This window comes from Doryrhamphus excisus, chromosome 1, assembly GCF_030265055.1.
Source record: "Doryrhamphus excisus isolate RoL2022-K1 chromosome 1, RoL_Dexc_1.0, whole genome shotgun sequence".
Lineage (NCBI taxonomy): Eukaryota > Metazoa > Chordata > Actinopteri > Syngnathiformes > Syngnathidae > Doryrhamphus > Doryrhamphus excisus.
Window position 1 is genome coordinate 20031797 of NC_080466.1, and position 555704 is coordinate 20587500.

Here is a 555704-nt window from a genome sequence, read left to right on the forward strand (position 1 = left end):
TGTGCATATGTTTTTTTTTATTCTCATGTATTTAATAATATATCAAAGATGTTTCATTGTGTGGTTTATGTTTTTAAGTGTTAAATCCTGTGAAAATTGACATATTTCAGATGATGGTCAATCATGATTCATTTTTAAAATCGGATTAAAATTGTTAATCATTTGGCAGCACAAATGAAAATATAATGAAGCATATAAGAAATGCTTCCTCGTGAGGAAATCGAAATCGAATGAGTGAACGAAGCCGTGACAAGTGCTGAGCGACACTTGTCTTCCTGGCTTCCCTCAGCCAGGTCGTGGGAAGATGCTCCTGCATGAACAAACAAATGCAACGCAAAAATAAACTGGTGGACACCCCCCCCCCCCCCCCCCCCCCCCCCACCCAGCTCTCTTTCTGGTCACTTATTTCTATTTTCGGAGACCCTCTTTCTCAGAGTGTGGGCCTGTGTGTGAAGTAGCTGTGTTTTCATTCTGTGCGGTCAACCCCTGGGGGGTCCTAAAGTGTGGCTTAGGTGCCGAAAATGTTATTTTCTACAGCCCAATTCCCACCAGATATAATCAAAAGTAAAGAATGCCAACTGAACCCCATATGAAACACTATGGCGACAGAGGCAAGGAAAAACTCATTCACACAAAGAGCCTGGCCGTTTGGTGAAATTCAGATGTTCAAGTCCGATGTTTGCAGATTTTTAGAAGAAATTAATGAAGAATTGCATTGAAGGCAATGAACAAACGATTCAATGATGTTAGAGAGAGAAGGTGTTTAAGAGGAAGTTGAGGTTTTGGGGGAGAGTGGGAAGGCCTGGCAGTCCTGAGGCAGAGGAGAAGCAGGAAGATTACGGTCATGATAATAAAGTATTAAGCTGCGAGCGAGTGAAAAGTGGCTTTGTTAGTGTAAACACTGCATGAACTACGTGTGTGTGTTGTTATAATGAAAACCTCAATCTAGCCCCAAGCTCCCCCCGCCCCCCCTTCCTCTAGATAGACCATGATAACACACTTGTAGAACTTAACACTATCTGGCTTTGTGCCCTCTATGTGCAACACACACTCGCACAGCCAAAACGCCTCCTCAGCCACATGCCGAGGCCACATGCGGCCAAGAATCCCAAACTCAAACCATCACCCACCTCCACACACACACACACACAGAGTTCATGACTGAGAATGAGGGGATTTCCAGCTTGATGCATCACAGCTGCGTGTCAGTGGCCAGCACGCCACTTACCTGACGCTGCTGAGTGATGACCTCATCAGATGGGCGGGGTTGAAGACAACTTTTTTTTCCCCTGTCTTTTCCCTGTCAGGGGGTCGCCACAGCAATTTTAGGCAATGGTACAATCAAACCCTTGCTCCGATATGAAAAGTGGAAGCATGTACTACCACAGGAATGAGGGTTTAAAAACATGCACTTCGCATGGGCCTGCTTTGTGAACACGTGCCAATACGAGGCTGGACCATGCGCCAAACTGTTGCTGAGAGCAAGGTTTAAGTAACAATTCATCAGTGTCCATCTGAGTTTATTTTGTGTAAGTAATCAGACAAAAGCGGTTGTTTGTGTAGCATAATAGCGTGTGCACGCAGCCAGCGGAGGGAGTGTGACCAATCACAGCGGACTGGGCTTGGCGGGAGGCAGGCTCGGGGTGGAGTAAATTAAAGAGACTGTTTTGGGCAGGAGTCTGGAAGATCTAGAAAGCTTTCTGTGTGGGTTATTGGGTGTAGTTGCTCTATAGGAGTCCACAACTCAATAAAAAAGGAATGGAAATGGGTATAATAGGTTATGGGATATATTTTTGGGGCGGTTCAAAATAAGACAGGAAGTGCACAAATAATGTACAGTAAACCTCGGATATATCGGACTCGGATATATCGGAAATTCGCTCACAACGGACAGATAAAAAAGAACAGATTTTTCTGTAATGCATTTCCAATAAAAATTCATTGCATATATCGGATTTTTTATAATGGATTTCGCCTATTTCGGACAAAATCTCCAGTCCCGTTCCAATGCATTTCCATTAAATTTCCCTCGCATATATCGGATGGCCGCATCGTGGCGCTCCGATTCGCCGAATCGTGACAGGCCGCTATACGACGTCATTTGCAGCATTTGCAGCGTTGCCTGCGCGTCCAGGTACATTGGAAACATAGTCAAGGAAGTGCCTTTTTATAACGGATAAAATCCGATTTATGCATATACCAGATATAAATCCGATATATGCGTAAAACGGACATTTTCCGGTATACGCATATAACGGATTTCGCTTATATCGGACAAAACCAGTGGGAACAATTGAATCCGATATATCCGAGGTTTACTGTACTAGCAATCACAGTGGTACCGCGATTAGACTTTACACGTTTTACAATGCAACCAAATTACCACAACATGGCAAAAACATTCAAACACAACAACTTTGCACAGGGGGCGGCACGGTGGTCACAGCTAGGAGACCAGGGTTCAATTCCACCCTCGGCCATTTCTGTGTGGAGTTTGCATGTTCTCCCCGTGCATGCGTGGGTTTTCTCCGGGTACTCCGGTTTCCTCCCACATTCCAAAAACATGCTAGGTTAATTGGCGACTCCAAATTGTCCATAGGTATGAATGTGAGTGTGAATGGTTGTTTGTCTATATGTGCCCTGTGATTGGTTGGGACCAATCCAGGGTGTACCCCGCCTCTCACCCATAGAGAGCTGGGATAGGCTCCCTCATGAGGAAAAGCGGTAGAAAATGAATGAATGAATGAACTTTGCACAGGCACAAACGTGATTTGAGCTAATATCAGTCACTGAGCATTGGAGCATGTCTTCCAAAAAATTTGAATCACAACCAATAGGGGGCGCCATAAATTCCATATATCTGAGAAGGAACAAACTAAAAAAATAGCTTGGCAGTCCTTGTAAAAATCAAGGCAAAGTGCTTTTGACACCAATGATCACATTGTTGTTATTACTATGCAATCTGAACTCTGCTTGTTCCTTGCAAGTGCGGTGATGTTGCAATTTTTTGTATTGTTTTTGCAGCAGTGCAGCACATGAGCTCAGTGGCCAGACTGATGTTTCAGTTGGTTTTTCTACAATAAAAATAGGACGCTGTTGGTTTTTCCTTCCCTCCGTCATCGTTCTCATTGTAGATAAAGTGACTTCATTGTGACCATTTGGTCCATAGCAGGAAGAGATGTCTAATATAAGGAATTTTAAACTAAAGTTGAAGGATGACTCTGTGTGTGTGTGTGTGTGTGTGTGTGTGTGTGTGTGTGTGTGTGGTGCTTAACGGTTGTGCAAGTGGTCAAATTTTAAACATTCTGAGTCTGAGATGAGGCGTGACAGGACCCACAGAGGAGCAATTTATTAACCAGCACCAAATAGAATTAAACGTTTATTTTCCTCCATCCTGCTTTGAGTTGAGTAATACAAATGTTAAAGTCCCATGACAGTGGAAACTAATTTTACTATGAGTATTTTTTATCAGTTTTTATACACAATTTTATAAACAAAGAAGACCCCCAGTTTAGTTCATTTTGTGATTGCATTTTCATTCATTCATTTTATACCGCTTATTAAGAGTCGCGGGGGGTGCTGGAGCCTATCCCAGCTGTCTTCTGTCGAGAGGCGGGGTACACCCTGGACTGGTGGCCAGCCAATCACAGGGCACATATAGACAAACAACCATTCACACTCACATTCATACCTATGGACAATTTGGAGTCGCCAATTAACCTAGCATGTTTTTGGAATGTGGGAGGAAACCGGAGTACTCGGAGAAAACCCACACATGCACGGGGAGAACATGCAAACTCCTCACAGAGATGGCCAAGGGTGGAATTGAACCCTGGTCTGCTAGCTGTGAGGCCTGCATGCTAACCACTTGAACACCGTGCAGCCAGATTACATTTTATTGATCTAATAATCAAATTAGCGTACATTTTAATGCATTCTGTGATTATTGTATTGTCATTTTCATCAACCTTGAAGAAATTTATGAGTATAGTGCCCCCACCCCACCCCCCGACACCTCACTGCATCCCCCTATTTGAGAGGCAGTCGGGGCGGCAGTAAAAGTGAACAAGAACATATACATGTGTATATTATATTAGTTGATGTTTTTGTATATTTAAATGCATATAGGTAATGATATTACAAGCATGCTTGCTTGTAACTACCATATTTTTTTGTCAGATGATTCCATGCCATTTATTTGTCTATTTGTCAGTTAGTCGGTGATCTAATTTCAAGACGACTGATTGCTTCCATGACACATGACGCACGTGCTGTTGTCCATATGTGTCACCTTTATGCAAGAGGTCAAGTTGGGCAACTTTGAAGTGGGTGGCCTTGTGTTGTGTTGGGGTCCTGGGGGAGGGGGGGGGGGTGTTCATGGTGTTGGAGGGAGGGGTATGGTTTTTAGGGGAAGGCCGCCCATCACACTGCCTGTCGGTATGACTCAAGTCAGAAAGGCTGTGTGACTATCTGACCTTTGGTTCACAAGGTTGACCAATGTTAGACTATACGGTGAAGCGATGCTACGTCATTTCAAAAGACGTTGATGCCTGCATTACGGCTGGAACTTTAATCTTCGGATTGTATGTAATGTATGTAATGAAGCGCTGCGTTTTAAACTTGTATTGTACTTGTTTACATATTTTTTACATATTTTATTTTTTTATATTCATTCATTCATTCATTTTCTACCGCTTTTCCTCACGAGGGTCGCGGGGGGTGCTGGAGCCTATCCCAGCTGTCTTCGGGCGAGAGGCGGGGTACACCCTGGACTGGTCGCCAGCCAATCACAGGGCTATTTTTTTATATAATAATAATAATACATTTTATTTGTATAGCGCTTGGGCGGCACGGCGGTCTGGTGGTTAGTGCGCAGACCTCACAGCTAGGAGACCAGGGTTCGGTCCCCGCCCTCGGCCATCTCTGTGTGGAGTTTGCATGTTCTCCCCGTGCATGCGTGGGTTTTCTCCGGGTACTCCGGTTTCCTCCCACATTCCAAAAACATGCTAGGTTAATTGGCGACTCCAAATTGTCCATAGGTATGAATGTGAGTGTGAATGGTTGATTGTCTATATGTGCCCTGTGATTGGCTGGTGACCAGTCCAGGGTGTACCCCGCCTCTCGCCCGAAGACAGCTGGGATAGGCTCCAGCACCCCCCGCGACCCTCGTGAGGAAAAAGCGGTAGAAAATGAATGAATGAATGAATGTATAGCGCTTTTCAAGATACTCAAAGACACTTTACAAAAGAATGAAGTTGAATAGAGCAAGTAAACAGAATAAAAGACACACCAAAATACAACATTCATTGGTTAGTACACAGTTAAAAAAGCGGGGCGGGGCACAGCAGTCAGATATAGAAGGTTAGACATTAAAAACAGATTTAAAGAGGTGGGTTTTGAGTTGTTTTTTGAAAGTGGGAAGGTCAGGGCAAGCACGGAGTGAGTGGGGCAAAGAGTTCCAGAGAGTGGGGGCAGCGATGGAGAAGGCTCTGTCTCCCCAGAGTCATATATATTTTTTTATTTTTATATTTTTGTTAGGTTGCTGTGTGATGAGTTTAGTGTTTTTTTGTAAGATAACACTGTGAGTCAGTCTCTTTTATTGAGTGATGACCTCCTGCAAAGCTCATGAGTTTTCATGATAGAAACAGCGGCCTATCACTTTTAAAGCCGAGTTTGACTTCATCCTGCAGGTATTTGCAGAAACGACTCCTCCCTGAGCCTAAACCTTCCATTGTATGACATCCATAAGGGACTCTCTTTATTTCAAACTGCAGTAGACGTCAAGAGCAAGTAGCGGTGGCCTGGTTCTGATTAAACCTTATGAGGTACAGCATGGGGGGATTGCCAGAGCGTTTTCACACTCTTCATTGCGGCTGTCACTCAGCATTCGAGCTGAACTTGTTTTACACAAAAGAACCTGAATGGGAAAAACAGAACCGCTGCAGGAACTGCACTCACACAGCCTGTTGACTTCAACCCAAACACTACGAGGGGGGGGGGTTCCAGCATGTGATGACAGATTTTCAGGGTAGAAAAGGGCCCCCTGGATAGACATTTTCAAATTGATTTGGTTCTCTGTCTTTGCAGGTGCTTTTTCAATCCTGGTTCTGCATACTTTATCATTACAAGCAGGAGTGATGGAGTGGGGGAGTCCATACATGCAGGTAAGGAAGACCTACAGCATCGTGGGAAAAGGTTAGAGACCTCCTTTTTATTACAGTATATCTTCTCAAGTGACATTACTATAGTAAATATGGATATACTTTAGAGTAGTCAATGCCCAGCTAGTAAAGCCATATAGATTTACTATACTCCGAAAATGGCAGCACACAGCCATTATTGTCTAAATAGCCGGAAACACCATTCATTCATTCATTTTCTACCGCTTCTCCTCACGAGGGTCGCGGGGGTGCTGGAGCCTATCCCAGCTGTCTTCGGGCGTAAGGCGGGGTACACCCTAGACTGGTCGCCAGCAAATCACAGGGCACATATAGACAAAAAACCATTCACACTCACATTCATACCTATGGACAATTTGGAGTCGCCAATTAACCTAGCATGTTTTTGGAATGTGGGAGGAAACCGGAGTACCCGGAGAAAACCCACGCATGCACGGGGAGAACATGCAAACTCCACACAGAGATGCCCGAGGGTGGAATTGAACCCTGGTCTCCGAGCTGTGAGGTCTGTGCGCTAACCCCTAGACCACCGTGCCGCCCCCCGGAAACACCAGTACTAAGATAATTGTCTTGCCTTCAGTCAAGCAAGAATTGAGCTGCATGAGTGCTGCAGGCAAGGGGGGAGCTGCGGTTCAAGATGATTGCCAACACGCACTATATCATTGTAAAAGAAGGCATGATCCCCTTGCTTGGAGAACACAAACACACTCCAGATGACAATCTGTGAAGTTTATAACTCCATGTCCAAGAGGATTAAGGCACACCATGGACACAATTTGGACATGTTCACTGTGATGTCATCACATCAGGGAAAGTTTCAGCAAAATAAGAGAAAATGATTCCGTTCAATTACTATAGTTATTTCTATCACACTAAAAAGTAGATTAATGCAACTTTTGAACATGCAAAACAACATAATTGTTCACATATACGCTAATCAAAAGCAGAGTGAGCAATGTTTGAGGAAGCGCTCATTGCCCATGTTAGGTAAGAACGCTGGCACCTGACCATGTTTGCGTTGTTTTATGTGCCAAATGTTTTCTCATTTCCTCTGGATAACCTTCAAAGTATTTGATCACACACACACCAATATCTCATAACCCCACACAGCATGTCCACACACCCTGCTGTAAACTTGTAATATTCCTAAACCAATCACTTTTTTTTAACAAAAAAAGTCAGAGTAGCATCTACCGTGCACCCCCTAAGGGTGTACTTTAATGAAAGTGTTTAAACATGCAAGTCCAAGCTAGCACTGCCACCTGCTGGTTTGGAGGAATTTGGCCTTTCATTCCAAATCATATCCAAAGTGCGGCCTTTTCTTTAAACGGGACCCTTTATATTGAGTTGTGGTGTCCTATAGAGCAGCTACACACAATAACCCAAACTTTTTAGATTTTGCAGAATCTGCACCTACTCCAGCTGTATTTCCTGATATGTACATACTTACAGACAAAATGGAATTCATTATTTCACCCACAGCCCCCCTCCAGGCATGCCCACTCTGCTGTGGTTGGTCACATGCCCAAAATGCTTCCTATCTATGAACCATATAAGGAAGTCCATCACAAAGGAACGGTTTAACCTTTAACCTTTTCAAACCGAGCGTTTTGAGCCATCCCAAACTTCTTTCAGGGCTCACTTCCAAATGCGCAAACCTCATTATCTGAAACGTTGGCATGGTTTAACACTAGACTACAACATTGTAACTACAGTTATAGGTCAGAAAAGTGGAAAAAGGTTCCCGTTAGTCCAGGGGTCACAAACACGCGGCCCGCGGGCCAAATGTGGCCCGCAGGACACTAGTTTGAGGCCCCCGCCTTGATATGAAAGTTTAATGTTAGTGCGGCCCGCGCAAGTTTGATATGGATGCTGTATGGTATCATGTACCCAGAAAAATTATTACATTTGATTAATGTTCATGTTAAAGGTTAAATAACTGTTAATAGTTATCCTCCCTATCCGTGTGGAAGTGGTAAGTTTTTGGCTTTTTAAGTTTAAAGGAAATAACTTGAAGGCTACCGTTTAGGTCGCTTTTATTATTATTATTATTATATTTATTTATTACTGATTGATTGATTTTCTTGGGCCTGATGCGGCCCAGCCTCGCCCAGACCCTAGCTCCAGTGGCCCCCAGGTAAATTGAGTTTGAGACCCCTGCTTTAGTCTGTAAAAAAAAATTGGAGGTCTTGCGCCCCTGTCTTGGTATGGTGTATCGGCTTTCTCTTTTGTGTGGTCTATCGTGTATCTCTCAAAAGCTCAAAAAGAAGAAAAAGATTTAGTCTTGGCGACAAGATGGCGGCGTAAACAACCCAGACGGCGCTTTGGGGCGCTAAACAAGCAAAAAACGCACAAACCGATGTAGATTCATTCATTCATTTTCTAACACTTATGCTCACGTGGGGGGTGCTGGAGCCCATCCCAGCTGTCTTCGGGCGAGAGGCGGGGTACACCCTGGACTGGTCGCCAGCCAATCACAGGGCACTGATGTAGATCTTAACTGTATTTTATACTACAGTAAACCTCGGATATATCGGATTCAATTGTTCCCACTGGTTTTGTCCGATATAAGCGAAATCCGTTATATGCGTATACCGGAAAATGTCCGTTTTACGCATATATCGGATTTATATCCGGTATATGCGTAAATCGGATTTTATCCGTTATAAAAAGGCACTTCCTTGACTATGTTTCCAATGTACCTGGACGCGCAGGCAACGCTGCAAACGCTGCAAATGACGTCGTATAGCGGCCTGTCACGATTCGGCGAATCGGAGCGCCACGATGCGGCCATCCGATATATGCGAGGGAAATTTAATGGAAATGCATTGGAACGGGACTGAAGATTTTGTCCGAAGTAGGCGAAATCCGTTATAAAAAATCCGATATATGCAATGAATTTTTATTGGAAATGCATTACAGAAAAATTGGTTCTTTTTTATCTGTCCGTTGTGAGCGAATTTCCGATATATCCGAGTCCGATATATCCGAGGTTTACTGTATATTTTTTACTAATAATAGGCTGTGGCTGTCAACCACAATCTCATGTGTCATGTCCACATAGCGATTTACGTGTTTTTTGTAATAATACGCTTTTCTATCTATATCACAAAGCTGAGATACATTTAAAAAAACCATTCACTTTTCAGTCTGTGGCCTTCAGTGGAAAAAGTGTGGACACCCTTGCTCCATATTGTGTGTGTTTAGATCACAATGGTAGCATATTTGACCTTGTGTGTCTGGTCTCCCAGGGAAAAAACCTTTGTGAGGTTGCCGCACCTGCTAAGCGGCTCCTTTGGAGCAGGAGGCTGGCGAAATTAAACATTTCATCACACACTGTTGGCTCAATACAGACGTACACAATGTCTTTTGTGTGAGCGGAGGAAAAGTCACATATTTGTTGGGAGGCTCTTGAGGATTTCATCAGTGTGAAAGGAAATGATTGTCAGTCAACGAGTAACCAAATATAATAGCTCAAATAGAATGAAAGTAGAATGAATCCATCGCCTAACAACAATGCCCCTAATGTCTATTTAAAATTTTTAAAAGTAGTGTATTTCATAGCACAGCATAAACAATGCAAGCAATTTAAGAATGTATTAAATTAATACATTTATTTAAATAAGTTACTAATTTAAATAAAATTATTTTTAATAAAATAATAATTTAAAAATTAATTACATTTATTCTGTCATCAGAATGAAAGTAGAATGAGTCCATCACCTAACAACAATGCCCCCAGTGTCTATTTCAAAATGTTTAAAAGTAGTGTATTTCATAGCACAGCATAAACAATGCAAGCAATTTAATGAATGTATTAAATTAATAAATTTATTTAAATAAGTTACTAATTTAAATAAAATTATTTTTAATAAAATAATAATTTAAAAAATTAATTACATTTATTCTGTCATCAGAATGAAAGTAGAATGAATCCATCACCTAACAACAATGCCCCCAGTGTCTATTTCAAATTTTTTAAAAGTAGTGTATTTCATAGCACAGCATAAACAATGCAAGCAATTTAATTAATGTATTAAATTAATAAATTTATTTAAATAAGTTACTAATTTAAATAAAATAATTTTTAAATAAAATAGTATTAAAAAAATATTTTAATTTATTCTGTCATCAGAAAAAAACAGATGACAGAATCTTATAAAATGTCAAAATGGTATTTTATACAAGAAAAAATAAGTACAATCCTAAAACCATTTAAATAAATAATCAATTAAGAATTACTGTAAAAAAAATAATATTGATATTTCAGTATCAATCTGCATATTGCTGAGACACGTCTAATGAAAGCAAAATTATGAAAGAAGCAGAGCGAGTGACCGGGAGTCTTCAAAGATGACAAGGGGTAGCCGAAAATAGCAAGGTACTCTTGTCTTGTTTAAAGTGGCTCTCAACACTATTGAGAGCCTCCATTCCTGGCAGGGGTCAAAGGTGACATGTTGAGCGAGAGAAAAGTCAAAGCGAACGAGTCCTGTGGTGGTTTTAAAAAACTTTATACAACAACTCTGTATTGTTGTTTTTGTTTGCTTCCTGTTATAGTAATACAATGTTTTATTGGCTTCACCTTTGTCTTATCAAGCTAGCTAGTTAGCCACACCCGTTGGCCTGCATTCTCCTGTTACATAGCATTAGCATAAACACAGCCAAGCTGGTTGCTCATTAATTACTACTTCTGTTCAAAAACGAGAACTGTAACATTTCACGAAATGAGGTTAACAATAAAATGTGATTAACTAAGACAAGTGTTGTAAACAGCTAGCTTGTTAGTGAGCTGAGTTATTGTGCACTTGACATGCTAACAGGATACTGGGCTCACTGTTGCTAACTTTTCAGTCAGAAAATTAGCAATTGGCTGTTTTTGAAGTGTCTAGATGATGTCATCATATAATATGCATATTATTTGCATATGATCGTGTAAAATGCTGTAGGAAAAAAGCATAACCCTGTCGGAGAGGGGAAAAAGGGAGTTTAAACACCTCAATTAAAATGCCTATTGAGAACCTTTTTAAATTAGCACATTCTGCTGTCTCCTGGCGAGAGGCGGGGTACACCCTGGAATGGTGGCCAGCCAATCACAGGGCACATATAGACAAACAACCATTCACACTCACATTCATACCTATGGACGATTTGGAGTCGCTAATTAACCTAGCATGTTTTTGGAATGTGGGAGGAAACCGGAGTACCCGGAGAAAACCCACGCATGCACGGGGAGAACATGCAAACTCCACACAGAGATGGAATTGAACATGGGTCTCCTAACTGTGTGGCCTGCGCGCTCACCACTCGTCCACCATGCAGCTTTAAATTAGCTCAATTGAAGAAAAAATAAAGATTTTGCTGTGTGTTTCATGAGTAGCACTCTTCTGGTGAATATATGTAATAGCAACTGGTTTATCAATTACTTATATTTACCACAATAATTGTAAGCTAATGCACTTCATTTTACAAATGAAGAGTATAACCAGGTGTAGGAATCAGGTGGTGGGTGCTTATCAACTTCCACAATAATGTCATTGGTCTTCATGCATGCATGCACGCATGGCTGAGTCTCGCCATGTGAGGCATGCAGCTGACAGCCTGTTGCTAGTATTAAGTCTGGCCTGTTATGCTTTGCACTGAGGGCCCCCAAAAAGGTGCGGGCAGGGCCGTGTTAATCCTGCTCTGTGCAGTCATGACTACCTCTTATCACAACATCGCCCTACCTTGCCCTCGGGGCTTGGACTTGTGCCAAAGAATGACATTAATAAGAGCTCCTCAATGCTGTCACACAACTATTGCTTAGCTACACCTTAGGAGAAGTAGTATTTGTATTTGTGTTAGTATTTGCAAAAGGTAAGCCTTTACTTTTAGTGTTTCTGTGATTTTTAGAGGGGGGTACTGTCACGTTCCGCCTCAGAGAACATGGAAGTCATTAAGAGTCTTGGCAAAGAGGGGACCTCTGGCTTTCACTTGCCAAATGAACGGCAATTAAAGTCAATTCAATGAAACCAAGTATCGTCTTTCAAGCGTAAAAGTGGACTGCGATTATGAAAGATGGAAAAAAAAAAAAACATGGTCAACTGTTATTATATAGAAGATATTAGCGCAGGTGTACCCAAATTTGTCAACCCTCATGTTTTTCCCTGGAAATTCACATATTTTTCCATTCTTTCCTGGCGCCCTCCACTATTTGAATAGTTTCACTTTCATTTTAAAGAATTTACAATCACCTCAGATTCGGCCGCAACAACATAAAATAAAATACCACTTCATCTAGTTCAACATATTTAACTACATAGCACATTTTGGCTGACTTTGCATTAGAGAGGAAAACGTTTTGACATGCTTCTCTCAAGCCGTGTCTTTATTTATGACCCTCAATAGGAATCACATACCTGAAGCCTATATGCTCAAAGAACCACTCTGATGTTCTACTCCAAAAATCAAGTTTATTGCTTAGTCATTATTTTCAGCTGTAAGGTAAAGTAGGTAGTAGAGAGTCAGAATGTGTAATCCATGCTATTTGTATATAATCCATGTTAAGAAAAAAAAAAAAAGAGGCCCAAGGGTGGGCTGGAATTAGATGTTTTAAAGGCCATTCAGGGGTGACATGCGGAGACAAGCAAAAACATCCACGTCCGAAGGACGTTTAAAGCCAGCAATTAAGCTAAGCAGCTTGTGTTTAAGTGCTACTTGGAGGAAAATCCACAAGTGCGGTTTGGACTCTGATCTGACTTGTTTTCTGCAGGGATTTCATTCATTCATTCATTCGTCCATTTTCTATACCGCTTAGCCTCATGAGGGTTGTGGGCGTGCTGGAGCCTATCCCAGCCGACTTCGAGCAAAAGGCGGGGTACACTTTGGACTGGTGGCCAGCCAATGCGAAAATGGATCTTGAAGGGTCATCCTATATTCCGGTCAATATGGTCTACCTCAGATGTTAGTATATTCATTAATTTGTTCATTTTCTACCGCTTATCCTCACGAGGGTCGTGGGCGTGCTGGAGCCTATCCCAGCCGACTTCGGGCGAGAGGCGGGGTATAATTTGGACTGGTGGCCAGACAGGGCACATATAGACAAACAACCATTCACACTCACATTCATACCTATGGACAATTTGGAGTCGCCAATTAACCTAGCATGTTTTTGGAATGTGGGAGGAAACCGGAGTATCCGAAGAACATGCAAACTCCACACATCCCAAATAGGGAATTGAACCCGCGTCTCCTAGATGTGTGGCCTGCGCGCAAACAACTTCCAGCCTTATGCAAAGTTTTAATTGTCAGAATAAAAATGCTACAATAAATGATTGGAAGGATTTATTTACTTATTTTGCACTTAATGCATGGCTGTAAGACTACGCAGATGTTTATATTTTTGACGCTCCCTAGTAATAACAACCAGCGCTTCCGGTGCGAGCTAAAAGTAACCTTAAATGTTCATTTATCCCTTTTCAGTCATCATATATATACATTTTTAATTTGCTGTCGGCATGTAAAACTCTAAAACGCCCTTTTTGTGGCATTTTTAGTGAAGATTTGTTAGATTTACATGATTTTTTTCATACAAATTTTCAATTCAACCTTACGGAACAAATTGATGCTAACCAAGGTTCCACTGTATTCATAAATTATTCTCGATTTATTGTCAATGAGACTGATTTTTGGAGAAAAAAAGGATAGTTTGACCAAAACTCCACTGCATATATAGAACTAGATGGTATAAGCTCTTTAAGATCACTCTTTCCTCTCTGTACTTAGCCTGTACATTTCCTGCAGCAGTTCTCTCTCAATGCATTTATTACTGCCATATTGTTGTAATAATTGTAGTCTGAGACAGGTCATTAAATGAGAGGCACATTGTGCTACAAATGAGGTCCACTGGCTGCAAATCTGGAATTTATTTCTTATATGTGGCCATAAAAACCTTTGCCTGTAACAAGATTATGCATCGACCAAAGTTTACCCAATTTGGACCTTACACATGCCGCATTTAATTCTATGTAATTTTCGCAATGATTTTCCCCACTTCTTGACCAATAGAGCAAATTACCTCAAATCCACATGACGTCACAAAGCAATCATGCTGTGGTTGAGGTTAGTGAATTCATATGCATGCATGAGTGAAATACCATAATACATCTTGTGTGTGTGCTAACTGGAAATCATCCCTCGGATGTGTTTAACAGCACACTGTTCCATTTAAAACCATTCCACATCCCTAAAGTCTGCAGCATGTATGCATGTGCCTGGCAATACATAATTGGACGCATGTAAATAATAACTTCTAAAACTCCTATTTAGGTACAACCATACAATCTAACCTTACATTGTATGTTTTAAAGAACCTTGAAATGAATTATTAAAATAATTTTTTTCCGATAACAAACAGCACAGTTTTATAGAAAAATGAGTCTTTTTAATACTGTCTTTTTTTGTCTGCATCATTTTCTGGCAAACACATAGAAAAACAACAAAATGTTTTGACTTTTTGACAAACAGAGACAATACAAAACATGATAGCTCTTAAGCGAGCATGTTACAAACACAACACAAAAGTCTTCCAGTTGATTTGTTAATGGAGGGGGCAGATACGTGTATGTCTTGTGTTTACTTTGCAGTGCAGAATGGATGGCAGGATGGGAGGAGAGTGGACAGTGTTGTGGAAAAGCTGACGAAACTGTTTTTTTTGTTGCTTTAATTACAATTCATCTGTAATTACGATGTAGCGTCATGTTTTATGAGTGCTTCTTAGAAGGGAACATTTACATGTCCTATGGAACACTGCTATAAAACATGTCAACTTTAGGTGGTTAACAGAAAAGCATCAAATACGTGATAAAAACATGGTCTTCCTGATCGCAAATGTCTTGTACTATTATTATTATTATTATTATTGTTTTTTCTTTTCAGAGTGGGCCTAATCCTCCGACATTCAAGGTGCTTTATATCTATCGATTTTTCTGTAAAAGTGTGAAAATATTTGGACATCCTTGAGCTACATCGTCAAAAACGTCGTTTTGTACCAGATTGATGGTTACCTGAGTCCTGGATAAGAGTTTCAGTTCTTTGCCAACCTTAGAATTTTTACAATGGTTGAATCCTTAATGAATTGTAGGTGGGCTTTTTTTTTTTGACGACAATACTGAATTAGGCACAAAAACATATCACAAAAAACACATCAGCCTTCCTGCCATGACATATGACAATCTGGGCAGACCCAATGGCTTTTCATTCAGTCCATTTCTCTTTCACAGCAAATTTAGCTCCCACTGAGCCAAAATCGATTGGAAGTATGGAGAATTCTGGATGAATCTGTTGACAGTGAAGAATCCAAGTTTGGAATCCATCTATTTGGAAGTTTAGCTCCAAAAAAATGTCTTTATCATTATCTGATCATCAGTCTTACTACAGTTTGTGATGGAGACACTGAAAAGTAGGAGTAATAAGTCATTTCAGTTCCGGTCTATCTTCTTGTTATTTATAGCGGTGATTTCCTCCAGTTCTCTTCCAAATCCAGCATGAGATTTACATCCCATTCAACAAACCACGGTCAGTGGTTGGGTCTTGCTACAAGGACTTCTCTTGTCAACTGCACTTGGTTGGGTTTCGTCAAAGTCCAACCCATTAGAAAACCACAATGTGCTTGTTGTCCCGCAGCGGTTTAGCTAATTTCCAAAACGCTGCAATTGTAATTGCTACTCCTCATTCTCTGAAATGGACAATCCAGTCATTTGTGGAAGCAAAGAATAAGTACCACATTCCGATTAGAATGAACGTTTAGGATGCTAAACCACTACACAGAATTTTGATGGACCTTAAAAGCATTAGAAATATGACGCCTTTAGGGATGATCGATTGTTATTTGACGGCGAGTGTCCTTGCATCAAAGGCACCTCATAGTCTAAGATACCATTTTGTTGCAAAGGCGGCATTGGCTGTGTCATGTGACAGTGGTCGAGCTCCGCTTGTTTATGGGGTAGTGTCCCGTTTCCCCCATTTTCCGGACACACCTTGATGCCCTCAACTTCTGTCGGGTTGTTGGGATCTGCGGGACCAAGTTCCAGCTCCATCCCCGCCTTGCTCTGCCTTTTCTTCCGGAGACAGATGATCATACCTGCTACCAAAGCTAGCAGCAGCACCAGCGCCAGAGCGGCAATGGCAGGGATAAGAGTATATGTGAGTGAGGTCTGTGTCTCCACTCTAGGTTCTAAGGATGTAAGAGGAACCCCGGCGGTGTGAGCTTCTGTACAAGATGCTGTTTCTATTGAAGTATTAGCTCTGGAGTTCATTCTGTCACCAAGGGGGCTGGCGCAGACAGAGTACGTACAGTTGGGTATCAGTCCACGTAATGTGTACTCCGGGTACGATGCCGGAACACTCAATATCATGGGACGGCGGTCAGGACCTGAGAGATTCCGATACGTCAGCCTGATGCCTCGAATGTTTGGCCGTGTCTTGATGAACCGATGCAGATCAAGAAGGATAGATGTCGAGGTCACCTGGCGTGAGCTGATAGCATTGAGTTCTTCAAGAACTGTGGGAGCCACCACGGACACTTCCGTTGCTGATGGTTTTGGTGGTTCGGGAACATTGTTAGTGTTTTCACAATAGAGTCCAGATGTTCCTGAAGGACACAGGCAGCTCAGTTGTCCCATTGGGTCAAAGTTACAAGTGCCCCCATTAAGACATATGTTTGCCGGACAGATGTGCTGCTCATATTGCCCACTTGTGGAACTTGGGGATGCAGGAGATTCTGACGGAAGCATATCTGTCTTTGAGTCCGGGGTTTGTCCACTCGGTGGTGGAGGAGGGAGTATGGCATTGGTATGGGTTGTTTCTGGGGATGTGGTAGGAACCCGAGGAGCAGGAGTACTCCCGCTGGGAGACTTAATCAGAAAAGTTGTAGTTGGTGGACATCCAAAATCCTTGTGCTCCAGTGCTGAAAGTCTCTTACCAGCATTAGTTGGAGGAAAGTGACACCGGGTCTCTTCAGGCCTCAGCAGGTTCACAGTTCTCTCGTGCAACCATCCTGGAAACCAAGCTAATGGACACAAACAGTTGAATGGATTCTCAGCTGCTGCCAGATTTGTCAGTCTGGGGAAAGACTGGAAAAAGTCTTGGGGAAATCCCTGAAGATTAACGCCACTGAGGTCCAGTTCTTGAAGCCCAATGAGTTTCTGAAAGTCCTCTTTTCTGAGCTCACCCAATGGATTGGCAGCCAGGTTGAGTTTGATCAAACCCTTGAGGGAGTCCTGCTTTAGGGCACGGGGAACCTCTGCAATCTGGTTCATGGAAATATCGAGCTCATGGAGATTTCCCAGGGAGGCAATGAGGTTGTCATCCAGAGAGATAAGCCCAAGAGAAGACATTTTAAGGGCTTCCAAGTGAGGAGTCTGGAGGTCTGAGACACCCAAGTCTGGGATGTTATTGTGACTGATGTCAAGAAGCAGAAGTCGGGGTAACTGAAGGGATGGCAAGGAGCTGAGTTTGTTCCCTTGGAGCTTGAGTTCCAGGAGCATTTCTAAACCTTGAAAAGCTTCAGGATGGATGCTCTGGATGAGATTCTGATGAAGATACAGTCTCTCCAGCTGGACCAACCCAGAAAAGCTGTCTTTGGAAATGTGAGTAATGACATTAGAGGACAAATCCAAGTTCTTAAGTTTGGTCAGCATCTTGAATACACCTTCCGGAATCTCTTCCAACTCATTCTGGCTCAGATCGAGCATATCCAACTCCTCCAGTCCTGTGAAGTCATTTGGGGTCAAAGAGTTGATGCCATTTTGGAAGATGTAGAGATTCACAGTACTGGATGGGACACGGGGAACAGTGTTGGACCGTTGATTGATGCAAAATATTGTGCTCAGGCCTTGACAAGTACAATCCTCAGGGCACTCGTAGGATGAAACCAGACTGAAGGAGAGGAAGAGTAGGCGGAAGAGAGGCAACATGGTAATTCCAGGCTCGGAATTCTGGAAGACAAAGGAGGGAGAGATGAATGTTAGTGGTGATTTCTGTATGTATTGCTGTAAAGACCAGAAACAAACGAGGAGTAGCTGTATTGTAAAAATGCTGTCATCTACTTTTAGATTAATAGCACATTAGTTCTTATTTATCCCTTTTCTTTTAGGTGAAATTTTAAGAGTGTTTCTCTTTCAGGATTGACAGCACCCCCGTATTCCAAAGCCAAAAATCTGTCCTCGAGACTTGACAAAACCAGTTTCGATGTTTTCCCTCATTAAATGTGATGCGGTGTTCAGCCATCGAGACTTCTTTTGCGCGGCTCTGTAACCTCAGCTATGTGTCAACGTGACGCCAAGCAGGTCGACGCGCAAACACACCCAACATCAGCGGCCAACATACTTTGCATGTTTAGCTCCGGCAGATGCAACACAGTCTGCAACACAGCTGGATTCAGTTACCCACAATGCACTGCAGCCATCGCTCACTGTGAGACAGGCCTGCATGAACCTTTGCCCTCTAGGAGGAGGTAAAGAGAGGGAAGAAAATAAGTGTGTGTGTATGTGGGGGGGGGGGCATAAAGACAAAAGGAAGGAAAATATGTTTTGTGAATGTCACTCAGTAGAATACAGACCCTTTCTAAGGACAAACTATTTCAAGTTGGCTGCACGGTGGTTGAGTGGTTAGCGCGCAGACCTCACAGCTAGGAGACCAGGGTTCAATTCCACCCTCGGCCATCTCTGCGTGGAGTTTGCATGTTCTCCCTGTGCATGCATGGGTTTTCTCCGGGTACTCCGGTTTCCTCCCACATTCCAAAAACATGCTAGGTTAATTGGCGACTCCAAATTGTCCATAGGTATGAATGTGAGTGTGAATGGTTGTTTGTCTATATGACAAACAATTTCAATAAATTGTTTCCACCTTTACTGTCAAAGGCTGAATTACAAACCTGTCAAAATTGGCATTTGGGAAAAATGGGAAATTTTATTTTTAATTATCTTAACTCAGTTGCACAGCGGTCGAGTGGTTAGCACACAAGCCTCACAGTTACAAGACCCGAGTTCAATTCCACCCTCGGCCATCTCTGTGTGGAGTTTGCATGTTCTCCCCGTGCATGCGTGGGTTTTCTCCGGGTACTCCAAAAATTCCAAAAATTTATTCCAAAAACATGCTCGGTTAATTGGCGACTCCAAATTGTCCATAGGTATGAATGTGAGTGTGAATGGTTGTTTGTCTATATGTGCCCTGTGATTGGCTGGCGACCAGTCTAGGGTGTACCCCGCCTCTCGCCCGAAGACAGCTGGGATAGGCTCCAGCAACGAATGAATTATCTTATCTCATATTAGTAATCAGCAGTTTTATTACTTTGGTAAAAACACAATACAAAGTCTGCCATGCTTCGTTTTAATTGAAACAGAATCTTCCATTGTATGTTTTCTCTGTCATCAAGTGGCGTCGAGACATCAAAAGAACTCCTGTGGCTAAATCCTGGCAGGTGCTCAACTCACTATTGCTCGTTTATTTATCCTGCATGCCGACGGGGAGCGTTGCAAAGATTAAAGAACTTGGGTAAAAGGTAAACTGGAGATACGGGTGATAAAATAACCACGGTTGTGTCAGTAAAAGCAAAACGGGGCAGTGGTGGATTTCTTCACGGCCTATGAAAACATGGATTTGCTGTGCAGCAAATAAGAAATATGACTCTTTGCCGTTGTTTGGAAATCAGTTGTCTTGTGCACAGAGGTTGAAGTCAGGAATGTAGGTACTAAAGAGCAAAGAGGGGAACATAAATTACATTAGAACATGGCTCAGAGGGGGAAATTACTTCATCTTTGTGAAGGGGGAATAGTGCAAAATCTCCACTCCCACCCCCTCAAAAGTCCCAAAAGTGGAATATCCTGTTACTTCATGCCTGAAAGGCTTAGCTGCAAAATCAGTGTAAAGACACAAATTACTCTAAAATGCAACTGTGTTTACGGAATGTGAATGCATGTAAGTCGGGTGTTTTTGTAAGCCGAACATTGGACTACTAGGAGCATGATATGATAGTCCGGGTGGGACAAAATAGGTGATATGTTATTTTCTCTGCATCTTATGGTACGGTATGCACAATCTTGCCATCTGATGTTTTTATTTAAAAAGCTTTGGCCACACTTTGATATGTTCATGGAATTTTGGTTAGTGAAGATAACAGTGGATGTTTTGTGTTTTTCTAAAACAGAAAATAGGCCACAGCCAGATCATGATTTTTGTGACCAAAATAAAATATGGGGCTGCACGGTGGTCGAGTGGTTTGTGCGCAGACCTCACAGCTAGGAGACCAGGGTTCAATTCCACCCTCGGCCATCTCTGTGTGGAGTTTGCATGTTCTCCCCGTGCATGCGTGGGTTTTCTCCGGGTACTCCGGTTTCCTCCCACATTCCAAAAACATGCTAGGTTAATTGGCGACTCCAAATTGTCCATGGGTATGAATGTGAGTGTGAATGGTTGTTTGTCTATATGACAAACAATTTCAATAAATTGTTCCCACCTTTACTGTCAAAGGCTGAATTACAAACCTGTCAACATTGGCCTTTGGGAAAAATGGAAATTTTTATTTTTAATTATCTTAACTCAGTTGCACAGCGGTCGAGTGGTTAGCACGCAAGCCTCACAGTTACCTCACAGAGACCCGAGTTCCATTAGACCCTCGGCCATCTCTGTGTGGAGTTTGCATGTTCTCCCCGTGCATGCGGGGGTTTTCTCCGGGTACTCCAAAAATTCCAAAAATTTATTCCAAAAACATGCTCGGTTAATTGGCGACTACAAATTGTCCATAGGTATGAATGTGAGTGTGAATGGTTGTTTGTCTAAATGTGCCCTGTGATTGGCTGGCGACCAGTCCAGGGTGTGCCCCGCCTCTCGCCCGAAGACAGCTGGGATAGGCTCCAGCACCCCCGCGACCCTCGTGAGGAAAAGCGGTAGAAAATGAATGAATGAATGAAATAAAATAAGCCTACACTTTGAGCGTAGCTGACAACTCAATCACCATCAATCATGCTAATCATAGCACAACAAAAAAAATCAGGATTTGTATCCATATTTGCAACCATGCTTTGCTTCAGTTATATCAACACGATGGTGTGAATTATAGCAAAATGGCTGTATAATGGTATTTATTTAGTTTTATTTAGTCAATACTGCATTATAACTGTTAAAGGCTATGAACCAAAGAAGGAGGGACCATCTCCTGCTTGGCCGTAAACACCTGACAACTGCTGTCTAGACTTCACAGTGACAACTGTGATCAGGGTCTATATTAAGGTCATAACAGCAGCCGTGAGAACATTTTAATGAGAGGAATTGGATTTCTCCAAGAAATGACCAAAACAACTAGAAAGTCCCTCAGTAGAGCACAAGATCAACACAACGTTTTTAAAGACCGCTTAAAACAACTTCAAAAAAGTAGAAAAACACTCTACTTTGTATGTGCTATTACTTTATAACACAATAAAAAATAAAAATATAACAAGAATTATTTAACCGTGGTGCTAACCGTGGTGTACCCCCTCCAGAACAAAAAGTAGTGGTATCATCCACAAATAATACCAGCTTTAAGTCTTTAAGTAACTTTGGAGATATCATTGATGTACAAGTTGAAGAGTTTTGGTCTCAGTATTGACCCCTGGGGAACCTTTGTGATGTTTGTTGCTTTTGCTATTTTTATCTGATATTACTGTACAATTAGTACATGAAATATGGCATCGGTACACAAAACCACAGATAAGTGGAGTTGCTAACAGCCCACAAATGTTTGTTATTGTGATTTTTCCAGATAGAATGTACTATATACGTAGGCTAGGGGTTACAAGACTCTCAGTTTGAGACCTGGGTGGCACCCACGGCCAAGGACTACCTGTGCAGATTTCTCACAAAGTGCCACTAAAAACGTCTTCACCTCGAGGCTTCTTATCTTCCTGTCTTCTTAATGAGCTGCGTACATCTGGAAAGTATGCATGGCCCCAAAGACAAAAGCCAACAGATGCAGCAGAAGCAGTAAAGACCCCCCGACCCCCCCCCCCTCGGGGTTTTCATTCTGCTTGTTTTCCAGACAATAAACCTTCATCTACTTCCTACTACCATCCATGCTGATGTCGTCTGGTTTAGGTGCTATGCAGCAACACAAATGTGTTTACAACTGCTAAAAAGAATGTGATGTTATTGTCTATTGTTCGTTTTGATACGTAATATCAGTGACCCTACAAAATAAGTCATAAAAGTATGTTCAATCCTACCCCTCCATCTGGTACTTTTACAATCACTAACTGTTACATTTGTTCACTTCCTGCTTTCATAATATAGTTTAAGTTTTTTTTTTAAATTAATTAATTTATGTATTTATTTAATTTTATTTTTGTCACGTACCGAAGTACGAGGTGATATGAGCATCCAATGCCATAATGGGTTCCATAGTAAGTGTCAATATAGTGATATATATAGCACATCATGACTGGTTCAAGACTCTTCATCCTTGTATTTAGCAAACATCAACTGCTTGTATTGTTTCTTGAATTGGCTCATCGTTGTGCATTGTTTGATTTCCTTACTCAATCCATTCCATAGTTTGATTCCACATACTGAAATGCTATGGCTTTTTAACGTAGTCCTAGCATATAAGTGTTTCAAATGTACTTCTTCCCTGAGATCATATTTCTCCTCTCTTGTAGAGAAGTGTTGGATGACATTTTTAGGTAATTGCTTATTTTTAGCCTCATGTATTATGTTAGCTGTTTGAAGATGAACTAAGTATTTGTGATTTTAGAAATAAGGAGTTAGTATGTTCTCTGAGGCGGCATTATGAATTATCCTTACTGACCTTTTTTGCAGAACATTTAGCGAGTTTCCAGCTCATATTTTCATCTATTGTGATCCCCAGAAATGTATTTTCCTTCACCCTTTCAATGTCTACACCGTCTATTTGTATTTGCTGGTACGTGTCCTTTCTGCTGCTACCAAACAGCATGATTTTAGTTTTACTTAGGTTCATGGACAATCTATTATCAAACCATCTTTTTAGTGTGACCATTTCTTCTCTGACCTTTCTAATGATTTTGTCTGTACTCCCCCCAGGACAAAAAGTAGTGGTATCATCCACAAATAATACCAGTTTTAAGTTTTTCGTAACTTTGGAGATATCATTGATGTACAAGTTGAACAGTTTTGGTCCCAGTATTGACCCCTGGGGAACTCCGCACGTAATATATGAACTTTTTCACTTCATTGGAAGTGAAAAAGTTACCCCTACTTCCATGAAACTAGAATTCATTTAAATTCAGTGTGGAAAAGTCATTTTCAATTAAAAAAAAAAAAAGCTGTCTTGCTAGCTCTACATGATATTTGAACACAAACCCTATTTCTTCTACACTTCAACTTACCGGATGTGCACACACACACACACACACACACAATGTAAAAAGTAGTATCACCTCATTACCACAGTGTTAGGTCTCAAGTGTTGGCGGATTAACTGCTGACGGCAGCTTCTACCGCGCCGTGTGTGTTTACTCAATCACATATCTATTGACTTAGACCTCTGACAAATGTCTTCATAGAGTAAACACACACTTCTTGTCTGTGTAGAAGCACAATCAATCAGTTCTAGTGTCTGTCTGGGTCCAATCATGGCAACCTTGGCAAGGATGGAAACAATGGCTGCATTCTAAAAACGAAGAAGCCTTGTAACTCTTTGCTGGCGAGGTCAGAGTTTTACAAGAGCAGACGTGATCCCTGCTATTACGTTCACAGCGTGAAAGCAGACGGCCTCCTCCGCTCTGTATGAAGACAAATATGGAAGTCATTGTGGTTTTTTTGGATGAGGAGCACATTCATTGTGTGCATCACTTTGGTTTGGATTGTTCTTTGTAGCGCAGACTCGTAATGCACAGCAGCACCCCGGCTTTTCTCTCTGACTTTTTTAGTTTTTGAAGCATCTCAAAAATATATATTATAACATGTGTGGCATCTAATAATTTACACTATATTTTAATAATGAGGCAAGATAAACACAAACAAACAAACAAACAATCATTCACACCTACATATGGACATAATAGAGTCTCTAATTGTGAGTACCCGGAGAAATGCCCAATGCCCAAGCGGAGATTCGAACGCTGATCTTCCCGATCGCTTGCTAACCACTCATCCACCGTGCATCTATAGAAATTGTCATTATTATTAATTAAAATGATGAATCTGATTTGACTATAGGCGGCACGGCGGTCGAGTGGTTAGCGCGCAGACCTCACAGCTAGGAGACCAGGGTTCAATTCCACCCTCAGCCATCTCTGTGTGGAGTTTGCATGTTCTCCCCGTGCATGCGTGGGTTTTCTCCGGGTACTCCGGTTTCCTCCCACATTCCAAAAACATGCTAGGTTAATTGGCGACTCCAAATTGTCCATAGGTATGAATGTGAGTGTGAATGGTTGTTTGTCTATATGTGCCCTGTGATTGGCTGGCGACCAGTCCAGGGTGTTCCTCGCCTTTCGCCCAAAGACAGCTGGGATAGGCTCCAGCACCCCCGCGACCCTCGTGAGGAAAAGCGGTAGAAAATGAATGAATGAATGAATGGTTTGACTATATTCAGGAAGTATGCAGTATACATCCTGTAATGTGAAACCCAAATGAATCCACATGTTGCATATGGCAGCAATTTAGCAATTTAATATGGAAAGTCCCATTTAGCAAGTTCAGACACTATCCGAACAGATCAGGTTGTCATTTGTTGTATTTATGAAGCCGACAATAGCCCAGCTGGTGTCATCATTTATTGATTATCAATCAGTATCACCATGCTGAGAAATCCATTTTAAACTATTTTTACATGTGCTCATGTTGTACCGTAGTAGTTACAAAAGCTCTCACATTACAAGTAAGTGAGTTGAATGAGGTCAAAGTTCATGTTAACACTCCTGCTCCTTGTGTTTGTTTGTATTTGTGAGGTTACTGGCCTGTGTTTTAAAATAGCTGACTGTTTGACGTGACAGGCCGCTGACTTACATTGATACTTTTTAAAAAAAGGAAAAAAAAGCACCATAGCAGGAGGAAGAAACAAGGCGGGAACACGTCAGCCTCACACACGACTCCCCAACGCGCCCTGAGGCCTGTTGGGATTCTTGGAATGGAGAGGAAAAATGAGTGATTGTGCGGCGGCAGGGATGGATTGTTTACACACACACACACACACACACACACATACTGCTGGTCTAATGTGATGTTACACTGATAGTGTGATTAATGTATGACTTTTGACATGGTTAAAACTAGCGCCAAGACTTACAGCGCCTCAGTTTATCACAGCTTCATCACAACGTCAGACAAAGAAGTGCTATTAAAAGGAGAAAGATGCATGCTATCACTGCATTATTAGGCAACATGACATCAACAGTGGAGGTCACATGCTGCTGAGGATAACTAATTCAGTTCAGAAATGCCCCCCCCCCACACACACACACACACACAAACAGAATAAGAAAGCCATAATGATGGTGCTCACGTGGTCGCCCTCCACATAGTTTAACCCTTGACTGAGGTGATATGGGGCTGTGGTTAGCGCGCAGATCTCACATCTAGGAGACCCGGGTTCAATTCCACCCTTGGCCATCTCTATGTGGAGTTTGCATGTTCTCCCCGTGGGTACTCCGGTTTCCTCCCACATTCTAAAAACATGCTAGATTAATTGGCTAGACTCCAAATTGTCCATAGGTATGAATGTGAGTGTGAATGGTTGTTTGTCTATATGTGCCCTGTGATTGGCTGGCGACCAGTCCAGGGTGCCCGAAGACAGCTGGGATAGGCTCCAGCACCCCCCGCGACCCTCGTGAGGATAAGCAGTAAAAAATGAATGAGGTGATATGGAGGAATATGTTAGAAGTAGGGATGTCTGATACTATTGGCTGATATTGGCATCAAATTGACCACCTTCACGGTCACTAATTTTTTTTTTTGTTGAACCAATTTGTCTCAACAAGAACCAATCGGTCACTCTGATACGTTCTCCATCGTCACCATGACTGCTCTCCTCTGCACAACTGCTTGTCTTGGACCGTCTGTGTTTATGGAGCATTTTGGTCTAGACTGAGGGGAGAGTCTATGGCAACTAAATCACACGTGCAATGCACTCAGTGGCCACTTCATTAAGTACAGTATCCATAAAACGTACTTCCTTGTATGGCGTCCGTGTTACTTCCATGTGACGTTTTGACTTTTGCCATTCTTAGTTGTCAGCATTTAGTTTTTGTGTCAACAAGTGGGCCTTCTCATGCTAACGTCCCATTAGCCTGGTCCTTCATCACCCAAGCAGATGTCTCTTTGTTCACAGTCAACTTGATTTGTACAACTATTAATCGAATGGGAATGTTATTGAATGAAAGCATCTGTTTTGAAAAGAATCCACATACGAGAAGCAGATGCATCTCATATTATTATCATCTATTCATGTGGTCATTCATCTAAACTATGACTTTGACCTCCTAAACCAGGGGTCTCAAACACGCGGCCCGCGGGCCAAATGTGGCCCGCAGGACACTAGCCTTGATATGAAAGTTTAATGTTAGTGCGGCCCGCGCAAGTTTGATATGGATGCTGTATGGTATCATGTACCCAGAAAAAATTATTACGTTTGATTAATGTTCATGTTAAAGGTTAAATAACTGTTAATAGTTATCCTCCCTATCCGTGTGGAAGTGGTAAGTTTTTGGCTATTTAAGTTTAAAGGAAATAACTTGAAGGCTACCGTTTAGGTCGCTAGCTCTCTAGTTTGCGAGTTAGCATGTGTCTCAAGACCCTGCAGTTGCGCAATATGTTGTAAATAAAAAGAGTATAAATGTGACTATAGTCGTGTTTTGTCATGTCTACAGGGCTCTAATAATGCTTTGTTCATTTTAATCTGAAAAAAATAATTTGTCTGCCCACCAACTATATGTTTTATACGTTTTATTATTATTATTATATTTATTACTGATTTTCTTTATTCTTGATTTGTTTATTTATTTTTCATCTTATTTTGTGTAGAAAAATAAAAAGTAAGATATTTGAGAACAGTGGAATGTTTTATCAGAGCTTTTATTGTAGAAAATTGGATCCAAGCGAAGTTTTTAATAAATGCGTTTTTTTTTTTGTTTGTTTTTTTTGGAAAACCTGATGCGGCCCAGTCTCACCCAGACCCGAGCTCCAGTGGCCCCCAAGTAAATTGAGTTTGAGACCCCTGTCCTAAACCCTTGCCAGCCCACAGCGAGACCTCAAAGGACACTAACAGTGTTACACATGTGCAGATGATGCAACATAATACTGTTAATGGCACCCACGCGCATGTATACAGTAGAGCACATATACAATGGCCTGAGGGCAGCCTCACAACAACAACAAAAAAAATTTGAGGTCGCAACTTGCAACCAGGTGATGAGAGACGCCGCTTGTATGACTAGAGTGTTGGTTACACGGACACGTGCGTAACGGTCTCAGCTGGTGTGCAGTTACAATGTTGTAAACCGTAACTGAGCTAAGGTCGCCTCAGGTGAGAGCGGTACTTTGTAGGTAGACAGTATGTAAATAATATGAAGGAAGTCTTGTTGGCGTGTCGGCAGGCAGGTATATAAATAGGTCTGTAGGTGTGTTGACTTGGAGGTAGTAATGCAAGGTAGCAATTAGGAGGGGAAAAGATGGTTGCAAAGCATCATGTCACAATCCCCCAGTATTCCAGTTTCAAACCCAATCAAACAAATAGAATTATTATTCAATGACAAACGAACACAAAATGCAGTTTTTAAAAGATTTTTTTTATATATAAAGAGAGGAAAAAAATACAAACCTCTATGGCTTTGTGTGAAAAAGTGATTGCCCCTTGAACCTAATAACTGGTTGGCCACCCTTAGCAGCAACAACTGCAATCAAGAATCAGTGATAACTTGCAAAGAGTCTCTTGAATTTTGCCCCACTCATCTTTGCAGAATTGTGTTTTGGATTATTGCTTTGTAGCTTTGCTTCTTCCTACTCCTTTTGGACATGTGGAACTGTGAACTGATTCTGTGATGCATTCAATTGTAATCTGATGCATGTTCAAATGAAATTAAACCATTGTCCTGCTGCAGAACCCAAGCTGGTTTCAGCTTGAAGTCATGAACAGATTTTGAACAGGATTTTTGGGTAGACAGCAGAATTCATGGTTCCATTTCAGGTCCCGAAGCAGCAAAACAGCCACAGACCATCACACTACCACCACTATATTTTACTGTTGGTATGATGTACACCATTTATTTTTACTTTCAACTTTGTCTTGTCAGACCATGAAGTATTTTCCCAAAGGTCTTGGGGATCATCAGGATGTTTTCTGGTGAAACTGAGACAAGCCTTAATGTTCTTTTTGTTCAGCAGTTTTTTTCATCTTCGAACCAATGAGGCTGATTTTGCCCAGTGTTTTTCTTATGGTGGAGTCATGAACACCAACCTTAACTGAGGCAAGTGAGGTCTATATTTCTTTGGATATTTTTGTTGTTGGGTCTTTTGTAACCTCTTGAACGTGTCGATGAGCTCTTGGGGTGATTTTGGTTGGTTCTTGGTTGGTTCTTTTCTCCCTTAATAATAACATTTTCATGTAAAGACTGCATTTTATGTTCAGTTGTGTTGTCATTGACTCATATTTCAATTTGTTTGATGATATGAAACATTTTAGTGTGACATAAGAATAAGAAATCAGGCTTCAAATCGGTTTGGAGGTGAACAGGTAAGTCTGATCATGAGAGTACATCTCTCTCACTCCTGGTATCTCCCAGTACCAGTGTGGAATGTTTCAAGCTGTCTTTCTAATGTAAGCGTCACGCTCTTTACCTTCCTACGTGTTTATACAGTGCCGTGAAGGGGACGTGGGGGGTGGGGGGGGGGCTACTTACAGACACACTTCATGGCTTACAAAAGGAGTGGTGAGGCCTCAAGCCGCCCTTGGAGGGAGGAGGCACAGGGGTCGAGTTCTAAGAGAAAGAAAGAAAGAGGTTCCCCTCTGGTGAGCGTGTGGAGGCTAAGGCCAGTCAATGTAGAATTCCTGTGGTGTCAGGACGACATGTAAAAGTGGAACGTGAGCCTGAAAACTGAAACCACCTTTAGCCATAGCCCGAAATCCACCGTGCAAACATTAAGGTCTGCAAGGGGTCAATATCAGCACTTTTTAACCTTAATAATGAATCATAATATAGTTATATTGTTAAAAAAGAAATGTTGTAATAAAAGAAAAATAAGGTTGTCATACTATGTTACAACAACACAGTCCAAAAAAGTCACATTTTCTTTAAAAAAAAAAAAAAAAAAAGTAGTAATTTTACACTGATTTTAGGTTTTTCTTTTGGGAAAAAAAAGTAACATTTTATGAACTCGGGTGTAATACTGCAAGAGAAACTACAAGATTAAAGTCTCTTCAGGAAGTCAGTGTAGTTAAAATAGCAAGATAAAATTATACAAATACTAAAAAGGTACTAATGTTACAAGAATAATGTGGAGTTATTAGAATATGTTCGCAATCTAGGAGCAAAAAGACTATTTATCTTGAGAAAACAGGGCTCGACAATAACGTTGTACCGATGGCCCGGGGCAAGTTAAAACAAAATTCGGGCAAGTAAATCCAATCATTAATATTCCCGTCGGGCAAGTGCACTTTAGCATGCCGTACTGCCAAGAGTTTTTTTTAAAGCGGTTCTTGTTGGGTGTTGGTAAAACTCGGACTGCGTAATTCCGGTGGTAATTTGCAAACCAATCCTTGCAAATCTTGAAATGGACCAATCAGAATCGTTTATTTAGACCGCGGTCCGTAATCCACAATCCGCGTTTTACCCACACCCGTTCTTGTTCGCGATCAACCAATCAGCGATCGTTTTACTAGGAAAACATCTATCATGGCGTCCCTGCCAACATTGTCTAATTCTTCAACAACTTGTGAAGGAAAACACCAAAAAGTGATGAAACAGTGCCTCCTAAACAAGTATTTTATTAGCGGCAGCAAATCAAATGATGGCAAAGGTGAGTGAATCACATTGCTGTGACAATTTGAAGTGGTCACAATGAAACACCACCCATTAGATCCAATACCAAGTGCTGATTTTGCACAAGCTACAAAACCTAGCGGTTTCATTTCTCTGTGTATTTTTCTCACCTTTGCTTCACAAATTATTGTTTGACCATTGAGCATTTTTTCTGAGCATTTCTTTCTAAAAACACTTTACTAGTACACAAATGTGTCAAATGTTTCATTGAGGTGTACAACTTAAATAAATATCACTGCTTACTACGACTACCATGTGTAAGGTAGCATGGCTTGCCATGTTAACATACATCTCCACAAATTTTCAGACATTCCTCCAAATACAATGCATCAGTACTATTATCTGATGAATTATCAGCATATATTGATATATGATATCATTATGGCAGTCTTTTCATTTTACATGGGGCAAGTTCGGGCAAGTAGTTCTCACCTTAAGGATTCCCCATGGGCAAGTAATTTTTGTTTTTAACGTAGAGCCCTGGAAAAGCTTGTAACATTGTGAAAATTATGTAAAAAAGTTGTCCAAGTTGTCCCTACATCGCAGTTTGAACTTCACACGCTCTATTGTGGTTTTTCGAAAAGTAATAAATTAATTAACAATGATTATTTTGTGATTGGGGCATCACACGTGTGATTCAATTCCACTCTCGGCCATCTCTGTGTGGAGTTAGCATGTTCTCCCCGTGCATGCGTGGGTTTTCTCCGGGTACTCCGGTTTCCTCCCACATTCCAAAAACATGCTAGGTTAATTGGCGACTCCAAATTGTCCATAGGTATGAATGTGAGTGTGAATGGTTGTTTGTCTATATGTGCCCTGTGATTGGCTGGCCACCAGTCCAGGGTGCCCGAAGACAGCTGGGATAGGCTCCAGCACCCCCCACGACCCTCGTGAGGATAGGTAGAGAATGAATGAATGACTCTTTTGTGGTTGACTACGGCCTCTTAGTAAAAACATATTTAACATATAAGCCTATTTTTGTACCGATATTTTGTCTTTTCATGCATGAAAATGGCTAAATGAACAAAATACAGTGTAAACCATTAAGACCACCATTAAATTTTTTAGTCACGAGGTGTCAATAATTGTTGGGTGAGACAAGCAACAGACTTGATCGCCAGAACAGTTGGCTTTTATTGCAGGTTTAAATCATCTCACCACAGTCACAATAATCCTAATAATAATCCTAATAATAATACGGGTTACTGTTGCAATGGTAAACAAGTTTGCTATGCCTTAACTATGACAATATTCCATTAAGAAGAAATTAAAATTGAAATTCAATTATCACAGTCGGTTCTGGAACTAATTCACAACGATAAATGAGAGATTCCTGTATCTGACCTGTGTTTTATATTTACTGTATGTGAATGTCATATCAGATCGGCAATCTTAAAGCCCACTATGAGGGGGGCAAAGGGGGGGGGGGGTAACTTGGTGTGGATAAAGCCTCTAATCTCTCTCACACACATACACACTAAAGTAGACAAGCACCGTCTTCTGTCTTTTAACTTCCTTCATAGCCTTATTAACTCCCTGATTGGGCAGCTTTAGTTGTCATGGTGTCGTGACCCCCCCCCCCCCAGCACTTATAAGCTGACCCCCTCAGGATTATTCCAAGCTGGGACCAAAGGGTGGGTGGGGTATGGTGGGGGGGTTCACCTTGTAGTATCTCCCCCCAAAAAAACCTTAATTAAATTGCTGAGGCAGCGAGTCAGGAATGTTTGCTTCCCTCTAAGATCCATGCCCGACTGTCTGCAACTTTCTTTGCTTTTCTCAGCCTTCATCAGCCACTCACTGGACAGAATATTAGGTACACCTGCACAGTCCGAGTATATGGCTTTACCTGTACATCAGTGGTTGGGACCCAAAAGTGGGTTACGCATCTTTTCTTTCTATTTTAGTGACCTTCCTTTTTGATATTAGTGAAATATCTGAATTTGGGGTCTTATTTAGTGCTTTTTAAAATTTAATTTAGGGCTACACAGTGTTTTGTGGTTAGCATGTTGGCCACACAGTCAGGAGAATGCCAACCCGTCAACATTGCCATTTGGGAAAAAATGGGAAAATTGATTAAATGTATAATTATTTCATTATTATTAATTATTACATATTATTATAGATAAATATTATTAAATATTATTGAATATTATTGAATATAATTGAATATAATTAAATATTATTAAACATTATTAAATATTATTAAATATTATTAAATATTATTTAATTATCTTATCTCGGCTGCATAGCGTTCGAGTGGATCTGGAATAGGTGCAGATTCTGGAAGATCGAGAAAGTTTTCTGTGCATGTTATTGTGTGTAGCTGCTCTATAGGAGTCCACAACCCAATACAATACTATTAGCTTAATAGTTCCCATTTAGCCTAATGAAGTATGCAAATGGGGCTGCACGGTGGTCGAGTGGTTAGCGCGCGCAGACCTCATAACTAGGAAACCAGGGTTCAATTCCACCCTCAGCCATCTCTGTGTTTGCATGTTCTCCCCGTGCATGCGTGGGTTTTCTCCGGGTACTCCGGTTTCCTCCCACATTCCAAAAACATGCTAGGTTAATTGGCGACTCCAAATTGTCCATAGGTATGAATGTGAGTGTGAATGGTTGTTTGTCTATATGTGCCCTGTGATTGGCTGGCCACCAGTCCGGGGTGTACAGCTGGAATAGGCTCTAGCATATTCACTCCGTGAACCAAATGAGGATTAAGCATCATTGAAAATGAATGAATGGATAACGAATCATTGTAATGTATGCATTATATGCATACTGTTATTATTTCCTTGATAGTGAAGGCATATCTTAATATATTCCATTCATTTTGAGGTATACATACATGTGATATGTCAAATTTAGAACACTGTTGCTTTTGAGTGACAAACATATGAAGAGGTCAATAACGTACAGTATTGTAGTTGTCTATGTAGCCAAACTACACGTTAGCAGCTAATCCTGTCAATGGAATGTGTTGAGAGAATGTGGAAAAACTACACAACTCACACACAATAAAGCATAGTTGCATAGTTGACGGAGGGGGAATTGGTGGGTTTGTTCCCCGTGTGGACTTGCAGCCAATCACACACACGTTCGAGACCCCCCCGGGTTAAAGCAGGAGTGAAGGAAAATGGTGTGCTCTCCTTCTCTTATACACACTCAACACAAATAGTTGCGTTTTCTAATCTAATCTAATTTCCACGCACCGTGACTCCCTGTGCTCCATCTCCGTGTTTAAATGTGGGTGCGCGTAAAGTCACTCGTAGCTTACCTTTCACAACGCGGTGAAAAATCCGTGAGAGTCCAAACTTTGTATCCACTTTGCGTGCGACACAACACAACACAACACAGCGCGTGCGTCCACGCAGAAAAAAAAAACTTCCACGAATTGCGTGTGCCCTCGCCTCAGCCTGCGGTACTGTTCTGGCTCAGCACACTGAGGAGGAACACTTGAAGGAGGAGGATAGAGGAGGAAGGATGGAGGCGGAGTCTACCTGCAGAGGAGACGACTCTCTTAAAAAAAATGCTCGGGCACACCCCTTTACTGGTGGCCAGCCAATCACAGGGCACATATAGAAAAACAACCAATCACACTCACATTCATACCTATGGACAACTTGGAGTCAATTAACCGAGCATGTTTTTGGAATGTGGGAGGAAACTGTAGTACCCGGATGCACGGGGATAACATGCAAACTCCACACAGAGATGGCCGAGGGTGGAATCGAACTCCGGTCACCTAGCTGCGAGGCATGCATGCTAACCACTTGAGTACAGTGCAGCCCAAAATGACATTGAAAAATGCAGAAAACACACACATTGGTGTGTTTCTTCCCATGAGAAATTGACGCTGATGTGTGATTGTAAAGCAACAGAGCCAAGTGCTGTGCATGATTGTTTGTTTTCTCGCCGTCCTGTTAAATGTTTTCTCTTTTTTTCAACTTTGCTATTTACACACACACACACACACACACACACACACACACACACACACACACACACATTTATTAAGTCGGAAGGTTGCGGCAAAATACAGTACGCATTGTGTGGGACTTCTTGTGAAAGTGATCTAAGTTTTTGCCTCGGAACTGTCTTACAGAACCAGGGTTCAATTCCACCCTCGGCCATCTCTATGTGGAGTTTGCATGTTTTCCCCGTGCATGCGTGGGTTTTCTCCGGGTACTCCGGTTTCCTCCCACATTCCAAAAACATGCTAGGTTAATTAGCGACTCCAAATTGTCCATAGGTATGAATGTGAGTGTGAATGGTTGTTTGTCTATATGTGCCCTGTGATTGGCTGGCGACCAGTCCAGGGTGTTCCTCACCTCTCGCTCGAAGACAGCCGGGATAGGCTCCAGCACCCCTGTGACCCTTGTGAGGAAAAGCGGTAGAAAATGAATGAAAATGAATGAACTGTCTTACGGATTCCAACCCGCTGCACTTATGGGCAAAATTAAAATATCAATGTTATCATATGAGTATAGATTGAATCCACATACAGTTGATCCACCCATTGTGTTTAATTTTAAACCAGAATAAAGGTCATCATTGTCCTATTGTAAACTCCTACAAGTAGTAGTAGTACTAGTAGTAGTAGTAAACGTCATGTATCAGCCAAGTCACAGCATGTCTGACTGGCCAGCCCGTGTGTTTATATGACATGGGGCTAATAAATAGCAGGAGTCTCGGGGTTGGTGGTGGGGGGGCGGAGCAGAGACCGGGGTGTCACCTTTCCCAGCGTTCCTGAACGTGCGGCGTGGTCTCGTTGTCACCTTTTAACGTCTCCGCTGGCAGCTCGTTGGCGGCCGAGGTGGCAGGCGGAAATGCACCTGCAGACGCTTTCCCAAGACTGTAAAAATACACCTGCCTAAAATAGGAGCACCACTGTGTATGGAAATACATGCAAAGCCTATTAGATCATAAATTTATACGGTATATAGTCGATGGATAGCTAATAACGGACAAATACTGTGGATATTATATTGAATATTAAGGTTATGGTATTCTCAGGGCAATGAATCACTGACAACTTGGACTGATCAGATTGTCATTTCCACATTTCTCTGGCATTATCAGTTCATGATGGATGACTACGTGGTGACGAGGTAGGACAGCTGTAACATACGTAACAACGACTACTTTGAGCAGGACTACCAGGTAGTACAAAGAGCAGTCGGTAGAATCCGGTGTCTTCCACCATGGAGAAAGGATGCTCATCAGAATCAGAATCAGAATTCAGAATCACCTTTATTGTCATTGTATTGCATACAACGAAATTTCAACTCCACTGTACAGTAAAATAAGAATAGGGCGACGGTGGTTAGTGGTGGTTAGTGCGCAGACCTCACAGCTAGGAGACCAGCGTTCAATTCCACCCTCGGCCATCTCTGTGTGGAGTTTGCATGTTCTCCCCGTGCGTGCGTGGGTTTTCTCCGGGTACTCCGGTTTCCTCCCACATTCCAAAAACATGCTAGGTTAATTGTCCATAGGTATGAATGTGAGTGTGAATGGTTGTTTGTCTATATGTGCCCTGTGATTGGCTGGCCACCAGTCCAGGGTATACCCCGCCTCTCGCCCAACAGGGTAGGCTCCATCACCCCCCGCGACTTTCGGTAGAAAATGAATGAAAATAAGAATAAGGAAAAGGATCAAATAAAACAAGGAATAACAATATAAATATAAAAGTGGCAGGTGCTGTTCAAAATAAGTGTAAATATATTCATTCATTTTCTACCGCTTTTTTCCTCACAAGGGTCGCGGGGGTGCTGGAGCCTATCCCAGCTGTCTTTGAACCCTGGTCTCCTAGCTGTGAGGTCTGCGCGCTAACCACTAGACCGCCGTGCCGCCCCGTGTAAATATATGTCCATCAAAAACAATAACCTATGCAGTAACATAATGTAGAATTGCAGTCAAAAACAATACCCTACACCAGGGGTCGGCAACCTTTACTATGAAAAGAGCCATTTTAACCCCCTTGCACACTAAAGAAAAATAGCCTGGAGCCGCAAAACATATGTTTAAAACAATTAGGGGGTATCAAAGTAGTTCAGATAACAAAAGACGAGTTGGAGTACTCTTGCTAGTATTGGAGATAAACTTACATAAATGTATGTGTAAACTACTGGAAACTTACCTGATTTGTTTACTTTGGCGCAAACAAGTTCCCATGCAGCCAATCACAGGGCACATATAGACAAACAACCATTCACACTCACATTCATACCTATGGACAATTTGGAGTCGCTAATTAACCTCGCATGTTTTTAGAATGTGGGAGGTAACCGGAGTACCCGGAGAAAACCCACACATGCACAGGGAGAACATGCAAACTCAGGGTGGAATTGAACTCGGGTCTTCTAGTTGTGAGGCCTGCGCGCTAACCACTCATCCACCGTGCAGCCCATGGTAAAGTATTACTTATTTTCCTTCGTGTTTACTTGTGTGAGAGAGAACTGAATAGCATCCTGTCTGCTGTCAGAACTCAGTCAGGATGCATTCATGGTCTCACACAAAGTTGGATTTTTTTAAACTCATTACAAAGACATGCATTTTCCCCACTCGGGTGTTAAAAAATATTAAAACATTGCAAAGGGAGCCACAACAAAGAAGCTGAAGAGTCACATGCGGCTCTGGAGCTGCTGGTTGCTGACCCCTGCCCTATACAGTAACAAGATGTAGAATTGCAGTAACCAAAATGTGGAATTTCAGTAAACAAAATGTAGTAAAATGTAGAGTTTGACTTGGATGAATGAATCTTATTGCATATAAGTCCAGTATTGCACGTTTGAAGCATTATTGTACATAACAGTGAGATGTGTGTTTTAGTAGCGCAAAAATAAGTATGTTCATTTATGATTGTTCATTGCAATGATGGCTTTGGGAAAGAAGCTGTCTCTGTCTGTTGAGCTCATTTTATCCAATGGATTTTTGGAATTCTGCTGAAGTGTTCGCTGATGATGATGCTAAAAACTCAGCATATCCCGATCACATACTTTTCCACCCAAATCGTCTGATACTGATCTGTATTGGATGGATTACAGCAGTGCTATCGAGCTGTGAATGTGATACTCCTGCAGGCAATTTTCTCCTTACCGCAATCACAACATTGGTTCTCGTGGATGAAGGCGTGACCCTTTCAGCGTCCTACTCAAAGACAGAGGAAATGACTTGTATCTATCTAAAGAGTCTCACTTTTCTCCCTCAGAGCACTCCCAAACGTCAGCCGGAGAGGAATGTAAACACGAGCAGAAGAGGAAGTGTCCATGCGTGTATCTGTGTGTACTGTACGCTGCTGGTGTTTACATGTGTACACACGCCTGTGTACTTGTGTGTTCATTTCACACGACTTCCTCCACTCAAGTCGTGGACATAGCGGAAATAACACGGCGTGAACACACAAAATAAAATAAAATTATTAAATAGCAAAAAAAATCTAATGAATAAAATGTAACTGTTTATATTAAAGTAGTAATATTGGTATATATTTAACTATATAAATATTACAAATAGAAAACAAAAGGGAGAAATACAAATAAATTTAAATAATGGTAAATAAATGAAAAATAAAATGGATTAATGCATTAATCGTTTAAATAAAATGAATTTATTTATTTCTCATTAATTTCTGGAAATGCGCTCACAAAAAGTAACAATCATCAAATCAATCAGTGGTAAGAATGTTGGCCACACAGTCCAGGGTGTACCCCACCTCTCACCTGAAGTCAGCTGGGATAGGCTCCAGCATACCCGTAACACTAATGGGGACAAGTATGATAGACAGTGGATGGATGAAAAAAACAACCTTTGTGGTTTTTCTCCCGCCCATCCGTTTTCTATACCGCTTATTCTCATTAGGGTTGTGGTTATGCTGGAGCCTATCCCAGCTGTCTTCATGCAAGAGGTGGGGTACACCCTGGACTGGTGGCCAGCCAATCACAGGGCACATATAGACAAACAACCATTCACACTCACATTCATACCTATGGACAATTTGGAGTCGCTAATTAACCTAGCATGTTTTTGGAATGTGGGAGGAAACCGGAGTACCCAGAGAAAACCCATGCATGCACGGGGAGAACAAGCAAACTCCACACAAAGAATCGAACCCATGTCTTCTAACTGTGTGGCCAGATATTTGAATAACATACTTTTAATAAACACTACTCTACGACTTCTGCAGCAACGTCCTTGTAGATGCTCAGTACAAATGTGTCCTTTGAACTGAGGTGGAGAAGGAGGGAGGGATGGGGGGGGGGGTGATGGTAGTGGGCGGAGGATAGCTCCATGGGAATGCATGTCTTCTACGACTCTGCAGTTGTTACCTCGTAAGCCTTGTTTTGTTTTCACACGGACTTCAACCTCACTGTGTATACACACACACACACACACACACACACACACACACACACACATGGTGATGCATTAACGTCAATGTTCCATCAGGTGGCTTGCTCATTCTAAAATGTGTTTTATATTGAATGCAGAGTGGAGATTCAGTAATTAAATGTAATGACTCCTCCTGCCAGGTAGGCATGGTTAATGCCCCCTGCACCTATTGGTCAATGGGGCACTCATGATTGAGCCCTACCAACCCTGCCTAGCAACAAAATAGTAATGTAATAACAACAAATTGTAAAAACGAAAATGCGACCCTGCTGTTGCATCGAGCGAGAAACCCAAAGCTTGAGACCCCCATCACAGCCGGAAGCATGCCGCCCCCCCCACTTTCTCACAGAGGCCGTGAGAACGTGATTGTCAACCAAGGACCCTCACGATGCTGAGGACGTCAATTGAATGAAAAGAGTCAAATATGGAGGCTGACAATGTTACAGGCGCCATAGATGACTTTTTCTATTATGGCAGCTGTCACTCATACATTCATACAGTCAAGTTCTTATTTTGGCTCTTTCCAAAGCGTATACACCGTGGGTGGTCAAAATTTCGATATGATGTTATTGTAATAAACTAGTGCAATTGAATAGTGACAACATGTTTGGTAAAACTGCCCAAAATAAACCATAAATAAACTTCAAGTAAAGTACCTCATTATAATTAAACAACTTTTTTATGCACTAGTAAATTATATTTTCACATTTTTATGCATTTTTTAATTTTACTGATTTCTGTTTTTAAAAAAAAATCAAAAAGTTAATAAAATAACAAAATCATTTATGTACATTTTTCCCTTTTATTATATTTTCACATTTAATTTGATAATATTGGGGGAAACATTTTATCTTGTTCAAGCCTGCCCTCTCGTGGATGAAAGAGGAGTAACCACAACTCCACTCATTTTTTTTTATTCAGTGTCACACAGACACACAAGCATTTCACTTTCATTTTGAAGATAATAAACACACTAATAGATAAAATAGTAAAAAAAAAACACATCATCACGTATTGAAATGGACTTGCTGCATTGTATTGTTTGTTTTCCATTTGTTTCTCCTGTGCCTGTATTGAGTAATAGCATGTTTCTGATGTCCTTTTACTTTTACTGCAGCTATTTCTCCTAAACAAAAAGTATACTACATTGAAATGTACCCTGAGTTGCTGATCTGACTCTAAATAGCCTTCATAGTTGCTCTCTTCTGCCCCGAGTGGACATTTCCTTCACGTTACAGGCCCAAAGAGCACTTTGCTAGCATAGAAGTACTGCACATACTCCTTGTGCATGTACTTGTCAAAGTGGGCTGTGTTTAGTCCATCTGATTTGGACCAAATTTAGCCCAAAAATAGACTTTGAAAATTGGGTTGAGTTGAGTACGTCTGATTTGGTCCAAATTTTGCCCAAAAATAGACGTTGAAAATTGGATTGAGTTTATCCGATTTGGGCCAAATTTAGCCAAAAACCCAAAGGCTGAAAATTGGGTTGAGTTTATCCGATTTGGTCCAAATGTGGCCCAAAAATAGACGTCAAAAATTGGGTTGAGTTTAGTCCATCCAATGTGGTCTAAATTTATCCCAAAGTTAGACGTTGAAAATTGGGTTGCGTTTATCCGATTTGGTCCAAATGTAGCCCAAAATTAGACGTTGAAAATTGCGTTGAGTTTATCAGCTTTGGTCCAACTTTAGCACAAAAATATATGTTGAAAATTTGGCTTTGTTTAGCCCGTCCGATTTGGTCCAAATTTAGCCCAAAAATAGACATTGAAAATTGGGTTGAGTTTAGGTCGTCTGATTTGGTCTCAATGTAGCCCAAAAATAGACGTAGAAAATTGGGTAGAGTTTAGTCTGTCAGATTTAGTCCAAATTTAGCCAAAAACTAGACATTGAAAATTGGGTTTAGTTTATCCGATTTGGTCCAAATTTAGCACAAAAATAGACATTGAAAATCTTGTTGAGTTTAGTTTGTCTGATTTGGTCTAAATGTAGCCCAAAAATAGACGTTGAAAATTTGGGTAGTGTTTAGTCCATCTGATTTGGTCCAAATGTAGGCCAAAAATAGACGTTGAAAATTGTGTTGAGTTTATCCAATTTGGTCCAAATGTAGCCCAAAATTAGACGTTGAAAATTGCGTTGAGTTTATCCGATTTGGTCCAACTTTAGCCCAAAAATAGACATTGAAAATTGGGTTGAGTTTAGTTCGTCTGATTTGGTCTAAATGTAGCCCAAAAATAGACGTTGAAAATTGGGTAGAGTTTAGTCTGTCAGATTTAGTCCAAATTTAGCCAAACACTAGACATTGAAAATTGGGTTTAGTTTATCCGATTTGGTCCAAATTTAGCACAAAAATAGACATTGAAAATCTTGTTGAGTTTAGTTTGTCTGATTTGGTCTAAATGTAGCCCAAAAATAGACGTTGAAAATTTGGGTAGTGTTTAGTCCATCTGATTTGGTCCAAATGTAGGCCAAAAATAGACGTTGAAAATTGTGTTGAGTTTATCCAATTTGGTCCAAATGTAGCCCAAAATTAGACGTTGAAAATTGCGTTGAGTTTATCCGATTTGGTCCAACTTTAGCCCAAAAATATATGTTGAAAATTTGGCTTTGTTTAGTCCGTCCGATTTGGTCCAAATTTAGCCCAAAAATAGACATTGAAAATTGGGTTGAGTTTAGTTCGTCTGATTTGGTCTAAATGTAGCCCAAAAATAGACGTTGAAAATTGGGTAGAGTTTAGTCTGTCAGATTTAGTCCAAATTTAGCCAAACACTAGACATTGAAAATTGGGTTTAGTTTATCCGATTTGGTCCAAATTTAGCACAAAAATAGACATTGAAAATCTTGTTGAGTTTAGTTTGTCTGATTTGGTCTAAATGTAGCCCAAAAATAGACGTTGAAAATTTGGGTAGTGTTTAGTCCATCTGATTTGGTCCAAATGTAGCCCAAAAATAGACGTTAAAAATTGCGTTGAGTTTATCCGATTAGGTCCAACTTTAGCACAAAAATATATGTTGAAAATTTGGCTTTGTTTAGTCCGTCCGATTTGGTCCAAATTTAGCCCAAAAATAGACATTGAAAATTGGGTTGAGTTTAGTTAGTCTGATTTGGTCCAAATGTAGCCCAAAAATAGACGTTAAAAATTAGGCTGAGTTAAGTCCATCCGATTTGGTCTCAATTTCGCCCAAAAATAGACTTTGAAAATTGGGTTGAGTTTATCCGATTTGGTCCAAACTTAGCCCAAAAATAGACTTTGAAAATTGGGTTGAGTTGAGTCCATCTGATTTGGTCCAAATGTATCCCAAAAATAGACGTTGAAAATTGGGTTGAATTCATCCGATTTGGTCCAAATGTAGCCCAAAAATAGACATTGAAAATTGGGTTGAGTTTAGTTCGTCTGATTTGGTCTAAATGTAGCCCAAAAATAGACGTTGAAAATTGGGTAGAGTTTAGTCTGTCAGATTTAGTCCAAATTTAGCCAAACACTAGACATTGAAAATTGGGTTTAGTTTATCCGATTTGGTCCAAATTTAGCACAAAAATAGACATTGAAAATCTTGTTGAGTTTAGTCTGTCAGATTTAGTCCAAATTTAGCCAAACACTAGACATTGAAAATTGGGTTTAGTTTATCCGATTTGGTCCAAATTTAGCACAAAAATAGACATTGAAAATCTTGTTGAGTTTAGTTTGTCTGATTTGGTCTAAATGTAGCCCAAAAATAGACGTTGAAAATTTGGGTAGTGTTTAGTCCATCTGATTTGGTCCAAATGTAGCCCAAAAATAGACGTTAAAAATTGCGTTGAGTTTATCCGATTAGGTCCAACTTTAGCACAAAAATATATGTTGAAAATTTGGCTTTGTTTAGTCCGTCCGATTTGGTCCAAATTTAGCCCAAAAATAGACATTGAAAATTGGGTTGAGTTTAGTTCGTCTGATTTGGTCCAAATGTAGCCCAAAAATAGACGTTAAAAATTAGGCTGAGTTAAGTCCATCCGATTTGGTCTCAATTTCGCCCAAAAATAGACTTTGAAAATTGGGTTGAGTTTATCCGATTTGGTCCAAACTTAGCCCAAAAATAGACTTTGAAAATTGGGTTGAGTTGAGTCCATCTGATTTGGTCCAAATGTATCCCAAAAATAGACGTTGAAAATTGGGTTGAATTCATCCGATTTGGTCCAAATGTAGCCCAAAAATAGACATTGAAAATTGGGTTGAGTTTAGTTTGTCTGATTTGGTCTAAATGTAGCCCAAAAATAGACGTTGAAAATTGGGTAGAGTTTAGTCTGTCAGATTTAGTCCAAATTTAGCCAAACACTAGACATTGAAAATTGGGTTTAGTTTATCCGATTTGGTCCAAATTTAGCACAAAAATAGACATTGAAAATCTTGTTGAGTTTAGTTTGTCTGATTTGGTCTAAATGTAGCCCAAAAATAGACGTTGAAAATTTGGGTAGTGTTTAGTCCATCTGATTTGGTCCAAATGTAGGCCAAAAATAGACGTTGAAAATTGGGTTGAGTTTAGTCTGTCAGATTTAGTCCAAATTTAGCCAAAAACTAGACATTGAAAATTGGGTTTAGTTTATCCGATTTGGTCCAAATTTAGCACAAAAATAGACAATGAAAATCTTGTTGAGTTTAGTTTGTCTGATTTGGTCTAAATGTAGCCCAAAAATAGACGTTGAAAATTTGGGTAGTGTTTAGTCCATCTGATTTGGTCCAAATGTAGCCCAAAAATAGACGTTAAAAATTGCGTTGAGTTTATCCGATTAGGTCCAACTTTAGCACAAAAATATATGTTGAAAATTTGGCTTTGTTTAGTCCGTCCGATTTGGTCCAAATTTAGCCCAAAAATAGACTTTGAAAATTGGGTTGAGTTGAGTCCATCTGATTTGGTCCAAATGTATCCCAAAAATAGACGTTGAAAATTGGGTTGAATTCATCCGATTTGGTCCAAATGTAGCCCAAAAATAGACATTGAAAATTGGGTTGAGTTTAGTTTGTCTGATTTGGTCTAAATGTAGCCCAAAAATAGACGTTGAAAATTGGGTAGAGTTTAGTCTGTCAGATTTAGTCCAAATTTAGCCAAACACTAGACATTGAAAATTGGGTTTAGTTTATCCGATTTGGTCCAAATTTAGCACAAAAATAGACATTGAAAATCTTGTTGAGTTTAGTTTGTCTGATTTGGTCTAAATGTAGCCCAAAAATAGACGTTGAAAATTTGGGTAGTGTTTAGTCCATCTGATTTGGTCCAAATGTAGCCCAAAAATAGACGTTAAAAATTGCGTTGAGTTTATCCGATTAGGTCCAACTTTAGCACAAAAATATATGTTGAAAATTTGGCTTTCTTTAGTCCGTCCGATTTGGTCCAAATTTAGCCCAAAAATAGAAATTGGAATTCGGGTGGTGTTCCATGATGGAGATCTTCCGCATATAACCCATTTTGGTTATAGTGTGCCAAAATACTTCTTCATGCTACCTTCCTCATTCATGAACACTTCCTCTACCATCATACTAACAAAATCAAAAGACCACTTCTCTTATGGGTCCAATGTTGCACTGTATGTAATGGGGGATGGTGCAATTGTATTATTATTTTGTTGTTGTTAAACAAAATTAATGATCCATCCATCCATATCTGAGTTTGAAAAAACTAAAATTGCTTACGAATATTCTTTTATCAAACATTGTTTGTACAGAAGGACCACACAAAGGGACAACTCAGGTGTCAGGGAAGTATTGGATGAAGTATCAAAGAAAAGTGTTTAGTGACAACTTCAGCAAAAATAACAATCTGATTGCCTGTGTGCTCTGCAATATTACAACCGTCAGTTGTTCAACAGTTGCTCGCTACTTCGGCTCCGAATGGCCTATTCCTATTGGTGTAATTAACACCAATACATGTTTCATACTTTTTTGTTAAAATCATGTCATTTCAGAATTCAGTCCTGAATTTATGATTTCTAACAATTGATGGTTTAAATTATGTTCACTTTCCAACCACATTTAGATGGCAAAGGGACTTCTTTATGGAGATGTCTTTTCATCGGCCTTTCACTTTCACTTTTCAACCAAATTCTTTCAACATATGGACATGACGTCTTTTCAACTAATTTTTCCTGGAATACGTATTCCAGGAGAGTAAAGTTAAACACCTGAGACTCCCGTCTCCTGCCCTGTTGTGTTGGAAGCCATGTCTGAAAGTGCTTCACTGTGTATACTTCCATTGAGATTCACATGAACTCTTCTATATTCTTCAACAAGGCGGTCCCGGATTACTCTTGAGGTCCACCCAGTAGTTGACCAGCTGCTGAGGCGAGGACAGGATGTAGGTGATGATCCTTGAGTATTCACAGCGATTGTAGTGGGTGTTGTAGGCTCGGAACTGCGAACTATCTGGCGGTGGCGTTGGCGACAGTCCCAACTTGCTCATACACATTCCAATGTAAGCGTCCTCAATGTTGAACGGCGTGATGGTTTTGGAGATCTCCACAAACTTGGGTGGGAGATCGTTGGAGAAAACGTACCCCATACCCAGAGCGTACGTGGGGTATTTGGGATTTGGGTAAAGCTCCACAGGGACGTACCACTTGGAGCTCTTGTCGCGGATGACTGGTATGTCCCACATGATCATCCCTGTCAGGTAGTTGCTTTTGGGGATACCCGGTCGTTGCAGCATCAAGACCAGGTTGTTGATGTTGAGGAACATGTCCGAGTCCACCTTCATGGCGTAAGTGGCCGTCGGGCAGCGCGTGGCCAACCACTCCATGATGACCATGGTCTTGATGGTGAGATTGAGATAAGTGTCTGCAAAGTTGCTCTGAATCAGGTCATGGTGCAGCTCGTTCTCCTGATGCAGCTTCTGCTGCTGCACCGCACCTCCAGCCAGGCCCAGCATAAAGAAAGTCTGGACCGTCTGGCCCTGGACCACATTCTCTTTGCCCCATGTGTGGCGGATGGCGTCCCGGGCTTCCACATTTCCAGGTGCCACAGGAACTATGAGCATCAGAAAAGGCGTGTTGTTCTTGCACACGTCGGCAACATCAATAATGAAACGATAGTTCCGAGGGTAGGCCTGGTGGTACTGAAGCTCCGCTATTACCGGGGCTACGGTGGTCTTAGGTACTTCCTCGTTTACTTTAAATAGATGCTTTGGGTGGACCTGGTAAGAAGGAGGGAGTTTGGCCTGATAGGTGTGATTCATGAACCTCTGGTAGTGCTCACGGAGGAAAGAGTTCTCCCACCAGGATGGAAATTGCATGGAATGGATGTAACACAGGAAAAATATTGCCACACACAGCAGGAGCAGGAACCGGAACCAGGACTGAATCTTTTTTGGAGGAACATGATGAGGACTCGTTGTGAGCTGTCTGGAAAACAAAAACAATCAAATGTCCAATTAAATCAGTGTACTCTAATGCATCATCCCAGCATGTACGTATATCAACGATGCAATATTGTTAGAGGTTTTTTTTTTTATTTTAGACAGCTTCGTACTTGAAATAGGTGTATCCCCGTGGAAGTGGAATCATCTCTCACTGGTTTCTATGTTCTCACTGATGGTGCGTAATCTATTAAGATTTGTTTGAAATTGAGGTCAGAGGTATCTTGAGAATTAGCTACCATAGCTTTTAGGAAATGCCCTAAAATGCTACTATTATAGAGGATGTGCATACTGTCTCTTGCCAAACTTCTCAGATTTTATATCAACGTTTGCAATAATATTACATCTTTTGGACGTGAGGTGAGAGAGAAAGGGAATTTATGAGGGGAAAAGTTGTAGATTTTCGACCAATTATGATGATATCGGATGTGTCACAGTTTAACTTGTGTGTGTTGCAATGAATGTCTTCTGAATGTGTAAAAAAAAAAAAAAAGAAATAGGTTTATCCCAATGACAGCATTGTAAGCTAGCTCATATTAACTCATTTTCTCATTTTATAATGCGCATTAAAGGGAAAGGATTGTGAATGATGGGCAAAATTTCCCCTTTAAAGGCAAAAATAGATGATACTCTGTAATCACTGACAGAAAAATAATAATAATAATAATAATAACAACATACAACAATACAGTCATCCCTTGCTACAATGGACATTCATTCATTCATTTTCTACCCCTGGAGCCTATCCCAGCTATCTTCTGGCGAGAGGCGCAGTACACCCTGGACTGGTGACCAGCCAATCACAGGGCACATATAGACAAACAACCATTCACACTCACATTCATACCTATGGACAATTTGGAGTCGCCAATTAACCTAGCATGTTTTTGGAATGTGGGAGCCTGAGAAAACTCCACACAGAAATGGCCAGGGTGGAATTGAACTCGGATCTCCTAGCTGTGAGGCCTACGCGCTAACCACATGTCCGCCGTACAGCCTGCTACAATGGACAAGTAATAGTCGAGTGGTTAGCGCACAGACCTCACAGCTAGGAGACCAGGGTTCAATTCCACCCTCGGCCATCTCTATGTGGAGTTTGCATGTTCTCCCCGTGCATGCGTGGGTTTTCTCCGGGTACTCCGGTTTCCTCCCACATTCCAAAAACATGCTAGGTTAATTAGCGACTCCAAATTGTCCATAGGTATGAATGTGAGTGTGAATGGTTGTTTGTCTATATGTGCCCTGTGATTGGCTGGCCACCAGTCCAGGGTGTACCAGTCCGCCGCGACCCTTGTGAGGAAAAGCGGTAGAAAATGAATAAATGAATGAATGAATGTTATTAGTTGTTTTTCTTAATGACACCCATGACCATGTCACTGGCACGTGCCATAATCCAACAGACAGGCATGTCTCGTGCACTCAGCCTTGTATTTGATCAGAAAATGTGCATATTCAGCCATTTTTTTACTTAAAAATATACAAAATATACATTTATAATACAGTTCAAATTAAAAAAATTTTATCATGACAGTAGTCCCGATAAAAGGGTGCGGCTGGCTCCCGTGCCTGCACGTGCACATGAAGCAGCCGTTTGAAAATGGTATTTCTTTAATAGATCATGCCTCAAAAACCCCCATTTCCATGACATGTGGTAAAATAATACAATACGAACGTTGATAGCAGTATCGGTCGTAATTTTTCGAATCGTTCACTTTTTTCCACAGCGACAGAACAGGTGCCGCTTTTCACACAGGGAAAAAAAGTTAAGAAAACGACAAATTGTTCAGTTATTCACTTTGAGTGAATAGTCAGACTTGGAATATCCTCCGAAACTCGTTTGAATAACATTGTGTTGTCTTGCTGCTATAAATTAACTTTCAAGGAAAGCTGCCAGGAAATTCTGATACGATGTACTGTAAGTAAGTGGAAGGAAGAAAATAATCAAGTTATATACCTTAATCCATTATTCCCACTTGGACCTTTCCCCTCCCGGTCCTCCATGCTTGTCCTCCAGAACGTCCACCCTTAAAGTTGTCCTCTGTCCTTCAGTGGAAGCCAGGTGTGCTACAAAGTCACAGTTCGTGTGAAGTGACTTCTCAGTCACGTCATCACCACACACACACACACACACACACACACACGACTGCTAGATGTTTTCAAAACTGAAAAGTAAGCATAATTTTTTTTATTCATCTTTAATATTTTGTCAAACTTAAAAAAAAGTTGTGCTAGAGGACATGACATAGAGTATTTGCATCTCTGAATGAATAAAAACTGTATTTTGAAGGATGTCGGCACTTCTGGTTAATGATTGGCTCCTAATGAACCAATCACAATGAAGAAATGGCGTTTCACGTTAGTCTCTTGAATTTCATGTTGTGGTCATATTATCCTGATATCCACTGAAAAACAACACATACAAATATACATTTCTATCATAGGTTGATCATTTATGTCATATATGATTTTATGTGGACAGTAAATATGCAGTAAAACCTCTGTAAGTTTGATTTTTCCCCCCAACTTTAACATACAAGCTGACAACATGAATTGAGTGTAGTCAGTCAGTCAATTTGAGACAACCTTTTAATGGTTTAAGTATCTTTTTACATGCAGTGACTATACTTCCTCACCCGTGGTGCCAAACAAACACAAGCCAACAAATATGTGACACACAACTTAACCTATACACACTGCACCATCATGGAAGTTAAAAAGTATGGACTTTCATATTCTCTATTATAGATACACTAATGTTAAGATATCCATCTATCCATTATTTATGCCGCTTATCCTCATTAGGGTCGTTGTTTGGTCTAGAGCAGGTGTCGGGAACCTTTTTGGCTAAGAGAGCCATGAAGGCCAGATATTTTAAAATGTGTATCTGTGAGAGCCATATACATTTTGAATGCAATAAAATGTGTGCATTTTTATGTAAGACCAACAGTTTTAGATATAATGGGCTCTAATTATGTAGACCAGGCACACTACCCCACGCCAATGGGGTGTGGCCAGCACACTTTCGTGAGCAGCGCAGTGTCTAATAATAAATCAAATACTTGCTGCCATTAATACAACTTCTGCTGCTGCATTATTTTGCACTATACTCAGTATATTTCATTCTTTTGGCCATCTTCGTCAGAAGGCTTGGTTCTGCAGCTTTAGCTAGGTGACTATTTGACTAAAGGAGGAAAGTTTATATTTACATGTTGACATCTCAATGACCGAGGTAGACTACCGCATTACCCAGTAATAATCGAGTTTTGGTGTTTGACCTGGAAAATATCATCAGGAAAGATGGATATGGTTTTCCGTATTGCAGTAGAAAAGAGATGGACGAATTAAAATGCATAAGAAAGTTGTTGATTAGGTTCCCTACCTCTGGTCTAGCGAGAGTACCACTGAGGAAAAAAAGACAGGAAGCAGAACTGGAGGTAACAGAGATGAGGATGCTGAGGTTGGGAGTGACCAGGATGGATAGGATCACAAACAAATACATCAGAGGGAAATTACATGTTAGAGGCTTTGGAGATAAAGTCAGAGAGGCCAGATTGAGATGGTTCGAACATGTCCAGAGGAGAGATGGTGACTATATTAGTAGAAGGTTTATGGATGTAGTGAAGGAGGACATGAGGGTAGTTGGTGTGAGAGAGACAGATGCGGAGGACATGGTTGGATGGAGGAGATTGATTTGCTGTGGCGACCCCTGAAGGGAAAAACCCAAAGAGAAAGAAGAAGACATGCCGGCCAAAAACTTAAGAACTACCTGCAAGGACTTGTACCAGGATCAAGTTTCTCATACATTACAGTTTTTTATGTCCATTGACAAAAATAATGAAATGGAACTGTGTACATATAATTTATGACTGATATGTGTTTGATATTATTTTTCAGAGTACAGATGTTACTGCGAAGCCAACAACAGTCCTCCATAGTCTTCCTGTCACCCTTCAAGAGCATAGCACAGCCTTCTTGCACTGTAAGTACTTTTCAGTCCTGATTATTTAATTCCACACCACAGGATGCCCAATCTCTAATGCAGCTTATTTTGTTTTGACTTATTTCTACTTTTATAGTAATTTTTTTGTGTTTTCTTCTGATGTAATTGTGGTTGTTGACATCGTTAGGACTGTGATGACGCGGACCTGTCGGGCACCTATCCTGACTAAAATTCCTGAAGGTACTCCATCCTATCCTGACTTACTGCATCTCGTGGCTTCAGTTCCTGCTGTCATTTTGGAAGGTAAAGTGGTGATGACCTTGAAAATCTTCCCAATGCGATGCACATTTTGAAGTTGTATTTGGGCTTATTTACGCCGAGAACTTGGATGACCCTCAGCAACTAAAGAACACTTTTGACCTTTATTCAAAGAGTGTTTCTTTCATTTGGACACAAATTACTAAAATCAAAAATAGAATCACTAAATTTGTTGGACACATTTCATGTAATTATTTAAAGATATATTTATTGATTTAATTCATGACACATTTAATTATTTTCAGATTTTTTAAATATATTCATTTATATATATATTTCTTTATTTATATATATATATATATATATTTATAGTTTATATTTTATATTTATATTTTTTATATTTCATTTTTGTTCCATTTAGTCCTCACATCATCGAAACAATATTCACAATATTATGGGTTTCCTATGATTTTCCTAGTAATGTGAACACACAGCCGTGTAAGGTTAACTTTTTTTTAAAGAGTACTGCTTTATGAACATAACTAAGACCTTTAAGTTATCTGAACTTAGATTATATAGTCAACTTAACTAATGTAACTTGTCTACTTAACTCATGATCTTGCTTAAACTACACTCAAGGTGAAACTACACATGAGTTGTCTAAACATAGTTATTTTCAGTTTTAACAACTTCAAATTACTGCTTTATTTAATAATACTAATAATACATTTTATTTGTATAGCGCTTTTCAAAATACTCAAAGACACTTTACAGAAGAACAAAGTTGAATAAAGCAAGTAAACAGAATAGAAGACACACCAAAATACAACATTCATTGATTAATACACAGTTAAAACATGAGTAAAAGCGGGGTGGGGCACAGCAGTCAGATATAAAAAAGTTAGACTTGGAAATTTCGAGGCAATCGGCAGACATTACCAAAAGTAATATCAAAACCATGATAGCACCGTCATACAATACACACAATAGATGCATTTATTAAGGGGAAATGCACAGCAGATGAGTTTTAACTTCTAAGAACCTTCAGTCTTATTGTCATTATGGAGACTTGGATTGGTCACCTGAGGCATATGGACCTTTAGTCAGCTTTTATTATACACAGTAACCACAGTAACACACCCTTATCTTTACTGCCGCATGGGGGAAGTTAAAGAGCACAGAAATTGTTCCCAAGCAAAGTACTCTTCTCTCGTTGAATAGATGGCGACATGTTGCAGGTACGGGCTGGCACCATTAGACAGTTATTAATGAGAACCAGCCATCTTCACGTTTGTCATTCATTTTGCTTAGCAGAAAGAGGACGTTTATTAAACATTTCTTCGTATATTAATAACAGCATCATCATTGTACATTCAAACATTTTATAACATTTTTATATTTCAATTGTGTGAGCTGCGGGGCTGCACGTCGGTCAAGTGGTTAGCACGCAGACCTCACAGCTAGGAGACCCGAGTTCAATCCCACCCTCGGCCATCTCTGTGTGGAGTTTGCATGTTCTCCCCGTGCATGCGTGGGTTTACTCTGGGTATTCCAGTTTCCTCCCACATTCCAAAAACATAGGTATGAATGTGAGTGTGAATGGTTGTTTGTCTATATGTGCCCTGTAATTGGCTGGCCACCAGTCCAGGGTGTACCCCGCCTCTCGCCCGAAGACAGCTGGGATAGGCTCCAACACCCTCCACGACCCTTGTGAGGAAAAGCGGTAGAAAATGAATGAATGAATTCTAACAGTCCACCTAGCAACCTGCTATATGTGCTTGTGTCCCTTTTTTCAGGAGCACTTTGTAAACCGCAGACCACAACAAATAACCAAATTGATAAAAAAAAAAAAAAGCTACCTAAACCATCAAAGGTTGGCTCAAGCCATGATGCCAGGTTGTATGTTAAGATTCAATGAAATACTTTTGAAAAAAAAAATGGCGGGCCATATTTAAACACTTGGCGGGCCGGATGTGGCCCATGCACCATAGTTTGCCCACCCCTGACCTAGGCTTTGATACACAGTGTGAAGAAACACCAGAGATATTAATGAGACACAGCCAACTTTCACGCATGTCCTTCATCTTGCTTAGCAGAAAGAGGAAGTTCGTGAAGCGGACTAACTGACGTAAAGCGTCGGAAGCCAGGCGAGTCGCCACACTGCCCCTGCTGGTGAGTGTCAATTACTACACCAATTACATATCAATTAAGAAAGTTTTTATACAAACATAGTGAAAATTTCAGCTTTTTTGATCATTATTGTTTCTTCTACTGACACAATGATGCTGAAATTGTTTTTGTAATCAGAAGTCATCGGAAAAAAATGTTGGGAAACAAAAAAGGCTTCTAATAGCTATCAAACTGAGTCAAACTTAACCAGGAAAAAAACACATAAACCAAATTTAAAAAACACACTCAAGAAAGAAGCTATTTGAAGAATTTAAATTATTTGTGTTTATTTGTGAGAATATCGAGTAATCACTTTTTATCGCGGTTTATTGGGTTCAGACTCGACCATGAAAAATTAATTTCCACAGAGTACCAGTTCTTATTTATAAGCGGGATATTTTCATAGTTAGACCACAGAAAATCTATTTACAATCCTCTAAATAAATTTCAACATTAGAGCCCTCACAAAATGAAATAACACCCCCACAGTCATGTCAGTTAGTCCAGTCATAGTTGTGTCTTATCTCGTCTTGTGCGTTAGGTGTCTTGTGACATCCCTTGTCATCAAACCAACCTGACAAGCTCCTGTATTTATTTATTTTAAAATGAACGCTGCATATTCATGAACATTTGCATGTAAATATGCCAGAACTCGCCCAAAGGCTACATTACATTTGTAGTTTCTGCCAAGTCAAAGTAGACAGTTGAGGTGTGAAGTCAACTCGAGAAAATCCACTGGAGTTGAGTTGATAAAGCGTTCTCTACTGTTGCCACGGTGACCCTGTATCACTTGTTGTAGTGGCATATATACTCTATGGATACAAATATACATTTTAAAAGGTAATACAATACAATACATCCAGTCCAGTGCTTCTTAATTATTTTCTGTCATGCCCCCACTAACGGACAGAAATATGAAATACTAGAGAAACTGATAACATATATTCGTTTAGCTGTACTGTATAGACGGAACTTAAAAATGAAACTAGGAAAATGGAGAGCATACAAGCATATTCAAGAGACAAAGTGCATGTTGAGTACTATAAATTGGTACATGTTGGTAGGTCTGCATTGAAATGAAAGCCAATAGAGGACACACAAATTGGGCTGAGCGCCATTTTTAAAAGCACCGATATCCTTGGTGTTAAAACAAAAAAAAACGTGCTGCACGGCGGTCGAGTGGTTAGCATGCAGACCTCACAGCGAGGAGACCGCAGTTCAATCCCACTCTGGGCCATCTCTGTGTGGAGTTTGCATGTTCTCTCCTTGCATGCGTGGGTTTTCTTCGGTTACTCCCACATTCCAAAAACATGCTAGGTTAATTGGCGACTCCAAATTTCTTTAGCAAATAGGATAACCTAGCATGATGTTGTTTTTAACATTGTGACCATAATGTTAGCACTGCTCACGTAGCTAGGTTTACTGTATGACCTCCTGTCCGATATATGGAATCCATTATGTGTATATGTAAAAAAATGCATTTTTCAAGATATATTAATGACTAAATCATGTTGTTTCATGGTTAATATGACATATTATTAGTCCAAAAATATGCTTATTATAGCTCATTATTTTTTTGCGGCTGCAGGGTGTATGAGTAGGTTAGCACGCAGGCCTCACAGCTAGGAGACCCAGGCTCAATTCTCCGGGTACTACAGTTTCCTCCCACATTCCAAAAACATGCTAGGTTAATTAGCAACTCCAAATTGTCCATAGGTATGAATGTGAGTGTGAATGGTTGTTTGTCTATATGTGCCCTGTGATTGGCTGGCCACCAGTCCAGGGTGTACCCCGCCTCTCGCCCTAAGCCCCCGCGACCCTCGTGAGGATAAGAGGTAGAAAATTAATGAATGAATGAATGAATTTTTCTGTCAGTGATTACAGAGTATCATCTATTTTAAGGGTATGCCTTTAAGGGGAAATTTTGCCCATCATTCACAATCCTTTCCCTTTAATGCACATTATAAAATGAGAAAATGACTTAATATGAGCTAGCTTACAATGCTGTCATTGGGATACACCTATTTTGAGTATGAAGCTGTCTAAAATAAAATAAAAAAAAAAATCTAACAATGTTGCATCGTTGATATACGTACATGCTGTGATGATGCATTAAAGCGTACACTGATTTAATTGGACATTTGATAGTGGACACTGGCTGTTTTTGTTTTCCAGACAGCATGTTCTCCCCGTGCATGCGTGGGTTTTCTCCGGGTACTCCGGTTTCCTCCCACATTCCAAAAACATGCTAGGTTAATTGGTGACTCCAAATTGTCCATAGGTATGAATGTGAGTGTGAATGGTTGTTTGTCTATATGTGTCCTGTGATTGGCTGGCCACCAGTCCAGGGTGTACCCCGCCTCTCGCCCGAAGACAGCTGGGATAGACTCCAGCACCCCCCGCAACCCTCTTGAGGAAAAGCGGTAGAAAATGAATGAATGAATGATAAACGAGGCTAGCAAGAAACATTATCATGTGTATGTATTTTGGTCATTACTAGCTGTTTAAATGTTACAATGACAATGAATCTGCTCAACAACTAACGTGTTTACACTACAAGCGTTGTGACGTAACGATAAACGCCTATTTGTATTTACCGCAGTAGCTTAAAAATAAGACATTCTTCCTATATATCATGAAAAACACAAGAAACAATCCATATTTAATGTTTTATTGACAGTACGTCATCGTCCAAAATGTCACAATGGTCCTGATGCAAAAATCACATCTGTTGTCTGTTTGGTATTACTATTTCAGTTCCCACAATTGAAAGAATAAAAAAGTACACTTTTTAAAAAATAATGATACACACGATACACACACTTGGTTTGAAACACAAGGCACTTGTTGAGATAAGTGATTGACATTTTTGAGATAGCGATAGAGATATAACAACAGATATATAACAGGCCTCATGTTGGCCACTGTCAGCAACGTGAAAGCAGCCAAGAGTGGATTTGGTTTTGGACCAAATACCTTACTCTTGTGTAACCTTCACATAAAAAGAAAAAAAAAATAACAATAATCTGAAACAAGTCTGTATTCGCTCACGCTAGTCATGCCGGCGCCGCCCGTTTGCCGACCTGTCGGAACACGCAACTTCTTCTCGTGCTCCTTCATCAAACCTGCAGGAGGATATAAGGCAGATCTTGAGGAGATCTTTGTCTGTGGATAAGCAACATGTAAAGTAGCATGGTGAAAAAAAAACGGATGTCTTTTTTGGTACTGCGACTTTAAACGTCACACTGTCAACAGCGGCTCAAGTAATGATTAGAATGAAGGGTTTGAGTCCCAAAAAGAGACTTCATAGTCATCTTCTTAAAGATCCCATATTACACTGAGTTGTCACGATAGTGTACTTTTTACATATACAGTAATACCTTATTTATTATGATTAGCTGGGTTCAGACTTGACCGTGATAAGTTCTTTTAGCAACTAAAATATTTTTGTAGTTTAAGACCCTAAAAACCTCCTCACGATCTTCTAAGTAGGCCTCTACACATGAATAACACCCATATAATCACCTTTCCTTTGTATTTCCCTATATAGTAAACATAATCAAAGAACATATGCTATTTTTGTGTGTGTTGCAATAAATGCTTTATGGTGGTGTGGACAGGAAGTGATAGTTGTGGGTTCAGAGTTTAGTTTTATCTACATTATGGCCGCAATAGTAGCTAGTGTTGTTGTTATTAGGATTGTTATGCCTGTTTTGAGATAATTTTAACCTGCAATAAATGCCTGTCGTTGTGGCGATCTAGTCTGGTGTTTGTCTCACCGGCCAATTACTGACACCTGGTGGTCAATGTTGAATATTATATTCAATATTTTGACGCTGCTTCTTAATTCCTTGTGTTTGTATTTTACTTAATTTGGCTATTTTCATGCTTGATAATGCTTAATTTAGCCAAAATATATTTAACATTTGCTTCAATGTGCTTTTTTTTAGTTTAGCTTTTTACTAATAATAGGTTGGATTCAACAAAAAAAACATGATGCCGCAGAATTTAAAGCACAACGTGGTGAGGGACAACTGTACACTATTATTAGCAACATTAGCATAGCTTTGTGCGCTACAATGCTAACATTACATGAAAACACGGAACTTCCGAAGCGAGCATTTCTCAAAAGTGGAACATTCTACTGCATATCATTAACGTCCATTTGGCATAATAGGGGACCTTTAAGCTCACATGAATACACAATATGGACAAATGTATTGGGACACCTGGCTGTGACACCAACAGGAAATAAAAATAGATGAACTGTTTTTGTGCATTATGTGCATTTTTGAGATCAGAGGTAATTGATTTTGGACCCGAGCGACACTAAAAATGTTCTTCCACACCAAACTCATCCACGCATATAAAATGTCTTGCCAAGATGAGACTAACCAGGTGTGTACTGATACTTTTGCCCATTTATTGCTGGATCACAACCTCTGTTGAAAGCATTTTTATATACTTGTTATTCCTGATAGAAAGACTTACCTAAAAGTCTACTACAGTTCAATCATTGATGTTATACGTTAAATTATTGTCATTGTTGCACCCAGTTGTGCTTTTTCTCCCATATTCCTTTACGGATAGTAAAAAAAAAAAAAAAGAAGAATATATGTGAGTGAAAGCATGTGTGGGGTTTGTCAAACAATATAAAACCTGACGTCAGAGCTCCAACTGATTTTTGATTGTCTGCTGCGACGCATGCATGTGCATAGGAGACAAAATCAAGGAGATTTTTGTTTCTAAAGTGCAAATTTTAACACCTCAACTGCAACAACTGACTGGCGTGTGTTGTTTGTCTCTTTGCTGTGCACTTTGACCCCTGACAAAGGCTATTCGGATACATACATCTTCAGCAAACATCACAAATTTACCATTGATGACTTACTCAATTGTCATTTATGACTTTAACCACTAGCATTTGTCACACTTTACAATAAAAAATTGCAAGAGGTGAAAAGCTTTTGGGCAATTCAATGCCAACTGATATTGAATTAATACTTGGGATGATCATTACTGCCCCCCGTGGGTTGAAAATAAAAGTACAGTCGTCCCTGGCCACCATTACAGTCCTATTATTCTTTGTTTACACTACATTGCTAATGCACAAGCTACCGGACCAAAAAGAAGAAATTTACCACTTCCACATGGAATAGGAGGAGAACTTTTTTCACTTTTGTCATGTTGGAATTGCCGTGGCTGACTCCATGTATTTCATGTTGGTGTCACTACTGGTACCTAGTAACCAGAATACTACATAGAGTTTGTGTTTGAGTATTTGTGACTCATAATGGGACTTAGTCAACTACAAAAAAGCAACCATTTACTATTTTTTTAAAAGTGAGAGAGTGATATTCGAACTGCAATGTAGTGAGGGACGACTGTATCAAAAATACCACGTAAGACCATCCCTGATGCCCTCCCCCTCCCCCTAGCTGACCACAGCTGGTTTAAGCAGAAGCGCCCTGGGTGGAACAACCACCCAAGACAGGGGATCCCTCCGTCCTGACCCCACCACTGCAGACAGGTTCAAGATCTCCCCCTCTCTTTCCCTCTCGGGCCCTCCCTCATCATCTTCACCCTCTGCCCCCTGGCTTCCCATGTGCCCCACCCTTCCCAAAGACCCCAAACTCATTATGGACGCCGCCGAAAGTCCAAAGTGAAAAAGAGGCGAGTCAGCGAGTCCGAGTGGGCCCAGAGCTCCTCTTCCTCCCACGGAGAAGAGCGGGGCTCGAGGGTGGCAGAGTGCCGATAGAGGCAGCGAAGTCCCCAGGCCCCCCAGGAGAGCTGCCGCGGCCGCCCCTGGGAGAGTAACCTGCCCTCTCCCTGTGGAGGGAAGGTCCACAGCACCTTGAGCACCATGAGGACCCCCCAGCCCCGGCCTGCTGGGGGCGCTCTGCTCTTGACTCACAAAGTGGCCGTGGGCTTTGATGTGTTTGCGTAGCGAGCTGGGATCAGTGTAGCGCTTCAGGCAGCCTGCCATCTTGCAGCAGTAGGGTTTATCCACGTAGTGTGTGCGGGTGTGCTTGAAGCGGTCGCTGGAGTTGGAGTATCGCTTGCTGCAGCCCTCGTACGGGCAAATGTAGGGTTTCTCTCCTGGTGGAGGACAATCAGATACACTTAGTACACAGGAAAACTACAATCAATCAACATCTCAATGTATCTCTGGGCGATGGAGACGAGGAAAAGCCTTGAGTTTGTCTCAATTGTTTGGTTTTAGTTGGACAGAGAGAATATGGACAAGCACTTTGGTGTCAAGAAAAACCTGGTCAGGCATCTTTGTTGACAGGTTGCCATGTGATACACATAAAGTAGAAAGCGAGAAAAGGAGCAATGGCGCTTTGGCAAAGGCAAGGAAAAACTACCCTGTCGGGAAGGGACCTCAAACAAACAGTGTTTGCTGTTTAGTTTAGTTTTTCATTTTATTCCTACAATGTTCCCCCTGGACCGTATCAAGTGATAAACATTGTTCCAGGGCAATTCATGGTAGGCGGAGTTCTTCAAGGACTTTGATTTGCTCTTCGTTGTGAAGGAAGTGGTATCACCAGGGTAAGATCTTTGTACTTTGGACAGACTAAATTTTCTAAAATCACAAATACTTAAACTTGCTGATATAGTTAATCTTCAAACAGCTAAAATAATGCATAAGGCTAAAAATAACCAATTACCTAATAATGTCATCCAATACTTCTCTACAAGAGAGGAGAAATATGATCTCAGGGAAGAAGTACATTTGAAACACTTATATGCTAGGACTACGTTAAAAAGCCATAGCATTTCAGTATGTGGAATCAAACTATGGAATGGATTGAGTAAGGAAATCAAACAATGCACAACGATGAGCCAATTCAAGAAACAATACAAGCAGTTGATGTTTGCTAAATACAAGGATGAAGAGTCTTGAACCAGTCATGATGTGCTATATATATCACTATATTGACACTTACTATGGTACCCATTATGTCATTGGATGGTCATATCACCTCGTACTTCGGTACGTGACAAAAAAAAAAACTTAAACCATATTATGAAAGCAGGAAGTGAACAAATGTAACAGTTACTGATTGTAAAAGTACCAGATGGAGGGGTAGGATTTAATAAGCTTTGCTTCTTCCTACTCCTTTTGGACATGTGGAACTGTGAACTGATTATGTGATGCATTCAATTGTAATCTGATGAATGTTCAAATGAAATTAAACCATTACCATTACCATTTAGAACAGAATTATTTGGACGCAGTCCCAGAGGATATGTTTAGCATGAACCAAAGACTTGATCAATTCGTAGCATCTGTGAAGGATGGAGTTGGAGATGTTATGGTTTACGGCTGCTTACTGCACCATCGTATGGATGAGTCTCAGTAAATCCACCAAGAAAGGGCTTAAAAGAAAGTTGTGGAGTGGCTTGGATCGACCGAGATGCTTATTTTCACACGACTGTGTCCCATAACGGGCGGCACGGCGGTCGAGTGGTTAGCGCACAGACCTCACAGCTAGGAGACCAGGGTTCAATTCCACCCTCGGCCATCTCTGTGTGGAGTTTGCATGTTCTCCCCGTGCATGCGTGGGTTTTCTCCGGGTACTCCGGTTTCCTCCCACATTCCAAAAAAAACATGCTAGGTTAATTGGCGACTCCAAATTGTCCATAGGTATGAATGTGAGTGTGAATGGTTGTTTGTCTATATGTGCCCTGTGATTGGCTGGCGACCAGTCCAGGGTGTACCCCGCCTCTCGCCCAACGATAAAGACACGCCCCGCGACCCTCGTGAGGAAAAACGGTAGAAAATGAATGAATGTGTCCCATAACGATATACACAGTCATTCCAGTTGGTTCCAGACCCGACCGGTTGAAGACACTGTAGAGTAAATACGGTTTCTAACACTATTAGAGCCCACTACCGACCTTTACACTTCTATTACTCAGTATAGTAGACATAATAGAAAATAAGACGCTCACACCAGTTAACACTGGAAGAGTTCCTTATGTTTTTGGCTTTTTTACTCCCGGTACTTCCTGTCAGTTCAGTAAAAATGGCAGAATTTGCACGTTTCCTAAGCAAATAGAACACAGAACACTCTTTTCTGCTTATTGCACTGCCTCGCATCTGAGTGCACTGCATTCTGCATTGAATTAGCTTTCTATTTGTCAGCATAGAAAAATAAAATGTCTGACTTATGGAAATGTATTTATTAAAAAAATGTGTAGCAAAGCAGTTTTCCATGCAACCGTTTGGAATGGTAAACCCTGGTTTGCCTTTTATTTGCATCGTGGGGTGTGTAGGCTATAACTGTGTCAGCTATGTAAATATTAGCAAAAGTACTCGTAAATGGTACGGTATTTGCCTTGTCAAATTAGAGCGTCCTGGAAAATACCAGTTCCGCAGTTATTTTTAAGAATATATTTTGCATTTTCACAATTTTCTTTCTGATTTTCCATTGACCGATCAGCTGACTGCATTATCCGTCGATGATTTGTCCGATGTTACTATATTTGCTTTCATGACGTGTCGGACTTTTCATATGAAATATTAAGATTAAACATTAACAAGAGACACATCACGTCGCTCAACCAAGAACTTTATAGGTGTTATCTGAAGCCTGTGGGAGGCATTGACCAATATGACGCAATAGCGCCATGAAAGGTTTATTATTTGTAGTGCTGTAAATGATTACCCGGGGCTGTGCCAGTACCTTTTATTCCTCCTTCACCTTTTCTACAAGGCAAATGAAGCAATATGAAATATAAAAATAAAAAATGGTTGTACACTAAAGCAAGCAGGAAAATAGCAGTTTGCGTCAACATGCACATTGATTAGATAATTAGATGTAAACATTACAGTACTTTAGTCCTGACCTGTGTGAGACCGGGTATGGATCTTCAGGTTCTCCAGGCGGGAGAAACTCTTGTTACAGGTGGGACAATGATGGGGCTTCTCGTTGGTGTGTGTGCGGATATGGATCAGCATTTTATACCTGGGAAAAACATTACATATGCAAATTAGGTATACTTAACTCACTTTAACTCCCTCGCAACCAAAGATGTATTTGTAGGGTTTATTTTCAACCCAACCCCTCGGTCAAAAAAGATGTAGTGATAGTGAAAGAGGTGATGATGCAACTCCACAATAGAAAAGAGCACGTTTGGTGCACAAACTCGGCTTGCATCTTTTCCATAGAAATACATACATTGTATACATTGTACATACATTGAAAAGCGTGAAGAAGGTGATGAATTGAAGGGAAATTTTAACCGCAAAAGTGTGCACACAAACCATTACCATTTTTTGTGTTGTTTATATTGTGCCAATATTACAAAAGTCAAGTTTTGGATTCTTTGAATTTACTGAACAAAAACGATCATAAAATAATAATAAATTAATAACTGATTCAATAATATAAATTTAACCCATTGGCACCCAATGGAGGCAGTGCTTCCATTTATTTTATTATGAATTTAGTTTATCAGTTTTGGTAGCATTCAAATGTCATCTTTTTCCTACAAAAAAAATAGAAATAATAATACAATAATTTACAAATAACAAAATATAATAGCATACATAATGTAATGCATTCATGTTTTGTATATTTGTAATTTTCTTATGATTAAGACTTGTTTTAGATTTCAGAAATAAACAAAAAAAATACAAAGTCACAAAATAACACATACAGGTAAGGGCCAGAAAATTAGAATATTTTCATAAACTTGATTTATTTCAGTCATTGTGTTCAAAAGGTATAACTTTTACATTATATTTAATCATTGCACATAGACTGATGCATTTCAAATGTTTATTTCATTAATTTTGATGATTATAGGTGGCAACAAATGAAAATCCGAAATTCCGTGGGTCAGAAAATTAGAATATTGTGAAAGGGTTCAATTTTGAAGACACCTGGTGTCCTGCAAAGGGCTTTAAATGGTCTCTCAGTCCAGTTCTGAAGCTTACACAAACATGGGGAAGACTTCAGATTTGACAGCTGTCCAAAAGGCAACCATTGACACATTGCACAAGGAGGGCAAGACTCAAAAGGTTATTGCTGAAAAGGTTGGCTGTTCTCAAACCTCTGTGTCCAAACACATTAATGGAGAGGCAAAGGGAAGGAAAAACTGTGGTAGGAAAAAGTGTACAAGCGATAGGAATCACCGCGCCCTGGTGAAGATTGTGAAAAAAAACCCATTCAAAAATGTGGGGGAGATTCACAAGGACTGGACTGCTGCAGGAGTCAGTGCTTCAAGATCCACCACCAAGAGACGCATGAAAGACATGGGTTTCAACTGCCGCATACCTCGTGTCAAGCCTCTTTTGAACAAGAAACAGCGCGAAAAGCGTCTCACCTGGGCTAAGGAAAAAAAGAGCTGGACTGCTGCTGAGTGGTCCAAAGTTATGTTTTCTGATGAAAGCAAATTTAGCATTTCCTTTGGAAATCGAGGTCCCAGAGTCTGGATGAAGAGAGGAGAGGCACAGGATCCACGTTGCTTGAAGTCTAGTGTGAAGTTTCCACCATCAGTGATGGTTTGGGGTGCCATGTCATCTGCTGGTGTCGGTCCACTCTGTTTCCTGAGATCCAACGTCAACGCAGCTGTCTACCAGCAAGTTTTAGAGCACTTCATGCTTCCTGCTGCTGACCTGCTTTATGGAGATGGGGATTTTACGTTCCAACAGGACTTGGCGCCTGCACACAGCGCCAAATCTACCAGTGCCTGGTTTAAGGACCATGATATTTCTGTTCTCAATTGGCCAGCCAACTCGCCTGACCTTAGCCCCATCGAAAATCTGTGGGGTATTGTTAAGAGGAAGATGCAGAATGCCAGACCCAAAAATGCAGAAGAGCTGAAGGCCACTATCAAAGCAACCTGGGCTCTCATAACACCTGAGCAGTGCCAGAAACTGATCGACTCCATGCCACACCGCATTAATGCAGTCATTGAGGCAAAAGGAGCTCCAACCAAGTATTGAGTACTGTACATTCTCATATTTTTCACGTTCATACTTTTCAGTTGGCCAACATTTCTAAAAATCCTTTTTTTGTATTGGCCTTAGGTAATATTCTAATTTTCTGACCCACGGAATTTCGGATTTTCATTTGTTGCCACCTATAATCATCAAAATTAAAGAAATAAACATTTGAAATGCATCGGTCTGTGTGCAATGATTAAATATAATGTAAAAGTTATACCTTTTGAACACAATGACTGAAATAAATCAAGTTTATGAAAATATTCTAATTTTCTGGCCCTTACCTGTACATATTAAAACAATATTATTTAATTCCCTTTACAGAGTTAATAATTTATTATAGCACTAATTATTAATAATAAATTATATAATTTAAAATTAAATTATTGAATTAAAATTAATTAATTAAATTTGTAATTATTTAATTTAATTATTACAATTTTTTTTTATTATTATTATTATTATTATTTAACTTTATTAGTGGCAAACTTCTGTCATAGTATACTAAAATATATTTACAGTTATCTTTGAACAATATCTATTTTTAGATTTAACTTATGCATATTAACATAACATGTACAGCATTGTTTATTGGGTTTTTTTCCTGCGGCAGAGAAATGAGTAAATACCAGATTTGATTTCCTTCACATAACAGGAAGTGGGTGGATGTGGATGGGCTCACCTGGCGTTGAATCCCCGCCCATTGCGAGCACAGCCCTCCCACTTGCAGCAATAACCAGAATCCTTTTCAGGCTTGACGTGGGTGTCATTGATGTGGTCCACCAGGTCTTGCAGTGACTCAAACAGCAGGTGGCACTGCAAGGCAAGACAAGACTGGGACTGTGAGAACTTCATGTGACATTTTATGCCAGAGGGGTCCAAAGTGATATTTTGTAACAGTGCAATTAAATCATTATTAATAATGAGATATATTATCCATATTACACTAATGTACTTTATCAGATGTGGATGCTCTGCTCAGGTAGCTTCACATAACAACACGCATGGCTTACCTTCATCCAGCGGCAGGTGAGCTGAGCATCCAGTGAGGGCTCGGGTGAAACTTGCTTCTCTCGCTTCTGACCAATAAGCAAGGAGGAAGGAAAGCTGTACACCGGTGGTGGGCTCGCAATGGGAAGATAGAAAGGATAACGCTGAGGTGAAGCATCGCCCTCCATTCCTCTATGACGATGATGTGCTTCCTGTCGGGGACATACAATGGGAACACTGTTTTGATTGGCTCTTACTGATTGAACAGAAAGAAACCGTTACATTTTGGTGCAATTGCAAGATGCCTCTCATGAAAAAATTAATGAAAATGAAAAATAAATCTTTAGATTTAGTGTCTAAATTTTAATATAAAAATAGCAAAAAAAAAAGAGATTAAATGAATGGGAAAAAATGACACTTTCAAGATATTATATAATAATAGAATAAATAAATAAGGTTACAATTTAAGTGTGACTTTGGGTTGCGTTACAGTGTTCCCTCGTTACATTGCAGTTTTCACTGTTTTACACGTTTTTTGAGTGCAATTTTGAATATTTTTTAACAGCATATAAACATGTATTGTGTTCTGCATCCCTGTGGTGTATTAGACATACAATGGGAACACAGTTTTGATTGGCTCTTACTGATTGAACACAAAGAAACCGTTACGTTTTGGTGCAATTGCAAGATGCCTCTCATGAAAAAATTAATGAAAATGAAAAATAAATCTTTAGATTTAGTGTCTAAATTTTAATATAAAAATAGCAAAAAAAAAAGAGATTAAATGAATGGGAAAAAATGACACTTTCAAGATATTACATAATAATAGAATAAATAAATAAGGTTACAATTTAAGTGTGACTTTAAGTTGTGTTACAGTGTTCCCTCGTTAGATTGAGGTATTCACTGTTTTGCGCGTTTTTTAAGTGCAATTTTGAATATTTTTTAACAGCATATAAACATGTATTGTGTTCTGCATCCCTGTGGTGTATTAGACATACAATGGGAACACTGTTTTGATTGGCTCTTACTGATTGAACACAAAGAAACCGTTACGTTTTGGTGCAATTGCAAGATGCCTCTCATGAAAAAATGCCTAAATCTTTAGATGTAGTGTCTAAATTTTAATATAAAAATAGCAAAAAAAAAGAGATGAAATGAATGGGAAAAAAATGACACTTTCAAGATATTACATAATAATAGAATAAATAAATAAGGTTACAATTTAAGTGTGACTTTGGGTTGCGTTACAGTGTTCCCTCGTTACATTGCAGTTTTCACTGTTTCGCGCGTTTTTTAAGTGCAATTTTGAATATTTTTGAACAGCATATAAACATGTATTGTGTTCTGCATCCCTGTGGTGTATTAGAGCACTTTATCGCTGGTCTGTTGTACGTCTGTTATTGTAATTACTATAGTCTGACTCACGGTTGTATCTTACAAACAACATTAAACTCATCACATAGCAACTTAACACTCAAACGTTACACCTCAGAAATATAGAAACATGTATCAACGCACGTTTAATGTGGAAGAAACAACATATTAAAGTTTTCCCAAAATGTATTTCGCTTGAGAAAACAATTTCATTGGAGGAGCATAGAAAGCGTAGAAAATGGTGGCTAGAACTGCAATGCTGATTTTGTCCACCAGAGAGACCCAGAGCTCAAAGCTCAGAGGGAAGTTGAAATCATTGCCGCGCCCCAATGAATGCGTTGCTCAGCTGCAGTGCCTTATGGGAAAAATGTTGTTGTTTTTTTAACTCATATCGGCACATGTTTGTATATTTGTGTTTACACAATTTGAGTGTTGTGAATTTGATCATCAGATACTACAGATACTGTCGCATTTTTTTACAGTTATCAGGTATCCAAGCTATTTTTAATGTTATCAAATGTATCGGTATGGCGTCATAATTCCCTCATATCGGCCTGATAATGCACCCTAACTAACACGCAGACATGGAGGCCATTATTGTTTGTGGAGGTGTTCACTGTAATGAATGCACAGCCTTAAACCGAGGCTCACCCGTAAGAGAGGGTGTGGTCGAGGGCTGCTGCTGATGCTGCTGATGCTGCTGATGCTGTGGGGAGACTCCACAGGGGACGGAGGGGACAAGGGGGATGGGGAGGAAGGAGAAGGGGAGAGGGAGGACGCGTGTCGAGAGGAAGGGGACAGGCTGAGGTCCATGGCTGGGGGCGTGAAGCAGGACCCGGGTCGCTCTTGAGACGGGGACTGGGAATCTAAAGTGGATGGAATAGATGTGTTACTTTAGTCTCTTAATATTACTACTTTATACTTACAACATTATACCATATTGTTCTTTATTGTTCACTCATTTTCTACCATTAATTCTCACGAGGGTCACGGGGGGTGCTGGAGCCTATCCCAGCTGTCTTCGGGCGAGAGGCGGGGTACACCCTGGACTGGTCGCCAGCCAATCACAGGGCACATATAGACAAACAACCATTCACACTCACATTCATACCTATGGACAATTTGGAGTCGCCGATTAACCTAGCATGTTTTTGGAATGTGGGAGGAAACTGGAGTCCTCCGAGGTGAAATTGAACTCGGGTCTCCTAGCTGTGTGGCCTGCGCGCTAACTACTTGCGCCGTGCAGCCCTTATCGTAACTTTATTGTTGTAATATTGATTGTAATATTGTAATATGATTGTTTTTCTCATATGACTGATAACACTCATAACACTATGTTGATTTTTGATAGTAAGGCTACTATTTCCTGTTATACTTAATACCAGGTTATTCTCATAAAGGTCAGCCTTTTTGTTGGAAAAAATATAAATAATATTTACTATTTTAATACTACATTATTAGTCTTTTTTCCTGAAAATTGACAACAATATTCTTGTAATTCTAGTATTAGAATTTGTATGTTGTTTATTTTAAATATAATTTTCTGTTATATTCTAATAAAAACCTGACTTCCTAAATATAATATTTTATATTTATACAATATTACAACTTTGGACAATAGGAAATACTTCTTGTCAATAATACAACTTTTATTTCATAACACACTTTTGTAACAACGTTGTTATTATTATACTGTAATTTTGCTACAATATTCTCAAAATATTATAACTTTATTCTTGGATTGCTATGTTATTATTCTCATTCAAAACGATAAATAATTTTGCTACTATATGCTTTTTCTTGAAATATTACAACTTTATTTTGTAATGCTATGTTATTATTGTTACAATATGACATTGTTTTTCTCATAAATATGCAATTTTAGTGTCATAATATAAAGATTGCTTTAATATTGTAACTTTTTTCCTTCAGATAATGGAAAACAGTTTTACTATCATAAGATAACAATTATTCTCGTAAAATTCAGACTATTTGCTCATAATATTACCATAATATTTCATTGATTTTCATAACAATGTCAACACATAACTTTATTCTGATAATATTCAGATTTTTTCTCATAATACAATAACAGTATTCTTTTAAAATTCCAACTTTATTCTCCCAACAATACATCCGTATTTTTTGTTACACTGTCTAATGTCGTTAGATAGTGTCGGACCACATTTAACGAGACAGAGCTCGTCATTCAGTCCACTCAGACGCTCATAAGTGATTTTTGCTGAGGTTTCTTTAAGTCAATCAGTGTCACGCTTGTCTTGTTAGGAGACACGCTCACAAACCCGGAGAACGTGGGGGAGGACAAGATGAGAACAGTGAATGCACTGACGACATGATTGCATTAGGACGCTAATATGGCTAATCTGTGCGGTGTGGCATCACGCGTCCTGGTGAGGACACGATGGACAATAGTGCTGATGATGTTGACGATGAGGGTGGTGGTGGTGCTTGTTGAGGCTTACCTGGGGAGGACGGCGGGGAGGGGAAGGTGGTGTAAATAAGACGAGGACGTGTGGCGCTGAGAGGTGCGCAGATGGAAGATGAAGTCCTCTTTCCCAGTCTGAGGGGACAGTGCGTCCTCCCAGAGGGAAGCTTCAGGTCCAGCGGCTCGTCTGAGGACAGCATAGTGTCTTTGGTGTCTGCAGGAAGACGAAGACTGGTTTAACTATTATGAAAACATTAAACTCATCACACAGCAACTTAACACTCAACGGCTCCATAATTAACGGGAATGGGAAAACTTTAAAAGTGTTATTTCATTTCAAAATCATATTGGTACATGTCTGTACATTTGCCATGTACACCTTTTGAGTGTTAATTTACTGTGTGATGAATTTAGTGTTTTTAGTCAAGTGTTCTCAGTAAAATGACAGAAACAACTGCGAGCAGGATACAAAAGAGCAGGACTTCACGTCTCTGATGCCAATCTGTTATTACTCTGATAGTTCCTCCAAAGCTAGAAAATCAAGTAAGCTGCATAAGCTAAATGTGTGTGTTGTGCTTCTTTTTACACTTGTATAACACTTAACACAGCTTTTAAAATCATAGTTTGTTGATTTTAACAACAAACTATGTCTAGTTCTGCTATTTTTAATGGGAAAAACATATATATGATACAGATATGGGATAATATTGTATATCAAGAAAAAATATCCTATTTAACTAAGAAATATTGGCATTTTGTGTGAGTTTACATATTCTTTTCTCTTTTTGAGCTTTAGAGTCTCACAGCATGAATATGTTCTAACTGTTCCTGACATTAGAGGCTAAATGGTAGTTTTCCATTCAAAGCCATGTGATATTCTGGAAAAGCTTGGAGCAAAAAAAAAAAAAAAAAAAAAGCAGCTCCGTGACTCAAGAGCAGGAATTCTTGTTTGGCGGAGTGACTCAAAAGCCAGTTATGTGCTTCACGGGACACTCTGCAGGGAGAAAAAAACACTGCAGGAGAAAGAAGTGACCGTGTGAGGAAATGCACAACAGCTGCAGCGACGCAATTCGATTCACATTATTCCTTCTAAGTATAAAAAGATATTTAATCCATCATTTGTGTACTTGTTTTGGACTTAACAGGAGCGAACGCTCCATGGCTCCTGGCCTCAACTTTCCATGTGAGGCACCGCTAGCGTGCTAGGGATGTTCATTTTCTCACAAGAAGGTTGTGTGTGTATGTGTGTACTGTGCCACGGCCTGAGTAAAAGCAAGAAAAACATATTTGAATATACAAAGCTGACGCTGATGGTGTTTGCTATTGTTTTTGCTGTTGTTTGCATGTGGCTTTGAGCCTTAAAAATAATGTACAGTAAACCTCGGATATATCGGACTCGGATATATCGGAAAAAAACGGACAGATAAAAAATAACCAATTTTTCTGTAATGCATTTCCAATAAAAATTAATTGCATATATCGGATTTTTTATCACGGATTTCGCCTATTTCGGACAAAATCTCCAGTCCCGTTCCAATGCATTTCCATTAAATTTCCCTCGCATATATCGGATGGCCGCATCGTGGCGCTCCGATTCGCCGAATCGTGACAGGCCGCTATACGACGTCATTTGCAGCGTTTGCAGCGTTGCCTGCGCGTCCAGGTACATTGGAAACATAGTCAAGGAAGTGCCTTTTTATAACGGATAAAATCCGATTTACGCATATACCGGATATAAATCCGATATATGCGTAAAACTGACATTTTCCGGTATACGCATATAACGGATTTCGCTTATATTTCGGATATCGGACAAAACCAGTGGGAACAATTGAATCCGATATATCCGAGGTTTACTGTACTTTTAGGGTAACTTGCTAATATTTAGTGTGAGCACCATTGTTAACTAACACTGTCTTGAACCTCTTGGACATGGAATTCACTGAAGCTGCTTGGGTTGCTACCGGAATCCTCTTCCGCTCCTCCATGATGACACACCTGGTGGATGTCTGGGCACCCTGCACTTTCCTTCCTTTAATATACAGCCCTCAATTGGGTTCAGGTCTGGGGGAGACATACAGTACTGGGCCATTCATCTTCCTTAGCAAACTCTTGGGAGTGTGTTTGGGTTCCCTATCATGTTGGAAAACATGTCACGCAACCCAGAATGTAACAGTACAAGTTGGAATTCGTGTTTCAAATAGCTCCCCAGTTCCGGCAGCACTCATGCAGCCTCAGACCGTGACACTGCCACTCCCATCCATGACTGTAGGCAAGACATTATCCTTCTACTCACTCACAGTATGTTGTTTGCTATTTAGACAGGAATTGTCATGTTCTGGCTTGAGAGCTTTACGGTTCGACCCCAGGATGCAGAGATGAGGACCCGATTGCAGGTAAAAATATATTTAATGAAGATGCTAGATACGCTAGCATGTCCACACAAAAAACGACAATGACCCAACAATGAAAGGAGCGCACACCTGAACTAAATAGGCATAACAGAAAATGGGAAACAGGCACGGGAGATAATGGAAAGCAATGGAAAACAGAACAGAGCAACACAGGAAGTGACTACAAAATAAGGGCATGAACCAGGAACTAAGGAAAAAAGGAAAATTAAGAGCTGTCACGAGGGGGAGAAGCCCAATCGTGACAGGAATAGCTTTGTGTCAGTCATTGTCAGAGCATAGTAAATCTATACTGTTATATGCAAGCTGTACACTGACTACTCTAAAGCTCAATTTCCATTGTATTGTCCCTTGAGAAGATATACTGTAACAAAATGTGAGGGGTGTAATCATTTTTATGAGACACTGGACCTGCTGTGTTTGGTGAAAACGTGAACCACAGCTCCCCTGTGCAGCACTCATGCAGCCTCGGACCGTGACACTGCCACTCCCATCCGTGACTATCGGCAAGACATTATCCTTCTACTCACTTATAGTATGTTGTTTGCTATTTAGACAGGAATAGCTTTGTGTCAGTCATTGTCAGAGGATAGCAAATCTATACTGTTATATACAAGCTGTACACTGACTACTCTAAAGCTTAATTTCCCTTGTATTGTCCCTTGAGAAGATATAATTTAACAAAATATGAGGGGTGTACTCATTTTTATGAGACACTGGACCTGCTGTGAAAATGTGACCCACAGCTCACCTGTGCAGCACTCATGCAGCCCCAGACCATTACACTACCACCCTCATGAGTGACTGTATTTAAGACAAAATTATCTTCCAATCCACTTTATTTATATAGCACATTTTATAAACAGAGTTAGAGTTTCCAAAGTGCTGCACAGACTAGTAAAATGAAAAGTAAAAATAAAATACAATAAATAAAGGTACAAATTGAATTTAATCCAAAACTAAAAGATCAAATATGAAATAAAAATAATAAAATAGATATTAAAATATTAAAAACAAGAAGCAAAGCAATAAAAGTATAAAAAATAAAACCAATTAAAATAAAAAGAAAGAACTAAAAGAGACAGGACCATACGACTCAAGCCAGAGAATAAAAGTGGGTTTTGCTACTCATGTTCATCTGAATCTACATAAAATTATTATCACTGGGAATAATAATGCTTCCAAGATCAGAGGCGGTATCCCTGATCATAATATGAGCCAAAGGCTAAACCGCAATGAAGGCCATCCACATCACCACTGTGGTTTTACATTCCATGCAAACTCATTGACTTCTGTCTTTCCCTCACACACACACACACACACACACGTCAATGTGGAAGCGTGCACATGCAGGACCATATGTATGCATGCAGCCTGAAATCATCACAGACTCATAACCCCCATGTGAGCCCCCGCCCGCCCCTCAAACACCACCACCAACCTCCAGCAGCTCCTCCAGCACTTTTTCCCCTCAATGACCTATGTTTGTGGCAGAATGCCCAGACCCTCTTATGGATCCCCTCCCGCCTAGAAAAACACTCTCCAGCTATTCAGCCCCTCACGCACATACACATATAGATCCTAAACACATGTCGGGGCGGGGGGGGGGGCGTCATTCAGAGCTAGTTAGCGCATGCATACCATTACACGACACGAGGCACACCCCGCATTATACACAACGCACATTCAAAGACTGGATGACCCCCTCTCTGTCTGCATACAGGAAAGAGTCCATGGCGCCCTGATGTGGCCTCTCCCTCGCCGCTATTTACCCGTCTCTTTCTCCATCTCACTCCTTCCTGTGGTTTTCCTCTCCCAGTCCTCCAGCAGAGCATACCTCGCCTGCTCGCTCACTCCCGCAACATTTTTTTTTCCTCCCTTATTTTTAATTTTGAACTTCCTTTGCCTTGTCCCCCCCCCCCCCCCCACACACACACACACACTTCCACCATTCCAAAGTGAACTGAGGTGGATGCTCGTAGACACTCCATCACTCAGGGAATGCTGCATAATTTTTGGGTGGGGGATTTCCACCTTTGATGGATCTTGAATTTCCGCCCTTCAAATGCTGCATGTGTGTCAGATTAGCCGCCATAATATAATGTTTTTCGACCATTTTAAATACTCATCAGTGGTACTACAATTGTGTGTCTGTAGCTTTAATTCTAATGTGCCTTCAAGATGTGCTATTGAGTACTTTATCCACTCCATACCGCTGTGCCTATCCAATGTAATAGATGATAAAGAGGCTTTAGGGACACATAATAATGTTAGAACATGACTAAAAAGTCTCGTTTTGCACAATAGTGGACTTCTGTCACGTATTTGATGGAACCTCTTACTTGTCTACTCCTTAGATTTGCCCAACAAAGAATAAGAGCAAGACAGCTGGGACTGGTTATTCTTTACTGGCACACACTCAGAGTGGAAACAAATTGGGTGAATCTGCTCTGCTCTCAGGAATGCAAGGCGCTGCAGTGTCTTGTTTTTGAGTCTGGACGACAAAGAAGGCGGACAACGAGCGAGATCGATTTCTGTACATGCTTTTGACCTCATGACCACCGTTCCTTTTGCTTTTTCTCTCCACCTTTACCCCTTTTCTTCTCCTATCCGTCTTTAGTCTTTCCCTGAGTCGAAGATGAAAGGATGGAGGGATGGATGGATGGAAGGGGGGGTGAGAGCTGTTGCTCTGCTGCTGATGAGGAATTACAGGGAAGAAAAGCAGAAGACGCTCTCTGTGTTGACCTTGTCTCGCTGCCAAGTGGTGGGACTGGTGCGGACTGGGGTGGTGTAAGGGATTGTGGGTGGGTTGGGGTTAGAACAGATTAAGACCCTTTCCAATGGAAAAGGGAAGACAACAAGTGCTAATTTGAAAATCTAATGTCATTAAATTACTATGAAAATCAGGCAACATAAGTAACTACTAAGCACAGTGGTGGTAGCGTCATCGTCTGGGGGTCCATACACAGTTGTCATGTTGTTTTTACCCAACAAAAAGGGAATTATGACTTTGAACACACAAATCATTAGGCTTCTACCAATAATAAACTTTAATCTACCACCACTTGAAGCAAAAGCAAGTCCATGTCAGTGTCATCCAGTTGGTCCAATATGGCTCCATATGAGGGAGTGTATTCTGCAGTTATGGTGAGATAAGCTATGGTAATGGTAATGGTTTTATTTCATTTGAACATGCATCAGATTACAATTGATTGCATCCCATAATCAGTTCACAGTTCCACATGTCCAAAAGGAGTAGGAAGAAGCAAAGCTTATTAAATCCTACCCCTCCATCTGGTACTTTTACAATCAGTAACTGTTACATTTGTTCACTTCCTGCTTTCATAATATAGTTTAAGGTGTTTTTTTTTGTTTGTTTTTTATTTTATTTTTGTCACGTACCGAAGTACGAGGTGATATGACCATCCAATGACATAATGTGTACAATAGTAAGTGTCAATATAGTGATATATATAGCACATCATGACTGGTTCAAGACTCTTCATCCTTGTATTTAGCAAACATCAACTGCTTGTATTGTTTCTTGAATTGGCTCATCGTTGTGCATTGTTTGATTTCCTTACTCAATCCATTCCATAGTTTGATTCCACATACTGAAATGCTATGGCTTTTTAACGTAGTCCTAGCATATAAGTGTTTCAAATGTACTTCTTCCCTGAGATCATATTTCTCCTCTCTTGTAGAGAAGTATTGGATGACATTATTAGGTAATTGGTTATTTTTAGCCTTATGCATTATTTTAGCTGTTTGAAGATGAACTATATCAGCAAGTTGAAGTATTTGTGATTTTAGAAATAAGGAGTTAGTATGTTCTCTGTAGGCGGCATTATGAATTATCCTTACTGACCTTTTTTGCAGTACATTTAGCGAGTGAAGATTGTTTTTATAGTTATTAGCCCATATTTCTACACAATAAGTAAGATATGGTAGAACCAGAGAGCAATTAAAGAGTGTGGAGTGAACAAATGTTGCTTTGTTCAATATTGAAATATTTCTGGCCACAACCTGGGAATCACAACCATTTTTCAGTATGTGATATTTACCTTGCTGTCAAAATTGTAAGAGTTTTCCTTTTCTCTACATTGTCCCTGCACATGTGGTGTTGATTAGAACCATCGTCCACCATCTTGAACATTATCAAAAACATATAAACACAGTCAAAAGACATGAGCTCATCTCCCGTGAACCACCCCCCCACCCAAAGCGATGAAAGGCTCAGCAAGGTTGCTCGGCTGCTGGCGGTTTCAGGCTCCTTCGGCAGAGTTGCATCACTTTGCGCCTTCAGAACGCAACAGAGTGTGACCAAAGTGTGAGCAGAGGATAGGGAAGCAGACTCGTCTTTAGTTGGTTTCATCTCATTCTGCTTTTTCTCTGCTGGGCTGGCACGTCTGTTATTGTAATCACACCTACACAACCCATACATAATGTTCAGTTTACCATCCCCATGGTGTGGTCCAGTCCACCACTTCACTGATGATAATTTAGTAAAAAAAAAAAAAAACAACCAAAACACAGGTCAATCAGCTACAGATGTAGGAACTGTAGGCTTCATCATTTTGTATTTCTTCAGCAAACATGATAACCTGGCATGATGTTGTTGTTAACATTGTAACTATAAGCTTGGCTTACTGTATGACCTCCTGTCCGATATATGGAATCCATTACGTCGGACAAGTGCAGGGCCACAGTGTATATGTAAAAAAATGCATTTTTCAAAATATATCAATGAATAAATCATATTGTTTCATGGTTAATATGACCTATTATTCGTCCAAAAATATGCTTATTATTGCTCATTATTTTTTTGCGGCTACAGGGTGGATGAGTGGTTAGCACGCAGACCTCACAGCTAGGAAACCCGGGCTCAATTGTCCGGGTACTCCAGTTTCCTCGCACATTCCAAAAACATGCTAGGTTAATTCCAAATTGTCCATAGGTATGAATGTGAGTGTGAATGGTTGTTTGTCTATATGTGCCCTGTGATTAGCTGGCGACCAGTCCAGGGTGTACCCCGCCTCTCGCCCGAAGACACCCCAGATAGGCTCCAGCACCTAACCACGACCCTCTTGAATGAAAATGAATGATTTTTTTTGCCTAAATTAAGCACTTTCAAGCATAAAAATGGCCAAATTAACTAACATACAAATATAAGGCATTTGGAAGACCCATTGAAAGATGTGATGATGTGTAGTATTCTACAGGTGTGAGACGGTGAGACACACAAGCACCAGACATGGCCGCCAGAAACAGACTTTTTTGCAGGTTTAAAGGGGACTCATAATGCTTTTTCCACATTTCGGACCTATAAATGTAGTTGGAATGTTGTATTCTCGTGTTAAACGATGCCAAAGTTTCAGATAACGCGGTTTGCGCATTTGGAAATGTAGTCCTGAAAGAAGTTTGGGATGGCTCAAAACGCTCGGTTTCAGAGGACGTTGCAAAACTGTTCTTTTGTGATGTCACAGAGCAGCGGGCTTCCTTATATGGGCGTGGCTATAAGCCGGATAAGCTCTCTGCCCTCCTCTAAGCTTTGCTTCTCTGTTTACGAGGACAGATGTTTTTATGAACATGAACGTGAAATAGCTGTTGCTGAAGCCAGAAGCAGCGTGCTCTCACCTGGAAAGGTGCATTAATGTCGGACACGCTGTGCATCCACGGTGATGGAAAGAACCACAGTGCTCACCGATGGTAGTCTGGTAGCGCCGCAAAAAATGTGGAATGATCACATTTCAACTATCGATGTTGTGCCGAGATTGTCCGGCTATTGAGCTCCACGGAATCTGACAAAGTTTGCAGTTAGGAAGTACTTTGGGTGTGTGACCAATCATTGTGGAGTGGGCGTGCTCGGCGGGCGGGCCGAGTGTGGAATAAATTACACCGTTTTGGCGGGAAGCACAAATAGGCGCAAATTCTGAAAGATCTAGAACATTTTCTGTGCAGGTTATTGTGTGTAGCTGCTCTATAGGAGTCCACATCTCAATACAAAATGAGCATAGTAGGTACCCTTTAAATGATCTCACAACAAGCTAAATTATTTTCATTTCAGTGACACAAAATAACATCTTGAGAGAGCTAACAGGCAAAAAATATCCTTGAAGTCAATCCATGCATCTTTTGACATATGCTAATTCAGCCGAAAGTCCAATTTAGTCACGTTTTTTTCCATGACTGGCTACTGGAAACCAGCCTTGTTGGACGGTTGAACTTTTGTCCCTCATATTGAAAACATCAGAGAGAAACATTTAACGATTTATAAATACTTCACTGGTTCAATCACTGGTGAAACGTAAGACTCATTGAGACATGCCGCTATAAAGTTTAATCAACGTTCTTCTTATGTATTAGAAAGGAGAGATGAATGGCTTATGAAAATTGTGCGGTTTAATTCACAGTTGCCACTTCTTACATCTTTGGTGCAATTTATTTCACCATTTTCATAGTTGTGATAAACCACAGCTCCCAATTTGCAGCCGTACTCATGCAGCCCACTATGGTTTATTGTAGGAAAGACAATTATCTTAGTATTTACGTTATGTTGCCAGCTATTTAGACAATAATAGCCACGTGTTGAGTTATTATCAGGGAATAGCTTCTCTATGGTAAACAAGCTGTACACTGACTGCTCTAAAATATGTCCAGGTTTATTTTCTATGATATCGTAGTGGAATAAAACTGGTTGCTGAAATGGGAAGGGTGTGCTCGTTTATGTAATATACTGCAGCTACAACACAGGCTAATTGTGGCTGGAGTGTTGGTCCCCATCTGATGTAGTTAGCAGCTGGTGTTTAACTTCACCTGGTATTTAGCTAGTTCTAGTTCTCATATTAAACTGAGCAGCTAATGCTTTCCTATTTCTGGTTCGATGTTACACAAGTTTTGTCAGACTTTTGATGTATTGTTTTCACACTTTGAGAGTTTATGCTTTAATCTTGTAAGATTTGTTGTCATATGTGACTTTTGGGGCATTTTTTTCTCGTGATCAATCAATTGCCGATAATCGGGGATGGAATTTTGACAGCCTAATATTAAATCCGATAAATCGATATGAAGAAACCAATTAAAAACTGGCTTATTTCTGCTCGGGTGGAGCCGTTTCCTTCCACTTCTGCCTTTCAGCATTGCTCCACCAAAGGCGCCATATGATTGGCATGCGTTAGTGGCAGAGCTAATCTGAAGCGGAGGCTGTTCTCGTGTGGAGAACATCCTGAGAACAAACACACATGTCGTAAGCATGACGTAAGAGCCGAGTGAACATTAGTGGCAGCTCTGCTAGCTTTCTCCTGACTTGTCTGTGAATTTAATGTATAAGATAAGGTTAACAGTGAAATAGTCACTTGTTTTATTGGAGGGAAGCACGTCAAGGTGATTTCTCCGGAGGTTCCAGAGGTTGCCCCCCACCCAATCATGCAATCTTGCAAGATCTTCTAAGCTTTATGTCACTTTTCATGTATTTTCTGTTTGATTTAGAAGGTTCCACTATAAGAAGCAAACACAAACGTGAAAAACCGAAGCAGTAAAGCTCAAACTTGCAGCCATGACGGTAATAGAAGTAATAGAAGGTGCATCATGGGTGGGACACCAAAGCGAAACGTCGACATGGCTCCTGAGAAAAGTGGAATGAATATGACACTTCATCCTTGTTCACCATCGCATCTCCCTACCACTGTATTTTTATTTCTCGCTCACGTTCCACTCGCACAAGAAAGCCAAAAATGTTTTTTCCCATTTCCTCAAACGCAGCCCTGAAAGAAAGCAACAGGCAAGAGGAAAGGAGGGAACGAGGGAGGGGGGTAAAATGAGAGTGATGGAGGGGAGGTAGAAGTGGGGGCTGTCGGGTGGGGTTTGTGGAATTTTCTCGATGTTTGGTTTGGAAGAGAAGACCCCGGCTCTGCACTCTCATGAGGATAATGGAAAAGAGGGAAGAAGAAAAGGAGGTTTATGGATGTGTGCGTGTATGCGTATGTGTGTGTGTGTGTGTGGACCCTCACAGGTGGTCGCTCTTTTTGTGTGTGTTTGCTGAATTGTGCAAGCATGATGGCACAGCTATGTGTGCTGGAAAAGCATGTGCGCACATGTGTCTGCTTATTTGCAGATGTTGGCACGGCGGCGCACGAGAGAGCCTTTAGTCGGGGAGACGAGGTGAATAAGACATTCCTGGGATGAATGGATGCAGGGAGCCAGCGGTTGGTTTGTGGTTCCGTACTAAGAGGAGAAAAATGAACGTCTGGTGCAGGGCTGCGCCCAGAAACAATACCGCAGCCAAGCAGGGAGCCAAGCAAAAAAAAAAAAAAAAAGGAATAGCATTGCATGTGGAGGAGAACCATGGGGAGGCCTACACTCCTCCTCCCACGGAGGACCAGTTCACTCCTGCCCTTGCTGCTGGGGCAAAAGATGAGGGGGGGGCGGTGCTTTTATGGCTGTTCTGAACCCACTGAACTTATCATGTACAAACAGCAGGCCAGTGATGGAGTCAACAGCTAGCCACACAGGGAGCACCAGTTGGGGGAGTTTGGGAGGAGGACAGAGCTCACTGAAGCTCTCTCATCTTCTCCTCATGCTGTATTTAACTTGTTTATGTCATTCTTTTGTTGCTGCCCTCACTTGGCAAATGCTTTTTTAGCTCCGATATTGACTTGAAATTGTTGTGTTGGGTACGTCTCTTACTTTTCTTCATCTTACCAAAAACAATTGCATATACTTCCAAATTTAGAGGAATCCTTTTATCTTGCAAGATTTGCTGATGTCACACAGGTTTTGATGGACTTTGAAGTCTATTTTAAAATGTTATCCTTGTTTTTTTTGTCTGTCGTCAGCCTATTTGTTTGTCTATTCAGCATTTGAGGCATCACAACACACACACACACACTCCCATTCTGCAATCTTGCATGATTGTTGACTGACTTTTGAGGCATATCCATCCATTTTCTATACTGTCCTCATTAGGGTTGCATATATGCTGGAGCCTACCCCAGCTACCTTTGGGCGACAGGCAGGGTACACCCTGGATTGATCGTTTTTGAGGCATAGTTTTCCCAAAACTTCAATAGTTCCACTACAGAAGCAGAAAACACAAAAAAGGGAAAAAAAACATTCATTCATTCATTCATTTTCTACCACCTTTTCCTCACAAGGGTCGCGGGGGTGCTGGAGCCTATCCCAGCTGTCTTCGGGTGAGAGGCGGGGTACACCCTGGATTGATCGTTTTTGAGGCATAGTTTTTCCAAAACTTCAATAGTTCCACTACAGAAGCAGAAAACACAAAAAAAGGAAGAAAAAAAAACACACGCAAAAAAATTTATAAATTTTTTTTTAAATTATATTAGGAAAGCAGGAATTGAACAAATGTAACAGTTACTGATTATAAAAAGTACCAGATGGAGGGGTAGGATTTAATAAGCTTTGCTTCTTCCTACTCCTTTTGGACATGTGGAACTGTGGAATTATGTGATGCATTCAATTGTAATCTGATGCATGTTCAAATGAAATAAAACCATTAACATTACTAATGAGCGCCACATTACCGCTACTCCATTCATTTTCAATGGAACCGGCGCAATAAGGCGATTGTCGCGTGTCGCCTGGCTGGACGGTGACACACGATAAAAAAATTTGTGCATGTGACACTTTGTGCTTTTGTGTGTCATGCGATGCGATCCCAGAAAGTTGAAAAATGTTAAACTTTTCATTCGCTGTCACCAGACGAGGACCAATCATTGATCAACCAGTGAGCAGGGTTTTCTCCGGGTACTCCGGTTTCCTCCCACATTCCAAAAACATGCTAGGTTAATTGGTGACTCCAAATTGTCCATAGGTATGAATGTGAGTGTGAATGGTTGTTTGTCTATATGTGCCCTGTGATTGGCTGGCGACCAGTCCAGGGTGTACCCCAACTTGGGAAGTCGGTGGCGCCAGAGTAAACAAATCTGATAGTTTACATTAATTTATACACTTTATCTTCAATACTACCAAGCGTCCTCAATCAACGATTTCCTCCATTGAACTACAGTAAACCTCGGATATATCGGATTCAATTTTTCCCACTGGTTTTGTCCGATATAAGCGAAATCCGTTATATGCGTATACCGGAAAATGTCCGTTTTACGCATATATTGGATTTATATCCGGTATATGCGTAATCGGATTTTATCCGTTATAAAAAGGCACTTCCTTGACTATGTTTCCAATGTACCTGGACGCACAGGCAACGCTGCAAACGCTGCAAATGACGTCGTATAGCGGCCTGTCACGATTCGGCGAATCGGAGCGCCACGATGCGGCCATCCGATATATGCGAGGGAAATTTAATGGAAATGCATTGGAACGGGACTGGAGATTTTGTCCGAAATAGGCGAAATCCGTTATAAAAAATCCGATATATGCAATGAATTTTTATTGGAAATGCATTACAGAAAAATCGGTTCTTTTTTATCTGTCCGTTGTGAGCGAATTTCCGATATATCCGAGTCCGATATATCCGAGGTTTACTGTACTTTGATACCCCTAAATTTCCTCCACATCTGAGATCCACTCAAACCATTCGAGACTCCTACGATTCGCTCTGGATGTGAATGGTGAACCAGTGTAGCCGATGTCGCCCCCTATGTGCATGGTTTAATATGCGATGGCGAAGAATTTTGAGTTTGTGAGTGGCACCCGTTACCGTGTTAATTCTTCCATCTTGCAGGATTTGCTCACATCATGTATGTTTGGAGTGTTGGGTGTTAAACTTTACAAACCTTGTCCTGGTATAGCAGAGTAAAAAAAACAGGCTTCACCACACACCTTAAAGTATATTAATTAGTCAGCTACAGACATGAAAGCTGTGTTAATCAGCCATTGTCCAAATCATTCTGGATCTAACTGTATATGAGCTTGAGCAGCTCCCCCCATTCTGCAGCAGACAGTGTGGGGGCGGAAGGGGCTTTTATGAAAGACGCACCCAAGAAAAGGAAAAAAAAAACTTTCGTCTGACCTTTAGAGTCACCCAGTATGATGCAAGGAGTCTGCAACCTGCTGCCGTCACAGCATGAAAACCTCTTATTACACGATGCAGCGACTCCCGCCTGACCACCAGCACCATCAACCACCAACAACAACATCAACAACATCACGCACTGAAGAAAAGCTGGCAAGTGAGGTTAAGCTGCATCCACACAGAATGAACCAGCCCTGCCTCTCAAAGCAAAACCTCAAAGCAATCCAAATCCGACTGACATGTCAGCGTTGAGGCATGGTCAGTCTTTGGTCGTTGTTGGAAATAATGGCTCCAATTTGAGGGTGGGGGGAAAAGTAAAATTCGGGTTTTTACAGTGTTACATATTGGTTTTCTGACTTAATGTTCCTACACAAGCAGGTTTTGTAGCCTAGATCAACTATAAATGGGCATTGTCATATGACATAATGTCATAATGTGCATTTTTGCATCCATCAATCCATTGATGGCATGATTGCTCCCACTGAATAACTTTTAAAACACTTTGCATCAGTAAACAAGATAGATACAGAGACAGAGATGCAGAAAAGAGAAAGAAAAATGTAGTCTGATGGAGTGAAACAAAAATATTATAATATTGTATTATAATATATTTTAATTATATTATAAATAAAATAAATTATAAAATAAATATTAGAATAATATTATAAATGTGTATACGTATATTTTATATTATAAAAATCCAGTATTTTTATTTTTAAACTGTGCTTAAAAATATGGATTTATTATTCCAATATGTTTTATATATATTAATTATATATATATGGTGAAATTATAAAGAAATAGCATGCTGATTAATTTCTATACAGGTTATAAAACAATATATTTGGTCCAAAAAATTGACAAGCGCATTGTATAATAAAATATATGGACAAAAATATTGGGCCACCAGTGTTTATTTACCTTCTAAATCTTCATTTTAGGAAGGTACACTTTTCTCCCCGCTGCACCAAACTAAGGTCTATATTGGCCAGTTTAGTGTGGAATAACTTGACCTTTAACCCCATCACACACTTTAGGCGGCTATTTTTTCCTCTTTTCATTTACTGTCTGTGTAATAGCCAGGTGTCCCAATACTTGTGTCCATTGGGTGTTGCGTGATGAGCTGTTTTACCTCTCAAATGTCCGCTTCTCTCCTCGGAAGATGCTTCCTACAACAACAAAAAACAGCAAAAAATAAAAAATAAAAAAAACACAAAAATCAAAAGTGATGTTGCCACATTCCCTTCATCATCATTATCATCCACTGCTCCTCTGGTTTGACTGGATATATATACATATACCGGTTTATATGTACAGATTAAAAACAGATTAATCTGGAAGAATTCTTCCGCGGCGGACTAGTTTATGATAGAAGGAGTTTTCACAAGAGAAAACTTTGTCCAGGAGATGATTTGTTTCAATGAAGCAAAAGTCAACGTCAATGCAAAAAAAGTGCAATAAGAAGAAGAAGATTTGCCAGTGGAGGAGCGACGCTCAGTTGCGACGCTGGTCAACTGAGAGTCCAGGGGCGGTGATGAGGGAAGAGGCTGCCTGGGTGGAGACTCAAGGGGGTAGGAGCTGGAGAAGGGGGGTAGGGGGAGGCACTCGCCAGGCAAGTCAAAACATCTGGTTGATATGTGTTTACGTCGGATATAACGTGTAGTAACATAATTATGGTTAATATTTTGTGTACTAATCAGTGACCTATATATTTGGCTCCATCAGCTGTACCTGAATGGCTGACAGATAGGTGAAAGAGCGCCAGGATTTACTTTACTGAAACAAGTAGGAAGTAGTTGGTGTATACAGAATGGCCTCATCTAGGGACAGGTCAAACACGGTATACATATTACTGTTTGAACGTAGTATATTTTTTTCACACTCACAGTACTCAAAGTACTTAACCTCTGTCGCCCCCTGAAGGCAGCATTCACCTTGCAACAAACTGCACACGTGATGTCAAACCCCTTCAAAAAATGAGCTCTTCCGTGTTGTGTATAAGTATTACTTTTGGATATTGTCGTCAAATATTGTAAGGGGGATTCCAAGACCGTTTACATTATTTAACGCGCCCCCGTGTATTACCACATTGAAGCGACGCCCCTCCCTCGCCCAGGGAACGTCACAAAGCAGTCGTCACCATCGTCACGTGATTTGGTGCTGTGGCGTCGTTTGCTGTTGTGTAGGTGGGGGGAGAAGACGACGATCTCCTTCATTTTAGGCAGTCAGCGTGTTTTTACAAGATTGTTGGAGCAAAACACTTGAAAAAAACAATGGAGGGAAGAAATTTCGGCTCAGGTGAATATGCGTTATGCTATATGGTATAGGTTTCGGCAATTGTTAGCTTTCGAGTTAGCAAAATGGCATGTAATACTTTCGTCGCTTAGCGTTAGCTTGCAAGCTAAGTGTACAGTCAAAGCCGTGCTAATTGAAACACAAAACACGTAAACGTTGCCTTTAATGCAATGGTGAAAGTAACGGTTCGTCTAAGTGTTTGTTAGCGCCTTCGTCATCAAGCTAATGCTAAGCTAACTCACCGGGATGCTATGGTGGCACATTGTTTGCCTGGCTTAGCTTGTTTTAGCTTAGCTAACCTAGCACCTTCAGTGTCTACTTAATTATTTATTTAGTACAATTCTCCAATCATTATGTAAAGCTTTGGGTCAGATATTAAAATGGCCGCCCGAACAAAATGTCTCCAACACTTACCTTCCAAGCATGTTTAACAATAATTTGAACAATAATCATAATAGAGATGCTAACAATGAATGTAGAGTTGCTTTTCATTTAAGTGTTCAATTGTGTTCCTGCCATTGCTTTCTTCCAAAAAATGTACTTAATGGTTTTTAAAATTGTATTCTTAAGAAACCAAATAATTAGGCACTAAAGTTCTTCCATCTTCTAGGTTTTTCCAATTGGGGTGGTGGTGGAGGCGGAGGAGGATCTGGAAATAGAGGTAAGCAATGGGTTTTTAATCAAACCTGCATTATGTAAACCATTTAATTACATTTACCTTTATTTAGAGCGCTCTGCTAATATACTACAACAAATTATACGTCCACATATTGCTCACTTCCAAAGAGTACAAGCTGGCTGTTAAATTGATATGGGTGTTATTAAGTATGGGTTATGTTTTCTGAGTAGTCACCATGCTGTTCTTTTCCGTCTGTGAATGACGCTGAGACTAGCAATTAGCGATACGTCGTGTTAGTCCACCAAATAAGTTTTTCATGTCAGCTGCAACATTAATAATATCAATGGCGTTTGGTTAATATACAAGTACATTATGTATATGGAACACTGTTGGTGTTTTTTTTAGGATTTTTGTGAAGGCTTTAGCATCAAAATAGGCATTTCCCATGATGCCCTTTGTTAGCTAGCTCGTTTAACTTTTTTTTTTTTTTTCAGAAAAAGGAAAGAAATATTTGTTCATGTTTTACATAAAGATTGTCAATGATGGGCAAAATCCCCCCGAAAAAGTGCAGTTCCCCTTTTATAGGGTCACTGTGCCCATCTCTACAAAATCCACTTTAAACTTCACCTTTATAGATGCCATATCAGCTTTGTGGCACAGATGTTTACCGTGACGTGGTGGTGTCAAGTCATAGTAAATATAATGGAATGCTTACATTTGTTAGAGATGCCATGCTTATTTGGTTACGTGGCTAACACGCTCGCTAATTAATTTGGAGTACGATGTTGATTAGAGTGGAGACCACTAATTGAGGAAATGTAGTATGTGGCATAACCTTAAAGCGGCAGAATGTGATATTTCAAAAGCTAGTCACGAATGAATGGTGTTAACCTGCTGATTGTAAATATGTCATATAATCTGCATTAGGTTCTGGGAACTTTGATCCGTTTGGTGGGAATTATAAAAACTCCATGTCGGGGTTCGGGGGTTACGGAGGCAGCAACTCCAAGAGGGGTCTCTCTGGGTCCTCCCTTCTCCCACCAAAAGGAAACCATGCAGACGAAGTCATCGCCAAGATTAATCAACGCTTGGACATGCTTACTCAGTTGGAGGGTGGTATGAAAGGGGGCCGCAGTGACAGGTAAGATGTTTAATATTCAATTTTTTCCCCATTTGTGCATTGGTATACGTGAAAATTATCTGAAGGTTCTTTGGGATGCAGATTTGTGCAATTATCCATCTAAAAATGTTGGTTGTGTTGTTGGTAATGAAAACATTAATGAGCACATTAGCTTCTGATTCTTTATTATATTTGATTGAATCAGTTCATTAAAAAACCCATCCTGTCAGGGCCCTTGGTTGTTTTACGGCTCTCCTCTTGGCATATTCTGGTTTTGGCAGTGAAGTGGTTGTGTTTTATGTACAACAGACTATCACAGGGATGGGCAAACTATGGCCTTTGGGTTACATCCGGCCTTTTGGTCCTTTTAATCCGACCTGCTGAAGATTAGTACACAATTGCACAAATCATACAGTTATGACTGCTTTATTTGTCCTTGTTCTGTAATGCCTGGTAATTCCACCAGGTGGCGCATTAGCACAGCCATACACTTGATTTTACACAGATCAGGCTACACTTTATTGCTCTGCTACTGCTCTGACAGGAGAGCACATTTGCAACAATGAGTAGGCCAAAGAAAAGAAAAGCTGACGACGAGTACCGAGTGTCTAACAAGGAATGGACAACTAATTACTGTAGTCCAATCAAAGGCTGTATGCCTTAATGTCAATGCCTCCTTTGTTCCTTTTTGATATTGTAACCATATTATGTTGTACATCGGGCTCGCGGCCCACGCATTATTATCTCACCTGACACTATGATGAAGTGACACGAGAGAGATGTTTTTAGAGAGACTTTAGAGTTGACTTGGACTCGTGACCGACTTGAGAATTGATCAAGTGACTTAGACTTGGGGGAGGGGGGACTTGTGAACATTTCTGGATCAAGGTCGGCAGCTAATATGCAGGCTCAGCAAAACATCTTTATTCGACAAACAACCATCCAGGAGTAATGCACAAAGGCAAAAATCCCATATTGTTCGGGCTCTACTTGCAATGCCATTTTTGTTTCTTTGATGTGCTGATATTAAATTGTTGAAAATACATCTTGTGATTTAAGTTGCCCATGACTGAGAAGTCTACTTTTGGTTCCGACACAGATGATATGCATCTGGTGCTCCTCCGGCCTGCCTGTCACATTTTAAAAGTCAATGTGGCCCAGGCCAAAAAGTTTGCCCAACCCTGGACTATCATCCACATAATTTGGTTTGCATTCTAGTGTGTTTATTCGCTTCTCACTCCTTGAACGCTGTCCTCTGTCCTGACATTTCTCACACACACACACACACACGTTGTTCTCATCCATGTGACCTAACCTTGCACTCTGGTTTTAGGTTTCACACAAAAGATGAGTTTAAAGGGGTTGGCCTTTCAATACCACAAGTTCATTATTTAATGCTGTTTGCTGTACCTAGTAGGAAAACTCCCACAACTTGTTTGTACGTGCCATAATGAAAGCATCATTGGTTTGTTGGGTTTGGTGAATTGCTCACAGCTCGTCCTAAAAAAAGGAAGTAAATACAGGGAATGCTGTTTGACCTCCGACTGAAACATGTAGTTGGAAGAATTCTTGATAATGTAACCTCACAGCTGATTCCTCTGTTTTACTGCAAGATGCTGGAAGCAGACTATAGCCTTTTGTTTTGAACCTTGTCTTGTGAGATGACAAGAAAAACGGAGACTATGGAGGCGAATTAATATCAGGCGGAGAAATCCAAACCTGACTGCCCTCCCTGCCTCCTCCCTTGCTCTCTGCTCTTCTCTATCAACCCTCCTCTCCCTCCATCCCGCAGGTTTGGCCAGTTCGAGTCTTTCGACTCGCTCTCCCCCTCCCGAGATCTCTACAGATCTGGTGGCAGTAGCTATGGTTGTGGCGATGGCCGTGGTGACAACATGCTGTTGGGCCAGCGAGGAGGCTCGGGCTTCGGAGGGGGCATGGGGCTAGGAGGGGGAGGCAGCTTCAACAGCCTCTCCTCTTCCTATGGAGTCGCTAAAATGCGACAGAATATGAGGGAATCCTTCACCAGTGGCTCTAATGGTGGAGGATGGGCCGGAGCAGGCCGACGTTCCCCCAGAAGGGGTGGAGGTGCTGGGGGTCGAGGATCTGGAGGAGGGTTTGGGAGCTACAGGTCAGACCTCACGCCACTAGGCGGAGGTGGTGGGCGGGGAGGCGGCCACTCCCAAGGAGGTGGTAGAGGCAAGCTCCCATCCCTCCTGTCCAACCGCATGTACTCTGAGGGCGGAGGTTTCCATCAGGGTCCCTCCCAAGGTCCCCACGACTTTCCCGGGAGGCATTTTGGAGGGGGCCCACGAGCTGGCCGTCAGCGAGGCCGCAAGAGACCCCTCAACAAAGTAAGTACCTCCTGCCAAACTTGGAAGCCCTCCTCAGATACTGGGCAAAAGCCCATTCTGATTCCCACCTTTCTATCATAAACTGGCAAGCAGGCCAGTCATACTGTGCCATCACATTTAAAACATCACCTGCCCCCAACACCGCCCAGTCTTTACCTACCTTCATTCAGTGTAATGACAAGTTCTTCATGGAACTCTACTGCCCTTAAAGTTAAGCCAGTCTTATTTAGATGTTCTGGATTTTTTTCTGCAGGTATTAGATTTCAAACAAAAAATTGCTACATCCTGGCATTAAATGAAAGTGAATAAAACCAACAAAATCCTAATGCAGCCTCTTAAAACATGTCAAGTGGTATTTTCCCTTTAATTAGTTATGTGAAGTTGAATCTATTGCGTGATGCTGGTTGACGTCCATTTTGTTGCACTAGAGTTAACAGTCACTAATGACATTTTGAGCAGGAAGTATTCTTGACCCTATCTCAAGTTTGTTTTGGATGGGCTTAGCAGGGAAAGCCACAGAATGATGGCCAAAAGAAGAGGAAGCAGATGATGACACCTGCTGATGAGCCAGAGTCTAAAATGAACAGGACTGAGGGCACCGACCCAGCGACTTCAAATGGTAATACTCTTATTGGGCAGTAATACATTATGCTGAGCATGCATTTCACATTGTGATTTTAATACTTTTTTAATAGAGCAACAAGAGAAAAATGGCAACAATGCAACCATTGCAGATGTGGTAAGTATTGAAACTGGATCACATGAACGTGTTTTGACTAAACTTTATTTGTTCCAAATGATGGATAAACAATCTATACTTTTCTTCACAGGAGACAACTGAGGGAGATTTGGGTAAGTTCACCGCCCTCCCCCTCCTCATTGTGTATTGTTCCTTTGTGATGTGAATACTATGCAGTACTTGATAGAGCTATAACACTGTCCAGCTGTACGTACTGGATGATCAGTGTTGTTGTTGCTGTATCTTCACACAACGCCACTTCACTTCCCTCAGGTGCACCAATAAAACAGGAGAATGTTGACGTGAATAAAAAGCCACAGGACAAACAACCTCCTCCTCGAACCCAAGCCAAATCCAAATCGAAGAAAAAGAGGGGTTTCCAGGAAAGGTGAGCATGCAAATAAAGGGACAATTATTGTTATATTGCTGTAATATTTAACATGACATAAAGCTCGACTTTGAGGTTGTGTGCACTTTAAGTTGACATTAAGGCTGAATCCCAATTCCACCCCTTAGGAAGCCACTAAATGGGATTTCACTTGATTTTCATTATGTCATCACGCTTCACCGCTGTGGCGTAGGCTGATGAGATGGTTAAACTGTTGAGAGCTTTATCTGAGGACATCTCTCCTACCCTTATGTTTCCAGGGTTATACACCCCTTAGCCCTTACCTCTTGATTTAAGGAGAATTGGGAACACCACTTAATTCTCATGAACATGCAAAACCGAGGGGGATGGGGTGGATTTGGGATTCAACCTCAGTCCCTCATAATGCTTTTCTACTTTTCTGGCAACTTGTTCTGTTTCCACTCCCTTTCAAGGGTGATGTTTGCATGCTCTGTGTGCAAGTTTCGCTCATTCTACAAGGAAGAAATGGAAAATCATCTAGATAGTCGCTTCCACAAGGACCACTTCAAATTCCTTTCCAGCCAGTTGTCTAAGCCAACCACAGACTTTCTCCAGGTGATTGACACTGTACAGTACATCACACACCAACTCTTCAGGTCCACCTCAATAAATTATGTATATCAGTCAAAAGTTATTTGATTTCAGGCGTTCAATTAAGACTCGTGAACTTTTTGCAGTTGATATGCTGATTTAGAATACATCACATACCATAGTTTGTTGCTCGACCACCACCTTGAGTGCACACATGGTATCTGTAAAGCCGAGGCACAAACATGAACATGCCATTTGTTTCCTAGGAATACTTGCTGAACAAGTTCAAGAAGACAGACCAAATGGTAAGCCAGATGGAAAACCACAGTGCAGCCATTTGCCAGGTGTACAGAGACCAGGATCTCACTAAGGGTAAGCAGCAGAAGCTGAGGGGTTGATTGAGAGAGCCAAAGTCTCACGTTGGCACATTTCATGGATTTATTAATTTTTTTTTACCCACTCTTTTGCAGATATAGGCATGGAGCACTTCTTGAGGAAAGTAGAAGCTGCCCACTGCAGCGCATGCGATGTCTTCATTCCCATGGAGCTCCACCTGATTCAGAAACATATCAAGTCCCATGACCATAACTACAACCGCAAGGTATATAGTATGTTGGTGATACAGTTTTATTACACTGGAGTGGAGTGGACTCCATGCCTGATTGAGGATGGTCCTGTCTTGTGCTCCAAGGGATTGATGGAGCAGTCCAAGAGAGGAAGCCTGTCTGTTGCACGTAGCATCCTCAACCACAAGGTCATTGGAAAGAAGCTTGAGAGTTACCTCAAGGTACGCATGGGTCATGCAGCTCAAAAGCAAGAGGCCTCCTCTAAAGCTTTGACATTTACCGCATGTTTGAAACTATGCATTCACGTGATAGTCTTATGGCTTTTCTAGGGAGAAAACCCATTCGTTGGAAACCAGGATGGCCAGGATGCCTCAGACACTGTGGTGGCGGATGCAGCAGACAGCCAGACAATCTCTGTCAAAGAAGAGCCGGAAACAGTGGAGGTGGACCAGAACTTGGCCGAGGTTGAAGCACCCAAGGAAATTGAGCTGGAGGAAGGAGGGGAGGAGCCAGGTGTGGAGGGCATCCAAGAGTCCATCCAAGAAGAGGGCATAGAGGAGGAGGGGAACCTCGAGATTGAGTTTGAAGAGGAAGAAGGGTTTGAAATGGGAGAAGAGGAGGGATACGTGGTCCATGATGAAGTCAACGAAGAAGGATTTCAGGTGGAAGACGAGGGAGTTGAAGCAACAGAGTTTCAGGGGGAAGATGAGCACAAAGAATGACTTTTATGCCAGTCCCCTCCCCACTTAAATCAAGCAGTAGAGGAACAACAACCTTGCATTTTATTTGTGGATGTATTTTGTGGAACATTGGAAAATTAAATACAACCTCCAGGTTCATAGCAGGCCCTCTTCCAGTTAGCATACAAGTTACCGCTTTTGTGTTTTCTTTTTGTGTGTGTGCCTTTTTTGGTTTATTAATTTTTTTTATAGTTATTTTAAAGTACTTGTGTATTGTACAGGTCAGGTTTTCTTTTGGTTCTAAATTGCATTTTATTTTCCTTTTTCCTGGGTTAAAGTTGAGCAGTCGTGGTTCTAAAGGTTCTTGATAATTACAATGGCTATGGATGTTAACTGTTCAATCATGAATAAACTTCAGGAAACAACGTTTGATGTACGAATGCTTTGACACAATTTTGAGATTATGTATTTTTGGAGGATTAATTTAGGAGATTGCAGCTGTTAGGACCGCCCCTTTTACAGGACAAGGCCCACCCAGATTATTTTGGTCCAACAACTGTCAAAATGCATCAGAGGGACATTACATGTTAGAGGCCTTGGAGATAAAGTAAATGCATCAGAGGGACATTACATGTTAGAGGCCTTGGAGATAAAGTCAGAGAGGCCAGACTGAGATGGGTGGGGCATGTCCAGAGGAGAGATAGTGAATATATTGGTAGAAGGAGGCGTAGAGGAAGACCAAAGAGGTTTATGGATGTAGTGAAGGAGGACATAAGGGTAGTTGGTGTGAGAGAGACAGATGCAGAAGACAGGGTTGGATGGAGGCGATTGATTTGCTGTGGTGACCCCTGAAGGGAAAAGCCGAAAGAAGGTAGATAACTGGAAGGATAACTGAAAATTTGCGTTTACTACCACAGTGACCACAATAGGCTACAAACTAAATCACCAAATACTGTACAGTTTATATATACTCACTTGAAAAAACTATTAAAGTGCAGAACATCTCCACAATCTTGTGCAAAGTAATTGTAATAAGCAAGATGGGGATAGTAGTTAGGGTTTTCAAAGTGTGAAACTGTCCAAAATACTTCTGTGGTTGGAAGGAAAAAAAAACATAAAACCTGCTCTGCAAACTCCAGTTACGTGAAAGGCAAACTGAAGAGAGTAAACTACATGAGATCAATTTCTGGTGAGTTGAGGAGGTGCCAACTGTATTATTCTCTGAAAGGAGGGTCACACAATTTGACCCTAAATTTCAGCAGTAATCTGCAAAAGAAATTACTACATATTGTACCTTGCCCAACTATGGAAAAACACATTCAAAGTAACATATCCAGCCACACATAATACTACTACTGTATATTATTAGTGTTGTGTATTTTTTTTATTTTGCTGAAAGGTGCAAACATAACATTTTAGTTAATCTCTGACAATATTTTCTTCAATAAATGTAATTTATTATATATTTTGTAATTCATATATATTTATTTTATATAATATAATTTATTATATAACATTTTTTTTTGCGTTGAAATAGTTGCAAATGATTGCGTAATATTGTCAGGAGAGGGGCGGGGAGGGGGCGGAGTTAAGTCTGACACTGACAGCAGCGTCTCGGAGCCAGTCCCGCCTCCCGTGCGTCTGACGTCACCGACGTCGAACAGGACTGTTTGTTCTGGATTTGGGGCGAGGAAGGTCTACCAACACTGACAACCGACTCAGTTAGGTACGTATAAGCATTTTTGTGGCTGCGTGTGTGTCACTGGCACGTCAAGCGACGCTGTAAAGGCCGCGGTGCCCTAAATAAAGCCTTTAACGGGTCCCATCGGCATTATTATTTCGCGCGCTGTCAGAGTGCGCCTCGGCATGAGCTGTCTTCGCGGGCCTTGCACCGGTTCGGCCATACTAGATGGTTGTCTCTTTTAAAGCTAAAGCAACATGGCGTTATTGCGCATGTTCTTTATCTTCGCTTACATCGCTTCATCCCTGCGCTAAGATCGTCTTGGTGGCATTTGTCAATACGTGCTGTCAGTGTGCATGTTAGCCGCAGCTAGTGCTAACAGCAGCTAGCTTGCTCGGCTGTTTGTTTGTAGCGTCTCTTATACACCCCCCCCCTTTTCCCGTAGGCCGTATTCGTGACATAACTTACGTACTTCAGACAGCGTAGCCAAGCAGCGATGGCGCATGGGAACCGTGCGGAACGTACCGTACTTGTTTTCGGGAATAACAAACCTGGTCCTGTTTCGTATTCTGGAAGGTCTTTACGTCCGGAGTTGACACTTGCTGAAGAAACATGGCGACGTGCTGTCGTAGAAGGTTAGCAAGGAATAGGTGTATAAGGTTGGAATGTCGTTGTTTCTTTGTCGTCCTTTTGCTGCTTGTTTTTTATAGACAACTCATTTACGTGATACAAACCCCTTTCAACTTCCCAATTGCTTGTTTGAGGACACATGATACGGAATTGAAAGGTAGCCCATGGCCTAACATTTGCTACGACGGATATATTTCGGTTAACGCGTCTTTGATGTGTGCTCTGTAAATAACGTCATAAAAGATGTCAGCGAGCACAAAGCGACCTAAAAACACGTCAAGATTTGTTTACCACAGTGGTGTCCAAAATGTGGCATTAGGGTTATTTACGGCTCACAGCGACCTGCTTTCCGGCTTCGAGACAGTTGAAAGAAGAAAATTACCCCCCATCAGTTTCACTTTCTATTCTGTGGGAGCAATGTCATTGCCTCCAATGGGGGCACAGCGCGAGCCCCGCAGTTAATTAACGTATTTATGGTGTCCTTGTCGGCGGATGCCCTTCCAGAGACCCTCCCATTACACTGGGCTTGGGACCTGCACAGTACGTCTCCAATGGCTTGTGCACTGTATGCAGTGGGTGCTAATAGACCACCACTGATTCATGTATTTATAAATTTTGTCAAATGTCACCCATCTACTTTGTTTCACTTAAATTAACTTAACTATTTTGGTATTTGATGGTGTGATTTCAGCCTCTCGGATTAATCCGCTAATAAAATAACTCAGTTGCAGCCCTGTTTATATTGATGGCAGCCCTTGTTCTTGGATGTTACCATAACATTCTTCTTAAATTGTACTATTTATAATCAATGTTGACTTACCTGTTTGTTTCTAGTGTGTATGCATCCTCTCAGTCGTCCTTCGTTTGCCACGGTTAATTGGTTCCCGACCTAGCCAAGTAAACACCCGGAGCCGACAAGGCGAATTCTATTTCTTCCATTGCAGAATGTTGGGCTTCAGCAGACTTGTTAGGTGTTGTTGTCCCTCGTTTATCGCGGTTAAGTGGTTCCAGACTCAAACCCGATAAAGTGAATTTCCGTAAAATAGGATTCAATATTAATTAATGGAATATTTTTTTTTGTTATTACATAGTAACTGTTTATAGTCATCTTTTCCGGTTGCCTTGAGCCAAGGTGCTAAGACGAGATGCACAACATAAACTATGAAAAAAACAATACCTTTCTTTCCCTCTCCACACAATTATATGTTCTTTAACTTTTATTTGTTTCCTCTGATTGTTTTTTCCTGTTAGGGTGACAAGGCGCACTTGTCAGTCCCTCTTGTGGTTTTCACCTCCTCAGAAAGCGTGTCGCTGCCTCCTTGAATACGCCATGAACGCACAAGAGAATTAAGTAACGGCGGAAACAGCAACAAACATGTAAGTTTTGAGGAATCCAGTATTTTTCATGTTTACAATGTATTTTTGTGGCAAAATAACACACCTACAGAAATGAGAATATTTCCCCAATAGTTTATTTACGCAACTGCAGCGAGTGCAAGGCCTATACTTGATGTAAGGTGCCTGTTTGAGAGGGGGTGTTTGTGCAAATGCTTACATGAAGGAGGAAGCTAGAAACCCTGCTACCCATTGATTGGTTGACATAGCAGCTAACGCTGTGCAACTGCCCCACATTAGCAGTTTCTTATTCATAGTTCCTAAATAATGCTGTGCAACAGAATGATGTTTCCCAAGGCAACAGGAAGTCCAGACTTAGTTTGACATTTATTTCTGCAAAGGTACTTAAGGCGTAGGCATTACATTTATTAAGATGTAAGATGGACTGTGATGTATATTTTGCATCTTTTTTATGGGTACTTTCTGGAAAAATTTAATGCTGTATGTAACGACAGGGAAGAGTTACTATAAATTCCGCAATTAACCACAAGTCTCCTATAATTGCTAGGTGTGCAGTCTACAAAAGTAAATAGGTGTGGACGCATCAAATTTGTGTCGTGTCAGAAAACGTTGGTATTGACGACTGCTTTAAAAAAAATAAATAAATAAAAACATTTTTAATTTGACAAGATGGCAGTAGCAGCGTTTGTATTGTATACATAAGACAATATTGTGTATGTCTATCGTGAATCTAGCAGGTCTATCTACTTTTGTATGTGCTATAAAATGTTGGGTGCACTGCGCTATTAGTGTGACACTTGTGCGTTTTACATTTGCTCGCTGCCGCTATTACAACATCGGTTCTGTTGCTGCTGTGCTGTGCAGCATACCAGTTAATATATGACCATTTGGGTAAAGAGAGCTACGTTTTCCTTTCAATTTCTTATGCACCCAAAATCATTAAAGTTGTAAAAAAAATTAAGATGTCAGATTTTGGAAATAAACTCTTTCCAGTTATTGCCTTCTTCCAATTAATCCCCTGCTCTCTTTGTGATCAGAGTAACCCAGGCTAACGGCGCTCTTATTTTGAAGGACGGTCATGGAAGTAATGTTCCGTTTGTGGACAATGTCTATTTACGGCTAAGACAAGCTCCGTTCAAAAATACACCCGCTTCTCGTATTTTGTCTCTCAGAACTTCCAAATCGTCACTGGCACTGTAAAACGTTCCTCACATTAAAACCGTAAAATACAACGTGGTAAAAATATACTCACCGAGCCCGAGTCGCGTACACGGAACCACACAAGCTAACCCTGCTAGCTTCCACTCCGGCTCTGTAAGGAGATTCTGTGATTTATTGCCAATTCAACCTGTTTAGGTCGGGAGGGGATTGTTCAGTGTTTATGATTTTGTCCTATGACTGAGCTGCTGAAAATACTTACACACACAAACGTTAAATTAATCGGCTTGTTTACGTTTTATCATTTATACCTGTATAAGTCTTTTTTTTTTTTTCTTATCATGGGAAGAATAAATACCGGTACATACAAAATATTGCATAACACTACACTGCACTAATGCAACATAGGTTATTTTATCTGCATGGCCTGTGTGTCGGAATACAGTACCATCCATAATAGCTTAAAACTGCACTTTTATTGGGATCTGCAGCAAGATGGAACCTTGCCTCATGCTTCTCCAATGCACAGTATCATTTAAAAATGGTTACGCCTGTTTTTGCATGATTCTGTTCACTAGCAAACAGCAATAAAAACAAAAGGTGGCACTAATTACCTAAAAACTGTACGAGGTATAAGGGCACATTTCAATACAAACAAGAGAATGCTCGAAAAACATTCTTTGTGGATCACAACAAAATTTTCTCGCTCAGATTTTTTTGTAAGAATTTTTTTTGTGTTTTGACTTTTCCATACTGGCATTGTCCTGGAATGCTGTGGGGTGCAGACATTTTGGTGGCTTGTCTCCAGAGCTGACTTTTGGTCACTAGATGACAACAAGGTGGTGTTGGGTCAGTGACGTCATCGTTTTTGTGTCGGCTGTCTTAACAAAAATGACAATCTGGTGTTTTCAGATTTTCTCAGGCACCCAGAAAGGCATTACCGTGTGGATGAAATGCTGAAATGATAAAATACTTTAAATAATACATTTTGACCTTAACCATGTGGATAGTCCCTCAAAAACACCAAACACGTTCTTCTGTTGACCAGAGAGTCAAGTGAGAAGTGGAATGGCCTGAGGGGGATCCCCCCGGTCCCACCTGCCCCTGCCAGGTCCAATCTGCCTACATCGACTGCTTGGTCACTGCAAACCACCACTGTGATGGGGGACGGACTGGAGCCAGGCAGCAGCCACAACCCTCCTTCCGCCCAGCAGCCTCTCCCTTTTAACCCTGCACCCCCTGAAACATCTGATTCTTCTAGACCCAAACGGCAGACCAACCAGCTCCAGGTATTAATACTTATCTCATTGTGGCAATTTAGAAATATAGAAATGGTGGCTTTATGAGTGTCCACTGTCTGTTTCAGTACCTGCTCAAAGTGGTGTTGAAGACATTATGGAAACACCAGTTCGCATGGCCCTTTCAAGCTCCCGTAGATGCCATCAAACTCAATTTACCTGTGAGTCTCATGTTTTAGTTATTTGAAGAGCATGTAGTTCAATATGTACAGGTGTTAATGAAAATACTATGGATCTCTTTTGGGACCCTGGTCAACCTCTGCTTTACTTGGACTTGTATTTTTTCCTGAAGAATAATAGAAGTTTGTTGAAAGTTGAAATTTTAACATTAACTATTATGGAGTTTTAGTCTTCCTCTTATTGTACTGAGCAGCCAGGACACAGACAAATGATCCATTTCTGGGTCACACTTTTCATCTCTATAGGAAAACTGCCCTTTTTTGGAATTTTGCCCACACGTCAAAATTCCCCAAAATTTCGTTGCTAAGCTTGTGTGGAGGCAAAAAAAAAAAAAGTTAGATGCTCACTGTGCTGAAGTCTTACGTGACAAAAATTTCCAGGTTTTTACAATCTTAAAATGTTGTAAAAACTAATTCTGTGCTTGCCCTTATCTATTTAGGACTACTATAAAATCATCAAAACCCCCATGGACATGGGCACCATAAAGAAGCGCCTGGAGAACCACTTCTACAAAAATGCCCAGGAGTGTATTCATGACTTCAACACAATGTTCACCAATTGCTACATCTACAACAAGGTCAGTGACAGGCAACAATGTTGACTCTGCATGCTTTTGAATTAAAAAAAAAAAAACAACAACCAAACAATGTGCAATGTGTTACGTAGCCCGCAGATGATATCGTGTTAATGGCCAAGGCCTTGGAGAAACTCTTTCTCCAGAAGATCACAGAGATGCCACAGGAGGAGACTGAGATTGCTGTGGTCTCAAAGGGACGCCGCAGCATAAAACGGGAGCCAGGTAGATTGTGCAATTGTTGAAGTACATGATTTTGGATATCCTCATGTTGACTCTAGTTTTTTTTTTTGTTTTAGCTCTGATCACCATGTCCGAATCAGGCCAGGATTTGTTATCGCCCTCCACCACTCCCCTGACGCGAGGCTTCTCATCCCCTGCAACTCTCCCACAGACCCATCACTCTCCAACCCCTCCTACTCTGGCCCAGCCCCCACGTGTGCCTCCGACACCCATGGCTCACGCGCCTCATCTCGGACCCCCGCACCCTCTCTCAGCAGCAGGCATCTTGCCCCAGGGCATGACCTCTGTCCCACCTCCGGCTGTCACACACCCAGGCCTCCATACAGGCCAGATACTGCAGAGCCCTGCTCTCATCAAGGTACGGGAAAGGAAAGTCTTGTTGGCAACCAGGTGACATAATGTCAAGTCTATCTCTTTTGATAATCCAACAGCAAAGGAAGAGCCAGAAGAGAAAAGCAGACACCACCACGCCGACAGCCAACGACCAGCTCAGCGAATCGTCGCCCGTCTCTGCGGAGACTCGACCACGCCGAGACAGCATTCGCCCATTAAAGCCACCCAAGCGAGACTCGTCACAGCCAGACTCCCAGCACCACCCCGGTGGTGTGCTGGAGACGGGAGGAATGTTGACGCCCAAGCGGCAGGATCAGTTACATTCCTGTGCTCTCCTCGTCAAAGAGATGCTGTCCAAGAAGCACTTTGCCTATGCCTGGCCCTTCTACTTGCCTGTTGATGCAAAAGCTCTTGGCCTTCATGACTACCATGACATCATCAAGCACCCCATGGACCTCAGCACCATCAAGGTGATTCTAATTGCCCTTTTGATTTTTTTTTAATCATTTGAAAGAATTAGTACAGGGCAACCTCTAAACACAATACATTATGTAATGCTGTTTGTCCACCATAATGCTCTATTTCAGAATAAATTGTTCCCATAAGAAATAGTGGTAGTCTGTTCCACAGTCAAGTTGTACTATAAAATCCTTATCAACTGTCTAACAGGGGCCTCACACTCAATTTACCTGGAGGGCACTGGAGGTAAAAGTCTAGGTCGTATCAATTATTCCACAAAAAAAGGGTTTCAGATATTTCCAAAAATATATAAATCCTAAATTTAAAAAGTTAATATTGTATTGTCATCACTGAGAGTGCTTCCGGCTTCTCAACATGCCTTGGAGTACTGTTTTTGTCAAAAAAGCAAAAATTACATGTTTACTGTTATTATAGTTCTATTGTAACTAGCAGCCAGAATAGAGACGGGTGCCATTTTTAAGTCACTAGTCCTATCTCTAGATCTACGGTTATCAGCACACGTTTCCTCTTACATCACACAAAAAACGTAGATGCTAATGTCATTTGGAGTTAATGCAACTGTGGTTAAGCTCCGAATTGTGTGAATGAATGATCTTGGCGGTGTTTGACTTATAGGTTCCACTGTGTTACATTTGATATATTTTACATTTTTGGGAGGTGTAGCGGTATTAAACTTACTTTAATTATACCTTTAGTCAAATAAAAAAAGGCTTATTTTCAATTTTCTTTACATTGTGCTGGCCTCTTATTGGCATTTTAATTTCCCTCACACATTTAATAAATATATCTCTGTTATGATTTCTCTGCAAATGACAAGTTATCTAATACGGCATGTAAAATATTCAACCCTTCCAGAAAAAACTGGACAATTGGCAGTACAGAGACGCTCAAGAGTTTGCAGCGGACGTGCGGTTGATGTTCTCCAACTGTTACAAGTATAATCCGCCAGGCCATGATGTGGTTGCCATGGCACGTAAACTACAGGTGAGCATTACTAACCTGTTGTTAGACTAGATACAGTTCAGAATTCTTTTCTTCTGATCATCTTCCCTCTTCAACCACTTGCCAGGAGGTCTTTGAGATGCGTTTTGCCAAGATGCCCGACGAGCCGGAGGAGCCAGTTCCCGTTCCCACGCCGTCATCTGCCATCCACCCTGCCCCTTCCACTCGGCAGTTACCGCCTCCTCCTGTTGTCTCCGAAGATGACAGCTCCAGTTTGTCCGAATCTGAGTCCTCTGGGGCGGACTCTGATCAAGAGAGGCAGCAGCGACTGGCTGTGCTACAGGAACAGGTAGGAGAATTAATTGGAAAAGAGGTTATTGAAATGTGACCGATTTCTCTCGTGTCCTCCAGCTTAAGGCTGTCCACGAGCAGCTGGCCGCACTTTCTCAGCCTCAGGTCAGCAAGCCCAAGAAGAAAGAGCGCGACAAGAAGGAGAAGAAGAAGGAAAAGCACAAGAAGAAGATGGGAGCGGATGAGCCCACTGAGACTGCCATGCTTCAGATTTCCAAGAAGAGCAAAATCAGCAAGGACCCACTCGTTGCAAAGAAGGAGAGGAAGAAGCCTGGGTCAGTCCAAAATAACATTAATTGTAGTTTTACATCATTACTTGCATACTAGAATACATAAAATCATCTATATGATATCAGGTTGGATACATTGTGGTCATCTACAGCCATGCATGACATTCCATGACATCTAGTGACATGACCTTTGTGACATATGCATTTAAGCTGTTCAAAGGTAAATGATGCATGATCTGATCAGCTGATGTGTTTATGAATTGCAGTAAAAAAGACGGCATCAAAAACAGTCGTCCAGCTGTGCCCCCTCAGACCGGGCCCACCCCTCTTGTCCCCTCAGCCTCTCTCGAAGTAGAAGATGACATGGGTGTGTATTTTAGTTGATTAAAACTCTCATGGTTATTTATTTAACAATGGCTTAGTGCAGCCAACTCATACGCCTCCTCAGATTTGTTTGGGGGAGCGGCTGCTGTCGGGGGCAAGCCCATGTCGTACGAAGAGAAGCGCCAGCTAAGCCTGGACATCAACAAGTTGCCCGGGGACAAGCTGGGCCGCGTTGTGCACATAATCCAAACGCGTGAGCCCTCCATGAAGAATTCCAACCCGGATGAGATCGAGATCGACTTTGAGACGCTCAAGCCCTCCACGCTCCGAGAGCTGGAGAAGTACGTCTCCAGCTGCCTCAAAAGGAAGAAGAAGTCATCAGGTAACATGTTTGAGTAGACGCACGGAATAGTCAATGCAACTTCGTCTTCACCTGCATATTGTGTGTTTGTCATAGTAGAAAAGCCTCTGGAAATGACAAACATCACAAAATTGAAGACAGGATCTTCATCCTCAGGCACCAGTGACTCCTCTGATAGTGAAGACTCTGACAATGGTACGAAACTAGGGGTGCAACAATACGTGAATTGTAAACCATTCACTACAGGCGTCACGGTTCAGCCAGGACAGACGTCAGGAACTGAAACGTGAATTTATAATCTTGGTAAAAGTATTGAATACATTCGCCGCCTGGATCTCCATAAGATACATTCATTTTCTACTGCTTTTTCCTCAAGAGGGTCGCGGGGGGTGCTGGAGCCTATCCCAGCTGTCTTCCGGCGAGAGGCGGGGTACACCCTGGACTGGTCGCCAGCCAATCACAGGGCACATATAGACAAACAACCATTCACACTCACATTCATACCTATGGACAATTTGGAGTCACCCATTAACCTAGCATGTTTTTGGAATGTGGGAGAACATGCAAACTCCACACAGAGACGGCCGAGGGTGGAATTGAACCCTGGTCTCCTAGCTGTTAGGTCTGCGTGCTAACCACTTGTCCGCCGTGCCGCCTCCATAAGATACATATGGTTTATATTCTTATTAAATGTTGGCAATTTCAATCAAATTCAAATTAAACCTATCAAAAACGTATCATCGAACAGAATTGAACTGTGAATTTTGTGTATCGTTGCACCCCTATATGAAACACAAATAGACCTTGTTATTTTTAGATAGAATAGATTCAAATAGAATGTACCATTTTTCATCAGGGCTGGTTCCCAAGCAGCAGAAGACCCTGTCAAACAAGGACACCAAGAGGCCGCAACAGCTGTCTGTCGCCAATGTTGGCCCCGCTGCCCCGCAGCCTCAAGTCCCCCAGACCAAATTGCCATTCATCCCTCCCTCCCATGTTCCGGTCCCGGTCTCTGTCCCCGCTCTGGAATCATCACAGTTGCTGAGCACCGGATTCGACCCATTGGCCCACTTTATGAACCCTCACCTGACGCAGCCCAACACTGAGCCCAGTCCTGTAATCCCCTCTTCTTGCGCCCCCCTCAACGCTGGCCTCCTCAATGTAAACACACCTACTGGTCCGACACCCACTGAACCGCACCCGTTTTTAAACCAACATCCCATCATACCCTCACCGGGTGAGTAGATTGTTCTGCTAAGTGTTGATGTTTTATCAAATAGACATCTATTGTGTTCTCATTTTCCTTTAAATTTATTTGCAGCCATCCACAATGCTCTCCCCCAGCAACCATCAAGACCTAGCAACCACGCCGCACCACTTCCTCCTAAGAACTCTCAGCCACTCCCATCCTCACTCCCCCCTCTGCCTGTGTCCTCACCTCAGCTTCCTCTCCCACTCCCTCTCCCGCTTCCCCAGCCAGTTCCACGCCCCCGCGTACCTTCACCACCGTCACACGGTATCTTGGGAACCCTCTCTGCTCAACCTCCGCAAGCCCTGCTGGAGGACGACGAAGAGCCGACGCCCACCAATGCAGAAACACCGCCCCTCAGCCAGGTTCAAACCTTCCTGCAGTCGCTCCAACCGCGGACATCCACGCAGAGCCAGCCGCTGCACGCACATTCGCCTGTGCACAATGCCCCCCATCTGGTGCCCTCAATGCACGCGCAAACTGTGATGTCATCCAACCCTGCGACATTGCAGCGGCACAGCTCGGGCCACAGTCATGTGCAGCATTCGTTCTCACATGCGCTTGCCACGACGGTGCAGCAGCAGAAAGGGGCGACCCTCCAGCAGAAGCTACAGCAGCTGCAGCCCTCGCCACGCATCAAGGCCGAGCCTTTTTCCACAGGTAAACACCTGCCGCTGACAAGGCTAATTCTGTTTCTTCTATTGCAGAGTGTACTGTTTCAGGACACTTGTTAATTGTATAGTCGTCTCTCGTTTATCATGGTTAAGTGGTTTTAGACTCAAAAAATGAATTTCTGCGAATTAGGATTCAATATTTATGGAACATTTTTGTAGTTATGGCACAGAAAAACCATTTACAATCTTGTAAATAGGTTGATTGAGTTGTGGTCCCCTATAGAGCAGTTACACACAATAACCTGCACAGGAAACCTTTTAGATTTGACAGAATCTGCACCTATTCCAGCTGTATTTCCTTTGATTTGTGCTTCCTGCCAAAGCGGTCTGTTTTAATTTATTAATTTAAGTGCCTCCTAACTATAAACCATATAAGGAAGTCCACCCCTCTGTGACATCACAAAGGGGCAATTTTACCACGCCTTTTGAAACAGAGCGTTTTGAGCCATCCCAAACGTCTTTCAGGGCTCACTACCAAATACGCAAAACTCATTATCTGAAACTTCGGCATCATTTAACACGAGAATACAACATTGTAACTACATTTATAGGTCAGAAAAGTGGAAAAAACATAATGGGTCCCCTTTAACATTATTAGAGCACCCTAGACATGAATCAACACCCATATTGTCACCTTTAAATTTGTATTACCCAATACATAGTCAGCATAAATAAAACATCGTAGACATAAATAAGATAGCATAGACTTTAGCAGTTCCTTGTTTGTTTGTTTTTCTGCGCAGTGTACGTCCTGCGGTGGCTATTCTCTGATGAGTTTGTTGTAATGGTAGGTTTAAATGGTTTTATGCTTGTAAACAACCAAAATATTAGACATAATATGAGTATCAGTATGTTTGTGTCACAGTAGGAGAATTGAAACTTGCAAATCGGTAAATACATTTTCTGGCGATCAAATCTGTCCCTTGTTTCACTGAATACCAACATCTAGTGGGCAACATGAAGTACTACACTACATTTACAGTTAGAATGCTTCTTCTGTCTTCTATTTGTATTTTAGTTGGGTCCTTTGGCCATTTTTATTCTTGCTTTACATCGGGGTCAATATGGTAATTTGGTCTAAGCTACTGAAGAAGGCATGTTTTTTTTCCCCACAATGAATCCAAGAAGGAATTTCATCAATCCTGTTAAGAATTAAACATGAACTCCATTGTGTAAACAATAAAGACAAATGAGCTTAATCTGATTCCATTCAAATGCACAAGCCAACTTCAGCTTGTGAAAGGCTACTTTGAATGTCCAAATGAATAGTGCCTTGGATGCTGTGTAATGGTCTTTTGGTTGAACATGTTCAATACTTGCTGCTGTTCCAGGTTGCCTTCGTGACAGCCCCTCGCCGCTGATGATGCACTCTCCCCTGATGCCTCACTTCCAGACGACAGGACTACAGTCTCCCTCACAGATCAAGAAAAATGTCAGTAATTCACCTTGGGACCGAGGACCCTGGCTTTTATGTATAATTTAATGACTGTGTTTTTTTTTTATTTGGTGGTGATGTAATACTTGGACTGTGAATAGGATCAGCGGTCCAACTTGGTGGGGGTCAAAGAGGAGAAACTCTCCCACTCACCAGTGCTACCCCCATCCCCATTCAGCCCGGCTATGCGACTCGACACACACAAACTTGACAGTAAACACAGTAAGTACGCCCCCACATATACGTTTTAATTAAACATTGTTGTACTTGCTGTCTTCAGATGAGTTTATATAGGCCTTGAGCTACTGTATTACCAAATGTGATTGTCTGAGTGTTTTTTTTTTGTACAATAATCTTTATTTGATTTTAAATCACTGCTTTTTTTGCCTCCCCCTAGGATTAGACGTGAAGTCATTGGATGGGACTCGCTCTGGTTCCCGCCTTCCTGACTCCTTGGTGCAGCCCTGCAATCAGCAGGACACTAAAGTCAAGCAGGAGCCCAAAACGCCCGTCGGGCCCAAGAGGACACCGGTATGTTTGAGCGGTACAAAACCTGATGCCTGTAACCTTCTACAGTGAACACACGCTGATTCTCTTACTGGTTTTTAAATGTCTTAACGCCCTTGCACCTTCGTATTTATCTGATCTGCTTTTACCATGTCAACCCCCACGGACCCTGCGGTCCTCCGGCACTGGCCTTTTAACAATACCAAAACCCAGGACGAAAACCCACGGTGAGGCAGCATTTAGCCACTATGGCCCCCACCTGTGGAACAGCCTGCTGCAGGGCCTCAGGACTGCAGAGACTGTTGATATTTTTAAGAAAAGATTAAAGATACACCTTTTTAATCAGGCTTTTAACTCATATTTTTAAACTTTTCCTATGTTTTTATCGTTTTAGTCCTATTTTATGCTTTTAGTTTTTAGCTTTTAACTCCAGTATTTTCTCGGGGGGTCCTCCGCACTGGGGGCTGTGTCGGGTCTGCTGAGGGGGTGCCATCCTTGGGTCCCTTTGACCCGGCCGGCTGGGGGTTCCTCCCTTTTAATGTGGGGGTCCGCCCGTCTGTCGGAGTCGGGGGGCCCGGGTGCTGGTTGCCCGATGGTACGGCCTGTGGCTCCTCCCAGTGTGGACTTCTTGATCCTCAGTGCCATGCCATGTCTTCCTACTGTGTGTGATTGTGTGTGTGTGTGTGTGTGTATGTGTGTGTGTGTGTGTCTAGTATGGAGGGTGGGAGGGAGGGGCTTTCTTAGTATTTGTTTTTCCTTTTAATTGTGGTAATTGTTTTAATTCTGTAAAGCACTTTGTGTTGCATGTCTTTGCAGGAAAAGTGCTATACAAATAAAGTTGATTTGATTAGTGTCTCACTGGAGTTGATGGCATCTTACTTTTTTGCTTTCCCCATCCTAGGACGTGAAGTTAAAGAACATGGGGTCTTGGGCGAGTTTGGCCCAGAGGTCTCAGTCCACGACAGCGTCGGCAGTTCGCTCCTCCAGCGACAGCTTTGAGCAGTTCAGACGTGTCGCCAGGGAGAAGGAGGAGAGGGAGAGGCAGCTGAAGGCTCAGGCGGAGCAGGCCAGGAGGGAGCAGGAGAAGATGCGGTTAGCCACCACAGGACACGCTCATATTTCATGTTATTTCCACAACAAATCAGCATGCTTGTTTTGTCTTCTGTAGCCGTGATGACGATGATTCTGTGGAGCATGCACGCCGCACACAAGAAGATGTCCGCCGCCGCCATGAGCAGCAGCAGCAGCAGCAACAACAACAACAACAACAACAACAACAGCAGCAACATCAGCAGCAGCATCAGCAGCAATCACCAGTTGCAGCAACACCTCCGGCTTCTACCCCACCCACTCACTCCCCACAAGCTCCACCCATTCAGCCTCCAGTCCAACCTCCAACTTCCTCAGCTGCACAGAACGCCCTTGACCAGCAGAGGGAGATGGCTCGCCGCCGCGAGCAAGAGCGGCGCAGGAGGGAGGCGGTATGTAACTCTAAAGCTAAGCTATTAAAATTAAACTATAAACATTTCTGGGGGTGGGGGTGGAGCGGGGTCATGATCAGAAAGCTAAAGACCGGGGTGCCAGACTTCACTTATCTGTTATTTTGTATATACTGTCAATATAAGGTCATACCGTCACATTTTTACCTCACTAATTGGAAATCTAGTCATAAGGTCATAAATTAAAATGGAAGCAATATGTTTACACTACTTAAAAGATTCTTTAAATGGACAAAAAATGCTTGTAAAAGCTTCCCCTCAGTGGCAATAACACCAGTCTCAATCTGAATCACATGTCACACAACTATGGTGCATTCAAGGACTGCTGAACACAGTGGCCGCAACGCCCCAAAAGAGACAGATTAGTGAAGCATAAAGAACAGAATCGTGCAAAATGGTGGGTGTTCTAATATAGACGCTTCATCCATACAGCTCAGAGAATGCACCCATTTGTCACAGCGCCACAGAAGAAGACCAGTACACAATATATAGGGAAAATAAACTTGATGTATAGTATAATCATCAAACGCATTGGTTTATGTAACACTTTTTTTTAGATGTTCGGGCTTATTATGTAACTCAGTGTTAATGCTAATGTGGTCATGCTGTTTTTACATTTTTATTCACTCAGCCCACTAGAACATTTGGCATGCCTCACTTTGGGAACTTAGACTTTACAGGGTGACTGAAATGTAACTCCCAATTTGTAAGTTCTGAACGAGAAATGAACATGAGAAGAAAATGTATTGCATGGAGATTTATTTAAAATTTGATATGACCACCAGGGAACCCACTAGGACGGGTCGGGAACCTTTTTGGCTAAGAGAGCCATGAAGGCCAGGAATGTGTATCTGTGAGAGCCATATACATTTTGAATGCAATAAAATGTGTGCATTTTTATGTAAGACCAACAGTTTTAGATATAATGGGCTCTAATTATGTAGACCAGGCACACTACCCCACGCCAATGGGGTGTGGCCAGCACACTTTCGTGAGCAGCGCAGTGTCTAATAATAAATCAAATACTTGCTGCCATTAATGCAACTTCTGCTGCTGCATAGTTTTGAACCGCATTCAGTACACGTATTTCATTCTTTTGGCCATCTTCACCAGAAGGCTTAGTTCTGCAGCTTTAGCTATTTGACTAAAGGAGGCAAGTTTACATTTACATGTTTTTTTGACATCTCAATGACCGAGGTAGACTACCGCATTACCCAGTAATAATCAAGTTTTGGTGTTTGACCTGGAAAATATCATCAGGAAAGATGGATATGGTCGGCCGTATTGCAGTAGAAAATAGATGGACGAATTAAAATGCATAAGAAAGTTTTGATTTTTAATATTATTTTTAACAGTGATTTCTGTGATGTTTACTTTAAAATGTTAGCAAAAATACATTTTTATTGTGGTAATAAATGCTTGAGAGCCAGATAGTGTCATCAAAAGAGCCCTACCTGGCTCCCGAGCCATAGGTTCCCTACCTCTGCACTAGGAATTCTTGTGGGATCGTATTCACCATGGATTGAATTACACAGATACGTTATTAAGGACTTACAAAATGACTTTGTGACTGTAGCACTTTGCTGTTTTATGGACCTACTGCAAATGTTAATTGAACTTGCAGGCCACCAGTTATATAGAATAACCCTGCCCTAAACATCCTCATGACGCTCCACTCTGCTCTCTCTCTGCAGATGGCTGACACAATTGACATTAACTTCCAGAGCGACCTGATGGCCAGTTTTGAAGAAAATCTCTTCTAAGAGCTGATGGAAGTTCGAGAAGGACCTACACACACACAAACACACCGTGAGCTAGCATAGATGGCTCACAGAAACACCCATATATGGACTACAATAGTACCTGTCCCTTTTCTCACAGCTGGCTTGTGTCATGTGACGGGTGGGGGGGGGTGGCGGGTTATAATGAGTGAAGCGTCTTTTCCTTGAAGCGCAGATACGTTTTGGTGTCTGGCACAGTGTTTATAGTCGTTGGCTCTCCACGGACGATGCATAAAAAAAAAAAAGAAAAAGCAGGCAGAGTTGATATAAGACATGAAGAAGACAAGCAGACTGTGGTCCCTTTCTTTATAAATGGTGTTATTCCAACATGGAGTTTAGCTGCTGTCCACATTGGCTTGTTTTCTCAGGACACACAGCGGAATGCAACACTTAAAAAGACACCCCCACTTGTATTCCCTCCCCTCCTTTCGTCTAACCCTCCTTGCACGAGTTCACTTGAAACAAGACCAAGTTATGGCGCTTTAAAAAAAAAAAAAAAAAGTCCACAAGTGTGTCCTCTCTGCCTCAGTGCTCTGGCCTGTACTCTCTATGATCACGCCCTGCAAATTATACATATTATATATAAATAGATACATGAATATATATTCTATACAAGGACAAGTCAACGCTGAAGAGAGGAATTTGGTTTGTGTGGCGGTCTGTGTCGATCTCTTTGAGCTTTTGGTTTTTGGATTTTGTAGAATTTACTGTAAAGAAGAAAACTTTTTTATGATTCTATTGAGGATTTTTTTTTGTCTTTCTCTTATCCCCCCCCCCCCCCCCCCCAACTCTATGCCAAAACTGTTGAGTACTGAAAGTCCATTCACTTTTTTTTTTCTTTCCACTTTACATGACAGGATGTTTTATTGCTATTTAATACCCCCCTTCACTCCCCCGCCCCCTTTTAAAATAAGGATTCTGCTCGCTATTATAGATGTCATGACATTTTTTTTATCCGCACTATACACCCGCTTTAATTTGCAAATATTACTTTGCGTCACGCTGTACATGTTTTACGCCATTTCATCATCTTAACACCTGCAGAGTTTGTGTACATTTGTCACTTGTATATTTTTCTTTCTATCGTGGGACGTTGGTTGTGACTTTTGCTCTGTGTTCACTGGCCCATGGATCTTTTAGTTGACCCCCACCTCCCCCGTACTCCTTTTCTTATTATATTTGGACATTTTATTTTGTTTCTTCTTCCTTCTTAAGCTCCCCCCCCCCGATTCATTTTATCTAGAACAACCTTGCTGGTATGTTGACAAAAGTGAGGCATTGAGGTCAATAGGTTCAAACAGATTATTGACATGTTTTTTCTTTTTTAAAGAAAGTATTAAAATATTATTTAAAAAAAACTTTTAACAGTAGTGCATTTGGTGCTTTATTTTGTGTTCATTTACTGACAAAACTGGTAATGTAGTGGTGGGATCCAACCAAAAGGTGGCGCCCTAGTGAAAAATACAAGGCATTGACAAAACGAATTTAAAGACACGTGGCATGTAGTATTATGCACTGGTCACCAGGTGTCACTGGTGTTACATTGATAAATAATAAATTACATTACATTAATAAAATAATAAAAACTTTATGACTTATTTTCTAGATTTGTCAACTATTTTGGGTAATAGGAGAGATAATGTGATGATAGTGATGTTATTGCATGTCCAGAGGGTTCTACTAGTAACATAACATATTTAGAAGGTTGTTATGCAGTCTCTGAAAATGTTCCATTCCGAGCACTCATCACTGTCAGCTCTGGAACCAATTAACTGCCATAAACGAGGTATGACTGGAGTTGACAGGGCTTTATTTCAGAATATGTAGCGAAGCCTGTTCTGCCCCACTACCCCCAAATGTCCAGAAGGAAGTACTTTTCTCCCCCTCTTCATAAACTTAAACGGCAAGCTTCTTGAGTTAAGCCTGGGCGATACATCAATACTTATCGATGTCTTTTAAGCACTATATCAAAAACAAACATATCGTTCATATTTCAAAATGGCACCACTCAAGTGGCACTTCTGTATTTTCCACAGCGTTTTTATTAGTGTTTAATCGTACTTCATTTGTAATTTACTATTGTTTTGTCCCATAACGACTCCTTAAAGGGAACCAATTATGCAATTTTTTTTGTCTCCTTGTGGACTCCTATAGAGCAACGACATACAATAATCGCACAGAAAGCTTTCTAGATCTTCCAGATTCTGCTTCCACACCCCACTATTTGAGAAGAACTACTCTGGGGACATATACACTACCGCTCAAAAGTTTGGGATCACTTGCAAATTTCCAAAGAAAAACATTTTCATGCATTTCACAAACACTTTTTTCCATTTCACAAACAATTTAAAATTAATCAAATTATTTCCAATGAAGGCTCTACATTTTTGCTACTACTATTTACTACTATCCTACTATCAACAGCTGTCAGTCCTCTGCATCAATCTCCAGGTATGGCTGCTAATCCAAGTAGATATCAATAGATTATTAGAAAACCCTTACCATACTGTTATGGTAAGGGTAAATCTCTTACCATACTGTTAACTACTCCCTTCAGAGAGCAGCACAAACTGGGTCTAACAAGGACAGAAAAACGATGCTGTGCAACTGTGCAAGAAGACCAATATCTGAGAGTGTGTAGTTTAAGACAAAGACGCCTCACAGGTCGTCACCTGGCAGCTGCACTTAATAGTACCCGTCAAACACCATGGTCAGTATCAATAGTGAAGCGGCGACTTCAGACTTCATGGCGGGATTGCCAAGAAAAAGCCATATCTCATATCTGACCAAAAAAAATTCCAAGTGATCCCAAACGTTTGAGCGGTAGTGTATATAGAAGGTCATTAAATTAAAGTCAGTTGTGCATCATAAGGGACCTCAATCACAAATGCATTTAGTCTCAATGTGTCGAGTCAGTCTCACATGTGTGACTGAAAGAGTGAGAGACAAAGTAGTTCAAGATGAAACAAGAAGTTAAAACATGCTTGGAATCTCATTGAAGGAAGAGACTCCCAGAGACAAAAGCCTTAGGAACTGGACCGCTGTGCAGGATATTCTTTTACAACCCGGCAGAGGATGTTGTGGCCACGACCAGTTGAAACCAGCCATGGGGGGGGGGGGAGCAGCAAACGGACCTTCTTCTCATGGGATGGGAGGTGACTGTTAGCGGTCCAATACAAAGCTGAGACGTGCCGAGACATGGACCTGTAAGAGGATGAAGTGACACATTGGATGAAGAGTTGCAACGTGTGCAAACAAGAGCGCTCAAAAGGCCCAGCTTTGCACATGCACGAGCTGTCATGTGAGAACAACTCTTGGAAAACAGTTTGTTTTAGATGGAAAATGTGTTTATTTATTGCTTTATTTTACAACAGCTGGCTCGCACATCCCTGCTCTGCTTGCACAAAGAGATCAAATCATCTGCTCACCACAAGGAAACAGACAAATAAGCGCTTCTCTAGTCTTTTTTTACAGCAGTGCTTCGCAACATGAATTCCATGGGCCGTATACTGTCCATCCTTCTTCTTCACTGTAAGGCATTTTGGGGCCATTTTTTTTTGTCCCAAACACACTTTGAAATTACCACATATGTTCCTGTAAGGGTTAAACAGGAAGGAAATTATTTTTACCCAACATTTAATAAGGTAACGCCTCTCTTTCTTTGGTTCCTTTTGAACAATTTCATATAAATTCCAATACAAAACATATTTACTTTTCTTTCTTTTAAAAAAGTTGTTTTGCATTGCATTATAAATCTTATAAATTTGAGATTTCAAGGAAAAAGTCCTAAATGTTTAAGAAATGATAAATGGATAAATGTACGAGATGGTAATAACACGTACCTAAAAATGTCATCAAATATTTCTCTACAAGAGAGGAGAAATATGATCTCAGGGAAGAACTACATTTGAAACAAAAAGCCATAGCATTTCAGTATGTGGAATCAAACTATGGAACGGATTGAGTAAGGACCTCAAACAATGCACAACGATGAGCCAATTCAAGAAACAATACAAGCAGTTGATGTTTGCTAAATACAAGGATGAAGAGTCTTGAACCAGTCATGATGTGCTATATATATCACTATATTGACACTTACTATGGTACCCATTATGTCATTGTATGGTCATATCACCTCCTACTTTGGTACTTGACAAAAATAAAATAAAAAAAAAACTTAAAACTATATTATGAAAGCAGGAAGTGAACAAATGTAACAGTTACTGATTGTAAAAGTACCAGATGGAGGGGTAGGATTTAATAAGCTTTGCTTCTTCCTACTCCTTTTGGACATGTGGAACTGTGAACTGATTATGTGATGCATTCAATTGTAATCTGATGCATGTTCAAATGAAATAAAACCATTACCATTACGTAATATGTAATAATACAAGTTTATTATCACATACTACAGTATTAATTGGCCCTGTACCCGAGAAACCGCCCATGAATGATACGGGAAAAGGCCGAAATGATACTGTATCAAAGCCCAGGGCAGTGATACTGATAAAATATAGAATTTAACCATGTCCAGTATCAGCCCCCGTAGCTGTCCACTCAGAGCGCACTGCTCTGGTATCGTGCCCGTGAAACAACCAATCAGAGAACAGCGCACAAGCGTGAACACACAGCGTTTGTTTTGCTGCCGTCTGTGCTCTGTCAACATGTCAGCGGTTAAATACTAAATAGTAAATAGTACAGTAAATATTAGTATAATAGTAAATATTAAATAGTACGTGATAATATGCTCGTGATTAAATAGTATGTGATAATAAGATCATCACATGGTTTGTCTGGTATCAGGCCCAGTATCGTCGAGGGCTGATACTGACACTTGGGGGCATGATACCTGGCCTGATACCAGATAAACCATGTGATAACCTATAATTCTAACAGTCTAATGTTTGTATCAGGCATTGCCTGAGACAGCTATGAAAAGGGAGGACTTATAAGACCTTTGGCCTTGGGAGAAGGTAATACAGTAAACCTCGGATATATCGGACTCGGATATATCGGAAATTCGCTCACAACGGACAGATAAAAAAGAACCGATTTTTCTGTAATGCATTTCCAATAAAAATTCATTGCATATATCGGATTTTTTTATAACGGATTTCGCCTATTTCGGACAAAATCTCCAGTCCCATTCCAATGCATTTCCATCAAATTTCCCTCGCATATATCGGATGGCCGCATCGTTATGCTAATCTTGTTGATGTCACTGGCTATTGTCTTTCTCCTGGCTCCAGATTTAGGACAAATATAAAAGTGAGTGACGTCAATAATACTAGCACAGCAGTGAATGAGATCTTAACCTCACTATTGGAAATAACGTAGGCCTGACGGGCGTAACAGGGCCTAGCTTAATTAACAATTTGTTATGCTCAGAGTCCAATAAAGTTAAATTCTCATTACCTTACGTCTCTTTTCATTGCCCAGTCCAGGTACATTGGAAACATAGTCAAGGAAGTGCCTTTTTAAAACGGATAAAATCTGATTTACGCATATACCGGATATAAATCCGATATATGCGTAAAACGGACATTTTCCGGTATACGCATATAACAGATTCCGCTTATATCGGACAAAACCAGTGGGAACAATTGAATCCGATATATCCGAGGTTTACTGTATTACAGGGCGGCACGGCGGTCTAGTGGTTAGCGCGCAGACCTCACAGCAATCCCCACCCTCGGCCATCTCTGTGTGGAGTTTGCATGCGTGGGTTTTCTCCGGGTACTCCGGTTTCCTCCCACATTCCAAAAACATGCTAGGTTAATTGGCGACTCCAAATTGTCCGTAGGTATGAATGTGAGTGTGAATGGTTGTTTGTCTATATGTGCCCTGTGATTGGCTGGCGACCAGTCCAGGGTGTACCCCGCCTCTCGCCCGAAGACAGCTGGGATAGGGTCCAGCACCCCCGCGACCCTCGTGAGGAAAAGCGGTAATGAATGAATACTGTATTACAACTTTTTTCTTGTAAATTTACAACTTTATTCTTGTCAATTTGTGACTTTTTTCCCGTAAATGTATGAGTTTATTCTCAAAATCACCGTGTCAGCAATATTCCATTAACTGTGTTTTCCATTTTTGATTGTTGGTGCTGTTATTGACTACGGTTCCAGCAGTATACAACTGCACTGCATTACCCTGACAAGTACTATAACAAACAGTGAAACAAATACCACTCTGACAGTGTCAATTGAAGTTGAATGTTATCTTTTTCAGTGCCTGTTTTTAGATCCAGCTCTTGTATTGGAATGTTTGACCAGATCACAAACACAAAACATGATGTTTGTCATCATCCTCATCATTGCTCCATCAACCACAGCAGGCCTGCATCCATTCAAGAGTCTTTGGAGACGTGTGATGTCATTTCCAAAAAGTGAAAGGTATGCAAGGGTGTTGGGTGGTGTGTGTGTGTGTGTGTATGGGGAGGTTACCCATGTCAAGAACCACATGATCAGGTTTAGCTACACTGGAACGGATCAACTAGTGTGGGACTCTTCGCAATGTTGCCATGAAGATGTTGATGATGAGTGGCCGGGAATGACTACAACTTCAAGACCCTGGCTATAATCTATCCCAGATGACAATAAAACGGCTCCGCATGTGATCCTCACACACGGCACATAAGAGTCACACATTGCACAACAGTCAGTATTATTCTGGAGAACACCAAAAAAAAAAACAAAAAAAAAACAACATGCCTGTTCTCACGCAACCCCCACATCAGGCCTTCTATCGCATTGTACTTCTGCTTCTCCATGATGGGGGTCTAAGGATTCACCGCAAGTTCCTCTTCTGAAGAATCGATCCTTTTGTTTGGATTAACGTATGTTATGTTAGCTAAAAACTTGCGTCCTTCAAGGTGTAACCTCCACCCTTCTGAGGCGCCACACTTACTGGATACAAAAGAAATAACATGGAAGTAGGAGTTGCAAAACCCAAGTGACTCAGCTGTTCACTGAAAATGTAGTTGGGAGTAAATAATAAATTAGTAATAAGTTGGTGTTTTGTGAAGTATAACATACAGTTCTTTGGATGTTGTTGTGGGGTCTTTTGTGACTTCTTAGATGAGTCTTTGCAGACCACTTCTCAGAAGTTTCACCACTGTTCCATTGCTCTCACTGTAGTTTGTTGGAGTCCCAAAGTTTCAGAAATGGCTTTATAACTTTTATAACTTTATAAAAGTTTTTACTTCAATAACAAGCTCATACATTAGCGATACATGTCAGCATTGAATCACTGATTATCATTCAAATGAAAGATGGCGGGCCGATTAGTCTCAGTTTGACAAAAACCCAGGCAGCTGTCTGCGACGCTGAAGGGAAACATGCATGGAAAGTATGATGTACATGTCGTACACCACATAAGCAAAGTATACATGTGTTCAGGGGTGGGGGAATAAACACAAGCGCCGTATATGTCATTCTTGCGCTAATGTCAGCTCGCAAGCTGGCGTAAACAGGAAGTTGTAAGTGCTTCTTGTCCCTGGCTTGTGGTGGTATTTCCTTCTTGTCTTTTCCCGTCTTTGTCGTCATGAGACATAAACAGTCGAATGAGTGATAACTGTTTTAAATGGTAGGTTTATGCTTTGGGTAACTTTCCAGCATCCCACATGTGACCGTTTCTTTCTTTGTGGTTATATGCGTGTATTTTTTCATCTTAATGTAAAGTCCTCGTGTCCACAGCAGACAACACTGTGTAAATTTTGTTGTTTCCAATATCTTAAAAATGACACTATGTTACTAAACTACCTCAAATTGTTGATAAAAATCTAAATGTTGTACAATTATGAGGCCTGCAATAAACACTTACAGAGGATGAAACGGTTGCTTGGCCTTAAAGAGGGTATTTTTTTCCCTCCATAATTTGCAAATTATGATGGGGATACCTTACATGAATTTGTACTAAAAAAAATCTAGGTCACAAAATCAACTGTAGACAGGAGGTAGCACACAAACAAATGGTTGAATGGCTGATGAGCACATAGTAACCACTACAGCAGATGTGCCCTGTAAAACCTTGTACTAAACATGGGAAAACACCCAAAGCAATGTAGTTGATTTTTAATATTATCATTAATAATTTTAGAATTTTAATATTATTTAGTATTCTTTAATTTCATATCTGGAGGTTTCAGTTTTGACCTCCTGCTAACCTTGAGCATCAATAATTGACCTTTTACTGCCCCAACTGTCAATCAATTCAACCTCACTCTGCCATTGGATGGCGTGGCCCCATTCTCAAGCCAATAGAGAGCAACCAAGGGCGGGGCTAAAGCACCGGCCAAGGAGCCGTCTCACCGCGCCCTTTCAGCTCCACTCAACCCGGCTAGAGGGAGCCGATCTCCGTGTACAGGTAATGACAAAGCGCACTAAAAAGTTCTGGAAGAAACAGTTAGCGGTTAACCTGAGGACATTGCGCCTTTCTGCCAAGTTGTGTGCTGGAGCAGAACCTCCCAGGAATCAAAACTTTGTTTCGTTTGTGTCCCTTTTGCGTTGTTTTCGGTTTGTTCACCTTTTGGGCGTCTTCGCGGGAGGTGACCCCAGGTACGACACTTACTTTGCTCGCTCGACGCCTTGTGTCGATTTACTACACGAACCAGCTCGAATTTACTAGAAAAGGTGAGTATATTTCTTTTTTTTTTTGACTTAAGTGTGTTGCTGTATTAAATTAATTAGGCGAAATTCGTGCCAGATTTGTTTGACTTTAAGATTATTGAACTAAGTTGTTCCAGCAGCCATATTACCACAAAGCTAAGGACCAGACTTCTTCCTGCATTATTACTCTTATTTGTGTATAATGTAATTGTAAAACTCTGTTATATCTTAACATTTTTACTTCACCGAGTGGTATTCATGAATACAGTAATAAAACCAAGACAATAAAACGCTTATGTTTAGCTTGTTCACGGATCTTTTACATAACCTGCTAGCTCTGTTTTGAAGGCGTTTGTCAACGATCTTCCAAATGATAGGGGCGCTTTGCTGTTTTTAAAAATCGCTAGTCAATAAGCTACCTATATGATGGGAGCACTCTGCTGTTTTTAAGGGCCTACTGCAAAAATGCGAGTTTAAATATCTTCTTATGACAGCAGAGCTCTGCTGTTTTTAAGGACTGACTGCAAAAGCCATGTCAAAGATCCTCTATATGACAGGAGTACTCAACTGCAATAACACTGGTCAAAGATCCTCCACATGACGAGATAAAATAGATAGATACATAGTGCAAAATGACGTTTTTAGGAATCTGCTACAAAACGCATGGTGATGTGATGTAATTTATTTCATCATATTTTATAATTTTGCGTGGTTTCCGCCTTTGCAGATCAGTTGAGATTATATTGCGGTGGGTTGTTTTTTTCTTCCGTTTTAAGGCACACTTATATGTGCTAAAATTATAAACTAAATTTAAATAAAACTACATTTATTTGGAGTTAAAATAGTCTTGCATGGTCCTACAGATCCACAATTAGAAGCATACACTACTCCCCAAATAGAGGGTTTCAAAAACAGCTTCAGCTCAATACCCAAATTTAGTTTAGTTTCGCCTGCAACCCAAACATAATAAATATACCATGTATTATAACGCGCCGTTCATAAATTAATGATAAGGAAAACAGAGGACATGAATCAAGTGAAACAGGGGTTTTCATAGTGAGAAGTGCATTAGTGTTTATTTTCCCACAAATTGGCGCTTAGAGATATTAACATTTTTTAAAACCAAATACACCACTGGTATGATAATAGTAATAACAATACAACTCACTGTACATAAGAGAAATATGTACTTGAAAACGTAACTGAGATTAATTGAGTATCAGTTTTGGAAAAGCCATTTGTAAAGCTTTGGGACTCCAGTGAACCACAGTGAGAGTCATTATCCACAAATGGCGAAAACATAGAACAGCGGTGAACCTTCCCAAGGAGTGGCCGGCCAACCAAAATCACCCCAAGAGCTCACAAAAGACCCCACAACATCCAAAGAACTACAGGCCTCACTTGCCTCATTTAAGGTCAGTGTCCATGACAAACGTTCAGGCAAATGTCAGTGTTCAGGCAAAAATTGGGCTGTATGGCAGAGTTCCAAGAAGAAAAAATACTGCTGAACAAAAAAACCTCTTGATGATCCCCAAAACCTTTGGTAAAACACTCTGATGAGACAAAAGTCGCACTATTTGGAAGGTGTGTGTCCCATTACATCTGGCACAGAAGTAACGCTGCGTTTCAGAAAAAGAACATCATACCAACAGTAAAATATAGTGGTGGTAGTGTGATGGTCTGAAGCTGTTTTGCTGTGTCAGGACCTGGAAGATTTGTCGTGCTAAATGGAACCATGAATTCTGGTGTCCACCAAAAAATCCTGAAGTGGAATGTCTGGCCATCTGTTTATGACCTCCAACTGGATCAGGACAATCAGGACAATAATCCAAAAGACACTACCAAGACCTCTGAATGACTGAAGAAAAACAAAATGAAATCTTTGAAGTGGCAGAGTCAGAGTTCAGGTCAGAGTCCTGACCTGAACCCTGTTGAGATGCTGTGGCTTGACCTTAAAATGTGGTTCATGCCACAAAAAAAATGCAGAGCTCCTTCCTGTGCACCTGCTACTTCACTTTTATTGACGGCTTGTATTTATTTGCCAAATAAATTTTGTTGATCGTTCGTTCATTGACAAGGATGCAGAGAATTCTGAACATCTTCATGGGTTGATCTTACAAATCTTTAAGTTAAGTTGATCAAACGTATAATTACTTCTTACTTTTTGTTTCTGCTTGCAGAGCAACAAGTTGCAAGATAGCTGCTTAACTGCTAATGCTAATGCTGGGAACACCAAAGTACTAGGGCTGGGCCATATATCGATATTGTTAAAATATTTCTTTTAAGCATGATATCAAAAACAAACATAAACATATAAAGACGGGATTTGAGCTGTTTTCTTATATCTCAGTTATCTCTTGGTCTCACTCATCACTCTGCTCTGTGTGTCGGCACTCCTGAGTGGGGCGCCTGACCCCCCCCCGTGCACTAGAGCGGCGGGGCGCAGCAGTAGAACACGTAGGAAGCAACAAGTTCCAAACCCTTTTGGTGACATGTTTTCGACAAGTGACAAATCTAGCTACTTTTTCTGCCGTCGTTGAAGAGTTTTCTGGTATTTGGGGACTTAAAAGTGAAAGCAAAGCTCCAGCTGCACACTAGTGGAAAGCCACTCATCCTGGAGGCACAAACCCACCTGGGTTGGTCTTGTCCTGTTTTAAAAACGGGATCTAAAATGTAAATGTTTCTTAATCTTCATTAAATTACTACACATTACACTCGATGCTCATTCGGACTCGGTACTTACCTCTCATTGTGTCTGAACCTGTGATGGGAGAAATAATTGAGTAGTCGTGGCTACAAGATAAAAAGTGGAGGCCATTCCGGATGCAATTATTATCGTGTCTAGACTTTGAGAGGCGCTAGCCAAGATAAAATATTACAATTATTTTCTTTTGATGAAGTGATGGCCAATTTAAAATTAACTAACTAAATAAACAAACAAATTGATTGATCGGCCACAATCAGTATTGGCTGATTTCTGTGAAAAACATGTGATCGGCATATGGCAATAAATGCCTTTCAACACAGATCACAAAAGCCGATCACATGTGGCTCGTACTATTGCAGTCTGTAGTGATCGTACAGTGGAGCGGTCCGCCCTCGGGGTTTTGCGGGGTGGACTGTCTAGGGGGGATAGCTTTTTTTCTATCTCCAAAACTTCAATTCAAGAGCAAACACCTGACGGAATATGCTGAGTTTTTGAGTCAAATTCAAGCTAATATAGACAAAACCATGGACAACACTCCCACATATGTCCTTGACAGTCAGCAGTCTAAAGTAAATAACCTGAAAAATAATTGATTTCATCGGACTAGATGACTAGACTCTCTCACTCTACTCGTATACCAGTTATAGCCCCAACTCTTTTGGTACTGTAGTTTGAGAGAGTCCCCCAAAATGGTACAGATCAAGCCGGACTATAGAGCGCACCTGATTATAAGCCTCACCCACTACATTTTTAGAGTAAAACCGATTTTGTACATACACAAGCCGCACCTGTATATAAGCCGCATGTGCCCACATTAAAACATGTAAACATATTTACAAAGAAAGACGGTACACAGAGAGAGTTTTCAAAGTTTTAATAATATAACTTAACAATAATAATAATATACCTTTCTTCACAAACGGTGCCTGTGACGCGGCAGTGAAACGGTAGCAACATGGTAACAACACGCTAGCAACACAATAGCAACACAGTATAACAGGTCTGGTAAAACGGGTCTGGTAAAAGAACATACTGGTAAAAATCACGGTAAGCCGTCTTCATCTTCCTCCTTTTGAATTTAATTTATGCACAAGACAAGAAGTTGCAGTCTTCCTCGGCGCATATATTCCACCGGTCTTAATCTTACATTTTCTACTCGAGAGCCCCTGGCGGCCGTTAGAAAAATGACATAAATTGGCCGCATCAACTGAATAAGCCGCAGGGTTGAAAGTTTGGGGAAAAAGTAGCGGCTTATAGTCCGGAATTTACGGTAACTATACTGCGTATCAGTTTCACATATTCCCCCTCTTATTCCCATTCAGTTGCCATGACGTGTTTGTGATTAAATATCTTACGGTTAACACCAAGCAGGCGCTACTTGCTGTGTGTAGGTGCTTCCTGCTCTTCATTCAACACTGAAACCCGACAAGGCGATGAGCACAATTTCCCTATTTAAGATAATTGAGCGTTTCTCTGTTGCACTCGCATGAGGTGCACTGTAAATCTTCCCTGCTGCAAAGAATCGCTGGTTTCCCTAGTCTTTTTTTTTTTTCTTCTAAGAATGGCGGGAGGAAGAGGAGTCTTGGGCGTGGCCGCCATGCTAATAAGGGGTTTGCATAGAAACTGCTCTTTATGGACGGCACTCGTTCCTTTCACGCACAAACGGGTGCAAGCGATGCATAAAAACGCTTAGTCGTGTGTAGAGTGTGGCTTTGGCAGCCGGTATTGTTTCTCAGTGGAGGGGGTTCTCCAATTTAAAATATTTATGCATATGTCAGGAAATCGGCTAATGGTGCGATGAAAAGCCGTGTTTCCACCGAGCACTCCTGCTCCGTTTGCCATCAGTACAGTGGTGTAGTGTTGTAAACATACCAGTAAGACTACACACAATTTGAAGTAAGCTCCTTCAATTATAATCATGATGGTATGCAGATCCATCTAATGGTATTATATTACAAAGATAGGGCAGCACGGTGCAATATTGGTTGCACTGGTATTGGTTAGAAGATTTCGGTTTCTGTTTTGCACATTCTCCATCTGCTTGAGTGGGTTTTATCTAGATACTTTGTACTTTGAGATCATTCATTTGATGTAAAGTGCGTTAGAAATTAAATTTATTAGTATTATTATTACTCCAGCTATGATTTTTTTTTCCAAATTGGGGTTTTTCGGTTTGAATTTTTGGGAATTCAGTATTTTTTTTTTAATTGAGCATGTGTGCTTTTTGTGTTGGTGAATAAAATGTCCATTAATTAAAAGCAAGACATAAACATCGGACAATTTTTCCCAGTATTTCAGATACTGAAGTACCGTTTGTCTGGATAACTTTTGTCATGGTATGTCATTCACTGCATGCATGGCTACAAAATCATCAATAAAATGTAATGCCTTGTGCATGTGGTTTAAGGAAGACATAGTCACTAAAGAAATTCCATTTGCTTTATTCAGGTAAGATATTTTTTATGACACCCTTATTTTGCTTGCACAATTACACAGGATGTTGTTTTGCACAGCTGTTCAAGGCCAGAAGTGTGTTGTGTGTTGAGAATGTCTCTGCACTGTTAAATGAAACCGTGACACCGTGAAGCTGTGGCGCTAGTCACTCAGAATGTGCACAAAGTTAGCGGGCATCTTGAAACGTTCACATTAAGTTACATTAATAAGCCTTAAAACTCAAGACCATAGGGCACTGAGATGCACTCACAGCCACACTAGCATGCTCTGCTAAACTAGGGCAGGGTGATATATTGATATTAAACCGGATTTGTGCTGTAATTATAGGTTATCACATACTACAGTATTAATTGGCCCTGTACCCTAGAAACCGCCCATGAATGATACGGGAAAAGGCCGAAATGATACTGTGTCAAAGCCCAGGGCAGTGATACTGATAAAATATAGAATTTAACCATGTCCAGTATCAGCCCCCGTAGCTGTCCACTCAGAGCGCGCTGCTCTGGTATCGTGCTCTGGTATCAGAGAACAGCGCACGAGCGTGAACACACAGCGTTTGTTTTGCTGCCGTCTGTGCTCTGTCAACATGTCAGCGGTTAAATAGTAAATAGTATAGTAAATATTAGTATAATAGTAAATATTAAATAGTCCGTGATAATAAGCTCGTGATACCATGACAAACCATGTGATAACCTATAAGTATCTCACTCATCCCTCTGCACTGTGTAGGAGCTTCTGCCCCTCCATGCTTGTAGGAGGAGGGGTGAACGGTTATTACAAACTGGTCAATCTTAACTCTCCTCCTGATACGCCGCAAGCCATTACCTGTGAGGACAAGGTAAATATTTGAGGCTAAACCAAGTGGAGGTAGAAAAAAACTTGCAAAGCAAATATTTTTTCTTGTGGTATTTGTTGGCGACCCACTGTTCTGTGCTATTTTTTTAAATTCAAATTAACACCCCCTCAGTCAGTAACAATACAGTACAGTACAGCACCATTTTGACATTGATTAGTATGTGTGTGCGTACACGCTCTAGAGCATTGTTTTTCAACCTTTTTTGAGCCACGGCACGTTTTTTACATTGGAAAAATCTTGTGGCACACCACTAACCAAAAATGTTCCAAAATGTCACCACGACCTCACACGTGCATCAATAAGTCTATGGGAGGAACAAGGTAGGTGTTGCCACACGGACCAATATTACATTGCTCTGCCAGTCTTTACACCACAGACACTCCACAGTAGCCACGTTTTTACATCACCACTTTTTCTCTTTCCGAATGACCTTTCGGGAAACAATGGTATCCATGGAAAGGAATATTCCAAACTCTCGTCTACATGCACCGTGAAAATCAACCAGAATAGTCAATGGGGCATGCCCAGTAAAACGTAAACATCAACATCACGTGATACCGGCTTCCCCAAGTTTTTCTTTCACTTGTTGGAATAACTCCGTATTGCCAGTTTTTCGTCTGTCCAGTCTTGAAATTTAGTTTGAATCAAAAACAAACTTTGCTTAGTCCAGTGCCGATTGCTGGCCTCCATTTTTAAAAGTGAAGAACGTCTGGATCTGCGTGTTACGTCATATCTGAGCATGCGCTGAAAGAACGCACCCGGGATCAATTTAAACAGAAAAAGATCAAATTCAATCTTGATAATATTTTATAATTAAACTCAGGACATGTTTTATATAGATATATATTTTATTTTTTAATAAAACTGCACTTGTGAATGGCGTATAGAAGGGTTTAGATTCTGTTCCACAGATGGCGCTATTACACACCGAAAGCTGCTTGCCAACCGCCAATAAACAACAGAAGAAGAAGAACGCAGTCTGACAACTTTCCGTTTGAGCGGGTACAAGATACCTCAATCGGATTGGTTAAAGGAATATTCCATCCCTGTTCAATTCTTTCCTTTTGAGCAAATAAACCAAATGCAATTGGAATATTTGGGTCCATGTATACTATTGACATAATATTTGCAAATGATGATTAATAAATGTTAATTATAAAAAGTGATATTGGATAATTCCTCACGGCACACCTGACGGTTTCTCAAGGTACACTAGTGTGCCGCGGCACAGTGGTTGAAAATCACTCCTCTAGAGAGTGTCTGAGGTCAAAGATTGTTTCTGAAAGTAACAAATGCTTCCTGTCGGTGCTGTTGACTCATTCGCCAACAGTTTTGTGGCGTATAGCATCTTCAAACAGGTTTAATTCGCTTTAGCTACCTTGACTGTTCCATTGTGATTGATAGCTGAAAATAAGTTTTATTTTGGTACACCTAACAATTTTTGAGAAATAATAGTGAAAAGTGCGTCTCGGTGAAAATGGTACTTTATTGACATATTGTTCCAGAGGAGAAATTTGAGCAACTATAAATTTTTTATTTTTTTATTTTTTTTTACCACACTGAGATGTTTAGACATTGGATTTTTGTCAAGACCATTTTTTTTTTGGTTTGAGTTCTTTCAAATTCTTTCTCTGACCCGTTACAGTTTGTGGCCCTCAACTGAACCGCTTCTCTCCTGCTCCACATTTTTCTCTTTTTTTTTTTTTTACTTTGGCATCTTCCTCCTTTGTTGCACCCGTGGTAGGAAGAGTGGGTCACTGAGGCTGTGTGTGAATGTTTGGATTGAGATTGTGTTACATAGTTGGATTGTGTAATTGCGAGGTGTGTCTCCGCTCCATTGTGGACAGACACACACACAGCAAAATGGCCGGTGTCAGGGAGGGATGGTGATTCGAAAGCGATGCTTACAGGCTTTTATACAGGTTTACTGACAATGGGCGGTATTCAGTTGATGTTCGTGCTCCTCTGAATTTGATCTGTACGCAAACGTTTTCAAAATATCAAGGAAACGCAGACTTTACTGGGTTGTTGTTTTTAGGCAAAACAAGATATTCACACACATCATCTTTTCTGATATTTGGAGGACCAAACCATTAATTGTTTGTGTCGTTCAGGGCCCAACCAATTCATTTTAAAACATCAACCTTCAAACTAATCAGATAAGAGAATAATCGTGAGTTGTGGCTAGTGTATATGAAGATACTTATACTACTTATACTACTCAAACTCAATTTACCTGGGGGCCACTGGAGCTAGGGTCTGGGCAAGGCTGGGCCGCATCAGGTTTTCCAAAAAAAACAAAACAACGCATTTATTAAAAACAGAAAATATACAAACTTTTTCAGTGCTTTGGTTCCGATTTTCTACAAGAAAAGCTCTGATAAAACATTCCACTGTTCTCAAATATCTTAATTTTTATTTTTCTGCACAAAATAAGATGAAAAATAAATAAACAAATCAAGAATAAAGAAAATCAATCAATCAGTAATAAATAAATATAATAATAATAATAATATTAAAACGGCAAATAATAAAAACTTAAGAAACCACATATAGTTGGTGGGTAGACAAATTATTTTTTTCTGATTAAAATGAACAAAGCATTATTAGAGCCCTGTAGACATGACAAAACACGACTATAGTCACATTTATACTTTTTTTTTATTTACAACATATTGCGCAACTGCAGGGTCTTGAGACACATGCTAACTCGCAACACTAGAGAGCTAGCGACCTAAATGGTAGCCTTCAAGATATTTCCTTTAAACTTAAATAGCCAAAAACTTACCACTTCCACACGGAGAGGGAGGATAACTATTAACAGTTATTTAACCTTTAACATGAACATTAATCAAACGTAATAATTTTTTCTGGGTACATGATACCATACAGCATCCATATCAAACTTGCGCGGGCCGCACTAACATTAAACTTTCATATCAAGGCGGGGGCCTCAAACTAGTGTCCTGGGGCCGTGTGTTTGAGACCCCTGACTTATACATACTTTGTTAACAAGTCAGGAAATTTCTTAAAGTATGTTTGTCGCCTCCAGGCATGCTAATATGCTGTATAATTTATGTATAGGGAGAAGTTTGTGTGCATTTCCAATTCAAATACAAGCCTGTCCGTGGGCTCAAAAAGCTTGAGTGACCACTATGATAGACGGATGGATATTCCAATGTTTACTGTCTCTCGTGTGTCCCACAGACAAGCATCCTGGCCCGTGCAGCTGATGGCATGCCGCCCTACAGTCCATCAGAGAGAGGGCGAGTCTGAATGGCGCCCTAGTCCCACCCCTCTTCTCCCTGTATGAAAGGCCTCGCCCTCTATATTCCAAGCCTGCTGACCTCTGCACCATGGATATACTGTCTGACGACACGGAAGGCTGCTACTTCAACCGCACCGTCAAGTTCTTCTACGAGAAGAGCAACAAGAACATCAGCGATCACTGGCGTCGCCGCGACTATGTGGTTGTCACGCTGGGCATGACGGTCTGCTTCATTGTCATCTTCTCCAATCTTCTGGTCATTGGAGCCATTTTAAAAAATAGACGCTTCCACTTTCCCATCTACTACCTTTTGGGTAATCTGGCCTTGGCAGACCTCTTCTCAGGTACAGCATACACTCAATTAATCGATTAATTAATTCTTGGTATTATTTATTAATTAGGGGTCCGTCCTCTACTCTATTTGCTTTTATGTGCGTGTAAATGACGTGCACAGCTGTAACAATACCTCTTGACAGTGTTAATCACGCCGCCTTCTGTCATGCCAGGTGTCTCCTACCTCCACTTGATGTTCCACACGGGTCCATGGACCATCAAGCTGTCCAAGCACCAGTGGTTTGTGCGTCAGGCTCTCATCGACACCAGCCTGACCGCCTCCGTCCTCAACCTCCTGGCCGTGGCGGTGGAGCGCCACCAGACCATCTTTCAGATGCAGCTCCACAGCAAGATGAGCACGCGGCGTGTCTTTGTCATCATGCTGTTCATCTGGCTGATTGCCATCATAATGGGTCTAGTGCCCACCATGGGCTGGCACTGTCTTTGCGACCTGGAGAACTGCTCCACCATGGCGCCGCTCTATAGCCGCAGCTACCTGGTCTTCTGGGCGCTCCTCAACCTGCTCACCTTCTCCATCATGGTGGCCGTCTACACCCGCATTTTTTTGTACGTGCGGCACAAGAGCAAGCAGATGTCACAGCACACCACGCAGATGAGACACCGGGAGACGGTGTTGAACCTGATGAAGACCGTCTCCATGATCTTAGGTAAGGTGACGCATCTTAACGCACCACCTGACTTAGTAGCTAACTGTTAGCTCCTCTCAGCATGTCCGCACTTGTTATCCACCCCCCCCCCCCCCATACTCCTTCACTCCCTTTCCCGACAGCTCCTCTTGTTTTCCATACAACTTAGTTTCCAGTTCTTCTCCTTGAACCGTTCCTTCTCCTCCTTTGGCCTCCATGTTGCTTTTCCAACATGACAATAAATTCCTCAAGTTTTTTAAGTGCTACACGTTTTTTTTTGTGTTTTTTTTGCCGTCGCCTGGCAGCGAGTTCTCGTCCCTTCTGGCATGTGAGGGAGGCAAGAAAAACCCTGGCGTGCCCCAACAAGGAGCTGCATACTTCAGTTACTATGACACAGAGAAGAGCGTGTGTGTGTGTTGTTTGTGCAAGCGCGCACGCCTCAGGACCATCTCAAGAGTCGCTCCTCAAATTGCCTTTGTGCAGCGTGCAAGCCAGAGTCATGTCCGCCCGTAGCGTGCGCACATTATTATCAATGCAGCGAAAAGATTCCTGAGCTGCCCAATCAGGTGTTATGATAATGAAACGTGATCATGCAGACTAAACTCTGTGCGTGCATGTGTGAGAGGAATTTGACAGTACATTCCCCTTCTCCCTTTAGAACCTCCTGCTTTTGACATTCTTTAGCACATCCTGTCTCTTTTCTTTCCTAGTGTACCTGCACAATACTCCAATGTACGTACTTGAGTGTACTGGTGTATTTATTTTTTTTAAATCATGCCACCACACAACAATACCAGAACTAGGCTTGTCACGATAACAAATTTTCTTGGACTGTAATTGTCCCGGTCGGCACGGCGGTGGAGTGGTTAGCGTGCAGACCTCACAGCTAGGAGGACCAGGGTTCGATTCCACCCTTGGGCATCTCCGTGTGGAGTTTGCATGTTCTCCCCGTGCATGCGTGGGTTTCCTTCCACATTCCAAAAACATTCTAGGTTAATTGGCGACTCCAAATTGTCCATAGGTATGAATGTGAGTGTGAATGGTTGTTTGTCTATATGTGCCCTGTGATTGGCTGTACCCCGCCTCTCGGCCGAAAACAGCTTGGATAGGCTCCAGCGACCCTTGTGAGGAAAAAGCGGTAGAAAATGAATGAATGTAATTGTCCCACAAATTATTGCAATATTATCTTTCATAATAATGTGAGTACACGGTATCAAAAGCGACTTTAATTTCTCTAGAATCTACAAACCTTAACCCACATATAAAAAACACTGAAATTAAAAGTAAGCTTAACTGCGTATCGAATGTCCAAAGCAAGCCAGGTGTTGAGGGGTAGTTGATTTAACAACATTCTATCAATAGTTACACACACTTGTTTCTGTTCCTCTAAGTCCCATCCCTGGGGAGACTACTTCAAGTCACTTGGGATGTTTTCACCTGTGTTCCTGTGGAGACAGGATGACTTGTAAGGTCACTCGTTGGTTATGTAGCGGACCGTGACGCTAATGTATGGTTGAGTCGCTGGACTATTTCATGTCTGGGTTTTAGTTGTCAATAAACTAGATTGCGGGGCTGCACGGCGAATGAGTGGTTAGCGCGCAGACCTCACAGCTAGGAGACCAGGGTACAATCCCTGTTTGCATGTTGCATGCAACCAGAGGGAAGGGTGGCGTTTTCAGCCATTGTTGGGTCCCGACTATGAAGGGATGGGAGGTTTTTCCCACCCCATGGACCAGGAAGTATTAGGGCCACAATGGGAAAAACTAATCTGGCTCTTTCCAAAAATGTAGAATGACTGTCTTGAGTGTGGCTGCATGGCGGTCGGGTGGTTAGCACGCAGGCCTCACAAACCGAGTTCGATTCCACTCTCTCTGTGTGGAGTTTGCATGTTCTCCCCGTGCATGCGTGGGTTTTCTCCGGGTACTCCGGTTTCCTCCCACATTCCAAAAACATGCTAGGTTAATTGGTGACTCCAAATTGTCCATAGGTATGAATGTGAGTGTGAATGGTTGTTTGTCTATATGTGCCCTGTGATTGGCTGGCAACCAATCCAGGGTGTCCTCTCGCCCGAAGACAGCTGGGATAGGCTCCAGCACCCCCTGCGACCCTCGTGAGGATAAGCGGTAGAAAATGAATGAATGAATAAACTAGATTGCATCTCTATTGAAGAGCTTGTTGTTGACGTCCTCCCTCTGTCTCCCCCTGCAGGCTGGTTTGTGATCTGCTGGACACCCGGCCTGGTGGTGCTGCTGCTCGACGGGCTGGGCTGCGACGAGTGCAAAGTGCTACGCTACGAGAAGTACTGCCTGGTGCTGGCTGAGTGCAACTCCCTGGTCAACCCCATCATCTACTCCTTCAGGGACAAGGACATGAGGAGGACCTTCAGGGAGATCCTGTGCTGCCTGTGCCGGCGCGGCAGCAACCACGAGAGCACGTCCGGGGTTAACTTTAACACCCTGGAACATGAGGTACTGTCTGAGAGCAACGGAACCGAAGTCAGCAATCACATACAAAAAAACGACTACTAGCCCCACCCCTTGACCTCCCCTGACCCTCATGACTGCATGACAGCCGCCACCCTTTTCCTTCTTATTCCGCCTCCAAAATCTTATTCTCAAAGAGCCAATCTTACATGGACTTCACACAAAGTTAAGATCTTTGCTCAACAAATGACTCCAGCTGGGAGATGGAATGCTCATCTTATCTACTCGTGCCTTTCATCCCTATCTTCTTATCTCCAAAACCATCAAGTGGCCTTCTGCAGGTTTTGTCTTTTGCTGACCCACAACCATTAGTAGTAGTCATAGTAGTGTCGTAGTAGTAGTAGTATTACGCTTTATCACCCTCCTCCCCTCTGCTGAGGTGCTCAATTGGTTTTTTTAGGTGTGGAGGAGACAAGGAGACATACTTGGCCTTTGTCTTCATCCTTTTTCTCCTGTCATGCAAACAAGGGGGTGGATGTTGGAATTCATGTGTCCCTCAATGAGCTCCTCTAGTGTCAAATGCTAGCACCCCTATGCTTGACTGTCGGCAAGACACAATTATCTCACTACTCGCGCGGTTTGCCATTGCTATTTAGACAATAATGGCGGCGTGTTGACTCATTTTCAGTCGATAGTGAACCATTCATACAAGCTAGGCTACACCAAGGACCAACTTGCTAGGCTAACTCGCAGCAACGTTAAAGTCAAAACGGTTGCTATACGTCATCGATTGTCAGCCGCCCTGCATTGCTTCCACAGAAGTCACATGTGTAGATATCCCATTCATGAGGTACGGGATGTTTGGGACGTTTTCTTGAGCACTACATGAAACGATGATCAATTCCTTTGGTTAGGAAATAGCTTTTTAAAAAGCATCCGTCAGCCATGACTCACCTCACTGAAAGCCTCTTGTTTATGTCCAAAAGCTGTCCTGTGGACAACTTAATGAGTGCTTTCCTTTTATGAAACACATTAAGGGACCGCTATCAGCCATTGAACATGCAGTTATTAGCTACTCACACACACACACACACACACACACACACTTAATGAAAGCAGTCAAACTTCATGTGCTATTGCTTATGTGTTTTGTGGAATAGAATCAGGATGTAATTTAAAACCACAACACTTCCCATTTAAAGAAGATAATTGTGACATAAAGGCTGTCCAGATGTGTGTGTGTTGCAAGGCATTCGCTTAGTCATGCATACACACACACACACACACACACACACACACATACGCAGGCTGTAATTTCTGCTGACTGGAACTGAATCTGTGTGGTTAACAAGCTAACTTAGCTGTAGGGGAAAACCAACAGAAAGCATCATGTTAAGTAGTTGGGCCACAAGAGGGTGCTGTTTTTCCCAATATGGCCCTCATGCAACCTTTTATTACCTGTACAGGCACTGTTTGATGCTACATTTTGGCATTTTTAACTGTCATACATGTATAAACACAAGTTAAAGTGATTTTATTTTTTGAATGCGAAAAAAGTTGCAAAAAAAAAATTGTGCAAGTAAAAAAAAAAAATCTAAATTGCTGAAATTGAGCAAAGTTTGTGAAAATAAATCACATTTGTACAAAAAGTCTTATTAGTGTCAGGAAAATCAAATTTGTGCTAAAGGTCATGACAAATAATACAACAAGTAAGAAGTCACAGAAAAACATACAAAAAAAAAAATTAAATTTACGCTAAAAGTAGGGAAAAATTTTTGGATACATTTTTCCATAAAAGTACATTTTTAAGTAAAGAAAATGTAAGTAAATTAAGTAAAAAAAAATAAAAAAGTAATATTTATGCCAAAAAGTTAAGACGTTTTTCAAGAGAAAAAGTAAACATTGTGGGAAACATCAGTCATAATTGATGTAAAAAGTAAACAGTGAATTAACATTGGAATATCATAAATGAACTGTACAGACGACGTTTTAGTGACATCATATATACTGTAGTGTTCCAAACTGCCGTATAAATGTAAAAAGAAGTTGACCACTATGATAAAACATACTCTTGATGATACTCTTGTTCATACCTTGTAGTGTTTCCTTAGCGACAGTAGATGAAGACCAGCTGTGATTGGACAGCTGACACTAATTGGCCTATTGGTGAATCATGGCAGGTTAATGTAAACGCGAGGAATGTTTGTATTGTATCCTCCGTACTCTGTTCTTTCCATCTGAATAATAAATCCACAAAGCAGCAGCGACACATGTGAGATGTGACGTGATGTCCTGCGTGCTAACAAGCTGTCTTCACACGTGCCCCCCCCGCCCCCCACACTAACCTCCTTTCTCTTCCTTTCCCACTTCCTGATCTCATCTCACCCACTTCCCTTCCTTTTACTTCCGCCTGTAGAACTCAAAGTCTCGTGACGTGGAGCTGATGGAGAAGAGCAATGGGACGCTGCTCATCAGTAAAGACTTGAAGGACAGGACGCTGTCTTCAGAGAGTTGGAATTAACACTCACACACTCACACACACACACACACACACACACACGCCTCAAAGACTCACTCAATCACTCTTGAAAGTGACAGGAGGGGCGTGGCCTCAAAGGTCAAGAAAGGGGCGGGTCTGGACCTTATTTCCCGTTTTACGACCTCACCCAAATATTTACAGATACAAGAATTTGTTGTTGTTGTACTCCATCAAGATTATACACACATCTTTGCATCATCTATTAAGAACAAAAACACACAACTATTATTATTAAACTGATTTTTTTTTTGCAATCTACCTTCTGAAAAGTGCTTCATATTATTATTATTATTATTATTTATAAGGCTTTTTTCCCGACGTGTTTTTCCTCTGTAGGAAGTGGTACCTCATCAACATTGGGCTTCATTTGCAGTGCCAGTTGGGAAGAAGTAGGTGAATCTTTTCAGATTTGGTTAGTTTTATAAAGTTTGGACAGTGACAGTGAAACTTCAGTTGTACTAACTAGAGATTTTTTTTTTGCTATGTTTCCACTTCATGCTATACACAATCATGCCTTTTTTTAAAATTTCATTATAAAATAAGTCACTTTTGTGGAAAAAGACAGGACAATAAATTATGTCTCTGCAAAAAAGGAAAACAAGGGAAAATTTTAATTTCTGCAAAAAAATCCTGGAGGGAAAAAAATATGTGTGTTAAAGTTGGGAAAGTTACATTTGGGCAGAAAACGTGGGAAAAAAAATTGTGTTAAACGGTTAGAAAGGAACATTTATTTTTATATCAGTAAGATATCAGGGGAAAAAAATGGAAAAATGTGTAAACGTCAAGGAAAGGAAGTCAAATTGAAAATTCCATTTGAGCAAAAAGTATCCATGCATCCTTTTTCCATGCCGCTTAACCTCATAAGGGGTGTCTTTGGGGGAGGGGCGGGGTACACCCTGGACCGGTGTGTTGATCTGCATTATATAAGACTGACTTTTGGAACACTGAGACAAAGACGATGGCAGCGTGTCATGGTTGCATCATTCAAAATGACACCAACTTTATGCGTCATTTGATGTCACATGATTTGTAAAGTTCATTTCTTGGAGGTTTTAATAAGTTCTCTTTTGTCTTCTCTGTTGAACCTCCGCTTGGTTTTTCCTTATCCTTTCTGCTTCCTTCCTCCCATCCCGCGTCGTCTCCTTCCTTGCACGCCCGTGGGAGAATTTTTTCAGCCATATCGGCACCGACGTCCTTTTGTTATGTGCGCATCTGACCTTACGCCCTTTGGGATTTATAAGCGGCTTCAACATCCTTTTGCGCCTCCTCAGGCGTAGGGCCCTCCTCAGTGGGGCCAGCGCTCTCCTCACAGGTGATCTCCTCTGCCGGAAGAATAACCTCTTAGAGGACGAGCCGCCCATCACTGAAGGACCTGCTGCGGTGAGACACATGTTGGGTTAGGGGTGTCCTAATTTTTTCCACAGGGGTCACTTTCATATTTTGTAAAGATGTTTATATAGCTCAAGAAAATGCACCTTAACTTTGTGGTAGATGCAAAAAAGCACATTATTAGTATGAATAGATCAACTTTATTCTTCAATCATTTTTGGAAATGTTTTTCTTGTTATTATAAAATTATTCCCATAATATTGTAGCATTTTCTCCAACCTAAATTTCCCAAAATTTCTTATCTTTAAAATTTTTTTTTTTTACTCCATATTACTAAAATGACATTATTTTCCTCTCTTAGTATTATGAGTATATTTTCATAAAATTACATAAATTATTGAAATAAATGCTTGTCAAAAATTTGGAAAACTAAATACAGTTGTACATACAAATTGTGTATAAAGTTAAGTATTTTACCTTGAGCATGGTTGGAGGTTGTTGTTGACCTTTTTCAATCCACTCTGACTTTTACAAACGTGTCTGCAGCAAGTCACATTTTAGTCGTGGAGCAAACCGGTTGTGGCACATTCTTCTAGGATGACCCCTCCCCCATCTAAGTATTTAGTGCTGCTTTCTAATGTACTACTACTTAGCTAATACACGGAAAGCTATCATTAATCTCATGTACAGTACGTACGTAACAAGTGTATATGAAAGTATGAATCGTTGTTTCTCCCACCTCCAGGACTATAGAAAAGTAGAAAAAAATGATACCTCATGACAGGTGTAATGTCAGAATTACAACCTCGACTCATCAGAAAGGTTTTCTGACATTTTTGGTCTTACTGGGGCCCTAATGAGGATGAGGGTGTGGCAACCTTTCCCCGCTAGAAAAGGCCGCCCTGAACAAAAACCTGACAATCAACCACGAGGGAAGGGTGGCTTTTTCAGCCTTGTTGGGTCCCGACAATGAAGGGGCGGGAGGTTTTTCCCACCCCATGGACCAGGAAGTATTAGGGCCACAATGGGGAAAAACTAATCTGGATCTTTCCAAAAATGTAGTGTGGCCGAGTGGTTAGCACATAGGCCTCACAGCTATTCGACCCGAGTTCGATTCCACTCTCTCTGTGTGGAGTTTGCATGTTCTCCCCGTGCATGCGTGGGTTTTCTCCGGGTACTCCGGTTTCCTCCCACATTCCAAAAACATGCTAGGTTAATTGGCGACTCCAAATTGTCCATAGGTATGAATGTGAGTGTGAATGGTTGTTTGTCTATATGTGCCCTGTGATTGGCTGCATGGCGACCAGTCCAGGGTGTACCCCGCCTCTCGCCCAAAGACAGCTGGGATAGGCTCCAGCACCCCCAGGACCCTTGTGAGGATAAGCAGTAGAAAATGAATGAATGAATGTCTTGAGTGTGTATGTGATCTACATGATGCTTTCCACCATCTTCTCACCGGAAGTGACGCAAACTGCCTTGAGGTCATATGGCTGAAACCCGTAATGAATGTGGACTATTTTCACCAATATTTGGTAAGTTTTCAAGTATGTTGATGCCCTCAAAATGGTGATTTAGCTGCAGGAATAATAAATGTGGGCGGCACGGTGGTCTAGGGGTTAGCGCACAGACCTCACAGCTAGGAGACCAGTGTTCAATTCCACCCTCGGGCATCTCTGTGTGGAGTTTGCATGTTCTCCCCGTGCATGCGTGGGTTTTCTCCGGGTACTCCGGTTTCCTCCCACATTCCAAAAGGAAAAGCGGTAGAAAATGAATGAATGAATGAATGAATAATAAATGTAGTTAAAATCTGAGAATCCAAGCTGAGATGTGGGCTGTTGTTTTGTTATTTGGTAAATGTATTTAGCACTGTTGGTACGCTGGCTCCATCTAGTGGTACCTGAGAACAGTACAGGTTCTTTTCTTTAAATAAAATCATGAAATGGGGGGTGGGGGGTATTCGACAAACAAAAATATTAAAACAGCCTGCATATCAGCGTTATGTTATATATCAGTTATATGTTATAAACATTTCTACATTTAATTTTTTTGACTACAACATGCTGCTGCTACTCTCCAGGAGGTGCTGTAGACTTTCATTGGTAATTGTATTGTCAGAATATGAAACTCTATTTTCCCAACTAATGGGTGGTGGTTTTTTTTTGTTTTTTGAACACATTCACAACAAATGTGACTTGTTTATGTTAATACAGTTATCAAATGATGCATTTGGCTTGTGGTGAAAGTGCTTCCCTGCCACCAGGTAGCACTGCAGGACTTCCCTGACTGGTGAATGGGGGCGTGTCTTGAAGGGCGTGTAAATACACCCTAGCTAAACAAGGTGGCTTAGTTTGGCATGTTGGTAAAGAGGGTGGATGGGAGTTGGAGTCATGGGAGGACACACCTTGGTGTCTTTTTGATGTTTGTATTGTGGGAGCTGAAGACGATGAGGAAGATTGGTGGTGGTAGTTTGTATCGCTGAAGATTAGATTAGATTAGATTAGATAGAATTTGAGTGATGACTCAGGGAAATGAAGGTTCCAGTAGCAGCAACACTGTATGTAATTTACATCAGCTTTCTTTGAAGTGTTGTATTTTGCAGCATTCTCAATGTTATCCCTTTATGAGTAGACCAAATATAACATAAAAAGGACATGTGTGTGTACAGCATTAGAAGCAGTGAAGGTGTGTTGCCGTACTGTAATGGTGTAAAGGTATGTCTGTCAGCTGACATGGTTGAACAAGTTACTACATGACTGTGCTGCAGCTGGGTGTGAAACATAAAAAAAAAACCCCAACAACCCAGAGTCCATGTTTGAGAGGAGGACATGATCAGAAATAGCAGGAAGCAACGAGCAGTCAGCATTTTTATTGCTAAATGTTCCTCTGAAAAATAATCCAATCTGTAACAACCGTGACCATGTTTGAGTCAACACCCGTCTTTTAAACATTTAAATAGCGAGGTAGTAAAAGACAGAACAAAGAATCCTTCTTGTTCGTTCATTAAGGGGTTCGAAAAAGTATATCACAACTTATTTCTACTTACGTGTGTGTGTGTGTGTGTGTGTGTGTGTGTGTGAATCAGTCTTCTCAGTTGGACTGAGCCTATCAACAAAGGACATCTTTTACTCCGCTACAAAAAAAGCTCCCTTCACTGTCAACCTCCACTTGTTTGGGAACTGAAAGGCAGCAATGCGACACTGTGGGAAAACCTTTTCCATCCAAAGAGTTGGAACGACCAACTATAAACGCTGCATTCAAACTCCAAAAATGAGATGCTCATATTGTAACAAAGAAGAAATGCTAACTTCCTTAGCATACTTCATTGATTACAAGCTCAAACTCTACCGCTCATTTTATGTTGACACACACGTACGGATACAAGATTTGGAGAGACAAAACGTCATATTTGAGCGAAATTATCAAATTTGGAAGATTGTAAGGCATAGAGGCTGCACGGTGGTCGAGTGGTTAGCACGCAGACCTCACAGCTGGCAGACTAGGGTTCCATTCCACCCTCGGCCCATCTCTGTGTGGAGTTCTCCGGTTTCCTCCCACATTCCAAAAACATGTAGGTTAATTGCTGACTCCAAATTGTCCATAGGTATGAATGTGAGTATGAATGGTTGTTTGTCTATATGTGCCCTGTGATTGGCTGGCGACCAGTCCAGGGTGTACCCCGCCTCTCGCCCGAAGACAGCTGGGATAGGCTCCAGCACCCCTGCGACCCTTGTGAGGATAAGCGGTAGAAAATGAATGAATGAATGTAAGGCATAGGTTAAGTGGTAGCGGGTGCTAGCTTGCAAAGATATGTCGTCCTTTGTCAACAGGGTACTATAAAAAGACTTCCATACAAAATAATCAATATATGAATAGAAAATAGAAAACGGTACTTATGCAAAAAAAATATTTTCAGTTCATCCTTTCCCTTTTAGGTTTTCATGGTCCAAGTGACCCAATTACAGTATTTTATGTGTATTATTTCCGATAAAAACTTGGAATGAATTGTGTTCCACTTTCATGACTAGTAGCAAATAAGAACAAGTCCAAAAAAAATCTGGTCTAGGTGTTAAATCCGACACGCAAAGTGAAGTAAGACTTCAGCTCAGCCGGTACTCGACCTGCTGCGCATCTCTGATGGCAACATCTCCAGCAGGCTGTCCTCTGCTATGATCCCATTGGAGGTCAGCATGGGACAGTCTGCCACCTCCGCAGGCAGAGCGTCCAGGCGGTTCCCTTTAACCTCCAGTCGGACCAATTGGGTCAGATTGGCGACCCTGGAGCTCAGATAGAACAAGCAGTTGTTCCCAAGAGCCAGAGTATTTAGTCGTTTACAGGAGAACAGTTCGTCAGGTAACGTCTCTAACGAGTTGAACGCGGCAGAGAAGAACTGGAGGCCCTGCAGGATGCCCACCTCAGGCGGGATGGAGGTGATCTGGTTATGGGAGACATCCAGGTGCCTGAGCTTGGTGCAGTAGAACAAGCGGCTGGGGAGCTTTCGGAGCTTATTCCAGCTGATGTCCAGAGTCTCCAGGGCGTGGAGCTTGCTGATGTGATCCGGGACGTAGGTGATTTTGTTGTGCCACAGCCGCAGCTTCACCAGTCGCTGGCAGTGCTGTAGACTCAGAATCTCCTCCACGGTGGTCAGCTTGTTTTCTTTCAGGTCCAACTCCTGCAGGTTGCTCAGACTGAAGACGGCGCTTGGGATTCGCTCCAGCTCGCAGCCCACCAGCTCCAGCGACACCAGGTTGGTGAGCTTCTTCAGGCTGCTGAAGGCCTGGATCTTGCTGCCTTCATTGTAGATGCTCAAACGCTGCAGCGGGACGTCGCAGATGCTGGCTGGGATCTTTGTCAGGTTGGAGCGCATGGTGAGAACCCTCAGGGCGGTAAGCTCTCGAAGCGAGTCCAAGGTGGCTAACGGGCCATTCAGGTGTAACTCCTCTAGTCGTTGCAGGTGGTACGTCCACTCGGGCACCTGGTCTACACCTTCAAACCACAGCCGGAGGACCTTTAGTTGTTCTTTGAGATGGTTCAAGGCGGGCAGCTGGAGCTTCGCCTGGCAGTAGACCAGCCACAACTCCTGAAGATTGTCCAGCTTGGCCACACTGGGCGAGATGAAGACGTTTTTAACTTGCTCCAATTTGAGCGACTGCATTTCGGCGAGCTCGTAGACCGTGTCGGGAAGCCCCGGCAACATGAACAAGTGCAGCTCCTGCTGGTCGCTGGCGTTCTTGGCCAGGCGGGCACGCAGCTTTTTGGCGGTCCACTCGTTGTTAAGGTTGAGCTGATGAAGACGGCTCTCGCTGACCTCGGACAGAAAGAAAGCGAATCTTTTAGCGTAAAGGTCATCGTATTGGTCCACCAGGTGAAGCAGGAAGGCAAAGTCATTCTTCACGTCGGGAATGTCGTTGATGCCCGTCTCCAGCCTGACGTGCTCGAAGGAATACACCCTGAGGGGGCGATGGAACTGCCAGTAGAGGGTGTAGATACACAAAATTCCGTAGACCCCCACAAAGGAGATGTAGCAATATGCTAGCTTGGAGAACAGATGAGCTTTGTTGTGGTTACAGCAATAAATGTCAAAGCCTGTCAGCTCAGGCGGAACCAGGCAGCGTACCACGATCTCGATGTTTGGAGACAGCGCCGCCGTGTAGATGATGATCAAAAGGAACTTGAAGACCTTGAGTGATGTTTGCAGGACATACATGATGTACAGAATGTCTGCCTCCTCGACGTGAGTTCTGAACTTCTTCACCTTCTCAAAGAGAGCCTTGGCCTCCTCGCCCCCCTTCTTATCCAGCACAGATAGCGCAGACTGAGACTCTGGACTTTTCTTATCCGGATTAGACTTGGAAGAACCAACCCGTTGGAGCAGCGTCTCTTCCTCGTCCGCGCGTCTCTCCGGTGGATCTTTGGACATAGTGCTCCTCCTCAAACTGACCAGTTTCTCCTCGCTCCGTTCCTCACAAACCTCACTCAAAGCCCTGGTGGTCCATGGGGAGTCGAAGCATTTTCCCAGGATGGTGACAAAGAGGTCAAGTTTGGAGGACGTCCCCGGGAACTTGAACCAAAAGCTGCTGGCTACCATGAACATCATCGTGTGGATGACCACCAGGTACGGGAAGTACTTGGCATACCAGTGCACAAACTTCTCGTAGCAATAGTGGTTGATGAAGACGTACTGGTGGATGTCCAGGTTATTTTTGCGCCCAAGGACCTCTCGTATGACAGGATTGGTGGGTTTCAAACTCGCCCATGTCTCGTTCTCGCCGTAGTTACGGATGTGGCTGCAGTCAATGGCACTGGGCGTTGGACTGGTGAAGGGACTTGGCAGGCAGGCGATCTTATCTTGAGTGAGCTGAGGAGAATGGATGGACGGGATTACTGGAGAACATCCCCGTCATGGCCACCAAGTAAAGCACGCCTCACAGTCTTACGTCTTACCGGGTCCATACGGTAAGTCATGGAAAACATGTTACTTTTGACGAATGCATATGGCGGCTAGTGCAGGAAGCTAACGTAACAGTCCACATCTTCAATCCTTCTTATTTTCTAACCCTAACACAAACAAATGGGACTCAAACTACAACATTAGTCAGTCCTTTGCTCATAAAAAGCTGCTCAATATTTGCAGAGAAACCAACAAACGGATGGATATTGCACAGTGTGTCTCATTCATAGCTACACAGAGTCAATCATTAGATCTGTTTTAAGCCATAACAACGGACACAAGATGGCAGAAGTGCATTTGGTAATGGCTTGGATGGAAAAACATTCAACAAAGAGGAAGTGGAAGAGCATGGAGGCGTGTAGCGTGCACAAGGTTACGCAATGTAGCACGCACACACGTTTTGATGTAAAACATCATTTTTTTGTACAGTAAACCTCGGATATATCGGACTCGGATATATCGGAAATTCGCTCACAACGGACAGATAAAAAAGAACCGATTTTTCTGTAATGCATTTCCAATAAAAATTCATTGCATATATCGGATTTTTTATAACGGATTTCGCCTATTTCGGACAAAATCTCCAGTCCCATTCCAATGCATTTCCATTAAATTTCCCTCGCATATATCGGATGGCCGCATCGTGGCGCTCCGATTCACCGAATCGTGACAGGCCGCTATACGACGTCATTTGCAGCGTTTGCAGCATTGCCTGCACGTCCAGGTACATTGGACACATAGTCAAGGAAGTGCCTTTTTATAACGGATAAAATCCGATTTACGCATATACCGGATATAAATCCGATATATGCGTAAAACGGACATTTTCCGGTATACGCATATAACGGATTTCGCTTATATCGGACAAAACCAGTGGGAACAATTGAATCCAATATATCCGAGGTTTACTGTATTGTTAATGATGAGTGAAGGCTGCACGGCAGTCGAGTGGTTAGCATGCAGACCTCACAGCTAATTGACCCGAGTTCAATTCCACCCTCTGCCATCTCTGTGTGGAGTTTGCACGTTCTCCGGGTTTTCTCCGGCTACTCCGGTTTCCTCCCACATTCCAAAAACATGCTAGGTTAATTAGCGACTCCAAATTGTCCATAGGTATGAATGTGAGTGTGAATGGTTGTTTGTCTATATGTGCCCTGTGATTGGCTGGCCACCAGTCCAGGGTGTACTCCGCCTCTCGCCCTAAGTCAGCTGGGATAGGCTACAGCACCCCTACAACCATCGTGAGGATAAGCCGAAGAAAATGAATGAATGTAAGGCATAGGTTAAGTGGTAGCGGGTGCTAGCTTCCAAAGATATGTCGTCCTTTGTCAACATGGTATTATAAAAAGGCTTCCATACAAAATAATCAACATATGATAGAAAGAGGTACAAATAGAAAACGGTGCTTATGCATAAAAAATATTTTCAGTTCATCCTTTCCCTTATAGGTTTTTATGAATGACTATAATGAATGAATGAATGTTCTTGATCTATAGATACATTATTTGAGCTGTCACAAAAGCAAAAAATGTGTCCAAGAGAAAATTCTGCTTGAAATTTTTATTGTCTTTTCTGGTTGGGAACTGCTATATTTTCATATGTTCTACTGCTTGATGATTATACCTGTCGAGAGTCTAATGTTTCTTCTGGTAGGTTCCATGTTTATACAGCTATCCAACACAATATTTTGTGTGCCCAAATCACATCTAAAATGGCGGGTACTGAAGGGATTGTCTTGAGGGATTGTCTACTTTTTGCACTTCATTATGTTGACCAATTGCAAGGCAGGCTCTTCTAGTGGAAGCGTGCTGAGAAAAAAGCAAGCCTGATAGAGAGGAACAACCCACCAATATTGGCTGTACTTTTGGTTCCGGCTGTTCAACTGTGACATCTACTGTATCATTAAGCGTAAAGAATATGTTCCTAGGAAAGCGACAGTGATAACTAAGAAAAGTAGTGGTCTTATGATGGAGATGAAAAAGGTTAGTGCTCTGACCAAAATCAACAGAGTGTCCCAGAGAGCCTTTTGTTGATTCAGGAAGTGATCCTCTACCTTCCTGTACCTTCTGCAGATTCTCCTGCCTCTTTTACTTCCTCCTCTCAATAAGCCACAGGAATAAAAGTAAGTGGAATTATTATTACTGTCTCATTGAATTCATAATTAATAAGTTCGTGTGTTATTAGTGTGAATTTAGGTTGAATGGAATTTGCACGTAACCTGTATTATTATATGAATGTTATGCAATATTACGTTGATTTTTTTGTTATATTTTAATATATATTTTATATATATATTTTAACTGACTCAAATATTTCCAGATAATTCCTAAAAAAGAAAGAAAAAGCGAAGGGCAAGACTTCTTTCTGTCACTATCTTTTGCTAGTTTTAACGTGACACAAAGGAAAATCAGAGTGGCGTCCGCACGATGATCAGAATATGAAAGTCAACCGCAGATATGCCGCTCTCACGTCGCAAAATATGCAAATATTATCAAAATATTAAAAATAATAACATAGGATGTATTACCTGAAGGGTGCACCCAAAGACTCCAATCATGAGCATGGCAACACACAGGTACTCGGAGAAAACATCCCACCACGGTTTGAGCACCCGGTACTTGGAGTTCTGTTCTATGCCGATGTTTCGGAATTCTCCCACTGGGATCATCCTGTCTGTTGGTCCACGCTGAAAGAGTGAATGTGAGTAAGATGAAATTGACTTTGAAGTGCAGGGACGTCATGTTATGGTGCATTGTTGGAGGAGAGGAGATCCCCCCCCCCCGTCATGAATTAATTTGGAATTTTCGGATCTGTTTATGGAGATTATTACACTGCTTCATTTCTATGACGTGTAATCATGTTGTTTCTTTTTGGAATTTTTATTTTTTTTTTAACATTTCACTCATTCATTCATTTTCTACCGCTTATCCTCATGAGGGTTGCGGGTGTTGCTGGAGCCTATCCCAGCTGTCTTCAGGCGAGAGGCGGGGTACACCCTGGACTGGTGGCCAGCCAATCACAGGGCACATATAGACAAACAACCATTCACACTCACATTCATACCTATGGACAATTTGGAGTGGCCAATTAACCTAGCATGTTTTTGGAATGTGGGAGGAAACCGGAGTACCCGGAGAAAACCCACGGATGCACGGGAAGAACATGCAAACTCCACACAGAGATGGTCGAGGGTGGAATTGAACCCGGATCTCCTAGCTGTGAGATCTGCGTGCTACCACTCGTCCGCCGTGCAGCCCCATGTCACTCATGTTACTTCAAATACTGCTTGTATAGTTAATAAAGGTTTTATGATGTGAATATATTGATTTTGATATTGATATTGATATATTGATTTCTATAATTTCTGCTGGGGGAAAAACAAATAGTGTTGAACAAGTTCCGCTAGATTTTAAAAACAAATACTAGCTATCCATTTCACATTTGCATACAACCTCAGCTTCTTTGTAAAGACACATGCCCAAACTAAGCTTGAAATTAGCATATAGCCTACAGCCTTATTGAAAGTAAATGCAGTTCATTTTATGGGGCAGATAAGGTAGTAGTACATGCTAATACCTGGTAATACTGCATGGTGTGAACTGCACATGTGTTGGGTTAAACATGAACACAGCCAGTGTGTGTGTGTGTGTGTGTGTGTGTGTGTGTGTTTGCTGCAGTGTCAGGTGTGTATTTCAAGTGGGTGTATACCAAGTGGATGAACAAGTTTGACAACAATGTCAGCCATCTACTCGGTTTCACTATTTGGACTCTTCACACACATTTATCACGTTTAAAACGACACAAGTTGAGTTATTCCTTAGAAATGTGGATTTATATGTTATAATCCTTATACAGCTACGTCAATAAAAGCATTTCAGGTAATTAGGATAGTTCGGAGCTTATAGCTGCTCGGCAACACTTTCGAATTCTGATTAAAAATACCGTTGAGTCACCATTGCAAGTACCCAAAAAATACCACTGTGTGTTCTTTTTGAGTTTTGGAGCTTTTGGGTTTCTGTGTCGGGTTGAATAGCAGTCACCGTTTTGTACAGAATATTGATAAATGATAATAAAAAATAAACTTTATACATGAATGTTTCACTAACCTGCAACCGGCCGTGTCAGGTAGGTCCCCGGAGTCGGTTTTCATGCTTCAAAAACACCAGCGCACACACCGGTGTCAAATACCTTATCAAAATCCACTGCACATCCGGAAGGATACTTCAGAATAAAAGCATAAAAGAGTTGACCACTGTACATCCGGAAAGAAACGTACATTATGACTACAACACGAATAGACTAGAAAGTATGTTTGTCTTGTCTAGCATGACCATAATTGCTGTATGAAATACATACATACATACAATACATACATACATACATACAAACAAACAATGGTTGAGGACTAGCTTTTATTTAGCTTCCTCTCGTGGTCACAAGTGTAATACCGGATGTTTGTATGTCAATGGACATTTCATTAGGCACACCAACAATTAATAAACAAAAGTAAAACATTCATAGTTCTAAACCACTGCAAATATTATTACATTAATTCCCGGCTGCACGGTGGAGCACAGGCCACACAGCGAGGAGATAAGGGTACGATTCCGCTCGGGCATCTCTGTGTGGAGTTTGTCCATAGGCCCGAAGACCCTCGTGAGGATAAGCTGTACAGAAAATGGATGGATGGATGGATGGATGAATGGATGAATGGATGAATACATCCCTGGTTAATGAGCACTACAAAAACATGTCACCTCAAACATACACACAGTAGTCACCTTAGTAGCCACCTCAGTTTAATGAAGATGGGGGTATGAATATATGCAGTTCATACTTTTCACCAAAAGATGGCACTGTCGGCCTAAAGATGGTATTCTACGTGGCAAAAGTGCACCCACCCTGGGGTATCTGAAGGCTGAGTATAGCGCCAAAATGTCCATCGGAAGGCCTCACAATATTGTATATATAATTACTCATATATATTTATTATCTTATTTCTTCGCCATTAATGCAGGTCACAACATGTAAAGAACCACACCTTTCAATAGGTATGTATATTTGACATGCTAGCTTGCCGTTAGCATTGTTAACATTTCCATTCTATTGGCATCCTCCCAAATTTAAAATAAGTAGCAGTTTGGATAGTATGTACTTATTATATTGTACTTATTTTGCTAGCTGACGGTTTCAGTGTTTATTATATCACATAGACATTTAGCTCCTATTGTATACTGTGAGCATGCTAGCATTTAGCACAAAATCTAACTTTTGATTGGGATTCAGAACATATAATTATGTAAATAATAATAATAAATCATAGTAAACAATAATAATACATGATAAGCACAGGTATGTATGTATGTATGATAATAATACATAAATGATTGTACATGTGCCACAAAAGCAAAACTGGACAACAATTGTACAACAAACATATTTTACTTACAATTTTTTTTACTTACAATTAATCATTGTACAGGGTTCTGTTGGAAAAATGTACAAAGCTGATTTTAAATACTCTTAAATTCCCACACCAACAACAAGAAAAGAAAAATCCCTTTCAACATGAAACAAAGTTTTTTTTTACAAAACTTTTTTCCTCCTCAACATGCATTCCTAGTCATCAACAACACATGCTTGTTGCTCCAAAAAAATACACAACACCGGAGTCCATTTCAATACAAAGCTGCTGTCAGTTAAGAAGAACAAGATCTGAACAAATAAATTAGAAAAAAAAAACATGAGCGCTTCAATTTCTGTACAATAATTGGTTGAATATCAATGTACAAAACATCACTTTAGAAACCTTTGTAGCTTAAACGACTGTTACAAATACGTCATTTGTGTTCAGGAGTTGAACACAAAAACATGGTCACTTTTTGAGGTGTGGTGGAAGAGAAAACTACATTGACTGTCCAGGTGGTTTTATTTAAAAATTAAAAAAAGAATAAAAAAGAAAGAAAATGCTACAGTATGACTCATCATCTTAAAAAGTCCCAATCACAATCCTTTGTCTTGGCACTACATAAACGACAGGTTGAACCTGTTGGACATGTTGTAGAATGTCACTTAAGAAACCTCATGCCAAAAAACACTTGTTAAATATATACTCTGAGAAGCAGACGTGTCAAAACCAGAAACAACTAAATGTACACGTGACGGGGGTGTAATGGTGCAGGATCCTCACGCTTGGGTGCCTAGCCCGGTGTGAAGTGAATGCCATGGTTCGCTTCATTTGCGATACAGTCAGGGTACAAAATACAAACCATAAAACTTAGTCAATTAAAAAAAAATATATATATATATATACTATATATATATATATATATACTATAGCATTTATCTTGTCTGCTTATGTCAGGGTTGTCCAAAAACCGTTAAACAGAACCGTTAAACATACGTATCTTTATGTTATTTATTAGTAGCAACATTTGAGTGTTTTCTCGTTACATTATGTCTCTATTTTTCAATTTCTGCAGTTTTTTTTGTTTTGTTTACTAAAAATTAACCATGAGCCGCAATGTGTTCTGCATGATTTGACACTTAGCCACCACAGTGGCGGTAACGGACACTCCACGAGCTTGTAGAGGTGCCCTGCATGACTGCCCCCCCTACCGCTACTGTGACGATTTGTATTTGATCACTAGTAAAAGTATGACACAACAAACATTGTTTACTGTTAATGAGTGGGAATTTGGTGCACCTCTGTACCATTACACCCCTATTAAGCCATAATTAATTAGACTGGCAACTGAATAGGACTTGTTGATTTATAATATGAATTAAGTGCATCAAACAATTTCAAGTGAGTTTGTGCTGAGAAAACGATTTCTGGTTTTGGATGAGAAAGTGCTCTAGCATGAGGTCTGTTGTACCGTGTGAATGGAGATGTACTTCGGTACACTGACCAAGCTAACGAGCATTGCGCTGGCACTTCAAACACTCCATGGTGACAAACAAACAGCCACTTTGTACTCGGTCAGATCTTTGCTCTATGTTTTTGTGTCATTTCAAATGAGGTGTTTTGTACTGTATGCAGCCCTTTTTTAGTCAAAGGTCAAATCTGGGAGATGAGGCTCGGCTGGAAGGCCTTCAAATGCCAGATGTAAGCACAGAGACAGACTGAGGTCTTGTTGAGGTTTGGCAGAAGACAAATCAGGTTCAGAATTGATTACACCCACGATTACAGTGGACTTTAAGTCATAATACTGACTTGGTGTTACAAGAATTAAGGCAGCATTCAGATGTTTTAACTAACTTATGTCCTACCCCTAAGTTGTGCGTGTGTGTGTGTGTGTATGCATGTGGGGGGGGGGGGGGGGGGTCGGTGATATTGATGATTGGGGCTTTACAGTGTGCTGTGTCGCTGATTGTGATGTGAAACTCCACCGTTCTCCAAATCAGGTTTAGGACACTGAGGAAGGTCCTTCTGGCAGGGCTCCATGGTAACGGCCACCCCAACACCGCTACGCCCCGACATCATACGCGTTACCTCCGACCAAGTGTCATCCTCGGGGTCGTAACACTCCACGCTGTCCAGGAACGTGCTGCCGTCGTAACCGCCTGTCAACACCAACAAGGTCCAATCAATTCAACTTGATGACACGAGATTAGAACTTTATCGGTCCCGTGGCTGTGTGACCTCAGGGATATTAAGGATGAAATTAAGAGTGAATTCATAATATCTGTACACACAGACTGGCAGTAGTGCAATAGTAAATGACGAAAGTGTCTTTGTTTATGACAGGGGTCTCAAACAAGCGGCCAGGACACTAGTTTGAGGCCCCCGCCTTGATATGAAAGTTTAATGTTAGTGCGGCCCGCGCAAGTTTGATATGGATGCTGTATGGTATCATGTACCCAGAAAAAATGATTACGTTTGATTAATGTTCATGTTAAAGGTTAAATAACTGTTAATAGTTATCCTCCCTATCCGTGTGGAAGTGGTAAGTTTTTGGCTATTTAAGTTTAAAGGAAATAACTTGAAGGCTACCGTTTAGGTCGCTAGCACTCTAGTTTGCGAGTTAGCATGTGTCTCAAGACCCTGCAGTTGCGCAATATGTTGTAAATAAAAAAAGTACAAATGTGACTATAGTCGTGTTTTGTCATGTCTACAGGGCTCTAATAATGCTTTGTTCATTTTAATCTGAAAAAATAATTTGTCTACCCACCAACTATATGTGGTTTCTTAAGTTTTTATTATTTGGTGTTTTATTATTATTATTATATTTATTTATTACTGATTGATTGATTTTCTTTATTCTTGATTTGTTTATTTATTTTTCATCTTATTTTGTGTAGAAAAATAAAAATTAAGATATTTGAGAACAGTGGAATGTTTTATCAGAGCTTTTATTGCAGAAAATCGGAACCAAAGCACTGAAAAAGTTTGTATATTTTTCTGTTTTTAATAAATGCGTTTTTGTTTTTTTTTGGAAAACCTGATGCGGCCCAGTCTCACCCAGACCCTAGCTCCAGTGGCCCCCAGGTAAATTGAGTTTGAGACCCCTGGTTTATGATAATGCAGAAAGTTATCAGGCATTTAATTGCAGTAGGGCGTTTATTAGTGAGGAGCTACATATTTTCTAAATGATTTATTTGTATAAGTCCAAGTTACAATAAGTTGATGAGCAAATCCACACATGAGGTAGTGGTGTATGTAGTGGCGGTGCGCCTCACCCAACACGTAGATGCGTCCATGTAACGCCGTGACCCCCAGAGCGCTGCGTCGGTGCCTCATAGAGGCAGCACAGCTCCAAGTATCCGTTTCTACATTGTAGCGTTCCACGGTGTTCAGCTGATTGGTGCCATCGTAGCCGCCCATCACAAAGATTTGATTCCCCAGGGAGCACACGCCTATGAGCAGGAGAAATGATGTTACTTGTATTTGTATTTGAAACGTGAAATTATTGTTGTGTTTCGTGCTCACCGGCTCCAGAGCGTGTGGTGTTCATGGAAGCCATCGTCTTCCATTCGTCCCTTTCTGGGTTGTAGCACTCGCACGAGCTGAGTCGACTGACCCCGTCAAAGCCACCCACAGCATAGAGTAACCTGTTGATGACAGCCACGCCCACGCCGATGCGGCGTGTCAACATGGGGGCGACCAGCTGCCATTGGTCCCTTTCTGGATCGTACCTACGTATAAAGCAGGAGCAGCACATTCAGATTTCGCCTGTCACGTAATATTGAATTATGAACAATGTAACACTATTACCTCTCCACACTATTATGGTGAATACACCCATGTGATCCACCCACCGCATATATCATGCAGTCGATGACTCCGACCCCGATTCGGTTTCGGGGCACGCTCATGGGTGCACAGGGCAACCAGCAGTTGTTCATGGGGTTGTAGCAATCCAGCGCATTTGAGTCCATGTTGCCATCGGGGGCATTGTTCCTCCCGCCTACAGCATAAAAAAGCCCACTGATGACACAAGCGGCCAGACCGCTGCGGGGAACCTGCAGATCAGCGAGCCTGAGCCAGGCCCCTGTACAAGGATTATACGCCTCCAAGTAGCTGAGGGACTGCCGGAAGTAACCCCCGGCGGTGTAGATGAGTTGCGGCACCTTGGGGGTTCGGCAAGAATTGACTTTGGTGGGTTTGTGCAGGGTGAGGTCCTGGAAGATCTGGGCAAGGTAGTCTTTACACTGGGGGTCCCAGTCCAGAGACTGGAGCTGAGCTTGAAGGAAGTTGGGAGTCAAGGAATGGCAGCGGACAGCGTGGAGTAAGGCCTGGACGTACGGACGGCGGTTTTCTCGATCGTAGCGCACCCAGGCCTCACACGCCCGGAAGACTTCAGACTCGCAACGTACGTTGAGCTCGTCACGGCTGATGAGGGTCACGAGCTGGCAGTGGGACAAGTTAAAGAACTCCTCTTGGGTTGCCACCTGGAAAACACGTGTTGGAATAAAATAACGCAATTGTGGTGCTTCACGTATGTACTCTATATACATACAACAAAAATATGAAGTGTTTTTGCTTCCCTTTCATATGAGCTCAACTCAAAGATGAAAAACATTCCGAGGCTTATTCACTCAATTAAACTCAACAAGCACAAAATCCACCCATCTCGCAAGGTGTGGCATATCGAGGTGCTGATTACATGTTATTAGAACATGATTATATTGTGCTGATGACACAGTACATATTTTACCTCGCTGAAGTTCATGTAAATATATTCCCGGGCCTTCTGGTGGAGCTCCGTGCAGCCGATTTGCTCAGCGAAACTGGCAATGCCAATGGCGTTGCTGGGGTCCAACTGCTGAACCAGGAAGTCGCAGCAGGCCTTCACGACGCTATCTATCTGGTACATGACAGCGCCGTTCATCACGTGGATCACACACTTCTCTCCAACTGAAATGCTGGCTGTGTAGGCAAACTCTATCAGCCGGTCCATGACCTACGTGCGTCAGAGGAACAAGAAATCTATAAATATGGCTTCATTCAGTCATTGATTTTCTACCGCTTTTCCTCACAAGGGTTGCGGTGGTGCTGGAGCCTATCCCAGCTGTCTTCGGGCGAGAGGGGTACACTCTGTACTCAGCCAATCACAGGGCACATATGGACAAACAACCATTCACACTCACATTCATACCTATGGACAATTTGGAGTCGCCAATTAACCTAGCATGTTTTTGGGAGAAAACCCATACACGCACGGGGAGAACATGCAAACTCCACACAGAGATGGCTGAGGGTGGAATTGAACCCTGGTCTCCTAGCTGTGAGGTCTGCACGCTAACCGCCATGCCGCCCCGTCAGAGGAACAATAAATATGTAAATAAATGAACATGGCTTCATTCATTCATTCATTCATTCATTTTGTGTTTTGGTGCTGGAGCCTATCCCAGCTGTCTTTGGGCGAGAGGCGGGGTACACCCTGGACTGGTGGCCAGCCAATCACAGGGCACATATAGACAAACAACCATTCACACTCACATTCATACCTATGGACAATTTGGAGTGGCCAATTAACCTAGCATGTTTTTGGAATGTGGGAGGAAACCGGAGAACTCCACACAGAGATGGAATTGAACCCTCATCTCCTAGCTGTGAGGTCTGCGCACTAACCACTCGACCGCCATGCAGCCTCTATGCCTTACAATCTTCCGAATTTGATTATTTTGCTCAAATATGTTTTGTCTCACCAAATCTTGTAACCGCACATGTGTGTCAACATAAAATGAGCGGTAGAGTTTGAGCTTGTAATCAATCAAAGTATGCTAAGGAAGTTAGCATGTTTTTGGAATGTGGGAGGAAACCCGAGTTCCCGGAGAAAACCCACGCATGCACGGGGAGAACATGCAAACTCCACACAGAGATGGCCGAGGGTGGAATTGAACCCTGGTCTCCTAGTTGTGAGGTCTGCGCGCTAACCACTCAAACACCATGCAGCCTGAACATGGCTTATTAGTAGTAAAATAAAAAGCATACTATGTATTCTTTATTTATACTAAGCATTTTCAACCATAAGCTTTTGTCAACATGTGCTTTGGTCTAGTCGACTCCCTCATTAGCGTTAATTAGCGTGAAATTAACAGCGACTACTGTTTAGTTACACAGCATTAAAGCATGCCAATCTAATCTAGTGATCTAAATGGAATTATGCAAACATGAAATAAATGAGAGGTGAGTTGAGGTGGCGACTCACCCGGGGGTGAATGCCCTCTATGGGCACCAGCTCCATGCCGCACTCCTTCAGGCCGTTGGTGAACATGGCCCTGAAGACGGGCGATGACGAGGCCAGCACCACCTTGTGAGCCACAAAATCCACAGCCTCCAGGTCTTTGTAGCGCACACGGAGCGTCACGTCGCAGAGTTGGCGATCCAGACGCAGCTCGTTCATGATGGCAAAGGCGGCGGCCGTGTGGCTCTCTAGCGTGTAGCTGAAGACGCGGTGGCCGTTGCGCGTGGATGGAGTTACCAGCGCTTTGCATTCTGTCAGGCACTCTGACATTTCCTACCTTAGCTCCACCTCCTTAGTCTCTCGCACAGGAAGTGTTACGTGGTACCATCGCACCACAGGGAAGCATGGGTGAAATTAATAACTTGATGAGTGGGGGGGGGATCCTGGTGTTTGGTGGTGTGGACTTCTATCAAAATTCATACACACACAATAAGTCCTCGGACCAGTTCAGTACCCGTGTCAAGCTGTGTGACTCATTGTGGAGTTACTAGAGACGGCATGGGTGGGTGGACTGTTACATGACTCCGCACCAACATCATTGACCTTGAACATTTCTCCGACTAACACGGAAAATATCGATAATAAGAACCAATTTAGACTATTTGTGCCATACAAAGGTCATCTTTCAAAACAAGCCTCCTTAATAGTAGTCCAACAAAAATTTAAATCCGTCCAAGAAAGATGGAGGGGAGGTGGGGACACGTCACATCTTCATTTGGATAGAATTCACGAGGCAGGACGTTTAAAAAAAAAAAAAGAGTAGGGGTTGTGTGTCAAAAGTGTATTAAGAATAACTCAGCCGTCCATCTGAGAGGGAAGCGAGGGAGAAGGTGTTTGGTAGCTTTCGTTGTACACACACCGCCATATTTACTCGGAAGAAGTCAGCTCATATAACACCTGGAATAAAAGTGGAGGAGGAGAGAGGAGAAAGTGACATTAGATACGTAAACACATCTACTGTCATCTACTAACAAAACTAGTATGGGCCCTTGACCCATATAAGGTTTTTTTTTTTGCGACAAAATAATAGAAATGATGATCCTCTCTCAGTAGTGGAAGACACCGGGTTCGCCAAATTTTTGGGGTTCTATTTTTCATATCATATATAGCCAGTAGCAGAGACGCAACCAGGAATTGTGGGCCCCACAAAATAATTCAAATGTCTTGTTATTTAAATTACCTACTTTTTGGGCCCCGTGGCAGTCAAGGGATCTTGGAATTGTCCCAAACGGCAACCCTGCCCAATAGCACTCATCGAAAAACAATTGAAAAACTGGTCTGTTTCATCAAGTCACCAGACAGTTTCGGATTGTTATTTCTTTCAAACAAGTTCTTTCCAACAGTTAACACCTTGTCATTGGTGCACTGATAATTAAATGAACAGATTTTCCTGTAATGATAAAATGAAAGTGCTCTAATTGTCTCATGTATTTGCCTCAATCACAGATGATTACTGTGTTGATGATTATTATATTATTATTATAACATTATAATAATGTATCTGACACCATACTACACGACTTGTCTTTCAGTGTTTTTGGAACGGGCTATAGTCAACTATGAAACAGCAATCATTTATTAATTCATTAAATTTGAAAAACTGCGATACAGCGAGGGCGCAATGTTTGAACCGTGACGTAGCGATGGATGACTGTGCACTAAGAAAATCCCCTTCTGAGAAACAGAACTTGTTCCTGCATATGGCAATTACCAGTAACACAAGGAATGTGACAAAGCATGACAGAGCGTTAATTCATGGTAATAGTTTAATACTTTTTTAAATCATTAAAGCATAAAGATACCAGTGAATATAGTAGAGTTTTTGAGATATTCAGTAATAGAATGAATACATTGATTTATCAAATAAATCAATCTATCAAAAGTAGTAGTACCTTAATTCACTGATACAAGAATGACAAGTAAATGTTAGGTACTGGCATAAACATTGTGTAAATTATTATTAAAATTCAGAAAAATGATCAGGGGGGCTTGGGAGACTTTTGAATACGCTTCTATGCTTCACTGCTCTCTATTTTGTTGCATTTCACTTGTTTCAGTTTTGAGTTCAGGTTATACAGTACAGAAAAATAGATAAGATATTATCACTTTCTTATCCCATGGGGAACATGACAGAAAATAACAGACATTCACTGGTATACGTAAAGCCCCAGCGAGGGCTTATATGTCCCTGGGGCCAGGCTACACAATAGCTTGTATATACAGGGTTCCTCTGATACAGACACATAGTAACAATCATTTGCATTCCTTAAGTGAAACATGACTACACATCTCCCTTTTTGTGAGTTCTAGGGAGAGAAACAGTAATAAAAAAATGTGGGAGCTAACAATGCATATCTATTTTGGGGCACAACTACTTTGACTATTAAATACAAAGTATTAATACATGGCTTGATGGACTGTGTTGGGATGTGATGTGCCAAGTACTCCATATGTAATCATCAAAATCATGGTGACTTGTCTGTCTTCTACAGATTATTTTGGGGAGGAAAAATAAAGTTTCTATCACTGCAGAGTTTGTTAGCGCTAACAATCCTTTGTTTGTTGTTATGCAATCTTTTGGAGCAATGTCCTCCACGCCATACACACGAAGCCATTCCATCGATGGTAACACTGTATGCCACCCAGTGCAACAGAAACACTCCATTTATGTCTGCGTGGCTTGATAAGCTCCACATTTACACCACCAAGCCATGCTGGTGAAATGACTTGTACTAACGTCCTTGACACACTGGTACTGCGATCAGCAAATAACCCGGACTGCACATAGGATCCTACAGGACGCCTCCCACACTGAGTGGCTTCCATCAGGTCGGAGACTAAGATGTCCACAATGTAGAACACAAAAGAGGAGGGCTAGCTTTGTCTCTACAGCAGTCCAGCTTCTAAACTTGGACCCCTGATTTCTTGGACTCCAGATTTCACACAACTTATACTTTTTAAAAAATGTGTCTGCTCTTTTACTTGTCCTTGTCTGCTTCTTACATTTTTATTCCATATGCTGCTCTCTGTGTCCTTTAAATCGCCCCTCCGGGATAAATAAAGTTTTTTTGAACTTTGAACTTGAACTAGATGTGAAATCAATGTACCCAGGAAACAAAATCTTTTAAAAAATCAAATAAATATAGGACAAAATACAAACTTTTCCACGTTATCATGAATGTACCAGTTATTGCATGGTCACACCATGTATATAAAACTATTTTTAGAGCGTTTCATAGTTGAAATATGTAGGTGTGTCCCATTACGTGCATTGTTAGCGTCCTCATTTCAACTGTTTTCTCTCTTTAGAAAGCACAGAAAAGGAAATTATATGTGCTGTTGTCTCACATAAGAATTGTGAAGAATGGGCAAAACTCCAGACAAAAAAAATGCAGTTTGACTTTAAATGAGCATTCTTGCAAAAAGGGCTAAATGAGGAGACAAGCTAGTCAATTAAGAGTACATGTTTGATCACTGGTTTGTTGGCAATGAGTTAGTCAGTGACTCATCATGAACTCTTCACAGTGGAACTGGATGTACCATAACACCACCCAACAGAAATGAAGCCAGTTCTTACATAATAAATCTAATCTTTAACACATACACACCATTTAGAGCGTTTATTTACACAACAGTCTCACGTCCTCTAATGTTTACCACTTGCTGTGATCATAAACAACACAGGTGGCACGGAAAATTAAGCCAAGCGTCGAAATGAAGTAAATATGACTGACGTGTCTACTGTGTGGAGTAACAGGACGCTACAATGTGCCTTTCACTAGCGCTACTTATACTATTACAGTGCTAGCCATAATATTAACGCTACTCCTAATAGTAACAACGGACGGTCGTAGCTAGCTGCACTAAACCGCTCTAAACACAAACAACAAGGCGGTTTAAGCCGCGTTCCGGTTGTTTGACACCATCTTTGTTTCCAAAAATATACTAAAATCCCACCCAGAAACAATTGTAAGCTACAATGTTTTATGAAATATACTCACGTCGTGAAGCTCACTTCCACCATCCCGATGTGGTAAACTGTGCGCCACATAAGAGCAGCAGGGGGAAGCGGTAACTCACCATGACTAAGCATTGTACCCGGGCTTCTCTCGCTTTCACAATAAGAGTCTCCCTCCATGGCCTCCCCTCGACCTCCGTTGACAAGCAACGGCAGTCAATTCAGCTTCAAGTTATGAGGCTTTTATTCAGAAGGAGGTTTCGGAGTGAAAGTAAAGCATCGCCTGGGCGACTGCCAGCTCTGTCACCAGCAAGAGAAACACAAAAATGTGCCAACCCCATTTAAATAATTAAGTGTTGTAAGATTAACATAGCAATTTTGGATTGGGTGCTGGAATACAAATATTGATTTGTCTGTGGTGTGACAAGTAAGCAGACAAGTAAATACACTACTGCACAGTCAATCAAAAGTCATTGCTCCAACTTTAACTTTCGAATTGCAGTTGTACCCTTATGTACAGTTATTCCAATGGAATTTGAAATGTCATGCACGTTCATTATTAATGGGCATTTCATAAGGGGGCCTTAGGGCTTCTACTGTGTGCACTGTCTATTCTACTTACAACCACAAGGTGGCAACAAAAGCCCATACTGAGGTTAGTTAGTTTTTTGCTAAATAATACACCCTATTATAAATCCTAAAAGACTACAGATGGAAATGAGCTCAAACCCATGGGTTCTACACTGGTAATGTCCATTAACTAATGATAATAATAATAATTAAATTAAATTAAATTAAAATAAAATAAAATAAAATAAAATAAAATAAAATAAAATAAAATAAAATAAAATAAAATAAAATAAAATAAAATAAAATAAAATAAAATAAAATAAAATAAAATAAAATAAAATAAATTTCATAAATTTCAGCAATGTACTTATATAACCAGACAAGACATGAATAGGTCTTTTCTTTAAATTCCTGATTCAAGAAGAGGTACACGCACTCCAACTGATTCAGGCTGTGTTTAGTTCCTCTCAGATGATCCGGTTTCAGGCTTGGGTCACCCAGATGGGTCCTTACAAACACATCTGTCTTAAGTACATAAATCTAAGGCTGACCTAAGATAACTTTCTGTTATAAGTCACTACTCTTGAACATCCTCTTGTAGGAATGAAAGCAACAGTTGAGGAAAGGAAGGGAAACGCAGGTCAGGTAGAAAATCCCCTCCCTCGGTGCCCTCCTGCAAAAGACACTGGGTACTTCCATCATCTGGAACTATGCATTTGTTATAGTCTTTCTTGGATGGGCTCACTTAAGGACGCATGTGCATTATGCATTGTCATGCTGTTATGAAAGACAGTTTTTCTATGTAAATTGAAAGCAGTTATGTAGCGACAACATTGAAAAAGAATGTTTTATGATTGCAAACATAGCCGCCAGCAATCGTGTTTGCAATTCTATTTAGCATGTTAAGTGCATAGGCCACACGGCGGTTAGCAGTGGTTAGCAAGTTGGCCACAGTCAGAAGATCGGGAAGACCTGGGTTCAATTCTGCGTGTGGCGTTAGCATGTTCCCTCCGTGCATGCATGGGTTTTCTACTGGTACTCCTGTTTCCTCCCACATTCCAAAAACATGCATTTTAGGTTAATTAGAGACTCTAGATCGTCAGTAGGTATGAATGTGAGTGTGAATGGTTGTTTATCTATGTGTGAAATATTATTATTATTCTTTGTATTTAATCCATGAGTTATTTCACTGATATTGAAAACATGATAGTCGTGAGGCTGTACTGCAAGCTCCTCAGAACAGTGAGAAAAAAAACCAATGGCAGAGTCAAAAAGATAACTTTTAGCGTATTTATTGTGTTCTCCAGATAGTGCAGCGCAATGAAAAAGTGTACAAAGAATGTGAAAAGGTGCAAGAAAAATACAACCGCAAAGTATTAAAAAGATATATTTACAGTGGTGAAGCAACAGTACTTCATTTACTGTGTTTAAGGCTCAACACTACCTTTGTGTAGTACTGTTTAATGCGATTGAATGCACTTCCATCCTACTCCCACCCCGAATGTTTGAAAAAGGCCTCTTTATAACTCTTGGCCCCTCCCACCAGGGCAAAAAAAAAAAACAGATTACCAAAACACAATATTCTGCCGCAAACACAATTTAAAAACATTTAACAAAAATATATGTATAACTTGTCTTAATTGACTAAATCTTGACTAAAGAGGGTTTGTCTTACATTCGGGATGGTCTTGTTTGTGGTTCAATGTGGGAATTAAACAAAGTTATGGCATAAAACACGAGTTGCAGTTGAAGGTGAGGCATTGGTGAAGGCCCATTTTGATCTTTGTATGGCAGAAGTACAAAAAAAAAAAAAAATCCGAAATGTATGTAGGCCAATGCCCTTACCAGATGCGAGACAAGGGGGCTCACTTCCTCTCGGGCTTCTTCTTAAAATAAAAAAAAGGCTTCATGCACAATTTAAGACAAAGTCAAAATAAACCCAACTCCACAAAAAAGTTTTGTCCTTTATGAAAAAAACATGGTTAAAATAAAATTACAGACACTGTTACAAAATGTATATAACTTACTATACACACGTTACGAACACTCCTCAAATTAATTAAAGTACAAAAAAAATGTCCTGGAAGAGTCCAAAAAACATTTGTACAAAAATGTGACATCAAATGTGAGATAATAAAAAAATCTTTGAAGCCAATGGCAATGCTTCTTGTTGCTGTGACATTTAACACAAAAACACATTTTCCACTGGTCACACACCATAGCTGTCATTTTGCATCTGCCTCCCACAGAAGTGGTCTGTCTGTGCTTAGCTGTATGCAACCACAGCTCTTTCCTGTCGATGCCCCCCCACTGCATTGCTGCCACAGTGTAACAAAATCTATATCAAGTACACTATACATCACACCTCAGGCCTTCGATCCAGCGAAATCCATGTGTTTACAGATGTACAGCTCAAACAAGTGTGTATAGATTATTATTATTTTTTTCAACAAGAAACCACACAAAGAGAGTGTGAATGTGGTATTTACACTTATCGGTCATTGGTTTTTTTAATCAAAGTGTCCTTTCAGGCTTGGGTACAAACCACAGAACCACAAGAGTGCAAGCCATTTCAGTGCAAATCAGTTGATAAGAGCTGGCTTGTTCACATTTGATGAGTAGCCTTGAAATGGTTGTCTCAAACGTAACCACTCATGGCGTAGAGAAGCCTTTTGTTGACGTCTAACTGTAGCTTTGTATGGTGGTTGCTTACAGTTCATGTTGACCCTTTTCCACTGCACAGCAAACTGCAAAAACCCATGCCACCTTGAACGCATCAGTCAGAAGGGTCTCCTGCATGTATCTCTTATCACAGGAAGGAGCATGTTTTATCCAACAGGAGACTGAGGGCAGTAAGTGTAATACTGCAACGTCCACAGCATTGGTTATGTACTGGAAACAGTATGTTGGTCCCATGCAGTGGAAAAGAGGTAGTTGTCCTATAAAAAAAAAGAGTGCTACATGTCCTTTTGTTAAGTGCGACCCAAGCCGACAGTCTTTAGGGCTTAAAGAGTTTAGGATAAAGGGCCTTGATGGGAGATGGGGTTGTGACGCCATTCCCAGAAGAGATTGTCGTCTCTATCCCCCCTTCCAACTTCTGAGAGGCCACCTCCGTCTTGCTGAAGCTGCACTCCAGGAATGGCATGCCGATTTTCTTCACCTGGCCGTCTCTGGTCATGAGACATGGCCGACAGAGCAGCCTGAGAATGGCTCTTCTCATGTCCTTGCTGGTTAGGGTGTAAATGATGGGGTTGAGGAGCGAGTTGACCATAGCCACTCCAAGGAAGTAGTCAGCCTTGTAGAGGAGGTGGCAGCTGCGTGTCGGGCAGAAAAAATCCAGGAGAAGTAGAAGAAAAAGAGGGAGCCAACAGGCGATGAAGACACCCAGAACTATGGTGACCGTCTTGAGGAGGGCGATGTACTTCTGGGATTTCCTCGCTAAGCCTTTCCTCATGCTGCTGGACAAGCCAAGCCGCTGTCGTTGTGTATTGGTGCGGACGATGCGGAAAACCCGGGCGTACAGGACCACGATAGCGAGGAGAACGGCGCTGAAGACCGATATGCAGCACAGGATGTAGCTCTTGGCGTAAAGAGGAAGCACAGTGGAGCACTGGTCCAGTTTGTGGATGCAGTTCCATCCCAGGATTGGGAGGACGCCCAAGAAACCAGCGAGGGCCCAACTTGCACAAATCAACGCCAACATCCGTCCCCGCTTTGCACTGTGGTACGGCCTCATAGTCACCATAGTTACATGCCTTTCAATAGCGATCGCCAGGAGGCTAATGATGGAGGCAGCCAGCGTGATGAATACTCCTCCTTCTCGGAGGAACCACAGAAGCGGTGTTAGCTGCAAAGTCTTGGGCCCGGACATGATGATGTTTGCCATGTACGTAATCCCAGCCAGGAGATCAGACAGAGTCAGGTTTCCCAGGAGATAATACATAGGCAAGTGGAACTTCTTGTTCCTCCAGATAGCGAGAAGAACCACAGCGTTCTCCAGAATGATGAGCAGACACACCACTATAAAGGCAATGCCCTCTGGTCGGAGGCCGCCACGGTAGCGGTCTCCCTGCAGCTTCCCTGTGTAGTTATAATGCTCCACAATGACTGAGTTGTCCTGGTACTTCCAGAAGAACTGAAGATAACCATAAGAAGATGGTGGAGTTGAGGAGGGGAGCATTGTGAATGTTGTGGGGGGAGTTCCAACATGAGCAGAACTTGAAGCCTCCATGCTTTAATTGACTTTAATGGCTATAAAGTCATTTTAAGTGAGTTTGGCTGACAGCATGGAAACATCTGAAGTCTTTCAACACGCTGAATTAAATGGCCTTCATATATGGTAAGAATAAAAAAAAATCCAAGTTTTCAGTTTCACCAGAGGGGGGTACTGTTGAGCTCCTTGTGTCTTGGTCACTGCTGGGAGAAAAAAGGCAAACTTTGTTATCATTGGAGCAATTTTCAATAAAATGGTAAATTAATATATGGAAATAATATTAGAAACAAACAAAATACCAAAAAAAGAAGTAAATTCATAAGAAAAAACGCATATACATACCACCATGTCGTACTACTATATACAGTAAAATGGTTATTATTGTTGTTTGTGTCACCTTTCAGAGACATGTTACTTAAAGGAGAATCCCATCCTTCCTATTGTATCATTTTAGACATGTGCACCCAATTAATAAGAAAAACAGACGCATTTGACGACACCATTCTTATTGTATAAATAAGAAGCGCTTTTGAAGTCATACACACACTATAAATATGCTTTCACCATCAATGCCAGACACCATAAGTAAACCATTATCATGCATTTGTTGAAACTGGGCTTCAATTGTTCTAGCAGTAGAAGTAAAAGTCAAACAGCGGTTAATTATAGCCACATTCCTCTAAGATTGTCTTTTGTGTGATTTTCTTTGAGGCATATGTTAACATTTACTGTCTGGAATGTATATCACGCTTTGAATCTATTCTAAATGGAATTCACATACTCTTTTAAACATCATCAGCAGTAATATGCTTCATTGTTGAGTCACTTGTCACTGATACTGCACATATATTATCTGTGATTAGTTATAACAACAAATACATTTTTTCTTTTAGTATATTTTGGCATGGAGTCTTCTCGTACAAGTTCATTCAAACAAAAACAATCACAAGACTTCTGTCCTGTGACACAAAATGATGAATAAATGACATTAATATGACATTGCAAGAGAAAACAAAATACCTTTGTTGTTATCCTGAACTTGAGCAGCTTTTCAGAGAATAGAATCCAGCCTTGAGCACGCAGTGACTGAGTCAAAGTGACAAGGCAGTGTTATGGAAAGTAAGACCTCGGTTGAAACATGCATCACACTAAAGGGGCCGGTCTAGCCCAGATTCTCTTGCACGCTCTCTAACCGCTCTCTCACTTTCTCAGATCAGAGTGCATGAGGAACGGATAAAACAGTCAAAAATATCTTAAAAACCACGAAGGAATACCCGCATCAAAAGCCGTAGAACGGGGGGGTCTCCAACATTTTTTCTTGTGAGAGCTACTTTTGCAAAATGAAAATTTTAAAATACTAATTTAGTAGTCTATTTCAACATATACAAACCAAATATGATTTACCAGAACAAAATGCTGGTATTCACAACTCATAATTTGCATTTCAGAATACATTTCCTTCTCATAGTATTAAATGAAAGCCTACCTGACACCCAAAGGCAGCGCATTGGTGACCCCTGACCTACAATGATCATTCCAGTGTAGACTTCTTTCAGTCCTATCACAGTATCAAAATTGACCTCAATTCATTGATCATCGTAGCATCGTAGCTCCTTTTGTGTCTTTGAGACACTTTTGTGTCGCTAGAGCATCTCCCCAGGTCATTGGTGTATGTGAGTGACAGGAAGAAAAGCTCTAACTTGCTTGGTCAGAAGTCCATCGCCGCCACTTTGGTGTTGGTGTGCATGGATAAATCTTTCGACCCCAAATACAAGACAATAGTCTTTTCCAGAATATAATATATTTGTGTTAATATGGAATTATACAATATACAACTTAAAAAACGGCCAAAAATGTTAGGACAAATGGAAGCCAATCTAAGAAATGGGTGTGCCACTCTTCCCAAATTTTGTATGTGCCTGAATTTTGTCAACATGGTGTATGTGATGTATGTGAGTGACAGGAAGAAAAGCTCTAACTTGCTTGGTCAGAAGTCCATCGGCGCCATATTGGTGTTGGTGTGCATGGATAAATGCCAAATATAAGACAATAGTCTTTTCCAGAAAAAAAATTGTCTTGTATTTGTGTTAATATGGAATTATACAGTGATTAACTTGAAAAACGTCCAAAAATGTTAGGACAAATGGAAGCCAATCTAAGAAATGGGTGTGCCACTCTTCCCAAATTTTGTATGTGCCTGAATTTTGTCAATATGGTTTATGTGATGTATGTGAGTGACAGGAAGAAAAGCTCTAACTTGCTTGGTCAGAAGTCCATTGGTGCCACTTTGGTGTTGGCGTGCATGGATAAATCTTTCGATGCCAAATACAAGACAATAGTCTTTTCCAGAAAAAAAATCGGCTTATATTTGTGTTAATATGGAATTATACAGTGATTAACTTGAAAAACGTCCAGAAATGTTAGGACAAATGGAAGCCAATCTAAGAAATGGGTGTGCCACTCTTCCCAAATTTTGTATGTGCCTGAATTTTTGTCAATATGGTGTATGTGATGTATGTGAGTGACAGGAAGAAAAGCTCTAACTTGCTTGGTCAGAAGTCCATTGGCGCCACTTTGGTGTGGGTGTACATGGATAAATCTTCGATCCCAAATATAAGACAATAGTCTTTCCAGAAAAAAAATGGTCTTATATTTGTGTTAATATGGAATTATACAGTGATTAACTTGAAAAACGGCCAAGAATGTCAGGACAAATGGAAGCCAATCTAAGAAATGGGTGTGCCACTGTACCCAAATTCTGCATGTGACTGAATTTTGTCAACATGATTCAGGTAAAATTCTATGAACTAAAACATTAAAACACATCTTTACCATTTCTTAGGTACATACCCCTCTCTTCTGCAAAACTCACTGGAAAATCAATGGAGTAAACTTTGTAACAAAAAGCAACAAAAACAAAATCTCCTTGGCAGAGGTAACTATCGATGAACAGCCGCTCTGCTCTGATTACTGAGACACAACAGTTTTGTTTGTGTGTCAAAGTTCTCATGATGTCATCACAAGCTGAGTAAGCATGAAGTCTGTCCACATATAGCAGTAATCACCCCGTAAGCACCCTGGACTGGTGGCCAGCCAATCACAGGGCACATATAGACAAACAACCATTCACACTCACATTCATACCTATGGACAATTTGGAGTCGCCAATTAACCTAGCATGTTTTTGGAATGTGGGAGGAAACCGGAGTACCCGGAGAAAACCCACGCATGCACGGGGAGAACATGCAAACTCAACACAGGGTGGGTGGGATTGAACTCGGGTCTCCTAGCTGTGAGGTCTGCGCGCTAACCACTCGACCCCCGTGCAGCCCTGTATAAATACTTATTTATATATATTCCTAGGTGGATTCCCATGATTGATAGAGTGCTGAAGGCATCCTGATTCCCAGATGTCAGGAAGACATGCCTGAACACGCTCCTGCAGTTGCTGGTGGATCGCCTGCAGGGCCTGCACAATGTTTGACAAAGATGTGTTCAAACCACAAATAAAGCTTTCATTCGTTTGAGTGCTGCAAGGTACATGTTGAACTGTGCACCGTACAGACATACCTACTGTGTGAACATGCACCGGGACATTTAAATCATTGTTAATGGTGCCGTTACTTAAGTATGTAAAAGCTCCTCTCTTTTCCCAACCTCAGTGTTTTGACAGTTGGAGATCCTGCTCTTTATCCGGCTGCTCCCCTCAAATGCTTTATCCAGTCTGACTAATCAAACAAGAGGATTCCTGCTCATAAACCTATTATGTGTTGAAGGATCACCTGTCTGAACTATAGCAAAACTTCCTGTCATCACACAAATTAAAATTTTTCCCAGTGTGTGTGATGCGGTCAAGGGCCCAAGTTCTTGATAGTGTCAGATGATTGTGTCTGTTGGTGAATCAACACTCACTCAGCAGAGAGTACTAATGGAAAATATCAGGGGGGTCCCTCTTTCTTTTTTCATTCATTCATTTTCTACCGCTTATCCCCACAAGGGTCGCGAGCGGTCGCGGTGCTGGAGCCTATCCCAGCTGTCCTTGAGCAAGAGGCGGGGTACACCCTGGACTGGTCGCCAGCCAATCACAGGGCACATATAGACAAACAACCATTCACACTCACATTCATACCTATGGACAATTTGGAGTCCCCAATTAACCTAGCAAGTTTTTGGAATGTGGGAGGAAACCGGAGTACCCGGAGAAAACCCACGCATGCACGGGGAGAACATGCAAACTCCACACAGAGATGGCCAAGTGTGGAATTGAACTCGGGTTTGCGTGCTAACCACTCGACCACCGTGCAGCCCCTGTTTCTTTTGTATTGCATTAAGAAATAATGGCCAGTAGAAACTAGCTGCATTGTATCACACACCAAATTTGCAGTGGGTTTCGGCAGACATTCCCGTTTTTCCCTTTTAAACAACATTTATATTCGCCGGAAATTATGGTATTTCTTGATATTGCAGCCTGATTTTACCTTTGCTGTTGAAATACTGAACAAAATACATTTGGTGCGACGGGAGCATCGATAGTGATCAAACCAAACCAAAATCGCAAACACATATGCTGATTGTCGTAAATATGATGGTGGACTATAGTGTGCACCAGCAAGTGCACACGGTTTAGGGCTTCTGTGTACATAAGCACGCACAAACAACTATGTCCACATGACCACGCCCCTCTACACCCATGCAGAATAAACACAGTGGTCCTTGCCAAACTTATAACTTAATACTAATTCAATAGCATTTCTCACCTTCTTTATCATTGGCTCTGTTGTTTGTTATTGTAGCGTAACTGGTTAGTTAGTCAAAACCTACAGAGAGCTAAAATAAGCCCGATATCAGGCTGGATGTTATGCATAATGAAAATTCAACCTCCTTGTTTCAGTGTAGCTTTTAAGGCAAATTTGTCCTGAAAACTTCAGTAAAATTCCTACTTTTACAACCTGAAGTTCAGATTTTAAGGGACGGCTGCATTTGCATGCTAGTGCATCAAAAGCTTGTAAAGGTCTTGAAGTTTCTGGGGGAGAACACTTTTTTTTTTTTTAGTTTTTTTTAAATGTTAAATGTCTCCCAACACTCCTGTCTGGACGACTGCATGCATTCGGGGAGGAAGCCAGTCAGGAGGTCATTAGAGACTAATATCCTGTCGGGGGTGAACGCCGAGGCCTCACATCAAAGACTACACCAGGACGAGTAGTCTAACAGACGGCTAGAACTGTATGTAACCCTGTGCAGGGAGGACACGCTGCCCTCTTTTATCACTTCATATTCATATAATAATAACAATAATTATCACTACATTTTGGCGCAAATCAAAATATAATAGATCCAGGTTGTTGTTTTTTTGCATAAAATGTGAAAAAAACCTGAATTTGCCTTAATTTCCAACTGAATAATGTGTGTATCTTAATGACAAAGTTAATACATATGCTCTAAAAAAAAGAGTGCTAAGAATTTCTAACTGGATTGTTTTCTTACTTCTAGTTACAGATGCGCGGCACGGCGGTCGAGTGGTTTGCGCACAGACCTCACAGCGAGGAGACCAGGGTTCAATTCTGACCCTCGGCCATCTTTTCAGTTTGCATGTTCTCCCCGTGCATGCGTGGGTTTTCTCCGGGTACTCCGGTTTCCTCCCACGTTCCAAAAACATGCTAGGTTAATTGGCCACTCCAAATTGTCCATAGGTGTGAGTGTGAATGGTTGTTTGACTATATGTGCCCTGTGATTGGCTGGCGACCAGTCCAGGGTGTAACCCGCCTCTCACCAAAGACAGCTGGGATAGGCTCCAGCACCCCCGCGACCCTCGTGAGGAAAAAGCGGTAGAAAATGAATGAGTTACAAACGCCAGACAATAGGTCATTTGTTTGTCTTAGATTTGTATTAAAGTGGCATTTGCTTTCCGAAGGCCTGGTAAAACTAGCCCTTTGTGATGTCACAGAGAAGAGGACTTCCTTATAAGGGCGTGGTTGGAAGCCAGATAAATTCTCTGCCCTCCCGCAAGCTCCGTGTTTACTTGCTAGCAATGGTTCATAAGGGAAAGCCACATTTGTTTACAATTCCTAAAGACGCCACCATTGTGCATCCAACCACCAAATGGTTGGAGTTCCTGATTCCTACCAGCAAAAGAAATGCATTTTAATCTGTCAACGATATTTCACACTGGACTGTTTTGTGAACATGGGCCAGTATGCGGCTGGACAAGTCGACAAACTAGCTGAAGACCAACACCTTTCCAATGTTACTTGGTCGTGTGGAAAAGTCAGAAGATCAAGCATTAAGTACTAATTTATCAGTGTCCTAACTGTGTTTAGTCATGGAACAAAAGCGCTTGTCTGTGTAGCATTATATAGTGTGCATACAGGGAGTGGGGTTGATAATAGCCGTTTCCCACCACAATTAGTAGTTCCAACCGCTAAAATGCTAAAGCTACATACAATTGAGCGACATCTTAAAGTAAGCACAACATCCATGCAGGAATTGAATAAATGTAACAGTTACTGATTGTAAAAGTACCAGATGGAGGGGTAGGATTTAATAAGCTTTGCTTCTTCCTACTCCTTTTGGACATGTGGAACTGGGAACTGATTATGTGATGCATTCAATTGTAATCGGATGCATGTTCAAATGAAATAAAACCATTTCTATTACCATTACCGTTACCGTTACCATTACCATTACCATTACCATTACCATTACCATTACCATTACCATTACCATTACCATTACCATTACCAACATGCAAAGAAATATAGCTGAATAGGTGTAGATTCTGGAAGAAATAGAAAGCTTCCTGTGGTGGTTATTGTGTGTAGCTGCTCTATGGGAGTCCACAACTCAATACAAAGGGCGGAAATAACAGCAGTATACCAAGTCAAATGAGTCAGATGCACATGTTCAGCCTCAGAAGAGGTCTGCTGTATTATGCTGTGTAGGTTCACACCTTGCCTTCATTAATCCTCATGTGTATTTCTTTTCATGCTGTATTGTTTCCACATCAATTTAATGGAAACACACGACATGAACTCACACATCACTAGGATGCTGAGCCAGCTTCTCCTGCATGTGAACAAAACCTTGACCTTGATGGAGCAGCCATGGGTCCAACACGAACCGTTTATAGAGCTAAGGGTGTATATTTTTACTAAACACCACAGCCGCCATGCAGGATTTTAGCCCTGGTGTTAATATTTCCCTGATATTTGTCAGTGGGTGTGTAGTGAGGGGCGGATGTCAGGAGAACGTATATGCAGAGACCACCTACGGAGACGAGGTTGGAAATATAGCAGGTATTATTTCATAGCTTTGTCTGTTGCTTCTCAGACTTGCCTCAAGGCCCTAATTATCTGTCAGGCAAAAATACACTTTATGGCCATTATATCCTACAGGAAGTGAAAATTAAAGAAATTATGGAGTTTCTATTATAACCCAGCTTATCCTTATACAGTATGCGTTTGGAAGGCTTGGAGGTGAAGTTCTTGCACACCAAACATATCCAAACATGCTTCCCCAAATGTTCCCACAATGTTAGAAGAAGAAGAATGAAGATTCATGGGCCAACCTCTGAGTGAGTAAGATAAAATTACAGTATTATAAGTAATTATTTATTCACATTAATCATTTATATAATGTAGAGTGTGGTTATCTATACTGGGGTCTCTCCAGTCCTTCTCCTCGTGACGTAAACACTTGAGGCCCACCAGAGGTCCTCTCCAGGCTAATGCACTCTTACCGCCTGCTCCCTCTGGACTCCATCAGCACTCAATTGTCTGTCCAAGACTCTTGATAAGACCCTATCATCAATTGGCCCACTCGGTCTACCGTCTGTGGCGATAAGAAAACATTCCTCGCCATTTTTACTTGTTGCGCTTCATCTGGGGGTCTATTTTGTTTTTAGTATGTCCATGAATGTGGTTTGTACTTAGACACACTGGTGTCCACACTCATCGGGTGTTTAGATTGGGATTATGTATTGGAACACATTGCCTGGCATAGACACCAAGTTAGTGGCGGTACATGCCCCCACTGGGTCGTCCTGGCTAGCTGTTGGAGAACCGCATGCACATGGCACTGTATTAAGGCCGGCAAAATTATCAAGTCCATTTTCATTTGTTTTGTGATTAATTAATCAATACATTAGCGGCAAAGGTTGAGTGCCCATGAGACATTTTTTTTCTGATCGAGAGGTTTTAATAATAATAATAATACATTTTATTTGTATAGCGCTTTTCAGAGTACTCAAAGATGCTTTACAGTAGAGAAAAAAGGAATAAAAATGGAGTAGAGTAAAACCAGAGTAAACGATGCATTAAAATACAATATTCAAACATTCATTCAGAGCTAAAACAAGGCTAAAAGCGGGGCGGCGCGCAGCAGTCAGGTATAAAACGTTAGACATTAAAAACGGATTTAAACAGTTTTGATTTGTTTTTTGAAGGTGGGAAGGTCGGGGCAAGCACGGAGTGAACGGGGCAAAGAGTTCCAGAAGGTGGGGGCAGCGATGGCAAAGACTCCCCCTTTTGTCACCCCTAATTTCTATACATTTTGAATTTTTTTTCTACATATAAAACTATAATTTTAAAATTTAACGAAAAACAAGGTTTCTGTTAAACATTTTCATTTTTCTGGAATAGATAAATTTAATTAAATATTTGCATTATTTTTAATGGTAAAAACTGATTTGGTTAATGTATGTTTTGGTTAGAGTTGGACTTTCTGGAACGAATTAAAGATACTAGCCAAAGCTCTTTTGGGCGAGTAAGATATGTTTTCTAAAAAATTATCGAAAACATTAAAATAACACAAAAACAAAAATAATATAATCATTTTAAGAATGTATAGTACTGCGACCAGTACCTTAACTAAAAACACTAAACAATGGGATTTGTTAATCTAAATATGAAAACTCAGAAAAAAGTACTGTTCCAAAAAGTAGGGATGGTGTAAACGAAGCTTAAATGTACAGCAACATTGTCTCAATTGACAAAATCACGGTATTGTTTGTAATGCCGTCTTTCCCACAGATTCCACAACATAGCCTCATCCGAGCCTTAACTGAATTGGCATTGAATGAATGAGAAATAAGATATAGCAGTGGTCTAAGAATTAAACCCGGGATAACTTAAAAACACAACCTCATGATATGGCTCTTCCATATCATGAAGAACAAAACTACAACATTTAAACATGCTATTCTGAAAAGTTGCAAATAGTAGTCTAGATCCCCTTTAAGAGACCCCCATGACATCATGGATGAATACAACAGGATCCATATCCCTTCCATGATGTACTACTTTATACATCACTTCACAAGAATACAGTTGTGAGTTCATTGTTGTGTTGACTCCTTAAGGGGCCGTTAGCTAGCGGAGATCAGAGTCACGTTAATATGGAATGGAATACCACAGGCGAACACGACCAGCATTAACCAAGCCCAGATGAGAAGATGGGTCTGTAGAAACCACATTGCCTGACTGAGAAGAAACCTCTGGCAACAAAATAGAAAAATCTCAATGTCAGACTGAGAAATAATTATTCAACATTTTCCCTTTGGGACAAAATAGCGAGTTTTCCACTGATTCTCAAGGCTCGGTTATTATCTTCATTTTGCATACAGAATGTAACGTTACACCGGTACTAATACGCATTGCTGACAAGAAAAGCCGTTAGCGTCCCATATTGACTGATATCAGTTACAATAAATGGTGGCAACTTAGCTGGGAATGGAAAAGCTGCAACATATGTTTGCTAAGCCTTGAGCATGTAATCAACAAGTCCTGGTCAGAGGACCTCTGTGACCTTCAGCAACCAGGACATACGTAGTAACTACATACATTAATCATGCATGCAGAGGTTGCAAGGAAGTGTGACTATTTAAGAAGGGGAACCAGAGGTTGTGTTCCAACTATCATGAAATCACACTCTTCAGCCTCCCTGGTAAGGTCGATTCAGGGGTCCTGGAGAGGAGGATCTGCCAGATAGTTGAATGTCAGATTCAGGAGGAGCAGTGTGATTTTTGTCCCGGTTGCAGAACCATGGACCAGCTCTACACTCTCGGCAGGGTCCTTGAGTTTGCCCAAGCAGTCTACATGTGTTTTGTGGACTTGGAGAAGGCATTCGACCATGTTCCCAGAGGAGTTCTACGGTACTCTGTGAGTATATGGTGCAGGACCAGCTAATTCAGGCTTCTCGTTCCCTGTATGACCAATGTCAGAACTTGCTTTGCATTGCCGGCAATAAGTCGGACCTGAGGGTTGGACTACACCAGGGTTGCCCTTTGTCACCGATTCTGTTCATTATTTTATGGACTGAATTTTAAGACATTGAGGGGCTCCGGTTTGGTGGCTGCAGGATTGGGTCTCTGCTTTTTGCAGATGGTTTTGCTGGCTTCATCAAACTGAGAACTTCAACTCTCACTGGATCTGTTCGCAACTGAGGGTGAAGCGGTCGGAGTGAGAATCAGCACCTCCATGTCAGAGTACATGGCTCTCACCTGGAAAAGGGTGGAGTGCCATCTACCTGATGGGGATGAGATCCTGTCACAAGTTGAGTTTAAGTTCCTCAGGGTCTTGTGAAACACCACATTGATAAGCGAATTAATGCAGCATCTGCAGTGATGGAGACTCTACATCGGACCATAGTGGTGAAGAGAGAGCTGGGACCGAAAGGCTCAGTCGATACATGTTCCTACCCTCACCTATGATCATGAGGGTTGGGTGGGGGCCGAAAGAACAAGATCGTGGGTATAGCAGCTAAAATGACTTTAGCTGGGCTCTCTTAAAGATAAGGTAAGCACTGTCATCTAGGAGAAACTCAGAGTAGAACCGAAACTCCACCATATTGAAAAAAGCCCGATGAGGTGGATTCTCTAAATGCGGATAAGTAGCGGTTCCTCCGGGCATTTCCAACCGCTAAAAGAAAGACAGAGGACGATGAAGACTGTTGGAGAGACTATGTTTCCCAACTGGCTTGGGAATGCCCCGGGATCCACCGGATGAGGTGGCCAGGGAAAGGGAAGTCTGGGCCATCCTATTGGGACCCAACCTTGGGTAAGAGGTAGAAGATGGATGGATGAATGGATGGATGGATGTGTCACGATTGGGCTTCACCCCCTTGTGACAGCCATCTTAGTTTTCCTCTTTTCCTCTGTTTGTCGTTCATGCCCTTATTTTGTATTCACTTCCTCTGTTGCTCTGTTCTGTTTTCCGTTGCTTTCAATTATCTTCCGCACTTGTTTCCCATTATTTGTGTTGATCCTGGGGTCGAACCGCAAAGCTCTCAAGCCCGAACGTGACAGGATGGTTGAACTCCATTGTTATCAAAGTTTGCAGTGACATTGTATTTGTGCATTTAAATCAAATATTTATTCATGGACACCTTGTTTTTATTTAAGTACATGTACTTAAATAACTAGTACTAGCGATTGGAGCTGCACGGCGGTCTCGTGGTTAGCGCGCAGAGCTAGGAGACCCGAGTTCAATGGCCATGTGGAGTTTGCATGCGTGGGTTTTCTCCGGGTACTCCAGTTTCCTCCCACATTCCAAAAACATGCTAGGTTAATTGGCAACTCCAAATTGTCCATAGGTATGAATGTGAGTGTGAATGGTTGTTTGTCTATATGTGCCCTGTGATTGGCTGGCCACCAGTCCAGGCTCCAGCACCCCACGACCCTCGTGAGGATAAGCGGTAGAAAATGAATGAAATATTTACCATTTTCATTGTTATTTTTTTAGATTGGTTATTCATGTCCTTGATCAATACAGCTGGTATAGGTGCAGATTCTGAGAGATCTAGAAAGTTTTCTGTGTGAGCTATTGCACTGCATGGATTTGTTTGTCTATATGTGCCCTGTGATTGGCTGGCAACCAGTCCAGGGTTTACCCCGCCTCTCGCCCGAACTTAGCTGGGATAGGCTCCAGCACCCCCCGCAACCGTTGTGAGGATAAGCGGTAGAAAATGAATGAATGAATGAATGTGCACTTAAAATAAGCAATTGGTCTATGTAGGAAACACTACTGCTTCCTCTGAAGCAGAAAGTGATGATAGTAACCTTCTCTTGAGAGTACAGCTGGATGAACAAACATTTCTATGAAGGCAAATCATGGAAATATTTACATTTCATCAACACTGACGAATTCATCTCTGAGCATAGTTGTGAGACAACAGCATGTCCACTCGACAAACAGACCTCAGCCATTACAAGCTGTTAACATCCGTCTATTGCAATAGTGATGTATTCCCAACCACAGTTCCTTTGGATGTGTCCAAGAGGGAATGTCCGATGACCGTTGATGCAAACAAACTTCCTCTTAAGGTATTTTAAATCACCAAAGATGTCTCCCATGCCTCTCTGGAGACACAACGCACATCTCATCATCTCCTGTGTTGTATCCTGTGAGGCTTTTTGACTGCCACGCCGCACATCTGGAGCCAGTCAATCTACTGCTGGCTACTAATGGAACATGTGAACATGTTCTAAGCAGCAGCTGCTATTGGCTCAGTGACACATCTTTGGCAGGACAGCACCAACGTGCCAACACTTCACACATTCTGATTTCATTGTGTAAATTGATGTTAATGGGTGACTTCAGAGGCGAGCCGACTATTGCAACAGAGCAAAACAACTGGTCACATGTGAAAACAAAGAATGGGACACCGGGAGCCACAGCTTGGGTGTGGGTAGGGAAATCGAGAGCGAAAGTTGAGGGGGTGGATATGCAAAGAATGAAAGCAAACTGGCAGGAATCAGCATGAGGAGCTAAAGGTCAAAACTCAACAGATACTTTCTTCCCTGGGAATTTCTTTTCTGGCCTGAGGCAGTGGTATTGCCTGTCTTAAACATACCTAAACTTATGCAAATAGACAAGCTTGTAGTGGGGCAAAGGTAGGAAATAAGAAACCTTTCCTGTAGAAACATGACGGGTCACCCACAGTGAGCGGATATCTTTCAAAACCACTTAGGAGGTATTGGAAAATCACATCTGCAATTAGAAAGAAGCCGAAACAATAAATCACCCAATTGGAATAATACACAAATATAATTGGTCTTCCTTGTTGCGCTGGAAGAGCAATAGTGAGGAGTTGAATATGGTAGTCATATGGCAGTTTTTATGTTTTATGTTTACAGGTGGGGCTGCACGGCGGTCGAGTGGTTAGCATGCAGACCTCACAGCTAGGAGACCCACCTTCCACCTTCGGCCATCTCTGTGTGGAATTTACATGTTTTCCCCGTGCATGCGTGGGTTTTCTCCGGGTACTCCGGTTTCCTCCCACATTCCAAAAACATGCTAGGTTAATTGGTGACTCCAAATTGTCCATAGGTATGAATGTGAGTGTGAATGGTTGTTTGTGCCCTGTGATTGGCTGGCGACCAGTCCAGGGTGTACCCCTTCTCTCGTCCGAAGACAGCTGGGATAGGCTCCTGCAACCCTCGTGAGGATAAGCACTAGAAAATTAATGAATGAATGAATGAATGAATGAATGTTTCAAGTATTAAAAACCTGTGGAAAAGACAGGAAGCAGAACTGGAGGTAGCGGAGATGCGGATGCTGAGGTTCTCATTGGGAGTGACCAGGATGGATAGGATCAGGAACGAGTACATCAGAGACATTACATGTTAGAGGCCTTGGAGATAAAGTCAGAGAAGCCAGACTCTCGACCATCGTGAGGAAAAGCAGTAGAAAATGAATGAATGAATGAATATTTACAGTTCCGTATTGCCTATGATGAATTTTTTTAATGGAAAGAAATATCCCATTCGAGTATAAAGTAACATTTGGAGAATGTACGTCCTTAATCTCCAAAATCTTAGCTAGCCAAGAGTCAGTTTTTGTCCAGGAAAGTGTGCGCTATGCTAGAAAAAAATCTAACCACATCCTAAAATATTATTCTTCCTTCTCATTTGACATATATGAGATACAAAACTCACAGTATTTCCTTTCATCATTTTTGTGGCAGGAGAGCCTGAATAGGAATTGTACCCTCTGTTTATTTTGGCCCTTTTTCTGGCTATTATCCTCATCTGTAAAATACCAAAAACTCCAGAGAGAAAAACAAAGCAAACTCTTGGACATGTTGTAGAGAGGATATGTGCATGGTAAACACAATATTACCTTAGCATTACCCTACCTTGCCAGCCATGGATGAAGAGTGAAAATTTTCTCCTCTCATTCTGTGTGGTAGTGGTAAATTTGAGTTTTTTTTTCTTTGTCCTTTGCACACTCCAAATGTTATGTTTTGAAGAAATAAATTCAAGGCTAACTGGTTATCTCGCTAGCTTACTAGCTAGCGGCCGTTGAGAATCCTTGTATCGTAATAGTTGTGAAATCCAGTGTAAAAAAAAAAACAAATACAAGGAGTGAAATGGTAACGAAAGGAGTGTTATTTCAACTTAATCCCCGACATCACTTCCTGTACACCCCACACTCAGCTCCTAGCTTGGTAGCTAGCAGCCATCTAGAGTCCCTGTAGCGTAATAGTTGTGAAATCCAGTGTAAAAAAAATGAATGCTAGGAGTGTAATGGCAACGAAAGGAGTGTTATTTCAACTTAATCCCCGACATCACTTCCTGTCCACCCCACACTCAGCTCCACCCATGTCAGCAACATATTTACAGCAACACACGCGAGCACTCATCATATTTTATTTCTTAAATGGATTACTTCTATCTTATTATGTCTACTATATTGAGTAATATGACTGTTAATGTGACTATAGGGGTGTTACTTCATGTGTAGAGGGCTCTAATAATGTTAAAAACTATTTGGAAGGTTGAACAGATTTACAAAAATGAATACTAGGAGTGTAATGGTAACAAAAGGAGTGTTATTTCAACTTAATCCCCGACATCACTTCCTGTCCAACCCCACACTCAGCTCCACTCATGTTGGGGACATATTTACAGCAACACACGTAAGCCCTAGTCATATTTTATTTCTTAAATGGATTACTTGTATCTTATTATGTCTACTATATTGAGTAATACAACAGTTAATGTGACTATAGGGGTGTTACTTCATCTCTAGAGGGCTCTAATAATGTTAAAAACTATTTGGAAGGTCTTGAACAGATTTTCTATGTTGTAACTACAAAAATATTCACTTTTTGAATAAGGAATTCTACTTTGCAGATGTGAATTTGTCATGTTGGATCTGGAACAAATTATAAGACTAAATACTAAGTACTAAGAGCACTTTTAAACTCCATTCTAACATTAAGTCTAGATTTTGACCAACACAGTACTGTGTCAGCTCTGAGACTTAAAAGTGCAATACATGTGACCTTAATGAATGAATGAGTGAATGAATGAGCAAGATCTCATCCATATGGGGGGCAATGAGTGAAAATAAACAATTTCCTCAAGAACAGGTCTTGGAGATTATAAGACAGAATGTGAAGGTCGAGAAAGGAAAGGAAAAAGCGGAAGTACCGAAGAGTCAATAAACAGCCAAAGCTAATGAGAGCTAATTCACTTGGAGAAGAATTCCCCATCCAAACACATGCCACCCTATTTCCACCCTCTAAAGTCCCTAGGCCTCCCTCAGTCGATAAGCATCAAGAACACGTATACATACCAAACCAGCTGCAAAGGCCGTCATGAACATGCTGATTTATGGCCGTGCCTCAAACTCCTCAAACTTCAACCAGGGACTTCTCTGACTGCTTGTGTCTTTCCAAGGTCATTAAACACATCATTGTCAAAGATGCACCGACACTCTTTCACAGGATTTCACGTTTTCCTGTCCAATCGATGGGAGCAGATGTGCACGAGCAGATGTTTCACGTCTCGTGTTTTATGTGGGCAGGATTTAGAGAGTGAAGACAGTTGGGAGGAAAGAAAAAGAAAAAGAGATGTTTTATCTCTTAAGTGTAAACGACTTGAAAGTACAATTCCTTTTCAGGAACACAGAATGTACTGAGTAAACGTTGACATATAACTCATCTCAATGGCCGCGGCATACATTTTTAGAGGCACTGTGCAGCTTTTCAACACCTGGAGAATCAAACCTGTGGGTTTTTGGTCAGTGGCTTTTTTGCAGCATTCACTTCATGTGTTTGCTAAACTTGAAACTTTGTGGCGGAACGGGGACCAAAGCAGTAGCTCTGGTCCACATCCAGATAGTCCGTGTTAAATGTATGCAGGCTTTTTCCTGATGTATTTTATTTATCCAAATTCATTCATTTTCTACCGCTTATCCTCACAAGGGTTGCGGGGGGTGCTGGAGCCTATCCCAGCTGTCTTCGGGCAAGAGGCGGGGTACACCCTGGACTGGTGGCCAGCCAATCACAGGGCACATATAGACAAACAACCATTCACACTCACATTCATACCTATGGACAATTTGGAGTCACCAATTAACCTAGCATGTTTTTGGAATGTGGGAAAAAAACAGAGTACCCGGAGAAAACCCACGCATGCACGGGGAGAACATGCAAACTCCACACAGAGATGGCCGAGGGTGGAATTGAACACGGGTCTCCTTGCTGTGAGGTCTTCGTGCTAACCACTCGACCACCGTGCAGCCCTTATCCAAATTCATTTTTCTTATTTATTTCATAGGAAAATGTTTCCTGCTTTGTTTGTCTTACATTTTGTATTATTTTATTGCATTTTTGTGATTTTTATTATTTGATTGACATTTCTTATTTATTCATTATCTTTATTTTATATGTTCCTTTCAATTTACTTAAATTTACTTAATTTAATTTAATTTAATTTAATTTAATTTAATTTAATTTAATTTAATTTAATTTAATTTAATTTAATTTAATTTATTAATTCTTCTTTTTCTTACACTAACCCCTGGTAGTGACCACTTTCCAGCATTATTTCCACAATGGACATGATGATTTTACCTACATTATTTTACTGTCAAGTCAAGTATCCGTTCCTCTCTGTGCAGTTTTGTACCCCCAAATTGCTTTTGGCAATCTCTCCATTTATAGGTGGAAAGGTCCTGGATGACATTTCCCAGTGGGACAGTCAGAGGTACATCGGGAAGCTTGTGAAATCCGTTTCCCAATGGCTCGTTTCAGCTCGGTCCCTTTCAATCCACATATTAAACATACAAACAAAAAGGCATCACAGTGGCTGCAGTGTTAAAGTAAAAAATAGCTGACGGCCATTGCACCAAACTCCAGCAGTTAGTTCGCCATTAGGTGGCCTTCAGGGACTCATTTGGCAGCAGTAGGCAGCCCAGTCGCTCATATAATTGAGCTTCCGTAAACAAGGAAGTCTGTTAGTGTTGAGGAAAGATAAAATACCTCTTTCAAAGGGATTCTAACACAACAACACTGAGCTAAGATTTCGATTTTGAGCTATTGCAACACTGCAAACAAATGAAATACATAGTACATTTCTAATTTGGTATGGGTATTTTTGCATATTTGTTACCTTCTTGGAGTTCAACATGAAGCTCAGTGGTTTGGCCCAAACCATGCCAGACTTGGCAAAGTCTTTGTGGGAATGACGTGTAATCTCATCAGTGCCGGTATGTTTTGTTAACCTCTGCGGGCCTCAGGGGCCGCAGCTTGCCTGATTGGAGGCGTCTCAGCTGAGTTCCGACGACATCTTCGGTTGCAGCTGCATTTTACTGCGAAAAAAAAAAAACGTAACAACTGTGAGATTTATTGGTTAGGACAGACATCTCCAAGTAATGTGATCTCTTGAGCAGTTGTGGCGATCGCAATTATTTCGGAACAGTTTAATCAAAACCCAAATACGCGATAGGAGCACTGAAAAGACAGAAAAAGTTTAGAATAAGATAAGATAAGATATGCCTTTATTCGTCCCTCAGTGGGGAAAGTTGCATTGCACAGCAGCAAGAAAACAGAATCAGTTAAATATAATATAATATAATATAATATAATATAATATAATATAATATAATATAATATAATATAATATAATATAATATAATATAATATAATATAATATAATATAATATAATATAATATAATATAATATAATATAATATAATATAATATAATATAATATAATATAATATAATATAATATAATATAACATAATATAACATAATATAACATAACATAACATAATAATGTGAATTAAGTCATATTAACTACTACTACTAAAAAAGAAAAAAAGTTTTACAATTACAATATTTTTTTTTCACAAGAATTAAATTGTACTATTACCTCATCCATCCTCCCATTTTCTTTAAAATCATAAAATTAGAAGAAAGTTACCGAATCACAGGAATTTGTTTTTTTTTTATCAGGATTAATTTGTAATATGGCCCAAAAAGAAAGTTTTAATCTTTGAAGATAAAGCTAATCTTTCTGAGAGTAAAGTCTAAATATGATGACAGAAAAACAGTCATTCATTCATTTTCTACCGCTTATCCTCACGAGAGCCTATCCCAGCTGTCTTCGGCCGAGAGGCGGGGTACACCCTGGACTGGTGGCCAGCCAATCACAGGGCACATATAGACAAACAACCATTCACACTCACATTCATACCTATGGACAATTTGGAGTCGCTAATTAACCTAGCATGTTTTTGGAATGTGGGAGGAAACCGGAGTACCCGGAGAAAACCCACGCATGCACAGGAGAGAACATGCAAACTCCACACAGAGATGGCCGAGGGTGGAATTGAACTTGGGTCTCCGAGCTCGAAGAAGTAGTCATTGTATGAAATATAGCGTTTATATAACGTTTAGCAAAGGCAAGTCCAAACAAAATCCTTTCCTCTTTTGAGTGTAGCTCATACTTTCATTCAAAGGTTATTGGAAAAGTATTTTTAAAGAAAAATATATAAGAAGTTTGCTGATTTTCAACACATTTCTGTTTCTCTGGGAACTTTTTGACTCTTGAGATTTGGTGTCTCCCCTCTGGTTGCCAACGGAGTCTATTTCTGATCTACTCAGGCACAACGGCGGAAAATTGAGAAGTCCAAAATGGCTTTAGAGGAATGTGTATGTGTATGTGTGTGTGTGTGTGTGTGTGCACGTCTTGACATGTAAAAGTGTAAGCTAATGTAATCACACTGCCAATCACTCAACGTGAAAGTGGAAAAAACTTGATGCTGATATTGAAAATGCTTTCCGAGGCAAATTAAAATTCCTTTTCGCTTTGCATTGTGAAATATAGAATAAAAAAAAAAACAGGCCAGCTGCTTTGTATCTGCTTGTGCACTCAAAGTACTCCATTTAACTTCTCGTCAATGCAGCACGGATAAACTGGACCCAGCTGCTGGAGCGTATGTGACCTGATATCTCCTTGCTTGTAATGGAAATGTGGTTTTGTGATGCAGCCGTGGTTGTGGTGCTGGACGTAGAAAGTGACAAGGATGTTGAGTATAATTATATAAATGTGAAACTCCCAGGACCCGACTTACGTAATTGGTTGCAGAGCTTCAAAGACATCAGACCACTAATAGACTTACTCAAAGATTCGGGATGTCAGCCAAAACCAAACCGATATCGTAAATTAGACACTGCATTGATGCAGGTGTGCCTTATTAAAGGTCTCATATTGACTTTCAACAATTTTTAATAAGTTCCAGAGGTCCCATAATAGTGTATTGGAAGTGTGTTGTCCAAAATGCCTCATTTAGTAAGTAGTCTGATTTAGTAGTCTGCCATATATCACGTAAAATAATGCCAGAGCCAAATTTTCATGGTAATGGTAATGGTTTTATTTCATTTGAACATGCATTAGATTACAATTGAGTGCATCACATAATCAGTTCACAGTTCCACATGTCCAGGTATTTTTTTTTTTTAATAATGCGGTACGAGGTGATATGACCATACGATGACATAATGGGTACCACAGTAACTGTCAATACGATAGATACAATAAGTGATTATTTTTTCATGAAGCAAATTCCAAACAATCAAAAATATTAACAAAAAATTGTTTTATTCAGAATAATTATGGTAATGGTAATGGTTTTATTTCTTTTGAACATGCATCAGATTACAATTGAGTGCATCCCATAATCAGTTCACAGTTCCACATGTCCAAAAGGAGTAGGAAGAAGCAAAGCTTATTAAATCCTACCCCTCCATCTGGTACTTTTACAATCAGTAACTGTTACATTTGTTCACTTCCTGCTTTCCTAATATAGTTTAAGTTATTTTATTTAGGGTTATTATATTTCATGTTGTATTTAATTTTAATTTTAATTTTAATTTTAATTTTAATTTTAATTTTAATTTTAATTTTAATTTTAATTTTAATTTTAATTTTAATTTTAATTTTAATTTTAATTTTAATTTTAATTTTAATTTTAATTTTTGTCACGTACCGAAGTACGAGGTGATATGACCATACAATGACATAATGACATAATTTACGGACAATTTAGAGTCTATGTGGAAGTCAAAGGCAGAAAAAGAGTCAAAAATCATTATGAATAACAAACCGTGTCTTAAAGCCCGTGCTTGTCTGATGGTCTTCTTCCTAACTCACACCTTATTGTCGTCTCAGCTTCACATATGATTCTGGGATACACAGCAAGTTCCTGAGAGATCTGGCATTCATTTACATTCTTTACTGCCTGTTTTTTTTTCTCTCTTTAGGAAGAGAGATGGAATTTCAAGGGGCCAAAAAGAAACAGAGCAGGAATCGTTCACACAAAAAGAGCGTCCCACAGGGATCACTATGGTGGCTGAGTGGTTAAAATGTCTTTTGTGTGCCCTTCGTGCAGGCCGAAGGTGCTGTTAAAGTTCATGTAAGTAAATATGCAAAGCTGATTAGTCGAAAAGCATTCATTTGATTATTAACATTTTGACATGGATGTAAGGACGTTTACGTTGTTGGTGTAGTCCCGCTTGATTACATCATGCTATTACATCAGCATGCATATAAAGTGGCTAAATTGTACTTTATCTTGCATAGTTGAAGTTTTTCCAAAATTGTGAGCCAAAGCACCACTTGATGAAATGTGACCCCAGCCGTGACGGGCTAATGTGTGCTAACGCTAATCAGATGGAGCATATGTTATTAAGTAGGATTCCTACCATGCTGTGGGTTTTTCCATGACTTTTTTCTTTTCTATACTGACTACACGTGCAACATTTTAACAGCTGGCCAGAATATGGTTACAGGAGCGATAATCATATACAGCAAAACCTCGTTTACCGTAGTTAATTAGTTCCAGACCCAAACGTGATAAGTGAATTCCCAAGAAGTAGAATTTCTTATTCATAAATGTAATAATGTCTTATTTTGTAGTTGGAGTATAGAAAACCTGTGTACAACCTTCTAAATGCAGCTTTTTACATTATTAGAGCCCTCTTGAAATGAAATAACACCCCTATAGTCACCTTTTTACTGGTATTATCCAACATAGTAGAGAAAATAAGCCATTTAAGACATAAATAAGACACATGCTGCTGTAAATCTGTTCTGGTGCTTGGGCAGCTGAGTAGTGGATGGACAGGAAGTGACATCAGAGGTTCAGAGTTGAGTTTTCTGCTACAAGATAACTAGATTTCTTCAGTGTCATGGACAATGTTCCCTCTAAACTGTACGCTTGCGCAGTCGTGCACTGCTCCAGCATTCTCAACGCACAGCAAATCTATGCATAGCTCACACAGAAAACTTTCTAGATCTCTCAGAATCTGCACCTATTCCAGCTGTATTGATCAAGGACATGAATAACCAATCTAAAAAAAACAACAATGAAAATGGCAAATATTTCATTCATTCAATATTTCATATCCTCACAAGGGTCGCGGGGTGCTGGAGCCTGGACTGGTGGCCAGCCAATCACAGGGCACATATAGACAAACAACCATTCACACTCACATTCATACCTATGGACAATTTGGAGTCGCCAATTAACATGCAAACATGTGGGATTGCGAACATGCAAACTCCACACAGAGATGGCCGAGGGTAGAATTGAACTCTGGTCTCCTTGCTGTGAGGTCTGCACGCTAACTACTCAACCGCGGTGCATATTTGTGAATAATAATCTAACATGTCAGTGTTTTGTTTCTTTCTTGTTTAATTTCCATAAATTCATTAAAATTCATATTAATTCATAAAAATTAATTTAAAGTCCAAATTTGGCCAGATTATGAATCATGCAAACGGATGTAGGGAGGTGATCCTGAAATGTTTATTATTTACATTTAAATGCACTGTATACAGGATAACCTACAATTGAGCAAATTTCAAGTTGACGTATTTTAATTCTCATTGAATTGAAATTGTCAGTATTTTGCAACTGTTGTGAAAACCATCTTTCAGTATGTTGTTTTAGATCACTTCATTATCTCCATCCATAGTGTACATCTGCAAAAATGTGTAAAATAACAGTAGAAAAAGAATGAAGAGGCAGCAAAAATGTAGCAAAGTATGGATTAGAGCACTAATACTTGACATTGTGTTTTGATGGTGGCATGTCAGGAATGAATTCATCATCAATAAATCTGAACGAGAATGCTTTTGCTATCACATTCAAAACCATTTAGTCCAATCTGGATGTAATTAAGCCCATAGTCTACCAGTGCTGGATTGAAAACATTGCGCCCCCTACACGGACACCCCTCCACACCTTTCTCCACCAACCGCCAGAAAAGCTCCATCACTGAACCGCAGCCAAGCCAAGAGAAACAGACCACATCACCAATAATGTGCTCGGTGACCTGAACCACAGTCTCCTACAGAGAATGGAAACCTCAACCATCCACATGCAGGCTGGTTCTGTCTGCACTCGGTGAAATAACACACAGAACCCAGATGTGCTTGTATAGGACACACACACACACACACACACACTGGGGGTTGCCTTTTATCAAAAGGTGTGATTGACTGTTATCACCCTAATTGCAGCAATCTGGGGTCATTTCCTGTGAGAAAAGAATCCTAATTGAGATTAGATGATGAGTCATTGCAGAGACAGCAGATAACCTCAACCACTGCTTTTCCTTTCCAAAATATGGAGTCCTTCACAGAAGAAGGGTCGCATTTGAAACTGTCCCTTGGATACCCTTTACATCAGGGGTCTCAAACTCAATTTACCTGGGGGCCACTGGAGCTAGGGTCTGGGCAAGGCTGCGCCGCATCAGGTTTTCCAAAAAAAAAAAAAAAAAACGCATTTATTAAAAACAAAAAAATATACAAACTTTTTCAGTGCTTTGGTTCCGATTTTGGGCGGCACGGTGGTCTAGGGGTTAGCGCACAGACCTCACAGCTAGGAGACCAGGGTTCAATCCCACCCTCGGGCATCTCTGTGTGGAGTTTGCATGTTCTCCCCGTGCATGCGTGGGTTTTCTCCGGGTACTCCGGTTTCCTCCCACATTCCAAAAACATGCTAGGTTAATTGGTGACTCCAAATTGTCCATAGGTATGAATGTGAGTGTGAATGGTTGTTTGTCTATATGTGCCCTGTGATTGGCTGGCGACCAGTCTAGGGTGTACCCCGCCTTACGCCCGAAGACAGCTGGGATAGGCTCCAGCACCCCCCGCGACCCTCGTGAGGAAAAGCGGTAGAAAATGAATGAATGAATGGTTCAGATTTTCTACAATAAAAGCTCCGATAAAACATTCCACTGTTCTCAAATATCTTAATTTTTCTGCACAAAATAAGATGAAAAATAAATAAACAAATCAAGAATAAAGAAAATCAATCAATCAGTAATAAATAAATATAATAATAATAATAAAACGGCAAATAATAAAAACTTAAGAAACCACATATAGTTGGTGGGTAGACAAATTATTTTTTTCAGATTAAAATGAACAAAGCATTATTAGAGCCCTGTAGACATGACAAAACACGACAATAGTCACATTTATACTTTTTTTATTTACAACATATTGCGCAACTGCAGGGTCTTGAGACACATGCTAACTCGCAAACTAGACAGCTAGCGACCTAAACGGTAGCCTTCAAGTTATTTCCTTTAAACTTAAATAGCCAAAAACCTACCACTTCCACACGGATAGGGAGGATAACTATTAACAGTTATTTAACCTTTATCATGAACATTAATCAAACGTAATAATTTTTTCTGGGTACATGATACAGCATCCATATCAAACATTAAACTTTCATATCAAGGCGGGGGCCTCAAACTAGTGTCCTGCAGGCCACATTTGGCCCGCGGGCCACATGTTTGAGACCCCTGCTTTACCCACATTGCAACAAAACATCTTAGCCAGTGGTGGGCACTGCATTTAGCATGTCGGCCTTCAATAAGGATTTAAGCAACCCATTCCACCTCATAACACTACCACTATTGCATCACAATGATGTGTAGCATTAATAATATTAAAAAAACAGCCTTACTTACGGCAAGTAACCCACTCCACAGTTTGACGTTGTTGTATGTGATATGTTCTGTATATGGCATCTATTAGGTTGGATAAGTACAGCGTTGCAGTGTGCGAAGGGGGGGGGGGGTGCTGGAGCCTATCCCATCTGTCTTCGGGCGAGAGGCGGGGTACACCCTGGACTGGTGGCCAGCCAATCACAGGGCACATATAGACAAACAACCATTCACACTCACATTCATACCTATGGACAATTTGGAGTCGCCAATTAACCTAGCATGTTTTTGGAATGTGGGAGGAAATCGGAGTACCCGGAGACAACCCACACATGCACAGGGAGAACATGCAAACTCCACACAGAGATGGCCGAGGGTGGAATTGAACCCTGGTCTCCTAGCTGTGAGGTCTGCACACTAAACACTCGACCGCGGTGCAGCATCTGTATAATTTATTTAATTTATATATAATTTATTCATGAAAAGCCTGAAGAATTGTGTGTTCTCTTTGTGTTCTGTTTATGCATAAATTACGCACTTTACGTACAATTTGTGACCAATTGTGCATATTGGCATGAAATTCTAAAAACGTATTTACACCTTTGCAAGTAATGTTTACGTGTACAACAATAGTACGTGCAAAGTGCATTGTTCAGACATGTTTATGTCTTGTCAGTACCCACATACGGAGCAATTATGTCAGTATTCGGTCCCATGTGACGGCACACAACAGCAGGGGTCACCTCAAACTGATTCCTGTGTTTGCAAGGGACGTGTTATGATGCTGGACCCCTGGTATGTACAAGCTGGTGCAGGTACTCACAGTTGTGCAGGCAACAGGCAACAAAAAGTGACAGAGAATATGCCTCTCCCGGGAAGTTCCGGTAAGTGAGCCAAAACGTCTGGGTAACAGCATGGAGGACGACCAAATGTCAGATTGACCCCACTGCTATACCTGTGTCAAGTGACTCCAGCTCTTATTCAGCAACACCAAAATAAGGGTGCAGAACACAAGTAATAATTGATGAGACCTACAAGACAAAAAAGGTAACACTATTATCCCATAATTACAGAACAAGAATGTGCCAAGAGTAGGAAGGAGGCAATAAACTAGAAAAAAGATGCACAATTGTAAGCAATTGTCTGTACAGTTAAGAAAGCTGCTATGATGGCAACATTCGAGTGGTTATCGCGCAGGTCTCACAGCTCGGAGATCCGAGTTCAATTCCCCCCGCAGCCATCTCTGTGTGGAGTTTGCATGTTCCCCCCATCGCTATATTGACACTTACTATGGTACCCATTATGTCATTGTATGGTCATATCACCTCGTACAAGAAAAAACTTAAACTATATTAGGAAAGCAGGAAGTGAACAAATGCAACAGTTACTGATTGTAAAAGTACCAGATGGAGGGGTAGGATTTAATAAGCTTTGCTTCTTCCTACTCCTTTTGGACATGTGGAACTGGGAACTGATTATGGGATGCACTCAATTGTAATCTGATGCATGTTCAAGTGAAATAAAACCATTACCATATACTTAGTTTCATGAGTATAGATACTATGTATGTATATCAACTGATGCTGGCGGATGACAAGTCCCATTCCAAACTCCAACTCCCACACAACATTTCTTTTCACTCCCCTCCTCGTTGTGAAGACAGGGTTTTCCTGGGGAGGGACACTCATGGTCACGAACGACCTTTGACTGTGTCCGACATTAATAAAGCCCAATGACACTGCAATGATGTCACAGGAGCCTTGGTTTACATAAAACAGTATTCTCTCACTAATCCAGCTATGTTTGCTGATGTTGATTTAACGACTTAATGTAAGCTATTGTAAGACACAGCTGCTATAACACACTAAGGGAATATACTTTACTTGAGATGTGTCCACTAATGGAGCTTTTAGTGAGAAAGGAAGAGTCTGCTGTCTGCATTCTTGTTAGCCTTAGTTACATGTGGATAAATCTTCTTTGACATCCCAGTAGTTAATCTTACTGAGTTAATGCTGTAACAAGTTTAATTCATTGCTAGCTATTAAGTATATTTCTATGCCTATTCCTAAAAGTTCCTGCTGATTACAAACAGGCTAGCATGATAGCCAGTAGCATATTCATTCATTCATTAATTTTCTACCTATTATACTCACAAGGGTCGCGGTAGTGCTGGAGCCTATCCCAGCTGTCTTCGGGCGAGAGGTGGGGTACACCCAGGACTGGTGGCCTGTAATGTGTGCTAACACTAATCAGATGGAGCATATGTTATTAAGTATATGCTGTGGGTTTTTCCATGACTTTTTTCTTTTCTATACTGACTACTCGTGCAACATTTTGACAGCTGGCGAGAATATGGTTACAGGAGGCATAATCAAATACAGCAAAACCTCGTTTATCGTAGGTTAATTAGTTCCAGACCCAAACATGATAAGTGAATTCCCAAGAAGTACAATTTCTTATTTATAAATATAATATTTTTGTAGTTGGAGTATAGAAAACCTGTGTACAACCTTCTAAATGCAGCTTTTAACATTATTAGAGCTCTCTTGAAATTAAATAACACCCCTATAGTCACTTTTTTACTGGTATTATCCAACATAGTAGAGAAAATAAGCCATTTAAGACATAAATAAGACACATGCTGCTGTAAATCTGTTCTGGTGCTCGGGCAGGTGAGTAAAGGATGGATAGGAAGTGACATCAGAGGTTCAGAGTTGACTTTTCTGCTTGAAGGAAACTAGATTTCTTGGAAGATTATTCCGAATTATCAGTATCATGGACAATGTTCCTTCTAAACTGTATGCTTGCGCAGTCGTGCACTACTCCAGCATTCTCAACGCACAGCAAATCCACGCAGTGCAATAACTCACACAGAAAACTTTCTAGATCTCTCAGAATCTGCACCTATTCCAGCTGTATTGATCAAGGACATGAATAACCAATCTAAAAAAACAACAATGAAAATCCTCACGAGGGTCGCAGGGGTGCTGGAGCCTATCCCAGCTGTCTTTGGGAGAAAGGCGGGGTACACCCTGGACTGGTCGCCGGCCAATCACACTCACATTCATACCTATGGACAATTTGGAGTCGCCAATTAACCTAGCATGTTTTTGGAATGTGGGAGGAAACCGGAGTACCCGGAGAAAACCCACGCATGCACGGGGAGAACATGTAAGCTCCACACAAAGATGGCCGAGGGTGGAATCGAACCGGATCTCCTACCTGTGTGGCCTGTGCGCTAACCACTCGGCCCCTGTAGCATATTTTTCAGCATAAACAGTAATATTACGTAATAATGTAAACAATTGGTATGTTGTCTTTTTTGGGGATTAAACAGTAAAAAGAAACCAAGAAACCACTGAGTCAATCAACAGTTTCGTCATATATGTGATTTGCGTCCAGCGTGCCTAGTTAGCAGGTCACGCTACTTTGTGTAAACAAAGTGTAGTGTTTGGTTCTCCTCTAAGACAACTGGAACCATTAGCAGCCACCACAATGACGCAAGGCAATCTACTCATTAAATATTGCTTTTCTCCACAGTCATTTCAGTGGGAAAAAAAAAAACCTTCCATCGTCCTGTTCTGGCTTTCTTCGAAAAGTTCATTCTTTGTGGTTTTGGGGTTAGTGAGTGCTCCGTAGGCGTCACGGAGGTGGAGGCCCACTCTTTTGGCTCCCCTTTTTTGCCCGATACTCCCCTTATTCCTCTTTCTCTTCCTTTGTCAGGTAGGATTGTGAAAGAAAGCAAAAGCTTTGCCAAAGGAAAACAGGAAACAAAAACAGACCCTAGTCTTTCTGTACCCCAAAAGGGATCAGATCCAGTTCTAGGAGAGAGTGTGTTTTGTGGGTGCGGCCCACTGGAAGACCAACTTACCTCACACAGACCGAACCTATTGAACTGAACATAGGGGCATATGACCACAACAATACATGCATATTGTAGATTTCCCGACAAAATGACCCAGCATGGACAGAAAGTTCTTGTGGCTTCCAGATGAAATAGATGAGTAGATAACTCATAAAAGAAGCAGGCATGACAGATAAGGAGCAAACACGCTGTTAAAGGAGAACATTTACAACTCTCGTTGGTGTGTGGGAGGGCCGTTAGAGGAGGTCTTTGTTGATAACGGTGATGGACGATGCTTTCAAGTTATGGATAAAAAACACAGAAATTGTCACGCTGGAGTCGTGATGTGAAGAAAAGACAGAGGAAAGGACAATTGTCTGATTTCTGCATTTTTATGGTGAGTCCTCACAGGGGTTTTTTTCCCGCAAACGGCTTTCAAGTGTGAATCACAGCAACATGAAACAGTCGGTGGGAATGGGAGTTGGAAGGAGAACAAGACGACGGTTCAGAGCGGTGAGGGAGGGCGAGGATCCCTCCCATTCTGTGGTTGGCTATGAATCATTAAGAGGAGGAATTTCTCACACATGGACTCTTTGTTGTAGCAAACATACACAAGGCACAAAGTGTGTCAAGAAAGTGTTTTTCGTAGAGATGGCGATGCTGAGGTGAATAAAGCAAATATACATGTTTGGTGTTATTGGCTGGGTCTCACTGCACTGCCTTGCCATTAGACTGTGGATACCTCCCATTCTCCATTGTTTCCATGACGACTGCCTTCCTCCGAGTTCTGTTTGTTGTCTTTTACATGACAACGGCATTTTGCATTGCCTCCATATTGTCCAGCAAGTTTGTGCACTCTTTCCGCAATTTGTGACTGCAAATGGTCCACATTGGCACAAAATCCCACCTTCCCGCATGACCAATTTACACCTAAGCCATATACTGTTTAAGTGCAAACATGTATTATTGTCGTACTGTCACCACCACCACCACTAAAAAGCAGGAAGAAGGTATAAACTACAAAAAAGAAAGCATGGACAGTACGGGACATGGAATTGCTGCCTATAAGACATTATGATCACTTATTAATAGACTTGCTTCAAAAGGTGGTGGAAAATATAACCCATTCATTAAATGTGACATGCTCGAAATAATAATCCTGTAAATTACTGAATGAATAATAATAGTAATAAATCATAAATACAACAATCAACGTCAAACAACACAGTTTAATAACTATATTTAGGCTATATTTACACTATGCAATAGCTACAGTATATACAAAAATGTAATAAAATGAACAATACACAAGCTATATAAAATACCTCCAAAAATGTATATGCAAAACAATGTAGAAGGGCTGCACGGCGGGTACTCCGGGTACTCCGGTTTCCTCCCACATTCCAAAAACATGCTAGGTTAATTGGCAACTCCAAATTGTCCATAGGTATGAATGTGAGTGCGAATGGTTGTTTGTCTATATGTGCCCTGTGATTGGCTGGCCACCAGTCCAGGGTTTACCCCGCCTCTTCCCCAAAAACTTCTGGGATAGACTCCAGCAGCCCTGCGTCCCTTGTGAAAATAAGCGGTAGAAAATGAATGAATGAATGAACTATGTAGAAATATGATGAGACTAATTTGTTATCAATCAATGTGAACATTTACATCCATCCATCTAATTTCAGTCGCATGTATGCTGGAGCCTATCCCAGCAGTACACCTGGACTGCTCGCCAGCCAATCACAGGTAAACTAGTTTTAATATACAGTAATTACACTGAAGTTGTATTTTTTTCATGATTTTTTTTGGCACCCCCGGGGGGGGGGTTACAATATTATGAAAATGACGCAACACTTTATTGACTAAACACAAGTGCTTTCTGAAATATTAGTGGCGGACTCCCTTTTGTGAGTTTCTGTAAGTCAAATTTGTAAATTTGAGTTTGGTTAGAATTAGACAACCCTAACAGTCCATAACAGGGATTGTATTATAAATATATAATATTATTAATTATAATAAATTATTATATAAAATAATAATAATACATAATAATAAAATTATGAATTATAATATTATATAAAATTATAATTAATAACAATATATATAATATTATATTTAATAATATTATAAAATATTATAATTAGTAATTATATTATAATTTATATATACATATAAATTATAATAAAATATACATTTGAAAATAAATTATAAAATAAAAAATATAAATTAAAAATAAAAATATAGATTAAAAAAATCTATAAATTATAATGAAATTATATATATATATATATATATATATATGTAGCTCAAGGGTCCACTGCCATGGTTTGGGTGGCACTCTTGCATATGCAGCTTTATAGTCCTGTAAACAAATCGCCCCGGTAGTTTGACTTCTAGTTACAACACGTTGCTCTATTTCAGTCTTGATGAAGTCATGTGGCCAGGTGTTGTGGAGAAGAGATGAGGTAAATTTATAGAAGGGGGATAATTACAGTAATTATACAGTACCTCTGCTTGTATTGCCAAGTTTATTAAGAAGTGCACATTTTTAAACCAGCGAGTACACCACTTCATATTAATACATAACCTGTGTGTGTAGTCTAATTAGTCTTTTAGGTGTTTGCTGACTTGTTTGGATGCGTTCACGTCCTGGAATGTGTATGACTAAAGCTGTACCGCGCACGTTTTTCGATGAGACAGCAAATTGTGACACACCTGTTCACATCACGACATCACCCCGACTACTGTCTGGTTTTACCCCCTGATGACAGGCTATGATGCATACTGTATAGACCAGGGGTGGGCAAACTACGGCCCGGGGGCCACATCCGGCCCGCCAAGTGTTTCAATATGGCCCGTCTGTTCTTTCCAAAGTATTTTATTTAAACTCAACATACAATGTGGCATTGTGGCTTGGGCCAACTTTTTGATGGTTGAGGTAGCTGCTTTATCAATTTCGTTATTTGATGTGGTCTGTTGTTTACAAAATGCTCATGGAAAAAGGAACACAAGCACAATAGTAAAAATAATAATAATAATAACAATAATAATGTTGTTGTTAATAATAATATTACTATTATTATATTAATATTGTTGTTAATAATATTAATATAATAATAGTAATAATATTATTATTAAAAACAATAAACAATATTATTGTTATTATTATTATTAATATATAATAATAATATATTATATAATAATATAAATAATAATTATAATATATTATATTATATAATATAATGATAATAACATTACTATAACTAATAATAATAACAATAGTAATTCTAATAAAAATAATAATAATAACAATAATAATAATACATTTAATTTCTAATACACTTCACATCAGATAAATGATTTCAAAGTTCACATATAGCAGATTGCATGACACTTTTACATGTAAAATATGTGTAAAAATATAGGTGTAAAAATTGACTGTTACGTGTAAAATACTATATACCACCCCCCCCCCCCCCCCCCCACCCCCTTCCCGGCAATTTTGTTAAATCAATGCGAGTCAAAAAGTTTGCCCACCCCTGGTATAGACACTGTACCGCGCAGACACCCGCACTGGTGTCCCATTCAGTATAGCAGGTAATAAACTGACTCAAATCTTGTGGTTGTATGCTGTCACAGTACATTGAATGTATGCATCGTGGATTTACAAGTGTGTGTGTGTGTGTCTCAGGAAACCCCAAAGTAGGAACAGCTCAATGATGCCTGTTGCAGATAGCCTATCCTGGACCGGGTGCTGCTGTTCTAGGCGACGCCAGACTGTTCAACTGCCACCTGTCAAGTCTTTATCTTCATCCGCCTGCTCTAGGGCATGCGTGTCCATGTGGTCACACAAGACGGTGTGGACCCTGGTAAGCGATAAAGTGAAGGACGCCATCTGATGTTGTGGTGAAAGATTTAGAGGCCTATATGTGACCCACTTTTTAACTGAAAACGGATGGCACATAAGTCATTATTGTGTCAAAAGTGGTCGTCAGTGAAAATGGAGGCATGGCGAGTACTTCACAACCCCAACAATGGTGGACCGTATTTGTGCTTTTCCAGCCAAGGTTGCATTTGACCTAAGTCAAATTTAGCACAACACAAGTAATTGGCACACATGGATGCAGTGTTGCTTTAAAAAGGGACACTTCCAACTACTGTTTTCAGACATTTTCACATGGAAGTAGTCAGTCATTGTTGTCTAATGTGAAATAATGCAAAAAAGTTTTTATGTTAAACATTTTATTGCATAAATGTAGCGTCAAAGTGAAAGTTAACCCTAGTTAATCCACAATTAATCTTGTGATTATTTTTCTGTTCCATTTATCTTTAAGATTATATTTCACATTGTAATAATGCAGGCTGCACGGCGGACGAGTGATTAGCGCGCAGGCCTCACAGCTGAGTTCAATTCCACACTCGACCATCTCTGTGTGCTCCCCGTGCATGCGTGGGTTTTCTCCGGGTACTCCGGTTTCCTCCCACATTCCAAAAACATGCTAGGTTAATTGGCGACTCCAAATTGTCCATAAGTATGAATGTGAGTGTGAATGGTTGTTTGTCTATATGTGCCCTGTGATTGGCTGGCGACCAGTCCAGGGTGTACCCCGCCTCTCGCCCAAAGACAGCTGGGATAGGCTCCAGCAACCCCTGCGACCCTCGTGAGGATAAGCGGTAAAAAAATGAACGAATGAATAATTACTTTCATGATGTCATTAATTAATTGTTTTCTAGTTAATTCACAACTAATCCTGTGATTATTTTTCTGTTCCATTTACCTTTAAGATTATATTTCACATTGTGATAATGCAGGCTGCACGGCGATCGAGTGGTTAGCATGCATGCCTCACAGCTAGGAGACCCAAGTTCAATTCCACCCTCGACTATATCTGTGTGGAGTTTGCATGTTCTCCCCGTGCATGCGTGGGTTTTCTCCAGGTATTCCGGTTTCCTCCCACATTTCAAAAACATGCTAGGTTAATTGGCAACTCCAAATTGTCCATAGGTATGAATGTGAGTGTGAATGGTTGTTTGTCTATATGTGCCCTGTGATTAGCTGGCCACCAGTCCGGGGCATTCCCCGAATTTTGTGAGGATAAGCAGTAGAAAATGAATGAATGAATTAATTGTGCAGGAATAGAACAATATGTTATTTTAGGATGACGTAGCGCTAAAAGGTGCTGTGTGAATCCATTCTAGTCAGACACACGTCCCAGACTATGCCAAAAACATTTCATATCAGTTATGCCTTATCAAAGTGGCTGTAGAAAAGATAAAGCCCTGAGCTCCAGACCATAACAATGCAGAGACAGGAGACAGCGCCACCAACATGGAAACCATGCCATCTTTAACCCTCATGATGTTTGCAGCATTCGAGAAGCTTGGATCAGGCATGAAGCTAATGTTGATTGGCCTTCCTTTACTTTGTGAGCATGTCCACTTCATTTTTCTTTTTACTTTCCTTTTCTTTGACACATTGCTTATCAGAAGAGTCTGACTCACGCTTGGAAGACATAATGGGTCTACAAATCATATAATCTAATCTATCATTTCTACTCCATTACACTCTTTCGTGCTCTGTGTGTATGCTACTGGCCCCGCCTCCACCCACCTAGACAAAGAGACAGAGTATGTCTGACAAAAGGGCTCGCTCTGTTCATGCCGTTATTCTATGGAACCAATGCCTGATTGGAACTGGGAGATGAGGAAAACAGACACAAATGCACATGGCAACTTCTTATAAAAATTAATTCATTTATTTTAATTTATTTTGTTTGATTAATTAATTAGTACCTCAGAAAATTAATTCTGATTAAATAGCGATAGTGGAATTTGGGACATGAATGTGACAAAAAATTTACAACAGATATTGATTGTTTTTGTGTGTAGTTTTAATGTGATCTAAGAAAAAAATTGCTTAACTTTGGATCATTATCTGCATCAGAATGATTTTTGTACACTCCCCCCAGGATCTCGGTTTGGATCACAATCTGAATCCGAAATCTGGATGTGGATCAGTTTTGCAATGCAGACATAACTCAAAAACCTGTGAACGTATTCCATTTAGTATGACTCTAAAGATGAATTTGATACCTTCTGATCGAGACATGTCAAGTTACTGCAGATAAGAAATAATATTTCATGAACAAATCACAACTTGAAGATGCCGGCGCTCCATTCAGTGCCAACCTCTCGGTTATGGTTGCATTTGGAATTTCCGTAGTACAGTAAAACCCTGCATCTAAACGTATTATCCAAAAACAAAACAAACTCTGTGGCTGAATCCTCTTGGAAAGACATAATGCATGATTATGCAACGTTTGGAAAAAAAAACACAGCTTTGCATCGCTCTACACAGCAGTAAACCAGCCATACTCATAAAACAGACTTCCTGTCTCACGTCTCCTTGGGCTGTCCCAGTCTGCCAGCAGCACTGATAATACTGTTTAGACTGGCTAATCTGTAGACGTGCCAGTGTGATTCCTTAAAAGAAAGAAAGCCTGTGTTGTGTTTTGGTCACAAAGCGCAGCGAGGATGAGGGTTCATTTGAAAGATGAAGATGCAGTGTGTCAGGACATGCAGAAATGAGCCACGCGTCATCACTGTAGCGACAACAAGGAGATAAAACAATGTCGTCAACAAGCTGAAAATCAGTCATGGCATAGTCGATACCATATAAGGAACTAGATTGTCCCCTCCATAATAGTCTTGGAAAAAAACCCCTCAAAATAGACTGTTACGTCTTGCTAGTAACTCCTGTTTATTCATTTTTTCTAAATAAATCTAATACAATTCATAGCTGATACATCTTGGATCCTGTGGCATTAAAACATAGTGCAGTCTGTCATGAGGTTAACACCTTATTGTCACAAGAGAGACGTTTTGGCCTAAATGTCTGGACCAAGACTGATCAATTACAGCTGCAGTCATAATCCAACTCCACACGACACACAAGCAATTAATCAGTCATTTTAATTAAGAATCAACCCAAACAGATGCATTTGCACAAGCATGCATACTCAATTGTGGCTTGATGTTCATTATGTCATTCTCTATGACTTCCAACACTTGGGCCGCCATCAGTCATTCTGTTGCCGTGACAACACTAGAAGGCCTGCGGTTAGCTGTCTGGTGGCTTGACGTTCCAAGTAGGCCAGTGTTCCTCCATGGATAACCACAAGTGACTGACAGGGTGGTAAACCCCTCTTATGGAATACTCCATGGTAATATAAGCTGTGACAATTCTGCATAAAGAGAATGAGGGCTATTGTGATTGACTCTGTTGTCCAAAATCTAGCACTGATACTGGAATTTTACTGGAATATTTTTGGTAAACCCTGCTATTTGTGTGGATATGGCTTGTTAGCTTCCTGTCGTGAGCGAGCAATGGTAATTAAAGAGAGAAAGGGAATGTTATTGCAGCTGGATACCCAAAATCATTTGGAAAAGGCGTTCACAGAGGTGGGCGGGTCACCCTCTGAATGAGGAAATAATGTATTACAAGCTGACCAATCACAGCCTTCACAGCTTCCAGTCTGTGTTGCTGCAGGTCAAGGAGGCTGAAATCAAAACAGACAACCAACAAAATGCAACAAAACGCACCTAAGCACGTTGAAGCGTACAAATGCATCAAAATGTGTGCAGTGTACAAAAAATGTATACATGTTGGCAGGTCTGGACATTTAAAAGAACGGCAAAGGTCCGCACTAAAGGCTATTCTTGATGGAATAGCATGTTTCCAAAAACATGCTAAGTTAATTGTCGACTCCAAATTGTCCATAGGTATGAATGTGAGTGTGAATGGTTGTTTGTCTATATGTGCTCTGTGATTGGCTGGCGACCAGTCCAGGGTGTACCCCGCCTCTAGCTCAAAGACAGCTGGGATAGGCTCTGGCATAAGCGGCATAGAAAATGGATAGATGGATGGATGGAATGGAGTTGATTGTTTCCACACTAATGGTAGTTCAAATGGTAGTTCATTTCATTGTTAGCAACTGTCATTTTTGTTGAACAACCAACAGAAAGATCTACCAAACATACTACTGCCACCTTTATTTACTGCAACCATTATTTACAAAATAGTGAAAAAATAAAAATTATATATATATATATATATATATATATATATATATATACAGAATATATATACAAAATATACAGAATAATATTATATATATATATATATATATATATATATATATATATATATATATATATATATATATATATATATATATATATATATATATATATATATATATATATATATATAATATTATTCTGTATATTTTGTGTTTTTCATTCTTTTTTTAATAGATGTGTCTGCACCTACTATACCAAAACAAATTCCTAGTATGTGTTTGATCATACCTGGCAATAAACCCTTTTCTGATTCTGATTCTAATTCTGATTCTGATTCTGATATCAGAAAGGCAGGAAGTGTACTCCTTTTAGACATGTGGAACTGTCAATTGATTATGTGATGCACTCAATTGTAACCTGATGCATGTTGAAATGAAATTAAACCATTACCATTACCTGGTAAAACAAAGAAAGTCTTGTACGGGTTGGATTGGTTGGGACCTTTTAGAATGGAAATGTTGAAAAATACACCCCATACTAAACTGAACTGAATCGGATTGTACTAGTAGATGGAAACAGAGTAGCACTATGGAGTTTACACATCTACTGGATGTTGCAATATGTTGATGTTTAATGTCAAAACACTGCACAATTATATAAGTAAGGAATTAACAATGCCTCAACCAAGCAGTCTGGACTGAGCCACTAAGTCAGAAATTTTTTTTTCAAAGCCTTGCATTGGAATAAAGTTTCCAAACGGGACATAGTCTTGCCTCTTTACAGGCGGAATGTTATGTTCCATGACCTTTAAAAAACCCGGTAACAGTTTCCTCACAGTTTATTTAAAATGCAGCCCGGTCTTGTTAGGTTAAAAGACCTGGTCGGAGATGTTGCCAAGAGTGCTTGCCAAGGAGATTGTTTTCTATTGGCTATTAGAAAGCATTGGTAGGTGGTGAACATGGCAACCCATCAGTCATACAACAGATGATATTCAATATTCCAATTATGCCCAGAAAAACACATCAAATCCAGCTGTAATGCTAACTGACCTACAGGGTGGTCCGAAAACTAAAAAGACGAGCCGCACGGTTGCATTCAATGAACTGTTGCTTATGTATATATATCTGTAATGTGCCTTATCCAGCTGATGTTCTACCAAAAACAGCATTACAAAATAAATCGGTCCCAGAGTTTGGATTAAGTCTACTGGTGTGTTTTGCTTTTCTTGGCCATTTTGTGACACTTATTCCAAAGACTAACCTCATTAGCCACGTTTACGTGAGGAGTTTTCGCTTTCCGAATGACCTTTCCAAAAGCAATGGTATACATGGAAAGGAATATTCCAATCACGTGTCTACATGCGCCGCTATAATCAACCAGAATAGTCAATGGGGCATGCGCAGTAAAATGTAAACACCAACATCACGTGATACCGACTTCCTCGCGTTTTTCTTTCACTTGTTGGAATAACTCCGTATTGACAGTTTTTCCTTCGTCCAGTCTTAAAATTTATTTTGAATCAAAAACAAACTTTCCGCAGCAGTCCAGTGCCAATTGCGTGCCTCCATTTTTTTAAATCGAAGAACGTCTCGAGCTGCGTGTTACGTCATATCTCAGCATTCGCTGAAAAAAACGCAGCCGTGAACAGGAAAAGATAAAGTTCAATCTTGCTAATATTTTATGATTAAGTTCGGCACATGTTTTATATAGATATGTATTTTCTTTTTTAATAAAACTGGACTTGTGAATGGCGTATAGAAGGGTTTAGATTCTGTTCCACAGATGGCGCTAATGCACACGAAAGCTGCTTGCCAACCGCCAATAAACAACAGAAGAAGAAAAACACCACGAAGAAGAACGCAGTCTGACAACTTTCCGATTGAGCGGATACAAGATACCTCAATCGGATTGGGGAAAGGAATATTCCACCCCTGTGAATCCGATTATATATTCATTCGGATTGGCACTTTTCTTTCGAAATGAGGTGTATACAAAGGTTACATTCTTTCCGTTTAAGCAAATAACCCGAATGGAATTGGAATATTTGCGTTCATGTATACGTGGCTAATGAGAGGTGTTGTGAGAAGAAGAGGAAAAAGGAAGCTCCTCCTTGGTGATAGTGAAAAATAAATAGAACCACAAGAAATACAGAAGATTTACAACTTCCTTTGTGTGCTCGTGTGATTTCTAGCACCCCCGTGCCCTCCAGGCTGTGACCTCTCTGCAGCGTTCCCTCTGCTAAAGGTCGACAACGAGTGGTCAGTGCTGTTTGTCAAAGGCAACACGATCGTGACACACTGGTCTCAGAGCGAGACCATTCAACCACTAAAGGGGAAAAAGGTCATTAATTACAAACAATGCCCGGGCCGCAGTGGGACGTTTACATACGTAACACACAATAGTGAAAGTGTCTGATGGATGACACATAAACATCACAACAGTTTGACTCAGATGGTTTAAGCACACAGCTCCCATGATGCTTTGCTTAGTCACGCTGATGCTAAGTATCTTTTTTTTTGTCTGCACAGGAACAAGCTTTTATTTGACAAGCTTCCTTATTAAAATCTTGTCTGAGTCATCTGAGTAAACTTAAATATTGTCTTAACAGTTAAAAAGCGGGCATGAAGACAAAAAGGAAACTCACCAAAATGGACTTTTAGTGTCTGAAGTCTTTACATATGTATGCCCTTGGCTGTGTCCTTCTCACTCCTGGCTGCTTTCCCCTAAAACTTCCCATCTGACATCCATCCAGCTCTAAGCAGGCCCAAAGGAGAGCCGTAAAACAACTGAGACGAATTAAATAACGACTCTAATGCAAGTCAGTCATGTAATAGATGGCCACACCTGATAATGCACTTCTAGTAAAGCTGACACGACGTTATAAAAAGGGGAAATAAAAATATGGACATGATTATCGTACGCAATGGCACACTTGGGACAACAACTGCATACCATTTTAGAAACTATGTAACTTGCATTTTAGAATCGATTTTTTTTTCCTTTCTGTTATTTTATTCTCTATACCAGGGGTCTCAAACTCAATTTACCTGGGGGCCACTGGAGCTAGGGTCTGGGCAAGGCTGGGCCGCATCAGGTTTTCCCCAAAAAAAAAAAAACGCATTTATTAAAAACAGAAAAATATACAAACTTTTTCAGTGCTTTGGTTCCGATTTTCTGCAATAAAAGCTCTGATAAAAAATTCCACTGTTCTCAAATATCTTATTTTTTATTTTTCTGCACAAAATAAGATGAAAAATAAATAAACAAATCAAGAATAAAGAAAATCAATCAATCAGTAATAAATAAATATAATAATAATAATAAAATGGCAAAAAAACTTAAGAAACCACATACAGTTGGTGGGTAGACAAATTATTTTTTTCAGATTAAAATGAACAAAGCATTATTAGAGCCCTGTAGACATGACAAAACACGACTAATTGTCACATTTATACTTTTTTTTTTTTTTTTTGTCCCGTCCAGCCATTGGGGCAGATAGTATTGTTGATCTAAATGCCCTTACATGCTAGACAGATTTGCTCTGTGTCAGGAAAGGTGTTGGCTACAACTTCCCTGTACCATGAAATTTTATTTGCCGTTATTTGATGTTTTTGTTATGCCATTTGGGACGACCGGACCGGAGCAAGAAGAAGAACAGAAAAGAAGAAGAGAGAAGAGAAAGGTGGGGTCGGGGGGAGGCAGTAGAGGGAGAGACAAAAACAGCAGCAACAAGAATTCCCAAAACAACAACAGTGACAAACAGAACAGTTAAATGTCAATGATGGCTAAGGGTCACACTGGAGATGATATCAGTGAAATGAAACAGTCCAACTTACCAGTAGCAATAGTAACGATGAAGACATGACCCATGATAGTAAACACAATTGCAACCATACAGTTACAGTAATTAAAATCTCACTGCTTGACATCATTATTACTGTAATAATAGCATACAAATACTATATAAACATCAGGGATAAGATAGTAGATTGTATAGAGAAGCACCCATATTTTACAACATATTGCGCAACTGCGGGGTCTTGGGACACATGCTAACTCGCAAACTTGAGAGCTAGCGACCTAAACGGTAGCCTTCAAGTTATTTCCTTTAAACTTAAATAGCCAAAAACTTACCACTTCCACACGGACAGGGAGGATAACTATTAACAGTTATTTAACCTTTAACATGAACATTAATCAAACGTAATAATTTTTTCTGAGTACATGATACCATACAGCTTCCATATCAAACTTGCGCGGGCCGCACTAACATTAAACTTTCATATCAAGGCGGGGGCCTCAAAGTAGTGTCCTGCGGGCCACATTTGGCCCGCGGGCCGCTGTTTGAGACCCCTGCTCTTTTCGGTAAATAAATTCTATAAGGTGGAGACAGTTTTATCCTTCCACCCACTTTGGAGGTTCCTCTGAAAATGTTCTACTTTTTTTACTATGCTGAATGTCATTTCCCATAAAGACAAAACTGGAAAACTGACTTTTAATTGTAATGGTAATGGTTTTATTTCATTTGAACATACATCAGATTACAATTGAGTGCATCGCATAATCAGTTCACAGTTCCACATGTCCAAAAGGAGTAGGAAGAAGCAAAGCTTATTAAATCCTACCCCTCCATCTGGTACTTTTACAATCAGTAACTGTTACATTTGTTCACTTCCTGCTTTCCTAATATAGTTGAAGTTTTTTTTGTTTTTTGTTTTTTTTTGTCATGTACCAAAGTACGAGGTGATATGACCACCTCGTATATCGGTACAAAAATAAAATAAAATTAAAAAAAAATATATATACGTATATATAAAAAACTGTTTGCATACACACATCTCGATGTTTTCCATAAAATTGTTTAAACAAATTTGCGCCACCAAAAATACTGTGATTTTCGTGCTACCTCTTCACACTTCCTCACAAACACATTATATATAATGATACTGTCTGGGAATGAAGCTTGTCATTACAACGCCACACAGTAAGTGGCGGTATGCATCGCCTGTCCTGGTCTGCCAGAGAATGGAGGGAGCCAATTTAGTGAGTATGTTGCTATATTTAGAAAGTGTTTACACCGCTTTTGAGACTCCATCCATTTTCTTCCACGGCATCCAGTCCAATTCCATGTGTTTGCGTCACATCCAATTATGAAGATGACGCAAATAGCTACTCCCTCAATGCCACAATCCACCACCACATATAGATTACAGTCCTGCGTGAAACACTATCTAAGATCTCTCGGCAAGGACACTGTCTTTTATCGCAATCAACGACAGAGAAGCACTATCATGTCGAAACCAAAGACTAAGCAAAGCTTCTGTGCTAACGTTGGCTGTGCACATTGTCACATATCATGACATCATATGAGCTAAACTCAAAATACATCCTAGAAGTTAAAGAATTTCTGGGTAAAAGAGAATAATGGACGTACTGATGACATCCAACCCTGTCTCTATCCCACCAACTACCCTCATTCACTACATAAACCTCCTCTTTGGTCTTCCTCTACGCCTCCTACCTAGCATCCTTCTACCGATATATTCACTATCTCTCCTCTGGACATGTTAGAACCATCTTGTTATCTCCAAGGCCTCTAACATGTAATGGTTCTCTGATGTACTCGTTCCTGATCCTATCCATCCTGGTCACTCCCATCGAGAACCTCAGCATCCTCATCTCTGTTACCTCCAGTTCTGCTTCCTGTCTTTTCCTCATGTTTTTAATACTTGAAATATTCATTCATTCATTCATTCATTCATTTTCTAGTGCTTATTCTCACGAGGGTCGCGGGGGTGCTGGAGCCTATCCCAGCTGTCTTCGGGAAAGAGGCGGGGTACACCCTCGACTGATCGCCAGCCAATCACAGGGCACATATAGACAAACAACCATTCACACTCACATTCATACCTATGGACAATTTGGAGTCGCCAATTAACCTAGCATGTTTTTGGAATGTGGGAGGAAACCGGAGTACCCGGAGAAAACCCATGCATGCACGGGGAGAACATGCAAACTCCACACAGAGATGGCCGAGGGTGGAATTGAACTCAGGTCTTATTTGAAACATTCATTCATTCATTCATTTTCTACCACTTTTCCCTCACGAGAGTCGTGGGGGGTGCTGGAGCCTATCCCAGCTGTCTTCAGTTGAGAGGCGGTGTACACCCCGGACTGATCGCCAGTCAATCACAGAGACAAAACAAATAGACAAACAACCATTCACACTCACATTCATACCTATGGACAATTTGGAGTGGCCAATTAACCTAGCATGTTTTTGGAATGTGGGAGGAAACCGGAGTTCCCAGAGAAAACCCACACATGCACGGGGAGAACATGCAAACTCCACACAGAAATGTTCGAGGGTGGAATTGCACCCTGGTCTCCTAGCTGTGAGGTCTGGGCGCTAACCACTAGACCGTCGTGCCGCCCAGTAAATAACATAATAAAAAAAAAAAATCACAATTTTTTTGTATTATTTGAAACAATAAGAGGTGTAGTCATGGGGAGAACATGCAAACTCCACACAGAGATGGCCGAGGGTGGGATTGAACTCAGGTCTTTTTTTAAACATTTTTGAAAAAAACGGTTCCTATAGTATACAGCATGTACATCCACGTTGTGTTCTCCAGGGGAGACTGAGTTGATGGCTTTATCATACCTTATATATCTTACACTGACAGCTGCATGACTGATGTGCTGAAGGAGGTATGGACTATGTGCGTTTGTGTGTAGGGGTGTGAGCTATACTATGAGGCATAGTGAGCAGGATGTAAGGATGTAATGTATGAAAAAAAAAAACAGCAGTCAGGGGTCACTTTATATCCAAATGTGTTACGGTCTCCACCCATCACACACCTACACACACATGCACAGTACAAAAGGCTCAATGACATACAGGTGCTTCTCATTCATAGAAAGGTAAACTGTCCCTGGACACTCATCCTGTGCAGGTGCAACATAAAATGCAATGATTCATATTCCTGTGCTTGCTGTTAAATGCAAATGTCAACATGAGAGCGTCCAATTTGTGACGTCTTTCCCTCCACATGGGAGGAACCTCTGTGGCCAGATGGGAGGTAGTAAGTATATTCCTCAAAACCAACTTTCAGACAGGCCTTGTCCCTGAAGTGCAAGTTATTATATACTGTATATAAAAAGCACGATAAGAAAAGAAAGAGAAATTACAGTGTGATCCCAGTGGGACGGCTCGTCAGTCATTATAGTCACACAAGTGTATAAATCTTGGAGGAAAATGTCAACATCATGCTCTTCTGAGTTTTACTGCTACTCTCTCAAGGCATCTAATAGCATATCGGTTTCTTTTTGGAGAATAACCCCATTTCTTTCTCTCTGTCTTATGAATCTCAAGAGCCTCAAGACACAACATCTCTTCTCCATCTCCACACAGAGGAGTCAAACACACTACCGTTTGCTCTACATGGCCAACCTGTATCAAAGCTCTTGTTTAGGTTTGTCTCCCTCTGGAGCAGATGAAAACAAAGTATATGGCAGGTTTAGACTGATGCATGTAATCAGCGAGTAATAGAGTATTTTATTTTCCTTCTTGCTGCATATGCTTCTTTAAACAGAGACATCTGCCTAACCGTTTTTGAACAGATGTCTGCAGCTTGAACATATTACAGTAGCAACAGCGACACGTGTCAACACATCCAAATAGAGCACTCTGTCATCACAGCTTTAAGAATTTGTTTACATACATTTATTCACTCAATAACAGGGTACATATAGGTAACCATGTTTTGAGAAATGGAATTATAAATCAGCATAGCAGCTAAAATCAAAATACTTTATTGCAATTTTTTTGTGTCTTTTCCCAAGAAGTGGTCGCCACTGCAAGTCAACCGTATGTTTAGTTGGCTTACTTTTTAACAAAGGATGTCCTTTTACGCTGTACATTGTTGTTCATATTTGATGATATTTGATATTTGATTTATTCTCCACATTATTATTTATTTTGTATTTTTTATTTTATTTATTTTATTTTTTATTATTACACGGGAGCCAGGCAACGACATTTTGTTGGCAATTTCACTGCTGTGTTATTGTGCAATGACAATAAAGATAAGAGTACAGAATCAGTTAAGCAGTACAAAATACACAATATAGAAAAATAAACAATATAAACAACCCAAGTATTAACAAAATCAACAGTTTTTCCCAGAGTTATATACAATACAGTATGTAGATAATATGAAACGAGATGAGATATATGACCAGTCTATACACTGAGATCTTGCTAGTGAGTTAATATGGGGCATTATGGAAATACTTCACATAGAACTTAGTATATTGCATTTAGAGCCCTTAATATTGCACATGGCGGTTGATCAGATATTGCACAGTGAATGGGGTCTAGAATAACTATACTGACTATAAAAGCAAGCAGAAGAAAGTCTATGTCTATGTCTATGTCTATGTCCTTCCTTATGCAACCCTCTCATTTCATTCTGTCATGGGACCGGCACTGAACATCTCCAATGGCTGAGTTTTGGGGGTCCTGACCAGGCCTGACCTGTGCAAATCAGCAAATTACAGTATATAGTAGTTGCCTGATTCCAAATTAGAGTTACAGCACCCTCTAGTGACCAAACAATTTCACTTTTATAGAAGTATTTTCCTATTGGCCGATGTCGTTCACGTGACCAAAACACAGTCATGGCGGCCTCCGTTGCAGTTCGCTCCAGCATGGGGCTGACTTTGAGACTTTCGCGAGTTATACCAGACTGTATCACATGCCACCTGTCCAGGTTAAAGACCTGTATGTCTTATTTACAGAGGAGAGACTCCGCGGATAGTTTCCGCACCACCAATCGATACTTACAGACGAGTATAGGTGAGTAAATCAGCTTGCTAGTTTCACCCAGTGTAATTGTTTTGCGTCGCTGGCTAAGTTATGTCGTCTTATAGCATCTACTTGTTGCTTTAACGCCTTTTTGCTAACACTTCGGAGCTAATGTTGCTGCCTTCCAATCTGTCAGCAAAATCAACATTTCGCTCAGTGACGCTTGTGTAACCTCACTAAATGGCGTTGTGAAACATCGAGTAATAAGTCAAATATATTCATGGCTTGTTCACCGCCCAGACAAGAAGTACTTTGTGGTTTTGTGTCCTCTTTTCTTTGCTAAGGTTTGTACCACAACGAGGAGAACAGTTCCGATGAAGACAACTCAGAAGACGTGTAAGTCTGCAATGCTTTTATTGTGGAAATGAACGGAAATTGTACATTTTGGGTGTCGTAATTGACAGCGGAAGTGTGGTTGTCATTTTGACAGTAAACTTCATTTTGTTAATGTGTTAAGTATCATTTTTCAAATTAAATCATACATATTCAGTTTAAGTTCAGGATATTCAGGAAGTAGGTCATTTAAAAGAATATAGGCTATTTGTAATGTTGCCTTTCCTAAAGGAATATTTCCATCTGCTTTATTTTTTTATGTGAATGTGTTTACTCTCTTTCAGGGTTAATGTGGTGTATGTAGACCGATCGGGCCAGAGGATTCCAATTAAAGCCAAAGTGGGAGACAATGTTTTATATTTGGCTCACAAGAATGGAATAGAACTTGAAGGTGGGTGCTAATACATGCATCCATTTGCGTTTCTTATTAGGGTCACATGTAAGCTCGAGACTATTCCAGCTGACTTTTGGAAAGAGGCAAGGTACAACCCGGACTAGTCACCAATCAATCACAGGACATGCTAACCACTATCTACTATGCTGCTCCTGGGTCTCGTACGGTTTAAGAACCTAACATGAAGAAATGTAATACAATAGTTTGTGTTGCTGGACACTCTATTGAAGCTAATTGTTGCATGTGCTGTATATTCCTCTTCAGGGGCGTGTGAGGCATCGCTTGCCTGTTCAACATGCCATGTATATATAAGCGCCGACCATCTTGATACACTGCCCGAGCCCCTCGAGAGGTAGGCATGACTTTTAATAGTATTATTACAATATAAAATATTATGAATAACACAGAAAAGCTATGTGTTGTTGTTTTAGGGAGGATGACATGCTGGACATGGCGCCCATGCTCCAGGAGAACTCCCGACTGGGATGTCAGCTCATTCTCACTCCAGAGCAGGAGGGCATGGAGATAACTTTACCCAAAGTTACTAGGAACTTCTATGTGGATGGCCATGTTCCCAAACCTCACTGAGAAGACGAAGAAAAGGCGAAATTGCTACAAACTCGATGCCGTTGCACAAGCAAGGAAATGCATGGCTTGTGGGAAGTCCATAGAAACTCTAAAAGTTCTGTTTACTGAGGTGGACTCGCCAAGAACAGAATGAAGTCAATGGTTACATCTATTTCTTATGTGGAAGGTCCTCTGGCCGGCTCAGTCACACAAGGTTCTTTCTTAAAATAAGATTTCTGAGATTTTGGTCAACGTTCAGCGACATCGCCCTCTGCTGGATTAATAGCAACACACATTTCCCCCTTACTGATCAAAACACTTTCACCGTGAAAAAAAATCTTATTCACAATTTAAAGCAGCAGAACAATTCCAAATATGTATGGGAGCGAATGCCATACCGTGACTAGGTGGGGATCCACTGTGTTATGAGAAAAAAAATCTATATTAGGAGAACAAAGGCGTAACTTTAGTGAGCAAATGTCCAAATACCTACATGCATGCTAAAGCATCAGATGCTGTCCTCTAGAGCAGCGGTTCTTTGCAGTCATGGATTCCTTTTAATAATACAATGAAAGCGATGGACACCCTTCCATTTGTCAGTGTGGCCCTATAATACTCATTTTGTGTGCTGAATGGAACATTCCATGTTACAGCTCATATACGCACAAATATTGCCAGAGAATGCTCTTTGTCATGTCACTGCCACCATCTTTATCATCATATTTCACTTGTCAAATATTACCTAATTTTGTGTGTTTCTTTTGTATTTGTATAGGGTTTGTGGCTGCTTTCAATGGAGTCCAACTTTGGCAACACTATAAACATTTCAAAACACATCCAAGTTGGAAGTGTAACGTCAAATATTTCTGAGCAGTTGGTTCAAACACAGTTGGTCCTCGGGTTGCAACGAAGCTTGTCTGAAGCCATACCTAACACTTAAATCCCTCGGCTGCTTTAAAATACTGTAGTAATTTAGCAGTTAGGTATATCGTTAAGGAGTTGTGTGAGTTCTGACACTCTGTGGAGTCGTGAACGTAGCATTAGTTCTGTACTGTGTGCGCGCGAGCGTGTGTTTGTGCCATGGATTATTGACAGACCGCCTCCTCATCGTCTTTACAATGGCCGGGTAGACGTAACAATACCATTTTAATGCCTAACGATGGTCGCGACAGTCGAGCGATTGTAGCTAGTTACCGAATAGTCTGAATTAATCACATTCGTATACCACAAAACATCGGAACACCGAACGCTGTAAACTGAGGACCGCCTGTACTGTGATTCAAACCAGCTCCATATTAGCATCGCCACTTCAAACCCATTTAATTGTTAATTCCAATGTACCTGTTAAATTTATGCACACATGTATATCACTTCAATATGTCACATTGTGTCCTTAAAATAACTATTTAAAATTGTCCAATAAAGTACATTTTAAAGTTGTTTTGAATAGATTTTTCTCATCTATTTATGATGCCATTTTCTGGCCAACAATGCTTTATTCTAAATATAAATATATCATATTTTTTCTTGCTCCTGTTGTTTCTTGTTTTTGCATGTTGATGCTGTATTTAAAATACGGTGAGCTTTTGTTCAATTGTGTACATAAAGTGCAAAACTATTCCAAATTTATAGGCTATGTTTAAGGTGACGTTTAAATTAATGACAGCACCATTAAGGTTAAGCAGCATCACCTGTGGGGCGCCGACTGGTCCAAAAGACTCCCGGCAAAAAGTGCATCGGATGAGGGTGATGTAAGGTGAGCAAGACCGACGAAAATAGTCCTCGTTTGTATATGTATATATATATAAAAAACAAAAAAAAACATTTTTTTAGCACATTTGATCGTTTTAGACGCAAAATGTCCAGAACTCTTTGAACTTTCAGTCGCTCACGTGAGGCGATGGAGATCAAACGACCGCCGCCGATTTATCTCTGGGGGGGAAAAAAGAAACTACTTCGAAAAGTACATTTATTCAACATGGAACGGATATGTTGAATGTTTTTCCGCCTTTGTTTTGGTGAGTTTTTTGTAACTGTTAACTACACAGAAAATGTTAAAGTGTTAAGCAACCGTAAAACTATTACATTCCGTTTAAAGGTTTAAAGGTTATCATTGTTTCCGTCTCTCCTTCCCAAATGTACTCTGAAAGTAACAGTTGGAAAATACATTAATGTATTTTAATATACTGTACGCTCATCAGCCACATCTTTGACACTATAATATGAGCTTTATATTTAGAATGATTTATTATTATTATAGGTTATTAGGGGCTTGTCCATGCAAATGCTTTATATTGTGCTTTATGTGAGTCTGTGCGTTCTTTACCAAAGGCCCTGTAACTAGAATTTTAAAAATATTTATCTGTAAACTCTTACTGTGGCACTTGTATCTGTATTATTGTACATTTTAAATCATAATATTTAAGTCTTAGTTGTAGATAGTAGCACAAAACAAAATTGAACACCATAAAATATGCTCTATAAATGGTAAGGGAGAGTCCACCTGTATTATATTTAGTCTGTACAAGACTCTCTGTAGTAAAATGGAAATGAGAGGAAATTAGCATCGATCTAACAGCCGTTTATGTTCATCATGCAGACGTCGCTTCAACATGAGCACGGGTCAAGGTTCAATGGCGGGACCCCAGACGACAGAACAAGATGCATCACAATCTGCGCTTTTCTACCTTTTCCAGGAAATTTCCAAACTGGGGTCCCCCATGCACGGCAGCGTGATGGACGCTAATACACTGTCCTGGCAAAGTGTTAAAAAGGAGAGTGATGGTGCCGATTTGTGTCAAACCTCTAACACCCTGTCCTCGTCACCCTTTGAACGTGATGAGACCATGCTGACAAAAGCAAAGATGCAGACAATGTTGAGAAGGGAAGCGGTGGGTGGAGGCCATAGCCCTTTGAGAGTGCTGAGTCTGATCAACCTGCAGTGTAAGAGACTCATGGATCAAGGACACATGGAACCAAATGTAAGGGCACTATCGTCCACCATAAGAGGTGCAAACTATCCACAAACTGAAAGTTTTGAGCATGCTTGGAGACCAAGACCTGTTGCGGGGGCATCCGCTTGTATCACTCCAATAAATAATGAGCAAGAGTTCTTGGCTTCTGAACCTCAGAGCGGTGTCAAAGAGTCAAAATCCATCAGTCAAAAGGACACCCCTCCATCGTTGTCTAAGGAAACCAAAACCAGTTCTGAGACGTCATTGGAGGGGCAACAAGGTGCCTCTTCTGTCGAATATCTCCATCCCAGTGGAAGTTCTGTGTCACTTAAGCACACTCCTAAAGTATTTTTTGGTAGTCAAACTGATTTTGACTTAAACATTGTGGATCTATCAAAGCCAGCTCTCACCCTTGACCACAATGCAAACCTCAAGTGGATTCTTGGCGGACAACACTCAAAACCAGATGGCAGAAACGCATCTAAATCAGAGAGTGTAGATCCCATTGAAGCAAAACGTCAAGAAGGAAATGATGCCCCAGTAACGTGTCACTGTTCACCCAAGTCCTCTGAGAGAACCAGAATTCCACGAAAACAACCCAATCCCAGCCGCAGCGTCGATATCCGAAACCCACACTTGCAGGGAGTGACGTTCCGAATAGACGCAGAGTTGGATGACAGCAGGGAAAATTGCCGGCTTCTGATAACTTCCAAATATAGGTGAGGACACACTTGGCTAGACACTGGTTCCATCCCATAAACTAATACAAGGGTGTAGAGCATTTTGACATGAGACCAAGACGACACCTATCAATCAACAGCTGTTGAGGATGTTCTCCGAGGGAAGTGGCTACTGAGATTTTCTGTCTGTCAGCAGGTTGTAAAAAACGGACTAGAAAAGTCTCAAAGGTAATATCGGATGTTAGCCCTTGAGCTTGTGCTGTCCTCTTCATCATGCAGTAGTCTGACCCTTTTTGAAGCCCATTGGTGTTGGTAGATTTCTGTAACACTGTCGTTAGAGGGTGTGTGCATGAAGCACAAAATGAATAGTAGTGGCGTATATACCCCACAATATACTCCACGAGATGTTATGGCACAGTACATATACTGTATAGTAAACAAAGGAGGGATGCCTGGTGGAATATGCTGTGGTTGTCTCCCTTGTATTTCTAGTTAGTCCTATGCAGAACCTTTCTTGAAAACCACGCTGTGGTTCATATTGTCAGTGTGATATGTTTCCAACCTCAGCAAGAAGCCCGACAAGAGTGCGCGCAAACCCAGGACAAGGACTCGAACCTCTGAGATGACCAGCAGCTCGGAGGAGGAGACGAACACTACGTCAAGTGTGTAATACTGTACATTTGTTTATTAGTAGGAGAATGGTTGTTTGTCTATATGTGACCTGTGATTGGCTGGCCGCCAGTCCAGGGTGTACCCCGCCTCTCGCCCGAAGACAGCTGGGATAGGCTCCAGCACCCCCTCGACCCTCGTGAGGATAAGTGGTAAAAAAATGAATGGATGTTTATTAGGAGCCTTAGTCATATAGAGTTGTCAAGTAAATTTTTCCCGAAGGGGGGCGCTGTTACACACATGGAAAACTGCCTTTTACAGTACTGAATTCTCAATTATTCTGTGTTGAAGCGTCACCATTTTCTAATCAGGAGACAAAATGATAATGTGTAGCAGTAGGTGGCTTATGCAGTGATGAATGGGGGGGCATGTACAAAAAAATTAAACAGAAAACATTGTAGAATTTTTCCTTGAGTTTGGTAAGAGGAGGGTTTTACAATATAGTCCCAATATCCACTGCATCCAACTACTAATGTACTGTTCAATGTCTCACTAGGAATCAAAATGTGTGCATCATGCTGCACGAGAAAGACCCCCATGTGGAGAGATGCAGAGGATGGGACCCCTCTCTGCAACGCTTGTGGCATCAGGTACTTGGTCCTTATTGACATCAACTTGCACACATTACGGCTGCGAGGCACACTCCACTTCAAGTGGATACTGTATTTTTTTTTTTCATTCAGCAGCAAAAAAATTTTTTTTTCTTCATCATCCTGTCTTCAAAGGTACAAGAAGTACAGAGTACGCTGTAACAACTGCTGGCACATCCCAAGAAAAGAAAGTAACTCCAGCTCACACTGCCTCAAGTGTGGAAACTTTGTGAGGATCACCTCCACTCAGCACAAAAACACCTCTTAGAACATGCACTCACTCCACACACACATCCACCTTTTTGTTGCAAGAGTGGTGGGTAAAACAATGTCGGTTACTTGTGTGAGAAATATCTATGAAAATATGAAAACTAAGTGCATACAGTTGTAATGTTGGCAATGTTTAAAAGAGGCGCCATTTATTTATGTTGCCTATTTTTATATTTGTATGTTTTGTCTTATAGTGTTTGGGCTGTTTTCTTTTTGGGCCATAGTTATTATTTTATTAGCGTGAGTTTTTGTGAGGATCTAAAATTTAAATTTTTGTGTGATAATACAATGGGTTTTTGGTCTTGGCATTAAATTATGTGTGAATATCTTCCATTTGTTTGGGTTTTTCAGGTTGAAAAAAGATGTTTAGTCATGTAAAAGGAGGGGTGATAATATATATAAATGTGTGTATATATATCAACAGAATGTGTGTACATGCCAGTTTAAGGGAGACTCAGTCCAGCATGGATTTTTCTTATTGGAACCCACTGGATTATGCAGGGCGTGGCCAGTGAGCGTAAGCATCATAAAGAACAAACCATGGACTCTTCTCTCTGTTTGAATGAGGTGGTGCTGTTTGGGTAAGAGGAGGAGGAGGAGTAGGAGGAGTAGGAGGAGGACGCATGTAAAACACCAAACACCGTCAATGTTGCAGTCAGCTAAATGAATCCGCTAAACCAGTTTTTCTTTGTCTTTAACCATAACGGACCTGTACACACGGAGGACCATGACTTTGGACCACAAAGCTACTGACAACACAGAGCTTGAATCGGGTTTAATGGACCAGCTCCAGGATGGAACCTCCTTGGTGAAGCCTCCTTACTCTTACATTGCCCTCATCACCATGGCGATCCTGCAGAGTCCCAAAAAGAGACTCACCCTAAGTCAGATCTGTGACTTCATCAGCCACAATTTTGCCTACTATCGGGACAAGTTTCCTGGCTGGCAGAACTCAATCAGACACAACTTGTCCCTCAATGACTGTTTTATCAAGGTCCCGCGGGAGCCCGGCATTCCCGGGAAGGGGAACTTTTGGACTCTGGACCCCATGTCAGCTGATATGTTTGCAAACGGGAGCTTTCTTCGGCGGAGGAAACGCTTCAAAAGGCAACACCTGCCCTGGAGGACTGTGAAGGCAAGAGCAAGTCCTCACCCTGAACGGAACAGGGTTGGTGCCCCCCAGCAGGGAACTGAGATGTGCCACCACCCCAGCAGCCTCACGGTTGGGCCAAGCCCCCCATCTTTAAGAACCGTTGGTCCTGCTTTGTCGTCACCCCTTTCTAAGAGATGGAACGTGTGTGCGTCTATTCCACCTTTGAACCAAGCTTCGATCTTCACCTACATCACGTCTCTACACGGAATGACACCAAGTTACTTTTTTACGATGTCGCACTTCAAATGTCATCAGATAAGAAGCTATCATGCTAACACAAATACAATCAAACCACGGTTGTTGTATACCCCAGCTTTTGTATGATTTAGTTTTCATTGAAAATTTTGCCTCAGTTTACATACACTTTCTTGGTTTTAGTACAGTATTGCACGAAACACATTAGCCCGTTTGAATACCAAAGCAAAGCACCCTGCGTGTTGCTGACTCACTATTGATCATTTGATAAGGTATGTCCATCCATCTGTTTTCTATGCCACTTATCCTCACTAGGATTCGCGGGTATGCTGGAGTCTATCCCAGCTGTCTTCGGGCGAGAGGCGGGGTACACCCTGGACTGGACTTAAATTAACATCACATGACATGTTCTGATATCTTTAAAGATCTCTATTAAAAATAGTTGCATCATTATCTTTGTGACTCCTATTTTACATCTCTTGTATTGTATCTCATTGGATGCATGTGTACCTAATGTAGTGACCAGAATGTGTGTGGCCCACGCACCCTCTCCCTTTCAGTAAGCTGCTCAGATTTGAGGATCCAACTAATTACGCAAGATAACAAAGAGCACTTTATAAACAAGTGCAGACACTCCATTTCCCTAGCATTTACTGCTCTATATAAATAACATTAGCCCAGTGAGCTACACAACGGCAACATTGTTTTACACACACACACACACACACACACACACACACACACACACACTCACGCAGGGTGGAATGAATGCTAATCACAGTAAATATAACCACAACGTCAACAAAAACAACACTTAACTCACCTCAAGGCTTCACGTTAACGCTGTCCACATGTTTGTTTTTCCACGCTGGCTGTCCCACCGTTGACATCCAAAAATGGAGGATCAGATGAGGGCCTCCAGTAGGAAGTAGTTAAATTGCACCCTTGCAAACAAGAAGACATGCCATTTCAATTGAAGTTTCACAACAAACCACATGTTGATTCTGTAGGATTATTTACTGCTGAGCTCTGTAAACAACCTCAAACCACACACACACCAATGATGAATGAGGAAGAAGTTCAAGTCCAAGTTTTCCTACGAAGACACAACAAGAAGCTTGTTTTGCTGTCAGCAATTTTTACCTGAGCCCCACATGTCCACGTCATAAAATGTCACATTGTGGCATGCACGAGTCCACGAGGACCAGGAAGCTTTTTAATTGACAGAGGCCAATCATGACCAATGAGAAAGCTCACATACTAACTCATGGTGTCATCTGACGCTAAAGTCATCACACAACAACTTAACACTCAAAAGTTAGCTTAGAAATATACAAGACAAGTACCAATAAGAGTTGAAAATAAAAAATAACTATTTAAAGTGGCAGCACGGCAGTCGAGTGGTTCGCGCACAGACCTCACAGCTAGGAGACCAGGGTTCAATTCCACCCTTGGCCATCTCTGTGTGGAGTTTGCATGTTCTCCCCGTGCATGCGTGGGTTTTCTCCGGGTACTCAGGTTTCCTCCCACATTCCAAAAACATGCTAGGTTAATTGGCGACTCCAAATTGTCCATAGGTATGAATGTGAGTGTGAATGGTTGTTTGTCTATATGTGCCCTGTGATTGGCTGGCGACCAGTCCAGGGTGTGCCCTGCCTCTTGCCCGAAGACAGCTGGGATAGGCTCCAGCAACCCCGCGACCCTCGTGAGGAAAAGCGGTAGAAAATGAATGAATGAATGAACTATTTAAAGTTCTTCTCATAATGCATTTCTTCCAAGTAGAGCAGTCTGTTGGCTGCCATGATTAATTCAACTGCCTGTGTCCACCAGAAGGAGCTCATGAGCAAGTTGGTCTTTGTGAGTTCCCTTATAGTTTGTGATTAGTTCATTCATTCATTCATTCATTTTCTAATGCTTTTTCCTCACGAGGGTCGCGGGGGTTGCTGGAGCCTATCCCAGCTGTCTTCGGGCGAGAGACGGGGTACACCCTGGACTGGTCGCCAGCCAATCACAGGGCACATATAGACAAACAACCATTCACACTCACATGTGATTAGTTCATGAGCCAATAAAATAAAAAAAAAATACCTAAAAATATGACACATTGTGGATTTTTTTTTAAATTTTCCTGAGATTTCTCAGATTTTATTGGACAAGCGATGTACTGTAAGTCAGCATAAAAACATTGAATCACTTGTTTTTCTGTAATTCACCAGTGTCATTTATAAAAAGTATAAAGGTGTGTTTGCGTTATTGTACAAAATAAACAAAAAAGAATTCCAGCCAAGAATTGAAGGCTGGTTTCATTGGTTTTGTTCAAATACTGGAATCTTTCTGCACACATGGTGAACAGATGTTAATTTCACCTCCATCTTTTGTTTACTCTTTCTCTCACCTTCAGGCACTGTGTGGTGCTAATCTTTGCCTCCTGCACCTGGACTGGACCACCCGCACTTTGAACGGCCCACCAGCACAGAGGCGGCAAGGGGGAGATTTCACAGGGGCATCTGTTTTGAACTTGGGAGAAAAATTAAGAAAAATGCAAAATGTAGTCAAATAGTATCATTTTCTTACACATTTTACATGTGGCCTTTCCAAAAGCTAAAAACACACAGAATTAGGTACATAAACAAATGTATATGTATATAAAGTATATATATATATGTATATAAATGTATATAAAGGTACATTGACATGACACTGTACACAGTGGGGCTGTCACTTAAAAGATTCTGAGACTTATAAAACAAAAACGTCAAGTGGTAGACCCCCAACCAAAAAATGTCAACTGCCTTAAGTCAGAAGATCTAATTGGCTGTCCATCAAGAAACGGACCATCCTCGGCCCAAATTAAGGTTATTACTGGTGCCCAGTGCAGTCCAATAACTAAAGCTGAAGTGCCACCGTAGAGGCTGATGTTGACCTTTGTCTCCCTCTAGTGACAAAAAGACTACATTACAACAAAAGGTATTGCATACTTTTTCCACTAAGTGCCGACAAATGAAGGATGTGGAGGCCACTTTTCATTCACTTTTCACAATCATTAAACATTGTAATATAAATCCAATATATATATATGTAAAAATGCTGAGTCATTATATGTTGTAAATACAAAACAAAAACAGCCGACATCTCAGGTTTGTGGTGACAAAGGTTTCTTTTTTCTCTTTAGTACTACTGTTCTTTATTACTATTATTTCAGCAACTAATTCACCTTTTTGAGGAATTTAATATTCATGAAAACTCACCAAATCTTCCCAGTGTAGTAGACGGCATGCTATCAGGGTTGAGGACGTCACACAGCACCAGCAATCAGGATCTGCACATTGATTCTATGAAAAGTGGTGAGTTGACCACAATTAGCACACAAGTGAGAAAAAGACGGTTTTCCACTTTTCTGACCCATAAACGTCACAATGTTATATTCTCGTGTTAAACGATACCAAAGCGTCAGATAATGAAATGTGATAATAAGTGAGCCCTGAAAGAAGTTCTACTGAGTTCAGTAGACATCAGCCTGCACTTAGTAAACACGGACTTACGCATCCGGAAGTCCTCGGGAGGGCATGAGTGTAACCAATCACACCGAAATGGGCCTACCCAGGGCAGGACCGGAAAATTAAAGTAACTGTTTGGGTTGGAAGAATGAAGTCTATGGATACACTGCAGGAAGAGGTGCAGACTCTGGATGATCTAGAAAGCTTTATGTTAGGGTTATCTTGTGTAGGAGTCTATAACTCAATACAGAACCCCAAAAATGAGCATAAAAGGTCCCCTTTTAAAGGCATCACACATATTTGGTATGAAGTAGACCAGAGATGGTGGGCTCTCGGGTCTAATATCAGTGACCGATGACTATTGAATATTTCCTCTAGTTTTCACTTCCTATAGGTTTTAAAGACCAGTTGTCACTTTATCGCAGAGCAGAACGGGTCTAGGCAGTGAAGCGTGAACGCGGGAGAAAGTTGGAAAGTGATGCGTTGTTTCCTATTATGACAGGATGGGGGGGGGGGGGGGGGGGGGGGGTCCACAGCAAGACAGCAGTGGATTATTATTTTAAATTAAAACTATTATTATTATGACTTGATATTATAATAAAAACTGTTGATATTGCAACTAATTATTATTAATAACAACAACAATAATAATAATAATAATAATAATAATAATAATCACTTGTCCTCATTAGACTCACTGGTTATTTAATTAATATATAATAATAATAATAAACAATTGATAATAATAATTAATAATAATGATGGTTAATAATACTAATAATTAAGCCGTAGAAAATGAATGAATAATTAATCATAATTTATAACAACTAATAATAATAATAATAATTAACAATTATCCATCCATCCATTTTCCTCCGCTTATCCGGGTCCGGGTCGCGGGGGCAGCAGTCTTAGTAGGGAAGCCCAGACTTCCCGATCCCCGGCCACCTCCTCCAGCTCCACCGGGAAGACACCAAGGCGTTCCCAGGCCAGCTGTGAGACATAGTCCCTCCAGCGTGTCCTAGGTCTGCCCCGGGGCCTTTTCCCGGCTGGGCATGCCCGGAACACCTCACCAGGGAGGCGTCCGGGAGGCATCCGGACTAGATGCCCGAGCCACCTCAACTGACTCCTCTCGATGTGAAGGAGAAGCAGCTCTACTCTGAGCCCCTCCCGGACGGCTGAGCTCCTCACCCTATCTCTTAGGGTGAGTCCAGCTACCCTACGGAGGAAACTCATTTCAGCCGCCTGTATCCGCGATCTCATTCTTTTGGTCATGACCCAAAGCTCATGACCATAGGTGAGGGTGGGAACATAGATCGACCGGTAAATTGAGAGCTTTGCCCTCCGGCTCAGCTCTCTTTTCACCACGACGGTCCGGTACAGCGACCGCATTACTGCCGAGGCTGCACCGATCCGTCTGTCGACCTCACGCTCCCACTTTCCCTCACTTGTGAACAAGACCCCAAGATACTTAAACTCCTCCACCTGGGGCAGGACCTCATTCCCAACCCGGAGGGAGCACTCCACCCTTTTCCGACAGAGAACCATGGCCTCTGATTTGGAGGTACTGAGTCTCATCCCAGCCGCTTCACACTCAGATGCAAACCGTCCCAGTAAACGCTGAAGGTCGCAGCCCGAAGAAGCCATAAGAACCACATCATCTGCAAATAGCAGAGATGAGATTCTAAGGCCCCCGAACTGGACTCCCTCAACGCCTTGGCTGCGCCTAGAAATTCTGTCCATGAAAATTGTGAACAGAATCGGTGACAAAGGGCAGCCTTGGCGGAGGCCAACGTTTACCGGAAACAGGCTCGACTTACTACTGGCAATGCGAACCAGACTCCTGCCCCGTTTGTACAAGGACCGGATAGCACGTAGTAGCGCGCCACCAATCCCGTACTCCTGGAGCACCCCCCAAAGGATGCCACGAGGGACACGGTCGAATGCCTTTTCCAGATCCACAAAGCACATGTAGACTGGTTGGGCAAACTCCCATGCACCCTCAAGCACCCTGGTGAGGGTGTAGAGCTGGTCCAGTGTTCCACGACCAGGACGAAAACCGCATTGGACCTCTTGTATCAGAGGTTCGACCAACGGTCGTACCCTTCTCTCCAGCACCCTGGAATAGACTTTCCCAGGGAGGCTGAGGAGTGTGATCCCCCTGTAGTTGGAACACACCCTCCGGTCACCCTTCTTGAAAAGGGGGACCACCGCCCCGGTCTGCCAATCCAAAGGTACTGTTCCCGACTTCCACGCAATGTTGAAGAGACGTGTCAGCCAAGACAGTCCCTCAACATCCAGAGCCTTGAGGAATTCTGGGCGGAACTCGTCCACCCCCGGAGCTTTGCCACTGGGGAGCGTCTTAACCACCCCAGCCACCTCAGCCACGGTGATGGCACTGTCCACGTATGTGTCCTCAGACTCTGCTTCCTCTATGGAAGGTATGTCAGTGGGATTGAGTAGGGCCTCAAAGTATTCCTTCCACCGTCCGACTACATCCCCAGTCGAGGTCAGCAGGCCCCCGTCTCCACTGTAAACAGTGTGGACTGGGCACTGCTTCCCTTTTCTGAGGCGCCGGATGGTTTGCCAGAACCTCTTCGAGGCCGACCGAAGTTTTTGCCTCGACAACCGCCGAAGCAGCGGACCGTTTGGCCTGACGGTACCTGTCAGCTGCTTCCAGAGTCCCACAAGCCATCAAAGCTCGATAGGACTCCTTCTTCAGCTTGACGGCAGCCCTGACCTCTGGTGTCCACCATCGGGTTCGGGGCCTGCCGCCACGACTGGCACCGACCACCTTGTGGCCGCAATTAGAATAATATACAACTATATTAATAATAATTAATAATAATGCTGGTTAATAATATTAACAATTAAGCGATAGAAAATGAATGAATGAATAACTAATAATAACTAATAATAATTATAATTAACAATTAATAATAATAATAATAATAATAATAATAATAATAATAATAATAATAATAATAATAATAATAATAATAATACATTAAATAAAAAGTATGAAATTAGTATGAATTCCACTCTTTGCTCTTTTCCCCCCACAATTTTCATTCATTCATTCATTTATTTTACCGCTTATCCTCATTAGGGTCGTGGGTATGCTGGAGTGTATCCCAGCTTTCTGGGAAGTGGCAGTACATGAGGCAGGATTGGAACCCCACATTAAGTGCTACGGAAAACTATAAATCTTGCAATCCAAGTTACCTCAGTGTTACCAGCGTTCTTCACTCAGCAGGTGTTTCTTTTCATTGGAGTTGAACAGCTTCGATGGTGTTAATGTCCAAGCAGAAGAATTTGATCAAATTTACTTAAGATTTGTCAGAATGACTATTGTATATTTCCTCTAGTTTTCACTTCCTATAGGTTTTAAAGACCAGTTGTCACTTTATCGCAGAGCAGAACGGGTCTAAGCAGTGAAGCGTGTGGGAGAAAGTTGGAAAGTGATGCGTTGTTTCCTATTATGACAGGATGGGGGGGGGGGGGGGGGGTCCACAGCAAGACAACAGTGGAATTTTGTATGGTGGCAGCGCAGAGGATGCGAAATATGAGCGTCAAAGACACAATACACTGTTGTTCCACTCAGTGTCATCATGACCTCGGGGTAAGCTCACTCGCCGTGCACACACACATACACACTCGATTTGTCAGTGCCCATCTCACTTGGATATGTTAGCACAAGAGTTCATCTGGAAGGGAGTCAAAGGTCAAACTGAGGGTTACCACAAGCTGGAGCATCTGAAACATCTCCTAGAATGCACACATTTTATGTTTACATGTACAGTATAATGTACAAGTGACACCTGTAGCCACAGCAGACGTATCCTATGTGGAAATCACCGTAATCCACCCTCCACCCTTATCAACTACACTAATGCCCCCCCCCAGACTCTTAAAGCCCAAACCAGGAAGTGTGCACGGGAAACAGCTGTGGCCTGCATCCGCTCCATCGCCCAAACCAGGTGCATCCTGGGAACGGACTGATGTGTGACCATCCACATGCGGTCCGCACTGTTGGGTGCATGCTGACACCATCAAAATAATCATAATACCTTTATTTATATACATAAATAAATCAGGATAATGGGATTAGAATCGTGTTTATGCTGTACATTGTTGTTCATATTTGATGTAATCAATTTATTCCCCACATTTATTATTTATTATTTATTATTTATTATTTATTATTTATTATTTATTATTTATTATTTATTATTTATTATTTATTATTTATTATTTATTATTTATTATTTATTATTTATTATTTATTATTTATTATTTATTATTTATTATTTATTATTTATTATTTATTATTTATTATTTATTATTAGACGAGAGCCAGTCTATTCTTTTTACAAGAAAAAATACTTTGTTGTTTTACAACCGGCTGCATGGCGGAGGAGTGGTTAGCGCGCAGACCTCACAGCAAGGAGACCGGAGTTCAATTCCACCCAGTTTGCATGTTCTCACCGTGCATGTGTGGGTTTTCTCCGGGTACTCCGGTTTCCTCCCCCATTCCAAAAACATGCTAGGTTAATTGGCGACTCCAAATTGTCCATAGGTATGAATGTGAGTGTGAATGGTTGTTTGTCTATATGTGCCCTGTGATTGGCTGGCCACCAGTCCAGGGTGTACCCCGCTTCTCGACCGAAGACAGCTGGGATAGGCTCCAGCACTCCCCGCAACCTTCGTTAGGCGGTAAAAATGAATTAAGTCTTCATCTCCCACATTCATACCTACAGACAATTAACATAACATGAATGTTTTTGGAATGTGGGAGGAAACCGGAGAAAATACTTGAGAGATACCTGAGCGGGGAATCGAACCCGGGTCTCCAAGCTATGTGTCACACTAACCACTCCTCCACGTAACAAAAAAATTACACTGGGAGAGCATGCAAACTCCACACACATCCAAGTGTATATTCGAACCCAGACCTTCTTGATCTCCTTCCTGATCCTGTGATTTCCCGGCCAACACACTACCCACTCAACCACCATGCGGCCCATAAAAATGACCCATCTCTGTCAACCCCCCCAATATAAGCAGCCTTTTCTTTTCAGGGATGTCCCACTATCATTTGCATGTATTGTAATGAATGCATTTTTAATACAATCAATTTGTTTGTGAAGTTTAGCACAACAAAGCGCTCTTGATCATATTTTAAGGGTCAACTATTCTTTCTGCTGTGCCGGGTGCCTGCAGTCCTAGACAATGAGTCCAATAAAGAGTAGCTGATGTGTGTTTAGATGTCAGCAGAGCGTATGTGTCCTGGCCAGCGTGTGCATGAACTACATTGTTTGTCACTTTCTCCATGAATTGCCTCAAACAATTAGCTCCCAGTGATCACTATCACTATGAACACAATAGTGTTTACACGGTGTGGAGGAAATACGGCCATGGAGTCCACTTGGTGGAGTGTGGCCTTTTTGGGGGGGGAGGGGTGCTCATATGTGTGCAGTCCTCATTGTAACTTTATTATCGCAAGTTTTTTTTTTTTTAAAGATTAAGACAGTATCACACTTTTTTTTTTTACTGTAACTCAGCGCCCATGCGGGCAATGACAGTGTGACCAGGAGGGGCCTGATTGGGAGGAACGGCCTCCTCAATCTGAACTCATACGGTGTGATGTTATTGGACTTAGGGATACATACTTAGATTGAGTGAGTCTGAATGTGCCATATTCCGTGCCAATATTCCGTAACAATAATAACACTAATAACATTCCAAAATTATTATTATTATTATTATTACTTGATATTGTAATACAAGAACTGTTGATATTGCAACTAATTATTATTATTCATTCATTCATTCATTTTCTACCGCTTTTTTCCTCACGAGGGTCGCGGGGGTGCTGGAGCCTATCCCAGCTGTCTTTGGGGCAAGAGGCGGGATACACCCTGGACTGGTCGCCAGCCAATCACAGGGCACATATAGACAAACAACCATTCACACTCACATTCATACCTATGGAACCACTCGACCTCCGTGCAGGCCATTATTATAAATTATTATTATAAATTATTATTATAAATTATTATTATAAATTATTTTTATTAATTATTATTATTAATTATTATCAATGTTAATTGTTAATAATAATAATTATTAGTTATTATTAATTCATTCATTTTCTACCACTTAATTGTTAATATTATTAACCATCATTATTATTAATTATTATTAATATAATTGTTCATTCATTCATTCATTTTCTACCGCTTTTCCTCACGAGGGTCGCGGGGGGTGCTGGAGCCTATCCCAGCTGTCTTTGGGGCAAGAGGCGGGATACACCCTGGACTGGTCGCCAGCCAAACACAGGGCACATATAGACAAACAACCATTCACACTCACATTCATACCTATGGAACCACTCGACTTCCGTGCAGGCCATTATTATAAATTATTATTATAAATTATTATTATAAATTATTATTATAAATTATTTTTATTAATTATTATTACTGTTAATTGTTAATAATAATAATAATTATTAGTTATTATTAATTCATTCATTTTCTACCACTTAATTGTTAATATTATTAACCATCATTATTATTAATTATTATTAATATAATTGTTAATTATTATTATTATTATTTTTATTATTAGTTGTTATAAATTATTATTAATTATTCATTTTCTACCACTTGATTATTAGTATTATTAACCATCATTATTATTAATATTAATTGTTTATTATTATTATTATTATTATTATTATTATTATTATTATTATTATTATTATTATTATTATTATTATTATTATTATTATTATTATTATTATTATTATTATTAGATATTAATTAAATAACCTGTGACAAGTGGCACAGAAAATGAATGGATGCATTATTATTATTTGCATTATTTGATGTTATACTGTATGACCAGTGGATTAGTGCAAACATATTAAACATTACAGGTTTCTTGTATGGTATTTGTACATTGTCATATACTCTATATGATTTCAGAGGTCATTGAAGTGGAACCGCAGCTGCTGGATGCAAACCAAGGTGACAGACCAGTAGACAGTGACTTCAGGAAAATTCTTAGTTTGCATATTCAGTCTCGTGTGCAGCCACAATGATGATGATGATGATAATGATGATGACCCAGTAAAAAAAAAAAACATAGTAAGAATAATGACAGATTTGTTGAACAGTTACTCAGCAGAGCATTCGCTTTCCCAGGACCTTGAAGGTCACATTACTGTAAAGTCCGAGTAAGAGAGAGCGTCTGAGGAGGAAACGACTGAGCGAATGGAGAAGAAAAGGTGCTGACCCTGAGGTCGTGGCACCCACAGACAACGACCGCTCGTCGGAGAACAAAGAGCCGGGCGCGTGAGACCCGTTCAGGAAGGAAGGCCGTGAGGAAAGTGGCCATGATGACGACTCTCTTATTGGTCATCAGTGTCACAGATGTGCACTGCAATGTCACTGCATCCCGAATCACAAGAGCAATGAATGGAAATGTTCCATCCTGTCATACTGTATGCACTCGTTGACCTTTCATGCTAATACTGGTGTACAGTGAAGGAGAGCATAATGTTGATAATGGATAACTTTGCATTTGAGTCAGCAGTGCTCCGCTAGATCCAACAGGTGGTGCTGTATTGAAAAAAAAATACAATTCTTTAGCAGTAATAAGAATTCATCATTTCTCTTGCACATTTTAACAGTTAGTTTATTCATTCATTCATTCATTCATTATCTACTGTTTTTCCTCACGAGGGTCGCGGTGGTGCTGGAACCTATCCCAGCTGTCTTCGGGCGAGAGGCGGGGTACACCCTGGACTGGTCACCAGCCAGTCACAGGGAACATATAGACAAACAACCATTCACACTCACATTCATACCTATGGACAATTTGGAGTCGCCAATTAACCTAGCATGTTTTTGGAATGTGGGAGGTAACCGGAGTACCCGGAGAAAACCCACACATGCACGGGGAGAACATGCAAACTCCACACAGAGATCGTGCTAACCACCAATACATTATTCATATTAAAAAAATAAAATAAAAAAGCATCTCCGCTTTGTGATATGGGGGAAAAATTATAAAATATTATTTTTAAAATATTATTAAAAATTATTATTGTATATTATTACTATTATTATTATTATTATTGTTATTATGTATTATTTATTATTATTTAAAATTAAAAGTATTATTATTTTGACTTGATATTATAATAAAAAAAACTGTTGATATTGCAACTAATTATTATTATTATTAAGAATAATAATTTAGAAAAAAGTATGAAAATAGTATGAATTTCACTTTTTGCTCTTTTCCCCCCACCATTTTCATTCATTCATTCATTTTACCGCTTATCCTCATTAGGGTCGCGGGTATGCTGGAGCCTATCCCAGCTTTCTGGGAAGTGGCAGTACATGAAGCAGGATTGGAACCCCACATGGAAAACTATAATCCTTGCAATCCAAGTTACCTCAGTGTTACCAGCGTTCTTCACTCAGCAGGTGTTTCTTTTCATTGGAGTTGAACAACGTCCATGGTGTTAATGTCCAAGCAGAAGAATTTGATCAAATTCACTTCAGATTTGTCAGAACAAAACACAATTTCTGCATAAGACTTCAAAACATGCGATCTTAGCTTCGATATCAGAAATGCAGTACTTTCTGTTTCGGCACTGAAAACATCATGGATATTGTAGTTCTTTTAGCGTACAGATAAAATTAATCTACTGTAATGTGCAATCCATTTTACATTTATTTTTGTTTTTACACTCACTAACTACAGATTAACATGCAGTAAGTTTAGGTTTTGGTTCAAAGTGTGGAAAGATGTTCAGTCATTAAAGGTATCATCTGGTCTGTTTGTGGCCAACCAAATATCTATGTGTGTGTGTGTGTGTGTGTGTATGCCTCAAGCTGCTTGTATATATGAGCTGGAGATTTGTTGTGAAAATGATGTGTGTGTGTGTGAGGTGAACAAGGAGGTTGGGTGGGGGGGTGTTGGGCTAGGGGGCAGTGTAGGTTCCTTATCTCACGGCCACAGGCGACTTTGAGGCTCTTATCAGCAGCCACCATATTGTAGCAGTACATCCTCTTGTCCAGCCGGGAGCGGAAAACTCTCCTCGCAACATGCCCCCCACCCCCACACTCCACACCCCACAGCCACCTAATCCACCCCACTCAATACCCACACCTTTCTTTCTTCTCCTCACATCACATTCTGACTCTATCCCAGCATTCCCACCGGCAACCAGTTACAGCATTGTGTCGTCCTAGCGACAGACAGACAGACAGTCAGTCAGACAGACAGTCAGACAGACAGTCAGACAGGACAGAGACGAATGAGCAAATGACATGCAGACTTGAAGGATGACAGAAGTGTCAACATCCAGCCTTCCTCGACTCTTACTTGACAACACCAAAGTATTCTGGACTCCACTTCAGGATCCACACTGCTTTTGAATTTTGGTTGTTTTATTTGTTGCTGACATTGTAACAAAGTGTCAGACACTTTTTTTTTTCCTTCCAAAGACAGGCGGTACCAGGCTTGACCAAACATTGACACGATACCACATGTGACAACGACTGTCACATAAAGACAAGACATACGGGGGTCGTCGTGGACCTGTAAGTAATATTTGGTTTTAATATGTTTATTTAAATTTGTCATAAAATTTTTGAAAAATCATTTAAATTCTGAAATTCAGTTTTTAAGCTGTTATTGTATTTTTATGTATTTTAAACACCTGATAATTATTATTATTATTATTATTATATTGTTATTATTATTATTATATTGTTACATATATTTTTTATAATACTATATATTTATATATATATATTTTTTATACTGCATTTTTATATTTTTTTATATAATTTCTTAATTTATTTTATTATACATAAAAAATACATTAAAAACAGCATGTTTTTATTCAAACACTCATATTTTATTATTTATATCTATATTACTTTTATATGTATTATTATACTATATACTATGTGTAATATATAATTTCTCAATTTATTTTATGATACATAAAAATACATTAAAAACAGCATGTTTTTATTCAAACACTCATATTTTATTATTTATATCTATATTACTTTTATATATATTATTATACTATATACTATGTGTAATATATAATTTCTTAATTTATTTTATTATACATAAAAAATACATTAAAACAGCATGTTTCTATTCAAACACTCATATTTTATTATTTATATCTACATTACTTTTATATCTATTATTATACTATACTATGTGTAATACACTTAGTTGTATGCATTTAATATAGTCTCAAAAATACATTTTGTTTAATTTATACATTGTCTTACAATACAATATAAATGACAATTTATTTTTATTTATGTATGAAAATTGGGGTAAAACATAATCCATCTAATTGTATCATTTATGTTCATTCATAAAGTATGTGTTTATTTGAGATGAATGTAGTTGATAGGGTTTTAGCTGAAACAAAACCAGTATGTTTCTGACCTCTTAATCATTGTGAAAGAGGGAACTGTCCAAAATAAAAGTCATGACCATAAAGCGGGCAACAAAACAGGAACCACTGCTGTTGCAAAACCTAAAAGATGGTGACTCAGAACCTACACTAATACGTATCTCTCTTTGCAAGAAGCACATTTGCTAAATAACAATTGTATACATTATGTGTATACTGTATGTATTATATCATTATCATATATATATCATTAATCAGTGTTGCTGGCGTGTAAAGGGTGACATGCTGTACATTCCTGTGTAAATATGCGGCAACTATACAGTAAATCCCATGTGCCTTTTCCCTTTGTTTCACAGTCTCTTTGATATGGATCCAATCTTCGCCAGCCGGGGACATTTTAAACGCTTTAAAGGATTTTGACTCACATCCTCGGACTACTCACACACAAACACACACTCATTGGAGACAACAGAGAATCCTCCATGCAGGATGTGTGTATACTGGCATCCACCTTGGGTCAAGTTGTACTTAAACATCCATTAAAGGTCAGCTGCAGTAAGGAATGACATTGTATGCAAAGAGTGTAAAAATGTCTTGAACGACAGAAAAACCTAAAAAGGGGAGCGATGGGTAGAAAGTTGACGTGGAAGAGGTGTAAAAATGCAAAAACATGAACAAAATCTAGCATTCAAGTCTTATGGAGAGCATCAGGTTGATTGATAAATAGTGACACCAACGCACATAAAAGAGGGAAAGAGGTTTGGAAGCGGCGTGTTCTCCTCATTTACCACCATGATGGAGAGGATTAACCCCAAAGAGGCCCCGCACCTCCCCCCTGCCCCCTCTTCACCATCATGTGCATCCGAGGAGCACCAAAGTCCACTTTTAGCGTCTTCCATGGACGCTACGGGAGACAAAGATGTCCCCTCTACCTGCTCAGCTGAGGCGCCCAAAACCACTCAGAAGAGCACCTCAGATACACCTGAGTCAGTCACCATGGAGACAGCGGAGCACCAAGAAGGACCAAGAACAAAATCTCCAACACTTGCCTCCCCGCCGCCGCTCCTCTCAGCACCAACCAAGACAACTCCGGGCTCACGCCCGCCTCCACCTTCCTCTACCGCAGCCTCGTCAGGCTCACCTCTTCCTCCCCATATTCCAGTCATTAGTCTGGCCCACAGCAAGCCACCTCTCGCTATTCCCAACACACCTCTAACCACGCTGCACCCCATCCCGAAAAAACACCCTCACCTGGAGCTCCGCCGCAGCCACCTGCCGTGTTTTCACATGTCCAGCTCAGGGGGGTCCGCTGGCTCTGCAGGGGGAACACTGGCGGTCTCACCGGGACCGATGCTGGCTCAGTCGTACCTGCCCCCTCATCCTTTCTTCTCCAGGTGAGACCACTTTTTATTTTGGTTGGAAATCCCCTGAAAGAAGACCATGATTTGGATAACAAGGAAACACGCTTACCCCGACAAAACAGAAATGTCCAGTAGAACAATGCTGATGTTTACCATTGTATGTTTATATCCGCATTTGAAAGATGGCTATTAAACAACACACACACACACACACACACACATGCAGGCCCTTCGCAGTCACACCATCATTATTGTTATCTTTATTATTATTAGAAACAATAACAGGAACCATGCCTATTGTGATAATGACTTCCAAATATGAGAAACAGCTATAAAATGTTAGCTACAGTATATCAAAATGACCTTTTTTTTTTTTTGAATTTCATAGAACTATACTGTATAACTATCATTTATTATTTTAGAAACTGTCAATCTTTCAAATGAAATAAATTACATATATTATTTTGGATTATATTTTATAACACCTAATTGCATTGTTAAATTATTATAAAAAACAATTAAAATACATAGTACACGTACTGTGTGTATAATGACATTTTGAAAAATTTAATATTATTTTACATTATATTTTAGACAACACTTAATTTCCTTGAGTCTATTATGAAAAGTTAAAAATAATAAATAAATATATAAATAAGGTCGATTGACAGACACATTTTATACATGCATACATATAACAGTGCTTCACAATTCACAATAATAATAATAATAATAATAATAGGCGGCACAGCGGTCTAGTGGTTAGCGCGCAGACCTCACAGGGTTCAATTCCACGGCCTCGGCCATCTCTGTGTGGAGTTTGCATGTTCTACCCTTACATGCGTGGGTTTTCTCCGGGTACTCCGGTTTCCTCCCACATTCCAAAAACATGCTAGGTTAATTGGCGACTCCAAATTGTCCATAGGTATGAATGTGAGTGTGAATGGTTGTTTGTCTATATGTGCCCTGTGATTGGCTGGCCACCAGTCCAGGGTGTACCCCGCCTCTCGCAGCCAAAGACAGCTGGGATAGGCTCCAGCACCCCCGCGACCCTCGTGAGGAAAAGCGGTAGAAAATGAATGAATGAATAATAATAATAATATATAAAATGATGTACTATTGCATTTCATCTGTACACTTGAGGAAACACAGTGATGTTTACGCACTTAAACGCCTCATTATATGTGCCTGCAACTGGCAACCCCGCTGTAACCGAGCCCTCCAACTGTGCATCTATTCCCCACTCCAAAAAAAGGATTGGTGCGCTCAGCAGAAGTGTGGTAGTCCACATGATCTCCATGTTTTACTTCCCCACCTGTCCCGGAAGCGTGTTCCTGTCTAGTGTGTGTTGTAAGCAGGAGGCATTGATCTTGTTCATCCTCCCGTCGTGCACTCAAACTGCTCTTAATTAGACTAGCCTCATGCTCTACATGCACTCTTAATCACTCTCACACACACACTTTGTTCTTCATCATGTTTACTTACTGTGTTCCTTCAGTTCATACTTGGGTACCTCAGGAGGAAGTTATGGCGTCATCACCAGCAGCCGAATTAAGAGGAGACCTTCGTCACACTTTGAGATGGAGATCAATGAATGTAAGTTAACAGCAGAGGAGGATACAGACAGTTTGTTCTTGCAACAATTTTGAAAAACAAAAATACTTTCCTGTAGAAATGAAGCAGTTTTAAGCATTTTGGAGCCAAACTTACTATTTTTAAGAGTGGGTGGCTTCCAAGGATTCTTGAATGTCTGATGAGCTTCTTCTGTTGGAATATGGTCCTGATTCAAGTACACTTTTCATACTTTTCATCAGCACCTTTATAGTTTGGATTTTAACGTTAAGATTGATGTAGTACTCCATAAGGAAATGTCAGAAGAAAACTATATTTACAACAAACCAACGGGTATTCCATAAGATTGTTTGCTAACACGGCTGCACGGTGTCAAGTGGTTTGAACGCAAGCCTCACAGCTAGGAGACCTGAGCTCAATTCCACCCTCGGCCATCATTGTATGGAGTTTGCATGTCCTCCCCGTGTATGGAACTCCCGGAGGTGCTAGGTTAATTGGCGACTCCAAATTGTCCATAGGTATGAATGTGAGTGTGAATGGTTGTTTGTCTATATGTGCCCTGTGATTGGCTGGCCACCAGTCCAGGGTGTACCCCGCCTCTCGCCCGAACACAGATGGGATAGGCTCCAGCACCCCTGTGACCCTCATGAGGATAAGTGGTAGAAAATGAATGAATTAATGTTTGCTAACAGTGAGAGAGTGTGAGTGACAGGAAGAAAAGCTCTGAATTGCTCTCGCTTGGGGAGATCTAGTTTGCATGCATACATTTTTCACTGCACAGTATAAGAGATGTCAGTGAGAGAGTGTGAGTGACAGGAAGAAAAGCTCCGAATTGCTCTCGCTTGCGGAGAAGTAGTTTGCATGCATACATTTTTCACTGCCCAGTATAAGAGAAGATGTCACTGAGAGAGTGTGAGTGACAGGAAGAAAAGCTCTGAATTGCTCTCGCTTGGGGAGAAGTAGTTTGCATAAATACATTTTTCACTGCCCAGTTTAAGAGAAGATGTCAGTGAGAGTGTGGGTGACGGGAAGAAAAGCTCTGATTTGCTCTCGCTTGGGGAGAAGTAGTTTGCATAAATATATTTTTCACTGCCCAGTTTAAGAGAAGATGTCAGTGAGAGTGTGGGTGACGGGAAGAAAAGCTCTGATTTGCTCTCGCTTGGGGAGAAGTAGTTTGCATAAATATATTTTTCACTGCCCAGTTTAAGAGAAGATGTCAGTGAGAGTGTGAGTGACAGGAAGAAAAGCTCTGAAAGAGATGTCTTTTTAAAAAATGGTCATGCATTCAGGTCAATACAGTACTTTACTGTGACGGCTTGTCTTGTCTGAGGACATAGTGAATACTGCCATGACAACACCAGCTCACACAATGTGTGTGTGTGTGTATCCAGCAGGTCCTCCTCAGAAAATCGCTCGGCGCGTCTTCACTAACAGCCGTGAGCGCTGGCGCCAGCAAAACGTGAACGGCGCCTTTTCAGAGCTGAGGAAGCTTATCCCCACGCATCCACCCGACAAGAAGCTGAGCAAGAACGAGATTCTGCGTCTGGCCGTGAAGTACATCAACTTCCTGGTCACGCTGCTCAACGACCAGGCCCGGGACTCAAGCAAGGACTCGTCTGATGATGATGATGAGGAGATCCAGAACATTGACTCATCCGGGCTGGACAACAAAATCGAGCCTCTTTTTCAATGTGACACGCCTCCCCCGTCCCACAGTTCCTCTCCACCTCTAGCAGGAACCACCCGGCAGGACCGAGACTCCACGGAATCAGTCGTACCGCTCGCCGCTTTGTCGGCAAGCTCCAGTTGTGACAGCGACACGAACAGTGAGGACAGCTTTGATGCAAAGGCCTCTGTGGTGACGCATGGCATTATGGGAGAGGTCAGGGGTCAGATTAGGATGGTGGCAGCTACGAATGATGAGCGCTGATGACAAAAGTCAAACCGGATGAGATATACAGTAAAGGATGGGATACCAAAGTGTTTGAGTCCAAAGAGTTTGTTGTGTCTGTGTACCCAAACAATAGCCCTCATGCACTCATACATACCATAGAAGAGCCCTGTTGTGGCATTCACGTTTTCTTTCGCCAATAATTAATAAAGTATTGTTTTCATCGGTACATCTATTTACACAAATACAGTGGAACCCGCTTATGTCAACAACACATCTATGTGGACTAACTCATCATGTCCTGGTCCACCATACTCAGTGCCGACTTACATGGTCAACATAAAATGGGTCTATTTATCAGTGGCGATTGACTCCTACGGAAGCTGGAGTTTGATGGCAGTGAGCTGACCCGAACGCTCGGCTTCTTCATGATAATTGGCTGATCGGAGGCGGAATCCCTTTTTGATATGACAACGAATCGGCGATTTTAATAAGTAGTAAACCTCCATGGGAGCATTTTTCATTCTGTTGTTCTGTACTAGAATACACATATATATGATAATATAGAATAATAGATGAATACTTCAATTTACATATAAACACTTTTAAATTAATAAATAAATAGTAAATAATTAATAAATAATTAATAAATAAAATTAATATTTTTTTTATTTATTGCGAATAATATATAATGAAAACAGCACTGAATTAAAAATGTGGCCAAATGAAAGAAATATAAAATTTCAATAGGTTAAAAAAATCCATTACTATTGACTGTTCGCCTTCTGTCCTGGCTAGTTTTGATTTCAATTTCAATAATGTCTATAACCACGCCCCTCAGACCGACTGACCAATGTTGACAAACGGGTTCTACTGTAGACATCTGTGAATTTTCATTTCTTACAAAAAGAAATAAAGGGTGATAAAATACCAATTTTCGACTTCAGAATAATGACTGTGCCCCCTTGAAAGCCAAAATATTTTCTATTCATCTCATCGCTCTATTTGTCAATGATGATGATGGCTGGGTTTGCTTGAAAGATGAGGACGACTATCAGACAGACAAATGGATCAGACATTCATGGAGATAGGGATCTGAAATATTCAGAGCCTGGTGACGTCACTGCCAGAATACGTTACGGGAAACAGATACAAACACAGGCAGCCGTGAAATCCCAGCCAAGCCAAGAAAGTCACATATGACATATTTAACGTCTCCAGTCGCATATCCTTCAATGGAGATCAGGGGTGATTCCCACTGCAAAACAGGACCATCCATGAACTGCCCTTCGTCCACCGCTGTGTCGCAAATTAGCATAGTACTTCCATCAGTGCACTTCAATAAGTATACTGTGTACACTGTGCACTTAGTTGTTCAGCGTGTGAATTTTGACAATGTTGTGCCATCCCAAATCGATTACAGTCATTGTGCACTTACTGAAAATGACTTTTAAAATAATGTAATTCCAATGAATCCATTCCAGAAAGCCACAAATGTTCACAAATTTTTTTTGACAGTTTTCCAATTCCAATTAATGTATTCTAACCAGCATCTTTCGACTTTATATTGCGATGAAACAAATGACATGCATTCCATCTGTTGCTGTCAGACAAACATGGCCCCACACGGATGTTGTAACATGAAATAAAGTGTTTTGGTTCACTCTTCCTCTCCTGCTGCTCCAAACACTGCTCTTTGTCAGCATCCATTGTGTCGCAACACATCTAAATGTTTGACCATTTTCATGTGCAGGGAAGCAGAATCCATTCTTGCACCTGAATGTCAAATTTGAGCAAGATCTGTGAAAAAAATTACCATTTGTCTAATAATTGTAAAACTTTGAGGATATCCGCATTACAAGCTACCATATCTCCCAAAGCATGACTCCACAACCCATAGGGGGCGCCACAAATGTAATTTACAATCAATTTTCAAAATAAATGGCATTGTTTTTGTAAGTGCACCCATATCATCTGTAATGACTGTATATAACCTATACTTAAATTACGCCCAAATTTCAAGTAGTCTTATTTTTTTTTCATGCTTTTCCCCCCCTTAATTCTTGAGAAAACAGATTATATATGCTCAGAAACTTTTCCGGTGCTCCTCTGGTGATGATGGATTAATAATAGGGGTCATAAACAGTAGGTTAAAAAAAAAAAGAAAAGCCGGATGTTACAGTTTGCTGACAATGTGTTGTGACAATGGAAGCCTTGGGAAAAAGGTCTTTTTGGTAATCCCATTGTGTTTTTCAATGGTATTTTAATGATCAAGTGCAAGTGTGTGTGTGTGTGTGTGTGTGTGTGTGTGTGTGTGTGTGGTGGTTGACAACTAGCAAGGATTTATGTAACCACAGCAACTGTAGATATGTGGTAATATATGAAGAGGGTGGATGTAGGATGTGGTTCAAGATGGGATTCGGTGTTGGGCAGGACTGTTGTGTGTGTGTGTGTGTATATATATGTGTGTGTGTAGGCATTGTTGTTACAGTTGCTGCCGATGGCCGATGAGCTTCCTGGCAGGAGAGGAACGGGGTTGTTTTATTATGTATTCTCTCTATGTTGTAAAGGTGGTTGGACGTTTAGGGTGGCAACTACATGGAAGACAGAAAACGGTCCCAGGGTGTTTCTAGGAACCCCTGTGCACCTACTTTAAGAACCACATGACAGGAAGAGCCGCTTTCACAATTGTCATGCACCACATGCCACCGTGAGGATAACAGTAAAATATTTGAAAACATGGCGCTTTAGTGACGCAGTGGAGTATAAAGCCATTAATTATTAATCAGGGTGAAAAATGGGGTTGAGCGTTGCGGGGTGTTTACCTCCGACTGCTGGTTGGAAGAGGCCGAGCAGGGTGAAGCTTGCCAGCCTGGCTCTCTCAGATAAGGCCTCCGGTCCTCCACCTCTGTGTGACGTTCATGGCCTCCAACCTGCACACAAGGCAGGACACCAGCAGCAGCAGTCACAGAATAAACAGCGTGCAATCGAAACATGACATATAATCAATGTGATCGCTTCTTCTGTTACTTATTAATGATAATTGATGATATGATAAATGATATCCTATTAGGATGCATTACTCTCTGTAGTTGAGTAAAAAAACATTATTACAAGTAGGATAAGTGGTTATAGGCTAAAAATGCTAAACCCACCCATCATTTATTGGTGTTTGGGACTGTGACAAGGAAACAATCATGTTATATTCAATGTTCTTTTATTTCAAATGTATCCAAGCACATTCGCTTACTGAAGTATGCAGCTAGACAAGAATGGTCAAACTTAAATATGTAAATTCCAGATTGTATAAGATGCTTATATTAGATTAGGAAAAATGGTTATAGGGTAGTTGATGTAATTTGACATCATGTGAGTGAATGAGTGTGTTTGCTCCTTCTAGCGTTTCCTGTTGTGTACATAATCATTGTGTTTTCATCACTTTGTCTCCTTGTTTCACCAGAGAATCCATGGCGTCGTTTAGCTGCGTCTCAACATTTTCTAGTGTGCTTTTCTTGGCAAACTTTCGTCTTCCTACTTCAGTTGCAGCAGAACCGACAACAGCCCCTGCAGCCCCGCCGATGGCTCCCCCTAAAAACAAACCCAGGACTAAACCTAACAAGGCGCCGCCAATGACAACTTTTGGAACCTTTTTGGCGTTTGTTGTCATTTTCTCCCACACTGAGCTCTCTGTGATCATTTTGGCGCCCGTTTTAGCCCCCGAGCCCACCTTCCCCCACATTGGGCTCTGTGCCACCTTCTTTGCACCGGCACCAAGTCCGGCTCCAAGTCTAACGGAGCCATCAGCCACCAGTTTAGCACCAGACTTGGCCCCGGATCCAACCTTTCTCCACACGGGACTCTGCGCTACACTCTTAGCGCTGCTTCCAATGCCAGATCCGACACGTATGGAGTTGTCTGCAACTATTTTGGCTCTGGAACCCATTTCCCCCCACACGGGGCTCGACGCTGCAGCCTTTGCTCCAGACCCGACCCATGCCGAGCTGTCCACCACCACCTTGGGAAGTCTATCTCCCACTAGCTTGGAGACGTGTCCGGCTTGAGCTCCCACCTTCCCCCACACTGGACTGTCCGCCACCACCTTCTGGACGTTCTTTGCTCCGCTCCCCACTGAGCCCCAGACTGGACTGCTCATCACCTTCTTTGCTCCGTCGCTGACCCACACAGAGCTGTCTGACAACAGCTGGGGAAGCATCTTGACATTGGATTGCACCTTCTCCATCACAGACTGGAACATTGAAGGGGACATATTGGCCATCGTGATAGATGGGAGGCTTTCAATATTCATGGCGCTGACGCTGAGCTCCGCCTCGGTTCGTGTTTTCTCAATCTCTTCCTCTCTCACTTCCTCTTCGGCCTCGGCCACAGTCTGCATGTACGGGTAGAGAGAACGCCGTTCGGCCCGAAAGTTGTCCTCCTCCATCTTCTTCCTCCTCCTCTCCCTCGTGATCTCAGCCTGTCTCTCCCTCACTCTATTCTCAGCCTCCTGGAAAGCGGGGCAGGAATAACACTGCCCACCGGCCTCTGCTGCTATCTGCTCCACCTTCTCCAGCAGCTCCTCCACATTCCCGCCGCCTCGCTCCATTACATGGTAGCGGTCCCCACATTTCTCCACCAGCTTTAACAAATCTCCACGCTGGCTGGCGATGTACGCCTCTACACTGTCGGTCCCCGCCTTGCCACTCTCTTTCAAGCGATCTGCATATGTAAAGAGGACCAGTGTGTGTTTTTCCACAGCATCTTGGCCAAAGACAGTCTCAAGGGCGCTGAGGGCCTGCAGCTCCACCTTGGTTGGCTGGTCTGTTGGGACACAAAGAATGAAGGCGTGGGGCCCCGGGCTGGACAGGGCGACGCAGGAGGAGATCTGCGCTCGCACCTCATTTGGGGTACTCTCAGAGTGGAACCAGTCTGGGGTGTCCACTACTGCCACCTAAAGGGAGAGAGGGAATGGCGCAAATAGTCAACACATGTAGACATGGGGCTTTTAAGCAAGCTATTTTCTATAAATAATTCAAAAGTGGGGCGGCACGGCGGTCTAGTGGTTAGTGCACAGACCTCACAGCTAGGAGACCAGGGTTCAATTCCCACCCTCGGCCATCTCTGTGTGGAGTTTGCATGTTCTCCCCGTGCATGCGTGGGTTTTCTCCGGGTACTCCGGTTTCCTCCCACATTCCAAAAACATGCTAGGTTAATTGGCGACTCCAAATTGTCCATAGGTATGAATGTGAGTGTGAATGGTTGTTTGTCTATATGTGCCCTGTGATTGGCTGGCCACCAGTCCAGGGTGTACCCCGCCTCTCGCCCGAAGACAGCTGGGATAGGCTCCAGCACCCCCGCGACCCTCGTGAGGAAAAAGCGGTAGAAAATGAATGAATGAATGAATTCAAAAGTGGGTTTGAGACTCATTTTCAGTGTGTTGCGGGTCATTTGCTGGGTTTGCTGGGCGACTCCAAATTGTCCATAGGTATGAATGAGAGTGTGAATGGTTGTTTGTCTATATGTTTGTCAATATGTGCCCTGTGATTGGGTGGCCACCAGTCCATGGTGTACCCCGTCTCACACCCAAAGACAGCTGGGATAGGCTCCAGCATACCCGCGACCCTAATGAGGATAAGCGGCATAGAAAACAGATGGATAGTTTGAGGGAAGAGCTGCTGCCAATATTGATATTGGTCGTGCTGGATATCAGTAAGATATCGGTAAATACCCCATCATATGGCACTTTATGGCAACCCTTACCAACCCTTACACCTAAACACGGGAATGTGACGCCTTCAGCCGTGCGGCCCAAGGTTGCTTGCTCCATCCTCGGTGCCCCCATGATTATGTTTAAGTACTCTTGGGCAAGATATTGAACTCCTTAGTTGCTCCTGATGCTGTGTATCAGTAGGTGAATGAGGTAACAGTAGGGGTGTCGCAAGATCTCCTCATAAAACATGAGATTTCTCGCTGGTTTGGAGAAAACGTGTATTGTGAGAAAAGCGCGGCCAGAAGCTGTCAACTATGTTGGCTAATGTATAGTTAATTCTTCCTTCCAGGAATCCATTTTTAAGACTTTATATAATTGAAAAACTCTAGTTTTGGGGGGGGCAGGCTTTGGACGGTTTAAAATTGTGGAGGCAACTATATGAGGTGAAGCCAGACCGTCTTCAGGGAACCACAAGCAAACTCCACACAAAAAGGCAGAAAAAACCCAGAACCATGACATAAATGGTACAAACCCGTCTCCCTGCCACCACTGCTTTCTTCTTGGCACACTCCTGCGTGATGGCGACCAGGCTGTCCGGGTGGGACTCAAACTCAGCACGGCCCAAGATGGCATTGCCAGCTGCGCTTTTCCCCGAGCCAGATCGTCCCAGCATCACCAGACGCAGCTCTGGTGAGGACGGCGAGGATAATGTGGCGGGGGATGCAGTGAAGGTCAGTGTGGATGGGTCGGGGGGGAAGACAGGAGAGTGAGAGGAGGAGGTGGGGGAGTGCCCAGGGGATCTCTCCTCAAAGCTGTTGATTCTGTGGTGAACTACGAGATAAAACAAGGGTTCATTTTTCATCATCTAAATCAAATATTTTGAGGGGGAAAAGTGTGTGTGTGTGTGTGTGTAAGCATCTACTAACTCACAAGTGGAAACAACTTTAGTAGTCGGGCTCTCCTCCAACATTTGTGAGAGTTTGGCTCCATCTAGAGGACACATAGGCACAGAGGTTGGATCTTGTGCAAAATAAAGCAAAAGTATGCAAAGTAAGAGCATTTCAAGTTCAAGTGTTCTTGTTATGGTAATACACTATGTATTTTACTAAGTTTGTGTCCCAAGAAGAACTTAATGTGAGGTTTGAACTGCAACAACTTCATCCAAAGTGAGGCCGAGGGATCATTTTTGGCAACACAGCAAAAATATAAATATCAGCGGTAATTTTACAAGAATAAAGTCAAATTTTTTTGTTTAAAGTTGTTGTAATCTAATGAGAAAAAGGCACAATTTAGGAGCATAATGTCATAATATTATGAGGAAAAGTAACATCGCTTCAGAGGCACAAAGATTAAATATTAAAGGAAAAAACCTTGTTTTTCAACATAATTTAATTTAATTAGGAAAATTAGGTTGGGTAATATGGTATAATATTGCGGCAAAATATGAAGTCAAAATATTGTGAGAGGAAAGTCATAATATTACAACAAGAAAATTTACCAGAACAAAGTTGAAATTGTTGAAAAAACCTAATCAGAAATGGGGGAAAAAAAAACAGTGAAAATATTAAGCTAATATTAATATTAAGCTAAGGGAGTCCTAGTCTAACAAGAAAAAAAGTCACAACTAGCCGATTAAATCATAATATTGTGAGGAAAAATAATATAATTTTAGCAGCTTAGAGTAGTAATATTGAATAAAAAATAAATAATGGTGTATTTTTGGAAAATAAGGTTGGCTTATAATTTAATATGGGAATAAAGTAAAAAATATTACAGGAATAAAGTCATCATATTTTTATGAAATTTATGAAGATTATTTAAGAAGAAAGTTGAAATATTTTTGGGGAAAAAATAGCAAAGTTTGTAGTTAATAATATGGTTTTCACATACGTATATCACAAGGATATATATTTTTTTTATGGTGACATATAACTTCCTTTACAACATTTGAAAGTGGCTGGTGAATGATTTAATTTTTCAATATGTAACCCCGCTGTAGAAAAGGTTTTGACATCCCTGGTCCAAAGTGTTATCTTAACAGTGTAATGACGAACAAATTCATTCTCTCCATCCTCACCTGCATTCAATCTAAACGAGCGCCTTTCATATGCGCCATCATCATTTAGGCCGGGCTGCCATCGATTTGGTGCTGAAACGGTCGGACTGGACTGGAGCACATCAGAAGCTCCGCCATTGATGCCCTCAATCTCATCTTGCCTGCTCCTCTCCCAGACATCTCTGTAAGACTCCGCTCTGTCGACACTCCTTTCCGACATGCTTGTATTTCGTGTATAAGTGGATGCCAGAGATTCTCTTTTCGCTTCTTGCTGCATTCGGAAACTTTCCATTAGCTCTCTCTTTCGTTGCAGCACTCGTTCCTCCAACTCCCTTTCTTGCCTTGTTTTGATGGAGTGCACGTCGTTTTTCCTCACCATATCGTCCACCTTTTACAACAAGGAAAGAGAGTAAATGTATTATAATGTATTCAGTTCAAATGACGGTAAAATTCCAAGCACCAGCCATGCTTACAGTCATAATAGATAAACCTTATCAAGAAAACCAAAACCGGTTTAGACTGTTGTTGAGCAATGTAGGAATGTCAAAAAGCTCACCAGGAACTCAGTTCAGAAACACTTGACTTTGGTTTAGACGCCCCCGTTGAGATACTACAGTAAATGCTCCAATTAACGCCTCTATACGATGAATCGCTAAGTCTCCTACTGTATAGTCGCTGGGGGCGTGTTCTACAAAATCAAATAACCACCAGTGTCAAAGACAGCTGTTGCTTTAGGCAACCTTCTGATGTAGTTTTTTTTTATTAAATGGGAGCACCTGCATTTGAAATAACACGGTTGGTTTGTACCTCTGTATGCTTTAAAACAGTGGTCTCAAACACGCGGCCTGCGGGCCAAATGTGGCCCGCAGGACACTAGTTTGATATGGATGCTGTATGGTATCCTGTACCCAGAAGAAATTATTACGTTTGATTAATGTTCATGTTCAAGGTTAAATAACTGTTAATAGTTAACCTCCTATCCGTGTGGAAGTGGTAAGTTTTTGGCTATTTAAGTTTAAAGGAAATAACTTGAATGCTAGCTCTCTAGCTCTTAGTTTGCGAGTTAGCATGTGTCTCAAGACCCTGCAGTTGCGCAATATGTTGTAAATAAAAAAAGTATAAATGTGACTATAGTCGTGTCTTGTCATGTCTACAGGGCTCTAATAATGCTTTGTTCATTTTAATCTGAAAAAAAGTATTTGTCTACCCACCAACTATATGTGGTTTCTTAAGTTTTTATTATTTGCCGTTTTATTGTTATTATTGTATTTATTTATTTATTACTGATTGATTGATTTTCTTTATTCTTGATTTGTTTATTTATTTTTCATCTTATTTAGTGCAGAAAAATAAAAATTAAGATATTTGAGGTGGAAGTGGAATGTTTTATCAGAGCTTTTCTTGTAGAAAGTCGAAACCAAAGAAAAGTTTATTAATTTTTCTGTTTTTAATAAATGCGTTGTGTTTTTTTTTTTTGAAAACCTGATGCGGCCCAGTCTCGCCCAGACCCTAGCTCCAGTGGCCCCCAGGTAAATTGAGTTTGAGACCCCTGCTTTAAAATGTTGGTTGAAACTAATGCACCTTAGTAACGAGGCCATTGCTTGCTTACTTGCCGTACTGTTGTTGTTTTTTTCCTCATCAGCAGTATTAATGCTGGGTGAGCAGTTTGCTTCTTACCACTATTACAACACTGGTTCTGTTGCTGCTGTGTTGAGCAATACACTTGTTAAAAAATGACCACAGTAAAAGTAAAAGAGAACTGTTTTGCTTTCCATTTTCACATGCACTTCATGTTTAAAAAAATTGCACTTTCTTATATAACAGTACTAAATCCCAAAAATAATGAGACCAATAATGAAACTCCTACCTTATCCAGAAGTTGCTGCACCTGTTCCCGGTCCCGCCGGTGACGGTTATTGATGACATGGTAGCGCCCCCCGCAGAGCTCAATTACTCGTCTCAGGCCTGGGTGCTCCTTCTGAATATACTCCTGCAAAAATAAATAAATAAATAAATAAATAAATAAATAAATACATAAATAAATAAATAAAACCATCTCTTATACAATACAAAACATTCAGGTTTACTTTGCAACAAGGCTTTTTTTTCATCCGTCCAAGTTTGTCCTTACCTCTGCAGTTCTTCCCATGAGATAATCCCCACACGTCAGTAGCACCATCGTGTGCTCCAACACGTCTTGTCCAAACACCTGCTGCAGCTGTGCAGGTACTCGGCCATCCATCTATTCAGAAGAAGCAAAAAAAAATGGCTTCAACGTTTAAATAATGTTAACAAAAAAAAACATTAACAGTTTTTATGTTCGAAATAAACTAAACCTAAAAACTTGAACATGCTTAATTGAGGCCAAGAATAAGCAAAATTTTCTTAAATATTATTATTTTTTACTCATAGGCCATAGTCAACCATGAAACAGTGACCATTTCTAGAAATTGAATGTAATTATTTTATAGTGATATAGTGAGGGGAACGATACACAAACTGCGGTATTGCAAAGGACTGCACTATATTAATTATTATTAATTATTCCCTCACTGGGGCTGCACGGCGGTCGAGTGGTTAGCGCGCAGACCTCACAGCTAGGAGACCAGGGCTCAATTCCACCCTCGGCCATCTCTGTGTGGAGTTTGCATGTTCTCCCCGTGCATGCGTGGGTTTTCTCTGGGTACTCCGGTTTCCTCCTACATTCCAAAAACATGCTAGGTTAATTGGCGACTCCAAATTGTCCATAGGTATGAATGTGAGTGTGAATGGTTGTTTGTCTATATGTGCCCTGTGATTGGCTGGCCACCAGTCCAGGGTGTCCCATCCTGGCCAATCCATATTTGAGCTTTTGCAGTCAGGTAGACGTTACAAGTTAATGAAATCAAGAACAAACAGACTTAAAAACAGTTTTTACCCGACCGCAGTAACTACCCTCAACGCCTTAAGGAATAATCCTTAACATAGTGCAATAGCTAATTATGAATTGAATTACAGTAAACCTCGGATATATCGGATTCAATTGTTCCCACTGGTTTTGTCCGATATAAGCGAAATCTGTTATATGCGTATACCGGAAAATGTCCGTTTTACGCATATATCGGATTTATATCCGGTATATGTGTAAATCGGATTTTATCCGTTATAAAAAGGCACTTCCTTGACTATGTTTCCAATGTACCTCCTAGCGACGTGAATATAAATCGCGCAGGCAACGCTGCAAATGACGTCGTATAGCGGCCTGTCACGATTCGGCGAATCGGAGCGCCACGATGCGGCCATCCGATATATGCGAGGGAAATTTAATGGAAATGCATTGGAACGGGACTGGAGATTTTGTCCGAAATAGGCGAAATCCGTTATAAAAAATCCGATATATGCAATGAATTTTTATTGGAAATGCATTACAGAAAAATCGGTTCTTTTTTATCTGTCCGTTGTGAGCGAATTTCCGATATATCCGAGTCCGATATATCCGAGGTTTACTGTATATGCTTGACTGAGTGTTTTATTTATTTATTTTATTTTTTAATCTTATTTATTTATTCTTCTTGTAGTTGATATATGAATGATGCACTGACTGTTGGGCACTTTTTCTATTTCGTTGTACTTGTTACAATGACAATAAAGGACTATTCTAGTCTAATATATTGCATATTAAATGTTATACTCCATTTAGGTAAAATGTTACTTTCCCCTGAAAAATCCACGAGAGCAGTTTTGCTAATGCTAATGCTAATGTTACCAAATAAAGTCAATTTTTTTTATAATGAAAGTTGGACTGACCTCTGTGAACTGACTGACAGGCACCAGCAGCAGAAAAGCATGAGGACCGGGTGCCAGTAAGGTCATGGCTCGCTCCGTCTCCTTCTTGACGCTTTCCTCCATCTCCAAACCATTCCAGTACCACCTTGGCGCCTCCACCAGGGTCACCTTCCTGTCCTCTGTGAAATCCTGGCGCAATTGGCTTTTTCTGGGGGTCGCTGAGGACATGTCCGACAGCTGGCCCAGGATGGTGTCGGCCGACGACGTCTTGCCACATCCAATGTTCCCCAGTAGAACCAGCCTCAGCTCTGGGGGGTTGAAGCCGTAGTGCTCCATGTGGTTACTCATAACTGGGCGAGGGAGAGAGCAGAGAGAGAGTTTTGTAGCCTGTGACACTATTTGTTTTTTTTATTTATAAGCTTCTCAGGACGTGTTTAGCAGGTTGTGTGTCTACTTACACCAGGGGTGTCCAAGCTTTTTTCATCAAGGGCTACATGTAAAAAATAATAATAAATTGAAAGCACACTGCTATTACTGTAATATCTGATAATGCCATATATCTTATGAATAATTATTTTATATTTTTAATATTCGGAGGGCCAATAAAACAAAGCGTGAGTCAAAAATGGACCCTGGACCTCACTTTGGACACCCCTGGCTTACAAGAAAAAAAATGCCTCAGAAATGAGAAAAACCTGGGAGTCGAATCATTTTCATGCATGAGGTTACCAACGATGTCATCATATTGCAGACACACAAATGATTTGCTTTTTATTTGGCTTTATTGTGGCTCTTGTTGCCCATAAGTTAATTAATGTTTAACAATGGTGGCGGTTTGACCCTGGAACAGCTTATTTCCTTTTCTCCACACAAATGCATGTGTTCGGTAATGGATCATGTTGACTATAAACTAATACAAAAAATAAGTAATTGTTCAGTGAGACTTGATCACCACAACAACAGGCTTTTATTGCAGGTTAAATGAGCTAAGATGATAATAACAACGCCGGCTTCTGTTGCGGCCATAACCTTCATTCATTCATTCATTTTCTACCGCTTTTCCTCACGAGGGTGCTGGAGCCTATCCCAGCTGTCTTCGGGCGAGAGGCGGGGTACACCATGGACTGGTCAGCCAATCACAGGGCACATATGCGGCCATAACCTATACAAGGTAAAACTCAACTCTGAACAGTATTGTGTAATACGAGTGGAAATGTGACTATGAGGTCTACTTTTGACGGACGGTCGAGTCTGAAACCAATTAATCGTGATAAATGAGGAATGACTGGAAGTGTATTTCTACCATGTACAACACGCCGCAGTTTGGACACCGCTGTAGAACTGCGAGGTGAATCTTTTGTTTTCCTAGCTGCTGCTCTTCTTTCACCTCACAGATGATGTAAAGTAAATACTCAGCCTTTCGTTTTCATTTTGCGCCACTATTCTTAGAACATTTTAAAATCATGTAAAATACCCAACAGTCCTGCCTGACTGCATTCTACTTTTCTCATGCAAACATGAACTAAATAGTGTTAAATGTTAAAAATAAAACCACACTGATTATAGATGGAACTTGAACACTATGACATTTTTTTGGTATATTTGGAATTACTTGAATGTACACATAATGTGATTTGACACAATTGAAGTGGGGGTTCGGGTACTAAAGCTTCAACTCTATGCAGGACTAATACTTCCTCCGTTGAACAAACTTTTAATCATTGATTGCAAAATAATTTCTTGTATCATTACTTTCAAGCACAACATAACATGTCACTCACTTTATTGCCAGATCTTGGAAGCTTCGATCTTCTCTGGGTGCTTGCTTGGACCCGCTGCTACCGAAATGTGTCTCTCATCCAAATAGGCTCAGTATGTGTGGACTCCTATCTGACGGTTTTCAAAAAAAATGCGCTTATGTCATACAGTTATCGCACGTTGGCCCTCTTGCCGCTCCCCATGTAGAGAACACACATAAATGAGTACACTTATTTGGGTATTCTTGTGTGTATAACAGGTTCTACTGTCTGCAGGCTCCTTAGCATTCCTAAATAGGGCGGCGGACGGAGGAGTGTCCCGGGGCACTTTCTCCACACCCAGAAGAGAACAACATGCCTGCATGGCTGTTTTAAGTTGCTTGCTGTGGAATGGAAATTAGAAAATGCAAAGGGGAAGGTTTTGATTTGTAGTAAAGGACTGAATTATATTTTTGGTGGAAGAACATTACATGTTCTATTGATTAATTTAATGAGGAGTGTGTTTAACTTCACAAAATGTGTACACTACTTTCTCAACACTGTGGAGCCTGCCCTTAAGCCACTTCAGACCTGCGGATGTTAGTTTCTAATGTCTGCTTAACAGCTGATGCTAACAACGACAGTACTGCGCAAACAATACCACAGTAGTCTAGTCATAGTTTCACCAGCAAAGCATTGACAATGAACAACCACTTATTCATTGCTACTGCACAATGAACATCCATCCATCCATCTTCTTCAGCTTATCCGGGTCCAGGTCACAGGGGCAGCAGTCTCAGCAGGGAAGCCCAGACTTTCCGGCCAGCAGCCACCTCTTCCATTTGTATCGGGAAGACACCAACACGTTCTCAGGCTGGCTTTGAGACAATCTTAGGACACGCTGGAGTGTCCAAGGATGACTGAGCTCCACATCCTCTCTGAGGGTGAGTCCAGTCACCCAATGGAGGAAACTCATTTCAGTCGCTTGTACTCGTACACGCTTGTACAGCGACCTCATTACGCCGATCCGCCTGTCAACCTCACACTTCAACCTTCTCTCATTTGTGAACAATACCCCGAAACACTTGAACTCCTCCTTCCGGGGCAGGACCTCATTCCTAACCTGGAGGGTGCAATTGACCCTTTTCCGACTGAGGACCATGGCCCCGGATTTGGAGGTACTGAGTATCATCCCAGAAGCTTGACACTCTGCTGAAAGCCACCCCAGTAAATGCTGAATGTCACAGCCCAATGAGGCCATCAGGACCACATCATCTACAAATATGAAATGAGATACTCAGGCCCGCGACCAGACTCCATCGATGCCTTGGCTGTGCCTAGAAATTCTGTCTATGACAATTATGAACAGCCTTGGCGTAGGCCAATGTTCACTGGAAAAAGGCTGGACTTACTGGTGGCAATGCAAACCAGCTTCCTGCTGTGGTTGTACAAGGACTGCATGCATTTACTAGCGCTCCACCAATCACGTACTCTCGGGGCACCCACCACAGGAACCACAAGGGACCGGTTGGGTAAACTCCCATGCACCCACTAGTATTCTTCCAAGGGTGTCGAGCTGGTATGAGACTGGGACGTAAACCACATTTCACCTCCTGTACAGGTCCACTAATGGTTATACTCTCATACCTTGGAAGAGTAGACTTTCCCAGGGAGACGCAACTTACACAACACTAGAACCCTATTGAATAACTGATGTTGTCAAGGCCGCCCTCATAGGGCCCCACAATCAATGCGGGCACATTCTCTTTAAACATGCAAAGGATGCGTACTGCTGTGCATCACTGTCATGGCCCGATTTAAACCAAACATCAAAAAAAATATTGTTCCACTTTGCTGGAGTATGACCCCTGTGCATTTATAAATATTTGGAAAATGTTGCAGTTTTCAGTTCTCCTTAGACTTCCAGAGGTCATTGCTCCTTGAAGAAGGCCAATGACAAGCAATGGAAGCACTGATATAGTACATTTAATTGACAGTGTTGTTTAAGTGATTTGTTATATACATCATGGTACTGTATCAGCCGTCATTCACAAACCTGGCATCATATAGCTGATGTTTTCCATAGCAGAAGCCTATAATAAAAAACGGCATTGAAGGCCAATAGCATGTGAGTGTATATAAATTTGTGTTGCACATTACTAACCAGTGGGACATCTGTACAGCTATGCAGCTCTGGTATCTGTGAGGTGAGGGACATCAGTGGAGGAAGGGCACACAGTAGAGAGTCCAACAGAAGAAACAAGCTACTGGAGACACACACTGATTTCTGTGGACGACATACATTTAGAAACACGTTGGTGACCAGAAAATCCAGCATGTAGGAGCTATTTAGTAGTGTGTTCCTAGGTTTCTAATATCTGTTGATTTATTTTTTGTTGTTGTTTTGTTTGGATTACTTGATAATATTTTTTGTTAGTCATTTATTAGTTATTTATCATATTTTGTTGGGGTTAATTAGTTTATTTGTGGGTTTATTTCACTGGATAACACCCTGGGCACCTGCAATTTATTTATGGAGGTAGTGCTCACAGGACCAGCGTGCACCGGGGTGGGCCTATGGTTTTTGTACTTTTGTAGTGGCTATTTGTCCTTCAAAAATAAACTTAACTTAAACTATAATCAAAAGGCCACTGATGCACCACGGGTTGTGTTTTACACAGGCAAAAGAGTCATCGTCCATACAACCTTTCTTCCGTTTCTTCTTATTTCTTTTTAGTACCAGAGCAAGAGAGTCAATAGGAGACAATGCCTTTGTTCCCTTTTAGTTTGCTTGCTTGGCAATAAAAAGAAATAAGAAGAAACGGAACAAAGTTGTATGGACAATGACTCTTTTGCCTGCGTAAAGCACAACCCGTGGTGCATCAGTGGCCTTTTGATTATAGTTTAAGTTAAGTTTATTTTTGAAGGACAAATAGCCACTACACAGCATATGAAGGGCTCGTCCTCTATGAATGTTCTCACATTTGTCCCCTTAAGAAGGTGTCCAATCAGGGACAGGGCTTCTCCAAGCAGATGTAGGTGAGCAGCGGCACAGACAGGATCAGAGCAGGCAGGCCTCGTAGATCCGAGCGTGTCCCAAGCTGTGCCAACAGGCCCGCATGTAGAACCAGCGAGACCAGCGGTGTCAGTCATGGGTTTGGGCACACTTGGATTCAGTATGGAGCTCACAGTCAAAGTAATAGCTGATGCTGAGGAAGGAGCAGCTAGGAAGGGGAGTGAGGTTGTGCCACAGTCGTCTTGATGGTTGTGACACTCCCAGGATTCCGATACAGAACCTAGTTGTGCCTGAGCAGAGAAGAAAGAATGTAGGCTCGAGTAGAAAGAGAAAACGCTACCCTCTAGTGTAAATACAGTGGAAAGGTCGATTAGCCTTGAAGTTGTGCAATCTGGAAGTGTCACAATGTTGGAAGTCAAGTAAACAATGACAAACACTTTGCCATGTAGTTTGGGGTTGTGGTATACATGTGTTTCCAGGCAATTTTCAAAAGACAACCCCTTCAGTACCGACCATTTTGCACACCGAATATTGTGTTCTATGGCTATATAGTAAACATGGGACCTACCAAAATAAATATTAGACTCTCGTTCAAGTCTCTTGTTTCTACATTTGTATGTGCTTTACTAATCAGCAGTAGTACATTGATAAGTTTCATGTAAATATCAGTTCCCAACAAGAAAAGGGAGGAAAAACAGTTTTCACTAGCTAACTTTCACTTTGACACAACACTTACACTCCTCTATGGTCTTCCACTTCCTCCTTGCTGTGGAGTGTGTTAATACATGCAAATAATCCATGCCGAGCTCTTATCAAAATGCATGTACGTTGTAGTCTGATCAGGTGTAAAAAAAAAATGCCTGTATAGCTAATGGAGGATTTTTGATTATCCTTTTCTGTTTTCTCTTTGAACAAATCCATCAGCATCCGAGAATGAGTGTCGCTGTCACTATCAAGACATCTCTGGAATAATTAATTGAAGAAAAGCAAAAATATTGTGATCATGCACCTGATTTCTCTTCCTGCATCCGTCTTGGGATATTGGAAGGACAGAGCAGACCGACCCCACTCCACAAGGTACCAACTCGGCTACTCCATTGTCTGTAATCAATTGTGTATTCATAATTACATTTAAAGTTATAATTCCCATGATTAGACTATCACGTGTAAGGGTCCTTACCATACTGCCATTGTTGCACCGTCAGTTCCTGCAAAAGGTAAAACGGTTTCAAATAAATAAAAAACTTGATTGACAATGATTATGGAGCTTCACATAGAAAATAATACAACTCATTTCAGGGACTATTTCATGAAGCACAAAATGTCAACCTTTTAAAAAGGACTATAGAGTAAAATGGCTAATTCTATGTCAGTTTATGGTCATGAATGACCATTTATGGGCATGAATGACCATAAACTGACCCAAAGCGGAGTCCAAAAGTCTAAACTGCATCCAGTGGGATATGGAGTACATGTCAAGGAACAGATGAAGATAATGGTGCAGGGGCAAAAACTCACGTTGCAAGGCATGCTGGCGTTACACTCATCAACACACAATTCTGAGCCTTCTAAATGTTCCACAGCCATGTGAACATCTTTGTACGGTATCCTGAGTTCATCCATACTGAACAGCAAAGAGCAGTCAAAGAAGGAGAGAAACATCGGAGAAAAAAAATAATTCAACACAATTCGAACGATTCAAGTAAATGTTAGCTAAAGTGTAGTATTTCAATATGCTGACACGGGCACGATCACATAATGATAATTAAGATGGTACAAATGGCAAAAAAAAAGAATTTTAAACCACTTTAAAGCTGTATATCTACTTTGGTTAGGAAGATGTAACAGTATACATTTGAATGAAGCATTTTAAAGTTCCAAACGAGCGCGCCACTGTCATTGCCTGATTAAAAAACGGGGTCCTTGCCACCATGGTTCAAGTGCACAGTTTTACGAAGCCTGCCGAAGTGCCTGACAAAAATACATACAAATGTATCTACTTTGATAAAAGTGAGTAGGTTTATTCGTTTTAAATACAAAATCCAATTTAATTAAAACATTATCGGATTAAATGCAAATCAGAAACCTCGACTAACTTTGCGGAAGAAAGTATGCTGACTCAATGAAGCAGAGTGACGTCTACCTTAATTTCAAAGTTCCAAACTAGCGCGCCACTGCCATTGCCTGATTAAAAAAACGGGGTCCTTGCCGCCGTGGTTCAAGTGCACAGTTTTACGACGCCTGCCCACTTGAAGAGCCTGACAAAAATACATACAAATGTATCTACTTTGATAAAAGTAAGTATGTTTATTCGTTTGAAATACAAAATCTGATTTAATTAAAACATTATCGGATTAAATGCAAGTCATGAAACCTCGACTAACTTTGCGGAAGAAAGTGTGCTGACTCACGTTTAGGGAGCTTTATTCTGCCGATTCACGGTAGGCGCTGACGACTTGTGGCTGGTCACAGGTCAGTCCGCCAGGATGCCGCTTGCCAGAAACAACTCAAACGTCACAGGTTCACTCTCTGCCTGTTTGACTTATTTAGATAATGTGTGCAAACCGGTGGATGAATTGCAAATAGTAATCAGTACTATTACATATTAAAAAAATCATACATTTAAAAAAGGATTGATGACACATAATGTGTAAAGGAGGCTGTGATTATTTTTTGTTGTACAATATTTTTTACAGTTTATTCTTATTTATGCTATATTGTCTGGGAATATAGCAAAGTAATTTCCTGCAAGTAATCCATAATGCATTAGATATTAGATATTGTTGTCTTTATACTATGATTTTTTTAAGTGGCTTTAGGTGTCTTTATTAAAGAGAAAATCATGTGATAAACATGTGATTAATTAAACTAGTTCAAGTCTCATGTTCAAAGTGCTGGTGTTCTATTAAAGTACACAATCATGTGATTTTCCCACTACTTCATCCTCAGAAAGCCTTAGTCATGTTTGGAGTAAGTGCAATGCAACCGTGCTGTGTCATGTTTCGGCCTGGGCCCTCCTCCTATAGCTGTGTTATTCCAAACATTGCATAACTTCCCTCCCCCCTGAGTTGTTGCTGAATCACGGTAAGGCTCATTTCCACACAGACCAATCTGCTTTGTGCTGAGCTGTTCGCATGGAGGCTGCGTGATGCAGACTTCCTGTTTTCATCCCACTAGTGGGAGGGAAGAGGAGGCCGGTATAAAAGCACAGCACAATGGCACAAACCCTGCAAGACATCCAGAGAGTATCTGAGCAGCTTTAAAGTACCGGAATAACCAACTGGTGAGAACTCTTGCCTTTTTGTTTATTATCTTGCTGCCACATCTTACTCATCTACTCTGCTTATTTTCAGCACCACAATGGACGCACAGAAGACACGCACAGCAGAAATGTAAGAATCTATGTTTATTTTTATGTATTTGGGTTGTATTTAAAGGTAAATGTAGGCTTGCACAGTACTGCGATACTCATTTTGCTGCGTTAAACATTATGATACCATTTACAAGACGCAATTGCACCTTGGAGTGCTTTATTGTGACCTGCATCATCTGATTTTGCATTTATATGCCACTATAAAAGGAAACGTTATGAAATTGTTGACTTTCAGATGTAATTTCATGTTTTAGGAATTACCTTTTAGGTAGAATATCTCAAAAATGTTTGGACCGAGTGATATAATATAACCACAATATTATAAAGGTCCATATTATACACTGTAAACCCAAAGAAGTTAGCAGAACTCATCAGTTGCCACATTTTTTTCATAAATGAGTTCATAAACTCAAACATTTGAGTATATCAGAGTTTTAATATTTTGGAGTTGATATTAGATATACTTTTTTAATTTGGGGGTGAAAAGAGAAATAGTTTTCTTTTTCACATTCTCTCTGCCATGCATTCTCCATTCTTTCATTTTTGTTCTCATTTCAACTCTTTATATAGGAAGAAGGTGTGCATGTGTAACCTACACAGTACAAATCTATCTGATGCAATGGATTTATTCATGTTTAACAGATACTTTATTTTATAAGTAACTACAAATTCTTTTAAGTAGGTTACACAAATCTGCAAAAAGTTCATATTAATCAAAAATTACAAGTTAAATCAACTGAAAAGACAGATAATGCAACTGGCAATCAACATTTATAAGTTAACTATTTAAGTTAACTATACCTATACCGATTAATTATTTTGAGCATTCGGATTTACAGTGTCTTAAATTGTATGTAAACTATGTTTTTAAGTTAATTTTACTTAATATAGCCATAGTTCAATTTAATCAAAACATATTAGTTAAAAGTACTCAAAATGGAACAACATGTTAAATGACATAATTAAGTTATTAGAACTTTTTTAAGAACTTTGAGTATGCATAATTTCATTTATTTAAGTACTTTGAACATTCGGGTTTACAGTGTAATGTTTTAAATAAGTCTCAGAGGCCCCGTAATAGATTATGGGAAGTGTGTTAGACAGTTTAAAAGTGCTTTGATAAGCCGCACTGGAAATAGCCGGACTATTTTATGTGTCTGTAGCTTTAATTCTAATGAGCTGTATCTGTTCATACCCGTCTCTGAAAGTGTGTGGTTCCAAGAAGCGCTAGTTTTTACATCGACACTTTAAACACTGCACTTGTCCAATGTAATAGATCAAAATGGCTAGGCTTTATTTTAAGTTGTGTAGCTTAAGCCTGGTTTTTGCGTGTGGTGGGCATACACAGTGGGTGGGGTCACCTAACAAGGCAGAAGATGGCAGAGGATGCTTGAGTTTTGGTGCTCATAAAAACCAGCTCAAGGGATACATTGCTGTTAGTCACTTGAAGGATTGTTTACATTCAACATTCATGCAAAGGAACCAAATTAGCCATAAAACCTTTAAAAAAAATCTGGACAAAATGTGGACTAAAGAAACCAAAGTGCATGGTCCAAAACTGTATTGCGTCTCTTACAGGGATCTATCAGAGCAAATCAAAAAGGTGACCCTGGACAGCCACATGAGGGCAGAGAACACAGAGTTAATGCTGAGCTTCCAGAAGGGCCAAGTCACCATGCCACAGTACAAGGTAGGCCAGTTCTTCATTTCTCCATATTAACCTTCCAACTGCAACATTTTTATGATGACGATCTCTGCTCCTCAGATGCTCCTCAGTTCCCTCCATGCGATCTATCAGACTTTGGAAGAAGAGCTGGACAGGAACTCCAAGCACCCAGCTGTGGAGCCTATTTACTTCCCCGTTGAGCTGGCCAGGCTGGAGTCCATCGAGAAAGACCTGGAGTACTTCTACGGTCCAGGCTGGAAGGAGATGATGGTGGTGCCTGCGGCCACGAGACGTTACTGCGACAGACTCCGGCAGGTTGGTTGTGTGGTGACATACGCAACACATCTCCATGAGATACCACCACTTATCTCCTTCTCTCTTCAGATTGGGAAAGAAAACCCAGAATTCCTGGTGGCTCACGCCTACACCCGTTACCTAGGCGACCTCTCTGGAGGACAGGTCCTCGGTCGCATCGCCCAAAAGTCCATGGGCCTAAAGAGCAGCGAGGGTCTGTCTTTCTTCACTTTTCCCAGCATCTCCAGTCCTAACTTGTTCAAGCAGCTCTACCGTAGCCGCATGAATGTTGTGGAGCTGAGTGAAGAGGAGAGGAACGGCGTGTTGGAGGAAGCCGTGAGGTCCTTTGAACACAACATTCAGGTAGGAGCTCCTGACTTCAGTCACATGACCTCCAGTTGGCCTTTTAACAGCTCATGGATCCACTGTTTTCCAGGTTTTTGAGGGTGTGCAGAAGATGCTGAGTGTGGGTGAAGAGCAGCACATAAGTTCCTTGTCAGGATACGGGAAGAACACTTGGGTGAGATCCATGGATGCTCCTCTCTTCAGGATGGTTGTTGGAATGTTTGTGGCCATCGTCACTCTGGGAATCTGGATGCTTTAGGGCACAGAGACTATAATAATACGCTTGGCTCGTCCATCCCCTCCATTTTTGAGGCATGAAGAATGAAATGAGTGTAATACTCTATACATGCCAGATGTCACTTTAACTTATGAACCAACAGCCTGCTTCATGCAACATCATCCATTCAATGCCTTTTGTCTGTGTAGAATAAATATGTGTGCTTTAAGTTAGATGGGGTGATCCAATCCACTACCTGTATCTGTATCGGGTTCTGTTAGCAGTGTAATGTATTGGAAATTGACGGTATCACCGATACACCGAATTTCAACCCCTGAGCCAATGTAGCTATAATACTATCAGCAAACATAGCCAAAGGAGTGTCTGCAAACGTAGCTGTCTCCACGTGCAAGTGCTCGGCCTGACGTGTTCACGGCCACACAGAGAGAGTCAGACAAAACTTCCTGGTCATTACATTTTCATACGTTCCTGTAGAGATGAGCCTTATATGTTATATGCAATGTTAAGAGTTCTGTGAAGCTACATTTGCTGATATTGTTTTTAACGCAAATAGAGCTCTGGTATTGGTATGAGGTATATCAGAAGTCAAAATGAATGCACTATGCAAGAGACACTAAAACAGCAGTGGCCCGTCCGCCATTGTGGTTTCAACTCAGCACTTAGTCCATTGTAAGCATTTACAAAGAAAATATCCAGCATGTGGGGCGGCACGGCGGGCGAGTGGTTAGCGCGCAGACCTCACAGCAAGGAGACCAGGGTTCAATTCCACCCTCGGCCATCTCTGTGTGGAGTTTGCATGTTCTCCCCGTGCATGCGTGGGTTTTCTCCGGGTACTCTGGTTTCCTCCCACATTCCAAAAACATGCTAGGTTAATTGGCGCCTCCAAATTGTCCATAGGTATGAATGTGAGTGTGAATGGTTGTTTGTCTATATGTGCCCTGTGATTGGCTGGCCACCAGTCCAGGGTGTACCCTGCCTCTCGCCCCAAGACAGCTGGGATAGGCTCCAGCACCCCCCGCGACCCTCGTGAGGAAAAGCGGTAGAAAATGAAATGAATGAATGAATGAATATCCAGCATGTGGTACTTGTTTCATGTTTTCAAAACACAATTCTAATGTAAAAAATGGCCAAATAAAAATAGTTTGGATCCATTTTCAGTCATAAAAGGCCACATGTAAACAGCCCCTGACACCATTTAGCATTCCCATTAAGTGGAAACAATTTAAAATGAAAGATAACTCATTTTGTAATGTAAGCATGTGTGCCCTAATTGTACTGTAGTCAATTTGTGATGATGTCATACTTTACTGTATTCTAAATGTGTAAATCTAAATAAGTGGTATTTTTCACTGTACTTTTTGTTCACATGTTGATGACTTTGTAATAAAAGAATGTTGAAAAGGTTGAAAACAGTTTGCAAGTTTGGGTTTGTTGGCTCCTGTTAAAATGTGCCACGTTTTATCATGTTGGCTACACTCTGCTGACATTCAGTCCAGCTGTTTGACATTTAGTATTATTTACCAGACGGTCACGTGACTCGATAGCGTCTCATAGACGACTTCAATGACGCCAATAACACAGTGGTGTTAACTCATTATCAGCTTTAATAATGGTTAAACAAGCTTCCAAAATAACATATAAATTAAACAGAAAAATTACTCTGAGCAGCAGCATTAGCCGGGGTGGGCAAACAAACAAAACAAAAAAAACTCGGACCTATTTTACGGTGACACAAACAAGAGTGCTGGTGTCTGGCTCCCCCTAGTGGAATATTACTAAAAAAACAACACAGCCGACATGATTGTACGTCACAAGAATCTTCAACTTCCCAAAAAACAAGGCACGGCAGCCGGAGGAAATACAAAGATGTCACTGATGCTTACATTCAACTCTACTGTTGGCAGAAAGCAGACTAACAAATGGTGATGTTGTTCTCACTGTGGAACATGAAGGCAAAACAGTCCAAACATTGTTTCAAAACACACAGACACATAAGCAAACTCAAATCCCTCTACACAATACTACAAGATAACTTAACCGATCCCAATAATCGTTATACAAAGGCGTATTAGAGCCACATTGAAGGGGAATTACTATTCCAAAATAATGAAAAATATGTTGTATCGTGACAATACATTAAGAGAATCAAATCGCAATATTGCCATGGCAAATCTTCATAGGTTCCAATAGTTTATTCATTCATTCATTTTCTACCGCTTATCCTCACGAGGGTTGCGGGGTATGCTGGAGCCTATCCCAGCCGTCTTTGTGCGAGAGGCGGGGTACACCCTGGACTGGTGGCCAGCCAATCACAGGGCACATATAGACAAACAACCATTCACACTCACATTCATACCTATGGACAATTTGGAGTCGCCAATTAAAAAAATTAAATTAAAAAAAACCTAGCATGTTTTTGGAATGTGGGAGTACTTGGAGAAAACCCACGCATACACGGAGAGAACATGCAAACTCCACACAGAGATTTTCCAGATCGCCTGACTGTGTGGCCAACATCCTCACCACTAGGACACCATGCAGCAACAATTTATTATTGAAAATAAATTCATTATCCTCATACCATTTTGACTTTATTCTATCATTACTTTTCTTTTCCATGTGGCTCTAATACTTAAAAAAAAACAGGGGTGGGCAAAGTACGGCCTGTTGTGTTGTTTAGTGTGACCCATTTATTGCACCGCATCCTCATCCTTATTATATAAAAATGTGTTGCATTATTTTTTGCTGTTTTTAGTTTGCAATTAATTCCATAATAATCAGTACATTTACAGTATATGTTCAGTTTCCTATTTATAGACAAATATTGCTATTTAGCAAAATCACTTGCCTGAAAATAAGAGACTAAACATACACTACTGTATTCAACAAGCAGACGAGTTATTGTTTTGCCAGTTTTGTTAGTTTCAAAAAGCAAATGTGACCTCTGAGCCCAAAGTTTGTTCTCCCCTGATTTCAAAGGTGAAACACAAAACATTTGATTCTATTGTGCTCTTCACATCGTTTATGGCATGCCAGTATCAGGACACTTTTAATCAATTAACTTCCTTTTCAAGGGTTCATTACAAGACTTAAATCAGGGGTGTCCAAACTTTTCCATCAAGGGCCGCATGCAGAAAAATCTACGGATGCAGGCATTTGGATGCATTTTGTTGGTACCTTAAAGACACTAAAAGCGATCCAGTGTTTGTCACTATATGCTAAGCTATCTGAAGAAAACATGACGTGGTTTTGTGTTATGTGTGATAACGAAAGTGAGTAACATCTAATGAGAGCCAATAAAAAGACAAGCCGTGGGCTGCAGTTTGGACATCCCGAGCCAACTGTATCTATGACATTGCACATGACATCAGTGACATTGGTGACTTCTTAACTAGACGTAAAGAAGCACTAACAGCGCGAGTGTCAGCTTTATAAATGTCAAATTTAAGGAAATATTCTGCTGCTACTTCGCTTGATTTGCCACACTGTCCAAAGCGTCCCCGACCAATTAGAGCCAAGAAATAACTGTAATGTACAGTTTCTCTACGCTTCCTAGAACATGTGCTTCACGTCACATGACCTGGAGCAGCTAGGACAGTTTGGACTAAGAAAAGGTGCAATTACTTCAAAGCAGGAACACCACACCCGCGCCCACTCAGTTGGCTTCGTACGTGGCGAGCAGCGCCGCGTCCACGGGCTCCATGCAGGAGGGGCAGGTGAAGGAGCGCATGAGCCAGGCATCGATGCAGTCAATGTGGTAGATGTGGAGGCAGGGCAAGAACCGGACGGGGTCCCCGTACTCAAAATCCATCATGCAGATCACACACCTGGAGGAGACAGAGAGCACAGGATAGATTAGCTGGATATGATGAGAGGATATTGTATTGCCTGAAACAACAATACAATAAATACAGTATAATCCAATCATTCATTCATTCATTTTCTACCGCTTATCCTCACGAGGGTCGTGGGGGGTGATGGAGCCTATCCCAGCTGTCTTCGGGCGAGAGGCAGGGTACACCCTGGACTGGTTGCCAGCCAATCACAGGGCACATATAGACAAACAACCATTCACACTCGCATTCATACCTATGGACAATTTGGAGTCGCCAATTAACCTAGCATGTTTTTGGAATGTGGGAGGAAACCGGAGTACGGGGAGAACATGCAAACTCTGCACAGAGATGGCCGAGGATGGGATTGAACCACAAAACCACCGCTAACCACTCGATCGCCGTGCAGCCCTATATTCCAATCTACTCATTTAATTTCTACGACTGTACATCTGCATCACTGACAAAAGTCGATGTTTGATGGAACAAATATGCCAATGTGCGCTACCCAATGGAAAGAACCCAATGAAGTCTCCTTCTGCTTGTTTGGAGGCGGGAGACAAAGAAAACAGACATGGCAATATACCGAGGCCGGCAAAATTGTTGAGTTTAATTTACTGTGTGATTCATTTATTTTTTATTTTTCCAGGCCTAGTTCTCAAATTGAGAAAGATTGTCATGTTTTAAAGTTTTACTATGTGTTTCTCATACGTAGATGTTATGATCTAGCACTAACATAGTACCTATAAACCTGGGAAAAAACTAACTAATATCCACTACCAAACACTGCACCTACTGTGAATTTGTCAAATCATCTATGCGTCATGAGCATATAGATTGAGGACCTACGGCAACAACATTACTCAAAGATCATATTGTAATGACCCTTAGGGGTATTATGTGTTATGTGTTGTATTTGTGCATGTGTTGCAATGGAGAGATAAATTCCGGGGTTGGGATGGAAAAGGGGTGACGGACAGGAAATGAGGCAGAACCTGCATGTCAGAGAGTTGTAGGCGTGGGTTACGGCCGTGACAGTAGCCCTTGTTAGGGATCATTGTTCTGGACCTTAATAAAAAACTGTTGTTCCGACTGCCTGGTCTGGTGTTTGGCTGAGCGTTACAATAGAGCAGTGATTTTCAACAACTGTGAGAAATCATCAGGTGTGCTGTGAGGAATTATTCAATATCACTTCTTTTAATTAACATGTATTAATAATTTTCTGCAAATATTATGTCATTGTCACATGTCATTGGTGTAAAGACTGGCAGAGCAATGTAATATTCGTCTGTGTGGCAACACGTAGCCGATTGCCTCGTTCCTCTAATAGACTTAGTGATGCATGTGAAAGGTAGTGGTGACATTTTGTAACATTGTTGGTTAAATCTGTATGCGGATCAAAAGGATCTGCTGTGGCGAGTCCGTAATCAGGAAAAAGCTGAAAGAAGCAAATAATGTTGGTTATTGGTGTGCCGCAAAATTTTTCCAAAGTAAAAAACATTCCGTGGCTCAAAAAAGGTTGAAAAACACTGCAATTGAGTAACACTATATAAATAGAGTGTTACAATATACATATATGACAGGAGTGTTTTGCTGCTTTTAAGGACCAACTGTGATATGGTCATGCCTCCCACTCAAACTGTGCTCACGCTGATTCTTGCTGCAAAACCACAAATTAGAACAGGGCAATTCCACTTCCCAACTCACTCCTTCACTTTGCGGTCTGAAGGATCAGAGCCCGGGTCAAAGATGCCTCTGGGCAGGTGATGGATGAGGCCGATACGTTGGGCGATGCGGACCTGCTCCTCCTCGGTCAGCTGACTGGCTAGACGGCTCTCTCCAGGGGTGGGATGGTACACCGGCAAAGGCTGAGGGCGCGCCTGGAAACAATGATGTATTCATTTAACAATATGTTAATTATTATTATTGGAGTTGTCATATTAATTTAGCTACTTATTATTGTTGCTGTACTGTTAATTAATGTGATATAGGACCATTACCAAGTTTACTTTATATAGCAGCAGCCACATTGTGTAGTCAATGTTGTGACCACTGGGTGTAAATACCAGGAGGTGGATATGGAAGCTCCAGCCTAAGCCGTCGTGAGGTGTTTTTACCTGGTAGGGCGGCGGCGGTTCTCCGGGCAGGCTGCCCCCCTCAGACTCGTTCAGCAGCGACAGATCATCTGCTCCTTGTGAAAACAGACAGTTCCCCATTGAAGTGGAAGCAGCATGAAGAAGGACGCTCCTCCTGCTAGCTAGCTTTTTTCTTTGTCGTCTTTCTTTCCGAGGAGGTAAAGAAGAACCACGGTTTTGACCGACTACACCTTCCGCGTCGTTAATGTGAATAATCATGAAACAAATACATAGCTAGTGGCACAAACTGAAACCGATCAACCAACTTGTTTTTCTGTCCCGATTCTTCTGTTTACAAAATGTAGAACGGAAGTAGTCGTCTGGGAGTTTGAGCTATTTCCGCATGAGAATAAGTAGCCTCCCCCCGCTTCTAAAAATTGCACTTTTTGCAACCTGCAGCTTCTATACACAGTAATTCTTGACTATAAATCCACTTAACTTAAATAATAATAATAATATAATTAAATTATATAGAAGAATTTGGGACTTTCAGAATCGCAGGTGTCGAATAAAATTGAAAGTGAGCAATGAATTCTTAACAAATGTATGTATACCATATTTTATACGGTGCGTCTCATAGCGAATTCAGAATACCCGAATCAGCAATAATACCATCACTTTTATTTTGAAGGTGCCTTAACCGGAAGTATCCTTTGAGAGGGAAAGACAAGAACCATCCAACTCCAGAAGCTAGCACACTTGTTCTCAGATGGGTGTACTTAAGAAACGTAAGTATAAATATAAATGCCCCCTCTGGGAGACAGAAATATAATACCGCACAGTTACCTCATTAGGGGATTACATTAGGTGTTTTGTAGCATTTGTCTGAATGGCAGAAGAATATAGAGCTCAAAACTATTCCATAATGATATAAATGACGAATGAATGGGATAAAATGTACTTACACTAACAGAGGTTCTACCGTGTATAAATTTTTTGCGTCTGACAGCAATTATGGTGCGTTTAAGGACGGACAAACAAAATGGAAAATTTAAGCACTTGACTTGACCACAAACCATTATTAGTAAGGCAGAAAGACATAAACATGTTAAAAGTGTGGACTATTTTTAACAGTGGTACCCATATGCTATGCATTTAACATGTGTTACCATTTAATTATAAATGATTACCGATTTATGGTGAATTCAATGTGTTAGTGTTTTCTTCTGGAAAAAAAATATGCAGGGAACCATTATACTGTAATAAAAGTGATTGCAGAAATATGAGGGCTGTACTCACTTTAGTGAGATACTATAAATCTGTTGAGGTGTGTACTGCAGTCCTAGAAATAAGATCATGTGACAGCAGGCCGGTACAGTCAAGAACATCCTTTTTATTCAATCAGGTGCTGCTCTTCTCAAACTGTTTTTCTTCTTATGGAAAAGAAACTGTAATTAACACATGCATTTCACCTAGAGCTCTGGGGGTGTTCTCACAAAGAAGTGGTGATGCACTGAGGGCGTCGATAAGAGGCATAGAGGAGCTGGGAGGAAGTGGGGGTGGCCAAGGGTGCTGCTGGGGCCGGGGAAAGGGGGTTGGGGGGGGGGCTAGTACACCGGTAACCATACACGCTGAAGAACAAACAAGAGCAACAAAGACCTGGAGCTGTCCAGCATGAGGTGATCAGAAGGGGCTTGTTATGACCTCTGGTGCATCTGCTTGGTGCGGTGTAATTAGCTAATACTGCTGAGAGTGTTACTGTGTCAATACTGTAATACTCATTGGAAGGGAAAACATGGTGGAAATGTAACCCTTCCCTTCAACCTCATGCAGGATAAGTCCGGTATAATAAGGTGCTTGTAGCTTTCATTTTAAGTCCAAGGCTTCCTTTAAACACAGCATACCCTGATAACAAATATTAAAAAAAAATCCAAATTATAAAGGGAACAAAAAAAGGGTTGAGGAAGTAAAACAAAGCCAAACAATAAATAGCCAAAACGAAAGAGCAAACTCTCAAACTGTAGTCCGAGCAGCCCCTTTTCCAACATCCTGAAGCAGTTCATCAGCTCTCTCTATCCCAACGCAAAAACCAAACAAAAAAATAAACTCCTGATCCCGCTCGTCCCTTCTTTAAACCCACCACCCCCCCACCACCACAAGGACACCCCCAAAAGCCCGTCAGCGTCATTTGTTCACTTACATTAGCTGTTGAATGGAGAAGCAGAAGTGATGGGTATGGGCGATACAATGTGAAGCATACAGACAAGAATAACATGTGAGCTAACTGCATTCTGCTCAAGACAAAACAACTTTCTCAGTAATATTTTTTTTTCTTTTTTTTTGTAGAGAGAGCGAGCGAGCGAGAGTGACGGACACACAGTTACAGACTACTCCAGTGTCGAAGAGAAAACAGACAGTGGAGACAGAGGGTAAGGAAGGAAAAAAAAAGCAACAGCGGAACAATAACACATTTTTTTGCCTTTACCAAAAAAAAAAGAAAAATCTATAAATTCACACCTTTTATATCTATATGTAGATAATAGCATATAGATAAGAAAAGGAAGAGAGGATATACGGGAGGAACTATGGTTCATTTGCAAAGGGGGAGTTGTGCATGAGTGCAACAGCGGAGGCTCTCGTGCACAACCTGAGAACGTAAAAAAAAAAAGAAATACAAAATGGAGTTTTGTGAACAAAAGGCACTTTTAAGGGACAACCTTTTAACTGCTGGGGAACTATACACTACAGCACAAGCACTAGAAGAGTCATTTACAGAGGGGACAGAAGGGGGCGACGAGGGGGGGGTAGGCTCACATGGCTACCTGTTTGACAACAAGTCTCGGTTCCGTTTCAGAGTATTTGGGCCTGGGAGGGTTTTTGTGTTGGTTTTTATCGCTGTGCTGGTGAGTTTCAGGCAGTGCTGGGGTGAGGTTTTCTGGCGCTACTTTGCTGTCTTGCCACCCCCCCCCCCCTCCCCGTCCCACTCAATAGAAGAATACAAATAGGAAGAAAGAGAAAGAGAGAGATAGCGAGGAGTAATGATGCTATTTTTTTTGTTCATTACCATTTGTTTATAATAGGAGCACCGCTTTCCATTTGATGATAGAGAAGTTGTGTCGTTTGTTTTCCTTCAGCCCTCCCACATTATTATTATTTTTTTTTTATAAACAAATGATTACACAGAAACATTAAAAAATAAAGAGACAAAGGAAATAAAAACAATACCCCCAACTTACAAAGACTAGGATTTTTTTTTTCATGGCCCTCTAAGTTTAGAGTCCCGGAGCTTGTGGACTTGAGACAAATACATTTTTTTTTCTCTTTTCTCGTAGCTTTCTTAGAAATCTCTAACAGACAAACACAATGATCTACCCAATGCATTGCACGTGGCTCAATCGACACATAGTTTTCAATAATAATACTTTCCATCAAAAAAAAAACAACACTTTTTCTTCTTCTTCAATCCTACAGTTCAAATTTGTCGACATGTTCACCTAAAAGTACTAGAATGTTGCGATGCTGCTCATATGTGTGTAAGTGTGTGTGTTTGATTTGTTACTGACTGGGGAAGGGATGGATCAGAAAATAACTAGACTGCCAAGCAGCTCATGTAGCAAAAAAAATAAAAGTAAAAAGAGCATATAGCATAAATATATATGTATAAGATCTCTCTCTCTTTCTCTGTCTTTACAAAAAAAAAGTTTGCAGTGCTCTATAAAGACCAGGCTAGGGATTCCCAATCCTGCATGATGCATACAACTGATGGATAGTGTCGTGTGAATTGTGTGGATCAGCTGGGATAGGCTCCAGCTTCCATGAACAGATGCCTGCATGGTTTGCGAAACCCTGGTCTAGACCAATTTTGCATCCTGCTTGAACTCCCACGCAGAGGAAAAGAACCTGACGTTTGATACTAATTGCATGAAGGGAATACAGAGGCACTTTCATGTTATTGTTATAGTTTTGATATATGTTTTAGTCCATAGAGCTAATGTTACTAGTTTTTTACTATCCCTGCAAAAAACAGAACCAAGGCAGTCCAGTTATTTTTTGAGGTCGGCTTTCTTTGTGTTGGATTGTGTCATGTCATTAAAATTTCAATATGAACATTTACATGTATTTATTAAAAAAATGTCAAATTAAGTAAATGATTAACCATTTTGGATAACAAAGTTATAATTCGACAGTTGGTCGTTTGTGTGTGTGTGTGTGTGTGTGTGTGTGTTCATTGGACTGGGCTAAGGGATTATAGAGTGAAGCAACGCAGTTTTGTGTGTGATGAGCTCTTGCTACCGTGCTTGTCCGTACGCGAGAGATTCAAGAGGTTTGTACTGTTTTGTTGACATCCAGGGCGTGGTCTGAAAGCGTTCTATATAAACTACGGTGGAAGGTGTTATGACGTGCAAAAACAATCCAAGTGGAACAAAACCAAAAACCAAATCTGTCAATAAATGAGATCACAAGGAAAAAAAACCTTACAAGCTAAATGAAAGCTAATAATATGAAGCTTGTGCTGTGTGTGTGTATGTGTGTGAGACTTCCTGTAAAACATTCAGAATAGAGACGGGCATTCATTCATTCATTAATTTCCTACCGCTTATCCTCACAAGGGTCGCGGGGGTGCTGGAGCCTATCCCAGCTGTCTTCGGGCGAGAGGCGGGGTACACCCTGAACTGGTCGCCAGCCAATCACAGGGCACATATAGACAAACAACCATTCACACTCACATGCATACCTATGGACAATTTGGAGTAGCCAATTAACCTAGCATGTTTTTGGAATGTGGGAGGAAATCGGAGTACCCGGAGAAAACCCACGCATGCACGGGGAGAACATGCAAACTCCACACAGAGATGGCCGAGGGTGGAATCGAACTCAGGTCTTCTAGCTGTGTGGCACCGTGCAGCATAGAGACGGGCATTTGAGTCCAATTAAAAAAAAAAACAATTTTGTGTGTATATTTAACTATAAAAGTTAGAACAGTTGTTTTCAATTATTTTCCGTCATGGGAGGGGGGGACAAAATTCTTTCACACCTTCCCTAACTAATATTTAATGATTAATTTCATATTTATTTGTACAAACCACTGTATAAGAATGAATAAAGACGCATGACATCATCCCCACCTCAGGGGGGTGAGCACTGGGTGAGCGAATCTCTCTATCTCTCCGCATGTTCTGAACTCCTGTTTCAATGCAGGATTGAGTAGAATGGGAGAATATAGCTCAACATGTTCTTGTTGCTTGGTTGAAACTAGCGTACTCCGTCTTACGTCAATCAATGGACAATCAGTCATCAATTCATCAATCACTATGCCCATCTCTAATTCTGAATGCTGACTTATTTGGGGGGAAATTGTGACGCGTGTGTGTGTGTGTGTGTGTGGTGCACGTGAAGGATTAAATGACCACGAGCGCAGCCACATCTCTGTAAAGTGACGCTCCACTTTGCCTCCTCTCATCGCTCTTGTGGCTGTCATGTGCAATTTTGTTCATCCTTAAGGAGAATGAATAGTGCATAGGTGAGGGGATGAAAGATCACATGCAGCCTTTTTAGTGTTTTCAACTCTTTCAAACTGGCTCACACTTCTTCTCCTCCCCCGCAGCAAAGTGCCCTGATACTTGGACAGGTAAACAAAAGACCAGCCACTTAGTGCATATTTGTCACACCATCTGATGGCGTCACTATGATTGGCCAATCGGAAATCAATGAGTCGTGAGGGCTGAGCGATTGAGGTGCACGAGTGCGCATACAGGGTTGCGGCTGCGGTTCTGGTGGTGGCGAGGGGGGAGGGATTGTCAGGTAGATGTCACCTGGCTACCTGGTGGCGCAATTTGGGTGGCGATCATCTGACCTTGCTGTTTTTTTCCCCTACTATTTTTTGTTTTTGGATGTCCCAGCCAATGCATGGAATTTCACGGTGGAGACAACAAAAGGATCAAAAGTAACAAAAGATTAAAAAAAAACAACAACAAATGTAAAAATTGGTCAATTGCCAGGTTGGCGTATTTGTGTTTCTTTTCCAACGTTTCCTGGTGTGCGTGCAACAGTTCCTCATCTTCCTCCTGGAATTCCCAGTCTGTCCATTCCATTTCGTTGAGGCCTCCAGCCTTTTCGGGGGTGGGGTGGTCAGGACACACACATACACGCAAACACACACGCACACACACACAACACACGGACGTTCCAGTTCAAATTGGGTTGGATCAGGGGGCCAGGTAAGGTGGGGCGGGACCTTTCGGGTTCTGTAGTCGTACTGGATAGCGTTGGCGAGAGGGAACATTTTAGTGTCAGCAGTCTGCTCTTGATCAGCAGTGACGTGATGCTTTTTTTTTTCCCAATTGTCATGACACGGTTTTAGCTGTTGATTCGTCGAGACCTTGTCAGAGGAACCAGGACTGTGGAAGAGAGAAGGTAAACACTTTGAGTCATGACTTGCTTTACTGGTAGGAATTAAACCCGCAGCGGTTCTATTCAAAGCACACTATATCAAGTGTCATAGTGACCTTACACACCTGTCACAGGTACAGTTTACAACGTCCTAAAGCTTAAACCTACCTTTTCCCAAATATTATGCCTCAAAATTAACTCAAAAAAGTTGTTTTCAGTAAACCTCTGTAGAGTCATCCCACCAATTTCCCTTTTATTTGGATTTGTTTGTTTTTTGACGCTACCACATAAACATAACACTGATGGCAAGAAGAAGAATTATGATGAATACCACAGAACCAGAAATGCACCTGGTCTAAAATTGCATGTTCTCCTACTAAGTCAGACGGGTTAGTTTTAATGAAATCACAAATAAGAATCAAATTAAATAATGTTAATAATAACGATCCAAAGTAAAAAGCTGCACATTTCTATGTGGCACAAACATCTGGAAGAACAAAGTATGGAACCCCAGGCTAATACAATGGCTCATTCACCACGTCACGCATGATGCAGCATGAAATAAACATGAAAGGAAGTATCATTATCAGCAGAAGAAACAATACAGATATTAAGCGATGTCAATTTTATTTTAGCCAATATCGGCCAGACCGTACACGACAAAGTGAGCTGTGTTTAATTGTTAAGGTAACCCCAATTTTTATGCATATTATGCTAATTTTCTGTGCTTTGTATTGAGCCGTGAACTCCTATAGAGCAGCTACATAACATAACCCGCACAGAAAACTTTCTAGACCAGGGGTCTCAAACTTGCGTCCCCCACGAGTTTGATATGGATGCTGTATGGTATCATTGTACCCAGAAATGACAGCTTGGTGCACACCAGATACAATTGACGCCATTTTGCAAGTTACGACGTTGCTCCCAGATGTAACAATGCTAACTTGCTAATTGGGTAAAATTGTTAAGTTTCATTAATGTTCATGTCAAAGGTTAAATAACTGTTAATTATACTGTTAATTTACTGTTTAAAAAAATAATTTCTCTACCCACCAACTGTGGTTTCTTAAGTTTTTTAATTTGCTTTTATTATTATTATTTTATTCATTATTATTAATTATTATTTTATTTATTTATTTTTATTTTATTTATTTATTACTGATAGATTTTTTCCTTTATTTTGATTTATTTATTTTTTCATCTTATTTTGTGTAGTAAATAAAAATTAAGATATTTCAGAACAGTGGAATGTTTTATCAGAGCTTTTCTTGTGGAAAACCGGAACCAAATAGTGTAGAATTTTTTTTTTTTTGTTTTTAATAAATGCGTTTTTTTTTTTTTTATCTGATGCGGCCCAGCCTCACCCAGACCTTGCTCCAGTGGACCCCAGGTAAATTAAGTTTGAGACCCCTGTTCTAGACCTTCCAGATTCTGCACCTCTTTCTGAAGTGTTTCCATGGACTTCCTGCTTCCGACGCAAATGGTCTGTTTAATTTACTTCAAACGCGGCCTTCCACAGGGTACGCCCAGTCCACTGTGGTTTGTCACACTCCCACGCGCTCCCGAGGACTTCCGGTTTGTAGAGACGTGTTTACTGAGTGCAGGCAATCTGCAGCTCATATAAAGGAAGTGTGGATTGCATTGACATCAGTAGAACTCAGTGTTCGAAAAAACTTGTAAAACCAAGCGTAGAGATCCATCCCAAACCACTTTCAGGGTTCACTTCCAATGTGCAAACCTCATTTAACAGGAGAATAGAACACTGTAAAAACATTTATAGGTCAGACAGTTCACATGATACATGTTAATCTTGTTATTTCCGCCATGAAAAATAACATCATTGAATTTTTGTCACTTGTTCTGGGTATGGAGTGTCCACACATTGTTATATGTCCATATTTTCTGTTGGGATTTTTTTCTTCAACTACTAGGTGGCGCTGCATGATTTCCTAGCCCTGTTTTGAATATTTGCTGAGCTCAGCAGTGCTACAAACTAGAAATGTCAACTTTACCCCTTGCTGTTTTAAGAGAAACAACTCTTTTTCTCATGAAAAACATGTGTTATTTATAGCGGCTATAAATAGCAGGGCAGCAGTTCTGAAAACTTCTGATAAGAAAGGTCTGATGCCCGTGTGCTACTACACAGCGCTGGGGCGAAGACTCCACTTTTGGCACAGGCTGAGCTGCTCTGGCGTCTGCTAACATTCCGTAGGCCTCGACCTGGGAAGTGCAGCAAATCACTAAGCCATGTTGTCCCACTTTGTGTAAACCTCTCAAAAGTTTCCCCAACCGTACTTTTACCTTCCCATGATTCTTTGCTGTTTGTAGACAATTCCTCCTCCTGGTTTCAACTTCCATTAACCCCCTACTATCTTCCTCTCCCCTCCCAGTGTAATCCTTGGCAGTGGAAAGTGACCCCCTCCCCGTGCTCATCCAAGTCCAACAGCCCATGACATCATGTCTGGTTGCTCTGGCAACCAGACAGCCAGGACATGACTGTGGAGTGCAGTGAGCTTCAACTAACTCCCTCGCTCCTTTTTCTCTTGCTAGTGCTCCGTCCCTCTCTCTTTTGGACAGCCTTCTCTCCTCTGAATATTCCCTCAGCTGCACTACTCTTGTCTCGCCACCAGAGAGCTCCTCAGACCACTTTTTCTCTCCGCAGCACTTCGACCATTGCAACCGTGTGCAGGATTCCCTTGTTAAGTCTCTCTCACGCTCTTGATTGGCCTCGCAGGCCAACACTCAGGTTACTGTGAAATATGCTTTAAATTCACCAGTGCAGAATATTTGATAAGCGATTTCAAGCGGTAATAAGCGCTCTAGAACAGATGCAAGCTGTTGTCAGTGGGGGTAGAAACGAGGAGCGAGACTTTTGGCACGGCGTTACATGTTCATGCGTGTGTTCCATGCATGCTCAGACACATTTGGACGAGGTTTGAATGTCCCCTCTGTGCCAGGGCTACATCTGTGTACGAGAGGTGCAGGTGGGGGAGCCTGAAAATACAGGAGGGAGCAGCAGGAGGGGAAAGTGAGGGAGGGCGTGCTGTGGCAGCAGAGCGGAGCTTGCGGGGTTGCTGATTGCTTCCATGTGTGTGGAGGGAGCATAGCGGAGCCCAGTTGGCTGCAGGCAGGTGTGGTTAGCCCCTAATGAGAAAAGTTGTGTTGGTGATGGAGGAGGCCCAAGACACTGCAGCCCAGCGGCAGAGCGCAGCCAAGGAGAAAACCACAATGTAGTACACTGGTGGCCTCACACGCTGCACTAATACACACTGTGGGGCCTTGTGGAGATAAATCAACACTCCTGAAGCTCAAACTAACTGGCGCTGTTTACATTCACTGTGGGGAAACTACTGTGGAACAGAAACTGTAAACCAGTACTGAAACTTAAGGCCTTCATACATGCACAACATGAATCAATGTAGGTGGGCGATGACCAATTCCTAGCTCATTAGAATATCCCCCTGCGGGTATTTCACGGCAATGGCTTGGATGTGGAAAAGCTATGATGTCAATGCAAAACAAGCACCGTGTCTGAACTCGTAAGATCGTTTCGGGCGACAAAAGTGTTGTGAACACATGGCACCGAAAGTAGAAACCGAAGAAAGGTTGACCGACAAGAACTTTGACAACTTTGAACTAGATCACACAGATTTCAGCCTAATTAAAAACAGCCAAGCATGCAGGCAGCCATCTTCAAGGTGACTTGCAGTGTGATTCACTTGAAAGCTCACGGTTGTGCACAACATTAGCTGTGTCCCAATTCAGGCCAGCAAAAGTAAGTCCCAAAAAAATGGGAAAAAACAGTTGCGTTGAAGTAGGCTGCTCCAGTTCCTAAACTGTGAGTCCAGTTTGATGTCACTTAGACTGTACACAGAACACATTACAGAGATATAAAAAATGGGGGGGTCTCAATAATGAGTCCACTACGCTGCTTATGCTGTTATCATGATCTATTTCAGAGGAGCAGATGCTTTTGTAACCACATTTTATTTCACCAATAATTAGTTTTTTGTATGTATTTGTCACTTTAATGCGAAAAAATAATTTTATTTGCATTTATTTTTGTTGTGTAAACTTTGACACCGTGTGATGTCACTTCCTGCCTTTCTGGCGCGCTCCTCTTCAGTCGCATTTTTGGACCGCTGAGGACGAGGTATGCTAGTCGGATGGCAGCGATTTTTAATTACATATAAAATATTAATATGTTACACTTTTCACTATGTGCTTGTATTATGTACAGCATGTAAAGGCACCTTGTAAAAGTTACCGTTGTTGTATGAGTTACCCACCAACTTTTCTCGGTGGTTTCTTACATTTTTTGATTTGCTTCAATTATTATTATTATTTATTTATTTTTTTATTATTATTTTATTATTACTGATTGATGTTTTCTTTATTTTGATTTATTTATTTTTACATCTTATTTTGTGTAGAAAATAAAAATTACGATATTTGAGAACAGTGGAATGGAATTATTTTTTTTCCGTTTTTGATAAATGCGTTTTTTTTTTGTTTAATCTGATGCGGCCCATTGTTGTATGAGTTAGTTTTAAGGAATTTCGTTTTTTTATGTACTTTTCTTTTCTGTAGGAAACTTGTGCAAGTGTGCTAAAGCTGCTGTACATTTTGTTTGTTGTGCACAGAAATTAACGCCCTCTTCTGGTTGGCAAAGAAATTGCAGCCTCCCACCTCGTCTATTTACCAAAAGAACACAACGCAACGAGTTCAATTTCAGCCAGTGTCAGTCCAGACCGGCTACACGTTCTCATGTTCGAGAATACCTTCTTCATCAGTTATGATGGTCGCCGCGTTTCAGAAGCTTGGACAGGGCATGGCGATTTCTTATGACTTTCACTTTTATGCGCTGCCGCTGCCTTTGGGAGTCATAATGGAGATAAACTTAGTTAAATAGCTAACAACGACTATGTGTTACTCTGCCAGTCTGCCAATATACCATATTATCCGGACTATAAGTCGCACTTTTTTTCATAGGTTGGCTGTTCCTGCGACTTATACACCAGAGCGACTTATAAATGAAAAAATATATATAATTTCACAGACAGCCACAAGAGGGTACTATAGACTTTTGCACTGATATCTCCTATTCCGTAACAATTCAATACTTAAACTGTAGACTTGAACAACTGAGAACAACAGAATATAAATGTTACTGTACTTAAAACTGTTCGTTATGCTACATAAACACTGGACATCTTTTCTGTTTATGTTTATTTTTTGTTTAGCTGAATAACCATTGTGTTAGCATATCTTACACCTATTCAGCCTGTTCTCTATTCTTTTATTATTGTGAGAACTTGCCTTCCAAGAGGACGTAATGTCTGTTTTGGTCAAGTAGTTTGTAAAATAAACTACCCCCAAAAAAATGCGACTTATACTCCACTGCGACTTATGTATGTTTTTTTTCTACCTAATTATGCATTTTTGGCCTTGTGCGACTTATAGTCCAGAAAATACGATATTATCTGCAAATGTATTACTTTGTAAAAAAAAAATTGTCCCTGAATTGCGGCACAGCTAATGATCTGATATCAAATAAATATCCATATTAATGTAAATACTGTCCCCTTAAATAAACCTTCCTTTAGACATTGAAGTACCATCGACTCAGTGTCACGGTGTGCATGCTTGCAGCGAGTGATGAGGTGACACAGACAACAGAGGCTGAGGCGATAAAGAGATGGGCGGGTGGGGTGTTAGTTCGATGAAGGGAGGCTGGCAGGGTACCTGAGTCTGCTGGGGGATATTCAGAAAGTTGTCCCGTGTTCCGATGCCGACAAACCGGTTGGGAGCTGTGGAGCCTGGCGTGGAGTATGCTACAAACAGAGAGAAACAAGTGTGTACATGCTTTTATACACATGCATACACACCAAGCTCACACTAGAGTTTGATGCTCTCATCATCATGAGTTATATATATTTATATTTTCAGTGCAGGGCAATAGATCACTGTCAAAGAAGCTATTGGGAAAAGACAGTAAAGGGCCGGTGATACTGATGCTCTCTTAGTCATATGGCTGATTTGTTCGTGTTGCGGGCGACTTAATTGTTATTTCCCTTCACTTAGCCATGTAATCTGCGGTTCCACAGGGGATGTACAGTCTGTAATGAATGGTGGTAACATGAGGAAGCTATTTCAAATAAGTCACTGATGATCCTCAGCAGCCCCTGGCCCGTAATCATACAAAACCACTGAGGACCCACTGTCGACATAATCATAGGTTGACCAGTAGAGGAAGCGGATTCTTCACCGGTGGCAATGATGCTCTGTTTACTTTTAGGAGCATGTGACACCAGGCGGGGGTGTCACAGGATCAAATTTAGGGCAGTTGTGTTCACTGGACTCCAGCGTGGAACTTGTCCCTGACTTGACTGAGGTTGTGATGGGTGGGTGAGTGGGTGCAGGGTGTGGGGATAGCAATGACAGGGATTTAATAATGTTTGCGTGTGTTCACAACTGCAATTACAATATCATTAATAACTGGAGATGAAGGGAAAAATAAAAAGTGATAACAGCCACTGGAATGAGAAGAAAGGGGGACATGATATTTATTTATATATTCATATAAATAAATAGTAAAATGAAGTGACACGTGGAAAGGTGTGTGTGTGTGTGTGTGTGTGTGTGTGTGTGTGTGTGTGTGTGTGTGTGTGGGGAGAGAGAGGACGACAGGACAGGAGGAGAGAAAGTCAAAACAAAAAGGAGGAGAAGGTGCCCCCAGTTGCTCCATCCAGCGCCCCCTCTTGGTGTGCCTCTCCCATGGCCCGACTCTTCCACTGCACCTGTGTGGGTGCAACCAACCGACACCTCAACGCGCCCTGTTAAACACTCCTCTCCCCTGCTCCCCCAGTGACTATTAATTCTTGACAAATTCTGAAATTATGAATCTGGGTTGCTCTCCTTACATTGTGGATTTCATGTTGCTTTGTCTTAATTATTGTGCGATTTGTGTGCAAGTGACAAGGGAATTGGGTGTGGGAAATAATTGGGGCATGTAAGTTTTTCTTTTTATGTTTTTTTTTTTTGGAGTCCACGCCAACCGCCCTAATTTTGTTCCCCTGAAAAGAAAAAAAGAGGAAAAAAGGAAACAAAGAACTGAGAATATATCAAATCAAGAAAAAAGAAAGCAAAAAAAAAAACAAACAAAAGAAATGAGAGAAATGGGCGATATTGCCTCTGTTAGGCAGACATGCAGGGCCTGCGTTGATCAAAGGCTACAGAAGCACGTGCACAGGGGCCCAGCTCTGCTTGCCCTTCTAACCACCCCCCACCCCCCAACAAACCCAACAAGAAGAGGGGGGAAGACCACACTGCCTCTTGCGGTGCTAGCATGAAGCCCGACACTAGAGAGCAAGAGAAGCTAGAAAAAAGGATAGGAATGGACGCAAAGACATGTGCAGAGAAAAAGAAAACTGAAGCTCAGAGTGAGAGAAAGGGATACAGAAGTGATGGAGAGAGGATCTCTGCTACGGCAAAGGCGTGGCATCTGCCCGAACAGCTTTGGACCTTCTACTATAGTCCAGTACAGTCCAACAAGTGGTGTAGGCTCCAGGGGCTGCTGATGGGGATTGCAGATGGGCAGCTTTTGGCCGCGTTAGGAAAAACTACAGGACTAGCCATTAGGGGTGTGTGTTGGCAAGAATCTGGCGATACGATACATATCACGATACTAGGCTCACGATACGATATATCACGATACTGTTAACAAGGCGATATTTTTTTGTTTTTCTTGTAGTTAAAGATTATTTTCTGGAAAAACTGAATTACACCAGCAATATGCACTGACTATTCGATTAGAACAGTATGTTATGCTGTATCACAAAAGTGTAGCATTTGGATAAATAAAGCTTTAACATCCAGCTTTAAATTTACAAAAAAAAACATAAAAAACAAATAAATTAAATTATGTCTCAAGATCCTGCTCAAATGTTTACATTCTATTAGCTGTGAAAAAATGCAGAGTATACAGTCCCTGACTTATCAACCATCAGAACAGTATTTTTGTGGAACAAAGTAACTAACATCAGTAAAAAAGTCCTTTTAGGATGCTTTATTTTAACCATTATTTAACAAAATAGTGATATCAATTTGAAAAACAAAATACCTGCAATATCACAGTACTACTTTTGTAGTATACAAAAAGGACCTTGGCATTGCTTGCTAGCGGCACGTCCTCGGTGTCTCGCTAAGTGGACTCGCAGATTTGTCGTGTTTCCCGAATACTTTATTCGGGCACGACACATTTGTCAATTTTTGCACACCCTACTTTGTGTAGAAATCCAAAATGTGTCCACACTTCAGCCTTGTATGCTGCAGGGGCCGCTGTTATGTGTTCGCATTCGGCCATGTTGAAATGTGTTTATGTGTGAGGACGTTTCACTCGTGAATCTCGTTCAACGTTCTTGCCTAATTGACTACGTAAGTGCTGCCACCTAACGATCGGAGGTTTACATTAAAATCAGTGTCTGCACTTGAATAAATACCATATACAGTCTATGATAAATGCCTAAAATATCGATATCATACTTTTTAATATCGATACAGTATCGTGGAACGAAGTATCGCGATATATTGCCGAAACGATATTTTCTTACACCCCTAGTAGCCATCATAATTTTCTCGGCACATAAAACCTGCGACTCCTACGTGCGTAATCAAGCTAACACACCCAGTCAGGTAAAATAACGTCAATTAAGCTGCCCTTTTGGAGAATTTAGTTTGGTCTGGCTTCTATGATAATTCTGTGGGGAGGCTGGGGCATTAATAGGGGTTTGTGGAGGGGAGTGGGAGTGACTTACACGGAGATGCGGGTGAGCTGAGTCCACCGTCGGTGGGCGTGCTGATGGTTTTAGAGTCGGGCATGGGGAGGGGCACAGGGCGTGCCACTGGGGGTGGCGGGGGCAACAGGAAGGAGCCCGGCATTTTGCTCTGGCCGCCTCCATTAGGCTGCAGACGGACCATATAGACAGGGTGAGCGGGACACACACACCCCCCGAGATCACAGACGGAAAAGAGTGACATCCAACACTTACCCAGTTACCCATAGAGGGCAAAAACATGCACACAAGAAGGACCGTGTACACTACCAACACACACACACACACACACAAACCTAACAGTGATCAGACTGGTCAAAAAGAATGAAATACATAAGAATAAATGGTGCTAAATGTACTGTGTTGTCTGCTCAGGAGATTATTGTACAATGTTCCCATTTCATCAGTGAGTCATGTAAAATATGCGCACATTACAGTGTGGGAGTGTCTAATGCATAACGAGTAATGGATAGTCATTTGAAGGTGCCTACGACATCAAGCAAAGAGTCAAACATGAAGGCCAAGTTTACAGTAATGGCGTACAGAATCAAACACCATCCTTCTAAGCACACTAAAGGCATCCTGCAAAGGCTCGAGCACGCCGAACCAGGTCATGTGAGGACACTGAAAATAAAACATAGGTGCTTTGGGACTTAATCTTGATCCTCCACCCTGTATTGTGCATAAAATACGATGTTCCCTGCGAGTGATTTAGTGTCATTGTTCACAGCAGAGCCGCATCACATAGAGCGACAGCTGGAATGCGACTGTAATTTTCAGTGTTTCCATGGCCGTTTATGGAGCTCTGCTAAACAAAGTTAAATCTGACCCACTGCGGTTTTGCTGCTAACTCAGCCTGAGCTTTTTTTTTTTCCCCCCCCTGCATGAGCTACATTTATTGCATCCTCCCATGACACTGTGGGGTCAAAGTGGCTTTGACCACAACACCAGGTTTGGCATCCGGCTTGAAATGAAGAAAAAATACACCTTTGTCCTGCTTTTATCCCCCTCTTACAATACAACCAGTATGAATTTTTCTTAAACATAGGTTGTTTTCTTTGCGTTTTTCTTGATGATTTCACAAAGTTGTCATAGCAAAGCCCCTAAAACATCTACAAAAACAACCCAAAAACGCTGTAATATGCATGGCAGGTCATAGTTGGCAATGTCATGTTGTAAAGAAACATGGGGCCTGCTAATGTCAACAACCCTTGGACTGGTTAACTGATATCGACAGAAGCGGTTGTCGACATCATCGAAACAGACCCTAACTCAGGGGTCAGCAACCCATGGCTCTGTGATTCCCTTCGCAATGCTTAAGTATTTAACACCCAAACTTGTTGGGGCCAGAGTAAACATGTTTGTCAACAAAATTTAATTTACATAGATATTTATGTATATTTATTTTCTATATTAGCAAGATCCGATACTAGCAAGAGTACTCCGCTTTTTCTCCTCGGAAATACTTTGATACCCAAAAATTCCTTCTAAATCTGGTAGTCAATCAAAATCATGGGAGACTCACAATTCGCTTGCGGCTTCAGTCTATTTTCCTTTAGTGAGCGAGGGGGTAAAATGGCTCTTTTGATAGGAAAGGTTGCCGACCCCTGCCCTAACTGAATGACCAAAAAAAGGAGTTTTAAACCTATGGAAGTTTTTGCCGTTGTTTTCCACTATTTCCACACGTCAACGCCATCTGGTGCAGCTGGGGAGAAGTTATCTTAAGAGTGGCGCCGGACATCGAAACGATTGGCTAGCGCTCTCAACTCTCATTCTGCAGACTTGGTTGGAGTCCACGGCGTGTGCAGGGGTGGCCCAGATGGGTTTACATTGGTGCCATGACCCGGGTGAGAGTGAGGTTCACGGAGGGGGGGTGAGTATAACAAATGCTAGCTTGTCCAGCTTGGTAAACCTCAGTCCCTGATACTTTAAGAGTCCATTTTCCTCCGCTGATCCGGGTCCGGGTCGCGGGGGCAGCAGTCTTAGTAGGGAAGCCCAGACTTTCCGGTCCCCGGCCACCTCCTCCAGCTCCACCGGGAGGACACCAAGGCGTTCCCAGGCCAGCTGTGAGACATAATCCCTCCAGCGTGTCCTGGGTCTGCCCGGGGCCTTTTCCCGGCTGGGCATGCCTGGAACACCTCACCAGGGACGCGTCCGGGAGGCATTCAGACTCGATTGCCTGAGCCACCTCAACTGACTCCTCTCGATGTGAAGGAGAAGCGCTTTAAGAGTCACGCTGGATATTCAGTTGACAGTTTCTGGCTTTTAGCTTGATGGCTAGCACTCTCAACAGTCATTCTGGGGACCTGGCTTAGACAGATTTTTCATAAAAATGACCCCTTTGGGTCTCGACAAAAGTTCTCGACCATGTAATGTATCTGTCAATGCCGACTTAAACTTAAACAGTCTATAGGGGTTTGATAAGTTGGTCCACATAGACAGGTTGTCCGTTCAGGCGGGACAGACCTAAGCGTGTTCCACTGTATGACTGATTTGCATTATTGTGATGACCTAAATGTTTCTCCTGGCGTTTGTCATTATATTGATCCAACCCATCATACTATTTAGCTTGACCGAATGACGACTGCAATACAGTATCTAACCCCCTTTGCAGTACTTGTTTTCCTTCTTGCTTATTATGTAACCTTCTCACACCCTGCCTCCTTCACTTACCTGTGCGCTCGGCTGTCCTGTGCTGTCGGTGCACACAAACTGCACAAACTCCTTAAGCGGGTCCTGGTGGTGGTGGTAGCGTATGGTGGGGTGGGTGAAATAAGGGCTGGACTGCTGGATGATTGAGGAGGAGGGGAAGTGCAGGGCTGAGGCTGAGGCACGGGGGCTTCCTGCAGAGGGGAAGTGACCAGGAAGTAGGGGGAAGAGAATGAGAAGTGTGAGTTTTCGACAGGACAAGATATAACACACATACATCACATTAGATATAACAATATAGTACATGCAAGTTACATATATGACATGTACTTAAACTAAGCAGCAGCCATTATGTATAATTGTCTGTTCTGTTCTGTGGTATACCATCCATAGCTACAGTATTGCGCAACATCTGCCCCCACTCACTTTATAAATCAGCCATAAATCAGACAGCTCCGTCTCCATGACTGGCACCTTTTCACATTCAAGCACACTATTCCACAGACATATCCTATCCTATGTGTGTCTTTGCTGCCATGCACACCACTAAGGTATATCAGCCTTACACATAAACACACACTTTTTATCGATTGTCAGTAAAATGTACCGTAATTCCCGGACTATAGAGCGCACCTGATTATAAGCCTCACCCACTACATTTTTAGAGGAAAACCGATTTTGTACATACACAAGCCGCACCTGTATATAAGCCGCATGTGCCCACATTAAAACATGTAAACATATTTACAAAGAAAGACGGTACACAGAGAGAGTTTTCAAAGTTTTAATAATATAACTTAACAATAATAATAATATAACTTTCTTCACAAACGGTGCCTGTGACGCGGCAGTGAAACGGTAGCAACATGGTAACAACACGCTAGCAACACAATAGCAACACAGTATAACAGGTCTGGTAAAACAGGTCTGGTAAAAGAACATACTGGTAAAAATCACGGTAAGCCGTCTTCTTTTTCGTCTTTTTAACATTGCTCCAGTTCTTCCCGCTGCCGTTTCCAGCGTCTCACCATCGATTGGTTTATGCCAAGTTTACGTGCAGCAGCTCTGTTTCCTTCTTTATCGGACAGCTCGATTGCTTTTAGCTTGAAAGCTGCGTCATATGCCTTTCTTTTTGCATTTTCCATGATGAGGGTATGTTCACGCAAGAAGACAAGAAGTTGCAGTCTTCCTCGACGCATACATTCCGCTGGTCTTAATCTTACCTTTTCTACTCGAGAGCCCCTGGCGGCCGTTAGAAAAATTACATAAATTGGCCGCATCAACTGAATAAGCCGCAGGGTTGAAAGTTTGGGAAAAAAGTAGCGGCTTATAGTCCGGAATTTACGGTAATGGACTGTGAACTTTGAAGTGCATGCACGGTGCATTACATGGTTTAGTGTCTGAAATGGGCTGCACGGCGGACGAGTGGTTAGCATGCAGGCCTCAAAGCGAGGAGAGTTCAAGAGAGAGTTCAATTCCACCCTCGGCCATCTCTGTGTGGACTTTGCATATTCTCCCCGTGCATGCGTGGGTTTTCTCCGGGTACTCCGGTTTCCTCCCACATTCCAAAAACATGCTAGTTAATTGGCCACTCCAAATTGTCCATAGGTATGAATGTGAGTGTGAATGGTTGTTTGTCTATATATGCCCTGTGATTGGCTGGCGACCAGTCCAGGGTGTACCCCGAAGACAGCTGGGATAGGCTCCAGCATGTCTGTGACCCTCGCGAGGATAAGCGGTAGAAAACGGATGGATATTGGAGGTGAATTTTCCCAGATTTTTGGTGCCCCCTGTAGGCAAATGCCTATATTGCCTCATTGTCGTGCTGGCTCTAAAGCTGCGTAGTTATTGGGATTACACTGTTCTCATTTTTAAATGAAACAACTTAAATCATATTCAAATTTAAGTTGTTTTTCTCAACACAGGGTTTATGACTTCTGGGAAAAAAGAAGCGGCTTATAGTCCGGAATTGACGGTAATCAATGGGCAATGTGTGGTTCTCCTCAGGAATTTGAAAATTGATAGAAATGACCACACCTCCCGGAGACATACGCATGTAGAAAACATGTTGACACGAAGTGTCAGCTCATGCATTAAACTCACTCAATCAGTGAGTCGCGTTGCTAAAAGATGCCTTTTTCCGCAAAATGCTTTTGGCCCCAAAGTGCAGGAAAAAGCATAACACACACACACACACACACACTTGCTCAGCTCCACTGTCTGTCCTCGCCTACAATTGTACAGCTTTGGCAATTTGGCACACCAAACAAGCGAGGCAAGCTGCTAGGTGAGGGGGAGACTGGCGAACAAGCATCTGCGATTTTGTCTGTCACCACTGTCTCTTGTGTGTGGCGCAACTCACAAAGGGCGTCAGTGTGAGTTGGTCAAACTTTTTTGCCTTTAAACTTAAATCCTGGGTCCTTATAATGTACATGCATTGGTTGTGTGTGCGTGTAATTGCAGCCACAATGGCGGTCCCTCCAGACAAGCATAATCAGACAACAGTCTGCCTGGCAGCTCTCCATGTCAGTCCACTGCCAACAACGGAACATAAACAATCCAGCACTTACCCCTGAACACTCACACTCTCACACTAAACTTACACAAGAGGAGCGAACAGTTTCATTGCAATCGAGGCGGGCCATGGTAACGAGAAGTATCTTTTCCCCGTATGCACGTCTTCCTCCAGGCACTTTATACAACTAGAGGCCTCTAAGGGACATTCCATTTGGACTGCAGCCATTGTAACATTGAGAGTCCTTCGCGAGAGTGTAAATTTACACGCACACATACATGTGTGTCTAACTAATAGACAACGTCAAAACACTTCCTCATTATTACAACGGAACCACTTAGCGAACTGTCCAAACATACGGCTAAGTTCCTAGAACTCATGATCAAATTTGGAACGCAATAAAAATGCAATGTTTTTTTTAACAACACAGCGTCATGGTTTGAAGACACGGCCTCTGGTATATTTTCTAAATATACCGTAGGGAGAGCTGAGAGTAAAATTCAATACGCTTCCAGGCGAGGGCATTGAGTGCAAATGACCTTTACATGGTAGGTGCGGTTTGGCCATGGACCAAACCATCCCTTTGAGAGTCAAATGGAATGAGAGCGGAGGACGTATTTATGCCTTTGAAAAGTGAGCCTGCCAGCCTACAGGGACTTGTTGGCAAAGTTCAGAATCGAGGGACGTTGGGAATTCTCCGAGTGGAGATTGAGAAACCTTGTCGGATATGCTATTGGACCAAAATGCTCAGAGGACAATTTGCCCTTTGTGCCTAAATCAAAAGACGTCATTGGAAACACACTGAAGGAATCTATGTCGTTCAGTGAAAATCTGCTCTCGTTAAAACTAAAAAACAAGGACAAAAAAGCAAACATTTGGAAAGGACTACATGTAGAGTACTTTGTAAAAGTCTCACACAGCCACTAGTTGTGCTGAGTGAAGGATCAGTTACTTTGACATCAATAAATAGAGCTATAAAGCAACAGTTAGCACAGTCTTTCCCAAAGGAATGTCATCTATTTGTGGTCGTGGTGGTGTGCTCGGGATGTGTGTACGAGATGACATCATCCTCCAATTTGCATAATTGGCCAAGATGCATGAGCATGCCATTTTTAGGGAGGCTATATTTGCATTTGAAAATAAGTTTTCCGGAAAATCATTATTATTGTTATTATTATTATTAATGATTATAATGTGTTTATAAGCAAAGGCCAATGGGTAGTGTTGTGTATAAAACTGATTTAAAACTGTATTATTGACCACTCTGATTCGGTCAAACATAACAAAAAGTCATTCGATGGACTGTGAACTTTGAAGTGCATGCACGGTGCATTACATGGTTTAGTGTCTGAAATGGGCTGCACGGTGGCCGAGTGGTTAGCATGCAGGCCTCAAAGCGAGGAGAGTTCAAGAGAGAGTTCAATTCCACCCTCGACCATCTCTGTGTGGACTTTGCATATTCTCCCCGTGCATGGGTGGGTTTTCTCCGGGTACTCCGGTTTCCTCCCACATTCCAAAAACATGCTAGGTTAATTGGCGACTCCAAATTGTCCATAGGTATGAATGTGAGTGTGAATGGTTGTTTGTCTATACGTGCCCTGTGATTGGCTGGCCACCAGTCCAGCGTGTACCCCGAAGACAGCTTGGATAGGCTCCAGCATGTCCGTGACCCTCGCGAGAATAAGCGGTAGAAAATGGATGGATATTGGAGGTGAATTTTTCCAGATTTTTGGTGCCCCCTGTAGGCAAATGCCTATATTGCCTAATTGTCGTGCAGGCTCTAAAGCTGCATAGTTATTGGGATTACACTGTTCTCATTTTTAAATTAAACAACTTAATTCATATCCAAATTTAAGTTGTTTTCTCAACACAATGTTTATGACTTCTATGCATTCCACAACAAAATGATCATTATTTCCAAAAGGATGCCTCCTCACTTGTATTGTGAGTGTGAATGGTTGTTTGTCTATATGTGCCCTGTGATTGGCTGGCGACCAGTCCGGGGTGTACCCCGCCTCTCGCCCGCGACCGTCACAAGGATAAGCGGTAGAATAAAATGAATGAGTGAGTCTCTGAAATATACATGAATACAAGAATATCAGCATTTTATATGCATATGAACTGAATATTATGGAGAATTTTCAACAGGTAATGGAAATTCTGTCTGTCAGTCATCACAGTCATCCTCTGCCTCACTGAGTGAAATTCTAGCCATTATATTTCTAAAACAACACATCTAATGGTGCCCTCAGACTTAATAACAATACTGTACATCAAGTTTATTGTCTTAGAATTGAAAGACTACTGTATTGATTACTAAAGTCACAAGTCAAACATGTAACTCAGGGATCATTTGAGCATTAAAACAAAAGGCACAGAGTTAGCAATGGTTCCATGCAATGACAGTATTAAAACACACAAGCACAACGATGATGGTTATAAAAAAAAACATGTATGGATGAAGATAGACTGAAAGAGAGAGAAACTTAGGCCAAGCCATGACGATAACAGTAACACTGAACAGGTGAAACTCAGCACTTGCCACTGCGAGACTGAAAAGTTTCATTTTTGTTTTGCTTCACTTTTGGGGTTCCAACTTTGGCAACCTGTCTTTCCTTCTCTCTCTTTTTCAGACTATAAAAAATGAGGGGGGAGGAAGGGTGGGGTGGGGTTGTCTTGGTGGTGGTGGTGGTGGTGGGGGGGGGGGGGGGGGGGGGGGGGCTCTCACCTGGTCTCACTCCTGCCAGCACAGGCAGCGGGTGGTGTGTGAACGCCATGCGGGGGGACCTCGTCTGGGAAGTCAGGGCGTTGAAATCAAACTTCCCCGGCTTCTTAAGTGAACCAGGCGAGGACAGTCCTGGCAAAAAATAAATAAAAATAAAAATAAAAAAATGGGATAAAACAAAAAAATAAATTAAATAAAATAAAATAAAAGGTGGGGAGGGTGGAAAAGAGAGAGGTGGTTTTAATCAAAGAATTGTTTCTTATTGATTTCTTTATGTTTTACTATGCCACATCATTTTTAATTACATTTATGGGGACTTAGTCCTTAGATTTTGTGTGATTCACTCCAACTGAATCAGATGAGTCAATACTGCCTGACTGCCTCATTCACAAATATATGAAAAAAGATCATAGTTCTCTGTGATTCCCGTTTCTGTAATAACTCATTTAGAAAGAGGATTCCCAGCTCCTCACTTTGAAGTAATGAGCCGGGCAATATATTATGAGCATGTCTTCAAAAGAAGAGGAAAAAAAAAAAAAAACGGGGGAAAATGACTGAAGCCAATATGAAGCTTGTCTTTGTTTGAGAGCCAAGGCACATCTGTAGCAATAATAACCTCTAACTGTGCCACTGTATGTTTTTTCCGTGTCTGTTTCTCTCGGTTTCGCCTTGTCTTTTTTAGGTGCCAACGCCAAAAACGTGGCCCGCCATTATAGCCACAGTCAGCTAGTTGCGGTTTGGCCGCCGCGAGGCCCACAGGCTGGCTGCACGAGAAGAGGGCTTCATTCAGAAATAGCACAAACTGTACAGTATGGACGCGGCAGCTGCTGAGTGCGAAAGACAAGCAAACCGACAGAGGAGTCGGGAGAGGGAGGGGAGAAGGAGGGAGGCGGGAAGCACGTGGGAGACATGAAAATATGCGAGGGAGCAAAAGCGAGTGAGAGAGCAAAGCAGAACCTGTGAGAAATGCAGCAGTGTTTTTTTTTTTTTTTCCGATGCGTTGCTCTGACGACACGTATGAAATTGGGATGTCATAAGATGTTTAAATATGGTTATTATCTGGCGCGCACACACTCGCTCACACACACAATGACTGAACACATAAGCAGCCCATGCAACAGCATAAAAATAGACCAGAAAATAAGACATTTCTTCTTCTAATCTTCCTGACGAGTGAGTGATGAAACTTTTTTTTTTTTTCTTTCAAGCTACGGTTTTGTGGTCTATTTCTGTGACCCCTCCGCATCAAACAGAGCATTAAATACGATTCTTCCTCCAGCTGGAGACGTGTGAAAGTGGATGCTAAGTGCGGGGGCGTGCAAAACCTTCCCTCCCGGTGTGAAATAGTTAAGTCTCAGGCAGGTGGGAGTGAATATGTGTGAAGCATTTATGTCTTCAGTAGACATATATTTCTTTTTTCTTCCACCCCCCACAAACCAACCCTAGCAAAAGTCTGTGGGAGTATTATACTGTCAGATAAATTCCGAGCAAGAACGCAACCGTGGATCCCGCTTCTGACACCAGCAGTGATGGCTATGACACGTTGGTACGAATAAGAGCGGAGACAAGCCGTATTTACAGTATGTGCTTAGCAGTCAATGAAGCTGACGACAACAAAGAAAGACAAGGGGGGGGGGGGGGGGGGGGCATGCTGACGACTGACATCTGGGCCCTTAAAGCGCTGCCGCTCCCATCAGGAGGATGTAAAAAGAAAATGTCTCAGCACTTCAGAGACGAAGCAGTCTGCCAATCTAGTTTACATGTGCGCTTCTGCCACAACTGCACTCTTTCTCTCCTGGCAAGCGTCGGCACTCCACTGGCAACCAATCAAGCGCTCCCCTGATGACCCTTCTGTCTCTTTGCACTAACAGGCCTGCCACCAGATGCGCCTCTGAAGCACACAGACACACTAACAGACATACTATAGAATTCTGGAAAAAAAAAAAAAAAAAAAAAAGTGGGATGCTTAAGTCGAGGAGAGCGAGGGAACTATGAGGTTCCAAGCCATGTATCTACGTCCATCTCTGAGAAGCCCACCCGCTGTTAGATTTATTTAACAATCATTTGCAGCTAATACAAAAAATCATGGTTGTTTTGCCTACCGCCCCTCAGTGCCCATGTGGAGCAGATGTCTCCAGCATCCTCCTGGATCCCAAGGCTATACACACAGTCATTCACCATCTGGGAGCATGCTTCAGCTGTGCAGGCGCATGTCTGTGCGTGGAAATCTATGGTGTGTATCTGAATGTGACAGTGTATGAATGTGCCTGATAGATGTGTGTGTGTGTGTGTGTGTTGTAGTGGTGATTGAGAGAAGAAGAAGGGTGCTGAAAGCAGACACACACCGAGGCACACCTGTCTGTGTATGGTGGGCCCCCCCCAATCCATACACATGGCATCCTAGTGTGTGTGTTTACACTGTCCCCAACTGGACAGGAATTCCCAGATGAGTTAGTATTTGGCAGGTGGGATGCTTGGGAAAATCGACTACACACCATACTACCATCCGACATTGAGTAGAATTTTCCCCCTTTGTTTACCATACCACCTAATCTCTGTTTTGTCCTTTTTTAAAAATAACTAAAGCCAAAATCTTTGTGGTTGGCTATCAAATTACCTGCGTTTGCAATTATATGCTAGGGTACCAGATACTTATTTGGGGTAAGGCGCTGGATAGAGACGAGGCCTACATTTGAACTACTTATGATGATGGATTTACCCCGGAATGATAAATGAATATTCACTGTTTCACGGCAGTCGAGTGGTTAGCGTGCAGACCTCGCAGCTAGGAGACCAGGGTTAAATTCCACCCTCGGCCATCTCTGTGTGGAGTTTGCATGTTCTCCCCGTGCATGCGTGGGTTTTCTCCGGGTACTCCGTTTTTTTCCCACATTCCAAAAACATGCTAGGTTAATTAGCGACTCCAAATTGTCCATAGGTATGAATGTGAGTGTGAATGGTTGTTTGTCTATATGTGCCCTGTGATTGGCTGGCCACCAGTCCAGGGTGTACCCTGCCTCTTGCCCGAAGACAGCTGGGATAGGCTCCAGCACCCCTGCGACCCTTGTGAGGATAAGCGGTAGAAAATGAATGAATGAATGTTTATTGCTGTATGTTCCCTTTAAAAACAATCAGTAACTCCAGCTTTACAGATGCCTTGTCTTGTGGTGAAGGCGTCCACAGCGGCATATAATACTATCAGTTATTACAACTATGTAGTAGTACCAAGCGGGCCACCATTTGAGGTGCAGGTGGTACTGGGTTTGCAGCATTCCGAGTTTTAGCGTATCCTGGTTACGCACACAGTCTCATAAATTCATCAAATCCGCGAAAACAAGACACAACGTGCGGTTCACGCTGTTGTGACCATCATTAAGGATAAAGAACGTTTTGTCATTTCTACTCGGACGCTGTAAGAATGACGAGCGGGTGGTTTATTGCAAAAACAGGCTTGTCTTCCGGAAACGTGGCAAAACAACATCAGCAAAGTCAACTCATCTGCATGGAGCCGTTCTCTTCCTGCTGCGCCCACACACACAGTAAGAACTCATGTTATGTTCACAGACATTCTGAAATCACAAATCTCTAACAGTAGCCACGTTTACATGAGGAGATTTTCCTCTTTCCGAATGACGTACCAGAAAACAGTGTATACATGGAAAGGAATATTCCAATCTCCTGTCTACATGCACCGCTATAATCAAACAGAATAGTCAATGGGGCATGTGCAGTAAAACGTAAACAACATCACGTGATTCATCGAAGATGCCGGACGAGAATGTGATTACCACGGTTGTTGGGACAGTTGCTACGCTTTTACGCTTTTAAAGCAGCAACTTGAAACCCATGCGATCCTGCGGAAAATTTTAAAATTTGTATCAAAAACGAACTTTCCGCTATGGTCCAGTAATGACTGCTCGCCGCCATTTTCAAAACCTGAGAGACGTCTGCGTGTTACGTCACAGCTGAGTATGCGTTGAAAGAACGCACAATGACAACTTTCCGATTGAGCGGATACAAGATACCTCAATCGGATTGGGGAAAGGAATATTCCACCCCTGTGAATCCGATTATATATTCATTTCGGATTGGCACTTTTCTTTCGGAATGAGGTGTATACAAAGGTTACATTCTTTCCGATTGAGCAAATAACCTGAATGGAATTGGAATATTTGGGTCCATGTAAACGTGGCTACTATCTTTGAATATGTTGTTAATAACTTAGCAGTGTAGCAGTTATTCTAGAACATTCGTTATTATAGAACAACATTCTAGACAACGTTATTATAGAACAGTCACTAGTGCTTTGCTTTTATTTGTCATTATATTTTACCATGTGGGTGACTTAGCTATACTTTACGTATGAGATGTGACTTACACCAAAACCATCTAGGAACGGAACCTGATGGCCACCTGTAATTGGGTCCATGTTTCCTCACATCGCTAGCAAAGAGTGATACACAGACATAACAGTCCGCAAAGGCAGGCAATAACCTCTGGTGTGGCTCTGATGAGCAGCCTCTTAATTACATTTACAGCTAAGTGGAGCAGGAGCCTCTGAGGCTCCAGTGAGAAACTTAACCAGTGCGTTTGGCTGCATCCACCCCCAGAGTCTTCCCTGCTGTACATGTTTTCAATTAGACAGAAGGGAGACTGGGATGGAGGGTGGAAGGGAAGCGGGAAGATGCAGGAGGAAGGGTTTTACACCTCTGATCCACAGACGGTAAGCGTCTTAATGAGGGATTTCAAGCCAGGGAGGGATGGCGGGACAGAGAAGTGGAAACAACACAAGCACCTGAACACCTGCGAGGGTGGGGAGCATGGTAAGCACGGGCGTTTGAATGTGTGAATGGCTGCCTACGGAGGGAGGGGTGGGGGTGGGGGGGGGGTGTAAAGTGTGCGGGTGTTGGCGGGCATCTGTGCATGCACAGATTATGCATGTGTATGCGTGAAAGCACGACACTGAACCTGTGGAGGTCTGTTTATACATGACTGAGTAACTTCTATGCATGTGCGTGCCTGCTGGTGTTGTCAGTGTTTTTTTTTTTTTTTTTTCCTGGTGACATCTGTTGGTTAAAATGGCACCGGGAGGGCAGACAGGACTTTCGAGAGAAAAAAGCCAGGGATTTTAGGTGAGCTGTGCATGTGTGACAAAGAATGTCCAATTTAAAGCGGATAATCCGGGGAAATCCTGCCACTTAACTACAGAGAAAAATGGGAAAAAATACATGGCTGATCAGCAGTAAGGACATTATAATGACTGCATTATTTTGGTCTCTTTTCTTTCATTCACCTCACATACAAACATAAACATACAATTATAGATAAATACTGTATACAGAGAAATGAGTGTGCTAATAAATAGTACATAAGTGTAATCAATGTTGTTCTAACCATGGTAAGGAAACTGCACGCCATCGTTTTCATGTTTTATCTTCCTCTCCTGCACACTGGCCAAATGGTGCTGCACTGAAAGTGGAGAAGGGTATTGTTAACAATGAGAAAGGAAGACAGAGAGAGAGTGAGACAGTAGATGATGGGTTGGGGGAGTGAAGAAGAGTTAAGAGCGAGCATTGTATTTCAAGGATGTGTGGCAAGCGATGGATCGCTGGCACGTCATTGGCTAAATTATCACGTCATAATAAGTTATTAGGTTGAGATCAGTCGTTGTAACTGGATTGTTGGATGGATGAGGTGGGAGTAATGACACAAAATTAATATTCAATTCTAAAGTGTATTTTCTAAATATATTCCTTTACTTACATCAGGTTTAAGAGGCAACTGTTTTCTTAAGGTGGTCCTCTGGTTATGCACTCATATTGATTAATTGGTAATGGTTTAATTTCATTTGAACATGCATCAGATTACAATTGAATGCATCACATAATCAGTTCACAGTTCCACATGTCCAAAAGGAGTAGGAAGAAGCAAAGCTTATTAAATCCTACCCCTCCAACTGGTACTTTTACAATCAGTAACTGTTACATTTGTTCACTTCCTGCTTTCCATAATACAGTTTAAGTTTTTTGGGTTTTTTTTTTAGACACTTCATTGTTTTTCTGTAAAGTGGCTTGAGAACTAGTTCTAGCGTATACACCACAATGTTAAAAGATCTGTTGTTTTGTTGCTGTCTATTGTTTTTTTTTGTCCTCCTGGCGCTTCTACATCCTCCTCCCAAAGCGTAACAGGGTAACAAACAGGAATTGCTATGGGTTCATTTATTTCTTGTATTTAATATTTCGATTACAGCGTTTTATATGATGTTCCTCGTGTGTTCCGTGGACAATGTCAGCGACTTAAGAGTTCATTTAGGTATAAGATCCGACATACACCTGCACGGCGGTCGAGTGGTTAGTGCGCAGACCTCACAGCAGACCCGAGTTTAATCCCACCCACACTCGGCCATCTCTGTGTGGAGTTTGCATGTTCTGCCCGTGCATGTATTCCAAAAACATGCTAGGTTAATTGGCGACTCCAAATTGTCCATTGGTATGAATGTGAGTGTGAATGGTTGTTTGTCTATATGTGCCCTGTGATTGGCTGGCGACCAGTCCAGGGTGTACCCCGCCTCTCGTCCAGCCCAAGACAGCTGGGATAGGCTCCAGCACCCCTGTGACCCTTATGAGGATAAGTGGTAGAAAATGAATGAATTAGCCGACTTTCACCAAAACATGAACGTAACTTGAGCGGAACCTGAGGACCACCTGTATACATACAGTATGTATGCTTTGAATTATGGGAAAATGTGTTAAATACAAACATCCCAACATCTAGTCCAACAAGTATTTCCTGAGAATCAAGCGATATTAGATAGACAGTGTAATGAAACATATTTTCATTGGTTGTAGTGATGCATTGACAGTACATGGTAGAGAATATAATATTACTAATATTATTAATTAGTTTGAATGGAGAGCCAAGGGGTTAGATGGAGGCGTCTATTAGGATTCTACTGGTGATGGCAAGAGGTAAAACAAGGTGGTACCTGCATCCATGTCATTGGGCCATGCGCTGGATTGGGATGAGCTGGCAGCAGGCGAGCGTCCAGGATAGAAAACATCATCTGTGGGGCTCTCCAGCTCACTATCGTCTAATGACTTCCTCTTGGTGGAGCTAGGGGTGGGTATGGATATGAAGGGAATGCTTTGATTAGGAAGCAAACCAGTAGTAAAAACAGTAAGTTACTAAGCGATATTAACACATCTTGGATCACAATCCCCAAAAAGTATAAGGCATTAAAACCAGCAATCATTGACTAATAAACAGAAAGAAAAGTCAGAAAGTCCAAGCAAACACAGTCAGGAAGTGCTCTCCGGAAGTTTGTGCGTGTTGTTTCTGTGCATTTGCCATAAGTTAGTGTGTTTTTGTTTGTGTTCGTTAACTACCTCCGTGGAAGGTTTGCGTACAGTTCCACCTCAGACCTAAAGTGACGGCGGATGACAAGAGGCCAGAAGAAAGGAAAAAAGAATTTAAGAAAGACAAAGAGGAAAAACAGACAGAGCAACTTAGCGCTTTTCCACTGTAAAGTAGCATTTTGGCTTAACTTTCCATGTCATATGGAAAATCACATGGCACTGAACGCATTAGTTGGAAGCAGTCATGTTTATAAACAACAACAATGAGGGAGAATAACTGTAGAGTTTGTTTTAGTTGGTTTTGCCAATGGAAAAATGGAGAAAGACACTAGCATCGTGTCGAGAGGAGTGGGTACTTTGCAGTGGAAAAGTGGCATTTCAAAGCATCTAACAGCGACACGTGGTTAAGGGCAAAGAGTGAAGAAGAAGACTTCTAAATCAGGCAATGAAATCACGTCAACCCATCTCACTGTTCACGGGGTGCACCACGTACCTGGTGGAGGGAGGGGAGGTGAGGGAGCGTCGCCCCAGGGCCACTTGGTTGATGTTGTAGTAGCTGGGACTGCTGTCCAGGTCAGCCAATGAGAAGTTCGGACCTGACGCTGTGGCGACCGGAGCTAAGAGGAAACGAGAGGGATGACGGACAGGAAGATAATGACCAAACATTAAAACATCAGCGGTTATGACATTAATGCTTTAGAATTAGTGAAGGAGAAACTATATTTTTACTATATTATATTTTATTATATACTATGTTTTTGAAACTGCAACATATTTTAAGAGTTAGGGTGCATTCATGTTTGGTCACATTACAGTTAAAACAAGAACTGCGAGAACGGTTTGTTTGGTCAGGTGTGACCGCAGTCCAGAAATGGGTCTCGGTCCACCTGCAAACTGAAGACACTAAAGCAGAGATGGGCAAACTACAGCCCGGGGGCGACATGCGGCCCACCAGGTGTTTGAATCCGTCCGCTTTCAGAGTATTTCAATTTTTAACATGCAAACTGGCAACATGACTTGCAAGTCAGATGTCTTATTTAGTAAAAAAAAAAAAAAAAAAAAAAAAAACGGAAAAATTAAATGACATATTTTGATGTGGTCTGATGTTTAAAGTACTCCTGAAAAAAAGGGCCATGAGAACATACAGCTGATAGTATAACACTTTTACAGATAAAATTAGACAAATTCCAAGGAATATTATAAGCATAAAATAGTGTGTGTGTGTATTAAATATACAATTTTGTTAACTCAATGCGGCCCACGAGTCCAAATATTTGCCCATCCATGCACTAAAAGCACTAAAACACTGGATAATAAGGTCAACAAATGCCAGAGACACCAAGTGATGGTTGGTAAACCCTGAATCAGAATATCAAACTAAAAGTGTGAACACACCCTTAATTTGCCAATTAAAAATGGATAAATATTAATAATGACATGAGGCAATTCCATCTTAGGTGGATATCTGTATGTATACAATCTGGCAATAATCAGTGCTCTACTATTTTACTGGTTTCATTCTTTTCTTTTTTCCCCAAAAATCTTTCATATATTTCCGGTATTTTTGTTTTCACTTACTCTGTGAAACTCTGACAAGCTCAGCCACATTCCAAACCCCTGAGGTTACAAAGCAATCTTGGAAACTCAGGTGTCCTGTAAAAAGAAAAAAACAATAATAGTTTGATTAAAATCATGCCGTTTCCCTATTGACTGAAAAAAAAAGGGTACGAGTGCCAGACTTGATTGCCGGAGCAGCAGGCTTTTATTGCAGGCTTGAATTACCGCTATCTCACAACAGGCACAATAATAAAAACATAACACATTTTGTATTAAGGATAAGTCACAGTTGGATTCATACAGTGTAATAATAACACAATAAGACTGAGTCATTGCAATGTGAGCCGGATTTGGCCGTCGGGTTTGAGTTTGACACATGTTGTACTCTAACCGAGACAGTGTACCAAAACTGAGGTTGATGTTGTGTTCCATTAGCCACGTATACACGGACCCAAATATTCCAATTCCATTCGGGTTATTTGCTCAAACGGAAAGAATGTAAAAGTGCCAATTCGAATGAACCTATAATCTGATTCAGAGGGGTGGAATATTCCTTTCCCCAATCCGATTGAGGTATCTTGTATTCGCTCAAACGGAAAGTTGTCAGACTGCGTTCTTCTTCGTGGTGTTTTTCTTCTTCTGTTGTTTATTGGCGGTTGGCAAGCAGCTTTCGTGTGCATTACCGCCATCTGTGGAACAGAATCTAAACCCTTCTATACGCCATTCACAAGTCCAGTTTTATTAAAAAAGAAAATATATATCTATATAAAACATGTGCCGAGCTTAATTATAAAATATTAGCAAGATTTCCTGTTCCCGGGTGCATTATTTCAGCGAATGCTGAGATATGATGTAACACGCAGCTGGAGACGTTCTTCGATTTAAAAAAATGGAGGCAAGCAATCGGCATTGGACTGCTGCGGAAAGTTTGTTTATGATTCAAACTAAATTTCAAGACTGGACTAAGGAAAAACTGGCATTTCGGAGTTATTCCAACAAGTGAAAGAAAAACTCGAGGAAGTCGGTATAACGTGATGTTGATGTTTACGCTTTACTGCACATGCCCCATTGACTATTCTGGTTGATTATAGCGGCGCATGTAGACATGCGATTGGAATATTCCTTTCCATGTATACCATTGCTTTCGGAAAGGTCATTCGGAAAGATTCCATTCGGAAAGAGAAAAACTCCACATGTAAACGTGGCTAGTGTCGTACTTTTAAAGCCATGTGAGAATCTAGCTTTGAATATTCTGAACTCCTGTTTCAATGCTAAATGGAGGGTTTAAAAGGATGGTGATGTGGTTCTTTGACCCTAAACTAGCAACTAGCAACTAACAACATAGCATTGATCGACTCTGAATGATCAAGTATAGTTAAAGTGTAGTTAATGAAGTATAATTGCAGTGTTAGCATGTAAATATACCTACCATTGGGCGGTGGTTTAATGTCCGTGTCCCCTTGTTGGCTGGAGCTGTCTGATTGTCCAGATTCTGCACACAAATGAAAACAAAAGGTAGAAACAGTTAATATTTGTGCTAAAAAAAAAAGCTTACTTTTAATAGACACATAAGCTGAAGTGTGATACGTGAGGTGTGAGATGGAACAAGAACAATTTACAGTATGTGCTAAGTTATTTGTGTTTGTCAAGTCACACATTTTTTTTTTTTTATATCTACCGTAAAGCTCGCTCTCTTCTCCCTGCTGAGTGAAGGTGCAATGATATACAGTTTACTGTTATGCCAATAAGTATCTTACTACGCAATCATATCCCTCACCCTAATCCTATTTAATACCTTCTTGCTGCTCGGGATTTAGTCTGCATAAACAGAACACCTTCCGCATACACACACTCGCACAGGAACGGACACCCACACAAGCATGTGCACTCGCAATCTGTTTCTCTTTCTAATTTCTGTTTCATAGCCGTTGAAACAGACTCTGGAAGATAGCTGACCACGGGAGTCTGGCTACGCCTGCCGAGTGTGTTTTAGTCGCAAGTAAAACTATTCCCCAAGGAGGCTAACAAGCAGTGCTAATCTATGTACACACACACACACACACACACACACACACACACCTGTTATGACTGGCCTATGAATGCAATCACATGAACGCCAAGCCTTGGCACAACAAAGGGACAAATTTAGGAACGGAGAAGCTGCAGGTGGAGAGATGCAAGGTTTAGTAATACGAGCCCCAGGGTGTCCAAAAGGGAGTGTATGGAAATGGTGTCACATGGTGTCTGTGACTGCGTTCATGTTGGTAATGGTAATGGTTTTATTTCATTTGAACATGCATCAGATTACAATTGAATGCATCACATAATCAGTTCACAGTTCCACATGTCCAAAAGGAGTAGGAAGAAGCAAAGCTTATTATATCCTACCCTTCCATCTGGTACTTTTACAATCAGTAACTGTTACATTTGTTCACTTCCTGCTTTCCTAATATATTTTAAGTATTAAATTAAATTAAATTAAATTGGCACAACAATTTTAATTTAATTAAATTTAATTTAAAAAATACTTTAAAAATACTTAAAAAATACTTTAAAAATACTTTAAAAATACTTAAAAAATACTTAAATTATACTAAAATTATATTAAAATGATATAAATTATATTAAATTAAATTAAACTAAATTAAATTAAATTGGCACAACAAATTTAATTTAATTTAATTTAATTTAATTTAATTTAATTTAATTTAATTTAATTTAATTTAATTTAATTTAATTTAATTTAATTTAATTTAATTTAATTTAATTTAATTTAATTTAATTTAATTTAATTTAATTTAATTTAATTTAGGGCTCTACATTAAAAACAAAAATTACTTGCCCATGGGGAATCCTTAAGGTGAGAACTACTTGCCCCAACTTGCCCCATGTAAAATTAATGTTTCATCAGTTTTTGGTGTTTTCCTTCAAAAATTGTTGAAGAATTAGACAATGTTGGCAGGGACGCCATGATAGATGTTTTCGTAGTCAAACGATCGCTGATTGGTTGATCGCGAACAAGAATGGGTGTGGGTAAAACGCGGACTGTAGACCGCCGTCTAAATAAACGATTCTGATTGGTCCATTTCAAGATTTGCAAGGATTGGTTTGCAAATTACTACCGGAATTACACAGTCCGTGTTTTACCAACACCCAACAAGAACCGCTTTTAAAAAAAACTCTTTGCAGTATGGCATGCCAAAGTGCACTTGCCCAACGGAAATATCACTGATTGGATTTACTAGCCCGAATTTTGCTTTAACTTGCATCGTTATTGTCGAGCCCTGTAATTTAATTTAATTTTTACATTTATTTTTGTCATGTACCGAAGTACGAGGTGATATGACCATCCAATGACATAATGGGTACCATAGTAACCATCAATATAGTGATATATATAGCACATCATGACTGGTTCAAGACTCTTCATCCTTGTATTTAGCAAACATCAACTGCTTGTATTGTTTCTTGAATTGTCTCATCGTTGTGCATTGTTTGAGGTCCTTACTCAATCCATTCCATAGTTTGATTCCACATACTGAAATGCTATGGCTTTTTAACGTAGTCCTAGCATATAAGTGTTTCAAATGTACTTCTTCCCTGAGATCATTTGCACTATGACCCATTTATCAATGCACTAAAATTCATATATCTGCAATATGTCTGCTCCTGCATATGCTCCTGTGCAATACTATGTGTATATTTTGGATATCTTGTATATATCTTGTTAAATTGTCTTTTTTACTCTACTTTTTATATACTTTTTTTAAACTTGACTACTGCACTGAAAGGAGAAGCTCTCCAATCTCGTTGTACATCTTGTATAATGACAATAATGGCCATTCCATTCCATCATATTTCTCCTCTCTTGTAGATAAGTATGATCTCTGTAATATAATATGTATAATCTGTAATAATAATATGTAATCTCTGTTTGTGATTATGTCGACTATGTGTCTCGGTTTGTTTGTCGAGGAGGATGGGAGGAGAAGGGTGCGGTTCGGTGGTGGTTGAGGGGTCGAATGTGACTGGCCGTCAACGTGGAGCAAAGTAGCTAGCAAGCTAGCTAAAAGAGGTGTTTATCCACAGGGTGTAGGTGATAACAGAGCACACAAACTCCTGCCAGCAACACTTTCCTTGCAGCCACTCTACTAGTAAGCCACAGATTAGCCTACTGAGCAGGAAAAATAACTGGCCTCTCTCACTGACGACGAAGCGAGAGAAAAAGAGAGAGAGAGAGAGTGCCAGAGCGAAAGACAGACGGTGAGAACGTAGAAAAGCAAAGAGACCTCCTTTCCGCTCGCATGCAGAATCCCTCGCTTTTCGCTGTCTCCCCATCACGGGCTGCATGTAAATCCTGGCAGCCATCTTAGAGCTTTGGCAGCCATCTTAGCATTGGCGGTAGCTCTGCATTCCAGGTAACTGACGGCACTCGCTACAAACATACGAGGCTGCGCACGCACCCAAATTACATTGAAAGCCTCATACACGCATAAACACTCAAGGGTAAACATGCGACTGCCAATGAAAGCTGTTGAGAAAACAAACCGACTTCACTGCGTGGAGTATTTGGTCATGAGGCTCTACAATATTGTAAATGTTACATTTCTCATACCTTGAAAACACTGGTTGGACACACAGCAGCCCGAGGGCTAGCCGCCTGATGTGGGCACACTCACAAGACTGTAATTCGTTTCTAGAATTATCCTTACTGTAGCAGTACACTGCTACGCTACTATCACTTTCACCGCAAAGCAACACAGTCATCACACTACTGGGGAAGGACAAGAGTTGAGGGGGTCTGCTCACTGTTTATCGCTACCGTGCCAGTTCCAGTCTATAACAGCCACAACCCGTCTAAACTCGCACCCGGTGCTTTATCTTGCCGCCCCAGACCCCCAAAGCGCTGCCCTCAGCACCTCCAATCATGGCTCTGCAGGCCTCTCAGATGCGCCTTAACCTCCAGTAACACCCTCGTTGCTAACAGTAAACGTCTCAGCACCACGCTTGGTCTCTTCATAACAGTCAATTCTGATTCAGACAAGAAGATCACATGACAAGGCGGAAGATGAATATTGATGAACAATACACCAGTATGTGAATAAAATGCCTAAAACTATTAAAGGGATAGTTTGGATTTTTTTTTTTTACATTAAGTTCTTTAACGTCCCCATCATCAGTGGAGTGTATCAACAGTACACCCTGGACTGGTCGCCAGCCAATCACAGGGCACATATAGACAAACAACCATTCACACTCACATTCATACCTATGGACAATTTGGAGTCGCTAATTAACCTAGCATGTTTTTGGAATGTGGGAGGAAACCGGAGTACCCGGAGAAAACCCACGCATGCACGGGGAGAACATGCAAACTCCACACAGAGATGGCCGAGGGTGGAATTGAACTCGGGTCTCCCAGCTGTGTGGCCTGCACGCTAACCACTTATGCAGCCGGCTCTAATAATGTTACAAAAAAAGTTTTTCGACTGTCATTGATATTGAAACCTACTTTGCGGAAATTCACCAATTAACAGCGATACATGGCAATCATGCAATATAGGCATTTGCCTACAGGGGGCACCAAAAATCTGGGAGAATTCACCTCCAATATCCATCCATTTTCTACCGCTTATGCTCACGAGGGTCACAGACATGCTGGAGCCTATCCCAGCTGTCTTTGGGGTACACTCTGGACTGGTGGCCAGCCAATCACAGGGCACATATAGACAAACAACCATTCACACTCACATTCATACCTATGGACAATTTGGAGTCGCCAATTAACCTAGCATGTTTTTGGAATGTGGGAGGAAACCGGAGTACCCGGAGAAAACCCACGCATGCACGGGGAGAACATGCAAACTCCACACAGACATGGCTGAGGGTGGAATTGAACTCAGGTCTCCGAGCTTGTGATTTTTAGCTGTGTCATTTGCCGCTATGGAGGCAAGGATTAGTAAATTAGATGGGTACTTTATTAGTACAGTAAACCTTGGATATATCGGACTCGGATATATCGGAAATTCGCTCACAACGGACAGATAAAAAAGAACCGATTTTTCTGTAATGCATTTCCAATAAAAATTCATTGCATATATCGGATTTTTTATAACGGATTTCGCCTATTTCGGACAAAATCTCCAGTCCCGTTCCAATGCATTTCCATTAAATTTCCCTCGCATATATCGGATGGCCGCATCGTGGCGCTCCAATTCGCAGAATCGTGACAGGCCGCTATACGACGTCATTTGCAGCGTTTGCAGCGTTGCCTGCGCGTCCAGGTACATTGGAAACATAGTCAAGGAAGTGCCTTTTTATAACGGATAAAATCCGATTTACGCATATACTGGATATAAATCCGATATATGCGTAAAACGGACATTTTCCGGTATACGCATACGGATAACGGATTTCGCTTATATCGGACAAAACCAGTGGGAACAATTGAATCTGATATATCCGAGGTTTACTGTACCTTTATTAATTAACTACATTATAATGACTTGTTGCTGTCAGTTTTGCAGGTCAAGGCAACCATTATAGGACAATAAAATGAAAATCTGAGTCAGATGGGAGCATGCAATGAAAAAAATAAATAAATAAAATGTTGTGAAAACGTTGGAAACTCATAGATGCATAGATCCAACTATTGTACCTCTGCAACCGTGTATAATTAGTGTAAAACTGTCTTACACCTTTGTGTCGCTGTGTATTTCATGCAGGGTGGTGAAGCTCAGCAGCAGCGTAACATTCCGGACTGACTGTGTGAAAGATTCTACAGACTACTGTACCTCCCTCCTGTCAACTTTCACATATTTCTGTGGCTTTCCGCTTTATCAGTTCCATCTGTACTGCAGTTTCTTCCATATCGTTTTTTTTTTTTTTTTTTTTTTTTTTAGCTATGTGGGACATATGGTTCTCTCAAAGCCTTTTCATTCCTGTAATTCTATGGACTCCAATAATATCTGTAAAAGTACAATGCTGTCCTACTAGTTACTGTACTCTAGATCACAAAATGCCAGTCTGTCAACTAAACTAAAGATCAGAATGAAGGAAAAATGCTTAGATCAGGGGTCTCAAACTCAATTTACTTGGGGGCCACTGGAGCTAGGGTCTGGGCAGGCTGGGTTTTCCAAAAAAAACAACAACAACACATTTACTAAAAACAGAAAAATGAATAAACTTTGCTTTTGTTCTGATTTTCCACAAGAAAAGCTCTGATAAAACATTCCACTGTTCTCAAAAATCTTAATTTTTATTTTTCTACACAAAATAAGATGAAAAATAAATAAACAAATCAAGAATAAAGAAAATCAATCAATCAGTAATAAATAAATATAATAATAATAATAATAAAACAGCAAATAATAAAAACTTAAGAAAGCACATATAGTTGGTGGGTAGACAAATTATTTTTTTCAGATTAAAATTAACAAAGCATTATTAGAGCACTGTAGACATGACAAAACACGACTATAGTCACATTTTTACTCTTTTTATTTACAACATATTGCGCAACTGCAGGGTCTTGAGACACATGCTAACTCGCAAACTAGAGAGCTAGCGACCTAAACGGTAGCCTTCAAGTTATTTCCTTTTAAACTTAAATAGCCAAAAACTTACCACTTCCACATGGATAGGGAGGATAACTATTAACAGTTATTTAACCTTTAACATGAACATTAATCAAACGTAATAATTTTTTCTGGGTACATGATACCATACAGCATCCATATCAAACTTGCGCGGGCCGCACTAACATTAAACTTTCATATCAAGGCGGGGGCCTCAAACTAGTGTCCTGCGGGCCACATTTGGCCGCGTGTTTGAGACCCCTGGCTTTGATGAAACCCCATTGAACGAATCCATAGGCAGTAAAATTATGCACCTATTTTATCTACCACTTATTCTGTTCAGGGTCATGTGGCGCTGGAAGCCATCCCAGCTAACTTTTTGTGAAAGGCATGCTCGATGATGGGTCCTCCAAATGCAAATATGTAAAATAATTACCAAGGTCAATTATTGAAACGAGTAAAGTAATGTGTGGGATTGTGTGGTTTACAAGAGCGCTCAGGATTACAAGATTTTTTTTTTTTTTTTGGGTAACGGCTTGATTAAAAACACAATAAACATTAAGTAAGTGTAGTAAGAGAAATGAAAATATGGTTATCATTTCAATATGTTGTAGGAACCATGTTGAAAAAGAATCTGCAAGCTATTATAATTACCTGTTTGTTGTTTTTAAAAAATATTTGTATTATATATTTTTTATATATTATCATATATTATATACTGTGATAATATTTTAGATATTTTTATTTAAAAATATATATTTTTTATATTTATATATATATATATATATTTATGTATATATTTTTAAAATTATAGTATATATATATATTTATATATTTTTTAAAATATTGTCTTACAGTCGCATCAAGTTTGATTTTTTTCCGCATTTGCGTGGGCATGCCTGGTTATGTGTCGGTTCAATGACTTCCCTCCCCATCATTGGAACAAATGTCATCTCGTCTTCCCCCTCCTCTTCCTCCTCCACTCTGCTCGTCTCCACCCCAAAACACAGGATCACGCTGTACAGCCTCCCAATTGGGTTTCGCTTAAGAGGTTTATCGGTATGTTGCTAAACATTCTGACCTTTTTTTTAATCCTTAATGCGCTTAAAATGTTCCAAAACCTCCTAATCCCCCTGGCTATCCCACACAGATGTTTCACTCCGCTCTTTTATTGGATGTTATTTCATTATTTTTTCCATTTTTATTGATAGATATGTATTTTCTTGCATTTCTGAAATACATGTAAGTATACTTGGATTCAAGTTACAGTGTAGTGTTATATGTAAGTATATATTTTACATGGATTTGAGGCAGGCATGTGACTTTTATTATAAAGTGTTTTGTTCCCCAATAAAATGAGAAACACCATCAATTTGTTGTGCATACATGTGGATATTCAGGTGAACCTACTAGCGTATGGATGTATGCATTTGTGCCACTGTGCCAGTCGCAGCCAGGCAGACTGTTTGGCTAGGTGGCAGAGTATGGCTCTGTATTATGTATATATGTGCGTGTGTGTATGTGTGTATGTGTGTGTGTGTGTTTGTGTAGCAGGTGTGCCAGGCCGCCTTGCGCAGCTTGCTGCCCATCTGTGCTGCCGTCTGTGTGCCGCCTGCGCCCACGCTTTGCCAACAGCGCCGCACCACAGCAAGAAGACCCAGGAGAGAGGGATGCTGAGGGATGGGGGAGGGTGGGAGGGATGGGTGGTGGGGAGGAGGAGGGACGGAAGGAGGAGCAGAGAGCGTTGGGAGGACAGGGGGATTACAAGGCTAGGAGTAAGGAGGATAGAGTAAAAAAAAGGGTGAAAGAAAGTGGGTGGAGGGGGGCTAAGTGTCCACATAGTATACATGAACTTGGACGGAACGGGTGGCGTGGGATGGGGGTGGGTTGGGGAGTGGAGTTTTTTTTTTTTTTTAGGGGTGGATGGGGGGTGGGGCTGTGTGGCTTGCTTGCTGGCTGGATGCCCATACATGCCCTCCCTTCTTTATCCCGCTTCACTCCATCCTGCCGGTCCCTCCCTCTCTTTTTTATTCATCGCCTCTCTCTCCGTCCACCACTAGGTCTTGTCTTCATCAGTGCTTATGACTGTGGGGCTGCCAGTGTCACTCGGAAAATGGTGTATACCGATCTGCAACAGTAATTTGATCAGGCCTAACTACAGTATCATTACTGTCATCCCTCATGTATCGCGGTTAATTGGTGAATTTCCGCAAAGTAGGATTCAATATCAATTACTGTCGAAAAACTTATTTTGTAACATTATTAGAGCCAGGCTGCACGGTGGTCGTGTGGTTAGCGAGCAGACCTCACAGTTAGGGGTTCAATTCCACCCTCGGCCATCTCTGTGTGGAGTTTGCATGTTCTCCCCGTGCATGCGTGGGTTTTCTCCGGGTACTCCGGTTTCCTCCCACATTCCAAAAACATGCTAGGTTAATGCTAGGTGAACGTGAGTGTGAATGGTTGTTTGTCTATATGTGCCCAGTGATTGGCTGGCGACCAGTCCAGGGTGTACCCCGTCTGGGATAGGCTCCAGCACCCCCGCCACCCTCGTGAGGATAAGCGGTGAATGAGTGAATTGTCACAGGGCTGCACGGCGGTCGAGTGGTTAGCGCACAGACCTCACAGCTAGGAGACCAGGGTTCAATTCCACTCTCAGTCATCTCTGTGTGGGATTTGCATGTTCTCCCCGTGCATACGTGGGTTTTCTCCGGGTACTCCGGTTTCCTCCCACATTCCAAAAACATGCTAGGTTAATCGGCGACTCCAAATTGTCCATAGGTATGAATGTGAGTGTGAATGGTTGTTTGTCTATATGTGCCCTGTGATTGGCTGGCCACCAGTCCAGGGTGTACCCCGCCTCTCACCCGAAGACAGCTGAGATAGGCTCCAGCACCCCCCGCGAACCTCGTGGGGATAAGTGGTAGAAAATGAATGAATTAGAGCCCTGTAAACATTAAATAACAACCCTATAGCCATCTTCTTGATAGTATTACCCAATATAGTAGACATGATAAGCAATAATAAGTAAGTAATAAGTCACAGTTATCATTGGGAAAGTTCCTTGTCCATCATGCCTATTAGTCCCTGCTGAAGTTGGTAAATTGATCCTCGGTTTTCGTACATCCTGGTTTTTGAAGTGTACGGTTTTGCCACACATACAAATATATTTTAGTACACTGCCTCGGTTATCATGCAGCCAATCAAACTAGTCGAGTGCCCAACAAACAAAGAATCCCAGCACTGGTGACTCAGTCTCTGTGAATAACTGACACTGGTTCTTTTAGACTTGCACGCTGAACAACAAACAACACTTCCTTCCTGTGTATTTCTAAGTGTTTGAGTGATTTTTTTTTAATCCATTTCTTTAGGTCAGCTGCAAAATAAAACTTCAAGTGAAAGAACTTTGCTAAAGAAGGTGAGAAACACTATTGAATTTAAAAAAGATTTCATAGCAAAGTACAAAGGTAGCGTCTGTTCCAACAGGATTGGATGGAAAGGCTGCTAATTAACACTAGTTGCAGGGGGAATTATTTAACAGAGACACATACCAGTGCAAAAAGATGATTGTAGTCTACTTGCTGCTGAAACGGTCACAGTAAAGTTCAAGTGAGGTCACTTTTTAAAGTTAAGTTAGTCTCGAGCAAAACTAGAATTATTATTATTAATTAAAGTGCATTTTTGAAAAATATTTCTTTTGGGATTTTTTTTTTTTGTCAAACCAAGGTTCCAGTGTATGCTGTTTACTTTTACACCCAAACTATGCTATGGAATGCTTAAAAAAATGAAACATGGACTTGAGTTCTCCACACATGCCCCATGCAGTGATTGCTTGAATAAGAGTATATGAAAGCAGAGGGGTGACTCTATAAAGCGCATACCTCTGACACAGAACAATGTAAAGAAAATAAAAAAATGCAGTTTTCCGCTATGTTAAAACACATCTGGCCTAAAAGTCAATGGGTTCATTTTTGGGCCATGCTGCACTTTTCAACCAAGGTCTTTGAAAGTCACACTAGTCATTCATTCATTCATTTTCTACTGCTTTTTCCTCACGAGGGTCGCGAGATAGGCTGGAGCCTATCCCAGCTGTCTTCAGGCGAGAGGCGGGGTACACCCTGGACTGGTGGCCAGCCAATCACAGGGCACATATAGACAAACAACCATTCACACTCACATTCATACCTATGGACAATTTGGAGTCACCAATTAACCTAGCATGTTTTTGGAATGTGGGAGGAAACCGGAGTACCCGGAGAAAACCCACACATGCACGGGGAGAACATGCAAATCCCACACAGAGATGACTGAGAGTGGAATTGAACCCTGGTCTCCTAGCTGTGAGGTCTGCGCGCTAACCACTCGACCGCCGTGCAGCCCTGTGACAATTCATTCATTCATTTTCTAACGCTTATCCTCACGAGGGTGGCGGGGGTGCTGGAGCCTATCCCAGACGGGGTACACCCTGGACTGGTGGCCAGCCAATCACAGGGCACATATAGACAAACAACCATTCACACTCACATTCATACCTATGGACAATTTGGAGTCACTAATTAACCTAGCATGTTTTTGGAATGTGGGAGGAAACCGGAGTACCCGGAGAAAACCCACGCATGCACGGGGAGAACATGAAAACTCCACACAGAGATGGCCGAGGGTGGAATTGAACCCTGGTCTCCTAGCTGTGAGGTCTGCGCGCTAACCACTCGACCGCCGAGCACACAACTTAAAGATCTGATTTGAAAGTAAATATTGATTCAAATTAATTCCTGTATTAGACTGAAAGAGTAACTTTGATTCAGAATTGTCTTCTTTTTCAGAAGCTGAGTGTCCTGCATGTGTGTGTTTGTGTGTGTGTGTGTGTGTCAATGGCCGGGGGCCCCCAGCACAGTTCATGACCCAGCCTAACAGAGTGTGAAAGTCCCCCTGCCGAGCTGATACTGATATAACTGTCCCCTAAGTGGTGTTGACACCAGCATTATTACCCTGTCAACCTCCATATCTACTCAGCTTAAAGAAGTCAACTGGGGCAGGGGCCCCCCGAGCGTGTTAAGGACCGCTGTCTCTACATAGTCTTTCTCCAGCCCAAATAAAAAAGCTGCACAAAGGCCGAAAAGGGAAAAAGTAGGGGAAGAGGGTATGCTGCTACCTACATAGCTCTCCGTGGTTAAAAACAACCGTGACATGCTGAAGGTGTGGCTGCAGTGAGGGATTATCTCCACCAGGTGGCAATTTTCTGGCACAAGGAGCCCCATGGTGAAATGCAAATAAAGCAACAGGGCCTTGGGCCAGACGCCTGGCTAGCTCAGACTTCTCTCTAGACTGCAAGAGAGAAGGCAGACAAAGACATGAAAGAAGAAGGAAATATGAAATATGGAGCCGTGAATGATACTGACAAACGAGCAGGGGCTTATCCTTTCCGCATTTTGCTACGAGATAGCAAGATCCAACACATACTGTAGTCTGAACTCGAACCGCTGAAGTTGAAACAACTAAACAAGCTACCGATTCTCCAATTCTTGAAAGTCACACATAATTTGGAGGTCAAATCTCCTTAGGCTGAACTACATGTCTAATCAATATAAGACATGTTGTTACATGTTGTGGCCAGCAGATGGCAGCACTCTTCATTTTAAATATGCCGGACAGGAGACTCAATCCTGTCAACACACCTCTACTGCTGCACAATATTCATTCATTCATTCATTTTCTACCGCTTATCCTCATGAGGGTCGCGGGGAGTGCTGGAGCCTATCCCAGCTGTCGCCAGCCAATCACAGGGCACATATAGACAAACAACCATTCACACTCACATTCATACCTATGGACAATTTGGAGTCGCCAATTAACCTAGCATGTTTTTGGAATGTGGGAGGAAACCGGAGTACTCGGAGAAAACCCACGCATGCACGAGGAGAACATGCAAATCCCACACAGAGATGACTGAGAGTGGAATTGAACCCTGGTCTCCTAGCTGTGAGGTCTGCGCGCTAACCACTCGACCGCCGTGCAGCCCTGTGACAATTCATTCATTCATTTTCTACCGCTTATCCTCACGAGGGTGGCGGGAGTGCTGGAGCCTATCCCAGACGGGGTACACCATGGACTGGTCACCAGCCAATCACAGGGCACATATAGACAAACAACCATTCACACTCACGTTCACCTAGCATTAACGTAGCATGTTTTTGGAATGTAGGAGGAAACCGGAATATCTGGAAAAAAAAAACCGACGCATGCATGTGGGGAACATGCAAACTTCACACAGAGATGGCCGAGGGTGGAATTGAACTCTGGTCTCCTAGCTGTGAGGTCTGCACGCTAACCACTAGACCGCCGTGCAGCCCTGTGACAATTCATTCATTCATTTTCTACCGCTTATCCTCAAGAGGGTGGCGGGGGTGCTGGAGCCTATCCCAGACGGGGTACACCCTGGACTGGTCGCCAGCCAATCACAGCGCACATGTAGACAAACAACCATTCACACTCACATTCACCTAGCATGTTTTTGGAATGTGGGAGGAAACCGAAATATCCGGGAAAAAAAAACCCACGCATGCACGGGGAGAACATGCAAACTCCGATGGTGGAATTGAACTAGGGTCTCCTAGCTGTGAGGTCTGCGGGCTAACCACTCATCCACCGTGCAGCCTGTGTAACATTTAAGAAGTATAATTTATGTCAACAGACTACATGTATGTACAGGTTTGTTGAATAGAGGTTAACTTCTTTTTACACTGGGAAAAAAAAAAAACCCCAACCAAAACAGAGGATGACCGTGTCCTTGAACTGCGCCGCTGTAAATTCGACTAAAGAATGAGAAGCTTCCAAGCACGGCATTTGCAGAATGGCTTGGTCAGCATAAATCAGATCACTATCTCCCGCGGTGTAACTCTTGTGACCATGAGAGGAATACAAGACAGTAGTACGAAGTCAAGGGAGTACATAGAAGCATAAATATAAAATATGACCCTGACAATGTTTGGAAACAAATGGAGTAACCGTGTACAAAGTAGTGAATCTGTGTCAAAACACAAGTGGACAAGTAAGAGCTGGGATTCCGATTTCTTTTTCCTTCGTACTTCTCCCTGCAGGCCCAAAGAGACACTTTGTTTGAGTCCTGTTAGACACACGCTTCCCGTCTGGGCTAACAGTGGGGTTCTTTAAGGTAAGCCTCGTTCATGTTCTAGGATAGGAACCATCTTTGTCTCCATATGCTCATTAAGTTTCTTTCTTAGTAATGTCAGCTTGAACAATGCTGACCACCTGTTCTCTGCCCACTTGCTTTTCTCACATGATATTTGTTCAGCGAGCAGCCTATTCCCCTGGTACGGTACCATCGCTTCAACCCTCTTTGCATTTCTTTGCAAGACACATAAAAGAAAGTGAACTACAGTAACAGAACGCCGGCGCGCTCGACAGCCGAGGATATGTTGATAAGAATGAGAAAACATCCTCAACACAAACACGCATACCTCCGCTCACATCCACAAAGTGATACAGAGCAAGGTTGCCAACTCCTCCAAAAGCTCCGCTGAGATAACCGCGATAACAAACATTCTTACCGCAGCCAAGTCCGTCTCTCCTGAGGAAGACTTCAATGAAAACTCGTAGCAAATGTGCCACTTTATGAACATAACAATGCATCAATAAGTCAGTTGGGTGAACGCACCAAACTGTAAAGCAAGAGACCCAATTACAACGGAACTCGTAAATGTTTTCCTCTGGAGAAATCCAATACAAGTGAGGAGGCGTCCTTTCGGAAATAATGATCATTCTGTTGGGGAATGCGTAGAAGTCATAAACCTTGGGTTGAGAAAAACAACTTAAATTTGAATATGAATTAAGTTGTTTCATTTAAAAATGAGAACAGTGGAATCCCAATAACTATGCAGCTTTAGAACCAGCACGACAATTAGGCAATATAGGCATTTGCCTACAGGGGGCACCAAAAATCTGGGAGAATTCACCTCCAATATCCATCCATTTTCTACCGCTTATCCTCACGAGGGTTACGGGCATGCTGGAGCCTATCCCAGCTGTCTTCGGGGTACACGCTGGACTGGTGGCCAGCCAATCACAGGGCACATATAGACAAACAACCATTCACACTCACATTCATACCTATGGACAATTTGGAGTCGCCAATTAACCTAGCATGTTTTTGGAATGTGGGAGGAAACCGGAGTACCCGGAGAAAATCCATGCATGCATGGGGAGAACATGCAATATCCACACAGAGATGGCCGAGCGTGGAATTGAACTCGGGTCTCCGAGCTGTGTGGCCTGCACGCTAACCATTTTTCACACCGTGCAGCCCGCTCTAATAATTCATTCATTCATTCATTTTCTACCGCTTATCCTCACGAGGGTCGCGGAGGGGTGCTGGAGCCTATCCCAGCTGTCTTCGGGCGAGAGGCGGGGTACACCCTGGACTGGTGGCCAGCCAATCACAGGGCACATATAGACAAACAACCATTCACACTCACATTCATACCTATGGACAATTTGGAGTCGCCAATTAACCTAGCATGTTTTTGGAATGTGGGAGGAAACCGGAGTACCCGGAGAAAACCCACGCATGCAAGAGGAGAACATGCAAACTCCACACAGAGATGGCCGAGGGTGGAATTAAACTCAGGTCTCCCAGCTGTGTGGCAAGCGCGCTAACCACTCACGCGCCATGCAGCCCTCCCTCCAATATGATTATATTAAAGTGGATTCACAGCGGTCGAGTGGTTAGCGCGCAGACCTCACAGCTTGGAGACCCGTGTTCAATCCCACCCTTGGCCAGCTCTGTGTGTTCCGGTTTTCTCCGGGTACTCCGGTTTCCTCCCACATTCCAAAAACATGCTAGGTTAATTGGCGACTCCAAATTGTCCATAAGTATGAATGTGAGTGTGAATGGTTGTTTGTCTATATGTGCCCTGTGATTGGCTGGCGACCAGTCCAGGGTGTACCCCGCGTCTCGCCCGAAGACAGCTGGGATAGGCTCCAGCACCCCCCGCGACCCTCGTGAGGAGAAGCAGTACAAAATGAATGAATGAATGAATGTGGATTCTGAAAATGGACCAGTTAACGTTGATTTAAAGCAATACTCAATTCATTTGACTACACTGATGATAACTAATAACTAATAACTCTCCCCACGCATTATTTTTGTACACAGTTTAGCATATTGTTGTTTGTTGACTATTTTTGCGCGACACATTAACAACGGTAAAAACAACGGCATTCAATTTCTTTTATAGGCCTATGTAAATCGTCGTGGAAGGGGGGTGCCATATAAAATCTCGCCCCTGGGCGCCACTCTTAGATAGGGCTGGCTCAGCCTGGGTTGTTTAGACGGTTTTCATGGTGACCAAATAAGAATCGGGACATCTCTGCACCCTGTTGGGCTGAGCTAACACAATGTGCATGTGTCCCATGGAGAAGTACGACGTATGACTCCATCCTATCAACGTATGCCAAGAGGACAGAGGGTTGGTGGGTGATGATCAAAAGAAAAAGAGGATACTAGCAGGGAAGGAAGTAAAAAAAAAAAAAAAAAAAAGCACACAAGGCATCGTATCATATATGTAAAGGAAAGCTCCAGGAGTTCAAACATGATCAATACGATCATGCTGTCACGTTGACAAACATACAATAGGAAGAACTGGAAGGACTGCCAGTCTGGTGCTCACCTTTGACCTTTTGGCAACATACACCCGTTGAAGATGATGCCAGCAGGCCATCAGGAAGTAGCGGAAGCTGTGCTAATGAATGTGTGTTTGCCACTACAAAAACACACACTCGGCTATGAAAGCAAACTATATGGACCAATGCAAAGTAGAGTAGAGGCTGACTTTGAGATTTGATGTGAACTTATTTTGTCAGCGTGTCTTTAAAGTGTGGTTGAGGGTTGCTACGCAGACTGGCGATTAAAGAGAGCGTCTGGCTCATGAAGTAAACAGTTAGACCGCAAAAAAATAACACTCCAAAGGGTGCTAGAAAGACATGGCTTTCGCTAATGTTCACACACACACACACACACACACACACACACACACACACACACAGACACACACACACTGATGAGACAGTCTTTGTCCATTGTATGGCATTGGTGAGGACAGATGGGGAGGCTTGTGAAGGGTGAGGTCATGTGAGGGAGATGGAGCCAGGCGCAACAGCCAGCCTGAGGTCAACCCACTAACACCAACAGGGTCAGCCTGTTAGGACACCATCGCTTGCCTCTTTCAATGTACGAAAGCACGGCTGTCCAAACTGACGCAGGGGGCCTCATACTGGAAAAAATGAAAGCAAGCGGGGAGCCACTTTGATATTTTTTTTTTATTATTATTATTTGAAATAGCATGTTGGCAACACAATCTAGGCTTGGGCATCTCTGTGTGGAGTTTGCATGTTCTCCCCGTGCATGCGTGTTTTTTTTTTTTTGAGGTACTCTGGTTTCCTCCCACATTCCAAAAACATGCTAGGTTAATTGGCGACATAAGTATGAATGTGAGTGTGAATGGTTGTTTGTCTATATGTGCCCTGTGATTGGCTGGCCACCAGTCCGGGGTGTACCCCGCCTCTGAAGATAGCTGGGATAGGCTCCAGCATGTCCGTAACCCTCGTGAGGATCAGCGGAAGAAAATGGATGGATATTGGAGGTGAATTCTCCCAGATTTTTGGTGCCCCCTGTAGGCAAATGCCTATATTGCCTAATTGTCATGTATGCGGTTAATTGGTGAATTTCCGCAAAGTAGGATTCAATATCAATGGCAGTCGAAAAACTTTTTTGTAACATTATTAGAGCTGGCTGCACAGCGTTTAAGTGGTTAGCGCGCAGGCCACATAGCGAGGAGACCCGAGTTCAATTCCACGCTCGGCCATGTCTGTGTGGAGTTTGCATGTTCTCCCCGTGCATGCGTGGGTTTTCTCCGGGTACTCCGGTTTCCTCCCACATTCCAAAAACATGCTAGCTTAATTAGCGACTCCAAATTGTCCATAGGTATGAATGTGAGTGTGAATGGTTGTTTGTCTATATGTGCCCTGTAATTGGCTGGTTACCAGTCCAAGGTGTACCCCGCCTCTCCCCCAAAGACAGCTGGGATAGGCTCCAGCATACCCACGACCCTACTGAGGATAAGCGGCATAGAAAGTGGATGGATGGAAATGTATATACAATTATTAAAAATGGATAACTGACGACTTATGTTGAGACGCCATTTTCCTCCTTTCCCCATGGCAGGTTATTTATCAGTCACACTCAAAAAATGCAGTGACAGTGAGTCAGTAATGCATAGGGTGCTTTGTTTAGGCACTTGATTCCACTACGAGGCATAAGGACTAATTAGTTAAGTGTAAACCGAGGTTTGACTGTATGTATTTAAAGAGGCTTTGTGTTGATATTAGTTCTAATAAAAAAAATGAGGCACATACTGCCGCACTTTTGACACCACTGTAGTATAAGGATATATGAAAACAGGATTATGACAACACATTATGTACATCAACAAGCTTATTCCATAAATGTTACTTGTGGTTATGTGCACAGCCTGGATTATTCTGAACAGCTTGGCCTTTGCACAAACAAGATGTATCACCTCCACAGACAAACAGATAAACCAATCAGGATATAGATCTACAGTAAAGCGGACCACCATCTGTCTGCTGGCATTGGCACTCATTAGGAAGCTGCATCCATAAGGTCAGTGTATGTGTGTGGAAATGTGGAAACACACACACACACACACACACACACACACACACATAGAAAAACAGTCTCGGGATTTGAATTTAGTACTTACACATTTATAATTATAATTATGGCTCTCGGAACAGCTTTTATAGATCACAGTCAATTTCCTATTTTGCAGGCTACAGGTACATAGTAAATGAAATTTGGTTGGTATTTAATCACTCTTATTAATTAACATTTTGCACTTAATTATGTCTCCCAAGCATAAGGCAATACACCACGGAAAAGAAAAGCCATTACCATGGAAGTGAGCATGAACGCCACAGCTCTCATGGTCTGACTCAATTCTTAGTGCATACCAAATATTCCAAATATTCAGAATATTTAGCTCATGCTAAAAATTGAAGGGTATCACAATACACTCACAAGACAAGACAATAAAAAAAGACAAAATAAGGGAGTGCAGATTGCAGTATAGTAGATTATGTTTATGTTCACACTAAAAGAACTATAGTTCCCATGATGCTTGCAGTGCAATACCAGGAAGTAGTGAATAAGTCTGAAGTAGTGCTGGTATCACATGTTTTGACACATGCGTCAGCTTCTGCATGGACATGACATGTTGAAGTCCTGCTGGGAACACCAAGGTAGGTTGGAGTGCAAGGTGTATAGTGTGCGTAAAGCAGTTAATGTTCGGCTCCAATCCTGTCTGCATTTCCATATTACATGTATTATCATTTATTGTGGGCTGCACGGCGGATGAGTGGTTAGCACGCAGGCCTCACAGCTAGGATATCTAGGAGTTCAATTCCACTCTCTGCTATCTCTGTGTGGAGTTTGCATGTTCTCCCCGTGCATGCGTGGGTTTTCTCCGGGTACTCCGGTTTCCTCCCACATTCCAAAAACATGCTAGGTTAATTGGTGACTCCAAATTGTCCATAGGTATGAATGTGAGCGTGAATGGTTGTTTGTCTATATGTGCCCTGTGATTGGCTCTCGCCTAAGACAGCTGGGATAAGCTCCAGCACCCCCGCGACCCTCATGAGGATAAGCGGTACAGAAAATGGATGCATCATTTATTGTGCAACACCCCTACTAAAAACCTTTGAGATGCATTCAAAGTGGTAAAATATGGTATGTTACTGCACTCTGACTGCATTCTAAATATTCTTATGTTATTTTAACAGCCTTCCAAACATTCTGATTGCATTTGAGGGAGAACCGAAACGACAAGTCACAAGTATCTCATTTGCTGCTGTTATATATTTCGATATAAACAAATTTCCGCTGGAATGCACATCGAATGCCATCATAATCTTTCCATAGACGCTTGAATGTGTCTCAAATGTAGTCAAAATGTCTGAATTGTCTCTCAAATTAGTCCAGATTTAATTCGGAATCCCGCATAATCACATAAAACTCACCATTGAAGTGTCGCCTTATTCCCATCACATCATGCCGCAGAGGAAAAAGGTCAGGAATTCCAGATCACACATCAGCTGCCGATGTGCATAGGGCAGAGGTGCCGGCAACCCAAGCAACCTATTCCTGATGATGCTGCACCTTCTAATCAGACTTTGTGCAGCAATCGAATGGCAACCTTACTTTTTTAATTTTTGACTTGCATTCTTAATATTCCTCCTGTTAATATTTAGATTTTGATATGGTCTTTATGTGTTCTGTGTAAAGTGTGAGGAAATTCATTTAGATTAGATCTAAATTGCTCCAAAACTCCACAGCCGTCTTTTTAGAGTCTGGATGATGCTCAAATCCCATGTATGGAAGTTTGTGCACGCCACTTGAAGTCTGCTCCCAAAGCCATTCAGATAACATTCCTCTATTGATCTGCCTATGATTTTTGGGTACAAGAGTGTTTCTATAAAGATCACATTGCCCATCACATCGCATCCCGGCGCTTAGCTGCTAAGCCCATCCTGCTTAACATCTCCACACTAATTCTAAATCTGATTCACCTCCTTAACACAATCATCCTCACAGATAAGCTACAAAAACACTAAATATCTAATTCAACACGTGGTGGCCAGAGCTTCCACCTAGAACCCTTTTCATTTCAATCCATTGCCCCCCCTCCCTCACACATGAACAAAACACCTACGTGGCTTTACTGTCCTCATTACCAAATGTGCCAAAGCACATTAAACTGACATATGGGCTTGTAACCGCACTATATGGAGCTATGAAACCGAGGGCGCTGCAGAGGTTGTATATGAGCAGGCTTGATCCCCTGTAATCTAACCGGTGACGTAATGCCCGATGCAGCCACCATAATATGTTACATAACCTTAAAACTGGCTTAAGTACTTTTGGGTTGACAGGGTTCATTTGAGGCATGAATTGCTACTTTGGAGGAAGCGAATGTATAACAATGTAAACAGCAGAGAATGAATAAGTCAATAATAGAGCACCATAAATCATATTTATTAATTATTTGCATGGTTGAAGGAGCATCATTTATTCGACACCGAGTTGATGCAATGAAAAAGCACTCGCAAAATGGCTGCATTAAGTGAGTATTAACGTTACCCCAACTCCCACTCCCCCCAGCATACCTCCTCGGCCCCCAACTGTTCTTCGCTGAGAGGGAAAAGCTTTTGATTTGGTTGTGACTGGCAGCTCATGTAAACACTGCATCAGCCAGTGAGCGATAGTGGAGACCGGGAGAGATTTGAACGGCTGCCAAAATCTGCAAAGCCAAGTTTGGCCCTATAGTAGTTCTCTGGGCGTTTGTGCACGTGTGTGCATGTGTGTGTGCATGTGTGTGTGCGTACATGTGTCATGAAAAGGGGGTTTGTATGTGCAGACATGAGTGAGTTCATACTGTATGTGTGCACATGTGTGCCTGTGTTTAACCCATTTACGTAACAGACAGGGTCCTTGAGTTCAGTTCAAATTTAAAGATGGAACAAGAAAGGAGGCGGGCGGGTTGTGTGTGTGTGTATGTGTGTGTGTGTGTGTGTGAGGGGGGTAGACGAATGAGCTATAGGGGGAGCGTGAATGAAAGAGGCAAGGCAAGCGAGCGCTGCCAGAAACTGAGAAAAGTAGAAGAGTTGGGTCAAGACTTGGGAGAAAACAGAACACAAAAGGAAAGAAAATGGGGAGAAGTCTTTATTGTCCCACTTTTCAGTGCTTTAATGGAGGCTGAATGTTAAGAGTTTTAAAGCTAAGTTTGGACAATCCCGAGGTTGCCTCAGAGAGAGGAGGGACAAGAATGTCAAGATGATGTGAGACGTAGGGAAGAAAGAAGAAGAGCGACTAAAAGCATGAAAGTAGCAGAGAGGAGAAACTAGACTGAGGGGTAAATGGGATAAAAAAAAACAAAAAAAAAAAAAACGAGAAAAGCACGAAGGCCTGTTTCTGGTGGGACTCCAAGAGCTAGCATCTGTTTGGCTGGGGCTCAGAAAAGTCTAGTGTTTCACCGTGCAGCGCCCGGGGGAATGCTATTCCAGGCTGCATGGGCTTCTATGAAAAACAGCTTTATGTGGAAAAGGGGAGATGGAGGGAACCGGAGAAAGAACGGCAACAAGGGAAGGAAGGAGAGTCGGGCTGAGGGAGGGGTTGAGGAAGAAGAGAATAAATGTGGTGACATGGGGGAGGCTGGGGTGCCGTAAATGGGAGGAAATAGTTAACGATTCTTTGGGCCTGTAACTTACAAGGAGATTCAAAACATATTAGTGCATTACATTAAATGCTTAATGGACCCCGATTTTATATGTTTTCTTGGGGCGGGGGGCGGGGGCGTGAGTATCTGACTAAGAAAAATGACAAAGTGTCGTACTTTACTGGCAAGTCACAAAAATATCAATTTCACCTGTACACAACCCCACTTTTGAGCCACCCAGCAACAATGAATTATACTGTAGCCCCATCGGGGGGTGGCGGATGGGGGTGGGTCGGAGGTGGAAGTGGAGGTGAGGGTTAATGAGGCAAGCCGAGGAAATACACACACACACACACACACACACACACACACACACAATTTCTGTCCCAATTCAGCATCTGGACAAGACCAGCTGTGTTGTGGCTCCAAGCCCAGGTCCTCCTCACCTGTCAGTCAAGCAACTGACACCCTCAAGAGACCACAAACAGCTGGCGGACAGGTGCTGCTGCCATCCACGACCCATAGCAGCACCTGCGTGTGTTCACATGTACATGTATGCATGTGCAAACTGGTTATTATGTCATCTCTGCATGCAATACAGCGCAGAGGGACAAAAAGAAACACCCTATAGGTAACAAGAGAGGGACAGATGGGGAGTCAATAAGTATCCGGCTGCATGCAAACTCCAATCCATCATGCACTTAATGCAACATGTCATGTTGGTACTGTGTGTGTTGGGAAAGAAGGTATTAAAGTCACCCAAGTCTTAATCAAAACCAGTTTCTGTACGTAAAACAATGAGAGAAGTTTACATGAGCTAACTGACAGACAGAAAAGAAGAGACGGATGAAGGAGTGAGAGAGGGAAGCGGGAATGGGAGAAAATAAACACACGGGGACAAGGAGCGAGCGGTGCGTCAGTGTGACGGAATGAAATCATCAAAATGTGCTTTTCATTTATTAATACTACACCACAAGCGCCCACTCCGTCCCTATATAACTGTTATCGCTCTCATGATTCCATCCACATCAGGGCTCGACAATAACGTTGTACCGATGGCCCGGGGCAAGTTAAAACTAAATTGGGGCAAGTAAATCCAATCATTAATATTCCCGTCGGGCAAGTGCACTTTAGCATGCCATACTGCCAAGAGTTTTTTTTAAAGCGGTTCTTGTTGGGTGTTGGTAAAACACGGACTGCGTAATTCCGGTGGTAATTTGCAAACCAATCCTTGCAAATCTTGAAATGGACCAATCAGAATCGTTTATTTAGACCGCGGTCCGTAATCCACAATCCGCGTTTTACCCACACCCGTTCTTGTTCGCGATCAACCAATCAGCGATCGTTTTACTAGGAAAACATCTATCATGGCGTCCCTGCAAACATCGTCTAATTCTTCAACAACTTGTGAAGGAAAACAGCAAAAAGTGATGAACCAGTGCCTCCTAAACAAGTATTTTATTAGCGGCAGCAAATCAAATGATGGCACAGGTGAGTGAATCACATTGCTGTGACAATTTGAAGTGGTCACAATGAAACACCACCCATTAGATCCAATACCAAGTGCTGATTTTGCTACAAAGCTACAAAACCTAGCGGTCTCATTTCTCTGTGTATTTTTCTCACCTTTGCTTCACAAATTATTGTTTGACCATTGCGAATTTTTTTCTGGATTAAAAACACTTTACTAGTACACAAATGTGTCAAATGTTTCATTGTGGTGCACAACTTATAAATATCACTGCTTACTACGACTACGATGTGTAAGGTAGTATGGCATGCCATGTTAACATACATCTCCACAAATTTTCAGACATTCCTCCAAATACAATGCATCAGTACTATTATCTGATGAATTATCAGCATATATTGATGTATGATATCATTATGGCAGTCTTTTCATTTTACATGGGGCAAGTTCGGGCAAGTAGTTCTCACCTTAAGGATTCCCCATGGGCAAGTCTTTTTTGTTTTTAACGTAGAGCCCTGCACATCTGCAACACGTATCCATGTACTGCACACGTGCAACGTCAGATGGCACCTTTAACATCTAATAAGGTCATCTGTGCGCCCATACAGAAATGTTTTTTTTAATGGAATTATCTGCCGTCAGACTCAAGTTGACCTTTATGCAATAAAACCTTATAATGTGGGAGAAATGTCATCATACGCCAATTAATTACTGCGTTAAGAACAAAATTGCATTGATTAGGTCCCAATGGGCCTTATTTTTCATTGCTTTCAGCCAATTGTGGGGGTGCTGGAGCCTATCCCAGCTGTCTTCAGGCGAGAGGCGGGGTACACCCTGGACTGGTGGCCAGCCAATCACAGGGCACATATAGACAAACAACCATTCACACTCACATTCATACCTATGGACAATTTGGAGTCGCTAATTAACCTAGCATGTTTTTGGAATGTGGGAGGAAACCGGAGTACCCGGAGAAAACTCACACATGCACGAGGAGAACATGCAAACTCCACACAGATATGGCTGAGAGTGGAATCAAACTCGGGTATCCTAGCTGTGAAGCCTGCGCGCTAACCACTCGACCGCCGTGCAGCCCAGTAAGCATTTTATTTAGGGATAATACTTGTGATTAGGTCAAATTTAGCTGAGCAAAAGTAGGCAGCAAAATCGGCGAGTGATAGCTATAATTTCCGGACTTTACGATTCTGCTAGTCCGACCCAAAAGCAACCTTTCGTCTTTCCTCAACTGTTCATGCAGCCAAAGTAGCACATTTTGTCAAACCTTGTCTTTTCACTAACATTTTGCCTCCTTTTTCGTACAATATTGCGTTTAACAAACTAGTCTATTTGCAGTAAATAAAGAACTATCCATGCATTTCATTTTTTATGGAGTGCAACTCCTAAATAACCCGCCATGGGGTCAAAGATAGTTGTGATTATCAACAATTTGATAAAGAACGTGAGAAACATGACAGCCACTACAGGTGACAAATATTCATTCATTCATTCATTTTCTACCACTTATCCTCACAAGGGTCGCGGGGGGTGCTGGAGCCTATCCCAGCTGTCTTCGGGCGAGAGGCGGGGTACACTTTGGACTGGTCGCCAGCCAATCACAGGGCACATATAGACAAACAACCATTCACACTCACATTCATACCTATGGACAATTTGGAGTCGCCAATTAACCTAGCATGTTTTTGGAATGTGGGAGGAAACCGGAGTACCCGGAGAAAACCCACGCATGCACGGGGAGAACATGCAAACTCCACACAGAGATGGCCGAGGGTGGGATTGAACTCGGGTCTCCGAGCTGTGAGGTCTGCGCGCTAACCACTCGATCGCCGTGCAGCCAGGTGATTAATGTATTTCCATGAAATATGATCTCTTATTTGTATAAAATTTGTATAAAATATAATGTAAATGGAATATTTTTATAGTCCTTAAACTCCTCTGGACATGAAAAGAAACATACCTATGTCCATGTTTACACTCGTGTTACCCCATATGTGTACACATATGCGCTCCTCATGAGGTAGAGTAGCGGGCAAACAGGAAGTGACGCCGGGAGCTCAGAGTTGAGTTTCAGCTTGAAGTGGATTACATCTGCATTAGTAGCTCATTTTAGGTATGATTGTGCCTGCTGTGAGCTAACCTGCAACAAAAGCCTGTTGTCCTGGCAATCGGGTCTGGTGCTTGTGTGTCTCACCTAAGATTACTGACCCCTAAGTGACCAGTGTAGAATTCTACATATCATCATTCAGGTTGGATGTGTATTTTAAATGATTTTGTGTGCAATTGAACATAAAAAAAGGAAAGGATAAAAGCGCATTATTTAATCGACAATCTCAGCAGTGCTAACATGAATGATTAATGTGGCTGACTAAATTATCTCAGATTAATCTTGCTCATTTACAACAGGGATTTTCACATCTGGTTAGCTTCTACAGGAGTATTGTGTGTAGCTGTCCCACCTAATTGCACTCATGCTACATTTGTGCATCATTCATTGGGCTAACCTTATAAATAGATAGATAGATAGACTTTCTTTATTGTCATTGAACAATAACACAGCAGTGAAATTGCCAATAAAATGTTGTTGCCTGGCTCCCGTATAATAATAAATAATAAATAATAATGTGGAGAATAAATAGATGGCATCAAATATGAACAATGTACAGCGTAAACAGTCATTTGTACAAATAATTAAAATAAATAATAATAATTTAAAGTTTTGCGTGTGGGCAAGTAGAGGGGCTTATTAAGACAAAGAATAATCATAAACTTATGAGCGCAAATAGGGTGTAAGCTCCATTAATTCTTCTTGTGAATTTCCATTGAAATCAATAAAGCACCTTTTTAGTCCATGTACAGTACACCCCCCTGGGGTGTTTAAGCCCCGACTATCCCTGTTCTAACAGCTTTTTAGGGATTTGACTCATTACGGCATTTCACTTGTCCGACCTGGATTGATGTTGAGTAATTCGGCTCCAAAAAAGCCCAGCAAAACGCTCATATCATGGAAGTAGAGGTTAAATGAAAGCACAGAAAGGAAGGGATTGTTGTTATCCAATCAGGCTCTTTACCTACCAATTAATATATCACTCGTGTTAAAACATAAATACCCTTAATGGATATATCAATCATTTGTATGGATGAATGTCAAAATAGCTAGTTATTTCTTAAATGCTACTACTTTGTACAGCATTTGCTTTAATTTAATAACAGTATTACCAGAGCAGAAGGACAGTTACTCTTATGTATGAACTAAAGCGGACACTAATCAAATAAAATACAGCGGCCAAGTTCACGGTGATTAATTCCCATGTCACACAGAGCAAACGCATGGCTTAAGAGGATTATGACAGAAAAATAAGCTATATCAGACACCGGCTACAGAGGCTGTTAAGCTTAAATGGTTGTTGGTTTTACCTTTTAGATGGTGTTTGTTCATAATAAAAAAAAAAAATTCTACAATGATAAGTCAATGGTACATGACGGGAGTTAATGTTTGTGAAGCCTTATTTAATGTTCACATTCCGCACAAATGAATTAACCTGCCTCAGTGAATACGATACGCAGACACACACACACACACACACACACACACATCCCAGTCAATGTTACAGTCTTCTTCATCATCTCAAAGGCTGACAGTCTTCATACAATCTCCGACAAATACATCATTCAACGTTTTCATTCAGCTCTTTGTGTTTTTGAAGCATCAGCCCCCCCCCCCCCCCCTCCCAAGTGATGCTTTCTTGAGAAATACCATGCTGAAGTGTTTGGGCTTCAGCTTATAAGTGTTACATTCGATTGTGAGGGCCGTGTGATGCTTTGAAGCCGAGGACCTTCACGATGGAGTGGAGGCAGAGGAGGCATGCAGATGGCGATCAAGAGGCAACGTCACAAGAGCTCATACCTGAAGGGTAGACCCTGAACAGACAATATTTTACATTTTAAGTGAAGTGCATACCCACCCCCCCCACCCCCCATTTATGGGTGGAGACCAACGTGAGGACGTGCAAGCGAGGATGCTTCTTTTTCCATGGTTGGGCTGGTCATGTGACTTATATATTACACTGAGAGTCAGGAAAGGGCGCTCTAGACTTGTGTGCCAGTATCTGCTACTACTATCATTGCTGTACTAATAACAATTTATGACGGAACACAAATGCCCGCAAAGAGAAAATCATATTCTGCAATATATCAATAAGCTGCAAGTAAACTAGGTATGTTCTGTTGTTTCGCCTGTTCGTCTTCATTTTATTATAACTATAACTTGCCTTTCAAGATGTGTGTCTGTTTTTGGTTTCTGATTTTATTAAAAAAAACAAAAAAAAACATTTCCATACAAAAAAGCAACTTATAACGCAGTGCGACTTATCTTTTTATTATTGTTTACTTGAATGATTCAAAAATGCATTCATACATTCTTATGCTTTTATTATTGGTGAGTGGAAGTGCATCAGGACTTTCAAACTTGCAGGCTATAATAGCATCTTTAATTGGTCAAGCAATAGCCAATCCGAGGGGGGTCACTAGACATTACACTAACTACAATCACGGGTATAATCGCCAGAAAAGGCAGCACAGCATGTAACAGGTAAGTAAACACACATACAACAACTACAACTGCTAGAGGGAATAATAACAAGGTGTGTTGGGAATATATTATATTGTTATATTTCTAATTTACAGTGGAACCTTGGTTAGTGTCATTCATTTGTACTCTAACCAAAATGGATGTTTAGCGTCCCATAAGAAATAATTCATTCATTCATTTTCTACCGCTTATTAGGGGTGCTGGAGCCTATCCCAGCTGTCTTCGGGCAAGAGGCGGGGTACACCCTGGACTGGTGGCCAGCCAATCACAGGGCACATATAGACAAACAACCATTCACACTCACATTCATACCTATGGTCGCCAATTAACTTAGCATGTTTTTGGAATGTGGGAGTACCCGGAGAACATGCAAACTTCACACAGAGATGGCCGTGGGTGGGATTGAACCCACGTCTCCTAGCTGTGAGGTCTGCGCGCTAACCACTCGACCACCGTGCAGGCCCATAAGAAATCATGTAAGTCCAATTAATCCATTCCAGAACACAAAACACCTTTTATAGTTTCTAGTTTAGTCGACTATTAGACGATTTGATTTGGAGGCGTGTGATTTGACAACCAATTTCGTTGTTGAATCATAAGGAAATACATTTTTACTAAAGGTGTAACACTGTTTCAGTTCTGCATTTTTGGTTCGGTCCACTTACATAATTTTTTTATATATTGTGTGCTATTTTTCTCATTAAATTTATTACTAGAGTGATCTAAGCGTTCCGCAAGTCTTGGGCGAGTTTCTGTACGGACGCCTTGGAGTGTCGGACACTACTGACCGAGGAGGAGGAAGGCAAGTAGCTGGCAGGCGTAATAGATGGCATCACGGCAAATGCAAGTGAGAAGCCTGAGCTGGAAAACCATCCCATCTCAATACGGTTTCCTGTTTGGTTTCCCTGTTAATATTACGGTGTGCGAAATCCAAAGTGGGTGTGTCGACATTGCTGCACAGAGATCGGGTAAACCGCAAGAAACACGTCTAACATGTTAGTGCACTTAAAACATCATCATCTGTAACTGTATCGGATATTATGTTATTCCTCTTTGTGGTTGAGTCTGAATCAACAGCGCCTCTGCTGGTTGCAGTTAAGTACTACACTCCATTTTGGTTCAATTGTTTCAAGCCATACGATACAATCAACAGTATATTTTTGTTTATAACTGACATTATTATAACATAGTTCTGTACACGGCGGCACGGTGGTCAAGTGGTTAGCGCGCAGACCTCACAGCTAGGAGACCAGGGTTCAATTCCACCCTCGACCATCTCTGTGTGGAGTTTGCATGTTCTCCCCGTGCATGCGTGGGTTTTCTCCGGGTACTCCGGTTTCCTCCCACATTCCAAAAACATGCTAGGTTAATTGGCGACTCCAAATTGTCCATAGGTATGAATGTGAGTGTGAATGGTTGTTTGTCTATATGTGCCCTGTGATTGTCTGGCGTCCAGTCCAGGGTGTACCCCGCCTCTTGCCCGAAGACAGCTGGGATAGGCTCCAGCATCCCCGCGACCCTCGTGAGGAAAAAGCGGTAGAAAATGAATGAATGAGTTCTGTTCACATATTCATGTTGTTGATTATTTGATATAAACTAGCATCCATCACCATGTCTCTGCTCGGTAAAATAACATTGCAATATGCACAATGCGTCAGAGTAGAGATGCAAGCACTGGCACACGTCCCAATTTCACAGTACCATATGGACCATAGCATAAATGAGTTAGCTGATGTTTTAATGAGCCCAGTTGAATGGTTGTGTCGTGCTACGCCGATACGCTCTACAATCGTCTACGCACTCTCCCTATTCTGTTCCGTGATGAGAGCGCCATATGATTTCACTTATCCACGGCCTTGGTCTGAGAGCTTTTAGACTGAGGATAGTGACAAACTAATAATCCCCTTTCCTGCAATTATACCCCCCCTCCCCCCGTGCTTATAATTCTTTTCTTTGCTCCTCAATCACTGCCCAGCTGTGTCGGCGGCCCCTTACTCAATTTCTGTTTGCTTCACAAGTTAACACGCATTAAGGCTGCGGTAAAAGCCAACTGAGAGAGTGAAGGAAAAGATCACTAAAAAGGTGTCTGTGTGTGGCTCGCTGCTAACAACTGTTTCTAATATTACTACAAAGTTATGACCGTGAAGTCACAACATGTGAATGGCCCGTGACCTGCAACATCATTACGGTGGTGATGTCATACACACTACTGACGCCCCCGTTGATTGTCTCTCCTCGGAGACAACACACGGAAACAAAAAAGGGGGATTCGTGTGAAGTAAAACGTTTATGACACCGTGTTAGAGCTCCTTCCAAATCGTATATCCCAACCCCAGTCTGACACGTGACAGCGTAGCTCCATCAAAGCCCATGTAGATGTGGTCCTTAGCAGCACAATGAACACCTAATTGCTCCTGATGAGCCATCGGTGATTGAATATGAGCGTGACTGAGTGAATGAGGCAAGATTGTAAAGTGCTTAAGTACCATTAAATACCATTAGGGTAAAAAAGGTGCAACACAAAGGCATTCCATTTATCATTATACAACATTGATGTGCGTGATCAACAAGACACACTCATGGCAAATGCTCTGCTCAGGCCTGATATGATCTATTGTGCTGGCAACTCCCCTACTTTGGCTGCTTAATAGCTAATAGTGATTATTAAGGATTATTGGTGGATCTGGGATATGAGGGATTGTTTAGAGAGGATTACCTTGCTGAGGATGCAGGAACAAGGATGACGGCGATGGAGCTGATAATAACGCCAAGCAGATCATTACTGGGATAGTAAAAGGTATAGATTTAACAGGGTCGCAGTTTAGGATTAGGGGAAATATAGAGGGGAGGTATCAATTAACGGAAAACAGAGTGGATTTCATTTTACTACGAAGGGGGGGGGGGGGCGTTTAAACAGGGCCCCTGGTAGAATAGTCACGGCTACACTTCAGATTACGTTACATTATACAGTCACTAAGGAAACTATAAAAGTTTGGGATAGACGTAATAGGGTGTGGGGGCATCAAAAGGGCCTTGGATCATTTTAGTCCTTCGAGGGGACTGATTGCAGCACCAATATTCAAACGTATAATTCATGTATCGCCAATCATAACAACAGCATGACTCCAAATTTTCGATCACCTCTACCAGGCAGCTCTTTTGTTCATCCCGAAGAAACATTCATGACAATTGTTATACACTTTAAATGATGAGTAAATGATCGCTGTTTTGTGGTTTACTATGGTGTCTTATTATTAGACATGGTAAGACATGACATTATCTTTCACACTGCATGGAGACCAAGACAACACGTCATGGCTGAGATGGAATGAAAAAAAGTTTCTCCTCTCATTCCGTGTGGAAGTGGTAAGTATTTGGCTTATTTGTCCTTCCTTTGTCAATGTTAAAATCAGTTTTTAATCAGAAAAAATGATACATTTTGTGTTGTAAAAATGCTAAAACCAACCCAGTGTAGGTGAATGTATGCTAAGCTATCTGAATAAAACATCATCACCATGTTTGCTTTATGTTATAGGTGACATAGCACATTTGTGTAAAAGCTAATTAATGTATTCATTCATTCATTCATTTTCTACCACTTATCCTCACAAGGCTGGCGGGGGTCCTGGAGCCTATCCTAGCTGTCTTCGTGTGAGAGGCGGGGTACACTCTGGACTGGTGGCCAGCCAATCACAAGGCACATATAGACAAACAACCATTCACACTCACATTCATACCTACGGACAATTTGGAGTCGCCAATTAACCTAGCATGTTTTTGGAATGTGGGAGGAAACCCCGGTTTTCCGGAGAAAACCCACGCATGCATGAGGAGAACATGCAAACTCCACACAGAGAAGGCCAAGGGTGGAATCAAACTCGGGTTTCCAAGCTGTGTGGCCTGCGTGCTAACCACTTGACCGCACCTCTTAAGTAGAAATGTTGTGTCTAATAAAGACCCTGCCCGAAGATACTTCCCCATGTATTGGCGGGCCGATTTATAATTTATCACAGATTAATCAATATCGGAGAATATGTAACCGATATAGTAAATGTCTTTACTCTGCGGAGTTTCCCCAGTACTTGACCACACCCCCCCCCTGCACACAGATAAAGCATCAGTATGGCGTCAGCTTACCATCAAAAGTAAGAGCGAGCAAACTACATAAAAACGAGCGTATAAACTGAAACTGAGGGTGGAATTGAACTCGGGTCTCCTACCTGTGATGCCTGCGTGCTAACCACTCATTCAGTTTAAATCCAATTTCTGAAAAAAATATATTTTTAAATTGTACAATGTTATTTTATAATGTTCTTTGGTAAAATACAGTAGTTGTGTTCCTGAATTAATTCCATATAACCTTCCTTCCTTGGTTCCGAACTAAACCTTCCGATCCCCTTAAACTCGGCATAGATTAATCCAATTTTATGTCAAGTTTGGACCAACTCACTTTTGAACTGAAGGTGATTTCACAAAAATTTGATCAGCCGGGTCCACAAGTCTCAAAGTGTCAGCCTTTGTGTTGCCGGGCTAGAAAGTCCTACTGATCTTGACTTGGACAGGAAGAGTCACGGTAGACACCATTGCAGTACAACAGGGGTGGACAACTCTCAAAAAGTGGAATTGACACAATGAGGAGCCTTTTTTTTTTTAAACGCTTTTTAGTAGCTTACAAATTAAAAAAAAATCATATTTGGAAGCATGCTAACACAACTGCTCTAGGTGATAATGTTAAATTCCCCCTTTCGGTTCTTTGCTGATAGTGGAGTGAGACATCCAGGCAAGGCGGAGATGACGGGTTGATCAAACACAAGGTGGAGTGACTCGTGCAGATTAGCTCTCCTCTGGCTTTTCAAACAACACTGACAAATGCGCACCCCTCCGCACTTTCGTTTGTCAGAGATCTATTCCTGCACTTAAAGCATGCACTCAAACAGCTTATGCTACCTTTGTCACCTCCCACTCACTGGTTATCTCCAAGGACACAAAACCCACACGATCCCCTACCCAATTTCCACGCATGCAGCCTAAATGGAGCTGTAAGTAGGCATTAAGCCTGATGGGGAGAAGAGGAACATTAAACAAGAAAACATCAATGCAGGAGAGAAGGAGGGAGATGCAGAAGCGAAGGATGCAAGAAACGGGAGGTGGGTTTCTACTTAATACAGTGACTTTTGTATTTTCTACAACATTCCTATGTAGGCCATTTTGGGAAGGTATGTATTCACCTGTTTTTTGCATAGTAATTGTTCCCTGACACAATGAACCCTCTGTAAACACACACACACACACATACAGCACTCCCATCCGGATTTAGAAATGTCTTATATTTGCTAGCCAAAGTATCTGAAATAGTACTCCGCATCTCACAATACTTCATGTAACTTTTCCTTTTTTAATCAGAGATGAGCGGTGATCACGTTTCACCGTTAATGCGATGACCTGTCTGATTGGTGTATGTGGAGTTTAGACTGGATGCAGGCCAGGAATTGAACTACGCAGGCTACAGTAAGTGGTGAAACTATACGCCACAGCCTGATACCTCAGCTATAGCTATACTTAGAAATGTCAATCATAAAAGGTACCAAATTGGACATCACATGTGATGTGATGGGCCGGCCACCTAAGCCGTATGTCCCACAGGACACCAGATATTTAAATCTGTACTATTGTGTTGAATGGACACCCTGCTGTTATAGCCGCATTTGACCTTAGCTGTATTTCACTTGTTGTTGGGAGCGGACTTCTGCAAAACCAAACAAAGTCGAAGTGGTTAGGAACCACCACAAATGTTGGGGCACCCGTTTTTTTTTTCCTTCCAAAGTTGCAACGGGACTAATTAATGAATCAGCAAAGAAACCCAGAGTGACTTATTATTAATTGCAGTGTTGACAAACCATATGACTGTTCGGAAATCAACTTGACCAGTGATCAAAGTTTTCACAGACTTGCCAATTTGTCACACTCTCTGTTTCCTACCTTGACAAAGCTCACCAAAAAACACAATACAGAAATAACAAGGCAAAAAAAACCCCAAATCAATCGACATTGCTTTTGTAGAAACTCTAAATTAGAGAGTGACTGTCCTATGAAAAACATGTATCTCCACTTTATAACAATTTTGACACGACAAGACACTCGGTCGTCACAAATTGGATTTGTAACATACGTGGGAACATAAAGTGGCACCTCGGTTCATTATTAATTTGTTCCAAAATGTTCCCCATTGGAAATAATGCAAATCCAATTAACCCATCCTTGACACCCAATACAATACATTTAATATAGAATTATTATATAGTGATGCCTAGGTTTTTGTTCCAAAATGTTTCATACAAAGACACATACAAAGATAGAAGTCATTTTCCCCATCATGTAAACTATCTTTAAAAGACATTTTTGAGAAAATAATTAGAGTTTTACATGCAGAAAACATTCATTCATTCATTCATTTTCTACCGCTTATCCTCACGAGGGTCACGTGGGTGCTGGAGCCTATCCCAGCTGTCTTCGGGCAAGAGGCGGGGTACACCCTGGACTGGTTGCCAGCCAATCACAGGGCACATATAGACAAACAACCATTCACACTCTCACAATTTGGAGTCACCAATTAACCTAGCATTTTTGGGAATATGGGAGGAAACCGGAATGCAGAAAACAATGCAATGATAAATAGACATTCTAAATTACCAAAGGAATAAACCTATTTGTGATAGTAAACCATGCCGACATTGAATTCAATAGTGTTTCTCACCTTCTTGATATAAATTGCTGGAATTCACTTTCTTTGGCCCCATGGTGGGTTACTTAGTAGTAATGCACATACAGCGAGTAAGCAACTCAGAACAGGAACTAGTTTGTGACACACAATGTTATACACCAACCGACAGCGTACGAAAACAAAAGTTTTGTGAAAATTTGAGCAAAACCGAATCAAAACAAGTGTTGCAGTCCTCTATCCACTTTGTTTTGAAAACGAGGAAAAACAATCAAACCACACGGTATGACGATAAGTTCACAGTCTAAGCGAAAAAAAAAAAACACACACCGATGATGAAAAAATGTGAATGCGAGGCAATGGCTTGTTACTTTTGCCCCTACAGGCAAGACCTGAAGCAGTCCTACATAGTCTAATAAGCGCACCGTGCGCCTCGTCATCCATTGACTTCTCCTCGCTCGGGCGGGAATTAACAGTGGGCTGTCTGTATGCCGGCTGCCCTCAGCCTGACCCAGTCAGCCTCACAGAGAAAGGAGTGATTAACAGAACTGTAGGAGCAGGAGCCCACCTGCTCTGACTCAATGGGAGCCCTCACACGGCTAGCTAGCAAGTCCCCCGGTGTACAAAGAAACATTTGCACTGACAACCATATATATATGTACACACTGCGACACACAGAATAATACTCAATGGGACTTCACTGGCTCTTTCATCCTAACAGATAGAAAGAGGAAGGGGGCAGAGCTGTGATAAAGACCCTGACAACAGTCAAGGAGGGTGAAAAAGGAGGGAGGGGTGGAGGAAGGAAGGGAGGAGGAGCGTTTCCTGGAGAGACGGTGCAAGCAGGATATGCAGGAGGAGGGGAAACACAGGGGTGGCTTGTTCCTAGCAGAGGTTGCGTCCTCACAGGAGGTCTGTACTTTATCACAATTGTACTGGTATAACCTGCATAGGCTCATTCTGTTCATGTGTATACATCACTGAATTCCATGAGCGTCTTTATGTTTCCTTGTAGGTAGCATTTCAGAATGAGGTAATTAAATACCGTTCAGCCTGGGCTTGAAGGCATGTCCTGCATGTAAGAGGATCGCACGGATTCTTTTCTTCAGTGCACTTTCTATCTTTCTGCCCACCCCCATCCCGTCACTCTCTGCTGTAATAGAGCTGCTATTGTATGATGTGGAGCGCGACAGAACCCCCCCTGAAAAAAGTCTTCTCTGTCGTTATGCGTGAGAGTGCTGAGATATGTGTATATATATTTCAGGAACCATTTTAAACATCGATGGAGTCAAAGTAAAGTAAGGCTGAATGATGAAAATATAGATAAGCAAGCATGAGCGACCATGTGAAGTGTAAGCAAGCGTGACATTAGGCTTGAAGTTGTGTTAAGTGCCTCTATTCATTCCCTGTTCTGATTGAACACTTCCCCCCATGTGCCCTCAAAGGATTTGACCTTTAAACATAACCTCTCTTTGCCCCCGGCTTTTCAACACATGTATAAGTTCCACCCACGGAGCTTGAAAACCACACCATATTTCATTTTCACACATGCTTTCCCTTGCTTGCCCTATAACCTTGTCTGGAACAACCTTGCCTCCCTTTCAATACTGTTAATACCCCCATGTCAAATCTCCAAATGCCTCCCATCCTCCTCCCAAACGCCACATCTCAAGTTGCACAACCTTGCTTTCATGCACGTGTGGCGCTCTATTAATTCCAGTGGTGACAGGCCTTTGATGCCGCCACTGCTCCTTAATCCAGACACTGAGAGAAAGGGCGAGGGTGCAACTAGTAGTGTGTGTGTGTGTGTGTGTGTGTGTAGAGGGGGGGAAGCGGCTTCCAACTGGCATTGACCCAGTCTAGCTCAAGTTCAGGCTCAGCTTCAAGTTCAATGTTGAAGCAAAGCTCTTTACCCTTTTGAGGCCTATTAAACTGTGGGTAAATGCTACACTGGAGGAAAAGGAATAATAGCACTACAATGCACTGCTGTATGTTCTACTGCAGAGCACATTTTTACAAAATTTAAAAAAAAAAAAAAAACATAAAAAATGTGCACCCCGTTCAGTTTTTTTGATCCTCGGTGGAAAAAGTTTGGTCACAATCACGATAATACAGTGGAACCTTGGTTAGCGTCATTAATCCATTCCAGAAGGTCTGACTCAAACGGAAACATACTCTACGAATTTTGCCATAATAAATAATACAAATCCAATTCATCTGTTCCGCACACCCAAAACACAATGCCAAATAAAAGTGCTAAATGAACATTTAACGTCACTTTTACCTTAACTAAAAATCCTAAAGTCCTGACACATGCAACTTGGTTTGGTCCAATTGTGAGTTCTGCCGGTACTGCAATTATCGATATTTACAGTATTTTCTAGTGTCTAGATTTTAAGAATAATAGATGAGAGTGCATCGATGATCCATTGCAAGGTTAACTATCGCCATATTGTCATGCTCCTAGTTGCTACCACGCTTTGAACTGAACTTGCAGGTCTGGCTAATGGCTAATTGATTAGCCGTGGTCTATAACTCCAGGACTGATGGGGGAAAAAAAACAAACCAAGAAAAAGCCCTCACTAAAGTTTATGGTCACTAAAATGAGTGAAGGAGCTGGACCAAGTAAAAAGGCAAAAACATATCACTTCCATACGGAATGGGAGGTGGACTTTTTTTTCACAATGTCTTTTTTGAAGTGCGTTTGCCTCATATGCCATTCTACCATTGCAGTACCAAAGAAGGGAAATGTGGAGTAATGTGGAGGTAATTACAAAAAATGTTAATAGTTAATTATGTGTGTTTTGCAATATTCTCTCATTTGGTTATGTAAGGTACATCAACATTGTACGTACAAATAATCCTCAATACATTTGAAAATAAATAGATGTTTTGCATTTTTGTAGTGGGTAGATCATTTTGACTCGGTCATTTTAAAAGTAGCTTGCATGCTGAAAAAGTGTGAGCACCCCTGGTTTAGACACAGGAAGTAAAAGACATCTGCCGTTTTTAAAAAAATCCACATTACCTTGCATAACAACGCTAGCCAAAAATTCCTGTCATAATCAAGGTCTGCTCCTCCACTTTGATGGCTTAAGGTTACATTTAACCTACGCCAAATGGTTCAATTTTATTGTTCGGTACTTGGCAAAGTTATGCAAAAACTATTTAATTGACTTTCACAAAAAAATGTTGAGTGGTGGGCATGACCTGAAGAGAAACCTATTCAATTTTTGTGCCGATCCAAGATTATTTGTTTTTGCATTCATTTTGTTAAAATTACCAGGCTTTTTTGGGGGGGAAATGCTGTCAATTTCTCAGTGGATGGTTGATAACAAAATGCAGGCTTATGAAGTTCAGTCCAGAGGCATCCCTTATAAAGATGTAGTTTGGTGCCAGTCCACTCCTAAAATCCTTGCTTTTTCCAATTTTCTGACCAATAAATGTAGTTAGAATGTTGTATTCTCGTGTTAAACGATGCCAAAGTTTCAGATCATGAGGTTTGCGCATTTGGAAGTGAGCCCTGAAACCATGGGATGGTTCAAAACGGTCAAACTGTCCCTCTGTGACATCACAAAGGGGCAGACTTCCTTATATGGTTCATAGATGGGAAGCACTTTAGGCGTGTGACCAATCACAGTGGAGAAGGGCCATGAGGGGAATAAATTAAAACAGACCATTTTGGCAAGAAAAAGATGGAATAGGAGCTGCTCTATAGGAGTCCACAATTCAATACAAAGGGTCGTAAAATGAGGATATTGAGGTGGAGGTTATTGTGTGTAGCTGCTCTACAGGAGTCCACAATTCAATACAAAGGGTCATAAAATGAGGTTATTGAGGTGCAGGTTATTGAGTGTAGCTGCTCTACAGGAGTCCACAATTCAATACAAAGGGCCGTAAAATTAGGTTATTGAAGTGCAGGTTATTGAGTGTAGCTTCTCTATAGGAGTCCGCAATTCAATACAAAGGGTCGTAAAATGAGGTTATTGAGGTGCAGGTTATTGTGTGTAGCTGCTCTATAGGAGTCCACAATTCAATACAAAGGGTCATAAAATTAGGTCATTGAGGTGCAGGTTATTGTGTGTAGCTTCTCTATAGGAGTCCAAAATTCAATACAAAGGGTCGTAAAATTAGGTTATTGAAGTGCAGGTTATTGAGTGTAGCTTCTCTATAGGAGTCCGCAATTCAATACAAAGGGTCGTAAAATGAGATAATTGAGGTGCAGGTTATTGTGTGTAGCTGCTCTATAGGAGTCCACAATTCAATACAAAGGGTCGTAAAATTAGGTTATTGAAGTGCAGGTTATTGAGTGTAGCTTTTCTATAGGAGTGTGCAATTCAATACAAAGGGTCGTAAAATGAGATTATTGAGGTGCAGGTTATTGTGTGTAGCTGCTCTATAGGAGTCCACAATTCAATACAAAGAATCGTAAAATTAGATTATTGAGGCGCAGGTTATTGTGTGTAGCTGCTCTACAGGAGTCCACAATTCAATACAAAGGCTCATAAAATGAGGTTATTGAGGTGCAGGTTATTGAGTGTAGCTGCTCTACAGGAGTCCACAATTCAATACAAAGGGCCGTAAAATTAGGTTATTGAAGTGCAGGTTATTGAGTGTAGCTTCTCTATAGGAGTGCGCAATTCAATACAAAGGGTCGTAAAATGAGATTATTGAGGTGCAGGTTATTGTGTGTAGCTGCTCTATAGGAGTCCACAATTCAATACAAAGAATCGTAAAATTAGATTATTGAAGCGCAGGTTATTGTGTGTAACTGCTCTAAAGGAGTCCACAATTCAATACAAAGGGTCGTAAAATGAGGTTATTGAGGTGCAGGTTATTGTGTGTAGCTGCTCTATAGGAGTCCACAATTCAATACAAAGGGTCGTAAAATGAGGTTATTGAGGTGCAGGTTATTGTGTGTAGCTTCTCTATAGGAGTCCAAAATTCAATACAAAGGGTCGTAAAATTAGGTTATTGAAGTGCAGGTTATTGAGTGTAGCTTCTCTATAGGAGTCCGCAATTCAATACAAAGGGTCGTAAAATGAGATTATTGAGGTGCAGGTTATTGTGTGTAGCTGCTCTTTAGGTGTCCACAATTCAATACAAAGGGTCGTAAAATTAGGTTATTGAGGTACAGGTTATTGTGTGTAGCTGCTCTATATGAGTCCACAATTCAATACAAAGGGTCGTAAAATTAGGTTATTGAGGTGCAGGTATTGCGTGTAGCTGCTCTATAGGAGTCCACAATTCAATACAAAGGGTCGTAAAATGAGCATAACAGGTCCCTTTTAGCATTTGCATAAATTTTCAATCGTCTTGCTTTGGGGCCGCAATGGCAAAGCAGATCCAGCAGATGGAGCTGTGGTGAAAAAAGCTTGCAAAAGACAATACAGTGGGACAGTTTGGTTCAGACTGTCATGAGTAATACGGTTTGGACCAGATGGATGTCTGCGATCTGGCATCATTTTAGCGCAAGGTGCTATATTCATACAGAATCAGTATGGTATGTGATTAGTTTCTCATGGGCCCTATATGCATGGCTGTTCTTGATGAAACGGAAGAATTACACTAACTCTTCTACAAAGGCTGCAAAGCTAACATCCAGGGAGACATCATTGACATGTGTTTGCCATTTAGCCATCGCAGAGGGGAAGATTTATGACAACCTCCCCATAACTTCTCATCAGAAACTTATTTTTTATTTCTCTTTGTTAGAGTCTATCTTCAGGGAGGGAGGCGTTTGTGTCCCTCTGCCAGGTGGTGCCTGAATGTGTCCATATGAGTATGCGTGCATACATGAGTGATGAGGTATTTGGCAATCTGAGAGCAGGTTTAATAATAACCGATATATCCCTGGATGCTTTCAGAGCTCGCTCCAGCTGGGAGCGGTCTGTCATGCCTCCCGACCCCATGTGAAAGCGGAAAAAAAAAAAAAAAAAAGATGTTGGGAGAAATGATGAAGAGAGGGAGGACTGACCGAGAGAGAAAAAATAAAAATATGGGAAGGGACGTGTGAGCTGACGTCTGCCTGGCATCATCTCACCTTGCATGCTCTTTGGCCACCCCCCACCACCTTTCCACTCCAAGTCAACAAGGAAGAATAATGACATCTCTCGTGTTACAAATGCAAACATCCCACCACACACATCCCCCCCGGAGACACCAGTGTGACACTTTTTCACTAGTATGTGTGCATATTTTTCTATTTCACAGTCCTCCGGTTTCCACTCGTCTATGCCAGCTTTCTACTGAGGCGTTTCACACTCTCGAGCTGGCTGTGCGTGTCAGAGAGACGGCGTACTCACTGGCTTGAGACGCCTGGAGACGCGGGACTCTAACACACAACTGAGAGAAGCGTATAGAACATTGTACACGTTGGCACAACCTTGCACCGACACGATTACACCACAGAGCTAAAAGGGAGAAGCATAACAGCGCAGGCTCCAACAGTGCCTCTTTGACAGATTTAAGTAAATAGCAGCAAACAAGCGATTATTTTTGGCAGGCCGGGCTGCAGTCCATTCCAAGAACTCGTGCAGGTCCAATGGGAACACAGAGAGATGAAATCACATAAACAGATGTGATTAAAGTCAATATCATATGTGCCATTACTCATACAGACGATGCAGTCCTTCAGTCATTCACAAAAACATGCAGACACATTCTGCTCTTTGGCAGCCATGCTTTCATTTGCTCTTCCATTTACATTCATTTATTGCCAGTTAAATTCAATGTAGAGGAATATAAAACATGCACAACAGACGGCAACATCTAAACACAAGTGACCCACAGCAGGAGTGGACTGACTGAAATGAAGTACAGTCAGGATGTGCGTGCATGATGCAAAAAAAAACAAACAAAAAAAAACAAAACATGGCAACTAATCAAGTGGGAATTCATCTGCGATTTTTCACATATGTAACATGAAGCAGTGTGGAGAGGCTGTGGGATCAGTGTGGGATCTGCAGCTGACATAGTCAAGTTGACCCACTATAAGTGGATTTGTAATCCCAGAGTGGATTTAAACTGTGTTTACTCTCATGGCCGTTGTGTGTGCTTATTTGAGTCTGCCGACACAGCTGCTTCTGTTTCCCCTCTGTCACTAACTCTGCTGTCCATATTGCTTTTCGATCACATGCCACTAATTATATAGCGGGCTTCAGCACGGCTTCCTTTTCTGAATGTGATGGAATTATTGGTGTCATGCAGCAGCGGCGGGAACGGTTATTTCTGTGTTTTACTTTCTTTCTTTTGATGCGGAGGTCTATGACAACACTGGAGCTTTATACAAACACATCCACTGCATTACAACACACACACAAAAAACAGGGTGTTCTGGCCGGGCCCTGGAGAGGCTAAGCTGCTTTGGGACTGAGGGGAGCTTTGATAATGTCACCAGTCGATTAATCGGCCATTACCGACGCAGGCCAGGCCAGAGAGTCTACCGCTAATATGGCTCTGACACATGCACACGCAGTTTAAGTCAGGGTTTGCAGGGTTACAGCCAGATCAGACTACCGCTAAAGCTGAAAGCGGCATGACCCGAAAATGTTTGGCTGAGGCAAGAGTCAACTGCGGTAAATCGAATCAGTTTGGACTTAGATGCAGGGGGAACGGGAGGTCACTGAAAGGTACAGATGGAGCTATAGGTGAGAGTCTCGCTACGCTTATTTGATGCAGGAAAAATAGGTCAAACGGATTATTGAAAACAAACACATATTGGCCTGGAGTCACTTCTCACATTCCCAGAAATAGCGTCTGTATGCATATATACGTCATAACGCCATCACAAACACTTCAAACTACTGTATCTCAATTATGTGGCTGACATTGTAAGCGCAACTAAGCTCACATTTGACTGGAAGTGGAATATGTCCATGAATGATGAGCTGTCACTGAAGCCATCATTTTAGGATGAAGGTACTGCATTAAAAAAAAAAAAAAAAACACGTAAGATTCTTCACCACAGACCACTGCATAGATTTGCAGAGACTGACGTCAATGAGACAAAATATGGGGGTGAAGCCTTTCATTTTGGCTTAGTAAACATTCTCGCCAATTCAAACGTAAATTTACGGCTCAAATAAACAACAGGTGGGAAAGTAAAATAGGTTGAAATGATGTTTAAAATAAAATATTTTTTATTCATATGCGCTAAGGCAGGCTGCACGGTGGTCGAGTGGTTAGCGCACAGACCTCACAGCTAAGAGACCAGGGTTCAATTCCACCCTTGTGGACTTTGTTCTCCCCGTGCATGCGTGGGTTTTCTCCGGGTACTCCGGTTTCCTCCCACATTTCAAAAACATGCTAAGTTAATTGGCGACTCCAAATTGTCCATAGGTATGAATGTGAGTGTGAATGGTTGTTTGTCTATATGTGCCCTGTGATTGGCTGGCCATCAGTCCAGGGTGTACCAGAATGAATGAATGAATGTGCTAAGGCTACAAAGCAGAGGAAATTGCCCTTTTTTGGTACCCATATCCCACCAGTCCAGGGAGTACCACGCCTCTCGCCCAAAGACAGCTGGGATAGGCTCCAGCATACATCCGCGACCTTGGTCAGGATAAGTGCCATAGAAAATGGATCCGATATCCTATATTGTCCAGAATTTCCTCACCAATCCTGATATCAACCAAACTTCTTCCAGATTATAATGTCGTGTAACAGGCGTCTGACTGTTACCAATTTGGTTAGTTAAAACTATCCATCCGTCCATTTTCTATACTGGGCATGCTGGAGCCTATCCCAGCTGTCTTCGGGCAAGAGGCGGAGCCACATAGCTGGCGGGGTCAAAATGCCAAATAGCAGTGCCAATAATCGGGCCAGCCGATTAGCAGTCGATTGCTTGTTAAAATCAGGTTGTGACCTTTTATTTGCCCAGGAAGTCTAACTGAGACCGAACCAACAGCGCCCCTGCTGGTTGTAGCCATGATGTGCACTCTATTTTGCCTCAACCAATAAATCAGACAATCAATTATTCTTCGTCAGGTTCTAGAGCAGGGGTCTCAAACTCAATTTACTTGGGGGCCACTGGAGCTAGGGTCTGGGCGAGACTGGGCCGCATTTTTTCCAAAAAAACCCAACAAAAAACGCATTTATTAAAAACAGAAAAATGAATAAACTTTGCTTTGGTTTTGATTTTCTACAATAAAAGCTCTGATAAAACATTCCACTGTTCTCAAATATCTTAATTTTTATTTTTCTACACAAAATAAGATGAAAAATAAATAAACAAATCAAGAATAAAGAAAATCAATCAATCAGTAATAAATAAATAAATATAATAATAACAATAAAACGGCAAATAATAAAAACTTAAGAAACCACATATAGTTGGTGGGTAGACAAATACTTTTTTTCAGATTAAAATGAACAAAGCATTATTAGAGCCCTGTAGACATGACAAAACACGACTATAGTCACATTTATACTTTTTTTATTTACAACATATTGCGCAACTGCAGGGTCTTGAGACACATGCTAACTCGCAAACTAGAGAGCTAGCGACCTAAACGGTAGCCTTCAAGTTATTTCCTTTTAAACTTAAATAGCCAAAAACTTACCACTTCCACACGGATAGGGAGGATAACTATTAACAGTTATTTAACCTTTAACATGATCATTAATCAAACGTAATCATTTTTTCTGGGTACATGATACCATACAGCATCCATATCAAACTTGCGCGGGCCACACTAACATTAAACTTTCATATCAAGGCGGGGGCCTCAAACTAGTGTCCTGCGGGCCACATTTGGCCCGCGGGCCGCGTGTTTGAGATCCCTGTTCTAGAGCATACAGAAATTGACTATTAGCTTTACTAAAAACATCAAAAGCAACAATTTGAGCAATTAAAAAAAAATATATAATACAATTTATATTTGGTAAACAGTCAAAGGTGGTAAGTGTTGATTTATGCACATTAGTAAAGGTTGGAATCATATTTTAAATACTGTACGTGACAAAAGGTCTGACAAGTTTTCAGTCCTGTACCAGATGATTAAAAAGGAAACACACACAAGGAGGGAAAATATGAAATAAACATCTCCAGAGTGCTGGCAGTTGAGTTTGTATTTTGGCGAACCGCGGTTATTTCAGTCACAAACACATACAATTAAATTGATTTACTCCATTCTTTTTGAAGCGAATGAAATACAAAAAAAAAAAAAATGAGTCAAATGTATCAAGAGTTGAGATCAAACGGTCAAAGATGAGTTGCGGTTGCTGGCAGCCGCCATGCTCGGTGCCACCCACACGGGTTCTCAGGCAAAACATTGACTGACCCCTTGCCAACACCTCTACATGTGTGGCAATATGTGTGTGTGTGTGAGGCAGTGTACACGTTTATCGCCCCCCTGCTGCCACCTCTGGGGAGGAGCCGACCGAGTGCTGAATGACACACGCTGCTCAGTTTCTTAACAGCAAGGGAGGAGAGGGAGCCAAACCGCAACCTCTCTCACTGCCTGTAATTATGGAGACACGTTGAAGTCACTATGTGTGTGTGTGTGTGTGTTTCATCATTCTCATCATAATATAAATTAGGTTAAAGGTGTGCCTGTCAGTGGATCTTTATGCCAGTGTGTGAGTCCCAGGGGTGGCCACACATAAAGGAGAAGAAATGAAAGTTGTTGGGAACTGGAGCTGCGTTCAATTAGGGTAACCGCATATTTACAAATAGCAGGGGGGGGGGGGGGGGGGCTGCTTCCCAGTGACTCATCAGCCGAGCGGCACACTTGCACTTTTGACTTATGTCTCTCTTTCTCTCTCTCTCTTTCAGCCACAGAGAAGGTGGGAGATGACAGGGTGTGGACAGAATGAAAAACACATACACACATGCATGTTGGCTGCACATGACTGTGACTGACCACATAAACAAATACATGTGTGCATGCTGGACAAACACCGGGACCAATTAAATGAGCTCATTTGTGCTGCCACAGTTGTGAGTATTAGAGCTACACTGAGAAGTCGAATTACGAGCGGGGGAATGCACGTTTTTTTACAAGAATAAAGTCAGAATATTGCACGGTAAAAAAGTTGGGATTTTGCAGAGAGAAAAATGTACTACTGCAGGAATAAAGTCGTAATTTTAACAAGTGAATGAAACTGTCTAACAGCAGGCACTGATGTTCTTTACAGAGTAATATTCAATATTTAAAAAAAATTAAGGGAGGGATATTTTGACACATAAAGCAGTCAATTACTCCATATTATTATTATTATTATTATTATTATTATTATTATTACAGTCGTCCCTCACTATATCATGGTTAAAATACCGCTCCCTCACAATGTATATCACTGTTTTTCCCAAAAAGTAATTAATGAGTAAATGATCGCTGTTTTGTGGTTTACTATGGTGTCTTATTATTAGACATGGTAAGACATGACATTATCTTTCACACTGCATGGAGACCAAGACAACACGTCATGGCTGAGATGGAATGAAAAAAAGTTTCTCCTCTCATTCCGTGTGGAAGTGGTAAGTATTTGGCTTATTTGTCCTTCCTTTGTCAATGTTAAAATCAGTATTTTATCAGAAAAAATTATACATTTTGTGTTGTAAAAATGCTAAAACCAACCCAGTGTAGGTGAATGTATGCTAAGCTATCTGAATAAAACATCATCACCATGTTTGCTTTATGTTATAGGTGACAAAGCACATTTGTGTAAAAGCTAATTAATATATTCATTCATTCATTCATTTCCTACCGCCGATCCTCACGAGGGTCGTGGGGATGCTGGAGCCTATCCCAGCTGTCTTCGGGCGAGAGGCGGGGTACACCCTGGACTGGTGGCCAGCCAATCACAGGGCACATATAGACAAACAACCATTCACAATCACATTCATACCTATGGACAATTTGGAGTCATCAATTAACCTAGCACGTTTTTGGAATAATTAATACATGTATTTCATTCATATATAGCAATATTTTAATTATGTATATCATCAATAATGAATTTAGCAGATTTTTTTACAATAATGCTGAGGGGCAATAGAAAAATAAATAACTGTCCAGAAATGGCCCCTTGGCTTCACTTTGGACTCCCCTGCATTTGAGCAGAATATATTTTTCCCACTAACTTTATTTTCATAATTTAAGTTCAGATTTTATGAAATGGGATAAAAATAAATAAATAAATAAAAAACTCCCACAGAGTGATAACATGGAGGCATGTATAAACAAACAGCCGGTGCGCTAAGATAATAAATAACTACGTTGTATCATGTGCAGTCTATTGTTTGTGTTCGGAAACGAGAGCAAACAGTGGCAAAATACCTTAAGAGAGAATACTGTTTGTCTTGACTTGATATTGGGGTGTGCAGGAGAGGGGGGGGTGAGGTCATGTGTGTGGCGAACCACTTCAAAGAGCGACTCAGTTGTTCTGACCTGTGACCCCGGCATGCTCCAAGACAGAGGGAGGATGACGGAGAACACACACACACACACACACACAGAATGAAGTGGTATACACACTAGAGCCTCTAAATTTACAACATGGAAGAATAGACATGGCAATTTGTCATGTTAAGTTTTATAGGGACTGTGAATAGGGGCACACAAATAACTCATTAGGTCTCATAAACACCGTGAATGCATGACAAAAACACGCCCGTCTTTTTTCATCATCTTTTTTACAATGCATGGAAAAACTATCATTTTAAGGGGGGGGGGGCTTTTCCACATCCAAGGCACTTTGACACTGTTAGCACTTTTACCGACGGCTGACGCAGCATCAGGAGCAACTGGTGGTTCAGCCTCTGTAAAAAAAAAAACACTGCAATTCGCATGAAAACTTGCTTACCATGGTGAAAAAAAAACTAGTTTGTGTTCCTCTCCTGCAGTGGAGTGTGTACGAGCGAGCCAACTACATAAAAACGAGCGTATAAATTGAAACTGACGAGGTAAAAATATTATAATAACAAGTCAGTGACGTCACGTAGCTCAATGAAGCAGAAGCGAGCGAGCACGGAATCAGAAAGTGAGAAGTGATTTTGCAAACGTGAGCGAACATTTTAATTTTGTGCGTCCTCTCACTTTTTTATGCATCGACAAGAATGATTTTACCCCCGCAATATTATTTTTACTTCGTCAGTTTCAGTTAATACGCTCGATTTTATGTAGTTTGCTCGCTCTTACTTGTGATAGTAAGCTGACGCCATACTTGGTTTATCTGTTGTGCAGGGGGGAGTGGTCAGGTACTGGGGAAACTCCGTGGAGCATAGACATTTACTATATCGGTTACATATTCACCGACATTGATTAATCCGTGATTAATCCGTGATAAATTATAAATCGGCCCGTCAATACATGAAGAAGTACCTTTGGGCAGGGTCTTTATTAGACACAACATTTCTACCTAACAGGCTGCATGGTGGTCGAGTGGTTAGCACGCAGGCCACACAGCTAGGAGACCCGAGTTCGATTTCACCCTCGGCCATCTCTGTGTGGAGTTAGCATGTTCTCCCCGTGCATGCGTGGGTTTTCTCCGGGTACTCCGGTTTCCTCCCACATTCAAAAACATGCTAGGTTAATTGGCGACTCCAAATTGTCCATAGGTATGAATGTGAGTGTGAATGGTTGTTTGTCTATATGTGCCCTGTGATTGGCTGGCCACCAGTCCAGGGTGTACCCCGCCCCTTTCCCCCCGCGACCCTCGTTGAGATAAGTGGTAGAAAATTAATGAATTAATGAATACATTAATTAGCTTTTACACAAATGTGCTTTGTCACCTATAACATAAAGCAAACATGGTGATGATGTTTTATTCAGATAGCTTAGCATGCATTCACCTACACTGGGTTGCTTTTAGCATTTTTACAACACAAAATGTATCAATTTTTCTGTATGAGCACAGAAAACCTGTTTATGACCTTTTAAATACTGATTTTAACATTGACAAACACCTTAATAGTCACTTTGACAATCCTCTCATTCTTTGTTTACACCTGCGCAGGCTACAGAATCACCGAAGGGTCATAACAGACGCTGACCACAAGCGAGCTAAATGGATCTCTATAATTTACTTAAGAAAGTGTTTGAAATGGAGTGGGGAAGAAGGACAAATAAGTCAAATACTTACCACTTCCACACGGAATGAGAGGAGAAACTTTTTTCATTCTACTTAACAAAAAAATATAATAGAAATACACTCAGTCTATTACAAATGCAAGTCTGTTTAAACATTTTTTTTTGTTCTTTACACACACAAAAAGTTGCGGCAGTAAGAATGATCCCATCTGACCGGTACCAGTGCAGAAGAGCTAAAAGACAACTCAGCTTTGGTGCTGATCACCAGCACCGTGGGCTAGCAAGCTACAGTTACGAGTCGTCGTCGTGTCGTCTGAAGGTGCTGACAGCACAGATGTTTGTACAAGTGGAAGTATGCGTGCATGCGTGCCACGCCAATTTGCGCACAATTGATTATCACTGCGGTCTGTTTACTTTTGCAGTGGACATTCTGTGTGACTGTTCATATTATGCTCAGACATACATGTGGACTGTATGTTGTGCGTCTTTGTGTGTGTATATAAAGCAGGCCTTGACAGCCATTGGGCAGAGTGGTGGTGCAGCCGGTGTGTTTGCATTGGCAGCATGTCAGCATTCCACATTCCTCTGTGATATTCAGTACTGCAACCTCAGAAAACCCGCCCTGCAGAGAAGCTTGCACTCTCTGCCTCCTGGTCTAACCCTTCTTGGTTCTGTTTTTCTTCTTCCTCATATTTTCATATTTGGGAACCTATGGTATATTTTTTTTACCTTCTCTAAAAAGGAACCTATCTGTATACGTACTTAGCAGACGCTCTTTCCTTCCTTCCTTCCCTCTCTCATTCCTGATACTTTCCATTGGACGCCAGTCTACAGTCAAAGTTCCAGAATGAACAGTTCATAATATTTAATGACACTTTCAACTGAGGCTTCCTCCTGTAGCTCCTCCCTCCTCCTTCTTCATGCCCCACCCACATGCCTGCAGAGACACTTCACCTCAGATGACCCGATGCCCCGGAGCGACACGTTCCTCCTCCCTCCCTCCCTCCCTCACTCGCTCCCTCCTGCTCTTAGCTTGATCTGCAAACTGCAACACACAGTTAAATTAAAACACATGGCCACCACACCTGCCACCATGAGAGGAAAAACAACAAAAGCCCAGAGGGAATAGATGGCACAATTTAGCCTAATTGCGCTAAATAGTAAACAACGCCAAACAAAGAAAAATACTTCATACTTTTAAAAGCCTGTACAGTTAATGAATTATTCCATAGACTCAAACCAATACATTGAAGAAAGGAACCAAAAAACATAGCATCCACCACATCGAGAAAAAGCATAGTTGACGTGGGGTGAAGACTGGAGAAACCAGTCAAGGCTCTTATCTTGTCACTCAGACAACATCCTCTATCAGGAGCGCACCCTGGCTCATCAAGTAAAACAAAAGAGATACACTAGAATCTGCAGGGTGCGCCTCCAAACTATTCACATGTGCATAGCATGGATTAGATTATTTGGACATGAAAAACAAAACTTCATGAGAATACATTCTCACAGACACATGTGTTAGTGGGGAGGGGCGGGGTTGATGGTGGGGGTGCACTGTGTCTGTGTCCATATGTGTGTAAGACTGTGTGGGAGCGTATGTGTGTGTTACGGATTAAGAGCTTCACCCCTGGACCTCGACATTAGATAGGAGATTAGCAGAGCACATCCACCACCTGGCATTCTAAGCCCCGCCATTACAGCAGCAACTTATAATCAACAACAGTGACACGTTTTCCACATACAGCGAGGTAACGAGGTAAAAGGCACAAAGCGGGGGGCCGCCGCGCGCTGGATTTTAGCCTCTGATCGCAACGTTTGGTATCGAGCAAGGTTGAGTCGAGATCGGGACTTGCCTTGTGCAGGGAGACTTTGACTTGGCACAAGACGGAAAGATAAGAAGCGCGGCAGTTGGCACTGAGCTTAGAGGTAGCATCCCATTAACAGCGGTGTGGGGCATTTACTATCCACAGAGCTATGCAAGGATTTACTCATTATGTCAAGCTTAAGTGATCCCCTGTAAAGCATTCCTACGCTAGCTGCTTTGTTACAGTGAGGTCAAAGGTTACGTGATAATTATTTTATAGTATTATTAATATATTATTATAAAAAAATGACCATTTTATTTTCTTTTTTATGCTCTGTTTCACTGCCGTGGCATTGAGAAAACTACGATTTTTATGTCAATTTCCTCTGCCAGGTTCAGTTATGCTCACAGTGTCAGCGGTGTTGGTTGGGTTTGTTCGCATGCCTTCAAGTTCATTCATTCATTCATTTTCTACCGCTTTTTCCTCACGAGGGTCACTGGAGCCTATCCCAGCTGTCTTCGGGCGATAGAGGCGGGGTACACCCTGGACTGGTCACAGGGCACATAGAGACAAACAACCATTCACACTCACATTCATACCTATGGACAATTTGGAGTCGCCAATTAACCTAGCATGTTTTTGGAATGTGGGAGGAAACCGGAGTACCCGGAGAAAACCCACGCATGCACGGGGAGCACATGCAAACTCCACACAGAGATGCCCGAGGGTGGAATTGAACCACCACTTGCGCGCTAACCACTAGACCGCCGTGCCGCCCTTGCCTTCAAGTTGACAAAACAATTTAAAAAAAACAAAAATCCTCTTCAATAAATGTGGGGTTCAATCCTCATACATCGGTACATGTTGGCCTATTTACTCTTATTATGTGTGCTATATGGGTAATACAAGTGTAAAGGTGGCAAAGGGGGGTTACTTCATGTCTGGAGGGCTGTAATCATGTTAAAAATCATACTTAGAAGTTCCTAAACAGGTTGTCTATGCTTTAACTAGCAAAATGTTTCTGGAACAAAAGTAGTAAAAAAATTTCTTGGTTGATGTCATTAATAAAGAAAAAGTAAGTCAGAAGTACAGATTGGCTATAGCTTCCAAGATACAGTTTGTTTGTTTGTTTCTTTCGTCTTTTTTCCTGATTATGATTGAGTCGCTACAGCAGATGTTTTTTTGTTTTTTTTTACCATTTTATTTTAACAATAAACACCTTACCCGGTGGCTAACAATCCAAGCAATATTAAACGGGTGCAGTTTGTCAGTTCCAAGCTAATGCTGCCACTCCCTACATGCGGAACACATGCATTTTTCAGTTTCCACCCTACAATGATTGACATCACGCAGCAGAATAAGAGAAGAAAATTGCAAAATTCACATATGCATCTGCCCATCTGTAGTGGTGTAATGGTACAGCTGCTGCCTTTTCAGTAGAGGGCGCTGGTTTGACCCCATTGCCAAACGGTGTTTTTATTTTATTACGTTTGTTTGTTATGCACATGTGTTTGCCAATTCAAATTTTAGCCTACTAACCACCTGGTGTTCTGTGCAGTTGAGTAAATAAATGCCTGTAGCCACTGTATCGGGAATATGGCACGGTGTGCATCAAACAGGACCAACAATTTATTGTAAAAATATTCATTTCATATTTTTTTTATCACTCAGCAAGGAAATTCACAATAAAGTCAGAACCAAGCAGCACTTCCACATTGCTTCCCAGATAATGTACCACAAATTAGGAGCAGATTTCTTTCCAATTGACCATGGTGTTGTGTTTTGTCACATTGATATACTACAACTCTTAAATTAGGGGGCATTAAAAAGCAGGCAGGGAAAGAATGACGATTCTTGAATGAGTATACGTATGAAAAGATGAGAGAAAAAAAGAAAAAGCTCACCAGAGAATGAGAGTGAAAAAGAGAAAGAGAGCAAATAGAGGAGACGAGGGTAATTGCAGGAAAAGGCGGCTCATTAGTCCGTCACGATCCTCAATCTAACCCCCAATTTCAGGTCAGGGGGAACACAGAGACTACACAAAGATGCTAAACGTAATACCCTATTGCCCATTTACTGACTTTTCAAAAAAAAAAAAAAACACTTTTTAAGCTTCAACTTTCCACTGCTGGCCGGTTTCCTAAATTGGCAGCCCTGGAGCGTGCACGCTGCCGCCAGCACTACCATACATCACACACCATATCTCCTTGCACACCTCGCATGACCAATGCACTCACTGACGAGTGCGTGTCGACTTTGTCCACATGACAAGAGAGAAGCGAGTAAAAGGATCCCAAACAGGCAAATAAACGGTTAACAAAGCCAACCATGCAGGAGACAAGTCAAAATACCAGTGTGATTAAACTGTCCATAAATCCTTCAGCAAACTGGTTTGTTGATGTGAATCCCTGCTCAGTCAAAGCGTCTACTGCTACTCTCATCAAATACGAGACCTGCTGCTGCAGAGATTGGCCCATGACCTATCACGGATACTGACTCATACTCCCAGTAAGCACGGTGATGAGATTCCCAATCCTTCCCTGCGGTGGAATAGTGCTGCTCTCTACACCAGCAGGAGCAAGTGACATTTAGGTGCCATCTTTGAACAATCTGATTGAAAAACTGTTGTTTTGGCCGTTTGTTTACCTGACAACACTACAGATTGCGTGTAAGAAAACATAGTGAATAAAGTTAAAGATGTCCTATTATGTATAATTCATTTATTTATTCATTTTCTATTGCTTATCCTCACTACGGTCGCGGGGGTGCTGGAGCCTATCCCAGCTGTCTTCGGGCAAGAGGCGGGGTACACCCTGGACTGGTGGGATATTGGTATCAAAAAAGGCAATTTCCTTTGCTTTATAGCCTTAGCGCATTCATTAATTCATTCGGGTACACCCTGGACTGGTGGCCAGCCAATCACAGGGCACATATAGACAAACAACCATTCACACTCACATTCATACCTATGGATAATTTGGAGTCGCCAATTAACCTAGCATGTTTTTGGAATGTGGGAGGAAACCGGAGTACCTCAAGAAAACCCACACATGCACAGGGAGAACATGCAAACTCCACACAGAGATGGCCGAGTGTGGAATCGAACTTGGGTCTGTTAGCTGTGTGGCCTGCATGCTAACCACTCGTCCGATGTGCAGCCCCAATCTCTATGTTTTATCATCAAGTTTTTTTTCAGCAAATACGGCAACCTAGCATGATATTTTTTTGCTAAAATGTGAGTGTACTGTAACGTCAGCACTGCAGTTCACATAGCAATGCTAATGTTGCTAACACTTGTGCACACCACCATTCTTTAATGTTGCGTTGTTGTCTGTGATACCTGTATACGGCATCCTTTACGGTGGATACATAAATGCAAATAAAATAAATAGATAGAAAATAGAAATAAATAAAAATGTAATAAAAGTACACAGTAGCATTTCTTGGAGACACGCACTTGGGGAACAAGGACAACTCGTTAGCATTACAGCTACAGACCAACAAAAACACTTCCAAACTAATATTGTGGGACTATTTGTACATGTGTATGTCTTTATGTGTTACCGATAATGTTTTCTCACCGAGCGTTGAGATTTCTACATTTTTTCACCCGTCCTTGAATGCATCATAGTTGCTGTGTGCATAGTTAATAAATGTGTGCCGCCATATTATATATATATACTGTAAATTCCGGACTATAAGCCGCTACTTTTTTCCCCAAACTTTCAACCTCGCGGCTTATTCAGTTGATGCGGCCAATTTATGTCATTTTTCTAACGGCCGCCAGGGGCTCTCGAGTAGAAAAGGTAAGATTAAGACCGGTGGAATATATGCGTCGAGGAAGACTGCAACTTCTCGTCTTGTGCATAAATTAAATTAGCGTGAACATACCCTCATCATGGAAAATGCAAAAAGAAAGGCATATGACGCAGCTTTCAAGCTAAACGCAATCGAGCTGTCCGATGGTGAGACGCTGGAAACGGCAGCGGGAAGAACTGGAGCAATGTAAAAAAGACGAAAAAGAAGACGGCTTACCGTGATTTTTACCAGTATGTTCTTTTACCAGACCTGTTTTACCAGACCTGTTATACTGTGTTGCTAGCGTGTTGTTACCATGTTGCTACCGTTTTACTGCCGCGTCGCAGGCACCGTTTGTGAAGAAAGTTATATTATTATTATTGTTAAGTTATATTATTAAAACTTTGAAAACTCTCTCTGTGTACCGTCTTTCTTTGTAAATATGTTTACATGTTTTAATGTGGGCACATGCGGCTTATATACAGGTGCGGCTTGTGTATGTACAAAATCGGTTTTACTCTAAAAATGTAGTGGGTGAGGCTTATAATCAGGTGCGCGCTATAGTCCGGAAATTACGGTATATAAAGCGGGGATCTAGAATGCATTTTCTAGAACGCGAGAAGAATGCAAATCAGCTGCTCATAATCTATTTCACAATTTTCATCAAACGACTGCTGTGAAACAATATTGTCTCAACAGACGCAACAGTGTTGCATGCATCATAATCACGTATTTAGATATCAGGACACAAAGAGTGAAGAGTCTGCCGCTAAACATTTACATACTATTCGAGAAGAAGTGGAGAAGTGTATCGTTCAGAAAATATATACATGCTCATATATTATACATTTTAAAAAATGCACCCCCATCATGTCTTTCTTCCCCTCATTCTCTCATCTGTCTCTCATGTGGGAGCCATACTGGGCACCAAGCCATACCACATCAATATGTGTACTGGTAAAATGCTTTGCTGCAGTCACCGATGCCTAGAGCAGTGGAAGCGGTGGCTAATATGACTGGATATGGCAGGTCACGTTAGCTGCTCGTTACTTCATTGACACGAGAGGGGGGTGGGGGGGTGGGTTGTGAGGTCAGGGCCATGATGGCCTTGCTGTAGCAACCTACTGTGCCGGCAGCCCATGCATGCAGACAACACCAGCCAGTGCCACCCTGGAGGTGCCTTGGATTCTACCCAGGCAAAGGATCCCTGGGAGCCATGGTTGCCATGGTGCCAGCCAAATTTGGGTCCAATAAATGTGAGGGGAACAGGCGGCGGAAGGGTTGGGAGGGGCGCTCTTTGGGGTGGCAAGACAGAGGACGGATGGAGGGTGGATATTGAGTGGCAAATAAAGAACCTGTTTTGATCGCCATGTATGACTGGACAGATAAACAAGTGACATTTTTTGATAACCGACAAAAGACAGCAACAATTGATAGTAGGCGCACGCTGGGTGCCGCTGATAACACACAAAACGGCTCTTTTCATTGCGAATAAAACGATGAACCAACACTATTATCCAGCTTTCAGATCGGTAAAAATCCCAAGTGACAGATAAAGATCACACAAGGAGCTGACAAGGCTACTGCAATCAACAAAGTGCTCTTAAGATGTTTGCGGGCAAGTTAAATTGAATTGAATGAGTTTACATTTGCATGAATACTGACTCAATTCAAGCTTTTAAAATGTGCCACTTCCTTGGCTTGTGTGCTCGTGCTCTTTCAGTCGGAACACACTAAGTGCTTTGAAGTAACTCCATCCTGATTCAAATTGCCGGGAATTAATTGAAAAGTTTATATGGAAAGTCATCTTAATACTAAAGGAATCTATTTTTACATTATGGAGGTCTGAATTGGGGAAAGCGGCAAAGCGGCTTGGTTTGGCCGGTTCACCGGCGTGTCCCTGGGAACCTGACACTAGGCAAAGTAGAAAAATATATAATAAGTGGATGAACATATGCTCTCTCTATTATAAACACTTGTGCATGCATATAGTCGCATATATGTGTTGCCAATACGCACAAACCCCTGCACTACTTAGTCGTCAACACACTGCACATATTGTCATTGGTCTAGTCTACTCCCTCTCCAAGCCACACTAGTGATAAAGAACAAACAAAAACACACACACACACCCCCACCTTACCCCACTCGTTAAGTCTGCGTCCACCTTCCATCTGCTCTGCCCCCCCCTCTGCAAAAAAAAAAAAAAAAAAGAACACGCACACGAATGCCATTCCCCTCCAAACTCATCCTGTTATCTAAACAAGCGCCATCCTCTCGTCAGCGTCACTCGCTTCCTTTCTGCGTCTCCTCGAGAGAAAAGAGAGACTTTCCTGTTCGAAAACATGAATGGCGTCTTTTGATGGAGCGCCGAGGCCTTGTTTACCGCCACTCCACTCTATTTACCGCGTCGTTTTTTTCAAGTCGTCATTGAGGGACTCTCTCCTTACCTTCCCGCCTCACCCCACTCAGTCTCACCCATCTACCTCCATCCCTCCACCCCCACCTCTATCACCATCCCGTTTCATCCCTCTTTCTTCTCCACGTCTAGTGTCCTAGATCTGCGTCCAAAATGATTTGAAGCTTACTTGCTTACACGGACGCATGCCAAATTTCATTCTCTGCATTCTGTTGTGCTTCTCATTCGACGATACCCCGTCCGTCTTCTATAAACGGCTCTTCTCGGAACGAGCGGTGTCAGGACCATCAAATGGTGCCCCTCATGAAGCCCTGGGGGCCCGGCGCCACAAACAAACTCATTTTAAACTTAATTGCTAAGCAAATGTCAGATAACAATCTAATAGAAAACCAACATACTATGTACATATCATGGGGAAAATTTACTGACTTAGTTTCTAATGCAGTGGATACCTTGGTTAATGTAGGTCAACGAGTACATGTCCTGGTTAGCGTACAATATGGCACATTGAAACTGGACATCATTGTCCCCCAGCTTTGTCGTCCGTTTATGATATAATCGGTATCTGGCTCCGTAGTTCTTTGCTAGCTATAACACAGTTACACAACACGTCTCTGTTTTTCATATTGAATACAGCTGCAAAATAAGTGCCAGCATTTTGATGAAGACGGTGAGAAACATGCCGGAATTTAAGAAACAGCTCATAGCAAAACACCAACATTCACGGCTTCACTCTAGCACAGTTTTTCGAAATATGTTATAAGCAAATATTATTATTATATATATGACAAAATTAACTAAAATACAAATATAAGACGTTCAGAAAATGCAAGACATGTTGATTCTAGTATTTGACACCGGTCACTTGGTATAAGTAATGTTACATCAGCCACTGCAAGAATTCCTGGAAGTAAAAAACAAAAAAAATGGAACTCTCTCAATAATAGAATGTTATGTTTTACGTATACTATTAAATTGCCAACTATATTGGTAATGCCAGTGTAAATGTGAATATAGGGGTGCTATTCCATGTCCAGAGGGCTCTAATATATTTTAGAAACCATATTCAGAAGGATATAAATAGATTTTCTATGCTCTAACAATGAAAATATTGCTTTTTATTCCAGGAATCCTACTTTGTGGAAAACTCACTCATCACGGTTGAGTGCAGAACCAATTCACCGCAATAAATGTGGGATTGCTGTATATCAAAGTTGCAATCAAGGCCGCGGTGACTGTATTCATTATTGGAAACTATTTCATTCTAAAACAAAGTGAGTGCCTGGCGATGGCCGGTGTTCAAGAAAAACATAGATAATGGTCCTATTGATTGCTAAAATGTTTGCACTTACAAATGATTTTACATTTTTCCAAAACAGGAATCCTCGGTGCTAATGAGGCTAGGAGGAGGGCCTTCGTTTGAACCCTTAAGAGGAATAAAAGAAAAGGGGAACGTGTGAAAGGAGGAAAGCAAAAAAAAAAAGAAGAGCCAAGAGAAGAAAGCGAGGATCAGAGGGAGGAGGTTGGCAGAGGGTGTATATGAAAATTTGGCATCTTGCGTCCAAGTGATAGTGGCGTGCCAAAGACAGCCGCCGACACAATCCTCCCTCTCACTTTCAGAACATCAGACTCCTTTGCTGTGTTGAATTTGCCCACGTTATTATTACTTTTAAAACTCGTCAAGCCAGATGTGCAAAATAAAATGGGTGATATTTTTCTGCATTTTTGCACTATGGATTTAGTGATAAATTATTTGAATTTGGAGGACTATGTGGTAGGAAGGTATAGCATTCAGCGCCAGGGCCTCGCTGTGAGTGCAGCCATGCTCCCTGGCTCAGGCCAGCCTGATCGTGAACATTACCCACTGCACTCTTTTTCCTCCTCCCGTGTGCCTCTGCTGACGCTGGCAAACACTCCGGAGCGGCTATGTGGATTTTGGGGACGGGACACATTACACGGTTGGAGCGGCGACAAAAGCCTGAAAAGAGAGCCGGCACTGGGAAGACACCGTATTAATACAGACAATACCACCCCCTCCTTACCATTGACTCTCCTGTCTCCTGTCTCCCCCCCCCCACTCTTTTTCTTGCACTCGCTAGGCTTTTTTGTTCTGTATTAAAAACTACACAAAAAAAATCCTCCTCAACTCAAGTCATAAATGCATATTTTTAATCAATAATGCTTAGCATCGCCTAAACCCATTTTTATTTGACAATTGTTAGTGTTTTGATGTGTAATTAAATCTAATCAGTAGGTATTAAACAGGGTTCCGCCGTGTGTAAACACACCCTCTCGCAGCACAAAATGTCAGGCAATTAACTACACAAATACATTCCCTTTGGGGTGGGTATTATTATATTCAAATAATTATTAATTATATATGTCTTTATTGTATTGTATATGTAATTGAAAGCAATTTATCCTTCACATAAATATGGAAGAGAACATTTGGGAATTTTCAATTCATGTATTCATACAGCGGTGGGAGTAAATTGTCAACAACAAATACCTTTCATTCGCACAGCAAATGATATGCTGTGTAAATAAAACAATTTAATAATAATTCATGTGGCATTCGTTGAACCGAAATCGCCGTCTTCCATTAAAGTAAACATCGACTAGCCTAAGGGGAAATGTGGATCTGACAACTGACTTTATTCAACAGAAGATTAAAGAGATGGATTAAAAAAAAAAAAAAAAAAAGCAACTGCCTACTGCCTTAAATAATATAATCCCTTTGCAGGATATCTCCACACACTTTCTAGGACAATAAGAATGCATCATGCAACACGCCACCTTGCTATGCTAAGGTTTGCTTATGTTTTAGGGTTAATTGCATATAAGCACCCCATGCAAGACTTTTCTTCTCCGGCCTTGCATAGAGAAACGAGACTCCCTCTCTAATGTGACACGCTTCACCCCCTTTATCGCCGTCTATCAGACCTGATACGCGCTGCACCTCGACACGCTCCAGAGGCGTAAAAGAGGATAGGCCTTGGTGAACGGAGGCCACCGGGCGAACACTACCCGATGCCAAAGCCACTCTGCATGTGGAGAGCTTTTCTTAGCCGGGGTGGGCCCGCTTCCCACAGCACATGACACAAAAGCCTCAGACCTGACTGACTGCCTCAGTGTTGGGACCTCCTTCAGTCCACACCGCTGAGGGTCGCCGTAACATACGGAAACGTATACGGGCACGGGAGCCGGAGAAGAGGATCAGGGAGTAATTAAGGACAGATTACTTTCACAGAGAAATAAAAACAGATCGACAAAAGAGTGGGAAGCTGTGGAATCCATAAGTAAACTTACACCATGCTGTGAGACATTCATCATTGTTAGCCACGACGATACGACAACAACATTTATTTCCTTAATTTCCTCACAACACTCTATTTAGGAATTCTTCCTGTGGTCAGTGAGGCAGGGGGCTGGCTTTAGTGCCGGGGGTTTCTCCGGCCTTCTTCACAAGCGCCATCCACGCGGGAATCCGGCGCGAGGGAGGCGGGATCTGGCACTAGAGAGCGTGCAGTGTGGAGCGGTCACGGCAAAAAATGGCACAGTGCGCACATTTCACACCTCCCTCGGAGTGACTGCAAATTTCCTGTGCTGCACTTTTTTGATTGGAAACACATTCGAAACATCTTTTCATAATCACACTTTCGCTGCGCAGAAGGAATAAAAGACGGGAAGCGAGTTCCAAAGCATGAGTAAGTGCAATGAGCTAACTTAGGGACTGACAAATGCTTTTTTAATCGCTCTTTTTCCATGCTTGGACAAGTGATGAATGTGCTGCGTTTAATCTAAAACAGCAAAATATGCATATTGTTTTATGAACCAAATCAAACACATTAGAGCGAGCGGTAAATGGATTGATCATCTGATAATGCGCACCCCACCTTTGCAGTTGTCAGTGCACACCAACCGAGCAAACACTCATTCATTAACAGGAACTGAGCCAGTTTGTGGTTATTATGCAGAACGTTGGCACTTGTGGGCCAAGATCACTATCTCCATTATAATAATAACAGTCTGAGGATTAACAGGATCACTCAGTAGCAGACCTCGGCTGCGGCCAAACAATAGCGCCAGATAGTTATGGACTCCTCCTTCCGAGCTTAGCTGCTGCCATAGTAGCTGGATTACCTGGCTTGACAAATTGTCAACTAAAATAACAAAAAAATAACAAACAAACAATCGATGGTATTCCACTCCAGCCCTGTGGGCGGCAGTAATTTGCCTTATAATGATCCGGACTACTTCCAAACAATTCACATTTTTCTGCATATTAGTTATAATACCGCTTGGGAATAAAAGTAAAGTAGTAAACAAATTAGTTGACATATCAACTGCCGTCATACTAAGTCAATAAATGACTTACTTTAAATCTTAAATCTTTAATGGTAACATACTACATACAGGCTTTTCACCCATGATACTGATCAATTTATGTCATGTGACCATGACGCATAATGCCACATATCATATTGATGTTTAATTTTAATTTAACTATCAAAAAATCCTGCATTTACAAAACTAATTTTGATTACAAAATGACGTTCCTTGTTAGCATCCTAATATCAACCAGAAGTGGAAGCTATACCTCGCCCCCATCTGTGATGATCATTTTACATTCATAAATGACCCCTAAATGCATATAAATGACAAATTAAATGGATAAATGATCATTTAATTCAGTTTAGATGTGACACGATGTGGCTACGAGATCAACCTAAGTCATGTAAAAAAAAAAACAAACAAGTATTCGTGAAGATAAAAGTAACGTTAAATGATCATTTATCCTTTTCATTCATCATCCATATGTATTTTTTATTGTTTATGCATGTGTTGTGTGATAACATTGTTGGCTTACTGGAACAGGTTAATTAGATTTACATTATTTCTTATGGGAAATATGCGTATCAATGAGAGTTGGACTAACCAAGGTTCTACTGCAATGTAATTTGTTGACTAATATGTCATATGGGTTCTATCGGGATAAAAATGCCAAAAACATAATGGCCGATTGAATCAATGTGCAAATAAATTTAAATAAAATGTGATAAAATGATTATGGTGATCTCTGGGCTGGTCACTGAAAATGGGAGCACTTCCAGGTGAAGTTCTGGGTTTTATTTTGAAGAGTTAAACTAGGAAATACTATCAACATCAGCACTATCAACCAGTATTTCCAGTACTCCATTCAAAGACATGTTCCTTTATCCACCCGAGGTGCCTAAAAACACAAGCGAGTGCTCTGCGTATCATGGCGTGGTGGTTTGTTCCGTCACGGAACAGAGAGGATCTCGAAGTCTGTCTGGCTGGCTGGCTCAAGAACAGCCTGAGAAAGCCTGACAGAGAGCCACGGAGATTCCCCGTGGCAGCTTTTTGCCACTCTGTCATAAACAAAACACAAGACGTCTTTCTCTTCTTCCCACACCAAGCGAGCTCGGGCACTGCCAAATGGAACAATCACGATCGCAGCCTTCTCTCCTTTCCCAACGAACGAACGAACGAACGAACGCACAAACGCACGCTTGCCCTGTCTCTGTCTCTGTCTCTGTCTCTCTCCTCCATAATACAAACAAAAGAGACGAGCAGAGACTTTACCTTTGCGAGAACAACAATGACGGCTGATGTTTAAGGAGACAAAACAACAGCGTGCACGGGATCAAAGAGAAGCAGCAAAGGCGCAGATGCCAAAGCCCAACAAAATGCAAAGCAAACAAAAACACACAATGAGCACGTAGTGTCATTCATTGTGACAGTAAAGCATTAAAAGGAAAAATGCAATGAACGTGGCAGAAAAAAAAAAAAAAAAAACACTCCTAGCTTACAAATACGGCACTTTTGGCCATCAAATACTTTCCTGGAGCCAAGTGTTATAAAACGCTTGACCTTTGGGCAGGTTTGAAGACAGCAGTTTGCCCTTTGTCTTCCCTTTCATCCCTCGCTGCAGGCCCCAAAATATTCTCTGCGACTCGGGCTGGACTGCACGGAGGAGGAAAGGGAAGTGCTGAGGCACGCTGGAAGTGCTCAGCAAATGAGGCGTACCCCCGACTTTTACTATACTGTAGTACTAACGTTTGTACATGCAATTTATAATTTTTAATACTATTAATTACCCAACACACAATTTGTATTAACTTTTTATATCATGATTATTAAGTTTTTTAAAGTATGTTTTTTTTTAAATAAACACAAAATACAGTTTTTGTATTATTTTGTATAATACAGACGCATTTTTAAATAAAAATAAAGCAAAAGAGAGATTTCCTCGCACACCACAAATAAACCAACAGAGCAAAGCTGCCAGGGTTTGGCTCGGCCCGCATGAGGGGTTTGGCCTGGGCTGAGATTGTGGGTCTGTGCGAGTGTGTTTGCGTTTTTGTGTGTGTGTGTGTGTGTGTGTGTGTGTGTGTGTGTGTGTGTGTAAGCAGAAGAAAGGCAGATATGCACGGAAGGTTGAAATAGTATTTGGCTACAGATCATATTAGTGACCCCATTCAAGTTTTGTTTCGGCACATGTGTGTATTTGTGCAAACAGTAAAGTGTGTATGTGTATGTGTGTGTATGTGTGTCCCCAAAAAAATCCAGCTGAAATAATATTAGGTCATGAGCCCATGTTTGCATGTAGCATGGTGAAGTAGTTAGCGTGTGTTTGGAGGATTTGGCTGTGAAATGTGCTTCATGTATGCACATGTGTGTGTGTGTGTGTGTGTGTGTGATTGCAATGTTGGAAAAACACTAGAACACGGCACAGTATTTTGGCTGAGTGTGTGTATTTGTAAAATGTGCGCACGGTAGGCTACAGTGAGCAGTGTTTGGCTGAATGAATGTGTGTGTGTGTGTGTGTGTATCCATCCTGGTGGCTGCGATACAACACACTTTGGCTGTATCAAAATGTAGCTATGATGGTCTTTGGCGTGTGCAGCACTGTGTGTGTGTGTGTGTGTGTGTGTGTACGCAGTTGTGACTAAAAACCATGTTTGGCTCGACGTGTGAAAGTACGCTACAAAGATGAGTTGTTTGTCTATTCTTTTTTTTTTTTTTTTTCCCCTCCCCTAATTCAAAATGTGTGTATCCTACTTTAGCTCTGTGTGTTTGTGTAGGAGTGTGAAGGTGGCTGCAAGAGTGCTGGCTGTGTGTATGTGTGTGTGTGTGTGTGTTTGGCAGCCGGGTCCAAGGCAGCGCAGGCGTTCAGGCAGACGGTGAAGGCGGCAGCAGCCTGCGGCCTGAGAGCAGGAGACTCATGGCTCTTACACACACACACACACACACACAAATACACACACACAATCTGGGCTGTGGCCAAATGACAATCCCTGGCTACAATGGCCTTATCGTGGCACATGCACTTTGTGAGAATTAGAACAAATTTGTTGTGAACAGCTCCTCACATGAAAACATTTGGAAGCGCGATATTGTAAAAACCTGTCTCTCTCACACACACACACACACACACACACACACACACATAGAGGCATGCAAATTATGTCCAATAATATATGATATAATACATAACTTGTGTTTATATAAGGGGGCAAATGGTTGACTTGAAAAAAGGAGCATGGCCTCGCCTGGGCATGTTGGCCGATTGCCCTGGAGACACACACACACTCACTTTTTTTTTTATTACTTTTGAGTCTACGTTGCCATGTAAACAAACAAGGCAAGAGAGGGGGAAATATAAAAATGACAAGCAAAAAAAAAATGTATGCTCCTTTTATATTATTTTGTATTTTTGAGATATTTAGACTTAATAATTTTATTTTTTTGATGAGAAATAAGATGTGTTTCTTATCGGGAAGGTTTTGGAGTGTGTGCCATTTTTTTTTTTTTTATAGATGTTTTACCGTTTTCACGTGTACGCACACTGGCACCATTTATAACGTGAGTTGCCCACATACCTGGCGAGTGGACGAAGTAGGCCAGGTAGAGGTCCAGTTCCTTGACGGATACCCCGATGTGGTGCGGCTGGACGCACAGGCCCGGATTGGTGCACTGCGGTGACTTGACCAGGCGCTCCCCGTCCGTGCTCTCCAGGGGGCTGCCTTTGAACAGGATGACCATGACCAGGTCCAGCCGCCACACCTTGTCGGCCTGGCGCAGGCAGTCGATGCGACGGATCTTGCCCTTCTGGTCAGGGTTGGACAGTACGCAGCAGGGGGGCTTCTTCCCCGTGATGGTGAGCACAAAGTCCTCACGGAACTCGGGCCGGATGTCCTTGCGGAGCTTGGCCAGCAGGCGCGAGGCCCACTTCTGTTTGATCTCGGGCTTCTCCCCGAGCAGCTCGTCCTTTACGGCGCGCTCTTCCTCCTTGGACATGCGCTTCTCGTGCTTCTTGAAGTACTTGCGCTTGCGGGCCTGCAGGTTGAACCAGGTGTAGGCGAAGGCGCGGACATGGGGCAGCAGGGCCTCGATGAAGGGGTGGAATTCATCCTGGACGAGGGAGGACGATAGGGGGAGGGCGGAGGAGGACAGGGAGGAGGGGGGGAAGCAGGACGAGGAGGGTGAGAACGGGGGAGAGAAGGACGGGGAGAGAGGGAGCGGGGGGGAGGATGGGAAGAGAGAGGTGAGGCAGTTAGCACCGGCGCGCAGCATGGAGGAGCGGCGCCTGCTCCGTGTGAGCGGAGCGAGGGAATGAACGAGAGGCGCCGAAAGAGAGAGAGAGTGAGCGAGAGAGTAAGAGTGTGTGTGTGTGTGTGTATGTGTGTGTGAAAGAGAGAGAGAGCCAGAAAGAGAGAGAGAGAGAGAGAGCCTTATATACACAACAGACACACCACATTGAAGGACACACTTCAGCACAACACTACCAGCCAGGTAAGCAGGTGAGAATGAATGATCTTTTCTCGGGTGTGTAAACATTGCATCAGTGGACACAAGTGTGTATGCAGCAACACAATTTTAAATATTATTTCATTTTTCAGCAACACAATAAATCTCAAAATCAAACACACACACAGCAAAATACAAAATAAATACTGATAGTTACCATTTTCCTCTGTCATCATAAAATGACCCCGCTGATTGCAAAAAAAATTACTACTAAAATGCACCACAGGCTAAGTCAGTGTGCAGTGGAGAAATGTTGCATTTATTGCAAAAAATGTAAAATAAAATGCAAAAGTGTTCAGTAAAAAAATAAAAAATAAAAAGTAGGTGCAGTGTAATACCAGCACAGGGACACAGGCGGTAGTGTAGCTGGAGAGCTGTTGTTCAAGAGCACAACAGAAGGAGAGAGTTGATAAGTTCAGCAACCTCACTGTCTAAAAGAATGAAAAAAAAATGTATAAAATCAATTTCAAAATCAAAGTGTCAAAAAAAATGTCTGTTTGCCTGCAAAAATAAGTGTAGAAAAAAATATCTTGAGCCAAAAAAAAAAAAAAAAATTCTAAGCAGGTGGAGTTCAGTTCAGTAGAATCTGCATAGGATTCACGCAGCAGGGGAGAGTGAGAGAGAGAGAGAGAGAGAGAGAGAGCTGGACAAGGGGGTTAAAAAAAAAAAAAAAGCAAAACAAGAGGACGGACTCAGTGTTGGAAGAGAGCGCACGACCGCTGGCAAACCCGAGTGACGCTTCTTTTTTCGCCCTCTTTCCCTCCAACTCTGCCTCTCTCTTCCTGCTCACTTTGCTCCTCCAACCATTGACTGAGTGTGTGCCAACATGTAGAGGGACCACCTATTTGGCACCAAGTCACCAGTGCCGCAGCCAATACGCACGCTCCCCGCACCGAAAAGGGAGGGAAGAGGAATGGCAGGGGCAGAAGCAAAAAAGGCACGGGTGGGGGGATTGTGGGGGGGGGGTTGGAATCGTGCATGGTTGGTGGCTGGTAGTGGAAGTAGAGCGAGAAGGAGAGAGATAGAGAAGGAGGTTCTTGTGCAAGTTGCAAGCCGAGTGTGTGTGTGTCGTTTGTTAAATAGACAAGTTCCAATCTGCTGCAAAAAAGGCCAAGTCCACAGGATGTCATCTTTTAATATCGAGAGTGGATCTAAACACCCCGACCCCCCTCCCCCGCCCCTCCTTCGTCACCAGTGTGTTCCCCAGCTGAACCCCCTCTTCTCCAGAACACCCCCCACCCCCATCCAAACCCTCTGCACTCGCATTACAGCACCTTGGCATGGGATGGCATGAGAAAACACAGGCCCAAAATCCCACTAGACCCTGAGACCAGCAGCTGCTCCTGGATTTGCCACACAAACAAGGAGACGAAGTGGGGGGTTGAGCTGGTGAGGGGGGTGAAAATGTCTGCAACCACCCCCCCCAACCCTCTTCCTTACACTCTATTCCAAACAGCACTCATTCTTGCTTTTTTTTTTTGTTTTTTTGCACTTGAATCACCTCCTTATTCAAAGTTACTCAATTCCATTGATGCTATATTTGCTTGGAGGAATAATGTGTATTGGCTTTGTGTGATTAGCCTCGACATGTTCATTTCACTTCAACCAGTTCCAATTTGTCGTGTTTTTAAGAAATTATCATGTGCATATATGTAGAGTTTATATGTGAAATAAGCTTATAAACTGGAATTAATTCACTTTGTCTTGTGCTCATTGGCTGACTCACAAACCTGGAGAGAGCAAGCGGTGCCCATTGCATCATGAGATAAACATATAACATAAAAAAATGTAGTAAAAGTTCTATGAAAAAGTAACAAAAATACTCTATAACTAAAGTAATGGAATACACATCAATTACCATTACAAAGCTATGATTAATAAGTATTAAAAAGTACCTTCAGTATTAAAGAACTACACTAAATAACATATTGAAAGAATTGAGTTGCAATTTTACGAGCATGAGGTCGTCCACCACTGCATAATAAAAAAGTTGCCAAATTTTAAAAAATATTGGAAGAATGAAGACATATTCTTTTTTTTTTTTTTAGAAAATAATGTCAGCATTCGCAGAAAAAAAACATAATATTTCAAGAGTAAAATCCACCAATTATTAAATTAAGTTAAATCGCACTCATTTTGTCAAAATATTGCAATAGTCATTTTATTAGCATAAAGTTGTACGTTTACAATAACGTTGGAATTATATGACGGAAAAATGCACTTTTACAAGAAAGAAGTCTGAACTTTATGAGAATATGTAAAATTATGCAAATTTAGACAGTATTGCAAAAATGAAGCAAAAATGTTATGAGCGTAAAGTTATTGAAAAAATACCTTTACGAGTATAAAATTGTACGATTACAAAAATATTGTCGTTATACCAGAAAAAAAAATATTTAAAAAAATGTCGCAATTACGAGTACTAGCGAAATAGCCTATCGTGAATACTCATCACATTCACATGACTCGACAAACATTTATGGCTGATCTTGAAAAAGAACTATACGGTACGAACTGATATCGCCGAAGTTTTGGAGTTGGAGTTCAAGCTTGTTCAATTTACAAAAAAAATTCTTTATTTTTCTCAAGCTGCCATACCTCCCCTGAAGTATTTTGTTATATTCACGTTCCTTTATTTTTTAGTCTGTAAAAACTGTAAAACCAAAAAACTTAAAAAATATCAAATTCATTATATTTTTTAATGTGACTGAACTTCAGGTGTGAAAAAGATGTTTGTTTTTTTTTTTTCTCAAGCTGCTGCTGAAGTACTATATAATAGAGACATGTAATTTGACATTTTTTTCTTGTAATGACCGTACGAGGTAACAAATCTAATGCATTTTGTTTTGAATATGACTGAAGTTAGGTTAAAAAATTTCAAAATATGTTCTTTATTTTCCTCAAGCTGCTGCACCTGCCCAAAAGTACAATGTACCACTTTGACCCAAATTTCCAACTTATTTTCTTGTCATCACTGTTGGACATAAAAAAAAAAATTGAATCCATTTTGCTTTTAATATGAATGAAGTTAACAACTTTGACGAAAATATGTTTTGAGTTTAGCTGTGACGCTCCGTCGACAAGGGATTACAGCGACATGAATGGGAATCTCGGCGCTGGAGCGGACACAAACAGCTAACTCGTCATGTGGCAAAGTTGAGAGCCCAGACATTTCATACTTGGGTCCAAGTTGCCTACTGGGCAACGGGACTGCCTGTGTGTTTGTGTGAACACCTTACAAAAGTCCAAAGTCCTCTCCGTGGTGCCCAGGGCCGTCAGTGCTAGCCTGGCCCTGCTCCCTCACTGAATGTCTGGACAAGCGGGTCCAGTCCATTGCCTGACTGGCTGACTGACTGACTGACTGACTGGTTGGCTGGCGGGGTGGATGACTGCTTGGCTAACTGGGTCGGTAGCAAGCTGGCGGATTGCTGACTGGCTCGTCTTTGCTAATACGGGCAAGGTGGAGGGAGGGGAAGGCGCATACACCCATCTGGACCGGGCCGAGGCGGGATGGGTGCCGATTGTTTCAGCTAGCGTATGGCTGCCGACACAGTCTTGCTGGAGGACTGCATTTTGGGAATGAGAGCCGTAACAAAAAAAAAGGCGCTTTGAAAAATGGTGTTAAATAGCGCACATCTATTTTGGAATATGGAGGTGGGAATGGGATGGCAAAATATAATAAGAAAAAATATTATCACTAAGGAAATTCACTATTGCATTTACAGTGATATTTTTCAGTGATATATTATCATTCAATTTAATTAATAATGATAGTGAATTGTTATTAATATCATACATTAAATACAAAAATCACGCAAAATGCAACACACAAATACTATATCAGTCATACCTATCATATCTATCATTCACATTGACTTTTCATTATATAAAAATTCCTCATGAGGGTTCTGTGTACCCAGGTGGCAGTCTGTCAGGCTTCCACCACTGCAGGCTGCGTGGATCTGCGACCTTGGCATTAATTAAAGCGAGGGCGCATTCATCTTATCTCCGCAAGCCACGCTCAGTGTTTCACCAAACGACGACCTTTGTTCACCAGGCCGGCCAAGACAAGCTCCCCTCCTGCCCTGACAGGGTTCAACTCCCAGAGCCGAGCGGAGGCTTGAAAAGCAATGAAAAGCACCACAGGCACCGGACTGGGAGCAGCCAAGAACAACACTGGGAGAAATATTAAAAGATGGTGGTGGTGTTTTTACTATTTTATAAAGCAAACTAAATAAACAGTCATATGATAAATTGACCACAAAGACCAATACCGGGTGTCGGTTGCAACAGTGGGAACACTTTTAAAGTCAGATCGATGGTGGCATGCATGCAGTAATGTACAAAAAAAAAAAAAAAGCGGTCAGGACCTTTCACTGAAACTGTATGATTGCTTTTGAATTAAGCATCGGCTTACTCTGCACATTCAATGTCAAACCTGACAACGTTAATCGTAATAATCATAATAATCATAATAACAAGAAGAAAAAAATAAATATTTCATAATCCCTGCATAGTTTTAGCTAACTTGAACGACTGCTAGCTGTGTTTGCATTGACCTGGGGGCACGTTAATTAATCAGCATTGCGGACCCGCGTGTCTGCATGACTGTCAAGCTCGTTACTTGCTAAAATAAGCACAAAATTGTCATTTGCAAAGAAAAATTCCACATTGAACGCATGAAAAACCAAATACATTTGTGTATACTCGCCTGTACAATAAAAATATTGGTGATTTTAGTGATCATGTCCATGATTGTGCCTCCCAAAAATGTAAAATACATATATATATATATATATTATTATTATTATTATTTTTTGCACGTGTTTGCACGCTGTCGGCAAATCATTTCATTGACTTGTGAAGTGGATCAAAAAAAAAAAAAAAAGACACCACTTCGCTGAGTCATGATGCATTCACAGACTTCGACTGTTGGAACTCTATTGCAAACATCTGTCTTTTAAAATGCATTAAATTTTTATATGTGTGTGTGTGTGACAATATATATTCAAAAAAGGCTTTAAAAAACTGCAGCCATTTAAAACTATATGTAGGTGTGAAATGCATTAATATGTCGGTGTAAGACATATTATTAACATCATTAATTGTTATTTTGGATTCAAAATATGTCACTGGAATATCTTTTTAAAAATCTAATATTTTTGCTGCTTAAATAAAACTAATTGCCCTTCTTTCGCTTCACTTTGCTATGTTATTAGTACGCTTGGATGGTTATTCCATTGTAACACACTGATCAAAATTAGAACTCCTGATCAAGATCAAAGTTTGAAACACACAAACACACACACAAACACACACACACACACACACACACACACACACACACAGATCGTTGATGAGGGTTTCAGCGTGTCAGAGCATGTGATAAGTGGAATTTATCTCTTGACATCTGCTGCGTAAAATCACATATTGAGAAGTGCTGTGTTGATATCAGGGAAGCTTTTTTTTTTTTTAACGTGAACACCAAATAAGGTCTTAATTTCACATAAAACAGGCACCTTGGGTCATTGGACATTGGAACATTGGAGCACAAACGCAGGCCTATTCCAGTCTTTCCTGATGAAGAAAAAAAAAAAAAAAAAAAAACACAAGTTCCTGTGGGCTGTGCAAAGTTTCCATGTTGTCTTCCCGGCAAGGAGAGTAGGGAAAGTAAGGTGTGCTTTGAGCAGGCCAGTGAAATGGCGACCGGAGTTTAACAGCCTTAGGCCTCACAGATAAGTTGACATAAGCTCCTGCTTTTGGAAAACTCTTATGAAATACAACGTTCTCCCATCTCTTGCTATAGACTCAAGCCCCATTTCCACATTATTCCTCTACAAACACATTTTGCTGCCACTTCCTTCCAGCTCCAACCTATTCATACAATTCCCTGCATGGAAGTACGGGAGAGGGAAAAAAAAACATCCTCTTCTTCCTCCCATCAGCACAGATTGATGTTAATTGTGTGTCTGCGCATTGTTTGTAATTACACGTGTTTAAACACTGAAAGCGTTACTATGTGTGAAAGTCTGGAAGCCATTTGTGGCATGAGGTGGGGAGGAAAGGGGAAGGGGGGGGGGACGCGAGGAGTGATAGCAAGCCACGGCTTCTGCCCTACGTAACCCCACACTTTGGAATATTCCACATTTGTGCAAGTGCACGCTCTGAAAGGCACATCAAAGATGAGATCAAGCACGCTTTGTCATTTTTCATACATCCAGATTTATTCCGATGGATTTTTTATTATTATTATTTTTTTTTTATGAGGTTAGTGTGGTTTTACTGTGCATAAATATCACCACATACACTTAATTATAACCATAAGCCTGCATATTTTCATTGTATTTATCTGCAACCATCGTTAAATAAATAGAATGTGGGGGGTTCTGACTTTGGTTGCGTGGATGGAAAGTCAAAACTTCATACACCCAAATATTTTGTGGGAAGCGAATAGCCGACTACAGCGAAATGTTACACATTTACCGCCAGTAATGCAAAACTGACGTCTCATCTTGATAGCAGGACGGTAGATTAGAGGGAAGTGTTTCTTGAAGGCTCGATGGTATCTTTTTTTTTTTTTTTTTTACAAACACAAGTGGGCAATGTTAGAGATTTATGAGGAGATTATGGTGCGGCATGTTGCAAGCAACTTAATAAAAGAGCAAAGACGGGCTTGGTGTTGCATTACATAAAGTATATACAATATAAGTGAATGCGTACAGACATGCATATGTGTGTTTACATTGCATTACATTATGCGCCGTTCCTTTCGTGTTGCCTCGGAAAGACGCACTGCCAAGGCAGCTATTTTGCTCTGCCTTTGCTAGCGTAGCGCTTCACATTGTGTACTTTCTGTGCGGCTGGCATGGGAACAATTCGTAATCGTAATCGTGAAGGTTTTCATTCACACTGCCTGTACAGGCTGGCATGACCCGTTCAATTCCCACCTTTGTATTAGCGTTGTAATGGAGGGTGGACGGCACCTCTGTGCAGTTAAACACTTAATCTACACTGCTGTGTTGGCGATTGTCAAAAAGTAACTGTCAGATGCTGGTCACTATCCTGCGTTCTGTGTGAAAGGCAAAGGCGGATAAATGCCGGCTCTTCCGTTATGACTCTGATGCAACAAATAGCATTCGCAATCCTTATGTGGAACATGAACACATATTTATTTCCCTTTTCTGCGCATCCTTGCACAGGAAAACAAGTCAATATAAGCTAGCTAACAATGGACGTCACGGGAAGTACCCATTTTGACGCTAAAGCACTCACAAAAAAACTCAAAACAATATTCCATATATCTTCTATAATGGACTTAATAGACTATAAAAGACTGGAGCACACGTGCTGGAAGACACAGCTATCCTGTACAGTCTGTATCGATGCTGCTGTTATTGACAGAAGTAGCAAACACATGTGAAATCAATGTGCCTAAGACGTTTCTGTAATGTTTTAAATCATCAAAATACGGCAAACGACTGTAAGTAATTCCATTTTATCACCGACGTACTTGTTCTTGCACGATCACAGCCTGCGTATAAAACGATAAAACACTGCTAGAGGGCTTTGTAGTCTAAATAGGTGGATCCCAATGACAGCATTGTTAGCTAGCTCATATTAACTTGTTTTCTGGCGTTATAATGCACAGAAAAGTGAAAGAAATATGTGTTTATGTTTCACATAAGAATTGTTAATGACGAGAAAAATTCCAAAAAAAGTGCAGTTCACCTTTAACACAATAAAATAGATTCTTTTTACTCAAATGTTGCTGACATTTTAAAGTAAAACATTAAAAAAATGACATGATTGCTAATGCATTTGAATCTATCCATCCATTTCCTACCACATTGGAAATGGATGGATAGAGCCAATGCTAGCTGTCATTCCGATATATTCCGAGTCAGACACCAAAACTTGATTGTTATTGGATAATGCCGTAGCCTACCCGAGTCATTGAGATGTCAAAAAGTAAATTTCCCTCAATTAATCAATAGTCAGCTAGCTAATTCTACAGAGCAAACCTTTTTGACAAAGAATATGGTGTGAACATAAAAATAAAGAATTGGGGTACCCCTTCTGTGACCCTAAAAACGGATATTTAGTATCGAAAATGGATGCATGGAGGGCCTCTGTTTTGGTCTCACACTTTCTGCCTCACTGTCAATTACAGGGCATGTTGCAAACACCACATCCGCATTGGCGCGGGCTCGAGCACCGTGGGCCTTGAGGTCTTGGACCTCATAGTTAGCTAATACTGGGAGAATGAAACAGATAATGAAACCCAATACACCCCCCAGCTCCTAACAAGCAGCAGCAGCAGGCGAGGACCGCGTCTCGTCAGACAAGAGATGCACTATTGAGAGACCCCCCCCCCCCCCCTTTCTTTTATTCCTCATTCTGTCTGTGGGCAAGGCCGGATGCCAACCTCTCTCCAAAGCCGGGCAGAGTGCCCTCACCCTTTTATTCAAAAAAATGTGACGGGCTCACACGTTCAGTCTGTGCACAGCGCCTTCAAATTTCTTTCTTTCACCTCAAACATGTCAGAGTTTAACACTTTTTCCTTTACTGAAGTTAAAAAATATTGTTGCTACAGTCCCCCACTGAGGCCTTACTGCCTGTGTACTTCATCACCATTGCCTCTAACACAGGGGTCTCAAACGCGTGGCCCGTGGGCCAAATGTGGCCCGCAGGACACTAGTTTGAGGCCCCCACCTTGACATGAAAGTTTAATGTTAGTACGGCCCGCGCAAGTTTGATATGGATGCTGTATGGTATCATGTACCCAGAAAAAATTATTACGTTTGATTAATGTTCATGTTAAAGGTTAAATAACTGTTAATAGTTATCCTCCCTATCCGTGTGGAAGTGGTAGGTTTTTGGCTATTTAAGTTCAAAGGAAATAACTTGAAGGCTACCGTTTAGGTCGCTAGCTCTCTAGTTTGCGAGTTAGCATGTGTCTCAAGACCCTGCAGTTGCGCAATATGTTGTAAATAAAAAGAGTATAAATGTGACTATAGTCGTGTTTTGTCATGTCTACAGGGCTCTAATAATGCTTTGTTCATTTTAATCTGAAAAAAATAATTTGTCTACCCACCAACTATATGTGGTTTCTTAAGTTTTTATTATTTGCCGTTTTATTATTATTATTATATTTATTTATTACTGATTGATTGATTTTCTTTATTCTTGATTTATTTATTTATTTTTCACCTTATTTTGTGCAGAAAAATAAAAATGAAGATATTTGAGAACAGTGGAATGTTTTATCAGAGCTTTTATTGTAGAAAATCGGAACCAAAGCACTGAAAAAGTTTGTATATTTTTCTGTTTTTAATAAATGCGTTTTTTTTTGTTTTTTTTTGGAAAACCTGATGACCAGACCCTAGCTCCAGTGGCCCCCAGGTAAATTGAGTTTGAGACCCCTGCTCTAACATATCCCACTCTGCTCACTTGCACTTTTATTCCCTGGACTGCTACTCCCCAAAGAAATGCACTGAGAGGGAGAGGCCTTTTATATGGGACCACTTTTAACTGAAACTAGAGCCGTTTTGGTCATTCAATTAAAAAAAAAAAAAAAAGGACAAAGTAACAACGCCAACTACTGGCCTGTCACACTAATCAATAAATCACTTAATCGCTCATTTAAATAAATAACAAAGTTGCTAATTTTACCGGCCTTGATGAATTGTTATTGTCATGCGCGTTTGTTTTCCACAAGATGGGTTCACTCTTCATCGGAGAGTGAAACCTCCTCTCAGACATTCACCATCTTTGTCTCAGTATGTGGAGTCGGGGCAACTTGCGACTTGAGTTCTGCAAGCTAGCACATCGTGAGCAAGCAAATGCAAATACGAATGAAGGCACAAAAGCAATAGAATGTCAAAGTCTCAGTGTGGGAATATTTTGTTTTTAACCAGAATGAACAATGTGAGCATGTGAACACCGTTGAAACGACGTCGCATTTGTTTGAAAGTAGTGACGAGGAAGTAGGGCAATACATCATCCTGTCCAGTTTTCCCAACTGGGAAAAAAAACTACAGATTAAGGTGGCGCAGAGCCTTCGTCCCGACATTCAATGCTTATTGAGCCGTTTGGTCAGCAAAGTGAATATCAACAAAACAGCACAAAATGATGCACGCTCACAGACAGTGTCGCTCGCTACATTGCAATACAATTAAAAAGCCAACATTTCAGGAAGTGTTTGACAGACCGTACAAACTGTCCGGGAGAACATACCTCTCACAAACGGCGACTAGCACCACAAGCACCAGCTCTGAGATAATATTTAGCACAGCTGGTTTTTGCTACATTGCTACTCCAGAGAGATCCTGCCTTAAACTATACACGGTCGACATGTTGGTTTTTTCCTTGCTCGGAGTCTCTCAGAATTAAGCGGCTACGGATTTGCATATGGCCTGTGGCAAGTCTGCAGATTTTTTTTTGTTTACCTTTGTTAGCCTGTTAAGAAATAATACCCAATGTTCATTATTTATTCAAGTGCAATTTTGTTTACAGAGACTTGATACTCCATTTGATTTATTGTTTTTATTGTCGTGTGCTTTTTATTGGAGTGGCTGTTTTTTTGTAACAGAGGCATGGTCCATTTTCCAAAAAAAAAAAATGTATGTGCAATTTTTGCTAAAAGAGACTGAGAATCCATTTTATTTTCATTTTTTCTCAAATAACATGTAAATTCCGACTTTTGAAAGTCAACATATCACCACCTTCTTTGATGACGCATATTGTTTATAATAAGTTATAGTCTAAATACATTCATATGTTTTCCAGCCCTTTCCATCATCAAAGGTCATGACTTTGCTTGGAAAATGTCCCAAATGCTTGTAAAAATACCAAATTCCTGTGTAATTCAACTATACTTATGTAAACACATATTTGTATATTTGTCTAAAAACTCGTATTTCAAACCTGCCTTTATGCATATCTGGTGAGACTTCATTCAGAAACAACATGTTGATAATAATAAAAAAAATAATTTTAATTTACTTTAATTTTATAAATTTGGCCCTTTCCATCATCAAAGGTCATGACTTTGCTTGGAAAATATCACAAATGCTTGTAAAAATACAAAATTCATGTGAAAACCACACAAAAGTTCATGCAAAGTATAATTCAACTATACTTATGTAAACACATATTTGTATATTTGTCTAAAAACCCATATTTCAAACCTGCCGTCATGCATATCTGGTGAGACTTCATTCAGAAACAATGTGTTGATAATAATTTTATTTTTTTTTACTTACTTTACTTTTATAAATTTGGCCATCATCAAAGGTCATGACTTTGCTTGGAAAATACCCCAAATACTTCTAAAAATACAAAATTCGTGTGAAAACCACACAAAAGTTCATGCAAAGTGTAATTCAACTATACTTATGTAAGCACATGTTTGTATATTTGTCTAAAAACCCATATTTCAAACCTGCCGTCATGCATATCTGGTGAGACTTCATTCAAAAACAACATGTTGATAATAATAAAAATAATAATTTTACTTATGAAAAGTGGTACACCCCCACACCCCACCTATATGACATTGTTAAGGTCTATGATGCCCACAGTTTGACCTTGGAACAGATTACCTATTTACCTAATATGTTTCCTATGCAAAATTGAGTCGAAATCCAAGGACATTTAGAGGTTGAATGGCAATTACAGCTCCGCAAGTTCCGCCCGCTCAAAAGTGTATGTTACAGTAAGTGATTTTTCACAAAGCAGATGAGAAGCCAACCATGCGAGCATGGCGAGAGCGTCCTATCAGGGACACTGAAGCTTGCAGATTTAATTCTGCTTATCATGTGAGCTGGAGCCTCGCCTGCTGGGGGTTGGCGCCACGAGGGTTAACCAGTGCCCACTCCCTGTGGCATGATATGAGCTGGGTCTTTGCCTGTGCACTCTGCCTTGTCTGTCTGTCTGTCTGTCTGTCAGTCTGTGACGAGTTGGAGGCTTTATGACTCTAAAGTAGGCGGTCACTCCCGACCAGCCGCCCAGCCGACTTTGATCCCATTAGGGTTATAAGGTGTCTGTTTCAAATGACTCTCGGAGAGCTGTGTCTTAATCTCTGTTAAGCTCGAGTGGGGTGAGGTCAAAGGGAGACGGGGATCTTGATGGCAGCGTGTCTTGAGCTGGCAGTGTGCAGGTTAAAGGTCGATGTGTCCATTTTGTGCGGCGTTCCCCGCGGAGCGAGCACTAAGTAAGCCAGGCCGAAATGAACGGAGCATGCAGACAAATACACGCAGGGCAAGAAACAAAGAGCCATCCAGCATGCACCGGTGTATAAATACTAGGTCCTTTTTGAAATATTTGTTTTCAAACCATCACTTTCCCCTTTTAGACAAGACACTGATGGGATGATTGGGTGTCACGTTTTCTTCTTTGTGACTGACTTCCCCGACCCAAACTACCGACCTCAGGAGCACCATAGCACTACAGGGAGACGGCCTCAAGTACATTTCCTCATAGGGGACATGAAAACAGAGAAAACCCACCTCTATAAAAGGCCTGCCCATAAAAAGAACAGTCAACTAGACAAATATCAAATATCTATAGCATTCAAAATATAAAAAAAAGAAAAGAAAAGAAGGTGTCAGTATCTACATTTCTCCTGTCTAATTGGAAAAAAAAAGATCTATGCAATGCATTTCTTGGACACACAGTGTTATTTCCCAGTGAATGGTGCTGTGTTTATCAGTTCTCAATAGCCACATACCAGTCAGTCTCCATTTATAAACATGTGATTGTATGAAAAGATAGTATCACAGGAAAGTGCGCCAGAAGGAGCGAGCTGGACTGCAAGCAGCTAAGAGCTGCCACGTCAGATGCTGCCGAGGCTTCTTGGCCGTCAGCACTAAACCCACACACACACACGCACACACAAGTCAGTGCAGGACACACACACACACACACACACACGTGCATGGACTTCTAAAGAGTTTGCCTTTCATAGAGTCAGCAGCCAAGGCTGACACCTCTGCTCAGTGTAGCATTCACCGCTGTCTCTGTGTGAGTCAACGTACATGGAGCCGCTCCATCAACAACACTCACAGGCCCTAATAATAAAGCCAGCAAATCCCTCGCTCCGTTTTTCCACTGCCACATGTCAGAGGGGGCACGGCCCGGTCCTCCACGTATCCTGTTTTAATTCTTACGGATTTTACACTCAGCCGTTGACACTCAGTGCAGTAGTCAAGTTTAAAAAACAAAAAAGTATATAAAGTAGAGTAAAAAAAAGACAATTTAACAAGATATATACAAGATATATACAAGATATCCAAAATGGTATTGCACAGGAGCAGATATATTAATTTTAGTGCAATGATCAATGGGTCATAGTGCAAATAATGACTGGTGTGTACAGATGAGTAAAGTCACATATGAGTGTATTGTAATGGGCTGTTAAATAAGTAAATATGATTGAGGTAGCACAGGATACTGCACTGAAAAGAGAAGCTCTCCAATTTCGTTGTACATCTTGTATAATGACAATAAAGGCCATTCCATTCCATTCCGTTGACACTCCTTATAAAAAAAACTTACCCCAAAAATTGAATTGAATATAATTTATCCTCTTTCAGTCATATATGAACTGCTTTTTTATAATATTTCTACATATAACAACACTATTATTCAAGCTTCATGACCCCCAGAAGAGGAATAACAAAATGACAGGTATGGGATAAAGAAACACTGATTCTCCAGATATCCTTTGCTTCCTCCGAGGGGCTGAATTACAAGTTTGAGGCATTAGCATTCCTTCACATCATCAAAGAAACCCAATATAAACCAAAGATTTTAGTCAGCTGGGCAGCAGAGACGAATACAAAACAGATAAAAAAAAACAAAAAAACATCCAAATTAAACAGGAATAAAGCGGTTGAATTGTGAGGCGATTTTTAGAAAGCTTGTGCTCTACACAGCACGGGCAGGTAGGAAGTAAAGTGGCTTTTAAGCCTACTAAATCCAACATATCCCAGATAAGACTGGGGCTTTCTTGGGGAATGAAAGAGGAGGAGGCTAAAAAGGAATGAGGGTGAATTAAAAGACAAAATGGGAAGCCAAAGGGAGACAGAAGGGAGCTGAGATTGTGCAGGCAAATATAAGACAGCACATAATAAAAGGAGGTGGGAAGCAGGGAGGTGTTAGGTAAGCAGAGCATGTTTTCTGAGGAAAACGCATGTGAATTTTGGTGTTGTCTGATCCTGTCTTGTGACGAAAGAACACGGAGAGCTATCCAGAAAGATCTGGAGGGCTTTCGTTCTGTCATTCAGTTCATGAAAACATGAAAAGGCGGGGGTGTCCAACGTGTGACCAATTTTCTGCTTGTTTTTATTTTTATTTAATATAATCTGAAACAAAAGTGAATCCGCTATTATGAGGTACAGTATATTAATATATTAATTCATTCATTTTCACAAGGGGGCGAGAGGCAGGGTACACCAGCCAATCACAGGGCACATATAGACAAACAACCATTCACACTCACATTCATACCTATGGACAATTTGGAGTCACCAATTAACCTAGCATGTTTTTGGAATGTGGGAGGAAACCGGAGTACCCGGAAAAAATCCACACATGCACAGAGAGAACTTGCGTACTCCACACAGAGGTGGCCGAGGGTGGGTTTGAACTCGGGTCTCCTAGCTGTGAGGTCTCCACGCTAACCACTTGTCCGCCATGCAGCCATATTAATAAATTCATTCATTCATTTTCTACCGCTTATCCTCACGAGGGTGCTGGAGCCTATCCCAGCTGCCTTCGGGCGAGAGGCGGCGTACACCCTAGATTGGTGGCCAGCCAATCACAGGGCACTTATAGACAAACAACCATTCACACTCACATTCATACCTATGGACAATTTGGAGTCGCTAATTAACCTAGCATGTTTTTGGAATGTGGGAGGAAACCGGGGTACCCGGAGAAAATCCACACATGCACGGAGAGAACGTGCAAACTCCACACAGAGATGGCCAAGGGTGGGCTTGAACTCGGGTCTCCTAGCTGTGAGGTCTCCACGCTAACCACTTGTCCGCCATGCAGCCATATTAATATATTCATTCATTTTCTACCGCTTATCCTCACAAGGGTCGCGGGGCTGCTGGAGCCTATCCCAGCTGCTTTCGGGCGAGAGGCGGGGTACACCCTGGACTGGTTGCCAGCCAATCACAGGGCACATATAGACAAACAACCATTCACACTCACATTCATACCTATGGACAATTTGGAGTCGCTAATTAACCTAGCATGTTTTTGGAATGTGGGAGGAAACCGGAGTACCGGGAAAAAATCCGTGCAAACTCCACACAGAGATGGCCGAGGGTGGGATTGAACTCGGGTCTCCTAGCTGTGAGGTCTGCACGCTAACCACTCATCCACCATGCAGCCATATTAATATATATTACACTAATTTTCTTGGTTAACAATAGTATGAAAAACAATTAGAGAGGATGCAAAGTGGGATGTATTGTGGTCATCTACCATGCATTTCTAGTTTTCTTGGCCTTTACTGATAGTATGCATATATTACCTGCAGGGTGCATGCATGCGCATGTAAAAAAAAAAAAAAATGGAGGAGACAGGTGTACACAAGCAGGCCAGGACACAGAGTCAACAAACAAGGGTCAAATTGAATCATGCCTAGTTTGTTTACTTAGCAGTGGTTGGGTTTTCACTTAGAAACCTCCCAAACGCCATTGCAAAATTCATCCTTTTAGACTCCGCAGAGAACATTCAAACAGTATTAATTCCCCTTGCTGGGAAAAGGGACAACCTTTTCCCGGAGCTATCCATAACATCTGAATATAAAAATAAATACGCAGAACGGGCTTTACCCTCAAGTGAGAAAGAGGAGGGGGGGTATCTGAGTGTATGTTTTTCCAACTTGTATCAGTGTCTTGGGCGACATATTGCAGCTCGACGTCTACTCTTTAAAGCCACGGCTATGGCTGTCTTCACCTTCGTTATATCTTTAACCACGCCTTTCTCTCCGCTGGACGCCCCCCCTTGTGCCAGTTAACTCACCACGAGCCATTGGGAGAACCACAAGAATGCTTAAATCAGCATAATTAGGCCTGCGTGTACTTTAAACACACACGTTTCCCCCAAGCCTGGACCCCTGCCACCCGTACGCCGCCACGGTCTTTCTCTTTCAGTCAATAAACATAAACATTCCTGTAAGGTACTGTACACGTACTCGCAAAATAATGTACAGTACATGAGGTAAAAGTGATGCAGCACATCGCTTTTCCCACCCTGCTTAGGCTCCCCGGTGCAGCTGTTCTTCAACAACTGGCCCCCAAAACCACTACAACCACACTAACACACTTTACGACGCGGCTTAGCGTGAGGCGGGCTAAATGAGTTTAGCACGGGCGCTAAAAGGCTGGTTGTAAAGTTTCCATAAGCGGGGCTGGTAAAAATCAAGCGGGAGCATGCGATGGCATCAATCTTGCGGTTTTGTGCCACAAAACATCTGCATGTGTTTTAGCTTTCACTGGAGCGTTAACAAACAATTGCCTGCTAGCCAAGGGCATGATGCTCTGCTGCACATGAGGATTATCATTACAGACCATTTAATAATAATAATCACCACCATCAGAAATGAATCAGCCCAAGCATGTGATGTGATATTCGGGTTGCCGTGGGGATCATATTGCCATGTCTGGATTATTACTGTGCATCTGTACCTGTTGGAGCAGCAGCGTCACTGCATATGTGTGTGTGTGTGTGTGTGTGTCTGTGTGCATGAGATAAGAGCAAAAATGCAGCTGATACAGTATCAAAACACACTAGAAAGTTAGTAAAGTAGGCTACATGCCCACAAAAGTATACATTTTATCTTACTTTGATACATATATACTGTATTTTCCAGACTATAAGTCTTTTTTTCATAGGTTGGCTGTTCCTGCAACTTCAGAGCAACGTATAAATGAAAAACTGTTTATGTTACAGGCTGCATGGTGGTCGAGTGTTTAGCACACAGGCCTCACAGCTAGGAGACCAGGGTTCAATTTCACCCTTGGCCATATATGTGTGGAGTTTGCATGCGTGGGTTTTTCTCCGGGTACTCCGGTTTCGGTTAATTGGTGACTCCAAAATTGTCCATAGGTATGAATGTGAGTGTGAATGGTTGTTTGTCTATATGTGCCCTGTGATTGGCTGGCGACCAGTCCAGGGTGTACCCCGCCTCTCGCCCGAAGACAGCTGGGATAGGCTCCAGCGCCCCCGCGACCCTATTGTGAGGATAAGCGGTAGAAAATGAATGAATGAATGAATGTTCATGTTACATAAACCCTGGACATCTTTTCTGTTCATGTTTATTTTTTGTGTAGCTGAATAACCATTGTGTTAGCATATCTTACACCTATTCAGCCTGTTCTCTATTCTTTTATTAATGTTAGAACTTGCCTTCCAAGAGGACATAATGTCTGTTTTGGTCAAGTAGTTTGGAAAATAAATTACCTGCAAAAAATGCGACTTAGGTATGTTTTTTGTCAACCTAATTAAGCATTTTTGGCCTTGTGCGACTTATACTCCGGACCGACTTACGTTTATATATATATATATATATATATATATATATATATATATATATATATATATATATATATATATATTCCATAGTATGCTACTCTTGTGATGGTCCCTGCACATTCATTTCTACTCATAAGCATGGATTTGGGTAAATCCTGCTGGGAATATAACTGACGCCACTGGCTTTGGAGGTCCACTTGTGTTGCCATGGGGTTTACATGTCATTACAGCAAAACTTTACATGTTTTTTTTTTGGTTTTTAACGGCCTCAAATACAGATAACATTCACAGAGTCTCATATTGCTCGCCTGCAGGCATGCAACACTGAGCGCCACTCTATGTTTGAAACCATTTGTCAGCAACATTTGATCAAAGTGGTGTGATACTGTTAATATGAGGATGTGTGTTTCTAACTAGGCCCACAGAGACAAGCCGCTCTCTGTTGTGCGTGTGTGACACACCAACCGCACAGGCGCCCACAACTGTGGATCTTACACAGGGTTCAGCCGAGGTAAAGATATGATATATTACGCAACGGGTTATAGATTTTTCCACCCCTGGCCAGCTGCCAGCACTCCCAACAGGAGAGAGAGTGAAAGGGGGAGGATCAGAGAGCAGCACACTTTGTTCCACAATGTCCGATTCACCAACTGGCCTCCCAGTTACAGCGAGGAAATGATGCGTTCTTGTGAATCACTCCATAATATTGGGAGTAACACATGCTGGTACACGCTGGTTAGTGGAGTTTTATCATTTACATTTATGAGGTCTGTTTGATATTTCAGCCACCGCCTCCCTCGGGTTGGGTGTGTGGACAGCCGCCGCCGCCGCCACTGCTGCTGCTGCTTCTGCTTGGCTTCTCTTTGCTACACACACAAACACACACCCACACAGTCCAGGCAAAAAAATAAATAACCCAAGGTAGTCATTCCACACAGGGGGAAGCACAGGCTTTGATTAAAAGATAGAAGAACAGCTAAAGTTGATACAGAGCGATTTGTTCCGATGTCCAAACAACGTTTCCCATAGGAAATAATCTGTTCCAGCATTAACCAGTGGCCAGCGTTATTCAGGGGAGAATTGCAATTTGACATTCTGTCATTGTGATTAGAAAGAACATTTGTGTGGGTAAGTATTTCCCCAACCGATCACTCAATCGTGGCAGATTCACAAATACTAGCTTGTTTACTGGCAAAATTTGGCAAAATGAAAACTACCAGGGTTAGCTTAGTTTAGCAGATCATGCTATTGCGGATGTGTGTGGATGTGTGTGTCTACGCCGCTTATTAATGTTTAGAGCATTTTACGATGAGATTTATACAGACAAACCAATCGGTGGTGCCCAAGTGAGTCAGAGCTTCTCTTCCTGCCGCTCACACATAGTAGTGGGCCACAATAGTGATGTGACTTCCTGTGAGAACAGATGGACCAAAAACCAACTTTGCCCAACTTTCTACAATCAACGGATGTGGATATGGAGGAGAACAACATCGATACAAAGTATCGATTGGATGAACAGAAAAGATGTCCAGTGTTTATGTAACATAAATATTCATTCATTCATTCATTCTCTACCGCTTATCCTCACAAAGGTCCACTTTGGAAATTTAGTTGGGATCAAAATCAAACTTTCCACAGCAGTCCAATGCCGATTGCTTGCCTCCATTTTTAAAACTGAAGAACATCTCGATCTGCGTGTTATGTCATTTCTGAGCATGCGCTAAAAGAACGCACCTGGGATCAAGATCAAATTAAATTTTGCTAATATTTTATAATTAAACTCGGGACATGTTTGATATAGATATATATTTTAAAGAAAAACTGGACTTGTGAATGGCGTATAGAAGGGTTTAGATTCTGTTCCACAGATGGCGCTAATGCACACGAAAGCTGCTTGCCAACCGCCAATAAACAACAGAAGAAGAAAAACACCACGAAGAAGAACGCAGTCTGACAACTTTCCGATTGAGCGGGTACAAGATACCTCAATCGGATTGGGGAAAGGAATATTCCACCCCTGTGAATCCGATTATATGTTTATTCGGATTGGCACTTTTCTTTCGGAATGAGGTGTATACAAAGGTTACATTATTTTGAAGCAAATAACCCGAATGCAATTGGAATATTTGGGTCCATGTATACGAGTCAAGAACAGCCACATACTGTCTAGTCGGTATATTCTAACATGTTCTCTGGCTGTAGACTACATCATTTGACCAAGCAGAGCAGCCGTCCAACACAACTGCACTGGAACTTCGAAATCACCAACATAAAGTCTATAATGTGCACGCATGGCAGACATCTTGGGTGTCTGTTTCCAATCAGACGCTGGCCTGTCATCACCGCAATCTCTTCTTACTTACCGAGTGCGAAGCATGCATATGTTAATGAAAGTTCTCATATCAGCCTGGACTACATTCTTCCCGCCGGGATTAAGAAGGCACACATACGGTTCACACACACACACACACACACACACACACAGCATAGAAATGCTTTCACAGAGCTGCTTTGGCCTAGATCTTGAACACAGAGGTACTCTTTTAATTGGGCCCTTGATGCTCGACATAGGGCGTACTTCCTCTAATTAGCTATATCTATAGCGTATGGGAGGGTGTATGAATGCATGCATGTGTAAAATCGTCTTTTGAGCAACTCCAAACTAACTAAGAGCTTTAATTTCACGCTAGGCTGCATTGTCCTATTCAGCGGGGTTACCCCCACAAAAGACCCTCTGAGAAAATCAAAAGGAGCGCAAAACACACCAATAGGTGATTGGGGGGGGGCGACAGGAGGAACAGGAGCCGGGCTGAGACAAACAACAACACAACAACAACAATGCCTATCTCGCAGTAACCGTCATTCCTCTTTTGAGGGGAGCTAATTGAGGAGGAGGAGGAGGAGGAGGAGGAGGAGGAGGAGGAGGAGGACGAAGGTGAGGGGTAGTGTCGGCCCTCAGCAGCTGCAAGAGGAGAGATGAACTGGAGTGGGCTACTCACGTTTCCGCCATCTCATCATCTTATCTGCTGCTGATATATTTAATTAATGAATGAAAGTTCGAGCTGCCCCGCTTTTGATACTCCAACGTGGAAAGGAGCCCAACAAAAAATGGGTCCCAAAGTTGCATGAAAAAGTGACATATTGCAAGATGAGGTTTGCGCCGCCACTTTTGCAACCGGCGCTTAGCATCGCAGATATGTAGCCTGTAGCTTGTACTGACATATGAAGCGAGTTAAACATCAAAATCTCAGAAGTGCCTTTTGATCCCAATTATATTTTGTCTAATATTTGGTCTGCAGACCAAAAACATCACAATCCTTGAGGTATGTAACCTGGAAGTGTTTGAGTCTGTGGAATGAGCGGATTACGCACTCCCCAGCATCCTTTGCTAGAATTAAAATGATCACTTTTGACTGTCTTATGTCTTTTTAATGTGTTATTTTGTACAGACAGGATGATATAGTTAAAGTCCTCCCATTTTAGTCATGTACAAATGAATTATTTTGACTTTTGGTCTGAATCTGGCACCCATATTATGAATGATTTTGTGCTATATATACAATATTGTTTCCACATTTAAAATCAAAATACCAATTCCAGAGTTTATTACTTGGATCGCTGTAAGGCGGGATATTTTCCATACTCTTCAACCGGGCGGATTTGACACATATGCTCTCGTCAATGCTGAACAAGCATTTTGTAGACATAATAACATTCAAAAAGTCATCAAGACAAAAAAAAAAAAAATAAGACCCATGCTTGTGTGTGTTGGTGTAAATGTGTTCTGGTGGTAGTTGGAATTGGGCAGGAAGTGACATCAGGGGTTCAGAGTTGAGTTTTAGTTTGGCGTTGATTACGACCGCAACAGTAGCTTGTGTTAGGAATCATTGTACCTATTATGAAATTATTAAAACCTGCAATAAAGTGGCATATTTTGGACTTGTCAAATGTCTTCACAAAGAAATAAATTAGTGACAGAATCTGTATTGTATTCGCCGCAATGAATTACATTTCAAAAAGTTAAAAAATATATCCAACAAATTGGAATATGACCAGTATCTCGTCAGCTTTGGTGGTTTCATAGACTATAACAAAAAGCTGCATGACTAAAACAAAGGAGGGAGGGGTCTTTCTCGCTTTTATCTATCTGTCTGCAACATATGTGGTTCAGTCTAATTTTACATGATGCTAGAATACATATGCATCGGCTCAATACAACTATATCACAAAACAACATAAGACTGCTATAGGGGACGCCTGACTCCACTGGCCACAGATCAGCCTAATCCATACTGGGAGGCAAGAAAGGAGGCTGTATTCACACACACACACATATACGTAACTGCATACACAACTTCAATACACACACATATACCCCTCGTCTATCCACACAAGGGACAGCTACCTATTACTCCATAGTGCCAAGTGCCTCAGTTAAGCCGGATAAATCCATTTTGAATGGCCAGTCAGGGAGACAGTGCTGATAAGGGATGATGAGCACACACATACACCAAGACATCCTGCCTCCGTTTGTTGGAAAATGTACCAAACAACTCTTGTCGGCAAATCAGGCTTCCCCATGAATCTGCTTAAGTGACATGTTTGTGTCGTCGTTCTCCATCCCTTCATCACGGCCCAACAGCTCTCACTTAGGGGGCCAAGCAGTATAAGGTGGACCTGGTTTGCTTCCAGAAGGAAGGATGAATAAAATAAAAGAACACAATGTACCCCTGGGGTCGCGCCTGCCTGCCTGACTACATCCCACCGCCTGCCTGGCATCCTGGCATGGCCGCCTAGCCACTTTCTGCCGGCCTTGCTTCCACTACAGCAAACCCATTCTTCCCTGCATTTGCACGGCCTACCAGGCAACAGTGTGTGTGTTTGGTATGCCAACCTTGGTTTATACGAGGCCTAACAAAAGCAGAGACATCAGCCCCAAAATGGGAAGTGAGTACGACAACCTGTGTTTCACAATGACATTTTTTTTAAGAATCAAATATTCAAACTGTGGCGATGCTGAGGAACACTCTCGATTTTTTAATTAAGCAATCAAAAAATGCTTTTTCTTTTTTACTTTACTCATCTGAGTCAAAGTATTATTTTTAAGCACTGCTGAATGACACTTTGATGTGTAAATGCGAAGTGTCATTTGAATTGTGAGTGTCATCATTTTGCTATGTCAACACTGCTTAATCACTGAGAATAAGACTTTTTTTTTTTTTTTGGTAAATCAAGCATTTTAAAAATCCATCCGTGCTGAAAGACAAGCATTGCACAAATTCTATTGAGTGTCAAAAAATATAGTTTCAAATTAAGCATTCACGAGTGCTTTTCTCAACAAAAACACTTAGTTATTCACATTAATGTGTGCCATGGAAACCTTTTATTTTTTTTATGTATCAAAAAAATGCCCCAAAACTACTGAGAAACGTACATGCAACTTCACTGTTGTCCAAACAGGCTATGGTGGTATCTATAATTAAGCGTCATAATATGTATAATTGAGCATTCAGAGGAATGCTGCTGCAGACAAAAATACTTTTTTGTCTACATGCTGGGAGATTCACACTTAATCCTGCATTTGTTAGCCAAAAATCTGCACGGTGTCAATATCCAGGTACAAGCAAGCACACTGATGCTATTGTGCATCCAAAGAGAACTGTAGAAAATGTATGCTAAAAGACAAGCATTCATATTAATGCTACTGTGTGTCCAAAAATATATCTCATATGTATCTGTGAATGCTTAGAGGCAAGCACAAAAAAAATACATTGATATTTATTGATTTTACTGTGTGTAATTAGAAAAATACTAACTTCTGGTGCTTTCTTGTGCACCAAAACAAACTGCATGAATGCTAAGAGACAATCATAGTGAAGTATGTCTGGATTGCATGTCAAACATTCAAATTTCCATTGCACTGTGCCAAAAATCATAATAATAATAAATGCTGAGATACAAGCATTACATTACATTAGATTAGATAGAACTTTATTGACACCATGGGCGTGTGCCGTCAAGAAAAATGACCAAAGACCATCTGCAGCACGCAAGAAAGTGTCTGCAATAGCAGCGAAGCATGCTGAATAAGGAAAATTGAATTAAAAACAGCAATAATCAGAGACATAATTATTGCATATTGTCCAAATGTATACTCATCTATGCTGCAATGTCTTTTTTCTAAAATCAAACAAATAAGAAATGCATAAATGTTGATATAGTTCATTATAATGTTATTATTTTTATTATTATTACTCTTTTTTTGCTTGACTCAATCTCCAGTTATTACTTTTTTCCTGCAATATTATAGACATGATATGTTGCATCCATACCGCTTACATCCCCTCTCCATGTATAGTAGAGTACATGGGATTGCTATGGCATGCTGTGATGCATGTGTTTAGTAGCACTTTCATTTCATCATTTCTGCCCAGAATCCAATGTCTGTGTGACAAAAGAGGGACAAACAGAATAATAAAAAAGTAGCCTCAGAGGAAGAAAGCGAGATTCAGTTCTTGGAATATTTAGGCCAATATCTGTCACACATATTGCAACATTTGATGCTTATTAGCCAGCACTGATTCACAAATGCTGCTTTTGTTGACCCGATGGGAGCATGCAACAGCATGGTTGTCTGCAGCATCTTGATGACTGCATGCTTTTCAAGTAGAACTTGAACCTCATTAAAAAAGAAAATGTTTTAAAACGCATCATAACTAGACATTATATAAAAAAAAAAAAAAACTAATGGGTTAGAATATTAAAAAAATCAACGTTTGCTGCAAGTTACTGCGAAAGAAGCGGTCTTTTTTAGCGTCTCCGGCACCAAGTTGAACATCTCATTAGTTTGCATCCAGCCTCGGAAGTTGGCAGCTTTCGCGGGGACTTCACTGGAAGCCGAGATAATTGATTTGAAAACGCTGCACATAAAAGTTTTAATTAAAGACGCCCCCGCAACCTTCATACCGCATCAAAACTTTATGCAAATACTTTGCCGTCACAAGGGTGTGTGAATCATTGCCAGAGTTCCACTTTTGGCGTGCACCTACATGCCAGGCCATTGCAACAAAAGCTTTTTAGCTCTATTAATAATGCATTCTAGGTTGTTTACATCGTTTTTTTTTTTTGTGAAATATTCATTATTGACGAGCTGAGATCGAGGAATGAAGACAAAAACTCCCAGTGTGCATGTATGGGAGAAACGCAAAAATGGAATTAAAGTACTTTAAATATGTATGTATATATTCTGCAGACATTATAATAGATAGCGAGCTTCAGGAGCATGCGCATAGACTGCTGACAATTAATTTTCATCAATGGAAAGAACTCGGACATTCACACCAGAAGCTTTGGAAAATCATCTGCACTAAATATGCAGCTGGATTCGTTTTACAGAAGCAAAAAAAAAATGTAATAGAATACTGATTAGGAAATGTGTCACACGCACTTTTGCCAATGTGACAGACGGCTGAAAGGTCAAGGGACGTGGAAGAAGTCATGGAGGCGTTTTAATGCAATGTGATGCATTCACGTACAAGTCATGGTGTGTGTGTGTGAGTGTGTATTTATTATTATTATTTTTTGTCTATAGCATCTTGTGCAAACTTCTTTCAAAGTCTGCTTGGAAGGCCTGAGAGGAAATCCACGTGTTTTCCATCATGGATCACACACACACACACACACACACACTCTGCCCTATTTAAAAAGAGAAGTCATCACAGATACTCGGATTTATGAAATATATGTTGAACCAATCAAAGAAGAAATAAATATAGGCTTATATATGTATTTTTAAAAAACAATACATGGATGGAGGTGCTTGTGGTCTTACAGTGCAAAACTAGTGCTTTAATACATATACAATAACAATAACGCATTACCTTAATAATGACATTTACTGCCGCGACACACAATACACATCAAATTACACATTCATATATCTTAATTTCTTTTTTATATGCATCACAACGCCACTTTTCTAGCATGTTTCTGTCAGATGTTTAAAAAAAAGCGGAATTAAAATAAATATATCATTTAACTTGTCGTGTTTCTGGTTTAATAACAGTTATTATTGACAGTGGAACAAGCAGGGGTTTGTATGTTATTTAGAAAAAATAATAATAATGCAAATATTTTGAAATGGTGAAATAAATCAATACAGCTGCTGCAGCTTGACCCCTTTTTTCGAATAAACGCATTATATTTTGTAATGTCATTATTTAATATGTCAGTGTTTTTGAAAAAAATACATTTTTGTGTCAAATAATCATTCCAAGCAATGCAAAATGCAACAAAGTGTGAATGTTCAAGAACACAACAAAATATATTCCGTATTATTGCTTATAACTATAATAAAATAAAGAGTAAACATCATTTATCTGGGAAATGGCATGCATATAAATACACAAATAAATAAATCATGCCGATTATATTGACGTGTTTAATGAAAGCGAGTTGCTGGCAAATTAAAAACGCTTTAAGTATCGCATTTGCAAATAGAGGTTAAGTATATATTTTTTTTAATTTTTGGATCAATCAATCTCTGAAGGCACCACCGCCCCTACCTATTCACACAATAACACACAAAGATCCAGGTTAAAACTGTAATTATATTGAATTAAATACACGTAAGTTGTTTATACAGGCGTCCGCTGTGACCCTGAATGCAGCACGACAGCACGAGCTCCGCAGTGCCTCACTGAAGGGTGGGGGGTGGGGTGGTGGTGTCCTCCGTGAATGCAACAAGTCCGTTCAAATTATGGTTTGTTTTGTGTTTATTGTACACGTTATTGTACGTGACGGGGTGTACTAACACCGCCAACACTGCCCCGAGTGTACTTTTATATAAAATACATTCGACAGAAGCGCCATTTTCTCTTCGCGGCATTGCAGCGTGTTAGAAAGTCTGCAAGAATAGCGCCATTAAAAGAACAGAGTAGAGAGAAAAAGGTTAAATATTGTTATGACGGACAAGCAGAATATGCGACTATGAGTGTGAAAGCAGTTTGGTTAAAAGCAAAGAAGCGACACACAACTGCATACTGTACCCGGCGTACACACTGCACACAGGCGCACAAGACCGGAAAAGAAGGGCAGCCCCAATGCGATGAAAATGTTGTTTAAAAAAAAAAAAAAACAACAACAACACAAAAAGTGCTTACCTGTGTCAAGCAGTAAGGTGAGTACATGGCTGAGTCTACAGGTGACGGTCGGAGCGGTAGCGAGTTAACTTGGATGGAGGTTCGCTCCGGTGCCGCATTGCAAAGGCTGCCGAGGATCGGTGGTGTGGCTCGGTCCAGGCTCTAACCCCGCCTCGCTCACTAGTGCAGCCAAGCTCCGCAACAACTTTTAGGGGAAAGTTTTTTCCCTGCACTGCCTCCCTCCCGCCCTAGCGCCCTTCCTCTCTCTCACTCGCCCTCCCAGCCACTGTACATTATACTTATTTATTACTATAAAGATGCTGTTGATATCATGTTGAATACATGTATTGATGTATGAAAATGAACGCACTGCATGAAAAAGTACACAAAACACCCCACCACTTTAGCAATTATGTATACAAAATACAATAATGCATGTATAGATCATAAATCAATGGTAAGGCTTAATGCCTGAATAAAAAACAAATAGTCACATGACCAAAGATGTCATTTCATTTCCTATTGCATGCATAAAGTATAGCCATCATGATTCTACATGTATACATGTGTTTATGTAACAATAATTGTACAGTATAGCCACATTTTTACAAAACTCAAGACTGGGGGACTGACTTTTATTGTCACTATTATGCTTATTTTGTAAAAATCATGCTTTTACCTCACTAAATTGCTAGTATATCTTCAATAAAGTCATCACTTACATTACATGTAATATGTGAGTCGAAAATCATCTGCTGTTTTTGAGAATCAACTGCAAAATCGCTACTCTTCTATAAGACGGGGCCCTCTGCCGAGTCAAAGATCCTCTATATGACAGGGGTGCGTTGCTGTTTTTAAGGATCCTCTTTATGACAGGAGCAATCTGCTGTTTTTTGTCAGCTACTGCTGAAAAGCTAGTCAAAGATCCTCTATATAACAAGAGGGTTCTGCTGTTTCTAAGAACCTACTGGAAAATTGCTACTTAAAGTTCTTCTATATGACAGGGGTTCTCTTGTCACGAGGGGGTTAAGCCCGCTCGTGACATCTCTGCTGTTGTTAAGGATCTTTATGACAGGAGCAATCTGCTGTTTTTTGTCAGCTACTGCTAAAAATCTAGTCAAAGATCCTCTATACAACAAGAGATTACTAAAAAAAAAAGCAGAACTGGAAAATTGCTACTTAAAGTTCTTCAATATGACAGGGGTGCTCTGCTGTTTTTAAGGATCCTCTTTATGACAGGAGCAATCTGCCGTTTTTTGTCAGCTACTGCTAAAAAGCTAGTCAAAGATCCTCTAAATAACAGGAGGGTTCTGCTGTTTCTAAGGACATACTGGAAAATTGCTACTTAAAGTTCTTCTATATAACAGGGGTGCTCTGCTGTTTTTAAGGATCTTCATGACAGGAGCAATCTGCTGTTTTTTGTCAGCTACTGCTAAAAATCTAGTCAAAGATCCTCTATACAACAAGAGATTACTAAAAAAAGGCAGAACTGGAAAATTGCTACTTAAAGTTCTTCAATATGACAGGGGTGCTCTGCTGTTTTTAAGGATCCTCTTTATGACAGGAGCAATCTGCTGTTTTTTGTCACCTACTGTTAAAAAGCTAGTCAAAGATCCTCTATATAACAGGAGGGTTCTGCTGTTTCTAAGAACCTACTGGAAAATTGCTACTTAAAGTTCTTCAATATGACAGGGGTGCTCTGCTGTTTTTAAGGGTCTTTATGACAGGAGCAATCTGATGTTTTTTGTCACCTACTGCTAAAAAGCTAGTCAAAAATCCTTTATACAGCAGAACTGGCAAATTGCTACTTAAAGTTCTTCTATATGACAGGGGTGCTCTACTGTTTTTAAGAACCTGCTGCAAAATCAATCAAATCGTCAAAGATCCTCTTTATGACAAGAGAGAGCTGCAGTTTTTTGTCATATATTGCGAAAAAGATAATAAATTAGGGCAGCTCTGCTGTTTTTTATCAGCAAAACACTCGTCAATGTGCTAGAGCTCAACTGTTTTTAAGAACCTACTCGCTAGTCAACAATCCTCTATACAACGGGGTAGAACTTACTGCAAAAAGCTGCTGACATATTCTCTATATAACAGGGGCACTCTGCTGTTTTTAAGAACCTCCTCGCTAGTCAAATGTCCTCTATACGACAGGGGCGCTTTGATGTTTTTAAGGACAAACTGGAAAAAAAGCTATCGTCAAAGTTCCTCTTTGACAGGAGTGATCTGCTGTTTTTTGTCACCTATTGCAAAAAGCTAGTCAAAGACACTCTTTATAGCAGGAGGCTGTGCTGTTTTTAAGAACCGAGTCACTTGGCAAAGAGCCTCTAGACGACACGGCATGCTGCTGTTTTTGAGGACCTATTGTAAAAGCGACATAAAGATCCAACAAGAACAACAAGAGCATGTTGCTGGTTTTTATCGCCTATTGCTAAAACACTAGCCAAAGACCCTATATATAACAGGGGGCTGTTCTGTTTTTAAGAACCAACTTGTTTGGCAAAGATCCTCTATACGACAGGGGCACGCTGCTGTTTTTGAGGACCTGTAAAAAGCTACATAAAGATCCTCAATACAACAAGGGCACATTGCTGTTTTTTATTACCTACTCCAAAAACACTAGTCAAAAACCCTCTATAACGGGGCTGTGCTATTTTTAAGAACTGACTGCAAAAAAGCTATCGTCAAAGATCCTCTCTATGGTAGGAGTGATATGCAGTTTTTTGTCACCTCTTGCAAAAAAAAAGCTAGTCGGTGTCACAACATGCGAGGAAAGCACTGTTGTTTTATAAGAACCTAAAATCCGTTGCACAATGAGGTGATTTTTTAATGTTACAAAACGTGGATGCGCAAACTGGTGGAAATTAACATCAGATTGGTTAGCAAGTGGTTCGCGCGCTGGCCACACACCTAGGAGACCCGAGTTCGATTCCACCCTCGGTCACCTCTGTGTGGAGTTTGCATGTTCTCCCCGTGCATGCGTGGGTTTTCTCCGGGTACTCCGGTTTCCTCCCACATTCCAAAAACATGCTAGGTTAATTGGCGACCCTGTGATTGGCTGGTGACCAGTCCAGGGTGTAACTTGCCTCACGCCCGAAGACAGCTGGGATAGGCTCCAGCACTCTCTTGAGGATAAGCGGTCGAAAATGAATGAATGTGTTTTATAGACAAAAGGCAAGAAGGAAATATTTGATCATGTAGCACACGACATGTACATCTAGCAAGCAGTGCACTTGCTAGCCAGTAGCGTGCGCCATGCCGCTCCCCACTGGGACAAAGCAACTGGGACACTCACTCCATTCAGTTCGCTACAGAATCAACGCACCTAGGAGTGAACCCTCTTGTCATGCAGCCTGTTTGTGAATGCAAATGCAAATGTCCATGTAGCAAGGCTGGCAAAACTATTAAGGTTGTGTTTTTTTTTTTTTTTTGCAGCTTATCCTTATTAGGGTTGCGGGGGTATACTGGAGCCTATCCCAGTTGACTTTGGGCGTGAGGCGGGGTACACTCTGGACTGGTCGCCAGCCAATCACAGGGCACATATGAAGAGCTTGCAACCAAAAGGCGCTAAATCCAATTTTCACTAAGTTGCATGTTTTTCATGAGTTTAATAGACCTCTGTCATGTGTATCCAAATCACATATTTTGGTCTTGAAATCATTTTTAAAAATATGAAAAAAAGTGATATGAAATTTATGCTTTCAACCAAAAGGCGCTATTTCCATTTCAGATTTCAACCAAAAGGAGCTAAATCCCTTTCTTTATTCTTTATTCTGATTGGCCCAAGTTTCCCATCTATTGATAATCTGACCAATCAGAGAGAAGAATACAATTGGCACTGCACATACAGAAAGCCAGTATCAGTGCGCATCCTGTTTTGTTTGTGTACATTAAGTACACGTATGATAGTTACAGTATGTTATGCAATTCAGGAGAACACAAATTGTGTTTTTACTGTATTCTGTAACATGGAATTTTTTTTTACGCCATAAAAGGCATGTCTCTACCTTGACACCTCCAACTTTCATGAGAAACATTATTTTACTTGTACTAAAAAACATACAATGTAAAGAGTTTGTAATGAGATGATTTTGAGATGACTGAAATATGAGCACTGCTTTTAATACAATTTTTATTATTGTCTGCAAATTGTTATTTTTCATGTGTCGCTCTACTGCAGCCTACAGGTTGAATGCACCTGCAATGTATGACATGTCTTGTACCATTGTCTTGTATAATTGGGTATGTTGAGTTGTGTTAAAGCTGATCATCATGGAATATGGATGATGTAAATGTGTGCAATAATATCTTAACAACATTTTATCAGTAACAGTGTACTAGTGGTAGGTTATAACATTTTGTTTTCTGTAATGTGTGAAGGTGAACGAGTGCATGTGTGTGTGTGTGTGGGAGGGGGGGGTGTATTGCATGTTGAGAATGGCTTCTGTGTTGTAATTATTTTATTAGCATAGCACATTAAAGCACCTTACATTCTTTTACAACAATGCCATTGAAGAAGTTAAAGACGACTTCAAATTTATTTCAGCCAAAAGGCGCTAAATCCGAAAAAAAATAATTAAAAAAATATATAAAATACATGGTGTGTGCAGGATTTTTATAGCATGCATTTTTATGACCTATATTGATAGCTCTTTCATTTGCAATATAGACTTGATGACCAAATAGATTGATATGTGCGTAATTAAAAATCATTGATTTTCTCGAAATCAGTCAAAATGGATTTAGCGCCTTTTGGTTGCAAGCTCTTCATATAGACAAACAACCATTCACACTCACATTCATATCTATGGACAATTTGGAGTCGCCAATTAACCTAGCATGTTTTTGGAATGTGGGAGGAAACCGGAGTACCCGGAGAAAACCCACGCATGCACAGGGAGAACATGCACTTGCAGAGAAACGTTGGCTAAGGTTTTCTTTGAACCTGGAAGACATCTATTGGGAAAAATGCTTAAAAAAAAACGACCAAATCAGAGGTTGAGCATATTCGGGGAAACAGATGGCGTTTGACCTTAGAAGTACCAATGTATTTTTATCCATGGTAAACTTTCTTTCAGTTCAAACATAACCAGCAAACAGCGTTTGACATACAGTAGCAGGAAACGCTGGCTCTAACATTGCCCAAATTTGCAGTGAATTAACTTTACAACGTGGTTTCCAGGCGATTGAGGAGCCACGCTATCTTCGTCTGTATATGTCATAAACGCCACCGCATCATATTTAGAATATCATAAAAATACACAAAAAAAAAATTCCAACTATTTCTACGGGACCTTCTGGCATGCTTTGAAGAAACCAACAAGTCCACAATTCTACAGTGAAAAGCACATTCGCTTTCTGGATGCTTGTAATTTACCCCCCCCCCCCCTCCCCTTTTTGACTTTGCCTTGCTCCTATTCCTGCACGCTATGCATGTATAGGTAGACAGTTGATACCTGAACTTGGAGCGAGTGGTCTACATTTCAATGTGACTCCTATTGTATGCAAGTGATACTCTCTGGTTCTAATCAGGCTTGGCTTTATCCTCGCCCGCTCCCCTGCTTCTTGGCCTAATCAAACTCATATATGCAGGCGCAGTGCCTGCAATTACACATAAGCCCCTGCCTTGTGCATGCCTCCCGTATATGTGTGTGTGTGTGTGTGTGTGCGTGAGTATTGTGTAGTGTGTGAATAACATTGTGCTACAAGCACCAGTGTGTGCGTGCTATATAGGGTGCGGTCTTGGAGGTTGAAGTCACCCCCGTTGCTCCAATGCCAAGTTTTCTTGAAGTGGGGGCAGTGGGGGTACGAGGCTTTATGAGACCTCAGCCTATGTGGGATACTTGCAACCTCACCACAACTCACACACACACACACACAAGTTGTGCTGAAAGATACACATGCAGGCAAGCAACAGTGGAAAAATCAGGGGGGGAAAAAAAAAAAGAGGCAAAAAGGTGAAGGATATTGAGTCTATTTCTTTCCATTAGTCGCTCCTCCATCCAAACCACACCCCTGTAAGGCTCAGGTCCAAACCCCAAACCTTTTGTGCAGCCTCTACCCCCCCACCCCTCCCCTTCTCTTTATCTGCCTTTTACATTTTCCTTTTCGAAGTCTTTCTGCCTTTTCAGTCTACATCACAAGTATTCAAGTAAAAAGTTACAGTGGTCCAGTCCAGGAAAATGTATTCATGCCAAGGTTGTAAATACGATAATACAAACCAGTCCTAAAATATTTCATCGGGGTGAACGTTTGTATCACCGTCGTCACAAAGCATAAAAAACAAATACAAATGCAGGTTTTATTAAGGATGAGTAAACAATGTATATGCTTTTGAATTGACTAGTATGAAAAATATACAAATGTTAAAAAAAAAAACCCAGCCAAAATTGTAGATACATTCAACATTTTTTCTTTGATTTTTCTTGTTTTAACCCTTTAATCTGGCACTCGTGCAAAAAGTTCCCTAAAAAAAGTCATTCTATCATTACAAATATATACACCTTTTTTTTAGGTGATTGACTACAAATAAATGTAATTCCTTGTTCTATTATGGCCTAAATCATCTGTTTATACTGAACTTCTCTCACACACTCGCCCACTAGCTCCACTCGCAAAACGTAGGAGTTACCATGCATGTGATTGGTCTGTGTGATCCAAATCCAAATCTTTATTAAAATAATAAGCATAAAAAAGTATCTGCTTGTAGATGTAGACTGCACTCCCTATTGAGGACCCGAGCTGTACATGAAGGGGTTGGGCGTACTGATCCAAATATCGATAGCATCGAAACCGAGGGCTAGTATCAATATTGGATGGATATTAGCGTAATGAGGTTGATATTTTTCAGTTCTCTTTATCTGTGTTTTTTATATTTGTTCATATTGTTACATGTTGTTATATTTATATAACAACATTATGTATGTTTTGTATGGGATTATAGGGAAAAAATTGTTGTTTTGTTTTTAGAAATTGCAATAAAAGAGAATATTATGAGAATAAATTCATAAAGACGGTAAAAAAAAAGTGTAATATAAGAGGAAAAAGTTCCAGTATACTCAACGATAACACAAAACTATGATGCAGGCTGTTATTTTCTTTAAATACAGAAACATCTGAGCGTATTGACATTGTTTGGTTTAAAAAAAAAATAAAATGCTTTGATTTTTCTGTATGCAGCCCTCTGTGGAAAAAGGTTTAGACACCCCTGTCTTAGATGAAGATCTATACATTTCCTTCCTGTTAAAATGTAAACATGGCACAGAGTGGGAAATCTAAAGCAGGCCAAGTGAGCATGTGCGCTGCCATTGCACACAGTAAACACTTAAAAAGCAGCAGGCCAAACACGTTGCTCCACACGCTGGCGCACACACACTGAGATTGCAAACAGATCCATAGCGTCTCTGGTGTTTGACACTGTGCAGGCCGTGCTTGTTAACCATAGCGGCCAGTCTGACTGCATATGCCTGTACTGTACTGTACTGTAAGTGGCGAGCGTGCCCACATAAACATCTTATTCAAGCAATATTTGCTCTTGAAAAAGAGCCACAACCACCTGTCTCGCACATTTAGCGCCCTAATCCCAGTATCAGCGTTGGCTTTTAATGTACAGCGTGACCACAGGAGATGGTAAACAGAAAATGTGGCCAGCGGCGCATGTCAACGGGAGACCACAACACACTGAAGTGTTGTCACACCATGCGGTTTTTCTTGTGTGGCAAACAGTCTCATAAACCGCCAAAACCCTTTGCAATCGAGGGGGCAGGGGGGTTCTAAGGTAGGAAAAGGGGAGTTTATGATGTAAACCTGAGCTTTGTGTTGTGCAACTCCTCCTGCGGTTGCTATAGTTTGTTTATTTGGCCTGCTCGCGCACTTGTGCCGAATACTGAGATGGCTGTTTAGGCCCGACTCCAGGAGACAAAGAGAGACGCGTAAGTCAGACGTAGAAGTGTTACTGATGAGGAGAGGAAAAAAAAAATGCAGCGAGCGACAAAGAAGGCCAAGTATTGCTGATACTTTTGAACTAGAAATTATGTCAAAGCAGTTGATGTTTTGGGTTTTTTTGTCTTTACAATGACAATAAAACTATTATAATATTAAAATTTATGTAATTTTTTTCCTCTTCATTTTATGACGTTACTCTATTAATATTTCATCCTTATTCTTGTAAAAATACTGCTTTTTTAAATTCTTATTTTAATCGGTGTTTTTAAAATCTAAAAAACGTTTTTGAAAAACTGATCTAAGAGGTAAAACTATACATTTGATGAGTTATCGCAATATTTGGGTTACAAAAAACAAGAAAAAATACCCAAATTATGAGAAAAAAAACCTTAGACATTTTGTTTTCTCTTTTAAAATTACAATAAAATTAAAATGTGATTTTAATCTCATACAAATCTCATAAAATTACAAACTATTTCTCACTTCGTACAGTATATATTTATATAATTATGTGGGACATTTTTGTGTGTAAGAAATATATCAAAAATATATAATATCAGCGGGTTTGGATATTATAGCACATGAGCACTTCTGTCAACTGTACATGGTTTTATGCTTATTGTTTTACTGTATTTATCCATCCATCCCATGCTGGAGCCTATCCCAGCTGATTTTGGGCGAGAAGGGGGGTACACCCTAGACTGGTCACCAGCCAACTGCAGTGTTTAGTATCTATTTATTTTGAATTTTACTTCTTAGTATGTAGTCTTCCATTCATTCATTCATTCATTTTCTACTGCTTTTTCCTCACGAGGGTCGCGGGGGTGCTGGAGCCTATCCCAGCTGTCTTGGGGCGAGAGGCGGGGTACACCCTGGACTGGTCGCCAGCCAATTGCAGTGTTTAGGATCTATTTATTTTTAATTTTCTTCTTAGTATGTAGTCTTCCATATCAAATGTTATTGTAACTGTACTTAACATCAACCTGCATTAGCATTGTCATTATTTCTTATTTTATTTTAATAGAAAATCTCCAAAACACACCCATAAGTCTACAATGGCTCATTTTAATGGACATTTGTTTGACCACAAAATGAATCACCTGACATCCATTTGTGTGTGTGTGTGTGTTTATATATACCCTGTATGTATCGGACACAAGGAAACATTCTGGCACCCCGGGGCCTCTGGAAGGATCGTCGTTCACCAGGTAAGTGTCGGTAGCCTGTAAAAAAGAAAAAGAGAATTAAATGGATTATTTATTATCTATTCAGTGGAGGTAGTGAAGCAATTGAAACCAAAAAAAAAATAGTGCATTGCATGGCTTCAACCAGCAGAGGCGCTATTGATGCAGTGTGGGCTAGTCTGTAGTTAAAAGAGGAACAACATGAAGCCATCCTATGCACCGTTGAGCCATGGCACTACTCCATCAGGCGGCATTAGTCTGCTTTATACAACATTGGCATACAAGTGCAGAATATTAAGAAGAGAGAAATTGTGTTTAATGATATAGCGAATTGTTTGAGGTATTATTTTTTTTGACAACACAAAATGCTTTTCAAGAATTACAAAATCTAGCGTTTGTGTGTCGAAATATAGTGTTTTGAAAGCTATATTTGTGCAAAAGTGTTGCGGCAGTAGTCACCATTTTTGGGGGGTGGTATGAGCATGGAGATTACGGACACAAATAGTGCAGTCATGAACATAGCACAGTGCTTTGTTTTTGTACAATTTTCTGTTAAAACATCCACAAAATACAGAGTTAGAAGAATATAAGTCCAGGCTATTATACTAATAATAATTATAATAAGCTTCTTCTCTTTTAATGTAGACAACCCTACAAAAAAAAAAAAAAAAAAAAAAAGATAACCCAGTGTATATTTTCTCCTAAAGGCCCATCCTAAGCCACACGCTCTGTATACATGCATGCATGCATTGAGCGAGCTTCATTTGTATTCTAATTCGAGCAAGGCAGGGTTCTGGCAGAGCCCGGAGCTGTGAAATGGGCTCTCCTCGCAGTTCTGCCGTTGATTGGATCAAGCTATCCCTCTCTGCTGAGCCGAAGGGAGCCCAAATCCCACAGCCGCCGCCGCCGCGCCGTTCTGCAAAATCCTATTTCATTTCACAACTTTAACGGATAAAAAAGCAAACACGTGCTCTTGTGCCAGCCCGGGACCCCGTGACACATTTATTCAGCAAGAATACAAGCAGGGAAAGAAAACAGTGTTTCATATGTTTAAATGTGTGCATACAATCTGACAAAATATAATCACCTGTCCTCAAAAACACATAGCAACACACACACACACACACACACACACACACACACACACACACGTGTGTCACTTAAGCAGACGCACAGACACAAACTCTATAATAAGAGCCAGACATTGGCAGACCGCACAGCCCTGAGTTGTGGAGAAAACAAAGGCTATTCATATCCTTTGCAACGAGAGGCCTCCGCGGCTAAAGCTCCCATTCGCCCCCCACCCCACTTTTCCCCTTGCCGTTTTATTACAGATAATCTGCACTTGCAAACCTTCCATTTTTATGCCATTGTGTGATCTTTAATCATCTTTATTAGTCCATAAACATTGCTTTCGGGGAAAACACACTGCGCATTGTTCAGTCGATGTTGTATTGCGACAGTGACATAGAAACACTAATACTCTTCTGCCGGGCCACACGTGTCTTGCATCTGATTGGCCGCCTGCATCCATGGCACCTGTGCAAGATGTTGACGCCAGCCAAAGAAAGCACAGCGCGTCAGGTGTGCTGCAGCTTCAACCATTGGCTTTTCTCAGCCGGAGACAAGGTCAGGTGCACAAGCAAGCTTCGTCTGATTGGTTGATACGCAGCCCAAAATGGATGTTTTCCATTGGCTCGTTCTGATGATTAATGTGGGCTCTGGGTGTGCGAGGGACAACTGGCTTAAACTGGGAATACATGTGGAAGGGAACATGCTTTTCAAAACATGATGAGGACAAATATTTTGGGACACAACATTGCAATTAGTGGGGTATTTTTTTTTTGTCATTTTTCAATAATTGTATATTTGCAACTGTGGGATATAAATAGATTTATTTTAGGGATGCTCCAATAGATCGGCCACCGATGAATATCGGCTGATTTCCGTGAAAAAGCATATGCCGCAAAATGCCTTTTTTCTTTAAGTAGCACATTAAAAAGGTTTAATTTGACACAGCATGCTGAGTTTTCTAGGCTCACGATGTGATCATCAGTCAAACGGCCGATAATATAACCTAATATAGCTAATAGCTATTAGCTAATTGTACAGCTAATATAAAAAACCCCAGAAAAGAATTGAATTTGTCGAACTATCACAACGATGGAAGACTGATATAAATATGATACCTGGAAGTCCTGCTATAAAACGCCATCAAAATAATCTCACATCCAAACTCATAATCATTATTATTACTATATCATAATATATAATGGAAAAATGACACTAAAACAGGAGTTGGAAACATTCAGAGAGCAATTCTGCCTCGTGATTAGAATGAGAGGAAGTGCAGTCAAATGCCCATAGAGAGCTTTATATAGATTTTAATGGAGCATCATGTAATCTGATTGAAAAGACACCAAAACAATAGATGATTTGTATTCATTTCCTATTAACCAAGCAACACACAGACATCCTAATGCTCTTTTAAGTCATCAGCCAAAGAAACAGGTGTTGATCCCATTGTGAAACAGTGAACAACATGCAGCTAATAAATAGGCTAAGGCTGCTACCTGCCACTTGGGAGGCCAGAACATACTGACTCCCTTTGTAGTAACACCCCCCCCCAAAAAAAAAACTCCAGGCCCTCAAACGCTCCCTCCCGCAGCAGTGTATGAATTATAGATTGTACTATATATATATATATAACATATGCCCAGCCCATATGGCCAGCCCTGAGCAGAAAACTCTCAAAGTCCTTAATTAACATTTTAGAGGGAAGATTCGGAGGCAGGAGATTCAGTCAGTGACCTATTTGGAGTCCGTCATCATCGCCCCATGCAAATGTGTTAATTGAGACAGATTTTCCCACTCCGCAAACATGCAAGGGATGCGATTGGACTTTTTTTTTTTGTTGTTTGTCTAGGCCATCTGATCAAGCGTAATATTCAGTGGTGCAGAGTATAACGCATATATGTACACACACACACACAAATAAATACGTGTATATATATTTTGTTTCTCATTCTCAAGTGCCTGAATATAACAAAAGACGACACCAAACTTCATTTTTCTTGCACAATGACAAAAGCGATAACCAAAGAAGAAACAACACTCTCAGGTTGTTTCTTGTTTGTCTCTACTGTAAGTTATTTCTTACCTGAATGCCTGATAACAGCAAAATAAGATTCTATCCATTTGCATTGTTTCTTGCACTCTCACAAAGGCAAAATATAACATAATGTAATATATAATCCTGTCTCTGTTCATAAAATACCTAAAAGAAATTTCAGACATCATGATTAATCATGATTAATTCATTTCCAACACATGATTAATCAGATTAAAATGTTTAATCATTTGACAGCCTTACAAAGAATCATAATAATAACATGGGATACTGTTACTGAGCCATAACCCACAACAACCTAAAACTCAACTCTGAAGCTCCGACGTCACTTCCTGTCCACCACTAAGGTCTGCTAACAACACTCTCAGGTTGTTTCTTGTTTCTCTCAACTGTAAGTTATTTCTTACCCGAATGCATGATAACAGCAAAATACGATTCTACCTATTTGCATTGCTTCTTGCACTCTCACAATGGCAAAATATAACATAATGTAATATATAATCCTGTCTCTGTTCATAAAATACCTTTTAAAAAAATCAGACATCATGATTAATCACGATTAATTCATTTCCAACATATGATTAATCAGATTAAAATGTTTAATCATTTGACAGCTCTACAAAGAATCATAATAATAACATGGGATACTGTTGGAGCCATAATCTACAACAACCTAAAACTCCACACTGAAGCTTCGACATCCCTTCCTGTCCGCCACTAAGGTCTGCTAACAACACTCTCAGGTTGTTTCTTGTTTCTCTACTGTAAGTTATTTCTTACCCGAATGCCTCATAACAGCAAAATACCAATGCAAAATTCTACCCATTTACATTGTTTCTTGCACTCTCACAATGGCAAAATATAACGTAATGTACATAATATATAATCCTGTCTCTGTTCAGAAAATATTCATGATTAATCATGATTAATTCATTTCAAACACATGATTAATCTTTAATAATTTGACATAATAACAACATGGGATACTGTTGGAGCTATAACTGTTGGAGGGAACACATTTTTTTACTGTGACACACACGAGCAGGAGCTTCATTTAGATCTTAAATGGCTTATTTACTCTACTTATGTCTACTACATTAGGTAATAGAAGTGTAAAGCCATTTCAAGCTCCCATTAGAATACATTGACAAGACAAGAGCCACCATATAAGAGGGACGACTGTATAAGAAGAAATGACTAGGCACTTTTATGTTATTTGTTGCAGTCTCACAGCGGGGCACTCTCACAGAGCTCAAGTGCAAAGTATTAAAAAAAAAAAAAAAAAGACACTGCAATTTGTGTTGCTTCTTACACTCCAACAGTGACTGCCTGGCTCATTGGTCCTCTCTGCCTTTTTGTGTTGACCACTTAAGGCCAAATAGCCAGAGCAATGTGCACTGAAGACCCTTTTGGGACATTTTCCAATACATTGCTCCATTTTAAAGCACATGAACTACAACGTATGAATGTATGCTTCCCATAAAAGACAACACATATGCCTACAATTAGTATTGTTATTTCTACAAATCCACCAAACTCCGATGAACATCACCACCATTTTGGTCGTAGAAGCCTGATTTGTTAGCCATGAACATAAAACTTCCATGCTTCAGGTACACGATTAAAAATGAAGGTAAGGATGGAGGAAATGAGAAAAAAAAAAAAGAGAGTCCAGCCAACCTGAGAGAGATGGCAGACTCTTCAAAAGACATCGGGCGGCACCGGCGATCTGTTCCATCGAGTGCGAGGGGACGTATGAAAGGCAGACATGGCCGCCGTGTGAGCGCCTGCCAAAGCTACCTCAGGGAGAAATGGTGGAAAAATACTATTTTTCCGCACAGCCATTTCTAGAGGGGGTGGGGGGCGCAAAATTAAGCAAAAAAACAAGATGAAGGGATGAATGAAAAAGTGTACATGGATCCATAGATAATTATTTTGCTCCGCTTGTGAGTCTTAGGGTTAGGAGTACAGCCATATTCTGTTGAGCTGATACGAGGTGCTTCAGAAAAGTTCTAGGACTGTTCATGGTGATCACATTCCACCAACAGTTTTTACCACAGAACCAGACGATCAGCCAGTACGGCTACAAAGAGATCTTGAGGTAGGAGGTAGGACAACAAGTGGCTGCTCACAATGACTAGTGAGTAATCAAACAGGATCCAACAGTTCCTGGCCGAGAAGAACATGACCATGCTGGATCAGCCTCCCTACTCACTCAACTTGGGTTGAAGTTCATAAAGTAAGTACATAAGATTTTATAGTCATTTCCCCAGGACACTTGAGTATGTATATTAAATGTCCATCCTTCATATAGGATGATTCATACACTCAACAAAAATACAAATGCAACTTTTCTTCATCTTTGTGTGATAAACTCAAAGATATATAAACATTTGTTAATGTTCATAAAAGGCCCATTTCTCTCAAATATTGTTCAGAAAAATGTCTAAATCTGTGTGAGACAACACGATGATTGCTCAGGTATGCCTTAGGCTGGCCACAATAAAAGGCCTGTCCAAAATGTGCAGCTTTACTGGTATGTATTTTCTCTGAGCTTGTGACTATTTTGATTCATCTAGACCAGGGGTCTCAAACTCAATTTACCTGGGGGCTCCACTGGAGATAGGGTCTGGGTGGGACTGGGCGGCATCAGGTTTTAAAAAAAAAACAAAGTCACATAGTCACAAAGTCACATTTTTAAAAACCAAAACTATTTTTATTTTTTTTTATTTTTTTGTAAATATTAATTTATATTTTTATAATATAATCTGATATACCTTACACTTTTTCAGTGTTTTTCTACAAGAAAAGCTCTGATAAAACATTCCACTGTTCTCAAATATCTTAATTTTAATTTTTCTACACAAAAATAAGATTTAAGAAAAAATTAATAAACAATTTAAGCTGTCATTTTTGGGTACATGATACAATACAGCATCCATATCAAACAGACCAGGCCGCACTAACATTAAACTTTCATATCAAGGCCTCCACGGGCCGTGAGTTTGAGACCTCTGATCTAGGTCATTGTATTCTCAGGGAACTGGGGTTGAATCGATAACAACTGGACTGTTCAGACTGTCTTAGAAGACGTTTCACCAGGCTTCACCACCAGTTCATGCTCAAACACAAAGTGGGACACCATTCAGACTAGATAGGACAGTCTAATTTGAGCAATAACTGATGAAGACTGCTCGGAAGAGATGCGAAACGTTTTGTAAGACAACCTGAACGGTCCAGTTGTGACTGATTCATTGCCATGAGATGCCGTGGGTAGAGAAGTGAAGAGCCAATTCCTGGTAAACAGCTCTGGTTGACATTCCTGCAGTGAGCATACCTATTGCACACTCCCTCCATACTTCAGTCATCTGTGCCATTGTGCGGTGTAATAACAATGCACATTTTGGAGTGGCCTTTTATTGTGGCCAACCTAGGTTACATCTGTGCATGCTGTCTAATCAGCATCTTCAGTTCAGCTGAGTTCAGCTTGAAATGATGCCAAAACGATGCTAATTGTAATAAATAGTTAAACTCTGGTCAGGCGTCTTCAATTAAAAATAAATAAAGTCATTTTTTTCCCAGAACCTTACTTTGACTTTAATTGTGTCAACTCTACTGGCTCATTTGAATATGTAAATGTAATGAAACCTTGCACATCACCCTACAAGAAGTGCGTTTCAAATAGCGGGGCGGGCCCCACTAGTGGAGACGAAGTGAACTGAGGAGTTTCAATATCAGTGCCAACATGTACCAATCTGTCTTACTCAGCATGCAATTGGAATATGCTTGTATGCTTCACTGCTCTCCATTTTGTAGCATTTTGGTTTCGGTTTCGAGTTCAGTCTGTGCCGTACAGACAATAATAATAATAATAATACAGTAAACCTCGGATATATCGGACTCGGATATATCGGAAATTCGCTCACAACGGACAGATAAAAAAGAACCGATTTTTCTGTAATGCATTTCCAATAAAAATTCATTGCATATATCAGATTTTTTATAACGGATTTCGCCTATTTCGGACAAAATCTCCAGTCCCGTTCCAATGCATTTCCATTAAATTTCCCTCGCATATATCGGATGGCCGCATCGTGGCGCTCCGATTCGCCGAATCGTGACAGGCCGCTATACGACGTCATTTGCAGCGTTTGCAGCGTTGCCTGTGCGTCCAGGTACATTAGTCAAGGAAGTGCCTTTTTATAACGGATAAAATCCGATTTACGCATATACCAGATATAAATCCGATATATGCGTAAAACGGACATTTTACGTCAACGCATGTGCTGTCACCATGATAACTGAAGTACAGTAATTACGCCCGCAAAGCATGTATGATTATATTACCGTATTTTACGGACTATAAGTCGCACTTTTTTTCATAGGTTGGCTGTTCCTGCGACTTATACTCCAGAGCGACTTATAAATGGAAAAAACTGTTTATGTTACATAAACACTGGACATCTTTTCTGTTCATGTTTATTTTTTGTGTAGCTGAATAACCATTGTGTTAGCATATCTTACACCTATTCAGCCTGTTCTCTATTCTTTTATTGTTAGAACTTGCCTTCCAAGAGGACATAATGTCTGTTTTGGTCAAGTAGTTTGGAAAATAAATTACCCGCAAAAAATGCAACTTATACTCCAGTGCGACTTATGTATGTTTTTTTCTACCTAATTATGCATTTTTGGCCTTGTGCGACTTATACTCCGGAGCAACTTATAGTCCAGAAAATACGGTATATTTCCCATTGACTTTAATTGGTCACGGGTCTGTAAAGGGCCATCACTGGGTCCGGATCTGGACCGAGGTCTGTGCCCATTTTGTGAGATTTTCCACAAATTTCGGGTAATAAAATGTTGACAGTTTAGAAACACTATGCTGAAATATTCAGATGTAAATATTTTATATAATTTCCGTCATTCTACACAAGAAAATATCACAAATCTTAATGTGTTTGTGTGAATTTTCATTCATTCATAGTGTCAGTGGGGGGTTGCTGGAGCCTATCCCTGCTGTCTTCAGGCCAGAGGCGGGGTAGATCCTGGACTGGTGGCCAGCCAACCACAGGGCACATATAGACAAACAACCATTCACACTCACATTCATACCTATGGACAATTTGGAGTGGCCAATTAACCTAGCATGTTTTTGGAATGTGGGAGGAAACCGGAGTACCCGGAGAAAACCCATGCATGCACGGGGAGAACATGCAAATTCCAAACAGAGATGGCTGAGGGTGGAATTGAACTCGGGTCTCGTAGTTGTGTGGCCTGCGTGCTCACCACTTGTGCACCGTGCAGCCCTTTGTGTGAATTTGTGTGTCAAAATAGAGTTGTTTAAGGCAATATGTGGTGTTTCTAATTTGGCCATATCTGTGGATTGTGGTGCAGATAATAATAATCCATTTTGTAATAATTCATTTTGATACCATGTGTTATTGTACAAAAAAAACAAACAAATGAGCTTGTAAGATTTAAGTTTCCAGGTAGAATGTTTTATGGAGTGCAAAATGTTGCAGTTTTGTGACTAAATATGGCATTTTGGTGCTGAATGATGACGGCCATATTTGTAGAAAGCCATTGGTGCCAAGTACAGCATGTCTCTTATTGCAATGTTGCTGGATGAACCTTTTCATGAAGCCTACTGAACTGCTTTGTGCTGCACACACCTTAAAGAGACTGCACTTTCCCTTTAGGGGTGTAAAATACCAAATGTAAATTCTATGAGTGGATGTCAGTAAAGGGTACCTGTGTCGACCTTGTTTTTCCAAGCGAAATGTAATAAAGACATGCAGTATTTCACCAAACTGACAGGGAGACAAGTTTGCATGCATTGTGACACACCTGAACATCAGCTCAGACTGGCACTCCGCCTGTAAACTATACTGATCTTGCTCGACAGGCTCATCCATAACTGCTGCCTTCAGATAATAGCATGCCAATTGAAACACAAAACGTTCCAGCTAGGCTGCAAACATTTTTTTTTCTCTACTACACCGCTTGAACTTCATACCTCCTTACTTCTCCATGTGGCCTTACTCGGGCCTTTTCACAGGCCAAACCGCACTCCGCTACGGCCTCCGAGTGCTTTTAACAATGAGGTCGGGGCTGGTACAATCAGTCCTTTGTGTCACTAGGGGTGGTTTTTTTGCGGTTATGCTTCTAATACAGCAGAGTTAACCGCAACAGCCAGGAAGCATGGAATTGCATTACAACGTACGGAGAGCACGACTAAGTAAATCAAGTCATTAAGCCTGTATCAAATGTCCCACTCAATTACATCTTAGTTGAAACAATACTCTTTTATTTAATCCTATGTAATAGGGGAGGTGGCGCCCTCCCCATAATGCACCACCACTCCCTGGCACCAAGCAACATCTTGGCCTGCACTTGCCTGAGAAGTTCAGCGGTTGGTTCTCGACAACAACGGTGGGTGCAACCGAGTGTGAAATCGTAGACGTACAATCACAACACAACCACGGGGAGCAAAATCACTGCCGATGACACACAGTCGTTGTAATGGTGCGTTTACCTTGACTTTATTGACAGATAATTGGAGGGGTTGATGTTACAAATGACTAGTTTACAGATGCTCTTGTTGACGTTCTGGTATGCAGACACAAAACGTCTTGTATTGGATAGTGGAATTTAAAGAATTCATGTTAAGTGAACCAGTCAATCATGGTGATACAAATAATATTGCTAAGTGTTTATTGAGGGTGGATTGGATTGGATTTTTCAGTGGGATATAGATATATAATGTACACGTTACGGTACGGTCCAGTGTAATCCAACCTTTGGTTAGCGAGAGTCATTCATTCATTTTCTACCGCTTATCCTTATGAGGGGCACGGGGGGTGCTGGATATCCCAGGCGGGGTACTGGACTGGACTGGTCGCCAGCCAATCACAGGGCACATTATAGACAAACAACCATTCACACTCACATTCATACCTATGGCCAATTAACCTAGCATGTTTTTGGAATGTGGGAGGAAACCGGAGTACCCAGAGAAAACCCACACATGCACGGGGAGAACATGCAAACTACACATAGAAATGGAATGGTGGAATCGAACTCAGGTCTCCTAGCTGTGAGGTCTCCGCGCTAACAACTCGACCGCCATGGAGCCCCGAGACTCATTCAGTTTAAGGAAATATATCAAAAATTGTACAAAAACATGGGAGGTCTTGACAAGACATGCATGTGACTTCAGCTTCAGTCAGCAACCATGAAATCAAGTGAATGTTGCTTTTTCTTTGGCTTTTTCCACATTTTTTAACCACTGATGACAAAGAGTAATGACATGCTACATTCTAGCATGTCGTTGCAACTCCGTACAACATAGGCATCGTAACACTGCTTCTCAACACACATATCAAACACCTGATCTGCCAGGGAATAAGAATACATAGCAAAAGGGAATTCAGTGTTGCCAGTATTCACTCAAAAAAAAGTGACAAGTAAAAAGTAACACAAGTAGCGACTTTTTCTGGTTTTACTGGACATGTTTGGAGACCCCCCCCCCTCACCCGACCCCCACTCATATCAAACTTTACAAACTTTTTCGTCGCTTGTTACTTTAAACACTGCCTGTAGAGTTAATAGAGATTTAGGGTAGCGGCAGTTTGACTCTGGAACAGATTATTTTCCATTTGAACTCTTTCTAATGGGAAAATGTATTTTAAATATGAACAAATCAGAGGTCAAACTTTTTGGCCTTAGAGGCTCCACTGTTTTTGGTGTCTTGATTGACTTTAGATGATAGATGAGGCCATCTATAGCAAATGCAGGCAACAAAAAGATAAAGACCATTCATATTAAAAATGGCAGCAATTATGTAAACAGTCTAGTTTTGTTGCTTACAGTATTTCTTGAAATGATCAACATTTTGGAAACATGACATATTACAGTGATTTACTTCAAATAAATTAGTCATTTTTAAACAAAATAAATAAAATAAACAAATAAATATAAAATAAATATATATGAATATATAAATATTTAAATATAAATAAACATTTCAACATCATGTGATGCTTCTTGTCAGGAATTAATCCAAGTATACAATTTGACATGAATTAATTTTTTTTTGTCTTTCATAAAATGATAAATGTGAATATTTCAACCTTATAGTGGAGCCTATCCCAGCTGACTTGAGGCAAGAGGCGGGGTACCTCCTGGACTGGTGGCCAGCCAATCACAGTACTTGTAACATTACAACTTTTAAATATTATTGAGTTATACCACAGTACAAATGAGATATGAGCTGCGGGATGATCCCTGGGCTACACTGATTTTTACAAATCTATAATTCGGGAGAGGTTTTGAATTTTTTTTTTTAGGAGGTTACAACGACTCGGTGCCTCACAAATGAAGCGCTCCTTGATATAGCAATATTTAAAAATGTCAGAAAGGTTGATGCTGAGGATGCAAGGTCCATGCATGCTGCATTAGTGTTTAAGACAAAAATCAGCCATTGCAGAAAATGTCATTTAAGACATGCAGCTCTCATCATGTCAGACTTTATAGCATTTACGGTCTGCTATGCTATAAAAGACTTATGTTTGAACAGAGCAAACACCAGTGAGTTTAATACACACTCACACACACACACACTCAATGCAGCCAACAAAAGACAAACTATTGAGTTACACAGCACGTACCATTATAGTGTGAGGAGATCTGCCAACACTCTCAATGCCCCATTTTCCTTTAAAAGTTCAGCTTCCCAAAAAAAAGTGAGAGAGGGAGCAAGACTTGCTCTCTTGGCTGTTGCCGGAAGCACACACACACACACACACACACACACACACACACACACGCACGCACAAAAAAAAACAAAAACAAAAACAGCAGCCGCTCTCAAAAGTGAGTCCACTCTGCAAGATCGCAGGAAAAGACGACAAGGAAAGCTCCTTTTTCTGATTTTTTGATTCGGGCTTTTAACGTCACTCCGCCATGCTCTGCGGAGACGTCCGCGCCAAAAGTGTCCAAAAGGAGAGCCAAACTTGTCCTGCAGATTTGCTTTCGCGTTTTCACTCCTCTCACATACGAAACAGACACACACACACACACACAAAAAAACGTTGAAGACAAGCGGACGGGATGCAAAGTAAGTACAATTCCCTTTGTGTTCTTTTTCTGTCTGGCTGCTTCTCGCCAGCTTAAAAAAATAACAAGTGCTGGCTGCTTCGCGAGTCGTGCGTCCGATCTGTTTTACTCTCTCTCTCTCTCACTCACTCTCTCTCTCTCTCTTCTTCAATCTCTCTCTCTCTCTCTCTCTCTCTCTGTGTGTGTGTGTGTGTGTGTGTATCGAAACGCGCAGTCGACGAAATAGGGTGGAGGGGCTTATTGCCTCCACTGCCTCCACCTTAAAGATGATTAGAGCTTCCAAATCTGAACTTCATGCGTAAATCGGTGCGTAAAATGAACCGTTTCAAGTGCATTAAAAAGAGCACACACGAGGGAGCACGTACACACACACACACACATATACACACACTACATGCACAAAACCTATATTTTATTATTTTACACTGTATGTAGAGAAAAGGAGGGGTGAATTATTAATAAAGAGAGCCGAGGTGAGCAGACTGTGGAGCGGCCACCGAGAGCAGCTGGGGCTTTAGGGGCATTATAAGCACCGGGGGGGTTAAATCACGGACGGCGGGGATTAGACGATACCTCTATTCTGTGTATGCGTGCGTGTGCGCGCCTGGAATGGTCCAATGTGGCGCAATAAAGAGAATATGTCACAAAAATAAAACAAAAGTTATAGCCTATTGGTCATGTTACGTGAAAATTCTCATATAAATGAGGGCGGGAACGTAATGTCAACAATATTGTCCCGGGGTTTGCAGGTGTGGGAGGTCATGACCTGTAAAGAGGTCAACACCGTACTTTATTTTATTTAAGTGCACAAAAACACACACAAAGTCGGTAACAAACGGAAACAAAGTGTTGCAACATAATAAATCATATTAAAAACATAAGTTACAAAAAAAAATAACCAAAAGGTGATGACATCTGAAATAAATGTAATTAAAACGAGTTTAAAACCTATACATTGATGTGTGTGTGGTTGTCAGTGACATTCCTGCAATATGAATTAATATGAATAATTCACCGATGGCCTCCCCTCGCATTTGGTTATCTCAATTATTCATTTTCTAATAGAATTTTTTATTTGCTTTTTTTTGGTTTATGGCCCAGTTTGACATGGATGGACACACACACACACACACACTCACACACAAACACTCACACACTCTCCATACACGCAATATTTCAGACTTATCGAGCTTTAAAATGTGATTGACCTCACTTAAAAAAAACAAAGCTATAGGATTATGTTTATTCATTTTAAAATGACATATTATCTAATTCAGATCAAGTGTCAATAGTACAGCATCATCATGTGCATTTTGTCAATAGAACACATTAAAATCTACACGTCTTTTCCCGCCAAATACACAAACCCAATCCGTTATATTGTTGTTTATTTTGGTTGGTGTGATATTTTACCTTCAACTGTCTTTCTTTCTGATATTTGCACAGATTAAATAATGACAAAATATAAGAGAACCGTTCGTAGCGTATAATTTTAATTTTCCTGAATTCAATGACAATAATAATAATAATAAAATATATTGTTAAAAAATTTAATCGAATGTATAATATAATACACTATATTATTATTGTTATTATTCGATAATAATGCTATTTTTGTGTCGTTGCAGACACTGGGAGCTGCTGCATGGACATTGGCCTGTTTGGAGGAATTACCAATTGATCGGAAAAAAACGTGAATAACATTATACAGCTTTAATACGTGGAATAAATAAAGAGGTGTAACCATAAAAACATTTTTTACTTCAAGCATTTTTTAATTAGATTTTTTTTAATGAGTTGTGTGTGCCTATGAAGGCCCAGTGATCTCAGGTGAAACTATTTCTTTCTTTAAAAAAAAAATCTAAATAAGGCAATTTATTTTATACTTGATATTACATGAACTAAAAGTGAAATATGTAATGTTTAATTCAATACAATGATTTAATAGAGTAGCAGTGATGGTGCAGAGAGGGTTACGTGAATGGGTGTAAATGACAACAACATAGTACACAAACTATTTGATTTGAATATTAAAAGTGTGTTGCTAACTTTAGAAAAATGTGTTTATTAAAACATTAAATTGGATCATTAACGAAAAAGTGAGGACACACACTTGAATTGTCAATGAATGTGTCTTAAATAATAATGTATGCTGCCTCACCATATGTGGATAAAACATACAAATACAATTATATACAATAATCCTGCTTGATTTGCCTTTTTTTTAAATAATACATTTTTAAATGACATTTGGGCTCTTTATAAAAAACTAAAATAACATGAATGATTGGCATGCTTTATGAGGTGAAATGTGCTGCCTGAACGAAAGTCCAGAGTATTCACCCCACGAAATGTAAAGCACTTCATCACACCACAGCATAAAGCTTCTAAAGGCATGCTGTTTTAAAGAGCAGGCAGCAGTTTTATGTGGCCTACAAACCCCATCAGACCTCACTGGGGCGAGAAGAGGAGGGGATTTTGCAGCAAGAGGCATTAGAAAAGTTCAAATTGACTTTTTTTTTTTTGGAACAAGTCAGATCATAGGGTGGAAATTAAATCAAAACATGGCTTCTGTTGTGATTGTGTATAGTAATATAAGAGGGAAAGTGCAGCAATAATTCCTTTCTCAATGCACTGATGTAAATAATGTTATGGGAGTGCATAAATAAAGTGGCAAAATTATCCACAAATTGTAAACCACAGGAAAAATTGTAGTAAAGGGGCAGTCGCACATCATACATGTACAAATATTTACAAAAATAATATTTATGAGAGGATTAAAATATGCTCTGCATGTTGCAAAATAAAATCATATAAACAAGTGGCAATCCTAAGAGAGCATTATTCTTGTTGTTAAGACAGATTTTTCTTTAATACAGATGAGCACCGTACCTAATTTTATGGCCAGTGTGTTGCCTTTAAGTTCGGCAACATAGTAAGGCAAAATAGGCCTAAAAGATGTTTGCTTCTACGTGTGAGGAGTGCAATAAGAGGTATGAGAGGATAAACAAGGCCCTTTTTGTTTTAGCGGTGGGCTAGGCGGGCAGGCACAGTGCACAAGTGTTGTCTAGCATCACAAATGTCCAAATGTTGGCCTGGATGGACACAGGGAGGCCCTTTGCACGCTCGCCATGGCCACGCTAGTAAAGCAGCAGCAGCAGCAGCAGCAATTGTGGACTAGAGTGAAGAGAGGAAATACACATATAGCAAGTGCAGGCGCAAAATGAGAAGGCTAAATTGCAGCAGAAAAAGGAAATAAAGAGAAGCTGCTAAGCGGCCTTTCAAGGGGTGAGGAATGCTCGACCCTGGCACAGGAGAATGAAATGGAGGGTGCCCCCCCCCATCTGACTGCTGCCAGCCCATCACATTCCCACTCCAGACTCTTGGAGAGGTTAACATTTGTAAGCCAACAGTGGTTTCCTGCAGGAGGTTGTTCACTGCCGCATTTAGAGAGACAAAGCCTCTAATGTGACCCCAAATCAGAATGAATGATGTGTCTAAAAGCGCTTGCATTCAATAATGAAATTCATACTTTGAAGTTGCATGCACCGACATACAGTATAAAACAGGGGTCTCAAACACGCGGCCCGCGGGCCAAATGTGGCCCGCAGGACACTAGTTTGAGGCCCCCGTCTTGATATGAAAGTTTAATGTTAGTGCGGCCGGCACAAGTTTGATATGGATGCTGTATGGTATCATGTACCCAGAAAAAATTATTACGTTTGATTAATGTTCATGTTAAAGGTTAAATAACTGTTAATAGTTATCGTTTCTTACGTTTTTATTATTTGCTGTTTCATTATTATTATTATTATATTTATTTATTACTGATTGATTGATTTTCTTTATTCTTGATTTGTTTATTTTTCATCTTATTTTGTGCAGAAAAATAAAACTTAAGATATTTGAGAACAGTGGAATGTTTTATCAGCGCTTTTATTGTACAAAATCGGAACCAAAGCACTGAAAAAGTTTGTATATTTTTCTGTTTTTAATAAATGCGTTTTTTTGTTTGTTTTTTTTGAAAACCTGATGTGGCCCAGTCTCACCCAGACCCTAGCTCCAGTGGCCCCCAAGTAAATTGAGTTTGAGACCCCTGGTATAAAGGATTGCATTTGAAAGGTGAACCAAGGTTGTCCATGACAGGGTATTTTTTTTGTATAAGAACTACATCAAATTTAAACAAATTTGGATATTTTTTGTATACTTTCTGATTCTGATGTCACTTTGGGGTCAAAGTTGGACGCATGCCATCACGGCGGTCCTGTGAGCCAAACGGCGGTTATCACTTCCTAATGAGCCAAACCAACACTGTCCGTCAGGAGCTTGGCACGACACGAGCCGGTCCATGGGTTCAGAAAGGTTGGCTTCGTTGGATTAAACACATCTTGAAGCAACTGAGTCAAAATGGAGTGTGTTACGCTGTTGATTCAGTCTCTACTAGGTTGCTGTCTAATGAAGTACATGACGTCCTCTGGGGAAATTGTCTTGTTCTGGTATCATAATAGGAGTTCAGAACAAGCAAAAAGTGCAAAACAGTGCAGGCGTTAATTTTAGTGTTTAGTGTTATATGTAGTATTTTTGGGCGACATGGACCTTAGCATGATATGTTTGGGTTGTATGTTTCTTGTATCAAAAGCTACAAACCTTTTCCCACATAATTAAAAAAATAACCGTACCGTCAACTGCATGTCTTGTTTTAAGGTCTATTCATCCCATCTAAATTCTTCCGCTGATCTGAGATCGATATCCCTCTCCCCGGTTGCTTCATTCAGCTCATCCTGGTGGATCCTGAGGCGTTCCCACGCCACCCGAGAGACATAAGCCCTGTCTACACGGAAACGTTCCTGGAATTTTTGTCTTTTTTTTTTTTTTGGAGGGTAGAAAAAATTCAGGTTCAATTTTGTATATTGTTGCATCCAGAAGGGAATTGATCACTGGCTGAAAACGATTTAATAGAAAGAAACACGTACCTACAGCACTCTAAACAGATTAGCAGACAGAACCGCATGACACCAAAATGTCTAGATGACAAAGTTGAATAACTTCTATGAGTTACTTTGGGGTATAAGACCAAAAAAAATCAGGAGAATTTCGACCGTGTTGAGTCATGCCACTCAAAGTATTCAGATATGTTGTCGGCTTGTCACTTCGGGTCATGTGACTTGTCAGCACTGCAACGATATGTCAGCGTTTTCAGATTTTCCCACTCTGGAAGATGTTAAAAAGTACAATTTCAGGCCACCCAGAATGCTGTTTCCGTGTGGAAGAAAGGCTGAAATACTTTACTGACCTGAAAACGTTCCATGTGGACAGCATCATAGTCTTTCCAATGTGTCCTGGGTCTCCCCAAGACCTCGTATAACGGTCGGACCTGCCCTGAACACCTCCCCCAGGGAAGCATCCTGGAGACATAAAAATTGGTCAGATTACCACTCTTTGCTGGTATTGCTACTGCGCTGTGTATTTTTCTGCTGATTGAATCCGAACCAAGTCCAAATGATGGATATTGGACTAGTCTTTTTCACCTGTTTTTGCTCTTCGCTTTCTGCCATGTTTACTTATATTGCTTCATCAATATGCGTTACTTTAATAGGGCGATATAATTAAAACCACTATCTACAAAGTTGTATCGTTTCTACTGCCGCAATGAACAATTATTTTCTCTGTCGATTAATCTGAAGTGTTTTGACTAATCGGTTAGACCCCAGACGGACCAAATTAATATGAACACAAATAGTTTGTGGTTTGGTCAGCAACTAAATGGTCAGCACTAAATATGCCTAAAACATAAAGATAATCAGTCTGAAGGAATGTTTGAAAATATTAACATTTGAGAAGTTGAAATCAGATATTTGTAATCAAAAAACGATTATCAAATGCCAAAACAGTTAATAGAATAATTATCAATGAATTGTTGCAGTTCTAATCATTTCTATCACCCATTACTACATAATCAATTCAATAAATATAAAATAAGTAAGACGTACTAGGGCTGCACGGCGGATGAGTGGTTAGCATGCAGGCCTCACAGCTAGGAGACCCGAGTTGAATTCCACTCTGGGCCATTTCTGTGTGGAGTTTGCATGCCCACATTCCAAAATCATGCTAGGTTAATTGGCGACTCCAAATTGTCCATAGGTATGAATGTGAGTGTGAATGGTTGTTTGTCTACATGTGCCCTGTGATTGGCTGGCGACCAGTCCAGGGTGTACCCTGCCTCTCGCCCAAAAACAGCTGGGATAGCCTCCAGCGCCCCCGCAACCCTCGTGAGGATAAGCGGTATGAAATAAATGAATGAATTATTTCCTGGTTGATGCAAAGATGATGGGAAAATGGTCAGTGCCATTAAGATTCTGGAGATGATCCAGGTTTAATGGGTTCTTTTGTGACCCTGGTACCACACTCTTTACTTACATTGTTGTCCGTACTTCACACAGAATTCTGCCAACTCCTGCGGACCAATCAGAACCACGTAATGTTTCATAATGTATCTTGTAATGTCTGAAACAAATTAAGGTCACCAAGGTGATGCTGTTGCAAAGCTGGTCTGAGCCATGCTTCACTAACTATGTCAACAATTATCATGCATGGGTATAATTTTAAATGATGTAACACCAGGAAGCACTTCTCTTGATTCTTCGGCAGGCCCTCTAACCTGGATAAATGCTTTAATCTTTAATTGGGCGCTTTAATTGCTGGTTTGTTTCTCTCATGAAGGATGAACCTGTTGTACTTCTTTTGGTTGACTGTTGGTAAACACGCAGCTGTGACACAAAGGTCATGACCATTTGAGAATGGAGCCAACTATGATAGAAGCAGAACCTTGCATTTTTTCGGACGGAATCACTAACCAAAATAGGGAAAAATGTAAAAGACAATGTACAGTGGTGTGAAAAAGTGTTGCCCCCTTTGCTCATTTTGGTCACACTTAAATATTTCAGATCATCAAACAAATGTAAATAATAGTCAATGACAACACAACTGAATAAAAAATGCTAACCAAATGAAAAATCCAAACCATGATGCTGTGTGAAAAATGATTGCCCCCTAAACCCCCCTAAACCTAATAACTGGTGAGTCGAGGAATTGTGACCCACTCATCTTTGCAGAATTGTTGTTATTCGACCACATTGGAGGCTTTTGCAGCATGAAGCCCTGTTTTAAGGTCATGCCAAATCATCTCAATAGGATTCAGGTCAGGGCTTTGACAAGACCACTCCAAAAGTCTTCATTTGGGTTTTCTTGAACCATTCAGAGGTGGACTTGCTGGTGTGTTTTGGATCATTGTCCAGCTGCAGAACCCAAGTTGGTTACAGCCTGAGGTCACAAACAGATGGGCAGACATTTTCCATCAGGGTTTTTTGGTGAAGAGCAAAATTAATGGTTCCATTTATCACAGCAAGTCTTCCAGGTCCTGAAGCGGCAAAACAGCCCCCGAACATCACACTACCACCACCATATTTTACTATTGGTCTGATATTCTTTCTCTGAACTTTTACGCTACATGTAATGGAACATATACCTTCCAAAAAGATACATTTTTGTCCCGTCAGACCACAGAGTATTTTCACAAAGGTCTTGGGAGTCATCAAGATGTTTCGTGGCAAAATTGAGACAAGCCTTAATGTTCTTTTTGTTCAGTTTGGTTTTGGTCTTGGTACTTGCCATGCAGGCCATGTTTGCCCAGTGTCTTACTTATGGTTGAGTCATGAACACCGACCTTAACGGAGGCAAGTGAGGGTCGCAGTTATTTGAATATTGTTGTGGGGTATTTTGTGACCTCTTGGACGAGTCACTGCTGCGCTCTTGGGGAAATTTGGGTTGGCCGGCAAGGGAAGGTTCACCACTGTTTGTGGAGATAATGGCTCTCACTGCAGTTCACTACAGTTAAGTTATGTTTCAACGTGGGGGGGGGGGGGGGTATTGTTGTTATCGTTGACTAATATTTTAATTCTGAATGATGATCAGAAAGTGATCTGAAGTGTGACAAACTTGCAAAAAAAAATCAGGAAGGAGGCCAACACTTTTTCACACCCCTGTGACTCAAGAGTCCTCAACTACTGTGTGTACCAACTGATTAATTGGTCGATTATTTTTTCCATTAATCATTTTTTCAAAAAGAGCACATTTTTGATTTCCTTCTCTTTATTCAGAAATAGAAGCTTTGACAGAGCAAATAAGTGAGCAAACACCAGGTTGCCTCTTGAATATTCTGCTAAAATGATGAATAATTAATGATTAATCTGAAGTTGATTAATCTGTTTCAATCTGTTTCTTTTTTTTAATTTCATGTAATCGGCTATGCCAAAGATGGACCAAAGCTGATATATGTGTGAATATCTTGTTTTGGCTTAAACACAAAGATAATAGGTCTGCTTTCATCGATCACAAAGAAAAAATCTGAAATCAGAGGATATGTACGTACATGTTTAAATTAAAAAATGATTAATCAAAATAGTTGTCATTTAATTGGGTGATTGATTAACCATCTTTGCAGCTCTAGTACATGCCATGCCATGTGTAATCACTCTTGAACATAGTACTTCTCATTTCGTAGGACTACCTGAAGTACTATGTACATTGTCTGTACTCACTCAACAACAAACTAAGTTTCTGTCCACTATACATTTTTCATCACTAATTATGATATATTTATTATGACTTATTATTAATGTCCAGTAAGTTACTAATATATGACATCTTTGATATTGTGTTCTATTTAAACATTGGTAAACGGTACATGTTGAATACAGGAAGTGCACAAACAAATGTATTAGCAATTGATGTGAAACTGAAAGATTATATTAATTTATTCATTTTCTACCGCTTTTTCCTCACGAGGGTCGCGGGAGGTGCTGGAGCCTATCCCAGCTGTCTTTGGGCAAGAGGCGGGGTACACCCTGGACTGGTCACCAGCACATATAGACAAACAACCATTCACACTCACATTCATACCTATGGACAATTTGGAGTCGCCAATTAACCTAGCATGTTTTTGGAATGTGGGAGGAAACCGGAGTACCCGGAGAAAACCCAGGCATGCACGGGGAGAACATGCAAACTCCACACAGAGATGGCCGAGGGTGGAATTGAACCCTGGTCTCCTAGCCGTGAGGTCTGCGCGCTAACCACTAGGCCGTCGTGCCGCCCTATATTATATTATATTATATTATATTATATTATATTATATTATATTATATTATATTATATTATATTATATTATATTATATTATATTATATTATATTATATTATATTATATTATATTATATTATATTATATTATAATATGCACGTTCAAAATAAAATAAAACCAATGCCAAAAATACATTAATTATCATGTAAGAATTAAAATCTTAATACATACTATCAATAATAAACATTAAGTAATTCACAAAAGTAAAACAACAAAAAAATGATATAATGAAATGAAATGAACACTTGAAATTTCGAGTACTTACAGCCGGAAGTATCATCACAAGGGTCTATTGCCTCATTGTGAGCCATTCCAGTGCATTAAGGGAACCTGCTTGGGGTACCAAATATGGTTCCTTGCCCAAAGGACTTACACATCAATCTATCAAGAACACAATGTCCCACCCTCACCCTTTCGAGTGTGTTCATGAGCCTTTGTGTGCTAAACCATCAGCAAACGTGACCTGACGAGAGGTCACCTAAACGGGCCTAAATTGCTGGAGTGTGTGCGTAAGCAGCATCAGCAGCACACTTTGGGCGGGGCAGGTCAGTGTCAAAGTTAGGAGGAGTTAGTTTGTGTGAAGAAGAGGCGGGATGGTGAATGTGTGCGTGTGCGTGTGTGTGTGCTCCCCCAGGAGAAAAAGAGGAGTCCTAATCTGTTTTGCTGGCTCAGCTTTAAAGCGAGAGCAAGACACACTAGAGGCTCTCTCTGATCCGCTGCCCCATCCATCCCTCACTTTGTCTCTCTCCTCCATCTCTCCTTTCTCTGTCTCTCTGTCGTTCGCCTCTCTGCTTTTAGCCCTCGTCTTCCCGGGCCCCCCATCCCTATGCTCTCTCATCTGTTGTGTTGGCCCGTTCTGGTCTTTGTGTGGTGAAGCCACCCCCCTCGCCCACCCGCCCACACAAACACACACACTCACACCCACGTACACACACAGACACAACCTACCCTCATCATCTCCAGATAGCGCCTAAGAGCTCTGATTCCACTTAATCACTCCGTTTTTTATTAGTTTTCCCTCACAGGGTATTTTGTGTTCTGAGTTGCGTTTATCTATTATGCTGTTTCAGATTTATTGCTTTAGGAGGCAGACTGTGTGGCGCTCTACTCGCCAACACGCGACACAACGCCGTGATCTCCCCGCGTCTGCCCCTCTTTTTTTGCCTGTCTGCTTTCATCCTTTCAAAATTAAACGAGCAAACACACAAGTCACTTTTTTTTTTCTCTTCTAAAGTTTGTTTTCTTTTATTGGGCAACTTGAGACCTTCATCCTGGTTTATTTAGTGTGGCGTACGACAGCAGATAAGGGGAAGGGAGCGGCATCGTTTTCTGGCATCGCACTCGACACTTGCATCCATCTGTCCTTGAGTTCTGCACACCTCCTTGCATATTAAGATAAAACTACTAATTTAACTATTTCATGTATAAAGCACTGAAATGCGGATAACAATCCATTAACTGATCAGTAAGAATTGGGTTAATTAAGAATTAATTGCAATTTGAGGCACAATGATGGCAAACTGCTTTTTACTTTAAATCTGCATTTACGCATCCATCTATCCATTCATCCATTCATTTTCTATACCGCTTATCCTCATTAGGGTCGCAGAGGCATGTGACTGGTCACCAGCCAATCACAGGACACATATAGACAAACAACCATTCACACTCAAATTCATACTTGACAAATTGACAAATTGATTAATCTAACATGCATGTTTTTGGAATGCGGGAGATTCAAACCCAAGTCTTCCCGATCTCCTGAGTGTGTGGCCTACACACTAACCACTCGTACACCGTGCCGTGCATTTACGTATTACACCAGAAATATAAAGTATTTAGTCACAGGAGACTGGCTTCTCCTTTGCATTATCGTTAGCTTTGACTTATTTGTTTATGGTTGTTCGAAATGTTTCATATCAAAGAATATACTGTATGTACTGTAACACCCCCTTGATGGATAAAGGTATAAAGCCACGCATACATAGTATATGTACATAAAGAAACAGGAGCTAATAACGTTTAGAGAGATTTCCAAACATTATGTTACAAATATCTGTAAAAAATAAACATAAATAAATAAAAATAAATGTCAATACCTGCTTTGAAGCTCATATATCCCCCCAGAAAATAATTGGCTTTTCTGTTTTGAGCTTTTTCACTGTTCTCATAAAAGGCTTTTACATTTCTACATATAAATATTTCATTATTACCGCTGTTTTTCTTTCATTTATTGGTTAGGAAAAATGTGTTCATTTTGTATTGCATCATAGCGAGGTGTGCAGGGTCCAAAGTATATTTTAAACACCCACTTAAGTTACCAAGCACCCCTTTACAAAGATAATAGCCAATTTTGTCTGGCACGTCAGTGAGGTGTTCATTTAACAATATAGGTACCATTTTAAAATAAGGGTGTATGGCTTGTTTATAATTAAGCTAATAATTATGTTAAATAATATTTTCAAATAATGTAGGGTCGTTGGAAAAGTGGTGGGTTCCCGAGTTACTTGGTCAAACACGCAGTCTTTTAGACATTATTATATTGTCATAAGTTAATTTTTTGTAACCATACTCACACAATGCGTCCTTTACTCATAGTAATATATACATTATAAAATTCTAACTGTTTAATTTCTATGCCTATCATTGGGTTAGTATTACTGTGAAGTGTAAAGTACCAGAATATGAGTTAACAAGCATAATGACATATGGTTAAATGCAAACCTCTGGCAGTGTCAATCACAACGGAGTATTATTATTATTATCTTTGCACAGGCAGCTTTTTTGATACAGCCCATGTGGCCGGTCAGAGTGCTTTAATTGGCCAATGCAGGGCAATTTTTACAGCATCCCAGCAACTGTGGCCCACTGTTTATAATACATTCTAATTCATTACTTGGGTGGTGTTGGCTCCGCTTGAGGCCAGTTTGATTCCTCAACCCTGCATTCCAAACTGTTATTTTCAATGTTATTAGGAAACACGGCTTTCGTTCGCCAAACACTGCTCCCAAAATGGCGGCGCACCACGCCTGCCCTCCATTTTGTTCCATCGCTGGAATCGAGTTTGGATCCGGCGCCTGACTTTTTGGATGGGAGTTTGCATTTGAAAATACCCCACTCTCCGTGCCCCCCGCTGTTACCATGCTTGCCTCGCCGTATTATTGGTCACCAAAAAGTATTGGACGCCAATAGGAGGGCAGCCTATCATTTTAGGGTTCCTCCCTCTTCGTTTTGCTTCCAGGGGGCGTCCTGTGACCAGGAAATTGGGAGCAGGAGGAGGGGTGTGCGCGCACGGGGCGCTGGCTATCACCATCCACCACCAAATCCAGCACCAAATGAGAGACAAACAATGAGACAAACATTCAGATTAACACTCCTCACAACATCCAAGCAGTGAAATTCAACGCATGATGATAAAAAATGCAATTATTTATAATGGGAGGAGGGTTAAAGACAAAACGGCTCAAATGAATATTCATGACTTTGTCTGCCCCCCCCCCCCCTTCCCTCCTCGTCCTGCTGCTACTCACTTCCTCTCCCCTCCATTGGGTGGCAACACTTGGTCAGGCACATGGTGGGACAGCTGTTGCAGGGCAACTTGGGCATCTGCGGTGCTAAGCAGAGAAGACGAAATCATGTGGGGGTATGGCTGTGTGGATGTTGGGGGGGGGGGGGGGTGTTTGTAGGGGGCTGCACACTGCATTAAGAACATGTTCCCTTCAAAATTGTCTAACCTCTATGTATGTGTGTGTCTGCTTCCATAAGGGTCCTAAACATACACAAAGTTATTGGACTTCTATACCGCAAAGGACGGTCTGATAATTATTAGTGCTCCCCAGGAATATTGTTTTTGGGAACAATTTTAGCATACATAATTGTCATTAAAGTGTAGAAGTACGTCACTGAGCCCATTTGAACTTAAACTAAAAATCTGTTGCTAACCAAAACAGCAGCACCCACCGAGGTACAATTTTAGAATATTGAAAAATATCAAATGTCATTTTTTCACCAGTAATTAAATATTGCTAAACAATGTACGGGCTGCATGATGGACAAGTGGTAGGCATGTTGGCCAAACAGTCTAGAGATCGGGAAGACCTGGGTTTGAATCTCTACTTGGGTATCTCTGTGTGGAGTTTGCATGTTCTCCCTGTGTGAGCGTGGGTTTTCTAGGTACTCCGGTTTCCTCCCGCATACAACATTTACTACAAAAAGTGTAGTAACGATAATTCGGAACATACTAACTCCTTATTTCTAAAATCACAAATACTTAAACTTGCTGATATAGTTCATCTTCAAACAGCTAATGCATAAGGCTAAAAATAACCAATTACCTGAAAATGTCATCCAATACTTCTCTACAAGAGAGGAAAAATATAAGAACTAAAAATAAAAGAACTAAATTTGAAACACTTATATGCTAGGACTACGTTACAAAGCGATAGCATTTCAGTATGTGGAATCAAACTATGGAATGGATTGAGTAAGGACCTCAAACAATGCACAACGATGAGCCAATTCAAGAAACAATACAAGCAGTTGATGTTTGCTAAATACAAGGATGAAGAGTCTTGAACCAGTCATGATGTGCTATATATATCACTATATTGACACTTACTATGGAACCCATTATGTCATTGTATGGTCATATCACCTCGTACTTCGGTACGTGACAAATAAATAAATAAATTTTATATATATATATATATATATATATATATATATATATATATATATAACTTAAGCTATATTAGGAAAGCAGGAAGTGAACAAATGTAAAAGTTACTGATTGTAAAAGCACCAGATGGAGGGGTAGGATTTAATAAGCTTTGCTTCTTCCTACTCCTTTTGGACATGTGGAACTGTGGACTGATTATGTGATGCATTCAATTGTAATCTGATGCATGTTCAAATGAAATTAAACCATTACCATTACCATTCCAAAAACATATTAAGTTAATTGGTGACTCCAAATTCTCCATAGGTATGAATGTGACTGTTCATGATTGATTTGTAGGCCCCACTGTATTCTGGTACAGAGGAAGGCAGACCTATTATTGGAGATTAGGTTATCTGCAAAGCTTTTTTAGTATTATTGTAGTAGTATTTATTTTTCTGGCAAAAAAAAATCACTGCAATAGAAGCAAAGAAGGATAAACACATGGATAGAAAGCAGCACCCACATACCCAAAGCTATGACGCCATTAGAACAACATGCCTTTAACACCCAAACACTTGCTCACACACCTTAATTCATTCACACACACAGACACACTCCTCCACCCTCTGCATTTTCGGGCCTTTTCCCAGGGTTATTATCCCATGCCAGGTGCCTCTCCCCATTCCCATCCATCTCCTCCCTCCATCCCTTGCCATTTCTGTCCCCCTCAAAGCGCCAGCACAGCCCCACCTCGTGGTGCCAAGGTGGGCAGCCTCTGCCTTGGCGTTGCCGAGGCCTTCTGGTGCCCCAGATAGCTGTAGCAGCGTGTGTGTGTGTGTGTGTGTGTGTGTGTTTGTAAGCACTAGTCCAGCTCGTAGCAGACCCAGCCAGCCCTTTAAACTGTGTCGAGGCTCCAGATGCTCTGAGAGACTTGGATTAAAACAGGCGTTTGTATGCAGACACACGTGCACAAACACACACCCATGTATTGCATCATGCATGCACGTAACTCCGTCTGAAAGTGTGGCTGAAGAAACACGTGATAAAGACAACAAAAGCAGCGGGAAGACGCTTCCATGAAAACATGAATTTCACTGTTTTAACTAAATTCTGGATCACAAATATAAGACATGGAACAAAAGATATCAGAGAATCAATGTCGGACCCTGCCAGTGTGTTTGGATGATGCAGCGATGCCAGCGTGCAGCCTCAGAGGGTGAATTTGGACGAGAACAGTAAGGAAGAAGACCTCAGAGACATGACACACACACCCCAGTGGACACACACGAGCCCTTTACCAGCATGCCACCACCCTCAGGGCATGAGGGTGCATGAATATCTAGCAAACACACTCTGCTGGTGACATCACTGCAACTGATCACAAAGGCACCGAGAGCACAGACCTCACTCCACCACAGCCCGAGCAGTTAGAAAAGTTGAGTCCGCAAGAATGAATAAAACTCCTGAGTTCCACAGGGAAAGACTGGAGTTGCTTTTGCAGAGGTCTCTGTCAAAAGTCTTGGGTCTGCACTTTTATCCAGAGCTTTTGTTTTTCTTGACCCATGCCCCACTTCAGAATCAGAATCGCCTTTATTGTCATTGCATTCATTCATTCATTCATTTTCTACCGCTTTTCCTCACGAGGGTCGCGGGGGTGCTGGAGCCTATCCCAGCTGTTTTTGGGCGAGAGGCAGGATACACCCTGGACTGGTCGCCATCCAATCACAGGGCACATATAGACAAACAACCATTCACACTCACATTCATACCCAGGGCTCTACAATAACGATGTACCGATGGCCCGGGGTAAGTTAAAACAAAATTCGGGCAAGTAAATCCAATCAGTGATATTCCCGTCGGGCAAGTGCACTTTGGCATGCCATACTGCCAAGAGTTTTTTTTTAAGCGGTTCTTATTGGGTGTTGGTAAAACACGGGCTGCATAATTCTGGTGGTAATTTGCAAACCAATCCTTGCAAATCTTGAAATGGACCAATCAGAATCGTTTATTTAGACCGCGGTCCGTAGTCCACAGTTTGCGTTTTACCCACACCCGTTCTTGTTCGCGATCAACCAATCAGCGATCGTTTGACTACAAAAACATCTATCATGGCGTCCCTGCCAACATGGTCTAATTCTTCAACAACTTCTGAAGGAAAACACCAAAAAGTGATGAAGCAGTGCCTCCTAAACAAGTATTTTATTAGCGGCAGCAAATCAAATGATGGCACAGGTGAGTGAATCAAATTGAATCACCCAATAACTTGTGTTGTCATTTATTATTTAATAAGCACAATGTTTATTCAATCATGAATGTACTTTTATTTATCAAGGCAAAGTGCCTAGAAGTCTCAAGACAATCCAGATTTCCATGCAACGTCATGATCTATGTAGGAAAACAACCACAAGAAATGATAATCATTTAATTCTCATGTGGTACCAAAAAAAATAAATGATATCATTATGGCAGTCTGCATTTTACATGGGGCAAGTTCGGGCAAGTAGTTCTCACCTTAAGGATTCCCCATTGGCAAGTAATTTTTGTTTTTAATGTAGAGCCCTGATACCTATGGACAATTTGGAGACGGCAATTAACCTAGTAGGTTTTTGGAATGTGGGAGGAAACCGGAGTACCCAGAGAAAACCCACACATGCACGGGGAGAACATGCAAACTCCACACAGAGATGCCAAGCGGAGAATCAAACCGAGGTCTTCTTTTTTTAGCGGTGATTTCAATTTTTTTTTTTCAATTCTTTCAAATTGTTTTATTTCTGATTTTTTTGCCCATTTTACACTTAAGAGGGTGGGTCATTGTATTGCATACAACGAAATTTGAGTGCAACTCCACCGTGAATTTTGTAGAAAGTCAAAATAAGAATAAGGAAAAGGATAAAAATAAAAGAAGGAATAACAATATAAATATAAAAGTGGCAAGTGCTGTTCAAAATAAGTGTAATTATATGTACATCAGGGCTGCACAGCGATAAAGTGGTTAGCATACAGGCCTCACAGCTAGGAGACCCGAGTTCAATCCCACCCTCAGCCATCTCTGTGTGGATTTTGCATGTTCTCCCCGTGCATGCGTGGGTTTTCTCCGGGTACTCCGGTTTCCTCCCACATTCCAAAAACATGCTAGGTTAATTGGCGACTCCAAATTGTCCATAAGTATGAATGTGAGTGTGAATGGTTGTTTGTCTAGATGTGCCCTGTGATTGGCTGGCGACCAGTCCACGCGCTCCTTGTGAGGATAAGCTGTAGAAAATGAATGAATGAATGAATATGTACATCAAAAACAATAACATCTACACAAAGTTCAGTGTAAATTGGTGGAAGTACTAAATAGAAGTAAAGTAGTTAAAAAACACAACAACACAAACACAACTAGCAATACAAATGGATCATATTCACCAATGGACCTTGTTTTTGTGCTAAAAAACACTTCACCAACATAGACCTCTATCAAGGCCAATCAATTGTATAACTAGTCTGGTTCTAGCTACCTCTATCCGGTTCCGACCTCTGCCAAGGTTAAACTATTTCCAATACATTCATTCATTCATTTTCTACCGCTTATCCTCACGGCGGTCGCAGGGGTTGCCGGAGCCTATCCCAACTGTCTTTGGGCGAGAGGCGGGGTACACCCTGGACTGGTGGCCAGCCAATCACAAGGCAAATATAGACAAACAACCATTCACACTCACATTCATACCTATGGACAATTTGGAGACGGCAATTAACCTAGCATGTTTTTGGAATGTGGGAGGAAACCGGAGTACATGCAAACTCCACACAGAGATCGCCGAGGGTGGAATTGAACCCGGGTCTCCTTGCTGTGAGGTCTGCGCGCTAGCCCTATTTCCAATACAATCCTGACAAATAAAGAGAAACTACTAGAGCGCTCCCAAGAACGAAGCCCTCCACTGAGGCCAAACACCTGTGTCCTCCATGGGACGGTAACATCCACCAACCTCTCTCGGTCAGTCACAAATGATAAATACATTCGCCAAATCCTGGATCTGGACATTTATCTATTTAGTGGAAATCAGTTCAATAGTTCCATGTCCGTAATTCTTCATACAATCCCACTCAGTGGAGCGTAGACCTCAGCCAAGGCCAAACACCTGTGTCCTGCAGGTGTAGTCGATGAATGAAAAATTCAGACATTAAAAATTCCTGGATTTGCATGAAAATGTTGTTACATTGTTTTTGAGTTATGTTTGTAACAATATACAAAAGCAAAAATACACTCGGTCTTCTGTTAGTGAAGATAATAACTAAACCCACATTCATAAAAAGATTAGTTCCTTCCTTGGGGCCTGGCGGAGGTAATAAGACGTGAATGAAAATCACTGGGAGTCCCCTGCAAAGTACTAGCAAAGGCAACAGACTGCTAATTACAAGCATGCAAGCATGTGTCCAAGTGTGTGAAAAAGAGAACGCTAGTCTTCTCATGCTCTCATTCTCGCTCTTTCTTGCTGAGGGTACTTGTGGTGCCAGTTATGGAGTGTTTGCCATAGCAGGGTGCTACCTTGGCACCGTGCCCTAATATAGGGGGAATTAAAAAGCACTAGACAGGCCCTTTTGTGGCACAGTGCGCCCGCTTTAATCTCCCCACGCCTCAGTAGGCACCCACAGCACCAGGAGTGGGCACCATGCCCACATGACCCCAGGCAATATGGAAATTGCCACCAAAAAATCCCTAACTAAGCGCAGGGAGCTCTGTCCCGCGCTCACAGTGTATACGGCGGACGACCAACATGTACACAACAGCACCATCACATGGAACACTGCGACTCTTTAACTTGTAAACATACACAACAAAGCTTTGATTAAGAACGGGACAAAAGTCATGTCAATGCTAATAGTACACATGACAATTTAGCAGACTAATATCAATGTAATGTTGATGTTGTGTACTCGGTTTTGCCAAACGATACAGTAGTATTGGAATACACAGTATTGGAAGAACGAGAAAACCGCCGCAGACGCCGATTGTGTATTTAACGTTGATTATGACATATAAAACAATAAGAGACAACCTTAACTTTGATAAGTGACAAAGTGCTAAGCCATTAAAATCCATTTTTAGGTTATGTTTATTTATTTTAATTATGTAGGGATCCTTACAGCTTATAGGTTTTTTTTTTTTTGCTTCTGCCTTAATTGTGTGTTAACTTTTGAGTTTAGTTGGACGTGAATATGAAAATGTAGTATAAGTGGGAGTCACAATGAATAATAAATGCACTGTACTAAATATTAAATACTAAATAAACAATCATTAATGATAATGGTTTTATTTCATTTGAACATGCATCAGATTACAATTGAATGCATCACATAATCAGTTCACAGTTCCACATGTCCAAAAGGAGTAGGAAGAAGCAAAGCTTATTGAATCCTACCCCTCCATCTGGTACTTTTACAATCAGTAACTGTTACATTTGTTCACTTCCTGCTTTCCTAATAAAGTTTAAGTTTTTTTTTGTTGTTTTTTTTAATTTATTTTTGTCACGTACTGAAGTACGAGGTGATATGACCATACAATGACATAATGGGTACCAGAGTAAGTGTCAATATAGTGATATATATAGCACATCATGACTGGTTCAAGACTCTTCATCCTTGTATTTAGCAAACATCAACTGCTTGTATTGTTTCTTGAATTGGCTCATTGTTGTGCATTGTTTGAGGTCCTTACTCAATCCATTCCATAGTTTGATTCCACATACTGAAATGCCATGGCTTTTTAACCTAGTCCTAGCATATAAGTGTTTCAAATTTGAAAAAAAAATACAATTTAATGTTTATTATGGCCTTATTAACATGACACAGCCACCTGCAATGATCTTTAAGAGTTGTGCACAGTATTGTATCAGTCTTTAAGGGAACACACACACACACACTTGTGCTCATCCAGAGTTGCTGTGTTGCTCTCTTTGAAGTGGAGGTGAGCGGAATGCCTGTCATGAGGTCATCCATCAGCACTAATGAAACTGGCAGAGCCCGACACTGTCTCACTGGGCAGCACTACTGGCGCCGCAAGCTAACTCAAGGAGAAATGGACTCATTTAATTACCTAACCAAAGACACACACACACACACACACCTAAAGACACAATTACCTGCATGTTGAAAAAAGCAAGGCTCCTACGGACTATCCTATGCATATCAGTAGTACACATATTCCAGTAATGTGTCAAGCGTCACTTGATCATTTAAGAGTTATTTGTAAAAATGAATGAAGAATGTTCTGAACTCCTGTTTCAACGCCAATGTTGTATGGAGCAGATTAATTCTGCACTTGCTAGCATTATATTGTATTTATTTAGACAGCAAACTAGTTAAGGCTGAAGCTCCTCTGCTGGTTACAAAAAGTGTAAAAGTATTAATTTTACAACTGAATGAATTCTGAATTCTTATCGATTCATCAATGATGCCCATCGCAGGTCCATACATTGCAAAGGTTTTGTGCAGACAATAGCAGACTGGTACAAGCTACCGATGAAGAGATGTTGGCACAACATTTTCTGATGCACGGTGCTCACTGCAATGTGTTTGGGTGGACTTTTTTTTTTTTTTTAAATACAAAAAAAAAAACGAACTGAAGGCACCATTAGCAAGCTGGTTGTGTTCCCTTCCTTAAAACAAAGACACAATTTTGGCGCCGAGACAGGACGCACTCCCAATCCCTCTGCCTTTCCCCAGCTTCCCTCCTCTTTCTCTCTCTCTCTCTCTCTCTCACTCTCCTTGTCCACTTGTCTCCCCACCGGTTTCACTTAATAAGCTTCAAAGGTTTCTGGGCAACTCCAAAAAAAAACAAAAAAAGTTACCATGGCATTTTTGGCACGGGGCATCTTCCGCCTTGCTGAGGATATGGGGTTGCCATGACATCAGCGGGCATCCTATAAAGCAGACAATTGTGTGTGTGTGTGTGTCACGGACATCTTGTGCCAACCTCGACTAAACGCTTAGACATTGTTAGCAAACCCACCCACAGCAAAAACACCACTGGGTTCCATTATGCCCAGTATAGTCCAGACACCCCCACAATCAAGAACACACTTAGCAGCATCGTTTTGCTGTCAATCCACTACCATATAGCAGACTATAACAATATTAAAATATTGAAAATATTCCATGCTCGTCTTTAAAGGCAGTTAAAAAGGATTACGGTATAATCCACTGTCAAAGTACCGACTAAAAGTAAACAATAGGATGCATTCTCTGACACAATGTTTGTATTGAACGCACATCAAATCCAAAGAGCTATATAGCTTTAAAATTGGCTCCTGATTGCCACTGATGGTTAATGTTTTCTCACTGGCATCTTTCTGTCTCTCGGCTAATGTGTGTGTTTGTTCATTTACACGCTCGTCCAAGAAACAATCAATCAACAGTTTAAGAGAAGAGGTGTCATTATTATGCAGCAATAAACTAAAGTCTTATCACTATAGACTTATTTTAGATAAGTATGAAGAAAGAGTTGGGGGAGGTTGTTTTGACTTATTTTTATTTTTTATCAAGTATATTTCGACCCAATTTGTGAGTTGGCATTTTTTCCACTCAAATACAATGTATTGAATTTATCATTGTTTTAAATTACTTGTATATTTGTATGTTATTGAGTTTTGACAATGTATGTAAATCTATATATGCTGTATTAAATATCTGACATGACATTTATTTACGTACATATATTGTTTGTGGTCTATATGTTGGGCTTTGTTTGTTACATTATGGTAATTTATATTTAAGCCATAACACCAATATTATTGATTGTAACATTCGTTCATCCATTTTCTACCATTATCCTCACGAGGGTTGCTGGAGCCTATCCCAGCTGTCTTCGGGCGAGAGGTGGGGTACACCCGGGCAAACAACCATTCACACTCACATTCATACCTATGGACAATTTTGAGTCGCCAATTAACCTAGCATGTTTTTGGAATGTGGGAGGAAACCGGAGTACCCGGAGAAAACCCACGCATGCACGGGGAGAACATGCAAACTCAACAAAGAGATGGCCGATGGTGGAATTGAACTCGGGTCTCCTAGCTGTGAGGCCTGCGTGCTAACCACAGCCCTGGTTGTAACATAATATAGTAAAAAATATATATAGTAAAACACACATGAATAATAATACACCAATATTAATTATACTAATGAAAAGGAATATTATACTTTTGATAGTTAAGTTAATTGATTGATTTGATTACATAAGTGAAACCATATTTTTAATACAGTCAATGAAAACAATTAACAAATTTTTGATGCCCTACATTTATTGTATGTTTAAATACTGAAATACCTACTAATATGGGAAAAGTCCATCACAAGTGCGTGCTTGCATTATGCCAATGCATTGAACAGAGGCTCTAGCGGCCTCTTGTGGTGGTATGTGATATTGGGGTGAACTCTCTGGACTCAGTGAGCTGAATCCTTTTGGAGTAAGACAATAAAGTGAATTTTGTACTATAGCGACCTGCTTGCGTTGTAAGGGTGATGCTCAGAACGCATCTCGCCATGAGTGTGATTGGTGGATAAAGAGGAAGTGTGGTGTTGCAAGTGTGGAGAGCGATGGAGAAGGGTGTGCGAGCAGGAAGGAAGCGTCAGACTCTTTCAGGATGCGACTACATTTGTTTTGTTTGTTAAACCGAGCTTCACGGAAAGGAAAAATAAAGAAAATATGCTCATTTTAAAATCAATAAAAACACATTGATGACCCTCTCATGTGTTGTGTTTGTGCCAGGAAAAAAGTGCGCTTGAATCCAAGACACAAAAGCCAGTAAAGTGTCGACTATTGTGTATTTTCCTTTGAGTTTGCGCCATTTGTTCCACGGCCACTGCATTCACTGACCATCCAGTGGACTCTTTGCGAGGCCCATGTGACCTTTCCAAGCAAGCAGGAATGCAGATCATCCGGGACTTTGCCAAAGTGTGCCTCTGTGGCCAAGCTGCCGTCCAGCATGGCTTTACGAAATCAGCCAGCACACCATGAAAAATAATCTCTCTCGTATTAGTCACCCAGGAAGCCAAATGAGTTATCCAGGGTGCCAAATTATGGATAAAACTTTTTCGTATAGGTTTTTTTTTTTATTCCCTTAACAAAAAAGTAAAGAGTTTTGTCCCTCCAGCTGTAGAAATAATGTATTTGTCTACTCAGATATGAGCTGAGGCCATATAATTTGCCTCCCTGGGCTTGTGAGCACATACAGTAAGTTTAATGGTTCTACCCACTATGACTGTTGGGAGCCTGCACAATAAAAAGCCTGTTTTTTTTGTGTGTTAATTTGTTTATACTTGCCTGAGGAACTATACCACTACATGAGCCAAACGTGCAACAGGGAAAGAAAAAAAAAAACAACTTTTTCTGTCTACGCCCCCTCACAGCTAAAGTAGACTTATTATGTTAATGATGGCAGCATTACCAAAGTGGAATTAGGAGCTCGGATGACGCTACTGAATCCTAATACCGCAACTGCAATGAGTGCATGGGTGCTGATCACACACTTGAATCAATTTGCTTCGAGACAATCCTGCCACGTATACATGGACCCAAATATTCCAATTCCATTCGGGTTATTTGCTCAAACGGAAAGAATCTAACCTTTGTATACACCTCATTCCGAAAGAAAAGTGCCAATCCAGATGAATATACAGTAAACCTCGGATATATCGGATTCAATTGTTCCCACTGGTTTTGTCCGATATAAGCGAAATCCGTTATATGCGTATACCGGAAAATGTCCGTTTTACGCATATATCGGATTTATATCCGGTATATGCGTAAATCGGATTTTATCCGTTATAAAAAGGCACTTCCTTGACTATGTTTCCAATGTACCTGGACGCGCAGGCAACGCTGCAAATGACGTCGTATAGCGGCCTGTCACGATTCGGCGAATCGGAGCGCCACGATGCGGCCATCCGATATATGCGAGGGAAATTTAATGGAAATGCATTGGAACGGGACTGGAGATTTTGTCCGAAATAGGCCAAATCCGTTATAAAAAATCCGATATATGCAATGAATTTTTATTGGAAATGCATTACAGAAAAATTGGTTCTTTTTTATCTGTCCGTTGTGAGAGAATTTCCGATATACCCGAGTCTGATATATCCGAGGTTTACTGTATAATCAGATTTACAGGAATGGAATATTCCTTCTTCGTGGTGTTTTTCTTCTTCTGTTGTTTTTTGGCGGTTGGCAAGCAGCTTTCGTGTGCATTACCGCCATCTGTGGAACAGAATCTAAACCTTTCTATACGCCATTCAAAGTCCAATTTTATTTTAAAAAGAAAATAATTCTTCTTAATTATAAAATATTAGCAAGATTGAACTTTATCTTTTCCTGTTCCCGGGTGCGTTCTTTCAGCGAATGTTGAGATATGACGTAACACGCAGCTCGAGAAGTTCTTGGATTAAAAAAAAAATGGAGGCGAGAGATCGGCACTGGACTGCTGCGGAAAGTTTGTTTTTGATTCAAACTAAATTTCAAGACTGGACGAACAAAAAACTGGCAATACGGAGTTATTCCAACAAGTGAAAGAAAAACTCGAGGAAGTCGGTATCACGTGATGTTGGTGTTTACGATTTACTGCGCATGCCCCATTGACTATTCTGGTTGATTATAGCGGCGCATGTAGACATGCGATTGGAATATTCCTTTTTTCATGTATACCATTGCTTTCGGAAAGGTCATTGGGAAAGAGAAAAACTCATGTAAACGTGGCCATTGACTCAGTGGTTATTAAGGAAGGGGGCTATTACGCTTTCTCACAAGGTCATCAAAAATACATCGGATATGCATGAAAAGATGATAATTCTCAGTTTTGATTGGAGATAAGAATGTGGTAGGATACAAGTTAAGAAAAAATACTTCATAGCTTGTACTGTAGTACTGTTGTTTCTAATATATGATCCGTGTCGCTAATTAAGGAGGTTGAAATATTACACGCAGCTCTCAGTATGATGCAGTTAAGTTCTCGATCACTACAAATGAAAACCACAAAAACAAACATTGTTAAATGAATACCTCTGTCAAAACCAGAACATCTTTTGATACAGATCCAATAACATAAAAAGTAATCCCGTGTTTATTGCAATTAACTGGTTCCAGACAATGGCCGCATGGTTACCATGTTGGCCACATAGTCAGGATATCGGGAAAACCTTGTTTGGAATCTCCGCTTGGGCATCTCTGTGTTGAGTTTCTCCGGTTTCCTCCCACATTCCAAAAAAACGTGCAATAATTGGCGTAGGTTTGAACATGAGTTACCCAACCACGATTAGTGAATTTCTGCCTAGTATTTATATATATTTTTTGTTATACTGCTGCCATAGATAAATTAACAACTATAAAATAGGAGTGGGTTTTCCCCGGGTACTCCGGTTTCCTCCCACATTCCAAAAATATGCTAGGTTAATTGGTGACTCCAAATTGTCCATAGGTATGAATGTGAGTGTGAATGGCTGTTTGTCTATATGTGCCCTGTGATTGGCTGGCGACCAGTCCAGGGTGTACCCCGCCTCTCGCCCGAAGACAGCTGGGATAGGCTCCAGCAACCCCCGCAACCCTCGTGAGGAAAAGCGGTAGAAAATGAATGAATGAATGAAAATAGGAGTGACATTAAATTTAGATTTTTGACACATTATTTGCTATCTGTGGGGCCGTAACATTTGTCCCACAAAGTTTGCATAACAAAACTAACATGTATTTTAGTGTTATGAGCATTTGAAGTATCTTGTGATGCTGCCCTCCACTTCTCTCTGCTCTGTGTTTCAGTACCCTTCTTTGGAGTTCCTGGGGCGGAGCCACCAGGTCACACACCTGCAATCAGTTGCCCGTTAGGCCTTCGTTGGCTTGCCACAGTTACTAAGTTCTGTTATTGAAATTCTGGAAACTATTCTTTGTCATTGTTTATATTGAGGTCCAACAACGGTTACACCGCTCTGAATGATTGTTAAGAATTCCATCAATTGGGTTGAAGTGCTGTGTGAAACAATTGATTACAAATGCACTACTTGTCTGCATCCAGCAGCGGCGCTGTTGAGTCAGTATTGGTCAGTTTGCTGTCTAAACAAGTACAGTTATCCCTGTTTTTTTTAATCAATTCACAGTTTTGGGAACGGGTGGTTAGTGCGCAGACCTCACAGCTAGGAGACTCGAGTTCAATTCCACCATCGGCCATCTCTGTGTGGAGTTTGCATGTTCTCCCTGTGCATGCGTGGGTTTTCTCCGGGTACTCCGGTTTCCTCCCACATTCCAAAAACATGCTAGGTTAATTGGTGACTCCAAATTGTCCATAGGTATGAATGTGAGTGTGAATGGTTGTTTGTCTATATGTGCCCTGTGATTGGCTGGCGACCAGTCCAGGGTGTACCCAGCCTCTCGCTCGAAGACAGCTGGGATAGGCTCCAGCACCCCCCGCAACCCTCGTGAGGAAAAGCGGTAGAAAATGAATGAATGAGTTTTGAGGTCGATTATGGCCTATTATTAGTCAAAACATATTGAAATGCAAGTGCTATGTAACATTGTGGTCATTAGGGGGAGACAACGTTCAATTCTCTCCATTGAGCGTTTTATTACGTCTAATTTTTCTTTTCTTTTACGCACTTCCGCCTGAAGAGACTACTGGAGGACATACTGGAGGTCAAAGTTAAAAGGTTAAATAATAACCTTACATACAATAACCTTAAATAATAACATTGACATTATGCTTACTCGGTGTAGTGACGCAGCTAAATATTACATGGCATATATTCTACCACCATGCATACGGGATTATTTCTTTTTGTTTTTCTATTAATTAAAAGTATTACTAATGGATAACTGTAATATTCTAAGCCAGGGGTGCTCATTAAGTCGATCGCGATCTACCAGTCAATCGCGGAGGTGGTACTGGTCGATCGCTGGTCGATCGCGGCGTGACATTAAAAAAATATCATCCCAGCATCAATGCCGTCACTTGATTGACATACAGGGCAGCCATTCAGATGACAACTGAATGTTGCCCTTCGGGTGACCAATCAAATCAAACAACGTCTCTAAGTGCAGCAGAACTTACGACGTCAGCCTATCATCCACCCCCGTTACTTGATTGACATACAGGACAACCAATCAGATGACAACTGAATTTTGACCTTTAGGTCACCGCTCATGCGTAAACAACGATGCAAAGTGCTAAGCTAGTCGGCGAATTGCGAGATTTTAAGCCCTCGCTAAAGTTTATGGTCACTAAAATGAGTGAAGGAGCTGGACCAAGTAAAAAGGCAAAAACTGGACCAAGCAAAAAGGCAAAAAACATATCACTTCCATACGGATATGGAATATTATACGGATATTGTGATACGGATATTATCCATGACTGATAAACATTTGGAAGTGTGCTTGAGGCTGGCTATCAGCAGCTACTGTCTGGACTATGCATCCCTGGCTGGTTCAATTCAGTGCAAGTCATCAAAGTAAACTCAGGTAATAACAAAAAATGTTAATAGTTAATTATGTGTGTTTTGCAATATTGGCTCATTTGGTTATGTAAGGTACATCAACATACATTGTACGTACAAATAATCCTCAATACATTTGAAAATAAATAGATGTTTTGCATTTTTGTAGTGGGTAGATCATTTTGACTCGGCCATTTTAAAAGTAGCTCGCATGCTGAAAAAGTGTGAGCACCCCTGCTCTAAGCGAACTCATAAATACTAATTTTAGTTAATAAATACTAATTACTAATTTTTGGCCTATGTGGAACTCACAAGTACTTCAACTCTAAAACATCACAGCGATTCAAAGAAACCCGTACAAAAAAATGGCTGGCTGTGCGCAGACAAGTTGACCCTGTGGTGTTTGGTGTTCGAGGCAGTGGTCGGGATTTCTTAACAGCAGTGAGCTTGGGAATCATCACATCCATACCTGAGCTGTTAAACCCCCGGTAGCTTATCTATTTAACCCCCACGTCTTCTCCCTCTTTGTACTTTGTGTTCTTCACCGTGGGCTGTATGGCCTCTCTACCCTCGTGTTGTCTTAGTGAAACAATGGAGTGCAAATCTCCCAATCTCCTTAATGTTCTCTAATCTAATGAGAGCAGCGGGGATATTAAGCAGATTGCGGAGCATTACTGTCTACCATTGGAGACACAGCCACAAGCTACTTCAGCACTTCTGGCCTCCCTTCCCTATTAAGTCCCCCACCCTTCTCTGCGGAAAACTATAATAATAAATTAAAAAAAAAAATTCTAATTTTGCCATTATTTTTTCAGCCTGATCCAATCGGCCTGCTTGTGCAGATTATGATTTGGCATGAGAAAGACGAGTAATTAAATCCTGCTGCTGCAGCTGAGAAAGTGTATGTGAATGTGTGTATGTATTATATAGAGAAAGGGAAGAAAATGGCATGATAACAAGCCAAGTTAATAAAGGGAAACAATTAGGACATAAAAACCTTGATTTGGCCCAAAGATTTTAATGCTCTTGTCGATGTTAATGAAATCCCATTGACTATCTGTTTCACACACACACACATACACACACACACTCATTATCATGGTCTCATTGCTTTCCCTCAGGCTCTCCTGACAGGTGTGGCTCCCACACACAGACACACATAGATAAACATTGAAAAGACACACACACACTCACACACGCACACAAACTAGACCCGACGGGGTATTCTCCCTATCCTGTGACTGCACAATGAAGACTTTGTACAGCCTCTCCAAAACCCAGCCCTTTACTATCAACACCCCCACCAACCCCATCGGCTTGCAGCACATCCCTCCTTTAAATGGGAGATTATGCAAATGAGCTCACACCACCTCAGCCCCCCCCCCCCCCCCCAACTCCTCACATACATATAAGTGATGTGCATTGAGTAAAATCTATAGTCTGTCTATGGGAGTCAGTGCATGAATGTATGAGCTCACACTGAGACGGAAGTGTCCTAAATTGGCACACCAGGTGTTTTTTGCATCAGGGCGCCACATTCAGGACTTGCAAATCCGCAGTTATACCCACTTTACTTTCACGCAATAAGATACTTCATATTGTTAGTATAATTAATGATGATAATACCTTGTGGAGTGGACCCTCTGAACTTGCATGGTCTGTAATAATTTGGAATATGATCTACAAATGCAGTTGACATAGATGTACATTCCTACGCTTTTGGTTTTTAGCCTCTGTTCTACAGTATCAGACCAAAGTGTTTGTCGGTTAAGTAGCTCAATGGCATTGTTCGGTACTTCACCGTTTATCATGTCTCGTTAAAAATGATGATGTTGCAGTCGAAAAAGTCTCTTACTGTGGGTGATGTGGTGTCGTAACATGTTCATTTTATTCACTAGATACCGTACATTAGCGTGGAAAATGCATTCATCACCTTTGTTTACATAATTGACGTTGCATGCAAGCACTTATGCCTGGCTGGCTGGTGTGTGTAGACTCTGGTACTCTGGAGAGATCAGGGACCAGTTGAAGATCGGTGACAAAAAGATGTTACACCAGACCCATATGAGCAAAATAATAACTACAAATCTAGAAGAGAGGCTGTGTTTACTGTATGTGCTTGATCATGTGACATTTTCATATGATTCAACTGCAAGATTATTCTTAGACAGTTTAGTCCATTTTGAGGCAGTTTAGGCCTACAGTGACAGCGTCATTGCATGACGGCCTTGCAGTATATCATTAGTTGCAAGTCTACACTTTACAGAGGATGTACTGTGTGTGTTTTCTGTCGCTTTTGGATGGAAACCAGAATGCAGTCCCACGGGAGAGGAGCCCGATAGCTAAAAGGTTCTGCTTCCTCTTCGACTAGTGGAAACAAAAATAAGCCAGGACTCTTGGAGCACTTTGTTCTACTGGTAAGATACTGGGCTATACTACAGAGACTGACCTTGGTCATCTTTGTTTTTCTACAGTCTGCCTTGATGTAAACGTTGATACTGACACTGGTGTTTGACGGGTACTATTCAGTGCAGCTGCCAGGTGACGGACGACTTGTGAGGCGTCTTTGTCTCAAACTATACACTCTCAGATATTTGTCTTCTTGGACAGTTGTGCATCAGGGCCTCCGACTCCTTTTTCTGTCCTTGTTAGACCCAGTTTGTGCTGCTTTCTGAAGGGAGGAGTTAACAGCATGGTAAGATATTTTTAGATGGGTTTTCTAATAATCTATTAGCCTTATAAAATGATTAAATTGGATTAGCAGCACCAGGGTTCAATCCCACCCTCGGCAATCTCTGTGTGGAGTTTGCATGTTCTCCCTGTGCATGCGTGGGTTTTCCTCCCACATTCCCCAAAAAACATGCTAGGTTAATTGGCCACTCCAAATTGTCCGTAGGTATGAATGTGAGTGTGAATGGTTGTTTGTCTATATGTGCCCTGTGATTGGTTGGCCACCAGTCTAGGGTGTACCCCGCCTCTCGTCCGAAGACAGCTGGGATGGGCTCCAGCACCCTCGTGACCCTCGTGAGAAAAAGCGGTAGCAAATGAATGAATGAATGGATTGGCAGCCATACCAGGAGATTGACGCAGAGGACTGACAGTTGCTTATAGTAGGCCTCTACTCAAAAATGTAGATCCTTCTTTGAAAATCATCTGATTGTTTGTGAAATGGATGAAAATGTGTTTTTCTTTGGAAAACAAAGACATTTGCAAGTGATCCCAAACTTATATATACGTATATATATATACGCACACATTAAAAAAAGTAATTATTGCAAGTTTTGTCTTGAAAACAAACAATTTTCGCGGGAAGCACAAAATCCAAAGAAATACAGCTGAATAGGTGCAGATTCTGGAATGACTAGAAAGCTATATGCGCTGGTTATCATGTGTAGCTGCTCTGTATTGAGTTATGGACTCCTATAAAGTGCCGAAAAATTAGCATAATAGGTTCCCTTTAAATAAAACTGCACCAGTTTCTCTGGAAAAAAAAGTGTCTCTTTCAGAGAAAAGCTTCAACAGTTTTGAGACTCTACTACCTCCCTTAAGTGAAAGTCGTTGTTGTGCTCCAAGTCCGTCATTTCACTTTTAAAGATTCGCTTACCTCGATCAACTTCTTACTTTCAAGCAAGCCTTGGTTCAAATCAAAGATTAGCGGCATGGCTAGTCACTCTTCCACCTTAAAACACAAAAAAAGTCAAGTAAAAATTTGTTATAAGATGCCTACTACAACTTTTTTTGTTTTATTATACAGTTTTTTGGTACACCCTGTAAATTTAACAGGTATTCTGTGCATGAATGCTTTGTTCAATTACGGTATTCAATTTAGGTATTCAAAAGTCGAGCAAGGTCAGTAGCTGGACAGAGACACAGGTAACGTTGTGTGCACACACTGCAGTACATGAGTACAAACAGCAGCTGTGGTCCGGGGTCAGGCCAGGACACAGGTTAGCACGGGGTTAAAGCCTCGTGCACATGAGGAAAAACAGCAGAAACAGATTTAAGAGAGAGGTGCATGCCAAGAGTGCCATCTGTTTGAGTTCACCCTCGCTCGCCATGCCGTGCTACATCTTTGTCTCCCCTTCCCAAATCCCTCCTTTAAAAAAAAAAAACCTTGCTATTTATTATTTGTTTCCCAAAACGTGCTAATAAATGAAGATGGTATGGATAACGGAATGTGGGGGTGGGGAGAATACGGGATAAGATAAAGTACAAATTTGGCAAGTGTCTCAAGTGTAATGACACCTCTGTCTCTATGGAAAAGCATCCCCCTTTTGTCTTCACTTGCATGCTTTCTTTTTACTGTTTTGTTCCCAGAAAAAGCCATGGAACATTTGCCAACATTTTTAAGAGCTGCGAAAAGCAGGATTTTTTCCCTCTCACTCTCCCTCTCTCTACTTTTTTTTTTTTTTTTTTAAAGTCTTCCACCTCGCAGGTGTTTCTTTTTAAGGCGTGCTCGACAATGCCAAGCTCATCTTGGCGCGTCTTGAATGCCATGGGCCTCTTGGGGGGAGGGAGGTGGTGCAGAAAAAGGAGAGGTTGGAGAAATCTTATTGATTAGCAGTTGTCGCTTCCCTTTTCTTTATCTCACTCACTCACTGTCAACAACACACTTTTTCAAGTGTTGATAGGGCCACGGGAGAGATGTGCCAAGAGTGGAAAACCACAAAAATGCTCGTTTAGAAAGAAACTGGACTCAAAAGTGTGAAAAAAACCTACACTAGCATTGCTTGGAGAGTCTTTTTTTTTTTGCTATTAGAAGGTCACAAAAGTTCAGCGCTTAATAAGTGGTGTCTAATTTTTTCCCCATATTTCCACGCCGGCCAAACTGACTCATAAGGTGGTAACACCAGAAATGAAAAAGAATAATCAATCGTGTCTCATTCGTACATGCTGCTCTGATTAGTATTCTGCTGGTAATTGACACAATTGCCGCCAAGCCTCGCTCCATTAATGGGCAGACAGATTGCTGCTCGTTAGAGCCACCATGTGTTTGCAAACACAAACAGCAGTCATGTTGCTGAGAGTGGAGCCCTGTTGAGCACATTAAGGATGGATAAAATCACATCATGTAAAAGCTATTTATTTATATTTGGATTATGATATATGATGATAAAATAATGGTCATGGTTTAGTTCATTTTTAAACATAACATTACAACATAAGTTACATTTAAGAATGTTTACCATTGCACAATTCCACATCTCCGACAAGAAATAGAGGTGTCCCGATACAACTTCTGATACCATGCAAATATTTGAATCGACTTTTGTGACTGTTTTTGTAGTGTGGAACTGCTTGATCTGGGTTATAGTTTCAGCAACAATGTCGCAGCGGCGAGGTATAATGCAGTTTTTTGTGATGCTGTTGTTCGTATTAACCTTCCCTGGTTCTGCGCCACCATGGGAAACGTGCACATGACAGGTTTTACACTCAGCTGCAGCATCCTCTTCAGATCTTAGCAAAAAATACTGCCACATAGCCAACATCATTCCTACCCGCACAATGTTGTTGTGATCATGGGGGCTCCATCGGGCAGATATCAATATTGGATCAGGACAACCCTCGGAAGAAGCAGAGTGTGTTTAACATGTTTCCATATTATCAAGAAAAAAAGTTCATATTGTTGCATCTTGATCACTTCACGGATCATTGCAGCAGCTGAATTGAATGAATTTGTCTTTATTGTTATCATTTCTTGAAGCAATTGAAGTAAAATGGGGTGCACTATTTGGTTGTCACCAGCAGAGGCACTGTTGATTCAGTCTTAACTAGTTTCAAAAGAAAACCAACATGAACTCAACTTAGGAGGAGTCCTTCCATAAATATCTACAGTTATTCTTCTTAAACCAACAAGGGTGAAGGGAGTTCAAAACCAAAATAACCAAAACTCTATATACACAGTATGTAGAATACAAAAAAAAACATTTAAGATTATTTTTCAATTTTTGGTGTCAGCAATGATGCCCTATACCCTCAAATATGGACTATGACTATGATCTTTGGGTAGTGACCGAAAGGACAAGATCACGGGTACAAGTGGCTGAAAAGAGTTTGGCTTCGAGGCATAATGGCATTTATTTAAAAAATAAAAATAAAAATAAAAATAAAAATAAAAATAAAAATAAAAATAAAAATAAAAATAAAAATAAAAATAAAAATAAAAATAAAAATAAAAATAAAAATAAAAATAAAAATAAAAATAAAAATAAAAATAAAAATAAAAATAAAAATAAAAATGCACTTTCCATTCTTCAGAAAAGTGCTTCACAGGAAAAACCAATAAAAAAGAAAACTCAAGAGAAAATGTAAAAAATAAAAAAAATTATGCTTCACATGCACAACAAGGTTGGTCGTATTAACCTTCCCCGGTTCTGCGCGAAAGGCAAAGCTCTCAATTTACCAGTCGATCTATGTTCCTGTACCATCATCTATGGAGATGAGCTTTGGGTAGTGACCGAAAGGACAAGATCACGGGTACAAGTGGCTCAACAGAGTTTGGCAGGAAGGCATAATGCCATTTTTTGTGATACTGCTCTCCCTTAGAGATAAGGTGCGAAGAAATGCAATCCAGGAGAAAGTTGGAGTAGAACCGCTTCCGCATTGAGAGGAGCAACATGAGGTGGATTGAGTATCTGGCCATGATGCCTCCCTGGGGAGGTGTTCAGGGCACATCTGACCGAGAGGAGGCCTCGGGGAAGACCCAGGACATGTTGGAGAGACTATGTCGATAAACTGGCTTGGGAACGCTTCCCGATCCACCAGGAGGAGCTGGACAAAGAAGCCAGAGACAGGGAAGTCTGGACTTGAAGTTTTTTTTCAGCAATATTCTTTGATGTTTTTTTTTTTTTTATATTTCCTTTATATTTATCTTTTTCTTATTTCTGTAGCTACTGCTGGAGTTGTGTCCCTTGTCAAGCTGTTGACTGCTTTTGTTGTTTATTGACAATTAAATCATCAATGAAAATAAGTTTTTAATGAAGAAAGAAGAAAAAGCGCTACAGTGGAGTGATGTGAAGAAACACGTGCTGTGTTGGCGGGGGGGAAAGGAGGTGGATGCCGGTTTGGGGGTTGCACAGAAACAAGGATGAAAAGAAGAAGGAAAGAAGTACCATCTGCTTTCTGAGACCAGGAAGATTTTTCAAAAAAAAAAAAAAAAAAAAAGTGAGAATGGCTCAGATGCGGAGGAGAATGTGAGGAGCACGGGGGAGGAAAGGACGGATCGCAGAGAGGTGAGTGAGGGAGCAGAGAGGGCAGAAAAGAGGAGGGGGTGGACAGATGGGGCACGGGGAGATGTGAGGATGGGTAAAGAGGGGAGAGCGGGGCGGACCAGAGATTGGAGGTCTGGCAGTGGCGTGAGCGCACTGGGCACAGGCTCTCATCAGGAGGGGACATGACTCAACATGCCGGCTCATCCCAGCTGGGTCAACGCACTGCGCTGCCATGTTGTATTGGCACAAACACACACACACAAACATAAACACACACAGGCGCACAAACCAACAAACAAATCTCCAGCTTGCTCCCTCATCGTCGGCCTCATATCTAGACACACACGCGCACAAGCTCACACCCAAAAAAATGCCACAGTCTTGGCCGATGCCGGGTAGCCAGGCGGGCAGGCCATGGCGACGGTCTAATAGAAACGCCAAACTCGTTACTCTAACGCTGGGTGACAAGGGCACCTTGGGCTGCAGATGTTCCTGCTGATGACAGATGGAGGCTGGCACTGCCAGGGGACAGTGGGCCCGGGCCTACGCCAGCTCGGTGCCACCTGCACCCCTCCTCTGTACCCACACACACTTTCTCATTGGGCCTATCTCTCTTCAACACAGCATCGCTCCCCTCTTCTCTCAATCTTCCTCTTTCACACACTCTGGCAAGCCACACCTCGGCCTATAACGAACATGACTGCTTGTCTACTGATATCTCCGAGCCTGGCAAGGTGGGCCACATAGAGTACGATGTGAGCTTATACTGGTATGGATCGCTGGTGAAAAAAATAAAAAAACACATACTATGTATTTTATACAATGTACTAAACAACACAGACAACAAATCGTCTTGCTAGGCCTGTCACTTTCTTGCACAGCCACTTGTTGCTAGGCAGATTATGGAGCCTAGAAACGTGCGATGTCAACTACAGTAAACCTCGGATATATCGGATTCAATTGTTCCCACTGGTTTTGTCCGATATAAGCAAAATCCGTTATATGCGTATACCGGAAAATGTCCGTTTTACGCATATATCGGATTTATATCCGGTATATGCGTAAATCGTATTTTATCCGTTATAAAAAGGCACTTCCTTGACTATGTTTCCAATGTACCTGGACTGGGCAATGAAAAGAGACGTAAGGTAATGAGAATTTAACTTTATTGGACTCTGAGCATAACAAATTGTTAATTAAGCTAGGCCCTGTTACGCCCGTCAGGCCTACGTTATTTCCAATAGTGAGGTTAAGATCTCATTCACTGCTGTGCTAGTATTATTGACGTCACTCACTTTTATATTTGTCCTAAATCTGGAGCCAGGAGAAAGACAATAGCCAGTGACATCAACAAGATTAGCATAACAATGCGGCCATCCAATATATGCGAGGGAAATTGAATGGAAATGCATTGGAACGGGACTGGAGATTTTGTCCGAAATAGGCGAAATCCGTTATAAAAAATCCGATATATGCAATGATTTTTTTATTGGAAATGCATTACAGAAAAATCGGTTCTTTTTTATCTGTCCATTGTGAGCGAATTTCCGATATATCTGAGTCCGATATATCCGAGGTTTACTGTATATACCATAGCCAACATAAATTTGGCTTATGATTTTAATTCTGTAAGGTTAGTCCACATAGAAATTGGGATTTCTTTCTTTTTTAGCATGGTAAATGTACACCGCCGCTGCTTTAAGTTACTAATTCTCGACTCCATGGTGGCAAATAAACAACATTTCTTATTCTTCATCAGCAGAGATTGACCAGCCCACCCCAAACAGGAACTTTGCAAGTAGACTTAGGCCTATCACAATAAATTTTTTTTCTGGCTGATAACTGTGCTGTAAATTATCATAGATAATCAATCATTTCAAACTTTTTTTAGACAATTTTTTTTCATTAAGGTAATAATTTTTTTTAAGGTAATCAATAAACGTTCATTGTGCTATATCACATTTACGCACAATGATACTAACCCCTGTGAGACACGAAAGCTGACTTCACGAACGCTGACAAATAGCAGGAGGTCACCAATTCAAATCCCAATACTACTCACGGTGTCAAAAGAACTACACACAGCAATGCAATTGGTGGATAAAAACAGACACAACACTACCAACCCCCCAGAAAACACAAAATGCCGGGACAAAGGCCCCAATGCACAGCCACACTGGAACGGACATTTTCGCTTTTGTGCTTTTATTCATAGGCGCGTTTGCTAAGCTCACGCCCTAAATTTGACGATACAACCAACGGGTCTCTGTTTCACTGCATGATGTGACAGAGCACCTTTGCGGCCGGTCTGTGGCCAGTCTACAACTCAAAAAGAAACTCTCTGTGCGTTTCTTGTGGATTTTTTTGTATGTAGACCAGCCTAAGTAGTCCATATAACCGGATTTGACCTCAGCTTTAAGAAAGTCAGATCACTATTGCAAAACTGACTTGAGTTAGCACTCTCTGACACAATAATTGTTTTATTTTCGGCTGTGTAGTGACATCACCAAAACGATTTGATTAACTTGGTACATTTACATTTGTATACAAATAAATTCAGACTATTCCTTCTACTTTAATACATGAGCGGTGACTCCAAATTAGCTATTGCATGATGGAGACTGTCTTAACGACACCATCTATCTTGGTGGAAGCGATGACAGGCGTCTGGAGTTGATTCCCCATCCTGGCTCAAAAAGCACAGCCCACCCGCATCATTTACTGCATGCCGTGAGTCGCCAGAATACCAAAGTGTGCTCAGATGTCATTTTGGTAACAGTATTTTCTCTTTCAATCACCAATGTTGTGGCTCTCTCTTCCCCTGTATGATAATAATCTAAGCTGAGGTTGTCCTATTCCATTTGTGTCCAAATTTAAAAAAAATAAATAATAAAAACACATGAAGAAAACATAACCCAAAGTTCACATCAAAGTCCTTTTCCCAGAGAATATGTGGTCTGACTCTGGCGAAGGTGTTTTGGGCCGCTAGCATCAAATCCAGGCGCGCCTGTCGGATTCCGAGAAATAAAAGCAAACTTTCATACACTTTTATAAATGCGAGCAGATGTGACGGCATAAGTTATGTCCAGATGTGAGCCTTCTCGCTATCACAATTTATGGACTGAGAAATTAATCTATGAATGTTTATTTTGACATCATTCTTTTGTGTGGGAGACATGCATGTATGATCAGAATGGAAATTTCTATTTTAAAAAAAGTTGTCATTTTCTTGGATATTATTCATACTCTCCATATGGCTTTTCTATCCAGTACTTCTTTCTCTTGCATCAATCCCACAACCCTTCCCTCCGTCATCCAAAAACCATGTGTGGCATGTCATTTCATCCCCCCCACCCCCTATCCCCCAACCCCTCCTGTCAGACAAAACAAAACAATTATCTCTCCCCTCATTAGGACCTGGCTTGGCATCATCGCCCCTGCACCCTCTTGAACACTGCTCTTTCTCCTGCAGGCCCTCTCCTTTGCACCGCCGTGACAAGAAGTGTCTCTTAAGTGCAAGTTCAGTGCTGATTTGAGCCTTTATGATTATTTTAAAGCCACAGATCATGGAAGACAGCCAGACACTATACATAACACAATGTCGTCCTCAATGGCATGTAGCAGTGCTAGCTGTGTGTTGTTATGCTGATCATGTGACCGGGTGGGATGAGAAAGGATGGTGAACTGGTGATGTGATGGTGGCGAATGAGGGAAAAGGGGGGGTGGGGGGGGGGGTTTCCCCATGCCGCTCTTAATTACTTTAATTGGTGTCATTAGCTAAGTGAGCATGTGAGACATCACCTGCATGGCATGTGAACACACCTGTCATAGCAACATAGCTATGATCATCATCACCAATCATCATCATCATCCTCATCCCACAAGGTAAGCTCAGTGCACTCCATGCTGCAACACAGCGGCAACAATTGAATGCAAACACCCAGATGCACAAATGTTATTTGTCGTAATTGGTATTAAAGTTCTCAGCAGGTTTAATAGAATAAGAATATTCCTACTGAGACCCAGCAATGCATTTTTGTCCTCTATGAGCGACTCCAAATTGTCCATAGGTATGAATGTGAGTGTGAATGGTCGTTTGTCTATATGTGCCCTGTGATTGGCTGACAACCAGTCCAGGGTGTATCCCGCCTCTTGCCTGAAAGCAGCTGGGATAGGCTCCAGCATACCCCCACAAACCTAATTAGGATAAGCAGCATATGGATGGATGAACAAATGAAAGGGATACAAATACTTTTGAATGAATGAACAAATGTCAACGAAGGTACAAGTAATCTCACATGTTTATCTCTTTCAATCATCATTTATATGCAACTACATGCATTTCTAATTGTTTTCTGCATGTAAAACTATAATTGCAAAACTCTAAAAGTATGTTTTGTGTTTTGGGGGCTTTCTGGAACGGATTAGTTGGATTTACATGCTTTCTTATGGGAAAATTTGATTTGATTTATGTCAGTTGGAAGGCATTAATGCTAACTGAAGTGCCAGTGTAATTTAGCCAATAAAATACAAGACCTGTCTCCTCAAAAGGACTGCCATACCAAAGCATTATCAAATGTTTTCGGATATTTTTGGTTTTAAAAAGGTAGGCATTTCGTATTTAATTTCATTTCTGACAGTTTGAGATGGTTTTGGAAATAAAACATGCAATACAAAATCTGTTCCATGTCCTCTACCATATAAAATGATGAAAATGTTTGATGCAATAAATGAAATCATTCACACCAAGACCTTTTGACAAAGTCACAAAGCCTAGAAACCTTCAAGGATATCAAGAATATAGACGATATGTACAACCATCCCTTATGGCTACAAGGAAGGCCGTAAACGTTTACTGTCATTTTGCAGTTCTACCGTAAAAAATATATACCTGTCGCAAAATGACATACTGTTAAACATAAAGATAAAACATCCAAAGTATAAATATAAACGTATATATAGGAAATAACATGAGACACACTGTTAAAAGAAAAACACGTATAGCTAAATAACCATCGTTGACGTTGTAAATGACAAGAATCTTACCTGATGTACAACATCCAAAAACAAGATTAGTTCCAAGCGGATTGTGTTCACATTTCTAACGCAAATGTTGACGTGTTTCGGAGGTTTTTGTCCACTCTTGAACTCGTCCATTGAAGACATTGATTGTAAAGTAATATGTCCAAGAATTATTTAACATTCGGTGTTCGTAAAACAGGTTTCATTTTGTTTATTCGTTTATCCAAATTCTTGCTGGTTAGACTGCTAGATGTTTGTTGATTTGGGCTGCCACCTGGCGGGAAACACACCAGGAAGTCGGCCCAAATGTAAGTAGAGGAAGTGACGTCATTGAAAAACAAAACAAAACAACCCTTATCTAAACTAAAGATAAGCTAAAGATTTCATCTAAAGATGAAAAGTCGTCTCTGTATTAAAAAATGCGTTTTTTTCCAACACCACTAGAATGGAAATAGTATATTGTTGTTCTAATTAATTATTTTTGCATTTGTTTGCATTATTTTTCATGAATATTTTTTTTTTATTAGTAATTTGCACCAACTAGAGTAAAAGAAAACGTACAAAAATATAGCAGTAATATAGTCATCGGAGGCACGGCAGCACAATATTATAAATTATCTGACGTGTTTTCCCAAAAATGATATTTCACTTTTCATTTTTATGATTGTTAATTTGTTCATTTTATTTCAGTTTTACTGAAGATAAAATTAGATGGCTGGGCAATTTTTTTTTTAAAATCTGTTAATAATTAACAAAATAGAATATATATACAATATTTGTTCAATTTGAGATTTTATTTTATTGCATTTAAGATTATGCAGCTGTGCCATGTTTGTTTTTACAAAATGTATCTTTAATAATATTTGTAAGATCTATCACAATGTATGGCACAGTCTCCAATGTGTTCACTTACCTAATAGTAATATTTGGAGGGTTTAGAAAATAACATTTATTCAAAAGAAAAAGAAAAAGTGATACTATGGAGACATTTTTGTTCACACATGATATGGTGAATGTTGTACAAACACCACAGCAAAAGCATGGAAGGACATTACCAATGACAAACTTTGATGTGGTCCAGATCAGCAGGCCTCACCTATCTACATCCTGCTTGGTAGCCAACAGGCAGCCTGGCGGCCTGGCGGGCTGGCAGGCTGGCGTCCAGACAGGAAGGCTGGCAGGCAGGCTTAGTCCAGGGTACCTTCTCCAGCATGGCCAACTTTGGCCAGCTGGTCCAGACTCACACCACACACTGGGCATGTAGTGCAGCATCAGTGGGGAGGTAGAACTTAGCCGTGGTCCAGACACCCTCACACCCAGAGCCTGACACTTCCATCACTGAAACACTACTGGGGGAATGCAAGTGACAAGAGAGTGTCTGGCATATGACTGAACACGACATTACATTAGCATTACTGCCGCCATGCCAATGTTTTGACTGAGGGCTTTACTTTCACTTTTTCATCCATTTGATTTACTTGAAGCAGAGCCTCCTAGTGGCAGTAAGACGTATGTACCACCACTTACAGATGTTTAGCACTGCGGAAGTATATCCCCAAGCATCAAGTATGTTTACATGTTAGTAGCATACCATGTTGACCAGAATATAAGACAACCCTTACGATCTCACTCATTTTTTCAAGACCTGTTTTTGGACAGGCTGCACAGCTCACAGCGAGTTCAATTCCACCCAGTTTGCATGTTTTCCCCGTGCATGCATGGGTTTTTTCCAGGTACTTCGGTTTCCTCCCACATTCCAAAGATATTCATTCATTCATTTTCTACCGCTTTTCCTCACGAGGGTCGCGGGAGGTGCTAGAGCCTATCCCAGCTGTCTTCAGGTGAGAGGCGGGGTACACCCTGGACTGGTCGCCAGCCAATCACAGGGCACATATAGACAAACAACCATTCACACTCACATTCATACCTATGGACAATTTGGAGTCACTAATAAACCTAGCGGGCGGCACGGCAGTCGAGCGGTTAGCACGCAGACCTCACAGCTAGCAGACCAGGGTTCAATTCCACCCTCGGCATGTTCTCCCCGTGCATGCGTGGGTTTTCTCCGGGTACTCCGGTTTCCTCCCACATTCCAAAAACATGCTAGGTTAATTGGCGACTCCAAATTGTCCATAGGTATGAATGTGAGTGTGAATGGTTGTTTGTCTATATGTGCCCTGTGATTGGCTGGCGACCAGTCCAGGGTGTACCCCGCCTCTCGCCCGAAGACAGCTGGGATAGGCTCCAGCACCCCCGCAACCCTCGTGAGGAAAAAGCGGTAGAAAATAAATGAATAATAAACCTAGCATGTTTTTGGAATGTGGAAAGAAACCGGAGTACCCGGAGAAAACCCACGCAAGCATGTTTTTGGAATGTGGAAGGAAACCGGAGTACCCGGAGAAAACCCACGCATGCATGGGAAGAACATGCAAACTGCACACAGCGATGGCCGAGGGTGGAATTGAACCCTGGTCTCCTAGCTGTGAGATCTGCGCGCTAACCACTCGACCGCTGTGCCGCCCCAGTCCAAAAACATGCTAGTTAATTCCAAATTGTGAGTGTGAATGGTTGTTTGCCTATATGTGGCCTGTGATTGGCTGGTGACCAGTCCAGGGTGTACCCCGCCTCTCGCCCGAAGACAGCTGGGATAGGCTCCAGCACCCCCGCAACCCTTGTGAGGATAAGTAATAGAAAATGAATGAATGTTTTTGGACAAAGTATTTTTAAAGTCATTTTTACCATTATTGTCGTCATTTGGCGGCATTAGTTGTTTTGCATGTATAAATCTGTACATTCCGAATATAAGACAACTTGTACCCCGTCTTCCTTTAATGCAATGCCAGTAAGACGTCCTCCCTGCTAGTTGTATAACCTGACATTCAGATTTCAGAGCAGTCTGTCTGTATATACGGGAGTCTTATACCGGATGACAAACGGCCAGACAAGAAAGTAGACGTTGTTTCTTGTCGGATGTACAAGTCGCAGAGGGATATTTTATGCTAGGCACAGCTGAAGGCTTCAATCTTGCCTTGTATACCAGCTCTCTGCCAACATTGCAAACTTCCTCAAAGCAATCATTGAAATTCGCCAAGCATAACAACAACCATTTCGATGGCCCTTTACACACACTTGTCTTCCTGACAGATTTGATCCAGTTTTTGGCAACTTTTTTTTGTTGTCTTTGGGCCAATTAAAAAGACGAACATCATGAACGGTGCCATTATTGTCTTGGCATTCCCTCCACAAACTTTTAAAAATTTTGTTTTACACAGGCGCGGCACGGCGGTCGAGTGGTTAGCGCGCAGACCTCACAGCTAGGAGACCAGGGTTCAATTCCACCCTTGGCCATCATCTTGGCATGCGTGGATTTTCTCCGGGTACTCCGGTTTCCTCACACATTCCAAAAACATGCTAGGTTAATTGGTGACTCCAAATTGTCCATAGGTATGAATGTGAGTGTGAATGGTTGTTTGTCTATATGTGCCCTGTGATTGGCTGGCGACCAGTCCAGTCCATACCCCGCCTCTCGCCCGAAGACAGCTGGGATAGGCTCCAGCACCCCCGACCCTTGTGAGGATAAGCGGTAGAAAATGAATGTTTTTGGACAGGCTGCACGGCTCACAGCTCGGAGACCCAGGTTCAATTCCACCCTCGACCATCTCTGTGTGGAGTTTGCATGTTCTCCCCGTGCATGCGTGGGTTTTCTCCGGGTACTCCGGTTTCCTCCCACATTCCAAAACTTGGTGACTCCAAATTGTCCATAGGTATGAATGTGAGTGTGAATGGTTGTTTGTCTATATGTGCCCTGTGATTGGCTGGCCACCAGTCCAGGGTGTACCCCGCCTTACGCCCGAAGACAGCTGGGATAGGCTCCAGCACCCCCGCGACCCTCGTGAGGAAAAGCGGTAGAAAATGAATGAATAAATGAACGAATGTTCTCAGGACTCAAGCCCTTCACCTCGAAACGCCATTGTCGCCGTGCTGCACCTTGATGGCACCGATAAGACGTGTACGCCATCGCTCCGACGCAACCCACAAGTTCCTTGTGTGACAGTTAAAAGGCGGTCACAGAGCGAGAGGGAGAAAGAGCAGGCAGCTCATTGTGCTGTTTTAAAGCGCTAACTAGGCCACTTAGCACCCCGTGACGCTGATCTGATCCCCGAGGCAGCGGACTTGGCAACGGGCCCTTCCTTTTTTCGCTCCTTGCTTTCCCCCGTCATGGGAACCAGGCCATCCTTAATGACGCAGGAGTGCTCCACAATGCTTAAAAAAAAAAAAAAAAAAAAAAAAAGGGGGCAGACATCTGTCTCGCTAAGTGCTGCGCTCTCTTGTGCACCTTGTTTGCGCAATCAACAAGCACCCTTTTTTTGATTGTTTCATGACAAGCGACACAAAAGAATGTCCGGTTGCTCACCGGTGTGATTTTTTTTTTTGGAGACTAATCGTACTAAAGTTGAGAGCGAAGAGCAGAATTTAGGGGCCACGGAAGCCACCTTAAACAAAACAAGCGGGCCCCTAATTCCTCACTGTTAAAACCCGAGCAAATATTTGTCCCATCAATCTTGCAAAATATAGCCATCAAACCACAAATGCTAATCACATGCTAATGCAATCCGAGGAACTCAATGCACCCCCCGTGGCGCAAATGAGCGCTTTCACTTTAGCCGAGGAGCCCGCGTGAATGCAAATGGCCGTCTAAAGCAGCCAATCTGACGGCGTGCCAAGACAACGTAAAGAGCCCCCTTCTTTATGCTCCTCTGGGAGTCTATCTCAGGATCTGTGGGATGAGTTCACTTTACCAAACCCAGGTGCCAGGCTATAAATGAATAATAGGTTTTATGGCTCCTAACTGGATAGAAGAGGGAGGGGGAAAAAAAAAAAACATAATCAAGCGCACCCTTTGGTTTAAGCGCATCTGCGGTGAAGGATGCTCAAATTCCCACAACTCCACTGAAAGCAAGATTGGGCATGAGAATAGGTGCTTTCTATACATAATTCAAGGGGACCATGCTGAAACAATTATGTTTGCTCACTGCTAAGTACCACCAAGCCCGATAGCTCGTTTGCTGTTCTCAGATGGAATTGTTATGTGCTCCAAGTGTATGGAACAAGGCTTTTTAATAAAACATAGGCGGCGACAACTTTCATACAAAAGTGGTTGAGTGGTGGCGGTGGTTTGGGTTGGGGGTGCACAACAACAAATGCTCTTTATGTTCTCACTGGGGTTTTTGCATAGAAGCTAAATTGCATTTTTAATTCAGCGTTGGCAGGAAATAACCAGCAAAGAGGAGGCTGAACTATTGTCTTTTTTTTTTATTGGTTCACTTTGGATAGGTCAAAGGTCGTTTTAACATCGACATTCATGTCTGTCTTGCAAGGTACATATGTAGATAAATGATTGTATCATTGTCAACAATTAGCTGAAATTATAGTGTGTAGTAATGAGGTGTTGTGTATGTATGTGTGTGTATATATGTATGAATATGCTGCATGTATATAGATACATGTGTGTATATATATATATATATGTAAGTATATAAATAGATATTGATATTGTGTATTGTATTGTAAGTGTATATTTGAGATACATTAATGTAACATAGTAAGCATGTCTGAAATAAATTAATAATAAGAAGAAGGAACACTGAATAAAACATTCAGACTTGACATTCAACATTAGGTACGCCTGCAAAATCTAATATTTTAGCATTGTTATCATGAAAAGGGGTAGGAAGAAGCAAAGCTTATTTAATAGAACACCTGTGATTGTTTACTTCCTGTTTATGAATAAAAAAAAAAAAAATTCCAATACCATTCATGCATATGCTATTATTAGATTAGGTGTACCTAATGTTGTATACTCATCAATAGTACACTGATCACAAAGGTCAGATTACGTCTATCCATATAACGGAGGTGATATCACATTGAGAATACAGGTAAATGAGTAGTCTACCATCTCAATGTTCTTACCTGAACCTAGAAAATAACAACAACAAAAAAAAGTGCCATAAAGCGTTTAGAAGTGTGGCAAAACAGCAGCTTCCTCTGCATTGGTCTCCTCACGCCCGGTCTCACACTTGCACTCCTCCACCAGCATCACTCGCCTCTCTTGGACCCTGGCGCCACACTGCAGGGGGATGGTTACCATGTGAGCCTTGAATGGCGCGCAACGAGAGCAGGGCGCACGCTGGCGGGACCCCTTCCCGGTCGGGTCCATCTCCGAGGGGACAAACAGGGAGCTGCACTGGCCGAAACACAGCTTGTTGTGCACGGTCACTGTGGCGCAACCTTCGGATGTCACACGCTGGGGGAGGATGATGGAAATAATTACATTTTATAAAGTACCAGTTTGACCAAAAAAAATGTTGCTTTGTGTGTGTTTTTTGCAAAAAAAATTATTTATTGCAAAATTAAAATAATAATTGCAAAAATAAAAATTATTGCAAAAAATGTGATGATAACCATAGAATCACAAACTGACCTAATTGTCATATAGGATCTTTGTCCTCAGTGTAACATGTCTCAAATCAATATCAACAATTCTTCCTCTCCTTAAGATCAACAGCAGTTAATTCTTTAAACATTCATATTTCATCTATTTTCTACAGCTATCAAATTTCCGCTTTTCCTTTCCATTACAACAATTCATTTTGAATATAATAATTATTACTACCGACATGATACCAACCATTCCAACACCAAAATATGAATTCTTATCTACTGTAGTTTTTGACATTCCAAGCACACTTTTCCCAGAATTCCAATTTTTTCCTGCCCAAAAATTCTCATGCAAATGAAAGATGTTTCCCCACCTTTCTTAACCAAAACAAACAATGAGAGCATCAAAACATTCAGAGCTAACAAATTTAAACTTCCAAAAAATCTTCCAAATTTCTATATTTCCAATAATACATATTATTACCACTTCCACACTTCTCAACCCATTCCAAGCAGTCCAACACCAAATTAGGCAGACCATTTTTCACACTCCATAATTTTCCTTTCTTTTAAAAAAATCTTTTTTTCTTTTTTAATAATCTTTGTAATTTTTATTTTCATAAAATTATGACTTTATTTTTTTTCTTTAATATTTCAACGTTATGCTTCTGAAATGATGTTATTTTTCCATCATAATATTACCACATTATTCTCATAGAATTACATAATTGTTCTCATAGATTGTAACTTCTTTTTAATTTTTGCTGATTTTTAAAAAAGTTTTCTTATTAAATTATATTTTATGCTCACTTGTTTTGCAGCTAAGAATTGCTTTATGTTTATTGACCTATATTGGATTGGTTTTCACATCTTTACTGTACTATTAAATTCCATTTTTGAAAAGGAGATCAATATTTCAAACGAATCCAAGCTAATAAGATAATTCCATTGTAGATATATAATATATGTAGATATATAATATATATAATATGTAGATAGCACCTTACCTGAATGAAAGGAACAGCAGTGCACGTCTGTTTGGCATCCTTCAGGGTGGCTGGCAAAGGCACGGCAATCTTGTTTCCCTTCTCCATGGCTCTTTGCCACATCTGCAGGCCTTGTCTCTTCTTCAGGTCCACCTCAGTGGGTTTTTTAGCTTGCAGGTGGTGTAGCGGCCTCACAGGGGCCTTCGGAGCCGCACCGGGTCGTGCCTGAGACAGGAACGCTGGGAAGGGCAGTCTGGAGCGCAGGGAGGGGGCTCTCCGGGGAGCCAGACCCCTTCTGAATAAGCCGGACTGGGCCAAAGCACGTGGGTCCAATTGCACGACTTTCACGACCCCCTGGACAGACTCACGCGGTCCGTTGCCAGAGGATTCAAATTCATCATTTGAGACTTTGTGGGCCCGCTCCAAAGTGTTATAGGGGAAGGGGGACGCTGCTGCCAAAGTTGACAAAAAGAGCAGGCTGATGGGATGAACCATTCTGACAACAAAAATAATATTTTACAAAAAGCAGCAAAAGAAAAAAACGCTAGATTGCCCGGTGGTGTGGTCCAAGGTCCCAAATGGTAACCTTGCTGTCAGTGCAGTGGTGGCGTGATCCAAGGAGGCTTTTATACACGCTACGCACCACTGTTGCCTCTCACCTGCACTTTAATGGAGGAAAGGTGTCACAATTCCCACACCAAGCTTCAAAAGGAAAGGCAGGGATGTTTGCCAGACAGCAATTTCAACATTCAAAGCCCCCAAAACATATACTATCTTATATAGTATCTTATATAGTATCTTATAGGAGGAAAGACTATTCAACACTTGGCACTTGACACTTAAAATACTGTACTTAAACGATACAACAAAATGAAACAACATCTTCATTACACTGTATACCTTAAGATGCCTTTCCTAAAATATCATGCTCAATTTCAAAGAGTAATAGTTGTGCTATTTTTTATATAGTATACGTTTTTGTATATTACATTGGCCAGAAATATTTCAATATTGAACAATAACAAATTTCTGGGGATCACAATAGATGAAAATATGAGCTGGAAAAACAAATATACAAATATATACAAATATACAACACAAGGTGGCGAGAAATATTTCAATATTGAACAATGCAAAATTTGTTCTCAATCAGTGGAAATATGGGGTAATAACTATAAAAGCAATCTTCACTCACTAAATGTACTGCAAAAAAGGTCAGTAAGGATAATTCATAATGCCGCCTACAGAGAACATACTAACTTATTTCTAAAATCACAAATACTTCAACTTGCTGATATAGTTCATCTTCAAACAGCTAAAATAATGCATAAGGCTAAAAATAACCAATTACCTAAAAATGTCATCCAATACTTCTTGTCGTTTGTATGGTCATATCACCTTGTACTTTGGTATGTGACAAAAATAAAATAAAAAACAAACAAAAAAACCCCACCTTAAACTATATTAGGAAAGCAGGAAGTGAACAAATGTAACAGTTACTGATTGTAAAAGTACCAGATGGAGGGGTAGGATTTAATAAGCTTTGCTTCTTCCTACTCCTTTTGGACATGTGGAACTGTGAACTGATTATGGGATGCATTCAATTGTAATCTGATGCATGTTCAAATGAAATAAAACCATTACATCTGTTAAAAGTTATAAAGGCATTTTTGAAGCTTTGGGACTCCAGCAAACCACAGTGAGAGCCACAAATGTCCAAAACATGAACCTTCCCAGTCGTGGCTGGCCAACCAAAATTACCCCAAGAGTGCAGCGACGACTCATCCAAGAGGTCACAAAAGACCCCCCTGACTAAAACTACTACTGAATAAAAATGAATAATTTTTTCTAGAAAACATCTTGATTATCCACAAAGCCTTTGGGAAAATTTTAAATTATTATAAAGTGTGTGTCCCAGTAACACTGCATTTCAGAAAAAGAACATCAAACCAACAGTAAAATATGGTGGTGGTAGTGTGATGGTCTGGGGCTGTTTTGCTGCTTCAGGACCTGGAAGACTTGCTGTGATGAATGGAACTATGAATTCTGATGTGTACCAAAAAAAAAAACCCTGAAGTAGAATGTTCGGCCATCTGTTTCTGCAACATAAAATATAAAATGTGTGTATTTGTTTTGTATTAATTTGTATAAATTGTAATTAATTAATACACAGGACTGATATTCTATTGTTTTTACTATATTTACTGTTTATTTACTGTGTAGTCTATTTTTCTCTTTCTCACCAGCCATAATAACAAATAAACACACAACAAAAAACGACATAATTTATACATATATTTATAAAATCATCACATTTTTTCATATTATTTATTTTTGTTTTGAATTATTTTCTATGCGTTGTGTCAAGTATCCACTTCTTAATGCAACGGCACAAAATAAAATGCAACATAAAACAAGTTGCATTTATTCTTTAACTGCTTGACCTTCAAACCTGCAGCGTCACGGCTCACTTGATGTTCTCACGCCATAGGCCATAAAGCCATAATGGTTTTATATGCTCATATATTCCCACGCACTAACATCCTATCATGACACCATTACACTTCACTGTGCTCCATCAGCCGTGACCTGATCACACGCCGACCATCAACTTTCTCATCCTGTGACTTTCTCATAGAGGTCTAGAAGACATGTTAGCATCCCAGGACCACACTTTGCTACAGTGTAGTCCACTTTCACGCAGGGAAAAGAATTCCTCACTTACCGTACGTACTCACGCCCGAGCTTCCTTAAGCTGCAGTACAAGCTAATGTCCGCTTGAGGTCGCTGTTTAAGCACGATAACAACCTCCGGGCTCCAAATACGGAGTCTGCCTTGATGGAGATAATAAGACTTATTAATTAAACAATAACCCCAACCAAAATACAGCAACATAATATTAGGTACACCTGTCAAAATTTGGAATGCTAAAGTACTGTTTTAAACTTAACAGCGAGCATTGTTGAGGCTTGATTCTTACATAATGAATGAATGATACTTGACATGACATTTATTAATAATTTTATAAAACAAAGTGACAAATTGTTTTTGTGTTGTTGGTTTCTAAACTTTGCCAATAAGTGATTAATTTTGAGAGAGACTGTATTTTTAAATTATTTTAAATTATGTCCTGTTATGTAATAATTATAATTACGTAATATTTTATTATAGCGCGCAGACCTCACAGCTAGTAGACCCAAGTTCAATTCCACCCTAGGCCATCTCTGTGTGGAGTTTGCATGTTCTCCCCGTGCATGCGTGGGTTTTCTCCGGGTACTCCGGTTTCCTCCCACATTCCAAAAACATGCTAGGTTAATTGGCGACTCCAAATTGTCCATAGGTATGAATGTGAGTGTGAATGGTTGTTTGTCTATATGTGCCCTGTGATTGGCTGGACACCAGTCCAGGGTGTAGGCTCCAGCACCCACGCGACCCTTGTGAGGATAAGCGGTAGAAAATGAATGAATATTTTATTTGTTAGATATTAGCAGTCTTTATGAAGCGGAAAGTAAATATGTTAAGGCATATAAATGTTTGGATTTGACCTTTCACTAAGTTGGAATGGACAATGGAAACATGTTAATCAGAATCAAAGTGTTTATTATTTTACAATTGTCAGTGTAATCCATGTCCTACATCTTATGCAGCATTATGACTGACAGATTAGGAGGCACATTTAGATCATTGCCGGCTCAATTAAAGTTTATGAGTAGTGTAGATCCATGCCCTGTAGAAACTGACACAAACTACATTTTACGTAAGACAGAAGGTGTTGGGGGATTGCGAAGAAATACGGGGTGCTACAAAAATGTCAAATGGCATCGACTCAAGGGGTTTATGTGGAGAAAATAAAAACTATGTGACTTTGTGATGCTGTCAAGCACTTAAATGCTTTAAAGTAGCAGGATTAACAAGGAACAAGCAGGAGGAATGCTGGACAGTTTATGGGAGGCATTCGGACTCCATGGCAAGCACCTTCCACAGGACACCGCGAGGGACACAGTTCAAGACCTTTTCCAAGGTTCTTCTTCTTTCTCTTTGGGCTTTTCCCTTCAGGGGTCACCACAGCAAATCAACCACCTCCATCCAACCCTGTCTTCTGCATCTGTCTCTCTCACACCAACTACCCTCATGTCCTCCTTCACTACATCCATAAACCTCTTTGGTCTTCCTCTACGCCTCCTACCTGGCAACTCTAAACACAGCATCCTGGACATGTCCGAACCATCTCAGTCTGGCCTCTATGACTTTTATCTCCAAGATCTCTAACATGTAATGTCCCTCTGATGTACTTGTTCCTGATCCTATCCATCCTGGTCACTCCCAATGAGAACCTCAGCATCCCCATCTTTGCTACCGCCAGTTCTGCTTCCTGTCTTTTCCTCAGTGATGCTGTCTCCAGACCAAACAACATGGCTGGTCTCACCACAGTTTTGTAGAACAGTTAAGCAAACTCCCATGTACCCTCCAGTACCCTTGCAAGGCTCTAGAGCAGAGCTGGTCCAGTATTCTGAGACCAGGGCAAAAACCACACATTGCACCTCTTGTAGTTGAGGTTGTACCTTTCTCTCAAGCACACTGGAATAGCCTTTCCCGGGGTTGGGGGGGATGGGGGATGGGGGGGGGGGGGGGGGCTGAGGAATGTCAACACAAAGACTATAAGGATTGTGTACATGTGAGGTACTTCAGTGGATCTTTTATTAGTAAGCATGTTCAATTCCATTGTCAATGCACTCAAACAACAAACTATTCAGAGTCGTGTAAATTGAACAGATGCTCACTTTTATTTCTTTAGTTTGATCAAATATATATACGTATATATATACCTATATAAGATTATATATATATATATATCACCATATCACCAGTTTGCAAGTGATATTATACAGTTTTCAGTAATTTATCTGCACATCTTTTATATTACAAGCTTAGTGACTGAAGGTCATAGCATCCACTGAAGAATAAACATATTCCCTGCGCCTTTTCAGTCAAACTGAAGGGCAAACGACCTCATTGGAAACAGCAAGCAAACTTATCATCTTATTAAATAAATCCCCCCCCAAAAAACGTGATCCTATCACGCTTTGTTACCAATATCCTTGTAGAGAACCATTGAAACCACCATGGCAGCAATCTAGAAAACACAACCACAAAAGTGATGATTATGGACGTCATCCAGGTTGGAATTCCAAATTCCAAAAATGTGTAAAGCATTTAAATTGCTAAAGGTACTGCATGCTTGCTGTGTGTTTTTTTTTTTTTTGTACCTCAAGAGCGGCAATCCCGAGCGCCACGACTGCAACTATCAAAGCATTTTCCTCAATCAGCTGCAGCAGTTTTTTGAAGCAGCCATCAACCAACTGGGGGAAGCAGACCACATGTTCAAGCAAAACAATGAACCCCAAAAAACAAGCGTGCACGATGGCGATCATGTACCTGAAGATGTGCGGCTGTTTCTGCTGCCGCTTCGCTGCACATGCCACCGACGTCTGTCCCGTTGCAACACTGGGATGGATAGGATCCGTTGTTTTGGATGTAGAAAGGTGAGCTGTAGAAGTCGGTGTAGTTCGTGTATCCGCAGCACTGAAACTGTTAGGAAGCCATTAGAACATAAACCCAGAACATGACTTAGAAGTACAGTAAACCTCGGATATATCGGATTCAATTGTTCCCACTGGTTTTGTCCGATATAAGCGAAATGTCCGTTTTACGCATATATCGGATTTATATCCGGTATATGCGTAAATCGGATTTTATCCGTTATAAAAAGGCACTTCCTTGACTATGTTTCCAATGTACCTGGACGCGCAGGCAACGCTGCAAACGCTGCAAACGCTGCAAACGCTGCAAACGCTGCAAACGCTGCAAATGACGTCGTATAGCGGCCTGTCACGATTCGGCGAATCGGAGCGCCACGATGCGGCCATCCGATATATGCGAGGGAAATTTAATGGACATGCATTGGAACGGGACTGGAGATTTTGTCCGAAATAGGCGAAATCCGTTATAAAAAATCCGATATATGCAATGAATTTTTATTGGAAATGCATTACAGAAAAATCGGTTCTTTTTTATCTGTCCGTTGTGAGCGAATTTCCGATATATCCGAGTCCGATATATCCGAGGTTTACTGTAGTACTCTCCCGAGGGGCCTCCTACCCCTTCCATGGTGGTGGTCCACAGAGACGTCAGGCTCTCGTCGCTTCCAAACTTAGCACGGAGGCCTTTTCGGACTTCGGTCTCGAGGTTGTCAAAGAGATCTTCAGCCTGGAGAGGAATGACAAAAACTCCTAAAACATCTAATGGTCACATTCAAGTTTGTCAGTGTGCACGTACCACATCCTTAAAAACGAGCAGCACCACGGCTCCGGCCACCTCGATGATGAATATTATCAGTACAATACTGAAGAACTGAAGGAAGACAATATGGTCAATAATACTGTATATGTTACACTGTATCTTATTATTGCTGCACCATTCCTATATTTTAAATAATTCATTCTTTTTCTACCGCTTTTCCTCACGAATGGAGCTGGAGCCTATCCCAGCTGTCTTCGGGCAAGAGGCGAGGTACACCCTGGACTGGTCGCCGGCCAATCACAGGGCACATATAGACAAACAACCATTCACACTCACATTCATACCTATGGACAATTTGGAGTCACCAATTAACCTAGCATGTTTTTGGAATGTGGGAGGAAACCGGAGTACCCGGAGAAAACCCACGCATGCACGGGTAGAACATGCAAACTCCACACAGAGATGGCCGAGGGTGGAATTGAACCCTGGTCTCCTAGCTGTGAGGTCTGCGCGCTAACCACTAGACCGCCGTGCCGCCCATTTTAAATAATTACATCAAATAAAAGTAAAATAAAGTAAAATAAAAGTTAGCGCACAGGCCACACAGCTAGTAGAGTAACATTTGAGTATCATACAAAGGTGTACGTGTTTGATGCTCACCAACAGAAGCATGCACCTGCTCTCCCTCATGGCGCCGCAGCATCCCAGGAAGCCGATGACCAGCAGTATGGCCCCGACTGCAATGAGCAGGTAGGCGATGTTGGCCACCTGGGATATCTCTGATGGAAGTTCTTCCACACTATCCAGTATTCCCATGAAGGAATTGCTGTCCACCTTTACCCAAATGCCCACGCCCAGGATGGCAGCACCTGCTAACTGAAAGACAACACCTGGATGGCATCTGAAATTTTTCACCATTTTAATCAATATTAGGGGTGGCCTGATTGGTCCAGATATCAATACATCGATAGCAAGTGTAATATCAGTATATAGACGCTAACGTGATAAGATTGCTATTTTCAGTTATCCCAGCTGTCTTTGGGCGAGAGGCAGGGTACACCCTGGACTGGTCGCTAGCCAATCACAGAGCACATATAGACAAACAACCATTCACACTCACATCGCCAATTAACCTAGTTCTAGAGTATTCATTTTTACAAATATTTGACATTTTTTGTTGTGTTGTTCATTTTGTTATTGTTATTAATTATTGTTACAAATACAATTATTTTGGTGTTTTTCCTGTGTTTCATGGCATCATTCATCCATCCATTTTCAATGCCACTTATCCTCACTAGGGTGGCAGGGGTATGCTGGAGCCTATCCCAGCTGTCTTCAGGAGAGAGGCGTGGTACACCCTGGACTGGTGGAATTATTCAATTCATTTTCTACCACTTATCCTCACCAGGGTTGCAGGCGTGCTGGAGCCTATCCCAGCTGTTTTCGGGTGAGAGGCGGGGTACACCCTGGACTGGTGGAATCATTCAATTCATTTAGTCATTCATTTTCTACCACTTGTCTTCAAGAGGGTTGCAGGCGTGCTGGAGCCTATCCCAGCTGTTTTCGGGCGAGAGGCGGGGTAAACTCTGGACTGGTGGAATCATTCAATCCATTCATTCATTTTCTACCGCTTATCCTCACGAGGGTCGCAGGCGTGCTGGAGCCTATCCCAGCTGTCTTTGGGCAAGAGGCGGGGTACACCCTGGACTGGTGGAATCATTCAATTTATTCATTCATTTTCTACCACTTGTCTTCAAGAGGGTTGCAGGCGTGCTGGAGCCTATCCCAGCTGTTTTCGGGTGAGAGGCGGGGTACACCCTGGACTGGTGGAATCATTCATTTTCATTTTCTACCACTTATCCTCACGAGGCTCGTTGGTGTGCTGGAGCCTATCCCAGCTATCTTTGGGCAAGAGGCGGGGTACACCCTGGACTGGTGGAATCATTCAATCCATTCATTCATTTTCTACCGCTTATCCTCACGAGGGTCACAGGCGTGCTGGAGCCTATCCCAGCTGTCTCTGGGCAAGAGGCGGGGTACACCCTGGACTGGTGGAATCATTCAATTTATTCATTCATTTTCTACCACTTGTCTTCAAGAGGGTTGCAGGCGTGCTGGAGCCTATCCCAGCTGTTTTCGGGTGAGAGGCGGGGTACACCCTGGACTGGTGGAATCATTCAATTCATTTAGTCATTCATTTTCTACCACTTATCCTCACGAGGGTCGCGGGCGTGCTGGAGCCTATCCCAGCTGTCTTTGGGCAAGAGACGGGGTACACCCTGGACTGGTGGAATCATTCAATTCATTCATTCATTTTCTACCGCTTATCCTCACGAGGGTCGCAGGTGTGCTGGAGCCTATCCCAGCTGTTTTCGGGCGAGAGGCGGGGTACACTCTGGACTGGTGGAATCATTCAATCCATTCATTCATTTTCTACCGCTTATCCTCACAAGGGTCGCGGGCGTGCTGGAGCCTATCCCAGCTGTTTCCAGGTGAGAGGCGTGGTACACCCTGGACTGGTGGAATCATTCAATGATCTTGAAAATTGTCCAAGTAAAAAATATCAGTATTAGTATTGGTATCTGCTATAGTATCCATGTATTTACTTTGTATCGGATTGTTCCCAACATTTGCAGTATCTCCCACACCTGATGAATATGGTTTGTTATCTTGCATGTTATTGTTTTATTGAATGCATTCATCAAACAGTTGAGTTACTTAAAGGGGGGCCTATTATACCTTTTCCAATTTTCTGAATTATAAATGTTATAATGTTGTATTCTTGCGCCAGATAGGTTAACAATGCTAACCTATCTGGCTAACCTACCTAGGTTCGCACATTTGGAAGTGAGCACTGAAAGAAGTATTTAATGTCTCTACACGCTCGGTTTTACAGTGTTCTCCTGACGTCAGTGCGATCCCGACTTCCTTATACGGGCTGCAGATTGCCTGTGCTCAGTAAACACGGATATAGGTATCCGGGAATCCTTGGGAGCGCTTGGGATGGTGACCAATCACAGTGGAGTAAATTAAACACACTGAAGAGGTGTATAATCCGGAAGATCTAAAAAGCTTTCTGTGTGGGTTATTGTGTATAGCTGCTCTATAGGAGTCCAGTATTGTATTGGATCTCATCAGATTGTGTGAATGGAAAAAATAAAGTGTGTCAGTGTACTTATGTTATGGTGTACACACACTTCACCACCACCCGCTCATAACTTACAAAGATGGTACCATTGAAGATGAACATCATCAGTTTGAGGAATCCTGTGCAACACATCTTGGTGGATATTTTTTACACTGTTGAAAAAGAAAAAAAAAAGTTTTGTTAGCCCGGCAGGAAGCAAGGGGTGGTACGCACCCAGTGTGTATAACATGAGGCGCCTTCAACATGGCTCACATTTGCTTTAGTTAGACATTAACCAGTCAAAGTAGCAGAGAGCCTTTGCTAAGTTTCAGTAAAAGTCACTCTAAACAGTCTTGTTTGTATCTAGTAGAAGTAATCCCAAGCAGAATCAATCAATGGAAAAAGTCCCTACACCGACATTTTATTAGCCTATGATTTGTTTAATAATTAAGATGCTGGCAGTACAAAGGTATCTTTTTTTCCACTCTCTCATATCATGTAGACAAAAGTTCTCTTATTCAATTGGCCATTGATAGCATGGTTACTTAATGACGCAGAAGCAAAGGCATCATTCAGTTACTCTGCAGGTAGCACAGAGAGGGGGGGGGGGGCATAAAACACACAACACACCTTGTTTACCAGCCAGACACACCTTTGTTACCCTCTGGTCCTTGCATGAGGTCTTCGGTAGTTATCTTTTTTATCTTCCTTATTGCTGCTCTGACTCACATCAGCGACCTACTAGGTAAATTTATTCCCGAAAGACAATAAAATAGACACTATTCTACGTCGTCAGCATTGGAATTCATTCGAGGGTAGAACAAACAGTAGCCGATATAATAAAAACATGAACTTCCTGGGGGGCGGCACGGCAGTCTAGTGGTTAGCACGCAGACCTCACAGCTAGGAGACCAGGGTTCAATTCCACCCTCAACCATCTCTGTGTGGAGTTTGCATGTTCTCCCCGTGCATGCGTGGGTTTTCTCCGGGTACTCCGGTTTCCTCCCACATTCCAAAAACATGCTAGGTTAATTGGCGACTCCAAATTGTCCATAGGTATGAATGTGAGTGTGAATGGTTGTTTGTCTATATGTGCCCTGTGATTGGCTGGCGACCGGTCTAGGGTGTACCCCGCCTCTCGCCCGAAGACAGCTGGGATAGGCTCCAGCACCCCCGTGACCCTCGTGAGGAAAAAGCGGTAGAAAATGAATGAATTAATGAATTAATGAACTTCCTGGGAAAACTTGAAATATCATTCAACTGTACTTAAAAACAGTTTTAATTCATTCGTTCATTCATTTTCTACCGTTTATCCTCACGAGGGTCGCGGGGGTGCTGGAGACTATCCCAGCTGTCTTCGGGCGACAAGACAAACAACCATTCACACTCACATTCATACCTATGGACAATTTGGAGTCGCTAATTAACCTAGCATGTTTTTGGAATGTGGGAGGAAACCGGAGTACCCGGAGAAAAAACCCACGCATGCACGGGTAGAACATGCAAACTCCACACAGAGATGGCCGATGTTGGGATTGAACTTGAGTCTCCTAGCTGTGAGGTCTGCGCGCTAACCACTCGACCGCCGTGCAGCCCAGTTTTAATTCGCTATGAATAAATATTAGGACCACTACAAACTATCACAACAAAAAAATGAAGAAAAAAAAAATCAACCTACATGGATGTGAAAAAGTGATTGCCCCCTAAACCTAATAACTGGTTGGGCCACCTTAGTGGCAACGAAGGTTTTCCAGCATGAAGCGCCTTTTTAAGGTCATGCCACAGCATCTCAATAGGACTCAGGTAAGGACTTTGATGAGACCCCTTGACAGTTTTCATGGTCACCAACAGACGGGCAGACATTCTCCTTCAGGGTTTTTGACAGCAAAATTCATGGTTTCATTTATCACAGGAAGTCTTCCAGGCAGCAAAACAGCCCCAGATCATTACACTACCACCACCATATTTTACTGTTGGTATGATTTTCTTTTTCTGAAATGTGGTTAATTTTACACCACATGTAATGGGACACAGACCTTCCATAAAGTTAAACTTTTGTCTCTTCTGTCCTAGAGGTTTCGAAGATCATCAATATATTCATTCATTCATTCATTCATTTTCTACCGCTTATCCTCGGCAATTAACCTAGCATGTTTTTGGAATGTGGGAGGAAACCGGAGTACCCGGAGAAAACCCACACATGCACGGGGAGAACGTGCAAAATCCACACAGAGATGCCAGAGGTTGGAATCAAACTTGGGTCATTTTGGCAGGCCATTTTTGCCCAGTGTCTTTCTTATGGTGGAGTCATGAACACTGACCTTAACTGAGGATGTTGTTGTGGGGTCTTTTGTGACCATGGCCGGTCAATCCTGGGAAGGTTCACCACTGTTTCATGTTTTCGACATTTGTGGATTATGGTTCCCTCTGTGGTTCACTTGAGTCTCAACACTTTAGAAATGGCTTTATAACCTTTTCCACACTGATTGATCTCAGTCAGGTTTTAACGGGGGGGGGGGGTCAATCACGTTTTCACACTTTTTTCACTTAATAATACAAAGTTTCATTTAAAAATAGCATTTTGAGTTTGATATTTAAATATAAATATATTATATATATATATATATATGCAGAATATATATTTTTTCTACTATATATACTAATATATTTTTCTACTACTATATACATATATTTTCTTCTACTTTATATATTTAGCAGCACATTGTGCTACAATATTTAATATTAATTTAGTAACAACACATTGTGCGTCACTAAATTACAAAAAAAATGGTTTGATGATATTTTGTTTGATGATATTGTGATGGAATAAAAAATACAAAAACATCGTTCCAATACTGTGAGGAAAAAGTTGTAAAGTTACGAGAACAAACCTGTAATGTTATAGCAGAAACAAAATATTTATATATCTCCCAAAAAAGCTGTAAAGCTGTAATATTACACAAAAAAATCTTAACACAATATAACAGAAATACGTTGTAATGTAATGTTAAATCTGTTTTAAAAAATGTTGTTCTTTCTCGCCAAGAAGGTCAAAGGTGAGATTATAGGACATAACGTTACAGCACATCCTTTGGTGTCACTCAAACAAGGCCCTTTGGGGCATATTTTGTTGATATCTGTGGCCTGCTATGATATGCTGTGATGTATAATATCAGCATTAAATAGTTTGTTTGTGTTTCACCTGAGCGACACTATAATAATAAAAAATAAAAATAACTAATAAAAGCACGCATCTCCAAATGCATTATTTGACTTTGGAAAACAAATGCGAAATTGCATGTTTTTCATTGAACAATATCCACGTGGAGATCAAATATAATTGGTTTATGCAGTGCACTACTGTAAAAAATTAAATCCATTACTTATTTAGTTATTTCAATCAGTTCCAACCAACTCAAAGTGACATGTTCATCCAGTAATATTAACAGAAAAGTTCTGTCCACCAACCAAATAGGAGCGGATCACCTGAGCAACTTTTAAATGACAAATAAATGAAATGGAGCTCATACCTGTGCTGCAGTGACGTCCGTTAAGCAATCAGGATTGTGCGACAATGTGCTTCCGTGTCTTCTTTTATCTTCTCTCCAGTTTCACACATACACTCATAGACACATAGCATGCAGATAGAGACCAAAAGGAGGAGTTCATGGCCTGCACGTCACTGACTTTTTTCCTTTCCTGGCAGATAAGCAACATTTCCGAGGGGTCAAAGTCCCTTCAGACATGGCAACCTTTATGACCAACCACATGGATTTACAGCCGATGCAGGTTCAAAATAGAAAAATACGGTCTTCGATTAATGATTTCTTATCTGTAAACATCAACAACAACAGGGTCATTTCACAAAGGCCAACTTAACTGAGGAAACCTTACAAATAACAGGCTAAGTTAGCGTCAAACTGTCCAATACAGCATTGACAACCTGGAAGCAGCACTGATATCAAACTCATGGTAAAATGGTAACTGTTAATGGTAAAATAGTAACATTTCATGGTAAAATGAGCTTAACCGAGTACCTGAAGCTGCATGTGGCATGATCCGTCTGTGTCCGTAAATGTCTTTTCTTTCACAGAAGTCACTTTCCAAAGGCTCTTTGTGAACAAAGTAGAAAGAGATGATTTCCCAAAAGATGTTGCAATAATGCAACATCACAGCAAGTGGGGCAAAATCAAAGCTACACATAAAAAGAGTCTAAAGATATAGTAGAAATAGACATGCATGGAAAAATGGGGTGATGTTTACATCATTGCAATCTAAGAATGGGCATTTAACTAAACTAAATGTATGATATGAATACAATCATATTGTATTAACAATACAATTGAACACTATCCATCTAGCCATCCATTTTCTACATTGCTTATTAGGGTCGCTGGGGTATGCCGGAGCCTATCCCAGCTGTCTTTCGGCGAGAAGCAGGGGTACACCCTGGACTGGTCACCAGCCAATCACAGGGCAAATATAGAATGAATGCCTGAATGAAGACCCTGCTTTCAGTTCATACTATACTATGCCGGAATAAAAATCAACTTTGTGTGATATATTACATCATTTATTTGAAAAAGACATGCTGCAAAGCGCCCCTTAGTTTTCTTTAAAAAGGCACTAATTAAAGTGGCAAGGGAAGTATTGTACTGTAATTAACCATTTACTAGAAGAAAAAAACCCCACCAACCATTCCAAAAACAATTACAACTTCCTGGATCGTGGAATGACCTTGAAGGTTTGATTGAGAAGTTAGTGAGGCCGTTTCCTCCTAAGGATGTCAGGAGACAACAGTCACAGTGATGCACCTTCTTAAACCAGCCACAAGGGGGTAGCATTACACAGGTACATAGACTCAGTGAGGCTCATGCTCAGGTTTGGTCCATTGGTTTGCCTGCTACCACGTTGATAGGAAATGATAACTAGAAGGGGGAGAAAGGTAAAAGGCACGTGTTCTCAAAGCAGCTCTTTGGCATACCAGTGTAACAGTCACGTTTAAATAAAGAAGAATAGATGAAGCATTGGTAGACAAGCGTAGTATTCTGTGTGTGTGTGTGTGTGTGTGTGTGCGTGCATGCTGGAGTGTATGGAATTCCACTGTTAATTATCAGCATGCACAGCCTCCCGAGATGCTGCGGGGTGTGTCCTTCAGGCCAGCTCCCTTGTGATTGGCCGATGGAGAGGCATCACTGTTGACGTTCTCGTTCATCTTCTCGCAGATGACGTCCACCAGCTTGTCGAAAACCTGCTTCACGTTGATGTTGTCTTTCGCGCTGGCCTCAAAGAATTGGAAGCCTACAATAAAGAGAACAGGAACAGGAAATATGACAAATTTAAATAATCATTTCCAATTTTATGAATTTTGCACTTTTTTTTTTAAAGGGGACTTGCTATGCTCATTTTTGGCCCTTTGTATTGAGTTGTGGACTCCTATAGAGCAGCTAAATACAATAAAGTGCACAAAAAGCTTTCTAGCTCATCCAGATCCTGATTTATCTGCTTTCTCTACTGAAGTTGCTACCTAGCTTTATGTTAGCGTGCCAACTGTTAGCATGTTAGCTTCCCGCTTATCTCATTAGGGTTTTGAAATAATACCTGGCTCCTAAGATCGGTGTATAATCCTTACTTATCTACTTTAGCCAGTTTGCTGCTGAAGTTGCTATATTGTTATATGTTAGCATACTGACTGTTATCATGCTAGCAATCTACCTCTCTCATTACTGTTTTGAAATAGTACATGGCTACAAAGATTGGTTCATATTCCTTACTTATCTGCTTTAGCCCTTTCTTTACTCAAGGTGCTATCTTGCTATATTTTATTTTTTTATTTTTTTATTTTTTATTTTACAGCCGACCAACTGTTAGCATGGTAGCATTCTACTTGTCTCAGTAGTGCTTTGAAATAGTGCTTGCTTTAGCCCTTTCTCTACTCAAGTTGCTATCTAGCTTTATGTTAGCATGCCAACTGTTAGCATGTTATCATTCTGCTCATCTCATTAGGGTTTTGAAATATTACCTAGCTACTAAGATTGGTGTATAATCCTTACTTATCTACTTTAGCAATTTTGCTACTCAAGTTGTTATCTTGCTATATGTTGGCATAATGACTGTTAGCATGCTAGCATTCTACATCTCTCATTGCTGTTTTGAAATAGAACATGGCTTCAAAGATTGGTTCATATTCCTTATCTGCTTGTCTCAGTAGTGTTTTGAAAAAATATTTGCTTTAGCCCTTTCTCTATTGCTATCTAGCTTTATGTTAGCATGCCAACTGTTAGTATGTTATCATTCTGCTTATCTCATTAGGGTTTTGAAATATTACCTAGCTACTAAGATTGGTGTATAATCCTTACTTATCTACTTTAGCCATTTTGCTACTCAAGTTGCTATCTTGCTATATGTTAGCATAACATGTTAGCATTCTACCTCTCTCGTGCTACTTCTCTCATTACTGTTTTGAAATAGTACATGGCTGCAAAGATTGGTTTATATTCTTTACTTATCTGCTTTAGCACTTTCTTTACTCAAGGTGCTATCTTGCTATATTTTAGCCGACCAACTGTTAGCATGGTAGCATTCCACTTGTCTCAGTAGTGTTTTGAAAAAGTATTTGCTTTAGCCCTTTCTCTACTCAAGTTGGTATCTAGCTTTATGTTAGCATGCCAACTGTTAGCATGTTAGCATTCTGCTCATCTCATTAGGGCTTTGAAATATTACCTAGCTACTAAGATTGGTGTATAATCCTTACTTATCTACTTCAGCCATTTTGCTACTCAAGTTGCTGTCTTGCTGTATGTTAGCATAATGAATGTTAGCATGTTAGCATTCTACCTCTCTCATTACTGTTTTGAAATAGTACATGGCTGCAAAGATTGGTTTATATTCCTTACTTATCTGCTTTAGCACTTTCTTTACTCAAGGTGCTATCTTGCTATATTTTAGCCGACCAACTGTTAGCATGGTAGCATTCCACTTTGGATTTGGCTGCAAAAAACAAAACAAAACACAGTTGAACTAAAAATCTGCCACACAACGGCACTGTTATTAAACTGAAAAGGTAGACATCAAAAATGGATGAAAGAAAAAAAATAAGATAAAAAATGCCATGCCACTGGTGCACACTGACCTAGCTCCTTCGCGAGTCTCTCCGCCTCCTCAGTGGGGACCTGTCTGTCTTCCTCCAAGTCCAACTTATTGCCCACCAGGACCACCTGGGCGTTGTCCCACGAGTATGTCTTGATCTGTGTTCCCCTGGGAACCAAATACACATTCTTTACAATACATAATTCATAATACATGAATGTATATAGAAATATTATATGAGGTGATTACCAGTCTTGCACAGAGAGGAAAGACTCCTGGCTTGTGATGTCATATACGAGGAGGAAGCCCATGGCTCCTCTGTAGTAAGCTGTGGTGATGGTGCGGTAGCGCTCTTGGCCCGCAGTGTCCTGTCAACACAAATAGAAAGTCGACAACTCCAAGTTTGCCCAATCACTAATGGAAAGAAACGTAAACTATTGAAGTTTCAATAGTTATATATGCCAAACTGTGTCTTTCTTCTTGTTTCTACCATTGCCGTCTTCTTATTACAAGCCAGGGAACCATTGACATTATTTTGAAGGTGTTATTTGAGGTACTTCTATTGAGCAAGTATGTAATGGTAATGGTTTTATTTCATTTGAACATGCATCAGATTACAATTGAACGCATCACATAATCAGTTCACAGTTCCACAAGTCCAAAAGGAGTAGGAAGAAGCAAAGCTTATTAAATCCTACCCCTCCATCTGGTACTTTTACAATCAGTAACTGTTAACATTTGTTCACTTCCTGCTTTCCTAATATAGTTTTAGTTTTTTTTTAAATGTGTTCTTATTTTTAATTTTATTTTTGTCACGTACCAAAGTACGAGGTGATATGACCATACAGTGACATAATGAGTACCATAGTAAGTGTCAATATAGTGATATGTATAGCACATCATGACTGGTTCAAGACTCTTATGTGTATGTAATAATAATAATAATACATTTTATTTGTATAGCGCTTTTCAAAATACTCAAAGACACTTTACAGAAAAATGGAGTTGAATAAAAACAGTGTAAAATATACGTTAAAATACAACATTCATTTGTTTATACACAGTTAAAACATGAGTAAAAGCGGGGCGGGGCACAGCAGTCAGGTATAAAAAGTTAGACATTAAAAACAGATTTAAAGAGGTGGGTTTTTAGTTGTTTTTTGAAACTGGGAGGGTCGGGGCAAGCGCGGAGTGAATTGTGTATTGTGTATTGTGGATGTCGTTTGTATTGACATGGCGCTGCACTGTAAAAACTTGTGGTTTTATTATTTGGATCTTCTGAAAGGAAGCGTACACTTGGTAATCTCCACAAGGGAAGGTGAATGATTTACTGTGGACTCAAGTAAAGCCCTCCAAACAGGAGACAATGTTGCACCACCCAAAGCACACCAGGATATACAGTGCAGTACACTCCCTGCTTTTTGGCTTGGCCCCATGGCCCGGCATCAATATTTCACAAATATGAGCATGTTATTTGTCTTCTTTATGTGCAGTCTGCGGGGAAACGTGTGTCATCATGCGGAGGCACAGTAGACTTAAACAGATGAATTTAATATGCTGTGCCTTTATGAAAAGTAATGCAAATGCGTTAATGTTTGGCGCTAACAAAATGAATGTTTTCAGCGGCCCCATGAAACCCATTGAAGCTCCTCTTCATGTAACACAACTTTATCATCGCTCCCGATGTGCACAGAATGCTTGCTTGCTGAATACATTACAATAAAGGAGGAAAAAAGAATGTATTGCTTTCATCTAACAGGAGTGCTGTGAGTGAGGCGAGTCTGTCCTGGTGGGTGTCGGGCTGCATTGTAAGCGCGTTCGGCCCCCGCCAGCTCAAAGCCATGCATATTTCATGAAGTGTACTGTCTGGGGACCGTGTTAAACATCAACTAGCATTAACGCTGCCGCGTGAGAAATGACTTGATGCCATATGCATGCCAGCCAAGCCGGGGTGAGGGGAAAGCGTGCACTGTGTGTGTTGACAATGGTCTCCAAGCCTCTGAGGCTGAATTCGACAACCTTTTAACCTCAGCTTTTATTAGTTTAAGTGAATTTACAGCACTGACATTTAAAAGGCTGCCCTTTTTCTAACAATTTTGTTGATATAATATCTGTCAAATTTGCTTTCCTTGGAGAATTATGTTCATCTGCTAGTAGGTCTTAGTAGGAATACAGCGAAAAGGGAAAAATAATCATGCAATGAGAAAGTCAAAATTTTAATTTTCTCGGGAAAGCTAACTATATGTTGCCGGTAACATTACCACTTTGTTCTTGTTACTTTATCACTTTATCGTCTTTATTTTGCAACTTTTTTATTTTGAGCTTTTCTTTACTAGAGAAGTGCCAATTACATTGCAAAGGTAGTGTGGGTCGATCCAATCAGTCAATGAATTTATTAATCAATTATACAATTAATTGACAACTACTTTGGTATTTCATTAATAGTTTTTTATATCCTCTGATTTCAGCCTCTCAAATGAGAATATTTTTTTGGTGATCCATGAAAGTAAACCTATATTTGTGCTTTTGGCAAAGAAAGACATTCAAACACAGCAACTTTGACTTTGGAAAACAGTTATGGACGTTTTTGCCTTGTTTTCTTATATGTTGCCGACCAAACCACAAACTGTTTGTGTTTGGTTCATATCGATTTATCGATAACCGGTTGCTTGATTAATTGAAACAACAAGCTTCAGATTAATCGACTAAGATAGTAGTCGATAGTTGCGGCCCTTGTATCAATGTAAACAAATGATGTTCTTCTGAATATGTATGCCGTACAGCGGTAACAGTCTTGGAAACATGAATATTTTTCCAAAAGTGGGTTTCCATTTTTTTTACTTTTCCATACCTAGAAATTTACAAAGTCGAATTGGATAATATTCATACTTGTGCAGGCAACCTGTTTATTCTTCATGTAATTTTATTACCAAAAAAAAAAAAAAAAAAAAAATATATATATATATATATATATATATATATATATATATATATATATATATATATATATATATATATATATATATTATAATTATAATTTTATTAAAATTCTATTATAATAAATAAATAAATGATGAATTAATATAATTATTGTATAATTTAATAATAAATTGTGATTTTTTTTCCCCCAGCATGCTTCTTTCCACATAATTTTAAGGCTTTATTCTAAATACTTTTTTTTGTTGTTTTATGGCTTTATTCACATACTTTTAAGACCATTTTTGTGGCTTCACAAGTTTCTGGTCAAATTTTATGGCTTTATTCTAATAATTTTACAGCTCCACTTTTACCAAGAACAGATAATTTGTTCCCAACATAAAAATCACACTGATTTACAGTTTCAAATAATCTGCTTGTTTTTTTTTTTAAAAGATTCGTACGTCTTTCAATTGCGTATTTTTATTGCATTTCAAATCCATGTGTGTCTACACGGTGCACTGGGGAGCTGTATGATCCCGACAGTGTGTTGTTTCATGTTTCTTTTAAATATTCATAGAGAGATCGGCTCTTTAGTAAAGCTCCAGGGCTGTGGATGTGGGGGTGAACAAAAAGGTTTGCAAGTAGATAGACCAATAAAGGAAGTGCTCTGTGTGCAGCTGTTGGAAGATGCTGCAACAAAACTAGCTCACACTGTCATGGCCATTAAAAACTGAATTAAACATACACATAAATGTATAAAAGTATGAATGTGTTCTTGTCCTTTGACATTATCAGTGTTGATTTCCTTAGTGGCCATGTGCATTGGTGTTGCTTTTGGGCGTCATAGATCAGCCTTAGCTTTTGAGAGCCAGTTTATTAGAGCGAAATATGTAAGGAAAATAAGTTGTTGGCATCTACACGTAGCGTGTGTCTTCTGCTTTTTTGCGGAATTTGACTCACACTGAAAGCAGTAAAGCTATGTTCACACTGCAGGTCAATTCCAATTCATTTGCTGGTTTGTGACCTGTGTCAGTGTGAAGAGTACAATTTGAATTCTAAAAAAAACTCCTTATGTATCCAAGCTGCTGCGAGCTGAACGGTGAGATTACATATATCAAACCCATATGTCATTAAAAGGCATGTTATATGGTGCGAGACTTGGATAAAAGGTACTCACCAATGGAAACATCAGAAAATTATTTTTAAAAATTGTCATTTTTTTTGTGTGACTTGAACAACCACATAAAAGATCTGATTTCAACAACAAAAAAAAAATCTGAATTGGACATTATAACCATGTGTCGCCACTTGTCAAAGCAGTGGTTCACTTCTTGTTACACTTAAAAATGTTCCAATACACCTGCGCCTTAAGATTATTGGTTTTATATATTAGTGTAGTTCACTATTATAGCAGTGATTAACTTACTTGTACACACAGAATGTTACAATTGTACTGCCTCTATGGTTAAAAAAAAGGTTTTAAAGTGACGACAGTTGCGGTTCCATCCCCTATCTCAGGGATTCTTAACCTTTTTGACGTTGAGGCCCGATGTTTCCAGTGCAGAGTGGCCCGGGGCTCATTCAATATTAACACTATATAGATTTAATTGAGCTCATTAATTTGTTTTCAATAATAAATCAAATCCACTCACAGTTTACCAAGCCACCAAGCTAAAACCATATGTTGATCTTCCTCCATATACAACGTCGTACTTGATGAAGTCAGGATTGTACTCAATTTTGTCTTTTTGTGGGAGCTGACACCACTTTTGTCTTCATTTTTTCGTTTTAAAAACGTATCCAGTGCTAGTTGTAGTTGAATGTCTTCTTCTGATCTTTTGTAAGCTTGTTAAACAACTGACTGACACATAATCGCCACCATCTGGTCGGAAGCTGCACTGTAACTTAGCATCTAATGGATAACATACAGTAGCATAACGGCTAGACTATTTCTGGTGTCTTCAGTTGATAACCTACTACGCAGTCCCACGGCCCTTGCGGCCCACTGGTGCAAAACTCAAAAGTTTTTTGCATCCCTAAAGGTGGCGCTTGGGGCCCAAGTTTGGGCCGCGGCCCTATGGTTAAAAATCACTATACCCTATCCGATCGTAAATATCGAAATCATGTTATCGGGGGCTCACCCAGATCTGTAGCTTGATGCGCTTGTCGTTCCTGTAGATGGTCTTGACTTTGAAGTCGATGCCCACTGTGCTGACAAATGCCGACGTGAAGGAGTTGTCCGTGTAGCGGAACAAGAAGGACGTCTTCCCCACGCTGCTGTTCCCGATGAGCAGCAGTTTGAACATGTAGTCAAAATTTTGGTCGGCTGCGTCTCTCTCTTCGCGGCCTGCTCCTGAATCTCTGGCTGATGCCATCTGTTTGGTTCAAACAAAATGATGATGAATATCCTGTGTTATAAGTTACATAAGCAAATGAGTGTAACATCCAATAATATACGTCATTAATAACAAATTGGGCTGCACGGCGGTCGTGTGGTTAGCGCGCAGACCTCACAGCTAGGAGACCCGAGTTCAATTCCACCCTCGGCCATCTCTGTGTGGAGTTTGCATGTTCTCCCCATGCATGCGTGGGTTTTCTCCGAGTATTCCGGTTTCCTCCCACATTCCAAAAACATGCTAGGTTAATTGGCGACTCCAAATTGTCCATAGGTATGAATGTGAGTGTGAATGGTTGTTTGTCTATATGTGCACTGTGATTGGCTGGCCACCAGTCCAGGGTGTACCCCGCCTCTCGCCTGAAGACAGCTGGGATAGGCTCCAGCACCCCCGCGACCTTTGTGAGGATAAGCGGTAGAAAATGAATGAATGAATGAATTAATAAATTATATTTTTAGAATACAGTACGGGGCCAATAACGGCTCCTGCGCCGCACTTTGTACACTCCTGGTGTGCCGTTTTTCGTTTTACAAAAGTCCACCACAAATACATTTGGCGCTAACTTTTCGCCCACGCTTGCAAGAGAGTGTTAGGCATCTGGTTCGCCCCTGCACTCACCTAACCAACTAACCTTTAGTTTTTTGGGAGCAAAGTGTTGCAAATGTTCTTGCCTTATACAACGTGTATTGTGATTTGCCTGAATATAAATAAGAATCTTGACTGGGGAGTATGGGGGATAGGTCTAAAAAGGTCCACAATGTCGTGTTGAAGGATCGTGTCGGCTCGCTCACATATCTGAGATCCATCCAAGGTAATAGCTGAGTAAATGCTAAATGGAAGTGTTGGTTTAAAAACAATCCATCTTTCTCTCTCGCTAGGTTATAAATCATGGCCTGGGATGTGCTCCTCCTACTCTTTCTCCCTCTGTCACCCACCACTCTCGTCTGCGATTTCTCAACGTGGACTCGGAACTTATGGCACCGGTCGATGCTGAGCGGTGGGTGAAAGGCCTGTGCATCTCATCCATCATTCTTCTGACCATTCATCCACCCACCTATTCATCTTCTCCTTCATATCCATTCATCTGTTCATACCGGGTGCCATCATCCATCCTCCTCCTCCTTCCACCATCTCCAGGCATCATAAAGATGCTGAACCATGCATTCACCCTCACATCCGCCCACCTTCCTCAATCTGGCTGTCCTGCATGATTGCTGCAATCTCTCCAGGGGACCTGCATTACCGCTCCCGTCGCCACAAAGTGAGACTGTCTCAGCAAAACACACAATGACACGTTGCTCCACAACAAAGTGATGGACTTATGACACAAAACTTCTGATGTGCAGGAAGGGGAAGGTGTCGACACGTGTTACCGAGCCAACACAACTGGGCTACGTGAGTGTGTATGTGACAAGGCTTCGGGTCACAAGGGGATCAGGACACTTGTTGACGTTCACGACTAATTGAATTATTCACGCGCACAATATGACTAGAAAAGTAAAGTTACTGAACTCACACACAAGAACATGCCCGTGTTTAACAAAATAACTTTTGGGGTGGGTGTGGGGGGGGGGGGGGGTGCGTCGTCGCTACCTTGGCTGAGTCTGCTCCCTCCGTCCCGCGTCGTCCTCTACCTCCGAAGGGGGATCAGTGTGGACCGCTCCCGGATCTTTGCATGTGCTCGCTGCCGGGACGTCCACTGTGCAAGCGGTGAAGCGCGCCGTAGTGACGACGGAGAGCTTCCGGTCTGGACTTTCGAAGTAAGATCGCTATTGCAAGAGTTGAAAAACAGAACTACTTCCAATTCAAGTGTGATCAAGAGCACACACACAATAACATAATTTTTAAACGACAATTTGGGGGACTGTTGTGCAGAGACTGAACAAAACAGTGACTATTTGCTGTAATTAAGAGAAAACCAGGTGCAACTTAAGTGCTAGTTTAACTTTGTGTTTCCCAAGTACTGTGACGTGGGGAAATTATCCAATTTTCCTTAAATTTGCCGAAAAATGTCTTTTAAATTAACTTAACATTAGTTTGTCCTATGAATGCAGAAGATTGAGCTAAATACAATTAGATCATCTGTTTATAAACGATAGTGAAAGACCGTAGATGGATTGGATTTTCCTTCAATTACAAAATGACTAATTATTAACCTAGCTTAAAGCATCTTTTAGCATTTATTTTGAAAGTCAACTCAAATATGTTTCGGCTCCTCCAAACTGGTTTACAGTACTGTAAACTCATGACCTTTTAGTTAAAAGTTGGATCTTACATAATCCAGCAGCTGATTTGTTGTGTTTGACATTGTCATTTACTACACATAACTTGATGGTGAATGAGGTCAGGCTTCAAGTGAGACAAGCCGCTATTTAATCAAGCATCAAGCAAGGAGTCATGCAAGCATTGGTTGTAAACACCAGATCAACATCAATGCATTGCATTGTTCACTATTGATAACGCTGCTGTTGGTGCTGTGAAGCCTCTATGGGAATTTCAATTGAGGAAAAACTGTAGATGTGGGTGATTAAGGATCCATCTAATACGCCAAAAGCAGTTTGTTTGTGACTGGAACCGAGTTACCGTGACAGCAAATAAACCACAATGACCAAAAACCCCTGATATAACCTGATGATAATCATTTCTAAATGATTCCAACATAAACTCTTTCAAAAAGCAACTGGTACAACATGACACCCACTTAAAACCTGAAAATATGTTTTCTTCCATTTAAAAAAATAATTTTTTTGACTCAGATCTATACAAAAACAAAGTGCCAACTGAGGACTATGCTGTTCGATACATGACAGCTCGTCATAGCAAGACACAGTTACCATACAAATATGATATATAAATAAAATAAATCTGATCGGATGCTGTTTTGACACCGCAAGGGAAAAAAGTCCAACATTACAGAAACAATAAGAGTCTCAAATACAAAGTCAACCCGTTCCAAACTAGAAAACGAGCAGCATAACCACACTAAGATGAAACAGTTTCAGCGTGAATACTGGTCTGTCAGCAGGATCCTACTTTAAAACGCATCAACATAACACCTCCGATATAACCAAGCAGATCTTTCAAAACACAAAGTAAAAGAACTTCTAAATATGAAATGCTGACTGGAATAGTCTGTTTAGTTTTGTATTAATATCCCCTACAGCTCATCAGTCCCTAGTCCATATCAGTTAGCTTTTGGCTACTTGAGGCTCCATTCTGAGATGGATCGTTGTCTGCCCATAACCTACTGAACTCCCTCACGTAGGGCCTGACCAGGTCTGGCTCTTCTGTGATGAGGATGTTCTCCGAGTTGCACTGCACTGCTGCCAGCGTCCAGTTGAGGGAGCCTGTGATGAGCAGCCTGCCGTCCACCACTGCGAACTTGTGATGCATGTGCATATAGCTGCCCACCTTGCGCACGCAGATCCCTATAGAGGAGGAGGAGAAGAATGACAAGATTTCAATGCATTATGGATGAACTGTGGTGCTTTGGAAGCTATGAAGCTGACATAAACAGAGTAAAATCGTGCTGTTGGAAAGTTCAAAGATCATATCATATGTTTCATTGTTGCAGATATATGAGCAAGAGGAGATATTTCACAAATGTTATTGCCAGGTAGTAAATGTTCTTTGACATCAGCACAATCTCTTCACTCTGTTTTTGCAATCTGAAAGAGTATGCATAAATTGATTTCTAACCAATAAGATTTTTGTTGGTCATGTGGCATTTGGAATCAACAAGGCTATGTTTTATAGCCAAGGGTTGAAAAAAATGCAGGCATAGGATTGCACTGCTTACTGTAGTCAAGAGTGCAATTCATTCAGGCCTGATTATTTTACTGCCTAAAGCCGCTGCCATAGGAAACAAAAAGGAGGCATTTGGAACCACTTTGAACTAAAACATTATTAAAAATATTTCAATGATATACAGTATATGCCTAAAACAAAACTGATGGAGAGTCAGTGAGATTCCCCAGGCTGGAAAAGGTAGCCCTTCAATATGCCTGCCTCGCTTCAACATGGCTATGTCAAGCTGGTCTGACATGCTCATATTCATCAACAATAATAATAACAAGGCTGGACATTATTTTGTTTCATTTGACTTATGCAACTCAATGTGAAGGCCTTTAGCTCTGAGCCTTAGATTCTGATGCTTTTCTGTTTGGCCCATTCCATTCAGCTTTTATACGTTTTTGTCCAGTGAAACTATGTTTTTAAACAAAATAAGACAATGGAAAGAACGGAGGGCTAGGGATAGAGGGTGGGGTAAATCTGAAGGGGCAAAAAACACTCTGGAGCATGCAGAGAAGTAATTAGAGTTAAAGTACAGATAGTGGAAGCATGCATTTGGAGAGAGCTGCGTATTTGTTACAGGTGGACGATGCGCCGGCGATTTATTGCGACATCTTGCCACTGTTTGAAGAAATATGGTAAATAAATCTATTACTATTACTCAGTATCACTTAGGGCCGCAAGTAACGATGACTTTCTCCGTCGATAAATCTGAAGCTTGTTGTCTCGAAATCAATATGAACCAAACACAAACAGTTGGTTTGTGTGTGACTATATATATATATATATATATATATATATATATATATATATAATGATTACTCAGGAAATTGAAATATACACATTTGACCGGCTTAAATAAGAGGATATTTACTTTTTTAAATGAAAAAAATATTAATCAAATACCACGTTGATTAATTGGAAAATCGATGTAATCATCTAGACATCGATTGTTAGCGCTTACATCACCTCCTGAGCAACCAAATAGTAGTAGGTAGGTAGGTAGATACTTTATTCATCCCCATGGGGAAATTTGCATTAGTACTCGACAGATGCACGGTTGCTGGCTCAGTAAAGAATTTTTATGTCAGAACTACACAAGATTGTAAAACAGAACCTCGCCACCCAAAGACAAAAATAACACAAGAGCCCATTGCAGGAAAAGCCATCAAGTAAAAATGTGAGCTTGCAGTGCATTTCCAGCTAGTCTGCCTGTCTTGCTAAGAGGGCAAGACGGTGCATGTGTGTCTCACCGACTAAAGAGAGAATGAAATACAACTATTTATTACATTGGATGAAAACCAACTGCAGCTCTGCTCAGCTGAGGCTGATTCAGTAAAAGGCAGCCATGCTACTGCAAGGACGATTTATTGTAGTGTCATTGTAATTATACTGCATTCACTGTAGTGTATATTGGCAAGCAAGTGTTACATATTGGCTGTTTGAATGATGGATTTTCATGAAGGACAAGTTATTTTTGTTTATTTCTAGTCACTTTGGCTCTTCTGGTTAAGGACACATTGTGGAGATTTCCTCTCTTTTAAAAATGTTACCTTGATTTGCCAATATTCAAGATAACATTACAGTCGTGAAAACAGCGGCTTTGTGTGGGCTCTTGTCTTAACGAGCTCGCACTTAATAGAATCGAAGTGCAACACTGGCTGGCTTGAATGTTTGTATGTGCCCATGCCACTGATTCAGCTATTTGAGCATGAAAGCACCCTGCAGGACAAAGACAAGATAGAACATGGATGAAAAGAAAACAGATTGTGCCTTGTAGCCAAGTGGTTGACATCCACACAAACACGTGCACTTAGGAACACTTGGCTTAATGAGATTCGCTGTTCGGGTTGCCAAATTCTTACTCACTTCATTCTTTCAAATACGCAATAGCTGCAATTTAGCAAATGCAGAAGCCTAGGCGAGAGAGTAAGTGAAACATGCGACACAAAGACATCTGCTGTCATCCCCCCACCCCGTTCACCACTGAGGACCCTCAGAAATCCTCTGACTTCCTGGCAATGATGCTTATAGTCCGGGAACAGAGTGAACACCTTCGATGGAGCAGACCTGAGTCATATTTCCCATATACCCAGCCAAGTAGCTCCAAATAATTACCCCCCAGAGTGGTTGATGTCACTTAATCTATACAGAAGAACATCTGATGCCAAATGAAGCCCAACGGCGTGCAGTTTGAGGGAGAACCAGTAATTGAACTTACTGTGACAGAGCAAAGTGTCTGGCTATTCAATTATATATACACAAAGTTTGATCATTATGCTCAACACGCAGTTGGTTAAACAGGGCACTACTTTGAAATCACCACAAAGATCATTTGGTTCTTAGGTTGCCTAAACACAACACTTACTACTTCCAGCAATGCTAATAAAACACCGTTAGGTAACAGTGTTGCTCCACAAACGTCTTCCTCTTCCCTCTCATTACATCTCTGTCAGGTGTATTTTTATTATTTTATTTATTTTACAGTGATTAACATTTGTTTAAACCTATGTTTGGCAGTTAGGAGTAGTGTTTCCCATACAGTTATTTATTTATGGCGGTCCTCCGCAAATAGATTTGTCGCTACCTGTTCGGCCTCGCTCATAGGCACATAATAACATAATAAAATTTCAAGATGAACCTTTATGGGTGAACTTTGTTCTTCAATGCTTCAGTAGGTCAAAATAGGTCAAACGTTATGTACATTGTACATTTAACATAATATTTTTTTGTGCTACTTCCTTCTAAATTCTAATTTCACTTACCCGCCTTGCGAAGGGCTCCAATTTGGGAGCCGTTGATGGCAGAGTAATGCTTGTCAACCAGGATTCTGACAGTTACTCTCCTTCGGTAAAGTTGTACAACAGCCCTGCCCAGGTCCATGTTGGAAAATGAAAACATGCATAAATCGAGAGAAGACGAAGCTGACAGGAGGACGTGGAGAAGACGGGAGAAGGATGTCTCCACACCGTGAGGCAAAGGGCAGGAGCTACAAGAATAGAAAACAATTCTGTGTTAAAAGTTACAATTTCAAATAATAGACGTTGTCATAGGATATGTCGGTATCACACAATTCATTCTAGATGAGGAGTATTAGAATGTGCAGTAGAAGAGACATATGTTGAATTCTAATGCTAGTATATGCACAAAAGCTGTGACAAAACCAAGGTTACATCCATGGCACGGAATGTGCTTTCGCCAATTCAAAGACTCACAATGACACAATGTCACAATGACAGGCTGAATAACATTTGTTTGGCAATTATTGAGTCTTTTTATTTTTCCAAGGACGTCAGTCAGTTGAAAGCCGTATTTGTCTCTGCAAACGTCGTTTATTTGGCCACAAAAGGGAAAAAAAAACATACACAAAGCTCCTCTCTCGCTATTTTTCCCAACGAATCACAGCAGCTTCATTATGCTCAGTACAAAGACTCACTTACTGAGGGGAAGCAGGGGAGAAGATGTGCTCCACGCAGGCCACCTCTGAGGGAAAGAAAAGAACCTCGTTCAGGGTTCTTGGCGGTTTGAGGCGATACAGTAGCCTGTAGAGCAGCTCCACACTGAGGGAGAGGGCCACTGCTCCAAGGCTGACCATCTTGACAGTCCACATCAATGACATCCTTAATGTAGGAAGAAACATGTAAATATTTCCATTACATTACATTATACTGTATACAGTATATAGGTGCTACAATGTATAGGTGGCCCACAATTGTGCAATTAAAGCGATTGCCTACAAAGGAACATACTACAGGCGCATTAGTTATGTTTGTTGTCACCCAATGATAGCAATTTGGCTAGGTTTAGCTACTCACGTTAGCTATCATTGAATGTAGCCTATCATAACTGCTAATTGCCTCTTTGTTTCTGTTTTTGTGTTTGTGTGTGTGTGTACTGCTATTTGTTCAATTTGTTCTTTTCAACCACTAGCAGTATTGATAATGTTATATTTTTTGGTTGAAAAAATATGTATAATCTTGAGCAGTTGACATACAACATCTTTAACTCGAGTTCACCAACATACAAGATAATTGTAATGTTTTTAGCTGGCGTGCCACCTATTCCACCGTGAGCTTTGGCTCACCTTAGTTCCAGACTTGGCAAAACAGTTTAAAAAAATAGGAAAAGATGTTTTCGTAAAACTGTAGATAATGTCAAAATGACTAAAACAGTTGAGAACTAACTGTACTTTAACCTCAGCGGACCCTCCGTGTATCTGGAGCCTCTGACGCCATCACGCGGGTATTGCCAACTAGCCTGCGTCAAAGCTAATCGACGTGATTGACGTGTATGAGGGCCAATGATGGGCGTCTACCATACCGGACCCGGTCCAATCATTTAATCGCAAAGGCGGGTCTTGTGGAAGTTGTTTCCCCGTGTAACGTAACGTGTATTTCCCCAAACACAGGTAAATAATCTCTAGTTTCATGTTGCTTTGGTATAAGTAAAGTTATGTTATGAAGAGATGCGCAATTATGTCTACATCGTGATTGGTGAGGTTTTCTTGGGGCGTTCTTTGTCATCAAAGAACAGGCACGCTAATGCTAACTTGCTAACTAACCTAAGTTGTGTTGTGTACCCTAATCTCGCACTGTACTTCTCTGCCCTGTTTGTCCACTACACGCCACTCACAGAACGTAAGCATCAGTTTTTGAACGATGGGTCGCCGTAAGTCTAAACGAAAACCGCCTCCTAAAAAGAAGATGACGGGGAATCTGGATTCTCAGTTTTCATGTCCCTTCTGCAACCACGAGAAGTCGTGTGACGTCCACATGTAAATCAACACACCGGTTCACCTTTTTGATATTGCTATTTCTGTTGGCAGTTGCTAACTTCCTCCTCTCTTTCTGTCAACAGGGATAGAAGCAGAAATACTGGAGTGATATCTTGCTCAGTCTGTTTGGAAGAGTTCCAGACGCCAATTACTTGTATCCTTTCTTCATGGTATGATATTAGAAACTAGTCCACTCAACAATCAGTTCCAGTGTCAAACTGTGTCCATCATAAACCGTTTAGTAACTGTACTGGCAATGGTTGAACATTTAACATGTTACATGAAGGTACAACACAGGTACGCTTTTTATGCATTTTTGTATTCTGCACGCATTTTAACCCCTGATTATGCTCCTCTGTCGAGGTGCCAGTGTTGGCTACCTACGGCAACTCACTCCCTCTCCAGCAAAATGAAGCAATAACGCGCAGTAGAGGTGGAGGTAGAGTACTCCTAAAATTTCTTCAAGGTTGGCAGGTCTGCACTTGCATAATTCAGCATGTCCGAAAAGGGGTCTGAAGAAGTGGAGCTAATTTGGTTGGAAGAAAGCAAGAAGAAATGATAGAAATGTCGTGTAATAGACAATTAACTACAAAATATATAGGGAATAATACTTTGATTAAATAACAACAAAGAAAAACACAAGTAAAAACTAACAAACATTGTGTAATCGCAAATGCATGATAAATAAAGCTGAAATAGATGGATCACAGGTGTCCAAACTACAGCCCAAGGGCCATTTTTGTCCTGCAGTTTTTCTTATTGGCCCACAGCATATTGTGCAAATATTAGTATTTCATTATTTAAGCTATATTATTAGATATTACATTCATTTACTCACTTAAAACACAAATCTACGATGTGGATGCTTTCTTCAGGTAGCTTAGCATATGTTGACCTACGGGTCAAAGTAGTTCAGCTCGCCGTGCATGCGTGGATTTTCTCCGGGTACTCCGGTTTCCTCCCACATTCCAAAAACATGCGAGGTTAATTGGCGACTCCAAATTGTCCATAGGTATGAATGTGAGTGTGAATGGTTGTTTGTCTATATGTGCCCTGTGATTGGCTGGCGACCAGTCCAGGGTGTACCCCGCCTCTCGCCCGAAGACAGCTGGGATAGGCTCCAGCATACACCCGCGATCCTAATGTAGAAAATGGAAAGTAGTTCAGAGGAGAAAAAGCAGCCGGTGTTTATCGTGTGCTCTTGCTAATACCGAATATTGGTACTGTTATGCAAATGTTGTGATTTGTGTCTTTGTGTCAAACAAGAAGTTCACCAGTGTAAAAATATCAAATCTTAAGACTAAAAAGCCAGTATTGTTACAGCCAGAGATACGCTATAGAGTACCTACCATATCATTAGTGACCAACTGCTATAAGCGGGACCAGTGTGGTGTGACATGTTTGTTTTGTGGATTATTAAGCAGCATATTTGCTAATACACATCCATAAGGCTATGCACGCATGCATGTTTCTGAATGATAAACTCTTGGGACACTTTCAGTAGCTTGAGAGAAATCTCCTCACCACAGCCGTCCATTTACTGGAAGCTTTCAACTTAATCTTATGGCCCTTGTGTTTAACCGCAGATTTATTGCTGCATCATAAGTCTTGATGGTTTTTTCTACGACTCCTAATTGAGGATTTGGCGCCTCCCTCATCCGCACACCCAGACAGCTGATGTAGCATATGAGGTTATGGTCAGAGTCTGGGGCGAGGGCAAATCTGACGTAAAGAAAGCTCAAGGAAAGCATTCATGTATGAATTTATTGTATAGAACATCAATAGAGGCTTTAAAACTTACAAGTTGTTGCGAGCATTTCATGACTGCCGTTTGTCACTGAAGTTGTGTCAAGGCTGTGGAATGTGGGATGAACTCATGTCAGCACTTAAACCCATAAATTTCATGGCGTAATTTTTTTTTTTCCTTGTCAAATTATGACATCTTTCAATAAAATATGGAATATACTTTGTTATATGACTTTATTCTCTGACAATTACGGCTTTTTTTTTGGTCCAACATTACATCTTTCTCATGAAAAGATGAACATGAGTTCATTCTCTTAATATTACAGATTCTTGTAAAACTGTGAATTTTGTTTTGTATAATTCCATTCAATGTCATACAATTGTATTACAATTTAAAGATTTTTTTTGTTGTAACATTGTCTTTTTTTTTTAAAATGGCAACATAAAATTTGTAAATTGAAGACTTTATAACCATTATTTCATACTCCTTCCTTGTTTTGACAGTGATCAATGCTATAATAATGTTATTTATTTAGTCACGATATGATCAACTCCTTAATGTCTCAGTATGAAAATTTCCACAGTTGGTATCAAATTTAATGTCACACAAGACATTCAGTCGACGCTGATGACAGTCATTATCCTTAACCCCCTCACTCTTTAGACCTGTCGGAGCCAGTTGACGTATACAGCGATTGGATAGATGCATGTGAATCAGCCAATCAATAGCCCTGACGGACCTGGTCTGCTGTCAGGACTGGCGGAGGTTGGGACTGTGCATATAACTCTACTTTTGTGACCATGTGGACAGGTGGCGACTCCTACCTGCAAAGCTTTAGCCCACGACTCCAAATAAGACCCCAGTAGTTTTCTTTTCTTGTGTCACCGTCTACAATTTGTAGCCCCCACCCCTGACTCTTCGTCATCAAGGACTTTCAACTGTAGACATTTGGTTTTCTTTTAATTGCCTGTGACATCCAGACAGAAATGACGAGAATGCTATCCACATTATTAGAGACACCTGCATAAGTGTATCTAATGAGCAAAAACCTATCCAAAAATGCAGCTCAACTACCTTCTGCTGTGATGATGTCACATTTTGTTACATGCAGCGTGTCCTGTAATGATGGTGATGATGATGATAACGACCTACAGCTCCCCTCATCCTCACAGCAGCAGGTCGTTAAAGTGAAGCAAAAATACATGTATGCTTTCCTGTTTATGTCATCTAGTTTGATTAAATTGCTTTATGTCTTCTGTGATAGTAACAAGATGTACACACAATATTTTTGTGTGCTTAGTTATTTTCCTATGCCACTGTAACACAAAACACTTTCAGGTTGCTATGACTTGGGTTATTTTGAAAATAAAAGAGCAGTAAGACATAATGTCACTAACCAGTGCTGTGGATGTTTATTATAACTTGAGTGTAGCTGTTTAATCCAATATCTGATTTAGGGAATAGATACTCTTAGTATTACAAATACCTGTACTGTAGATCCCCACTATTTGGTGAGTAAGAGTAATTGAGACCGCAGTAAATATTTACATTTTTGACATTTTTTTCTGCCTCCAAACCCCCTTGATAGCTTGACATTGTTTTCCTCTGATTTTGGATCTGTATTTGCAATAAAAATGACTTATTGGATAAGATTTAAAAGAGCCCTTCCTGTCTCTCTTCAATTGCCATTGTTCACTTGTGATGAAGGAAGCTAACAAGCAGATTTAGCGCTAAATATGCTTCCAATAGAGCAGCTACACACAATAACCCGACAGGAAAGCTTTCTACCATCTTGCAGATTCTGTAACTATTTCCGCAGTGTTTCCATAGACTTCCTGCTTCCGACCCAAACGGCCTATATTTAATTTACTCCACCCCCAGACCTCCTTTAGGTATGCCCATTCCGCTGTGATTGATCACACTTCTAAGTGCTCCCGAGGACTTCCGGATGCATAGGTCCACGTTTGCTGAGTGCAGGCAATCTTCAGCCCATACAAGGAAGTCCAGATCTGGTAGAACTGCAGAGCCTTACAAAACTTATTTCAGGGCTCACTTCCAAATGTGCAAACCTCATAATCTGACGCTTTGGCATTGTTTACCAGGAGAATACAACATAGTACCAACATTTACAGGTCAGAAAAGTGGGGAAAAAAAAACATAAGCGGTCCCCTAAAAAAAAAGAAACGCATTTATTAAAAACAGAAAAATAAATAAACTTTGCTTTGGTTCTGATTTTCTACAAGAAAAGCTCTGATAAAACATTCCACTGTTCTCAAATATCTTAATTTTTATTTTTCTACACAAAATAAGAAAAAAGAAATAAAATAAATAAACAAATCAAGAATAAAGAAAATCAATCAGTAATAAATAAATATAATAATAATAATAAAACGGCAAATAATAAAAACTTAAGAAACCACATATAGTTGGTGGGTAGACAAATTATTTTTTTCAGATTAAAATGAACAAAGCATTATTAGAGCCCTGTAGACATGACAAAACACGACTATAGTCACATTTATACTCTTTTTATTTACAACATATTGCCCAACTGCAGGGTCTTGAGACACATGCTAACTCGCAAACTAGAGAGCTAGCGACCTAAACGGTAGCCTCCAAGTTACAAATTTCCCCACTGAGGGAGGAATAAAGGCATATCTTAATCTTAATTTCCTTTAAACTTAAAAAGCCAAAAACTTACCACTTCCACACGGATAGGGAGGATAACTATCAACAGTTATTTAACCTTTAACATGAACATTAATCAAACGTAATATTTTTTTCTGGGTACATGATACCATACAGCATCCATATCAAACTTGCGCGGGCCGCACTAACATTAAACTTTCATATCAAGGCGGGGGCCTCAAACTAGTGTCCTGCGGGCCACATTTGGCCTGCGGGCCGCGTGTTTGAGACCCCTGCTCTACTTTTAAAAAAAATTGACTCTTTATAATCATAGCGGAGTAAAATGCTTAAAACTTATTTTAACAATCACAATTTTGATTGAAAAAAGTCTGTTATGTTATTTATGTTCTGCACTGTTAAGGAAATACGGCCCACAGTAGGTCCTGAGCGGAAATGCTCTACTGCAAAACATGTTTTTATTTAACACGCTCCGACCAGAACATATCTGCGTAATTATGCTGTCAATTGTCAAAATGCTCCCATCATAGTTTCTAATCATAAAGCACAGTACACAAAAGGTGGGTGATCACAAACCAAAGAAGTATCCTGTGACAATAAATGAGATGTGTGTGCGTGTGTGTTGCATTTGATGACGGACCCCAGCTGGAGCGCTATTGACGACACCTTATGAAACATGCTGGAGGATGATTACAATGGAGAATGATTATCACTTAGCCTCTGCTCTGTCGGCGTCTGTGTGTGTGCGCGCGTGTGTGTGTGTGTGTGTGTGTGTGTGTGTGTGTGCATGCCCTCCCCCTCTCTATTGGTCTTTATCGTCTCTCATTCAGCACGTGAGGTCAAGGGTCACCTCGTCTGTGTTGCCAAGGCTGCCAATCACCCACACAGTGAGTGCGAGGCAACTGTTGCCAGGGAAACAGCGATGTGGTTGCTAGGCACCTGGAGCTGTGCTCACAATAGTCATTTTGTTGCTTAGTGCACGCGCACACACACACACAAAATACAAACAAAAGTGTGCCCACATTGCTTTGCCCAATCAACAAGTTTACACCAGAGTGAAATTCTCATTAAAATCCCTAATTGCATTCTGCTCTGTTGAATGCGTGCTTTGGTTAGGCAGTGCTTAAAAATCATGCAACATTAAGTCATACAGTATGAGCACAATCCATCATGTGCACACTTGCTAACATATATCGCTGACTTTGCAGTGAAATGCTTAGCAGCCATGCTAATGGAACTCAAATGTTTTATTTCAACAGGGTCGCCGTCCTGATTAATCAGCATGCCTAGCGACCCGCACCTCAACTTGATCAATAAAAGACATAAACATCCATCATTCTGGCTAAAAATAGTAGCATATAAGCACAATCAATGCCTTATTTCCCTATTGGATTGTGTAGCGCCTGAACCTTGCTGAAGTGTGTGCATTCTTACATGGGCTCAGGACTATCCACATACAAAAAAACAGATTTTTTTATGTGGCTAAATGTATGCAGTAGTAGTCGTAGTAGCAGTAGTAATCTTCGGAGTTGTGTAATAATATACCAAGCCTCAAAGAATTGAAGGTAGTTGCAATCTCACCACTATACAAAACAATTAGCATCTTTAGAAAAATAAATGTATCACTGCATCTTCCTGCAAAAATTAGAGTAGGTTATTTCACTGGAATCCAACACAATCTCTTTTGTTTGTATATAAAAACTTCTTTTTCTCATAAGAAATGGATTAGGATTAGGGTTAATCCGTTGTACAGGAAAAAAATTGCATTATTTATTGTCATACAAGTGTAAAATGAAGGATTGAGGGTAGTGCTTGTGAGGCCAGTCTCTTCAAATAAAGAAAAAATTAAGCCGACTGCAGTGTGTACTTCATTTTTTTTTTGTCTTTTATTATGACTTGATTATAGAATTAGCCATGTTGTACTGAATTGCTTTCTTATGTCCCAATATGTGCCAGTTCATCACTGTTACCCTTCTGCGGTGGCATAGCAAAAACAAACAAAAATATCCATTCTACTCTCAAGCTGTTCTATACAGGCAATCTTTGACATTATAAACTGACATACAAGTATAACAACGAAAAAAGCACAGCAGAGCAAAATAACTAAAACCAAATAAAGCTGACAGCAGTGTGTAGTCATTTTCTCTTCTTTTATTATGATTGTCTCATCATATTGTTCATACTGCTCTATAGTTATCATCATACTTTATACTGAAGGAAATCATTTAGTTGTCCTTATGCTGACTTTAAAGGGGAACTATTTAATTTTCTGACATATAAATGTTGTTACAATGTTGTATTCTCGTGTGAAACGATGCCAAAGCATCAGATAATGAGCTTTGGGCATTTGGAGGTGAGCCCTGAAAGAAGTTTTGAATGGCTCTGCATGCTCAGAGTTCTACTGACGTCAATGCTTACACTTCCTTATATGACCATACCAGGGTGCATGCTTGTAGGCCAACCCCCACTTCACTCGCTTGTGGAAAATGTCACCATATTATCATGTCGGCTTCCAGGAAATGTATGTTCTGGTGTGAGGAAAAGCTATCTTGCCTCCAGAGGCAAGCATCAGGCACACTGGCAGAAGTGGTGGGAGTTTGTGATTCCCGGCCGGCAAGAGAAAAATATGCTCATCTGTCTGTTTTGTAAACAGTTCCAATGTTACTTGTTCATGTTGAAGAGTCAGAAGAGCAAGCCTGTGAGTACAAATTTATCAGTATTTGTTTTGTATAAATAATTGGACAAAATGAGCTCGGCAGCTGTCTGAAAGTCCTTGGTAGCGCTTGGTAGTGTGAGCAATCACAGCAGAATTAGCGTACCTGGAGGAAGGCCGGGGTGGAGTAACTTAAACAGACTGTTTGGGAGCAGGAAATCCATGGAAACACTGCAGAAAGAGGGGCAGAATCTGGAAGATCTAGAAAGCTTTCTGTGCAGGTTATTGTGTGTAGCTGCTCTATTGGAGTCCACAACTCAATACAAAGGGAATGAGCATAATATGTCTTCTTTCATTTCATATTCTGCTGTATTGAGTTTGAAAGGGATCATTTTGCAGCAAGTACGAACTCAACAGTTTCCACAAAGATGGCCGACATGCACTGAAGTCATTACAATCTGCCAAGAAAATAAATTATTTTGTATTTATTTGTGTTTAAAGTACAATGTCGATTTACATACATATTTAAAATATGCAGAGGTAATAAAAATATATATAATACATTGTGTAAATTGCCATGATTTGAAATGTCAGTCTATTATTTTTCTACTCAAAACAACGCAATACTTTTTGTACAAAGTCCTACAAAATGGTGGTGAAAACAGGCTCATGAAATCCTCTCACCGGTGATAAGATTATAGTCCCTCTCGGGGGCACGGCTGACCGACAAGAGTAGGTTTGTAATTAACATGTGACTTCAGTGTTAATCTCCCTGAACTAATGCCTTGAAGGAGCCTGGGAAGGGGGGGTAGGGGGTGGGGGTTGGATTTGGGCCGATCTTAGTGCAGGAGGTCGCCTCTTGCAGGAGATCCGTGCAAACTCATTTCCTCCACAGGTGTTAAGAGGGGCACGCTTGATAAACCTAGGGCAGTAAATGAAATCAACATTGAAGCGAGTGGATTTGATGATCATGATTGCATCCTGTCTCGAGCTTACCCATTAAAAGCCACCTCTATTAGCCGCGCCACCCCTCCCCACCTTGTGACCAATGCCCATTTGAGGTCCAGCGTAGATGATAAAGCCTCCACTCGACTACGCGTATTCTCAAGCAATAACATCCACATCTGTATTATCAACCCAAGAATACCCGTGGTCGAGAGTGCATGGAGCCGAGAGGCCATGGTCTTCTCGTCTTTTGTTCCCCGTAAGGAGGTAGGACAGCACCTATGTCGGAGAAGACGGACAGAAGAGATGAGAATCATGCTTAAATGAGGATGCAGCAGAATTTCAAGCTGGAACACAAGCTAATCATCTGAATGCATCTCAGTAAACATATTCAAAAGCGGGTCCCTTTTGTATTGCTGTATCACAGCACTGACAAAAGGGGGGGTGGGGTGGGGTTGGGTGGGGCGGGGGTTTGCTCACCCATTATCAAATACACATGTTCGCTTCTTACCTCACCCCCGCACCCCCACCACCACCACCTTTCATTCACGCTCTCACTCAGTCCCTTTCCTTATAAACGTCTTGTCCTCATCGCCAGCCCCCCACCTTCCCCGGCCCCCGGACCTTTCCGTGGAGAATAAATTCAGACTACACATTTGCCAATTAGAGAGCAGTTGTTGTCAATCAAACATCCAGTGGAAGTGGGGTGGGGGTGCATCCATGGGTAAAGAGTGGGTGGTGGGTTGACAGCATGTTGCATCAGCACCAAGGACAGCTCCCACCAGAGAACTATCTGGTTTACTAACATTAGTGGGGGTTTTTTTTTTCTTCTTCCACCCTTTTAACCTTGCTGCTGTTTACTCTTCCATCTATTTCCTTCTATACACACAGTGTGTACACACAAGTGTTCGTATTTTTTTCAGCTTTTCTAGTTTTTACATTAAAAATATATATATTGTACAAGCTATTGACAAACTCAATAGACTTTACTTACTATACTTACTTAGTACTATACTTCTTATCCTTTTCTTTTACTGTTACAACATAGTAAACTGTCAAACACAGTATTTGCGGAGAGGTAGGATTAAACAAATTCTGCTTCTTCCTCCGACTCTTCAGACATGTTGAATTAAACGTGATGCCTTTTTAAGCACGTTTGCATTCAACTACCATTACTTTTGTATGAATTACTGTTTACATTTACAGTTTAGAAAGACACCTGTAGCTTCTATAATAACAAGAAAAGATGCAGTTAGTCCAGTAGTTATGGAATATTACTGTATATTATGCAGTAACAGACAGAAATTGCCTCCAACTATACCATTTGTTTATGATGATGAACAGAAACCTTAATGGAGTTCACTATTTGTACAATGGATTCAGGTCCAACTAGGGACTGTAGAAAAGCTATTGTTTTGATATATATATATATATATATATATATATATATATATATATATATATATATATATATATATATATATATATATATATATATATATATATATATATATATATATATATATATATATATATATATATATATATATATAAATATAATATATATAAATAAATATAAAAAAAATCAGGCGCTAAAGCATTGCAACAACGTGGATTGTTTGAAACAGTTTTCCGACCAAATGGATTGCAGAAGGATTCCAAGCAGGAAGTTCTGTAGAGGCTCCAACAGCATTGGTTGATAATGCCAAATAGAGAAGGAGTTTGTGCTGGAAGTTACAGTACATGCAAACATAGTCCAATGATTTGTTACATGTTTTTCATTGGACAGCAACACGAGAATACTGTACATACCCACACAATGGAGATTGGTGAAAACGGTATAATATCCTGGCTGCTTGCACAGGCTCCTCTAATTTGCCATTGAAACGGGTTGCAGGAGAATTCAAGTGCAGAAAGTTGAATTCAGAAATTGCATGTCTTCCCTTTCCGATGAAATGTGTGTAGTTGTGCTTTTCTGTAGCTGAATACAGCCTACTAACAAAAAAATATGCACGCATATTTGTGCCTAAAATTAAGAATTTTCAAACATAAAAATGGCAAAATGAACTAACTCCTGTAAATGAACAAAAATACAAATACAATTGTGTGTGTGGTATTCTACATTAGTCATTACATATCAGTAATTGTTTGGTGAGACAAGCACCAGACCAACAGGCATTTATTGCAGATTTCAATTATATCATAATGATAATAATAATAATAACACAGGTCACTGTTGTGACCACAAACCAAGACTAGCTAAAACTCAACTCTCAACCCCCAACCTCGCTTCCTGTCCTCCAAACATCTGTCCGCCTGCCATTAAGGTTCTCTTGGGAACACATTTAATGTGACACACACAAAAACTAGTTGTATTTGTGTCTTAAATGGCCTGTTTTCGCTGATTATATCTACTATATTGCGTAATATGAGTGTAAAGGTCATTATAGGGGTGCTATTTCATCTTTAGAAGGCTCTAATAATGCTAAAACCTGTATATTTAGAGGGTTGTAAACTGTTTTTTTGATTCTATCACTATGTAAATATTCAATATTCCTATTTTACGGAAATTGAATTATCACGGTCAAGTCTCGAACCAATTTTTTAATTGGACCGCAATGGTATACTAGCAGCCACACGATCCAAAACAAGAAATGAATGGAGTGAAGTGTTTGTAAGTGCCCAGGTTTTTGTTTGTTTGAAGCAAAACTGGACTATTGCTAGTGGATTCTGTTACAATTGGCTCGGAAACACCACTGCTTTTTGTCATTTGAGTGACGATAGAGAGTTCTTCAAGCGTGAGTTAGGCTTGTTGTTTATGGTTTTGTTAAGAGTGATGCTCGGAAATTTTTTTTTAAGCTTTTCTGACAGATAGTAATGCAAAAAATGTTTTTGTGAAAACTATGATGTATTTTCCACTAAGTTTTGAGATTTATTGATGAAGGAACTTGAAATATCCATGCCTCCATCCAAATTGCCATAGGTGTGAATGAAGAAGGTGAGCCCTCATTAGTGAGCATGGCCTGCTCTCATCATCCATCTGTCCAGCTGTCTATGTGAGTGCTAATGACAAGTCAAGTGGACGTGTCTTCTGTTCTCTGAGCTTCATGAGGGTGTCAAAATACACCTGACTGCTGCCCTCTTCATTAAACTGGACTGATGGGTTTCACACAGTCACCAATCATTGGGATGTTCTATCAACCCCCCTCCCTTTTTTCCTTTCTGGGGCGGCGGAGAAGGAGGTGCACTTTAACATTTACATCACATGACCTCCTCCCGCATCCACATATTCACATAATTAGCCTTTCATTTATTGCTGCGCTGCGTAACGCTAACTTTATTTCACGGCAAAAGACATCTGGTTTTTCCTATTTAGGAGGGAATCGGTTTCCTCAATTGACTTGATTAAAAGTGAACTGGCTCCAGCTGGAGGGCCTTAATGCATGACGCTCAGTCTGCAGGGTCCATGCTGCTGGTGTCTCCTCCCATAGGCCTATTACCGCGTATACCTGTATGTGCTACAGTATATACGTACATGCTATATACCTGACATTTCACATGTGCAGGCAAACACAAGAGGGAGTGCATGCTGCATTGCTGCTTAATTGCTTGGAACTAAAGGCTGCTATGATGATGATGATGATGATGATGATGACGCTGTAAGCCTCCTACTACAGTTGGGCTACACAGCATGACCACAGTTGCTACACACAATAATAATAATAATAGTAAATTGGGGAAGAAATGCTGAGAAAAAAATTAAATAATAATAATAAAAAAAATAAATAAATTAAAAAAAATAAATAAATACAAAAATACAAGCAAAAAGTAAAAATAAAAATAAATAGTAATAGTAAAAATAAAAATATAAATAAATTAAAATAAAATAAATGTGCAAAAAGGTTGCTGCAGAACTCGCTTTTATCCAAACTTTTTAGTGTCAAACTTTATTATATTGTATAGGTTTTCCTCTATTGTCATTGTTCCCAATTGAATTGATATCCCAGATAGCCAGCACCTAACCTGTCTACTGTAGTGTCAACTGGTAACCACCTTTTAGTATTGCCTCATACCTCATACTATACCATAATATTATATAGGTATTTTTTTTTTCAATATATATTTTTTTATTTTCCCCCTATTATTGTCTCCAACACGCCTCTCTCCTATTGCTGCATTATTCCCATCAGGTTGAATTTTCTGTTTGGTTCTATCCAATCAGAACACAACGCAGAGCCTCCTTTGGCTCCTTTCAGTCGTGCTGAATTCACTTGAAGGATCACGTTGTCATAAAGTGGCGGCCCCATCTGAAGCTCACATTGCTTTTCTTTATTGGAATGATAGGATCAAAAAACAAAAAACAAAACAACAACAATAACAGAAAAACAATAAATGAGATATTGAACTTACCGCTTCCAAACGCTCAGTAGAAGAAGCTGGCTCCGTTTGTCTCCACATTGGATCCATGCTGAAGTGCTGTGGGGGTAACGCCCTCCTCCCCCTCTTCCTCCTCTTCCTCCTCCTCTTCCTCCACCCTCGTGCTGTTTCTTTCTGTCTCACGCGCTAAGCGGGAATCACACAACCACTCCTTGTTTTTTACCCCCCCTCCTCCTCCTCCTCTCCACCACGACTGAGGGAGAGAGAGGGAGGGATGGAGGCAGCATGCAACAGCATCAGCATCTCATGCAAGTCAGCTCCATCCTCCTCTTTCTCCTCCTCCTTTCCTCTTTGCTCCTCCTCTGTCTTACTAGAAGGAATCAATGTAGAGAAACACATCATATTTATTATCACTGTCTTTAAGAGGGAAATGGAGCTGTTAGTATAAAATCATGTCGATTCTCCACAAAATTTGTTTGTCTTTCAGGAGATTTTGTTTTTGAGGATCATTTGTATTAAAAAAAATACTTAATTTTAAATATACTCTAACAGAGCAGACAATGCCATGTTTTTATTCATTTGAAGGAATGTGTAATGTTATTTGGTCTTCTAGTATATCTGAACCACTGATGGGCTGGAAATTGGGCAATACATGCACCACATCATGTTGCCTGTGCTTTTATTTTGTCTAGTGTTTGGCCCCATGACCACCAAATTTGGTGCACACCTTTAGGGGACAAACGAGGACTTGTGTGTAAAATGTAGTATGGCTGAAAAACGGCTGCACGGCGGCCAAGTGGTTAGCACCTTACAGCCAGGATATCAATTCAATTCCACCCTCGGCCATCTCTGTGTGGAGTTTGCATGTTCTCCCTGTGCATGTGTGGGTTTTTTTTCCAGGTGCTCCGGTTTCCTCCCACATTCCAAAAACATGCTAGGTTAATTGGTGACTACAAATTGTTCATAGGTATGAATGTGAGTGTGAATGGTTGTTTGTCTATATGTGCCCTGTGATTGGCTGGCCACCAGTCCAGGGTGTACCCCGCCTCTCGCCCAAAGACAGCTCGTGAGGAGAAGCGGTAGAAAATGAATTAATTTATGGCTGAAAAACATGGCCGCCATGAAGTGAAATGTCTTTGCAGGGCACAGGTGGCTCATTAAAACTTGGAGGATAGCGTGTATGCTAGCATGTATCCCACAGCATTTTGACCACAACCCATATGGGTGTGCCACAGATGTCATATACTGGCATGAGTGTTGGGTTGCAAAGATATGGTAATGGTAATGGTTTTATTCCATTTGAACATGCATCAGATTACAATTGAATGCATCCCATAATCGGTTCACAGTTCCACATGTCCAAAAGGAGTAGGAAGAAGCAAAGCTTATTAAATCCTACCCCTCCATCTGGTACTTTTACAATCAGTAACTGTTACATTTGTTCACTTCCTGCCTTTCTGATATAATTTTCATTTTGTGAAATTTGATTCCATTCATTCATTCATTCATTTTCTACCGCTTTTCTTCACGAGGGTCGCGGGGGGTGCTGGAGCCTATCCCAGCTGTCTTCGGGCGTAAGGCGGGGTACACCCTAGACTGGTCGCCAGCCAATCACAGGGCACATATAGACAAACAACCATTCACACTCACATTCATACCTATGGACAATTTGGAGTCGCCAATTAACCTAGCATGTTTTTGGAATGTGGGAGGAAACCGGAGTACCCGGAGAAAACCCACGCATGCACGGGGAGAACATGCAAACTCCACACAGAGATGGCCGAGGGTGGAATTGAACCCTGGTCTCCTAGCTGTGAGGTCTGTGCGCTAACCCCTAGACCACCGTGCCGCCTGAAATTTGATTTAATTAATTTATTTTTTGTCACATACCGAAGTACGAGGTGATATGACCATACAATGACATAATGGGTACCATAGTAAGTGTCAATATAGTGATATGTATAGCACATCATGACTGGTTCAAGACTCTTCATCCTTGTATTTAGCAAACATCAACTGCTTGTATTGTTTCTTGAATTGGCTCATCGTTGTGCATTGTTTGATTTCCTTACTCAATCCATTCCATAGTTTGATTCCACATACTGAAATGCTATGGCTTTTTAACATAGTCCTAGCATATAAGTGCTTCAAATTTAGTTCTTCTCTGAGATCATATTTCTCCTCTCTTGTAGAGAAATATTGGATGACATTTTTAGGTAAATCGCAACAAAAAGCAGTGGAATCATCCGCAAATAATCTTTCATGATTTCGGATTGATGTAGAAGTTGAACAATTTGGGTCCCAGTATTGACCCCTGGGGTACTCCGCACGTAATATATAAACTTGCAGATGTGTATTCTCCAAGCTTTACGTATTGCTTTCTGTCAGCTAAGTAGCTTTTGACCCAGTTCAGAACTAATCCTCTTATTCCGTACCTTTCTAATTTAGTTATTAGGATGTCATGATTGATTGTATCAAAGGCTTTTGTCAGATCAATGAATACTGCGGCTGCACGCTTCCTATGATCTATAGCGTTAGTGATGTCCTCCCTAATTTTGATCTGTGGTATGGAGGTAGAAATGTTAGCTCTGTATCCATACTGACTTTCTGATAGTAATTTGTTGCCGTTAATAAATGTATCCAGCCTATAGTTGAATAGCTTCTCAATAAATTTGCAGAATTGTGATAGTAAGGAGACTGGCTCGTCGTTTGTAAATTGGTTTTTGTCACCATTTTTAAAAATTGGAGCAACCTTAGCTGTTTTCATTTTCCAGTATGAAAAGACAAATTACTAACTTACATCAGCGGTTCTACGATCTCGTTGATTACCGTTTTTAAAGTGTCCATTTTGATTCCATTACAATCAGTTGATTTTGCTTTACAATTTTTTGACAATGTCAATTATTTCTTTTTTTGTTACATTTGTCAGAAACATAGAATTATAATTCCTTTCTATTGTTTCATTCCTTTCCTCCCTTTTCCTCTGTTTCGGAATCACTTCTTCCAGTTTTGGACCAATATTGACAAAGTAGTTATGCAGAATTTATTTTGCAGTAACATTTTGGAATTTAGTGTCGGCCAATTTAGAAATATATATAATCGGGGAACTTTGAAAATGACCTGGGTTCAATTCCACCCTCGGCCATCTCTGTGTGGAGTTTGCATGTTCTCCTTGTGCATGCGTGGGTTTTCTCCGGGTACTCCGGTTTCCTCCCACATTCCAAAAACATGCTAGGTTAATTGCCGACTCCAAATTGTCCATAGGTATGAATGTGAGTGTGAATGGTTGTTTGTCTATATGTGCCCTGTGATTGGCTGGCCACCAGTCCAGGGTGGACCACGCCTCCCGCCCGAAGACAGCTGGGATAGGCTCCAGCACCCCCGCGACCCTCATGAGGATAAGCGGTAGAAAATGAATGAATGAATGAATGAATTTTGAAAATGTTAAAAAGTCGGCTACACTCCATGCAAATTAATAAGAATAATTATTTTATGACATTAGAATGGAAACCCACTGTGGACCAATCAATCAGATCCAGGTTGTATTATTTCTAAAGAGTGATTTTGGGGAATTTTGCCCATGATTCAATACATATTTCTGTGAATTATGACGTGAGAAAACGAACTCATTTGTTACATGCAACATGGTACGAGAACCCAGACATTGTACAAAAACTGAAGATGAAAACCTTTGGTGATAATCAATTTAAGATTAAGATTAAGATTAAGATATGCCTTTATTCGTCCCTCAGTGGGGAAATTTGTATTACACAGCAGCAAGAGTACAGAATCAGTTAAGCAGTACAAAATACACAATATAGAAAAATAAACAATATAAACAACCCAAGTATTAACAAAATCAACAGTTTTTCCCAGAGTTATATACAATACAGTATGTAGATAATATGAAACGAGATGAGATATATGACCAGTCTATACACTGAGATCTTGCTAGTGAGTTAATATGAGGCATTATGGAAATACTTCATATAGAACTTAGTACAGTAAACCTCGGATATATCGGATATAAAAGAACCGATTTTTCTGTAATGCATTTCCAATAAAAATTCATTGCATATATCGGATTTTTTATAACGGATTTCGCCTATTTCGGACAAAATCTCCAGTCCCGTTCCAATGCATTTCCATTAAATTTCCCTCGCAAATATCGGATGGCCGCATCGTGGCGCTCCGATTCGCCGAATCGTGACAGGCCGCTATACGACGTCATTTGCAGCGTTTGCAGCGTTGCCTGCGCGTCCAGGTACATTGGAAACATAGTCAAGGAAGTGCCTTTTTATAACGGATAAAATCCGATTTACGCATATACCGGATATAAATCCGATATATGCATAAAACGGACATTTTCCGGTATACGCATATAACGGATTTGGCTTATATCGGACAAAACCAGTGGGAACAATTGAATCCGATATATCCGAGGTTTACTGTATATTGCATTTAAAGCCCTTAATATTGCACATGGAGATTGATCAGATATTGCACAGTGAATGGGGTCATATGAAAATAGCGGTGTTACTGTATATGAAAACAAAATAATCGAAATTAAAATATGCACAAATTGATGACAACAACACCAACAAACTGCCATAGGTTAAAAAAAACGTCCAGGAACGGATAGCTTCGGTTTAAGTCACAAAAGCAAATATATTTGTTTTGTTCAAAGTGACATGTATTGTTTCGAACGAATATTTTCCTGAAACTTACCTATGTTCTACTGCTGATTACTATTGTTACTATTATGATTACTATTATTGAAAGAACGGAAAAAGTTAGCCACTAATTTTTTTTTTCTGATGAAAGACGGGAGTCTAACCTTTCTTCTGGTCGGTTCCATGTTTATATAGCTACTGAACACAATATTCTGTGCGCCTTGAAAGATGAATCAAAATCATCCAAACAGCCGGTACTGAAAGGGGTTGAATGACTTCTTTTTATAATTCATTTTTATGATAGAAATATGTCAACTCTGAAATAATGTGTTTCGACGGTGTTCAGTAGGTGAAGCATCTCAGTGTTGAAATGTTATTTTTTGCATAGCAGAGTGGAGAAGCAATCACATGATGATTCCATAGCTTTTGTTAAAGGTCTGCATTGAGATATAATTCTCTTTTTATGATCACATTTGAGTTTGCCTTATTTGATGTGCAACCCTCCAATAATGGAGCCTGCTTTGTGTTCGCTATACTTTGACCTTTTATTTCCTTTCTCACATAGCAGAGTGGAAATAAATGACAATTTGTATTTGCATGACTGTGTGCTTTGTAATTGCTTGCTAAAGGTCAAAGGTGATCTTTTCTTATCCCCTATCCTCAGCTGGCTCACGAGAATTAATAAGACCTTCAGATGAGTGATGGGTGGATCTATACCGAAATACCACAACGTCGATACTACCGATACCACGCTTCTGATTCTAATATGACATGATAAGAAGTGATCATTTTATTTAAGTATTGGAAAATTTGTCTTAGAAAAACAACAGAAAAATGAATAAACATCGTAAATAAGTATAAAGGCATTACTGGTACACAAGTTAACTATAAGCATCCTTTCCATGAAGTAATTACAGGAGTAGATTATCATTATTTGCATGGTCTTGCCATTTGATGAGGAAATGGGAGGGGCTTAAGGCAAAGCCCTAATGACTTCTTTGTTGTGTTGATGTGGCAAGGCACGGTGGTGTACTTTCCTGTTTATTTCCATTATGTGCAAGAAGTCAGCATGAATTGTTAATGTTGCATTCACTGTCACTTTGTGCTCTTTTTGTCCCTGCAGAAGTACAAATGAGGCTGGGTATATACAACATTGGGAGCAACAGTAGAACATCTATTTATGTGGTGTACGGTAATCCTTGGACATATGGCTGATTACAAATGTAAAGTTGCTTTAAAAGTCACAATAATAGCATGTTACAAATATTCCTTACTGTAGCTTTAATAAACACAAATGTTACAAATTATTAGAAAAGTATATGTGATGCAGAGAACACATATTCTTCATTAATGGCAATTTAAGACAGCAAATATTCATCAAAGTGACAATAATCATGAACTAATATTCCTTACAGGCTGCACGGCAGCCAAGTGGTTAGCGCTCAGTCCACCTAGCTAGGAGACCCGAGTTCAATTCCACCCTCGGCCATCTCTGTGTGGAGTTTGCATGTTCTTCCCATGCATGAGTGGGTTTTCTCCGGGTACTCCGGTTTCCTCCCACATTCCAAAAACATGCTAGGCTGCTATGAATGTGAGTGTGAATGGTTGTTTGTCTATATGTGCCTTGTGATTGGCTGGCGACCAGTCCAGGGTGTACCCCTCCTCTTACCCGAAAAGACAGCTGGGATAGGCTCCAGCACCCCCGGGACCCTTGTGAGGATAAGCGGTAATAAATGAATGAATGAATATTCCTTACTGTTGCTTTAATAGTCACAATAACAGCAAATTAAGAGGAGTGCGGTGCAGTTCGGGTGACAATTTTTCCTTTGCTTTGCTTTAAAAGTAGCAGTAATGGCACATGAAGAGGACAGCTATTCCTTATTGTTTCTTTAAAAGTCAAAATAGTTTTAAAAGTCACAATTCCTGTTAAAAGTTCTAATTCCTAAAAGCATAAAGGGAGTGCAAATATCCCTTACTGTAGTCAGAAATGTCGAAATGTAAGAAGCTAGCACAGTGAGATGAAAACAATCCCTTATATGATAATTGCAAATTAAGAGAACTATTTCTTTAGCAATCACAAATGTTGCACGGGTAATTAGAGTACTCAAAAAAAAAAAAAACGCTTTAAAAGTCACAATAATTGCACATGATTACATATGAAAATGGAGTGCAGGTGGGACAAATATTCCCTACTGTTGCTTTAAAAGTGTGCAAGTGCAAACATGTAATCTTCCTTTAAACATGTCAGGAACAAATCAAACCGTAACCATAACCAAATTTGTCTTTAACGTTGCTTTAGAATACGAACGTGGTTTCACTGTTTGCCGTGTTAAAAGTGTCAGCCGCCCCCACCTTATCCGATAACATGGCGCCTCATTTAGGTTGTGTCGGCCAGTAAGGCCTGGAATCATGAAATAGCGCATTGGTGTCCACACTGATGTGCCCTGCAGGGTTTCTCCATCAGTGTGAGTGTTCCTCCTACTAATCCAGTCCCCTGGGATGCCTGCATCCGCTTGATGGTCCTTCCTGGGCGGACATGCTGGGCAGGATTGGTGCTAAGACCCTTTGTAATCCTCCACTCATCTGGTGGTCTGTAAAGGAGATGCACCTCAAAAACAAGTGTGTGTGTTGTGTGCGTGTGTGTGTGTGTGTGTGTTAGTACTGGATGTTCACTAATGATCCACACAAACTCCCCACAGGAGTAATACACTGGCTTTTGTCAATATATTTTTGACATCTTTACCACAACAGCACAGTGGAGCTCATTTGTCTTTGTTGTGATCAGAGAAAGAGAGGAAGCAGGCAGACATGGTTTAAATGTGACATTTGAGGGCTGAGATGCTAATAAAAGATTATTTCCTCAAATAAGCAGCCATGGAGTCTCTCAGTCACAGCACACACACACACACACACACACACACCGTGTTAATGGCTTCATAATTGTCAGAGGCAGAGCATTGGGCATAATCAGGAGAGTGCAGCATGGTGAACATTTGTCATTTGTTATACGTGTGTATGCAACATATGCAGCCAACCACGCACACACACACATATAATGTACGTATATATATATTAGGATTGTCAATAGATTAAAATATTTGATCACAATTAATCACACTTTGTCCATAGTTAACTCAAAATTAATAGCATTTCATCGCATATAGTTTGACTCTATAATTAATAGGGGGAATCTCTTTCGATATGCTGCACGGCGGTTGAGTGGTTAGCATGCAGACCTCACAGCTATGAGACCCGGGTTCAAGTCCACCTATCTCTGTGTGAAGTGCATGCGTGGGTTTTCTCCGGGTACTCCGGTTTCCTCCCACATTCTAAAACCATGCTAGGTTACTTAGCTCCAAATTGTCCATAGGTATGAATGTGAGTGTGAATGGTTGTTTGTCTATATGTGCCCTGTGATTGGCCCTCGTAAGGAAAAGCGGTAGAAAATGAATGAATAAATGGGATATCAATTTCGGAAATATGAGCCCTTATATATTAAAAAAAATACTAACAAACAGTCAGCAAGCATATTTTTGTATGACTATTTTTCTTTATTCGCTCTTAAACTCACCTACAAAGGTTCAGCAAATACTAAATATGAGCGAGTGAGATCTCACACTGACATAAACATGTTTTTTTTTGTTTTATTACAGTGCCAGCTCAAAATAAATTCTGTTTGAGTAAAAAAAAAGCCTATATATGAACATTCAGAAATGATTACTATTAAATATTTGCCTCAGTGCACATTTCCTTCATGAAATGTATAAATGAAAATATCACATTTTAAATTCAAATTAATTATAAAAATAAATATATAAATAATAAATATATTAAAAATATATAAAAAATAATAACATTAATTTGTTTTTAAAAACACAGTCATTACAATATATATATATAATAATTATATTACAGTAAATATTATTTCATTACAATACTGTAACTATTAGTTAGAAATCCCCAGTTTTTGAATGTTTAATGCGAGCGGCCATTTGTCCTACTTTGTTTTGACGGTCCTTGAACATACCATCTATGTTCTCCCATGCTCAGACAGATGTATTTTGGATGTATGTTTATGTTCTTTTACATCATATTTGCTCCCAAATGCTGATACTATGTGGGAATGCATAAATGTAAGATTTGATGACTTTATTAAGTGCTAATTTGCATAATTGTGGTACACATCCTGTCTGAAAACAAAAGTCTACATGGTGGCTCTGTATTCATTTAGTGCTTTTACGCAATACATAATAAATCAGCTCAATGCTAAATCACTAGTGCTAGCATTAGCTAGCATGCCATGCAGGCTGTTTTTCTTTGTCTTTCTCACAGCGGAGTCATGAACACTGACCTGAACTGAGGCAAGTGAGGCCTGCACTTCTTTAGATGTTGCTGTGGGGTCTTTTGTGACCCCTTGGATGAGTCTTTGGGTCATTTTGTCTTGCCGGCCACTCACTGGGAAGGTTGACCACTGTTATGTGTTTTCACTATTTGTCCATAATGGCTCTCACTGTGGTTGGCTGGAGTCCCAAAGCTTTAGAAATGACTTTATAACCTTTCCCACGCTGATAGATCTCAATTAATCTCAGTTAAGTTTTAATGGGGGCGCAATCACTTTTTCACACAGGCCCATGGAGGTGGGTGTATTGTTGCTTTAAAAAAGGCAGCGGTTACAAATTAAGAGAAGTATGATTTACTGTGGGCGGCACGGTGGTCTAGGGGTTAGCGCGCAGACCTCACAGCTAGGAGACCAGGGTTCAATCCCACCCTCGGCCATCTCTGTGTGGAGTTTGCATGTTCTCCCCGTGCATGCGTGGGTTTTCTCCGGGTACTCCGGTTTCCTCCCACATTCCAAAAACATGCTAGGTTAATTGGCCACTCCAAATTGTCCATAGGTATGAATGTGAGTGTGAATGGTTGTTTGTCTATATGTGCCCTGTGATTGGCTGGCGACCAGTCTAGGGTGTACCCCGCCTTACGCCCGGAGACAGCTGGGATAGGCTCCAGCACCCCCCGCGACCCTCGTGAGGAAAAAAGCGGTAGAAAATGAATGAATGAATGATTTACTGTTGCTTTAAAAGTCCCAAATGTTACAAATGTTAACAGGAAGAACAATGAAATGTTGCTTCGTATTTGTAAATATTCAATGCGAGGCAAGTATTATTTATTATAATTATTATGAAACATTTCTTACTGTCGCTCACTGTGGCTTTAAATGTCCGTGATTCATGGTCCAGTTGGAGAGGAAAGAGCTTTTTGTTGCTGCTCCCTAGATTGGGAAACAAGAGACTGACAATCAGTATGGAGAATATGTGTGTGTGTGAGAGAGTGTTAACAAGATAGACAAATAGGATGCACAAATAGGAACACAGAGAGAGAGAGAGAGAGAGAGAGAGAGAGAGAGGGAGAGAAGCAGGTGCATCACTAATGGCTTTTTAAAAAGGTTACAGCAGAGCTCTTCTTTCCTAATGGGGCTCCGGCTGTTCTTGAGAAGCAATTTCCGGAAAAGATAATGTTGTCGAGAGAGTGCAGTGTTCTGTTCATGTGTGTGTGTGTGCGTTGCTAGCAAGACTGACGTACACAAAGTCAAAGCAACACAAAGAGGGGGCGGGGAGAGTTTGTCGCCAGCTGAGAGAGGTAGAAGAAGAGTAATTGCGCTATTAAGTTGCATTTATTAGCTTAGTGAACTAATGCTAGAAATGCGCTTTGTGGCTTTCTCCAGTGAAAACATTTTTTTAGTAAAAAGTACTCTTTTCTACCGTCAGCACATTTTTATACCCAATGTTTGCTTTGATAATATGCTGAGACTTTCATGAGTACTATTTGGCGTTCAACACTGACACCAAGTGGTTGGAGTCCCTCACTACATGATGATAGAGCGCATTGATGCCCACTAGGAGGCAGTGTTTCTCCACTAGTGTCTCAATTAACCAGAAAACGTATTGCGAATTCATTCATTTTTGCCCTGCTGAGAGTCAGGAATGAGCTGCACCGATACATGTTTTAGAAATTTTAAATTAATTTAAATTGTTTTAATTTTATTTATTTGATTATTCACTTTTAGTTACTGAATGTATTTTTATGTAATATTTGGGGGCTGCGTTGAATGAATATAAGTCCAAATAAAAACATTTAAAATGGTCGTGTTTTCCTTAAATGGGATTAAAATGCAATACATTAATGACAAAATAGTGCAGTTGAAATTAGATTTTGAAAAATCTCACATGTATGTATATTAATATTAATAGCTATTTAAATCATTTACTTTTCTATGTATTACAGTCTTCCATTTTTTACATGTGTCCACTAGATGGCAATGTTGCTTTTATTATTAAAAAAAAAAAAAAAAGACTTTAGAAGAGGTGTGTCCAAACGTTTTACATCAAGGTCCACAACTGAAAAATGAAAGGATGTAAGGGTCACTTAAATATGCTAAGAAGTTACATATTTTTCAAGAAAAAAAATGCACCTCAGCTTTGCGATACAGTTGGAAACCTATATTATTAACAGGAACTACAGTATTTGCTCTTTTTTCCTCCCATTTTTTCAGTTTTTTTATTGTCCAAATATTTAAACTTTCTTCTTATATAATCTATATAATCAATTTTCTTTTAGTAATATTTAGACTTTATTCAGATAATATTTTGATGTTATAACTTTATTCCAATCAAATTTTTCTAAAAAGTACAACTTTATTTTGTTTGTTTCTCATATTTTTTCATTAATATTTCAACTCTATTTTTTTCTCATAATATTACATTATTCTTGTAAAATCATGACTTATTCTTATTTGAATATGACTTTTTTCTCTTAACATTTTGACTTTATTCTGATAAAATTACAGCTGTTTTTATAATTTCTGCATGTTCAAATTTTTCCACAACCTAATTATCCAATAACTGCAACTTTATTTGTTGTTTTGTTTGTTTTATTTATAATATTACAACTTCTAAAATTGCAACCTTTTGTTGTTAATATTTAGAATTTATACTTGTAAACTTACTGCTTGTTTTTTCCATTTTTGCTGTTAAAAAAAATATTTTTTTTTTGTTTTCTTAAATTAAATTATATTTTTAGGACAAAAACAACAAAAACACATAAGAATGCAACCATTTTTTAAAATGTCGGTCATTTGGGAGGCATAATGAATATTTTTATTCAGTAGGGGGTCCTGGCAAGGGTCCCTCCAATAGTGTATGTATGACAGTTTAACTTCAGATAAAACAGAAAACAGAAAACAGATAATTAATAGTTGTGCTGTCATTCAATGTGCTCAGTAACACACACAGTACAGAGTACAAAACCATCATATTTGTAATCATTTCTTCCTGTTCTTTTGGACACACACTCCGACAAGCTAGACTCCTACCCTTAATCATGAAAAGGCTAATTTTTAATATAATATTCCATTCAAGCGGGTGTAGTTTAAAAAAATACATCTGTCCCTCATTTATAACAGTATAATTGGTTGCAGATCCAACCATATTCAATGTAAAAATAATTGAATATTTTGTAGTTATAGCAAAGAAAACCTGTTTGTGACTTTCTAAATATACTATCAGAACCATGTAGACAGGAAATAACACCCCTTATAGATGCATTGCAATTTCTATGCTGCAAAGATTCGAGACGGCCACTAGCTGGCACGCTAACAAGCTAGGGACCTAACCAGTTAGCCTCAAATTGAAAATGTCTTCTAAAGTTAAAAAGCCAATTATTTACCACTTCCACACTGGATGGGAGGAGTTCATTTTTTTTTTCTCCACTTTATCATTTTGGATATGCCATGACTGACGTCATACAGTGTTAATGTAATGCAACGTAAGGTAATGTCTGACATCATGTAGATTAGTACACAATTAGTACACTTGAAACATGAAATGAAATACAGGATATGGTCTGTTTAACACTTCTCCCTCACATTAAACATAACGACAATCATAATAATGATAATAGCATATATTGTGTAAAGAAACCTTTAGTTAACTGTACAAAACTTACACATTTTGTTGGTGCACGCTAGTTCTGAGCCTCTGGTTTTAGTCGTTGTATAGGTGATATGATGCACAGGGCGTTACCAATGAGAGTGAAGCATGTGAGAAGCAAGGACGGGACCTCCAACAAGTATTCATGTCAGTAAAAATAATTTATGGAGTTGTCCCTGCTGCCACTGCACTCAGTGCACCAGAAGATATCAAGCCACCCCCAAAACAAAGAGCATAAGTGCCGTTACTCCTTTCTTAGAACATTTCGACTAAAGCAGGGGTGTCCAAAGTGTGGCTTGTGAGGGCTCATTTGCAGCCCTGAGTTTGTTTTTTTTGGGGGCACAAAACATATTCTATAAGTTAACTCTCAAAAGTTAACAGCCTCGTAATCTGTGGGCTACGCAGGCATCGGGATCAATAATGTTCATCATGATTTTATCATTGAGTCACCGTGTTTATTGGTTATTAGTATAAGAGGAAAGAGCAAGAACACTTGATACCACCTTCCTAAAAACAATTTTTCATCTGTCAATAAAAGCAATAATAGCCTGATTGCACAGGGAGAGGAGGAACGGAAAGCCAACAATGCCATCAGTTAAATTCCTATGCAGTTATGTTATCCCCAAAATGTTAATACTAGAGAAGGCCGATAATATCGAGTGACCGATAATTGGCCCCATATCAGCATAAAACTCTGATATCGGTAAACATCTGTATCTGATTTTTTCCAGAAAATAACACTAGTTATTAGTAATTCAGGGCGGCACGGTGGTCTAGGGGTTAGCGCGCAGACCTCACAGCTAGGAGACCAGGGTTCAATCCCACCCTCGGGCATCTCTGTGTGGAGTTTGCATGTTCTCCCCGTGCATGCGTGGGTTTTCTCCGGGTACTCCGGTTTCCTCCCACATTCCAAAAACATGCTAGGTTAATTGGCCACTCCAAATTGTCCATAGGTATGAATGTGAGTGTGAATGGTTGTTTGTCTATATGTGCCCTGTGATTGGCTGGCGACCAGTCCAGGGTGTACCCCGCCTTACGCCCGAAGACAGCTGGGATAGGCTCCAGCATCCCCCGCGACCCTCGTGAGGAAAAGCGGTAGAAAATGAATGAATTAGTAATTCAGTGAAGCACAAATTTGAAGGTGTTGACGTCCCAACTCATCGATATTTCTTGCTAGTGAATTCATGTTTCCCACGATAATAAACTATACCAAGGTGCCGCTTCGTGGTTTCCTCGTCTCCCGCCTCCAAACAGACAGGAAGAGGTCACTGTGCATTGATTTCAACACCTTGGTACATTGGTTCCATAGAACAACGGCATGAACGGAGTGAGCCCTTTCGCCAGTCATACACACACAGAGTGCAGAAGTGTGTAACATAATCGAAATTAATTGAAAGACTGTAATATATTGTCATATACGGTGGTGTGAAAAAGTGTTTGCCTCCTTCCTGATTTTTTTTTTTTATGATTTCTTCATTTTTTTAAATAAATTAAAACAGAACATTCTGGAAATCCAAGGAAATACAACTGGAAAAGTTGCAGATTCTGGAAGATCTGGAAAGTTTTCTGTGCAGGTTATTGTATGTAGCTGCTCTATAGGAGTCCACAAGCCAAAACATGAGCATAATAGTCTGCTTTAAGGTCACGCCACAGCACCTCAATAGGATTCCGGTCAGGAGTTTGACTAGACTACTCCAAAGTCTTCATTTTTTTTCGACAGCCATTCAGAGGTGGACTTGCTGGTGTGTTTTAGATCATTGTCCTTCTGCAGAAAGTCAGAAACTGATGGCTGGACAATCTCATTCAGGATTTTTTTTTTTTTTGGTAGACAGCAGAAATCATGGTTCCATTTATCACAGCAAGTCTTCCAGGTTCTGAACAAAACAAAACAAAACAACGCCAGACCATCACACTACCACCACCATATTTTACTGTTGGTATGATGTTCTTTTTCTGAAATTTGGCATTACTTTTACAGCAGATGTAATGTAATATTTAAACTTTATTCACATAATATTTTGATGTTATAACTTTTGCCCAATTAAATTTTCTAAAAAAAAAATGTTTCTCATAATTTTTTTCATTAATATTTCAATTCTACGCTAGTAAATTGACATTATTTTTTCTCATAATATTGCAACATTATTCTTGTAAAATCATGACTTATTCTTATTTGAATATGACTTTTTCCTCTTAACATTTTGACTTTATTCTGATAAAATTACAACTGTTTTTATCATTTCTGCACGTTCAAGTTTTTCTGCATACTAATTATCCAATAACTGCAATTTTATTTGTTTTGTTTTTGTTTTTTTTTAATAATATTACAACATTTCATTAAACTTAAAATTGCAACCTTTTGTTGTTAATATTTAGAATTTATACTTCCAAACTTACTGCTTGTTTTTTTCCATCTTTGCTGTTTAAAAGAATACATATATATTTTTTTTGTTTTCTTGTTAAATTATATATTTAGGACAAAAACAACAAAAACACATAAGAATGCAACCATTTTTTGAAAATGTCGGTCATTTGGGAGGCATAATGAATATTTTTAATCAGTAGAGGGTCCTGGCAAGGGTCCCTCCAATAGTGTATGTATGACAGTTTAACTTCAGAAAACAGATAATTAACATTTAATGGGACACACTTTTGTTTAGTGTGACATACATGCAAAAAAAATAAGAAATCAGGAAGAGGCAAACACTTTTTTCACATCACTGTGTATTGTCATATATTTTTCTAAAGGTAAAGTTCAAATCCTGTCTCATGTCGTAGACCCAATTTCGCATATCGTGTGTCTTGTGACGCCTCTAGGATCCTGCCACTACCAACACGGATCACCTGATTAAATTTGGTCATTTTTTTGGGAATGTTAAAGCTCTGAAAAAGGTTTAATTGCTGTGATAATAATAATAATAGTAACAGTAAAAATAGCTTTGCACATGGTCACCCACTTTGAATTGATTTTAATGAATGAAAATATGAAGAATATTGTACTTATGATCATTTTTCTCTGGACACCCCTGGACTAAAGTACTGGCTTGAACCAGCATTGATATTTAATCATCCCTTTCCCTCCATTAAATAGTCCTGAGTGTGATCCACTAGTCTTCATAGCTTTCATCAAACCATCAGCAGCCAACAGGACTTGCTGTGGAGTCTCTGTGGGGGGCCAAGGAAATAGGCGGCGATGTATTGCTTCAACAGTGCTGGCTTTTAATGAGCCTTTCCTCGGCTCTGCTCTACCCAAAAATGGAGGCCCGTCTAACAAGACAGAAGTCCGCCATAAGTCTGTCTCGCAATGCAGTTCTGTGCATGGACTTTCACACCCGGGTGGACTTCACCCGACGGAGAGGAAGCCGTCCCCCCTGGTGGGCGGGGCAGGGCAGGTTGGTGCCACCGTCACCAGGCAGGTCTAGACTGAGCTGGTGAGGCACCGCCGCAGGGGATGGTGCACAGGGGTGGGGCGTGGGATTGGCTGATGGTCATGTGATCTCAGAATACGGTAGCCCTGGAGCCTAAGAGAGAAGATGGAGGTGGAGGCGGGGGGCACAAAGAGAGCAGAAACGTTAATTGTGGAGTGCGCTGAGGAAAATGCAGTTGGCCTTTATATAATAGATAATAGATGCCCTACCCCAATAAATTACTTTATTTGCATTGACCTGACTCTTTTTCAGAAAATACACACATTTTTATCCCTCATGATAGCCACTACACATGACACATGCAGGATAGAAATTGCTAGAAAAATAAGTATATTGGTCAGGGAATTATATATTTGTTAGAATATAATTACTTCAGTTTGATTAATTCACTACTGATTTAATAAATTATCATTTTAATTCATTATTTCAAATTAGCTCATCATATGGATTTATGTTGATGTGATTTTGGCAAAAAAAAAAAAAAAAAACTCCATCGCTAACCTATCCAAGCAGGTGTATTGGCATGACATCTGGGTACGTTAAGTTAGAGTGGATTTGAATCCACTCAAAAGTTAGAGCAAGAAAGGCTCACAGACCAAACACTATTTCTTTGAATAAAGTTATGGTAAAATTCATTCATTCATTCATTTTCACAAGGGTTGTGGGGGTGCTGGAGCCTATCCCAGCTGTCTTCGGGTGAGAGGCGGGGTACACCCTGGACTGGTGGCCAGCCAATCACAGGGACACATATGTACATCTGTGTAATACTTGCTTTTATAGTCAGTATAGTTACTCCAGACCCCATTCACTGTGCAATATCTCATCAACCTCCATTTGCAATATTAAGGGCTCTAAATGCAATATACTAAGTTCTATATGAAGTATTTCCATAATGCCTCATATTAACTCACTAGCAAGATCTCAGTGTATAGACTGGTCATATATCTCATCTCGTTTCATATTATCTACATACTGTATTGTATATAACTCTGGGAAAAATACTTGGGTTGTTTATATTGTTTATTTTTCTATATTGTGTATTTTGTACTGCTTAACTGATTCTGTACTCTTGCTGCTGTGCAATGCAAATTTCCCCACTGAGGGACGAATAAAGGCATATCTTATCTTATCTTATCTTATATAGACAAACAACCATTCACACTCACATTCATACCTATGGACAATTTGGAGTCGCTAATTAACCTAGCATGTTTTTGGAATGTGGGAGGAAACCGGAGTACCCGGAGAAAACCCACGCATGCACGGGGAGAACATGCAAACTCCACACAGAGATGGCCGAGGGTGGAATTGAACTCGGGTCTCCTAGCTGTGAGGCCTGCGCGCTAACCACTCTTACACCATGCAGCCCGTTATGGTAAAATGCGATGTAAAAATGGTCATACCATTAAATAAATAGAAATGTTGTTAAATAACAACAAATACTATATATGGGATATCGGGACGATAATTATTGGTACCGATAATTATCGGCCCGATATCAGCATGCGCTACGTTAGACTTCTTGTATTTGACTGGAAAGATTTGAGGTGAGGATAATTGCAACCTGTCAGTAGAATCAAATGCAACCAGATCCAGAATTGCGCTCTCATACTATGATATGCTGTTATATATGTATAATTACGAACACTACGGTCCTTATGTCTTCTACATTTATGTACATTTCTCATTTTTCTTCACCCCACCCCTTACCTGATGGCCACTTAACTTTTCGAGTGGACTCTCAACACGGGGCAGACTCAGCAGAGGAATACCGGCCGGGGTCTCCAAAGGCTGCGTAGTTGGAGGCGAAGGGGGGCTCTGCCCCACCGTTTTGGCCGGCCGGAAGTTATTGATGACACAAGATACCTTCGTGAGTAAAAAGACGACACAAAGTCACTAAAAGTCGTTAACTCGTGAAACCTCATCCATGCGGTCCCTTCTCACCAAAAAGGCAGCAATGGCTCCGCCAGTGACAAACCCAGCCAGGACGTCACTCCAGTGGTTCCTGTGCTCTGTCACCCTGACCACCCCCACCAGCACGGCCAGGGACAGCAGCACCAGGCACAATGTTGGCTTGGTCAGACGGGTCCCTTTGGTACGGAACACCAGGGTCACGTACATCTGAAGCAAAATAAGATGAGGAAATTGAACATCCTGATCCATGCAGTCCTTGAGTAAGCCACAAGTGGGGGCCCTACGCAGTCATTTGAAGGTGAGAGGCAACACAGTTTTCCACTTGATGCTTTTTTCATGCTAATAATGAGAAGACAATAACATGTGTCCTTCAACATTGATCTTCTTACCACGGTGTAGATGGCTGAGTAAAAGCTGAGTGCCGCGTCTTTGGATGGGAAGGATTTACGTGCGGACACCACCATGTAAGGGTTTCCTGTGCAGGCCCGCTGCTCGGTGATGTACTGTAGTGAGGACTGGCACCCCAGAGCTGTGTAGTTGGGCTTGCAGGCAGTCAGGAAGTGGGGTGTCTGGTTTCCTGTTACCACTTGACCCGCGTTGGCAAAGATGGTCGTTGTGAAGAGGCCGAAGGAGTAGACGCCTGTGTGTGACATCATGATATAGGTGGGGATTTGAATTGGAATTGGATGGTACAGATGGTATGCAGGCCTCACAGCTAGGAGACCTGAGTTCAATTCCAACCTCGTGGATTTTGCATGTTCTCCCCGTGCATGCGTGGGTTTTCTCCGGGTACTCCGGTTTCCTCCCACATTCCAAAAACATGCTAGGTTAATTGACTCCAAATTGTCCGTAGGTATGAATGTGAGTGTGAATGGTTGTTTGTCTATATGTGCCCTGTGATTGGCCGCCGACCGGTCCAGGGTGTACCCCAGCTCTCGCCCGAAGACAGCTGGGATAGGCACCAGCACCCCCTTCGACCCTCATGAGGATAAGCAGTAGAAAATGAATGAATGAATATATTAATATGGCTGCACGGCGGACGAGTGGTTAGCGTGCAGACCTCACAGCTAGGAGACCCAAGTTCAGTCCCACCCTCGGCCATCTCTGTGTTGAGTTTGCATGTTCTCCCCGTGCATGTGTGGATTTTTTCCGGGTACTCCGGTTTCCTCCCACATTCCAAAAACATGCTAGGTTAATTGGCGACTCCAAATTGTCCATAGGTATGAATGTGAGTGTGAATGGTTGTTTGTCTATATGTGCCCTGTGATTGGCTGGCACCAAACCTCTTGCCCGAAGACAGCTGGGATAGGCTCCAGCACCCCCTTGTGAGGATAAGCGGTAGAAAATGAATGAATGAATGAATAAACTTATAATGTTATGACAATAATGCCATTTTTGTAGCATAGAGTTATAGAGTAATATAAATAAAGAAACAAATACATTCTTTTAAAAAAGTAATTATTAAGAAACAAAACAAAATAAAGTTGCAATTTTGGAAGAATTAGATTGGGGGAGAAGATATAAGTCAAGTTATTATGGGAATAAAGTCAGAATATTACAAAAAGATAATTTACTTATTGACGTTGATTAAAAAAAACCAACTTCTTAGCACATCTACTTGTGGCGCTTACATCCGTTCATTTTTCAGTGTTTTTCCCTCAGAGGAAAAAATTTGACAGCTGGGATAGGCTCCAGCACCCCCGCGACCCTTGTGAGGATAAGTGCATAGAAAATGAATGAATGAATGAGGAAAAAATGCAATTTCACGAAAATAAACTTATAATGTTATGACAATAATGCCATTTTTTTTAGCATAGCGTTATAGAGTAATATAAAACAAATACATTCTTTTAAAAAGTAATTATTAAGAAACAAACAAAACAAAATAAAGTTGCAATTTTTGGAAGGATTGGAGGAGAAGATATAAGTCAAGTTATTATGGGAATAAAGTCAGAATATTACAAAAAGATAATTGACTTATTGACGTTGATAAAAAACAACAACTTCTTAGCACATCTACTTGTGGTGCTTGCATCCGTTCATTTTTTAGTGTTTTTCCCTCAGAGGAAAAAGTTTGACAACTGGGATAGGCTCCAGCACCCCTTGAATGAATGAATTCCACGATTTTGCCACTGAATCTACTGTACATTGGCATAAACCTCATTTTTCCCGACGACCAAGGAAAAAAAAGTCAATTCCATTATCATAATGGATCTCATTCAAGTGTGCAAGTATGCCTCATAAAGTGTCAAAAAGTGTATAAACAAAAAAAAAAAAACACTGGACACAAACATAAAAGTAGTCCAAAACGTCCCCAAATTAAAGCTACAGCTTTTTCCAGCTTAGTCCTCAGACTGCATGACTTTTAACAAAAGAGCTCCGACTGACCCAGAAAGCGTACGATCCTCCGGAGAAGAGGGTTGAAATAGCAGCAGTCTGCGGTCACGATGGTCTTCTCCTGAGCTCCTTCAGACTTGACAAAGAAACCGGTCACTTCTCCAATCAGAATCTGGTACACAAAACCCAAAAGGAAGCAAAAAGAAAGAGCAAATAAAACATTTAGTTAATCTGATGGGAAATACAAAGTGTGTGTTTAAACGCTGGTCAGCCACAATGAATAGTCAGTTAAATGTAGTGCAAGGCAAAATTATTCATGAGAGTTCCTCCCTTCTGCCTTGCGGCGTTTTTATGTTGTCTTGGCCTGCCTGCTTTTGGTTTCCACTCGCCAATTTGGCCGCTTTTGGAAAGCCAAACATGCACAAACATTCAGTTGCATCTTCGTTTAAGTACAGTAAACCTCGAATATATCAGACTCGGATATATCGGAAATTCGCTCACAACGGACAGATAAAAAAGAACCGATTTTTCTGTAATGCATTTCCATTAAATTTCCCTCGCATATATCGGATGGCCGCATCGTGGCGCTCCGAAGCTAGCTGACATTCTGAGATGTTTTAAAGCAGAGGACATTTTTAATGCCGACTAAACTGGGTTATTCTGGCAAATGCTGCCAGAAAACACCCTGGGATTTATTGAATGAGATCTTAACGTCACTATTGGAAATAACGTAGGCCTGACGGGCGTAACAGGGCCTAGCTTAATTAACAATTTGTTATGCTCAGAGTCCAATAAAGTTAAATTCTCATTACCTTACGTCTCTTTTCATTGCCCAGTCCAGGTACATTGGAAACATAGTCAAGGAAGTGCCTTTTTATAACGGATAAAATCCGATTTACGCATATACCGGATATAAATCCGATATATGCGTAAAACGGACATTTTCCGATATATGCATATAACGGATTTCGCTTATATCGGACAAAATCAGTGGGAACAATTGAATCCGATATATCCGAGGTTTACTGTATGTCAACGTTCTAGCAGGGCGGCACGGCGGTCGAGTGGTTAGCGCGCAGACCTCACAGCTAGGAGACCAGGGTTCATTTCCACCCTCGGCCATCTCTGTGTGGAGTTTGCATGTTCTCCCCGTGCATGCGTGGGTTTTCTCCGGGCACTCCGGTTTCCTCCCACATTCCAAAAACATGCTAGGTTAATTGGCGACTCCAAATTGTCCATAGGTATGAATGTGAGTGTGAATGGTTGTTTGTCTATATGTGCCCTGTGATTGGCTGGCAACCAGTCTCTCGCCCGATGACAGCTGGGATAGGCTCCAGCACCCCCCGCGACCCTCGTGAGGAAAAAGCGGTAGAAAATGAATGAATGAATGAACTTTCTAGCATTCCCGCACACACTGGAACATAGGACTGCTGACAGAAGTACTGATATTGTCGATGTAGGTTAGAAGCGCATACAAAATGCATGGCTCACACGGCCTGGAGTGGCATTGACGTCGTGCATGCACCGCACATTTACGGGAGCGCACTGTGCCACCGGTGAGACTGACTGATGGATGCTGCCACTGGTGTTGGAGAATGAGAGTCGCTAATGGACGCTCCACTGAGAAATATGGGGGGGGGGGGGTTCAGCATAAATGAGGTCTCTGGAGTAGCACTGCTAGCTTGTGTAGTGCTTGGGTCATTGGGTATGGGGTGGTTCATTTAAAGCCATAATGGATACAGTATGTGGTGGTTAGTGTTGATGTTCAGCCTTGCATTACACACACATATTTTACATAAAGGAAACCTCAACACGCCATCAAATAAACGTCTGAATAGTAACAGGAGGATACGCAGTTGATTATGTGGCAAACTAGTGGAAGAACAATTAATTGTTCTGCCTGTCACCATATGTCAGATGAACAAATATTCTAGATCAGGGGTCTCAAACACGCGGCCCGCGGGCCAAATGTGGCCCGCAGGACACTAGTTTGAGGCCCCCGCCTTGATATGAAAGTTTAATGTTAGTGCGGCCTTCGCAAGTTTGATATGGATGCTGTATGGTATCATGTACCCAGAAAAATTATTACGTTTGATTAATGTGCATGTTAAAGGTTAAATAACTGTTAATAGTTATCCTCCCTATCCGTGTGGAAGTGGTAAGTTTTTGGCTATTTAAGTTTAAAGGAAATAACTTGAAGGCTACCGTTTAGGTCGCTAGCTCTCTAGTTTGCGAGTTAGCATGTGTCTCAAGACCCTGCAGTTGCGCAATATGTTGTAAATAAAAAAAGTATAAATGTGACTATAGTCGTTTTTTTTCATGTCTACAGGGCTCTAATAATGCTTTGTTTGTCTACCCACCAACCACATGTGGTTTCTAGTTTTTATTATTAGTTTATTTATTTTTATTATTAGTTTTTATATATTATTTATTATTCCAAGTTTTTATTATTTGCCGTTTTTTATTATTATTATTATTATTATTATTATATTTATTTATTTATTACTGATTGATTGATTTTCTTTATTCTTGATTTGTTTATTTATTTTTCATCTTATTTTGTGTAGAAAAATAAAAAGTAAGATATTTGAGAACAGTGGAATGTTTTATCAGAGCTTTTATTGGAGAAAATTGGAACCAAAGCTAAGTTTTTAAATTTTTTTTGTTTTTAATAAATGCGTTTTTTTTTTTTTTTTGGAAAACCTGATACGGCCCAGTCTCACCCAGACCCGAGCTCCAGTTGCCCCCAAGTAAATTGAGTTTGAGACCCCTGTTCTAGATGCTCACCAAAGTAGACGGATGAGACACTTGAGTGAGATTCATATGAGATTCATAGATGAAAAAGATGAAAATATGAGCTGGAAACCTCATATTACAAATATACAACATAAGGTGGCCAGAAATATTTCATTGAACAAAACAAAACTTGTTCTCAATCAGAAATCACTCCACACTCTTTATTGCTCTCTGGTTCTACCATATCTTACTTATTGTGTGGAAATATGGGGTAATAACTATAAAAGCAATCTTCACTTGCTAAAGGTACTGCAAAAAAGGTCAGTAAGGATAATTCATAATGCCGCCTACAGAGAACATACTAACTCCTTATTTCTAAAATCACAAATACTTCAACTTGCTGATATAGTTCATCTTCCAACAGCTAAAATAATGCATAAGGCTAAAAATAACCAATTACCTAAAAATGTCATCCAATACTTCTCTACAAGAGAGGAGAAATATGATCTCAGGGAAGAACTACATTTGAAACACTTATATGCTAGGACTACGTTAAAAAGCCATAGCATTTCAGTATGTGGAATCAAACTATGGAATGGATTGAGTAAGGACCTCAAACAATGCACAACGATGAGCCAATTCAAGAAACAATACAAGCAGTTGATGTTTGCTAAATACAAGGATGAAGAGTCTTGAACCAGTCATGATGTGCTATACATATCACTATATTGACACTTACTATGGTACACATTATGTCATTGGATGGTCATATCACCTCGTACTTCGGTACGAGGTGCATTATTAAAAAAAACAAAAAAAAAACAAACCAAAACGAAAAAAACCTTAAACTGTATTATGGAAAGCAGGAAGTGAACAAATGTAACAGTTACTGATTGTAAAAGTACCAGATGGAGGGGTAGGATTTAATAAGCTTTGCTTCTTCCTACTCCTTTTGGACATGTGGAACTGTGAACTGATTATGTGATGCATTCAATTGTAATCTGATGCATGTTCAAATGAAATAAAACCATTACCATTACCAGATTCATAAAGACGAGCACTGATGTAAGGTACTTTTGGGAAGGAAGTAAGTATGTCTGTCTGCTTTGAAAATGCTGCTGCATTTTTTTTTCCTGTTTCAGTAGCTGAACTTTTGCTATGAGCAAGACAGATTTAGATGTCCTATCGCATAAATATCACCACCGCATGCCATAATCTATTTATTGCAACAACCCATATTACATCTGTTTGTTTCATGCATTCTGCTGCCATCCAGGGAAATCCCTCGCTTGTTGGAAACGTCTAACGCTGTTTGAAGGGTGCAAACTTGCAATTACTACAATATTATTACACGTTTCACTAATAATAAACAAGCTGTAAAACAGCTGCTGTACATCCAAAATGTTGCTGCTGGAGTCAGGGAGTGGCCTCCTGCGGGTGTCCGGAGTCAGGATTGCGTTTCGGTTTAAAACCTGGAGCAGTCTTCCAGACGATGGAAGATTAATTATGACTTTTATGTTTTATGGAGGCTGAATGGCGAACGGGTGGTTAAGCGTGCAGGCCTCACAGCTAGGAGACCCGAGTTCAATTCCACTCTCGGCCATCTCTGTGTGGAGTTTGCATGTTCTCCCCGTGCATGCGTGGGTTTTCTCCGGGTACTCCGGTTTCCTCCCACATTCCAAAAACATGCTAGGTTAATTGGCAACTCCAAATTGTCCATAGGTATGAATGTGTGTGAATGGTTGTTTGTCTATATGTGCCCTGTGATTGGCTGACGACCAGTTCAGGGTGTACCCTGTGTCATGTCTTTGGATCAAAGACATTAATAATTCACAAGTTTCACAAGTTAGTTAAAATGAAAGTAATAAATAGCTAAAAGTTCCAATAAATATTGTTAAAAAGGCTAAGGTTTAAAAAAAAAAGGTTTAAAAAGTTTTAAAAAAAGGTTTTAAAAAAAAGGTTTAAAAAGTTTACAGAGTGAGACATCTTCTCTAGAAGGTATCGTTTGGGGCCACTAGAGAGTGCTCTCGCATATAGACAATCTTTGTTGTTTTTCTCTCGGTGAAAAGCAGGCTGGCCTCACGGCAGAAGCGAAACGGGGAACCTCATAAACACGCTGAAAGTTGCTCTAAACGCTTGTTTATTGGGAAATTATCGTCTTTGTAGGTATGTTGGTGTATAAAGCACTTACATAGATGCATCTGCTTTTTTGTTTGTACTGTTTTGTAAAGTTTGCTAGCTTCATGCTACTGCTAGCTTGCATTTGCAGTTGGTTTACGTGTGTTAGCTAACTGTTAGCTGATGTGTGTTTAGCCTGCAACATGAGCAGTATTGGAATTTTATTGTATTTTTTCTGTATGTTTCAGTTACCGCTTATTTTTACAAGAAAGCTTCACGAAGCAAGAAAAACAAGCCTTGTATGCAGAGTTTTCTTCATTGGTTCGCTGGCTGTCTAGCAGCATACAGACACGTGTTGTGAGGACAGCACACCCTGCTTCACCTGAAGGCAGCTGGGATAGGCTCCAGCATGCCCGCAGTAAGTGGTCGTAAATGAATGATTGATTTATGGAGTGATTCTACAGAATTATTTTAGAATGAACTCACACTCCAACCTTCCCTCACTCGTGAACAAGACCTTGAGATACTTGAACCTCCTCCACCTGGGGCGGGACCTCCAATCCAGAGGCTGCAATCCACTCTTTTTCCGAATTGGAGGTGCTGAGTTTCATTCCAGAATCTTCACAACTCAGCTGCAAAACGCTCCAGTAAACACTGAAGGTCACAGCCCAATGAGGCCATCAGGATCACATCATCTGGGAATAACATACGTGATCCTAAAGCCCCCCAAACTGGACCCACTTTGACGCCTTTACCGCGCTTAGGAATTCTTCAAAAATTATGAACAGAATCGGTGACAAAGGGCAGCCTTGACGGAGGCAAACGTTCATCGGAAACGTGCTTGACTTACTGCTGGCAGTGCGAGTATCAGGTTTGTCTATTCTGGGTTGTAGTAGAATACATTTACAGCAGTATTTGGGAAGCTGAGAGTAGTTATCATTATGGACAAGTATGCCTTAAGGGTTAATGAAGCCATAATCACCGGAGGCAGTGGGTGACTGGATAATCCTGAGTATAATCCCGATGTCTAATCTTCAATGCCCACCGTTTCTCCAGCAGCTCCTGGAGGAAGTGTGTGTCTACTTGGTACACAATGGAGAATAAGATGGCCCGGAATAAAAAATAAGCCCTAGGTGCCATACGGGCAGTACTTTGCCCGACTCTACTGCATTGATGGGTGATCTCGTATGGAGACAGCTGTGGGAATATAAGAACTAACGTCCGGCTCGAGGGCCATTTGTGTGTCATAGCTTGTGTTTTCTTGGCCTGCATACAACGGTATGAAGTATGATTAGGCCAAGCAATAAAAATTAATTGTAATTGAATGAAAAACGGCGTTTGTGAAGTGGTTAGCGCACTGGCCTCACAGCTAGGAGACCAGGGTTCAATTCCACCCGAGGCCATCTCTGTGTGGAGTTTTCTCAAGAGTACTCCGGTTTCCTACCACATTATTGACAGTTACTATGGTACCGATTATGTCATTGTATGGTCATATCACCTCGTACGTGACAAAAATAAAATAAAAAAAACTATATTAGGAAAGCAGGAAGTGAACAAATGTAACAGTTACTGATTGTAAAAGTACCAGATGGAGGGGTAGGATTTAATAAGCTTTGCTTCTTCCTACTCCTTTTGGACATGTGGAACTGTGAACTGATTATGGGATGCATTCAATTGTAATCTGATGCATGTTCAAATGAAATAAAACCATTAACATTAACATTCCAAAAACATGCTAGGTTAATTGGCAACTCCAAATTGTCCATAGGTATGAATGTGAGTGTGAATGGTTGTTTGTCTAGATCTGCCCTGTGATTGGCTGGCCACAAGTCCAGGGTGTACCCCGCCTCTCGCTTGAAGACAGCTGGGATAGGCTCCAGCACCTCCGCATCCCTCATGATGAAAAGCGGTAGAAAATGAATGAAAAAGTCATCCTAATAGCAATAAGTTTTGCCATCATAACATATTTCTTTACCTAAATTGTCTATCGTTAAAAAAGTGAAGAACATCAAAGTGGAACCTGCATCCTTTAAATGTATTCTAGACAGGGCTCAGTGGAAAAGTTTGGCCACCCCTGAAGTTGTGAATAATAGAAATGACTGACACCAGCTATCTTCTCCTCCCAAAGAGATCATAAGGACCCCCTTGCTCTGAATCCATATAGTAAGACTTTTCAACATGTAGGAAGCCTTAAAGCGTCTGGAATCTTTGAAAGTGTCACGCATACAGAGATGAAGTGAAGTTGCGAGGATGTCTGAGAGAATAAGAAGTGTAGAGAGCGGCAGAGAACAGGATTGTACCGACGACAAGTTGCTGTTGAGTTGCTCCTAATTGGCTCGCTTTCATTCCGTAGTCTTTGTGACAAGGTGACAGTCAGATGTGCGATGATCTTTTTCTCCTTGATGAAAAGTGACACCAAAAGCATGTGGGTGGACGCTGCCTTTGTAGTATGTGTGCATGTGCAAGCACTGCCTGACAGGAAACCACCAATGGGAATGAAAAGGACGCTGACAATGATTATTTAAAAAAAATACACGTTTTTGGAGTTAATAAACAGAATTAGTGGGTAAAAGAGTAAGAAACCGCATCTGGCAACATTAAATAGTGGAGGATCTCCATGAATTTACCAAATTTTTTGACGATCATGTCACATATTTTATCATCGTTTTCGTGAAAATTTATTTATAATTTAATTTGTGCTTAAGTTTAAGCGGGGTGGTGTTGTATAGCAACAATTCATTGAGCTGAGCTTGTGAAACAAGCACATAAGTTGATGTCTGTAAGTCATGTGCAATTATAATTAGTATATGATACCTGTGTGTATTGAGAAATGCCATATTTTAGACAGTTTGTTGTATTATTATTTTGTTTTATTAATAGGGACAGTAATTGTAGAGACTATACTGTGTCATCCACTGACAAACTAAAAACATGTATACCATTTTCATTTTTTTTATACATTTGTGCTCCCTCACTATTAGGTAATTAATAATAATAATAATAATAATATAATAATAATAAAATAATATATATATATATATATATATATATATATATATATATATTATATACTAATAATATGGCCATGTAATCAAAAATATCGAAAGATTACCTTCACACTGCACGGAGTCAACCTGAAATAAGTTCTCCTCCCATTCTGTGTGGAAGTGGTAAGTTTTTGGCTTCTTACTCTGTCCTTCTCCAACTTTTTTTGAAAGAAATTTGAGGCTAACTAACTTGAAGTCATAGCAACCTTGAAGTTTTGTGTAGTGTGGCCGTCAACACGCTGGTATCAGAACCCGTTGTTGATACTAAAACAGATCATCTCCATCCCTAATGTGGTCTTGAGTGTTGCTACAACAACATATGTAAAGCTGGGCTTTTGCATAATACCGCATGTATACTTTTAGCCAAGTCAAAAAATGTAACAAGAATGCTAACACAGTATATAGTGGTTGTGTTGATAGTACATATCCCTTCAGGGATGAGTCATAAACGAATATTATGTACCCCATTAGATTTCCAATTACTGTAATGAGTGTCTTTACAAGGAATATTCATGCTATCCATGAGCTAATGAGTTCCATACACATCAGGTCGTAGAACAACAACATGCGTCTCATAAAACAGGAACAAGTCATGCAGAGGTAACTGGCCGTTTGATGTCACAACAATATTATAAAAAGCAACACGGGCTCCAGGGGGAGTGTGGAAGTGTGTAATTTTCGGTTTGATAAGCTCCCATCACTTGCATCTGGGGGCTTTGTTGTGTGAGACCACTAAATGACACCACTAACGGTGAATTATATCTGTGATGGCATTAAATGCATCATCTACGTGATTGTGGGTGTAGAATACTTGCTCCAAAATGATACGCAAGATCTTTTGGGGGGAAAAGAAACCTTTCTTGAAGGGCTTTCTTGATACCCTATGACAGGGGTCTCAAGCTCAATTTACTTGGGGGCCACTGGAGCTAGGGTCTGGGTGAGACTGGGCCGCATCAGGTTTTCCAAAAAAACAAACAAAAAAAAACGCATTTATTAAAAACAATTTTTTTTTTAAAAACTTCGCCTTGGTTCCAATTTTCTACAAGACAAGCTCTGATAAAACATTCCGCTGTTCTCAAATGTCTTAATTTTTATTTTTCTGCACAAAATAAGAAGAAAAATAAATAAACAAATCAAGAATGAAGAAAATCAATCAGTAATAAATAAATATAATAATAATAATAAAACGGCAAATAATAAAAACTTAAGAAACCACATATAGTTGGTGGGTAGACAAATTATTTTTTTCAGATTAAAATGAACAAAGCATTATTAGAGCCCTGTAGACATGACAAAACACGACTACAGTCACATTTATACTCTTTTTATTTACAACATATTGCGCAACTGCAGGGTCTTGAGACACATGCTAACTCGCAAACTAGAGATCTAGCGACCTAAACGGTAGCCTCCAAGTTATTTCCTTTAAACTTAAATAGCCAAAAACTTACCACTTCCACACGGATAGGGAGGATAACTATTAACAGTTATTTAACCTTTAACATGAACATTAATCAAACGTAATAATTTTTTCTGGGTACATGATACCATACAGCATCCATATCAAACTTGCGCAGGCCACACTAACATTAAACTTTCATATCAAGGCGGGGGCCTCAAACTAGTGTCTTGCGGGCCACATTTGGCCCGCGGGCTGCGTGTTTGAGACCCCTGATCTACGTGATTGTGGGTGTAGAATACTTGCTCCAAAATGATACATAGATCTTTTTGGGGAAGAGAAACCTTTCTTGAAGGGCCTTTGTTGATACCCTATGACATACTATATGTGGACATTACAAGCCCAGTACACACACACACACACACACACACAAGGATGTAGACAGTCTTCTTGCACACCAACGATGGTAACCATGACAATTTAGCTACAGCTCCATTATCATCACCCACATCCTCTTCATCCATCTCCTGTCTCGCCCTGCTTTTAGTCACTATGCCTGGGCAGCTTTCCCGAGTCTTTGTCAGGAAGAAAAACTAGGCTACCGGAAAAAGTGAATGTAATTATTTTACTGTTTATTTCTGTTTCTCGCTCTCTTTAAAAAGAAAAAAAAAACTCCTCCCCACTGTCAGAAGAAGGGGAAGATTAGCTCAATATGAAACATGACCCCATTCCTCTTCGGCTTGGTTCCTCTTCTCCTTTACTTCCTATGTGATGGGTCTGTTTTCATCAAGGATTTTGTGTTGGTCCCCATGTGGGAACGGCTAATCTTGCAATACTAGGAGAGAACTGAAGGATTAGAGACTCTCATGTATGAGCTGAAATGGTTCTTACAGACAGACCATCAAGAGCTGGTCAGGCGTATCGTCATGGGACAACATGGCCGCCTGTCTGCATCGCTTTGCGTGATTGAAAGGGTAAAGCCATGATTATCCTTCATTATCCTACTGCTCTTTTTTATTCACTGCTCCGTCTTATAGACAAAACTGCTGACATCATGATCTGTACGATCTGTTCCATAGATCATTCCATAGAGTGATGATTTAGTGAGGAAATCAATCAAGACCATCTATTCTAGCAACTAATATGTTGTCAAAAATCTAGGTTGATGCTGGAATTTGTCGGTTTAAGTGCTTTTACTAAGCCCTACCAGGAACACTCTGTTTTTTGTGACATTATTGCTAATAAGCTGTTTTGGTCCACCTCAGTGTTTTCATATGTCTCAGTTTTCATAGGATTTGGTTTTCGAATGTATTGCCACAAATGTGTCTCTTGGTTATCATAGGGGCTAAACCGTGCATCGGACAAAGCACAGATGCGTATGGTGACTCAAGTTCTGAAGAATTGATAGTGGTTCTTTTAGGGTTGGGAAACTATAAACAGACTCTGGCCCTGGAATACTTTAATCATCTTTATCGTGTGTGGTTGGGTGGTTTATTTCTCCATAGATTGGTTACACATGATAACCAGCACAGAAAGCTTTGAAGATCTTCGAGAATCTGCACCTATTCCGGTATTTCTTGGATTTTGCGATCACCGCAAACATGTATTCCAGACACGCCAACTGCTCTGTGGTTGGTCACTGTCCCAAGTGCTCAGGAGGACTTCCGGATAGCTGCCGAACCCAACTTTATAGGAATTGATAACCGGTATAGGAGTTGACGCTTTTAACGTACAGCCATATGTGTTGGATCCCGAATACGATCCGGTAGTAGTCTGAAGTTTCTTCTGGTATGTCTTGGATTTTGCGATCTCCACAAAAATTTATTCCAGGCACGCCAACTGCACTGTGGTTGGTCACTGTCCCAAGTGCTCAGGAGGACTTCCGGATAGCTGCCGAACCCAACTTTATAGGAATTGATAACCGGTATAGGAGTTGACGCTTTTAACGTACAGCCATATGTGTTGGATCCCGAATACGATCCGGAAGTAGTCCGAAGTTTCTTCCGGTATGTCTTGGATTTTGCGATCGCCGCAAAAATTTATTCCAGGCACGGCAACTACGCTGTGGTTGGTCACTGTCCCAAGTGCTCAGGAGGACTTCCGGATAGCTGCCGAACCCAACTTTATAGGAATTGATAACCGGTATAGGAGTTGACGCTTTTAACGTACAGCCATATGTGTTGGATCCTGAATACGATCCGGAAGTAGTCTGAAGTTTCTTCCGGTATGTCTTGGATTTTGCGATCTCCGCAAAAATTTATTCCAGGCACGCCAACTACGCTGTGGTTGGTCACTGTCCCAAGTGCTCAGGAGGACTTCCGGATAGCTGCCGAACCAAACTTTATAGGAATTGACAACCGGTATAGGAGTTGACGCTTGGATCCCGAATCCGATCCGGAAGTAGTCCGAAGTTTCCGTCTTAAAATAAGAGGTTACTTCAAGACGTCTCTCAAAGGTAAGTAGCTTTAGCTTTTTAGCATTTTTCCAGCATCAGTGACGTGTAATGTGGTCATTAATCAGGTAGATACACTGATTGTGGTGGGAAATGGCTATTCGCAACCGCGCAACTCCACTCCCAGTATGCGCAGTCTATAATGCTACATTGACAACCACTTTTGTTATATATAAGGAAGTCCGCCCGTCTGTGACATCAAAACCCTCAAGTTTTACAATGCCATCTGAACCTGAGCGTTTTGAGCCATCCCAAATTTCTTTCAGGCCTCACCTCAACATGACAATGCAACATTCTAACGACATTTATAGGTCAGAAAAGTGGAAAAAGCATAATAGGTCCTTTTTAAGTAGGGGGACTAGAGGACAAGCACCATTATGTGAGCGCCAGTGCAAACACACGATTTTTCAATAGAGGTTTTGTATAGAAATCCAAAAGAATACGTGACCTCATCGTCTTTCCTACAACGTCCCGAGGAAGAAGGCATCATGGGAAGTGATCTTCTAAACAATCCGTTGGCACAAATAAGCGGGATGAGATTCAGTACAAGACACCAATCTTATCTTCTACTCTGTAGTCCTTCCAACTCGCTACTGTCTGTCACATTGGGCTCCATTATTCATGAAAGATTGTCTCCGAGCTAACAACATGCAAACTTATGGACGATTTGCATATGAGCATATGATTTCTGTGTGTGTGTATGTGTGTGTGTTGGTGCTTGTTTGCACATTGACAGCGTGTTGCAAAACAGATGACAACTGCAATCAACAGAAGTCATAGCCCAGGATGATAGCCGTTATGTCACATTGTGAATATATAGGATCAAACCTGACACTTTCAGACTCCAGAAACAATACATACAAAGTGAATGGCCAATAATGAAAACAGCAAAAGCCAACATTTTCTGAATTGCAAAAATTAACATAACAATCCAGCAGACGGGCAGCGTGACAGGGCCTCGAATCACACAGGGGTACGACACTATAACACGGATATATCATTTTGTCCCCGGGAGCAAAGTCTACTGCGGGAATTTTCGTCATATTACTGCTCTGTCTCTGTCACAGGTTACATCTCACCAAGTCATTGGTGTGTGTGTGTGTGACTGACAGGAAGAAGAGGTTATTTGGTGTATATTTATGAATTTCTACAACCCAGATATGAGATGATCTGGCATTTTTAGACATTTTTCCTAAAGCAAAAACACCATCTATGGCATGTGAGGTGGTGTTATCATGGTGACAAGACGCCATCATTCTTGTAATACGGTGAAATCTAGCTTTGTTAAAGAGGGGTCGCCTTATATTTGGGTCAATATAATACACTCTGAATTTTTATTTTTATTGTTTCCAAATTGTCTGCACGGCGGACGAGTGGTTAGTGTGCAGACCTCACAGCTAGGAGACCAGGGTTCAATTCCACCCTCGGCCGTCTCTGTGTGGAGCTTGCATGTTCTCCCCGTGCATGCGTGGGTTTTCTCCGGGTACTCCGGTTTCCTCCCACATTCCAAAAACATGCTAGGTTAATTGGCCACTCCAAATTGTCCATAGGTATGAATGTGAGTGTGAATGGTTGTTTGTCTATATGTGCCCTGTGATTGGCTGGCAACCAGTCCAGGGTGTACCCCATCTCTCGCCCGAAGACAGCTGGAATACCCTCGCGACCCTCGTGAATGAATGAATGAATGTTTCCAAATCTGAAAAAAATTGTACCAATTAAGGATGTCCAGATCCGAGCTACCAATTTGTAGTGTCTTGAATATCTTATAAAATCGGCTTCCACCACAAGATCGTGTTGATCTGTTTGCTGTATTACGTTAAAAAAACTCTGGGCTACACCCTGACATGGTAGGAGTTGGTTACCACTCTACAGCCCCCACCCGCGAAGCTATTTTCACGTTTTACGTTGGATATATTACACCTTAGCTACAGCAGTAGTTTCCCCTCACTGTGCCTGGACTGCTGTGTCATTGTGCGGGGAGCTCACACGGGAAGAGCTGCTCTGACCGCTGGTTGTTTATACTGAAGACTGTGAATAAATTACTATTGCATTGAAAGTAGTCATATATTCAAAATTGGTAATGGTAATGGTTTTATTTCATTTAAACATGCATCAGATTAAAATTGAATGCATCACATAATCAGTTCACAGTTCCACATTTCCAAAAGGAGTAGGAAGAAGCAAAGCTTATTAAATCCTACCCCTCCATTTGGTACTTTTACAATCACCAACTGTTAAATTTGTTCACTTCCTGCTTTCTTAATATAGTTTTTTTTTTTTTTTATATAAGTTTTTTTTTTATCACGTACCGAAGTACGAGGTGATATGACCATACAATGACATAATGGGTACCATAGTAAGTGTCAATATAGTGATATATATAGCACATCATGACTAGTTCAAGACTCTTCATCCTTCAATTGTCCCACAAACTGATCGATAATGATGTCAAATGATTAGTCTTACCCTAAAAGTATTTTGCGTTGCCTTTTTTTCCCCATTTTGTCTTTTAATAGCTGGACTTTTATTGGATTAGGGACCTGACTCACAGAGGTTTATTACAATAGCCAAACAATATTGTAATCAAGTAAATTCTGCAATACTTTGTTTTTAATGCTGTAAAGAGCGACTTTCATAACCTCATTAAATTCCAAAAATTCATGTTTCTAACAAAAGCGTATTATAAAAAAAAAAAGATCAGATCGGAAGCCCAAAAATGTGGATTAATCCAATCGCACCACTGAATGTTGTATCCAATGCAGCCACTGACCCGCTTCAACTCTCCGCACTAAGGTTGACTCATGCAGAAAATACAAAACCATCCAAGCACAATGACGCATTGTTTATGTCCAGCTTGGCTGAGACGATATGACAGTACAATTTTTCATGCATTCACAATTCTTACGAAATAAAACCTGGCATGTCTGGATGATATGGTTTTCCGCCATGATTTGCCCCAATCTCTGTCACGGAGCTGCATGATGCATGATGGCTCTAGTGGAGCTTTAGCAGACAGCAGCAAATAAACTCTCACTCGTCTCTTCTTTATGCTTACGTTTTCTCTGATTTTATCTCTTCTTCATGTGTTCCTCTATGTTCCTTCTATAGAGTTGTGTCGGCAGCAGTAACATTTCTAAAAGTGCCCTCTTTTAGCTGTACTATGCCATTTAGGAGGTTTATATTTAGCAGCATTAGCACAGAAATATGCCGGGTCAAAGTATTTAGCATTTTGCATATGCTGCACATTGAGTACTCATTTGCAGATATAAACTCAAAATTGTATGCTTCGCCATGTATATTTGGATCAAAGGTTAACAGCGTCAATTGACAGGCGGACTGAAGCATGCAATTAGCATAAAACAACACAGCATCATTGCATACATACTGTACTACTGCATGTAGTAGATACAAAAATCAGCCCCAAATATTACATGTTCCAGCTAGCATAGCCTGATGGATCACGTAAAGCAAGCGTCTCAAACACACGGCCCGCGGGCCAAATGTGGCCCACATGACACTAGTTTGAGGCCCCCGCCTTGATATGAAAGTTTAATGTCAGTGTGGCCCGTGCAAGTTTGATATAAATGCTGTAGGGTATCATGTACCCAGAAAAAATTATTACGTTTGATTAATGTTCATGTTAAAGGTTAAATAACTGTTAATAGTTATCCTCCTTATCCGTGTGGAAGTGGTAAGTTTTTGGCTATTTAAGTTTAAAAGGAAATAACTTGAAGGCTACCGTTTAGGTTGCTAGCGCTCTAGTTTGCGAGTTAGCATGTGTCTCAAGACCCTGCAGTTGCGCAATATGTTGTAAATAAAAACAGTATAAATGTGTATAGTCGTGTTTTGTCATGTCTACAGGGCTCTAATAATGCTTTGTTCATTTTAATCTGAAAAAAATAATTTGTCTACCCACCAACTATATGTGGTTTCTTAAGTTTTTATTATTTGCCGTTTTATTATTATTATTATTATATTTATTTATTACTGATTGATTGATTTTTGTTTATTTATTTTTCATCTTATTTTGTGCAGAAAAATTTGAGAACAGTGGAATGTTTTATCAGAGCTTTTATTGTAGAAAATCGGAACCAAAGCACTGAAAAAGTTTGTATATTTTTCTGTTTTTAATAAATGTGTTTTTTTTTTTTTGAAAACCAGCCTTGCCCAGACCCTAGCTCCAGTGGCCCCCAGGTAAATTGAGTTTGAGACCCCTGACGTAAAGCATGAAAATATAATATGCATGTGTTTTCACAATAACATTTTAGGGTTTTAAATGTTTATTGCCCCACTAATTAATGCTAAACTATATTATTGTCAACGTTATTCAAGATCAACTGCATTGATATTGTAAGAGTCATGGACTGGTGGGATGGTATATGAGGAACAGAGAGAAACACAAAGTGAGAGGAAGTGAGCAAGAGAAAGAGTTAAATAGGCACTTGTGTGGTACTTGGAAATACTGCTGCAACTTTCAGTGCAGCAGTGAAGGTGAGTGTGTGGGTGGATTGTCAACGCACATCCCCTCATTCAGAGTTTATATGAAAGTGTGTCGCGACAAGTCCTTGTATTTATTTATTTTTTTTAAAAGAGGACCTATTATGCCTTTTCCACTTTTCTGACCTATAAATCAAGTTATAATGTTGTATTCTTGTGTTAAATGATGCCGAAATTTCATATAATGAAGTTTGTGCATTTGGAAGTGAGTCCTGAAAGACATTTTTGGATGGTTCAAAATGCTCAGTTTCAGAGGGCGTTGTAAAACTGGAGTTTTGTGATGTCACAGATGGACAGGCTTCCTTATATGGGCATGGCTGTAGTCGAGATACGCTTTCTGCCTTAACCCAAGCTCTGCTTCTCTGTTTACAATGTTAGCAACATCTCCCAAGAAGTGTTTCTTCGGGAGTAAGGGAAAGCTACTTTATTTAAAACATAAAAAGTGCTTTTGGTAAACATTTGTCTATTGGGTCAAGTGAGGTGCCAATCAACATTCAGTATTGTTTAGGTAGCAGTGTGTTGCTAAATCATACAGACGAAGTATGGAAAATATGCGCATCTGGTTAGAATTCCGAAAGTCTCCATTAGCGGTCGCTATGTCTTTATGGATGTCAGGCTCGGTGTGAACTACTATTTACAATTACTGGACTATGCAGTGGCTAGCAGTTGCTACTTTCTTTGGCCCCATGGTTGGTTATGCTGCAGCCATACTCAATAATAATAACTACAGAGTCAACCAATGCCGACGTCATGATGGGGGGGGCAACAGAACTGGGGGAGAATCCCTCCAGGGTGGGAGTTTTAAGCAGGCCAACAGGCACATTTTGTTATAAAGACACATTAGGAATCTTGTTGTGTATTAATAATACAACAAGTTTGAGTCACCAGCGCGTGGGATCCTTTGTTTGGGCACGCAATTTCACGGGCAAGCTGACGAGTTTGTTAGGTGCAATGTTTGGTTGTATGATAACTGAGACAGTGTGTAAATATAGTGTTAATACGTATATTTTAATTTGATGTGTCGCTACACATTTTTAACACCTCATGCAGGAGAGATCGGATCATCAATCAAAAAAAGTGTCAAAATTGTGACGATGTGTACAGTCATGGCAATGTTTTTTGGCCGTGACTGTATAAATAAGGCTGATTTGTTTGTATTCCAGGATTGTACATCAGCATTTGCAGCTTTTCGCAAGGAGGAATTATGTTGTCTGTAACACCGTAACATAGCCAAGCCATTTTTCAAAAAGACGTCCCTCTTAGTACCGGCCATTTTTTAATGATGATTTTGACAGTTTTTTTTCCTAGACACACAGAATATTGTGTTCTAGGACTTACATAACATAAGAAAGATTAGACTCTCATCTTTGATCAAAAACAAACAGTTATTTTCTACCTTTTTCTGTTCTTTAATAATCAGTAATAATCAATAATCGGTAAGTTTCAGCAAAATTTCAGTTTTTAACAATGGAGAAAAACATGCAACAATGTGAACAGTGAAAAAACTTCAATTCTGTCACCTTGTGAACGTTTTAATGGCTTAAAACCTCACCAAACATGAGCTCTCCTATTGTGCAGTTGCATCACCACCTCTTTTTTTTACACTTGCACAAAAACCTAAAAGACATATATGTCTTTGGGATGATACTGTATACGAATTTGATAGTGAATTATTTAACTGGGGAGGCACGGCGGTCTAGTGGTTAGCGCGCAGACCTCACAGCTAGGAGACCAGGGTTCAATTCCACCCTCAGGCATCTCTGTGTGGAGTTTGCATGTTCTCCCCGTGCATGCGTGGGTTTTCTCCGGGTACTCCGGTTTCCTCCCACATTCCAAAAACATGCTAGGCTAATTGATGACTCCAAATTGTCCATAGGTATGAATGTGAGTGTGAATGGTTGTTTGTCTATATGTGCCCTGTGATTGGCTGGCCACCAGTCCAGGGTGTACCCCGCCTCTCGCCCGAAGACAGCTGGGATAGGCTCCAGCACCCCCGCGACCCTCGTGAGGAAAAAGCGGTAGAAAATGAATGAATGAATGAATGAATTATTTAACTGCATGAATGTTACTTTTGAGTCTTTTTGTGTGGGATGGCTTCTGATTTAAAAACACCCACAGAGATTGGCTTTGAGTAAGAACACAGTTTGGTCAAATATTTGTTCTCATCAAGCACAGCATCCAATAACACCAACATTTTGAGTCCATATACTTGTATGGGAATTCTCGCTTCATGTCAGTAGAACATTTTTTTTTGCTATTCGTCACATAAAAGCAAAGCCTGAGTCAGATTGGAATGAAAAGTGAACCCCCCCCCTCCGTGTTTAAAGAGAGGCTTGTAGGATGGGGCGCTTTCCTGAAGCAATAGTGAACACAGATGCTCTGACTTTCATAAAACTTCACACTCCAGGCAAAATGATGCCACTTCACTCCCACTCTGCAAAGCTCACATGAGTCTCACGCCTGCAGCCCCCCATCTCATCGACTGCAAGCTCAGATCACGTACCTGCCGTGTGTGTGTGTGTGTGTGTTAGAAATTAATTTCAGGGGCAACCCACATGGAAAAACATTTTCAGGCAAAGTATTTCATTGTTTCAGTCTCTAATCTACATGGAAATGGCATTCTAGGTGATCTGAAACTGTATCTATGGTTGAGGTCAGGGCTCAGGGCTCTATATATTTAAGTCAGGTGTGTCCAAACGTTCTCCAGTGAGGGCCTCATGAAATGTGAAAAATGAAAGGAAGCAAGTGGTCACGCTGATTAGAAGTTATACCGCATCTCAGCTTTGTGATATAAGCGAAAAAGTACACTATATCAACTTCAGCTCTTTTTTTCTTATTCTTGCTTTAGTTTTTTTTTTAATTTCTGAATATTTCAACTAGTATTTCAAGAGTGCATATTAAAGTTATTTTATGAAGTACAGGAAGAAGCAAAACGAAAAGCTCTGAGACGCAAAACAACAGGTACAAAACTTCAAGTAACAGCACAGGTGACGACACACAAGTCAGTTGCAAAGAGGCGACACTTGGCTTTTCAACCCAACTGATTGTAATTGCCACCAGCCGTGCACAATTACACTAAAGTGGCTGCAGCTTCCCCTCAGCAGGAAGTGCAGCACACCAAAATAACAGCGCAGAACCGGAAGTGACATGAACATGACAGAATTAAACCTGTTTTTTACATTTCTGTTGTTCTTCCTAAAACCTCCATTCATTCATTTTCTATGCCGCTGATGCCCACTAGGATCTTGGCCGTATGCTGGAGCCTATCCCAACTGACTTTGGGCGAGAGGCAGGGTACACGCTGGACCAGGGGTGGGCAAACTACAGCCCGGGGGCCACATGCGGCCCAACAAGCGTTTGAATCCGGCCTGCCAGTTGCTTTCTAAGTATTAATAAGTATTGTAAGTACAGTAAACCTCGGATATATCGGACTCGGATATATCGGAAATTTGCTCACAACGGACAGATAAAAAAGAACCGATTTTTCTGTAATGCATTTCCAATAAAAATTCATTGCATATATCAGATTTTTTATAACGGATTTCGCCTATTTCGGACAAAATCTCCAGTCCCGTTCCAATGCATTTCCATTAAATTTCCCTCGCATATATCGGATGGCCGCATCGTGGCGCTCCGATTCGCCGAATCGTGACAGGCCGCTATACGACGTCATTTGCAGCGTTTGCAGCGTTGCCTGCGCGTCCAGGTACATTGGAAACATAGTCAAGGAAGTGCCTTTTTATAACGGATAAAATCCGATTTACGCATATACCGGATATAAATCCGATATATGCGTAAAACGGACATTTTCCGGTATACGCATATAACGGATTTCGCTTATATCGGACAAAACCAGTGGGAACAATTGAATCCGATATATATAGGTTTACTGTATTATATAAGTGCTACTATGTTAACTTTTAACATACAAACTGGCAACATCACTTGCAAGTCAGATGTCTTATTTAGTAAAAAAAAAAAAAAAAAAAAAGTAATTATTATTAAATTACAAAAAGAATTATAAATATAAAATAAATTATAAAATAAAATAAAAAAATAAAAACATAATAATGAAAAAAAAACTATATTAGGAAAGCAGGAAGTGAACAAATGTAACAGTTACTGATTGTAAAAGTACCAGATGGAGGGGTAGGATTTAATAAGCTTTGCTTCTTCCTACTCCTTTTGGACATGTGGAACTGTGAACTGATTATGGGATGCACTCAATTGTAATCTGATGCATGTTTAAAATGAAATAAAACCATTACCATTACCATTACCATAGTTTGATGTGGCCTGATGTTTAAAGGGACATGAGAACACACAGGTGATAGTATAACACTTTTACAGATAAAATTAGACAAATAATTCAAGGACAATTATAAGCATAAAATAGTGTGTGTGTGTGTGTGTGTGTGTGTGTGTGTGTGTGAGTGTGTGTTAAATATATGTCCTGGCCGCCCGGACAATTTTGTAAACTCAATGCAGCCCACGAGTCAAAATATTTGCTCACCCCTGCCCTGGACTGTTCGCCAGCCAATCACAGAGCAATCTTCCTAAACCTTAATATTTAATCTTTATGTTATTAAAATGACATTTTCTTTCCTCATGATGATGATATTCTCATTAGAAATGGTCCCCAGGTTGCACTTTGGATACCCCTGCTTTAAGTAAAATTCAAGTACATTCAGGGGTATGTAAGGCTACTCGGATGAATGAATAAATAAAAGAATGTGTCCCACGACCTTTTGCCTTCACGATGTAAATAGCAATGATATGCTTTTTACCCAGTACGGAGCCTAATGAAACGAGCTGGCTCACTGGTGTGTGATTTTGGGCATCTGTTTGAAAGAGAGTGTGTGTGTGTGTGTGTGTGTGTCTATGTTGCACAGAGGCAACCGTGTTGCAATGCCACTTTACTGTAGGACATCAAAGAGACAACAAGCCCTGGGGGGACAAGGCCGACACGGAGACACAGCTTTGATGAGGACGTGAAGCTGTTGCATTATTTAATAATAATATGCTCAGTCAAGAAAGTGTAACTACACTTTGACTGTAAAATGCATATGTTTAGATCAGGGGTGGGCAAACTTTTTGACTCGCGGGCCGCATTAATTTAACAAAATTGACGGGGGGGATTATGTAGTATTTTACACGTAACAGTCCATTTTTACACCTATATTTTTACACATATTTTACATGTAAAAGTGTCATGCAATCTGCTATATGTGCACTTTGAAATCATTTATTTGATGTAAAGTGTGTTATAAATGTATTATTATTATTATTATTGTTATTTTTATTAGAATTATTACTATTATTAGTTATAGTAATGTTATTATATTATTATTATTATTATTATTTTGTTATATTCATAATATTACTACCATTATTATATTAATATTATTAAGAACAATATTAATATAATAGTAGTATTATTATCATTATTTGTATTACTATTATTGTGCTTGTGCTCCTTTTTCCAGGAGTATTTTGTAATATTACTACCATTATTATATTAATATTATTAACAACAATATTAATATAATAGTAGTATTATTATCATTATTGACAACATTATTATTATTATTATTATTATGTGCTTGTGTCCCTTTTTACAGGAGCATTTTGTAACAGACCACATCAAATAACGAAATTGATAAAGCAGCTACCTCAACCATCAAAAAATTGGCCCAAGCCACGATTCCAGGTTGTATGTTGAGTTCAAATGAAATATTTGGAAAAAACAGGCGGGCCATATTGAAACACTTGGCGGGCCGGATGTGGCCCCCGGGCCGTAGTTTGCCCACCCCTGGTTTAGATGGTTAAAAAGAAATATACACAAATTAACACCATGAAGTGACTTGAGGCTGTGAGCTAGAAATTGCAATTTTGTAAAGAGGGTTCAATATTCGTCATCATGTGCCGTATAGTAAAGTCACGGTGAAAGCAGAGCAAATAAAGCAATGCTTAATCTGGTTGAACAGACACTGTAGCACCGCAGCGCACCATGGAAGACAAATTTAGTGCTGGTTGCCATGGTTATGACAGGAAACGCGTGCACGCACAAACAGAGAAGAAGTCAGACCACGAGGACGCACACCTACACACCTCGCTCCTCTTTCAATACACAAGCGACCATGTGCAAGAGGGGAGAACACCTACATGTGCGTGTTTGTGTGTGTGTGTGTGTGTGTGTTTGTCGCACACATCTTACCAGACCCATGTAAGTGTGTCATTTTTCTGATTAACTCTAACTCACCGTCACAGTGGGGATGGCAGTAACGAGGGAATAAACCAGGACAGGGGGCGCCTTGCTGTAGTCTTCCGGTCCTGGGTATGGCTTGGAGTAGGCTTTGTCGAAGCAGAAGAAGCCCTGGATGTGCACGGGGAAGGTGTCCGTGTACTCAAAGTAGTACGCCAACAAAACGGTGCCTGCCATGATGACCAGCTGGAAATAGAACATAGTGGTCCCAGCTTTAGGGGGGGTCGGATCCACACAAAAAAGTGAAGGAGACAAGTTGAAAATAGTGAAAGAAATTCCCTTTACAGAAGAATATGCTGAAATCCTGCGTGATGTGTAAAATGAATCAAGTGTGCATGGAAGGATAGTGAGGAGAGGGAGGGTGGGAGATGAGAGGGAGGGTGGAAGTTAGCGATGGAGGACGGCGGGAGACAAATCAGGAGGAAGACATATCGACAAGGGGGAGAAACGCAATGATAGAAGCTACACAGACAAAAGATGGATCCCTTCAGCTGTGAGAGCAGGCAGAGAAACGCATCAACGAGAGAGCACTTTTTGGAGGAGGCTAGGAAGAGGGGGGTGATGCACAGATGGCGTGAATTAGAGCAGAGCGCTTAAAAGAAGACGAAGCAAGACGCTGACAAAAAGCCCGGCAGAGCAAAAGGGTAGGCTAAATTACACGCTTGCATGACCCCAGTTATCATACCACGCTAGAATTCTACTTTTGAATAAAACACCAGCTACACATTTTGCAACGCATGCCACAAAGCATGAAATATGACCTTTTTAGCAAATAACCATACAGCAGAAAATCAGGACGGAATAACAAGGAGGCAAATATAGAACAAACGCTATCAGCACGCTAAGTGTAAAGTGGCTGGCTGCTTGAGAGGTCGGTAAAAGAGCTCAAAACGGAGTTCAAAACTCAACATACAATAATATGTTCATAGAACGACAAGTGGCCGGGAATTGCAAAACGCTTTAACATTTCCGAAAACATCAACAAAAAATTTACTTTTAGAAAGTTCATGAATGCTCCAAACTTCACAGATGACGAATACATGAAAGAAATGTTCATAACGATATCAGAGGATCTATTCTCTGAATTCCAAACCAACAGGAAATTCATTCATTCATTCATTTTCTACCGCTTATCCTGGAGCCTATCCCAGCTGTCTTCAGGCGAGAAGCGGGGTACACCCTGGACCGGTCGCCAGCCAATCACAGGGCACATATAGACAAACAACCATTCACACTCACATTCATACCTATGGACAATTTGGAGTCGCTAATTAACCTAGCATGTTTTTGGAATGTGGGAGGAAACCAGAGTACTCGGAGAAAACCCAACCCATGCATGAAGAGAACATGCAAACTTCACACAGAGATGCTCGAGGGTGGAATTAAACCCTGGTCTCCTAGCTGCCGTGCAGCCCCAACAGGAACTTATTCCAAAAATTTCAGAAACGCTTCCTCTTTTTCTTCCTCTCATTGATTCATTGCAAGCAAATTAATTTTACACAACTATGGGAATGACCCAAAATGGCCTACATCAGGGGTCTCAAACATGCGGCCCGTGGGCCAAATGTGGCCCACAGGACACTAGTTTGAGACCCCCGCCTTGATATGAAAGTTTAATGTTAGTGCGGCCCGCGCAAGTTTGATATGGATGCTGTATGGTATCATGTACCCAGAAAAAATTATTACGTTTGATTAATGTTCATGTTAAAGGTTCAATAACTGTTAATAGTTATCCTCCCTATCCGTGTGGAAGTGGTAAGTTTTTGGCTTTTTAAGTTTAAAGGAAATAACTTGGAGGCTACCGTTTAGGTCGCTAGCTCTCTAGTTTGCGAGTTAGCATGTGTCTCAAGACCCCGCAGTTGCGCAATATGTTGTAAATAAAAAAAGTATAAATGTGACTATAGTCGTGTTTTGTCATGTCTACAGGGCTCTAATAATGCTTTGTTCATTTTAATATGAAAAAAATAATTTGTCTACCCACCAACTATATGTGGTTTCTTAAGTTTTTATTATTATTATTATATTTATTTATTACTGATTGATTGATTTTCTTTACTCCTGAGCTTATTTTGTGTAGAAAAATAAAAATGAAGATATTTGAGAACAGTGGAATGTTTTATCAGAGCTTTTATTGTAGAAAATCGGAACCAAAGTAAAGTTTACTCATTTTTATGTTTTTAATAAATGCCTTTTTTTTTGTTTTGTGTTTTTTTTGGAAAACCTGATATGGCCCAGCCTCGCCCAGACCCTAGCTCCAGTGGCCCCCAGGTAAATTGAGTTTGAGACCCCTGGCCTACATAGTTCAGTGTAGCTATTGTAGATATGCGCGCAAGTTATATACAGTATATATTTAAAGAAAGTTTTAGAATACAAAACAAGCCACGTTGTTTTGTCTAGAGACAGTCCCACTGAGGAAAAGACAGGAAGCAGATCTGGATGTAGCAGAGATGAGGATGCTGAGGTTCTCATTGGGAGTGACCAGGATGGATAGGATGAGGAATGAATGCATCAGAGGGACATTACATATTAGGGGTCTTGGAGATAAAGTCCAGAGTAGAGATAGTGAATATATTGGCAGAAGGATGCTGCGTTTAGAGTTGCCAGGTAGGAGGCGTAGAGGAAGACCAAAGAGGAGGTTTATGGATGTAGTGAAGGAGGACATGAGGGTAGATGTAGATGTAGAAGACAGGGTTGGATGGAGGCAGTTGATTTGCTGAAGGGAAAAGTCAAAAGAGAAAGAAGAAGACGAAGTAGTACGATTTTCTTATCATTAAATTACATTTTATTTTTTTCAGCTCATTTTTGTTTTTAACTGTATTTTGCTTTTACCCATAGCAACATTTGCATGTATTTCAGGCTTCGTCAACACTTTCCTTTTAATGCTGCAAATCAGGATGACATTAACATAATAAATAGGCAACAGAATTGCCATTTAAGTTATTATGACATGCATGTTTGTGCTGATTTACTAGTGATTTATTCAAAGAAATTCAAAGCCTCCATCAAAGCTCCCAGCTAGCCTAATTCATTATGCAGATGAAGAGAATGCTGTACTTGTTACACAAGGCAGCCTTAACATGGAAGTGAGATGGAGACCTGAATCACACCTTAATATATTCTGCATGCTCGTCTTTCCATGAAGGAATAATCGGGTCACACTGAAAATAAAAAAGTATATATACGACAGGAAAAAAGTAGAAATATTATGAGAAGAACGTGGTATTTGTAGAAGAATAAACTTTGTGAGCATCGATTCCAGCTGTATTTCCTTTGATTTGTCATTTTTCTTTATTTGTCACACGGCCAAAGAGTTTCCTAAATGTGACACATTTAAGGAAGTCCGCCCTCTGTGACATCACACACATCCAGTTTTACCACGCCCTCTGAAACCGAGCATTTTTAGCCATCCTAAACTTTTTTCAGGGCTCACTTCCAAATCCGCAAACCTCATTATCTCAAAACTTTGGCATCGTTTAAAACGACAATACAACATTCTAATTACATTCATAGGTCAGAAAAGTGGAAAAAGCAAAATAGGTCCCATTTAAAATCGTATTGAGCGATTTAATCAAAATCCACATTCAACCGATTAATCAGTTAATGAAATGATTGTTATTTGCAGCCCTAGTATACAGCACTAATCGCGTCCATTCTTTAAAGTCTAAAATCATCTGTGGTTTCTAGTCTTCAATAAAGTTACAAGAGATGTTAAATGTTCATGTATCCATTTCATTGGTTGTTTTTTTTTATGTAAAGTACAGTCGTCCCTCGTTTGTCGAGGTGAATTGGTTCCAGACCCAACCTAAGTGAATTTCTGCAAAGTAGAATTTACTTCAGTACGTAAAAAAGAAAAACAATAAATAAATTAAAAAAAAAAAACTTAAACTATATTAGGAAAGCAGGAAGTGAACAAATGTAACAGTTACTGATTGTAAAAGTACCAGATGGAGGGGTAGGATTTAATAAGCCTTGCTTCTTCCTACTCCTTTTGGACATGTGGAACTGTGAACTGATTATGTGATGCATTCAATTGTAATCTGATGCATGTTCAAATGAAATAAAACCATTACCATTAATATTAATAAATTGATGATGTTGTAAATAATATTACCAGCATGAACACCATTACCCATTCCCATTCATTGTCTACCTCTTTTCCTCACGAGGGTCGCGGGGGATGCTGGAGCCTATCCCAGCTGTCTTGGGGCGAGAGGCGGGGTACACCCTGGACTGGTCGCCAGCCAATCACAGGGCACATATAGACAAACAACCATTCACACTCACATTCATACCTATGGACAATTTGGAGTCGCCAATTAACCTAGCATGTTTTTGGAATGTGGGAGGAAACCGGAGTACCCGGAGAAAACCCACTCATGCATGGGGAGTACATGCAAACTCCACACAGAGATTGAAGGAATTGAACCCTGGTCTCCTAGCTGTGAGGTCTGTGCGCTAACCACTCGACCACCGTGGAACCCAACACCCTTTTCATGATTTACATTTTCTTCGACATCCTTTTTGCTTTAAAATGAGGATGGACGCAAAATCACACACGTACATATGCACACATACATCCTACCAACACCCCCGTCTTTGACTTTATATATAGGCCTACAATATCAAACTGCTCGTTCCACAGTCCTCCAGTCCCATGTTTGTCGCCTTCAACATGAGTTTGGTGTGTGTTGGTTGTGTGGGAGTATTCATGTGTGTGTGTGTGTGTGTGTGTGGTTTTGCAGTGTGAGCATGTCTGTCGGCATGTGGGTGCATTCCTGCCTCTGAGGAGGAACTCTGAAACACACACACACACACACACACACACACACAGCGTTGAATGATTCTCATCATCCGTCCATCGCTCGTTGAAGTATCGAAGGCGCCATGGCGGAAGCGAGGCAAAAAGCGAGGGATGGAAGGTCTGGGAGAGTAGGAGGCTGGGTTGACTATCATCCAGCAGTGTTTAAACAAGACAGCCTTCCCCGGGGAGGTTTTGCATGTCATTTCGGATTTAGTATTTCATTTCATAAGCATAAGAACTGACTGATCTAATGGACAGTTGATGAGCTCAGACGAATAAGAACATAAATAACAACTTCCTCTTCAATGTCTTCGGAGCATTCTCTGAATATTCATAAATGTTATGTTAATGGTTTCTAATTTGCGTTGAGACTCACAGTCTGTTCAAAGTCACCTTGGCCTTTAAATTTGCATAAAATAGACAGAAAATAGACAAAGCAGCTACTGACTAACTGCATTCAGGTCAAAAAGGGTCAAGATGGGCTGACAGGTGAGGTCACACTGCGACATCTTTGCAGTGTACATTTGGCCCCACGCTTCAACAAGCTGCCCTCAAGGTGTCAAAGGAAATAGCAAAGGTGTTACTTCATGTAAATACCTTGACTTCACACAAAACACCTGCTTACTGTTGAAAGCCATCACGAGTACCCTTTAAAGGGGACCTATTATGCTCATTATTTGGCCCTTTGTATTGAGTTGTGGACTCCTATAGAGCAGCTATACACAATAACCAACACAGAAAGCTTTATAGTTCTTCCAGAATCTGCACCTATTCGGCTGTATTTTTTGGGGGGGATTTGTTGTTCCTCTGAAAGTGGTCTGTTTTAATGCATTCCTTCTCCAGGCACGCCTACTTCTCTGTGGTTGGTCACATTCGCTCGTACTTAAAAGGATTTCCGGTTTGTGTTGCTAGCTGCTAATGAAGCTAACGGAGTAATAGGAGTTGATAATAAACAGTGTTAGCGCGCAGACCTCACAGCTAGGAGACCAGGGTTCAATTCCACCCTCGGCCATCTCTGTGTGGAGTTTGCATGTTCTCCCTGTGCATGCGTGGGTTTTCTCCGGGTACTCCGGTTTCCTCCCACATTCCAAAAACATGCTAGGTTAATTGGTGACTCCAAATTGTCCATAGGTATGAATGTGAGTGTGAATGGTTGTTTGTCTATATGTGCCCTGTGATTGGCTGGCGACCAGTCCAGGGTGTAACCCGCCTCTCGCCCAAAGACAGCTGGGATAGGCTCCAGCACTTCCTGCGACTCTTGTGAGGAAAAGCGGAAGAAAATGAATGAGTGAATGAATGAATAAACAGTGTTGTAGCTTTTTAAAATGTCGGCGTTTAACATACAGCCATTTGTGTTGGATTCCAAATCTGATCCGGAAGTACAGACTGGACAGTCCGACGTTTTTCAAGAAAAGAGGTTACTTCAAGACATCTCTCAATGGTAAGTAGCGTTAGCATTTTAGCGTTTTCCACAGCATCTGTAACATGTAATGTGGTCATTACACGTTTTTTGCGGGACTACCAGTGGAGAGAGATGTTACTTCTGAAACTTGATGATTCATTATAAAGTAGGTATCACATGTCCAGTGATATCTCATGTTTTTACCCTGTATTACAGTTTAGAATCAAATTTAACTGTGGCTCATACAGTGGTGTGAAAAAGTGTTTGCCTTAAATGTTTACACTTAAATGTTTCAGATCATTAAACAAATGTATAATAATAATAATACATTTTATTTGTATAGCGCTTTTCAAAATACTCAAAGACACTTTACAGAAGAATGGAGTTGAGTAAAGCAAGTAAACAGAATAGAAGACACACCAAAATACAACATTCATTGGTTAATACACAGTTAAAACATGAGTAAAAGCGGGGAGGGGCGGGGCACAGCAGTCAGATATAAAAAGTTAAACATTAAAAACAGATTTAAAGAGGTGGGTTTTGAGTTGTTTTTTGAAGGTGAGAAGGTCAAGGCAAGCACGGAGCGAATGGGGCAAAGAGTTCCAGAGGGTGGGGGCAGCGATGGAGAAGGCTCTGTCTCCCCAGGTTCGGAGCTTGGTCTTACAGGGGAGTGCCAGGAGGCTGGAGTCGGAGGAGCGAAGGGGACGCGGGGGATTGTGTGGATGGAGCAGGTCTGTGAGATATGGGGGGGTCAGATCATGGAGGGCTTTGTAGGTGATGAGAAGAATTTGGAAATGAATGCGTTGGGGAATGGGAATCCAGTGGAGGTTTTGGAGGACAGGGGTAATGTGTTGACGGGAGCGGGTGGAGGTGAGGAGGCGGGCAACGGAGTTCTGAATATATTGTAGTTTGTTGAGGGTTTTGGACGGTGTGCCGTAGAGAATGCTGTTGCAGTAGTCGATTCTGGTTGTGATGAATGCATGGATCAGGGATTCAGCGGCAGAGAATGTAAATGATGGACGGAAATGTTGGGCTATGTTCTTAAGATGGAAAAATGCAGTCCGGGTTAACTGTTTGATGTGGGGTTCAAATGAAAGGGTGGGGTCCAGGAGGATACCAAGGTTGCGGATGAGCGGGGATGGAGTGAGGGTGGCGCTGTCAAATTGAAGATAGAAGTTCTGGGTGGGTGTTGTGATGTTTTTGGGACCGATGATGATAATATCTGTTTTGTCACTATTAAGTTTGAGAAAATTTTGTTCCATCCAAGTTTTGATATCAGCTAAGCAGTTGGTGAGGGTGGAGTAGATGTTGGAGTTGATGGAGGTGGTAGAAATGTATAGTTGAATATCATCAGCGTAGCTGTGGAAATTGAGGCCATGTCGACGGATGATATTGCCAAGTGGAAGGATGTAGAGGATGAAGAGAAGAGGACCAAGCACCGAACCTTGGGGAACACCTTGAGGTAAAGGGGCTATGGAGGAGGAGCAGCTATTTATGTGCACTGTTGACGGTTGGTGAGGTATGATTGGAGCCAGGACAGAGCAGAATCGGTGATATTGAGGCTGGTTTTGAGGCGGGACAGGAGGATAGAGTGGCTAATGGTGTCAAAGGCTGCGGTGAGTCAATAGCCACGTATACATGGACCCAAATATTCCAGTTGCATTCTGTTTATTGTCTCAAACGGAAAGAATTGAACCTTTGTATACACCTCATTCCGAAAGAAAAGTGCCAATCCGAATGAATATATAATCAGATTCACAAGGGGTGGAATATTCCTTTCCCCAATCCGATTGAGGTATCTTGTATCCGCTCAAACGGAAAGTTGTCAGACTGCGTTCTTCTTCGTGGTGTTTTTCTTCTTCTGTTGTTTATTGGCGGTTGGCAAGCAGCTTTTGTGTGCATTACCTCCATCTGTGGAACAGAATCTAAACCCTTCTATACGCCATCCACAAGTCCAGTTTTATTAAAAAAGAAAATATATATCTCTATAAAACACGTCCCGAGTTTAATTATAAAAAAATTAGCAAGATTGAATTTGATCTTTTTCTGTTTAAATTGATCAGCGTATCTCAGCGTATGCTCAGATATGACGTAACACGCAGATCGAGACGTTCTTCAGTTTTAAAAATGGAGGCAAGCAATCGGCACTGGACTGCTGTGGAAAGTTTGTTTTTGATCCCAACTAAATTTCCAAACTGGACGAACAAAAAACTGGTAATACGGAGTTATTCCAACAAGTGAAAGAAAAACTCAGGGAAGTCGGTATCACGTGATGTTGGTGTTTACGTTTTACTGGGCATGCCCCATTGACTATTCTGGTTGATTGTAGCGGCGCATGTAGACAAGAGATTGGAATATTCCTTTCCATGTATACCATTGTTTTCGGAAAGGTCATTCGGAAAGATTCCATTCGGAAAGAAAAAAACTCCTTATGTAAACGTGGCTACTGACAACACAACTGAAGACAAAATGCAGTTTTTAAATGAAACCTTTTATTATTAAAGCAGAAAACACAATTTAGACCTAAATGGCTCTGTGTGAACAAGTGATCCCCCTGTTAAAACATAACTGGGATTACCTGAAACTGTGTATTAACGAATGAATGTTGTATTTTAATGTATCTTTTATGCTTTTATTCAACTCCATTCTTCTGTACAGTGTCTTTGAGTATTTTGAAAAGCGCTATACAAATAAAATGTATTAATATTATTATTATTAAGAGGTTATATAAAGCCTTGGGACTCCAGCCAACTACAGTGAGAGCCATCATCCACAAATGGCGAACACGTGGAACATTGGTGAACCTTCCCAGGAGTGGCCGGCTAAGCAAAATTCCTTCTAAGAGCACAGCAACCGAGCCGTCACAAAAGACTGCATAACAACATCCTCAGTTGAGATCGGTCTTCATGACTCCACCATTCATCTCAATTTTACAAAAAAAAATGGAGGTCCAATTAAAAATGGTATTATTTTATGTTATTTTAAACCTGCAACTTCAACTGGGAAAAGTTGGGTCATTTGATATGATTCTACACGAGCAACTTCAGCGAGGACTGAGAGCAGTGAAAGCGGTTCAGAGGATCATGTTGTTAGATGAAAGAACTCATGATTTGTTGGTCATATCCAAGTCTTTCACATCCATAGTTCTTACTCACTCAATTTCATATGAGGAGACTCCAGGGTTTTCTAACCTCATAGCAAGTCAGACAACATTCATTCATTTTCTACAGCTTTTTCCTCACAAGGGTCGCGGGGGTGCTGGAGCCTATCCCAGCTGTCTTTGGGCGAAAGACGGGGTACACCCTGGACTGGTCGCCAGCCAATCACAGGGCACATATAGACAAACAACCATTCACACTCACATTCATACCTATGGACAATTTGGAGTCGCCAATTAACCTAGCATGTTTTTGGAATGTGGGAGGAAACCGGAGTACCCGGAGAAAACCCACACATGCACGGGGAGAACATGCAAACTCCACACAGAGATGGCCGTGGGTGGAATTGAACCCTGGTCTCCTAGCTGTGAGGTCTGCGCGCTAACCACTAGAGTGCCGTGCCGCCCAGACAACATTCATTAATTAATTCATTTTCTACCGCTTTTCCTCAAGAAGGTCGGGGGTGCTGGAGCCTATCCCAGCTGTTTTCAGGCGAGAGGCGGGGTACACCCTGGACTGGTGGCCAGCCAATCACAGGGCACATATAGACAAACAACCATTCACACTCACATTCATACCTATGGACAATTTGGAGTCGCCAGTTAACCTAGCATGTTTTTGGAATGTGGGAGGAAACCGGAGTACCCGGAGAAAACCCACGCATGCACGGGGAGAACATGCAAACTCCACACAGAGATGGCCGAGGGTGAGCCCAGACAACATTTAAGTAAAAAAAAAACTCAACAAAAGTGATTCCTCTCAACTTTTACTCATATTTAGTCTCCCGAAAAATGTATACACTTGCTGCAACAGTCTATCATGTCGAGTATTAGAGAATCCTTCAGCAATGTTTGATCGTTCTTTGATGAGATCTCAATGAATACCCTCCGTTTTTTTTTTTTTTAATATGAGAACTACACACAATCTGGACAAGAAAAAAAAACTGCTTGGGAATGTTAACGCAATTAACAGAACTAGAGCAAAAATAATGTGTCACTTTTAAAGTAGCTGCAACCGGAGCTGATGAAATAAAGCTGATTAAGGAGGATGACCTCCCTCTGACTGGCCTAGTAAACTAAAAGGATTTATCAGACCATGCAATTAAGCCTTAATGAACACACCTCTCAACTTCAAATGCAAGCAAATCAAAGAGACTGCTGTGACAAGGGAAAAGAGGTAAATCCTTCTTAAAAGCCCTTCAACCACAAACGTGGAAAGTAAAATGTGGCAATAATAACCCGTGATGGGAACAATGTCTCTTGGGGTGAAAAGTGTGAGCTTGCAAAGTGCTGCATGTCCTCTCCCTGGAGCCAGATGGCCAAAGAGTCAACTGAGAAGTCAAACATGTCCGCAGAGGGTGAGAATATGTATGTGGGTGCTGTCCTTCTCAGCACTAGAAAGCATCCCGCTGAGAGAAAACACACCACACAGCTCAGGATGTGGTGGACACCAAGACCAAGCTCCATTTTAATGCCTGATATGGTTTTCAAGGAGTTAGTCGTCCGTAACGAATCAGAAAAGAGGCAAACATGTCAATCACTGTTTTGCCTAAGACACAAACTGCTTTAATGGAAGACTCTGCAGAAATCAGAGGATATTTTCACTTTTAAATAAAAAAAATTAATCGGATACTGGGCTGCATGGTGGTTGAGTGGTTAGCGCGCAGACCTCACAGCTAGGAGACCGGGTTTCAATTCCACCCTCGGCCTCATGCATGCGTGTTTTCCCCGGGTACTCCGGTTTTCCTCCCACATTCCAAAAACATGCTAGGTTAATTGGCGACTCCAAATTGTCCATAGGTATGAATGTGAGTGTGAATGGTTGTTTGTCTATATGTGCCCTGTGATTGGCTGGCGACCAGTCCAGGGTGTACCCCGCCTCTCGCCCGAAGACAGCTGGGATAGGCTCCAGCAACCTCCGCGACCCTCGTGAGGAAAAGCGGTAGAAAATGAATGAATGAATGATTTTCACTTTTAAATAAAAAAATGATTACTCGAATACCAAAATAGTTGTTGATTAATTGGATACTGGGCTGCATGGCGGTTGAGTGGTTAGCACGCAGACCTCACAGCTTGGAGAACAGGGTTCAATTCCACCCTCGGCCATCTCTGTGTGGAGTTTGCATGTTCTCCCCGTGCATGCGTGGGTTTTCTCCGGGTACTCCGGTTTCCTCCCACATTCCAAAAACATGCTAGGTTAATTAGCGACTCCAAATTGTCCATAGGTATGAATGTGAGTGTGAATGGTTGTTTGTCTATATGTGCCCTGTGATTGGCTGGCGACCAGTCCAGGGTGTACCCCGCCTCTTGCCCAAAGAAAGACAGCTGGGATAGGCTCCAGCAAATCCAGCGACCCTCGTGAGGCAAAGCGGTAGAAAATGAATGAATGAATAATCGGATACTGAATTAATCATCAATTAACTGATTAATCATTGCACCTTTAATTTCTGCCATAGAAAAAAAAAGTCTGAAAATGACAGATTCTCATATATTTGAGGTCTTGAGAAACCAGAAGATGGTACCAAACGACTACCCCACAAGTGAATCGGAGCTTTTCTTCCTGTCACTCACACACACACACACCAATGACCGGCAGAAACTGTCTCAAAGGGTGTTGGCAAGTAATGGTGCTAATTTTAAAATAATTCACAGCAGATACAGAAGCAGACATGCTCAACCACTCACCTGGTGGGCGGAATTGTGTAAATAAAAGTGCATGCAGTTACGGCAAAATTGTTCTTCACTGGGTTGTGTCTGATTCCCATTCAAAGCAGTAAATAAAACATCACCATATACGGTATCCCATATTAATGTTGTTTAGATTCTTTATAGTGGTTACCTGCTTTTCATATTTGTGTGACAGTTAAAAATGTCCTTTAAGAGCAATATAAACAAGAGGAGCGCTAATTCATCCCCAAATGAAAGACAACATACGTGATATTTCAATCATCTCTAAACCTGACATCATAAACATGAACTACCTCTTCATGGCTAATTTGAATAATACCAAAAACATCAGTTATCTTTGCTTTTAGGCTAATTGGAGACTCTACTTTCTTCACAGGTGTGAATAGCTGTTTTTCTATCTCACCTGAGACCTTAATGAGGACAAGAAAATGAATTAATTTCTGATTTTGTTATTGGCTGAAAAATGACAAACCATATACCAATGCAAATGGAACATAAAATCCTCATAGCTGCACATATTGGAATAATCATGGTTAGCACGCCTTCCAGTGTCCTAAACTGGTATTACAGGACAATGCACAAAGTTGGATGAACAAAGATGAGCTAAGTGAAGCCAGACAGTAGACAGGCCAGAGGGGCAGAACCTTAAAGCGGGCATTGGGAACAATACACTGCGGAAATGGAGAAGATGAACAGTTGTAAGAATACAATGCGGCTTAGCCAACCTCTGGAAGAAAAAAAAAAAAACCCACTGAAGGTAGCAGCAGACACGAGAAAAAAAGAAGAGGATGTGAACAAATATGAATGACAATATGCTGCAGGGTGTCGTGGAGCTTTAATATAAAAATGGTCAAGTGTGAGGAAGAGGATCATAACATCTTCACCAGATGCCACCCTTTTCTGCCCACTTCCCACCTCATTCTGTGCCTATTTATCTGGAATTCATAGCTTTTTCCATGATTGTTTCCATTCCTTTTCCTCTCAGTCTCAATTATATAAGCCTTCTTTTAAAATGAGCAAAGGTCTTGAAAATAAGTTTATTAAATGTATACACAATAAGCAAATAACAGCTAGTAAACAATGAGTTGTCATAAAACAGTGCAACTTGCTCCTGTTTATGTCGACAAGCCACCAGTATGTTCTTATTCACGAATAACAATATGGCCGACCACTTTTGTTGACATAAAATTTGAGACCAATTCTATGAAATCAGTGTGTGTTTTTAGTGTGAAACGTCAACATAACAACGTTCTAGTTACAAACTGTGAGTTCATATTCAGGGCAAAGTAAGCTGAAAAAGTGTTAACCTGGATTCTACACCACGGGACATTTTTTTGTCGACTCCTCCATAACCAATTCAAACAAATCCAAGAACTGGTTTGGTACCTATTCAGGTTTTTAAAAATATCCCCACATTTAGTATCATTTCATATTTTCAGTGAAAATTTTTCCCATTAAAAATGAATGACCAATTCAAATGGCGTCTTCTGCTGTGTGAAATATATTTTTAAATTTTCCTTTACTTAATCATTTTACCAGTAGACAGGCCAGAGGGGCAAGAAACAATACAAGCAGTTGATGTTTGCTAAATACAAGGATGAAGTCTTGAACCAGTCATTGTATGGTCATATCACCTCGTACTTCGGTGCGTGACAAATATTTAAAAAAAACTTGGAAAAAAAACTTAAAGTATATTAGGAAAGCAGGAAGTGAACAAATGAAACAGTTAGTGATTGTAAAAGTACCAGATGGAGGGGTAGGATTTAATAAGCTTTGCTTCTTCCTACTCCTTTTGGACATGTGGAACTGTGAACTGATTATGTGATGCATTCAATTGTAATCTGATGCATGTTCAAATGAAATCAAACCATTACCATTCCCCTAATTCTACTGCTTGAGTTGTTCAAATCATTCCTCCAGCAAATATTGTATGAATTAATGAATCACACAATAAATATGAATAAATATGAATATTGCCATGTGTATGCATGTTTTCCTGACCTCCCGCCAGGAAGAGAGTTCACTCTTTGCATTGGTTTCAGCACCTTGGTTGGTGTATTTGTTCCATAGAACAACGGCATGAATAGAGTGAGCCCTTTTTTGTCAGTCATGCAGTCTCTTTGGGGTGGAGGCGGCGTCGTTAGCATACACACAGAATGCGAAAGTGGCTGATTCCATGCAGGATCATTCATTCATTCATTCATTTTCTACCGCTTTTCCTCACGAGGGTCGTGGGGGGTGCTGGAGCCTATCCCAGCTGTCTTTGGGCGAAAGACGGGGTACACCCTGGACTGGTCGCCAGCCAATCACAGGGCACATATAGACAAACAACCATTCACACTCACATTCATACCAATGGACAATTTGGAGTCGCCATTAACCTAGCATGTTTTTGGAATGTGGAAACCAGAAAAAGCCCACGCATGCACAGGGAGAACATGCAAACTCCACACAGAGATGGCCGAGGGTGGGATTGAACTTTAGTCTCCTAGCTGTGCCTGCGTGCTAACCACTCGACCGCCGTGCAGAGGATGCGATTATGTCAAATAAAATCTATTCAGTTTTGACACTAGTATAGATAATTAGGTTGCAGTGCCACAGCCTACAGAGCGATAAGGACGTACTGTACCTACTGTAATCTCAATTTCAAGTGGTAACAGGTGGGAAGCAGGCATCTAAGTGTTTCCTCCAGACAGCCGAGAATTCCCAGCACAGCAGCAAGTCAGGCAGGTGCTATTCATGGAAATAATGAGGGGATGGGAAAGTACAGTACTGTGTCTTTGTGCCGTGGTGAGCGTATTATACATTATTATCCATGTCAACGTGCATATTGAAGAGAGATTGGGGCCTGAATAGAATTTGTGTGAAGGTGTTTAATTAAATAAGCATAAAAATGAACTCCAGAGATTTTAATACACGTGTGCAGATTCTCATTCATGTTGTTGTGCTAGAAATTGTCCAATTGGGAGGTTAGACACCAGCATTTTTCATTTGGTGTAGAGCAGGGGTGCTCATTAAGTCGATCGCGATCTACCGGTCGATCGCGAAGGTGGTACTGGTCGATCGCTGGTCGATCGCGGTGTGACATTAAAAAAATATCATCCCAGCATCAATGCCGTCACTTGATTGACATACAGGGCAGCCATTCAGATGACAACTGAATGTTGCCCTTCGGGCGACCAATCAAATCAAACAACGTCTCTAAGTGCAGCAGAACTTACGATGTCAGCCTATCATCCATCCCCGTTACTTGATTGACATACAGGACAACCAGTCAGATGACAACTGAATTTTGACCTTTAGGTCACCGCTCATGCGTAAACAACGATGCAAAGTGCTAAGCTAGTCGGCGAATTACGAGATTTTAAGCCCTCGCTAAAGTTTATGGTCGCTAAAATGAGTGAAGGAGCTGGACCAAGTAAAAAGGCAAAAACATATCACTTCCATACGGAATGGGAGGTGGACTTTTTTTTCACAATGTCTTTTTCGAAGTGCGTTTGCCTCATATGCCATTCTACCATCGCAGTACCAAAGAAGGGAAATGTGGAGTAATGTGGAGGTAATTACAAAAAATGTTAATAGTTAATTATGTGTGCGCAGACCTCACAGTTCAATTCCCACCCTCGGCCATCTCTGTGTGGAGTTTGCATGTTCTCCCCGTGCATGCGTGGGTTTTCTCCGGGTACTCCGGTTTCCTCCCACATTCCAAAAACATGCTAGGTTAATTGGCCACTCCAAATTGGCCATAGGTATGAATGTGAGTGTGAATGGTTGTTTGTCTATATGTGCCCTGTGATTGGCTGGCCACCAGTCCAGGGTGTACCCCGCCTCTCGCCCGAAGGCAGCTGGGATGGGCTCCAGCACCCCCCGCGACCCTCGTGAGGAAAAGCGGTAGAAAATGAATGAATGAATGAGTTAATTATGTGTGTTTTGCAATATTGGCTCATTTGGTTATGTAAGGTACATCAACATACATTGTACGTACAAATAATCCTCAATACATTTGAAAATAAATAGATGTTTTGCATTTTTGTAGTGGGTAGATCATTTTGACTCGGTCATTTTAAAAGTAGCTCGCATGCTGAAAAAGTGTGAGCACCCCTGGTGTAGTGTACGTGTGAGAAGGTAGCCACTTAGCGAGTGTGTCTGGTCTTTCACACATGGAGAAAGTGTGAGGTTAAATTTGGTTGGGGGTGTGTTTTGGCAGGAATAATACTTTTTGGAAGAAAAGATTTTTTTTTTTTTAGCGAGGGAGGAGGAGCTAACAGACTGAACAAAAAGTGTTGCCTGCAGGCAGACTATGCAAGGAGGCGGTGTCAAACCGGGATGGGAATAAAGATGAAGAGTGAATGCAAAAGGTGAAAGGAAGATGTTTTGTTGTAAGGAGCTGTGCACTTGATGCAGTTGAGATGCTATTTATAATTGGTGCAGTCGGTGCCGTGCTGGATTCATAACAGTCATGAAGAAAGAACACCACCACCTTCTGTCTGCATGCTGTGATCC

General features: G+C 41.0%; 22 protein-coding genes and 3 long non-coding RNA genes across 69 annotated transcripts in view; 9 read left to right on the forward strand and 16 right to left on the reverse strand.

Moving 5' to 3' along the window:
- Nucleotides 1-14361: 14361 nt before the first annotated feature.
- Nucleotides 14362-33623, reverse strand: LOC131098961 (vasorin-like). 2 transcript variants are annotated; one of them, XM_058046003.1, is made up of 3 exons: nt 33477-33623; nt 29063-29140; nt 14362-18151 (listed from the first exon to the last, which is right to left on the reverse strand). In XM_058046003.1, the coding sequence occupies exon 3, from the start codon at nt 18128-18130 to the stop codon at nt 16007-16009; it is 2124 nt and encodes a 707-aa protein (XP_057901986.1). In that variant the 5' UTR covers nt 18131-18151; nt 29063-29140; nt 33477-33623; the 3' UTR covers nt 14362-16006. The 2 variants fall into 2 exon arrangements, with proteins under 2 accessions (XP_057901986.1, XP_057901987.1); XM_058046004.1 differs by lacking the exon at nt 29063-29140.
- A 5912-nt stretch (nt 33624-39535) lies between these two features.
- Nucleotides 39536-48070, reverse strand: LOC131099055 (beta-1,3-galactosyltransferase 2-like). Its single transcript, XM_058046011.1, has 2 exons — nt 47924-48070; nt 39536-45955 (listed from the first exon to the last, which is right to left on the reverse strand). Exons 1-2 carry the CDS (start codon nt 47968-47970, stop codon nt 44842-44844), a joined length of 1161 nt encoding a protein of 386 aa, XP_057901994.1. The 5' UTR covers nt 47971-48070; the 3' UTR covers nt 39536-44841.
- Nucleotides 48071-54999: 6929 nt separating this feature from the next.
- LOC131099013 (zinc finger protein GLIS2-like) lies at nt 55000-83031 on the reverse strand. Of its 2 annotated transcripts, none has more exons than XM_058046009.1 (7): nt 82649-83031; nt 68147-68323; nt 66315-66529; nt 64310-64498; nt 63979-64112; nt 61193-61311; nt 55000-58435 (listed from the first exon to the last, which is right to left on the reverse strand). In XM_058046009.1, exons 2-7 carry the CDS (start codon nt 68307-68309, stop codon nt 57771-57773), a joined length of 1485 nt encoding a protein of 494 aa, XP_057901992.1. In that variant the 5' UTR covers nt 68310-68323; nt 82649-83031; the 3' UTR covers nt 55000-57770. The 2 variants fall into 2 exon arrangements, with proteins under 2 accessions (XP_057901992.1, XP_057901991.1); XM_058046008.1 differs by lacking the exon at nt 82649-83031 and adding an exon at nt 81514-82071.
- Nucleotides 83032-83637: 606 nt separating this feature from the next.
- Nucleotides 83638-91252, forward strand: akap8l (A kinase (PRKA) anchor protein 8-like). Of its 2 annotated transcripts, none has more exons than XM_058046007.1 (13): nt 83638-83814; nt 84422-84472; nt 85358-85571; nt 87343-87901; nt 88409-88520; nt 88597-88640; nt 88732-88753; nt 88914-89028; nt 89463-89604; nt 89847-89952; nt 90051-90181; nt 90272-90367; nt 90476-91252. In XM_058046007.1, exons 1-13 carry the CDS (start codon nt 83790-83792, stop codon nt 90866-90868), a joined length of 2010 nt encoding a protein of 669 aa, XP_057901990.1. In that variant the 5' UTR covers nt 83638-83789; the 3' UTR covers nt 90869-91252. The 2 variants fall into 2 exon arrangements, with proteins under 2 accessions (XP_057901990.1, XP_057901988.1); XM_058046005.1 differs by having other exon boundaries at nt 83640-83814; nt 88406-88520.
- Nucleotides 91253-92426: 1174 nt separating this feature from the next.
- On the forward strand, nt 92427-110325 carry LOC131134173 (bromodomain-containing protein 4-like). Of its 8 annotated transcripts, none has more exons than XM_058079128.1 (22): nt 92427-92552; nt 94389-94514; nt 96700-96940; nt 97018-97110; nt 97569-97706; nt 97796-97928; nt 98003-98304; nt 98378-98749; nt 99615-99743; nt 99829-100050; nt 100113-100327; nt 100549-100649; nt 100710-100988; nt 101064-101162; nt 101824-102204; nt 102289-102876; nt 104222-104322; nt 104427-104547; nt 104723-104856; nt 105734-105924; nt 106001-106313; nt 108026-110325. In XM_058079128.1, the coding sequence occupies exons 3-22, from the start codon at nt 96812-96814 to the stop codon at nt 108092-108094; spliced, it is 4110 nt and encodes a 1369-aa protein (XP_057935111.1). In that variant the 5' UTR covers nt 92427-92552; nt 94389-94514; nt 96700-96811; the 3' UTR covers nt 108095-110325. The 8 variants fall into 8 exon arrangements, with proteins under 8 accessions (XP_057935111.1, XP_057935153.1, XP_057935163.1 ...); XM_058079170.1 differs by having other exon boundaries at nt 101067-101162; XM_058079180.1 differs by having other exon boundaries at nt 100731-100988; nt 108026-110324.
- Nucleotides 110326-116357: 6032 nt separating this feature from the next.
- On the forward strand, nt 116358-133634 carry lpar2b (lysophosphatidic acid receptor 2b). 3 transcript variants are annotated; one of them, XM_058073407.1, is made up of 6 exons: nt 116405-116476; nt 116668-116742; nt 125943-126347; nt 126510-127004; nt 129192-129451; nt 131823-133634. In XM_058073407.1, the coding sequence occupies exons 3-6, from the start codon at nt 126092-126094 to the stop codon at nt 131925-131927; spliced, it is 1116 nt and encodes a 371-aa protein (XP_057929390.1). In that variant the 5' UTR covers nt 116405-116476; nt 116668-116742; nt 125943-126091; the 3' UTR covers nt 131928-133634. The 3 variants fall into 3 exon arrangements, with proteins under 3 accessions (XP_057929398.1, XP_057929390.1, XP_057929381.1); XM_058073415.1 differs by lacking the exon at nt 116668-116742 and having other exon boundaries at nt 116358-116476; XM_058073398.1 differs by having other exon boundaries at nt 116445-116742.
- A 1016-nt stretch (nt 133635-134650) lies between these two features.
- si:zfos-323e3.4 (volume-regulated anion channel subunit LRRC8C) lies at nt 134651-143917 on the reverse strand. The gene is made up of 3 exons (XM_058073386.1): nt 143829-143917; nt 142250-142408; nt 134651-139629 (listed from the first exon to the last, which is right to left on the reverse strand). Exons 2-3 carry the CDS (start codon nt 142388-142390, stop codon nt 137377-137379), a joined length of 2394 nt encoding a protein of 797 aa, XP_057929369.1. The 5' UTR covers nt 142391-142408; nt 143829-143917; the 3' UTR covers nt 134651-137376.
- Nucleotides 143918-145145: 1228 nt separating this feature from the next.
- On the reverse strand, nt 145146-155566 carry keap1b (kelch-like ECH-associated protein 1b). The gene is made up of 7 exons (XM_058086990.1): nt 155417-155566; nt 151380-152312; nt 149883-150128; nt 148940-149616; nt 148655-148860; nt 148405-148581; nt 145146-147288 (listed from the first exon to the last, which is right to left on the reverse strand). The coding sequence occupies exons 2-7, from the start codon at nt 151683-151685 to the stop codon at nt 147074-147076; spliced, it is 1827 nt and encodes a 608-aa protein (XP_057942973.1). The 5' UTR covers nt 151686-152312; nt 155417-155566; the 3' UTR covers nt 145146-147073.
- A 1695-nt stretch (nt 155567-157261) lies between these two features.
- Nucleotides 157262-216286, reverse strand: s1pr5b (sphingosine-1-phosphate receptor 5b). Of its 2 annotated transcripts, XM_058087547.1 has the most exons (5): nt 216259-216286; nt 215406-215527; nt 213834-213954; nt 177552-177750; nt 157262-160356 (listed from the first exon to the last, which is right to left on the reverse strand). In XM_058087547.1, the coding sequence occupies exon 5, from the start codon at nt 160172-160174 to the stop codon at nt 158942-158944; it is 1233 nt and encodes a 410-aa protein (XP_057943530.1). In that variant the 5' UTR covers nt 160175-160356; nt 177552-177750; nt 213834-213954; nt 215406-215527; nt 216259-216286; the 3' UTR covers nt 157262-158941. The 2 variants fall into 2 exon arrangements, with proteins under 2 accessions (XP_057943530.1, XP_057943520.1); XM_058087537.1 differs by lacking the exons at nt 177552-177750; nt 213834-213954; nt 215406-215527; nt 216259-216286 and adding an exon at nt 161177-161266 and having other exon boundaries at nt 157262-160359.
- Nucleotides 205007-207930, forward strand: fdx2 (ferredoxin 2). Its single transcript, XM_058087560.1, has 5 exons — nt 205007-205196; nt 205490-205541; nt 205823-205929; nt 206197-206284; nt 206364-207930. The coding sequence occupies exons 1-5, from the start codon at nt 205019-205021 to the stop codon at nt 206518-206520; spliced, it is 582 nt and encodes a 193-aa protein (XP_057943543.1). The 5' UTR covers nt 205007-205018; the 3' UTR covers nt 206521-207930.
- zglp1 (zinc finger GATA like protein 1) lies at nt 208117-212384 on the forward strand. 3 transcript variants are annotated; one of them, XM_058087507.1, is made up of 5 exons: nt 208117-208255; nt 209099-210172; nt 210701-210795; nt 211299-211392; nt 211528-212384. In XM_058087507.1, exons 2-5 carry the CDS (start codon nt 209112-209114, stop codon nt 211658-211660), a joined length of 1383 nt encoding a protein of 460 aa, XP_057943490.1. In that variant the 5' UTR covers nt 208117-208255; nt 209099-209111; the 3' UTR covers nt 211661-212384. The 3 variants fall into 3 exon arrangements, with proteins under 3 accessions (XP_057943490.1, XP_057943507.1, XP_057943498.1); XM_058087524.1 differs by having other exon boundaries at nt 208169-208255; nt 209196-210172; XM_058087515.1 differs by lacking the exon at nt 208117-208255 and adding an exon at nt 208284-208517.
- Nucleotides 216287-225703: 9417 nt separating the features above from the next.
- Nucleotides 225704-234611, forward strand: lyl1 (LYL1 basic helix-loop-helix family member). 2 transcript variants are annotated; one of them, XM_058065535.1, is made up of 4 exons: nt 225704-226130; nt 227332-228369; nt 229835-229932; nt 231300-234611. In XM_058065535.1, exons 2-4 carry the CDS (start codon nt 227768-227770, stop codon nt 231836-231838), a joined length of 1239 nt encoding a protein of 412 aa, XP_057921518.1. In that variant the 5' UTR covers nt 225704-226130; nt 227332-227767; the 3' UTR covers nt 231839-234611. The 2 variants fall into 2 exon arrangements, with proteins under 2 accessions (XP_057921518.1, XP_057921519.1); XM_058065536.1 differs by having other exon boundaries at nt 231303-234611.
- On the reverse strand, nt 226933-232843 carry LOC131124324 (uncharacterized). Its single transcript, XR_009128932.1, has 3 exons — nt 230047-232843; nt 229822-229909; nt 226933-228402 (listed from the first exon to the last, which is right to left on the reverse strand). It is a non-coding gene; the product is annotated as an uncharacterized LOC131124324 (long non-coding RNA).
- Nucleotides 234612-234999: 388 nt separating the features above from the next.
- LOC131124023 (uncharacterized) lies at nt 235000-249989 on the reverse strand. 3 transcript variants are annotated; one of them, XM_058065512.1, is made up of 13 exons: nt 249598-249989; nt 249260-249287; nt 249089-249180; nt 248046-248369; nt 247228-247350; nt 245109-245217; nt 243349-243677; nt 241694-241804; nt 241430-241552; nt 239584-239950; nt 238437-238496; nt 238039-238337; nt 235000-236747 (listed from the first exon to the last, which is right to left on the reverse strand). In XM_058065512.1, the coding sequence occupies exons 7-13, from the start codon at nt 243673-243675 to the stop codon at nt 235221-235223; spliced, it is 2814 nt and encodes a 937-aa protein (XP_057921495.1). In that variant the 5' UTR covers nt 243676-243677; nt 245109-245217; nt 247228-247350; nt 248046-248369; nt 249089-249180; nt 249260-249287; nt 249598-249989; the 3' UTR covers nt 235000-235220. The 3 variants fall into 3 exon arrangements, with proteins under 3 accessions (XP_057921495.1, XP_057921496.1, XP_057921497.1); XM_058065513.1 differs by lacking the exon at nt 248046-248369; XM_058065514.1 differs by lacking the exons at nt 247228-247350; nt 248046-248369; nt 249089-249180; nt 249260-249287; nt 249598-249989 and adding an exon at nt 243786-243817 and having other exon boundaries at nt 245109-245203.
- A 240-nt stretch (nt 249990-250229) lies between these two features.
- Nucleotides 250230-255425, forward strand: hmox1a (heme oxygenase 1a). Of its 2 annotated transcripts, XM_058065537.1 has the most exons (8): nt 250230-250376; nt 251029-251163; nt 251257-251362; nt 251433-251471; nt 253031-253142; nt 253218-253433; nt 253503-253775; nt 253849-255425. In XM_058065537.1, exons 4-8 carry the CDS (start codon nt 251440-251442, stop codon nt 254014-254016), a joined length of 801 nt encoding a protein of 266 aa, XP_057921520.1. In that variant the 5' UTR covers nt 250230-250376; nt 251029-251163; nt 251257-251362; nt 251433-251439; the 3' UTR covers nt 254017-255425. The 2 variants fall into 2 exon arrangements, with proteins under 2 accessions (XP_057921520.1, XP_057921521.1); XM_058065538.1 differs by lacking the exon at nt 251029-251163 and having other exon boundaries at nt 250284-250376; nt 251185-251362.
- A 156-nt stretch (nt 255426-255581) lies between these two features.
- On the reverse strand, nt 255582-260302 carry rnf11a (ring finger protein 11a). Its single transcript, XM_058065540.1, has 3 exons — nt 259946-260302; nt 259536-259708; nt 255582-257822 (listed from the first exon to the last, which is right to left on the reverse strand). Exons 1-3 carry the CDS (start codon nt 260180-260182, stop codon nt 257651-257653), a joined length of 582 nt encoding a protein of 193 aa, XP_057921523.1. The 5' UTR covers nt 260183-260302; the 3' UTR covers nt 255582-257650.
- Nucleotides 260303-261276: 974 nt separating this feature from the next.
- LOC131124059 (nuclear factor 1 X-type-like) lies at nt 261277-446402 on the reverse strand. 19 transcript variants are annotated; one of them, XM_058065515.1, is made up of 19 exons: nt 446135-446402; nt 437482-437556; nt 427259-427330; nt 419299-419382; nt 418909-419071; nt 411866-411977; nt 394281-394364; nt 357577-358108; nt 293358-293420; nt 291950-292024; nt 290865-290988; nt 290402-290437; nt 290002-290129; nt 288411-288485; nt 283020-283148; nt 277801-277970; nt 275110-275257; nt 272039-272127; nt 261277-266301 (listed from the first exon to the last, which is right to left on the reverse strand). In XM_058065515.1, the coding sequence occupies exons 3-19, from the start codon at nt 427317-427319 to the stop codon at nt 266287-266289; spliced, it is 2088 nt and encodes a 695-aa protein (XP_057921498.1). In that variant the 5' UTR covers nt 427320-427330; nt 437482-437556; nt 446135-446402; the 3' UTR covers nt 261277-266286. The 19 variants fall into 19 exon arrangements, with proteins under 19 accessions (XP_057921498.1, XP_057921500.1, XP_057921506.1 ...); XM_058065517.1 differs by lacking the exon at nt 427259-427330; XM_058065523.1 differs by lacking the exon at nt 418909-419071.
- Nucleotides 446403-451552: 5150 nt separating this feature from the next.
- On the reverse strand, nt 451553-454032 carry dand5 (DAN domain family, member 5). Its single transcript, XM_058091614.1, has 2 exons — nt 453559-454032; nt 451553-452417 (listed from the first exon to the last, which is right to left on the reverse strand). Exons 1-2 carry the CDS (start codon nt 454030-454032, stop codon nt 452130-452132), a joined length of 762 nt encoding a protein of 253 aa, XP_057947597.1. The 3' UTR covers nt 451553-452129.
- A 4252-nt stretch (nt 454033-458284) lies between these two features.
- Nucleotides 458285-467095, reverse strand: LOC131130284 (tetraspanin-1-like). 2 transcript variants are annotated; one of them, XM_058074513.1, is made up of 10 exons: nt 467002-467095; nt 466495-466663; nt 463617-463705; nt 463061-463137; nt 460498-460713; nt 459874-459948; nt 459697-459804; nt 458974-459126; nt 458805-458897; nt 458285-458671 (listed from the first exon to the last, which is right to left on the reverse strand). In XM_058074513.1, exons 4-10 carry the CDS (start codon nt 463115-463117, stop codon nt 458615-458617), a joined length of 759 nt encoding a protein of 252 aa, XP_057930496.1. In that variant the 5' UTR covers nt 463118-463137; nt 463617-463705; nt 466495-466663; nt 467002-467095; the 3' UTR covers nt 458285-458614. The 2 variants fall into 2 exon arrangements, with proteins under 2 accessions (XP_057930496.1, XP_057930495.1); XM_058074512.1 differs by lacking the exon at nt 463617-463705 and having other exon boundaries at nt 458286-458671.
- Nucleotides 467096-467503: 408 nt separating this feature from the next.
- On the reverse strand, nt 467504-477122 carry LOC131130310 (ras-related protein Rab-3D-like). Of its 2 annotated transcripts, XM_058074515.1 has the most exons (6): nt 476962-477122; nt 475114-475347; nt 470303-470421; nt 470097-470221; nt 469861-469954; nt 468208-468265 (listed from the first exon to the last, which is right to left on the reverse strand). In XM_058074515.1, exons 2-5 carry the CDS (start codon nt 475345-475347, stop codon nt 469902-469904), a joined length of 531 nt encoding a protein of 176 aa, XP_057930498.1. In that variant the 5' UTR covers nt 476962-477122; the 3' UTR covers nt 468208-468265; nt 469861-469901. The 2 variants fall into 2 exon arrangements, with proteins under 2 accessions (XP_057930497.1, XP_057930498.1); XM_058074514.1 differs by lacking the exon at nt 469861-469954 and having other exon boundaries at nt 467504-468265; nt 476962-477120.
- Nucleotides 477123-477743: 621 nt separating this feature from the next.
- pld6 (phospholipase D family, member 6) lies at nt 477744-484114 on the reverse strand. Of its 2 annotated transcripts, none has more exons than XM_058074517.1 (4): nt 483957-484114; nt 482601-482780; nt 481926-482149; nt 477744-478796 (listed from the first exon to the last, which is right to left on the reverse strand). In XM_058074517.1, exons 2-4 carry the CDS (start codon nt 482777-482779, stop codon nt 478543-478545), a joined length of 657 nt encoding a protein of 218 aa, XP_057930500.1. In that variant the 5' UTR covers nt 482780; nt 483957-484114; the 3' UTR covers nt 477744-478542. The 2 variants fall into 2 exon arrangements, with proteins under 2 accessions (XP_057930500.1, XP_057930499.1); XM_058074516.1 differs by lacking the exon at nt 483957-484114 and adding an exon at nt 483245-483907 and having other exon boundaries at nt 477769-478796.
- Nucleotides 483405-487340, forward strand: LOC131130362 (transcription elongation factor 1 homolog). 3 transcript variants are annotated; one of them, XM_058074519.1, is made up of 4 exons: nt 483405-483568; nt 483795-483934; nt 484018-484088; nt 486345-487340. In XM_058074519.1, exons 2-4 carry the CDS (start codon nt 483819-483821, stop codon nt 486407-486409), a joined length of 252 nt encoding a protein of 83 aa, XP_057930502.1. In that variant the 5' UTR covers nt 483405-483568; nt 483795-483818; the 3' UTR covers nt 486410-487340. The 3 variants fall into 3 exon arrangements, with proteins under 3 accessions (XP_057930502.1, XP_057930503.1, XP_057930504.1); XM_058074520.1 differs by having other exon boundaries at nt 483520-483653; XM_058074521.1 differs by having other exon boundaries at nt 483556-483693.
- Nucleotides 487341-490284: 2944 nt separating this feature from the next.
- LOC131135908 (uncharacterized) lies at nt 490285-496473 on the reverse strand. The gene is made up of 3 exons (XR_009131675.1): nt 496336-496473; nt 491977-492204; nt 490285-491902 (listed from the first exon to the last, which is right to left on the reverse strand). It is a non-coding gene; the product is annotated as an uncharacterized LOC131135908 (long non-coding RNA).
- An 11635-nt stretch (nt 496474-508108) lies between these two features.
- Nucleotides 508109-555704, reverse strand: part of LOC131141404 (phospholipid phosphatase-related protein type 5-like) — a 67391-nt gene continuing 19795 nt past the window's right edge. The window contains exons 3-8 of one of the 3 annotated variants that reach the window (XM_058091595.1): nt 539151-539339; nt 516691-516811; nt 514692-514942; nt 514333-514509; nt 514115-514254; nt 508109-512481 (exon numbers count right to left, since the gene is read on the reverse strand). In XM_058091595.1, the coding sequence (XP_057947578.1) occupies nt 512379-512481; nt 514115-514254; nt 514333-514509; nt 514692-514942; nt 516691-516811; nt 539151-539339 (981 nt within the window). In that variant the 3' untranslated portion in view covers nt 508109-512378. Of the gene's footprint in view, nt 512482-514098; nt 514255-514332; nt 514510-514691; nt 514943-516690; nt 516812-539150; nt 540201-555704 lie in introns of those variants that run through there. The other 2 variants (XM_058091596.1, XM_058091597.1) reach the window with 2 other exon arrangements.
- Nucleotides 521428-524411, forward strand: LOC131141492 (uncharacterized). The gene is made up of 3 exons (XR_009132538.1): nt 521428-521541; nt 521742-521911; nt 522009-524411. It is a non-coding gene; the product is annotated as an uncharacterized LOC131141492 (long non-coding RNA).

Excerpts from the sequence above, each read along its gene's own strand:
- LOC131124023 (XM_058065513.1), bottom strand. The coding sequence starts at position 243,675 with ATGAGTAACCACATGGAGCACTACGGCTTCAACCCCCCAGAGCTGAGG. Across the intron at positions 241,553-241,693 it reads TCATGGGAAGAACTGCAGAG|GAGTATATTCAGAAGGAGCA; the intron begins GTAAGGACAAAC and ends TTATTTTTGCAG. Across the intron at positions 239,951-241,429 it reads TGCAGCAACTTCTGGATAAG|GTGGACGATATGGTGAGGAA; the intron begins GTAGGAGTTTCA and ends TTGTTGTAAAAG.
- si:zfos-323e3.4 (XM_058073386.1), bottom strand. The coding sequence starts at position 142,390 with ATGATCCCAGTGGGAGAATTCCGAAACATCGGCATAGAACAGAACTCC. Across the intron at positions 139,630-142,249 it reads TCTTTGGGTGCACCCTTCAG|CTCACTCAAGATAAGATCGC; the intron begins GTAATACATCCT and ends CATTCTCCTCAG.
- LOC131098961 (XM_058046004.1), bottom strand. The coding sequence starts at position 18,130 with ATGTTGCCTCTCTTCCGCCTACTCTTCCTCTCCTTCAGTCTGGTTTCA.
- LOC131099055 (XM_058046011.1), bottom strand. The coding sequence starts at position 47,970 with ATGGAGGACCGGGAGGGGAAAGGTCCAAGTGGGAATAATGGATTAAG. Across the intron at positions 45,956-47,923 it reads AGTGGGAATAATGGATTAAG|ACAGCTCACAACGAGTCCTC; the intron begins GTATATAACTTG and ends TTTGTTTTCCAG.
- fdx2 (XM_058087560.1), top strand. The coding sequence starts at position 205,019 with ATGGCGGCCTCCGTTGCAGTTCGCTCCAGCATGGGGCTGACTTTGAGA. Across the intron at positions 205,197-205,489 it reads ATACTTACAGACGAGTATAG|GTTTGTACCACAACGAGGAG; the intron begins GTGAGTAAATCA and ends TTCTTTGCTAAG. Across the intron at positions 205,930-206,196 it reads GAATGGAATAGAACTTGAAG|GGGCGTGTGAGGCATCGCTT; the intron begins GTGGGTGCTAAT and ends ATTCCTCTTCAG.
- LOC131130284 (XM_058074513.1), bottom strand. The coding sequence starts at position 463,117 with ATGTGTTGCACAGGATTCCTCAAACTGATGATGTTCATCTTCAATGGT. Across the intron at positions 458,898-458,973 it reads AAACAGCCGCACATCTTCAG|TTGGTTGATGGCTGCTTCAA; the intron begins GTACATGATCGC and ends TGCTTCCCCCAG. Across the intron at positions 458,672-458,804 it reads TCGGGATTGCCGCTCTTGAG|ATTGCTGCCATGGTGGTTTC; the intron begins GTACAAAAAAAA and ends TGTGTTTTCTAG.
- lyl1 (XM_058065535.1), top strand. The coding sequence starts at position 227,768 with ATGATGGAGAGGATTAACCCCAAAGAGGCCCCGCACCTCCCCCCTGCC. Across the intron at positions 228,370-229,834 it reads CCTCATCCTTTCTTCTCCAG|TTCATACTTGGGTACCTCAG; the intron begins GTGAGACCACTT and ends GTGTTCCTTCAG. Across the intron at positions 229,933-231,299 it reads TGAGATGGAGATCAATGAAT|CAGGTCCTCCTCAGAAAATC; the intron begins GTAAGTTAACAG and ends GTGTGTATCCAG.
- lpar2b (XM_058073415.1), top strand. The coding sequence starts at position 126,092 with ATGGATATACTGTCTGACGACACGGAAGGCTGCTACTTCAACCGCACC. Across the intron at positions 126,348-126,509 it reads CTTGGCAGACCTCTTCTCAG|GTGTCTCCTACCTCCACTTG; the intron begins GTACAGCATACA and ends CTGTCATGCCAG. Across the intron at positions 129,452-131,822 it reads TTAACACCCTGGAACATGAG|AACTCAAAGTCTCGTGACGT; the intron begins GTACTGTCTGAG and ends TTCCGCCTGTAG.
- LOC131130362 (XM_058074519.1), top strand. The coding sequence starts at position 483,819 with ATGGGTCGCCGTAAGTCTAAACGAAAACCGCCTCCTAAAAAGAAGATG. Across the intron at positions 483,935-484,017 it reads AAGTCGTGTGACGTCCACAT|GGATAGAAGCAGAAATACTG; the intron begins GTAAATCAACAC and ends TTCTGTCAACAG. Across the intron at positions 484,089-486,344 it reads GTTCCAGACGCCAATTACTT|ACCTGTCGGAGCCAGTTGAC; the intron begins GTATCCTTTCTT and ends CTCACTCTTTAG.
- akap8l (XM_058046005.1), top strand. The coding sequence starts at position 83,790 with ATGGAGGGAAGAAATTTCGGCTCAG. Across the intron at positions 84,473-85,357 it reads AGGAGGATCTGGAAATAGAG|GTTCTGGGAACTTTGATCCG; the intron begins GTAAGCAATGGG and ends AATCTGCATTAG. Across the intron at positions 90,368-90,475 it reads AGCTTGAGAGTTACCTCAAG|GGAGAAAACCCATTCGTTGG; the intron begins GTACGCATGGGT and ends TGGCTTTTCTAG.
- keap1b (XM_058086990.1), bottom strand. The coding sequence starts at position 151,685 with ATGTCAGAGTGCCTGACAGAATGCAAAGCGCTGGTAACTCCATCCACG. Across the intron at positions 150,129-151,379 it reads TAGAGGGCATTCACCCCCGG|GTCATGGACCGGCTGATAGA; the intron begins GTGAGTCGCCAC and ends TGACGCACGTAG. Across the intron at positions 148,861-148,939 it reads CACCATAATAGTGTGGAGAG|GTACGATCCAGAAAGGGACC; the intron begins GTAATAGTGTTA and ends CTTTATACGTAG.
- LOC131099013 (XM_058046008.1), bottom strand. The coding sequence starts at position 81,649 with ATGTTGTTGATGTTGTTGTTGGTGGTTGATGGTGCTGGTGGTCAGGCG. Across the intron at positions 68,324-81,513 it reads CATACTGGGTGACTCTAAAG|ACACCAAAGACACTATGCTG; the intron begins GTCAGACGAAAG and ends GTCTTCCTGCAG. Across the intron at positions 64,499-66,314 it reads GACCACACCCTCTCTTACGG|GAAGCACATCATCGTCATAG; the intron begins GTGAGCCTCGGT and ends TGTCCCCGACAG.
- pld6 (XM_058074517.1), bottom strand. The coding sequence starts at position 482,779 with ATGTCATTGATGTGGACTGTCAAGATGGTCAGCCTTGGAGCAGTGGCC. Across the intron at positions 482,150-482,600 it reads TTCTCCCCTGCTTCCCCTCA|CTCCTGCCCTTTGCCTCACG; the intron begins GTAAGTGAGTCT and ends CTATTCTTGTAG. Across the intron at positions 478,797-481,925 it reads TGGAGCCCTTCGCAAGGCGG|GGATCTGCGTGCGCAAGGTG; the intron begins GTAAGTGAAATT and ends CCTCCTCTATAG.
- LOC131130310 (XM_058074514.1), bottom strand. The coding sequence starts at position 475,347 with ATGGCATCAGCCAGAGATTCAGGAGCAGGCCGCGAAGAGAGAGACGCA. Across the intron at positions 470,422-475,113 it reads GCATCAAGCTACAGATCTGG|GACACTGCGGGCCAAGAGCG; the intron begins GTGAGCCCCCGA and ends TTGTGTTGACAG. Across the intron at positions 468,266-470,096 it reads GAGACTCGCGAAGGAGCTAG|GCTTCCAATTCTTTGAGGCC; the intron begins GTCAGTGTGCAC and ends TCTTTATTGTAG.
- LOC131124059 (XM_058065515.1), bottom strand. The coding sequence starts at position 427,319 with ATGTCATGGCAACCCCATATCCTCAGCAAGGCGGAAGATGCCCCGTGC. Across the intron at positions 358,109-394,280 it reads TTGTGTCCGATACATACAGG|GATGAATTCCACCCCTTCAT; the intron begins GTATATATAAAC and ends TCCCTCGTCCAG. Across the intron at positions 283,149-288,410 it reads CGTGCAGTTTCCTTACCATG|GACTGTCCTCGCCTGGTTCA; the intron begins GTTAGAACAACA and ends ATTTTTTGCCAG.
- rnf11a (XM_058065540.1), bottom strand. The coding sequence starts at position 260,182 with ATGATTATTCACATTAACGACGCGGAAGGTGTAGTCGGTCAAAACCGT. Across the intron at positions 259,709-259,945 it reads AACCGCCGCCGCCCTACCAG|GCGCGCCCTCAGCCTTTGCC; the intron begins GTAAAAACACCT and ends CATTGTTTCCAG. Across the intron at positions 257,823-259,535 it reads TCAGACCGCAAAGTGAAGGA|GTGTGTGATCTGCATGATGG; the intron begins GTGAGTTGGGAA and ends TGTCTCCTCCAG.
- LOC131134173 (XM_058079128.1), top strand. The coding sequence starts at position 96,812 with ATGGGGGACGGACTGGAGCCAGGCAGCAGCCACAACCCTCCTTCCGCC. Across the intron at positions 96,941-97,017 it reads GGCAGACCAACCAGCTCCAG|TACCTGCTCAAAGTGGTGTT; the intron begins GTATTAATACTT and ends TGTCTGTTTCAG. Across the intron at positions 98,305-98,377 it reads AGAGCCCTGCTCTCATCAAG|CAAAGGAAGAGCCAGAAGAG; the intron begins GTACGGGAAAGG and ends ATAATCCAACAG.
- zglp1 (XM_058087507.1), top strand. The coding sequence starts at position 209,112 with ATGAGCACGGGTCAAGGTTCAATGGCGGGACCCCAGACGACAGAACAA. Across the intron at positions 210,796-211,298 it reads GGAGACGAACACTACGTCAA|GAATCAAAATGTGTGCATCA; the intron begins GTGTGTAATACT and ends ATGTCTCACTAG. Across the intron at positions 211,393-211,527 it reads TGCAACGCTTGTGGCATCAG|GTACAAGAAGTACAGAGTAC; the intron begins GTACTTGGTCCT and ends CTGTCTTCAAAG.
- dand5 (XM_058091614.1), bottom strand. The coding sequence starts at position 454,032 with ATGGTTCATCCCATCAGCCTGCTCTTTTTGTCAACTTTGGCAGCAGCG. Across the intron at positions 452,418-453,558 it reads CTGCTGTTCCTTTCATTCAG|CGTGTGACATCCGAAGGTTG; the intron begins GTAAGGTGCTAT and ends ATCCTCCCCCAG.
- s1pr5b (XM_058087547.1), bottom strand. The coding sequence starts at position 160,174 with ATGGAGGCTTCAAGTTCTGCTCATGTTGGAACTCCCCCCACAACATTC.
- hmox1a (XM_058065537.1), top strand. The coding sequence starts at position 251,440 with ATGGACGCACAGAAGACACGCACAGCAGAAAT. Across the intron at positions 251,472-253,030 it reads AAGACACGCACAGCAGAAAT|GGATCTATCAGAGCAAATCA; the intron begins GTAAGAATCTAT and ends CGTCTCTTACAG. Across the intron at positions 253,434-253,502 it reads ACTGCGACAGACTCCGGCAG|ATTGGGAAAGAAAACCCAGA; the intron begins GTTGGTTGTGTG and ends TTCTCTCTTCAG.